General features: G+C 40.1%; 3 protein-coding genes and 1 long non-coding RNA gene across 9 annotated transcripts; 2 read left to right on the top strand and 2 right to left on the bottom strand.

The window, feature by feature from the left end:
• The first annotated feature begins 1,586 nt into the window (after window positions 1-1,586).
• On the top strand, window positions 1,587-287,510 carry MED13L (mediator complex subunit 13L). Of its 2 annotated transcripts, none has more exons than XM_043901741.1 (31): window positions 1,587-1,859; window positions 33,858-34,095; window positions 145,698-145,782; window positions 158,761-158,844; window positions 222,150-222,295; window positions 224,815-225,009; window positions 225,397-225,585; window positions 231,394-231,559; window positions 233,709-233,813; window positions 237,323-238,054; window positions 238,862-239,087; window positions 240,061-240,163; window positions 240,469-240,593; window positions 246,467-246,566; window positions 251,341-251,561; window positions 252,057-252,262; window positions 257,588-258,525; window positions 262,242-262,421; window positions 263,025-263,248; window positions 265,073-265,265; window positions 265,976-266,402; window positions 267,161-267,380; window positions 268,447-268,635; window positions 273,621-273,844; window positions 274,033-274,175; window positions 276,983-277,141; window positions 277,770-277,946; window positions 279,117-279,274; window positions 281,982-282,143; window positions 283,601-283,713; window positions 284,667-287,510. In XM_043901741.1, the coding sequence occupies exons 1-31, from the start codon at window positions 1,788-1,790 to the stop codon at window positions 284,797-284,799; spliced, it is 6,633 nt and encodes a 2,210-aa protein (XP_043757676.1). In that variant the 5' UTR covers window positions 1,587-1,787; the 3' UTR covers window positions 284,800-287,510. The 2 variants fall into 2 exon arrangements, with proteins under 2 accessions (XP_043757676.1, XP_043757677.1); XM_043901742.1 differs by having other exon boundaries at window positions 1,664-1,859; window positions 251,344-251,561.
• LOC122693847 (enhancer of rudimentary homolog) lies at window positions 112,147-112,778 on the top strand. The gene has a single exon (XM_043901743.1). The coding sequence runs from the start codon at window positions 112,199-112,201 to the stop codon at window positions 112,487-112,489; it is 291 nt and encodes a 96-aa protein (XP_043757678.1). The 5' UTR covers window positions 112,147-112,198; the 3' UTR covers window positions 112,490-112,778.
• LOC122693848 lies at window positions 281,146-283,595 on the bottom strand. Of its 3 annotated transcripts, none has more exons than XR_006341039.1 (3): window positions 283,454-283,595; window positions 283,197-283,361; window positions 281,146-281,274 (listed from the first exon to the last, which is right to left on the bottom strand). It is a non-coding gene; the product is annotated as an uncharacterized LOC122693848 (long non-coding RNA). The 3 variants fall into 3 exon arrangements; XR_006341037.1 differs by lacking the exon at window positions 281,146-281,274 and adding an exon at window positions 282,917-283,030; XR_006341038.1 differs by lacking the exon at window positions 281,146-281,274 and adding an exon at window positions 282,917-283,030 and having other exon boundaries at window positions 283,197-283,374; window positions 283,454-283,562.
• A 115,819-nt stretch (window positions 287,511-403,329) lies between the features above and the next one.
• LOC122693845 (BTB/POZ domain-containing protein 10) lies at window positions 403,330-405,837 on the bottom strand. Of its 3 annotated transcripts, none has more exons than XM_043901740.1 (2): window positions 405,627-405,837; window positions 403,330-405,468 (listed from the first exon to the last, which is right to left on the bottom strand). In XM_043901740.1, the coding sequence occupies exon 2, from the start codon at window positions 405,423-405,425 to the stop codon at window positions 404,142-404,144; it is 1,284 nt and encodes a 427-aa protein (XP_043757675.1). In that variant the 5' UTR covers window positions 405,426-405,468; window positions 405,627-405,837; the 3' UTR covers window positions 403,330-404,141. The 3 variants fall into 3 exon arrangements, with proteins under 3 accessions (XP_043757675.1, XP_043757672.1, XP_043757674.1); XM_043901737.1 differs by having other exon boundaries at window positions 403,330-405,626; window positions 405,703-405,837; XM_043901739.1 differs by having other exon boundaries at window positions 405,703-405,837.
• Window positions 405,838-487,587: the final 81,750 nt, after the last annotated feature.

Below are 487,587 nucleotides of genomic sequence, written 5' to 3'. Positions count from 1 at the left end.
TAGCAGTAATTTGTGGTAATTCCAAAGTTCAATTCATATATCTAATACTCTTCTCCTTTTATTACATTGCTTCTTTCTTGTTTTCCATTCGTCCCTCTTTTAATCCAATCCACCTGGCTTTTCCACGTTTGCGGGCTTGTTAATAAGTTATCTCTTTCCCACCTTTCGCGCGGAGCATGAACTCTGAGGTCTGATAGAGAGCCTCCTTATACTGGCATTTCTCTGGACTCCCACGCTGTTATGCTTGGGAAATGTTGGTTATTGACTGAATGGAGCCAGGCGGGAAGGTCTGCTCCAAATCCAGCCCAGTAGTGTCTGGTAGTTTAAAATATACATATATTTATATCCTGGCACAAAGCAAGAGGTCAGAAAGCATTTCTGCACGCATGTATGCATGCAAAGTGCACACAGCGCCTAGGAGTAAGGGCTTAAAAGGCATTTCTGGATTCAGTGCATAGTGCATGGTACACAGTAAGCACTTCCTGGGCTAGGCTTAAGAATCTTAACCCAAGAGCTTTGCTTCGCTGTGTGCCTGAGCGCAGGGGTTCGAATCTCATCCCCTCCTCTTCCCAGCTGAGCGACCTCAGGTAAGTGACTTAATCTCTTTGTGCTTCGGTTTTCTCATCTGCAGAACGCGGACCACGGAGTGAGACCTCGAGGAGACACCCCGAAGCACTTGGATCTGCTGTCTGGCCCATGGCGGGCCTCTGCCACCCAGTCGGCCGGGGCGATCGAGGGCACAGGCAAGGGGCCCGGAGCCCTCCACAGCCACGGCCACGGGCGTTCCCGGGGCTCGCGGTCGCGCCCAGCAAAGATTCGTGCACCCGAGGGGGCGGGGCGCAGGGCGGCCAGCTCGGCGGCTGACTGCCCGCCCGCCCGCCTCGGAGCCGCGCCGCCCGCACTTCTTTCTCTCCCTCTGTCTCCGTCTCCCTCCCTCTCTCCGTCGGAGAATCCAGCCGCACTCGGCTCAGCAGCGCCGCCAGCGAACAGCCGCGGCCGCCGCTCCGGCCCCTCCCCCTCCCCCTCCCGTGCTCCCCCCCGTGCGGCCGGCGCCCGTCACGTGACAAGGCGCCAGCCAATGGCGGGCCGAGCCGCGGTCGGCGGCCGCCATTGCTGTCAGAGCGAGCGAGCCCGGGGAGGGAGGAGAAGCGAGGCTGACTGGGGAGGAGGGGGGGGTGGGGGAGGAAGAGGAAGGAGGGGACGTCGCTCGGCTGCCGGGGTCGCCCGCTGGCTTCGTCCGCACCCCCCCCTTCGCGAGTTCGCGCTCCGCGGCGGCGGCGGCTCCGAGGCGGCGGCGGCGACTCCAGGGCTCGCCTCCCCTCACGCGCCGGCGGGGGCTGAGGGGGAGTCGGTGGCTGGAGATAAACAAGGCGGCGGCGGCGGCGGCGGCAGCAGCGGCGGCGGCGGCTGAGGAACAGGGAAGGCGGAGGCGGCGGCCGGCCCGCAGCGCCGGCCCGGGAGGCAGCGGCGGCCCTGAGAGGCGGGGAGGGCGCCGGGCCGCGCGGACAGCGCCCCCCGCCGCCGCGGGAGCAGCCGCCGCCGCCGCCCGAGCAGGAAGGAGCCGCGCGGCCGCCGCGGACCCCCCCCGCCGGCCCGGGCCCGCCGCCCCCGGCGCGGCGTCGCCGCGGCGCCTCCCGCCCGCCCGCCGGCCCTCGCGCCCTCCCCCGGCGGCGGCGGCGGCCGGGCCGCCCCACGCTTCCCGGCGAGGCGCCGCCGCCCGGCCCGGCCTCGCCTCGGACGCCTCGCTCCGACATGCCCCGCTCTGGCGGCCGGGCTCGCGGAGGATCATGACTGCGGCAGCGAACTGGGTGGCGAACGGGGCGAGCCTGGAGGATTGTCACTCCAACCTCTTCTCGCTGGTGAGTAGCCGGGCTGCGGGGAGGGGGCTGTGCTGTGGGGTGGGTGGGGGGGTCGACCTCCGCCGCCGACCAACTTTCTCCTCCCGCCGCCGGGACTTCGCCCCTCCCTCGCCTCTCCCCGCCGTTCGCCTCTTGCCGATTCTCCCCCTTTTGGATCGTCTCTCCCTCGCCTTGGATCCCATCCAGTGTTTATTTGGCTCTTTAAAAATCATTTGTGAGCGCGGCGCTCGGCGTGGAATTTGCATGTGGAAGTCTCAAAGCTGCGGATCCTGGGTCGCACTTCGAACGCCCACCCTCTGTTGCAGTCGCACTCCCCTTCCCCTCCCTTTCCCCCCGTTTTCCCCCCCTAAATGTGGCAGGCTTTTGCCTTGTGTTGCCCGCGCCTGCGATAAGCAGCTTTTTTTCCCCCTTGTGTCGGATCGGCTGCCCGCCCGCCCGCCTTTTGAATTTTTTAAAAAATTCCATAATGACACCTGCAATTTCGCCCGAAAACAGTTGATTGAATGCGATTGTGTCAGTAAAGGACTCTTGCACCCGAAGCTCCGGCGATTGTAAACATCGACAGCCGCCTGCCTCTCGGGGCTTACTACGCTGGAGAGCCTTAAAGCCATTGCACCGAGCCGACGGAAGGTGGAGAAAGCTTTTTCTTCTTTCTCTCCTCCTGTGTCTTTTAAAAACTGTTTTCTCTCTGCTCACAACGAATCCACACACACACACAGCAACAAGCTGGGCGGTTTGATAACATCGCTTTTATCTGCCTTCGCCTCTCTCGCGCTCTCTCTCTGATAATTGACAACTTTTCCTTCGGATTTGAATCGCCTGCCTTAATCTTGAAGCAGTTAGGGTGTCAATTGTTCTCCTGGAAGCCTGGCATCCGACGACGGCGTCTAGATTCATCGAAATTAAAAATGTATAGGGTTCCAGCAACTCTTTCCTGGCGGTGGCAGTGACATTTGGTGGTAAATGCCATCTTTGCTTTTTTTTTTATTGGGTCGTATTACCTAGCTCTGAAAACATTCACGTTGTTAAACCTGGCGTTTAGGCTAATAATTGCAGTGCGTGGTCTTTAAATATGTGCTTTGTGCATGAGTTACTGTATGTATAGCTATGTGCCCGGGAGACTACGAATTTGTTTAAATATTGAGCAAAGATTTGTCAACAGATGTAAGGCAATTATGTTTCAAGCGTGGAATATAATTGGAAAATTGGCTGAACGGTTTGTTTAATTTAGACTTTAAAAAAAACCCAACTTTGTTTAAGTGGTGTACCCTTTTTGGGGGACTGCCTTTAGAGAACATGCATTTTGGAAATTGTTTTCCGTAACCTCTGCTGTACATAGAGCTTTATTTTCTCTTAATCTTTGTTTACACTGGATACATAATTTAGTGTTCAAATTGTAATTAGTTACATTTAATTATGGGTAGCAGAGATGCTTTTTTTTTTTCCCTTTGAGACTTGTGGAGAAATACAAATTCTTGCCAACTTTTCAAATGGAAGCTTTATTAAATATATTTCATTGTGCAGATTAAAAAAAATGAAGACAAGCGATTTTTACCTACTAAGACCGAGTGACATAGTATCTGTGCTTTTACTGTAGTAATAGCAGATCAGTTTTTTTCCTCCCAACATTTTTATTCGGATATTTAATCTTAACATACAAGTTGTGATTCTCCCTTTCAGTCCTGTGGTAACTTCCCCTTGCCGCCTCTTTTCTTCTCTCAGTCTCTCGTTTAGTATCACTCAGGTTCTCAGGGACTTGCATAGGCTAGCGAGCCTTGGCTAAGGGGCATTTAAGTGGTTTTGGTTTGGTGACTGGTGGCCGCGTTGACACTTTATCAGGAAATTAAAATAACCAAGTAGATCAGTATTAGTGAGGAGAGATTCCCCCAAATTACCATATATCATGCTGACTGATAATGGCTTGTATATATGTGGCTATTTTGTATACAGTACCTTTCATGTAGTAATGAAAATACATGTGTAGCCAGTCTTTAGTATATATCATTTTTTTATCCTTTTTTTTTTTTTAAACTTAAGAATGATAATGTTGCTAAAGATGTTTAATATTGTTTTGGAGAAACAATTTGTAGGAGAGGATTCTGTGCTTTCTGACTTTCTAAAGGTTTGTGTTTAAACCAGGAATTGATTTTTGAGTACACTTTTTTAAGACAGAATTATTTTTTAGGTAGCAACTTTGAAATGCAGAAATGCCCTTTTTTTTTTTTTTAAGGACTATGGAATGTCTGTGTTCTTTTATAGATGGAGGTTGGATAGCTGGTTATTAAAAAATTACAAATCTGTTAAAGAGCTGCTGATACTGTAAATTTTTCTTGCTCCAAATTGAGCATTTTCTTGAAAATCAGATACAGCAGCAACCTGGAATATCAAAAATATATTGCCTAAAATACATTGTATAGAATAATTAATTCCAAAGAGGATAAAATCATCACCTGTTCAAAATAAAGCATGCATTATAAAAACTCTTAGTACATAATATTAGCATATAGTTATCTTTTTGACCTGTAGTTTTTTTGAGCAGAGAAAAGTATTGCTTATAGAGAATTTACCTAAATACTCTTATTAATGTGGATTGAAGTGTAAGCTAGAGCTGATAAAGTTCTGTACCACATTAATGACCCACCCACTTTCTGTTACCTCAAGGTATTCACCTGACTTAGCAGAAGTTGATTTGTGCAGTCAGGTGCCTTAAGATTTTTGTTAGTCCTTTACTTACTTAGTTTTCTGATATTCTACTGCATGGCATCATCATATTTCCTAAATTCTTTGTCAACCCCTCCCCCTTTTCCTAACATGTGAAAAATGCCATGTGCATACAAGATATGGGTTGTTATTGCAGTTGTGAGATTTGTAGCTACTGCATTAAGTGCATTCCTGACTGCCTTTGTGACTCAGAACTGTTTTCTCATGCTGTCCATCACATTTCCGGGAGACTCTTGCTATGTATTCACTCAGTTATAATTCAGTTAAGTGTGTTAAATCTGCCCTTTTGGAGAGTGTACCAATGCCCTATGGGATGTCAACTCATCCTTGTGGAAAGACATAATTTCCAGATGTAAGTATATCTTTACTTTTGTTCCTGTTTCTTATTCAAGATGATACAGAGAAAAGCAGTTTTATGTCCTTCATAAAGTATATATATACTTCATAAAAGTATATACTCTTTGACATAGGGCAGTTTAATTCTTAGTTATGTATGTCCCACATTCATGTTTTATTTGCCTAGAATCTTCCTAACTATGGGGTAGTTGGGGGATGGTATCAAATTCTTCCTTCCTAAATTGAAATACACATTAGTACATGATTCCTATTAAGGACCACTTATCCAGTATTTGAAGATTTTTACAGTAATCTCTTATTGACCTGCTTTCTTTTTTCTTGAGATTTATTTTTATTTTTTTGCAGAGAGGGAAGATAGTTGTAGAAACTTTGAGATTTATTCTTTTGAGTTAGAACCAGATGGGGAGGACCATCAATTGAAAATGAGGAAGAAGGAAAGATTAATTTTCTCAAATGCCAATACTTTATATAGAGTATTTTTTTCATCTGAGTTTCCAGTGTTAGTATTTACATGTGAAGCGTCTTTTTTTCATGATGGTTCATTTTCTTTAATGAAAATATTTATAATTTGCTAATGTTTGTTTTCTGTTTAGCATTTTGTTGTTAGTATCACATGGTATTACAGTATTTATATATTTTTAATAGCAGTAATTGCTTACCCGGTAGTAGTTGCTGTATTAACCTCCAATTGCTAGTAAATATTTTTAAGTACATAATAGACAGCAATTTAAGGCATAGCGTAGCAGTTTACTGGACCGTTTTAAAGAGCCATTTGTACATGTGATGAGTTCATAATTTTAAAGAGAAAATAATGTACGTAGGACTTGTATGCTGCAAAATGTGTTGCTGTGTTATTGCTTGAAGAGTTCATTGAGAGGAAGTTAGGTTTTGGCTGCTGCTTTGTGAGAATAAAGGCAGGGGGTGCCTTAGGACAATGAGTGTTGAGTTTATGCCAGGTGCTTATGTAGTTTAGCACTTTCTTTGGAATATTTTGGTCATTTGTTTCATGACTGTATTAGGTATTTGGGGGAAAAAACAACCTTTTAAGGCATTCTTTAAATAACATTAAGTTATAGAAGTGGCTTATATTAATTCGGCATGGAAAGATTCATCTTTTTTGTTCACAGGCTAATTTAGCCTACTTAGTTCTGAGTTAATTGTATTCATCAAACATTTTCAAAGGTCTTCTCTGCTCTTGAGATTAATAAGAAAGAAAGATACCCTGTTACCACTTTATACTATAGTCTATATATTATATATTGGCAAAAGATAGGCATATTCTATAGTAATGTTTAAGTTATTTAAAATTGAGGTGAAATTCAGTGTAAATAGCATTAAGATTACTTATCTGGATTTTTTGAAATAAACAATTCAACTTTTTCTCAAAGTTTGATTCAGAGATAGACTAGATTGTTTTCTTTTTGGCCACTTGGATCTTAGTTCCCAGACCAGGGATCAAACCCATGTACTGGAAGAGAGTCCTAACCCTTGGACCGCTTGGGAATTCCCAGACTAGATATTTTTCTGAGTGTTTTAATTTGTTTTCAGTAGAGGAAAAGCATAATCTTCTCCTTTGAAATAGTAGTAGAAGGTACTGATTTATTGTTGTTTTGAAACTGGATGATATATTCATCTCACAGACGTCAGCTACTGTGAGAGATTAGACAAAGTTTATGAGAATTAGTAATACGGTGGAATATTGGATCACTGAGTTGTGCATTGCAGCCATTTATTAGAAATGGAGAAAAAGTTTCCGTGGCGTTTCTTTTAGTGTCCTTTATTTAAAATGTGTTATGTGCTAACTTGCTTTACAAACTGTGTTGTGGCTACCAGAATTTCTATTTTGTCATTGTATAAACATTGCTATTTCAAGAAATTGCATTTAGTGCATTGCAAAGTGAGGTAATTAGGTAGGTAGTCTAAAAATGTGCTGTGGGGGATAGTTAAAAAATTTGCAGGCACACATTTTTCTTCATAGGACTGGTTTAGAGATTTGGAATTAATGAATCAATGGTTGTAATGTGTATTGGAATTTCGGACTTTCCTTCTCTCTTGAGTCATTTAACTTCTATCCAGTTCAGATAATTTCCTTTTATAGTATGTGCTTTCATTGTTTATTCGAAAGATTTGAAGGTGTTAGCTTTGTTCTGTTGCGGGAATTCACTTCATTACATAGGGGAGATGATTTTCCATTAATCTTGGTAAATATTAACATAAACGAGGAATTGTAAATTCATGTTCATTTGCATGAATGAAATATGTATGTGTGCTCAATTTTTGTTGAGTATAAAGTCACTTATGTACATCAGCATGGTTTTCTATCTTTGCTTTAGTTTACACAAAAATAGTTTTAAATGCTTTTAATATGTGATTGGTGTTTATTTCAGAGGCAGCTCCCCCACTGTACTCCTTTGTTTTGTTACTTAATTTTTGGAATCATCTGTAGTATAGATTGGATTCTGTTGTCATAACTTGGCTATCATAGTTTTCTTTTAGGAACTCCTGTTTTACTTGCATTTATATTCACATGTTTTAGTTATGTTGGTTGGAATAAAGTTGTTTTCCTTTTTTAAGCTAATAAAATGTCTTAGAGTACATTTGGATTCTAGTCAAGAAAGATGAGGGTTTTTTTTTTGTTGTTGTTGTTCTTTCTAGATGAGAATTAGAAGAATCAATGGTGTCCAAGGGAGAATGTTTACTCCATTGGCATTTCCATATTCTGTAGTTTATTATGTATATTTTGAATGTTTATTTTCTCATTCTAGATGAATTGTGGTAGTCTTATTAAAGCTGCATTTCTACTACTGTGAAATAGCACAGAGCCCTGGTTGACAGCTTTCTGCATTTTGTACTTCTTCCAAGTACAGTGAAATTCCATTCCTGTTAAAGGAACATCCTGAGTTGATTCTTTTAAAATTTCACTTGTGCCTTTATTTTACATTGTTTAAATTTGTAACTTAAGAAAAAATGAAAAGGGGGAAGATAAAGCGAATTAGGTAAATTTTCAGGTAAGCATTTTTTCTCAATCTTCACTAGATCTCTTTACTGTAATAATTGTCTTGATTTGTATTAAATCACTACATTAATTGGATATATTTAAGACATTTGGTATTAAAATTAAATTTGAAGAAATAATTTGTTTCAAATAAAATATATCATTAATTGTGCATAGAATTCTTTATAATACTGAGTGGAAATTACAAAGATTGTTCACATAAAATGTATTAAGTTGCATGAAAACCATGATCCTTCTTCTCGCTCCCATCATTGATATATTTCTGAGGAAGTATTTTTGCATGACACATTAAGTTCCCACAGTCCATCTGTGCTTAATTTGAGAGCTAGTAAGTAAGGTATTCAAAAGAGTAAAATAGGTGTGAAAAAGCATTTTGTGTTGGTAGTTCACAAGATTGAGTATTAATGTCCTAAAGAGAAATAAGGAAAAACATACGTATGTCCAACTCAGGAACCAGCTCCTAGTTTTATTGCACATGTATATGTTTGGCACAGGCCTCCTCATCTTTAAGTAGGTCAAATGTCACTGCCCTTTGAAGATTTCCTTGACTCCCACAGATCGAACTTGTCACTCTTGCTCCTTCCATATACCTCCTCTGTCTACCTCTGATAATCATATGAACTTCTGTAGGGCAGTGACCCTGTCTAAGCCATCTTTGCATTCCCTTCATAGTTAAATGCTGGTTAACTTGAATGAATGAATAAATGACTGGACAACTATTCTCTTCTCCACCTTGTTTTGTAAGGGAGTTCTCATTACCCATTTAGGCCCTGATCACAATATGTTGTTATTATTTTTGAAGTTTATTTAGCTGTTCAGCTCTGTGTTCTCAACATACATTGTTTAGGCTGTATGTACTATTGCTTGGTAATATTTTAGATGAGTTCTAGAAAATCTTTCTTAAAAAAAATTTCCAGCTGATCAAGAGATGCATGCTTATACCCCAAAGGAGTAGGAATTTGGTTCCTATTTAGATTTTGTGTAAGGTGGTAGCAATCTAATAGATTTTGGAACCTGTTGGAGAATTGATTCAAAATTCCTTCATTTTCATTCTCTAAGAAGTATCCTGTAAGAAGGCTTTTGCTTAATCTTCAGTTATAAGATTACTTTCTATGAGCTCAGTAAAATGGATAGTAAATTGGTAATAGGGAAAGTTGAGTGGTATTCAAAACCCCCCCCCCCTTTTTTTTTTTTAAACTAATGACTATATCTGGTTGGTCACATAATGGTTCTGTGCCTCATTTTCTCCTATAAAACTTGATGGAAATACGGAAGTCAGGAGGTGTGAGAAATCATTTTGAGTATCTTTTAAGGAAAGCACTTTGGATGACTAGATAATGTTTTTTAATAGGAAGAGTCTTCTGGCAAATTACAATTAAAGTTATAGAGTAACCCTAGACAGTTAGCCAGGAAGTGGAACAGCAAAATTACTTGTTTTAAGTATGGCAGTTATATTGAATTTGTGCTTTTTGAGGGGAGCAGAAGATTAAATTGTTCTTGTGTCTTTCTTTATAAGTGAGCCATCTTTAGATGTCACAACTTTTCATTTGTGTATATGATTCTCAGGTTGCACAGTGTGTCTTTAATAAGCTGAGTGATTTTGCTCTGCCAACCCTGAGCTCTGACTGGCTGGGACTGGAGATTGAACTGTGGCTCTTATTTGGTAGTTTAAGCTATTAATTCCTTGGCAGCTCCAGAGTGCTCTTTGAACTTTAAATAGCAGTTCTATTAACATTTTGAGGTTTGTCTCAGGGAATGTCAGAAATAGTACTTAATAAATATCTTTTTCTTTTTAAAGACTAAATCACATTTTAGTGTGACACACATGTCATAATCCTTACTTTGTTTTGAACAAAGTATATATCCTCAACTGCCAGCCGGTTTCTATTTTCCATTTAATAATGTGGCGACATCTGAAAATATTGTTTAGACCTTGTTGAAGGAAGGAAAGCCCCTCTGCCCCAGTCTGTAGTTTTAGTCTTAGTCATGTTGATTATGAACAGTGTCCTAAGTTTTATCCAAAGTGTAGAATTTTACATGTAGTGGTCTGCAGCATTCTAAATATTAGAAAAAGTTAATTTGTACATAAGTTTGCTTTTAAATAAAACCTACCCTTAATTCTGTTGCTACAAATGATGGTTAGCCTATTGTATTGTACTTAATTACTTGTATTATAGAACTCAGATGCTATTTATGGGAGTATTTTTATGGGAAAGTTTAGGTTATTAGGAGTACCTTTCCTCTGACTATAGTCCCAGCCATCAGAGCAGGCCCTCCCTAAAACCCATCTTAGCTCCAGGCAGTGGGAATGAGGCCCACCCAGACTCTGGGCATGTTTGAAGGGTACGAGAGGATTGCTGTCTGAAAGAGAGGCTTGAAGACGGCATGGAGAGGTGAGGGTGGCCTCTCCCCAATGGGAAGAACAGCAGTTTTGGAACAAGGATTTAAGCAGATTTTCCCTCTCCTTTCTGAGGGTATCTGCTGCTGCTTCCTCTTTGCTGATGTATTCCTAAAAAAGTAGTAACAGATTCTGTGATGTCATCTTTGCGCTTTAGCTTTTCCCTTCTCTTTTTTCCTTCCGTTCACCCTTAAAGACAGTCTTTTCTACTTGATACTTTGTGCGATTAATGAGCACTTATGAGCCTCAGTGAAGGGCAAAGGGAATTGGGGGTGAGATTGGATGGGGTAACTAATAAATTAGTATTTAGACAGTTTTTTTGAATGTTAATGGTTAAGGATAGGGTAGCCTGGTGTGCTGCAGTCCATGTCATAAAGAGTCGGACACAACTGAGTGACCAAACAACAGATGCTTGAGAAATTTAGGACGTATATAATTTATTTTCAAATTACATAATGTAATAATGTAATATAATGTAATAATTCAATAATGTACATACATCAGAAATGCTTGAAATCTGGCTTGGGTTTACAGAAGGGCTAATGAGCTTCCCTAGGGAATAGTAATAAAGAATCTGCCTGTAATATAGGAGATGTGAGTTTGATTCCTGGGTCGGGAATGGCAACCCACTCCAGTTTTCTTTCCTAGGAAATCCCATGGACAGAGGAGCCTGACGGTCTGTAGTCCATGGGGTCGCAAAGAGTCAGAGACAGCTAGCTGGCTTAGCAACTAAACAACAAAGGGTTTGATATATAGGATAAAGACCTGCATATACTATTGATATTTAGTTTCTATAAGATTGTATATGGTAAGTGCAGAGGTAGAGCAACATGAACAGATAGCATAGTAACTCAACCAGAAAAACTTTTTCCTGTTTTAAACTGGGTCTTGAAGGAATTAATGGATATGGCTTCTTGGAGGGGGATGCAAAGCTTGCATATTCTTTGGAAGCTCAGTTGTCAACTCTGTCTGTCCTTTAGAATATTTTCTGAAGTGGTATATAGGAGAGCACTTCTAATTTATGGTCTTGGTTCCCTTTTAAAAAACAGTACAAAAGCTTACTGAAATCTGCTTTTTGTTAGGTGGAAGATTTGAAGTGTGGGCAGACTGATTTAGGTTAAGTAGTGGTGATGTTAAAATAATCAGTTTTCTAAAATAATTCAGTTTTGAACTTTAAAAAAAGAGTGCTATATTACGCAAAATGCTAATGACTAAAGTGACAAATATTTCAGAAACTGGACAGACGTGAATCTTAAATGAGCAGATGGGATATGAAACTAAAAGTGGGAGAAAATCCAAGATGATATAGAAACTATTATGGGAAATGAATTGAGGAAAAACAAGTGTGTTAAATGGTATTACATTTAATAATATGTTTAAAAGCCTTTCTAGGATTGCTCTCTTACATAGACAAATTGGAATTGTTGAACTGTGTAACCTATCATTCTTTAAATTTTGTGCATTTAAAACAAATTAGATTTTGGTCTAGAATTACTTCTCATGAAGACTAGACATTCAAGTCTTGAATATAGTAAAGAAGGAATAATCGTAATTTTCAAAGACAATTGTGGTGGACCTTGAAGGAAAGAGTTAAGGAGAGGAAGATGAGGAAGTTTTCTGTTTGGGCAGAACCTGGATTACAGCAGCTTGCAAAATGAATAAATGGTACACTTCACAGTTGAAGAAACTTGATTGTGAAACACACGGTGATATGGGAGTGGGAAGGGTAAGAGACTGAAAGGTAGATAAAGGCAATTTTTCAGAAGACCAGAGCCTTATTTGTGTTTGTAAGTTAGGAGCAATTGTAGTAGAGAGATGGAAAGAAAAATGAAAGATACAAGAGTAGTTGATAATTAATGAAACAATCAGGCTGGAAATGGTATTAAGAACCCAGGTGATGGGATTAGCACTGGGAAAAGAGTAAGACACCTGAGAAATAAAAGCTGTGAGGGTATAAGAAATGAATAAGTATGAAGGAAGCGGGACAATCTCAGTTGTAGCTTGAGTGCTTTTTAAGTTCAAAGACTATAAGATACAGAGCTTGAGCCTGAATAAACATGTAAAATTTTTTTTAGTTAAAAATTTTGCATTTTACTTGATGTTCTTGTTGCTATCAACCATTTTTGTTTTTGTTTTCCTTTAATGGTTGTTTTAAGTAGGTCACATGTCACCTCCTTTGGTCGTACACTTCACAATTACAAAACTAATTTTGAGCTAGTCACACTAGAACACATCTGCCCAAATGAGAAGCTTTCTTCAAAATAGACTCCTTTGAAATGGATCAGATATTGATGCCATTGTCTAGTATCTTTTGGTCTTTTTCCTTTGGAATTTCTTTTAGAGACAGTTTAGTCAGCCGTCCTGAAAAGTCTTATTTTAAAGTATACTTCTTTGGTCAGTGTCTTTTCTCTTCTCTTGGTTCTGCTTTTTGCTCTAAATTATTGCTTATGTCAGCAATTTAGTACCTTCTGATGGGGATTTTACTGGTGATGAGCAAGTCCTGGGAAGAACTCTGCTTTTGGCCATACAGTTGACCCTTGAACAACATGGGTTTGAACTGCATGGGTCCATTTATATTTAGGTGTATTTCAATAAATAAATACTATAGTATTATGCGACCTGTTCCATGGTTTGAGTTCCGTGGATAAGGAGAGCTGACTGTGATGTCACACATGAATTTTCCACTCTGCAGGGCAGGCAGTTCCAGGGCCAGCTGCATTTGAATGCACACTCTGTGCATATATGCCAAGATTCCCCCCTTGCTTGTAACAGTTGCCTTCCAGGTTCTCTGTCTGGGGCTTCAGTGTGTTTGTTTCAGTACAGTTTCAGTGGAGGTGGATTTAGCGGTCCGTTGATTGGACTAGATATTGAGAGTGCCATTTTTGCTTTCTGGGGATCAAGGCGGATTATCACAGGAGGAGGAATAGAATTCTAAGTTGTGCTCTGTCTGTGTCTGTCTAGCAAACGTCAGCTATCTATCCTCCTGAGCTTCATTTTTGGCTTGTTGTTGTTTAGTCGCTGAGTTGTGTCTGACTCTGTTGCGACCCCATGGACTGTAGCCCACCAGGCTCCTCTGTCCGTTGGATTTCCCAGGCAAGAATGTTGGAGTGGGTTGCCATTTACTTCCCCAGGGCATCTTCCTTACCCAGGGATTGAACCCGTGTCTCTCTCATTGGCAGGCAGATTCTTTACCACTGAGCCACGTGGGCAGCCTCCTCAATTTGGGCTAAACTGAAATAATTGTAAAGAAAAGCCTTAGGATAAAGTATCCCATTGAGACAATTTCTTTAGGTTGTAACAGAAAGTTTGGCCTCTGAGACCAAAATAACTTGCTTTTGTCCCCTTGGTATTGCTTTACTCATTTGAGGCTGCCCACGTAGTCAACTGTGGGCTTCCCTGGTGGTTCAGATGGTAAAGAATCTGCCTGCAGTGCGAGAGACCTGGGTTTGATCCCTGGGTTGGGAAGATCCCCTGGAGAAGGAAATGGCAACCCACTCCAGTATTCTTGCCTGGAGAATTCCATGGACAGAGGAGCTTTGTGGGGTACAGTCCATGGGGTCACAAAGAGTTGGACATGACTGAGCGACTAAGTGCACACACACACACGAAGCCGTCTGTCGTCCCAGGCGTGTTCTTTCAGCAGCTTCTTCCACAGGCAGCAAAGATTAGCACTTACATGCCTATTTAGGATTTTACTTTCTCACGGTCTCCCTTAACATTCAGTGTTAGAGGAGGTGGTGCAGAGGATGTTTGATCTGTAGCAGGCATGCCTGTATTATTTAGATTGAGTTGCAGTGGCAAGGATTGTTTTCTGCTTTTGAATTCAGGAATATCATGAGAGTTTTCTCAATCAGCTTTGTTCCTATGGTTTTCATGTTACATAGATGATTTTATTTATAATAATTTCTCTTTAAAAAATACTTTTCATATTAAAAAATGAGAACTGAAATCCTGTCAAAAAGTGTGGCAGTGTAATTCTAGATCTGTAGATATTTGGGGAAAATTTACTTAAATGATATTATTCTAAACAAATAACAGGCACTTTAAAATTTTACAGATGTATTTAACACCTGAACAGTTTAACATTTAGAATTTATACCACAGCGTAAATCTACATTGTAGCTACTGAAGACCATGAATGTTTACCTTCTGAAATATAAGTCTAAGTTACTAAAAACATTTTTCAAAGAGTATTGGTTTACATCCAAAGTATTATCATGGGTATGGATTGAATCAAGTGTTGTGATCCCAAATAGATAAATTCTTTAGTTGTCTGTAAATTACTTGAGATACGTATGAAAATAATATTTTGTTGCCGTTTGGTGATATATGGTAAAACCGAGCTTTGTAATCCAGACAGATGGTACTATTCTTGAGTCTGTCTGCAAGATCCTATAACATTTAATTACACAGCAGATTGATTCTCATGAGAACCCATCCTTTGCTATGTGTAAGCTAATAGAACTGTCTTTTTTAGTAAATTTTATAAATTTGATTTGAAGAAGAAGTACTTGTTTTTAGGAAACTTTTCTAATAATTGTGTTAAGATATGAGTAGCCTGGTTTGATAGTTTATATGGTGAACTCAAGAAATAGTCTACATGGAAAACAAATGTAGTTTGTCTATCCATGGAAAACGATATGGGTTAACATTCATTTAAAAGATAACTGTTGATTTAGAATCCTTGTGGTCCACCTTACATTTTAACATTGGAATTGAAAATAAAAATAAATAGTGAAATTCAGTTTTAACACATTAGGTGGATAGAACTTTAGTTATTTTGTAAAAGTTGAGTTTGGAGGTAATAGTATGTGCTTGAGATAAATAAATTTATCAGTTACATAAATAATTACATACATAATACATTAAGAATTCATTTCTAGATACCCTTGGAAATTATTCTTTTGTTGAGTTTACTTATTTTTATTTAATGCTTATAATAGATAGGTGACAAGCCTGAAAGATGATGTTTGATGCTATATTGGATGACATGAAGGAGCTCGACGTTTATTCTGTATGCACAAGGGAGTGCCTGAAGGCTTCTGAGGAGAGTAATGACCTGACCAGATTTATGTTTCAGAGAGAAAACTCCCGTGGGCTCTGTGTCGTGTCAGCTGTAGTAGCGGACAAACCCCAAAGGCAGAGAGACGGCTCTTGGAATAGTCTGGATCTGAGAAATGACGCAGGGTCAGTAGGAATGAAGAGAGAGAAGTGGTGTCAAGTAATATTTTGAAGGTAGAATTGACAGAAGTTGGTTACCAAATTTTGTCATAGGAGAGGAATCAAATGGCAAACACTCTTGGTTTATAGCACTTGTGTTCTTGTTTATGCAAAACAAAGAACTGTTAGCGGCATCCATGAGGTATAGTTGTTAAAAAGAGCTATGCTTTGATCATAGTTATATATATATATGCAAGTATTCACTGAGCCTGGGTTCTTGCTATTAAATTATGCCCTGTGGAAGTTACAGTTTTAAAATTAATTATGGACAAGAGCTGGGGGCAGAAAGGCAAGAGATAGTGGGAAAAAAGTAAAAACAAACACTAGCCTTTATAACCTGCCTATTTTCAGAAAACACTTTAGGCAGTGGGAACAAGATTTCTCTCCTAAATAGAGAATAAGATTTAGGAGCAAGGGGGGTGAATTAAAAAGGTTGGGAAGAAAGGAGAAGGCAAGACTGGTAGACTGGGTGGAGAGTTGTGGGTGATGAATAGTGGTTGTTTGTAGGTGGGAATGAAGAATATTTTGGTAGGGGAAGAGCTCTTGAAATGTTGATGATCAGAAATGGGTGTGGAGAAGCTCTGACAGAGAAGAAAATAGATGGGGTGTACCCCGACAGCAGTGCCTCTGTCAGCATCTGTTACTTAATGCTTCTGCTTTTAATAGTGGTGAGCTCAGAAAGCAGGTTACATTTTCCCTCTGTAAATCTGCTCTGGGTGGTTTTCACTTAGTTTTTTATTTAAAGGTTTTATTTATATTAAGATTTAAAGGTTTTCTTTATATTAATTTCATATTAGTGATTTTATTGGTAGGAGGATGAAAACGGCTTTACCACTATTTTTCTTCTTACCTTTGTGGAAACTGCCGGTTTTTAGGAACTGGCATAGTGGATAGACTAAAGAGGATAGTTGTAAAGACCACAACACTGTGTATCTTTGGCACCTCTTTGTTCTGATTTTGGGTTCCTTTAAATTTTCATTCCTATCACCTGTTCTTCCCTCAGCACTTAGGTTTCTGGTTGGACAATATTTTTATAGATACTGAGAGTATCATTGTTATGTCAGGTTCCTGCCTCACATGCTGGGAAAAGTTTTCGCTTCGCCCCTCACTTTCTGCCCATCCCTCCCTACCCCTTTCCTTCTTCAGCACATTCCTGCACTCCCAGTGCTCCGGAGCTTTCCCTGCCCGCTGCACTTTGACTTGGCAGCCCCAGTTCTCAGCTAAGCGCTAAAATGTACATATGCACTTCAGAACCTTTTGATGTAATCTCCTTGCTGTGGTGGGGATCCTCTCCAGTTGTTTTGAGTGCACTTACTGGCACAGCATGTGCTATCCATTGTCAATTGGCTGTAATTCATTCAGCCTTCCCATGCGGGTAGATTTTTTAACTTGGCTACCCTGAAGGTGGAGAGTTGGCTTTCTTGCAGTTGCATTTTTCTGTGATTTCTCTCCAAGTGAGGTCGTACTAATGAAATACAAAATATTTCCAAGAAATAAAACTTCCAAGAAATTAAAACTGCATAAAGTGCCTACATAGTCCAGACACACCATTAGATCTGTGTGTGTTAGATACACACAACTTTTCTATTCTTGTTAACATGCAGTTTTTGGGTAAACATATAATCACAGGGTAAATACAGTTCTTTATTCAGCTGTGTGCACTAACATTTTCCATTTGGTTACCATTTTCATAATTACAATTTGAAAGAGAAAAGTATTTTATAAATTTAATTAATTTTATACTTTAATAATTCAATATTGTTAACAGGAGGTTCCCCTTCCCCATGTAGGGATAACTACCAGTTGTTTAATTTTTTATCATTCCAGGTTACTTTTTATCATTCTGGGTTTTTAAAAAATATGTTTGTGTGCTTATAAACTGGCAATTGCAAAATTGTTTTCATTAGATAATAGCATGTATAAATTGTACATAAGATACAAACAATCATGATATATTGGACAGCCATGTACCTAATACCCAGAGTAAGAAAAAGAACATTTTATCATTTGTGAAGTCCTATGATTTCTTTCCATTCTGTTTTCTATCCCTTCAAAGGTAACTATTCTGGATTTTATTTTTATCATGTTTTTAAACAAAGTTTTAATCATGTGAATTTAGTGTGTTTTACATATATATATATATAAACACATGTACATAGTTTTGGGTTTTGGAACTTTTTATAAATGAACTGTATTCCTTTGCAACTTACCTTTTTATTTAATACTGTATTCCAACAATGTGCAGTTATCATTTACTCTTGTACTGCAGTTTGTTTATGCATTCTGTTGAAGATGGTCGTATTTGTAGTTAAAAAAATTACAGGTGGGGGCTAATTCTCCCATTTTTCCTGCAACATACTTTTCAACTTAACATTTAAAAAATATTAAAGTCATAGAATCAAAGTCTCAAAATATTTTCGACTCAGTAAATTTAGATATACCTTACTATTGTTATTTTTTTCAGTGGTTGTATCATGTTTCACAGGATCAGATGCACTGTTTATTTAACCATCAATTGTGAGAAATATTACAATTCAGTATTTTCTGTAACAAGTAGTTATGCATTTTTGATAGTTATAACCATAAATTCTTCAGAAAGATGTATCAGTTTATATTTCCTTGGGCAATAATATAAATGCCCAATTCCTCCATCCTCACCTGTTGTGAAACTTTAAATTTTTATACTCTGAGCAGAAAATATCTCAGTATTTAAAATTTCAGTTTCTTTATTTCTAATGAGGTTATGAGAATGCTTTTATGCAAACAGGTATACATATTTTGTGAATTTTCTTATTTTTCAAAAGCATTTAATGTCTAGAAAGCCTTCTGTTTTATTTTTTTATTTAAAGTTTCCAACCATTCACTAACAGGCATCTTTATTTCAGGTTAGATCTTCACATATTGCACACATTCTCATGTCAAAGCTTTTGCTGTAAAAGTGCTTACTGAATGCCTGGAATTGCTTAACTTCTTGCCAGCTACGTAAATTTTCTCATCCAGATCCTGATGAGATAGATACTACTGTTCCCATTTTTCAGATAAGAAAACTGAATCAGATTATAGTCACTTGCCTTAGGTCACACAGCCAGCCAGCCATGGAGCCAAGTCACTGACTTAAAAGCCTGAGCACTTAACCTAGTGCGTTGTATTGTGTGCTCTTCTTTCTTTTCTTGTCTAAATCCTTTTAGAGTTTTTGTGAAGCTCTTCCTAGGTATTCCAGACATTATTGGTCTCTTTCTTTTCTGAGCCTTTTAAAAATTAACAGTGTACACCATATAACTTAGCATAAGCATGAAGGTAGAAGTCACTGGAGCATATAGATTTGCCTGAGATTAATGGAGTGATAACACAGTTTACATTTTTAAAAAGTTTCATCAGAGATTAATGGAGTAATAAAGCAGCTTAAAATTTCTTCCCAGAGATAGGCAGGTTTTTTTTTTTTTTTTCCCCTCCTAGACTGCTGCTGCTAAGTCGCTTCAGTCGTGTCCAACTCTGTGCGACCCCATAGATGGCAGCCCACCAGGCTCCTCTGTCCCTGGGATTCTCCAGGCAAGAATACTGGAGTGGGTTGCCATTTCCTTCTCCAATCCTCCTAGACTACTTTATTCCAAATAGAGAATTAGTTGAAAAATCAGAAAAAACAACAAAAAAAGAAAAATTAGGGTGGTTTATTGCTTTGGTCAATGACTGGGCAAGATAAAAAACCTAGGTTACTGTATAGTCTCAAAACAACTCATCACCTCACTAAAAATTTTTTTGAAAATGAAAAACCAGTTGCTGAAATGCTCATCAGAAATGATTTATTATAGTAACATAATCATGTGCTTATTTCAAAACAAAAATAGCTTAAACAAGGTAGAAATTTCCTGTTTTGCATGCATGCAACCTGGAGGCAGCATGTCAGAACTGGCTTGGTTACCTCTCAGTCGTCCAGGGACCCAGACTCGTCGTTTCTTGTTACTCCATCATCTCTAGCTTATCGCAAGTAGCATGTTGTCCAAGACGGCTTCTCAAGCTCTAATCATCTGGTGACGTTCTAGATAGGAAGGAGAAGGGACTGGAGGAGGGCCACACCCCTCCTTTCAAAGGAAGCTTCTAGGAAGTTCTTTAGAACGCATCTGGCCATACTTAACCTCAGGGAGGCTGGGAAATGTAGTTCTTCAAGTGAGCACATTGTTTTCCCCAGCATTGGACTGTGTGTTACTGGGGAGGAAGGAGCCATTCATGCTTGGGTAGGCAGCTAACAATCTCTGATATACAGAGAAAGTAACATACATTTTTTATTTATAGTCTGTTATTGCAGTTGGATAAGAAATCATCCCAATGTCACTAATGAACTTCATTAAATAGTTCCCAGATATTTCATAAGGGTTCTCTTTTAATTAAGTTTAATAAATATAAATCATTAATCAGTGACCTGATATAGATAGTTAGGCATGAAAATAATTTTTTTGAAAATATTGTATACTTTGTAAAAGAGATTCATTTATATTGGAGATACACAATATGGTTACTTTAGCTATATTAAAAATAGATTTTTTTTCCTTTGAGAGATTTTTAAATGTAGTTTCTTTCATTTAATACTTACATTTTTTATTATCTTTATTGAGGTATAGTTTATGTACAGTAAAATATTACCCATCTTAAGCAGTACAGATTTATGAGTTTTGATGAATGTGTAGTCTGTGAAACCGTCCCCCACCTCCAGGCAACCACTGATCTTCTGTTACTGTAGACTCATATTGCCTTTTCTAGGATATTTTATGAATGGAATCATATAGTATATAGTCTCCTTTGTGTGGCTTCATATTGTTTCTTAAGTAGATAATTCCTTTTTAGTGCTAAGCTGTATGTAGTTCTGTGTATTGATACACCACAATTTGCTTAGCCATTCATTTATTGATGATTATGAACTTTCATGTACTGGTTTTTATGTGGGGGATATGTTTTTATTTCTGTAAACAACCAAGAGTGCATTTGCTGAATCATGTGGGAAATACAGATTTCACTTTATTAAGTACTGCTCAACTTTAAAAAGGTGGTTGTGCCATTTTACATTGCAGCCAGCTATGTATGAGTTCTAATTGCTATTCCAGAGTAGCAAAGATTTTCTCTTATGATTTCTTCTAGAGGTATCATAGTGTTTTTTTATTAGGTTTAGGTCTGTGGTTAAGTGACCCATTTTGAGTTAATTTTTTGTGTGGTGTGAGGTAAGGGTTGAAGTTCTTTTTGCTCGTGGGATATCTAGTTATTCCAGCATTATTTGTTGAAAAGACTTATGTTTTTCCCTATCCCTATCAAAAATCTAGTGAATGTATTGAATGTATGTGTGTAGCGTGGCTTGTAGGGTTTTAGTTCCCCAACCAGGGGTTGAACCTGGGCCCTTGGCAGGGAAAGAGAGGAGTCCTGACCACTGGACTGCCAGGGAATTCCCTATGTTCTGTTCCTTTGCTCTCCCTACTTCTGCCACTAGCACAAAGTCATGATTACTGAAATCTTATTGTATATCTTGAAATCAGGATAAACTCTCAACTTTGTTCTTTTTCAAAATTGTTTTGGCTCTCTTGAGTACTTTGCATTTCAATATAAGGTTTAGAATCAATCTGTTAATTTATTTAAAAAAACTGCAGGGATTTGGTTGATGTCTGGTTGACTCTGTAGATCAACTTGGGGAGAATTGATAGGTTAACAGTTTTAGATGTTCTAATCCATAAACATGTTCTACCTCTCCATCTCTTTAGATCTTTAATTTCTCTCAGCATTTTTTTGTAGTTTTTGGTGTACAGATCTGTAACATATGTTATCAGATTTATCTCTGAGTAGTTCATATTTTTCAATGCTGTTATAAGTGGCATTGCTTTTAAATATTATTTTTAAATTGTTCACTGCTAGTTTGTATTGATAGAATATAGTGAACTTTTGTGTATTTATCCTGTGCATGCATGCTAAGTCGCTTCAGTTGTGTCTGACTGTTTGTGACCCTATGGACTGTAACCCGCCAGGCTTCTCTGTCCATGGAATTCTTCAAGCAAGAATACTGGAGTGGGTTGCCATGCCCTTCTCCAGGGGATCTTCCAGACCCAGGAATCGAACCGGCGTCTTTTATGTCTCCTGCATTGGCAGGCGGTTTCTTTGTCATTGAGCCACCGGGGAAGCCCAATATTTATCCCGCACACTGTAAATTCCCTAAATTCAATCTCAGTTGAGCCTTTAACAATATGAAGGTTATAGGAAGCAACCCTCCCCACAGTTGAAAATCTGACTATAACTTATAGTCATCCTACATACCCATGGTTCGTCCATATCCACAGTTCTGCATCCACAGATTCAGCTAACCATGAATCATGTAGTGCTGTAGTATTAAAAAAATCTGCATTTTAGTGTACTTGCACAGTTCAAACCCATGTTGTTGAAGGTCAACTGTATTAATTTTAGTAGCTCTTCTGAAGTCCTTTAATCTTTGTAAATGTAAATGATGCTATTGTCTGTAAATAAAAATGATGTGTTACACCTTTCTAATCTGTATGCCTTTTCTTTTCCTTTAGTTATTGCATTGATTGGGAGGGATCTATAGTTCAGAGTTGAATAGAAATGTATTAAGAATGTACATCAGGTTGAGAGAGTTTCCTTTAATTCTTGGTTTGCTTAATCTTTTTGCTATGAATTGGTGTTGAATTTTGTAAAATGTTTTCTCTGTTGGGTTGATCACAAGTTTTGTTAATATAGGGTATTTTATTGATGAGTTTTGAACTAAATTTGACTGAAATTACATTGATGGATTTTCAAACTAATGCTACTAAGTTTAATACCCAAAATAAACTCCTGTATTATCATTTTTATATAATGTTGGATTTGATTTGCCAATATTTTGTTACTGATTTTTAAATCTATGATCGTGAAGGATATTGACAGTAGGTTTCTTTTCTTGTAATGTCTTTGGTCTTAGTAATGTTGGTCTCCTAAAAATGAATTGATAAGTAGTCCCTCTGTTTTTTTAAAGTTTGTGTAGAACTGGTGGTATTGCTTCCTTAGATGTTTGAATAGAATTTACTAGTGAAGCCATCTTGCCTTAGAGAACTCTTTTAGGGAAGATTTTAATTTATGAATTCCATTTCTTAATAGATAAAGGGCTATTTAGGTCTTGGTGTGTGTGTTACTTTTGTAATTGTTGCAAAGGAATAGTCCATTTAAGTAGTTTTAACTATTGACATACTGTTGTTTATAGTAATTCCATTATCTTTACAGTGTCCTTACGATGTGGAGTAATTTCTCATCTTTCATTCCTGATAATGGTAATTTGTCTTTTTTTTAACCTCTCTTGATTAACGTAGTGAGAAGTTTGTCAATCTTATTGATCTTTTACAACAACCAGCTTTTCATTTTATTGGATTTGTCTGTTTTTAGTCTGTTTTATATTTCTTTTATTTCTTTGCTTTATTATTTCTGTCAATTTGCATTTTATTTAGTTTACACCTTTTCTAGCTCCCAGAGGAAGAAGCTTAGAGCAGTTCTATACATTTCTTCGTTTCTGATGTGAATATATAACACTACAGGTTTCTCTTTGTGCACTGTTTTACTTGTAGCCCTCATATTTCAGTATATTTTGTTGTCATAATCAGTTCAAAAGATTTTCTAGTTTCCTTTGTGTTTTTTTGGCAGGAGGTGGTCCTGTGCATTATTTAAAAGTTATTTGTGGGGGAGGGGAGCATTGGAGATACTTTGTTAATTTCTAATTTAATTCTGTTCAGAGATTTTAGCTTTTAAAAATACATTGGTATTTATTTTATGGCCCAGCATATGGTTTCTCTTGGTGAATGTTCCATGTGGATTTGAAAAAAAAAAAAATGTGTAGTCTTTTGTTGAGTTGTAATGTTTTATAAATGTCAGTTTGGTTATATTGGTTGATAGTATTCACGTTTTTCTATATCCTTATTGATTTTCTGTCTACTTGTTTTATCAGTTGCTGAGAGGAGGCCTGTTGAAGTCTCCAATTATAATTCTGGATTTGTCAATTTCTCCTTTTAGATATATATATATATTGTGGTTCATATATTTTGAAGTTTTGTTATTAGATACCTACACATTTGGGATTTATGTCTTCTTGAAGAATTGCCATTTTTATCATTATAAAATTTCTCTCTCTAGTCCTAGTAATAGTCCTCTTGGAGTCCACTTTGGTATTAATGTATATTTTATCCATTTTGAGAATCAGTGTCTTTTAATTGTATAATTGTATTGATATGATTGGGTTTAAATCAGCTATTTTGGCTTTTTTCCTGTCGTATCCATTTTCTGTCTTTTCCTCCTTGTTTTTGGGTTATTTTGAGTATTTTTTTTTTTGAATGAGTCCATTTTGTCTTCATTATTAGATATGCTTCTTTGTTTTAGTTTTTAAGAACTGGTTAAGGGTTTATAATATGCATCTTTAGCTTACTAAGTTTGCCTCCAAGTAGTGCATTTTTTCATTTATGTTAATGGAACAGTATATATCCACTTTCTCCTTCTGGCCTTTGTTCTATTGTTTTAAATTTTTCTTCTATAGCCAGTATCCAGTCCATGATCCATTATTTTTACAGTAACAGTTAATTAGTTTTTCAGGAAATTTCAAAATGAGAATACATGATTTATATTTATATATTGATTGTTTCTGGAGCTTGTTATTCTTTTGTGTAGATCTAGGTCTCCATCTGATAAGTTTTCCTTGTAGCAGAAGAACTTTTTAAAAAGCGTTTATTCTAGTTACATTTATTAAAGTACAATTCCATTGGCTTTTGTTGATCTAAAAAATAAAATTGATATTTTACCTTCATTTTTTGAAAGATTTGTGCTTGATCTAGAGTTATAGGTGTGGAGACTTTTTGTCTTTCAGCTTGTTCCATTGTTTTTTTTTGTTTGGTTTTTAACTGTGTCGCATGTAGGATCCCTGTTAACCAACCAGGAATTGAACCCATGGGAAGAGCAGATTCTTTAAGTACTGGACTACTGGGGAAGTCCCAAGTTCCATTATTTTCTGCTTACATATTTTCTTTTGAGCAATCTGTTGTGAATATTGTTTGCTTTTGCTTATGTAATGTGTTTCTTTTTTCCCCTCTTGACAGCTTTTAAGAGTTTTCTTTTTGGGGCTTCCCAGGTGGCGCTGGTGGTAAAGAACCTGCCTGCCACTGCAGAAGATTTCCCTTTTATCTCTGGTTTTCAGATGTTCGATTGTATATATTTTGATTTTCTTCTTTCTTCTGGTTTATATTGCTCTGAGTTCACTGAACTTCCTGGTTGCCTGGTGCCTGTTGAATTTTGTTTAAATGTGTAACTTGGTATTTAGAAACAGCCTCAAAAGAAACCCTATCAGATCTCTGGAACTCTTTCTGCGTAAACTCTCTTTTCTGCTGATCTACTTTAACATATTCTAGTTACCTTAGAGTTTATAGGACCTGCTTCTTTGGTTTTCTTTACCTCAGAGATTCTACCTTTGTGTTATCTGCCGTCCAGTATCTGAAAACAGTTTCTTTTTTTTTTTGGTCTGGTTTTCTGATTGTTTATGGTGGGAGGATAATTTTGGTGCTTCTTACTTATAATTTAATTGTCATATTTGCCTGTGTATATTATCCTAGTTTAGGGATGAGCAGACTTTTTCTTAGAGAACCAGAGGGTTCATTACTTCAGGCTGAACTGCGTGGTTGTGCTGTGGAAGCAGCCATAGACAATGCGTGGTGTGGTTGTGTACTGATAAAGCTTCATTTACAAAACGAGTGGCCTGCCTGCAGGCCCTAGTTTGCTACCTCCTGAGCTACTCGACTGAGACATAAATGATAGTAGAGTTACGAAGTCTCATGCTTGAAGGGGAGGAATCTGAGATACATATTTCATGTTTGAAAGGAACCTTTAAATCATATTGTTTAACCAGCGCTTTTCTGTTTGAAGCGCGTCTGGTCTTGACCAGCTTCCCGCTCACCCCGTGCCTGTGGTTCTCAGGGATGCCGGTCAGGGCTGTTTTCTTCAGAGAGCTCTCACTGTTGTTTTCGTTTTTCCCATTCGATTGTCGGCCATCACTTGGGTCAGTTCTGAGCAAATTGAATTCATCTTTCCTGTGTCAGTCTTCTGTGTGACTAACTTTGAAGACTTTTGAAATTTCTTCAGTCTCTTAACTTTATTCAACTTAATTCAGCTGTGGATTTATTTTCTTTTTGCTATTTTATTCTATTGAAAGAATTGGAACATGAGGCCATATAACCTCTAGCCATATGACATGTTTAGATTTCCTCATCCTACATCTGTTAATTTGCTGCACCTTATCTAGATTTTTCTCAAACTAAGGAGCTAGGAGTTGAAAGCAGTATGGACTAGTGACTCGTATAATCTGTTATGTAGGATCTAAATACTATACTTTTATCAATGTAGCTTAGGATGGCAGTAACTTTTAAAATAGTTCACATTGTTTGTGTTTAGGTCATTGTCAAATAAAGCACCCCTTTCCACTCATGCTAAACTCCATTTTAAAAATCTTTATATTTTTGAATTAGTGTTGGTAAACTGAGGGCTGGGAAGAAAGTTACAGTTGAGGGAAAACGTTATTATGAGTCAGTAGACGTATGTATGTGTTAGAAACCATGTTTGACATACAACTGTATTGTATGGAGGGAGTTACCATACTGTGTTTCTCACAACATGAAAATACCATGTTAGATGAGAGTCGGCTGAGAGGCCCAGTGCCCTGTTGTCCTCCTCGCCTCTGTGAAGGTGATCCCTGGTAAACCTCTTGTCTTGGAGCAGGAAGAGTTTGAGCAGAGCTAGATGGCAGGGAGCATGTAGCTGGAAGCATGTCTCTGCCCACCTAGAGTTTTAATGGTCTAAAAATGGAGAGAAGAAACAGATAACAACAGTTATCTTAATACCCAGTAAAATAAGTTTTTGGCTTTGCAACACAATTTATGGGATATTAAGTTGTTCTTAAGCTTAAGAATTTGCCTAGAATCAGTCTGTAAAAATGTATAAGTGAATTCTCAAAATTAGTTTTAACTTTTTGTGTGTATTAAATATTTTTGCTACATTTTGATTAGTGTTTTTTTAAATTTTAGAACAGAACTGTACTCTGACATAGTTAAAGAATCAAATAATTCTACAAGGTTTTTGTTGTTCTTTTAACTGCACCACACTCCTTATGAGGTCTTAGTTCCCCAACCAGGATTTGAACCTGGGTCTGACAGTGACAGCAGTTAAGTCCTCACCACTGGCTCTCCAGGGAATTCCTAGGTTTAGTGAATAGCATTCCCTTACTCCTGGCCCCTATTTTACCCTCTCCAGAGACATATGTGTTCATCTACTTTTGTTCATTATCTTAATTTTTAAATGTTTCTAAATACCGTTTGTAATTACTTTCAGGTTTTGAAATTCTGAACCTTCCACTCTTGAAAATCAAGATTTAGCTTATTCTCTCTCCCTCCTACTAAGCAAATATGCCTTTTCTATCCTTCCATTTCACCAAAATAGTTGTATTGTAATTTTGGTTAGCTCAGTATTCAGTGTTAATGTTCACTTGATTATGTTAATATATGGCAGAGCCATGGAGTAAACTCTGATTACTTTTTCTTTTCTGTGTAACTCGAAGATGGTAATTATCTGGATTTTGTTTGCTTGCTTTTGGACTGTTTACTTTTCTATGTATTTTTGACTAATTCATCACCAAACTTTTTGCCTATGATTTGAATCTCTGTTTAAAAGATTTTCAAATATCCGGTGTTCTGTCAGTTCCAGATTCATGACAGGGTCTTCCCTGGAGCCATCTGACCTCTTATAATCTGGATTGGTTGCCCTCTAACTGGTGCACAGTTCACAACCTGGGATCATCTGATTATTGCCTGTAATCTTAGGGCTTCGTTTGCTCCCTCCCATGTTGAATCTATTTCCTAAATCTCATGGCTACTTAGGGTTTATTCATTCCCTCCTTTTCATGGAGTATGCCTCCAGTAGCTTCCCAAGAAAGGATGCCTTTTTTTTTTTTTTTTAAACACGTTGCATATTCTAAAATGTATTCTGCTTTTACACTTCATAGATAATTTAGAATGGCATAGATGTTTAGTTTGGTATACTTTTTCTTTAGAATTTTGGAGATACTACACCATTGCCTTTTTACTTCTAATATTACTATTGAGAAGTCAGAAATCCTTTTGATTCCTGACCCCTGTATACTATATGGGAGCTTTGAGGTGCTTCTCTTTGTCTGCAGTGTTGGAAGTTTACAGTAATATGCTTTCTGTGAGTCTCTTCTACTCTGTTCTACTCTGCCCTTGCAATCTGGAAATTCGCATTCTTCCTTTGTCCCCACCCTTACCTCTCCACCCCTCACAATTTTCATGAATCATTTTATTGGTCATTTCCTCTTTTTCATTTTCTGTGTTTTCCCTTTCTGAAAGCTCTTTTATTTGGTTTTGAACTTCCTGGGCTGATCCTCTAGTTTTATCTCCCCCCACCCTCCCATTTTTATTTATTTTTATTTGCTTTACTTTCTGGGAGAAACTTTATCTTCTTCCAGCCCTTCTGTGGATGTTTTATTATTTCTGGCATCATTGTTTTAAAATTTCTAAGAGCCCTTTTAGTTCTTTGATAATGATATGCATAGGTTAAATGATATGCATAGGTTAAATGCAAATTCTGCACCATTTATTTAAACTACTTTAGCATCCACAGATTTTGATAATTTGTGGAGTGTCCTGGAACCAATCCCCCATGGATATTGAGGGACGACTGTACCTGTGTTTATGGTTCTGTGTAAATTGGGTTGTAGCTCTGCTTTCTCCACAGCCCAGATTCAGTTTTCTTAGGCATTACAAGGCTCCTGACCTTGAGCATTGGCTTCTTACCTTTAAAAATCTGGATGCTCTTGTCTCTGCTACCTACCTACTATTGTGATTTTATGATTTAAGGGAACAAAACAAAACAAAGAAACAAACTTCTTTACTGGGTTTTTTGAGGGATTTAAGAGAGAGCAAAAGCAGATGTGTGTATTTGTTCTGCCATCTTTACCTGGAGCTGATTAGTTATGTTTTAACAGACGTTTTCTATTATCCTAACTTTTTTCTTTCCTTTGACTCAGTTGAGAGGTGACTTAATATGTTTGTTAGCTGTATTTCTCTGATCTGCTAGCACAGTAACCCTATCACAGGAGGAAGTGGTGTGAGGCAGACTTGAAATTTCCTCGTGTACTCACGTTAGTCCCAAATGATCACATCTGCCTTTTCTACAGATCACCCTAGAATCCTGCCAAGGATTGATATTAAGCTGCTTGTTCTGTAGTTTGAGAAATCTTTATTTCAACTATATCTTGAAAATTCAAATGTCTCTAATGAGAGTCAGTTTCATTTACAAGTCGCCTTTGTGAGTGGGATGTAATTAGCTTGGGTCAGGAGACGTGAGCTCTTTATAGTATCTAGGTCAACCATATCACCTTACAAAGGGCGGGAAGCCAAGGTGCCCTGAGATGGAGATTTCTGATACCGTTTAGGTAAATAGTTGAAAAACTAGGACTAGAGCCTCCGTCTCCTGACCTGCAGCCAGTGTTCTTTCATAATCCACCCGGGGTTCATTCTTATCAAGTTATGTTAGTTTGACTCTATTCCATGGCCTCTGAATACAGTTTTAACTTTGGAGAGCCGCTTTGCAAGTATTGATGTATGTTGGTCACAAGGGTTCTGATTGCAATGGGTCAGTGCAAATAAGTGACCTCCAGTGGGAAAATTTATCAGCTCACTTCCTACATTAGTACCTAAAGAGTAGGATGTTAAGAATTAATATAAATTTTCTTTAAATACATTCATGTCATAAAAAAATGCATTTATCCTGATTCTGTTGCAATTTAGTTAGAACCATTCTGAATTGAACTACTGTTTTGGCCAGGAGAGTCTCTTCTGGTGAAGTTCAATTCCCCAAGGACCTTGACTACCGATGCAGCTGATACTAGCCATTGCTGAGAAAACTTCCCTCCAGTCTCTGTTGCTATTAGAGTAGTTATTTTCTTGGTTTGTTATGCATACCCTAAGAATTAGCTTGTGTGGATATGGTCTTACAGTGGTAACATGTACAGGAGTATGTAATTATCTGAGTGAAATTAATCTCTTCTATTTATGGGATGGTGTAGTGAGCAGTCTTAACACTAGTTTTCTTAATAACTTAGGAAGAGTGAAGAAAGATTCATGAACTTTCTTAAATTAGAAAGTATGGGCATGAGCTCTTGTCACTGCTAAATTGAGTTGATGACAGTTTCTTTGTACTATTTTATAATCCTGTAGGGCCATTTGTTACCATTAGCCCTATGAAACATCATGGCAGAGTAGAAAGAATTTATGCTTTAAATTCAGTTATGTTTAGGATTTGCCAGTTGCTACCTATGTGGTTTTGGAAGAGTTACTTAATTTTTCTGACTTCTAATTTCTTTAGCTGTTGGCCAAGATTAGAAATTACATATGAAGTCCTCATATGTAGAAATTACATATGAAGCCTAGTATGGTGCCTCATATTAGAAATTTTATGTGAAGACCCTGCTTTGGTGCCTGGTATTAAGTAGGTGATGAATAAAAATATATTTATACTTTTGATTCTATATTTTAAAAACTATGTAATCTTAAGCTTAGGGCTTCCCTGGTGGCTCAGTGGTAAAGAATCCACCTGCCAACGCAGGAGATGCAGGTTTGATCCCTGGGTCGGGAAGATCCCCTGGAGAAGGAAATGGCAACCCACACCAGTACTCTTGTCTGGAGAATTCCATTGACAGAGGAGCCTGGTAGGCTATAGTCCATGGGGTTATAAGAGTTGGACACGACTTAGCAACTGAACAACAACAATCTTAAATATAAATGTGGATTGTTCATCTTTGACAGTGAGAAATAATTGCATTTTGGGGATAACTTGCATCTAGAAATATTTTAGATGATTGCTTCAAGAATATTGAGTCTTGGAAATATACGTCAGAAATTGAGTCAACAGACCTTTGTGTGGAATTGATTTTTAACTATAAACATGATCATGGCATGTAAGGACATATTTTAATAGTGTAATTGAATATACATCCATGATAGAATTTTTTTTCATGGACAGTGTTTCAATCATTTTTCCTCTTATCAAATACTAATTCAAAATGTAAAGCTAAATCTTTGAACATTCATTTTATACTTAGGTATATGTTAGGCTTGAATGGTGTTTCATTGTTACATTTTCCAGTGAAGATTGGTATAGTGATGTTTAATTTTAGCTTTAAGGTAAAGGGATAAATTGTTTTTAAATAACTGGACATTTTTAGTACTTCTGGCTGAATTGGTTATGAAGAGATTAAGTTTGTAGCTTTGAAGTAATGTCACTTGCATTTGTATTATATCACTTGCTAGAACAACTCCATAAAGATAGAGAGCAGGTGGCAGCGGCTTTCTTTTACCACTGAGACCATAGACGCACTGATAGGAAGTTAGTGGAAGTGCTAGGATTAGGAAACCATTCTCCTGAATCAAAGCCAAATATTTTTGTCTGCTGAGCCGTATTGGATGTTACAGGTGAAAGTATTCTTGTGAGTGAATTGCGGTTCATAGATTTTCTTGGGAACTGACTCACCTGATGTTTAAATATCTGATATATTTAAATTTTCTAACCTTTTAAATATGGTTAGTGTAAACGTTAGTGTTAGTCTGTCAGTTGTGTCTGACTCTTTGTGACCCTATGGGCTGTTGAGTGGTTCAAATTCATTGGTATATTTTCATTCCCCCTCCTTACCTCCCTCCCCTCACTTCCTCAGGATCTTTGGGGCATAGAATGCTTGTTTACGTGATTGAAGAAAAGTTAGTCTTCTAGTGGGAAAGAATCTGCCTGCAGTGCAGGAGATGCTGATTCAATCACTGGGTGGGGAAGATCCCCTGGAAGAGGAAATGGCAACCCCCAAATCCCATGGACAGGGGAGCCTTGCTGGCTACCGCCCATGGGGTCACAGAGTTGGACACAACTGAGTGATTGAACAAGTCATCTTCTTTTCTGGTTTCAGTTGCTCCCACTTAGTCTTTTTATTTAGATACCTTCTTTGATACATATTTAAAACTTGATCTTAGGCTTTCTGATTAAAACAAACAGACACATACATACTGCTTTTATTTGAAGAAACAAATCCATATGATAGAAAACAGACAACTAAAGGGAAGCGGTACAACTACACTAGTCCCGCTAGTAAGGATAGCAGTGTCATTTTTGGCCGTGTGCCAGGCACTGTCCCAAGTGCTGTCTGTGCACGAACTCACCTAATCAATTCTGAACACCATTATTCTCATTTCACTTGTAAGGGAACTGAAAGACCAAGATTAAATGATTTGCTGGGTACTTCTACCTCCAGCTAGTAAATACAGAGCTGGAAGTCAAACCCAGGAATACTGGCCCCAATCAGATCAAATATATGATAATGATTTTCTCTTAAGTGGAATGAGGACTACCAGTTAGTACAAGGACATACCATTTTATTAAACTGATAGGAGTTTTTAAAGATAGGCAGTTTGGGAGGAGATTATTTGTGTTGATGAGACTACTGAAAAGCAGTATGGTAGCATTCTTTTGTGAGTCTACCGAAGACTAAAATATTTGTAGTCTTTGGTAATTCTGTACCCAACAATCTCTCCTAAGGAAATAGTTGAGGAAAATGTTAAAGGATATTCGCCAGTTAATAACAAATATAATAGTGAGAAAAATGAAGACTGTCCAGTTGTTATTGAATAAATTGTTTTCTCCAAGCAGTGAATAGTATGAAAATATTAATTATTTTTGAATGGTAATTAGTAATATATAAAAATAGTTATAGTAAATGAAAAAGGATATGAAAACATGTAAACTTTAAAATGTTTATGTATAGAAAAACAGGAAAGTATGATGCTGATAATTATTTCTCATATGATAATGGAAAATAATTATTTCTTGTGTGATTAGTTCACTTTTTTGTTTGAACCTTTTCCTTGGCCAGGTATATTTATTTGGAGGAAAAACCAAGTCGTCCAAGGAGAAAGCCCAAATGATGCCAATACCAGGTTTTACTGAGAATTTTCATTAAAGATAAGATTTCCACATCTGATACTGTGAAAGGAAAAATTAGTGAATTTCAGACAGTTCTAGTTTGGATGTTAGTATTTTTGGAATCATTTTTTCTTTAGTGAAGCTTTTTTGGGGATTGAAGAAAACTTGATAATTTTTTCCTAGAGATGTTCATTATAGTGATTGTTTTAGGACTTCAGCTTGTTTTAGTTATGTTAGTAGAAGGTAACAGTTATTTTCCTCACCTGTGGTACTTGTTTTTCAAAAAGCAACTTCCTGACAAAAATTATTAACTTGGTTGTTGGGAGTGGTGTGAGGAGGGGGAATATGAGTGAGTAAGGGTTAAATGCAAGGGATACATGGATTCTTTGGTACAGAATTATGTTATGAATCAGTTTTACTATCAGTTTTGAATACATAGTTGTAGTTCTTAGTTAAGTAAGGAATTCAACTTTTGTTTGTGTTGAAACATCCTTGAAACTTAGTTCTTTTTAAACCTAATACTTAAGAAATTTTAGAATACAAATTCACAAGGCAGATCAAAGGTAGAGGATCTGCTCTCAGCTGGTTTAAAGTTACTATGTTTTTTTTTTTTTTTTTAAAGTTACTATGTTTTAAAATGTGTTTAAAAAACCAAAGATCAAACTACACCAGGTAATTGTTATAGAAGGAAAGCTTTTCTGTGTGCCGCAAACTAAATAGCAGGAATAAATTGTTGATAACATTCCATTAGTTTATTAGCAGGTTATTTATAGGCTTTCATAATGAACTACTGTGTTACTGCATTGTATTTCCCTGATTAAAAAAGATTTAAAGTATAGTTTCTGGATGGGATGAAATTGGTGAAATTCTTTGAAAGAAATTATTCCAGTTCTACAGACTCTTACTTGATTTCTAAATGTAATTTATGAGTTAAATAAGGAATAATAATATAGAAAGTTTTATGTATAGGGACTTAATAGTAAATAATAGGTAAAAAGTGGTTCAACAGGAAATAATGATTACTTTTTTGCTGTATTTTGATATGTAATATATGTAGAAATCTTGATAGGAAGAAATGAACTTTTTACCCCCTTAAAAAAAAATCAAGGATTGACAGAAATTCTTCAGTGTAAGAAATCTTATGGTAATGAGGTGTACTGTAAATATTTATTTTTAGCAGATTTATTTTTCTGTATTGAAGCCTGTTTTTAGTGTTCTTTATGTGAAGAAAACAGTCAAAATTGTAATTTTCTTTTTCCAGGCTGAACTCACGGGAATCAAATGGCGTAGGTACAATTTTGGAGGGCACGGGGACTGTGGACCCATAATTTCAGCCCCAGCCCAAGATGATCCAATCCTGTTAAGTTTCATCCGCTGTCTCCAAGCCAACTTGCTGTGTGTATGGCGCCGTGATGTCAAACCAGATTGCAAAGAGTTATGGATATTCTGGTGGGGAGACGAACCCAATCTAGTGGGTGTAATACATCATGAACTACAGGGTAAGTTTTTTGTTTTTTTTCTTAAAAGTTATCTGCATTATATATTTTTTGAATAGTGGTAAATTCTGAAAAGGTTATTAAGACTTGCTGAGAAGAAAAATCCAAGTGTTTAATGGGTTTGTGTCAAAGGAACCTCCTTACTCTCACCCCTCTTCTTTTCACCCCTGTATTTTTCAGATTCTTGCCCATTCATACTGGGTGGGAATCAGTACCTTGTGATCCACTCTATTAAAGTATAGTATCCCCTGGGTGTTTGGGTTGGAATTGAGGCTAAGATCTACTGTATTAAAATGATAGTGAAATGTGAGTTATTAGCAAGTCAGTGAAATGAAAAGAATTTTTTTTTTTCTTTTTTGGACTCTTGCTGTTACGGTTTTTGCCAGCTCAACTCTGGTGGAAAATTGTAAAGTGATAACAGAAACTTAGTGCAAGCCTTATTGGACAGAATTAGGAGGTGTCATTGCATAATGTATTTGAAGAAAGATTCATGTAACGAATCTACTCTGGTTTTGATGTAGCAAGTTTTCCTGTGTTTTGTTCCTGCTTTTTATGTAAGTAGGTGATTTCAGGAATTATTTGCTCTAATGCTGCCTAACGTTTAACTTCAGATTACCTCTAATATATGGAAATTTTGAATTAATATAAGACTTTGATTTTTCTGAGCTATTGATACTTTTTGTATTTACCACCAGTTTATAACCAGAGGAAATTTTATTGATATTCTTTGAATTTCTAGTAAAACTTTTTTACTTCTTTCCTTAAATGTTTTCATCTAGCATGCTAAAGAATTTTTCTAAATCAGGGCTAATTCTGATTTTTAGTTCGGATAGGCCATTAACTCTTTTTGACTTATTAGTCTCCTAGAGCCAGCATTTATAATGTCTAAATCAGTCTTATTAATTTGTGGTTGAAAAATTTTGGTTAGTGTTTGAAATGTTTTGTTACTGCGTATATTTAATGTTTTTTATAGGAAGGAGTAAAACTAACTTTAATGTATCTGAGGATCTGTTTTAAAGCTTCTAAATTTCCTTAAAGGATTTCCTGCCAACTTCTGCTTGACACCTTCCTCCCTTTTCTTTACAGCCACTTTTTTTTATCTGTGATATCTCCTGCCACAACAGCCAGAGGGCAGTAAACCACAGTGGACTAATTGAGCTGTTTACTTTATGGTCCATTTGTTCAGCTCAAACCTTTCTCCCATAGTTTTTTAGAATATTTGGTTTATATATGTAAGAATTTATTCTGGGTAAGATTGCTTACTTAGCTGGTTAGTCAGCAAAATCTCGGAATTATATGCATTTCAAAGCTTAGTACATGTAGTTTGCAGTGAACTCAGGTAAAATTAGTTTTAAACATCTGGTTTCTGTTTAATCAGAGTTTTTAAAATAAGATACCTCCTAAAAGATAGCGTTTATATTTGTCCATTTAGGTATCAAAGCATATCTTTTTCTTCTTTCACAACATTTTGTACATGTGGTAGAGGAATATAGCTTTTTTTTTTTTCCGTTTCTTTCCCTTCATTGTCCATGATTGCTTCTGACTCAGTCTCATTCTCTTTCTTTACTCCCTGTTGGTCCTTTATGTTTTAACTTTTTGGTCTGGTCTTTACTGTTAGCAACACAAATAATCATTTTATAATGAAGATGAAACCAAACCCAACTGTTATTTAGGCTTTTTTAGTTGATGTATAAAGTTATTTATCCGTACCAAAAAGGCACATGGTCAGTGTTTTTAGAAATAACTTACTAAATTACTGTGTTATTTCTCATGGGTTTTGTTACTGTGTTAACAGAAAGATGTAGCCTGTTTGAGTATTTTATAGTTCTATAGATTGCATATGTACATTTGTCCATGTTTTAAGTGTTTTTTTTAATGGTAAATATTTAAGATTAAATTCTTTTAGATCGTTTTATAAATTACAGAAATACTACATTTTAATTAGAAAATTAGCAAGACAGAACTGCCAAAGGAAGAGAACAAAGAAACAAGAATCCTGAAGTCTAAAGCAGGTTTTAATGTTTGGTGTTTCTGTGTATAAATGGAAATGGTATCATACTGTTTTGTAACTCAGCCCTTTTCACTTAACGGTGTCTTATGAATGTTTTCACCTGAGAATGATTGCTTTTTAATTTTCTTCCCTATTGAGTCTGAAAACAGTGTAAACTGTTTATTTTTTGGTACGTCACCGGGGAAGTATTAGAGTGATGAAACAATCATAACTTTGTTAAGTACATCTGCTCTTTTTAATATGTTGAATGTGTGACAGTTATTAGATCAAGGCAAATGATCTTTTCTGTAGGTAAAAGTGGTTGCAACGAGTAGTTTTCATGTTTCAACTAATCTTAGGAAATATATGAAACTTAATTAGAAAAATGAGTGACATAAAGACTGCTTTGTTTCAAGTGAGGGAGAATATGACATGTAGAGCAATCATGAAAAAAGGATACCAGGGGAGTATTGTCATGGTAGTCACACAGATTTAGGATACTTGCAGTCTGTTTCATGCTCTAGTATGTGTAAGAATGATTCCATTTTGGCTAAAATAAATTTTGTCAGGATCCTTTAATATTAAGATAATGGTACCATTATTTGTAGCATTCTCTTTTTATTTATTTTATTTATTTTTATTTTTTTCCCAATTATTAGTTGGAGGCTAATTACTTTACAGTATTGTAGTGGTTTTTGCCATACATTGACATGAATCAGCCATGGATTTACATGTGTTCCCCATCCTGAACCCCCCTCCCACCTCCCTCCCCATCCCATCCCTCTGGGTCATCCCAGTGCACCAGCCCCAAGCACTTGTCTCATGCATCTAACCTGGACTGGCGATCTCTTTCACACTTGATAATATACATGTTTCGACGCTGTTCTCTCAGGTCAGCCCACCCTCGCCTTCTCCCATAGAGTCCAAAAGTCTGTTCTATACATCTGTGTCTCTTTTTCTGTCTTGCATCTAGGGTTATCGTTACCATCTTTCTAAATTCCATAGTAGCATTCTCTTTTTAAAGGACATTTTACTGTCCTTTAAAATGCTTTTTAGTTATGTTATTAGGCATTTACCTTTGTTTTTACAGCTTAGCCCAAATAGCATTCTACTAAGAAATGTCACAAAGTGTTGGATTTAAATATATGCAGAAGGAGAATAATCCTATAGGATACACATAGTTTTATTTTACATTTTTTGTTCAAATGCTTAAAATACCTATGAAATAGTCTGTGAGAAGACTAAGACACATTTATAACTGGTCCCTGTCACTTGGATAAACACTTTTGGGCTCTTGTTTAGGGAGTTGTTGTTTATATTGTATAGCATAGGGGTTCAGAGGCTTGGGTTTGAATCCCTGCTTATTGACTTGCTTGCTCTGTATCTTTGGTTTAGTTATTTCCCTTATTTGTGCTTTAGTTTCCTCACTCTAAATTGGGTTACAAGAACTAAGTACTCAGAACAGCACAGAGAACAAGCTAATCTAGAATTGTAACTACTGCTTCTACTGCAGTGCCAGCAGTTAACTCAGACATTAAAATGAAAACCTTCTGGCAGTTGGTCTGTGCAGTACAACATCAGTATTTGCTGATGTTTGTCAAATACTAGTTTTTTAAAGTATACTTTTAAGTTGAAGTAATCATTTTTGAGTTTGTTAATGTTGAATAACTCAGAATAGTAAACTATTAGAGAGCAGCGAAGATGTTCCTCCTCATAGGTAATTTGTCTAGATAGATAGAGTCTGTAAACAGAATTTCATAACAAACCTTAAATTATGTTATAAAGAGGTCAGAACTTTAAGATTTGACTCTGTTGGATCCCTGTAATGTAGATTTGTAACTTTACTGCCTTCTCCACATAGAGGTATCGAAGGACATTGGCTGAATACTGAATATACAAGTATTTCCTTCTTTGTGTCCATCTCTAAGTACCTGTATCAGCAGGTCCAATTATAGGGCTTTGAAATCTCTACCCTTGATAAATTATAGTCTGAAAAGGGTATAAGACAGGCACACAGATATGTATAACGCAGGGAACACTGTAAGTATATAAGAGAAATATAGTAGATGGACTGTGTTCCACACGAGCAAACATTCAATTCCAGGTGTGTGATGTGCTGAGTCGCTCAGTCGTATCCGACCCCATGGACTGTAGCCCGCCAGGCTCCTCTGTCCATGGGGTTTATCCAGGCAAGAATACTGGAGTGGGTTGCCATGTCCTCCTCCAGGGGATCTTCCCAGCCGAGGGATCGAACCCAAGTATTCTGCATTGCAGGTGGATTCTTTACCATCTGAGCCACCAGGGAAGCCCTCAATTCCAGGATTAATGCACAAATAAGTGTTCTATAAAGTTTTCACAAAAACACTGTGAGTCCTAGTGAGAAACCTTCTTGGTTTCTGGTCTGCTTATTCAGTCTATTAGGCAAGAGCTGTGATCAGCCCTGGATGTGTAAAAATGAATCCTCCTCTTTAAAGGAGCTCACAGTCTTACTGTGGAAGCAGCTAAATGAGTCCATAATGATGATACAGTGGAGTAAGCTGCAAATGTTTAAGTTAGGGATCTCGCAGAAGTACCAGATGCAACCTCAGGGAAAGAGAATAGGGAGATAGGGGTGAGGCCCAGAGGCTGTGAGGCTTGGGGTGTCTTAGAGGATGCATCTGTTACATAGGTTGCAATGCAATTTGCCCTAGTCAGAGAAAGTAGCCTCTATAAATGGGCCTTCGGGCAGTGAACGAACTGTGGAAGAGGCAGGCTTGCCCAGAACGTGGGGTATGAGTGAGATAGTTGGGGGAAACAAAAAGTGGGGAGGTGGGCCATAGTGTGGAGTTCACTGAAGCAAGGACTTAATCTGATAGATTTTGAGGAATTGTTACAGGTTTTTGATCAGGAAAGAGATAATTAGAAAGATTATATATAAGATTGAATACAGACAGGAAGACCATAATATTGTAATATTTTACTCTAAATTGAGTTATGACCTTAAATGTTTTTAGTTTAGGATACAGATTTAAGTTAAAAAATACCAATGACTATGTACTGAACTTTGTATTGATAGTTTTTGTCAATTTTATTTTATTATAACTTTGCTCTTTTTGCTTGACTAAATTCTTTCCCACATTTTTCAATTTGATTTTTAGAGAATAATATATTATGCTAAATTGACTTCTTATCTGCCAAACAGAATCATTTTATAAACACAATTGTTTGGTCATTTCATTGCCTGTTAGTCAGTAATGGGAACGACATGCAATCTTGGAGTCCAAAATCATACAAAGAACAAGCACAGACTTCTAGGGATTGGAGATGGCTTGACCCAAAGAACTCCTGGTCCAGAAGAAGTATCTTATACAGATTAGTTGTATATATGCTTAATAACGTTCGCTGAATGAATGAATGAGAAACCTCTTAAATGGTTCTAACATAGCATGGTTTATGCTTTCAGAAGGTTGATTTATAATAAATACACTTGAAATTTTGAATTATTTGGTAATGTGAGGAGATTGAAACCTAGTTAAGGCATTATTGTTTCTGTTTTTGATTCTCAGTAAGGTGTAAATATCCAGTGTAAAGATGCCCTCCTACTTTTGTTAACTGTTAAGTAAGTTTGGGGCAAAACTTTGAGACTGTGATTGCTATTTTCCCCAAAAACTTTTCACTCTGGCTTGAGGAAGAACCTAACTTTGAGCCTATTTAAAAACAGAAGACTTCTTGAATCATCTGCTTTTACAAAAGCAGTGAAAAGTTCAAATGAAGATTGTTCTTAAGTCATAAGAAAGATGGGGGTCAGGCAGAGGAGAGAAGAAAGGATGAAAAACATTCAAGAGCTTGCAAAGGCAAATTATGATGATCAAGCCAAACTCTGAAAATTAATAGCCACTTATTGCTTAGAATACTAAAAAGAGAAGTGTTGGCATTGAATTTTCATAAAATCATAGACAGTGAAGTATGCAGGAATGTATTACCGTGTATGTGTATCTTAACAGTCTGAATTTTCAGTTGGGTTTTGGTGATTTCTGATTATCTTTGACTAAATATTTTAGTCAATATTGTAAATGGATTTATTCTCAGTTGAAATGAAAAAGAATTGCGTTCTCTGAACATAATGACACCTTTATGTATAAAATTAAAGGGTGAAATTAGATAAAATGTCATTCAGTTTGAAAATTTCTTCTAAAGAAATTTCTTCTGATCCCGGACTTTCCACTCTGTTTTTCTATCTGTTTTGTCATTATTGATAGTTCATTTATGATTCATTAAAATTAATCTCTGGCTAGATTGAAAAAGATTTTTTCACATTGTTTGCATTTATTTATTCTTCAAGTGTATAAATCTGGTGATTTTGAAAACAAGTGAATTACACCATTCTACAACATTCTAGATTTCTAATATTAATATTTTATGTGTCAGCATTTATATGGAGATTTCATTACATGTCATTAATAATTCTTGAGATTGTTAACACAGTGTATCTGAAAAGTAAATGTTACTTTAATTTTCATATTTTCTTTTACTTTGTGGAGGATAATAGAAAAATACATTTGTGTTTCAAAAGAAGCAAACACTTTGATGGAAAACATGAACCAAGTGGTAAATGGTAGCTAGTTTTGAGTAGTTACAAAGTAAGTATTCCTTGTTTTCACTGTGTTTTGTTTCAAAAGAATTAGCTTGCTAAAAACTACAAAACAGTAATAATTTTCATTGTATGATTATACAAGTGATTCTAGTGTCTAATTACTGAAATATTAGATTTAATAGAAAATTATACATTTTATTCTTAAAAGAGAAAGTAAAATACTTATTAAGACTTTGGTAAGCAGTAAATTTATATTGTAAAATTGTGGTTAAGGTTTCAGAATTCTTTCATATGAAGAATAGGAAAAGATCTAATGGATTAAATAGAATTATTAAGCTAAATGTGCTTGAAATTGAGAGAATAAGCTGAAGGCTAACTTTTGAATGTAAATAAAATCGATGTGTTACCACAGGCAACTTACTGAACCATGTAATTAGTTTTTTCTATGAAAAATGAGACATTTATATAGAGATTGTAGTGAAATAGCATGTAAAGGAGTTATGTTCTAATGATATGAAAATTAAACAGTTGGTGAGAAAAATTATACTTTAAAGATGGTTGCTTTAGGGAAAAGTTAAATCTAATCATTTGATTTGCAGGGTATGTGTCTGTGTGTGTAGATTTATATTTTGATGAGTATATATAAGCATTATATATAAAATTACCTACTCTATAAAGTAAACCTGAATAAAACTCCCCAGTAATGAGTTGTTAAAGTCACCACCACAAGTAGGGTTGCAAGTTAACCTAAACGTAGATAAACTTTCTTGGTGTATTCCAGCTTTTGTTTTTCTCTTTTTGATTGATACGTAAGTAGTTTTAGTGAACACAGTTCAAAATCTTGTTCTATTTTAATAGAATACTTTTAAGATTTAAAATAGGTTCCTATGCATTAAAGTACTATAAAGATTTCTTTGTCCAGTAAAGCAATTTCTTTATCTCTTGTTTAGAGGGGTTGATCTAAGAAACTAAAATGTGCTAAATTAGAGAAAAAGTTAACATATTTAGTTGAATTTAAAGGCCTAATTAATTCAAGAAAAAATACATATTTGGAGATTAAAATGAGTGATGTAGATATAAAATTACACATTAGACAGCAAAACACTTTTTGCTACACAATTTACAAGCAAATCCTTTGCTGACATATTCAGTCAGTCTTACTGTTTGAGGTATTTTATATAGAAGATAAAGTTAAAAGTCTCTAAAATAAAACTAGGTTTTTTAAAGGAAGGAAGGAAGTGGGGCTGAATCTTGGTGGTTCATCATTGAGAGGACTCCTTAAGTGTCCTGTCCCATTCATACATTTAAGTTAGCATATCCAAAGGGAAATGGATGCTTGTAAAAGTCCATGACTTAGTCGTATCACTAGTTGTAATGGGACTCAAATCCATACTTTATACCTTTTAAAATTAAAACCATTGTTGTCTGTAAAGCTATATGTAACATAAACTGTGTGATTTACTCATTTTATAGAGTAATTCAGTTCTACCGTATCATTTAAAATAAACTATTAGAGTTCTATTATCTATGTATCTAATAAAATCTATTTTCTGAACTTACAGAAAGAACACTGATTTGCTTAATTCTGGACAGGGCTTATGTTTTTTGACTTTATTTATTTATTAGTATTTTTAAAAATTAAATTGAATTTGTATTTTATATTGGAGTATAGTTAATTTGCAGTGTTTCAGGTGAACAGCAAAATGATTCAGTTAGGAGCTAAAATTTTTTGTTCTGAATAAAAAATGTTTTAATGGCAGAAATAACACATAGTATGTTTCTTTCCTCCCTCCTCCCATCTCAAAGGTTTAGAAATGTTTTAAGCACTAGAGAATTATGAAATTGGATTCTGTTCCTTTAAATATTTCATGCCTAAAATTGTCCTCATGCTACCTGAAGAGTTTTTCATTGAATATCATTGTGGCTAGTAAGTGTTTAGTAATTCTCTTTACTGCTTCATCTATGTAAATATTTTTGTACAATTTCCCACAAATACTGGGCCACATACCTATTTCTTATAAACCCAACATTGATTAAATGTACTCTTTGTATAGTTGGGTCTCATTTTGATCCTGGCTCTGTCGTACTGTGATTTGTTTGTGACTTCAACAGAATAAGCATTATCCTCTTGAGGCCCACCTAGGATTGAGTTTAAAGGCCTTCTGCAATAGCCACATGATCATACAGTTAGTTTTTTTTTTTTTTGGGTGCTGTGATAGTGTAACTGAACATGAGCCAGTTGCCAGGCTGTTGTGGTAGAATAATACCTGCGGTTTGCAGTTGATCATGCAGCTAAACTGGCTTGACTTAAAACAAATTAAATATTAAGATTAAAAATTGGATAGAGTGCTTTTGTGTTGAAAAGGATTGTGTGTATACAGGGGTAAGTTGAAAGGTAGCATATTCACAGATTTGTCATGAAAAACCCCTTCCTCCTATTTAATATAATGTCATATGCAAAATATATTTCATTAAAACATTAGCTTTATTTATGGCTTTACTAGCCTTAGGGGGAGGTAAGACTTTTTGCTAATCTCCTTGAAGGCTTATTCTCTCCCTTCAGTAAGAAATAAGTAAATATTTGTAGAGTGACTGCCTGAAGAAGGAAAGTGTGAACATCATCAAGATGAGGTCTCTTCATTAAGATTATTTTTTCACTAGTAATCTTGGGCTTGTTTATATGTAAGCAGCTTTGATGTTTGCTATTTATAAGAGGGCAGATTATTCACATTGAAATATATTTAGTCTAAAGGAGAAAAATTTAGATACTGTCTGTTCAGTTTTAGGCAGTGTATTTTTAACTTGTTTTAAAAGTAGCCTAGTAGATATTAATAATGCAAAGGGCGCCTGCCTTGGCATCCTTGGACAAATTACATGCAACTCTGTTCAGGAAGGAAGGAACATTTGTTGGCAATGACTTTTATGGAGACATTTATCAGGCTGTTTCTTGGTTTCATGAAGAGTGTAACAAGGAGGAGCCCTTGATTCCAGTAGCACATCTGGGGTTGGAAAACGTACCTGGTTGCTATAGAAAACGTTTCATTAACCAGAACTCAGACAGCCAGAGCCCTTAAACCCATTCTTAATAAGCATAAACCATTGGTAGCTCAGATGGTAAAGAATCCGCCTGCAGTATGGGAGACCTTGGTTCGATCCTTGGGTAGGGAAGATCCCCTGGAGAAGAGACTGGCTACCCACTCCAGTTTTCTGGCCTGGAGAATCCCCACGGACAGATGAGCCTGGTGGGCTGTGGTCCATGGGCTCACAAAGAGTTGGACACGACTGAATGACTTAGGCTTTTTCAAAGGAAATTTTACCAATAAAAGGGTTAAATGACTTAAATAAAGCACTGTCTGTGATTAGTCCTGATGTGCACAGATATCAGTTTGAAGTGCAGCATGGTTGGGACAATGAGGTAGAATATACTTGGGCAAGAACATCTTCCTGGGATGTCCTGGAATATTGATTCAGCTCAGTTGGCCCCATGTTTCAATTTATAGTATTTTGTAACAGCAGTAAAATAATGTATGAAAGGATGTTTTAAAAGCATCCTTTCAGCTTTGTAAAGTATTATTGCTCTTTAGTTATCTTTAATATTTAGAGTCACCATGTATTTATTCAGCAGATATTTATTGAGCCTGCATTGTTCTAGGTGCTGTACAGAATGTGAAATGAATCAGAAACATACTCTGCTCTTCAGAAACAGACACTCTTAATAGGGGACATAACACATGTACCTAGAGCATTATTGCAAATGTCCTGAGAGGAACATACACAGTTATTTGGAAAGAGGCAGCACTTTGAGGAACAATTGATTTCCCCCCCCCCCCATTTATTTTTATTAGTTGGAGGCTAATTACTTTACAATATTGTAGTGGTTTTTGCCATACATTGACATGAATCAGCCATGGATTTACATGTGTTCCCCATCCTGAACCCCCCTCCCACCTCCCTCCCCATCCTATCCCTCTGGGTCATACCAGTGCACCAGCCCCAAGCACTTGTCTCATGCATCCAACTGGACTGGCGATCTGTTTCACACTTGATAATATACATGTTTCGATGCTGTTCTCTCAGATCATCCCACCCTCGCCTTCTCCCATAGAGTCCAAAAGTCTATTCTATACATCTGTGTCTCTTTTTCTGTCTTGCATATAGGGTTATCATTACCATCTTTCTAAATTCCATATGTATGCGTTAGTATACTGTATTGGTGTTTATCTTTCTGGCTTAGTTCACTCTGTATAATGGGCTCCAGTTTTATCCATCTCATTAGAACTGATTCAAATGTATTCTTTTTAATGGCTGAGTAATATTCCATTGTGTATATGTACCACAGCTTTCTTATCCATTCATCTGCTGATGGGCATCTAGGCTGCTTCCATGTCCTGGCTATTATAAACAGTGCTGCGATGAACATTGGGGTACACGTGTCTCTTTCAGATCTGGTTTCCTCGGTGTGTATGCCCAGGAGTGGGATTGCTAACAATTGATTCTTAAGCTGAACTTTAAAGAGTGGGTAAAATTTGGGTATTTGGGTATATGACTGTGTCACAGCAAGAACATATCAGGTATATGAAATTACAAAGATACAGAGTGGGAAAGTTTGCAATATCTATGGGGGAAGAGTTAAAGATAAGTTGACTGAAACTGCATGCTTGTGCCTCATGGTGATAGAGCTTAAATACTAGGCTGAGGAGTTTGGACTTAATAGGTAGTTGGGGATTTGGGGAATTTTTGGATAGGATGAGATGGGAAGCCCCCTTTAGGCTGTGAACTGTGCTGGGGGTAAGACCTGCATCTGACTTTGCCCATTGTTGTAACTGCAGGACCAACATAATTCCTGGCACATATTTTGAGGATAAGTTAATTAGTAAATGGATGAGTTCAAGAGAAGTTTGTATGAAGATTATCAGTCTAGCCCCATTCATTGCACACTATGAAGTTCTTGTAGTATTCTGGATCACATAGGAAAACATGCCCTTGTAGAAGACATATAAAGAAAGTATATGACCACATTTGAAAGATTTTCTTGGTGCATTGATTTCTCTTTTAACTCCATATTAAAAAGACAGTAGTATAATTTTCTTCATTTTTGAGGGGTTATTGCTTTTTATAGTTTAATTTTAAAGGTTTTATTAAACTTAATTGAATTGAATTATTTTCCATAAATTATTTTTATTCATTCGTAGATAGCAAGTATTGGGCAGTGGGAAAAAATCCTCTGTCATGTAGACCAGGGACTTTGGAAGAGCACTATTTATTGGATTAAAGTGCTTAATGATATTTATGTGTCAGAAGCCTTGTTAACTTATAAATATGTCACAGATTGAATGACCTTGGCTGTCCTCTGTATGTTATAAATTGCCAGCCCAATCTTAGAGTTCATTTGCTACGTAGAAATCATTAGCTAAGATTGCTTGGCTGAGATGCTCACTGGTAAACTGCATGTTTTCCTATAGAATCGGATTGAAAGCTTTCACTGAGCTTTCTCACTCTGAAATCCTTAATTACTGACCTGTTTAATATCATGTCTATAGACTACATGATAAAATGAGTTAGTATACTATTAGGCAACATTTTCAGTGAAATCCTTGACAGACTTTGTGTGTGTGTGTGAATATACATCTTTTGTTTTTCTGTTATAAAGATAGCCTTTTGGTTCCATCTGTTTTCTAAACATTTAAGATAGCAAGTTGTTACTTTATTAGTTCTATAATTCTAAAATGGCATTTTTTCGAAAACTATCCACAAAGTTGATCTGTCCCACCAAAGATGCTTATAAACATACTTGCATGTATACCTGCAGTTACTTGAATTTCATGTGTTAGTTAAAATGTCATTTGACCACACATGAAATGCAGCCCTGTCTCACAGAGAATGCTTGAAGAACCCTTCCATCTTCAGCAAATCACACCTTCTTGGCTAGGAATCATTATCACTCTGTTTCCATTTGTCACCTTGGCTCAGCTGGCATTCAGCAGAAGTATAGGTCATGGGTTGTGAATTGCTCCCTCCTGTTCACTCTCTCATATCCAAAATGTAGCAGAGGCCAGGAAGAAATTTAGCATTCTTTTATTATTTTTTATCTTTGTAGAGGTAGAGACCATAAGTATGATACGTAAACTTAAAAAAAAATTGAATGTTCACTCCTTGTCTCTCTTGTGATACTTGTCTCACTAGAGACAAGTCATTTAAATTTGCTTTGACTTATTCTTGTCTATACTATGGGAATTACAGCTTTACTTTATGATACAACATGAAGCAATTGTGGAAAGTTCATAGATTTTAAGTGCTGTGTAAATAAATGCTTTTCATAATCATACTTTTCCTTTAATGAACTCTGCTTTGAAAATATTTAAATCTTTATGAACTTACTTTATAATTCATAGTTTTGGTCATAATTTCTGTCTATAGATAAAATTTGAATTCCTTTTCACCTGACATTGTCAGTGTCATCTTAGTTACATTAACATGTAGCCATTTGATTTTTCAATAAGTTGTCTCATAATTGTTTTTTTGGGTTTGGCAGTACAAGGACGATTGATAATACTTATGCCTGTGCTGAAGGGATTTTAGAATAAAAAATTAAAATTGTATTTCATATTGTTCTAAATAGGGATGGTGATCTGATCCTTGAAAATTATGGTAAGTGTATGGTGTGTGTGAATTATTAATTGACCAGAGTGTTTTCGACTTTTTATTGACTGTTGCATATAGACAATTGGCAGGAATATTTGATTAACAAGGATTACTACAGATTCATGTTACATGCCATAATAAGCCTATTTTTCTTTCCACATTTGTTTTTTTTATTTGCAGGGTAGTTTTTATGCTTATTGTTTCTAATTTTATAGTAGTAATAAACCAAAAATAAATGATGGCTTGAAATAATTATATGTTGAAAGTAGGAACCAGACAATAATCAAATATTTATAGTTCACTTGTTATGTGCCAGGCATCATGCTGGGTGCTTGATGATCAATCTTGCAGTGGAAAATGGTTCTGAATTCATTCATTGTTTTTATATCTTAACTTGAATGATTTAAGGGAAAGATTTCAGAGTTTGTTGATATGTTTTTATACCTTTTTTTTTTTAAATTCAATTTTATTTAATATGTGGAACAGATTTAGTAGTTATGAAATAAACAGCAGTCATTACCATTTTGAGACTGTTAATTTAACTAGTTGAACACTAGAGGGACTGTGAACTAACCACTGAATTTTTTAGTTCAGTTGTTTAGTAGTTGAGATGCTTTATTTAAATAGCAGGGTCACATAGTTTTTTCCAGCTTTTTAGTTTTCCTAAGATTAAGTATTGTGCCCCAAAGTTTACCTGGCATCTTATTTGGTTGATTAACTCTTGTGTGTATGGACTATAAAATTTAACCTCTGCCATTCTAGGTATATCAAACCAAACCTTTGGTCATAGTCTGCTTTAATCAGTCAATGTATTTAGGTGTCCTGCTGAAAGAAGTGAGAAATATGGAAGTCACCTATATAAGTAATGAGTTTATAGTTTTCTCTTGAAAGTCTCTAGTAGAAGAAAATAGAGTTTGGAAAAATATTCATTGGAACAATAATTCAGATTTTTATGGTTATCGAATATGTGTTTTGTGAAAAGATTCATCAGTTTATAATAGCACTAACACAGCAAAGTTAATCCATATGTTATAGTTTTAGTTTACATAGGTGGCTTTACAGATACTTGTGATATTTCACATGAAAAGCTGTTTAGCAGCTGAACTTAATTTAACAAGAGTTTTCTGGAATCCAGTCTTTAGGCCTTAGAAGGTTGAATATTTCTTGAATAACTGTGGTTTAAATTTGCTGTTAACATTTTGTTCTTAAAATTATTTTGCCTTGGAAATGGTGTAAATGTGAAATTACAGAATTTAAATTACAATTGATGTACAGTAGATGAATGCTTTTGAAAGTTTGGTTTGTTGGCTATCTTGGGATTTTAATTGGGGTCACATTATGAACATAAAAAAATGAATCAATCTGCATATTTATCTATTTCTCTTTAAGAAGTGCTAAAGACCACTTAAAGGTTCATGAAATGAATGAGTTGGGTGTAGAATCTATTTTCTTCTGAAATAAATTTATTTCATCATTTTTATATTTGTAATGCTGATCTATCTTAAGTTTATAATGTGGCAGAAATATGTACTACATTAATAACATAAATATAATTTAAGTTTTAATTTTTCATTTTTAAATATTTTACTTCATTTTCCTTGATTATATATTTTTAAAATTCAATATAAATTAAAACCCACTACAGTTATATATAGGAAAAGAATAATTTAAATTCCATTTATTATTATTAATATTCTATCTTCCAGAATATTTTGAGTTAACTAAAATGATGTATAGAATTGACTATTATGCTTTAAGTGTCCAATGATACTTTCATTCTGACTTATAAGAACTATGATGTAAATTCTTGAGGTCGACATTTGTTTCAATCACTTAAAAATTATCTATCCAACTCATTTGTGTTCCTTTTATAATTGAGAAAGTCTTTAAAGTTATCCTTTGTGGGCTTTTTGATTTCTGAAAATAGTGAAGAAAATCAAAATTACCATGGAATTCTAAATGTAGTCAGTTCTTTGGTAAAATCCGCATTAGAATATTTAACTGCTAGTCTTAACTGCTTTGTAAAATGTTGGTAAGTACTCTACTGAATTTTGTCTTGGGTTATTTAGAGAAGAAATTATATATTAGAGAGTGTTTAACAACTTCATTAATTTCTCAGAAGTGTGGTGTTAATGTCATAAAAAAAATCCTGGTGTGTTAAGTATGAAATTGTTTTCTGGAGACTGAATTTCTGAAAAATGCCAAAAAGTACACAGAGTACCAAACTGTGAATTCCAGAGTTAGGATAAAGGCATATTGGATATAAAAAGCATGTTTTTGTTATAAATGTTGGCTAGTTGACATGATTATAATTGTTGGCGTTGCAGGAGTTGTCTTCAAATGCCTGATATTTGGAACAGAGTAAAAACTGATCCTGACTTTGCTATATTTAGTGGATAGTAATTGCCCAATGTACTGAATAATAGATTTAAAGAGACTTTTTAAGCTTATAGAATAGATTCAGATTCAGATTAAGGGCACTATTAAGGAAAGTTAGAAAAAAAAAGTAAAATCCCATCTTTTATTCTGTGATTTAGCTTAAAAAAAAAAAGTGTTATTTGAGGTAAATTTGATCAGCATATGCTACTGGATTAAAATAAAATTATGTACCTCCTAAAATGACCCGGCAAAGGTTTAATTAGAAAAAGGCTAACTAGATAGTTAGTGAATTTCTTTATATCTCTTATACTTGGAGGAGGAGGAAAATATGGAATTCAATTCAACAAACATTTGTTGAGTGCTCGGTGCTATCCTGTGTGCTGGGGATGACATGGTTATTGCCTTCCAGGAGCTTGACATACATAATTTGTTGTTCATTTTCCCAAATTTAATTAATGAACATTGGCGTTTAGATCATCTTATTTTGATACGAGATTTTAGTGAATTTTCTTTACCCTTGCTTTTTGTTTGTTCAGTCTTCATGTATTATGAACATGGGCCAGATAACGTGCTAGATATTTGACATTCACTGGTAAGTTGGACAACTCACTTCTTGATCTCTCAGATTTATTCTTTGTGGGACAGTTAGATAAGTACTCAGTACAGTGTGATAAATGCTCTGATATGGGTAGTACTTCTGCTCTGTTCATGTTTTTTTCATCCTTGAAGTGTCCTGTTCCTCTTGTGACTTTAGGGATTTATTTCTTCATTTAAAAATGTTTAGGCAGTTCTTTTGTAAGATGCCACTATCTTGAGATGATAGAAAGATAAGCTAGACATGAAGTTTTTTTTCCCTGTGGGAGCAAGAAACTTGACTGATCTTATGTTTGAAACTCAAGAGATGTGTAGTTAGGATTCAAGACAGCTAGATTGGCACTTAAAAGTTTTTAGTTAAGTATCTTCTCCTACATCCCAAAATTGTCTTTCTGTGTTGCTTACTTAATAGCAAAAGACAGATGGTTATAAAAACTCAGCTTCTCTCACTGGATTCTGACTTCTTTCCTACATAGGTTGTTATATATTTTTATCTAGGTAGACGGGTGCCCAAGCAGCTTCTTCGACTTGTTCATATGTTGCAGTGTCTTTTTGGATTGTGACAACCTTAAGAGGGTGAGAGAGCCAATTGAATGAGTATCTTCAATGAATATTCTGTAAAGCTAAAGGTTATGACTTCCCAAGTTACTAGGTTTGTTAAAAATGTCAGAATGTTAGAACTTTCTTCATGTGGAAGATAAATGGGATTTTGCAAAAAGTTTCCTGTCCTTATAGTATCCTTTCCTGTCCTTATAAGTATCAACTTTGCTGTCATACATTATTATGACATGTTTTTATGTATTCCACATACCATATCTCCTTGCTAGTTAGATACATCTTTGTTGGGAATTTTCAGTGTGAACTCAGACATAGAAATAGCATGTTGGTCTTTCCTACTGTTACCGTCTCTCAAGCCACCAGCTGTAATTCTCTTACATTGAATGGGATGTTTGTTGAGTATGGAATGCAAGAGGATGGATTCATGGCTGTGTGCTTCTTACATTGACCAGTTTAAGAGAAAAAAAAATGATGTTGTAGAAAGTTGATTTGGAACATGTGACTTTCAGGGGCTGGAAGAAGAGAAGATAATCTAGTGAAAGTGATTAACCAAGGATAAAGGCACAGTAGAGAAGTTTTGGTCATAGCTGGAATTTCAGCTGGCTGTTGAGAAGAACTGACTCATTGGAAAAGACCCTAATGCTGGGAAAGATTGAGGGCAGGAGGAGAAGGCAACGACAGTGAATGAGATGGTTGGATCGCATCACCGACTCGATGGACAGGAGTTTGAGCAAGCTCCAGGGGTTGGTGATGGACAGGGAAGCCTGGTGTGCTGCAGCCCATGGGGTCGCAAAGAGTTGGATGCAACTGAGCTGATTGAGAAGAGAGTGATAAGAGGAGGAAGAAGTAAGATTGGAAAGAGGGCTTTGAACAGTGGGTTACGGCAGTTAGCACCATTCAGTAGACCATTAGCAGGATCTCTTCAGAATCCAGAGCAGTTAGAAGAATTAATCTGGACTGCAATGTGTTTCAGAAATTAGAGCAAGGAAGTTGGTGGCAAGCAGAATATTAGGAGTCTCTTCCATCATTCTTGGTGAAATCCGAGAGCCATTAAATAGTATTTTTGTATATTTTAATCTGGCTTTTTGATTTCTTAATATTGAATTTATGTGTGTTTTAATTTGTTGATTTGTTCCTCTCTCCTAAATACTGCATTAAGCATTGTGGATCTAAAAGTGAGATATACTCTCAGCACTTTTTAGGTTTTTGTATTTTAACAGGGCAGGAGAAGTTATTGAGGTTGAGTAGGGCCTGCAGAATGTGTGGTAGAAGAGGTGACTGGATAGTGGAGGGTGGTTGAGGCTGGAAAGATAGGCAGGAATCAGATTGTGCAAGGCCTCCTCGGCTTTCTCTCTTAGACAGTGGGCAAAGCCGCTGAAAATTATACGGAATGCAAGGTGACAGACTTCTCTAAGACTGCTGAGAAAAAGAGCCTGTAAATACGATTTTGTCATTTCTGAAAGAACGGTTTTAGGGAATGTTCACTTAAAGGAAGTATTGATTTTCATAGACAACATCATTTGTGGGTGAAAGAGAACAAAGGTTGTATTATAACATACTGTTGAGCATAGCTAAAGCAAAAATAAAATATCTTAAACCACCCCCTGCCCCTGAAATGTTTTTTTTTTTAAACACTTAAAAATTAATCTATTATTCAGTTTGTACATATATAATGATACCCTTTGAAATTTGTATGTAGATTTTGGTAATTTGTAAAATTAAGAGTGTCCCAGAAATATTAGGATGCACTATTTGATGGTTTTATGAGGCCAGATTGGTGGATATACATTTTCAAATAAGGCAGCCTAAATATAGTTGGTCAGTCCAATAAAGGCATTATCTGTTGGGCAGCAAAAATTATTATGTATGAGGATATTTTTTGGTGATAAAGTAGTACAGAGCTAAGCTAACCAGATACACTTTAGGGTCACTTTATAGAAATCACAAAGAGTTTGATTAAAAGTTGTGTGTTTTTTTTCTCCTACAAAGGTTTTAGTTATAATATGGACTGGGCTGTTGTATTTACTTTTTGTACAAATTGAATAAAGTGATTTTGAGCTAACCATTTTTACTTATTCGTATTTAAGTTGTTTGATAGGAAACCAAGAGAAAGAAACTGTTTCTGGAAGCCATGTTTTCCTTAGATATTGTGGGTGCCTGAATAGGGGGAAATTTTAGTGTTACTTATATTTCATCCAGATTTGGGATGAATATAAATATTGAAATTTTGATTTGGGGTTAATTCAGTTTTTAGTTAATATTTTGAAAATATTTGATCTAGCTTCACACCTTTGAAGTAGATATTGCAAAGCTATTTTTCCTTTTCCTTTCTGGTTTTTTTAAAAAATCATTTGACAGTCTAAGAGAAGATAGGTGGTTTCTTCGTAAGTAATTCCAGTTTCATTAAATGGCTCGACTCTCAGAACTGAGTTATTACATAACAGGATGAGTCAGATGGGAAAGAAACGCTTAGTATTTTGCTGTTGTGTTGTTACCGTGACTGCAACATACTGGCAAGAGGATATTATATTATGTAGTTGTTATTTAACCTGATCTGTTGATTAGGGGGTAAAAAAAATCAGAACTTTGTATCTAGTAGAGTTGTTCATATCACTAAGGAATCCTACCTACACTTTTACTCTGTGACTTAAAGATACCTCAGGTTTTGTTTTTGTTTTCCCTTAAAGGGTGTTGAGGCGGGGCAGGGGGTAACAGATAGAATCTATACAAGATGGATGTAATGCTTTGTTTCCTAGATATAAACTTTAAATTCTGGGCTAATGAGCTTTTCTTGGCTTCTTCTACCTTGTAACTAAATTTAGTCTTCACCAGTACCCTTTGAAATAAAGGATCTTTTGTTAGGTAGTGATCATTATGTGCAAGTAATCAGAAGCATCAAATTTAGGAATTTGGAAGAATAGTTGCAATATGTTAGGGAAAATAACCTGTACTCCAGGAGAAACTTGCAAATAATTTTAGTGTTTATTTTTTAGTTCTAAAATATTTGCCCTCCCGTACTTGCTTTTACCTTTGATTTGGAAACAGAGGTTGTTTTTATATAGCTGGGAGGTCTCCCCTTCCTCCTCTTCTTTTGCTGTCCATCTCTCAGTCCATTGGTCCCTGTATCCTTGTGAAGGGGAATTAGTTGGTGGAAAGAAAATCTACTTGGTTTATTGAAAAGTAAAATTTAAACTGTAAAAGTTCATCAGGCCACACAAATGATGGGAGCAGTAGGCTTTGTGCTTCATTTGCAACATGCTTTTTCTTCCAGTATTGGATTTGTTTTTGGATGCTAGTATTGAGACTATAATTGACGGTGGTAGTTGCGTTTTTCTTTTTAGGATAGCCATATCTGATTGCCATAGCAACATCTCAGAAGACAGTCTACTTGATCTAATGGCAGCATGTCAAGGAGTTGTCTTGAGCATTACTCTTGACTTTCTGAAATTGTACTGGGATTTTTAGTTTCAAAAGGAAGGTGATAATGTATGTTGTAATTCTCTCAGTGTCCTTTCTGCAATAGTTTTATTGTCTGTAAGAACTATGTACTTTTAGGAATCACTTGAGTTTCCTGATATTATAGAAAACCTTTTTTTAAAGTATAATTTGATCATTAGGGCAGAACATATTTGATTTTGTTTTCAGTACATGTGTTTTGCTTAGGCTGGTTAAAGTTGTGTGAGTGTGTATGTGTGTTTGTTTTGGCTATATGAGCTGCAGGAGATGAAGTTTGAATACCATGTTAAGTTGGAAAACTAGATTTTATTTAACATGCTCCATATGTACTATATTTATGGGATAATTTTAACTATCTGTAATTGTTTGGCTTAAAAAAATCTCTTTCTAGTAGAAAAACCAAGTTATAAGAAATAGCATCATAGTACACTCTGCTGAAAAGACCAGAAAATTGTGGGGTCAGATTCTCTGGTTCTCAAAAGTTTTGATGGTTTCCCATGAGAAAATGTATTCTTCTTGAGTTATATTTGTACAAATAGGGAAGTAATAATAGTATCAATTTTAATAATTTATAAAAATTAACTTAATATCATTATTAAACAATTAGCAGCTTAATCTCATGGGTTTCTAAGAGGAGGTTATTTGCAAACTTTAAAATTTAATTACAGAGGTATAATATGATTAGTAGATTTGGCTTCCTCAGGGAAAGTGGTATATATATGCTTAATAAGTATTTTAAAAGGCTGTTTTTCATTATTTTAACTTATTTCAGTAATTATTTATTGAGCTACTGTAGTCCTGTTTTCATTTTGCTTTATAAGAATATGTCACAGTATTCTTAGGAAATGCTACCTAACACAGTCATGTATAATGAAGTTTTAAAATTGAGTGTAATCAAAGGTTAAAATATGATACATATAAGATTAAAATATGGTACATATAAGATTAAAATAGTAATTGAGATGGAAACTTTTTAATAGGGATATAGTGATTAGCAGTTTGGGACCTGTGATGAGTAGCTACTTTTTTTTGGCCACTGGACTGTCAGGGAATTCCTGCTACTTTTATTTTCAAAAAGGTTAAACTAAGAAAAATTTTGGAACTTTCTAGATTTATTTTTGTACTGTATTTCCTTTGTCACTTACCTTTTGGGCATGTCATAAAAATTATTCCTAACTCCAAAATTCGGCTGTCTTAAAGTATAAATAGAGCAGCTTTGGAGTATGCCTTTCAGTAGAGAGGACCCTGTGTGACTGATATGTACAGGAATGTATTCAAGAAAAAAATGTTTCTTCTTTTTCCTGAGTTCATACACCTTTCTGAATTGGTCAGCCACCTTAAAAGGTACATTTTTATCAGTAAAACTTTTTTCAACAGTAAAGTATCAGATTACTTACTTTGACTCTAGAGTTGCATTATTTGGCATGGCAGCCACTTCACCTGTGACTGTTTAAATTTAAATTAATTAGTATTAAATAAAATTAAAAACTCAGATCCTCTGTCACATGACACATTACAGGTGCTTAGTTGTCCTGCACGGCCACCCTGTTGGATAGTGGAGACCTTTTCATCGCTAGGGAAGGTTTGATTAGCAGTTCTGGTATGGGGGAAAACCAGCAATGGTTGGGAAGGGCAGAAATATCACCTTGAGGAGGCACTAAAGTGTTCTAATGGAAGACCATTGAGCAGGAATCTGGTAGAGTTTTTCCTCATCTGACTGGGAGCCTAATAAGGGTGTCCTGAAGTTTTCCTTAAGTCCTCCCTTGGCCTGTCCTCTTTCCTTCTATCCTTCTCTTTCCTCCCTTACTTCCTTTTTGAAATGGTGGTGAACTTATTTACTATGTAGGGAATTAGTTTTCTTGATGATTTTCCTACGCTCTTCAAGTTGACAGCTTCAGGTGGTAAACCTCACAGTGCTTTTCAGCATCTACTTTTCACATGATTTATCTTGATCTCCTGATGGGCTTTCATTTATAAATGCCTCTCCATTTGCATTAGCTTTAGAGGTTTTGTTCTTTATGATAGTTCCAGTTTACATTTTTCCTAAACCCAGGCATGATTTATGGAGGCCTATTTTTATGCATTTCTGCTTGTGGGCAAATATAAATGTGGTAGATACAATTGTGTCAGTTTTGGATTTTAGAATCCTTGGTGGCTTTTTCGTTGTCCCTTTGTGAACAGAATATTAGGTGCTGTACAGAACGTACACATTTTCCCTGAAAGACCTGTGGTTACACTTTAGGGCTATACTGTACCGTTATAGAAATGTTACGTGAGTATATGTTGGTAACCTTCTGAGATTGATTTGGGGATATTTATTCTGTTTTGGAGAAATGGTAGAAATTTCAGGAGCTATGATATGTGCTTAGTTGCCCTATGTGGCCACCCTGTTGGCCACCTTATTTCAGCTTATTGTGTAAAATAAGGCCAGTTCATCCAATAAGCATTTATTAAATGCCCTCAGAGGTTTGGGAGAAGTAAGAATGTTATTCATACCGTGCGCTTTGTGATTTTCCTGATTTTTTTGAGAATGTAAATGTGGCAGTATTTCAAAGCAGTCTCCTTTCCTTCTATGCAGCTGAAGATCCACATGTGCAGTCTCACTTTCACTCTGTGCTTAAATGGTTTTGCTGAAGATGCTGATCCTTTGACTGTCTTTTAGAGAATGTCTGTATGCTATGGGGGTGATTGGAATTCATTTCGAGGTGCCTCTGTAACTCATCATACTTATAAGCCTTATTCTTTAGTCTGAACCTGCCTGCCCTCCCTCCCAAGCTGCTGTATCTCATGTAGCATGTAAGTTGAAATAGGAAGGAAAAGCAGTTGAATTTTTCTTCACTCAAATTGGCTTAAATGTAGTTTGTGGCAGTTGACTGCCCAAAACATTAGAGAAATTTAGGGGAAAAATAGTTAAATTTCTTAGAGTTTTTAGAATTGTTTTAACTTTCCTAGTGTTTTTTTAGAAGAGTATTTCAGGAGGAACCATCATTTTGGCCATTCCATGGTAATGTGTTATTAGCATTAAGAGCCCAGATTATAATAGAACCACTTGAAAATCTTCAGGGCTTACCACAGTTAGAGGACTCTGTATCATTTGAGGAAGTATCATCTTGGTTTTATTTTGGCTTTGGGACCATGTAAGTAGGTCTGGAACAAACCTCACTGTGGTAGGAGATTGGCCCTAATAGTTATCTGACTACTTGCTCAGCAGTTGATAGGAAGCAATGAGGAATATTACTAAGAGAAATACTTAGGAAGGAACGCATGGTAGAGGATAGTTGGATTTACATACTCCAGTTATATAAACTGAGTAAAGAGCGGTGGTTTTTTTTTGTTGTTGTTGTTGCTTTGAGTCAGAGTTTGAAAAAAAGTGTGAGATGGTCTTGGTTGTAGCTAGTCAAGGCATCAGAAAGGTCCTGAGGTCAATAATGTGGCACAGTTTTAGTAGTAGTTTTTTTTTTTTTTTTTTAAGCAAAGCCAGAAAGTTCATGAGGAATAAACTCTAGCTTGTGTGATTTTTCTGGGGACAGCTTAAAAATATTTCCTCAGTGTGGCTTTAGGGTTCTTGTTTAGTCCAAAATAGTCCATCATTATTAAATGATGTTGAACATTGTGGTTTATCTCCTTGGTTTGTAATTTATCCTCAGGAATCAGAAACTTCAAAGTCTTGTCCACTCTGTATACTTGCAGTGTTTAAAGTCCACTGGTAATAGGTACCTAAAGTGTTGGCAGTTTAAAAAACCATTAGATTCTCAGCACTCTAGTCAATCATTGATGATTCTTGCATAGATTTAAAAGTCAGGACATGTATATACAAAAATGCTGATTGGGCTGCATAAAATACACTTCGTGACTCTTGCGGAGGGAGAGGGCTTTAACATTTCCATCTTTTATATCACGGCTTTGACCAGATAATGCCATTTCTTCTTCTTCTTCTTTTCTTTCTGATGCTTTACTCTTCATGCAGAGTAGGCAAATTAGTTTTGCTTCCATTTCGCTGTGAACAGAAGATTTGAATCTTATTAGAGTTATTACTGAAACGGCAGGTGTAATATGACTAGTATTTGAAGAAAATTCTTTCAGGAGTGATATTCAACTGTTCTTCAGAAACTGACCTGTGTTTTTATTTTTGAATGTTTTTAAACTCAAGGATTTAAACAGATTGTTTCAGTCAGTGCAGTTGTCATCCTTCTTGATGTTGTTTAAGTTGTCTTATTTTCAGTCAGTAAAAACCTGTGCGAGGTGGCTTCTGGGTCCGTTTTGTAACTGGGTTATTGTAGGAGGCCACGTGCTGTTGAAAGTGAGGCTGTCCCTTCCCATTCCCTGATAGTGTCCTAGTGTCACCGCGAGAGGAGACGGTAAAGAACTGGTGTTTGTGATGAGTGCCAGCTGTGGTCCACCATTAACGCACACTGCTCCTTTTTCTTGGCAATGATATTATTCCTATTCTTTCATCTTAGCCCTTTCATATATTCCGAAAGGCATTATGTCTTGTCTGCTGCCTGTCCAATTATGTCCAATTTGTCTTGGACACTGACTGGATTAGTTTATGAAAGTGAGATAGCAAGCTGGGATCCACACACAAAAGACGAGGGAAGTTTGGGATTAAGAGCAGCAGTCAGGTATAGGAAATACAGTGGGTTAAAACAAAGAAGGGGTGGACCAAAGGAAGAGATACATAGTGGAAGGTAAGATGGAAAGAAATGGGCTGTAACTAGGAGCGCATTTAGTGGGGAATGAAGCAGGGTTCTTTGTTAAAAGTCATGGCAGCAGCCTGACTCCAGGAGGTCTACTGGGAGAGTTGGTTTGAGCCATCTGCAGCGTGGCTCCTGAGACAGCAGTCTTTCCTCTCAGGAAAGCCCCTTCAGGTTCTCCTTATCGCAGATGACAGCAGAGTGCAGCAATTCACTTTACATCTGGCTGCTCATGACTCTTGAGCAGGTGGTCCAAATCACTAGGGTTTTATGCTAAGTTAGTTTCTGTTAAGTTCTCTTCTCTGTCAAAGTAGACAGATTTCAAGATTGTGGCCCGTAAAATCTTAATCTGTTTGTATGCAGACACTTCAGGTTGTGTTGACTTTGGGAAACAGCTCACTAGATGATTGTGATACAGTTCACACTGACATTTGAGAGAGGTACATCTTGAAGCCTTCTTCAAAAAAAATCCCACTTAAAAAAAAATATACCATTATGACATAGAATTTTCCTCCATAAAATACAATTTTTGCCCTGCCTGGTCCACTCACCAAAAATACTGCTGCAGATGGCTTTTTCTTATTTCTAATTGAGCATATGGGTCACTGGTTCTCTTCCTAAGTCTGAGTGGTCACCAATGACTTTCCTCTCTTGTATTTTTCGCTAACACTAGTCATTCCTTGGACCTCTTCACATCTACCACCAGCTGTAGCAATTGGCTGGTTTTTATTTTTGTGTCTGTTTTTGATTAAAACAAAAAAGCAACTTTTAAAACAATAGCTTCAGGAAAGTTACTGTATTTCTGGCAACAGGTAGAAAGAAATAAACAGTAGCAAAAAAATTATAAACAGTGCACTAGTGAAGCTTGTTTGCAAGTGAAATGACTGCTCCCTTTCACCAGTCTCACTGTGCCAGGAGTTCACATTCTAGCCTTTGCAAAATGCAGTTTACTATATTAGAGTGGCCCTTCCTTTGCCTCTTGACTAGTTGAAACGAAAAACTTTAAATCTGTCAGTGCCAAGGAATTTCTGTATAGTCTTCCTTTCATATGTGGGTTTTCTTTGAAGAAATTCAAAGCAATTCGTTTGTAAATTAACACTAACTTTAGCAATAATTGAATTGCAGGGATTTATGATTGTAATCACATTAAAGTTCTTACAAGAGACATAGAGGAATTAAACCACATGCATTTCTGTATCTGACTTTCTCGTCAGTTTTCTGGTATTTCCCTCTAAAACTTCATGAAGATAACATTTTAGATGTTACCTTTGTCCTGAGGTGGGGATAAATGTAGTATTAAATAGATGTAATCTGTCATTGAATCTGTAGCACAAGCAAGTTTCTGTAAAGCAGATCTCATTTTACTGTTAAATTCCATTTCAAAATGATAGCCATCAACTCACAGAGTGTCAGATCTTTAAGAACTATTTATTTTGTGTCACTTGCCAACATTTATAACCAGAACTTAGTTGTAAGACAGAATCTTACATGGAATCCTTATGTGATTTTACCTTAATGTAAAACCAGATCATACATAAAGCGATACAGTTGGGTTGCCTGCTTGAAGATAGTGTGAAGACATTTGTCCTGAGACCTGTGGGGCACTTTCACAGGACCTGAGAGTTCAGAGGAATGTGTTTTGAAAGCTGCTGATTTTAGTGCATACTCACTCCCATCCCCTAAACATACATACAACTTGGCAGGTGAGGAAACTCAGACTACAGGTTCTACATAGATTTCTGTGGAAAGCAATCATGAATCAGATCTGAAAAGTTTTAGCAAGGTTCATTGCTCTGGTTTCCAGGTATGTTTAGCATTGGGTCCTGAACAACAGTGCTTTTGTAAACCTTTGTAATTTCTTTCTTTTGTCCTTCTTTTGCCAGATGTTTTTACATTTTTGAGACTCTTGTTTTACTGCCATGCCTTTTGTGAGAAGGAATCTAAATTTTCCTAAAGCATTAAAATTGTCTTTTAAGGAAGACTTGAGCCTATGGGGTGGTTAAGGGTTGGTGGTGGTTAGGGGAGATTAAGAAGTTCCTTGGCCATCACAGCCTCAGGCAGTTCATTTGCTTTAAGTTTATTTTTACTGAAGTGTAGTTGCATTAGTGTTGTGTTTCTGCTGTGCAGCAGAGCAACTCAGTTACATGTGCCGCCTTTTTCATGTTCTTTTCCAGGATGGCTTATCACAGGACATTGAATGTAGTTCCCTGTGCTGTACTGTAGGACCTTGTTTCTCAATCCTATACATACTAGTTTGCATCTGCTAATTCCAAAGTTTCAGTCCATCCCTCTCCCACACCTCACTCCACTGGCAACTAACATTATTTTCTGTGTCTTGATTCTGTTTCTGTTTCATAGTTAGGTTCCATTTGTGTCACACATAAGTGATGTCATACAGTATTTGTCTGTCTCTTTCTAGCTTCACTTAGTATAATAATCTCTAGCTGCATCCAGGTTGCTGCAAATGGCATTATTTCATTCTTTTTTATGGCTGAGCAGTAGTCCATGGTGGCTCAGTGGTAACACATCTGCCAGTGCAGGAGAAGCAGGTTTGATCCCTGGGTCAGGAAGATCCTCTGGAGAAGGAAAGGGCAACCCATTCTAATACTCTTGCTTGGAAAATCCCATGGACAGAGGAGCCTGGTGGTCTATAGGCCATGGGGTCACAAAGAGTCAGATGCAACTGAGTGCACACACGTGATGCTCAGGAGTGGGATTGCTGGATCATATGGTAATTCTCTTTTTAGTTTTCTGGGGAACCTCCATACTGTTTTCAATAGGGGCTGCACCAATTTACATCCGCACCAACAGTATAGGAGGGTCTCCTTTTCTCCTCACCCTCTCCAGCATTTGTTATTTCTGGATTTTTAAATTATGGCCATTTTGGCCTGCGTGAGGTGGTATTTCGTTGTAGTTTTGATTAGCATTTCTCTAATGAGTAGCAGTGTTGAGCTTCTTTTCATGGGCCTATTGCCCATCTGTATTTCTTCTTTGTAGAAATGTCTACTTAGGTCTTCTGTCTTCTTTTTTAATGAGGTTATTTTTGTTGTTGTTGTCCAGTTTGTATGAGCTGTTTGTATATTTTGGAAATTAAGTTCTTGGTAGTTGCCATTGTTTGCAAGTATTTTCTCCCATTCTGTCAGTTGTCTTTCATTTTGTTTATGGTTTCCTTTGTTGTGAAAAAGGTTGTAAATTTGATTACCCATTTGTTTGTTTTGTTTTTTACTTCTGTTGCCTAGGAAGACTGATGTTGGTGTGAAGATTGAAGACTGAAGATTGGTGTGATTTATGTCAGAGAATGTTTTGCCTCTGTTCTCTTCTAGGAGTTTTATAGTGTCAGGTCTCAGGTTGAGGTCTTTAAGCCATTCTGAGTTTATTTTTGTGTATGGTGAGTGTGTTTTCACCTCATTGATTTACATGTGGGTGTAGAACTCCATTTGCTGGAGAAACTCTTTCCCATTACATACTCTTGCCTCTGTTGTTAAAAATTAATTGACTGTAGGTGTGTGGGTTTATTTCCGGGCTCTCTCTTCTGTCCCATTGATCCATATGTCTTTTTGTGCAAATATCATGCTGTTTTGATTCTCACAGCTTTATAGTATTGTCTGAAGCCTGGGATGGTTATGCCCCCTGCTTTGTTTTTTTTTTTTTTTTTCAGAATTACTTTGGCAATTCTGGGTCTTTTATGGTTCCATGTGAATTTTAGGATTATTTCTTCTAGTTCTTTGTAAAAGGTCATGGGTAATTTGATACTGATTGCAGTAAATCTGTAGAGTGCTTTGGGTGGCATGGCCATTTTGACACTATTAATTCTTACAGTCCTGGAGGATGGGATATCTTTCCATTTCTTTGAGTCACTTCAGTTTCCTTGGGCTTCCCAGGTGGCACTAGTTTTAAAGAATCTACCTGCCAGTGCAGAATATGTAAGAGATGCAGGTTCAGCCCCTGGGTCAGGAAGATCTCATGGAGGAGGAAATGGCACCCATCCCAGTTTTCCTGCTGGGAGAATCTAATGGACAGAGGAGCCTGGCGGGCTACAGTCCACAGGGTCGGAAGGAGTTGCACACAACTGAGTGAGCACACCCCCTCAGTTTCCTTAGCTAATATTTTATAGTTCTCAGTGTATGAGTCTTCTACCTCCTTGATGAGGTTTATTCCTAAGTATTTTATTTTGGAGGCTGTTGTTTTAAAAGTTACTTTTTTTTTTTAAACAGTCCCTTTCTGATATTTTACTGCTGGTGTGAAGAAATGCAGCCAATTTCTGTATATTAATCTTGTGTCCTGCTACTCTGTTGAATTAATCATTTATCAGTTCTAGTAGTTTTTGTATGAAGTCTTTCAGTTCAGTCCAGTTCAGTTGCTCAGTCGTGTGCAACTCTTTGCAACCCCATGAATCGCAGCACGCCAGGCCTCCCTGTCCATCACCAACTCCTGGAGTTTACTCAAACTCATGTCCATCAAGTCGGTGATGCCATCCAGCCATCTCATCCTCTGTCGTCCCCTTGTCCTCCTGCCCCCAATTTTTCCCAGCATCAGGGTCTTTTCAGATGAGTCAACTCTTCTCATGAGGTGGCCAAAGTATTGGAGTTTCAGCTTCAGCATCAGTCTTTCCAATGAACACCCAGGACTGATCTCCTTTAGGATGGACTGGTTGGATCTCCTTGCAGTCCAAGGGACTCTCAAGAGTCTTCTCTAACACCACAGTTCAAAAGCACCAATTCTTCGGCACTCAGCTTTCTTTACAATCCAATGCTCACATCCGTATATAACTAATGGAAAAACCATAGCCTTGACTAGACGGACCTTTGTTGGCAAAGTAATGTCTTTGCTTTTTAATATGCTATCTAGGTTGGTCATAACTTTCCTTCCAAGGAGTAAGCATCTTTTAATTTCATGGCTGAAGTCACCATCTGCAGTGATTTTGCAGCCCCAAACAATAAAGTCTTGACACTGTTTCCATTGTTTCCCCATCTATTTCCCATGAAGTGATAGGACCAGATGCCATGATCTTAGTTTTCTGAATGTTGAGCTTTAAGCCAACTTTTTCACTCTCCTCTTTCACTTTCATCAAGAAGCTTTTTAGTTCCTCTTCACTCTCTGCCATTAGGGTGGGGTCATCTGCAATTCTGAGGTTATTGATATTTCTCTCGGCAATCTTGATTCCAACTTGTGCTTCTTCCAGCCCAGTGTTTCTCATGATGTACTCTGCATATAAATAAGCAGGGTGACAATATACAGCCTTGACATACTCCTTTTCCTTTTTGGAACCAGTCTGTCATTCCTTGTCCAGTTCTGACTGTTGCTTCTTGACCTGCATACAGGTTTCTCCAGAGGCAGGTGAGGTGGTCTGGTATTCCCATCTCTTTCAGAATTTTCCACAGTTCATTGTGATCCACACAGTCAAAGGCTTTGACATAGTCAATAAAGCAGAAATAGATGTTTTTCTGGAACTCTCTTGCTTTTTCGATGAAGTCTTTAGGGTGTTCTATATATCATATTGTATCATCTTCATGTAATGACAGTTTTACCTCTTTCCTTTCAATCTGGATACCCTTTGTTCTTTTTCTTATCTGATTACTGTGGCTGGGATTTACAATACTATGTTGAAGAGATGTGATGAGAGTGGGCATCCTTGTCTTGTTCCAGATTTTAGCAGGGAGACTTTCAGCTTTTTACCACTGTTATTACATTCTCTGTGGGTTCATCATAAATAACTTCTATTCTTTTGAGATACATTTCCTCTGTACCCACTTTGACAAGAATTTTTATCATGATTGGATGTTGAATTTTGTCACATGCTTTTCCTGCACCTCTTGAGATGACCATGTAGTTTTTGTCTTTTGTTTATGTGGTGTATCACACTGATTGGTTTGCATGTGTTGAACCATCCTTGTGAACTTGGGATGAATGCCACGTGATTGTGTGTGTGATCTTTTTTTATGTGATATTGGATTAAGTTTGCTAATACTTTGTTGAGTAAACCACGGCATAAAGAGGTAAAGTAACTTGCTCTAAGCCTTACAGTTTGTTGGTGGCAGAGCCAGGATGACAGCCTGATCTCCAATAAGACTGTGCTTTCTCCTTCCTTTTTCATTGTGCTCTTTTGCCTCTGTTGTCTAGATGGCTGTAATATTTGAGAGGATGCAGTGTTATATTCTTCAAGTAGGTGACATTTCATCCCTAAATTCAGACTCAGGTTCTATAAATTGGTGCGCTTTTTTTATCTTTTAAAAAATCTTGAGCTGTGTAACATTTTTCTGCTTTAAACGAGAGATACTGTTATCTGCCAAAATCATTATTGAGCTTCTCTAGTCATTTACTTTCTTGAAATTGAAATGAAACTTTTCTGAACACAGCCTTACTGAATATGGGTTTCAGAGCCGTAATAATGCTTCTTGCCTCTGCAGATTTTGAATTGATCTGAGTTTGGCAGTGAATTATGTATGTGTTATTTCAGGAATTTTGCACATGCCCTGCTTTAAACCACTGATTATTTTTGTAAAATGCTGTTGTGTGGATTTGGCTCATTCCATTGATGCTGAACTCATCAGATGGCTATATTGTCTTCTAGGAATGTGACTTGAATTGATTAAATGGCATAGGCAACATCTGTTTTGTGACGCTCGTTTAGTGTCATAAAACTTTAAATTTTCAAATTTACAACTTACAAATAGAATACAGTGTATTTCTCTTGTGCTGTAAAAAAATTTCCACTGAGTTTTATGATAGTTTGTTTTAACCTTATTCTTAAGCGTTTAGCTTGTTTTCTTATTGTTGTTGATTGTCAAGGAAAATTAATATTAGGAATGTTGGAAACTTACAGTCTTAGATGAGTAACTCTTAGCTTTTTTAGGTTATTTATCCATTTGAGATCTGCGGAAAGCTTTGGGTGGTCTAGGAAAAACACCTATGCACATACTTCTAAAACTGTACAGTTGTAGGGAGGTGGAGCTCCCTAGGGCAGTTCCCTTGAAGTACATTTCTTCCTGGTTGATGTCCTTTGTTTGACCTCTGTTATTAAGTACATTAATAATGTTGTTGACTATGGACCAAAGTTACCTTTTTTATATACAGATTTTAGACTCATTGAATACTTGAGTCACTATTTTAAATATGTTGGTCTACACATGTATTATTTTTCTTTCCCTGCCTTATTATCTGTTTTTATTATTTTTCCTTGTTCTTCCAGGTTTTTTTCAGAGAAGGAAAGCTGTCCATCTCAGGGTTTCTTGGTTTTTACAGTTGTTATTTGAATACATTTGATCACGAAAGTTCATACGATAGATTATATGGTATTAAAGTAACAATGGGCTTATCTGATTTCATTTTGTGAATTCCTTTCCTTGATACTTTCTATGTGTAATATTCCCAAATGATATTTTCTATGTAGGTATAGAATACCTTAGAGAAAATTGAGACTTAGGGTAGAGATAGATTCTCTTCATATGACAAGCCACAGGGGCCTGTCTATCAAACCAGTGGGTGTGTACTATTGTATTTGGTTGATTCTGTAGTCTTTGTGTAGTTTTCTTTTACAGTTTGGAATTTTGCCAGTGCTTCAAGGCTAGCATGTATGTTTATTAATTTATCTTGAGGATGACTGCTCTTCTTTTGTAACCTTCTCTCCGAATTGGATTTCTTTTAAACTCACAGGCTGGGCCTATTTGTGTTCCCCACTCCCCTTTTAAGTTACAGGAACAATAGCCATCATATCTACTGTGTGACAGGAACTTTAGTGATGTTTTCCAGCTCCAGCCCTTTATTGTAAAATTTCAACTTGCCGACTAATGTTGTCTAATTTTATCAATAACATTTACTCATTAAGACAATTAAAATTGATTAATAGGAAAGTGAGGTTCAGTGACGGTACTGTCTTTGAGGTGTGCTTCATATGTATCATTGTGTTACCATGGGTTTCATGCTCCCTCCCAGCGGACTGTAGACTCATTGAGGGCAGTCTCCATACACATTATGAGCACTGGTAGCATAGTGGTTACTAAGTATTTCAACAGTAGTTGAACACTTGCTAGTTGAATGAGTTCCCAAGAGTTTTAAAATTTAGACTTGGTGGGAAAGATTATTTTCTTTATTTGTTTCTCTTGATGGTTCACGTTATTTTGAACTACAAATGCTGTTGTTCTAATAAATGTGATAATTTATTGTGAATATAATTGATGTCTTGGAATAGCATCATTTTTACAGCCTATGATAAGAATGGTGGCTAAATTATATTGAATTGTTAACATTGTAGAAAGTATAAAAGTGCTTTGGAAATGTTGAATGACTACCACATGGCCATTATTCCTTTTTTTCATGGTCTAAGAAGGAAATAAACCCATTTAAAAAGGCAGAGGATTGGTGTCATTTTATCAGACAAACTTCATGTTGGTAAGTGATTTTAATTATATATGTATTTTTTAATAGGCTGCTTAAAATGTTTGTTTTTCCTCCTTTATTTCAACCATAACAAAGAATTTTGGCTCTTTGCGGATTTAAATTATATTACATAGAAGACAAAGTCTAGGATAGAAAATGCTCATGTAGGGAATTCCCTGCCCCACCAGTGGTTAGGACTCAGTGCTTTCACTGCTGGGGGCCCAGGTTCAGTCCCTGGTTGGGGAACTAAGACCCCACAAGTTGTGCAGTGTGGCCAAAAGAGAGAGAAGGAGAGAGAATGTTCATATTAACAGCTTGAACTTGGAATTATTTTCTTGAGATAATAATTTGCCTTTTTTATTGATTACTGTATGAAGTTAATAGTTTTAGTTGGTTAGCTTCTTAAATGTGAGAAGTATGGTGTTAGGGTAGATACATTTCTTTATTTGTGGGGATGTGGAGAAGAGTAGAATTTGATACTAGATCAAAGTATTATTTCTCCTGGTACAGGTTTGACATCCCTCCACCTCCACCACCCCCAAAGTGTGTAAGTAGGTAGTCTCCATGATGTGATCACTTACCTAGAGCCAGACATCCTGGAATGCAAAGTCAAGTGGGCCTTAGGAAGCATCACTACGAACAAAGCTAGTGGAGGTGATGGAATTCCAGTTGAGCTATTTTTCAAATCCTAAAAGATGGTGCTGTGAAAGTGCTGCACTTAATATGCCAGCAAATTTGGAAAACTCAGCAGTGGCCACAGGACTGGAAAAGGTCAGTTTTCATTCCAATTCCAAAGAAAGGCAATGCCAAAGAATGTTCAAACTACCACACAACTGCACTCATCTCACATGCTAGCAAAGTAATGCTCAAAATTCTCCAAGCCAGGCTTCAACAATACGTGAATCGTGAACTTCAAGGTGTTCAAGCTGGATTTAGAAAAGGCAGAAGAACCAGAAGTCAAATTGCCAACATCACTGGATCATCGAAAAAGCAGGAGAGTTCCAGAAAAACATCTGTTTCTGCTTTATTGACTATGCCAAAGCCTTTGACTGTGTGGATCACAACAAACTGTGGAAAATTCTTAAAGAGATGGGAATACCAGACCACCTCACCTGCCTCTTGAGAAGTCTGTATACAGGTCAAGAAGCAACAGTTAGAACTGGACATGGAACGACAGACTGGTTCCAAATAGGTAAAGGAGTATGTCAAGGCTGTATATTGTCACCCTGCTTATTTAACTTGTATGCAGAGTACATCATGTGAAACGCTGGGCTGGGTGAAGCACAAGCTGGAATCAAGATTGCCGAGAGAAATATCAATAACCTCAGAATTGCAGATGACACCATCCTTATGACAGAAAGTGAAGAAGACTTAAAGAGCCTCTTGATGAAAGTGAAAGAGGAGAGTGAAAAAGTTGGCTTAAAGCTCAACATTCAGAAAACTAAGATCATGGCATCCAGTCCCATCACTTCATGGCACATAGATGTGGAAACAGTGGCGGACTTTATATTCTTGGGCTGCAAAATCACTGCAGATGGTGACTTCAGCCATGAAATTAAAAGATGCTTACTCTTTGGAAGGAAAGCTATGACCAACCTAGACAGCCTATTAAGAAGCAGAGACATTACGTTGCCAACAAAGGTCCGTCTAGTCAAGGCTATGGTTTTTCCATTAGTTATATACGGATGTGAGCATTGGATTGTAAAGAAAGCTGAGCGCCGAAGAATTGGTGCTTTTGAACTGTGGTGTTAGAGAAGACTCTTGAGAGTCCCTTGGACTGCAAGGAGATCCAACAGGTTCATCCTAAAGGAAATCAGTCCTGAATATTCATTGGAAGGACTGATGCTGAAGCTGAAACTCCAATACTTTGGCCACCTTATGCAAAGAGCTGACTCATTGGAAAAGACCCTGATGCTGGGAAATATTGAGGGCAGGAGGACAAGGGGACGACAGAGGATGAGATGGTTGGATGGCATCACCGACTGGATGCATGTGAGTTTGAGTAAACTCCAGGAGTTGGTGATGGACAGGGAGGCCTGTGCTGCAGTCCATGGGGTTCTAAAGAGTCAGACATGACTGAGTGACTGGACTGAACTGAACTGTTGTAGTCTCAGTCTTAAAGTTTGATGATTGTTTAACGAAATGGAAACTGTTTTCCTGAAAGTGCTTTAGTGCTATTGTTTTTACACTTAGTGAAAATAGAAATTTAGGCATTTGATGAAACTCTTTTCTAATAGACAAAGTTTAAGTCAGATGATAAGCCTCTGTAAGGCTCAAGGGTGACACTATTTAGCACTCCTAAATAAGACCTTAGTGTTTACTGCAGATGAGGATATTGCTATAGGAAGCTACTTGACATAAAAATGTGCATGAGCCTGTACCACTTTTATGTGAACTCTCTTCTCCATTTTCTTAGGGAGAAATGCCTGAGATTATGTTTATAAAGTCTATTAAAATCAAAGCTTGCTTTACTGCATAGAACAAAATGTGTTTCCCTGGCTGACTAGCATTGTGTAAAATGGGCCAGTCCTCTGATTTAAAAGTTGATCTGTAAGAGAAGGTAGAAGAGGTGGAGAGACATACGGGACTGTAGAAGGAAGGGAATCCTGGAGGAGGCTGATATCAGATGCTTAGAGCAGACAGAAGGAGCAGCAGAGAAGAAGATCATAACTTCTCCAAATGGATCAGACACCAACCTGTATATACCTTACAGTCCTGAATCAGTATGTCAGGCTGTAAATCTACGTTGTAGTGGTTCCTAGGGATAGAGAGGGTGGGTAATAGGGCCAGAGACGTAATAGGAGACAGTGAGTTTGTGTAATGGTATTCGTAAAGTCTTACATTCCTTAGCATCTATGTCTTTATCTAACACAATAGCTGTAACTCATTGTACTAGTTTTCTCAAAGTGTGTTTATACATTCAGTTTTCATTATTCACCAAGCAGTTTTTGCATGGTTATTATGTGGAGAGCTACGATCTCTATATGGTAAGAGACATTTCTTGAGGCCCTGACTTGAAGAAGCTTTTAGCTAGAAGAGGTGTTAGAGGCAGAATGATTGCCGCTGAAAAAGAGGTAGCTATTGTGTTCTAAGTTGTGGCAACAGTAACTGCTGCTCAGGGTGTTTTCCAGTTGAAACACTCTGCTTGCCCTCAGCCTGGTGAGCAGAGTCGTCAGACAGGTCTCGATGTAAAGATGCAGGCCTAAAATTCTGTATGGGATCACAGAAAGAAAGCAGTTTATTCTGTTTGCCTATTGATGAAAACTTAGCAAAACTGGATGGAGCTACTGCCTTTAAAAAAAAAATAATATCCTTTAGAAGAGGAAGGAAAAGCTACTCAAAGCAGACGGTACAATATAAGAAAGGCATGTTTTTATCTTTTCTATTTACCTTTTTTTTTAGTATATGAACACACACAGGATACATTGAATACTCTTAGGTCACTTGACAGAGAATTTTATGTCAGTGGGGAGGAAAGGGCAGAATGAAACCAGGATGTAATGTCAGATTGATGACAGTTCAGACCTAAGCAGAAGAAAGGTTGAGATACTTTTTTTTTTTCTTTTTTACATTCAGTAAAAAATTATTGGGTTTTTGGTGTGTGGAAGGAAAGTAATAAATAACAGCTCATATTTTGGTTATCTGTCATACTTAAATAAACACTTTTGATGTTACTTCTTACTGTTAATGAGTTTGTGATTTCATAGACATTTTCTAAGTAAGTGTTACGTCTATAAAATTTTTATCAGAGTGATTGCTTTTATGTGAACGTTTTAATATATATGTATGTGTGTGTATTTATATATTTGGCTTACTATAAAAGAGGGTGGATTGCTGGGTGGTAAATGTCAATTTGAAATGTTATGCTCCTTTGATTAAAAAAGCCACAAAGTGTTGCTTTCTAATTTTCATGATTTTAGCTAGCAGCTGGTGAGTAACTGCTTTTGAAGCAGTTGGAGCTCCCATTTTTGTTGCAGAAGAACATCTTACTGATGAAAATAGAGTAGTGGTTGTGCTAAATGACTGAAGAATGGACAAAGAGATAAAGCAGAGAACAGAGATAAGAGCTCCTTATGGCCGTGAGCCAGAGGGCTACTGACATTTATAGATAACTGAGAAAGCTCATGGAGTGTTTCTCTACTGTCAGACCGTAGAAATGCCTGAACTTCCGTGTTTGCAGTCAGGCTGCATGTCTGCTGCTGTATTTTTATCAGCTGGAACTCAGAGTAATTTTATGGATCTCCTGGGTGGAGTTTTAGACTAAAGTGAAGTGAATAAACTGTTTATCACCAGCAAAGAGTATGCTTTGTCTTGATGGGACACTGATGTTCTATCTATAGTTTGTGTTTTTTTCTTGTGTAGTCTTCAACTACTCTGTGTATTTCTGAATGATTCCTAAATACATATTTCCATCAAAATAAGTGATTAGCGTAGATGATTGAATCCATGTCTGTATAATGATAAAATCAATTCACTTTTTATTAATCTAGTCATCCTGCTAAAACACACAAAGCTTTAACCAGTTGTGTATCTTAGCTTTAACCGGTTGTATATCTTAACCTGTTCGGGTAAAACTGTCAAATTCTTCAGCCTTGTAGATAACTGAACCACCAAAAACTTTAGTGTAAATGCATGCCCCATTGTCAGCATTATAGTTTTTCTGACTACTTGTTTTAAACTTAGAGGGGAAATTTAATAGATACTTTTGCTTGAATAATTTATTGTTGATAGCACTAGTTTTTGCTTTTTGTTGATTTACGTGATTTTAGTAAATGAGAAATTTTCTTTTTTGTTGGAAATCAGTTATTATTCAGTTGTATAATCTATGATTCTATTACTCTTCTATCCCAATCACAATTTTATTACTACACTTTTGACAAGCAAAGCACTCTCATCTGGTGCCTCATTTCTCTGAGTGTAGAAACTGTGAACTTGGAGGACTGTTGGGTTGCAAATGAAGACTGGGTGAGTGGAACTTTTTTTGTTAATTACATCTTGTCAACTTTCAAAATATAGTTTTAAAATTAGGTTAGATGAGTTGTTAGTCTAATTCTTCCCGCTGCTGTTTGAAAGACTGTACATAGGTTTAAAATGTACCCTTTGTGAATATTTTTTATATGAAAACTATTCATCTGTCTGGAATACTTTATGATTCATTGTGATTTTTCTCTTTTCTACTAATATAAGGTTAATCTCTTACCTTTACCGTGCTCCTTTGCTTGTTCTGAATCTGCTGTTAAATACATTTTGAAACCTCGGTATCTATCCTTCATAGTATATATTTTAAGAAACTCTGTTACATCCCTCATTATTATTGTCTAGTTCATGAATTCATTTTCAGCTTTCCCAGTTTAAACTTTTCTCTCATCTGTTAAATTTTTAATTTCATTACTTATTTAAAACTTATAAACTTAATTTTCCACCTTTCTGATTTTCTCATTTCCACCTAATCTTGTTAAGGTTTTTCTTATCTTTGACTTTTTTCCTCTTATAAAAGAAATTTTATGTTTTCTAATATTTATCTTTTAGGAACTATCAAACATCTATTTTTCAGGTATATTTCCTGATTCTGTTTTGTTTGGAGGAATTAAGCACTTCAGTTGCTGTGTTTGTAGACTGTCTTTCTTACTAGTTTTCTTCATATGTCATGGTACAACTTGACTGTCAAGAAGTCACTACCCCCCCGCCCCCCGTCTTTTCTTACTCTTCTTACCTAGTGGTTTTGCAGGTGTTCTTAACTGGTTCTTCCTACTGTCCCTTCCCCCAACCCCCAGTCCAAAACCAGATGACTGCCCACCCCTGATGCTCGGTATATCTTTGTTCCATTGGCCAGTCAACTAGATGGTGTGGCTTAGGTCCTGTGTGTTAAGTTGGATAGTCTCACTTTCCTAGGGACTCAGTTTAGAAGCCACACTTGCATGCACACAACTTACTTATCCCTGGGCAGCTATTACCAGCAGTTTTTTTCAGCCCAATTTCAGGTCTAGTCTCTAGTCTTGGGTGGGCCATTTTAATTTCTTTTCTCACAGAATCTGAAATCTAGGCTCTGTTGATACCTTCTAAAACCAGAGCCCAGTAGGCTGTCAGCTTAAATCCCTCTTACTCTTATGTGTTTTATTGTCATGTGTTTGTCTTTTTTTTTTTTCTTAAAGTGTATTCATGCCTTTTAAATTTGTCTATTTTATCTATCATTTCTATGTATTTGGAGCAGAATGGGTTTTCAGAGGAATTTATGATGTCTGCTTGACTGGAAGTCCTGAGATTTATTACTTTAAGAATAACTAAATTAATTGAAAAATTAGAATGGATTCTAGTTTATTGTATTCCTAGTCATACTTTACATTTAATACTCCTTTGTTTTTTTTTTTTTAAACAATCTTCTGAATCTTTTTGTATTCTGTAAGGTACAAATTTTTGTCCTTCCGTAGTTCAGCCAAAATTTATTTTACTTTGTGGGCTTTATATTTTTGAAGTACTTATCAATGGGGTGAAAGTGAATTTGATCAGATGGGGTAAAAATTTACAGATGAAGTAATCTTAAAATGTATGATTTTTATTATCCCTTTAATGATTAGAAATCATCCTGTACTTTAAAAAAATAGAGGGGTGGCTACAGACAGTTTTCATTTATGTCTCTATCTCTGTTAAAAAATGGAGTATAGAACAAATTCTCCTTTAATATTCCTATTTTTGATACATTTGTCAAGTAATCAGTTCCCTGGATTGTATTTCTCCTTTGGACTAGAGGCAGTTTCTGATTGTCACTGGCTCGTTCCATGGTGCTTTCCTTCTGAGGCATACACATGATTTTCATTTCTTTGTGCCTTTTCCTTTAATTTGGGGACTCTGATTACGAGGAATTAGGAATTTTTGCCTGTCTTTTGGGGGTATATTGGTGATTGGGAGGGGCTGGATTTTCCTGAGATTTCTCTTTAACGCTAAGTCTTCAGCTTGACTAGATTTCATAATGTATTTAATTATATATTACTTGAGATTTTTCTTTTAAGAGATAGACGGCTCACATTTCAAGTTATTCCTAAAATGATAAATTAATATGTAGACATTTTCAGATGATATTTATGCTTATTTAAATTTTAAGTTTAGAGTTTTAGGTTCTAAGACAAAATACTGGCAATATCATACTTCAATATTTATGTTGAAAAATATTTCTGATTGTTTTAAAAAGAAATTAGTTTTTACATGGTTTGCTTAATTTAGTGGTGAAGTATAAAAAAATAGACTAGTTTTTCTTGTTTGCTTTACTTGTTCTTGTCACACTGTCCTGGAAATTGAAGAATATTGAACTATCCACTCACTTCCTGAGTAGGTTTGTAATACAGATTTAACACTGGTGTATTCAGGTCCCCAATATATCTTATGTAACTTCAGCTATATTGTAACTTAAGATAATCTTATGTAACTTAAGAACAGTTCTGCATTTGCAGAATAAGTCCTGTGAAATCATACACAGTAAAACTTTTTACTAGTGGTATATTCTATTAATTTTCATTTGTTTTTCTCAGTTTTGTTTTTGCATTTGTGTTTCTGTTTTCTTATGCTTCCTTTGTTCACTAATGGCAACCCACTCCAATACTCTTGCCTGGAAAATCCCATGGATAGAGGAGCCTGGTAGGCTACATACAGTTCATGGGATCGCAAAGAGTCGGAGATGACTGAGTGACTTTCCTTTCTTTTAGATTAATCAGGTAGAAATCCCACTTACTTCATTTATCTTTAAAGCAAACATAACTAACATAGATAATTGGAGAGTTAAGTTTTCTCCAACTATACTAGCAGTTTTCAAATTTTGGTATACTTGGTTTAAAAAGTGTTTTGTTATGCTCTGTCATTTGGAGTGCAGAAGTGCCTGGCTATGGTAGATTAGGAGTGGGGTGTCTTCACTAAGAGGAGTATGTGGAGGGGGCTGTTTCTACAGAGGCAATACCTTCAATGCTTCCATAGCCCTGTAAGCTTAGTATTGTTTTTGGCTTTGGATGTAAACCTTAACTTAATATTTGCATCTTCTTTTCTAGCATTTGTATGTAAACTATTTTATCATAGTTGTTTTAACTGTTTTTTTCTATTTATTGCCCTTATTAAGACTAAGGAAATGAATAGTTTTAGGTAGGATGCAGATTATTAATACTTTGGGTGTATTTGCCTCTCCTTTGTCTTCCCTTTGATAGTCCTTTGGTGATTTGAAATAATTGGACTTCTAAATTCTGATGCTATAGTTTAATAAATTTAAATTAAACATACATGTCTATGCTCTTAAAATTCTCAGTTTTAAAATTGAGTTAAAAGCAAATGGATGTTTAAATTCAGAGTTTGATTAGTGTTTCACGACTAATCCTTGAGTGGTAAGTGGTACTCCTTGAGAGTACCACTGCAGTTTAACACTAGATAAATAGTGATTAGAGGATAGAATTTTGTTTTAGGTATTTGACAGGGAATGACTGTTACTTGACTGAGCTAAGCTGTGATTTTCAAGGTAGCAGCAGAAACATCCCAGGATAAGAAAACCACTCATATTTCCATTGACAAGGTCAAATTGTGTTGTTTTCATATGTTTAAAATAGTACATCACTTTTTATGCTGGAAAAAAAAAAGTGAACTTTTAAGAACATGGAAGGCAAAGCAGTACTTCGTTTTGATGAATTAATTCAACAAAAAATATTAGAATGTTGCATGTTGCCCAAATGATCATGTTTTTGGATTGCTTCCTAGGGTTGGGGGGAAGGATTTGAAGCTGTTGATATAAGGTATATGTTTATATAGTAAAAAGAAATGCAGTTTAATTCAGACTTGATGTAGTGAGCAATTTTCTCTGTTCACAAACTTCGTATTTAAAGACAAACAATTGGGGATTAATTCAGAGCAACTTCTTCATCACTTCCCTTTGAAAATTGTGACAAACTCAAGTCCAGAAATTAATATCCATTTATGATAAAACTCTTAGAAAAATAGTAATGGGGGAATTTCCTCAACTTTGTAAATAACATCTGCATAAACGAACAGTTCACATTATATTTAATAATGAAAGACTGAATACTTCTCCCCTCTCCCCCAAGATCAGGAACAAGGCCAGGTTGTCTGCTTTAACCATTCTTACTTACTTTAATGTTGATGTTCTAGCCAGTACAGTAAGGCAAGAAAAAGAAAGAAGGGGCAGATCAGAAAGAAAGAAAACTGTCCCTGTTTGTGGATAAAATGGTTTTTGTAGAAAATTCCAAGGAATCTACCAAAAAAAGAAAAAAAGACCAGTAAGTCTAGAAATAAGTGAGTTCAAGATAACAGGATACAAGGTAAACATATAGAAATCATTTTTATTTCTATATATTAGCAGTGAATGTGTGGATAAAACAAAACTGAAAATCCAGTATCATTTGTAACAAAAAGTGTATAGGTCTCATATGCTAAAAATTCATACACCTTTTCAGCCATTGGTAGTGAAGTAATTAAACATCCAAAAACAATCCAAAAAAGTACCTTGACCCAAGTCTCATACCTGATACACACACAGAAACACTCCATGAATCATAGGCATTGAATGTAAAATTATAGAACGTTTGGAAAAAACAATGAGTATGAGAATTTCTATGATCTAGGAGTTTTTAGAGCCAATAGCAAAAGCACAATTTATAAAAGGAAAAATTAACAAGTTGATTATTTATTTTGAAAACTTACGCTTTGCAGAAAACTCCTTTGAGAGAATGAAAAGCTGGAATGGGAGAAAAGTCTTGGCAAACCCTATATCCGACAAAGACCTAGTATCTAAAATATGTAAAGATTTCTCAAAGCTCAACTGTAAAAAACCAAATAGTTAGTATAGAAGAAAATGGCCAAAAGACTTGTTAAGACAAATATACAAGGCAATATATGTGTTAAAAGCTTTTCGGCATCATTAGCCATTAAGGAAATCCAGATTAAAATTATGATCAGTCATTACTTACATACCTACCACAGTGGCTAAAGTGAAAAATAGTGACAACACCAAATGCTGGGGAGGATGTGAAGAAACGATTACTTACATGTTTCTGGTGGGATTTTGAAATAGCCATTTATAGAAAATAGCCACTATAGAAAATAGCTGGATGGTTACCTTTTTAAAAAATATATATATATATACAATTTATTTACTAAACTAATGTCTTTCAGAATTCAGTGCTAGAACATTATGCAGTTGAACATGCTGGTAACGTTTGCCCCGAGGCGCCTGTGCTCGCGTTAGGTTGGTGGTGCCCCGCTGTTGCTCGAGGTTCCTGGGATCAGTGTCAGTGCAGCACCGGTTGTCTGCTCTTCTGTACCACTTGTGCAGAGAGTTCCGGAATGGTTCACTTTCTAATCCTGTGGTTTCTCAAACTAAATGTACACTTACCGTACAACTCAAGAACTGTACTCCTGGGCATTTATCCCCGATACATGAAAATGTATGTTTACATAAAAACAGGTTTTTACATGTATAGCTATAAACAAATAGCTGCTTTATTCATAGAAGTTCCAAATTGGAAACAACTCAGATATCCCTCAATATGTGGAAAAAAGGTTAAACTGTGATATAGCCATTGGCTTCATTGGTCATAATACATTCATTGGTCATAATACAATTTTTTTCCTTCATATTTAAGAGTTCCTTTCAGGACTAATAATAGCAGCTGTGATAGGACAAATTTTTTTTTAATTTGTTAATTATGTTATGTGAAATGTAACACTGGTGAGGAGTTCATAACGTTGCACAGACTATTGTCCTGAAAAAACAGGAATAAATCCAGTGAATGAGAAAAGTGACACCATTGTTGGCACTCTGAAATTCTGTATTGACTTACATTGTAGGTAAAATCAACCTTATCTTCTTGCTGTGTTCAAGAGGCTTTTCATTGATTTCTGTGAGAGGAAAAGCCTTTCTTAACTTTAGAAAGAAAAAGAAAAAAGGCAGTACTCTTCAGGCCCTGTGGATTATTAAGATCTTTTAGCAGGCACTTGCTTTTTCTCTGAGAAAGTGGCTGTTAAAGTCAGAAGGAACTCTTAATAGTTTGCATGGTGTTTGATTAAATGAATGGAACTGTTGGATCAGTACAGAGTTTCAGATGTAATGGAGTGGATACTTACCTCTCTTAATCCCTTATGATTACCATAGTTATATTTTCTATATTGTAAAAATAAGTTTTTAGCATGTACTGGTTTGCCCTATAAAATGAAAGAGATCTCAGAAAACATAAATTGATTTTTTTGGGGAAAGACTTAAAAGCATGTTATTAAAATATAACTTACAAATGAAACAATATGTGTCTAGCATTGTGGAATAGTTAAATAGTTCTGAGGAGATAAAACTAACTGTGGTACTGGAAGAAATGGCATTGATAGCTACTAATTTTGAAGCATTTTCTCCATTATTGTTCGAAGCACTTTTTTTTTGTATTAACTAATTTTATCATACCATTACTTTGTGGTAGGGACTATACTAAGATTTCCTGTTTATATATGGGGAAACTGAGGCATAGAGATGTTAAGAACTCCCAGAAGACACGTAAGTGGAAGGGAAGGGCATCTGGCTCTGGGTCTTTGGTTTTAACCACTTTATACTGACTTCTCTAGAGAACTGCAAGCACTTACAATAAAATGTGAAATGTGATCTCATAGGTAATAGGCTAAAATCTGTGAGCAGGAGTCATTAGGGCAGCTTGCCAGGAGAACACAAAAGATTAGCACAAGTGTACACAGGAATGTGATAGCAGCCTGAGCACAAAGCAGTGAGTATTTAAACGTGCTGTATGTGGCATAGCAGGAAGCAGCTGTGGGGAGCTGAAAGTTTGTTTGGGAGAGCAGTAGAAAACATGGGCCAGATTAGTTAGGGTTAGAATTTTGAATGGCAGAGTGTGGATTTGGGAAACACATTTTCTGGGAAGCCATTTAGAGAAGCCAAATCTATCATAGATACCTTGTATGTAAACTTCTTGTATGTGGAGCTAGAGAAGACTATGGAAGTGGCTCTTTAGTCTGTCTGCCTCTATGCTAAGTTCTGTATTTTAGCTTTGCTGTGATTATCCAGAGCGGGGGTAGTGTGGTGAAACAAAAGCAGTAAACCAAGTATCACAAAGCTTGGACTGTAGTACCAGCTTTTCCACCTCCTTGCTGTAATGGCCTTGAAATGGGTTACGTAATCACAGGGTTTCATTTCCTCAGCTGTATAGTGGGTTAGTTTCACATACCTAATTTAAAGTTTCTGTGACAGCCCGGTGAGATAGTCCAAGACTTTTAACTTATTGGACCCAAGTAAGTTTTTCCTCAAAAAACAATTTGCTAAGCAATAAAGCTGCTAAACAGGAATTAAAATACAGGTGAGTGGGAAGACTTTGCTTCTTTCTGTTCACCCGATACTGAAGCTCTTTTGGCTTTGGGATCTATGGCACGCTGATGGTTTTTATTCAGCAGGTGTGGTTTGGTCACAGGACAGACTATCAAGTAGGGTAGAGAAGCATATTATGTATAATGGCATAAGCAAAGTGATGCTTATGAAATAATTATGGCTATGGTAATTCAAAAGAGGTTATTGCTGCTTGGGAGAAGTGGGAATGCTTTGTGGAGGATGAAGTGCTGAAAGAGGGATGTGATGCTGAAATGAGAATTTATTTATTTCAGGGGAAGAGAATACAATGAATAAAGGCATAGAGAAAGAAAAACATGTGGCCACAAAAAATGGTATTTTTGTAATAAGTATCTGGGCCAGAAATAATAGGAAATAGATAAGAAAGATGGGATAGGACCAGATTACCAAGAGGCTTGCTTGGTATGCTTTAGAACTTTAGACCCTGGATGTTGTTAGATGTCAAGATCAGCTGATTATCATAAAGTACTCAGTTCAGTTCAGTTTCTCAGTCGTGTCTGACTCTGTGCAACCCCATCGACTACAGCACGCCAGGCTTCCCTGTCCATCACCAACTCCTGGAGTTTACTCAAACTCATTTGCATCGAGTCAGTGATGCCATCCAATCATCTCATCCTCTGTTGTCCCCTTCTCCTCCTGCCCCCAATCCCTCCCAGCATCAGGGTCTTTTCCAATGAGTCAACTCTTCACATCAGGTGGCCAAAGTATTGGAGCTTCAGCATCAGTCCTTCCAATGAATATTCAGAACTGATTTCCTTTAAGGATTGACTGGTTGGTTCTCCTTGCAGTCCAAGAGACTCTCAAAAGAGTCTTCTCCAACAGCACAGTTCAAAGACATCAGTTCTTTAGCACTCAACTGTTTTCTTTGTAGTCCAATTCTCACGTCCATACATGACCACTGGAAAAACCATAGCCTTGACTAGACGGACCTTGGTTGGCAAAGTAATGTCTCTGCTTTTTAATATGCTGTCTAGGTTGGTCATAGCTTTTCTTCCAAGGAGGAAGCGTCTTTTAATTTCATGGCTGAAGTCACCATCTGCAGTGATTTTGGAGTCCAAGAAAATAAAGTCTGTCACTGTTTCCATTGTTTCCCCATCTGTTTGCCATGAACTGATGGGACCAGATGCCATGATCTTAGTTTTCTGAATGTTGAGCTTTAAGCCAACTTTTTCACTCTCCTCTTTCACTTTCATCAAGAGGCTCTTTAATTCTTCTTCACTTTCTGCCATTAGGGTGGTGTTATCTGTATATCTCGGAAAAGGCAATGGTAACCCACTCCAGTACTCTTACCTGGAAAATCCCATGGACAGAGGAGCCTGGTAAGGCTGCAGCCCATGGGGTCACGAAGAGTCGGGCACAACTGAGTGACTTCACTTTCACGCATTGGAGAAGGAAATGGCAACCCACTTCAGTATTCTTGCCTGGAAAATCCCAGGGATAGAGGAGCCTGGTGGGCTGCTGTCTATGGGGTCGCACAGAGTCAGACACAACTGAAGTGACTTAGCAGCAGCAGCAGCAGCATCTGTATATCTGAAGTTATTGATATTTCTCCCAGCAGTCTTGATTCCAGCTTGTGTTTCATCCACCCTGATATTTCACATGATGTACTCTGTATACAAGTTAAATAAGCAGGGTGACAATATACAGCCTTGACATACTCCTTTACCTATTTGGAACCAGTCTGTCATTCCATGTCCAGTTCTAACTGTTGCTTCTTGACCTGCATACAGATTTCTCAGGAGGCAGGTAAGGTGGTGGTATTCCTATCTCCTGAAAAATTTTCCACAGGTTGTTGTGATCCACACAATCAAAGGCTTTGGCATAGTCAGTAAAGCAGGAATAGATGTTTTTCTGGAACTCTCCTGCTTTTTTGATGATCCAGTGATGTTGGCAATTTGACTTCTGGTTCTTCTGCCTTTTCTAAATCCAGCTTGAACACCTTGAAGTTCACGGTTCACGTATTGTTGAAGCCTGGCTTGGAGAATTTTGAGCATTACTTTGCTAGCATGTGAGATGAGTGCAGTTGTGTGGTAGTTTGAACATTCTTTGGCATTGCCTTTCTTTGGAATTGGAATGAAAACTGACCTTTTCCAGTCCTGTGGCCACTGCTGAGTTTTCCAAATTTGCTGGCATATTGAGTGCAGCATTTTCACAGCACCATCTTTTAGGATTTGAAATAGCTCAACTGGAATTCGATCACCTCCACTAGCTTTGTTCGTAGTGATGCTTCCTAAGGCCCACTTGACTTCACATTCCAGGATGTCTGGCTCTAGGTGAGTGATCACACCATCAAGGTTATCTGGGTCATGAAGATCTTTTTTGTATAGTTCTTTTGTGTATTCTTGGCACCTCTTCTTAATATCTTCTGCTTCTGTTAGGTCCATACCATTTCTGTCCTTTATTGTGCCCAGAGCAATTTGTGCAATTAACTACTTTCTGCTGACTACCTTGTAAGAGAGTACAGATTGTGTAGTTATTCAGAGTTTGATTGAAATTATCCCATTCTTTAACAGTTTTTTTTTTTTACCAGTTGAGACATTTCAAGAATAAAAATGTTTGTATGTTAAAATTTCTTGGTGATAAAATTTCCTGCTGATAATACAAAACACATCTTTTGGGTGTGCTTGCTTCTCTTAGGCCTTTTGTGATTCCTCACCACCGCAGACACTAACTGGGATGATGTCCCTAACAGTGTGAGATCCCATTGCCATGCACAGTGCCGTTTCTAACAGGCATGGGTCTTAAACGTTTGGTGGTGGTTGTCAAGTAAACTTTACACACTACTAAAACTTTAATAGTGGTGACTTTTAGTTGTTTTGAAAAACCAATAGTGCCAACTGAGAAACGGAGTGATAAATAGTTATGTTTTTTAGATATGTGATTTAAATCAAAATAATGATTTTTATTGATTATGTGTGTGTGTGTGTGAATGTTTGACATCAGAAAAGTAGTTCAGACTTGCTGCTTAAATAGAGGTCTGGTTTAATTGACATTTCTGGAAATTGTTCAGATTTCAGGTTGAATAAATGATTTATTGTTACTTTACTGATGTTTTGAGTATTTGCCACATAATTTTTTCTTAAGCTGAGTTTCTTTGAAGCCTAAAGTTTTATTATTCTTATAGCTTCCTGGAAAACCTCATTTCAGTGACAGATTTGATTCAAAATGAGAGGTTGGCTAGTTGCCACTTCGCTGAAAACATCCCTCTCTTCTTTGTTATACAAACTCCACATTTCCTGAAAGTATTCAGTTTCCATTTGTGCACTTTTAAAAACTGTTTTGCATACCATCCATGTTCTGTAATTGTTAATTTACTTTTGTTAGTTTTTGTTATTTAATAGGCAGAATATTGTTCACCACATTTGACCTCAGATTGATTGTAATTATTACAAAAATTTAAGGTTTAATTAAAGATCTTGGCAACCTTACCAGAGGGGCTCTGACTTTCTGAATGTTTAGCAGACTTCTCCAGTGTGTTCTCTATAGCTCATGAAGAGTACATTTGCTGAAACCCCATATTTGTTTAGTCATTTCTTTGGACTCATCACTGCAGCAGTGGCAACAGTGAGGTTAGGTTGTAGGCCGTAATCCTGAAATGAGGCTTAAGGGTAGTTGGAATGGTGGTTTGTAAACTATTTAGAACTTCTCTGGCTTCTGCCTGGTGTAATGTTCAAACTTTGGAGTTTGTCCTAACCAGTTATCTCAAGGAAAGTTCTATTTTCCAAGGACTCGTGGTGGTGTTCTTCTTCATCACACACATCTTTTTTTTTATTTTTTAAACACATGGAGAATTTATAACCCATTTAAGAAAGAGTCTGATCTTAATTTCCCCCTCCCCACACACTAAAAAGTAGTGCTGTTTAATTTCATTGACTCCTATGAATTTTAAAATGGAAATAAAGTGAACTTTCAGAGATTGTGAACATATTGGAATATTTATCTTATAGTTGAAAATTGACATTTCACCTTAGTGGTTGTTCTGCTTGTATTATAGAATTAACTTAAAGGTCTTAGTACTAAAGTACATATTTGTTTATAAATCCTAGGAATTGGCAGTTCAGGAATTTATTAGGTGGTGTTCAGAAATTTAAAATTTGATATTTTAAAAATCAAATGTCCTCCTTGGTGGTAGTCATTTTATTTGGTATGCTTTATGATACTACTTTACACATTAATTCAGTTTTACAGATTGAGATTTTAAAATGTGCATTTAAAAATTTAGCTCACCAGTCCTATATTTAAGTATCTCTGAACTGAACATTTGCTCATAGGTGATGTTTCATTTAAGAAGTGTCTTAAAATATTTAATTGTTCACAGCAGGGTTTGTGAAAATCTCAGGTTTTAGCATAGTCAAAATCTGCATAGCTGCTTTAACCACTGTGAGCTTATTTCCCAATATTTACACCCAAACAGGTATGTTATAAACTGTTGTCACTTGTGGATTCCCATTGAGTTCAAATCCTTCTCTGGACCTTTTTAAAGTCTTGTAATACATTTATTTAAATCAGCTTTTCTCTCAACAAATTTTTGGTAGTGTTTTTTCAGATTTGTAAACTGTAAGAAATATATGCAAAAATTCATTCATTCCTTCCTTTGATGAACATTCACACACTTCAGGGAACTTGAAATCTCAAGAAGGGCAACAAATGTGTATCTTTGTACTTGAAGAGCAGCATGTTAGCAGGGTGATCAAAGTGCTCTGATAGTGCTCTGCTGGAACTTTAAGGGAGAAGGAACTTTCTAAAGGGGATAGTCCTTGAACACTGACCAGGATTTCAAGGTGGGGGATAGCAATCATGTGATGTGTGTTGTTTGGAGTCCATTGCTTCCCACATTGTGTTTTGTGGATCTCTGTGTTCATGAGAAGGTATCTATGTCTCTCTGCTCTCCCTTCTGTTCTTTATTTGCTTTGTATGTTGGGAATAATACAGTAGAGAATGGGAAATGGACAGGAAGAAGAGAGGATAAGCAGAGAGGATAGGTAGAATTTGCTGGATCAGTGTTCTTCAGTAAGCCATACGAAAGGGGGGATAAGTGCAGAAGTGAGAGGTGGCTTTAGATAAGAGCAAAGACATATCTTTGTAATAAGAGAGGAGATAAGAATTGATGAGTACAGATGCAGTAGGTGATAGATGTGGAATGTGGAATTTCTCCTTCAGGGGTTTTTAACTATCATTGAAAAAAGAAACAAGGTCATCACTTGAGAGTAAAGGCTCTCAAGTCAGAGGCTTGTAGAGGGCAAAGAAGAAAAGGATTAGTGTTCCAGGATAGCAGTAAAGTGAAGGCCCTCTGGAAAAGTGATTTAATTCTCTGCATGATGTCAGGAGCCCACTTAAGTTGCAGTTTTGAATTTAAAGTATCACCAGTTTGTGTGGGTTTGGGTTTCATGTAGTCACATTCAACTGTATAGGTTGAGGCACTGACTAGGTGGAGAGTTGGGTTTAACTGGAATTTTGTCAGAGTGTACAAGGACATGAGAGAGGGCCAAGGCAGCTGACGTTTCATGCACAGAGTGATTGTAATGAGCGACCATGGAATTTCAACTAGGAGAAAGCATGAGAATGTGGGACAAGAAAGGTGGTGGGACCTGTGGGTTACAAACTCCGCGGTTTTCCAGTTGCCTGAAGTTCACTGTGGTAATACCAATTTGAATTACGATTTTAGGCCTTAGTATTGGTAGTAAGCGTGTGTTAACCACGGCCTCGGTACCCCGCCCCTCCCTGCCCGCCCAATAGTTTATTTTGAGATTCTCCTAGTATTCCTTTTTTTTTTTTTTTTGTATTCCATTTTTTTTAAAGGCATAATCTGTAGAAATACATTTTTTCCCCCTTTTGTTCCATCTCACAAACATTATTTTAGTTAAAACTTTGGTTTACTTTAAAGAAGTGATTGTTTTACAGTAATTTGTGATAACATGAGTGTTTTTATATTCTTGTTGTCTAAATTGCTGGTACCAGATTCCAGTTGGATGATATGCAAAGGAAATTTAGGTTTAGGTGATGTCCTGTGTAATCTCAAACAGAGGACCAAATGCTTGAATGAGAATTTTTTAAAAAGTTAGATTACACCTTTTTTTTCTTAAAAAAGAAAATGTTCATAAATGGTTTATTTAGAGAAAATTTCAAGATACGTTTCTATTTAACAAGGAACTCCTTTCCAATTTTTTTTAGAAATTGTTTTCTACATATAAACATTGTTATTATATGGTAAGGAGGAACTGCTAGAGTTTCGATTAGTGCTTTAGGTTTGATTAGTGCTGAAGACAGCTTAAAATATATATTACTTTAAATAGGATTCTTTTGGATCCCCTTAATTAAGATTCTACCTTTTCTTGCACACAAATTGATGTAATAGTGATACTTAGAATTACTGGACCTGTGTCTTATAGTAGGTGAGGGGGATGGGGTCTAGGGCATCTTCTTAGGGACTTGTTAGCAGTGTGGATAGTCCATCTTTGTCGGTTTCTCAACCTTGGCACTGACGACATTTTGGGCTATATAATTCTTCCTTTAGAGGGCTATCCTGGGCACTGTAGGATGTTTAGCCATATCTTGGGCCTTAATTCACTAGTTGCTCAGTCTTGACAATCAAAAACTTTGACCTTAGAGGTCAAAATTGCCTCAGGTTGAGTACCAATGATTTATGGTAATAGAAGAGGGACCAAGGTTCTGGCATTCGGGTAGAGGTGGAGTTCTGCATCTGTGAAAATTATTTTCCAGTTACTTTCTTTATTGAAGTGGAAAGTGAAGTTATGAGAGAAAGAACAAATGGCAGGGAGGTGACTATTTTTGTAGTTTTGTCTTTGTTCTGTGGTGGTTGACACTGAAACACTGGTATTTTAGAAATTTATCTTGTTCGATCAAAATACAGTCCCAGTAACACTTCAGCCTGACATGGTCAGCTATAATCTTTATAGACTTATTCAACAAGTGATATTTTTCTATGTATATCCAGTTGACTTATTTAAAAAATGAAGTTCTCATTCTTTTTGATTTGACTTTCTGCACATCTAACCATTTGTTCTATTCAGAAAATATTTCTGTCCTTGCCTTCTGTTGAGCCTCACCTTCTTGGCTTGCTTGCTTCTCCACTTTCTTGAGTTCCATTGCACCAATAGGCAATAATAGTAATAAAGAGTCTTTTGTTGTAAACAGCACCAGTTTGGGGTTTTATGACCAATGCAGTGTGGTCAAGCCACAGAGACTGAGGTGAAATCCTTAAAAGTTGTTCCAGTTAGCAGTTTGGAATGAAGAAGGCCATGAAGTAAATCACTTAGATTATAGAGATACTCCAGTAAAGAATGTTGACAGTTATGAGATATGACCAGCATCTTTTAACTGGTGCTTACTGTTGTGTCATTGGCATCTTCTACAACAACCCTTTCAGGTAATTACTTAAAGTCCTTTCAATAGCTATGCATATAGATTCAAAATACAGCTGGTGGTAGCCAGGGTAAGCAACTACTAATTCTTTAATGAGTGAGTGTTCCATGGAGAATGACCATATCATCTGTACTGTACTTCAAGATTTTGCCCCGGATTGCTTTGGTTTCTCCTTCCTTCTCCCTTTTCTTTCTTCTAGTCTACTCTTCTGTAACATTTTAGAAGCAGTTCGTGTCCTGCTCAGATACGTGAATGTCCCCATTACTTGACACCACTGTTGGACCTTGAGAAACCTTCCCACTTATCCTTTTTTTTTTTTTTTTTTAAATTTATTTATTTATTTTTTATTTATTTATTTTTTGAATCAGCCATGGATCCACTTATCCTTTACCCATATATACAATATTATTTTTTATCTGCGTCAGCAGTTTCTCTGAGCTTAAATATAGGCAGAATGAGTTTTATATTAAAATTCTATTTTACAATATGAATTAAGAAAAAGTCTCCACTACTTCTTGACATGAAACTGTTCTCTTTTTAAAAAATCATGTACATATACACACACAAGTAACTGGAGATTTTAAATCTTTATGGGAAGAACTTCTTAAACAATTTTGGACCTAAGGAGCAAAACCATAATTACTCACTACCTTTCCATTTTGAATAACTGTTCTGCTTTCAGTATTCCCCTTTTATACAAACAATTTATGTATGTATTTTCAAAGTGCATGTTCCGTGGAGAAAATAAGTATACTTTAAAATGGGCAGTGCAGAACATTACTTCACTTTACAAAAATTCATTCTGATATAGATTGCTTTGCTTACAGAGCAAAACTATGTAGTCTCCAATAAGTTCTTTATATTAATTCAGAACCCACTTAACAAAAAGATGTTAGATTTTTCTCATTTCAAACTCCCTTTCAAATGCTAAATAATCAGAATATCTTAGGAGTGAATATTGAGTTCGATTGAGCCCCCAAAGTTTGGAATTCCTAATATGTGCTGCGTACTACAAGGCTGATTAAGATACACCTTTGTTGAGAGACTCAGTAGGTGATCAATCAGGAAGGACATTATTCTTTGCAAAGAGGTGAAGACAAGGTAAGGGGTGGTTAAGAATGGTATTAATGTATCACAGGATTACAGCATTATTTCATTATTAATAAAAATATATTCATGTTCTTCAGTTTGTATATTGGATACTTCTAACAGTAGGGTAATTGATATTTTTTCTTTCAAATGACTGCATAGCTTTCCATAGTTACATAGTTGAATTTAGCTCCAACTTTGACTTTAATTTTCAGAATTATTTATTACATATACCTTTGCAGGTCGGTCTCAAAGAACAGTTAGCTCTGAAAGTTGTTAAGACTCTAGGTCTTCCTAACTGTGAAATTAGGATCATTTGTCAAATTGTATAAATATTTCAGTACAAAATACTCTGTTATCAAAGTGTTTGGTTGAGTACCATAGAGTACTGTAACATCTGGCCATCAGAAGTGTAACACAGATCTGTAGAGCTAACTCTGAAAATTCTGTAATCTGTGTTAAGAATTTTGCTTTGGAAATTCCAGTGAAAGAACTGTTGTTGTAAAATTCAAGTAGCTGTTAGTAAACATTATTTCGGACACTGAGTTCTAAATGTGATAATGTACTCTTTTAATGTGCTACTTTTTTTATATGATAGGTTTATATTTTGGTGTGTTTTTAATAATACAAAATTAACTATGCAGGGAGATAATCAGTAGTGAAAGAGGCTTGTTAAATATAGTAAGAATAGTGTGGTTGGGTACCAAATTAATAGTGTCAGTATAAGATGAAATTTTAGAATTATACTTGAGAAATTTTCATGTGAAATGTCTGAGATTTAAGTCAAAGTGATGTTTCTAAGTACTTAGACACGGGGAAAATAAGAATCACATTGGGAAGACAGATGAATAACTATAAAAATGGATGTAAATTATGTAAAAAGTTTTATATTATGTGGTGCTTGTTTCTAATTTGTATACTTGTAGCTGAAATTTTTTTGCTTAGCCAGTAAAAAAAACCTTCATCTCTTCAAGTTATTATCTTGTCCATTTATGTAGTGTAGAACTTTGGTTAACCTTTACCTGCAAATATGGAATATTGTTCTCACATTTAATCTAAGTGTTTGCACTGGGTTATCCTAGCTTTGCCTTTCTTCCTCTTTCTCATATATAATGTGAAAGTGAAAGTGAAGTTTGCTCAGTTGTGTCCGACTCTTTGTGACCCCGTGGACGATACAGTCCATGGAATTCTCCAGGCCAGAACACTGAAGTGGGTAGCCTTTATAGCATTATTCTCTCAGTTGACCCCTTATATAGATAGTCCTTTTTCCTTTTGATTCCTGTAATACAAATTGTGTGATACTGAAATATTTGGTTTTGTTAATTTGGTGAGGTGATATTTTGTCAGTCATTGGGCCAATATTTAGAAACATTTACCAATTTCATTGCGTCTCATATTTCTCTTATCTTGATATCTAACAAATAGACACTCTGTAAGGGAGTCAAGGAAAGGAAATGTAGTATATTAAATGTCTCTGATTAAATTGTCTTGCCATGCTTTCAAGGGAAGACAGAGACAAACTATGAAACAGGGATGTATACTTTTTATTATAGCATGTATGTGTTTTATCAAACTATATATGAAATACCTCTTTTACTGCCCTGTATCTTGCAATGTTAAAAAAAGACAGTCTTATGTCTGTTTCTGAATCATGGTGACATAGTTTCTTGACTTTGTTCTCTCTGCTTGTAGTGGTTTTATTGCTATATCTAATAATTACATTCAAAGAACACCTACAGTGCCATGCTTAGCCAAGTTATGTTTAACCATTGCAGTTCTTATTTTGAGATCTAAGAGTCATGTTTTTAAAAGCATACGATAGGTGCTTTTGATTGAAAAAAATTCAGTTTGAATCTGTACTTTTTTCTGTGGGTGAGAGTTTCTTAGGTTGAGGATCACTAGTTTGGCAAACTTCTTTTTTCTTTTTCTTTGCTTCTACTGTGCCATGCCCCTGTATCCAAAGAGCAAGGCATATTTTCTGATCAATTATATCACAATCTGTAATGCTGTCTATAAAAGCTGTTAGCTCTGGGACTGGGAGAGACAACTGTTGTCTTCTGTGGGAGCTCAGAATAACACTTGTTTTTTGCCTTAAATGATTTGGAAGGAAGCGTAATGAGGGGATGCTTACTCCGTGGAAGACACTGTGTCAAGAGGGATGGAAACTCATGTATATTGAAATTTTCCTTTGTGCTAGACAGTTTATGAGGCATCTTCCTGTATGTTACCTTAATTATTATTCTTAACAGTTACGCTATGATGTATGAAGTGTTCTGAGTCTACTGAGGTTCCAGTACATATTCAGGGTTACATGATGTGAAGTGAACGCTGATGACCACTCACTTTTAAGGTGGTGAAGCTAGGGCCCTAGAAGTTTTTTACTTCAGATCTTTTTCTTAGTATGCTTTGTTGCCTTGGGGTAGATGCTTAGTATTCCATATAAAGTATCTAGTAGGGAGCAGAAGATGACCTAAATTCTATAAAATGTACTTTCATTTTCTATGGCCATTTACTGCAAGCTGGAGGTTTCTCATTTCTAGAAGAGATGTTCTTTCAGATATATTTATTTGTCTGGGATATATGGCAAAAAGGATCTTTTTGGTAATGATATCACTAGTTACTCAAAATAATGCAGTTGCACTTTGTTATGACCTTTCTCATTGAAGGTGAAGGGAGAAAATCACATGCTGGTATCTGACTGAATTTTTTTACATCTGAAAACGTGATTCTTTCATTTTAGAAAGAAACTCTTTGGTCCTTTTCTTGAGTCATTGACTTAGAAGTAAACAATTGTACAGAATTTTAACTTCTGTGCAATTTAGGGATATGTGTTGGGGAACTTATACCCAAGTGGGTCTTGACTGAGTCTTTCATGGCCCAGAAGGAGATTCTGCAGTTTTATGTCCCTGGACTTTGCCTGTGGTTTTGTCTTATTAAGCACTTGTTAATTTAGAAACAAAAATAACGGACATTTTGGATAATGAGAAAGAAGTCATATTTATAAAATCTGCTTAAAGCTGATTTAAAAAATAGTAATAAAGTTGAGAGTTTTCAAAAGTTTATCTTTGGTCAGTGTATCTGACTGACAGGATAAAATGTAATAAGGATAAAGGTGAAACCCTGTATTAAAGTTTTAAAAAAGCAGATTGACAGGTATAGATGGAGGAGCTGGGGCTTGACAGTATTGTGAGTAAAAGAAAAAAAGCTGGATGTTTTGGTTTATGACTAATGAAGTTTACATGATACCTAGTCTGTCTTGATGATAAGCATTGTATTCACATCAGGGTACTTGAATAATTTTACTGCTCGCTGTCTTCATCAGAGATGCCTGGAATTAGATGCTCATGTTGGAAAGCTTCATTCTAAGGACTTTGAAAACTGGAGCCATGATAGGACAGAAGGGTTGGTTGGGATGGGGCTAAGTCTGGGGACCATGTCATACTGGGAATGGTTATAGCAATTAGATATAATTAGCCCAAAGAGGAAACAGAAAACACATGTTGGACTTTTAGAGACTTATAAAATAGTCTCCATTGTAAACAAAAAATTATTTTGTATTATTTTCCAATAAGTGGATGTAAGTTACAGGACTACAGATTTAACTTGGTATAAGAATTATTAGAGGTCTTTCAAACCCATTGTCTCATTAGGTAGGGAGCCTCCATCTTCCCAGCAAAAACAAATCTCTGGGAGAGAAGCCGTTTGGCTATTTCTAACAAGGCTTTCCATGACTTGGTGACTGAACAACAAGCCTTTGCAGTGCAAGTTTTTTACATACTTACTCAACAACCCAGAGAAGTCGATTTATACTCCTTCAGTTTCAGATGTGGTCTGCAGTCATAGGGGTGAGAGGGAGTTCTTTAGTTTCTTTCAGGAACTGAAAACAATTTTTGTAATATTTGCCTTTTTCACTGTGTTGAAATTTGCGCCGATGGTGCAAAAGCAATGGTGTGTCAAAGTGCAGGTGCCTTATGAAATTAAGGAAGAGGTATCAAACTGTATTAGTCATCACTGTTTTATTCTTCATTGCCACACATTCAAAGGAGATAGTACCTTATATTTAAGTGTCACTAATCAAGACATAAAAATTATTAACTGTATTAAATCTTGATCCTTGAGTATGTGTCTTTTTAATATCTTATAAGAGAAACTAACAAGTATATACATACATCAGACACTTATGCTCAGGGTGGTTATCTCAGGGGGAAGCATCTGTGCAGTTATCTGAATTTTGTGTTAAATCAGTCGCTTTCTTGGTTTTCAAAGAAAAACTGACAAACTATAGTTTCAGACCTAGGTATTAGGCAGATTTTTTCTCCAAAATGAACTTGAAGTGAGCTTGTCAAGGAAGACTGATGTATTTGTTGCTTATTATAGAATTTGTGATTTCATGTGAAAATTACAGTTTTAAAAACTTCTGTCAGCTACTGTGTTTTCTTAGGTTCCCAGTACCCAAAGATTTTTCTGATGAGATCATTGGAGATAACAGTAAGTGTGATTTTATTTTTGGATATTGTATGGTAATGGTAACCCACTCCAGTATTCTTGCCAGGAAAATCCCATGGATGGAGGAGCCTGGTGGGCTACTCCATGGGGTCACGGTCAGACACGACTGAGTAACTTTACTTAATGGTAAAATGTGTCAGCAGATAGAAGATCTGCATAACTCAGAATGAGTATTTTCCAGACAATCAGTGCATGATTTTACAAAATCATGCATTGGGTTAACAGGTCCATTTAGTGGGCAAGGCAAACAGTGGGGTTTTAATGTGACAGATGATGGAAAGTTCATTGATACAGGTTTTTAGAATGTACTAATGTTTAGAAGCTACCATTTATCAGCTTTTGGTATAACACAGCTAATTCTAAGGATTATTAAAATGTTCCTTTCTTCTCCAAGTATGTCTTTGCATGGAGTTGGATTGTTTTTGTAAACTTTAACCAAGACAGGATATTACAATGTATTGCATTTAGAAGCAGATCAACAATCAGTTGTCTTCTGTTAAGGCAGACTTAAAAGTGGTTAGCAATAATGAAAATCAGCACCCCTTTACTCAACTAATTTTAATGAATATAGTTATTTTTCCTATGAATAATATATTGTGGGCTGATATATAATGGACTTACTGTGTTTAAAAGAATTAATAAATATTAAGTTTATTCTCAGTTTTAAAAGTGTAAAGGGGTCCATTACTCTCGGTGCATGACTTCAGCTTTGTATTTTCATCAGTTTGCCTGGATGTGATCCAGCTCTGGGGACCTGAGACACTTTCAGAGAGAAGTCGGTTTATAATCCGCAGTGCTTGTCAGTTAATTGACAGTAGAGTGAATTGGGAAAGCTCGTTGCTCCCCAACATGCTTTTTCATTGTGTCTTGGTATCTGGGAAACTAAATTAGCAGTGTTAAAGGATTGCTTGGTGAACATGAGATCAAAGGAATTAAATGTTTTCTGGGACATATTATACTGTGTCCCTGCTGCACATTAGTGAGCACCTCTCTGCTGTCTAGTGTCTGTTATGTTTACCATGTTTCTGTTTTGGACAGGCTTGTTTTAAATTCTTAGAAAAAAATTTATAAATATATTTTATATAATTATAAATATAATTGTTCTTTTAAAAAGTATTTCAGAGTCTATATTATAGGCCTGGAACTTTTTTTTTTTAACTCCTTCATACAATCATTGTTGGAATTGTTTAAACAGATGACTGTCTTTTTAGACTTGTTGAAGAAGAAAATTTTAATTTTAGTTTGCATCTTGGATCTTGGGAGTTTATAAAACAGGGAGACTTCCAGGAAGTATCTTATGGGGTTAAAACAGTTGTTTTTGTAGAATTGGTTGGATTCCCTAGGCTTTGGGGTTACTCACATTTAAGACAGGTTTAATTTTCTCACCTTTCTTCTGATTGGAGGCCAGGAAATATGTGGGGGGAGGAGCCTAATAGTTTCTCATCACAAACATTTGTGCTGTTTATTTGTTCATTCACCTAGAAAATGTCTCTTAAGCACCAGGTACTATTCTAGGAGTTAACGAGGTGTGTTACTTCTGTTTAGTACTCTTATTTGTCCTCATGACTAATTTAGTCAAATCTTAAGATAAAACTAATTTAGTCACATTTAGGATTTTATATGTAGGAATAAAAATGTCTTCATTTTGAACTTAAAGAACTACATTCACATAAAGATCTTTATTTTATACTTCCAACAGGTGGGTAGTACAAAATCAGGTTGTCTTAATAGATATTGGTGATAGACTTGGCACATGTAGCTTAGATGGTCTATGAAAATTTACATGTGGATTTGTTATACAGTGTTAGATTTTCTAAGTTATATATATTTAAAAAGCTAACATGTATTTTATCTTGAATATTTTAAATGTGGTGAAAATGTCAAGAAAATGTCATTCCTTTGAATAAACATCATTAAATAAACTTGTTGGTCAATTCATATGGATTTTTATAAAATATAGTCCATCAGTTCCAGGCACAAAAAGCAGTATTATAGCTATTAGTGTGATCAATACACATCAAAAGGAAATGTTAGCAATGAAGCAATAATGAATAAGGAAGTCAAGGAAATAAAAATATAGGTGAGGAAGGAACACGCTGGAATGTCTATATGGCAGTAACACAGTGTTTTTTAAGGTAACTGAGTTTAAAATCGGTTACTGTTTGACATCGTGTAGTTGAGTCTCTCCAGTAGATTGTGTCCTAAGGGAATACACATAATATGATGAGCTGATCTCTTGACACTTCAGAATAATCTACATAAAGCAAGTACTTGTAAGTGATGGCCCTTACTTAGAGAACAAGATTTTTAGAAGTGTAAATATTATGGGGAAAAATTAAACCTCCACATCCTAAATCAGTATAACTACAATGAGGAAAAATAAATTATATAGTATCTGCTGGGCTGTTGATTATGACATTTTTATATTAAAGTATTACATCCTTAACAGACTGGCATCTAATTGCTTCCCAAATTAAAAAAAAAAATCAGTTGTTTAATCTGTCTTCTTTTAAGGGATCTTTTTATGTATAAAAAACCACATTATTCCTTTCTTGCCAAAAATTTCAACCCTAGTACCTTTTTATCTTAACAGTGAATTAAAATATATTCTTAAACCATTTTATTCCCTTCAGGAAGTTGCTTTACTTTCTGAGTTTTCTTTTCTATCCGTTTTCCTATCCATTTCTTTATTTTTATAAATTCATCTTTAATCCTTTGTCTCTCTGAAGCATAGTCTAGTTTTTAAAGATTTAATTCTAGAATAGCTTATTATTTTTATGATGTAAATTCATGGGTTTATATATGAAGAATTTTATTTTCATGCTCGAAGTCAAAGGATGAAAAATTTGATCCCTAAAGAGGAGTTTTGCCAAATTTCCAATTCAGTGAAAGTAAATTGTTGTGGGATTGCAACTGAAAAATGTGGTAATAAATTTTCTTACTGAGAGATGTATACTGATATTTTAATCCCCCTTTTCACTCACTCACTCAGCAGTTATTAATTGCTTAGTTTGTACCAGTCACAGTCCTGTAAGCACTGGGGAATATAGTGGTGGATGCAAACAAACTTGAACTTTTGCAGTCTTTGAATTTAAACTGTGGGGGAGATGTAGGCATTAGTAAAGTTACATGCTGCCAAGTCACTTCAGTCGTGTGCAACTCTGTGCGACCCCATAGACGGCAGCCCACCAGGCTCCCTGTCCCTGGGATTCTCCAGGCAAGAACATGAGTGGGTTGCCATTTCCTTCTCCAATGCATGAAAGTGAAAAGTGAAAGTGAAGTCGCTCAGTCGTGTCTGACTCTTAGCGACCTCATGGACCACAGCCTACCAGGCTCCTCCGTCCATGGGATTTTCCAGGCAAGAGTACTGGAGTGGGTGCCATTGCCTTCTCCGAGTAAAGTCACATAAATAAACATAAAAAAATCACAACTGCGGTAAGTACAGAAACTGGATTGTATGGTGCTACATAGATAGTACAGGACTTAATAAAATCAGTTGTCTGAGGAAGTGGTGTTTGAACTGAAATGTGAAAGTAGAGTGGACTTGAAGTGGATGAAGAGAGGAGTGACAGTATTCCTGTGGCAGGTGTGACAGCAGCCCGCGGTGGCCGGAAGCCCCGTGTATCGCAGGAATGGAAGACCAGTGCGGCTGTGGCAGAGAAAGTGCCTGAGAGAGTGTTATCAGCTGAGGCAGATCTGAGTGTCAGTGGGCGCAGGCCAGGCACAGTCAGGTTACAGATGGCTCTCCAGACATGATAAGGACTTATCCTAAGAACTAGGAGAATCTGTGTTAGATACTTTAAGCAAGAATTGGGAGTAGGTGCGCTGAGGGGATGTGTGCAGATGAGGATTGAGACAGGAAAGGTGTGACTTGAGCAGAATTTAGTGTGCAAGGTGGATAGAAGAGGATGTGACCAAAAAGAGGGCACGGACATTCTGTTCAGGAAGCTTGTATAGTCTTCCAAGGAAGTGATGATGCATTTTTTTTGTTGTTGTTTTTTAAAATTGCTGTAAGTTCCCTTTCCGAGGTAATTTCTAGCATGTTATTGCATTAGAAGCTTGGATGTTATTTATCCCAGTGTTTTACTGAAGCACCAGAGCAGAAGGCTGCTTGTTTCTTTGGAATTAACACAGATATAATCTGAAAGCAGCTATATGAAGGCTAGTATTCGTAAGCATGCATTGTAATGTGCTTTTGGGAGACTGATTAAAAATATAATGTATGAATATAAGGTGATCCTTAATTGGTTTATATTCCAGCTACACATTTTGCTAGTCATTACTGTGGCAGTATAAACTTCTGACATAAACAAATGACTAAAAGTGGCCATAAGTTGAAATACTTATTAGTACAGAATAGTCTTTGAATTGTATGTTAGCTGTAGCCTACATTTAAGGCACTTAAAATGAATTCGTTACCTAGGCTTTAGTGTTTTGCTTCTTGCTGTGTCTTTGAAACTAGCTTACACCCTTACTGATGTAAATTATGGTAGCAGTTATTTATCACTAAGTTGTGGTCCTGTGTGTAATTGTCAGTGTACACATACTGAAGCTGTAGCAGAAACCTACTGCCCTCTTCTTTGGCAAATGTGACTGAAAGTGGGAGATAATGCCTGAAGACTTTAGCCAAATAGCCATCTGTTCAAAGTGCCTTGCTTTAAGATGTAGGGACTCATGTCACATCAGTCAGAAGAGGCTCTTTGCAGTTGCAGCAGCTTCTGTTGCAGTTAAATAAATAAACAAAAAAGTGCTTCTTCATATTTTACTGCTCTGTTCCTAAGTCTCTTTTTGTTGTTGAATTTTTTTCTTTTGTGTACATAGGATTTTGGTTGAGGAAGTTGAATTGTTTATAGACAGGTGGGTTCAGCTCATGAGTGAATGGTCTGAGAATATTAAATACTTTTTTGGAGGGCCAATCTCTGAAGTAATAAAGGTAAAACTGAGTGGGAGAAATGATTTAATTCTTTTTCTTGATGCACATGGTTATGTGCCTCGGCACAGAGTACTGCTAGGAGAGTGACATGGACAAGGAGCAGCAAGTAGGTGCCTGTGAAGTAAGCTCACTCACAGTATTTGAACCCAGTGTAATTTAGGAATCTGTGAGTGGACATGTATCTTTTTAAATATGTAAAATTTTATGATAAGTATTACATCGGCCATCTTGCTGTTGTAGTTTAAAGTGTTTTTCCCCCTTCCCCAGCATTTTCAGTTTTACTTCTTTTATCATGTGATGCCTTCTGTGGTTGAAAAAAATCATTGTTTTATTCTTTTGATATTTTAGGCTTTGAAAATGCATTGTTATTGTGTGTTTCATTACTACTAAAGGCCTACCAACTTGAGGATATTACTGGGAAGTCAGTTTATATTAGTCTGTTTTATAAAAGTTTTAAAAATACAATTCCAGGTTAATTCACCTCTAAGCAAGTATTGTGTGTTATATGTATGTACTTTTTTAAATTTAGAAAACCTTTATTCACCTTATAAACAATGCAGTTATCACAAATATTTATTATTTAAAGAGAGGTGTAGTTAATGAGTATTTTGGATTTAATATATATTTTTCATTAATAAGGGTGATATAATTAGTAGCTGAGAAAAGAAGAGAAGCTAAAGGCAAAGGAGAAAATAAAAGAAATGCCCATTTGAATGCAGAATTCAAAGAACAGCAAGGAGAGATAAGAAAGCCTTCTTCAGTGATCCATGCAAAGAAATAGAGGAAAACAATAGAATGGGAGAGACTAGAGATCTCGTCAGAAAAGTTAGAGATACCAAGGGAACATTTCATGCAAAGTTGGGCACAATAAAGGACAGAAATGATATGGACCTAACAGGAGCAGGAGATATTAAGAAGAGGTGGCAAGAATACAAAGAAGAACTATACAAAAAAGATCTTCATGACACAGATAATCACGGTGGTGTGATCACTCACCTAAAGCCAGACATTCTGGAATGCGATGTCAAGTAGGCCTTAGGAAGCATTACTACAAACAAAGCTGGTAGAGGTGATGGAATTCCACTTGAGCTATTTCAAATCCTAAAAGATGATGCTGTGAAAGTGCTGCACTCAGTATTCCAGCAAATTTGGAAAATTCAGCAGTGGCCACAGGACCGGAAACATCAGTTTTCATTTCAGTTCCAAAGACTGCTTAAACTACTGCACAATTGCACTCATCTCACACGCTAGCAGGTTAGTGCTCAAAATTCTCCAAGCCAGGCTTCAACAGGATGTGAACCGTGGACTTCGAGACGTTCAAGCTGGATTTAGAAAGGGCAGAGGAACCAGAGATCAAGTTGCCAAAATCCATTGGATCATCAAAAAGCAAGAGTTCCAGAAAAACATCTACTTCTGCTTTGACTGTGTGGATAACAACAAACTGTGGGAAATTCTTCAAGAGATGGGAATACCAGACCACCTGACCTACCTCCTGAGAAATCTGCATGCAGATCAAGAGCAGTTAGAATTGGACATGGAACAATAGACTGGTTCCAAATCAGGAAAGGAGTGCATCAAGGCTGTATATTGTCACCCTGCTTATTTAACTTATATGCAGAGTACATCATGAGAAATGCCAGGCTGGATGAAGCAGAAGCTGAAATGAAGATTGCTGGGAGAAATATCAGTAACCTCAGATACGAAGATGATACCACCCTAATGGCAGAAAGCAAAGAACTAAAGAGCCTCTATATGAAAGTGAAAGAAGAGAGTGAAAAAGTTGGCTTAAAACTCAACATTCAGAAAACTAAGATCATGGAATCTGGTCCCATCAGTTCATGGCAAATAGACGGGGAAACAATGGAAACAGTGAGAGACTTTTTTGAGGGGGGGCTCCAGAATCATTGCAGATGGTGACTGCAGCCATGAAATTAAAAGATGCTTGCTTCTTGGAAGAAAAGCTGTGACCAACCTAGACAGCCTATTAAGAAGCAGAGACATTACTTTGCCAACCAAGGTCTCTCTAGTCAAAGCTATGGTTTTCCCAGTAGTCATGTATGGATGTGAGAGTTGGACTATAAAGAAAGCTGAGTGCCGAAGAATTGATGCTTTTGAACTGTGGTGTTGGAGGAGACTCTTGAGAGTTCTTTGGACAGCAAGGAGATCCAACCAGTTCATCCTAAAGGAAATCAGTCCTGAATATTCATTGGAAGGACTGATGTTGAAGCTGAAACTCCAATACTTTGGCCACCTGATGTGAAGAACTGACTCATTTGAAAAGACTTTGATGCTGGAAAAGACTGAAGGCGGGAGGAGAAGGGGACGACAGAGGATGAGATGGTTGGATGGCATCAATGGACATGAGTTTGAGTAAGCTTGGGAAGTTGGTGATGGACAGGGAGGCCTGGTGTGCTGCAGTCCATGGGGTCACAAAGAGTCAGACACGACTGAGCGACTGAACTGAGCTGATTATAATTAGCTTATTGATAGTAAATACCTTCTTTGGGTGTCTTCTATTATACTTAAACCTTTGTGAATTTTACAGCTTTTTTTGCAAGTATATATTAAACAGCTTTTGTTCATATTTGTTACTATCTGAGAGTTGTAAAATGTATTTTGCATTGAAAAGGAATTGATTTCCTAAGACTTTAGTGGCCAGTTGAACTTGAATTTTTTCATTAATTAAAATTTTAAGGTATAGTAAAAGAGAAAAATGGAAGAAAACACATACCCCAAAGCTACAGTTTATAAGCAATTAAATATAAAAATTGAAGGTCAAGATAGCAAATTAATCAAATTATATTACTTCCCTAATAGGGCTATTTGGAGACATGAGATTTTATTGATTCTGAAAAAGATCTCATAGTTAATGTATATATAGTACTGACTCAGATCTTTTCAAAATATCGATTAATTAATTTCTATGTTAGGTTGATATCTGTGATGACATTGAAACATTCAAAATATCTTTGAACCGTAATATATTGAGCATAAAGTTATGACCCTTACCCTCAGTAGAAATTCATGGACAGATTTTATAAAAATAACCATGCACCTTACGCCTCCACACATCTCTTGTGTTAACTCACACCCTTGTGGATGTTTCCATAAAGCACTCAGTCTTGAAAGCATATTATTGTCCTTAAAAGAAGTGCTCACATGGACATACCCGTTGTCAGTTTTACTGAGAGCAGTAGAGTAAGGGTGAGATGGTTGGAATGTGTGGGGAGTAAGGGGGAGACTTGCGAGGAGTGGTTAGAAGAGTGAGTGAATCCGCTGGAGTTAGGACACTGTCGTTTATGATGTATACATTTGGTTTGTTAGCTTATATGCAATTTTTTCTGACAAGCCTTGCCTGACACCTCCAGTTTGAGTAAACTGCCCCTCCTGTGTGTCTTAGTAGCATTCTGCTACTGCTGCAGTATTTTGCCTGTTTGTATTATAGTTGGTTGTACCTGTCTCTCCTACAGCTTGTAAGGCTCTTTTTCAGGGAGGGACTATGTCTTATTTGCCACTAATCCTCAGGATCTACCTCCTGGTGGATATTCAGTAAATATTTATTGAATGTAATTGCTTTATCCAGTTTCTGATTGATATTTCTGAGAGCAGCAATGTATGTGGTTGTGTTAGTTTAATCTCAGCACAAAGCATTTGGGAGTTAAGTGCTGGAAAGTGTTTGAGCGGTAATAAGTATTTTCAACCCCCCCAGATTTCTGATTGCACTCTGCTGAGGCCCTAGGTGCTTGCTTGGCACTGCCTCATGAGTTGCTGCTGAAGAGAGTTCGGTGCAGGTCTCCTTCGATCTCTTTATTCTGGGGGCATAATTGTAGCCAGGATTCTGCTTCAGCAGTTTGCAAACGAAGTATCTAGTTCAGTTTCTTCGTACCAATGAGAACCAAGGTCCAGGGAGGTAAATCGCTTGTCCAGTTCCCTGTAAAGTAGTGGGAGAGGAGGCCCTCGGGTCCCAGTGCTTTTGCTCTGCGCTGCTTCCTGCTGCACCGCAGTGCTTCTGGAGTGGCTGCTGGGATGCTCACCAGCCTTTAGAAGAGTGAGTGTGGTCCCTACCGGGACGCTTTCATGGTTTGTATTAACTGTTGGTATTGACCAGGTTTGTTTCATTCAGTAGCATTAAAATGTATGTTCACATACATCATAACAATTTTAAAAAAGCTATTGCTTAAAAATTAGTTGTTACTTTAAAAAAAAGTGTAAGCTAATGAGTACTTAATTTGGGATTTCGATATTCCTTTGTGAAAAATTTGAAATTTCCATTGATTTCATTGTAATGAAATTTGACCTCATGATATATTGATGATTTGATTGTAATGGAATCATTGGAAAACTCAGCTATAAAAATGGTGTAAATTATTTCTTAGTTTATGTTATTTTTGTTCCTGTGCAAGTAGTGAAGTAATGTTTATGGAGACGAAATCAGAGTCTGTGTAACTGACTCCATATGGCCAGAAGCATGTCATGAGTCCTTAAATGGGACAAAGAGATGAAATTTTAATGCAACGTACAGTAGTCGTTAGGACCACATTAGCTCTTTATTATTTCACGCTGACACTTTGAAATAAAGAACAGGATGTGGCACATTTATAATTCTTTCTTCTTGAGAACTGGTTAGCATAAAGTTCAAGATTTAATTTAAAAAGCAAGAAAAGCTGGTATTATATAATTAAATGTATACATGCTGCACATAAGATCTATAGATAACTTTACATATTTATATGTATTCACAAACACAACGCAACCTTTCTAATTCTTTCCAGACAGTTAAATAGACCTGTGTGCTCTTTTAATGTTCTATCCTTTTCACAGATGTTACCTTACAAAACAAGATACCATTGTTGGTTTAGTGCTTTTTTCCCTTAAATCTCCAAAATTCAATTAAAAATAACTTTATGTAAGAACATGGACTGTAAGTTAAAATGATCAGATATGAATTATTGAACTTAAAAAAATTACCTGGTTACTTCCCAAGTCTAACTATATGTTAAAAGTAATGAGAGGAAATTATATTGTGGTGGTACATAGATCTTAGTAGATTTAAAGTAGAGTTCAAATCTATCCCACTTTGTTTTCTGTCTACTTGGTTAAAATGTACTCTGGTATTCTCTGGGCAGACAGCCAATACTAAAATAAACGCTTACCATTGAAACATTTTTTGTAATGTCTATGTAAGCTTTGAGATTGGGACCTTCATTTGTTGGACATAAAAATCTCAGAGCCCCTATTTTGACCCTGTTGTACTCAGTGATTCAGGAAAGAGAATTTATTTATTTATTTTAAGAAGCTTTAACGCTGTAGACCTTCAACTCTTAACATTGCCCTTCTTTTAAAACTTAGAGAAAACTCAATAAAGGAAATTATTTCCTAGAAAGTTGTTAGAGGAATGTGAAACTGAATGTGTTTTTTGGTTTCCAAAGAGAAATGAGATGTTAAAGACTATTGTTTGATGATTGACATGAACCATTTCTTCTAAATTTCTGGGTTTGTTACAGAATAGGAAAACACTTAAATCCAAATGAACCACTCGTTAACCATGTGATCTTGGAAATGTTACTTTAGCTTTATGTGCCTCAGTATCCCCATCTGTAATATGGAGATATTAATAGTATTACCTTGAGGGTTATGGAAATTAATAAACAAGGTAATGTCCAGTATCTTTTAGTGATTATCAACATGATCAAAATGCTAATTACATGAGCAATAATTTGGTTTCTTATCTCTTCTTTTTCTCCTTACTCCATTTCATCTCTAATTTATGTCTGTCATTTTGTTCTTTTTAAGTATTTCTTTGTATTTGCAAATGCTAAATTTTTTATGAACGTCCTCTCTTTCAGTGAGTCATATATATTCTCTATCTCTTTCAGATTCTCAGAGTTAATAACATGCTTTGGTTTAAATAACTAAATCTGACTTACCTCTCCTTATTGTTTCTGTATACCTGCACATATATTTGCTCTTTATACTTTGGATGCCTTGGTATTGGTGTATAAGGGGATGGCTGGTGCTTGGAAACCTGGCCTGCAGCGTACTTACGAGTGTTTGGTTTGGAGTGAGCATCACTTTTCTCCCCTCAGATGTATTGAATTTAATTTTGTACTATTAAAGCTTTTTCTTAGGCATTGGATACACTTCACATTTATTCTCTGCTGCTGGAGGAGGGAATGGCCTCCCACTCCAGTATTCTTGCCTGGAGAATCCCCTGAACAGAGGAGCCTGGCAGGCTACAGTTTGTGGGGTTGCAAAGAGTTGGACATGGCTGAGCAACTAACACTGCCTTTAATTCAATATTCTTTCATTAGTTAATTTGTAGTAAAAAAAAAAGTGGCATCTTAACAGATGTACTCATGTTAGGTATAATACATGCTTTAGTGAAGTTATAACTTATTTTTGCTAGAGGACGTTCATCATACAGTTGGAGAGATATTTAGGACCATTGCAAAAACACAACTAAAGTCAGTGAACTTGAACTTTAATGTGGCTAATAGTAATACAAATACTTTTTTTTTTTTTTGAGAAATGAGATCATGACAGTTTTATAATAAAAGAATGAAGAAAAGTTCTTATACTGAATAAGAGACTTAAGAAAAAAGCATTCTAGAATGAATTGTCTGTAGAAACATGGAAATAATTGATGTGTAGACATTTTTCCTCTATTGAGTTGAGTAAAAAATTAATTGGAGCATAAATTTATATATGCAGTAGTGGAAATGGTTAAATTCTGCTTGTTCACTTGTTATTTTAATAAAATATATACTGTATATTCATACAATTGATACATACAGTTACATGTCTTAATTTTGTTAAAATGAAAGAATGAATACTTGGAACCAAGAAGCAATATATTTATGTTTTTGTGTTTTGAAGGACAAAAAAAATTCCATGAATATAACTAATAAAGAATACTTAATATGTCAGCAGTTTCAAGTTAGATTTTAAAATCATGGTCATAGATAAGTGTGAACCAGATACTTATTTAAGACATTGGCAAATGTTTTCCCAGTGGTGAAATGAACCCTAGCACTGTTCATAGTACTAATAGGCTGTGATCAAAAGATCACAGTATTTCAGGCTGTGAACATTTTTCATGAACAAATATGAGATATACATATTGTGACTTAACTGTGGTATATTTGCCTATCTACCCCATTGGACCTCCTTCATTAAATTTTATTAATTTAAAATACATTTGGAATTTGGAAATATTCAGAGCCTGAAAAAGTATTTTTTTAAAAAAATATGACTTTTAAAATTTGGGTACTTACTTTCTGTGGATGGGGTTAAATATCTACCTCTTTCAATAGGTTTTAAAAAGTAAAAGTGGAGTGGGTATATTTCATGCTATGTTGATGCTTTTCATGTTATTTTATTGAATTACTGGTACCCCTTTTAATCATTATCAGCACAGTTTTCATTCTTAGTACAGTAGTGCTTTACCTATATGAAACCAGAAGAAAATGAATCATTGTAAACAGAAGTTTCTGAATAAGGTGAGTTTAAGCTCACAACATGGGAATAGTAAGTGTTTTGCATGGGAACTAATGGTAGGAAAAAAAAAAAAAAGAACTTTTAAAAGTATACTTACTAGAATTAGTTTTTAAAATCTTTTTTTTTTTTTTTTTAATTGGAAGGTGGCAAGATGACTGTGGTTTATCAGTCAGTGCCTCTAATTGGCCTTGGCAATACCAGAGTCATGGCTCCAGGCTTACGACAGCTGTAGGAATCCATTCAAGAGAGCCTGTGTGGCTCACTAATTAACAGCTTGGGCTTTGGTGTTAGACCCAGGTTCAAATCCCACCTCTTGTTGATGCTGGCTGTATGACCTTTGGCAAAACCAATTTCATCTTCTTCATTTGCACAGTGGAGAATTAAAGTCATAATACTTCAGTGAATTTGAGGATTACGTGAGTTAATGCAAGGCAGTCACTTAGCGCAGCGCTTCGTTTGTAGAAGACTAAATACAAGCTGTTAATGTGAACATCATCGCTATTTCTGCTGTTGCTATAAGAACAGTGCTCCAGGCAGCAATGACTTTTCTTCCTGTTGCTGTTAGGTCTACTCTTAATTGAATTTCCTTTCACTGACATTGACATGTATTATGGTCTTTTCTGTTTTCTATTTTTAATGAAGGGATTGTTTCTTTTTATCTGAATGTTGTCAGTTTGGGGAAGAAAGGAACCTGTGAGGCCATGGTGTAAGTCTTGAGTGTCCTCATGGACAAGTATATTCTAAGCACAAAAGGAAGGATTAAGCTAAATATAATCTTTGCATATTTAAGTTAGAAGGTTTTTCTGTTTGCTTGCAAAATTTTTCTGCAGTAGGGGGGAATGGGTTGAAGTAGAAGCTGATGTGTCTTTTCTTTCTTTTGAGAGAAGAGAAATCATTTGCTTCCCAGGTACATATGCCACTGTAATCTTGACCATCATTTCTTCTAGGAGGGTGAATTTAACGTGCTGTTAGCCTTTTAAGCATATGTAACTCTTACCTTTAATTTTTTATTGTATGAGTAGCAACTGATTTTTATTGTTAATGACATGTCAGATTACTGCTGTTGCACGAAGCTTGATTGCTTCCAGTTCTGTGTTTGTGGAGGTGGAGGTTGTGGCAGCTGTCAGTCACCGTAGTAAGCTCTAGGTCTTCTCTTGCTGAGGGAGGTGGTGCTTTAGCGTCCTCCTTTCTTTGTTTAATTTTGTGGCTTTTAGCTGCCACCGTAGTTTCTTTACAAATATTGGACCAGAGAAAGACAGTGATCTTTTCCTCCAGGTACCCCCACTGCCATCAGCAGTAAGTTCTGTATACAGTGGGAAAATAAAACTGTTTAACTAGGTTATTGTACCTTCCAGCAGGAATACTAACAATAATAATAGCTAACCTATATAGTGTAATTACCGTGTGATGGCACCGGCCTCATTATGTTACACACCAATTTAATCCTGAAATAACTCTTAAGCTTAGTAGTATTGACACTTTACTTATCTTTACCCATCAGTACATGACCTAGCTGGGAACCGGAATCCACACCTCACAGCTCAATATTTTTTTCAAGTTTTAAAAATTCTTTTTAGTTTTTATTATGAAGAAATATATGGAAAGCTAGATAGAATATTATACTGAACACCTCACAAGAATGTTTTGCCATATTTGCTTCATCATTTTTTTGTTGAAAAATTTAAGACAAGTTCTGTATATTATTTCATTATTATTCTTTCTTGTTTTCAAATTATTTTCTTATAACCACACTGCTCTATTCACATGTTTCATTTAGTGTTTTTCTTAGATTTGTTTTCAGTTGTTGAACAGCTCTCACCTTTATCCCTTGCTCCTGTTTCTCTGTTTGGGTTTTGCAAAGACTGGGTCCCGTGAGTCTAAGTTCTTACTCAGGATCTCTTTTGCTTTCTCAGGTCCCAGTGCAAAGGAAGTGGGAAGCAGAGAGGGCAAGTGTGTAGGAGGCCTCCAAGCTGTTGTATAAAATGTTCTTAAATTGTGTCCTTCATTCTTTGAGTAGTAGACCTGAAAGAGCAACTTTATCTGAAGACAGAATTTGACGCTTTAACCATCTGTTTTCACCCCCCTGCCAAATCCACAAAATAATACCTTTTTATTAGCTCCTTGGGCTTTCCTGATAGCTCAGTTGTTAAAGAATCCGCCTGCAAAAGCAGGAGATCCCAGTTCGATTCCTGGGTCAGGAAGATCGGCTGGAGAAGAGATAGGCTACCCACTTCAGTATTCTTGGGCTTCCCTGGTGGCTCAGCTGGTAAAGAATCCACCTGCAATGCAAGAGACTTGGGTTCGATCCCTGGGTTGGGAGGATCTGCTGGAGAAGGGAAAGGCTACCCACTCCAGTATTTTTTCCTGGAGGACTCCATGGGCTGTATATATCCATGGGATCCCATAGAGTGGGACAGACTGAGTCACTTTCACTTTTTCACTTTATATTAGCATGATAGGAACCATTATTGTTATTAAAGTTTGCTTAGATATGGAAACAGTAATGCAAATCTGCTAGAACATGATTATGCTAAAAATAATTCCAGACTTTGAAAAAATTACCTTTTATTTCCCTTTCATTCAACAAACATTTTCTGAAAATATTCTTTCACAACTCTTTGGGGCTTTATAAGAACATTCTGACCTCAGTGAGTTTATAATCCAGTGAGGAAGAGAGAATCTGTGAAACAAAAGACATTTCCATGTCATATGCAGCATGAAAGTCCTACAAGTCCGGGTAAGTGAAAATGCTGAAGTTGTTGTTGGGGGCGGGGGACCACTTCTAATTGAGTGTGTAGGGGAGCCGGAAGAGATGATATTTGAGTGGTCCAAAGAAGCAGAATTTATCTTTTAGGCATCTTGGACAAACTGAAGAAAATAAATAGAAGTATAGAGGTGAGAAAGCATAGGGAATAGAAGTTGAGCATTAATGTATTTGAATTGAGTATCTTTCAAATTTAGGAAATACCTAATTTTTAGATTTAGGATATATCTTTCTTAGGTACATTATCTACTTTCCTGTGTTTTTGTACTTAGCATCACCTTTGGGAATCTGAACAATCAACATCCATTGGTTTGCTCCATTTCCATAGCCACTGTAGACAGAAGGCATTATTTTACTGACATTATGGTTAATTCTGGTTTTCCAAAACTTGCTTTAGGTTTGTTTCTTCAGTGAGGTCTGTTGTAACGTGGCTTCCTGTTGCTCAGGTTCAGGCCTCTCCATGGGATACATGTAACACTCCCATATTTTCCTACAGGCATTGCAACAGAGGAGTTCCATTGTATATGTTTATTGTTAAATCTCTCCTCACCCCCTGCTTAATGTGGTCTCTTCATGATGCCTTTTGAAATAATTTTCTTTTTCATCAAAGAAGCAATTTAAAGATAGAACATAAAGAAATATTTTCACTTAAAGCATTTAACATTTCTGACATTTCTATAGTAGCTTAAGACATGTCTGATCTCTTAACCAATTATATGAAAATTGGCATCTTCATGGAGACCTCTTATACACATTTCTTTTGAATAACAGTGTTAGAATTAAACAGTACTCTACCCAACCCCCTACCCCCATGACTTTGGTTGCATCAAGCCTGGTTAAGATGAAATTGTGGGTCCAGTTTATTCTCTGTCATCTTAATTTTCTCATTGTTTTAAAAAAACACTAAGGCGATGTGATGGACTTTTGGGAATGGAGTGAAGGGGTGTACAAAATTGAATGACAATAATAACTGCCATGTATTAGGTCTTACTATGTGCCTAGTATAGTGCCATATGCTTTACATACACTAGCTCTAATTCTTTGAATAACTGGTAGTGATATATTATAGATTATATTTACAGAAGAGGAAACTTACTGAGAGACATAAATGATCTGCCTGAGACTATACAACCAAGAAGCAACAGATCTGGGTTTCAAATCAAGCCCTCTCTAATTCCAAAGCTTATATTTTTTCCATTAGTCTAAAGTACCCATTAATAAGGTAAGTTTTCACTGTCTTCCCAGCTTTACAATCCTACACAGATAACAGTAAAAGTTAGGAAATGCAGTGTGTTTGAGTACAGTGGGAGACTCGAGTAAGAATAGATAACTCTGCGTGTCAGTGGAGTGCCTTTAGGGAGCAGGTAGGGGAATTTAAAAGCTGGAGAACAGAGGTGTATTCAGGAAGTAGAAGACAAGACCAAGATGGATGCTTGGGAAATTTGGAATGCCAGCACGGTGAATTAAGGCTTTCTCACCTCACTCATTATAGAACTTTGATTTATTGGATGATGACAATATCTAGATTTTAAGAAGAACAGAAGTGACTTTTTGTCCTCCTGGTTTCTTTCCAAGACTTTGTTGTAGTATTTTGAGTATGTTGATAATCTATTCTACTGTGAGGAAAGGTAGGATCTGACCTTAGGCAGACGCAAGAGGACTAGACACTTGGTGGTTGTTGCAAGTTGTGTGAAGTGAATGTCCAGTGACACAGTCTGCACGGTCAGCCAGGACAAGAGGTTTGGCTTAGGGCCGTGCTGGTATAGCAGCAATCTCAACATCAGCTCTGATACCAGTTAGGTCTTTGAAAGATTTTTGCAGTTAGAGCCATTCTTTTGACAGCTAAATATCTCCATATATGCATTTATTAAAAGTATATACTTAATGTATATACTTAATTGATATATGATCCAATTCAAGGGAGATGAGGGCATCTTTTTATGTCACTATGGAAATGTTAAAAAACCAAAATGAAGGAAATGTCATACCTCTCTGACCCTCTCCTGTCTTTCCCTTTCCTTTCTTCTCCTTCCCCTCACCGCCAGCCCCTTCTCCTTGAATATTATTTTATCATTCTTTTACCAAATATATTTTATTGCTAACTAGTTCCAGGCTCTCTGGGGGCGTCTGAAAGGAATCTAACATTTTTCAGTCATTCATTTCTAGCCAAACCATCCTTAATGTCAGTTCTCTCTTGCCTTTTTTCATGTTTCTTCTGCTTGGGTCATCTCTGTTCTCACATCTCTTCTTAATCTCCCTGTTTCCATATTCCGATTATTACCTGTTCTTCACAGTTTGATTAAATGTTGGTGAAAGATTTGTGTTTAGATAAGTTGTGAGAGGCTCCTGTACCAGATATCCATCTTTAAGTTGCTTCCTTGTTTAGTCACAAACCATTTGAGTTTCTGGACACAGCCTGGCCTCTTCTTTACGAAACTAGCTCTTTTTATCAGATGAGAATTAAAAAGTGAAATTTGGAAGCATGTTTGACAGAATCAGTATATTTACTGATGACCTAAGACATGTGGACTTCTTTTTTAGGGTTATTGGGCGTATATTTAAGAGTAGGATATGATTGCTGAGCTCTAGGAAGTCCCTTTTGATAAGCCTGTAATCTGTTGGAGTGTAAGACACTTTACATAGCTAATTATAATATATGACAAGATGTGAGAAGGTCTGTAATATAATTAAGAATGCCTTGAGAAGTCAAGAAAGAGAGAAATTAATTCCACCTGGAGTTACATGAAGAAAATTGTATGGGAAACATGGCATAGTAGTAGGCAGATACAGGAGCTGGGTAACCTATTCCAGGTACATGGTATAGTGTATAAACAAAGGTATGAATATAGGGTATGATCAGAGTATCTACAATGGAGCATTGCTAGTAGTTGGGAATGTATAGACAGAAGGAAGAAAACCAAACAGGTGGCAAGAAAAGTGCAGTTCTGAGATCATTGGACTTTATTTTTAGTCAGTGAAATTTATTGAAACAAGGAAGTGACATGATCAGAGCTGTGTTTATTAGTAAAATAGTCTGAGAAGTAGTGAGAAGAGTGGATCAAAGGCAGTAATGAGAATCAAATTTAAACGGGAAACTGAAGACAAGTTAGAGATTTGAAAGGTTCTGTATTGATTGAATAGATGGACCTTGAATCCGATTCCCTGCCACTTCATAGCAAAGACTAACATTCTCCAGAAGGAACCCTAAATTTTAGCACTCCCCTTTCCTTTTACTGTCTTCTCCCCAGATAACAAAGTCAAAATAAGCTATTTTATTTTTGAAAGCAGGGTGGTTATTTTAAAGCCTAGAAAGAAATCTTTAGCACTTAAGTTTAGAGTTGTAGTCTTCTAATAAGGTTTGAATTTTACATCTGTCACCAGAGTCTTTATCTGAGTTACCCCCCACCCCACCCCCACCATGGAAAAAAGACATTTTTATTATCCTTTTTCATCCTATAAAAGCTATCCTGTAACCTCTGTTCTCCCAATTTGTGGGAGAAGACTAAATCTTTGTATGTATCTGTGCTTATCTGAATTGCGCCCCCCACTGGCATTCTGTGATTTTGATACTTTGTTACCATCATTATGATACTAATAATAACTTGCTACTAAGACTTCTGCGACAGATTCATCAGTGCAAGCTCGCCTCCTTCAGTCAGAAGGACTCTGTTGTCTGGTGAAGATTTCCAGGTGTGGACTTACTTCCCCATACCTTTTACAGGGGTTGTATGCAGCCAGGATAGCAGTCACAGGAAAACAATTCTGTTTTATATTTTATTGATACTGGTAACAATTACTCATGATGTGAAGAGTCTGATAAGATGGAGCTATCTGGCAGTTCTCTGGGTTTCACGGTCAGCAGTTTACATGGGCCATGAGGAAAACTAGATGCTTTGATCCAATATAATGTCATATTGGACAATATAGTGGCGCTAGTGGTGAAGAATCCACCTGTCAGTGCAAGAGACACAAGAATGTGGGTTTGATCCCTAGATGGGGAAGATCCCCTGGAGGAGGACATGGCGACCCACTCCAGTATTCTTGCCTGGACAATCCCATGGACAGAGGAGCCTGGTGGGCTACAGTCCGTGGGGTCGCAGAGTCAGACACAACTGAAGCGACTTAGCACATATTGAAGTGAGGTGCTGTTTGAACATGGAATAGTAAGAGATATCAGGGCTTCAGAAATATGGCTGGTCCTTAAAATTGTAAGAGGAAGCGGCGTTGCGGGTAAGCTCGTGTGCGGCGGCGGAGTCGGCATCGGCTGCAGTGGGAGACTTTGGCGCGATGTCTCACACCATCTTGCTGGTACAGCCTATCAAGAGGCCAGAAGGCAGAACTTACGCTGACTATGAATCTGTGAATGAGTGTATGGAAGGTGTTTGTAAAATGTATGAAGAACATCTGAAGAGAATGAATCCCAACAGCCCCTCTATCACATATGATATCAGTCAGTTGTTTGATTTTATTGATGACCTGGCAGACCTCAGCTGCCTTGTTTACCGAGCTGATACCCAGACATACCAGCCTTATAACAAAGATTGGATTAAAGAGAAGATCTACGTGCTCCTTTGTTGACAGGCCCAACAGGCTGGGAAATAGTTGAGTTTGGAAGCATTAGGGGAATGGGGGTGGGCTTGGAACACAGATATGTGCAGTGTGCTGTAGTGGAAGTTTTGTATTATAGTTATCCTGTTTCCATTTTGGTATACCCTAGCCAGAATTGAATGTATTAGATAAAATGTGATGATCTTGTCCAATCTGAAAACCCCTTTGCCCCCCTCCCCCCCCCTTTTTTTTACTTAAACATTTTTATGATGATTTAGATGGAAGTTGGTTTTTGTCAGTTAACATTGGTTCCAGTCCCTCAAACTGTTCATACCTGCTTTATAACATCCACTGTACTAATCCTCCTTCAAATTGGGGTGGGGAGTGGAGGCGCAGTTTAGTTACATCCTCAAGATAAAGTCTTGGTGAAAAACAAATAAATGTTCTTTAGTTATAAAAAAAAAAAAATTGTAAGAGGAAAAGCGAAACAGTTTCTGATAAGTTTTTGATTTGGCTCCCTGCTTTTTTTTCTTTTCTTCCTCCCTCCCTCCTTCCCACCCTCTCCATTCCTTTCCTTTTTTTTTTCTTTGCAAAACCTGGCAAAAACTAATACAGTGGGTTAGCACCCCTGCCCCCCACCCCCAGTGTTTCTAACTAAACACAGATTTTTGCTTAGTGAATATTGGTTGTGGGAGTTCCCTGATAGCCCAGTGGTTAGCACTCTGCTTTCACCTCAGGGGGCACAAGTTCTCTATCTCTGGGGTCAGAGAAGTCCCCGCACAGCCAAAGGTACATAACAGTCAACAAAGATACATATATTTATTGAATGTTAGCTAAGTGAATATATGTCTCCTGTCATTTTTGCGGGCATGAGCCCAGGGGTATAATTATTGTTACAGCTCCAGTAGTTCCTTCTTGCACATGAAATGCACAGCACAGGTGTTTGAGAGGTGATCGTCTTTGTTGTCATAGATGTACATTTGAAATTTTGATCTGTGCCTTTGCCACTCTTCTTGAGTTGGGGCTACTTAGAAGGTTTCTTAAAAATTTAAAGTACAATTGACTTGAACTCCATAGGTGGAGTTGAACGTGGGTTTGAACTCCATAGGTCCCACAGAAGATGCGACAGTACTACACAATGCACTGTTGGTGGAATTCAGAAATGTGGAACCCTGGATGCAGATTTTCCACTGCATCAAGGGTTGATGCTGCTAACCTGCATTATTCAAGGGACTGGTTAATTGTCATTAGCACAATTTTTAAACATTTCTTGTCCCAGATAGGAAAGGATTAAATTTTTCTTGCTTGTTGATTTGTTTAGATATTGCAGATAACCTGGAGCATGATATTAAAATATTATTATTGTATGGGGAATTTAAAAAATTTTCTCTCACTAGGCTGAGGCTAGTTGGTAAAGTTGCAACAGTTACTCAGAAACTACTATATGCTATTTACTCTGAAAACCATATAGTAATAGGAAAGAACATAGAACCTCAGGACTGGAAGGGGCCTTTGAAGGTCCAGCTAACCCTGAGACTCTGCTCTAGGAAATCCATCTCAGGTGGTTTGTCAGCCTATGATAAGGAACTCTTAAAGGAAGCATACTGATGTCCAAAGAGGTTAAGTGTCAGGATTCCTTTTGACAGTTTTCATCTGCCATTTAGACCATTGATTTGGTTGACGTTAGCATTGCCATATCAAACAATATATCAGGAGACACAGAATAACTAAACTTGTTTCCATCTCCTCTAAAGAGCACTCTGTCTTTTAGAAGTTTGGCTCCCCTATTTGGTATGAGGTGGATTGTGTGGGGTTGGCCAGAATGGATAGTATTGGGTTGGTTTTTAAGTAAAAATGAAACTTTTTAAAATTTCCATTAAGAGAATTTTGTAAAGACCAAAATAAATGGATATCCAGTGGTGCAATGTCTGCTGAATATGGTGGATGAATCAGATTTCCCAGCCAGACTGTAACAGTTTTTGGCCTGATCATCAAAGAAACAAGCGGTCTTGCATTATACTGATGGAAGATTATGCATTTTCTGTTAACTAATTCTGGACATTTTTTGTCAAGTGCATCTTTCATTTGGTCTCATCGGGAGCAGTATTTGTTGAAATTAATTGTTTGGTTTTCCGGAAGGAGCTCATAATAGAGGACTCCCTTCCAATCCCGCCATCTGCACAGCTTCACCTTCTTTGGATGAAGACCAGCTTTTGGTGTGGTTGGCGGTGTTTCATTTTGCTTGCCCCACAGTCTCTTCCATTCCACATTATTGTTCAGTATTCCCTTTTCGTTGCCCGTCACAGTTTATTTTAAAAATGGAACATTTTTGTTATGTTTCAGTAAAGAATCACATGTGGAAATACAGTCAAGATTTTTTTTGCTCAACTTATTTGGAACCCAAATATGAAAATGATTAGCATAACCGAACTGGGGCAAATGATTTCCAGTGCTTCATTTGGATATTTTGAGTATGTTGGCTATGTCCCACATGGTGTAACGTTGATTGTTCTCAATTAATGTCTTGATTTGGTCACTATCAACGTCAACTGATCTACTTGTCCATGGCGCATTGTCCAGTGAGAAACCTCCAGCATGAAACTTTGCAAACTACTTTGACACATTCGATCAGTCACAACACCTTCTCCATACACTGCGCAAATCTTTTTTGCATTTCAGTTGCCTTTTTACCTTTCTTGGAATAATAAAGCATAATATGCCAAAATATTGCTTTTTTCGTCCTTAATGTGAAAATTCACAAAATTTTCAACACAAAAATTCCCCAGTTTTGAAAAGTTTTTTTTTTTTATGCACGCTTATATATGACAGCTGTCACAATGCAATCCAACAATTGTTTTGAATGATTTTAGATAACTAAGCGATACTAGAGCCGTCTTATGGAAAACACACACACACACACACACACACACACACACGAGTAATTTATTGATCTGAAGAGGATAATTTTGATAAGCCAGCTTTATTTAAATGGCCATGTGAAGGTAATGGAATCATAATATGAAGTTAGTATACTGACAACAATCTTGTGCCCTGCGCTGCTATTTTGTTAGGCACGTAGGCACATGTAATTACCTTTGTAAGTGGTATGGGGTGAACTAAGTGGAGCAACCATACGGCAGAAACGGTATAGCAATGCCATGAATTGCAGCTTGAAAGCAGTGTAGCATAGATGTTGATTGTTAGGTAGCAAATAATTAAATCTGTTAAATGTATTAGCTCTAGCAGTCAGACTGCTTATGTGCACAGACTACCATAATCTTTTATGGAACATTTACCCTCTGCTGGAGACAGTTTTAGGTACTTTTAGATATTATCTCAGTTAATCCTTAAAAAGTCTCTCCATGAAGTAGTTGGAGTTCTAGAGAACATACCTTCATAGTGGCTATGAATTCATAATGAAAAGTTCAGTAGGTGAGCTATTAGTTATATTAGCCAAATTGATTTTTAGTATAAAGAATTTCTATTGAGACTGCTTTGAGCAAAAGTTCCATGTTTTGGGGTAGGCGCTCTCATTAAAGGAAAAAAAAACCATTAAAAAATTTTTTTTTAAATTGAAGAATAGATTTTGGACAGAGATCCTCAGATCTGAGTCAGAATCACCCAGAATTTCAGAAAAGGTATCTGAAATCTGTCTTACTTAGAGTTGCAGAGTAGGGGAGCCAAGCTCTTCAGGACAATGGAGTGAGTGCAAGTCATTCAGTCGTGTCCAACTCTTTGTGACACCATGGATTGTAGCCCACCAGGCTCATCTGTCCTTGGAATTTTCCAGGCAAGAATGCTAGAGTGGTTTGCCATTCCCTTCTCCAGGGGATCTTCCTGACCCAGGGATCGAACCCAGGTCTCCTGCATTGCAGGCAGATTCTTTACCATCTGAGCCACCAGGGAAGCCCCTCAGGACAGCAGGAGATAGGGGAATTTGGGGGAATGCTTGGGCAGCAACTTTGCTTCCTTACCCTAGATGAGGATGTGGCCCTGTTGCTGCTAAGTTTGATTTAGGAATGAAGGATGCTGATTTTCAAGCATTACTTTACATGGAATCATGGTGTGAGTACTTCCAAATGGTAAGTTAAGCCTTTGGGACAGTGGAATAGCAAAAATTTCTCAGTTCAGTCAGGATTCTTGTTAGTGTGTGGCATGTGGAACCCAGGGGTAGAGGAAAAGCCAGAGCAAAGATAAGCTGCATATGTGCCTATTCTATGCTTCTGTCTGACCACCTGGCTTTTATTAAGTTCTATAGCATTGGCTAAATAATTGGGAATTTTAAGGAGGTATGTGTGTGTGTGTGGTCTCTTTTAGCCAATCAGTAATCTGATTTTATAAAGATAGAAATTACTGTGATTTTCTTTTTGCTTGAAAATAGGTTTTGTATACTCATTTTACATGGTTTAGGATTTGTAACATTAATCTATCCCGTTGAGGAAGGCGAACAAACCCATCAGGGTCTAGCCCTCTTCAGAGACATGAAGGACAGAAAGTATTCTCTGTCACTCTTTTTTTTTTTTTGCCTTGACCTGCAGTTTTCTTGTTTTCATAGGAATATATAGAAAGCATATAAAGTGGTGATGTGTAGCTTAGACTACAGAAGTCAATTAATGCACAGTTAAAACCTTTTTGAAGAAAGGGGTCCCGGAGAAGAAGGAGGTGAATTAACTCTTTAGAAGAAGTGTAAATTAAGGTAGTGTCAGCTGTTACGGACAAACTGGGAACCTAATTGCTATATTTAACACTGTTATTGTGAGAGAACAAAGTTTTTAATTCCAAGTTAGTTAATTTACAAATTAAATTTTGGAACACAACCTATTTGTAATTAATTGAGATCTTTCTAAGCCAACTTTCAAGCAATAGTGGGTATACCTAAATTTCCATGGCTCTGGTTATCTTTTAGTTAATTTATGACCAAGAAATAATTTTGTGTTGCATTTTATTTGTTAAGTGCGTAAACTGTGGCATGATAATTTTCTGCGTACATTGTTAGGGCAAAGGAACACGTAACCTCCCTAGTTTGACACAGAAAAAAGCAAGTGTTCCACATTTGTTAAATTTCTGATTTCTCTTCATACTGTGTTACCATTCCTCTCCTGCTTACTACTCTGCACAGCAACAAAGCAAAACAAAAACAAGAATCTTTTCTGGGCAATTTGGTAACCTTTTCTTTGGAACATGTACAAGTATGCTATATGAAAAAAGCCCTTGCCACATATTAAAGTTAATAAGTGACAGGGATGACTCTTTCACGTATGTGTTGAGATGCTTTCAAAGTCACTCTTTAGGAGGTTAGCTATAATACTGATCATCCTAACAAAGGGCATGTGAGAATTTTAAAGGTATATTACAGGTATAAAGAAAATTCCTTGAGGTTCTTTAGTATTTCCATCTCTTGCTCAAATGTTTATTCTACAGAATGTAAACAGTAAAGAAAATAAACTAGATCCAGGCATTTCATAATCAGTGGTTAGCTACTGATGTAGTTCAGAATTAAGCAATCAGCACCGATTATAGAGTCATTTAGTGGAGAGCAAACCTGTAATTCTTTCTCTCTCTGAAACCAGCAGAGCCTGAAGCCACAAAGCTTGCCAGTAGATAAGATTAAAAATGTAACAGGCAATTTTGAATTCACCTGTTTGATTTGAGTGGAAGAACATGGCTACATGCAGTTCTTAATATTTGAAGACACTAAAAATAGTTATTTTAAAAAATATATAGTTTGAACTTATCCATATATTGTATTTTAAAGAAAATGTTAACATAAAAATATAATTCCAACGTATTAGGTCAGTGCAACACATTTGACTCAGGTTCTTATTGCTTTAAAAATGTATGTATTTTAAAAGTATCACTTCATTTTTATACATATACATACTCAAATTATGCATACTTGAACTTAAAAATAGTAAATAAACCAATAGTACTCTTGAACTTTTCAGGCAGTCTTAAGTCAGAACCAGCTGTAAAGTTATTGCTGTAAGCTTGTTTGATAACAGGAGTCATTACTGAAAATAATTGACTGCCACTACTTACTTACCTGATACTATTTACAACTCTGGACCAAACAGTGAAGAAAACATACTGAAATGTTGATTGTTGTGGCTTTCAATTTCTAGAGGAGATAGTAAAGGAACACAAAATATAAAGTGTATCAGATGCTGATTAGTGTCCGAGAGAAGAGTGAAGCAGTCAGAAACATAGTCGCTATTTTAAATAGAATGATCTCACTGATTACGTTGGCATCTGAGATGTGAGGGAAAAACTGGGGGCGACTGTCAGAAGAGCATACCAGGAGGAGAGAAGAGTAAATGCAAAGGCTCTTGAGGTGGAGAGCGCGTGTTGACCTGATGAAGGATGAGTGTGGCTGGAGAGGAGTGAGCGTGAAGAGTAGTGGGGGTGAAGCTGGTAGGTGCATTCACAAAGGGTATTGAAGACAAAGTAGGGCTTTCCTCTGAGTTGGGAAGCCACTGAAGGGGTCTGAGCAGAGGCATGAGGTGACCTGGGTCCTTTAAAGGATCCCTTTAGCTACCCTGTGGAGAGCAGATTGGTTGGGGCTGGGATGGGGTGGGACAGTACAGAGGCAGGGAAGTGGTTGTAATGATCTAGGTGAATGCTGATGGTGGCTTGGATTTGATTGGTATGGTGATAAGTAGTCATATTGTACATATAATTTTGAAGGTAGGAGTTGGCTGCTTGAATATAGATTATGAGAGAACCAATATGAAACAAAAATTTAAGTATAGATGGGGAAACAGTGGAAACAATGTCAGACTTTATTTTGGGGGTCTCCAAAATCACTGCAGATGGTGATTACAGCCGTGAAATTAAAAGATGCTTACTCCTTGGAAGGAAAGTTATGACCAACCTAGATAGCATATTAAAAAGCAAAGACATTACTTTGCCAACAAAGGTCCGTCTAGTCAAAGCTATGGTTTTTCTAGTGGTCATATATGGATGTGAGAGTTGGACTGTGAAGAAAGCTGAGCGCCAAAGAATTGATGCTTTTGAACTGTGGTGTTGGAGAAGACTCTTGAGAGTCCCTTGGACTGCAAGGAGATCCAACCAGTCCATCCTAAAGGAGATCAGTCCTGGATGTTCATTGGAAGGACTGATGCTGAAGCTGAAACTCCAGTACTTTGGCCACCTGATGCGAAGAGTTGACTCATTGAAAAAGACCCTGATGCTGGGAGGGATTAGGGGCAGGAGGAGAAGGGAATGACAGAGGATGAGATGGCTGGATGGCATCACTGACTCGATGGACATGAGTTTGGGTAAGCTCCGGGAGTTGGTGATGGACAGGGAGGCCTGGCGTGCTGTGATTCATGGGGTCGCAGAGAGTCGGACATGACTGAGTGACTAAACTCAGATAGGAAATTGCCAATGCTTTTTGAAATTGCTCAATTATTTTTTTATTAAAGAACAATTTGAGGAGTCTAGATACTAAGAGTTACTATGTTTTGTTATTGTGTTTTCAGATCCTTTTGCACATTTTATGTGTGAGTCTATTTGTGTAGCCCCATTTATGGATCAAATTTCTATATATGAGGGTATAAAAAAATCAATTTCAGGATTAGAGTACAGTGTACTGCTGCTGCCACCTAATGTTTATAGCCCTTCATTTATGTAATTACAGTAACTGGTTATGCATAGCTTTAATATTGGTTTGAAACAGAATGTTAACAGATTAATTGAGGCTTACTTAATTGCTTTCCTATTAAGTTCCTGGTATGGATCTTTAATATGATAATTGAATTCTCTAGAAATAAGGTTGTAGATTGAAGATTAGTTTTATTGGCATCTTGATCTCTGTATTGAATTCAGTTAAACAAATATTTATTTGTTGTGCTCAGTCCTGTCATCTCTCTGCACTCATGATTATTATGTTCTATTGGACAGGGAACAGATTTTGTTTTTTGTTCTTTTGAGTAGCAAATAATGAAATAATTCGTGATTGAAGGAGACAGACCTTGTAGTACCTGCAACTTAACAGTCAAGCAAAGCAAGTAGACATTTAAAATGTAATTAGATACAATGTTATGATTATGTCATTTTAGCCATTTTTCTTGCTGCATAGGAATAATGTTAGTTAGACGCCCCCCCCCCCCGGAAATAATTTTAGAACTTATAGGAATAGTATTGGTACTGTGATACTCTTCAAGTCAGGGCTGAATCAGGCTTTTGCTGCTGCATGAGAGATGTTTAACATGAGGGATGACCAATTGTTATTGAAGGCTATGGTCTTAACACCAGTTTTAGTAATTGCTTTTCTGGATCCTTTTTTGTGATTAAATGAGTATGTGATGGCTTGCTATCTTAAATATGCCTTTCTTCAGGTACCTGCTATATATGTGAAACACCTCAAAGACCTCAAAGTATTTCATAAGGGATGAAATAATTTTTGTTTATGTGCATATAGCATATCCATAAGACTTAATCATTTGTTAGTATCAAATCAGAGCTCTAAAGATGCTGCTGGAAGAAACAAAAACACCGTTAATGAACTCTGAAGATGGATTTGACAGATACTTATTGAATGTTTACAGTACACCAGGGAATGTTCTGAGCCCTGGGGATATAGCTTTGAAACAAAGCATAGAAATCTTTGCTTTCATTAAGCTTACATTCTAGTAGGAGATGGGATAAGGAATCAGACAGTATACACACATAAATATATAGCATGTCAGATGGTGGTAAGTGCTCTGGAGGAAGATAAAGCAAGATGAGGAGGATAGAGTATGCTGGGGAAAAAAAGGAGGATATGCTTTTTGCTCACTTTATGCAAATTTTCCTTTTCAGATAATTTTGTTCCTAGGGAAGTTATAAAAATAAAGTACACTTAAAATTGTTATAAATGTCCTATCTGCCTTGGAAACTGGAACAATTCACATCCGTTTATTCATCTAGTAAATACTCAGCAAGCACATACTACCTTGTCCCACCTGCTTTATGAGACAAAGGAGATAAAAGACACATTCTCTACCCTTAAGGAGTTTAAAACCAGATTGGAAAGATGTTAAAAAAAAACAAAACAAAGATACACATTATGGTAACTTGTGGGAGTGTCATTTATCTTTTCTTTAAAAAAGAATGGGTAGGTATTACAAAGTATTTTAGGTTTGACTTTACATGACAAACTATTTCACTTATGAACTGGGACCCCTTGGTGGAATTATAACACTGCTGAAAATCAGTGTTTTCTTTGGATATTGTGATGTCTTTATGAAAAAAGAATCTGCATTATGATTCATTGTTTCCTGCTGAGTGTAGTTTGGAAGACCTACCAAGTTTTCACCAATCCATCATTGAATCACCTTGTGATTTATCTTTTAATTTATGTAATAGATAAAATAAGTAAAATATAGTACACTATGTAAAGTTCCTGGTTTTCAAACTTTGAAATGTTGACTGGGTTAAAATTTGAGAAATATGCTCTATGATCTTCTTGGTTCAAAGGCCCTTGGTTAAGCAGTGTGAGAGTTTGGCATATCGCAAGCTCGGTTTGTCATCTGTAGCCCACTCATTTCTTGACCTCTTTGTTACCACTAAGGTGGCAATGGTCGACTCAGAGAATCAGAAATATTTCTCAACTATGTTATGGTTTTGTGATGTCCTCCATTAATCAGATGTATTAATTGCTCTGATTTTCAGTAGTTACTAATAAAGTAGGCATTTAAGGGTGGTTTGATTTGAAAATATTGGTTATTTCCTCTTTTCTTATATAGTAAAACATCCTAAGCCAGAGATTTTAGTTGTCTTAAGACACCTTGAACTGTAGTGCCTTAGATTCATTGGTTAAACAAAACAGAATGAAGGAAATACTACAGAATAAAAATTTCACACCTTTCTCACACCTTTCTGATAGGTCACAATATTGCAGATGTATTTTGAGGGCGTACTACTTGACCAAGGTCAGGCGTGTGTAAGTTGAGCTTCCCCATATCCATCCTGATGGACAAAGACAGATCTCTGGTGTAGGAAGACAGTTGTTTAACTCAGCAACCACCTCACTGAATCATAAAATTATGAAAAGACACTTCAGTTATGGGAGCATTCTAGCTTGGCCTTTGCTTCTTCTGCAGAATAGAGGGTTGACAGACAACAGGAACCACTCAAGGAATCTTTGGTTCTTTCCCTTTCTTTATAGTCTTTTTCCCTGTCAGCCTTCTATGTCATTGCCATCCATTCTCTATCCTGAACTCAACTCTTCCAGGCTTTATACTGAACACCACCAGCAAACTCCTTTATGTTTAAGAAAAATACTTGAAAACCATGAAAATTATTACTGCTTTCTAAGTGTAGGCTATACATACCTATAGAATGGGGATTATGTTTTATAGAATTTAATAATTGTCATTGTGTCTTTTGTAATTAGATCTTTTTAGCAGCAGCAGCAGATTTTAACAACTATAAAATTTAAATAATGGCTTACTCTTGTCTGTATTCTTTACTCAGAGGATAGCTATTTCAGATTGTAGCCTCAAAAAATAGTCTAAATGGAGGCACCCAGTGCTGTTCGGGTGCACTGTGTTTCTTAATCTTCAACGTATATAAGAATGTACTTGGGAAGCTTGTTACTAGATTCTCAAGACCATTTCCCTGAGATGCTAGTGTAATTTGGGGTACCTGAGAATTTCTATCTAACACACACACTCCTGTGACTCTGATATTTCAAAGGCCCATGCTTTGATTAACCCTGGTTAATCAAGTCAGAATTTTTGAATTCTAGTTCCTTCATTAGTTCTTGTGGCCTTGAGAAAATTACATAATTATTGTTACCTCAGTTTCCTTATCTGTAAGATGGAGATTACCACAGAGTGAATTTTGTGCCTGGAATGTAAATTATCACTTAGTGAAGATAGTTGCTGCCATTGTCATCATCATCATAGCACCTACAGCAACATTGTCATCTCCTCATCAGCCATCTTAGTGACAGAAATGCATGGAATAACTAACAGTGTTAGGAAGCATGCCTCGATATGGTGTAGACATTATGTGGGAGTTCAGAGGTAATGAAAAGTATTTCTGCTGGAGTGGTCTGGGATGTTTATACAGAGAGGTGGTACTTGAATTAGACTTTGAAGAATGAAAAAGATTTAGTCAAGTAAAGACAAATTGGAAGGAGAAGACTATTTCTTAAGACAGAATTATTTCAAAATAACTGAATATTGGTTATTTACTGTTGATTTACCTCAGTTCCCTTCTATTTATGCTAACTTAAAATAATTGACATAGGTCAGCTGGGATCTTAAGTTTACCCAGGAAAATGTTGATGAAAATGAACATATAACATGTGTCTACTGAATGATGTGAAAGTCACAGATTTATAATATATTCATATATTATGTATGGCAGCATTTTATTATGATTTTAGAGACGTGACTAATAAAAAATAAATGCCTTATACTTATAGCATATATAATTATAAAACTTCAAGCTGTAAAAATTTTACAGGTTAAATGTAACCATCAAAACTATATGACCAGTAAAAATACAGAGTAATAATATAGCATTTTATGCTACCTGATGTTTACTTGAATATAACTTTCTGTAAGAGTTTGGTACTGTCTGTTTTGAAAGAGATCTGTTCTTTTTGGCTTGCCTATTTTGTGAATAGTGTGATGACTCAGTTCTTCCACCATTTCCTTCTGTTGGAACTCCTGTAAAACTTTCCTTTGCACAGTTTACTGGAGCGTCATCAGGCCCTCATGTGGTGTGACTACATCTGGTACATTTGTCTGTATGTGTAGGTACACACATAGACTAAGTCTTGTTCTTTTCTCATTTGACCTCAGTGGAGGAATTACGCATGTAAATGCATGCACACAGAAATTGTGTGGTGGCATTCAGTTGACCCAAATAAACATTAATTTTAAAAGATTATTTAATTTTGTAGAGAGCTTAAGGGTTTTCTGGAGACCCAGTTTTAAGACACACTGAGTGTGTGCGTGGTAGACCTAAAGGAATCAGAGCGTTTTGTTCAGTTTCCATATTTACCATCAGGAAACACAGCAGCCAAAGGGATCTTTGAAAGAATGTCTTACTTAAAGCATTACAGTGACTTCCTTGTACACTGAAGATAATTTCTGAATAACTCACCAAGGCGTACAAAACTCTGAATCATCTAGCCTTTGCCACGTGCTTGACATATCTCATGCCTCCAAGTTCTTCCTGCTTTAGGACTTAATACTCATTCTCCCATTTGGGACAGCTTTTTCTTTTTTTGTGGGGAGGACAGCTTTTTCTTAACATCTTCATTAGCCTGACTGCTTGATAGCATTTGTTTCTTACAATAAATGCTACCTCTGCTGCCTCCTTGTAGTGGTCTTCCCCTTATCATTTGCTCCAGTTATCAGCTGCTGCATAACAAACCACCCTCTACTTGGTGGTGTAAACAATAACCTTTTTTTTTTAAAAGCTCACAGATTCTTTAGATCAATAATTTGGGCAGGGCATATTGTAGATCTGTTTTACCTCTGCATCATGGTGTCTGGGGCTTCAGCTGGGAAAACTGGAACACCTGAATGGCTGGGTGCTAGAATTGTCTGGCTGTGTCTTTACTCATCTGTCTGAATACTGTCCCAGTGTTCCATTACATCATAATACTTTTCATAAAAATGTCCTATATTAATATATAATGCTGTAAGTTACAAATTTCCTATTTCGTCTCACTGAATCTCTACATCTTTGTTTATATTGTACTTGGTAATGAAATCATGTACCTTTAAAATTTAATATTTTCACTGTCAGTATGCCACCTCTACCTTAATGATTTGTCACCCAGCAATAAATCATCCAGATCATGTTATATAGCAAGACTAGTATGAGTACCGTAAGGGCTTTGTTTTTGTGAATGAAGTACTGAATCTACTCTGCCTAGGATGCTGATTGCACTGGATAAGTTATTTAGTGGCAAAAAAAAACCCCAGCTATTTTTTTATACCCATGGATTCTATGGGTCAGAACTCCAGACATAACAGGGGCTACTAGTTTGTGCTCCAGGATGTCTGAGGACTCCTGGTGTGATTCCAAGACTAAAAGTGACTCTGTGGCAAGGACCTGATAGTCTCTGGGGTTGTCTTTACTTACATAGCTGGTGGCTGGTGCTGGCTGTTGGCTAGAACTTCAGCCAAGATAGCTAGAACAACCACCTGTGACTTCTCCATGCGAACAGGGTTTCCTCACACAGTGAGGTGGTTGGATTCTAAAAATGAGCATTCCAAGAGGCAGGACGTGGAGACTGCCAGTTTTTGAAGCTTTGAACCCGGAGACTAGCCTCGTGTCACTCTGGCCAAATGTTGTGTATTGAGGCACTCACAGAGAGCCATCTAGATTCAGGGGAGGCGACGCACTCCCTGTTACTTGATGAGAAGAGTGGCAGTGTCACAATGGAGAAAGAACAGCTCAGCTGGTAAAGAATCGGCCTGCAATGCGGGAGACCCCTGGTTCAATTCCTGGGTCAGGAGGATCCCCTGGAGAAGGGATAGGCTACCTGCTCCAGTATTCTTGGATTTTCCTGGTGGCTCAGATGGTAAAGAAGCCACCTGCAATGTGGGAGACCTGGGTTTGATACCTGGGTTGGGAAGATCCCCTGGAGGAGGGCAGGGCAACCTACTCCAGTATTCTTGCCTGGAGAATCCCCATGGACAGAGGAGCCTGGTGGGCTACCAGTCCATGGGTTGCAGAGTTGGACATGGATGTGTGACTAAGCACAGCACAGGATGGAATATGTTGTGCCAGCCATCTTTGGAAAACAGACGGTATCTAGCTGGGTGAGCTGTGGTGTTGAGGGCCTGTCTGTCTGTATCTGAGGGTCACAAATTAATCACCATGGTCTTGGAGCCAGTTTTGAGTGGAGCATGAGTTTCACTACCAGCTTGGTCTGTAGTCATCCTGGATCAAGCGCTCCTCCATGCGTGTGGATTTCCCACATTGTTAGGAGCTCCTGTCTCTGCTCTTAGGTTGAGCCTTTGCGTTTGTAGAGGGAGCCGAGAGTCGGACTTGAAGGCAGCGCTGACTGGCGCAGTGAGTGCTCCAGGTTGAAGTGCTGTGTTTTATGGATGCCCTTCAAGAATTTGGAAATAAAGACTGCTTGTGTAGTGACCTGCCAGAAATCAATTCTGGTTTTGTTCAATATTGTTAATGGCCTCTACTAGCTGAGGGAAAAGTTGCCCCTTCACTCATGTCCTCCTTTCAAATTACCAACGAGTTTTCTCTTTGTGACAGTATTATCATTAGTGAATCCAGTTTACTCATCATTTTCAAAAATCTCTAGTTTCAAAAATTCGTTCCTAATCAAAGAATTACAACTGTGTAGTAAGTAATGTTGAGTTCATTTCCCCTGGTTAGTCTGTTCCTCTCATCATCCCTCTACCCCACCCCTGCTTTTAGTCCTCCTTTTTTGCTCAATAGTAAAATTGCAGAAAGAGCAGGCAGAAAATGAGGAGAAGAAAACTGCATTTCCTTGTGCAAATAGCATCCTTAATTTGATTATAGGACTTTACTCCAAGTGCTTATATTGTGTGGTATCCTGAAACAATATTTTAAAAGAGATTTTGTGCTTTAGACTTAGAGAAGAGCATCACATTAGAGGTGCTGCAAAAATGACAAACTAATCCTCTCCCAAATAACTTGAGTATATTTGGCAGGTTCCAGCGATGTGCAAGTAAAATAAGATGGTCATACTGAATTCAGTACCCATGTTTTTCAAATGAGTCTACACTTGGATTTTGACTATATACACGCACACACATTTATATGTGTATGCACAGATATGACTTTTTTAACCAGAACGTGAAACCTAGAGAGTTTCATCTCTGAGCATCTGTTAAAGTTGACCATTCTGTAAATTGGTGCCTGATTTAATGAAGAATTTATTTGAGGAGGATTTGTGACAAACGTACTGTCAGTATCAATTGTATTATAGTGTTGTAGCGGAGCTATGATTTTCTTCCTATTTTGCAGAGAGAATACACTGCTCATGCTTGTTAATGGAAATTGCCTTTTCATTTCCCTTCGTAACCTGGTGAACAATTTAGCCACCAAATCTCTAGATGGCCTTTCCTCTTCATAGTAATATGTGCTTAGCTGATCCACACTATATAGATTATGTTTGAGTATTTTGTGTATGCTTTCCATGAATAAACACTCTGCTTTCCTTATATTCTCTCCCTGCACTCCAACGTAAACATTAGAATTGAGAGAGTGCAGTTCTAGACTGTCTTCTCAGTGAGGTGGTGGTGTTGTCCCCCAGGGGACATTTAGCGGTGTTTAGATACATTTTTGGTTGTCACCACTGGGGGGTAGGGTGCTGTTGCCATCTACTGGGTAGAGGCCAGGGATGGTGCTAACCATCCATTAACCGGGAATAATGCACAAGACAGCCCCCTACAGCGAGGAGTTATTTCACACAGTATCACCCTGCTTGTGAAACCTGAAAATTAGGCCCACAGTGGATGCTCTTCATGGTGTATACATACATTTCTAGTTAACCTGGTCATGAGGCTCTAATAACTTTTTGAACAATATATGGTTTTCATATTTCTTAAGTAAAAAGTGTTACTTTAAGTATATTTGTTCTTTCCTGTTTGTTCTATTTAGTTCTTAGCTTGCCCAGTGTTTAATTTCTTCCTTTTTTCAAAATGGCATAGATACTTGCAGAGACTTTACATTGTACAATGATCCACATATATTCAACACCTACAGACTGTCAAAGGACTGCATGCAGCTACTTAGCGAATGCCAGGATTGCTTGCATTGTCTGTTGTAGGACTTCTGTAGTCACTAAATTATCAGTCCCCATACAGTACATCACAGGAAGTTGGCAGATACAGTGATCCATCTGTTATCACACCCATCAAGTGCATTGGCTCAGAGGGAAATGGCTGCAGATTGGAGCTCAGTGTGTGAGTAGTGAGATTCCAAGATGCTTATCATTCTTTCCAGAAAGTCCTTTCTGGCCTTTAGATGAGCTTCACTTGCTCATTTCTAAAACCAACTTTCAGTTTATTGTATCATTACCTTTTCATTAGTGTTTTCAGAAAAAACTGGATATGTAATCAGATATTTTTCTGAAAATAAGGTTTTAGAATATCATCTTCTTTCCTCACCAGGGAAATTCTTGGTCAGATTGTCATAGAAAATGAGCAGTGGAAAATTGAAACTGCGCAATCTGGAGTTTTATTTTTAAAATAGTTGTTTTTAACCTGAACTAAAGTAAAGCAAGTGTAAAACATTTTTATGTTATTCCATTGTGGCCAAAAAAATTTTTTTTCTTAAACTTATATAAGTATGATCACCTTCAAGGAAAGAGGTTGTGATTTTCATTGCTAATAAGAGATGTTTAGGTGGTTTCTTGTGAATTTAAGAAACCTATTTGTTTCCTGGAAAATCTTAGATATTTATGAAACCAAGATCACTTACATTTTCTGAGATCTTTTAGACAAAAGCATTGATGCTGCCTTTCATGGTGCTTTGAAGTTTCAGTGACTACCCTGAAGGTAAATGGGCATGTGCTTATGCTTCCTATCTTGTGAATAGTCTTATTTATACAGTTTTTCCCTTGGCAAGGCATAATGTCTGGTTTGGGGAGGCAGAAATCCACTTCCAAATTACTGTCTGTGTATTATATGTTTTTGACTTAATTTGAGTTCACCTTCAAAAGGGCAAAATGGTCAGAGAAAAAATTAAACAGGACAGCATATGACTAATTGAAAGTTAAAAGGACCCTTAGGTTTTCCAGACTGAAGGATACAAAATGAATGTGAACAGTGAATAGTTGTCTAGTCAACTTAAAAGAGCCATTGTGTTTCAGTTTCTTCTCTGTGTACCTTCATTTGTAAACATCTCTTTTGAAAATGGGATTTTTAATAACTAGCTCAAAGTATAATATTTGCGTTATCTTCAAATAGATAAAAGAAATCTTTTAAATATCATCTTTCAAATTGAGAATTTACTATTGGTAAAGTGATTAAGTTATACTTAAAATTTAGTTAAATTTTTGTTTGAGAATCACAAAATTTGGTGTCCGTGAATAAGCCAGAGGTAAGCTGAGAATAATGCTACTGAAGATAACTTCAGAAAACCATATAACATTGCCAAAACTTACATAGAAATGATTCTACAGTGTTTTTCTACCCAAAAAAAAAAAATATTTTTGTATTCCTTACCACCTCCCCCGCCCCCTCAAAAAAAAAAAATGTTCCTGTGGCCTTTACAGATGTGGCTTCAGATAACTATAGGGAGACTTCTGGCTCATACCTTAAAGACTGGAACAAGTAACACATTTATATATAGTTACATCAATAAGTAATGTGAATTTAAGGTTGCTAAGTAATTGTGTAACTTTATTTTCTAAATTTGATGAATATGACTGATAGTCAGAAATTAGAGGACATTATAAATTTATAGTAATGAAGAGTCCTTAATAATAATACTAGTAGCAACTATCTATAGTTGATTACTAGCATCAGTTATGCTGAGGAGAGATGATGAGTTAATTTTGTTTCTAAATGTTCCGTATTGGGATAGAAGTTTTGTAACTTAAGAGTTATCTGATTTTAACACAAAAAAACATATAGGCTCACGTCCTTACATGAACTGCTTTAAATTGTGATAGTTTATTGCATCACCGACTCGATGGACATGGGTTTGAGTAAACTCCGGGAGTTGGTGATGGACAGGGAGGCCTGGCGTGCTGTGATTCATGGGGTCGCAAAGAGTTGGACATGACTGAGTGACTGAACTGAACTGAACTGATTGCCATTATTTTAAAGCATTTTAACTTAACTTAATTCAATTGATTTTTCCCCTCAAGAATCCTTCTCGTTAGTCATTCTAATCTTGTTAATGATCATGGGTTCACATAAGATCTTATTTGCATCACATCTTTCATTTATACTTGTTTCTTTAGAAATGTTTTTGTGCTTTAATTATGACCCTATTTGGTTTCCATGGAAACTGTATAAAATCACAACTCTGAGACTGTGTACCACTTGCCTTAAATCATCAGTAGAAATAAAGATAAGTGTTCTATGGAAGTGTCTGTTGTGCATAGTGTTAAAAACCTTAGACTCATGCTATACCATGCTACCATACTGTACATAATTCCCTTGTCTGAAAAGCTGAGGGACATTAAATTGTCTTTGGGTGATGGGTTGCCTTTTGTTCCACTTTGAATGTTTTTATTTTTTAAATAATTTTATTTATTTGTTTATTTTAGGCTGCGCTGGGTCTTTGTTGCTTAGTGTGGGCTTTCTCTACTTGGAGCGAGCAGGGGCTACTCTTCGTTGAAGTGTGAGGGCTTCTCATTGTGGTGGCTTCTCGTTGCAGAGCATATGTTCTCGGTGCTTGAGCTTCAGTAGTTGGGGCGTGCAGGCTTAGCAGTTGGGGCTTGTGGGCTGTAGGGCACAGTCTCAATAGTTGTGGCCCATGGACTTCATTAGTCTGCAGCATGTGGGATCTTCCCGGACCAGGGATTGAACCTGTGTTCCTGCATCAGCAGGCGGATTCTTATCCACTGCGCCACCAGAGAAGTTCTGAATGTTTTGGTTTTTTTGAGGTCACAGTGTATGATATCGTAAGTACACAAGTATTGACATTCCCCTTGTGCATTTTGGAAGTGGCATTGTTCTGTGTGGATAAAAGACAGTAAACGAATGAATAATTTCATATGATCCTGTGTTACAATGCAAATGATAAGAAAGTGAGTGACTAGGCAAGGATAGGGATACTTTAGGTAAGGGGGTTATTTAGCAAAAAGCTTCTGGGAGGAAATGACATTTTGGGTTGAGATTTGAGACTGAATCCAGCCAGATGTGCAGTCCCAGGGGAAAGTAAGGGCAAAAACCTCCAAGCTCACTTGTAGAAACAGAAGGTCAGTGCTATTGAAACTGGTAAGCTCCTGGGAGATGAAAGAGATAGTTAGAGATGAGATCAGATGGAACTTTGTAGTCTCTGGTAATGAGCTTAAATAGATTATTAATGTCATGTGAAGGCATTGGAGTAGAGTTTGAAACAGAAGAATGCAATGGTGTGATTTAAGTTTTGGAAAGATCACCTTGACTTTGTCATGAAAAATGGGCTTAGAATGCCAAGAGTGAAAACATTGAGAGCGGTTTAGAAGTTTTTGCTTCTTGATGAAGCTGCATTGTAAAGGAAATGTAACAATATATATACTTTACAGAGTATATGCCATGCCCCGCCTCCAGGGGATCTTCGCCACCCAGGGATGGAACCCCAGTCTCTTAGGTCTCCTGCGTTGGCAGGCGGGGTCTTTACCACTAGCGCCACCTGGGGAGCCCAACAAAGTGTTAGTTTATGTTTTGTCCAGATAATATCTGTTTCACGTTTATTGCATTTTATCTTTAGGCTATTTTCTTTATTATCTGATAAATATTTGATTTGCTAAGCCCTTTAGGAATAATATTGCCTTTGAATATATGTATATTTTAGTTAAGATATTTACTGTTATTTTAAGGAGTGTATCCATGTACTTGGGCTTCCCAGGTGGCGCAGTGTAAAGAATCCACTCCCCAGCGTAGGAGACACAGGAGACTTGGGTTGGATCCCTGGCCTGGGAAGATCCCCTGGAGTAGGAAATGGCAACCCGCTCCAGTACTGTTTCTTGCCTGGGACAAACCATGAACAGAGGAGCCTGGTTGGGGTCACAAAGAGTTGGACACAACTGAGCATGCCTGCAAGCGTGTACTTAAATTTAAAATTTATAGCAATTACTATGTTTTTTAATTTTGTTTTAAGATATTTGAACATGCATTCTTAAAAGATGTGATTATAGTATATATGCAATTGAATTTTAATCTTGTGTTATTTCATATATATATTTTATGTTTTAGGAGCATAGTTGAATGCATGCTTTAAAATTGTGAGCTATGATAGAGAATTACATTCAAAGTAAAGGAATTATTGTACAAAGACATCTAATATATAGCTCCTGAGAAATTTTACCAGCACTCCAGAAGCTTTTTGAGTTTGTTTTTCATTATCAAAACTCTCTCCTTTTCTCCTCAGTGATAAATGCTCATTATGGTAACTTTTAATTGTACTTTAAAACTGGAAAGGAGATTCATCATGGACAAACACCAATTGACGAAGTAAATATTAATACTGTGTTTTCAGAAAGCCATCTATAAGTTAATAACTTGGAAGAAACGTATGTTTTTCCCCCTGTGAAAAGCCTAATTGGTGGATAAATTCTAAGGCTAGCCTGTATAGCCTATTAACCAGGAATGCTTAACTGTAGTGTTGAGTTGTGTACTGGGTTTTGTGATATTGGGTAGAACTTGACTCTGTTTGAAGCCCTCACACTTTGTCTTGGCAGGCTTTCTCATATGCTAGCACTCATCCTTAGAATCATGGAGTTGGAGGGCTGGAAAGACTCAAAGAGAGTGCAGATAAGTGTGAAAAAAGCGTTGGCACCAGGGAGTGTAGTGCTAGTAGCCTTTGTGGGTTTCTGGTCCTGTTTACTACTTTTCCTTTTCCAGTGGTTTGCAAGTTCTGTCCTTTTGCAAACTCTTTGTACTTATTTATGCTTTCAAATGAATCCTCGGTAGCAGAACTCCATTGTTTATATCTGTATAAAACTGTAACCATACTACTTTTAATGTGGAGATGGAAAAGACTAGAGACTAGCAGGGACTCTTCCATGGGACAGCATGCTCCCAGGATCACAGGGACTAAACCACTGCCTCGTGTGTTATTGAACCTACTCAGCCCTTCCCAGCTCCAGATTGTGCCAGATCCAAAATTACTGGGTTGCCCCACCCTCCAATCAAAATGCCATTCTGGCCAAGTTTAGAAAGAAAATAGGATTGAACTCACTCACACCACTGGGTAAATAACTGATCTTCATTTCCCAAAGCGCTTGAAAGTTTTTGTAATTGAATCTTGTTACTGCAAAGGAATCTTGTAGTGTTGAAACACCTACATGAAGTAGAATGTTGGCTCTGTTGGAATGCTTAGGTCATCTATAAATTTTTTGCTTATGAGTTGGAAACTGTTTAAAAGTTTGTTAAAAGTTTTGGGAAAAGGCAACATCTTTCTGTGTATGTTTCAATTTAAAGTTTTGGGACGCTTTTAATACTTTCTGGTAGGTTGTTTAAAAATTTTTTTTAAAGCATAAACTAACTTTGAAGACTTCAGGGCAGACTTACACGATCCTGCTTTTAAAAGTGAAAAATAATGATTTGAGATCCTTCTAAGAGCCAGTAATGTAATGGAAATTTATATGTAAACCATCAGGTTATTTATTAAAGTAAGAATTCATTTATACTGCATTTTTAAAAATAATTTTTTTGTGGTGATGTATTGGATATTGCTGGTTAATTTTGTATTTTCCTAACAGAAAGCTTATGGAAGTAATTTGATTAGTTTAGGGGGAGTCATTGTTTTTTACAGTTAAGAGAGATAAGACTTGGGCACCTGTAGAGTAAAAATTGTATGATTGTTACCTTCTGTAGTAGATGTTCTTTTATTCCAGATGATAAAATTTTTAAACTTATGTAATTCTGATATACTGTGATGCACACCAGACTTCTCTTCAGAGCACACTGTGTTTAAATGCATGTTGGAGTTGAGTGGTCCTCTTACAGACACATCAAAGATGAACAGTGTATTTCCTACTTTCTAGCTTGGTGTGGTAGAGGCACAGGTCAGCAAACCTATAATCCAGCAACTAAACATTTTACTGCTTTACAAAAACTCATTTGCCCTACACAACCGTTTTGGGTTTTTTTCTTTTTTTTAAGCTGTTTTTAGAACTCAAAAGTTTCGTGAACCAGACCTTTTCAGTTATTTGCTCACTTTTGGTTCTTTAATGTTTTAGCAAATGTTCACATTTACAAATTGTTTTGGTAGTTTGGTAGCACATTCTTGGTGTAAAATATAGGTGTATTATACAAAGCTTAAAAGAGAGACTAAAGAGCTTTTAAAAAATGCTTAATTATGCAGTCTGCTAACCTTGAAAAAATACTTTCCAATATTTTTGTTTAATGTATAATCTTTTAATTTCTGGCTAATAAATACATATGTAAACTACCAAGCTCCCCATAAGTAATAAGTGAGCAACATATGCATGAACCCACAAAAGACTGCAAGTGTATGGGTATGTGAAGAAGTAAGAAATTCTGTAAGAAAATTGACTTTACATATTGTCAATATAATGTGGTTTATGACTTTTTTCAGTTTAAATTAGGTCTTTTATATTCTTTTATATGTGTAATTCAAACCTTTATTGGGTGCAGTGACTGAGGAAGCTGGATGATAGAAAATTATTCTATATCCCTGTTTTTAATCAAAATTACACTTTTTTTGCTGTTACAGTTTGGGTGGAAAGCAGATTTTCTGTTTTGGGCTAGCATTTTATGTAAAGGGATAAATTATTTTGTATAATGGAAAATGAGAAGAAGATTAATAGTACTGTTGAATTTTGTAGTACTATGGTGAAAGAAGTAGAAAGGAGGTCAGTAATAATTACAGATAAAGTGACCAATGAAATTCTGTAATTTTTACCTGTAAAGAATTGGGTGTATAGAATGAGATTGCTTAAAGAGCCTGTTCTATTTCTCATAGACTGTGTAGCTTAAATATAAGCCCAGGTACCCATCAGTTCTCAAGGATATGGCACTGAGCCTGGTCTAAGAAACCTTTGTGTACGAAGTCTTTATAGTAGTCATCTCTCTGTCTCTTTGGGGCAGATGTTATTTTTGCTACATTTGCTATTTTAACCTGTCAGTTAAAAAATAATTACTCTGTCAGTGTGGCTGGCAGCTCATATAGGAAAAATATGCTGTCTCTTAATCAAAGGTGATTACAGTTTTTTCCTGTCTGTAAATGTGCTTGTTGTGTAACGAGAATGCATTAGTCTCAGCCTGATGGACGAAATGAAAGGCAGCAAGAAGCAGCACCGTTGTTATCACTCCAGGCGTGTCTAATGAACCGTGTTTCCATGTTCTCTCGGTCACGCCATAGAGTGCCCTCAGCCAGGGCTAAGCCTCCTGTAAAATGCTCTTTAAGATGATTGTAGTAAGAACAGAAATGCTGGATGAGTGGGGGTGGGGAGAGAATGCCAACGAGACAGCTGCCTTTCAAACACTTACAGCTGCAAGGATTACTCACTGTAATAGCAGTGACAGACAACTGTTTGAGCTTTAGTGTAAAAGGCAATTTGGAGACTTGCTCTGTTAAAATTTTAGTAGCAGTCTGGTGGGTGGGTGGGTGTGGGGGTGTGTGTGCGCGCGCGCGTGCAGTCTGGTGGGTGTGTGTGTATTTGTGTTTCAAATCAGGTTGTTTCTGAAGAGTGGAGGGATTATTTTTAATTTTTACTGCTCGGTTTTGCCAGTGTTGAAATCAATATTTGAGTCATCTTGATTAAAGTCATTGTCTTAGAGAAAGTTTATAAAGTGTTCGTTTTGCAGTACTGATGGATTTAAATGTAAATATTCTAACTGAATCATATGTCTGGTTTTCCTTTTTCATAATTTAATTTATCTTGTGATTTCTGTCCTGAGGATGTTACCTTTCTTGTAATTTATGAGCACATAGCTTAAATACACACACACACACACGCACACACACACACAGAGCTCTTTAATAAACAACAGTAGACATTTAAAAAAACTATTTCAGATATGATGTATCTTTTTAAAAGTAACATTCATTAAAGAAAATCGCTAACATACACAAAGAGGTAAAGAAGAAAATAATAATTATTCTAGCACCAAAGATAATTGTTAATTTCAGTGGCTGTGCCTTTAGGCCTTTGTTTGTTTATGTGTATTTTAAAACAAAATTAAGAGCATATTAATAGCTTGAAGGGATAAAAATGTAATAATTACTTAAAAATCTTTGAAAGGAGTAAAAAATGGGGGCAAGTTTAGTTCTTCGAAGTCAGTAACAGCTATTGTGCAAGATTTTTTTTCACTGTGTAGCTATTAAAGTAGCATGGCAGCCTGACTGTTTTCTGTAGCAGTTGCCTTTTGAAGGTCTTGTTCAATTTATCTAGAAATTTAGTTTTATGGTCTCCTTCAATTTAAAGTTTAGTGGCTTTACATGGAGTCCTGTGATCCATTGAAATGCTAACTTAGGTCATGTCTCAACTGCTTCAGTGGTGTGTAGAAACCGTCATTAAAATTCTGGTTACCCTGCAACTGGCAGAGAAATCATGCTGTTAGAGATTCCTTAGTTAGACATTATACTGTTAAAATTTTGAATTACAGCTGTGCTTCTGTCTGATGAATATTGTCAGTGTTTGTCATCATGTAAAGTGGCAAATAGGAAACAAATGGAGCATTTTGATATATACCTTATATCTCAAATTCTTATTTGATTGATTAATTGACATTGGGAAAGTTAAAATCGTTTCAACATAGATTTGTCAAGTGATAGCAAGTATTCTACATCCATGAGCAATTCAGGGAAATCAGAGCTCTAGGTGGGTTGAACTTGATATCAAGTAATAAGTCAGTCCATTTAGGTATTAATGACTTCAAATATAGATTTTACAAGGCAATCGATGGCAGCATAACTGTGATCAATCAATAGTGGTGTATGTAATTGGATTTTTTTATGGGTATTGTGCTATATTTCAGAATTAATGTAGCATTATGCTACTTTGTTACTCAGTTCTTTTATAAGTCAGTATTAAGAAGACATTGTAAATCAGTATACCCCAGTTTAGAAAAAGAAACAGCGGATACTTCTAAAATCTCCATATATTTATCTTGAAAATATTTACTGCAACCCTTAAAATTAAATGGATAAATGATAAGTTGATAAATGTTATTATGTTTGCTAAGTATAATTCCGAGGTAGTAGATTTAATTTAAAAACAAAAAAAACCCAAAAAAAACATAGTGGGCTAAATATATATTGTGGATAAAGGTTTGACCACAAAGGTGGTGGGAAAATTATAAATCCTGGATTCAGAGCTGCATTTTCTTTATCGTTTTGCCTCTGAAATCTAACTGGGAAATAATCTTCTCATTTCATGTACCTTGCTTTAATCTGTTTGTATTTCTGGAGTTTGGTGCACAATTTGATTTTCAGTAATTTTAATGGCTGAATCAGAAGTGCCATCCCTGGAAAGTGCCCCTCCCCCCTCCAGTATTTGCAGTGGCCAATGTGGTTACTGAACTCAATGTTCTGGATAATAGGTTTCATTAGTTTTGATGCCTGAGGTAAAAAAGCAGTAGGTGGGAGTAAGAAGTGTTTTTGATGTCTAGACGTTCATTTCAGCTGTTGCTGCAATATGATACATTAAAAGGAAATATGTATCATAGCTCAGAGGAAATATGTATTCTTTGAAAGTAATTCTACTTTTAAACTGTGTAAGGCAGGGTGACCTGAATTCTAAAAGCATGAGCTTGATTTCTTGAAGGTTTCACAATTTTTATGCTCCTCCCTTACCCTATTCCATTCTCCCTCCTCCCTTTTTTTCCCCTTCAAGTAAAGTATGTCAGTTTCATTTGTCGAATTGGAAGAGATATCTTTCCATGATCTCTGCTGGGAAACACAAAATCATTGAAGTATATGCTGCTTTGATATTTTGCCATATTGACTTTTTTATCCCCCTGAACCTTTCATATGATTTTTCTTTCAAAGAAGCTTATTAATTCTGCAAGGAACTATGTTTAGCAAAGTTGAAAGAATTTGTAATACAATTTGTGATGATTTTAAAAAATTATTTGTGAGCTAAGCAGTAATTACTGCTATTTAAATTTTCGCTTCTAAAACACTGTCTCTTCACTAAAAGAAAAGATTTATATAATAGTTTTACAGTTTAAATATTTGATTATGAGGATTACTATATTAAAAAAAAGTTGAATAACAGCCATTTAAACAAATTCTGATTATAGCTTTTGCAATTTAAGTTAGATAACTTTAGTGCCAAAATTGTTTTTCATTGTAAGTAGGCAGTTATGGTTGTACTTAATTTTATTTTTCAGTTTCAGTCTGGCTTTAATTGACCACAAAACATCAAGAACATGTTTTAATTTAGGAATTTATTTTGGTTGAGTTTTGCCAGTCATTTTTGGTGCATTCATTTTACTTCTTTTGTTGCTTTTATTTCCTGAGACTATTAACAAAGTTTTAGAAAAAATTGTCCATTATATACAGTAAGCGTACTCTATAGAGACAGTCTTCTTGCTAATTTATATTCTTGAGGAGTTAATAAGCATTTTAAGTTGAAACTTGAAAGATCAAAAGAATTAGAAAGGCCTTTTTTTTTTTTTTTTTTTTTTTAAAGATGAAGACAGTGTGCCCTGGGGAGATTGTAGGTTTCTTAAGGATAAGGGTCTAGCATCTGCCTACCTTCTTGTAAAACTTGTTGGCAGTTGGCTTTTCTTCTCAGTCCAATTGGAAGGGAGATAGAGAATTAAGTAGTAAATGCACCTCATGTCATTTATAGCATCTTAACATAGACTAGCTACTTTTTAACTCCTCTGTCTGCCAGCACCCCCCCCCCCCCCCAAGAATACTTTTTGGAAAATCACAATATAAAGTAAATGAAGTATTGGTTTAAATTTTACCTTGGGCGGAGGATGTGTCAGATATATTAGTTTTAAAAATCTGTTCTGTGATTTTCTTAGACTTTATCATGGACCTGTACACATAGATTGCAGAAGCACTTTCAGTTTTGCTTAACCTTTGAAAAGGTTACTTTACAGCTATTTAGAAAACATTAATTTAAGGTGCAAATTGTGAATCCAAGGGGAAATTTAAGTGTTGAAGGTTGCATTTCTACTAGGCATGAGAATAAAAGCTGGGGTGGGGCAGTTTAACCAAAGAAAACTTATGGAGAAGCATGGTGTGATAGTAGAAAGAGCATTGGGCATTAGTCACAAAACTTGGGTTTGAATCCCATCTTTGCTGCTAATCCTCTTTGTTAGATATAAGGAGATTTTAGATTGAAACTAATTCCAATGAAATTTGAAAGATGTGTACACACATAATAACAAGTCAATTTAAAACAGGTTTATGAATGTCTGAAATGTCCTGGTCAGTGCAGTTATGAAAATAAATTGCTTCTCCTCAGGAGTTTAATTAATGGAATAAGTTGTATAGTTTATTGTTTATAAAAGTAGCTACAAAATGATTTGATCCCATTAGCTGTTGAGTATACATACATTTAACTCCAGATTTTTTAATTTATTGTGTGACCATCAGGAAGTTTATTTTTTAAGCCTTAGTTTTCTCAAATGGAGATTAGAATAAAGTATATTGGTCACTGTTTTTAGCTGCAAACTAAGAAGAGGAGTTGGGTAAGAGAATACTGAGTATTTTCTTTTAGGATCAGTGCTGCAGATGTGGTCTGAGAAAACTGTGTTATTACCACCAAGCCCTTGATGCTACAGTACCTCAGGAAACTTAATCTTGCAGCCTCTGTTTTTAGTGCTAACAGAAAGTTCTCTCTGTCCACTCCCTTTTGTGTCCCAAGATCTAGGGTCAAAATTATGGTTCAGGAGCATCTAGCATTTAGCTTATGGATCCTTGTCCTACATGTAGGACAATCAGCAGTTTCATCTCCTGTTAGGGGTGGCTGACCATCTTTGTTCTCAACCAGAGTTCATGAAATATGCAGTTTGCAGTGATGGGAAGAAGTCAGGTATTGAGTGAGAAAAGTGAATGCTATGTGTCCTTTTACTCTGTGTCAAAGTGTTGTGAAAAGAGGAACCCCTTCCCCTACATTTGTATGTAGTGATGTGTAGTGCTTGGTTCAGATTTGGTACATGAAGCCTCATTAAGTGAGAAAGACTGTTTTCTGAATAGAAAATTAACCTTGACTGTTTAAGTTATTTTGCTTTCCTATTAGTGTTTTAAAAGAAAAGACTTTCAGCATTCACTGGCAGATTTGAAAAATATTCAAAGTAATTTTGCCTTACAGTGGTTTTCAAAGTCTGTTTGATTTTTGAGAGCTTTCCTGATTTATAGCCAACAATTGTGGGCCAGTGATTATTGGCCAAATATCTATTACTAGACTCCAAAAATGTCATTCTAGATTTTGCTTCTTTTGGAATTTTAGAGATTGAAATATACATCAAATGTACATCACTCTTGTATTTCTGGAAATTCTGTATGTGAAATAGATAGAAATAAAGTATGTTCTGACTTAATGTTCCTTTCTACAAGTTTATTGGGTATATATAAATAGTAAATTAAAAGGGTTAGCATATTAATGCATTATCCTTAAATCCATAGCTTATATTGATGGTTTTTATTACAGTGGTTAATCTTTGATCACAGTTGTTGACTTCCAGTAAATTATTGACTGCTTTGAAATCTGTAATAAATCATATGACTTATGAAACTCAAATGTTTACATGAAGTTCAAACACTGTATCCTTTTTAATTACCTCTACTGACTTATATTTAAAAATTTACTGGTTAACTTATAGGATAATTCATAATTTTCTATTATTGTTTCAGCTTTAGTGTACTTTTCTTAAACAAGAGCTTAATGTAGAGGAATCGGTTTTAGTTCATGTTACTACTTTATTCCCTGTTGTTTTATTACACTGGTTCCTAAACTTTGTTATACTGTATGAGGGAGACATGATAATTTAATTAATAATATTAATAAAGATACTTTTTCAAATTTTTAATATTTAAAAAGCAAAAGCATCTTCCTGAATTATTTTCTTCTCTTGGTATGATGGTGGTTTAGTTGCTAAGTTTGGACTGTAGCCGGCTAGGCTCCTCTGTCCATGGAATTCTCCAGGCAAGAATACTGGAGTGGGTTGACATTTCCTTCTCTAGAGGATCTTCACGACCCAGGAATCGAACCCGAGTCTCCCACATTGCAAGCAGATTCTTTACGAACTGAACCAGGAAAGAGACTCTCTCTTTGTATTATTTATAGTAATTAACAAGTACATACTATAAATTATAGTATATTATGTTGTTTGGGAGGACCCCTGTGGTTGGGTCTGTGGTATCTTTTTGCTTACAGCTGTTTTTTGCTTTTAATAATTTAGGTGAATCAAATAGACACAATCCTTTGAGTAAAAACAATTATGTTTAGAATACATATTTAGAGTAGTTCTTTTAATTCACACTGTGTTCTCATTTTCAACACTAAAAATGTATTTTAGAAATCAATATAAGCATATTCCAGGAGCACCCCCAACCCAACCTCCTTGCCCCACTTTCTTTGTCCTTAGGTTATGAGCCCTCCTCTCACCACTCCCAGTTCACCTTACCTCAAGTTTGCCTTTGCAAGAATGTCATACTATGAAATCACATGGCATGTGGCCTTTTAAGTGTGACTTTCTCCATTTAACCTAATGACATTGATTCATGTTTTAGGTGTATCAGTTGGAATAGGAAATGGCAACCCACTCCAGTATTCTTGCCTGAAGAATTCCACGGACAGAAGAGCCTGGTGGGCTATAGTCCATGGTGTCACAAAGAGTCGGACATGACTGAGCGACTAACACTTAATGACATTCATTCATGTTTTAGATGTATCAGTAGTTCATTTTATTTCTGAATGGTATCTTGGTGTATGGATTTTCCACTGTTTGACCATTCCCCAGTTGAGAGACATTTGGGTAGTTTCTAGTTTTTGTCAAATATGGGGGCAAAAAAAAAATTACTGCAGTTTTTCATGTGAACCTAACTTCTTATTCCACTTGAATATATACTTAGGAGGGATATTGCTAAGATGTACGTAAAGCACATGTTTAACTTTGGAAAAATTGCCAGTCAGCTTTTCCAAAGTGACTTTACTAATATTGCATTTCCATTAGCAGTATAGGACAGTTCTAGTTACCTATATGCTCATCACTAGCACTTAGGATTTTCAGTTATTCTTTCAAGCCATTCTAATGGGTGATATCTTACTGTGATTTTAATTTGCATTTCCTTAATGGCAATGATGTTTTGAGCATATTTTCATGTTTTTACTTGCCATTCATATATCTTTTTGGTGAAGTGTCCAAATTTTTTGTCCATTCTCTAAAAATTTTTTTTAAAACTTGTGTTGTTTTGAGATTTTTTTTTAAAGAAGAGCATTTTCTGAATACATGTCCTTGACAGATATATGATTTGTAATTGTTTTCCCTCCATCTGTGGCTTATCTTTTCTATAGCTTACTATAACTTTCTGTGCTTTTTAAAGAGCTAAGTTATTATTATGAAGCACTGTTTAACAGTTTTTATTTATGAATCATGCTTTGGTGTCAGCTTTGAAGTCTTTGATTAACCTAAACTTATAAAAGGTTTCTCCTATATTTTCACAGTTTTATAGTTGTAGGTTTTGCATTTTGTTTTATGATCCATTTTGAGGTTTTCTATATGGCATGAGGACAGGCTCAGTTTTTTTCCATAGGAATATTCATTAATCCTAGCATCATCTGTTGAAAAGACTGTTTTCTCCACGGAACTGCCTTTGCAAGCTGTGTTGAAAATCAGCTGACTGTATATTTGTGGGTCTATATCTGGACTTTCTTTTCTGTTCTGTTGATCTGTATATCTGTCCTCTCTATAGTGCCATATTGTCTTGTTTACTCTAGCTTTATAGTTAACCTGGAAGTTAGGTAGTGTTAGTCTCCCAATTGTAAGATTTATACCTAAGAATTTCATGGGTTTTGGTGCTACTGTAAATAGTACTCACATTGTTAAAAATTTCTAATTATTCGTTACATTGTATAAAAATATGATTATTTCATGTCTGTTGACCTTAACTAACTTAAACTCGGTTTTGGTTCTAGTAGCTTTTCTGTGTTGATCCTTTAGGATTTTCTAATAGTCATGTCATCTGTATAAAGATCATTTCTTCTATTCCAATTAGTATGCCTGGTACTTACTTTCTTGTACTGGCTGAGACCTCCTCTGTAAAGTGGAATAAGACTGATCAGAGCAGACATCCTTGCTTTGTTTTTGATATTAGGAGAAATAGTCAGTGTTTTAACAGTATGATGTTAGGTGTAGGTGTGTTGTAATTGCTCTTTTAAGATTTTTTTCAAAGAAAAATTTCTAAGGCCTATTTTAAAAATTCTTGAAATCAGGATAAGATCATAATGGTGTCATAAGACAGTGATGTAGTTGGCATTACCTGTGCATGCTAAAACTTGTTTAGTATTCCACAGTGCATGACCAGACAGCTATAACCCTTGCACATTTCAGTTAACAAAGTATTTGAGGATCTTTTGAGGAAGAAATAGAGCTCTGTTTGTTGTCTGAGAGCTTTCCTTTGACATCTTCTGTTAAGATCAAAGTAGTGCCAACATTAAAGAATATCATGAGGAAACAATCAGATGTGAATGCAAGGTAGTCTATAAAACAACTAACCTGGTTTCTTCAATAAATAAATGCCATGTTTGAAAAAAGGAGATGAGTTGTTGAGATTAAGGAGTCTTAAGAGATACAACTTGACAGGTAATTTGATAGACCTTGTTTAGATTCAAATTTTATATATACTGAAGTACTTTGGAGTGGTGTATGCTTCAAAAATATATCAAGAAAATCAAAAAGAGAAAAAGGAAAGCAGTGTGGTTGAAGCAAATGACACTGTTGATAATTTGGTGTTGGAGTTTATTTGAGGCCTGTTATTCTACACTAAAGTATGTGTGAAGGTTTTAATTATAAAAGTTCCTGTTTTTTAATGTGCAGAATAGGTGCCACCAACTTGGAAGAAAATCTTGGAAAGACGAATGGGATACTTTTTTCATAAGTAATGCATCACCAGCACTCTTTATGGCACAAAAGACTAATATATAGAAAAAGCTGAAACCAGTGACTGATTTGAAGAGTAATTCAGAAGAGCTGGGCTTTGTTATTAAAGTAGGAATTTTTAGCTTATGTTAGGAAATAAGAGCAAATTAATACGGAATGTTCCTTTCACTGAAATATATTAGCTTGCTTTCTCACTCAGAAAAGCTCAACCCCAAAAATAAATGTGTGAAAGTAGAGATTCATGATGCCTTTACAGGATTGTAGAAAACATTTGGATGTTTTGTCCTGAGCAGAGATAGTTGCTAGCAGGAATGTTTATTTGCTGTACTTTATTTCCATTTATCTAGTTAAAAATAATATAAAATGTCTCTTGACAGAGGTTAATTTGGAAAAATTTGGTAGGTCATGATTAGCCACATAGTCAGGAAGATAAAAAAATTATCTGACACCCCAAGAAAAGAAATATTTATCCAGTTTTATCATTGAAAAAAAAAGTCCTGTAGAGAAAACCCCTAAATGTAAGTATACTTTTTCAAATTCTCTTTAATTGGAGACTAAGGAGATGCAATTTGAAAGTTAGTTGGTGCAGTAAATGCATTAAAAGTGCATTATGGATTTAACATGTGTTTTAATTCTCTGTTACAATTTTCTCCGGTGAGTACTTTTGTCAAGACGACATGTTAAAAAGGGAGAGGAAAATTTTCATCTGCAAATGTTGTCTGCATCCTTTCAGTATTTTACTGAAATGAACTAATATAATTTAGAAGAAAATTAGCTATCTTCTCTCAGGCATTTTATAGTTTTTACATATAAAAAGAATGTTAGGAATGCATGAGGCATACTGTTGGTTTGTTGGATTCTCTGGTGTCAAAGTTACTAGTGGCTCTTAAGTGATGCTGCAGCATATTTCAAAGGCAAATATTAAACAAATATTAAAACTTTGCCAAATGTTAAACATTAATGAAATTATGAGTTCAGGAAATGAATTTGGTGTTATATTAAGACTTAATTTTCTGGCATTCTCCCTAAAACCATGTTTTAAAAATCCTATTCAGATAACTGCTTTCAGAACATTTAGAGAAATTTGTGTAATGTCCCTTTTTTTGGATTTTTTGGTTGTTGTTGTTTTCTCTCTGAAAATACACATGATTACCTTTGTATTAATCTGTGCCATTTTGTTACTTTAAGTAGAACCTTAATAAAATTAATCTTTGTGACACTATTAGGTAGAAAGAGTAATTTGAGATTTTTGGATGGTTTCAGACTTTGCAGAGGTGGGTTGGTAAGACCTTTGTGTGAGGGGGATGTGCCATGCCTGTGTTTCAGTAACTGTAAAATTGAGACATTATTCACTCTGTACATAAGTATTTTATGACTTTGGACAAGGATTGAACTTATTTTCTGTTTCATTGTAAGTTCATCTACTTAAATTAACTCATTAACTTTGCTTTAGAAAAATATTTTTAAAGTTTCTTTTATTTTTATTTGGATGCCCTGCTTACTGGTTCATTTTTTTGTTTTGCTTTGTTTTGTTTTGTTTTCAGTTGTGGAAGAAGGACTCTGGGAAAATGGCCTTTCCTATGAATGTCGGACGCTGCTCTTCAAAGCGATCCACAATCTGTTAGAAAGGTAAGAGAAGGAACGGCAGCATGGTGATTTTGACACCCTAGTATAATGCTAGATACTCAGAAGGTTTCCTGTGGCTCTCAAAACACTTTCACATACAACTTTATGAAAATTTATATAAACTTCTTGGTTTTTTTTTATATTGATATAATTTCAAACTTACAGAATTTTTAGAAATAGCCCAAAGAACTCCACATATCCTTTTACATAGATTCACTTACAGTTTCTCTTTTGCCCAATTTGCTTTATATTTCGTGTGACTCCTCACCCTCTCGCTCACCCCAACTTTGAACTCAGTATGTGTTGTGTGTGCATATGAGTGCATTCAGATTTATTCCCTGAATAAACATCATTTACACAGTTGAGACTCATTTTTTATAACTCTGAAGTAGTTACAGAAGACAAGGACATCCTCTCATGTAAGCCCATAGGAAATATAACATTGATAAAATACCATTATCTAATTTGTAGTTCAGCTTAGCTGTTATCATCTGTCCCAGTTATGTTCTTTTTAGCTTAGCCTCTCTCCTGCCCGCCCCCCCCCCCCAAGATTAGCCCTTAATCATGCATTATATTTAGTTCTGATGTCATTTTAAAATCTGGAAGAGTTCTTTAACCTTTCCTTTTTTTTCCCTTGGGGTCATCATTGACATTTGGATGGATTCAGGCCATATGTTTTATATAAATTTGAGATATTTTCCTCATGGTTTGATTTACTGTATGCTTTTTCAGTAGTGACACCATAGAAAAGGACTTGTTAACTATGATCTTTATTTCTCTTTGAAATTAATAAGTAATCTGTGGCCAGATCCAATGTTGTTGTTGTTCATTTGCTAAGTTGTGTCCCACTATTTGCGACACCCTGAAAGCATGCCAGGATTCCCTGTCCTTCACTGTCTCCTTGAGTTTGCTCAGACTCTCATGTCCATTAAGTCAGTGATGCTATCCAACAATCTCATCCTCTGTCGCCCCCTTCTCCCATTGCCCTCAATCTTTCCCACTCTCACGTTCTTTTCCAGTGTGTTGGTTCTTCATATCAGGTGGCCAAAATATTGGAGTTTCAGCTTCAGCACCATTCCTTCCAGTGAACATTCAGGGTTGATTTCCTTTAGGTTTGACTGGTTGGATCTCCTTGCAGTCCAAGGGACTCTCAAGAGCCTTCGTTAGCACCACAGTTTGAAAACATCAATTCTTTGGTACTCAGCCTTCTTTATGGTCCAACTTTCACATCCATATATGACTACTGGAAAAACCACAGCTTGGACTGTACAGATCTTTGTCGGCAAAGTGAAGTCTCTGCTTTTTAATACACTGTCTAGATTTGTCTTAGCTGTTCTTCCAGGGAGCAAGCGTCTTTTAATTTCGTGGCTGCAGTCGTTGTCTGCAGTGATCTCTGAGCCCAAGAAAATGAAATCTGACCCTGTTTCCTCTTTTTCCCCGTCTGTTTGCTATGAAGTGATGAGACCAGATTCCATGATCTTTGTTTTTTAATCTTGAGTTTTAAGCCACCTTTTTCACTCTCCTGTTTCACCTGCCATCAAGAGGCTCTTTAGTTTCTCTTAACTTTCTGCCGTTAAAATGGTATCATGTGCACATCTGAAGTTGTTGATATATATCCCGGTGGTCTTGATTCCAGCTTGTGAGTCATCCATCCCAGCATTTTGTATGATCAAATATAATTATGTAATTATCCTGTTTGTTATCAAAATCTAAATCACTTGTTTAAGCTTCTATTGGTGGTTCTTGTATATCATTTATTACTATGTGACTGTGATGTTAATTTTCAAATGTACCATTCCTTCTATTTTTATTTAGCTGGCATTCTTTTGTAAGGAAAAGATTTCAGTTTCTTCCATAGATTTATGCATTTGTCTGTCTCTCTTAATCATTTTATCTTTATAATTTTGGAAAAATGGGGTTCCTGGTTATTCAATGAATGATAGTATATTACTATCATTTAATTTGATGTGTAAGTTCTTCTGGATTTGACTGGGGGAAGTCCCTTCATGATGGCTTCTGTGGTTTCTTGACCTGTCCTCATCATTGTTTGACGGAGAAGGCAATGGCACCCCACTCCAGTACTCTTGGCTGGAAAATCCCATGGACGGAGGAGCCTGGTAGGCTTCAGTCCATGAGTTCGCTAAGAGTCGGACATGACTGATCAACTTCAGTTTCACTTTTCACTTTCATGCGCTGGAGAAGGAAATGGCAACCCACTCCAGTGTTCTTGTCTGGAGAATCCCAGGGACTGGGGAGCCTGGTGGGCTGCTGTCTGTGGGGTCGCACAGAGTTGGACGCGACTGAAGTGACTTAGCTGCAGTAGCAGCATCATTGTTTGAGCACACTCTTACTTCTAGGTGTAACAGTATGTCCCAGGCTCTGGATGGTGTTTTAAGGGGAGAGAGAGAAGAGAAAGAATGGGCTATTTAAGAATTTCTATGGGAAAAACTTTGTATTTCTTTCCCTGAGTTTATATATAGTTCTTTTAGGTGATCAAAACTGAAAGGGCATTTTAGTACCTTTGTTTTTTATCCTAGCTATTATCTAGGGTAATAGTGCTACAATATAACTGCTTAGAAAATATAGTCTAGGTCAGTTTGAAGTAACTTCCTTTTAAGAAAGGTAATTTGTCATATGCAGTGTGTCCTGTAATAAAGCTGGAGTTCTGAAGAACTTTGGGTTAGATCTTGGTTTGGTTTCAGGGTCTGTTACTTGGACAGTTGCCCTGACCTCTCTTCAGTCTTAGTTAATGCCCTTTAAATTAAATAGAGGACACTGTGCATGTTGACTTTTTGTTAGTTGATGTATGTGATGCCTTCCACTTAATACTTGACCTGTTTTTAATAATTATTAATTCCTTTTCCCCATAAAGTATAGTTTTGCATATTTTGATTTGGGTCCTAATATAAGTTTATTTTGAAACAGAGATAACAGTGTTTCTTTGAGAAAATAATGAATAATTATGCTGTTTGGCTCCCTTCCTACTGTTAGAATGGATGAGTTGAGATTCTTTTGAAAATTTGTAATAGTTTTTTGTCCTTTAAAATAATGTTCTCTTTTTGTCAAACTTTAACTGTGCTCTGTGAATGAAAATTATCCTACTCATGAGACAGGGAAGCATTTTGCATGGTTGTTTTTAGCTGTATTTATTCGTTGTCAACAGAAGCTGGGTTCGCTAATACATGCTTGCCCTTTTGTTCTTCTCATAGCTTAGACCACTTGCTGTAACTCACTTACCTTTTTACAACCTAAATTTGTTGAAATACAGTTTGCTATCTTATTCTCAACAATTTTCTGTTACGTCTTTTTTTTTTTTTTTAGTTGTTTATTCGACTGTGGTAAGTCATAGTTGCCACAGGCATGCAGAACTCTTTAGTTGCTGCATCTGGGTTGCACCCTGGCCCCCTGCACTGGGAACATGGAGTCCTAGCCACTAGAGCACTAGGGCTCCATTTCTATTTAGATAAGATTGACTTCGTTTCTGTTTTGTTGAGATTGTCTCTCCATTTCTGTTTAGATAAGATTGACTTGTTTCCCAGGTTGAGTATGTTTAGAGTTTCTAGCATGAAAGCCAAAACTGAGGTTATTGAAATGCATCATCAAAGAATGTATCACTTGAAGGGTACTTGTGCTTCCCGAACCATTTTTTCCCTTCAGTTTGTATTTTAACAAAGCTCTTACAATTTGTTTCCTCTCTTAATTTTTTTACCATACAAAACTGTTTAATTAAAAAGGAATTCCATTAACTATTTTGAGACGCTCTCACAGCTTAGCAGTAGTCATATAAATGGGTCTTCTTTATGGTTGCTAGTGTGTACAGAATGATGGGTCACTGCAGTGATGCATAAAACATAATTTCATTATAGAAATTAAGGTCCCATTGTAAACTTCACATAGGGTAAGATCAGTTCATTCCTTGTTGCTGTTGATTAGTGCTTAGATAATACTATAATGATGCTGTGTAGAGATTTTCTTAAATTTTTCTTTGATTTATTGGGCTGTGCTGCACAGTCTGTGAGATCTCATTTACCCTACCAGGGATTGAATCCAGGCCACAATAGTGAAAGTGCTAAATCCTAAGCACTAGACCACCAGGGAACTCCTTAGATTTTAAATTCTGAGGTAATTTGACTTCAAATATTTTTGTCTTTCATTTGCTCATTTCTCCCGTAACTTTTCAGTATTTGCATATAGTATGCTCTATATGTCTGGCCTGTGTCATCTGTATTAAAAAAGACAGAAACAGGGAAAAAACCCCACCTCACTGCTGCTTACTGTAGAGCATTTCCCATCAAGGTGTCAGACAGAAGCTAACATTACTGAAATTTTATGTCTTTCCAGTGGCACCCATTTCTCAAAGTTCATCTCTTGCCTATCTTCAGAGGCAAGAGATATTTTGGGTCTTGGCATTGCCAATTATATATGACATGGGCAGACGATTTAAGTCACCTGAATTCCTATTCCTTATCTATAAAAGGGTGAAGGTCTGTTTTCCTCAGCACAGTAACTTTCTTGTTAAAAGAGCTCAATAAATGGTTAACTGCTATTAATATTAGCTAACAGAAGTATTGATGTTACTGTTGCCACAGTTGGACACAACATTAATAGTCTGTTTACCCAGCTAATTCTGGAATTCCATTCTATAATACCCTTGTTAATGTGGTCATCTGTCCTTTCCTTGAGTACTTCTGATTATGTGAGCCTCGCTTCCCAAGGGAGTTCTTTTTATCTTCTGAATACTCATTGTTACAAAGTTTCTTATGCTGAGTAGAAATTGGTATCCCTGTAATTTTCTTTTCTTTATCTTGATTCTGTTCATTGGGGGTTGTATATAATTCATCAGTCTAACTTCTGTGTAGAGGCCTGTTCACTAATTTGGTCCCCTGAGTTAATTTGGGGCTTCCCCGGTGGCTCAGTGGTAAAGAATCTGCCTGTGATGCAGGAGACACAGGTTCAACCCCTGAGTCGGGAAGATCCCGTGGAGGAGGGCATGGGAACCCACTCTCGTATTCTTGCCTGGAGAATTCCATGGGCAGAGGAGCCTGGCAGGCTACATTCCATAGGGTCACAAAGAGTCAGACATGACTGAAGCAATTTATCATGCACACACTGAGTTAAATTATTTTTCCTTGTTTGTGGTTCTTTACTATATATACTTACATATCCTTACTATATATATCCTCACCCCTTTCCTTCAGCTTTTTAGGTGTTCCTCTAGTCAGTTCAATTCTCTTCATTTTTTATTGCCACTGGCCTAATTTAAGACTTCATGGGCGTTTCATGAAGTATTGCAGTGGCCTCTCTGGTCAATCTGAGCAAAACTCTAGGAGATGGTGAAAGATGCAGAAGCCTGGTGAGCTGCAGTCCATGGGTTGCAAGGAGTCAGACACAACTCAGCGACTGAACAACAGCAGCAGCTTGAGTCAGTCAGGTTAGACTCAGTTACACTGCAGTAACAAAAGATCTGAAAGACCAGTTGAAGTTCCTTTTTTGCTCACGCTTTCTGTCCATCGTGAGTTGTTTACTGCAGCGCTTCTCTGTGTCCTCGTCCCTCCAGGCAGGAATTACACGGTTGGGGTGCCCCTTGTCAAAGACACCTGGTAAAGAGCAGAGTAATGGCAAAACACATAATAGCCCATTGAAGCCTCTGTGCAAAAGTGGTACATGGCATTTCTGCTTTTATTTCATTGCTCAGGACCTTTACCACCAAGCTTAAAGTCAGTGAGTGAGAAAGTATTATCCATCACTGAGAGGTACCAAAGTCATGTGGCCAAGCTTGATGTCAGTGGATAGGAAGGGGTAGCACACATACTGGGAAAAGGACACAGTCTGCCATGCCTCTTAATTAAGCTCTTCTCCAAGAATTGTCCTTCAAACAGGTGCTAGCTACATTACTAAAACCAGATACGTTTCTGAAACATAACTATTGGTGTATGTGTACATGTGTTTAAAACCTTTGACCATGTTGGCTTCTTTTGGTATTTTCTTCACCTGTGATTTCTGAGTCAGTGTCAGTATCTGAAAGTATGTACACCTTCTCAGTTTTATATCATACAATCATTGTTATTTTTCCTCCTTTATGAGAAAGTGTGCTTCTTGTTTTCTTAATGTTCAGTTACCCCTTTTGGTGAAATGACTAGAATAATAAAATACCATTAATTTTTTTTATTCCCATAGAATCTCTGCTAATTTGACTTGACTCCACTGTACCTCACCTTTTTGTGCCTGCTCGCTGTCTTTTAAAATAATGCTCTATTTCAAACAGTTCTTCATCAGTCTTTGCAGTTTCATATGGGTTTCTGTATGTATTTCTAATGAACTTGTCAAAGGTTACACTTTGTATTTTAGGTTTAGGTTGTCTCACACTCCTCATTAATAGAAAAGTACTAAAGTACTTTAGCTGTGAATAGATTTTGGAAAACAAAAACCTGTGGTCTTTTTTTCAGAAATTTCTTCATTTGGCATTTTTAATATTATGGATGTAATGGCTGTTGCTCTTATAATTTGTCCAGTTTCCATAATGTACCATACCTTCCCATATAACTGTTTAAATGAAGTGAGACATTTGATTGAAAAGCTTTTAAAACGAATTCAGGAAATGTGTGTAGTTCAAATCACCCAGAGTTTTTATTATTGCCTTAGTGATTTTCACCATATATGGGACTTAGGAAAATCTTGCTTTTGTAGCTTTGAAGAAATACTTAAAATGCCTGCCATAATGTTGTCAAATTGCAATTATGTGTGGGTATATGTGGTAGTATACTTTAATTTTCTTAAGCTTTTAGAATTAAACACAGCTGATTTTGCTGGAAAGGGTTTTTCTCCCTTTCTTTTTGTTTGGTTTTCTCCTCTCTTTCTCCCCCCTTCCCCGCCTATAAAATGCAGATCATTGGTTTGCACACAATGGAAGATTACATGGGTCTTTTGATGCCATTGTGCTCTGTCCAGTCCACACTTAACTTCTTGGTGGTGTTTAGTCACTAAGCCATGTCTGACTCTTTCGATCCCATGGACTGCGGCCCACCATGCTTCTCTGTCCGTGGAACTGTCCAGGCAATAATACTGGAGTGGGTTGCCATTTACTTCTCCAGCGGACCTTCCCGACTCAGGGATCAAAGCTGAGTCTCCTGCATTGACAGGATTCTTTGCCACTGAGCCACCTGGGAAGCCCCCATGCTTACTTAGGGAGACTTTAATCTGTGGGTATTTGATATTTGTAAAACATAATGGCTCTCTGAGTCATCCATTGATGCTACTTTTTTAATGGATTGTTGTCATATTCTCCCCATGGGAGTTTATAACACAACTGTAAAATTGACTTTGGCCTGGAGCTTCTAAGTTTGCCAAGAGTTGATATTTTAAGTGAAGATACTCAATTTGGAAAAGTACATTAAAAATAACAGAGAGAGGATTGGAATTATATGATAACAATAACATTGCATTTGTAAATTAGTAGCTTTCAATACTGGGGAAGGAAATGGCAACCCACTCCAGTGTTCTTGCCTGGAGAATCCCGGGGACAGAGCAGCCTCGTGGGCTGCCGTCTATGGGGTCGCACAGAGTCGGACACGACTGAAGCGACTTAGCAGCGGCAGCAGCAGCAGCTTTCAACACCCTATGGTATTGTGATCCAATAAGATTATCAGAGGGCAGATGAGCAAGGCCCTTGGATGTGGTAGTTCAAAATGATAAATACATAATTCAGTAGAGGATAGTGATTAGTACAGCCTTGGTTGAAGAAATGGTGATGTAACACTGCAACCTTGAGGGTCCTGGGGTAATAAATGTAATAAGAGTAGGAAATGACTAATTAATAAATTCTCATTTTATTGAATTGCTGCAGTGTACAGTTCTTTAAAAGAAGTAGAAGGATGAGGCTTTAGACTTAAGGGGCATTTGTTAATATTTTTAGGGCTGGGAAAGGATTAAGACTTTAAATTTTAAATTTAAATGTATTACTACTAATATTATTTGTGTGGTTAGAGAGTGGGATCAGACACTAAATGTTTGAAACTATTGTAGAATGGGCATTTCAGGTTAGGCCAGTCCTACAGAAGGCCTTAGCCTTACAGAGATTTTGGAGAGGATGGAAATAATAGCGGTTACTTGGTTGGAGGAGACAGCATCCATTCAGGCACAGTAGGAACCCGAAGTACTGAAGATAGAAGGGATCTGTTGAAAAAGGTTTCTTTAACCTTAAATTGGGTGGCGCAGATGGTTAAGAATCTACCTGCAATGCAGGAGATCTGGGTTCCACCCCTGGGTCGGGAAGCTCCCCTGGAGAAGGGAATAGGTGCCCATCCAGTATTCTTGCCTGGGAAATCTCATGGACGGAGGAGCCTGGCAGGTTACAGTCCATGGAGTCACAAAAATTGGGTTTCTTTTATTTAGTTGGGAATTAGGAGCACTGCAGTTTCTTGGGAAAATACTTCGTTGCATACATGTTTGATATAGATTCGGCTGCTGTTGGTGAGGATGTTCTGGTATGAAGTTATATAAAATTTAGTCTGTCTGAGCAGCCCTGTAAGTAGATGATTGCACGAAGGGGCAGTTCAGTTGAGGATGTGGTGGAGGAACGCTATCCTTGAACTTTTATATCTAGGAAAGCTATAGTACCTATGGAGTATGAGGGCTCAGAAGGAGCTGCAGCCAGTGTTGGCTCCCTTCTAAACCTCCCAACTATCCCACCTGGGAAATGGATTGCTGATTTATGCTATGGTTACTGCTGTGGCTTCTGTGATCTTATTTCAGGTTTGCCCGTGGTTTTGGGATTAGAGATTGGGGCTTGCCAACTTCAGAGTCAGGTTGTTCTTGTAGTTAATTAATTATTTACAACCATTTGACATGATGCAGAATCATGTGTACACAAACACACAACTGGATTTCTTTTTTATTTTTTGGCTTCTGTTTCTTTTCTTCTTGAAATAGTGATTTTTAGGGAGGTAGTAGGGGACTTGGAATTATCTCCAAAAAGAAATACTTACCTAGAATATTACTTAAAAACATTTTATAAATCTGACATGACATTGTGATCTTTTAAGATATTGTTGTACTGCTTTACAGAATTTCGTCTTATTTTAGTAGTAAGGTAATTTTAAAAATCTCAATAATAATGAGTGGGATTACTGAGTGGATAGCCGGGGTTAACTGATACAAATTCTTAGCACTATTTGTCATGTTGATATAAAGCAGTTTTTGGCAGATGAGGTATATCTCTAGGTTTATATATTTGTCAAGTATAAATTTTGTCTCTCAAAAAGAATAAAAGTTAATAGAGTATAAAAGAGGGAAATAGTATTTCTGATATACTGTATTTTTTTTTATATCTTAGCATTATTTCTTGTGGGACATCCCAGATGGTACAGTGGTAAAGAATCTGCCTGCTAATGCAGGAGACGCAGTAGACAAGGGTTCCATCCCTGGTTTGGAAAGATCCCCTGGAGAAGGAAATGGCAACCCTGTCCAGTATTCTTGCCTGGGAAATCCTGTGGACAGAGAAGCCTGGTGGGCTACAGTCCATGGGGTCCCAAAGAGACACAGCTGAGCATAGCACAGCATTATCTCTCTTAAAAAAAGATTTGCTTAATTTTGTTCTTTATGTATAATTAAAGCATATGAGCAGTAGTGCCAGTATTCCTAAACATTTTTTAACACCTATCTAATTTTCCACATATTGAGTATCCACTATGATTTTAGTCTGGAGTGAGTTGTGAAGGGCTATAAGGAGATGAAATATATATATATATATATTTGCTCCAAACACATACACACAAGAAAATTCAAATAACAATGTGAGGTTGCTCCTGATTAGTGGTTACAAACAAGAGGAGTCTCAATATTACACTGTGAATAGGAAAATACTCGGCGTATAGCATTCATTTCTCAGATACTTACTGAGCACCTATTACTTTCGAGCATAACATAAAGCATATGCATATCGTGACCCCAAATATACAAAACATATTATATGAATCATGACCCCAAAATGATTGAGAAGAAAGGACTTACTAGTATCTCAGTATATTATCTGCTACTGAGGCAGCATAGTTCCAGGTATCAATCAGGTGGCAGAACTGTCTTTCTTAGCAGAGCCACATGTTTTCTCACAGTTCCTCCCATAGCATAAAGCACAAGACTCCAAATAGAAATACTTTCTGTACTGCTTAATCTTGAAGGATTCATGTGTATCACTGTGTGTGTGTATGTGAGAGAGAGAGAGAGTGTGTGTGTGTGTGTGTGTGAGAGAGAGAGAGAGTTTTTTTTTTTTTGGATCAGCCATCAGTTCAGTTCAGTCACTCAGTTGTGTCCGAGTCTTTGCGATCAGCCATAGTTGAGATGAAGAGATTGCAGAGTACAAAAATTAATAGTGATAGTTGCTGAGTTCTTTTAACCTATTTATTGACTAAAAAGAAACTGCCTTCATCTTTACCCATCTCTACATCTAACAGCATGTCTGTAGTTCTCTACTGAGTTGGGGGTCAGAGGATAGAGAGGGAGCACATTCAGTGTCTTCACTCATTTGGTCCCAGCCTTCTCTGAGGTACTTGGTGACTTTGCTAACTGTCTGTCACATCACTGGTGACAGGGTTACTTGTGATAGCTCCCTTATGCAGAGGTCAGTCAGGCAGGCAATCGGTCAGTCCCAGACCCAGGACAGTATTAAAAACACGGCTTCATCCAGTGCAACTGTGCATTCTCATGGTTTCCTTTCAGTGCGAGGGAAATCACTGATCACGTAGACACTGGTTACTGGTTGAAAATCACATAAGTCATTTATGACTCTGATTTGGAACCAGATGTTTTTGGATTGAAGGAGCAGTCATTTCCATGGCTGTTTTGTGTATTAGTGGTAATAACCTTTTGTTGACATTGCCTGACAAAGAAATATGATCTGCAGTGGAAACTCCAGGAGATGTATTAGCACAGAGTACACCCTCAGCATTTTCATTAGCTTTTTGCCTTTTGCCTTTGTCCTTGGCTGTGCATTGCTGCTCCTCCACTCCAGTCTCTCATTTGTGCTGGAATGAAAATTGTGAATAGAATTTGTTGCTTTTACTTCATAGAAGGGCAAGGGTTTTGAAATAGACTACATGTTGTCCTCTTTAATGAGAGATGTTATACTGTCAAAAGCCTTGGAGTTTTTTCTTCCCATAAACTGTAAATTCATGTTTTCTCTGTTATTGAACAAATGGGTTTTTTGAATTCTGACCTTTAAGACTTATGAACTAATGAATGCGTTATTTAAAAGTGGTATTTGGTAAGTGAGGATGAGTGTCAGTAGAAGACAGTGTTTAATGTTTGGTGTGATTCTATACATGTCCTATTGCTTTCATTCTAAGCATTATTGATTTTAAGATACACCTTTAATTTAGTAATAGCTTTTGGAGAAGAAAAAACAGTAATCAATTACAAGATAAACTTGGACTTTAAAAATGAGTAAAGAATTGCAGGAATGTGACAGCATATATGTCATCTACCTAAAAAATGCAATTAAGTCCCTTAACTAGACAATAAAATGTTAATTTTATTTTTCAGTTTTGCTTCTTGAGCACTTTCATCTTATGGGTTTTCTGTATTTTCTATTCTAACTTTAATGGAGTCATATGGTCTTTAATCCTAAAAGGCAAGTTTATTTATAATCTTAGGAGAACAGTCTGGTTACTTTGAAAATGATTTTTTTTTCATTGTAAATAAGGAAGTTTATTTCAGAAATAGTTTTCAAAATAAAGCTAGTTGAAGCCAGTGGCTGTTTGATGCAACACTGTTTTAAACTGGCTCTGCCCACAGGGAGTTACATTGTGGCCAACAGAAACTATTGCCGTTTACTAAGGCATCTAATCTGTAAGGAGTTGGGTGAAGGCTTGAATTGTTTCCATCCTCCTTGGATGGAGTGGAAATTACAGAGGCAAAAGCCACCAGCAGAATTGCCTGAATATTCAATAAAGAATTGCTGTGCAGCTCTTTTACTGGTGGATAAAACCTTGTATAGAAGAATTACATCTACCTTTCTGACAGTTTTCTTACAAAATATGTATCATTTCATTGAATAGTGTTAGAGATTACTGTATTTCATCAATTTCAAAATGCACATTCTCTCCCACATTTTTATATTTTCAAAATCAGGGATATTCTTTACAAATGATGGCAGCTCACAACTGACTGGGTGGCAGTTATGATATAGTTGTCATCTGCCTGTATTCCGGTGAACTTGGTTATAGCTATCTGTATTGTTTTCACTTCAGTTGAATTGTGTGCATTTTTGGTATTACATCAGTTGAGTTCAGTTGCCATTAACATGTCTTCAGAAGGAATACCCTGTGACTTGACATTGAAAAATAATGTACATAAAGTGGTGTGAAAACCGAAGCAGGGAACAATTTAGATATGAAGAAAACAAATATTCATTAGTGAAGGACTGACTGCAGTTCCTCAGTTTTTTTTTTTTTTGCAAAGCCATAATGAAGTGCTTTGCCATATCTACAAAAGGAAAGAACCTAGTTGAAGAGGCTCTGGTATGCTTTTATTACCAAAATCCCTGCTAAAGAATTGACTGCCACACACCAAGCAAGTCCAGCATTAAAATTTGCAAAAAAGGGCATGAGACACTTGGAAGAATTTCTCTGAGGTATTCATAAGAAATGCTGTCTATATTCCCAACATTCTTGATCACAGAAGAATTAAAGTCATGTAGAGGTGTGAGGATTTGAAGTAATTCAGACGTGTAAAATGCTTCAGGAATTTTTCAGCTAATTCTTTTTTTAAAAAAAAAAAGTGTGTAAGAATAATATATAATGAAAGTCTGTGCCCAAAGTCAGAAAGTTCTTTCAGTTTAGTATAGTGTAAAAATTTTCAGTGATGAGAAAACATTTTGCCAATTCATTTGGTAATGGTTTTATTTTCAGTGGTGGATCTTATCTGATTATTGATTCAGTGACTTGCTAATTCGTTATTGAAACTGTATTCTTGACATAATTATTGTAGGTGCCTAATGGATAAGAACTTCGTTAGGATTGGGAAATGGTTTGTCCGACCTTATGAAAAAGATGAAAAGCCAGTCAACAAAAGGTGAGTCTTTGCATTGCTTTTGGTCTTTGGGTTTCTTTTGCTTGACCGCAACTGTCTTTGGAGAAGAGATGAATGGAGGGAGCAGCTTTTATTTACTTTCCAATAATGTTAATAGTTTAGATGTTTGAAACAGATTCCTGGATCACATTTTATTAAATACTCTATTACTAAGTTTTTGTGGAATATTAAACATCTAGTTTTTGTGGCTAGAAAAATTATCGGTAACCCATGTCTGAGATCCTTATAGCCACACTCTTTGGAATTGAATTACTCTATTTTGTTATTCTAATTTATCTTTCTTCCTTAAAGTGTTATGTGGCATAACTTTACATCAATTGTCAAGTGAATTCAAATGGTGACAGTTTTTATAGAATTATTTGATGCCCTTAAAAGTTGGTCAACACGTCCTTGATAGTTGTCAGACCAGGACTGGGAATTACTTATCTAAACGGTCCTAAACTTTTAACCATCACTTATTATATGCAAGGCTTTAAAGGCAGTCTTTGATACTAAACAAACATGGAATTTTAGATCAATCAAGCCAGAATCAAAATTCAAAACCACAAAATCTAATATTTATCTCACTTTCCTTTGAACACAATGTGAATTTAATTGGAAGTTGGTGATTATTTCATTTTTGTAGAACTGAGGACACAGTCTTGATTCTGTTTTACTATCTATGAAATTGTCCAAAGCTAAGGGTACCAGCTAGTGGCTGTAGACAGGAGCTCTTGAAGCCTTATGTGGTAGGTTCAGTTGTTTGGTTAGTTGGCCAAAATTTCAGTTGGCTACTCTGCCTCATCTTTCAGTAATACCAGCCTTCTCTCCAATCTGTGTGTCATAAAGCTTTGATTTAAATGGTTGTGGAATCTCCTTATTAACTAAACCTAATTTATGAAAATTGGAATTTTTCAAATAAGATAAATTAGGGACTGACTTTTCTTTTTGCCAAATCATCATTAACTTCCTTCAAATATTCCCCTCCTTTTAGTACACATAGCGTTTTATTAAAAATTGTGTTTAAGTAGGTAGTAGGTATTGTGGGTATCAAAGTTTGCCTGAAAAGGATAATAATTTTTAGAAAAAAGGTACTAATGTGTCTGGGTGTGGTTCTGTTTACAGATGCTTTGATTGATGGAGAGGAACTTTTTTTCCCTTTTATTTTTATCGATTTCATATAAGTGATGAATGTTTCATGGGCATAATTCATCTTAGCATTTTCTTTAAATTTATAGAGGACTTAACTTTCCTGCTGGTTAAAGTTCGGACTGTCATTGTTGGAGTCTGAGTGGTGACGCATGGTGTTGCTTTAGTGCAGGGTTCTTCTTTGCCGTCCTCAGCCTGCCTCTCCATGATCAGTGAGCATGTTCACAGCTGGTCTCTGATGCGTTAACTGAACCAGTCCTGAAAGTTTTGACCAAAAGGTACAGAAATTTGTGTGATGATTTGTGAGGAATTTGTGGATGAAGAGGAAATGTAGAAATAAGAGTAGCTGTTGTAGCTAAATGTAGAAATAGGAGTGAAGGAGTAGCAATTACTATTTTAGTGTAAAAAATAATGTTTAACAGTCAGATGTACTTCTTTTTTAGCTTGTATATCTTTACACTTTATTTAGATACTCAGAGACTTCCTAACTTTAGCAAGCCAGATGTAAATAATGCATTTAATATGTTTGGATATTTGATTTTGTGTACCTGGGAGGCTATTGAGTTCTGAACAGTGTAATTTAGTTATTTTATTATTTTTAAGACTTTAAGTTGTGGTTGAATCTTGTGCAGCTTTTCGTGTAGAAACATTGATACTTTTAAAAAGCTATTTTGGAAGGTGTTAACGATTAGAAAACATTTTAAAGCAAAGATTCTATTAAAAAATTTGGCATATGCTATAATAAAACTTTTATTAGGGGTAATGACTTTTTCACTCTTGTTCTCTCAATGGAAAATAGAGTATCTTGTTGGATGTTGAATAGGATTTCAGTGCTTAAGTCATTTTGGGTGGATAGGGTAGCGATGTAGGGGAGGTCATTTAGGATTAGAAGAGTTGGTATCACATCCTACACCTCTTTTTACAAGTTATTTGCTTTTATAAAAGTTGTTTAGTTTTTCTGAGTTGTACTTCTATTTTTTGCTGTTGTTGAATTGATAATGGTATCTTAGAGGATTATTGTGAAAGTTAAATGAGTTAATTTATATGACTAGTTTAGTTGAGAAACAAGAAGAACAAATTAATCTTCTTTAAGCTTTTTCTTTTATTTTAGTACATACCAGTTTAGTATCAATGGAGAGGAGTTTGCTGCAGATGCTAAATGCTTTGTATGTACAAATTAATATTTTTAGGAATTCCCTAATTTGATATCATTAGACCCAAATAAAAAGAACATACTATAAATAATAATATTCTAAATATAAAGTAAACTGATACTAGCATATAGATACTTTTGATCAGTAGATCAAATGCACCACTTAACACAATGCATATTTTAAGTAAGCTAAAATAACTCTAATAGTGGCAACAAAAGATTATATTGATGACTAGGTTTCACCAATTCAATTAATAATATATTATTTTTTGAGCTATCATTTCTCTCTGTATTGATAGTAAAAATAAGTCATTTGCTAAAGGACTCTGAAATTAAAGTTCTCAAAGTTTGATATGAGATGATGTTCAGGATAGTTAAAGAAAAATTATATATGTGTATAAATTTACACACACAGATTTGACCAGGCAGGTCCAGGAAGATAAAAGAAATTTATATCATTTTTTGTTTTTGCTATAGTAGTGTATCTCTTGTTACTCATTCTTGGAAATATAATCAGTAAAAAAAGAGAATTTGGCTTTGTCCTAAAAAGTTGTGACAGCTAACATCAAACAAATAAAATTTCTGATTTCTAAGGTATATTGAACTTGAAAAGCCTTAGCTTCCAGAGTATTCTTAAAAACAAACCAGTAAAAAAATGTTCTTTTAAGATAACAAAAATTATTCCAGTGGTGGAGGTTCTTTCTATTGGAAAGATGTCTATTTTCTACTTTAGTTTCAGCCCATACTTGACTGCCCAGAATTTGGAGTTTATATTCCTTAGTCTTTGAATGCCATTTTTAACAGAATAATTGATTGTCCCCAGTAGCAATTTGGCTCTTTGATATATACATATCAGATGTATGGTAGCTGAGTTAACACAAATACAAACTTGCCAGTGCATTTTTTGAATTAATTTGGCATCTCTTCCTTGTGGGCAAACCTGCCCTTCTCTTGGGTGATGCTCCAAATAGCCTCACGTGTCTTCAGATATTTTAATTACTTTTGTGTGTGCTGTTAACAGATGCACATGCACATACACAGTTGGAAGTGTGTTACTTTGAGTGCTTTTGTGTCATCTCATCTGGATATTTTGTTGACTCTTAAGCCTGGGATTATTTCTTTAACTTCCTTTTTATGTTCTTATATTACCTAGCTAGAGATGCACTTGTCCTTTGATTTTAGTAGCCAAAAGCAGTTTCTGTGTAATGGGATGGAATATTTTGAGGTACCAATATTCTTTAGCACTTTAAAACTTAACTTCCCTCTCTTTCCTTATCCTCCCCTGTCTCTTCACCTCTTCTTGTTTTCCTTTCCATCTTCCTCTTTCCTGTACTTTCCTTATATTATAGCCCCAGTCATCTGTGTTTCCCTCTTGAGATGCAGAGATAAAAATTCAGGGAAAGCGATCTCACTAGAGGGTAAGCAGACATTTAATCAGTCACTTCATTGTAAAAAGTAACGAGAATCTGTTATTGGTGTCCAGAAAAGTAAGATCATTAGTGATAGCCTTGTAATTTTCCTTGTAAATTAACTTTGCATGTGTGTGGTACCTTTAAGAATTTATGATGGGAAATTAATTTTAAAAAGTAATGGGACAATCTGGATGTATTAATCATACATAATAATTTTACCATAGTTTTTGTTTGTTTTTGGTGGATCTATAAAATATGTAGTCATTTTCTGCTAGTTTATCTGATGGAAGATATATCAGAAGGTACTATGTATTATGTCTCTTGAATTTGAGAATTGTATGAAAAGTGAGAAGATGAGGTTAGAGTCCTGGGGAGCATTTACAGGATTGGTAGAGAAAAGGGATATATAAAGGAGACTAGGGAAGGTCAGTGAGAAGGGAGACAGATCCAGGAGGATTAGTATCATCAAAGCCATGAATTTTTAAAGTGTGAAGATTAATCAGCTATCTCTACCAGTGAGGACATATAAAATACATTCTAAAAGGTAGTTATGCAGTCATGATGGACATGACATGAGCAGTTTCATTGAAGTGAATTTCAGGTTGTGGTAGCCTAAGATATAAATGGGAGTTGAAATGAAGATAGGAATGTAGACTTTTTGTTATATTTTGTCATAGGTATCTGCAAAGTGTTAAACTGTTGGATCTACTACTAGGAAGGGAGGAGACAAGAGCCTCTGATGAGTCTTAGTGATACTGTCTGTCCTTCTTAAAAGTATCTTTCATATCCCAGACACTCTGCTTTGTACTTTCACAGACATTCTGCTTACAGTGTTAAATTGAAAGACTGGCTCAACCAGAAATAGCTTGTTTACTTTTTAAAAATTACTTTCCTTTTTTTCTTAATAACCAAAAGGCAATCATCAATGTTAATTTTTGGGTTTTGTCCTATTAGTAGTCTAAAAAGTAGACAATAAAAACTTATATCCTGAATATCAGTAGTGGATTTTCACAGTTTAAATATATACTGTCCAGTTTCAAAATGGATTTTAAACACTCTACAGTGTTGGGCTAACTCTCTTCAGTCGTGTCCAACTCTTTGCAACTCTTTGGACCATAGCTGCCAGGCTCCTCTGTCTATGGGATTCTCCAGGCAAGAATACTGGAGTGGGTTGCTATGCCCTTCTCCAAGGGATCTTCCTGACTCAGGAATTGAACCCATGTCTCCTGCATTGCAGGTGGATTCTTCTTTAAAAATGTACCTATATATCTGTATACATATAGATATATAGTTGAACATATATATATACACTGAAGAGGTTTTGTGAATAGCATTGTTTTAATTCCTGCTAGAGGGCTGAAACTAAGCTGGAAATAGAGCTATCCTTGATGACTGCTCCATCCAGAAATATGGATGGTCTCCCATTAACTATCTGATCTTGTGGGATTTACTGAATCTTGTGGACTTCAGTTTTAGCATGTATTATTTCTAAAATGTTTCCAGGGAAATTGTAGAATCTGGGCAAGTCCTTAGTGTATGTATGTACACACACACACACACACACACACACACACACGCATATATATCTTTTCTGCGTTCTTTGTCTACCACCAGGAACATATTGTTTTCATTGTGTTTCTGTTCTGGCTGTAAGCAGAAAATAGCTCCTTTATTTACCAATTCAGGGGATTTAATTACTGTTCCAGAGGGTCTGAAAGTTTTCAAGAATGTGTCTAGAGAAAGGGATTGTGTTAGTTTCAGTAATAATGTTCATAATGAGATTAGGAAGAAGGGAGAAGAAATTTTAGGTACCAGTGGGATTTATATTTATAAGTAGTTGGTTTACTTCTTTGATGTATTTGGACTGTTAGAGGACATAGGGCATTATAAAAATAAAGCTTTTATTAAGTATGGTTCTTCAAAGGTATTAAATTTCTATCTGAGAACCTGACAGAATGTGAAAGTGTACTTCTCATGTAGGGTTTGAGGTATTATAACTTAATATTTATGGCTGAAGAATATGGAAGCTGTGAGTGTTAAGATGAAATCTTAAATTATGTTAACTGTGAAGCTTCCTCTTTGTTGTAACGTTCAGCTCTGGTCTGTTGTTACAGTCTTCTGCCTGTCTGGATCTTCTGACTTCAAACTGCTCATGTTTCTAATACCCTGTATATCCTTCTGTTCGACTACTTTTGGTGAGGCGCTCTCCCATCTAAGACCATAATGTGGTGTCAGTGTTTAGGGTGTTACCCAAATTTTATCTGGCATTCCTGTTCCCCAGAAGAAGCCTTTTGTCCAGACAGAGTTGCCCTTCACAGTTCCTAGTAGCATGGTTTCAACTCCTTTTCTCTTTTGTTCGTGTTCTTCCCCTACCCTGCCACCCCTCATCTGTCTTCTCTGGCAACTCAAGTTAACTTTGATCTCTCTTCTTTGAGCTGCTCCCCTGAGGCAACTTTTCTAGCTGGTGTTTTCCTGACATTTTACCTCAATGTTTATCAGTAGTATGTTTTTTACTATTCTTGGGGTATGTGTGTGTGTGTGTGTGTTTTATTTAAAAATTTTTATTTTTCTCTTGAATTTGTACTAAGATAAGAATTCATTAAAAATGATGTCTTAAAATTTATTTAATGTAAAACAAAATATCAAGTTTTTAAGATTACATTCCCATTTTAAACTATTATCTTTTATAAATGGGTTAAAACATTTGTTTCTTATAATTGTCAGTTTTGCATGAGGCTTTTCTCAATATTACTTAGTGGTTTGTTCATGTTTCAGGTTTGAGCAGTTGGGCTGTCTTTATGATGGTTACTTTAGTTTAAGTATTCCCTGAGTAGAAAGCAGACTTTACCCTGTTGGACTCTGCCACCCATTGCTGGCCTTTGAATTGCAGTTCTGCTAGTGGAAACAGACTTAACATGTTTTGAGTTCTTAACAGACCTCATAGAAAAAAGGAGGCTTTTCTAGTTGGTTGCACACAGAAAAGCCTAGAAAGAACATTGTTGGGGAACATTTGAAGGATTATTATGAACCACTGAAATTGACCCAGTGTTGTTTGCTGAGTTTATCTGGTACTGAAAATGTAAGAAAACAAAGGAACATCTTAGTATGTATAATTGAAGAGAGTTGACCAAAGTATTTCTCTGTTAGGTGAATTGTTTAAAAAAAAAAAAAAAAGGACTGTAGAAGGTGCGTTTCACTGAAGGAGAAAATTGGACTGTTAGCTGGAGAATTTTGAGCTTTGTCTCAGTGGACTTTAAAGTGTTACATCAATTTCAGTGTAAGCAGGCCACCTCCCCTCCTTTGTTTCTTATTTATAATTTCAAGATCTGAAACTTAAGCTTTCTATCAGTGTATGGTTCACACCCCTGAGTGACCACTTTCTTCTCCTAGTGATTTGTTGGATCCTTGACTATTTCTAGGCCTTGATTTCAACTAGAGTTTTTTAGGAAAGAAGACATTATGATAGCCCTTAAATACCCAGTTTGTGAAAATAGAAAAAATGGGATTATATGCTTTTACTTTTTGACTTTATCCCTGTAGCCTTTCATTTACCTGGTCTCTAAAAACTTACATTGCTGGTTTGAGACACATGGTTATGTTCAAGTGCTAAATTAGATATGTACTTTCTTGCATTAACCTTGATCATTTTGTGCATGTTTTATAGGTTCAGAAAGATAAATTACTAATAATGGCACTAATAAAGGACCCTAATAATGACAAGGCCCCCCTTTACCCCAACCCTTAGAAATATATGCAGTTACAAATACCCAGGAAAGACTCAATAAAATACTTGCTAAGTACATTTCAAACCAGAGGATGCTTCAGTTGAAGTATATTACGGTTACATTTGACTCTGTTTGAAGTACAATACAGGGTTATGTTGTGTAGCTGCTGTGGAACAGAGCATTCTGTATTTGTGCTTTGATTTTGTGTAAACTACGCTTCCCAAGTTTCAGAGCTGTTTTAATTCCTCCGAGTATACATATCATGGAGAAGCAGCCTTCAGTTGGGCCATTGGCACATTGTACCATCTGATCTCTTTTGAGGATTCATGTAGTGCTCCTGTAACTCCTTTGAACATATCAGATATTTTCAGAAGCAGCTGAAGTCCCTGAGCTGCCAGGTTGGAGTTGATGTGAGGATGACATCAGACAGGATGAGGCAGGTGAGTAGGGACCAGTCATCCTGACCTGCCATGTAAGGATTCAGAATCATCAGTATTGAGTTCAGGAATTAGAACTTCATGTACATGTGATTTTTTTCAGGAATTGGATGCGCACATATATACATTATTACAAGTGTTACTGATGGGCCTGCATCTACCATCCAATAGACTGCTCCTTTGGACATAAATGACAGAAGTTTAGGACTGTGTTATGACTCCTGGTTATGCTGTTAGTGTACAGAGTCAAAATGATCCACTTACTATATCCTGTGTTTCTGTTCCTATTTTTTTTCCCCTAAACTCTGAGTAGGAATAATAATAAGGGTATATTGATGTCTATATACAGGTTGTTTGGGGGATTAAGTGGGAGATAATTAATATGAATGAATGGGTGACTTGACAGGTTATTTAAAGCCTATTTCATAAGTTTCCTAGATTCTCATAGCACTTTATTTACTCTTCACTGTATTATGAATGAAACCTTTCAGCTTTTCAAAATTAAATGACCATAATTCAGGAACAGCATTGTGTATCATTTTATTTTTCCATTTTCAGATTATTTAATATTGTTTGTATACATCAAAAGGCTTCCCTGGTAGCTCAGATGATAAAGAATCCACATGCGGTGTGGGAGACCTGGGTTCAATCCCTGGGTTGGGAAGATCCCTTGGAGAAGGGCATGTCAATCTACTCCAGTATTCTTGCCTGGAGAGTACCCATGGACAGAGGAGCCTGGTGGGCTACAGTCCATAGGGTTGCAAAGAGTTGGATAGTACTGAGCGACTAAGCACATATACATCAAAGTTGTATTATTTATATAAACCATGAATTAAAAGTAGATACTTCCTGAATTTTCCTCTTGCTTGAATAGGCATCGGTCAGACCTTCTAGAAACATATTTTTGCACTTGCTTTTTACTTCGCTTTTTTCCCTATTGTTCCTCATAAGGTTGCCAGGAAGGGGACAGTTGTTTTCTATTCTTTTTCCTTCTTAAACACATTTATCACTTATGTAGCTTGAAGTGAGAAGAATGATCTAGATAAGAGTATTTGACATGGAGTGAAGAATGATAGGTAAAATTGGGACTCTACTGCAAATATGAAATGAATAAATGCCATATATTTTAATCAACTCGTTAATTAGTGAAAGAACAAGTAACATGTGAAAACCAATTCAGAGATCATTTGAGTAGCTAGCTTCTTCTAGAAAATGAATTGGTATATATGCACTTACAACTTAGTAGCTGTTTGAACAAATAATGCACGTAAATTGAAAGAATAAAACATTTTTTTTTCTTACCTCGAATTGCTTATAAATAGGACATGTGTGTCTGTTGAGCACCATGCAGCTTCCCAGACCTTGCAATCAGGTTGGCTGTCACTGCTCTTATTTCCTGTCCCTACTGATCTGACTTTATTGCAGAGAATGCAGTATAGTGTAATATTGAGACTGTAGACTGCCTTGAGCTAGTGGTTTGTGTAGAGTCCAACAGATGTCACTTTTTTCCTCTGGCCCTGCCAATCTAAAATATCCCACCACATCCATGTGAATTTGCTGCAGTGTTCTGAGGTGTTGGGTACACAGTTGAGGAACTGAGACACTAGATAATCCTTGGATGGGCATTTTCCCAATACAGTATTGTAAGGACACCCTGTCTTCCATTGACCTTATTTCAGAGTTTTGAATAAATTTCTTTAAAAAGTACCCCAAGGAGCTTCTAATGTGAATTGTCAAATTTTCTTTCAAAAACAACTTGCAGAATGGTGGTGGTGCCATTGATTTTCCTGGTACTGTCCGTGATTAATAAACTACATGGTGTCTATCCTCAGTCCCTGCCCAGTGTATAGACTGTTCTAGTAGGCCAGTTAATCATGGTGCTGTGATAAACTTGAGCTATAGTATAGCAGTTTCTTGAACATTTTGGCTTCAAAACACCTGTGAACGTTATTGAGCACCCAATAGAGCTTTTGTTTATTGGGTTATACTTTTCAGTATTTAAAGAAATAAAACTGAGAAAAGTTAAAATGTTTATAAATTTTTAAAATAACAGTAACAAGCCCACTATATGTTAACACAAATAACTCTTTCTTTTTTAAAATAAAATAACACTTTTTAAAAGATGAAAATATTTAGTTGGAAGAGTGGCATTGTTTTTGTGAATCTCTTTAAAGTTTGGCTTAAGGGAAAACAGCTGTATTCTTGTGTCTGCTTCTGCTTATAGTCTGTTGTGACATAAAACACCATGTAGTCTCTGGAAAACTCCATTGTGCACTTGGAGAAAATCAGAGTGAAAAGGATAATGTCTTCATGTTATTTTGAAAGTAGTTTTGACCTGCTGCCTGCTTAGTATTCCTGCACTTTAAAAAAATTTCAACCAAGATGTGGTTTGTCTGCATTTTATTCTTAGGCCAGGGCAGGTAAACTTTTCCTGCACATAGTAAATATTTTCAGCTTTGCAGGGCATATGGTTTCTGTCAAAACTAGTCACATCCCACACTGCACTGGAAAAGCAGCCATAGATAATATGTAAGCAAAAAGGCAATAGACTGTTCCAATAAAACTTTATTTACAAAAAATAGGTGACCATGAAGTGGAGCAGGACCTAATGGTCCTCCCCTACCTCCACCCCACTCATGTCCCCAGCTTCCCTTTTGTCTGTGGAAAAATTTATCCAAAGAATAAGTTTAATCCAAGAAGTGAGAAAATAGAGAAACAAAGAAAAATCATCAAAGGAGACCTAATGAGCGCTTACTCCTTGGAAGGAAAGTTATGACCAACCTAGATAGCATATTAAAAAGCAGAGACATTACTTTGTCAACAAAGGTCCGTCTAGTCAAGGCTGTGATTTTTCCAGTGGTGGATGTGAGAGTTGGACTGTGAAGAAAGCTGAGCGCTGAAAAATTGACACTTTTGAACTGTGGTGTTGGAGAAGACTCTTGAGAGTCCCTTGGACTGCAAGGAGATCCAACCAGTCCATCATAAAGCAGATCAATCCTGGGTGTTCATTGGTAGGACTGATGCTCAAGCTGAAACTCCAATACTGTGGCCACCTCATGCGAAGAATTGACTCATTGGAAAAGACCCTGATGCTGGGAGGGATTGGGGGCAGGAGGAGAAGGGGACAACAAAGGATGAGATGGCTGGATGGCATCACTGACTCGATGGACATGAGTTTGAGTAAACTCCAGGAGTTGGTGATGGACAGGGAGGCCTGGCGTGCTGTGATTCATGAGGTTGCAAGGAGTCGGACACGACTGAGTGACTGAACTGAACTGAACTGAATGAGCAAAGTCAAGGACCTCAGGGGTTATAGATAATATTCTGAGCCATTTCTTTTGAGCTGTCTTTTAAATACTAAAATCCCCACCGGGTGGAAGTTTACAGTCTTATGACCAGACTGTAGTCAAGACATAAGCTACCCTAATTCCAAGAAATGACCTCAAAGAAACCAATTTCAAGATGACTGTCAGAGCTGATGGTGCTGTTTCTACATGTTGCCCCCCTCGCTCTGTCTGTAAAAGCTCTTGCCCACCGATTGTCAGTGGTGGGGAGTTAGCCGTTGGACAGGAGTCTGCTCTCCTGCTGATTGCCATCCTCTGAAATAAAGCAAACTCTTCTCCTCACCAACTGGCCTCTTTATTGACTTTCAAGAGGCAAGCAGCTGAACCCCCACTCTCAGTTGCAATGGGATGTAGTTGGCCCTGGTACCTAACTTTGCAGACCTCTGCCCTTAAAAGGAAATTTACCATCCGGATAGGCTGAAGTGATCGGCTGAGACGCCATATAGCTAGAAAGTCGAGGATTCAGGTCTAAGCATTTCTAGTTTCACAACCATTATTTTTCCTCAGTTTTTCATGCTGACTTCACTAGTAAGGTTAATGGTTACACCTTTAATGTAGGAGTGATCATTGATTATAAATAAATTTTTCGAGGTAAATGTTTATCTAATTACAAAGTTAATATAGGGGCTAAATAGCACAAATTTTACATAGGTGAAAATGTCTCCTCCACTTACTGCCCAGTTTTTCTCCTAGTGTTAAATCATGTTGAACCTGGAAAAACATGAAAATGTTGGTTGTTCAATTGTGTCTGACTCTTTGTAACCCCATGGACCCACTAGGTTTCTCTGTCCATGGAATTCTCCAGGCAAGAATACTGGAGTGGGTTGCTATTCCCTTTTCCAGGGGATCTTCCCAACCCAGGGATCAAACCCTGGTATCCTGCATTGCAGACAGATTCTTTATCGTCTGAGCCACCAGGGAAGCCCCCAGTTTCTTTTTGTCTGTCCAGAGATTAGTTTATGCAGATACACAGTGTGTATGTTTATTTCCCTTTTCTATACACACAGTATACCATCGTCCCATTGCTTTATTTTACTTTATAGTAATGATGTACTGAAGGTCAATCCAAGTATGTGAATATGGGACTGTATAGGAAGTTGACTAGTTCCAGAATTTGTTTACTTTGTTATCTGTGTTCTGTGAATAGCTTTTCTAACAGTTTTTTGTTGTTGTTTTGGTTTTTTTTTAAAAATGGTTTTGTTTTGGTATTTGGTCAACATGAATAAAATAACTTGACAGAGTCCTTCCAAAGATCTTACTATTGTCAGGAAGGTAAGATATAAGCACTTAAAACAACTAAAGATAAGACACTGTATATAATTAGTGTCTTGGTTTGTGAAATATTAAGCACTGAAGGGGAAAATTGTAAGATATTGATGTGGGTTCTAGTGGAGAGAAAAGATTCGTGAAATTAACTGTATTTTGTCATATCTGAGGTTTGGGTGACTTGGGGTAGAATCGTGGAGAGGAAAATAGCAAGGAGACATATCCCAGCAGTGTCTCAAGGAAATTCTTGGCGTCTCGAGAGGAAGGTGCAGTGGAAGATAGGAAGAGATTATTTCAAATAAGAGACCTCAAGTGATCTTGACAGTTAAATAGAAGTTCTTTTACGACATTTCTCTGTTGTGGGCCCAAGATGTAGAATAGATGATAAATTGCTTTGCAGGATCTGTGTATCACTGAATTTATGTGCTTGTACTAAGAAACTGTCTAGGTATTCATTTTTGGTGGAGAGCTGAGCCACAGATGAATTTTGCCTGTAGACACTGTTCTGTCCTTAAGCCACAGTGATAGATTTGGAATTTTTATTTATTTTGGTGAGTGTGGGCAAAGAATATGTTCTTTGAAAGAGCGTAACATCTAGATAGCAAGTTTAAAACCACGACAGCTTTCTACATTAATGAGGCTTTGATTACTTGTAATAGTTCATGAGTACAGATAGAGACTCAAACACTATTATAGTAATGTCTAAATAATCAGAGTAGTTGTCTGTTAGAGTTTAAGAATTGCAAAAGAGCCACCAGTAAACATTGTCCTGAGAATTAAAGATCTTAAAACAAACAGGAATACCAAGCTTCTTTTGATGGCTCAGTCCAAACTGGCCACTGAGTTATGGAGATTCATTTATAACTTTTCCCTCTTGCTCTTGATTCCTTGCTTCTGCAGACTTTATTAACATAGCCTGGGACTGTCTTTAGTTAGTGACTTTTGCATTGTCTTATTTTCTCTCTTGCCAAAGATTTTAGCCTTTACAACCTGCAGGCTCTTACTGCTCATGATAAATTTTTTTTGAAGCTATCAGTGTCTCACGTTATTGAAATCGAGAGGCATCTAAGCCTTGTTGTAGCATTAACAGGGATTTTTTTTATAGTGCTCCCTGGTGCCACTTTGGCCTCTCTGTGTGGGTTTAATCAGTTGGCATCTACTTCAGACTCGAGGAGAAGGCATCAGCAGAAAGGCAGTCATGCTTCCCAGAGTCCACAGTATAGGCTTGGATGTGTTCTCACAGTCAAATTGAAATGGTAGAATAAAAAGCCAACCAAGATAGAGATAGTCAGTAGCACAACTTTAAGTTGGAAGGAAAGGGAGCTAATATTAAGTTAGGAGTATTATTCATTGAGATACTGTGCTAAATGTTGTACATAAATTATTTCCAGTCTTCACTACATACTTGGAACTTTGTGTCATTTACCTTGGTTTTACAGATGAGAACGTGGAGACCTAGAGAATTTCATTAACAGAGTTAAAAAGTGCCAGAGCTAAGAGCGCATTTTCCAGGAGAAGGCAGGACCTTTCTGCATGCTATTCGCTAGGTTGTTGTGTTTTGTTATTGTGGCTCAGTGGTGAAGAAATCCACCTGCCAAGCAGGAGACACAGGTTCGATTCCTGGGTCAGGAAGATCCCCTGTGAAGGAAATGGCAACCCCCTTCAGTATTCTTGCCTGGAGAATTCCATGGACAGAGGATCCTAGTGGACTGTGGTCCATAGGGTCACACAGGGTCGGAGACACCTTAGTGACTGAACGCCACCAACATTGCTCGGCCTGTGAGGAGCGGCGGTGAGCGAGGCTAGACTGCGACCAGGGCGCAGCGGGGTCCCTGTTCTCCTGGGCGCGTGCCCGTGATTCCAGCAACCAAAGAATAAGTGCTATCTTCCTCCAGAAAATGAAAAAAGTTAGGGCAAGATAAAAAGTAGAGGCTTAATGTTAGGTGTGATGTCATAAAGAACAAACAAAAAACAAATGATTTCACTTTTTAGCTCCCAGGCTAACTGCAGACAATGGAAAACTATTTTGTCGAGAAGGGACACAAAGCAAAGACAGAGATCAAGCAAAGGCAGTGTTCAAGGTTTTGAAGGAGATTCCTAATCTTGCTTTTCTTTTATAGACCTTGCTTGCACTATAAAGCCCAAGTAGGACATTTAAATGCATGTTTAGAAGGAAGAGTTTCCAGGCCTTGGGTTTTGTTGGGCACTTGGCCTAAGGGTCTAAGCTGCAAGCTGCTCAGTTGAGGGCTCCCTTGTGGTCATCGCCTGGTTTGAGTCTTCCCCTAGCGCTGTTAAACTGGAAGTCTTTCTAGGTATCAGTTTGAATCCTTGGGTCAAAGGAATAGAGATCAGGGGTACAGAGAGGTGAGTTTCTATCCATCTTTTGATATTTTGCCTAAATATTCGTGACTGGTGCTTAATAGTAAATTTAAGAATACACTTTATTTGTGGCATTTAGCCAGATTTAGAATTTTGGAGGAGAAAATTGTTATTGTCCCCTCGTTTATTCATTTATGTATTAGATGAGGTGTAAGGAAAAGCAGCATTCTTTCAAAGCTTAAAAATTGAGCATAGGTTAAATGCTTAAGAAAACTTTTAAGTTTTAATATTTAACAATATGTTTTATTCAGGAGATGTGAAACAGGGAAAAAATAAAATAAAGAGATGCATGTTAGTCGGAAGTTTTGAGAAAGCTGCCTGATAACCACCTAACCCTTGTATTGGTCACATGAAGCTGAGAAGGACAATAAAATAACAAACCTTAGTTTTCTCTGGTAAGAGGGTGAATGTTAAACTACAAAGAATAATTTCATGCATTCAGATCCATCTTTAGGGAAAGCAGTAATTGGGTTAATATTTAGAGACAGAAAGTATGACCATCAGTCAATTAAGAACCAAGACAGTATCCTAACCCCAGCAGAGTTGTAATTTATGTGATTGATAATAATTTTTAAATTTAATTACTTTTCTGGCATATGTTTGGAAAGCATTCTAATAAAACATTCAGGTCTAGGTCTGAGTGTACATTTATTCACCTTTGTCAATAATAGATTTTGGCTTTTCACCAAGTATATCTTTTATCCCTTCTTTTCTTTTCAGCAAATTAAACATTTTCAGAACTCTGTTAGATTTGGGTGGGGGACTGTTAATTATTTTTATTATAGGGAAGTTAATTTGCACTCTGTCTTACTTTTGTTTAGGTCCTGCTGTTATTTCACTGTTTGATGGACACACTTAATGGCTAAATGAGAGAAAGGTGACCTAAGACCAGTTAATATAAAATTGAGTCCAGTGGGGTAGTAACGCACTGAGCATTCTTGTTTTCATAAGAAAGCTATAATGTTGTAACTCCAATATATTTCCCAAGGTCAGAGCTAGACAGAGGCAGACTAGTGATCTTTTCTCCCCATCTGTAGTTCATTGTACTTTCTGCTATGTTACAAAGCCTTCAATGATTTAAGTGCTCCTGAGTTTTTTAAAAATTGGAGGTTCAAAAAAATTATAAAAGTAATAAAAGCTGTAGGAAAAATTAGGTAGTTTAGAAGGCAACAAAAACCTCCCTCTTCAGCTGTTTTGCTCTCAGACTTTTAAGAGGTAGTCCCTGTGAATGGTCTCTTAGGTATCCTTTCCGAATTTTATTCAGAGGACTCTAATATTGTATCTTTGTACTAGTAATTTTTCTTTAATCTACCATAAAATTAAGGAAAATTAAACACTTTACATTTTAATTCAGTTTCCTAGCTTCCAAGTGTGGACTTTCAAACTACTTAATGCTACTTTTTAATAAAAGAATCTGGTTTGTTATGTGCCTGGAGTTGGAAGGACCTGTGAGATAAGAAGGTCCCCTTAGCTTTTTAAATAAGAGGTTAAGTGATTTGCGCAGAGCTCCACAGTGTTTAATTCCAGTAAGCGGTTCCAACCTTTAGATTTCTGTTCTTCCCACTGCCTCTCAGTTCGTTTTATAGGCTTAAAAGTGAACTGTGAAAAAAAAAAAAAGTGAACTGTGTATCATAAACAGGTGTGTCTCATATGTGTTCTAAAGGAGTTGCTTTAAAAAATCCAATCCATCAACTACCTGGCACGCAACAGATACTTGAATATTTGGATTTAAATTAAGTAATTTTTCATTACAGTTCATTAAAAAAGTGAGGGTGTTATTTTTAAGAACTTTTCCATAGTAAATGCGTAAATTTTAGTTTCATTCTGCTCTCAGAGAATCAAGTTGTTTTTCTTCCCACTCAAAAGCTATTGTGTTGGTCCTGACCACCTTTCCAAGCAGACAAGAATCTACTTGGGCCTCCTGCAATGTTTGGTCTACTCAAGTGCCAAATTTCCTATTAATCCTTTTCTTCCAGTTAAAGGGCAATTTTAAAATTATGTCATGTTGCAAGATGGAACCAGATTCCCACACATTTCAGATCAGATTACAGCTCTGTTCTGCATACTTGAGTGAGCTAATTTTATGAACCAATAGTCCCCCTCATACTGGGGGGCGGGGGAAGGGGTATGGCTGGAAATTGGAGTGTGAAGTTTGGGGCAGGAAGCTGATTGGAATTTAAGTGGTGGTGCTGCTGGTGGTGTAGTGTTAGGGGACAGAGCATGGCCCGTGTAAAATCATGCTTACTGGCCAAGATTTGGCAGGTATCACATCTACCAGTTACCTTGACATAGTATAATATGAAATAGTGTGCAATCAGCCATGGGTATGTAAACACATGTGAAGTTTAAGGGAGCTCTACAGTTTTATAAAATTCATTCATATGAAGAATCCTTGCCTTGTTTTGTCACTGTATATGAAATATAACGAAAATATTCCTTGTGTTTAGACAAGTGCAGTTAAAAACAGGGCATTAAGGGTCGTTAACAAAAGTATCTGCAGGATGGCAAGCCTGCTTATTCTTCAAATAGCAGATCAACAGCTTGCTTAGAAACCTATTTGAACATATAATAAAAACCAGTGCTAGCTTAATGTTAAATCAAATAAGATATAAAAGCTGAAAACTAAAACGTTTAAGTTTCCTGAAATGTAAGAAATTGCTTCCCAAAACTGATGTGCATGCTGATTTACCACAGTGTTTGAGTGCCTTTAGCTAATTGGATTTATTTGAGCTCACTTTTTTGATTAACTTTATTTGATTAACAGATTTGAAATGGTAAAAAAAAAGATACTTTAAAAGATTATTTTAAATATTAAAACTTAGTTATTACTAGTTTGGAGAATTGGAAGATACCTAAAGAGTCTTACTTGTCCTGTAAATTAGAGTAAGAAAAAAACCCATGTCAAATGAAGCCTTGACTACGGTAGAAAACCCGGAAAGATTCTGTAGGACTGTGGTTCAGAGTGTGGCATGGGAAGTGCAGTTTACTTGCATACGTTTCAGCACTGCTCTCCTCGCCCTTTGCTGGTGCAGGGCTTGGAACTTTGAAGGCTCGCTTCTGAGGACTGTTGATGTTAGTATACTGAAAGTGTGAATAAGTGCCTTTTGAATAGGTATCCATCTGAATAGTATTGGCTCTGCCTGAAAGTTGTTCTTCATAGGGTGCCCCATTTAGAAGAACAGAAGTTACTTTGCTCTTCTAATTCATTAGCACATATGGAACCAAGCTGAAACACACTATGCTAGAGCAATACCAGGTGAGTGATTCGGTGTCATCTGTGCCGTGAAAGAGAGTGAGTTTTATCTCCAGTGTTTGTCATTAGTTAGTAATCGCTTTCTCAACATGTGACTTGGATTTTATAGAAACTTGTTTAAATTGTTTTAAAAACCATTTTAGTTAGTTGGATTCAGTCAATCATGACTGTTGACTGAACTTAATTAACATTAAGCATAAAGAGTGGAGAAAGCTTTCATTGTCTAAAACAAGTGGAGTTAATGTTTCTTACTCAGTTGAAGAACATTTCTGTCTTGAAGCACCTTGACATTACTTTAGTTCATGAAATTTCATCTGTTTTCAGAATTGAAAGAAAGTATTATAGCTGTCATCATTGGAAAATTAAATATTTATCTCTAACTGTATATGATGATATTGAAGTACTAGTGATTGTTGTTTTCTTCTTCCTACCCTTGTATTTCTTGGGGGTTCGCCAGTGGCTCAGCAGGTGAAGAATTTGCCTGCAGTGCAAGAGACACAGGTTTGATCCCTGGGTTGGGAAGATAACCCTGGAGAAAGAAATGACTACTCACTATATAACCCATTATATATATATACACACACACACCAAATATCAACTGCTAGTTATTTGTAAGATTCATTTAACAATGTTAAGAGAAAAAAACCAGGCTCTCAGTGGCAGAGAGTGATTTCTAATACAGTTCACTGTTTTTTACATTCTTAGAGCTGTGTTACTAATTTGTATTTTAGAGATTTCTGTACTGTGTATAAGTTGAATCTAGGAGTACTTGTGTATTTCGTATGTCATCCTAACACGGTGGCCCTCAGCCGTCTTTGGGCCTCCAGGGGACTGTGCAGTCTGTGCTAGACCTTGCGCTGTGTGCGTTGTCGTCATTCTTACGTTACGCTGGGCGCTGGGCAAGTGCTCTCAGTGTTTTGAGAGGCACTGTAGTGTGAAACTCGAGAGTCGACTTTGAGGTCAGACTGCCTGGATTCAACCCCTAGGTTTCCCACTCACCAGTGATGTGACCTTAGGTGAGTAAAGTTACTTAATGTCTTTTTTTCCAGTTTATCTGTAAAAGAAAGGCAATTGTTGTTCCTACACCACAGGATTGTTTTGAAAATTAAATGAGTTAATACTTACAAAGTGCTTAGAAGTGTGCCTAGCGTTTATTTACTAGTGAAATGAACTAGTCATTTAATCCTCATAATAACCTTTACAGAGAGATGGTTGTCTTACAGATGTGAAGAGTAAAGCTCAGAGAGATTATGTGCTTTGCATAAGGTCACACAACTAGTGATTGTGGCTCTGAGATTTAAATTCTGGGCTGTCCAAAAATGTGCGTTGGGATTATAAGTGCCTGTTTTATAATAGCCCTTGCATTTGGACAGTGATTTTATCTAGTTTAGCCTTTAATGCATCCTGTCAAAAGTGACTGATGCTTATGCTATATAAAACCTGAAAAACCTATAAAAAATTATAGTTAAGTATGCGTGAAAAAATAATCAGGCCTGATTCTAATGGGTAAAAAGGGCATATGGGGGATTGTATTACCTGTTTCTAAGTCATGAAAAAAATAACAGTTTAAATTTTATGATACTTAGTACGCATCAACTACTCTCCTACCCACCCACCCTCCCTAAAAAAAGTGAAATACATAATTTAGAATAAAGTCAGCTGTATATGAATTTAACAGGTACTTGTTTGAGTGAAATAAAATTATTGGGAAGAGAAACATTATAATAAACTGAGAAAGGTGTGTATGTTAATATGGAAAAAACTTGAAACTGCTAATACAAAATATAGGCCCTGAAGTCAAATGTGAAATGAAACATGCTCATTAAAAATAAATACACCAGAAAAGCTTATTTATCTTGCCTGTACTTTAAAATGAAGCTTAAAAAAAATCCTATTGAACCAATAATAATTTATCTGTATTTTGGTGGTTACATTAAAAATTTTTCAAAAAGTACTTGAAAACCAGCAATACTAATAAAAAGAATAACAATAGTTTGATCATGATAAATAGATCAAGTATAATATCTAGGAAATACTGAAAATGAACGTATTAATTAGACCTTTCTGTGTGCAAATGGTTAATAGATTAAAGAACACCATTTTTTATGAAACAAAGACTCAGTTTCAGTCAGTCTTTACAATAATCTTGATAGCAAACTTTGCAAGAGAAGGGTTTTGTTCACCCATCCTTTTTCTTAAAACACTTTTGCAACCCCATGGACTGCAGCCCGCCAGGGATCTTTCTGACCCAGGGATTGAACCTGCATCTCTTGCACTGCAAGCAGATCTTTACTGCTGAGCCACCAGGGAAGCCCCCAAATAAATGCAGATGGAAATAAATGGGAAGTATACATTCATATATATTAATGAAGCAAAAGTAAAATGGACAAAACCAAGGCTGGTGACACTTAAGGGTTGCCTCCACGCTTATTTACTGGAGGCAAAAGCTTATTTAATGCTTTAAAAAAAAAGTTAATGAATCCAGTCTTTCTAGATAGTGATATTGTACTGCAAAACAAGAACTGTAAAATTCATGTTATTCTTTCACATAGTAATACTGTTTCTGGCAAACAATATTATGGGAAAAATTTTTTTTCATCATTGTTTCTAATTGTATTATTTATATTTGACCAATAACTGGGACCTCCCTTAATTTTCAATAGCTCAGCAAAAATATTTGTTTGAATATGGATTTATATTTTCACTCACATTGAGATTTTTTATAGTATTTAACATGTGCTTGTAAGTAATCAAGAATACCAAATGTGTATGATGCTTTGCATTTGTATAAAATAACTTATTAATAATGATAAAAGTCCTACACAAATCTTGCTGGATACCAGTTTCTTTTTCTGTAAATGAGGGTGTGAGACAGAATGATACCTGACACAGATTCTGTGAAGCCTGTGAACCAAGGACAGCAAGAGGTGATGGATTCTTAAAAGTTATTTTTTGTGGCCAGGAAGTTCCCCCTCTCTCCCTCCATCCCTGCTTGATGGTATTTGACTTCTACTTCGCTGACTGATGACTAGGGAGTTGAGCACAGGGCCCAGTCTTTTGTTCAGGATTTCTGTAAGTCAGTGCATGATAGGTGGATAGAAGAATCAATGAATGATCCTGTTATGGTTTTTACTTCTTTTTTCTCCCAGTTTTATTGAGATATAATTGATACTAACTAGTTTTTATTTTTTGTAAAGCTGGTTAAATAAGAAACACATGCTATTCTTGCAGTATTTTTACCCTCAGTGAGCCTCTTGTTATGTAAAATATATAAATGGAATAATATCTTAGCACCTACTGGTTAAAGTAGTACTGTGTACTACTTTTATAAGCATTTTTTCAAAGATTACTTAGTTCTGATAATAATCCTATTAGGTAATAGGATTTACCTATTTACCTTGGTTTATGGATGTAAAACCTAAGGTGCAGTAAGGTTAAGTAGCCCACTCAAAGTTGGACAGCCAGCAAGTTAAAGGGGGCTGGGCTTTGAGCCTGCCTTCATACTTCCTGCTCTCCCATATCTCTGCTCTTACCTCAGTGCCTTTGACTTTGGTGGATTCTGTGTTGAGACTGGGTAGCCAGAGCAAGAATTTGGGACAGACAGGGTTTTACCATTGGACCAGGCAGTTCACCTGCTGGTTGGAAATGAGGAGCCCAGGCCAAAAGAGGGAAAAACTTGTCAGGACTTGAGGAGTGAAGGAAGCCAGGCTGGATATCATCTTTCAGGAAAAAAGACAAAGGCTAGGCTTGTTTTAAATGAGGGATGTGTTTGGCCAACAAGTCTTGGTTCCAAGTATCAGCTTTAATAGAGCTGTTCTGGATTCCTTTGGTGTTATTCATTTCTGCCAGTAAGTTTCTGACTGTTAAGAGGTGTCTACTTGATGAGCTGTTGCAATGGGAAGATGTCGGATCTTCAAATAAGGTAGACCCTCCATATCCCTTGGGCCTTGAGTTTTTCTCAGTCACTTTTGGAAGCAGCATATTTATCATTCGCATGGACCAGGTCATGAGTGCTGCATTCTCTTGAGTACCTTGGCTCTTGTGCCCAGGTTCCCTTGTTACACCCAGAGCTCTTTGGTTGTGAACTTAAAATTAAGGGCCTGTTGCACCCCCCCGCATTAGATTAGATTTTTATATCTTGGAAACGTATGGTTTTTTTTTTTAACGTGGGCTACCATGAGTACATAAAAGGTGATGCCCGTTCTAGCATATATATGGTTGTGCATAGCAGTGACAGATATTATTTCAGGTTAGAATCCTCACAATCCTAGAGAGGGCATAGACTGATCGTCCTTAAAATGTAACGTTTAAGCATTTGAATCCAAAGCACTGACATTCTGAAAAGCATATGTGGAAAGTCAATTCAAGTTTGTATGTAGAACTCAGATTTCTTACTCTGAGAAAAGCTATTGCCAGTCCTAAGGTAATAAACAGAGGCAGCAGGAGTCAGGAAGCAAATTTATAGGCCAGTGATTCCTGCTTACCACAAACATTGTCAGTATTTTGCCATCCACCTTTGGGTTTATGCCAAGGTGGAACTCTTTAGTTGACCATTTTGGAAATTCTAAACCATGTGTCAGGAGTGTTTATATTTGAGAATGTTGATGTTTGAAAATTGGTCATCAGTAGAATATATTCTTACAGGGCAGGTTATCAATACATTCTTTCTTAGACTAGTATTTGTGTCAAAGACATTTGTTAAGAAAACCAGGTCTTGTTAAAATGAGCCTTGCTGTTTTGGGGAGATACTTCTGACTTTGTGTTGTCGAGAGTGTACTTTGCTGTTCCCATTACTGTTGTCAGTTGTCAGACACATTGGAGGCCCAGAGCACTCCTCAGTGCTGTCCCATTGTTAAATAAGAAGGCAGTATGTGATTTTTGGTGCCGTTCCCTAATTTAATTTTCCCTCAGACTTATAGGTAAAAGTGGATTTTGATTTCAGGATTCATCCCATGAATATTTGTGTTAGAGTGACATCTTAACATGGTCTTGGTGAATAAGACTGGTTGTTTTTTGTTTTTTTTTTGTAAGACTGGTTTTTAAGTCAAATACTTTCAGATACCATCTTTGCATCTCTCACCTCAGATAACCTAAAGTAATTTAAAAGATGAAATTAATTTGAATAAATGATCCCTGTATTGCCATATATTGAGTCTTGCTCAGTTCTGAGAATTTGCTAGAAGCTTTATGTGCATTTTCTCATTTAATCCCCCATTTTAATCCTGTGATGTAAGAACTGTTATCTTCATTTTATAGGTGAGAGCACTGAAGTGTCTGTAGTGATTTTCGTAATGAGTGGCACAGATAGTCATGCTGCAAACCCAGAGTTGTTTGGCTCTGAAATCTGTGCTCTTTACCCCTACGGTTATATTACTCTAATGAAGAGATCAGACACCACTGAGCAGCTGAACTGAATGAAGAAGTTAAGAGGGGTGGTAATTCACGAGAGATATTTGTCGTCTGCTTTTTCTCCTTTTTTCTTGTTGAACTCATCACAGATCATGTTCATGTGATGTGTAATAAATCCAGTAGAGGAGATAAAACATCTGCTTCTTCATTCAGTAACCATTTGTTGAGATCTCACCTCATCTTCTACTAGTGTCCTTTCATCCTGTATTCTGATAAGGATCTCCAAACTTTTGTGTAGAAGACAAATCTATTAAAGTGCATGAATAAAAATGTTACTTTGTGTCTTTTCTCCCTTTCTATTAAAAATTCCAGCTTTGTGGATATTTTGTTGTCGTTCAGTCATGTCTGACTCTTTGTCACCCCATGGACTACAACATGCCAGTCTTAACCTTTGCTTCAGTATTTCCTGGAGTTTTTAGATCTTACAAAACATATCAGTGCTAGTCACTCCCTACACTTCTTTGGCTCTAAAATGCATCTCCTCCCCCTCACCAGCATCTTAACATCTCAAATTGTGGTATTTCTTACTTAAGAATTGTAATTAGTGCTTTTTATTTCTTAGCGTTAGTAAAATAACAGTATCTACAATTTATCATATCTTACATTCAATGAAATACAGTTAGATGTGGAAAGTTAGAAAGTAAATGAATAACTCCATATTGGTGATGTCTGCTCATTTATTTATTTAGCTGATAGGAGTATGTAATCAAAATGGTTTTTTCAAATTTTCCCTCTCCTGCATAGAATTTTTAAATTTCCTGTCACTGTTACCAGGTGCCTATTGACAGAATAAGTGCTATCCAAATGTCTTTTCCCAAGGCGTACTAATGTGGACCATCTTAGAATTGTTGAAGCAGGTAAACTGTTGTTGGATGATCAACATAGGTATCATAGAGAACTATGTTGAAGCACACGTTTCAGCATTGTGTAGATTTGTTCTGTAGCACACATTTCCGTGTTGTGCTGGCCACATGATGCGGCCTCGCGGAATCTCAGTTCCCTGACGAGGGATCACACCCAGGCCCCCAGCAATCTAAGTGCGGAGTCCTACCACCGGACCACCAGGAAAGTCCTGACCTTATCATTTCCTCATCACTTTTAGATTTAGAAATGATCTTGGGTTTCATTTCTGTTGCCCACGCATTTTCTCTTTGTGCTGCTGTTTTGCTTGTTAAACATCGTAGGGTTAGGCATCTGATCAAAACTTTGTGAAACTGAGCATGAACCTGCTGACTATAGAGGTTGAAAGAGCAGATACCGAAGTGTCTGCTTGTGACCGCCTGTGCCATCTGTTAGCTGCTGGTATAGCTGATTCCTTTGCACTAGAGATTTTTCTTCTTTTCAATGAAAATTTGAAAGTTGAAAATTCATAAATAAGGGTTTTCTTTATTTTGTTACAGATAAAACTCTTACGTGATTTTATAATGAGATTCTATCTGTAATTAAAAGCAAAGCTCTTGCATTTTTATTACTATAATACTGAAGAGTTCTTGTAATTTTTTTCTAAAAATTTGACAGTATAGTAGTGTGTAAAATAAAGGTCTCACACAGTACTTTAAAATAGCACAATAGTGCTCGCTTCGGCAGCACATACACTAAAATAGCACAATAAAGAGGTTAAAGTAAAGCAGTGGTTTTTAGAAATAAATCTGATATTTTATAACATCTTTTAAGCAAGGTTGAAGATGAGAGTCCAGTTTTAGTCTCTGAACCCTATGAAAATAAATCACTCATTCTTGCTATTTCCCCATACGAGATTTGACACAAATTGGTTTTCTTTGCCTGGAAATTATTTCCTCAGATCATAGACCATGTTAAAGAAATATCCTTCTTTATTTTTATGTCTTAGTATTTCCATGGGAAAATATTAATGTTCCCCTCAGTAAAAAGTACTGACCTTTTTACTTATGTGTTTCCCAGGGGCATGTGCTTTTTTTTCATGGTGGCTGCCCATGGTCATCTAACTGAGAAGAGAATGGAAATGTATGTGTGGGACTGATTCTGACTTGTGGTTGCTTTTACAAAATACATTTCCCTCTTCTCTCACCTTTCTCTTGCCTGTGCCTTGCACCCAGATTCTGCAGAATTCGGTGCTTATGTAGCCCCTTCTCACATGTGGCCGCGTGCTCTACTTGAGCAGAAAAACTACAACCGATGCACTGTTTTCTTTTCTGCAGTCGTCCGGTGCTGCAGGGAGCAGCTGGCATTGTTTTCCACGGTTCTGTTTTTCCTCCAAAACTGCCTGTGGCAATTTGTACTCATTCTTTATTACCCAGGGGTTTTGCAAGCAATAAAATAATGTATCTGACTACTTAATGGCCTAATGTGATTCCCTTTTCAGAGAAGCAGCAAAGTAGAAGACTCCTTTCACTTTTCCTCTTCGCTGACCATGCAGTATTAGTCCTGTTGGGACAGGGTTTTGATGTGCTGCCAGAATGCAGGAGATTCTACTGTATTGCAATCATGTTTTCTTCAGACTCTTAAAGAACTGTTATAAGTAAAGCTTAGACCTGGTCAGAAATAGTATTAAATATTCTACATGTCATCCTGCCTTGCAGGGAAATTTATTAATGTGATATCTTATATTTAACATAATTTTAAAACTCCATCTTCAGGTCACATTGTTAAAAAAAAAATCAGTATGATGTGATGGTGAACATGAAAGTGCTTTTCTTTATTCTTTCCATCCATTTATTATACCAGCATATATGTGTACATATACATAGATTCCTATCCCAACACCCCCCCTTTTTTTTCACCCCCCCTTTTTGAAGAGTCTGCTGTATGCCACACATTATGATGGATGCGAGGGCTTTTAACAATGGAAGAACTGATGTGGCCCCTGTCCTCACGCTGTTTATAATTGAACAGCGCCCTGTAAAGCAGAGCTTGACCGTGCACTGGTGTGGTGAGTCTCCATGCTGAAGCAGTGTCAGATGGAGGAGCTGTGAGGAGAGGAATCTGCTCTTTTGGCAGCTTAGTGCTGTGGAAGGCTCAGTTGCTTTGTTGTGTGTTTAAGCAGCCTTCCTTGTCTGCCTTCGCCAAAGCAGCCCTCTGTTAGACAAGCTGAGTACCAATGAGACCCTGGGAACGCCCTTCTCAGTCTAAGGCTTAACTAAGCTGTCGATCCCCTTGCTTTCTCAATCATGCTTTCTTCCCCAGGCACTCATGCTCCAGACATCCGGGGCACCAAATTTCAAAGATTTTAAGAGCAGAGAAGTTTAATCAAATTAACCTCTCTACATAAGAAATAAATACTAACTGCTGTTTGTATTTTTGTGTTAATAATAACACAGCAGTACCAGTTAACAGCAGTAAGTTTGTGTTATGTGTGTAGTACAGTTTTAAATTTGTATATTCCAGTCAGTTTTTTTTAACGGTAGCAGTTAAAAAGGCTTTTGCCTGATTAATCTTGGGCTCTACTGATGTTAATTCATCTAAGTCAGAGTCTGTAGCTTAAATAATCCCAAACATTGCATAATTGAAATGACTCTTCCCACCCGCCATTTCTCAGAGCATACTCGGTGCCTTCTAGTAATACAAAAAAGTGATCTGCAGGGCTCTCTTCAGGACTGTCGGGGGCGCACACAGACCTCGTGAGCGGGACTGGGTCTGCAGAGAAGACCATTGCCCCGAGCTGAGCAATACCAAGCAGAGTGCTGCCCTGAGGATCCCGATGCGTGGACCCTCATCTGGAAGAATGGACAGGAAGACTAGTTCATGTTCAGAGAGAGGGTTTTGTTCTGGACTGTCTTATAGAGCCTATGGAACAATCTGAGCTTCTTTTGAGGAATAAAGTAGATAATAAAGTGGAGGAGCCAGTATTTTGCAAGAAGGCAGCAAAGGCACAAAGCTGTCCACTTCCCGTGTGGGACATCGTGTGCGCAGGCTCGGCTGGCCTAGAGGGAGCGCTTCTCACGTAGGCAGTCTGAAGAGCCCTGGGGCTTTGTGTGGTGTGCTGGACTGGGGGGCCATCTGAGTGAAAACAGCCTTCAGTCCAGCCTGGGCCACTCTGGTCTTTCCTTTTTAAAGTAGATTGGGATGCTCTGTAACGTTTGATAAGAAAGGAAGGCAGTATTGCTCAGAAGAGTTTAAAAAACCAGTGGCCCAGAATTGATTTAAGGTATCAGTGTTTGGATGTGGCTTGTGTAATACCTTGTTATTTGGATTCTGGAGTGGATTTTCCTTTCTAGTCTGTTTTTTAAAATGTTTGAGTTTATTCTCAAACTCACATTAGATACTTTGAGGTGAGTGCTGATGAGTAGGTGATTTCATTCTGATTTTTGGTGAGAACTTTAATTTCAATAACTATTATATCCAGAGCATGACCACATCTTGTTTAATGTTTGTATATCTGTGAGCTGTGCTTTATCATCTCTATTTTAGAGCATTGAAAACTGAAATAGAGAGGTTAATTAACTTGAGGCAGTTAATAATGGATCACATTTGAACTCTGCCCTGCTCAGTTGTGAGACACTCTGACATTGCCTTTCTTAGTGCTGAACAATTGAGAATTGATTGTATATAGCCTTGCATTCAAATAGGCATGTTATGTTTAACTACAATTTATTTTAAAATTTAAAAAAAAAAAGCATCTGGGCCAAAAATGTTGATATGGACAACTTTAGAAGGTGGAATTTTAATTTAGGACAAAACTGAAAGTTTTAGAAATAGGTGTCTCATGACTTAAAAAGGAAAGAAAGAAACCCTTTCCCCAGATTTCTTTAAAATTATAATTTTTAAAATTGAAGATGAAAAAAGTAACTTCGATTCTTTTTGTGACAAAAAGGCTTTGAGTTAGTGGTTAGCATGCTTGTAAATGTTAGCTGAGCCTCAGAGATGGAACAGGAAGGAAAGCCCACAGTGGAGAATAACAGGAGACACAGATGCTCTTACGCCCCTGTCCTCAGCTTGCACTTCCTCATCTTAAAGATGACACCGTGCTTTCATGTCTTTACTTTCTTCTCATCTCTGTGCTTTCCCTTCTATTTATCTTCCGTGAATTAATAATTCTGCAAAAGTCAAAGCTCCATAAAACCAGTGTCATTTGTGCTGATGTGTGTATAGTTAAGATATGGTTTAATCTAGAATGCAATCTAATAAATGTATTATATAGTTAAATTATCAAAATATTGGTGTATATATGGTTGCTTTTTAATATCTCAGACCTTAAAATATTTCTCAGATTTTTAAATACTAAGTATATTTAATACAAAGCGACACTTACTGGCCACTTAATCCGATCTTAAAAAAACTATACTTGATTGCTGTCTTTCTACCTGTTCTTTTTGAAATTTTTCAAAATAAAACAATTTTTAAAAATTTGAGGCTTATTAGAAATTTGCCTATGGGCACAATTCCAGATACTGTTAATGATACACAGATACGTGCTCCAAATTGAAAGAGGGTGATCCTGGACTGTTTCCTGGGGAATCTACAGGAAATATCTTGAACTTACTTTACTTTTCTCTCAAAATATGTGAATTTCATGTGAGGAATTGCATAGTATTTGCAGGGGTTATTTTGCCTCACAGTTGAGAAAGGACAAAGACTTTTCAGATGTTTTGTTTAAGGTGATAATTGTGACATTGATGACTTCTGTAACAGTGTTTTTATGGTAAAAATAATAGCACATTTCTGTTTAACATAAACTTGTAAATGATTATTTCATGTGTCTTTATAAGCATAACAGCTTCTTATTAGAAACATCTGTATATACTTTTACCATATTAAGATCCTTAATTAATGTATTTGTATTTTACATTTGTGGTTATAAGTCATTCTACTAAAAGGGATGAAAAACTACTGATGTTTTAGAATGTTACTGAGGGGGAATGGAGGAGTATAATAATGTTTGAGAATACATAAATGTTAAATTTGGAAGTCCATAAACCGCTATGTACTTTATTGTGCTGTCGTTGTCTTACAGTAGGCTAAATTGTTTTTAGTTCAGCTTTCCCTATGGGAAACACTTTCTGGCAATACTATATTATCTAGGGTGAAACAGATCACCAGCCCAGGTTGGATACATGAGACAAGTGCTCAGCTCAGGCCTGGTGCACTGGGAAGACCCAGAGGGAGCAGGTAGAGAGGGAGGGGGGAGCGGGGATCGGGATGGGGAATACGTGTAAAACCATGGCTGATTCATGTCAATGTATGACAAAACCCACTACAATATTGTAAAGTAATTAGCCTCCAACTAATAAAAATAAATGAAAAAAAAAGTTATTAGCAACTAATTTTGAAAGAAAGACTTCTATTTCATCTTTTGATGACCTTAAAAATATTTGGGGAGTTAAAAATAGCTATATAGATGGCCAACAAGATACCACGTTAACCTGTGGTCTGTTTCTTTTCCATTATAGACATGAAAAAGTGAAAGGTCTTATTGCCAATTCATGCTATAGTATAAACTTCTTTTGTACTTTCAATATAATCTCAACATTTGTTTTAATTTTGCTACGTATGCAGACATGTGAGCACAATAATTACATAGACCTATCTCCAGAATATATATGAGGGAAATAGTATTTTTGGATTTTAAAAGTTTAACATTGCTTAGGTTGAAAATAAACAAATGAAGGTGTATTTTCTTTATGTCCTTGTTCAGTTCTTAAAATGAGAAATCAGATCAGCTGAGAAGAATGTGGGCCTCAGATCAGAAGCTGATGCTTTTTCTTTAGAACTTGTCCAGTAGGAAATAATCGCCACTTTTTAGGGTAAGGGTGCTGGCTGAATTCTTAGTCAGGAAGAAAATATAATGTATGTCTTTTGAGTGGCTATAATTGACTTAGTAATTTAAGAGGCTTAAAAACTTTTGTTATGTATCTTGCCAGAGATAAGTAAGAAAAATTAGTGAAGTTTTGGTTGAATCCTTGACTAAATGATAGTTATTTCAGTATGCGTTAAGACATTGGATCAAAAAACATATGCAAGAATATATTTTTTAAAATACATTTTAATGAACTGAATTCTATTTATAAATATGCTAGATATAGATAGCTGAGTGATTTAAAATAAGCCTGTAAAGTTTCCTTTTGTAACCATCAGAGCTTTTTAAAAACAAAACTAAAGTCTCTTTCCTAAACTTAGATACTTTGAATATCAAATTTTTGAAAAGCAGGGCATATTTTGAACTCTGAGAGTCATCTTTAGTAGTTGAAGGAAGTGATCATATTTTGCTAGGTGAATGTAAAAGTATTGAATTTGACTTTTGGACTATCTCCATGTGTAAACTGTTTCAGAGATTGTGATAAGGACCATTAATCTGAGTATAGGATAGACTAGGCTTATCCAGCGGCAGAAGAGAAGTCACCAATATCTCATAAACAGAATGCTACATCGTCTTTTGTTAGGTCACTACCTTGAATTTAAGTGCTGATGACAAGGCTGATGGCAGAGATGGTATGCAACTCTGGATAGCATGTGAATACTGAATACTCATTTAAGGCAGCTAGTTACCTCTGCTGCACAAAATAAGGGCAGAGAGAACTTTGGAGTTTGGATGCTGGAGATTTGGCTTCTCAGGATTACTGCTACTATCTTTGTCATCCTTGACATTACAGACACCACACTTTCGTGTAGAATGTTCCTCTGTCTGCCATTTCAGGAGGATTATTAAATGTAATCTCTTTGGGACTCTTGACTGCCTCATAGGGCTTTATTTTATAGGCTGTGTATCTGAGCAACTTAAAATAATCTACTGCCATTAATCCTTCAGGTGTTAGCCAGCTTCATTTTCTGTTAAATCACTCTTATTACTTTTCTCCAGAGAGTCTCCTGCTGGTCACTTCTGCTTCTAGGTTAACTTTGTTTTACAGTTATATATTTAATTGTAGGAAACAGTAAAAAAAAAAAGAGAGAGAGAGAGAGAGAGAGACTTTTTATTGCTTTACCAGAACTGTTTGCTCTTTTACTATTTGTGTTAGTTGTGGAGGAAATACAGTAACCAAATACATGTAAGTAACTGCAGCATACTCCTGATTTTAGTAAATCTGCCAAGTTAGAAAAACAAATTAAAGAGGTCTGTTAATTTTTAAGGATAGAAATAAAGATCAGAAACCCAAGCAAGATTTATCTTTTATCTCTAGTAATTCATTTCTCTAGGATCATTAGGTGCAATTTGAATTAGTACCCAAGATATTAATTTTATCTTTTAATTATGCAATCATTTATGATGAGATAGAGTGTAATTTCTTAAAGAATCTTAGAGAATCTCATCCGATAATGATTCTCTTCTTTATGTCATTACTACGTGGGGAATTCATAGAAAACAAATGTTATTAGACTTTGAGTTTATCATCACCAGCAGTAGTTGGAACTGATCTTTACACTTAACGGTGTGTTAACTGAGGACCTACAGATGTTCACCTTTAATATTAATAGATACTGTCAAGCAGTTTCCCAAAAGTGACTTTGCCAATATAGACTCCCATCAGTAGGGTATGAAATTTTCTGTTTTTCTGCATCTGTCAGCACTTGAAATTGTCTGTTTTAACCATTTTGGTGTCCATGAACTTTTTACTAATAGTTGTGTTATTTTAAAAGCATTTCAACTTGACAGAATCTTTATATATTGACATGTCTAGTTATTAAGATACATATGAAAGCTACTTTTTGTCATGTCATTTCAGTTAAGGTTGTAAAGCTTAGTGCTTTGAGAGTATAGTGCTTTGGTCAAGTCAGATTTGAATTTGAAAGATGGCCCTACTCTTGACAAATGATGTGACTATGGGCAAGTTACCCTAACTCTGTATCACTGTTTTCTTATCACTTCAAAATAGGGATAATAACATAACTCTGTCTCAGAGTTAACTGTGAGATTTTAAGGAGATTAAATAAAGCCCTTAGAATAGTGCTTGCCAAAGTGAGCACTCAGTAAACATTAGCTATTTATTAGTTATTTCCTTTCCTGCAGTGACTTCCTTCCTAAGCTTTCAGTCTCACATTATCTCACTGAAAATTCTTCAGGGGTCAACCTTAGCCCCAACTCTTCCACATCACCTCTGTATTCCCACAGGTAGAAGAATTGTTTTTTATGTTTTAGAGAAACCTATACTTGTCCTCTGGTATTTATCTGTACCATCTATTATACTTAATTTTCTCCTAGAGTGTAAGTTCCTTAAGGATAGAGATTGTTTTACTCATATTTTTAACTCCCTAGTTGTGTTTCTTTCCATGAATTTAGAAGTCACCCAGTAAAAAATGATTTTTACTCTTTAAGAAACTCTAAAATTAGTACTGTAGTTTTGTTTTGTTTTACCTATTGCATGACACATGGAGAACTTTTCTGTAAACCTTTCTTGAAGATAGATACTTGCCTAATAAGTGGAATAATGGATTATAGAAAATTCCTTAGGTTTTTCCAGGGCTTTTGTAAGATACTAAAGATGAAGTTTACCTAACATTATTATTCACTACATTGCCCATTGCTTTGTTGAAATATGTTTGACTTCCTCATTTAGTTAAAAGAGATTAAACTCTCAATTTTTCATATATCAGTTATTCTTGAAAATTCTTTCTTGTTAATTTTTCCTACTTGTTTTGCTTCTCCTCTGCACTCCAAGCCATTTCCCTCTGCTCCCTCTTCCCAGTCTCTGAGTGTGTCTTAGATAGAGATGGAACATACAGCCAGGTTGTAATATTAGATAAAGCAAAATAAGATTGGAATACTTTTTCAAAATCACATAATTCAAACCAGAGTCCAGCACACGGCTAGCAATTTTTGTTATTAACTGGGTAACTTTAAGAGTGAATGATGCTTTCCAGCTTTTTTCCCTACAAAGATCACAATTGATTTAATACTATTTTAGAATAACACCAAAGCATTTTTCTCAATGGATAATGAAGAATTAATTTCTTCACCAAAATTCAGTAAAATCTTGGAGTAGTTTTCCCATTTATTAAATACTTTAAGGCTCTGTCTCTTGCAGAACCAAGTAGATGCCTTTACGCATCCAAAATCGAGGTTTTGTCCCAGTAAGACCCACTACCAGTAATATTGGACCTAAAAACACTCCTTCTCTCTCAACCTCTGTATTTCTAAAGACTTTCATTATCCTTTCAGTCTGACCTTTTTGTTTCTCTGTCCTGTGTATCAGGGCTTCTCTTTGAGCTCACAAAAGACAAGTCACTCAAGGCTTTGCATTCTAATCCTTGCCCCCTAATGACTCCTTCACACTGTGAAAGACATTTACCCCAAGAAACAGTCATTCTGCTTCTCAGCCATATGAAGTGTGCTTTTGAAAGTTAGCTAAGCACATAATATACTTTAGACTTCAATAACAGAAAACTGGTTGACTGCTGCTGTTAAATTGAGCGGCAGGCTGTCATTTGATTGTGGTTTTTTGGCAGGTGATTTCTGAGCATCCACATCTCTTTAGGTGCCAGAAGTATGGCTGTGGCTTACCTTGTTGCTTGCCTTCATGTCAGCTATCATGGCTCCTTAGGGATTATCTCTTTTGATAAAATGGGTTGCCATTTATCATTACTCTTTGCATGTGACCATATAGCCAGCTTTTACTCCTTAATAACAGTTAATATCTAGATTAATTAGAATTAATTTTTCAATTTTGATTTTAGAATCATAGAGATCATACAGATGATTTATTTCCCTTATTGGGAGAGTAAAACTTTATTTCTGGATTTAAAATATTATTTAAATGAAATACTAATTGGATTCTACTATTTTATCTTAGCAAAATATGTCTTCTGTTTCTTGGTATTATATAATATTCTTTCATAATTTTTATTCTGTGGGAATTGCTTATGATGTTGAAGAATCACAAATAACCTATCTTTTAGGATTAGACTTTAAAATATTGGTTTCCTGATTTAGGTACTTTTATGTGTGTTTTTCACGCATACAGTTTTGTGCAGAATGTTTTTAAAGTATACTGTTAACTATTTTAAAAATTAGTATTTTTATTAAGTTTTAAGAATGAATATTTCTTGAACTTTAAGTTTAGAACAGTGAATTTGGATATATATAAATGGAACTTTTGCTGACTGTATAGAGCTTCTCCATCTTTGGCTGCACAGAATATAATCAGTCTGATTTTGGTGTTGACCATCTGGTGATGTCCATGTGTAGAGTCTTCTCTTGTGTTGTTGGAAGAGGGTGTTTGCTATGACCAGTGCATTCTCTTGGCAAAACTCTATTAGCCTTTGCCCTGCTTCATTCCGTACTCCAAGGCCAAATTTGCCTGTTACTCCAGGTGTTTCTTGACTTCCTACTTTTGCATTCCAGTCCCCTATAATGAAAAGGACATCTTTTTTGGGTGTTAGTTCTAAAAGGTCTTGTAGGTCTTCATGGAACCGTTCAACTTCAGCTTCTTCAGCATTACTGGTTGGGGCATAGGCTTGGATTACAGTGATATTGAATGGTTTGCCTTTGAAACGAACAGAGATCATTCTGTCGTTTCTGAGATTGCATCCAAGTACTGCGTTTCGGACTCTCTTGTTGACCATGATGGCTACTCCATTTCTTCTAAGGGATTCCTGTCCACAGTAGTAGATATAATGGTCGTCTGAGTTAAATTCACCCATTCCAGTCCATTTTAGTTCACTGATTCCTAGAATGTCGACATTCACTCTTAGCATCTCCTGTTTGACCACTCCCAATCTGCCTTGATTCATGGACCTAACATTCCAGATTCCTATGCAATATTGCTCTTTACAGCATCGGACCTTGCTTCTATCACCAGTCCCATCCACAACTGGGTGTTGTTTTTGCTTTGGCTCCATCCCTTCATTCTTTCTGGAGTTATTTCTCCTCTGATCTCCAGTAGCATATTGGGCACCTACCGACCTGGGGAGTTCCTCTTTCAGTATCCTATCATTTTGCCTTCTCATAATGGGGTTCTCAAAGCAAGAATACTGAAGTGGTTTGCCATTCCCTTCTCCAGTGGACCACATTCTGTCAGACCTCTCCACCATGAGCAAGAGCTGGACTGTGGCTCAGATCATGAACTCCTTATTGCCAAATTTAGACATAAACTGAAGAAAGTAGGGAAAACCACTAGACCATTCAGGTATGACCTAAATCATATCCTTTATGACTATATAGTAGAAGTAGGAAATAGATTTAAGGGACTAGATCTGATAGACAGAGAGCCTGATGAACTATGGACGGAGGTTCGTGACATTGTACAGGAGACAGGAATCAAGACCATCCCCAAGGAAAAGAAATGCAAAAAGGCAAAATAGTTGTCTGAGGAGGCCTTACAAATAGCTGTGAAAAGAAGAGAAGCGAAAAGCAAAAGAGAAAAGGAAAGATATTCCCATTTGAATGCAGAGTTCCAAAGAATAGCCAGGAGAGATAAGAAAGCCTTCCTCAGTGATCAGTGCAAAGAAATAGAGGAAAACAACAGAATGGGAAACACTAGAGATCTCTTCAAGAAAATTAGAGATATCAAGGGAACATCTCAGGCAAAGATGGGTTCGATAAAGGACCGAAATGGTATGGACCTAACAGGAGCAGAAGATATTAAGAAGAGGTGGCAAGAATACACAAAAGAACTGTACAAAAAAGATCTTCACGACCCAGATAATCACAATGGTGTGATCACTCACCTAGAGCCAGACATCCTGGAATGTGAAGTCAAGTGGGCCTTAGAAAGCATCACTACGAACAAAGCTAGTGGAGGTGATGGAATTCCAGTTGAGCTATTTCAAATCCTGAAAGATGATGCTGTGAAAGTGCTGCACTCAATATGCCAGCAAATTTGGAAAATTCAGCAGTGGCCACAGGACTGGAAAAAGTCAGTTTTCATTCCAATCCCAAAGAAAGGCAATGCCAAAGAATGCTCAAACTACTGCACAATTGCACTCACCTCCCACGCTAGTAAAGTAATGCTCAAAATTCTCCAAGCCAGGCTTTAGCAATACGTGAACCGAGAACTTCCAGACGTTCAAGATGGTTTTAGAAAAGGCAGAGGAACCAGAGATCAAATTGCCAATATCCACTGGATCATCAAAGAAGCAAGAGAGTTCCAGAAACATCATCTATTTCTGCTTTATTGACTATGTGAAAGCTTTTGACTGTGTGGATCACAATAAACTGTGGAAAATTCTGAAAGAGATGGGAATACCAGACCACCTGACCTGCCTCTTGAGAAACCTGTATGCAGGTCAGGAAGCAACAGTTAGAACTGGTCATGGGACAACAGACTGGTTCCAAATAGGAAAAGGAGTACATCAAGGCTGTATATTGTCACCCTGCTTATTTAACTTATATGCAGAGTACATCATGAGAAACGCTGGGCTGGAAGAAGCACAAGCTGGAATCAAGATTGCCGGGAGAAAATATCAATAATCAATAGATATGCAGATGACACCACCCTTATGGCAGAGAGTGAAGAGGAACTAAAAAGCCTCTTAATGAAAGCGAAAGAGGAGAGTGAAAAAGTTGGCTTAAAGCTTAACATTCAGAAAACTAAGATCATGGCATCTGGTCCCATCATCTCATGGGAAATAGATGGGGAGACAGTGGAAACAGTGTCAGACTTCATTTTGGGGGCTCCAGAATCACTGTGGATGGTGACTGCAGCCATGAAATTAAAAGATGCTTGCTCCTTGGAAGGAAAGTTACGACCAACCTAGATAGCATATTAAAAAGCAGAGATATTACTTTGCCAACAAAGGTCCGTCTGGTCAAGGCTATGGTTTTTCCAGTGGTCATGTATGGATGCGAGAGTTGGACTGTGAAGAAAGCTGAGCAACGAAAAATTGATGCTTTTGAACTATGGTGTTGGAGAAGACTCTTGAGAGTCCCTTGGACTGCAAGGAGTTCCAACCAGTCCATCCTAAAAGAGATCAGTCCTGGGTGTTCATTGGAAGGACTGATGCTGAAGCTGAAACTCCAATACTTTGGCCACCTCATGAGAAGAGTTGACTCATTGGAAAAGACCCTGATGCTGGGAGGGATTGTGGGCAGGAGGAGAAGGGGGTGACAGAGGATGAGATGGCTGGATGGCATCACTGACTCGATGGGCATGAGTTTGAGTAAACTCCAGGAGTTGGTGATGGACAGGGAGGCCTGGCGTGCTGCGAGATTCATGGGGTCGCAAAGAGTCGGACACGACTGAACGACTGAACTGAACTGAACTGAAATGGAACTTGCATAACTACTGAATGAAAAAAAAAAAAAGAATTGCCATTTTCTAAGTACAATGTGCTTTTAATTCAGAGAGAGAAGTCTTTAAATTTACTGCTTTTGCATTAACCAGACTTGGCTTCTTGCCACCAGTGTATTAGAATGTCTCAGTGATGTTGGTTCTTGATTCCCCATTCAGTAGATGCATTTAGTTTATAAAGAGTTTTTGTCTTGATGTGCCTATTCTGTGTTTACACAGAAGTTTTATAGCATGCGCAGACTTGTCTGATAAAGTTTTAATGAAATTGTTATACTATTTTCAGATTGTGTGCATTTTCACAATTATTTTCTAAGTGCATATATTGTCCTAGTGTGCTGGGATACCAGCATTAGGAAAGCAGTGCTGTCTCTTGTATCATAAAGGAGTTATTGAACTCCCAGAGTCAAAATTTTAACTTTCAAGGAATTAGACCTAGAAGAATCTAGTTGTGAATTGTCATTTGGGGCTTTAACAACATTTTCTTTCAAAGGACAATATAATGAAAAATCTTCATGTTATTTGGATGTTTTGTTGAGGTTTACCATAATATTTGATCTTTCAAAGAACTTTTTAATTATTCTTAACTACGTTCAAAGAAATGAATCTTATATTGCAGTCAGCATGTGTGTGTTTGTGTCTCTCCCTTTCTTAAAACAAGTCTGGAATTCTATTACATTTTCTATTCTATTATATTTACTTAAAAAGATTTTGATTGAAATCCACTAAATTGGTTTCAATTTAGACAAGAGGATGAGATGGTTGAATGTTATCATTTGACTCAATGGACATGAGTTTGCGCACACTCAGGGAGATAGTGAAAGACAGGGAAGCCTGGCGTGCTGCAGTTCATGGGGTCACAAGGAGTCAAATATGACTTAGCCATTGAACAACAACAAGAAATTGGTTTCATGACCCTTAAACTGTTTGAAAAATCCTGTCCTAGAATTTTATTCTCCAGGGATTTCCTTTTTTATTTTTATTTTTTCTGCTCTCCCCTTTCTTCCTTCTCTTTCCCTTTCTTTCTCCCTTGAAATTCCTTGTTCATTTTCCTCTTTTTAGTGTAAATCTCAAATATGTTCCCTAATTCTCTTTGTAATTAGAATATTCAGAATATATTTAATAGTTCCCGGAGGATGTGGGGCCATCATCATGAATCTCAGTTGTCACATCTGAAATGCTATCATCAGTCCTTTCGTTATGCTCTCAGAACCATTTCTCCCCATATGGAAGGGCCCTGGATGTGTGCACTTTGAGTAAGATTCTGTCTCCCAGGTCTTATCTTAATGTGTATTTTAGTTTGTTCCATATAGTGGTAAATGAGGCTGAGTTTTTAATTAACCAGCTTTACTTTACCATTTGCATATTTTGGGCAAAATATCCATGCATGTTATATTTTTAGGCTCAATAACAGTTAGTTAGACCTGCTAGTTTAAATGTTTCTAAATCTTTAACCAAAAAAAGCCCCACATAAATCTGCAAATAATTCATGTATCTCTCTTTCTTTGGCTATGTCAACATTTTAAATGCTTTCTCTAGAAAAGGGCTGGTTATAAAAGGTAGGAGATTTGCAGTTATATTATTAGAAATTATGTAGTCTATTCAAGAAGATTTATGCTTTGTTGATGTTAGGTTCTTTTAATAATATAAAATGTATAAACTTTTTAAAATTTAAGTCATTTTAATTTTTAGCTTTTGGTCATGAGAAATATGTTCATCTGTGATGGTTTATGAGCAGTTATCTCTACTTACACTTTAATAGACTGACTTCAAAGCTGAGTTTCTTCCAAAAGAGTCAGTCACTAGTATCTAAAAATAAAAGTGGTTTCAGTTACATCTTTGTTTTAATCTAGAATAGAATGCCACTGAAAATAGTAACATTCCACACTTGAGAACATGTTAAGTAATGTAACCTGGTCCTGATAGCATACGCCTGGTAGAAAGTCTTGCTTTCTGTATGAAAATCAGAGACTTTCATTTGATATGAAGGCAAAACCAAGCTGGTCATTTTCATTCTGCTAAAATGCAATGTCTCATTGTAACATACTTCCTTTGTAGTCAGTAATTATGCAGGGTCTGATTTTGAGAGTTAGCTGTTTCCTTGGGAACAAGGTTAAGTAGAGATGATGTAAGTATCATTGTCTCCTCCTTAAAAAAAAAAGTTATTAGAAAACAGCAATTTTAAAAATAGAAATCTCTAATAGTAATGGCTGTCTGTAACTTGATGCCCTGTCCCACCTCCCAGTTAGAAGGCATAAGAAAAGACTGCAAGTAAGATGTGGATAACTCAGCTCATTTTTCTGCAGAAAATAATTTTTCTGGATATTTAAAAAGATGAAGATTCTTTCTGATTTATAAATTAGTTTATGTTTTAAACATTACCAATAGAAGAATGTAACCATTATGGTCTCACAAACTTATACTTCTTGGTTTGTCTCCCTATAAAATCTATTTCCTTTTATTCTGATCTTAAGTTTTCATCACTTCACTCTGCGATCCTGCACTAACCTTTTGATACTTTGACTCCCTGTCCTTTTCCTGTACCTTACCTCACACCCCTACCCTGAAATGATCACATGTAAATCTCAGAGTTACCAGTTCTAACAGGTGCGATCTACTGGAGAGATGAGAACTCGCTCTATCCCAGTTTCAAAAGTGTGTTAGGAAGGAAACTGGATTGGCAGGGTGGGTTAGGTACCCAGCCCTCATTCAGCCCAGGATGATATACAGTGGTTTCTGGGGAGCTGCCCTCATGACTGTTTCTACCCTTGATTCCCTGAGTGGGTATTAGTGCCTGTTCACCGTTATAACTAGTGCTAGTCAGGGATTTTTTTATTCTCTTCCAAGTTTTTGTCCCCAGATTTTTTAGATGGTAGTAAATGAGGTTTTAAGTGGAACAAGTAGAAGTAACATATCTTTGCAAGTACAGCTGTTCTGCAGGTTTCTCATAAAACCAAGTAAAAACTAACCTGAATAAAAACACATTCCATAAATGTTATAATTAAGCTTCCCTTTTCTTTAACACCATCTAGCCTTTCCATACTGTTGAAAGAGAAAGCAAGGAGGGAGACCAGAACCCTGCCTCTAACCGTTGAGTCTCTCAGATAAAATGTGAAGGTTATTCAGATAGAAGGACAGGGTAAGAGTTCTAGTATTGAGCCCTGGGGTTTGATCAGGAAGACTTTGCTAGAGGAAAGAGTGGGACAGGAACTACTAGTGAGACCCCTAGAGCTGGCTGAGAGACCCTGCAGAACCCTTGAGCTGTCTCTGGATGGTGTTACTGCTGTCAGCGTCTCAAACCCCATTATCTTAATCTAGTTCCTTTAATTTTGTGTTTTTAATCACTGACATTATTTTAACTTAATTTATATTGATTATCAAGAACATATCACTTGTACCATGTAGCTGAGCTAGGCAGATTGTTGGCTAAAGGAAATCCACTTACCGAATAAAACGAAAGCAGCAGATTTCAGCCCCCCATCAGTATTTTTCTACAAACTTGTAAAACAGCTAGCTCAATAGTTTTATCTTTAATTTTTTTATCTCCTTGTCAGTAGGGTGTTTGTCCTCCTTGTGTCTGAGGTAAGGAAGGCATTTTCGGTTTTCTTTTTAAAAAGAAAATTTTAATTCACTGTACACAGATGGAAACAAAAAAGAAATATTATGCTAATTTTCTCTGCTATCAAAAATTTCCTTATGAAAGAGACACCATATGATATCACTTATATGTGGAGTCTAAAATACAGCACAAATGAACATATCTATGAAACAGAAACAGATTCACAGACGTAGAGAACGGATTTGTGATTGCCAAAGAGGATTGGGGGTTGGGGAGGAAAGGATTGAGAACTTGAGATTAGCAGATGCAAACTAGTGTATATAGGATGGATGAGTAACGAGGTCCTACTGTATAGCATAGGGATCTATATTCAATATCTGTGATAAACCATAATGGAAAAGAATATGAGAGTGTGTATATGTATACACACACACATATATATGTATGTATAACTGAGTCACCTTGTTGTAACATAGCATTGTACGCCACACATTGAAGTATACGTCAATAAAGCTTTAAAAATAAAAAATAAATTAATAAATAGTGCAGATTCCTAAAAAACAAAAAATTTCCTTATGGATTGAACAGGTATATTTTGTTAGATTTTCATGCGTTATTCCATACATGTTAAAATACTCATACATGAAGTACTATTGGAGTTGTATTTGTTGAATTATTCAGATTCATTTACCAAAGAAGATAATGGAATATAAGGTAAATGCATTACAGATATTAAGTGTCTTTTAAATGGCCATTCCAGCTGTTTTGGGAGGTAGAATTATTTGCCATTCGCTTGGATTTTGCATCACAGTGTTAACAATTTCTTGTGTGATTTTTTTTTTTTCCTTCAAAAGAGTCAGTGGAGGAGAATTCAAGTGCCTTGCATATAGATACTCCGTGTGTGTGTGTGTGTGTGTGTGTGTGTTTAACAATGACTATTTAAAATTAACTGATTCAGCTTTTGAAAATAAGAGAAGAATCAGGACTTCTTTTCCTTGTGTAAGAACTATAAACCAGCCTATCATATTTGATTTAGACATGGTATGTTAGAGAACAAATAGAGTAAAATGGTTGAGTTTTAATATTAGTTTTACAACTAAAATGTTTTATAAACCTGCATAAGTCTCTTCCAGAGTAGATTTTATAATACGTTGACTTAGAAATATCACCATTCAGTCACCTAGTTTTTATTGATTACCTACTACGTCTTGTTATTGGTGATTTTGAAAGACTGGTTAAAAGCTTGTTTGTGCATTAATAGTTTTGTTGCATTAATATGCTTCTTTTCCATTTTTACTGGTAACTTGTCTAAAGATGGCTACTGATATAGTAGTAACTCTCAACTTGAATCCTCTTTGGTAGTCATAATACTTACTGGGTTACTTATTTGACAGTCTCGTATCTTGATTTTAATTAAATGATGTTCAGTGTAAGATTTATAGAAGAACACCAAATATGCTATGCCTCATACTTTGCATCACACTATAGATTTCAGTACTGACTGTCCATAGACATAAGTCATAAGTCTGCACAGCCTGGTAAAGGAGAGAAGCTGTCAGACTCGGGGCTCTTAAGAAGTACCTGTGATTCCCCATGTAGAAGCTGTGCAATCTCTGCTGCCAGAATGGTGGGAGGGAATTGTCCAGAGCAGCTCAGATGGGGCCTGACCTGACAACGGAGCCCTCTGGGGATGTGGTAAGGTTTTCACTTGCTGTCTCAGCCAGAGGGTATCAGTGCTATCTAGGCCCAGAATTAGGACAGCTAGATTAAAAATAGAGAAGAGAAAGGAAAGGTACACCAGTGTTCAAAAAGACTGTCTAGCATTTTATGATCTTCTTTTGAACAGTCTCCTGAGCTGAATCTAGAAAGCATGTAGCATTTTACCTGTTGAGATTCACCATCTGAGAGTCACTGAAATAGAATAAGAGTGCATTTTGCCCAAACACATGCAGAAGGTTTTTCTCCCTTGCATTTAACTGCTGGGATTTCCTTTTTAAAGTAATCTGGAGGGTCTCTCATAACCTCCCTGTCTGTCTGTGGCACTTTCAATTCTTGCTTAGCAAGAGGAAACTAGACAGAGGAGTGTGAGTGAATCCCAGCCACCATGAACTCAAATTAAGACAGACGCATCCTGCTGATGGTAGCTTGTTAGCTGGTGTGACTTCACATTCTAGGGCCAAGATGATGGTTGTTGATGATGAGCTTTGGTTCACGTGTTTAATCTTGATTAGCAGTGCACTGTTCTATTCCTAGATGAAAAACAGACAAATGACTTGTGTTCTTTCTATTAATAAATGTTTCTTTGATGTGACTATTCTAGGGATTAGAGAGTAATGACAATCATTCTTTTTCCACCTGATGATTATTTGTAGGTCAGAGTTGTCAAACAAAGTCTCAGAGGTTGTCACAGTTCACATAGCCAGCAAAGTAAGTCTTCAATGTGACAGTTAATGTAGTCAGGCTTTTGAATTTCTTTCTGTAGACTGTATGTGCTCTTCAAGTTCAGATTACCACGTATATCACGGCCCCTTTTAAAACTATTCCTCCTACTAGTATTATAACCTGATCTTGAACTTTTACCATTTGATTTCTCTGTGTTGGTGTGAAGTGAACACAGAGCTAACATTGACTGTGCGCTTTCCTCTCTTTGGAATTGTTTGAACTGGCAGAGCTCCTGAGTCAGCACTACATTTGGATTATGCCAAGATACAGACTCCACTTTTTTTCACTTCTGGATCTATATCCAAAGTTAATCGGTTAAAATATTTAGAAAATACTCACTTATGGACCATTTGAAAAGTACTTACATTTGCTTTGGAACTTCTGAAATTAAACCCTGCATTTGCAATGCATGGTGTGGCCACTAGAATACAAAATTACTCTTGTGGCAAGTAAGATCCAGGAAAGAAAAGGCACTTCCTTCTCTTGCTGTTGGTCAAAGAAAGAAGTAGAATTCTAAGTCACATGAACTCTTAATGCTTTCTTGAAGCATTTATTTAGAGAAAATAGTCTTAAATATGGACAGCTGCTTTACATACAGTGGTAAGGAACTTAGGCAACACATGACTATGGCATTGGATTAACCCTGTTAATTAGGCTTCAGAGTTACTCAAGGAAGAGGACAGAGCTTTGTGGCATGGTGCCAAACACAGACCAGTTTGAATAAGATACATGCTTTTCTTTTACTTCTCCCCTTTCTCATTGTTTGAGCATCATCAAGTCATTCTGATTTTGGTTGGAATGTAAGAGAGCAATCTGATAGCAGTTGGGGGAGGGGCTGTATAGAGTGGTTTTGTGCCTGAATATATATTTTATACATAACCAAAATAAACAGATACATGCATTACACATACCTCAAAAAGGCAGATGAAGGGTGCATTCTTGGCTTCAGGTTTAACTTGCCTGCTTTAATTAGGAAAATGATGACACTTACACTGATTATGCTAACATGTTTTAGAGCATGTTCTACTTTCCGTAAGAGATTTCTCTGGTAATGCATTTCTTTTTCTATTACCAAACATGATTAATGTGCCACATAGTGTTAACTGTGCTCTTTCCCCAAAGACATCAAATGGGAGGCAGCATGTAGAAGCTAAATTATTCGGAGACGAGTCAGTGATTGATTTAAATATAAAAGGATTAATTGGTCCCTGAACCAGACTATTAAACTGTACTGTGATCTTGACTGAAAGTGGGAGAATTACAAGTGCATTGCATAGAATAAATTAATACATTTTTCATGGCTTTAATCCTTTTTTCTGTATTGCTTATTGTGTTTTTATGTACTGCACTCTATTGTGTGCTTAATTGATGCAGAGGGGATTCAGCGTATAATGATTAAAAGGGGAGAGGGATGGAACCATCCATTGAGTTTTAAGGTGGTAGTTCTTCCAGGGTCGCTGAAAATATCTCCAGGGAAAGACTGTTTCTAAGAACTCTTACCAGTGATAACCCCAGGCATAGGAGTTGTTACTGAATAAGAAATTTAAAAGTTTGCGTTCTGTGAGTACATTGTTCAAGATGGACTTTGGCTAACAGGGTAAATGGGCTTCCCTAGTAGCTCAGATGGTAAAGAATCTGCCTGCAATTTAGGAAACCAGGGTTTAATCCCTTGGTCGAAAAGATCCCCTGGAGAAGGAAATGGCAACCCACTCCAGTATTCTTGCCTAGAGAATTCCATGGGCAGAGGAGCCTGGAGAACTACAGTCTATGGGGTCACAAAGAGTTGGACACGACCGAAAGAGCTGGACACGACTGAGCGACTAACACACCTGCAACAGGGTAAATACAACCCTTTATCCTTGGGACAATCGAATTGAGATGTCAGCTTTTGAGGGTAAGCAGTGTAATGGCACTATCCCCAGTGAAACTTTTCTTTATTTTGTATAACTTTCTATTCAAATAATATTGATTTTTCTCATTCTGACTCACAAGCTGATACTTCAGTCTGACAGGATGCTGTTCTTGAAGGTTATCACATCAGCCTCATGTCTCCTTTCCAGGGAGAATAAATTTGTGTTTATTCACCTCTGTTATATTGCTCCTTTTATAAATAGGTATTCATGTAAGCTCTGCTTTCACAAAGTAATCCTGGTAACAAAAAGAGAGCAGAACAGTTTGGTTTGGCAGACTGGATTTAGAATTCATAGGGATGAATTAGGGGTTTGGGGTTAACATGTACATACCACTATGTATAAAATACATAAACAACAAGGACCTACTGTCTAGCACAGGGAACTGTACTATATTCAGGATCTTGTAATAGCCTATAATGGAAAAGAAATGGAAAAAGAAACATGTAGCTGGACCACTTTGCTGCATACCTAAAACTAACACAACATTGTAAATCAAAGTGTAACTTGAGTTACATTTTTTTTTTTTTTAAGTTTGTATTTGTGACTTCACTAGCAGTATACATTTCAAGTTTCAGGAATGGTGTCTTCAAGATACTTCTCTTTACCCTGTCTCAATACATCTTTCTCTTATAATTTGATGTGCTTTGCCTTTCTGTAAGTATTCTGCTTCTGAGTAATCATCCCATATGGGATATTTTAAAATAGGCACAACTTACCTGAGAATCAAATTGTAGAATTATCAGAATCTGAGGATTGAAGGCACCATTGAAGATCATTCTATTCCTTTCCTTTTTCAATATGCTTGAATTTCCTCCACCACACCATTAGGTATAGCAGACATAATGGTGAAAGTCGCTCAGTTGTGTCCGACTCTTTGCGACCCCGTGGAATAGTCCATGGAATTCTCCAGGCCAGAATACTGGTAGCCTTTCCCTTCTCCAGGAGATCTTCCCAACCCAGGGATCGAACCCAGGTCTCCTGCATTGAAGACAGATTCTTTACCATCTGAGCCACCAGGGAAGCAAACATATTACCCTTCTTGTAAGCCATTTTTTATTTAAAAAACCCAGTGAGAAAGTCTTTATATTGAATTGAAATCTATTTTTCTGTAGTGTCTTTATCAACAGTGCTTGACCACTGTACCTGAGTTCTTTGGTATACCATGAAATTTTGACCAGTGTGTGAAATTGATATTTGCCACAATTAAGGACAGCACATACTGTTGCAGCAATAATTGTAAAATATTGTGTTAAACAAAATAGGTTTCATAACATTTTATGCTTGACTGTGGCTAGTGTTTCATTGTTTATATCTCTTCCCTAGGTTGTCTTATCTTTGTTAAATATCTCCATTTCCTTCCATTATTGTCATGTTGGGTGGTTTTAAGTTCTTTTGGTTATTCTCTTTTGAGTGTGCTCCAGTTTACTTAATATCGTTTTAAAATGTGGCATCCAGAATTAAACTGAACATTCTATTTACAGATTTATTATCTTTTCAGTTCTGGAAATCAGAAGTCTGAAACGGGTCTTACTAGACTAAAACCAAGATGTTGGCATGGTTGAATTCCTTCTTGGACACCTTTGGGGCAAATCTGTTTCTTTGCATTTTCCAGCCTCAGAGGCTGCCCACGTTCCTTGGTTTGTGAGTCCCTTGTGTTGTCAAAGCCAGCGGTAGCTTGTTGGGTCTTTCTGACCTTGACTCTTCTACCTCCTTGAACAATAAATTAAAGACTCTTGTAATTACATTGGGCCCATTGGATAATCCCAGATAATCTCCCTATTTTAAGGTTATTTGATCAGTAACCTTAATCATCTGTAGCCTTAATTCCCCCTGGCTGTATAGCATAATGTAGTCACAGGTATTGGGGATTAGAACACAAGCATATCTGGGAAATCATTATTTTATTTATCATAGTCAATAAGATAAATACTCATGCTTTTACAACTCATTTAACCTAATGAGGTCCAGAATGTTAACATTTTGCTATATATCTTTCATATTTCATGTGTATAACTTTTTATTGATGTATATAATATACAGTACAAAAAGTACATGTGTCGTAAGTGTATAAAGCTCAATGAGTTTTTCCAAATTGAGTCCATATGTTCCATGGGGTTGCAAAGAGTCAGACATGACTGAGCGCCTAACACACATGCGCGCGTGCGCGCACACACATACACACCCCTGCTCCTGCACAAGAAATAGATGTTACTACTACTGCTACTGCTAAGTCACTTCAGTCGTGTCTGACTCTGTGCGACCCCATCCCTGGAATTCTCCAGGCAAGAACACTGGAGTGGGTTGCCATTTCCTTCTCCAATGCATAAAAGTGGAAAGTGAAAGTGAAGTCGCTCAGTCATGTCCACCTCTTCACCACCCCATGGACTGCAGCCTCCCAGGCTCCTCCGTCCATGGGATTTTCCAGGCAAGAGTACTGGAGTGGGGTGCCATTGCCTTCTCCGATAGATGTTACTAGCAGCCCGAAAACCTCCCTCATTCTCTTTTCCAGTCACTGCCTCTCCCCTCCCAAGCATAAGCACTTGTTCCAGCAGTTTAATGTGTCTTCACATTTCATATAAATAGAATCCTACATAGGTATCTTTTTGTTTCTGTCTTCTCTTGGTCTGCATTGTTTTAGTTATTCAGGTTGTATGTGCAGTTGTAGATCACTTATTCTGATTGCTGTAGAGTATTCCGTTTTGTGACTATACCCCAGTTGATTTATCTCTTCTATTCTTGATGGGAGTTTAGGTAGTTTCCAGTCCTGATAAATGTTTAAAGTCAGTAAATAATACTGTGTCAAAGTCATTCAGTGAGAGAGTGCTAGATGTGATGGAGTCTTGTGTTTTGAGTGGGTGACCCACCCACATTTCTCCCTCACTTTTATTAGCATTACGAAAGGGGAAAATTACTTTAAGTGGAAATCTCCAAATTTAATGTAAAATAGGTTGTCTGATTACTTCATTTATTGTTACTTAATATTGTCAGATTAGTCAGATATTAGTCAGATTTCTAGGTGTGATCACTAAATAGAAAAACTGGTATTCAGATGATAATTTGAATCAAATAGTATTTTATAACTTCATTATTTGTTTTCAGTTAATTTTATTACTAAACTTAGTAATAAATCTCTTTTTAAACGTGGTTTTGAAAGGAGAAAATTTGAATGGGTTAGTTTGAGTCACTTAAATTCATTAAACCCTAAACTGGAGTGAGTATGTGCAGGCGGAGTGTGGGGGAGCTTCTCTCATCAAAACAAACAAAAATTAAGAGAAGTACACTATAGCTTATCTTTACCTATTGTTTGGAGAAAGATCATTAAAACATATGCTTCACATACTGTCTTACTAAAAACACAGTAGCCTTTCCCCCACTCCCCCCCACCCCCCCATGAAGAACCTGAGGATGTCAGAACAGAAGCTGAGTTGAGTTACTTTTTCTGTATCTGGAGTCTGTCAAGCTCAGACCGATGTGCTCTCACTCATCCCCTTGGCTGTAACAACTGTCGTTAAGCGAACATCTCTCACATGTGATCTCTCGATCTTACCTCTTTCCTTAGTGATGCATCCACCTTCCTTCATAGTGTGCCTGTCTGCATGTGCTGTTAGCCGCTTTTTTGAAATAGACTTTGAATCCACGTTCCCCCTAAGTCTTTACTGCTACCAACCTACTCTCGGCTGTGCCTTTCTCTAAGCCAGCCTTCAAGCTGGTCTTCCTGTTCTACTCTTATCTCCTTCATAATTATCAAGAAAGTAACTAAAAGTGATCCTTTCAAAATATAAATGAGACCATGGTAATTCCTTTGCTTAAAACCCTGCAAGATTTATCAGTGTATTTAGAATAAAACCCATGCCCCTTCTCAGTATTGAAAGGTTTACATGATCCAGCCCCTGCTCACCTATTTGATCTCATTTTGTACTTATCTCCAAGGTGGTGGTAAAGAACCCGCCTGCCAGTGCAGGAGATTTAAGAGATGCAGGTTTGATCCCTGAGTTGGGAAGATCCTCTGGAGGAGAGCATAGCAACCCACTCCAGTATTCTTGCCTGGAGGATTCCATGAACAGAGGAGCCTGGCGGGCTACAGTCCATAGGGTCACAAAGAGTGTCGGACGCGACTGAAGTGACTTAGCACACAGCAGGCCATTCTGGTGCCCAAATACAGTAAGCTTGTTCCTGTACTTCTGGCTTTTGTATGATCGTCTACCTAGACTTCTCTCTCTGAGGTCTCACCAGGGCTGACTTCTCATTTGCCTTTCCTCAAAGAAGACCCCTCCCTTACCCACTGCTGCCTCCCATCTAATGCGTCGTCGCTTCTCCCCTTCCTCTGTCCACTGCCACTGTTCAACACAGCTACCTTGTTTTGTTTTCTTGTGGCTTTTTGTCTCAAAATTATCTTTTTTTTTTTTTTTTTTTAGTTCTACCACTTTATTGCTACCAACCCATCTCCCTCCACCCTCGTGCACACATGGTCAGTCATGTAATCCCATAGACTTCAGCCCGCCAGGCTCCTCTGTCCATGGACTTTTCCAGGCGAGAATACTGGAGTGGGTTGCCATTTCCTTCTCCATCAAAATTATCTTTTAAAAAAACTTTTCAACTGTCTGATTGCCCCAGCTTTCAGAATTTCAGCTAGAATTTCAGCTCTGTGGAAGTCAGGACTGTATGCCTTCTTCACGGTGGTACAGCTGGCATTTTAGGGCAATGCTTGCATATTTGTAGAATTAACAAATAAACCAAAAGTTGCCTGAGCAAATGATTCTTGATAATGAAAGGAGGTTCTCTATCAGAATTTTTTTTTCCCTCTAAACCTTTTGCAAATCGGTGCTCTAAAAAAGAAAGGAAGAAACATCCATAATTTTAAGCATTCAGATTTTTGATAATGACCAGATGCTGATTGTATATCACTGTCATTAAATAACTGCTTATGTAGCTACTGTATATAGTACACCAGTTTGAAGAATGAATACTACTGGGTGTCTGGGGTATACACTAACTTTTTAGGTGCTCCATCCATCACCTGAAGGATCTTGTGTTTTCTGTTACTCTTAAGTGAGATGCTAATGTCATCCTTATTTACAGCAACTAATGACTCTGTTAGTTCCAATATCTACTTTTCTTTGTATATCATCACTGCTGAATTTTAGGAAAAATTGTTTACAACTGTTAAGAATCAAAGTTAATTCTATTTGGAATTTGTTAAACATATTACAAAACTTGTAGCTGTCTTTGACTTCATAGTCTTAAGTAGATTGTAAGAAAAATGTAGAAGCTTCTTATGTTTATTTTTGTTGGTTCTAGCCAGCAGATTTATTTTTCTTGTGTTAGGCATAGGGGAGTTGGGATGACAAGCAGTGCTGGTGATTAAAGGCTGCACTGTGTTTTGACTAAAGAAAAGGAAAACGTAGCTTCTGGTGTAGGCCTGTGGCATGGGAAGAGTATGGAGGATAAATTCTTGCTGATAACAGCATTCTACCGAGTAAGTGTCAGCTGCAATTTTATTTTCCTTTAGTTGGGAAATCTGTGACCTCCTTTGAGTACTGGTGAGTGGAGACATTTTGCAGCAGTGCTGGGTATAAAGGACTCTGCGCTCTGGTTGGCTAATGCCAAATGTTGGAAAGCCTGTAAAGAACGTGCCCAGCCACTCTTAGTGTCAGCTGCTAGATGTGAAATAGAGCGATATAAGAAGTTAGATGTTTCTCTTGCTTTGTTTATTGTAGACAATATCTTTAAAATGTGACTAAAACGGTCACTGTAAGTAGAGACATAAAATAACTTCATCATACTGTTTCTTTATGTATTAGCTCTTGTTACATACACACTGTAACTTAACTAGCACTGTCAGTCTCTTAAATAGAATTGGGGTATGAGAGAGAAGCAAAATCTCGACATGGATCCTTGTCTCTTTTACCTGCCTCATCTTGTTCTGGAAGTATTTAAGGTAGTTTACATATGATCAATATAATGAGGCAGGAAAAAATAGTGAGGGTTGATATTCATAAGTGATGGAAAGTGTAGTAATGGAGTATGGAAAGATAACACTCTGACAGCAGAAGGGCCGTGTGCCTGGCTGCTGCTGCTGCTGCTACTGAGTCTCTAAGTCATGTCAGACTTTCTGTGACCCCAGGACTGTAGCCTGCCAGGCTCCTCTGTCCATTGGATTTCCCAGGCAAGAATACTGGAGAGGCTTGGGCATTTCCTTCTCCAGGGGATCTTCCTGACCCAGGGACCAAACCCCAGTCTCCTGCTTGGCAGGCAGATTCTTTACCACTGAGCCACCTGGGAAGCCCTGTTTACCTAGTACTAATTCATTAGTAGATTTTCTTTCTATTTTATCCTCTCTCTTTCTCTCTCTTTTTTTTTTGGTTTGATCACATAGGTAAAGTCCTACTTGCTGTTGTTCACCTGATGAATGGCACCATAGTGGAATTCCCATCTGCTTTATGCTTTCTGGCAGGTCGTTTCTCCCACTGTGAGCTGCTTGTGGGAATCTAGACAGATGTCAGAGGTCTGTCCCTATGTTTCCTTCAAGCTGGCAAGAATTCCACCATGTCTGCCACTTAGGCTCCTCCTCCAGCAGCAGAATCTGTCATAGTGATTGGATGTTTGTGTAAAATATAAGCGAACAGTCACTGATTTTAATATGTACCATTCACATGTCTTTTGTACTTTGGGAAGAAATAGTATTTCAGTTTAGCAGTAAAGAGCAACAGAGAAAGGCTGGTTTATGATCTCAGCTATATATATATATATATCTGTAGCCCACCAGGCTCCTCCGTCCATGGGATTTTCCAGGCAAGAATACTGGAGTGGGTTGCCATTTCCTTCTCCAGGAGATCTTCCCGACCTAGGAATTGAACCCGGGTCTCCCACATTGTAGGCAGACGCTTTACCGTCTGAGCCACCAGGGAAGTTCATATATATAAAGTCTTAGCTATTTTAGTGTCAGTTCAGCCTTTTTCTTAGCAATATATAATGCCTAATTGGTATAAATATTTAATGAGAAAAATGGTAGAAAATGTATGTGGTTCCCTATACCCTTCCATTACTCTAGCCTTCCCCCTTCCCGCAACTTTGTTACTGTCTTTCAAAGTAACGAAAAATGGATTAAAGGTTTTGTTTTATACTTAATAAAAGAGAAAAGAATCCAACCATGTCTTAAAGTGAGCAGTAAAAGTGCTGTAGTAGTTATGAGTTCCCTAATATAAATGTCACTTTCATTTGTATTCTCTGCCAGGCACACTCCCATTGAATTTTCCAAGGGTTGTCCAGCGATTGAGACTAGATAATCTGGCTTAGTTTAGTAACCTCAAGAGAGATTTTAAATAAGACAACTTTCGTAAATCTCCTCAAATATTGTGTATACCAGCTTCTTCAAGCACACTTCACTGACTAGAGTAACTCTTACGTCAATTTTGGCATCTTGGAAATTACCTAATATAGTTTGTACCATCAGGATGAGAACCTGTCACACTCTTCCTGCCTTTGGAGTCAAAGACATACTGAGTCAGAGCCTCCACACTGTCATTTGCTTCTTGTGAGATGCCCAGGGAGGAACATTCAGTCTTTAGGCCACCGGGGCCCTGTTTTTGCATCAGTGCAAGAGGTGCTGCTGCTCTTTTACCACTGCAAGACCAGTGTACCTGGTGATGGGGAAGAATCACGGCACCACTCCTGTGCCCAATTTACTGCTGAGGACCAACCTGGGTTTGAGGTTTGGCAGGGTGGAAGGGAAAGGTCATAGAGCTCACTGATGTAATTTCTCATGTACATGTGCATGTGTGTGTATTTATAAATTTATGCACATGTATATGTATTAAATACATATATACCTGTGCATTACATATGTATATACCTTTGTGAAGAAAAACTGTTCTTTGAGGCAATTTTGTATTCAAACAATTTAATTGGTTAACTATTTTTTAGAAGGGCGATTATTCATAAAGTTGTACTTGATAATTTAACAGTTATAATGCAAGTACTCCTGTTTTTTGTTTTTTAAATTATGTGCCATTAACTTTTCGGGACATTTTTATTGCTTTTATAATCAGGTCTAACTTCTGATTTAAAGGGAAGATATATGAAATGGTGAAAGAATCTCAGGATTTTATAAAATAATTTGATCAACTCTTATTTGAATATTATAATGTCACCATCTTGTAAAAAGGAGATGAAAGTTAAGAACTGTTCAATAAAAGAAAGGTCAGTATGCCAATGAGCAAAGGATTCACCATAGTCTTTGTGAAGGCTGACAAAGTAAATGGTATATTTTTAAGAAAAGGAAATGATAAAATAACATTAGCAAAATATTCCCAAATGAGGATCTATAGAGTGAGGCAAATTACCTCTTGCAAGAGATTTGGTTAATGACAACTTGGAAAATTTTAAGATAATAAGTTCATAACACAAAAAGCATTTAGGTGAAATTATCTAAATGCATTCTGCATTGTGAATCTGTTATCAAAACACTTTTACACCCTGAAAAGAACAGGAGTTTATTAATATTCATAATGCATTTTGAAAGCACATGTAATACTTGTATTCTGAAAACTCAGTGTAAGAAGTGAAAAAAAAATTGTAAGATTTAGAATATTGTAAGAGTAAAATGATCTGGAAGATAGTTCTTCCTTTTTTGCATTTTTGCAAGTCTTTTCTCAACAACACAGATACAACCTACACCAACCCCTTGTATTTGCCAAGTAAACAGTTTTTAAAGTTGCTTTATTTTCTATCACTGGAAATTACATTACCCTCCTACTAATAATAATTAATCTTCCCACTTAAAAAATATTCATTGTGCACATCAGTTTTTCTTGTTCTCCTCATGATGGAACTTGCTAAAAGAAAAGTAATTTACTCTTTGGTTATGAATAAAACTGCATTTCGCCGTGCAGTGACTACTAACTGTTATATGTCTAGGTGCTGAGGATTCATAGGGCAGTGGGACAGATATGGTTCCTCCTTTTGGGGAGCTTGTTTTATGGTGAGGGAGACCATCAAAATAACCAATTGCAAATTATGACAGTCTTGTGAAAGAAATAAATTGGATGATGGAATGATTGGATGGGCTTCCCCAGTGGCCCAGCAGTAGAGAATCTGCCTGTAATGCAGGAGACATGGGTTTGATCCCTGGGTCTAGAAGATCCCCTGGAGGCATTCAAGTACACAGTTTTAACTGAGGGCATCCTACCAGAATTCCTTAGTCTTCTAATTTCTACCTCCTTTAAACGTTTTTTGGTGCTTTGCTTAAAAAAATGTAAAATACCCAAGGGCTGATTCTGGTCTTATTTCTACATGCCTAAGTCCAGCATAGTGTTTGATACAAGATAGATAGATGTGCTTAGTAAATACTTGTTAATTAAATGAGTTCTTTTGATAATACGGGTGCCAAACAAGAGGTAAATACTCTCAGTGGCAGAGAATAAAGAGGTCTCTGTGAAAAGAGCTTATATGAGAAGGCCTTTTGTATGAGACCATATAAAAGAGCTTATATGGAAAAAGTAGAAGTGATATTGGACTTTGAAAGATGGGATTTAAGGAGAGTGACAGAGTGGGGAAATCGTGTGGAGTCATGGAAATGTAGGTGAGATGTGCACAGTATGAACTGCCTTGGGCCCCAGGGAGAGTCTTACCATATCATACGCCCCAGCTGTCAGTGACACTCCCAGGCAGGTTCCCTTTAGAAGACCAGATGGGGAGAGTGTCAGGAGGTTCTCAAGACCAGGGGTAGGTTTCCCCTAATGTATTCTTGACTGGAAAATCACAGCTTTTTTTTTGTTCCTTTCCCCCTTTCCCTCTTGTTCTTCTCTGTCTCATGACTCAGAATTCCATGCTTATTTCAGACTCTCCAAATAAAATGCCAGAAAATTTTAGAGGAAAGGTACAAAGTATCACAAACTCAAGTGATTAATGCAGCATCTTCCCACTCCAAACACCATGTTAAGCGTGGGAATACAAAATGGTAGATAAAACTTGACTTTTGTCCTCACAAAAGTTTAGATGAACTAGACGTAAAACTTAGGAGCATTGAGAGGCTTTGGCTGAGATATATACAGAGTAGTTTGGGTGCGTTTTGCCAGTTCTGGGACTTTAAAGGTGATTTCTTGGAAAAGATGAGAAGGAATTAGGTGATCAAGGATGGTAGAAGTTTATTCTAGACAAAAGAAAAGCGTGAACAACAGCAGAGGTGTAGGAAGCAACAGAGCCTTTGCAGTAAGTGTCTAGTCTTGCGCCAAGTGGTCACTGCCTCAGGGGTCCTTCCTCCCTTTGGTTTTCAGGATTGTGTGATGGTACCCCTCCCTCCTTGCTGCATAGGCATCTGTCTACTTCCTTTCCTCAAATCAGTTGGCTTAGTAGTTTGTCTTCTTTTAATGTGCTCACAGAACAAGTTTGATTTTGTTAATCACTTCTGTCACCTCTCTTCCCCCCCCCACCCCCCGCTCAAGTTTTTGTGTTTTTCTCATTATTTTCAGCCTTCTAGTTTCATTGAGTTGACTTGTTTTTTGTTGTCGCCCCCTTCAACTTCTTGATTTGAAGGCTTATCTCATTTATTTTAAGACCCTCTTTTAGGCATATAAGGATATAAATTACTCTCTAAGCACTGTATCTCTCTGATTTTGACAAGTATTACTTTTGTTGTCATTCAGTTTTAAACATTTTGTGATTTCCATTGTGATTTCCTCTGTAACCCATGATTTATTTAGGGAGTGCATATACAAGTTTCCAAACAGAGGGATTTTATTTTAACCTTAAAAAAAAAAAAAAGCAAAAACTGTTGATTTCTAACTAAATTGCACTATGATTAAAGAATGTATAGTCTGTGTGATATCAGTTCTTTGAAATTTTGGATTTGTCTTGTGTTTTAGTTCTCAGTCCTTTTTTGTACATCTTCTATGTGTCCCTGGTAAAGAACAGATTATTTATTTCTTAAAAGCCAACATATACACTTGTTTATATATTTTTGTATTGTTTTTGGTATTCTAAGTAATTTGCTTATTAAATACTGAAAAAAGTATGTTGAAATACTTATCAATTAAAGATTTGTCAGTTTCTACTTGTAATGCTGCCATTTTTTCTTTATATATTTCTAAGTTATATTGTATACCATATGGCTGTGTACATGCACACTCAAGATTGTTTAAATTTCATAGTGAATTTCTGTTCATTATTCTATAATGATGAACCTGTTTTAAAAATGTTCTGTTTATTGCTATTTCTATACCAGCTTTATTTTTATTTGTATTCACCTGCAATATCATTTTCTGCTTTTTTTTGTTCAGTTCAGTCGTTCAGTCATGTCCGACTCTTTATGACCCCATGAACCACAGCACGCCAGGCCTTCCTGTCCATGACCAACTCTTGGCGTTTACCCAAACTCATGTCCATTGAGTCAGTAATGCCATCCAGCCATCTCATCCTCTGTCACCCCCTTCTCCTCTTGCCCTCTTTCCCAGCATCAGGGTCTTTTCAAATGAGTCAGCCCTTCACATCAGGTGGCCAAAGTATTGGAGTTTCGGCTTCAGCATCAGTCCTTCCAATGAACACCCAGGACTGATCTTCTTTAGGATGAACTGGTTGATCTCCTTGCAGTCCAGGGGACTCTCAAGAGTCTTCTCCAACATCACAGTTCAAAAGCACCAGTTCTTCAGCTCTCAGCTTTCTTTATAGTCCAACTCTCGCATCCATACATGACCACTGGAAAAACCATAGCCTTGACTAGATGGACCTTTGTTGACAAAGTAATGTCTCTGCTTTTTAATACGCTGTCTAGGCTGGTCATAACTTTCCTTCCAAGGAGTAAGCGTCTTTTAATTGTATGGCTGCAGTCACCATCTGCAGTGATTTTGGAGCCCCAAAAAATAAAGTCAGCCACTGTCTCCCCATCTATTTGCCATGAAGTGATGGGAGCGGATGCCATGATCTTAGTTTTCTGAATGTTGAGCTTTAAGCCAACTTTTTAACTCTCCTCTTTCACTTTCATCAAGAGGCTCTTTAGATCTTCACTTTCTGCCATAAGGGTGGTGTCATCTGCATATCTGAGGTTATTTATATTTCTCCCAGCAATCTTGATTCCAGCTTGTGCTTCCTCCAGTCCAGTGTTTCTCATGATGTACTCTGCATATAAGTTAAATAAGCAGGGTGACAATGTACAGCCTCGACGTACTCCTTTTCCTATTTGGAACCAGTCTGTTGTTCCATGTCCAGTTCTAACTGTTGCTTCCTGACCTGCATACAAGTTTCTCAAGAGGCAGGTCATGTGGTCAGGTATTCCCATCTCTTGAAGAATTTTCCACAGTTTATTGTGATCCACACAGTCAAAGGCTTTGGCATAGTCAATAAAGCAGAAATAGATGTTTTTCTGGAACTCTTTTGCTTTTTCGATGATCCAGTGGATATTGGCAGTTTGATCTCTGGTTCCTCTGCCTTTTCTAAAACCATCTTGAACGTCTGGAAGTTCACGGTTCATGTATTGCTGAAGCCTAGCTTGGAGAATTTTAAGCATTACTTTGCTAGCATGTGAGATGAGTGCAATTGTGCAGTAGTTTGAGCATTCTTTGGCATTGCCTTTCTTTGGGATTGGAATGAAAACTGACTTTTTCCAGTCCTGTGGCCACTGCTGAATTTTCCAAATTTGCTGCCATATTGCATGCAGCACTTTCACAGCATCATCTTTTAGAATTTGAAATAGCTCAACTGGAATTCCATCACCTCCACTAGCTTTGTTCGTAGTGATGCTTCCTAAGGCCCACTTGACTTTACATTCCAGGATGTCTGGCTCTAGTTGAGTGATCACACCATTGTGACTATCTGGGTCATGAAGATCTTTTTTGTACAGTTTTTCTGTGTATTCTTGCCACCTCTCCTTAATATCTTCTGCTCCTGTTAGGTCCATACCATTTCTGTGCTTTATTGAGCCCATCTTTGCATGAAATGTTCCCCTGGTATCTCTAATTTTCTGGAAGAGACCTCTAGTCTTTCCCATTCTATTATTTTCCTCTGTTTCTTTGCACTGATCACTGAGGAAAGCTTTCTTATCTCTCCTTGCTATTCTTTGCAACTCTGCATTCACATGGGTGTATCTTTCCTTTTCTCCTTTGCTTTTCACTTCTCTTCTTTTCACAGCTATTTGTAAGGCTTCCTCAAACAGCCATTTTGCTTTTTTGCATTTGTCTTTCTTGGGGATGGTCTTGATCCCTGTCTCCTGTACAGTGTCACAAATCTCTGTCCATAGTTCATCAGGCACTCTGTCTATCAGATCTAGTCCCTTAAATCTGTTTCTCACTTCCACTGTATAATCAGAAGGGATTTGATTTAGGTCATACCTGAATGGTCTAGTGGTTTTCCCCACTTTCTTCAATTTAAGCCTGAATTTGGCAATGAGTTCATGATCTGAGCCACAGTCAGCTCCCGGTCTTGTTTTTGCTGACTGTGTAGAGCTTCTCAATCTTTGGCTGCAGAGAAGATAATCAGTCTGATTTCGGTGTTGACCATATGGTGAGGTCCATGTATGTGGTTTAATTTTGCATGTCTGGTGTAAGTATTACGTAGATGGATTTAGTATTTTTCAGCCATTCAGATGATCTTTATCTTTTTGATAGTGAACAAATTATACCTGTATTTCCAAATTCACCTTACAGTTGTCTTCTTAACAGCAGAGTTATTTATAGATAGGTTATTTAGTGATATCAGTAGTAGTACTACTATTATACTAATCATTTTATTTACATGTTGATTATTTGACCTTAGTCAGTAGAGGGAGAAAGATAAGGGAGTCCTAAAGGAGTAACATGCTCTAGTGAAGAGCAGGTAAAGCTGTGGAAATCAAGGCAGAGAGTGTGGGAGTCCCTTCACAGAGAAAAGGAAAGTTATCGTCCTCCAGCGTTCTGGGGAAGAGTGAGGTGAGTGCAGCAGCAGACAGGTACGGTGAAAAGGAGAGGAAGGATTCCTAAATTTCACGTCTGATTCCAGCTGTGCTGCTAAGAACGGCATTTGCAGGCCATACTTTTTATCCTTATCTTCTCATCTGTAGGATGAGGAGAGTTAACTTTTATGTCAGACAACCTGAATTTGGCTTTTAGGCAGGTTTCTAGATCAGGGTAATATGGTAGTTGTTATGTGTCTGCATTTTATAAAGACATTTGACATAGTAATCTTTCAGGTTGTCCTTTGTAGACAAGAAACTGTACATGAGTGGCAGCACTTGGGAGAATTTGTAACTGGAAAATTACCTGATAAAATGACTCAGGATTCTTTCCTCAGTATAGTCTCATTCACCATTTTTAGCACTGACATGGATAAAGATATTGATGCTTGCTGATTAAATATCCAGCATGTTAGATAACAGAGTCAGAATCAAAGATGATCTCAGCAGGCTTCAACTAAGAGCCAAATGTGGTGAGATGAAAGATTGTGGGTTCCTCTAGTTGGGCCAGCAGGCACTGCACAGGATGGGAGGCGGGGGCTTCCTTCAGATCCTGCCTCCATTACCTTCTGTGTGACCCCTGGCCCCACATTCAAAAAGTAGAAAAGAGTATTGAGAATCCTTTCTTTATCCCCTAGTCATACCACTGCATTCCCCAAAGGCAGCCAAAATTATTAGGTTTTTAAAGTGAATCCTTCCAGAGAAATTTTATGCCAGGGTAAGCAGATTGTGTGTGCATATATTTTTGTCCCCACTCTCGCATTTTTATACAGATGGGTGTATATGATTCACAACAATTTTGTACCTTGTTTTTTCTTTGATCTTTTGAGATTATGTGGTAGGTTTTTATGTATCAGTGTTTTCTTTTAAGTGGTTACACAGTATTATTTTGTAGGGATGTATCATAGTTTAGTTAACCAGTCCTTTACAAACGGGCATTTTGTCTGTTTTTAGTTGTTAACTATTACAAGCAATGCTGTAAGTTTTATCTGTGTAGTCTTAGAAGTGGCAGAAGTCTCCTTAGGTCATCAGTATTGTCCTCCTTGCCCTCTTGTTTCTTGTAATCTTAGGGGAAAAAAGAATTTTGTAGCTGAAAAGGATTTATGTGCCATAAAGTTCAGTGATTCTCAAAGCATGAACCTTGAGCTAGGAGTAGCAGCAGCAGCACTGAGAATTGGATAGAAATGCAGATTCTTGGGGCTCATTCTAGACATTCTGAATGAGAATTTCTCGGGGTGAAGGAGCAGCGGTTTGTGCCAGCATCTGACTTGACATATGAAGAAGCTGTGATCAGAACAGTGAAGTAACTTACCAAACATTATGTAGTTACTGGTGGCTTCTGTTCTGTTTCCCCCATAACTTGTTGTTTTTCTTGTGTAGTTTTGTCTCTTTAAAAAAAAGCATGTTTTGTTTTTAAAAGTTATCAATATAGAAAATAGGTCATTGATTCACTTCCTACTGTTTTCATTTGTGCTTTTCTGTGTCTTTTGGAACATAGCAAATTCAGATTGAATTCTATTTTGAGGTTTTTTATCTCGATTCTTTAGCTTGAGTTGACTTTTAAAAAACCAAACCTTAAATTGGCTCCCCTTTATTTTTTGCATGGCAAGACTTCTGGTTGTCTCAAGGGTGACCTCGGACTTCTTTTTTCAGACTCCTTTCCCATCATGTCCTGTCTCTCCTCCATTTAGAATTTCTAAGCTATATCCTGTTCTTAACTACATCTATTCCTTGCCTCATATTCCCTCTCTTACTTTTTCTTTTCTCTCTACACTGAAATCAAACGTTCATCTGATTTCATCTGCTTTGAAGCATTTGGACTTCCAAACTGAAAAAACCAGTACACTTTGGCCTTCCCATGGCATTTTGGTTTTCTGTTTCTTACTTGACTTCATTTTGCTGATAAGCGTTTATGTCGGTCTCAGTTTATACACTCCTTGAGGACAGGGCCGTAGTGTATTCATTGTCACTCTGCAGACTTCTTGCGCCTTTCTCACTTCCTGGTTGATAGACAGACGCAGGTTGTGTTTGTGTTCATGCACAGCTGGGATCCGGTGGAAGAGCAAGCATGCTCTGGGCTGTACTCAGAATCTGTAACTCTCACCAGTGGCCTTATAAATATTCGGATGATTGTGTGGGTTAATAGGCATGAGAGGGATATGTCAGCTCCTCCTTCTCTGCTGGATTTTATAAACGAAAACGACCAGTCCACAGTCAGTTGATGTGTATGTTGGTGTCTTACATGCCTGGAATAATGTGCTTGGCGATGCTATGTGTTCAGTGTCATTTCCATAAATGAAGGACAGCACATTGTTGACACTACTGTATACTTGTATACATTTAAGTTACATGCATTGTTTCCTCTTTGTGAACTTGAAACTTAGACATAAGGTGCTAAGGAGATGTTTAAATTTATTATCTTACGATTACTCTGGCGTGCTAAGTACCCAAATATCAAGTCTGCTGCTGCTGCTGCTAAGTCACTTCAGTCGTGTCCGACTCTGTGCGACCCCATAGATGGCAGCCCACCAGGCTCCCCCGTCCTGGGATTCTCCAGGCAAGAACACTGGAGTGGTTGCCATTTCCTTCTCCAGTGCATCAAAGTGAAAAGTGAAAGTGAAGTCGCTCAGTCGTGTCCGACTCTTTGCGACCTCATGGACTGCAGCCTACCAGGCTCCTCCATCCATGATATTTTCCAGGCAAGAGTACTGGAGTGGGGTGCCATTGCCTTCTCTGAATAGGAAGTCTAGGTAGGTCCTATTGAGGAAGCTGCACATTCCAGTAAAACACAAAATTTTCTCAGATCATTGCAACGTACTTGTCAAGGAAGACTGTATTAATATATGCTTCCCTGTAGGAATAGAGTGAAAATGTTGTCATTTTTATTTGTTTTCCAAAATCATTATAATTTTATACTTAAATTTTAATTTTTTGAGTGGTACTCAAAGTATACTTTATAATATTTTAGAGAACTTTTGGAAAGAAGGAAATCTTGGAAGATGAGTTTTCAAATGCTGGTTGCCTAGAATAGAGTGATTTTGGTTCATCAGGCAGATGTTCCTATAAGCTGTCCTGAGAAATGGAGATGCTATGGGTGGCTTAGGGCCAAAGTTAACAACTTTGAAAGAATGTGCCACTATAGTAATTTTGAAATTATTTTTCTCCAAGACACATCATTTTTTCAGTTTTTAGCAAATTGTGTGGAAAATGGCAAAGTGGAATGCTTTAATAAAATTTTGTGATCAGAGGTAAATTGTGAAAATTAAATATAATCAATTACCAGTCCATTTAGAAACACATTATCTTAGCAGTTGTATATGGGAAATTTACATATAGCAGTGTTCTTGATTGCTATTTTTAGATCAATAAGTTTAATAACCTTATTGTAATAAGATTGTAAATTTGATCTTATTGTTACGTCATACCAAACACAAGCAAAACTATTTTGTCATTGTTTCTAGTCATTTAAAAGCCAGTTCAGATAGTAATACACAAGAAGGTAGAAAAATGTTATTCTTTTTCTGTCCTTAGGAGCTTATAGTTGGAGACTCTATGCAAAGGAAGCAGAAAGCATTCTGCACAGTAGTTTTCAGTTTTGCAGTGAAACCTAACTTTCTGTTTATATGGCATCTTTAATTACCATTATCATTATTTGTCCACAGCTGACTGAAAGTTTGTGCTTGTTAATATCATCCAGGGCAGTCTGTGGTGGATGCTCGATAAAGTAAAGCTGTGTCCCGTCTGTGTTCCTGTCTCTAGCACCTATTTATTTCCCACAGAAATGTAGAGCTGAGTTCCTAATTTTGTCTTTTTCTAGTGAGCATTTGTCCTGTGCATTCACATTCTTTCTTCACGGGGAAAGTAATGTATGCACAAGTGTGGAGATTGCCCAACACCAGCCAATTTATTTGATCAATGAGGAGCATATCCACATGGCTCAGTCTTCACCTGCACCATTTCAAGGTAAGTAAACAATGATGTCCCTCCTCTCCACCTTTCCCTACCCAGTGGATAGCCACCTTGCCCAGTGAAGTTTCATGGAATGAGGTAGTACCTGAAATGGACATGTTGAGCTAAGCAGGAAGGGTTAGTTTCTGAAGAAGAAAGGGAAGACCACAGGTAAGTGATAATAGCTTGCTCATTTTTTTACTGAAAGCTTCCCTCAGCTACAACTTGGTCTTAAGTGTGTTGAAGAATAAAGTGTGGAGGATTTCCTGAAGATCAAAATCTTATAAGTTAAAGATTTTCCTTGTTTTCTTTGGCCTATGGTTTTAGGACTGTAATGACTAATAGAGTTACTATTAAGCTTTGTACTCTGAAATTTTAACCAAAATCAAATTCCTGGAGTTGTATAGTCTGTAGTTTCTTTATTAATACCTTATTTTCTTTTAATTTTAGACTGCATTGGTTGTAGATATTTGGTTAACTTACATTCATATTTTCACGAATGCTCAACTAATTACCTAGATATCACCAAAATAACACCATGTTTCTTTTTTTCTAACTATATATTCTAAAGCTTTGGTTTTGTCTTTGGAATTCATAATTTTCTATGAATAACTCTTTTTAAATGTTATAATATTAAATTGAACCATATAGAAACATCTTTTTTTTTTCTTTTCTTTTCTTTTCTTTTTTTTTTTTTAGTTTAATCTTATCAGTTCTAGAGATGCCTGGTTGAAATAGCCTTAGTATATCACAAAATGTAATTTTAAAAAACATTTGTAATAAAATTGACTAAAGTATTGTATTGGTATAATAGCCTATTGATGTAATAGTCAAATGAGTGTTTAGCCTCCATATTATTTATGTTGGTTTTTGGTCTTATACAAATGATTGTAAGTTAATTTGATGAAGCAGCTTTTTCTTGCCCTAAAGATTGTTAAAGCTTTTTTTTTTTTAAGGTAAAAAAGAACATTGAACCTCATGTAATTGTGTCCTGATTATTGCCTGCGTTTTCCTCCATCTAGCAACACATTTAAAACTGTGTACTTTATTATTCTGTAGTTTTTTGGATGTTTTATGTATGAACTGCTATATTATTCAAAACAGCCCAATTCTCAAACTGTGCACTTGAGTTGTACAGTATGCTTATTTTTTGGATTGTCAGGATTATTTAAACACTGTGTTTCCTTGACTCTGAAAGTGCTGAGGATCATCTGACTTTAGATTTCGTGGAGCAAAATAAAAGCATTTACTTAAAATAACAAAAGGAATTACCAGTCATGAGAAAAGATGACTAACCTTCTAAGTCGGGAAAGATAATATTGGCCATACTTGGTCCCTGTAGACTACTTACTTTAAATATTACTGGTTTGTTACTAATATCGTGAATCGTGGAAGACTTTGTGGGGCATTATCCTGCTTATTTCCCATGATTGGTGTAGAGAAGGTACATTCTTAGGGCAGGTGTTAGCATATAGACAATTATAGTGAACATAATTAATCATATTGATGTGGGGATTTCTTAGAAATGTTAAAACAGGAAAATTACCCTTGGTTAGCTGTGTTGCTTAGATCAGTATTTCTCCATTTGTATGCATACAGAATAGCAGAAGGCAACATGAAATATGTGATGTTTTTAACCATCTCTGTCTTGATTGATGTGATATATCATCCAGCAGTTAAGAAAAAACTGTCTCCCAAAAAGGACCCCCCCAGTTAATGCTTATGCTGAGATTTGTTTTTATAATCAGGATTAAGGAAAAGTGACTTTTATCCTTAGAAAAGTGTTATTTGAAATGTCAAAATACTCACTGTGAGAATAAGAACTGACTTACACAGTGTTATGTTAATTGCATTTTTGTGTCTAGCTCAGTGAAAATGACATCAAGGTCAAACAGTGAAAGAGTAAGAGAGAAGGACTTTTTCAGTCCTTTACTTTACGTAAAATAAATTTTATTTTAGAGTTGTTTAATCAGCAGACTTTCTAAAATGGTTTTAACTGCAATTATACTTAACTATGTTTCAGATTTGGTACATTAAGACTTTTCTGCCAATAGACATTTTATTTATATCTTATTTTTAAATTACCTCAAATATTTAGGAAGTCTCAGGAACTCACAGGGTGAGCGTCAGGTCCCAGGCTGGTTTCGGGATATATGTATTGAATGGTCTTCTTTCATGGAAGATTCAGGATTCACAGTGTATGAGCTATTGCCAAATTGATGTTTATATGCTTTAATGTATAGATAGATAATGTGTAGATAGCTTATATATTGTGTGTTGATGTACTTGTCTGATGGTGTTAATTATATCTCCTCCCATTTGATTTCCTTCAAAAATTGATTTGAGTTGAGAGGCATGTAAAAAGTATTAAAATGAGAAATTTTAATTACACTTAAAAAGGGGTTAGGAAATAAAGAGCAGTATACATCAAATGATAATATGGCTCACCCTAAAACGACCGTGTATGTAAGCATTACACTTAAGTAGGAATTATCATTCTGATGTGTAACATATGTTTCTCCTGTCTGCTTTAGTACTGGTAAGTCCTTACGGCTTAAACGGCACGCTAACAGGCCAAGCATACAAAATGTCAGACCCAGCCACCCGTAAGTTGATAGAGGAATGGCAGTATTTCTACCCAATGGTGCTGAAAAAGAAAGAAGAAATGAAAGAAGAGGAAGAGTTGGGATATGATGATGATTTCCCCGTGGCAGTAGAAGTAATTGTTGGTAAGATAAAATGTTTTGCCTGAAGAACTTAATTCTGTATTCTTCATCTTGCTTAATTTAAAAAGATAATCATTCAGATTCATCAAAAATAATCTCCGTAATTTTCCCATCTTTTTGAATTCTCTTGGTACAGTGATATTTGCTGAGTAGTTATCTTGCCTGAAGCACCAGTGGTCCCTGTATTCCAAATGCTATTATGATAGTGTTGGAACACATGTTTAAATAGCTATTAACTTATGAAAGGATGGAACTTATCACTTTTGGCAGTACCTAATGAGCGTCTCATTTTCACCACTGAGCTTTGACTCTGACCACTGGAATAATAAGTTCGGCAGTTCTGGCGTGACCTTTTTCTCAGGCCTATTCTCTCGCTTGCTTTCCTTACAGGTGGTGTTCGGATGGTTTATCCTTCAGCTTTTGTGCTGATCTCTCAGAATGACATCCCAGTTCCTCAGAGTGTGGCCAGTACCGGGGGCCACATTACAGTTGGGCAGCAGGGGCTTGGGAGTGTGAAGGACCCAAGTAACTGCGGGATGCCTCTCACCCCGCCCACTTCTCCAGAACAGGCTGTCGTAGGTGAGTACGATCCAGGAACATCCTGGGGGGAAGCGATCCCAGAAAGTCATGTAGCACCCCTGCCACAGAACAGATGAGAGAACACACGGAGAAATTCCTGGTTGAAGAGATGGAAATAGACTAATGTGGGATTTTACAAAATAGAGAAGAAAAATTGTAAACAGTTTATGTGCTTCAGAATTTTAATTGTGTCTGTATTAGTCTTTACTCCAGTTAAACACCTTCGTTATTTCTCTTCAGTTCTACACATGCACCTACCCTTTTACACTGATGTGCATGTGTGCACACACATGCATCAGGAGGCGAGATGTGGTGACAAATACTAACTCAGAGAATAGTTGACGTGCTTGCCCAATTGGCTGTTGCCAACAGGGACAAGTCTTGGGTGAATACTCTTTCCTTGTTATAAAGTTAGTCTGACATCCAAGAGCTCTGAATAAATGCTTTGTCCTTTGAATAATCTGTCTACACAAATGACAGATATTAATTAACTTCAAAAATTTGCCCATTTCAACATTCTTCCTTCTTGAGAAAATTCAGATATTATTTAAATTGGGAAGATGTTTCCTTTGTCAAGTAGTATATATTCTGTATTAACTTTTTTGTTGCTAATAGTTGACTTCATTTTAGTTAAAAATATGGTCACTAAGAAAAGGATAGTCATCACACTTGAGCTGAAGTAAGATTATTTATAGGTATTTAATGTGGGCCATATTGGCAAGAACATCAGTAAATGAAGTCTTGTCCTCTAAACTTTGAAAACAGACTATCAAGCATGATACATGCTCATCACGTGGTAATTTTCATAAGAATGAAATAAGACAGTATTTAAAAATTGCTGCCATAGTGCTTGGCATGTAGTGACATTCAATAAATGTGCATGGTTAAATAACATATTGGGGGAAAGTATAGACTTTGTGATTGAATACACCTTTTAAACCCTAGCTTTAGTTTTTACTAGGTGAGGGACCTTATTTAATTCTCATACTTGTTTTGACACCAGTTTCCTTCTCTGTTAAATTCTATAGTTTCCAGGACTGTTATGCATGTTAGATCGTGTACCTGACATGCTTGATAAACAGTAAAGCCACATACAGATAGTAGTGCAGGAATTCACAGAAGTGCTCAGAACTCCAGTTTCAACACAGTATTTTTATCAGCTTCCCCAGTGGCGCTAGTGGTAAAGAATCCTCCTGCCAGTGCAGGGGAATGTAAGAGATGTGGGTTCGATCCCTGCGTTGGGAAGATCCCCTGAAGGAGGACATGGCAACCCACTCCAGTGTTCTAGCCTGGAGAATGCCATGGACAGGGGAGCCTGGCAGGCTAAGTCCACAGGGTCACAAAGAGTCAGACGCAGCTGAAGCAACATAGCACACACATTAAGTTATCTGGAAGGAATAGCTCAGCTATTGTGTGGGGGACATAAAAATGATGTAACCTGTAACATGTAACATGTAACAATGATGTAACATGTAGCCTTTGGGGTTTTGGTTTTGGGGGCATTGTTTTGGCTGGCCTACACGGCTTGCAGAATCTTAGTTCTGCCACCAGGGACTGAACCTGAGCCCCTTGCAATGGAAGCACAGAGTCCTAACCATTGGACTGCCAGGAAATTCCTGGCCTTTGTTTTTAAGAGCCTTGTAGTTGCTAAGATGGTGAAAAAAATGTACTATATCCAGCCCTGAATACAGTAGAGCAGAGAATTTGGATGATCCCTTGTGAAAGGATTTGCCATCGCTTGATTTTTATTAAAACTACTTTCAAACTGAAAAAGCAGAAAAACCCTTGTATAGTCTTTTTGTAATTATAATAATATCATAAAGAAGATGATAAGTCTAGAATTGTCAGTATTTTGAAAAATGTTAATCATATTTCATATGCAAGTTTGGATTTTTAACAAACTACAGAAGTCAGCAGTTTTTGTTTACATTTGTTACTGTTTTGCCTAGTATTTAGTAAAATTTGTGTTCAGCTTAAAATTGAAGGCCTGCTGTGTGCATGATGCCTTGACCTTTGATCAGTTCAGAACTTTTTTTTTTTTTTTTCATTTTTTTTAATTAGTTGGAGGCTAATTACTTCACAACATTGCAGTGGGTTTTGTCATACATTGACATGAATCAGCCATGGAGTTACATGTGTTCCCCATCCCAATCCCTCCTCCCACCTCCCTCTCCACACGATTCCTCTGGGTCTTCCCAGTGCACCAGGCCCGAGCACTTGTCTCATGCATCCCACCTGGGCTGGTGATCTGTTTCACTATAGATAATATACATGCTGTTCTCTCGAAACATCCCACCCTCGCCTTCTCCCACAGAGTCCAAAAGTCTGTTCTGTACATCTGTGTCTCTTTTACTGTTTTGCATATAGGGTTATCATTACCATCTTTCTAAATTCCATATATATGTGTTAGTATGCTGTAATGTTCTTTATCTTTCTGGCTTACTTCACTCTGTATAATGGGCTCCAGTTTCATCCATCTCATTAGAACTGATTCAAATGAATTCTTTTTAATGGCTGAGTAATATTCCATGGTGTATATGTACCACAGCTTCCTTATCCATTCGTCTGCTGACGGGTATCTAGGTTGCTTCCATGTCCTAGCTATTATAAACAGTGCTGCGATGAACATTGGGGTGCACGTGTCTCTTTCAGTTCTGGTTTCCTCAGTGTGTATGCCCAGGAGTGGGATTGCTGGGTCATATGGCAGTTCTATTTCCAGTTTTTTAAGGAATCTCCACACTGTTCTCCATAGTGGCTGTACTAGTTTGCATTCCCACCAAGAGTGTAAGAGGGTTCCCTTTTCTCCACACCCTCTCCAGCATTTATTGCTTGTAGACTTTTGGATAGCAGCCATCCTGACTGGCGTGTAATGGTACCTCATTGTGGTTTTGATTTGCATTTCTCTGATAATGAGTGATGTTGAGCACCTTTTCATGTGTTTGTTAGCCATCTGTATGTCTTCTTTGGAGAAATGTCTGTTTAGTTCTTTGGCCCATTTTTTGATTGGGTCATTTATTTTTCTGGAATTGAGCTTCAAGGAGTTGCTTGTATATTTTTGAGATTAATCCTTTGTCTGTTGCTTCATTTGCTATTATTTTCTCCCAATCTGAGGGCTGTCTTTTCACCTTGCTTATAGTTTCCTTTGTAGTGCAAAAGCTTTTAAGTTTAATTAGGTCCCATTTGTTTATTTTTGCTTTTATTTCCAATATTCTGGGAGGTGGGTCATTCATGTCGGAGAGTGTGATTCATGTCGGAGAGTGTTTTGCCTATGTTCTCCTCTAGGAGTTTTATAGTTTCTGGTCTTACATTTAGATCTTTAATCCATTTTGAGTTTATTTTTATGTATGGTGTTAGAAAGTGTTCTAGTTTCATTCTTTTACAAGTGGTTGACCAGTTTTCCCAGCACCACTTGTTAAAGAGGTTGTCTTTTTTCCATTGTATATCCTTGCCTCCTTTGTCGAAGATAAGGTGTCCATAGGTTCGTGGATTTATCTCTGGGCTTTCTATTCTGTTCCATTGATCTATATTTCTGTCTTTGTGCCAGTACCATACTGTCTTGATGACTGTGAGTTCAGAACTCTTAAATTCATAATTCAGAAAAAAATGTTTTATTCTGGTGGATTTCAGGTGTGTACTTTTACAACTATAGATCTTTAGATTTCTTCCCCTCTAATTCCGTGTATATCATTGTGCTACACCCTGGGTAAATAAATCTCTTGATGTCTCCTTATTTCCTAAAACAGAAACACTAAATGAGAGTGACTGATGTATTTGTCATAAAATTAATTTGTCCAGCTTTATACATCATAACATCAAATTACAGCTTAGGACTCCTAATGCTCCATTTGTGAGAATCCTGCTTAGCCTCCTTGAGGCTGCACTTGAATGATGTTGAGCATGGCCATGCTTTCCTGGCATAGGACAAAGGGGGTTACTTTGCCCCTTAAAATGGCCAAACATCTCCTAGATTAGCATGGGACCTGGGAGGGCCAGAGTTCTGGCTTGTGTGAATAGATAGATCAGCTTGCCTCTTCTGTTTATGGAGATAATTTGAGAAGCAGCATTCAATGTGCATTTAACAACATGTAATACAAGTCTCATTTAATTCCATATAAGATACCACCCACATTTTAGTTAAATCATTAAAAGCTACTGAAAAACATTAAACCACCTTTAATCAGAAAAGATTCTGTGGCTGGCTTTCCCCACAACCTCTCCTGTTTTGGTCATAAATAATTCCCTTATGATACCATGGACTAATAGTCTGTTTGGCTATACTGTTGAGTGTTTGGGGTCAAAGAGCTTATGCTATCTTCTTCTGTTTGTTGCTTTACTTTGGCTAGTTTTATAGTAGGCATTTGAAAATCCATTGTAAAGTCAAAATGAAATATTTCGTCCTGTGAGCCAAGTCAGAGAACTTTTAAGATTAAAAGATAGCAGTGAAAGATCAAATTTCTTGTCTCTGTTAATTTATCTCATTTATATTATAACAATACTTTTCTGGGGAACAAGAAAGCTTCAGTTCCTAAGAATGTAAGCATTGAGGTTTGCTTTATTAAAAAAAAAAAAAAAAAGTGGAGCTGAGACTAACCAGTCAATTCCATACAATGGTTGTTTTGCATTGATACCAAGAAATATTAGTTTGTGATATTAGGTTGCTTCTTTCTTTTTCACAGGAAAGTGAAGGATTTCAGAGCACTTTAAAATTATTTCAGTTGAGATATTTTGCATCATAATTCTATCAGGAATAAAACCCTCAATATGTTTATGAAATCAAATACATAAAAGTAATCGAATCAGAACTTAATACTGAAAATTGACTTCATTATTTGTCTTGCATGAGATGAAAGTAGTAAAATACTTAGAACCAATAACTAATCTTATCAACAGTTAGAGTAGGCATAATAGAAACTGGCCCTGAAGGAGGAAGTGGCAACCCACTCCAGTGTTCTTGCCTGGAGAATCCCGTGGACAGAAGAGTCTGGTGGGCTACACAGTCCATCGGGTCACAAAGAATGGGACATGACGGAGTGACTTAGCATGCATGCCACCGAAAATGTATTGCATACCAAGTACAGTTGGAAAATCTAAATGGAAATATTAGAAACCAGTGAATTTCTAATCCTCTGATATAAAATGTTGAGTCAGTCTCTTTCCTTTCTTTGGTATTAGCTTTCATAGGTGGTGTCAGGCATAAGGAGAACAGTTCCACACACAGATTTGAAATTTGACCTTGTTAAGGATTTCTTTCTCCTACCCAGGGCACTGTGTGCAGTTGCTACACAGCCATTTAGCTACATGAGCATAAAGCTCCCTCTACTGTTTTCTTCTGTCTTGAAACTCATTTACTGCATTGAGATTTAAAAACTCAGACAAAAATAAAAAAATAAAAAAAATAAAAACTCAGACAATCCATGCATATTTATATCTTTAACGTTGTGTTGAATCTTCCTGTGTAAGTTATCTCCAAAACCTCTGAGTAGGAATGCCTCCTGATGGATATGCCATTGTGGGTATGTGAGTGTGGGTATTGATGTGACTGAAAACTATACTGACACAGATTTACTCATAGCTACGGATAGCGTTATTGTCAGGGGTAGTAGCAAAGCTGCCATGATCAGTTCAACAGTCCAGTGTCTATGTTAAATAAATAAGGGGCTGCCCTGGTGGCTCAGATGTTAAAGAATTTGGCTGCAATGCCAGAGACCCAAGTTTGATCCCTGGGTCGGGAAGATCCCTTGAGCAGTCTGTGCACTAGGAGGCCTTTTCAGAAAATTCTGACCTTCCAAATTGTCTTTTCTTTCCTAGGTGAGAGTGGAGGTATGCAGAGTGCTGTCAGTCACCTAGGTTCCCAAGACGGGGGCATGCTAACTATGCACAGTCCAAAGAGATCGGGGAAGATTCCTCCAAAACTCCACAATCATATGGTCCATCGAGTCTGGAAGGAATGCATCCTCAACAGAACCCAGTCCAAGTATGTGTTTTCCATTCTGTCTGGGTGGTGGTTTGCCTGATATGCCTTTTATTACTACATGAAGAGGATCAATCATGTGGCACCGTTGTGTGACCAAACCCTGGGGGGGGGTCGTTGAATTGTTAGCTCATCTTTCTGAACATGATAGAGTAAAATTCAAAGCAAAGATGTTAGAATAATTTGATGGCCAGGAAAATTGTGAAGTTCTTTATCATCTCAAGATTGTCATGGTGTTCATCTGACATTTTTTAGCACAGCTGACTCAGAAATTCACCCTGAATATCAGGAGAATAGTTGTGGGTATGGTTTTTCCCTGTGTACCTACTAATGAATGTTTGCTATTTACAAAGGAAAAGGACCTTCATTGCCATGTTTTCTATGATACATTGGCCTCCTGTTTTAATTGACAGTGTATTTCTCAACTAAACAGATGAGAGTTAGAGAAGTATTTAGTAGCTGCTATGCTTCTGTTTCTTGATTCGGGGAAATTCTTTTCTTCCTCTACCCAACTTCCCTTTCTTGTCCACCTCCCTCTGGTCTATCCCCTCTGACCTCTTTCCCTCCTTAACGTATTTTTGGAAAAGAGTAGGAATTGATTCTAAGATGAGCTATTATTTTAATTGCAGGGATGATAATGTCAAACTGTAGTCAGTAAACACTTTTTCACTTATCAAGAATTATATAAACATATTCAGCATATTTTCACATGTTTTTGATATGACTGAGATGTCCACCTTTTTGACTGATACAAATGAACAATGAATCTTGATTCTCTGGAGCAGAACAAATACGGACATTTTTGTCAGTAATTCCAAAGGACTCATTTAGAAGTTAAGTCAGTGTTTCCTAAGTGACTACTCTTCAAAGCTTTACTTATACACTTTTAAGAGCTATCCTTCAGACCTTGGACCTAGCTTTTAACAAATTCATACTATATATTTATCTCCCAGTTAGTGGCTCTAGAATGGTAGCTCAGACGGTAAAGAATCTGCCTGCCATGTAGGAGACCGAGGCTCATTCCTTGAGTTGGGAAGATTCCCCGGAGAAGGGAATGGCAACCCACTCCAATATTCTTGCCTGGAGAATTCCATGGACAGAGGAGTCTGGCGGGCTGCAGTCCATGGAGTTGCAGAGTCAGACATGACTGAGCGACTAACACATATAGAATAGGCTACTAAAGATTTACTAGGAAAAAATCTAAAATAATTGCAGTGGGAAATCATGTCATGTTCTAGAATTTAAAAGGTATCTCTGTTTGCTTAAAAACAGTCCTTTCCTTTAGAATTATTGGTACAGATATTTTCATTTCTGCCTGCAGTGCCTCAACAATTTCCATGTTAACATTTTCTTTTTCTTTTGAGTTACCATCTTTGATTTTTATCACCACTAACCTTTCCACCAATTCTTAACAGATCAGAGCCCTTCTTTCAGCAGCACTGCACAGGGAAGTGAGACACCCAGAAAGGCAGGGGAGGGTGGAAAGCAAGCAAAGTCCCGGCAGAGCCATCAGTGAGATGCAGCATCAGCTGTAGTAGGATCCACAGTGCAGAGGGGCTGCCCAGTGTTCCTATTTATGCAGCAATAAATGTCTTTTAGCTGCCAGTTATTACGTAGGAGACATCTTTGATTCTTGTCTTTTGGTTCACATTATATACATGGAGTGCTGTCCTTAAATGCTAGTAAATGTAGATGTTTTAAGAGTGATTTAAACAGTCTGTCTAACAAAGAAATAAAGAAAAACAGAACCAAAAACATAATCTGTCTGAAGGTATATGATTCATAGATGCTATGAAAAGATCATTTTTAAAAATTTAGGTTATCTTTCCAGAATTTAGGTGACTTTTTAAAAAATAGCTGCTAATAGTGCCAGATAGTGGTATTTTCATTGCTATCTGTACCACCCATGTTAAAATGTATATTGATCTTAAATAAAAATATTTTGAATCTGATTTTCCTTCTGGTGCACGGACATAGTAGTTGACTTCCCCTCTGCCCCCCAACCCTACACCTTGGGTTGCTCTAAACTGTCTATCGGCAGGATACTGTTACTGTGTAAGATGTATTCATGTCTTTCTAACATCCTTTTCCTTCCCAGAGGTATGAATATTATCTCATGTTTATACAAACCACATATTTTAACCTTTTTTAGGAGGAGCCAAATGTCCACTCCAACTCTTGAAGAAGAGCCTGCTAACAATCCTGCTACTTGGGATTTTGTGGATCCAACCCAAAGAGTCAGCTGTTCTTGCTCTAGGTAGGTAGGGGCCGAGGCAGAGCAGTAATCGGATAGAACTGGGCAGAATCAGAGTGCATTTTGTTGGTTGTCTCCTGGTCTCTCAGACCACTTCTTCCACGTCATTTTGCTTTGTTTTCTTCATAAATCTTCTACGTCCAGTGCTAGAAAAAAGCTTGCTGTTGTTTTGTTTTGTTTTGTGTCTATGTAGAGGATACAGTTTTATTATTGGGACTCAGAATGAGCCTTTTTAGGCAGCTGACCTGTTAACAAATTGCTCCCACAGATTTCTTCAGGATAACTTCTTTAGAACTAAAGGCATCAGTTTAACAAGACAATCTCTTGTCATTTAAATGAGTTTATTTAGTTACTCTTAATTATAAAGTTGAGATAAATATCAAGCAAGTTGGCTTGAATTAATAGAATTTGGATTAGAATTTGGATAGAATTTGGATTAGAATTTGGAATAGAATTTGGATTAGAATTCTATGGAAATAGAGTTTCCATAGAAAATTTTTCTTGTTGGTGCTGGTGTTTTTTGATGACTGAAGTAGATATGTGGTAATAATATCTGAAGAAAGCCAAAATTGTTGCTCATTCATTTAGATACTTGAGTGGAAACCCAAATTATTTTCTGAATATTCACTTAGCAACTTAGAGTGGCTTTGCTTCCATTTGATACTGCTCAATGCTTATACAAAGGTCAGTTGAGATAAGTATACTTGGAAGTTGGCTATCCATTTCTCTAGTTGAGACCACGGGGTTCTTAATGCGGCATATATGAATTGGTTTCAGGGTAGGGAGGAGGTCACGATGCCCAGAAATCTCTGCAAGCACACACATGCGTGTGCACATGTTTGTTTATACACATAGGCAACAGTTTTAACAGCTTCTTCTTGTCCCCCCTCCTCTTTCCTATAAGTTGATTCTCTTTATCAAGCTCTGCCTTGGTAGTCAGCTTTTTGTTGAGAGATGCTGTCTTAAGTACCTAATGAAACCCTTGATTGATTTTTCAAGGAGGATGTTTTCAGTGATATTCTTTGCTCATTAAGGGTCCTTTCTCTGAGCTGGTGAGAATCTCTCTAGTCCCAGGATAGGAGTGGTACACCAGCTGAATGACTGGTCTGCTTTCATCTCTAGGCCATTGTTAATCATGTGATTATGAGGAAAAAAGGTATTTTCCTAATAATATTGACTTCTGAACAACTTACAGCGAGGTTATGGTCCACCTTTAGAAAGTACATAGGATAAAAATTTTAGTGTGTTTAACTTCACTTGTATGTTCCTCTTATTTTTTCCTGCTTTTTTCCTTAATCTAGATTTTTTCACTTTTTAAAATAACCCTTTTACTGATTTCTATCACATTTTTATTCAGTACCTTGAATTATTTTTACCTAAAGTATAAGTAAATAACTTTTTCTTTTGTCCTCTGGAGTTACTGTTCTGTCTCCTCACCAAATTCTTATACCCTTCAGATCTTATTTGTAAATATGCATTCCATTCCATTGACTTCTAAATATTTATCTCTACACCTGACTTCTCACATGTACTCAAGTCTTGTATTTTGCAAAGTGCTTTTAAGATACACCCTTAATATTGACATCAAACCAGGTACCCTGTTGCAGTCATTTCTGTCAGTTTTCTCCTCCTCGGCCTAGAAACTATCATTTATCTTCCTTAGTTTTCTAGATCAGTTTCACCATTGCATTTCACACTGACTTCCTTTGAAATGTCTGTACAGCCACTCTGCTTTCCTTATTCATTAGTCACCATGTGTTCCTACACTCTGGCCCAGCTTCTGATTCCTTCCCACTGGTGCCACATGGTTAGCCTGGTGAGCCTGATGGGCCTGCTGCTGGCTTCAGGGAAGTCCCGTACCCATTCACAGATGTGCAGTGGTGGTCTGTTCCGTACTGGTGTATCCCTTATTCTGAAGGTTCCATAACGTAGCTAAGTTGCTAAATGCAACAGAAGAAAATGACTTTATAAGATTATCCACCTTGCACAAAGTCCTTACTTTGAAAAGGCTACTATAAAATATCTGTCTCAAAAGATCAGTGTGATTAAATGCTCTTGGAGAAAATCCACATCAAAAAGTTTTATGTAAAAGACTTCCAGAGCTTAAGTCTTAAAATAAGCACCCTTAGAAGATATAATTGAGATATTTTCAGGTGAGACATTCATCTCTCAGTGTGGTTCTGTGCCCTGGAGATTTAAAGTCCAGTTTTTGCCTTTTTGACAGTAGCTTTAAGCTGCTGACTTCTTCAAAGTCAGGATTTTTTTTTTTAAGAGTAGCTTAAGACTTTGGCAAGAGTGTTTTCAGATTATCTACTGCAGGATTACCAAACCCATTATGGAATGGTCCACTCCTCACACTATTTAATGGTCTTATGGGGCAGAGTGGCCATCCTGCTGTCCCACTAAACCATCCCATTATGCCACACAAATCCATTTTACTGCCCACTAGGGCATCGTTTAGTGCAATGCAACAGTAATTTAATGCCACCCTAGTGGCCTCAGAGAGTTACTGATACACTGGCAGGAGAGCTTATGTTTTTCCTGGGAATGATTTATATATTGGGAGGAACTGGCTGACCTGCTGTATAACTTTTTTGTGCAGATTAAACCTTAGCATTATCTAGTAGGCCCTTACTGAGCAATTTCTCACACCCATGCCTGCCAAGAAGTGTGTTAGGTTGTGAGCAGACTTGCTATTCCTACTTAGATAGGACAGATGCATTTGTATATATGTGTGTTGTTTTCATATTCACTCACAACCTTTTTACTTCTGTCTCATTTTAGCACATTTCTGTAAGATCCAAAGTTGTGTTTTATCCCTTCTTTGTTGGATAATAGTAGTGTATAAGGCTCTTAGTATATTTATCCTATTAAATATTCTTAAAACTGACCCTTAGTTTCACACTTTGTGGGAGAATTGCATAGTTATCTTGTTCCTGATTTACAGCACTCTAAGCTTTTATAAACCATTCTCTGTTGGAGTTAGTCGGGTGTTGTAAAATAGAGATTGGAAGCTTTTTTTTGCTGCCTTTCTTGACAAATGGTCTTGGTTTTAAAATGCCATGCGAATAGATTGTCTGAGGCCCTCACCAAATTTGAAAGATTTGAGGATTTTCAAATTAGTATTTTTGTAGAGGTTAGCAGCATGTTAACGAATATTTCTTAAGGTTACTCGATGGGCATGAGTTTGAGTAAACTCCGGGAGTTTGTGATGGACAGGGAGGCCCGGTGTGCTGCGATTCATGGGGTTGCAAAGAGTCAGACACGACTGAGCGACTGAACTGGACTGAATTGAACTCTTATCTACTTAACTTGCATGTAATTGGTTCATCATTTCTTATCAGCGTGTGTTGCAGTTTTTAGTCATTATCAATATATTTAACACCTAGAGTCCATTTGGATGTGTTCTTGAAAAGGTGTAACCTTGTCAGAGGCATCTCTTCTGTGGTATTAGAATGGTATAGTTATATTCACCTGTGTATTTACTTACCTCATTTTCATTCTCATTTCAGGCATAAACTTTTAAAACGTTGTACAGTAGGCCCCAGTCGACCTCCCACAATATCACAACCAGGGTTCAGTGCAGGACCATCATCATCTTCATCTTTACCACCTCCTGCTTCTTCTAAGCACAAAACAACAGAAAGACAGGACAAGGGAGACAAGCTGCAAAAGAGACCTTTGATACCATTTCATCACAGGCCGTCTGTGGCTGAAGAGTTATGCATGGAGCAAGATCCACCGGGACAGAAGCTAGGCTTGGCAGGGATAGACTCCTCCTTAGAGGTGGCTAGCAGTAGGAAGTATGATAAGCAAATGGCCGTGCCTTCCAGAAATACAAGCAAGCAAATGAATCTGAATCCTATGGATTCACCTCATTCCCCTATTTCCCCTCTGCCGCCAACACTCAGCCCTCAGCCGCGAGGTCAGGAAGCAGAGAGTTTGGACCCACCCTCTGTCCCTGTGAATCCAGCCCTCTATGGAAATGGGCTCGAACTCCAACAGTTGTCTGCTCTGGATGACCGGACTGTCCTCGTCGGCCAAAGACTGCCCCTCACGGCAGAGGTCAGTGAGACCGCCTTATATTGTGGGATCAGGCCCTCGAACCCAGAGTCATCAGATAAGTGGTGGCACAGTTACCATCTCCCATCCATTGATGATGCTGAGTTCCGGCCTCCAGAGCTCCAGGGTGAGAGATGTGATGCCAAAACGGAGGTAACCTCAGAGAGCACTGCATTGCAAAGGTAAGGCGACCCTCCACCCCACCCCCTGACCATCAACCAGAAGGCCAAGGCCATAGGTTCCCAGGAATCAGGGCCTTCAGATCCAAAATTGAAGAGGTCCTTCTTCACCATTCTAGACTCTGCATTTGGAAAAGGTTTAAAAGTCAAATGCTTTATCCAACATGATATTTATCGTATGTGTCATTATTTAAATGCTGGCCTATAAAGGTTTTGTTGTAAGATTAGCTTACTAGAATTAATTCATTTTTGGTCTGCTGTTTGTTAATCAAAGAATGTAGCTTTATGGGACTTCCCATATTGCAGTCAGTGCCTTCTTTGTATGTTGACACTTTTAAGGAAGGCTTTACATGCGTTCAGGTGTGTATCATGCATCTAGTAGTAATACTTCAGAGTGTTATTTAGCAACCTGTTACTCTAAACAGTTTATACAGTTTTTCTCATGTCATCTTCACCACAGCCATATTGCTACCTTTAATGTCATAGCCGAGAAAGAACCTAGGGTCATGCAGTTAGTAAATGACACGGATGGAATTTGTGCCCAGACATTCTGTCCCCAGAGCCCATCTCTGCTGTTAAGTGAAATCAGTGGAATCAGAAACAAAAGTATATGGCCTTAACAAAGGCTACTAAGATTTATTTAATTGTGAATATAGTCTCTGAAAGTCACTTGAAGGTGAATTTTTTAGTTTTCTTTGTTGTTAAAGTTTAAGCTTCCAGATGCTTTTAAATCACAAATGTTGCTTGAAAAAAAAAAGTCTGGTCTTTTTACTATTTCTTGCTTAAATCGTCATTCATTTCCCCTTCCAGACTCTTAGCACAACCTAACAAACGGTTTAAAGTCTGGCAAGACAAGCAGCCGCAGATGCAGCCCCTCCACTTTCTTGACCCATTGCCTCTGTCACAACAACCTGGAGACAGTTTGGGAGAAGTCAACGACCCATATACTTTCGAGGACGGCGACATAAAATACATCTTTACTGCAAACAAGAAATGCAAACAAGGGACAGAGAAAGATTCCCTGAAAAAGAATAAGGTACCACTTAACAGAGAGAGAGGCCAGCCAGGAGTGGGTTTGAGTCTACGTCAGTAAACACGTGCGGGAAGACCCTGAGGCAGGATGTCTGAGAGAGTCTTGCCTGGTTGCTCTGTCCCCATGTTCATGCTCTTGGTACTACTGTATCGAACAGCGCGTTGTTCCTCTCTCTGTCATGGCTCACCTTTGTTCAGAAGTCGGCCGAGCATAAATGAAGCCTCATAGCTCCCAGGCTATAGCTTGTACCGTGCATGTTTCCTCTCATATGCTAATTCTTGTTGGCCTATGCTCCCTGCTTATTTCTTTTTAATTATTATTCCAAAATACCCAAAATGTAAGGGAAAATACTGGTAACAGTATCTACCATTTATCAGGCGCTCACTGTTTACTGTGTTATGCGCTTTACCTCTGTATTTCTCCGAATTAATATCATCACTACTCCAAGACTGTGTCAATACAATTTTACTGGTTTCATTATCTTAAAAATGAGTACTGGGGGTGTCTGCTGTCTTTAGCCTTAAATTTTAAACCATTCTAAAATACTGGGCCATTTAAAGAAATATTCTTAAGAACAGAGGAAATAAGAGAATGAAAGGAGACCAATATAGTTCAAGAGAATACTTCTTACACCTGTCTAGATCCAGAAAGCTTGAAGCATAATTCAGCCTCCAAAATATGTTAAAGGCAGCTTTTAAAACCGTGGCAGGTTTCTGTGATCAAACCCCACCAGTACTGTTGAGGCATAAAATCCCGATTGACTCAGATTGAGGGGCAAGTGTGGGAGTTTTTGGTTTCAGTTTAAAATCAGGGACGAGGACATATCTTTTATTTCCTTTGGTTGCATAGACCATGGTTTATCATACTTGTGCTCATAACAAGTTCCATTCTGCCCTCTAATTCTTTGTGTTCTCCCTCATATTCCACACTTTGGGTTGCTGTTCATGTGTTTTGTTTGGCTGAATTTATTACACAGTCAGAGGATGGATTTGGTACCAAGGATGTCACTACACCAGGTCATTCCACGCCGGTGCCTGAAGGGAAAAATGCCATGTCCCTTTTCAGTTCTACTAAAACAGGTGTGTACACTGATTATTTGCCTCACTTGGGCTGTTGCTAAAGTAAATGCAAGGGAAATGCTTCTCTATTTAACATTATGTGCTGATTGTGTTAGCAATAATTTGACCTCATCTGTAATATATTTTTCATAGTTTGTTTTTCAGTTCCTTTCAAAACTAATAAGCGTATTTGGCACTAATTGTATCTCGATTTAACTGACAGTGTAAGGAAGCAGTTGGCAGGCAGGGCTTGCTCACTGTCCTCTCCTCACCCCTTCTCCTTTGAGGAAGCTGCTTATTCAGTGCCTTTTGCCTCCTTCCCACAGATGTCCGGCAGGACAACGCTGCTGGCAGGGCAGGCTCCAGTAGCCTCACACAGGTGACAGACTTGGCACCTTCCCTTCATGACTTAGACAACATCTTTGATAATTCTGATGACGACGAACTTGGGGTGAGTCTGCAGTAGCTACACAAAACAAAAATGCACTTCAGTGGATGGACTTAGTGTTTCAGTATTTCTTTATAGTTTGGTCTACTGAATTGGGAGCTCATATTTCAGGTTCTAAATGTTCTTCAAAAATGTTTGTGTACCTTGAAAGGATTCTGAAACTTATTAGTTTCAGAATCTAATAACCTCTAATAATCCTTGGGTTTTGTTTGTTGACGGCTTTTTTCCATTAGTGTTATTCCTGTTGTAAATATTAAAATCTTTCATTTTTTTAACTCCTCGATATGAGACTAATAGGAATATATTATGTAGTCCCTTTAGCTTAGATTTTAAAAATAATGCCCTACATGTAGTGGGGCATGCTGAATTTTTTGAACTTTACCATACTGAACTTTAAGTCACAGGATAGTCAGCATTTTGAGAGATAATTACAAATATGATTTATACTTTCTAGGATTATGGCATCATAGTCAGGAAAGAGAATTTATACACGTAGACGTTAAACAATACAAGGTATCATGTGATTGGGATTCCCTGGCAGCTCAGCTGGTAAAGAATCTCCCTGCGATGCGGGAGACCCTGGTTTGATTCCTGGCTCAGGAAGATCCCGTGGAGAAGGGATAGGATACCCGCTCCAGTATTCTTGGGCTTCCCTGGGAACTCAGATGGTAAAGAATCCGCCTGCAGTGCAAGAGACCTGGGTTCGATCCCTGGGTTGGGAAGATCCTCTGGAGGAGGGCATGGCAACCCACTCCAGTATTCTTGCCTGCAGAATGCCCATTGGACAGAGGAGCCTGGTGGGCTACAATCCATGGGGTTGCAAAGAGTCAGACATGACTGAGCGACTGAGCATAGCACAGCACATCATATGATTAAAGTGACAGATTAGCATTCATAATTCTCTGGAGAGTAGCTGAGCTGAGTCAGGAAATGTGTGTTGTCATCATCCTAACTAAGCCTGTACCTTTGTGTAAACAGAAGTGCCCCTGTTATCTCTGGGGGCACCTAGAGATGAGTAAGATAGGCTTGCTCTTCAGTGAAGTCAAAGTATTAGTTCACTTTTCTTTCATTTATATATTTACTTTCCCATCCATCCAGTTGACATGATATTTGTTAATTATTTAATGATCAGTTCCTTTGTGGCTGGTTCTCTAGGTTTATAGATAAAATTAAATTACCAGTCTTATGCTTGAGGTGCTCACAGACTTTAGGAGAAATAGCATATAAATAAAGTTTAAAATATACTTAGCCCTGTGAGTGCAGTAATTTATCTGAATCTAAAGATGCTACCCGTTCAAGTACAAAGCAGTAGGCAAGCAGTATTTTAAATAAAGGCTTGAAGGTTAAATAGGAATCAGGTTTCTAAAGCCCATTCTCACTTTAAAATAAAATATATCTGGTTAACAGACACTGTACACCAGTAGTATTCTAAGTACTTCTTTCTGCCTCCATGGACTGTAACCCATGAGGCTCCTCTGTCCATGGGATTCTCCATGCAAGAATACTGGAGTGGGTTGCCACCCCCTCCTCCAGAGGATCTTTGTGACCAGGGATTGAACCCTCATCTTGATCCTGCATTGGCAGGCTGGTTCTTTACCATTAGTGCCACCTGGGAAACCCAAATACTTAGAAGATGGGATAATCATGACCTCAAAGAATGAAATTGACTTGAAATGTGGAAAGATTTGGTTAGTGAGAGGCAGGGGAGGGATGTGTGTTTGAGCCTGGAAGGAGTCTTGGTTCAGCAAAGAGAATGAACTAGCTGGGGCCTTGTGAGATAGTGAGCACATTGATCTGTTTCCTGAGTGGGGGAGGCGGGGGTAAAGATTGCTGGGGCTGGGGAGGTGCTTGGCCACACTTCAGGCTTTGGAACTCAAACTTTACTGGAAATGTGCTCTTCTGAAGGCTGCCGAGTGGGCAGCTGACCTGGTAGAAGTGGGTACTGTTTTACATCAGTCTGATACATGGAAAGCAAAGTACTATTTGGTAACTTGTTGGATTGAAAAATGAGGACCTAAATTCAGGCAGTGGCTGCATTAAGAGAAGGATGTGACAATGTGAAAAACACTGTCAGAAGAAATGACATGTCCTTATTCTTTGACCCAGGCATTGGAGATCCATTTTGTACCTGATTGTGTCTGTAAAGCCATGTATTATCTAGGATTGGTTTTAGTGAGGGTTAGTTCAGATGCTTTGGTTTGGTGGTAGTGAGAAGAAAGTGTGAGAAGTAAAGGAATTAAAAAGAAGTAGAAAGAGAGATGTAAGAAAAGAAAAAAAACAAGCATTGTAGAGTCACCCAGTTTCTGTTAATAGCCAACATCCCTAGTGATTTTTGTGCCTGCTGTGAACCATCATCCTTACTCTCTGTATAAATTATGAATTACTGACTAAATGAAGAGATGTTTACTCTGTTTTTTTGAATATATTTTAGTAATGTTAATATGCAAAGGAGAATTGGACAGTTTTTAATCTAATTTTCATTTCTCTGGAACAGTTGTTTCTACTCTGACTTCTGGCCTGGCATTTAAACAAAGGAACAGGTTACCTTAGAATCATTTTGCTAATTCATCTTATTAGTTACTGGAATCTGGAGACTGTTGTCCAGGTTTTCACCTCACGGAGTTTAGTTTCACGTTTCAGCTCTATGACAGCGAATGTGTGCCTCGTGGCTCAGTCATGCCAGCTCTTTGAGACCCCGTGGACTGTAGCCTTCCAGGCTCCTCTGTCCATGGGGATTCTCCACTCAGTAAGTGAACATAAATAAAAGGCCTCTATTTGTGAGATTTTTTTTTGCTTTATCTTGCATTCAGTTCATTTGCATTCTTAAAGATAATCTTGCCTATTAAGGGACTTAATTTGGGAGGTGACTGTGGCTCAGATCATGAACTCCTTATTGCTAAATTCAGACTTAAATTGAAGAAAGTAGGGAAAACCACTAGACCATTCAGGTATGACCTAAGTCAAATCCCTTACAGTTATACAGTGAAAGTGAGAAATAGATTTAAGGGACTAGATCTGAGACAGAGTGCCTGATGAACTATGGACAGAGGTTCGTGACATTGTACAGGAGACAGGGATCAAGATCATCCCCAAGAAAAAGAAATGCAAAAAAGCAAAATGGCTGTCTGAGGAGGTCTTACAAATAGCTGTGAAAAGAAGAGAAGCAAAAAGCAAAGGAGAAAAGGAAAGATATACCCATTTGAATGCGGAGTTGCAAAGAATAGCAAGGAGAGATAAGAAAGCCTTCCTAAGTGGTCAGTGCAAAGAAATAGAGGAAAACAACAGAATGGGAAAGACTAGAAATCTCTTCAAGAAAATTAGAGATACCAGGGGAACATTTCATGCAAAAATGGGCTCAATAAAGCACAGAAATGGTATGGACCTAATAGGAGCAGAAGATATTAAGGAGAGGTGGCAAGAATATGTGGAAGAACTGTACAAAAAAGATCTTCACGACCCAGATAGTCACAATGGTGTGATCACTCAACTAGAGCCAGACATCCTGGAATGTAAAGTCAAGTGGCCTTAGGAAACATCACCATGAACAAAGCTAGTGGAGGTGATGGAATTCCAGTTGAGCTATTTCAAATCTTAAAGGATGATGCTGTGAAAGTGCTGCACTCAATATAGCAGCAAATTTGGAAAACTCAGCAGTGGCCACAGGACTAGAAAAGGTCAGTTTTCATTCCAGACCCAAAGAAAGGCAATCCCAAAGAATGCTCAAACTACTGCACAATTGCACTCATCTCACATGCTAGTAAAGTAATGCTCAAAATTCTCCAAGCCAGGCTTCAGCAGTACATGAACCGTGGACTTCCAGATGTTCACGCTGGTTTTAGAAAAGGCAGAGGAACCAGAGATCAAACTGCCAACATCTGCTGGATCATCGAAAGAGCAAAAGAGTTCCAGAAAAACATCTATTTCTGCTTTATTGACTATGCCAAAGCCTTTCACTATGTGGATCACAACAAACTGGAAAATTCTTCAAGAGATGGGAATACCAGACCACCTGACCTGCCTCTTGAGAAATCTGTATGCAGGTCAGGAAGCAACAGTTAGAACTGGTCATGGAACAACAGACTGATTGCAAATAGGAAAAGGAGTATGTCAAAGCTGTATATTGTCACTCTGCTTATTTAACTTCAATGCAGAGTACATCATGAGAAACGCTGGGCTGGAAGAAGCACAAACTGGAATCAAGATTTCCAGGAGAAATATCAATAACCTCAGATATGCAGATGACACCACCCTTATGGCAGAAAGTGAAGAAGAACTAAAGAGCCTCTTGATGAAAGTGAAAGAGGAGAGTTGAAAAGTTGGCTTAAAGCTCAACATTCAGAAAACTAAGACCCATGGCATCCGGTCCCATCACTTCATGGCACATAGATGGGGAAACAGTGGAAACAGTGGCAGACTTTATTTTTTGGGGCTCCAAAATCACTGCAGATGGTGACTGCAGCCATGAAATTAAAAGATGCTTACTCCTTGGAAGGAAAGTTATGAGCAAAAGTTATAACCAAAAGTTATGACCGAAAACTAGATAGCATATTAAAAAGCAGAGACATTATTTTGCCAACAAAGGTCCGTCTAGCCAAGGCTATGGTTTTTCCAGTAGTCATGTATGGATGTCAGAGTTGGACTGTAAAGAAAGCTGAGTGCCGAAGAACTGATGAATTTGAACTGTGGTGTTGGAGAAGACTTTTGAAAGTCCCTTGGACTTTCAGAAAGATCCAACCAGTCCATCCTAAAGGAAATCAATCCTGAGTGTTCATTGGAAGGACTGATATTGAAGCTGAAATTCCAATAGTTGGGCCACGTGATGTGAAGAACTGCCTCATTTGAAAAGACCCTGATGCTGGGAAAGATTGAGGGCAGGAGGAGAAGGGAACAACAGAGGATGAGATGGTTGGATGGCATCAGCGACTCAATGGACATGAGTTTGAGTAAACTCCAGGTATTGGTGATGGACAGGGAGACCTGTCGTCCTGCGGTTCATGGGGTCAGGAAGAGTTGGACACGACTGAGCAACTGAACTGAGCTGAACTTAGCAAATCAAAGAAAAACCTTCTTCAAATGTATTGAATATACATTTAAATAATTTTATGAGGTAAGGTTTTTTTTTTCCATGACGGTGAACAGTAGTTGTAGAAGTAGGAATGTGTGTGCTCAGTCACTAAGTTGTGTCAGACTCTTTGTGACCCCACAGACTGTAGCCCACCAGGCTCCTCTGTTAATGGAATTTCCCAGGCAAGAATGCTGAAATGGGTTGCCATTTCCTTCTCCAGGGGATCTTCCCAGCCCAGGGGTTGAACCTGCATCTCTTGCATCTCCCACATTGGCAGGTGGATTCTTTACCACTTGAGCCACCTTGGAAGCCCAAGAAATAAGAATAGGAAATATCTTTTGTGTGGGGTGTGGGGGTGAAAAATAAGAGTAATAGTTTGGGAGGGCTTGAGGTCATCTCTTTTAGCTGCCTGCTTCCGAACAGAGGGAAAACCAGACTGATAACCAGTTACTACTTGGAGGCACCCCCTTGATGTGATTATTGTGTCCCTGAAACTGCTTCTCTCATGACCTTGGTGAGGGGATTGGCCCAAGGTCTGGGAGCTCTCCTCGGCTGGCAGTCTGCCCTCACCTGACCCGTGACGAGAAGACCCAATCAGTGCTTTTCTCATATTTGATAAGCTTGTAATCATCTCTTCTGTGTCACTGTCTGCTAGTATTTCTAGACGTTCACCTGGTGAAAACTTTGTAAGGAAGTGTGTTTCTATTCTTTTAAAATATCAATAGCCATACACTCTAAGCAATAGCTGACTATCGCCCTACTCATATATAAATGTGCTGCTTGGTTTTAATAATTAATAATCTCTTCTTAGGCTGTATCACCTGCACTGCGCTCATCAAAAATGCCTACAGTTGGGACAGAAGACCGACCTCTTGGGAAGGATGGAAGAGCTGCTGTTCCTTATCCACCAAGTAAGAAAAGGAAATGTAGCTTCAGCTCACTGCTTGTAATATATACATAATGTTCTCATCCTCAGTGGTGTGCCTCATCTGAGTCCCCTCCTTTTTTTTTTCTTTTTTTTCATTTTAACAGAATACTGAAAATAAATTAAAACTTGTATAAATTGGTATTCCTACGGTGGCGGGTAGCTAAGAGACCCATTTAAATTTGAAGTCTTTTTCCTTTTGTTTTCAAATTAACTTTCATGGTTTAAAATATGAAAAAATGTTTTAGGTTTGTTTTTCTAATAGTCCTTTCCTAGTAGGACAAATGCTGCACAGTGGTTTTCAGAGCGATATTCTGCTATAAGAGCTTGTGTAGAATGTTTCACTTTTCATAAATTTAATTCATACAAGGGTAATGAATATTTGTTTTCTATGGTCCTTTTTATGATTGATAATGAAGTGTGTTTTGTTAAAGAGATCAGCTAGTTTTATTATGTATGTGGACGAGAAACTTCCTTTTTTCCCTAAGAAACATTATTCTGCAAGAGAGAAGAAAGTCAAGGTTGCTTATATGGGTACTCTGGAACTGAAACACAGTTCCATTGCAAATCATTCTTTAATACCTTCTCATTAACTTCAGCTGGTAATGAGAACAAATTGAGGGGAAAAACCACCATGTCATAGGGATGAGTCAAAAAGTTTTATGAACCTATAAATGTACTGCTGATTTACTCAAATGTAGAAGTGTGAAGTATACAGTGATTGGATTTTGACAGCTTTAGTGGATCCATAGCTTTTTAAAATATGCAAAGCTTTCTCAAGCATGACATGTATGAAAATGAATAATGATAGCCAGCCAGTTGCTGTAGTTTTTTTAATTAAACATTTTTCTTTTTTTATTACTCTGCACTGCAGAATTTTACAAACATGAAACTCACAGATTAAAAGAAACATTATTAAAGTAGATTCATCTGGAATAAGGCAGATGAATGAATTCTTCCCTTGCATTTAACCAGTTGCTGTGCTTTTTTTTGACACTTTGATATGTAATCATGTTAGATGTTAAAATGTCTGATAACTTGTCCAAGATTATTCACTCACAAACCATCCTACTAGTTAGTGTCATTGCCAGTAAAGAATATGGTGTACTTTCTCTTTTTTCCCTCACTTCTGTTCCAAAAGGAATTGCTTCAGTAAGAAGCTACTCAGAATTTTATGATAAAGTACAGGTTATAAGAATTAATAAATTTGAAATATTGCAAAAATATTGGCATCAGGAAAATACAGATAAACAAGAGTCAGAGGATCTTATTAACATGTCAAAGTATGTGTGTGGGGTGGGGGGAACATATACATAGTATTTCCTCCAAAGATGCGACAATGAAAATAGCATGACAAGAAGCTCTTAATTTCTGCAGTAGCTTATTGTACCTCGAAGTGGAAAGACATAGCATTTAATGTCTGCAATAGCAGCGCCATCCAACACAAGCACAAGGGAAGCCACAAGTGAGAGCCACATAAGGCAAGTTTAAATTTTCTATTAGTTGCATTTAAAAGTAAAAGGAACCCTGTGAAATTAATTTTAATAGTTTATTTTATTTCACTCAGTGTATCCAATACATCATTTTTATATGTCATCAGCATAAAAATACTGAGTTTTTTTACATTCCATTTTTGTATTAACTCTTTGGAATCCAGATACCTTTTACACACCAGCATCTCTCAGGATGGATGGGGCCCCCTTTTGAATGCTCCATAGCCGTGTGGCTAGTGGATCCTGTATTGCACAGCATAGGTCCATAATTACTCATTTGCGTATGTAATAATGGAGAAAGCACCATATAGTAACAGTGAGATTTAATTTAGCATCAAGTCTGTGTTAAGTAAGTATTGTTACATTAATTAAAATGAAAGGTTTCTCTTAGGTTTTATTATAAACCGGTCACATGAATTATCTTGGAAAGCATGTCAGTTTGAAGTATGAGACTTTCAGGAGGCAAAATGAAAGAGTTGGACTTTTGAATTGACTTTTTATTCTACAAGAGCGCTTACTATTTGTAAAGGATGAATACTGAGAACTTAATCTTAGTGATGATGCTTCTGTTGGAAGGCTTCAGTCTTCTGCATAAATACTTGATATACAGGATAGGAAATGGAGGGTGTCCTGAATGGTGAGTTCCTGCTGAAGTGCAGCAGGTCTTGAGGACAGGCAGGGATGAGTAACTGGAGCTTTGTGGGTAAGACTCTTAAACTCCAGTCCGTCCTGGTAGCTGTTCTCACACTCACTTTAGTCATTTTATGGGAAGAAAATTGAGCAGGCAGTTCTACTACAGGCAGTATTTTTCTACTTTAGAGGACCAGAATGTTTCTCTAGGTTTCTGTTTTCTTTCTACCTTACCTACTTTGAGTCCAGTTCCCTATTTTTCATCTCAAAACTTTTTAGGGTCATTTCAGGAATTTCCTGTGACTGAATAGCATTTTCCATCTTTTTCTAATCAAACCAAAATTAGGAGGGAGGACTAATTATTGCTGACGCTTACTACTTTCTGAGTATTTAGATGGACCTGGCAAACTGTTCACTTCTGTGCATACCTTATCTCATTTAACGTGCACAAAAAATATGAGGGAGATATTATTCCCATTTTGTAGGTGAGGAAATTAAAACTATAGAGAGGTTACAAGTCTTCCTGAATAGCTCATAATGAGAATGGTGAAGACTGCTTTTTAACATAAATCTCTGGCAAGTGGAATATCATTTTATCCATACTTTTTGTCTGTGTTCTCTCTTACCTTTGACAAAAATGATCAAGGTGGCTGAGGCTTTGCAAACTGAAATATGTAACTGTGTTCAGTAGCATCGAAGAAATTGAGGAGTCCTAAATGGCAAATGCCTTTTTTACATTTCTCAGAGAAAATTTGAAAACAAATTTAATAAAATAATTGTGGGATAACATTTTGTACCATAGCTTGAATACTTAATTAAGAAAGGGCTGTGTTTAAGTTCATTGTCATTTTAACTCAAAGTGAATTTATATAGTTTTGTTATTTTCCAGATATCTGCTTTGTTAATTAAGTTCTGTAATGTAATAGGAGTTTGAAGATTTTATGAAGCAGACACATGTTTTAAAACACTCTACTTACAAATTAATTTTATAATTTACATTGAACAGTAGTTGCTCTTTGGCTTGGGAAAAGGAATAGGGACCAAAGGTTAAAGGTGATGAATATATTTCAAGAATAACCTATTTTTCTGTATTTAAGTTTTTAGTCTTATATTAAAGATGTATTGGTTTGGTTGCTGCTGCATCTGAAGACGTGTTTTTCAGCAGCAGGACTTATCAACTATATAATCTCTCCAGTGGTTCTATGATAGTTTCTGGCTTGGCTTGTATCCCTAATACTGTGAATTGTTATATGGTGTTAGGGTCAAATACTATTACAGCAAGAAAGTAACTTGAAGATCATCTTGGGAGTTTTACAATAGGTTTTCTTCTTCTTTTCTCTCTTTTTAACTTTTTTTCTGTAGCAGCAGCAGGTACTGTTTTGTCAAATGAAATCTTATACAGAATTCTCTTATAGAAGTTAAATAGAAGTGGAGCTTCTCTAATGGAAGTAAAAGTTGAGATCTGAAACCCTGCCTATTGGCCTTTTTTGCCCCTTGTTGGTCCCCGAGGCCAGGAGAGGGTAAATTATTCAGGATTATATAAATAACTAGGAGACATGGTAAAAATCATCTAATCCAGAGGTTCTCACCCTTTTCTGCTCGAGGGTGGAGGCATTCCCCTCCCTCCATAAACAAAGGGAAGAAAGCAAGCCTAATGAGAATCACACTCCTAGCCAAGCCTTTCCTTCTAGATGAAGAAACTAGGCCCGCGGGGAGGAAGTGAGCAGCACACAGCAGCGCTCTGGTGGGAGCCCCTGAGTGGGGCCGGCCCACCGCTGCTGCTCTGTGCAGCTCGGCCTCAGGCGCGAGCTGGGGCAGAGCACAGGGCAGCTATTCTTCATTAAGTTCTGATTCAGTGCTGTAAGTCGTGTTAACATCTGTTCAGTAGTTACAGTAAATTATACCACTGTAGACAGTACTTACTGTTTAAATGTTGAAGTTGCTAGAAAGAGCAGTGTGGTTGAGAACTGGGGAGTTAGATGTTTCCAGATTACTGGTTTAAACTTGCGTCTCCAAATATGCAAATACATTTGCTGTACAGGGCACCCCCTAGTGGCCAGATTTCACAACCACAACTTGCATTTCATCCCATACACTCGTGCTTCAAGAATCAGTGCCTTAAAGAGACACTGGAAGTGACGATGGTTAACCTCAGGTATATAACAATGAGTTTTTTAAAAAAGGTTGAGAAGCACTGTTCTAAATATTACTTAAAAGATAATTTTTCCCCAGTTGATTTTCAATAAATTGTCTTTTGTTCTAGATATGATTATTAATCCTGACTATGAAGTTTCATTTCCTTAGATTTTTCAGGATATCAGTTGTTAGAAGGGGGGGAAAAGTATGTTTATGTAGACTTTGTTCACATAATTAATGTGAAGCCAAATTATAAAGCGTCAAGAGGACAGTTGTAAAGATTCAGCAAAGGCTAATTTTCCGCTGAAAGTTTTCCTAATTTTCTTCTTAGGAACTTCCATTATTAGTACTCTATTATGTAACAGATATGCCCATTCAGTCAACATTATTTCTGATGCCAACTAGGGGGCCTGATTATGAACTGGGATATTTTTTTTTTTTTTAAGAAGTCAGGCCCGTTAAAAATTTTACTTTCTTATTTATTTATTTATTTATTTTTAGCAGTTGCAGACCTGCAGAGGATGTTCCCCACCCCTCCTTCTTTGGAACAGCACCCCGCATTTTCTCCTGTGATGAATTATAAAGATGGGATCAGCTCAGAGACAGTGACAGCATTAGGCATGATGGAAAGCCCAATGGTCAGTATGGTTTCAGCACAGCTCACTGAATTCAAGATGGAAGTGGAAGATGGATTAGGAAGTCCCAAGCCAGAGGAAATAAAGGTAATTGCTGGGATATTAACTGTACAAAGACGTGCATGCATGCTCAGACTCTCAGTTGTGTCTGACTCTGTGCAACCCCATAAACCACAGCCCATCAGGCTCCTCTGTCCGTGAGATTCTCCAGGCAAGAATACCCAGGAATTGAACCCACATCTCTTACATCTCCTGCATTAGCAGACGGACTCTTTACCACTAGCACCACCTGGGAAACCCATACAAAGGGTGATTTTAAAGCACACTTTTCTACAACTTCTTTAAAATAGTATTGTCTGTATGCAATAATATATACATACGTTCCTAAGGGTTCTCTGAATTAGACCATGTGGTATGTCACTTGGCATATTAATGTCTTTTGATTAATTTAAAATGTTGGCATTCACATTTTTCCATTGATCGGGTAAGAGAAATAGTGAATTGCAGTCATTTTTGTTGCTGCTTTGGTATGTCCTCAAGTTGTTTACCAGCTTGATCACCAGCCCCACTTTGTTGTCACAGGACTTTTCGTACGTGCACAAAGTTCCAACTTTTCAGCCTTTTGTGGGATCCTCCATGTTTGCTCCATTGAAGATGTTGCCGAGTCAATGCCTGCTACCTCTGAAGATTCCTGATGCCTGTCTGTTTCGGCCTTCGTGGGCAATCCCTCCTAAAATTGAACAACTGCCCATGCCACCTGCAGCCACTTTCATTAGAGATGGCTACAAGTATGTACTGGGATTGTGTCAAGTCGCCTGCCATATTTAATAGGATTTTTATCATTTAACCTAAGTATTTACTTTACATGATGACAGCATTTCATTTGAAACTTTATCGGCCATTCATGTTTTTGTGCATATTCGTGTTGAAAATATTATTTTCTAAACTAAATTTCATATATATGGGAAAATTGAGGTTATTTGTGTAGAGAACCATGGTGTTTATGGTCATTCAGTGTCAAATCAGAGTCTGTCACAGAACTATGCAGTAGATTGGAGTGGGTAATATTTTTAGGGTGATGGTGGTAAGTACTTTGCTATATGTACTTTGATGATTTTAGATGTGTTTACTTAAGGCACTTCAAGGTTAAGTATTCATATGCTAATTTCTGTTGCTGACCCCTGTCAAGAAAGCAGCAATAGAACAGTGCTATGATATGGGGGAGGGAAAAGGAAGTATTTATCATAGCTTGTACGTATTTCATACTGTCCCCAAATAATTTTGACTTCAACAATGCAGAATTCGTTTTCCCTTTGATAATTTCTTAGTGACATAATGTAAATACTATAAAGTAAAAGGCCACAAACTCAAATGCCTGTCAGGACCAAGTAAGCAGTATGTGGATGGAGTGGTCTGGGTCCAGCAAAACACTAGGCACTGCTGATACTCAAGTGTCACTGTAGGGGCAGTGGGGGCGAATGGGGTCAACAGTAGACTGTTTGAGAGTATGTATTGCCCCCTTTAAAGGGACTTTTATTTTTTTATTTTTTTTTTTGCTGTTCAGCCAGAGGGAGTTGTTCAGGCAGGAATGGGAGAGATTTTAATGTGCATTTCCTTGTTTAAAATATTGATAGTTGGGAATTCCCTGGCAGTGCAGTGGTTAGGAATCGGCACTTTCCTTGTGAATGGCCTGGGTTCAATCCCTGGTCAGGGAACTAAAATCCTGCAAGACGTGTGCCCTCTCCCCACACCAAAGAAAAAATTGTTGACAGTTAATTCAGAGTTACATTCCTAAAGCTAAGACAAATTTATGCTGAAGGTCCAGTCTGTGGGCTACTTTTGTGACCTCGTATTGAAATCAACTTTAATTTTACAAGCAGGCTTTATGCTTATGTTTGTGTAAAGTCTGTATTGGAATGAAAAACTGTGACTGCGAAGTACTTTAAAATAACCTTAGACTTGGAGAAGTACATGAAGTCATAGGATTCAAATTCCTGCCTCTTTTGTTTAGTCTCTGTATGACCTTAAGGGACCATTTTACCTAGGTCTTCTCCTCTTGAAAATGGAGTTTCAGGCACAAGATTTTTGAATCACTCTGAGAACTAATGGTTGTGGAAGCAACACGCCACCAACAGTATAAATGTGTGTGCCCAGAAGCACTCTGTAGGGCAGGGCCTGGCTTATTCTCGGTTGCCTTTCTCCAGCTGTGTCCCAGCTTGCTTCATCTCAGACTGGTCCCACACGGCTGGAGCGACTGGCACACCGTGGGTGAGCGTGCCGCTCACAAGCATGTCACCGCTTCAGATGCCGTTCCACAGCTTAGCCTCCTACACACACGGGCTCCTCGAAACCAACACACAGCCCTTTGCTGCTTGATAGTTTCTGTCACAGACGATTTAGACCATTGTTCAGATGTTAAATCTGCTGTCTGCCGCCCCAGGGACTCTTGGTATTCTAAACTGGCACTGTTAACAGAACTCTCTGGGATAAAGTAAGTGTACCTGCACCTTCCAGTGTGGCACCCTCTACCCTCGTGTTACAGCTGGGCACGTGGCTCGTTGAGACCAGGACTGAATCTAAGTGCAGCAACTGGGGCTGGTGGTTCCCTCACTTCGTGGACTGCACAGTTGTGGACTGTGGGATGTCCTCCCGCTGTGGTCTCCATCACCGTGTGTGTGTGTGTGTGTGTGTGTGTGTGTGTGTGTGTGTGTGTGTGTGTGTGTGTGTGTGTGTGTGTGTGTGTGTGTGAAGTCCTCCTGCTGTGGTCTCCATCACCGTGTGTGTGTGTGTGTGTGTGTGTGTGAAGTCCTCCTGCTGTGGTCTCCATCACTGTGTGTGTGTGTGTGTGTGTGTGTGTGTGTGTGAGAAGTCCTCCTGCTGTGGTCTCCATCACTCTGTGTGTGTGTGTGTGTGTGTGTGAGAAGTCCTCCTGCTGTGGTCTCCATCACTGTGTGTGTGTGTGTGTGTGTGTGTGTGTGTGTGTGAAGTCCTCCTGCTGTGGTCTCCATCACTCTGTGTGTGTCTGTGTGTGTGTGAGAAGTCCTCCTGCTGTGGTCTCCATCACTCTGTGTGTGTGTGTGTGAGAAGTCCTCCTGCTGTGGTCTCCATCACTCTGTGTGTGTGTGTGTGTGTGTGTGTGAAGTCTGCCTGCTGTGGTCTCCATCACCGTGTGTGTGTGTGTGTGTGTGTGTGTGTGTGTGTGTGTGTGTAGTCCTCCTGCTGTGGTCTCCATCACCGTGTGTGTGTGTGTGTGTGTGAAGTCCTCCTGCTGTGGTCTCCATCACCGTGTGTGTGTGTGTGTGTGTGTAGTCCTCCTGCTGTGGTCTCCATCACCGTGTGTGTGTGTGTGAAGTCCTCCTGCTGTGGTCTCCATCACCGTGTGTGTGTGTGTGTGTGTAGTCCTCCTGCTGTGGTCTCCATCACCGTGTGTGTGTGTGTGTGTGTGTGTGTGGTCCTCCTGCTGTGGTCTCCATCACCGTGTGTGTGTGTGTGTGTGTGTGTGTGTGGTCCTCCTGCTGTGGTCTCCATCACCGTGTGTGTGTGTGTGTGTGTGTGTAGTCCTCCTGCTGTGGTCTCCATCACCGTGTGTGTGTGTGTGTGTGTGTGTGTGTAGTCCTCCTGCTGTGGTCTCCATCACCGTGTGTGTGTGTGTGTGTGTGTGTGTGTGTGAAGTCCACCTGCTGTGGTCTCCATCACCGTGTGTGTGTGAAGTCCACCTGCTGTGGTATCCATCACCGTGTGTGTGTGTGTGTGAAGTCCTCCTGCTATGGTCTCCATCACCGTGTGTGTGTGTGTGTGTGTGTGTGTGTGTGTGAAGTCCTCCTGCTGTGGTCTCCATCACCGTGTGTGTGTGTGTGTGTAGTCCTCCTGCTGTGGTCTCCATCACCGTGTGTGTGTGTGTGTGTGTGTGTGTGGTCCTCCTGCTGTGGTCTCCATCACCGTGTGTGTGTGTGTGTGTGTGTGTGGTCCTCCTGCTGTGGTCTCCATCACCGTGTGTGTGTGTGTGTGTGTGTGTGTGTAGTCCTCCTGCTGTGGTCTCCATCACCGTGTGTGTGTGTGTGTGTGTGTGTGTGTAGTCCTCCTGCTGTGGTCTCCATCACCGTGTGTGTGTGTGTGTGTGTGTGTGTGTGTGAAGTCCACCTGCTGTGGTCTCCATCACCGTGTGTGTGTGAAGTCCACCTGCTGTGGTATCCATCACCGTGTGTGTGTGTGTGTGAAGTCCTCCTGCTATGGTCTCCATCACCGTGTGTGTGTGTGTGTGTGTGTGTGTGTGTGTGTGTGTGTGTGTTGCTCAGTCGTGTCCGACTCTTTGTGATCCCACGAACTGTAGCCCTCCAGGCTCCTTTGTCCATGGACTTCTCCAAGCAAGAATACTGGTGTGGGTTGCCATGCCCTTCTCAGAGAATCTTCCCGACCGAGGGACTGAAGCCTGGTCTCCTGCCCCGCAGGCACTCCTCACTGTCCGAGCTGCAGGAGGCCCTCCCGCTTTGCCGCAGACTCACCAGCACGCTCTTGATGCCTCTCATACTTGCCATGCACTGGCTTTTCTTCCTCTTTTTATTTTCACTGTTGCATATCCAGCAGCTAGCATGGGGTTGGTTGGTCCTCAATTCATTTTTCTTGAATGGGAAAAGTCAGGTTCCTATATACGATAAACCATTTTACTGCCTCGGGAGCAATTTAATTATTTAGGTTTTGAGTTAATCGTTGTAGTTCCCTTTCTGATCTGAACTGCATAATCATTTCAGAGTTTTGTTGAACAGGAAAATTTGAAAGGAGTCCAATTAGAGTAAAGATCATTATTACACACTTAGCGTTTTGCTCTCTGAGATAGCAGTGATTGCTGATCAGGGTTTCTGGGTCACTCGTTATCTGTACTCAAAGACACCACTGTGCCTCAGATTGAACATTTCTTTGCAGAACCTGATTTGGATTTTCAGGTTGGTAGGTTAGGCATAGCTAATTAAAAATCAGAAGAAATGATTCAAAGAGCCATTACTTTAAGACATTCTTCTTTCAAATTATAAGTGAATGAATATGTACTTTATTGGAGGAACATTAGTTTAAGCACAGTATTAATAGAAGAATTTTAAGCATTTAAAAATCTTATTTCTTTTGATACCTTCTGATTGAAAAGAATGATCCCAGTCTGTTTTATGGGTGCCTCTGAGAATGTAGAACAAGAACATTTTATTACAGTGAGAACATTGTGGACACTGTTTTGTCTTCTTTGTGGCTGTTCCAGACAGAAGTCACTGCTTATGAGAAAACAGCACAGTGTGATTGTCTCTGGGAATTCAAAATCATGGTGCCGTTTTGCATAGCATACGGAAAATAGAAAGTGAACTGCAGTTGCCTACCACAGAAACCTGTTAGCAGTTTGGACACTTTGATGTAGCATGTATACTTACGTGCAACGACCTAATTAATACTAAGTCCTCTTGGCAGCATGTGTAACATTTGTATTAATTGTAATATATGACTGGCCAATGGGTTCCTCAAATAGAATTCCCTCATGGTCACTCATTACGATAAAAATGCTAGCTAGATAGGATTGCATTTTTTGGAAACTAGAAAAATGTTAAATTTTCATGTGCCTTTGATTATAACTACTGTAGAATCATATGTAGATTATAGCCTCAGAGAACAAGTACGCTGGCAGACTTTCAGTCTCAAAAAAGGACAAAATTGTAATTGCAAATTAGATGGGAATTTCATCTATGGTCTTCTAGCTAATTTGGCATCTGAACTCATGTGTTAAAGTTCTATTTAGTAGTTAAAGAGTTTTTCAGAACTACTTTGTCCAAACCCAGCGTGATGTTTTCTTGTTAAAAATAGTAAAAGTTTCCTCAAAAGATGAAGAGGAGGCTTGCTGAAGTGTGGACTGAGTGGAAGGGCAATGCTATATTGAATTATTCTTCATACCTTGCTGCTTGCTTTTCCACACACTGCACTGACTCCTTTGAATCCCTTAAAAAAATATATAGAAACTGAAATAAACCGAGTGATAGCATGCATAAGTAAGAAACGGCCAGGCCAGGCTGGGTGCTGAGGTGCGTGTCCGGCACCAGGGACCTGCCCCCTCTTCTCACGCAGTGCCATCTCTCTTGCAGCAATGTGCCTAGTGTCGGGAGCCTGGCAGATCCAGATTATCTGAACACGCCACAGATGAACACGCCGGTGACGCTCAACAGCGCTGCCCCAGCAAGCAACAGTGGAGCAGGAGTTTTACCGTCCCCAGCAACCCCTCGCTTCTCTGTCCCCACACCACGAACCCCCAGGACCCCAAGGACTCCTAGAGGAGGGGGCACTGCCAGTGGCCAGGGCTCTGTGAAGTATGACAGCACTGACCAGGGCTCACCAGCCTCCACCCCCTCTACCACTCGGCCTCTCAATTCTGTGGAGCCCGCCACCATGCAGCCAATCCCTGAAGCCCACAGCCTCTATGTCACCCTGATTCTTTCGGATTCTGTGATGAACATCTTTAAAGACAGAAACTTTGACAGCTGTTGCATCTGTGCCTGCAACATGAACATCAAAGGGGCGGATGTCGGGCTCTACATCCCCGATTCTTCCAACGAGGACCAGTACCGCTGCACCTGTGGGTTTAGTGCGATCATGAATCGCAAACTCGGTTACAATTCGGGACTCTTCCTGGAAGATGAGTTGGATATTTTTGGGAAGAATTCTGACATTGGTCAGGCTGCCGAAAGGCGTCTAATGATGTGTCAGACCACCTTCCTTCCTCAGATGGAAGGAGCCAGAAAACCCCAGGAGCCACCGATAAGCCTTCTCCTCCTCTTGCAGAACCAACACACACAGCCTTTTGCTTCACTGAGTTTCCTAGACTACATTTCCTCCAACAGTCGCCAGACCCTTCCCTGTGTGAGCTGGAGTTACGACCGGGTGCAAGCAGATAATAATGATTACTGGACGGAATGCTTTAATGCCTTGGAGCAGGGTCGGCAGTATGTGGATAATCCCACGGGCGGCAAAGTGGATGAAGCCCTGGTGAGAAGCGCCACTGTGCACTCTTGGCCTCACAGCAACGGTAGGTTTCCCGGAATACAGATTTACTTTGAGAACTGTCTCGGTGTGACGATAACTTGCACACTTGCCTTTATGTGACAAAATTTTAAATTTTATTTCTTAAAAAATAGACACAACTGAAGTGAGAGCTATCTTGAAATTCGAAATTTAAGGATGGGGAAATGTTTCATGTTGAAACACATTTGGAGAAGAGTAATTATGTTGTGGGATAAAAGTCATCAGGATCAGCGGTCCCTGTCCTTTTTGGCACAAGGGACCGGTTTCATGGGAGACAATTTTTCCACGGACCAGGAGGATATGAGTGATGGGGAGTGGCTGTAAACACACATGAAGCTTCAGTTGCTTGCTTGGCTCTCACCTGCTGCTGTGCGGCCCAGTTCCTAACAGGCTGCGGACTGGTACTGGTCTGTGGCCCAGGGATTGGGAGCCCTGATCTAGATTATACAGACTGATAATCTTCACACCCTTTTGGGTCAAGTTTCCATGATACTTCTTCCAGGAAGCTTTCTGTCCATTTACAGAATACTTTCTCTTGCCTCTGGTTTTCCAGTATTTTGTGTCTCTGGTAACAGTAATCACATTTTACTTTATGTTGTGGCTCCTGGGGCATGTCACTGTCTTAAAAAACTCCAGGTGATATTTGGAGTTTGGCGCTAAGAGTGCCGAGCACCTGACTGTTACCTCTTCTTTATTCATTCTCAATCTATGCTGTGATGTGTCCTGGGTGAAAAGTGGTGAATGAAAGAGACAAGGTACCTGCCCTCAGGGACTTTCTAATCTATTTTGGAAAATGACATGAATCACATAATTACACAAATAAGCATATAACTGCAAACCATTGTAAGTGATGAAAGCATGGGGTGTCAGAGGACACTTCCTTGAAGAAGCAGTGATATTCGAGATTGCAACGCTGGGTACAGGTTAACTGAGGGTAGGGTGGCAAGCGTGGAGGGCCAGAGTTAAGTAGGGTGTGGGGCCTTCAGAGAAGCCCAGAGGCCAGCAGGGCTAGACTGTCAAGAGCCTTTGGGGACACGCTGGGCCCTGGGTCTTCAGATTGAACAAGTCCTTGATGGGTTATGAAGAGACACTGCCATCAGATTTGTGTACTCAGAAACAGTGGACTCTGACTGGAATGTGGACTGAGGATTAGAAAATGGCAAGAGGGGATTGGAGGACACTGAGAAGTTCCTGCAGCAGATGAAAGAAGAACCAGTAGCTTGGCTTAGTGTCCTAGCACAGGAGAGGGAAAAGAAGTGGAAACAGTCACGGGACGTTTGGGAGGTATTATGGCGGGACTTGGCAATGCGTTGGGTTTGGGGGATCAGAGAGAGTGAGATATTAAGGAAGACACCCAGGTTTGTGACTTGTACACCTGGACAGACAGTGGCATGTTGGTCAAAGATGAGTGTTCTGGGGAAAGACTAGGTCTGAAGGTCATAATTGAGTTTGGGAAGTTTTAAAGATCTCCTTTGAGATGTCCAGGTGGACACTTCGGACTTTATGGTGTGGAGCTCAGGGGAAGGGGAGTGGACGGCACATGGATGATAGCCCAGGTCAGGGTGTGGTGAAGGAGGAGGGCTCACTGAGGAGGAAGCAGGTATGGAGCCACAGGAGGGCCTGCATTTGCTGCATTCTGCTGTGTATCCAAGCTCCACCAAGAGAGTGGTCAACAGGCATTCAGTAAGCCAGGCTTTTAAGATAAGTATTAAACAGGTCTTTTGACCACAGTGAGAGCTGATTGTGGGATCAGAGGCCAAGCTGGAGGGGTTCTATGAATGAAAGAAACATAGACCCTACTTTTGGAATCATCCTCAGTCTTGCAGAGGAGAAGGTTATATAAGCAAGGAGACTTCTGGGAGGTAGAGACACCTGAGAAAATATTTCAAGGGTTATACTCATTTTTATAACTCCTTAGGTTTAAGTACAGTGCCTTATACTTAGCAGTCTTTGGATTAATGACTGCTGCATGAATTTATGAATTAAAGTCTTTCCCCTAAAGAATTATGGGTGATTATCTTATGTGGTTTCTTTTATTAGATAGTGGCCTTCAGATAGAAAAGCAGTCTGGGTGGGTGGATGAGTAGTGTCATCTTTGGATATGAAGAATAGCATGTTTTATTGCAGATGAGATGTGGGTTCTAAATTCAGATGCTGAAAGTACCAGACAGATTGTGTAAACAAATGATGTGGAGAGCCAGCTTTGCAAAAAAGCAGTGTCCTTCCACAATATCCTTTCTGTTTTGTATGTACAGGAATAGAGTTCACAAAGAATTGCCTCTGCTTTTATTTTTCTTTAACCTGTAACTCTCTTGGTCTGTCATTTTTCCTACACTGGGTAGAGCCATGGGTACAGGAAGTACTTTACTGTGAGAAGAAAAGAAGCACAGGCTTGAAGATAGAGGCAGTTAACCCTGCTGCAGCCTCAGGCAGGCAGCAGAGCGTCTGAAGGAGAGACAGCGCCTCGACTCCCACAGGCGGTGGGCATCTAGCAATGTAGTGGTCTCAGCCCCAGACTTGTCAGATAGTCTTCCAGTTTTTCAAGAGAAGCTGGAAATCCAGATTTGTGTATGAAATTTCCTGAGAAATCTGTTTCAGATTGAAAAATGAGAACAAAACCTCTGTGCCATCAATTTGCAACCCGTATTTGATTTGAGGACACACCTGAGAATGTCTTCAGACCCTTAAGCACCCTGTGTTCCAGGTTCAGTTGGTAAATAGGTCACAGGTTTCCATCTGTGCCGCCGTCCTCGTCAGCTGGAGAAGAGGAAAGGAAAGGTCTGCAGGTTCATAGCTGACCACCTCCAGCTTCAGTACTTCTTTCTTCAGATCTTTTAGGGAATTTGATGAGCATTATAGACCCTCTCTCTGCCCACTGGGAAGAAATACACCTGTGTTCATGCAGGCCCGTGCAGTCTGGGGAGAGTTTCAGAGGTTTTCACGTTTGAGGTTAAGGAGTCCTCCTGCTAGCAGGAAGAATGTGCGTTCTGAAACCGTGACTCCCCAGCTGTCCTAAGCTTCTTTTTAAATTCCTTTTTCCCACTCATCATAGAGATAAACATTAATATTTGTAAACAAAAGTAATTAAGAAACTGGACTTCCCTGGCCATCTAGTGGTTAAGAATCCACTTGCTAGGGCAGGGACTCGGGTTTGCTCCTCGTCCAGGAGGATCCTGCCTGCCATGGGGCCACGAGGCTGATGCGCCGCAGCCGCTGAGCCAGCACTCCGGAGCCTGCAAGCCGCAGCAAGAGAAGCCACTGCAGTGAGAAGCCCACACGCTGCAACTAGAGAACAGCCTCCTCCTGTTCACTGCAGCGAGAAACCTGCACACAGCAACAAAGACCCAGCATAGCCATACACGCATAAATGACTTTCTCAAAAGTAGTTAAGAAACTAAAAGTAATTACGAAGCAATCATTAAGAAATTTTTGCAGCTCTCTTATGAATACCCTTGGAAACAGGTCTGTATGGTTTTAAAAAGTCAGACCTATTCACCTTTCCACTTTTAGGCAGTTCTATAGTTAGCCTTGATTATATAGAATAACCTTATTTCCCCTTTTATTATTTCCAATAATAATAAAATTTATTATTTACTACGTATTTTAGAGTCTACCGTAAGTAGACTCTGCTGCTAGTGACGTCTCTGTCACGGCCTGTCGCTGAGGTCGTGCCAACCCGCCTTGACGGTTCCTGTCCTGTTCCTGTCACTTCTCTTGCAGTGCTGGACATCAGCATGCTGTCCTCCCAAGACGTGGTCCGTATGCTGCTGTCCCTGCAGCCCTTTCTCCAGGACGCCATCCAGAAGAAGCGCACGGGCAGGACCTGGGAGAACATCCAGCATGTGCAGGGGCCACTCACCTGGCAGCAGTTCCACAAGATGGCAGGACGGGGAACCTACGGTAGACCTTTCTCCCTATTGACAGTCTTTCGGATTTTTTCTTCCATGAAAAGAGCAGCTTTAGTTACTGTCAAGTCCTTCCTTCGCTGACAAAATAGAATCTTTTCCCTCCTGACTACTAAATTTTATAATCTCCTGTTTTCCAATAGTCAGTTTTGGAGATAATGTTTCTTAATGTCTTTGGCATAATCAAGGTCAATGGGGCAAATAATGCCCAACTAGACTATTTGTTAGAATCTCCTCTTCCCAGTCCTCACTGTTTCATCTGGATGAACCTCTGAACTCGTTCTGTCAGCTTCTTTGTAGTCAGGACCATAGTGCTTGTCTTAGAGGAAGATAGATAGTTTTGTTTGGAGAACTAACACTACCTGCTCTAGTCTGCCCTCACTGAACCTTTATAAGCATGTTTTGACTCATTTAATTAAAGTTCTTCATCAGGGGCCATTTAATTAGAGGATTTGAAGACTACTTTTAAGAGTATCATGTCAGCCTGCAATAAAATGTCTGATGCCAGAATTAAGACGAATCGCGAGAGAATTCGCAGTTGTGGAGGTAGGGGGAAAAGGACTCGCAAGAGCTTTCCTAAATTGCAGTCTTGTTTTAGGTTCTGAAGAGTCTCCTGAGCCACTGCCCATCCCCACCCTGCTGGTAGGCTACGACAAGGACTTCCTCACCATCTCGCCATTCTCCTTGCCGTTTTGGGAGAGGCTGTTGTTGGACCCATACGGGGGCCACCGTGATGTTGCCTATATTGTGGTGTGTCCAGAAAACGAGGCCTTGCTCGAAGGAGCCAAAACTTTCTTCAGGGACTTGAGCGCTGTATATGAGGTGAGAAAGACACGAGAGGTGAAAGTCATCTGATGCAGGTCCTCAGATTATTTCTAGTTGTGACTAAATTTTAAAGTATAAATACCTTCAAAATAGATCTCCAGGAAAATTTGCACATAGTTGGAGGATGAAGAAAAGGATAAGTTGGCAAGTTTTTCAGGAAGTACATTGTTTTCCCATAATAGCTTTATATGTTATTAGATTGAAAAGATTTTCCTCTACCAGCCTTACTACACATCTTAAAATCCCATCAGCTGTTTTTTTCCCCATTTATGTGCTTGAGTTTAAAAGGACTACTCACCGGGGGATAGTGGTTGTTCGGAAGATGAACTTTACAAAAACAAAGCACATCTACTCTTGGGGGTGGGAGGGAGTTCCTGAAAACAGTATAAAAATGTTTAGCTGGAAAATTCCTGAATCATATAGAAGTTTAATGACTCATATCCCTGTTATGTTTTATTTAAACATCTTAATACTCAGTTTTGGTACAGATTAATAATGTAATAACCCTAGTAATGTTAGATAATTTTGTATATTTAGTATATAAAGTCCTGTTACTTTTGAAAAATTAGAATCATATCTGTCTTTAAAGAGTTAGTGTACATTTCTTCTGCTAAAGTACATATACACTAAAGTTTTTGTACCTTATACTCCCAATTAATCTTCATATTTGATGAGAGTAAATGAAATTAGTGTTTATAAAGTGTTTGGAGCTGTGATATATTATAAGCATTACAAAAGTGTTTATTAAATAAGATGCCAAGTTGAATTTCAAAAATATTCCATAACAGAAATTGACCATCTATAAATGTATGAGTACACATGAAATGGTAAATTTACATGTTGCTTCAAAGAGAAGAGAAGACGCTTATGTCTGAAATAATGGTATCAATTAAGCCACTGAAGGAAATCCTTAGAAACAGTCATTTCTAAACAGTGCCTGGTCCATGATGCGTAATAATACTAAATCACAATTACCCTAATGCAGAAAACTTGTCTAAGCAATTTTAAAGCTCAGTCATTCTTTTGAATGAAGCTCTCAGCATAAGTTACAGAACATAAAAGGATTACCTGATCACTTCAGAATTGCTCTTTTGGCAGTAATGCATACCTGCTTTAGAGGAGTGTACACTAGAGGATTTTTTAGGAGCTTGGTAAGCCTTCTGTTTATCAGCTCTAGTATGGGCTAGTTATATGGGCTCTCCTGCCAGTTAACATGTAGTTAAGTAGCTTACTTTTTGCAGATATATTGTATTCATTCTTTACCGTAAGCACCCCTTTAATGTTCTGGAGGTTAATAACGGGATCTCATTGTGCTAAAACAACGATTTACTTTTAAAAAATGGTCAGCATGTCCACTGCTTTAGTGGCCTCTGCTCTTGGGGATCTCCAAATGTAACAGTGTAACAGGTGGCCCATAAAATGTTAGTGTTATCTTATGGGAGAACATCCAGAGTAGAGATTACTTAAGAGATTTCAGTGGACATATGTCTCCTCAGCCTTTGTAGGCAGGAATCCGGCTCTTTATTTGACCATTAGCAGTCAGGTAGCGCTCAGCAGTGTTCCCTTGTGTGGGAGGAGGTGCTTGGGGTGAAGAAGCCTTATTTTTTTCTTCAGAAAGAACATTTTTCCTTAGAGAGGCTAGTCCAGGGTTTGGAGAGACAAGAGAGCAGATTCAAAGACATGACTGGTCTGGTTGCATGTGGCATCGCTGAGAGAAGAAGGAAGAGGCCTCCGTGTGTATGTCAGGCGTCTCAGCGGCTGGCGGTGCGCTCTGAGGGGGGAGGGTCCCTGTTCTGAGTGGGGTCTGCTGTGTTCCGTCAGATGTGCCGGCTCGGGCAGCACAAGCCCATCTGCAAAGTGCTGCGCGACGGGATCATGCGTGTGGGGAGGACCGTGGCGCAGAAGCTGACGGAAGAGCTCGTGAGCGAGTGGTTCAGCCAGCCGTGGGGCAGCGAGGAGAGTGACAATCATTCCAGACTCAAACTTTATGCGCAAGTTTGCCGCCATCACCTAGGTAAATGGGGATTTACATGACAAAGTCAAATTTGAGATATGGAATAGCAGATTGTTTCCCCCCTCCCCCATTCTTACCTGAAAAAATCCCATGGACAGAGGAGCCTGACGGGCTACTGTCCATGGGGTCACAAAGAATCGTACGTGACCAAGCGCACAATCTTTTTGTTCTAAGTAGTTAAATGCTAGTTTTAATGTGCTCATATATTCTTGAAAAGCTATTTAAAGTAGCCTAAAGAAGTCATATCTAGTTTACTCCACATTTCGAAAATGTAGCAGCATGATTTGGTATTAACTGGTTAATTTTAACCCAGATTCTCAAGAGAATCTTACACCTAGCTTATAAGGTGTTAAACACATAGGAGCATAATATACCATGATGTCTGTAGAATACATGGCCTCTCAGTTTTTAGTGAAGGTGTGTGGAATTGGTCTGAAAGGAAAATGATTGGTTTTCCTGTAAATGAAATGGTTTTCTCCTTTTTCTTCTGTTCTTCAAATGAGGCTCTTCCAGAGTTTATAATAAGTAGCCCCATGTTTACTTCCTGTATACAAGCTTGCGTTCCGGTGTGGAGATAGCATTTTGGGTGTCAGAACCAGAGTATTGCAGCCTGGAAGCACAGCTCTTCAGAAGGTGACTGTTCTGAGTGTCTGTGTCAGCCGGGCCTGCAGAACGTCCCTGAGGGCACCTCTCTGTGTGTCCTCTTTCAGCACCTTATCTGGCCACTCTGCAGCTCGACAGCAGCCTGTTGATCCCACCTAAGTACCAGGCCCCACCAGCAGCAGCACAGGCGCAAGTGCCACCTGGGAGCGCTGGGCCTCTAGCTTCAAATCCAGGCTCGGCCGCACCCTCGGCGGGCAGTGCGTTTAATCCCACCTCCAACGGCAGTTCTCTGAACCCGGCTGCAAGCAGTTCCGCCTCTGGCTCCGCCGGGCCCCCGGTCTCCACATCCGCCTCTGCTCCCATCATCAACCAGATCAGCACTACCTCTTCCTCAGGATTCAGCGGTAGTGTCGGGGGGCAGAACCCCAGCACCGGGGCCAGCGCTGCAGAGAGAACGCAAGGGAACCTGGGCTGTGCTGGAGACAGCGAGCCCGGGCAGAGCTCCTCGCAGCCCTCCCAGGACGGACAGGAAAGGTATGGTACTCTGACTGAGCCGAGTGGCTTCGACTTGGACCCCTGGGCTACTCTTCCTCTGTGCCCGCAGCCCCCTCAACTTCACGCGTCTCTAAACCTAGTGAAGTGCTGTATTTCTATTCTTCCCCCAAGAAGGTAACAACTGTCAGTCTATAGTTCAGTGTTAAGAAATTTGAGAACTTCTTATAAACTTACTAGTAATTATTGTATTACTAGTATAATAGTATCTACTTACTAACTAATATACTTAGTGTAATTAGTATTACTATTAATACTATATGAATATATGAATAATATTTCTCTGGTGGCTCAGATGGTAAAGAATCTGCCTGCAGTGCAGGAGACCCAGGTTCAATCCCTGGGTTGGGAAGATGCCCTGGAGAAGGGAATGGCAACCCTCCAGGATTCTTGCCTGGAGAATGCCATGACAGAGGAGCCTGGTGGGCTACAGTTGGACAGAGTCCAACACGACTGAGTGACTAACATTTACACTTTCAACCTCCTTGTATTAACATAATAGCATTATAAAACATCTTCGTAGAAGGAAATCATGGGAGTGAAGAGAGATCTCCCATTTTAGAGAAGCACATTGTCATTTTCCATCTATCTTGGTGCCAACTGACTTGGTTTGCCTTCATTTTGTTCCCTTTTGATGCTGCATTTACTCTCTAATCACTGTCCAGGGAGTCAGTCTGCTCTGGAGTTGATGTATTTTTTATAATTTATGTTGCACGTCTCATAAGTGGCTCTGTTTGCAGTGTTACAGAAAGGGAGAGAATAGGAATTCCCACGGAGCCCGACTCTGCAGACAGCCAAGCCTACCCTCCGGCTGTCGTCATTTACATGGTGGACCCCTTCACATACACTGCGGAGGAAGACTCCACTTGCGGAAATTTTTGGCTGTTGAGTTTGATGCGCTGCTACACAGAAATGCTGGATAATTTACCTGAGCATATGAGAAATTCTTTCATTCTCCAGGTAGGTAACTGCAAGTTTATTTACTTTGTTGTTATTTTTATGAAAGTAAATACATTTTTTAAAAAATTGTATGTATATGAAAACAGAAAAATTATTCTTAATTCTACCTTTTAGATTCAGACATTATTAGTTAGTATTTTGATGTTTCTCTAACCTCTTTTCTGTGTTTGTTTACGCAATTGAGATCATATTTTCATGTAATTTTTTTTCTACCGTTTCACTGTTTTAGCAATCTAGTGGTTGGGATTCTGTGCTTCCAATGCTGGAGCCAGGTTCAGCCCCCTGGTTGGGGAACTAGGGTCCTGAAAACTGCATAGCGTGACCAATAAATAAATGAATACTGCCATAATAAATATCTTTATGTGTAATCTCTCTTTGATAAAGATACTGATAAATAATGCCAGATTCCTTTCCCAAAAGGTTATAGTTATTTACGGTTCTTTCAGGAGTGAATGAGCATGCTCATTTTCACTGCACCTTTGCCAACTTCATAGTGTAATAATTTTTTAAGCTTATAATAGATGAAAAATGATGGGTGTTTAGATTTTTGTATTGCTGTCCGTTTTAACTCAAGTCATTTCTATAGAATTAATTTAAAGCTCCTGGAGTAGTTTGTTGATAGTTTTTCGTTGAAGTTTTGTGTCTCACATGATTAGACAATAATCCCAGTGATGCCATGCATATTAAGTGTATATGTGATAGAACTGAGAAATATATTTAAAAGCAAGTTTTAAAATTTGAGGGCATGGCAACAATAAATTGAGAATTTATCCCTAAAATGGGAACAGGGTAATTTCTAAGTGACAATGTAACTTGCCTAGCAGAGTGACACCCTTTCTTAAACTGCTGTTATTTGTAATATAAGACTTTGCGTCAAAAAAAAAAAAAAAAGACTTTGTGTCACTGAAAGGAATTAAGATTGGATTATATTATGTTTGGCATTTCTGTATTTTAAGACTAAAGTTGCCTCCCCCATTCAAAGAAAGAATTCAGACCATTTCCTTTTCCAGCTGCCTTGTTAGCGTATTAGATCTGTTCCCAGTCTTGTTTGTATTTGTGTCTGTAGATTGTGCCTTGCCAGTACATGCTGCAGACAATGAAGGATGAGCAAGTTTTCTACATTCAATACTTGAAGTCCATGGCATTTTCAGTGTACTGCCAATGCAGGCGACCTCTGCCTACACAGATCCACATTAAATCCCTCACAGGATTCGGGCCTGCTGCCAGCATTGAGATGACTCTCAAGAACCCGGAGGTAGGCAGCAGCAGGGCAGAAATTTGCAAAGACTCCTTTTATACTAAAGATGTAAGCCAGGAGAGTTACTTGCTTGTTCTATCTTCTCCCTTTACATAAGAGTGGTAGATTTCTCTAATCCTTAAGTTGAAATGGAGGAGGTAACTTCTCTGAACTTGTATTTTTTGAGAAAGGAGGCAAGCAAACTCCTGCTTTTTTCTTGATGTAAGACCTAAGGCAACAACACACTTATCCTTCTTACTTACTATTTTACTTATTAATGTTCAGCTTTCCTATATTTATTTTGCTCATTATTTTTGGAAGCTGATCTGTATCTTGAATCAGTCTCTACCTCTACCTCCCCCAGCTCTTGCCTCCTGGAGCAGCTGTTGTGTGTGTGTTCACTCTACACGGGCCGCTCACCTCCTGATGCTTCTCTTCCCCTGGTCTCTGTGCTTCTGGATGAATGTGTTTTCTCTCCATCTTCCTAACCCTGTCTTCCACAGATGTGTACCTCCAAAACACCAAGGCAAACATTCTTTAAACAGGAGTTGTACACTGCTGTTGTTTTACTAGATCATCTTTTCCTGAAGACAGATGTACAGGGCAGTGTTGAGGACTTTCAAAGCCTTCAAAAATCAATTCCACAACTTTTGCATGAAAAATTACCCATTAATAAGAGCCAGCAAACACAGCTTTACTGTTAGAGAACTTAATACCCAAAACTGCTAATTTTGGTTGGTAATGTTTTCCTGCAAAACTTAAAAAAAAAAGACAACGTACTACTTAATACCACATTTGTTGTAACTTGGTTCAAGTCAGCTTGGTCACAAGGAAGGGAACTGCTTAGCTGACAGCTTACATCCACTCTGGGGTTATAGAAAAGTTCTGTCTTTGGCAATTTTAGGTTAGTTGGTTGAGTTTGTGTTTTTTTTACTTTGGTGAGCAAGTCCTCTATTTTCTCTACTACTAGCTTTTTCTAGAATTGTAATAAATCTGTTTCTACTTCTTATCTGTGCCTGGAAATCATGAGTTTGTCCTTTGTGTATACACTTTAAATCTCTTAGTTCTTTACCTCTTGTGGTTGTTGTGCAGTTCAGATGCAGTCATTCCTTATGCTTTCGTTAAGAAGCTATCACAATTTCAAGTGACAGCTAACAGCAGTCTGCATTTTCATAGAAGTGAGTAAAGGCTGACTACCTATATTAAGATATCCCAAGGCATTATGTAATGTTTTAAAAGATTATATAACATACTGGCAGAACACCGTGAGAGTTCATGAGACAAAGTGAGGCTCAGATGAAAATATATCGCAAAAATATGCTTTCTTCCTTTTGCTTTGGAACGGGAAGAGAGAGATCAACTGTTTGGCCTAATTAAAAACCTAAGAACCAAACATTATGAATACTCACTGAGGCCCGTAAATCTTTGCTTGCATTAAGGCACTGGCCCACTGCTCGGTGCGGCCTCTCCTCAGTCTGCAGGGAGAATTCTGTACTCTCATCCAGCCGAGTGTCTGCTGCATGCCGGACTCTGCGTTAGGTGTCGGCTGTGCAGTGGTGACCGTGATACTGGTCCTCTGCTTCCAGGGATTCTCAGTTTCTGCAGTGGTGCAGCCTCATGCAAGCTCCTGGCAGCCACTGTTCCACTTGGCTGTCTCTGTAGGGTTGCCTGTTCTGGATGTTTTATGTAAATGGATTCATCCCACACATAAGCTTTTATGTCTGGCTTCTTTCATTTAACATCATGTTTTCAAGGTTCCTCCATGTCATAGCGCATATGACACTTCTGTGGCTAAATAATACTCCATTATGTGGATGGACCACAGCTTGCTGATCCCATTAGTGGATGGACGTGTGGACTTTCCACTTTCTGGCTGTTGTGACTAATGCTGCTCTAAATAGCTGTGTATGAGTTTTTATGTGACTGTGTTTTTGGTTTTTCTGGTGTGAGATTTCCAGGTCTGTGGAGAGTGATAAGGTTAGGTTTGAAACTTGAGCAAGTTGTTGAATATCTTTGTATCCTTGAAATGAAGGAATTGAGTTAAATTATCTCCAAAGTCTCCTTTAACTTCAAAATTCTGTAATTCCATTATTACTGTTTCTTATGCTATAGAATTCACGGGTTGGCAACTCTTGACTATGGGCCAAAGCCAGCCTGCAGCCTGCATGTATATGAGCAGCCAGATAGGAGTGATGGTTACATTTTTACAGAGAGGATTATGTGAAAGAGACTCACAAGGCCTAAAGTATTTGCTGTCTGGTCCTTTACAGAAGTTTGCTGACCCCTGCTGTAGTCTACTAAATACTGATACATATGTAATAGCTGTAAACAAAAAGGTTAAATTTCATCACAGTTCATCTAAAATATTTGTCCTAGGTAACAGCTAATGCTTTGATTTCTTAAATTGCACACACACACACACATAGTAAAGTATAATATATACACAGAAAAGTGCCCAGTCTTAAGTGTTCAGTTCAGTCGCTCAGTCGTGTCCAACTCTGAGACCCCATGAATCACAGCACGCCAGGCCTCCCTGTCCATCACCAACTTCCAGAGTCCACCCAAACCCATGTCCATCAAGTTGGTGATGCCATCCAACCATCTCATCCTCTGTTGTCCCCTTCTCCTGCCCTCAATCTTTCCCAGCATCAGGGTCTTTTCAAATGAGTCAGCTCTTTGCATGAGGTGGCCAAAGTATTGGGAGTTTCAGCTTCAACATTAGTCCTTCCAATGAACACCCAGGACTGATCTCCATTAGGATGGACTGGTTGGATCTCCTTGCAGTCCAAGGGGCTGTCAAGAGTCTTCTCCAACACCACAGTTCAAAAGCATCAATTCTTCAGAGCTCAGCTTTCTTTATTAAAGTCCAGCTCTCACATCCATACATGACCACTGGAAAAACCATAGCCTTGACTAGACGGACCTTTGTGGACAAAGTAATGTCTCTACTTTTTAATATGCTGTCTAGGTTGGTCATAACTTTCCTGCCAAGGAGCAAGCATCTTTTAATTTCATGGCTGCAATCACCATCCACAGTGATTTTGGAACCCAGAAAAATAAAGTCAGCCACTGTTTCCCCATCCATTTCCCATGAAGTGATGGGACCAGATGCCATGATCTTAGTTTTCTGAATGTTGAGCTTTAAGCCAACTTTTTCACTCTCCTCTTTCACTTTCATCAAGAGGCTCTTCAGTTCTTCTTCACTTTCTGCCATTAGGGTGGTGTCATCCGCATATCTGAGGTTATTGATATTTCTCCCAGCAATCTTGATTCCAGCTTGTGCTTCCTCCAGCCCAGCATTTCTCATGATGTCCTATGCATATAAGTTAAATAAGCAGGGTGACAATATAAAGCTTTGACATACTTCTTTTCCTATTTGGAACCAGTCTGTTCCATATCCAGTTCTGATTGTTGCTTCCTGACCTGCATACACATTTCTCAGGAGGCAGGTTAGGTGGTCTGGTATTCCCATCTCTTTCAGAATTTTCCACAGTTTATTGTGATCCACACAGTCAAAGGCTTTGGCATAGTCAGTAAGTGTACTGCTTGCTGAATTTCTAGAAGTAAAAATATTATGTAACCTAAGAGCCAGAAATAAAGCATAACAAGCATCCGTCTCTAACATCCCTTCTAGTCACTCCAGTGGTGATCACTATTTTGACTTGTAACAATGTAATTTTGCCCGTCTTTTGGCTTTTCTATAAGTGGAATTATAATTTGCAATCTTTTGTGTGACTTCTTTTATTCACTGTTGCGAATTACCCATTTTGTCGCTTGTGGTAGTTTTTTCATTCTCTTGGCCATTTAATATTCTGCTTGTGTAACTTTATCACAGCTTATCATCCATTTTACTATTCATGGTTATTTAGGTTGTTTTCTCTCTGAGCTTTTTCAATTTAAAAACTAAAAGTAGAAGTTTTTATTGAGTTCTTTAAATTACTACTCTATATTTTTCTTCTTACTAGAAAAGTTTTTAACCAACCATTCTTAACTTGACCAAAATTTTAAAAAGCAAAGATATTTTGTAAATGTGTCACAGACACGGGTGACAGAACCCTGCTTTTTCTAAGAGGACCTTCATCTGAATAAAGTCATGAGTTTTTAAGTAAGCCTCCACCAAGTCTTCTGGTAATTGAACAGAAGCAAGCCCACCATGGTCCATGGGAGATGGGTTAGACAGACAGATGTTCTTTCAGTTTTTCCATAATTTCATTCATTTTGTTGCCTGGAATTAACATCACAGTTCGCAGGGGCTTCATTGGTACATCATCAAAGGACTATCGGCCTCCCAAACACGTGTCACTCTCCTCCTGCACTGAGCAGTTGAATTTCTGGATTGCCTTCTCGTAGAAAAATTCTTCTTCTGCATTTGCAAACACTAACTCATGTTTTTTTTGGTTGCTCCATTTCTTTTTGGAATTGCTTTTTCCTGCTTCCACAAACATCTTGCTAATCAGAAGGTAGAAGTAACACTTCCCACATGGCTTGTTAGTTCTGTGTGCCTTTTTCTGAGCTATTAAAATGGATACTGTTATGAACATGCTTATACTTGTCCTTGGTCAGCATATATGTGCATTTGTGGGGTGGCGGGGGTCAGAGGGTACATGTTTGTTCAGCTTTTACAGCTGTTGTCAATGCTTTTCCAAGGCACAGCTTATACCATCAGTGAGAGAGAGTTCTGGTCACCCTGTTCTCATGAGTATTTGATGTTGTCTGTCTCTTGTATTTCAGACATTCTGGTGGGTATATAGTGGTTTTAATACACTTTCCTAATGACTAAGTTGGGCCAGTTATTTATTTTCATAAGGAAATTCTGGCTTGATTGAGTTCCCTAGCTCATGTAACTTACACAGTCTTTTTGTATCATTATTTATTTATAGGACTAGTCGGTGTGCAGTCTGTCATTTCTCCCTGTTGGTTTCCCTCGGTGCTGTATGAGTTTTGTTGTGAACCCCGAGTTGAGTTGCTCTGTGTTGTTACTGATTCTGATTTTCTTATTTCAGCGGCCCAGCCCGATCCAGCTTTACTCCCCTCCTTTTATATTGGCCCCAATCAAAGACAAGCAGACAGAGCTGGGAGAGACACTTGGTGAAGCGAGCCAGAAATACAACGTGCTCTTTGTGGGCTATTGTCTGTCTCATGACCAGCGCTGGCTTTTGGCTTCCTGCACTGACCTCCATGGAGAATTATTAGAAACTTGTATTGTAAATATTGCTTTACCAAACAGGTGAGGAGCCTTGGTGTTTGTGGTGCACGTGACCTGACACTGTGCCTTTTCTCAGCTAATGGATCTTTCTAACTCTCCTACCTAAATGCAGTGGGTACCATGGGGGTGGGTTCTTTGGAATTTCCTTGGTTTTGTTGTACTCAGTAATAGCTTTGACTCATTTGGGAACCCTTTTCCATTTATTTGAGGTCACGGAGGAGTAAAGTATCTGCACGTAAAATCGGACTACAGAAGTTGTGGGAATGGTGTGTCGGTATTGTCCAGATGACATCTCTGCCCTGGAGAGTTGTGATCGGGCGACTTGGGCGTCTAGGCCACGGGGAACTCAAAGGTGAGAAATTCCTGAAGCAAAGGAAAGGAAGAAGGCTGAGCTAACGTCATTAACTAAGCTGAGGGAGAAAAGAGTAAAGTGGGTAGTAAGAGTAGATAACAGCAGGTTATATTTTCTGATTGTTTTAAATGTACAGGGTAAACTTGTGGTTTTTAGACTCATTTACAAAGAAAATTTTAAATATTGAACCTAGCAGAAAAATAATTCTTTATATTAATCTATAAAAGTGACACTTAGTAAATTAGATTTTCTAACCTTTGTATATTGAGTCAGTGAGAACAAGTTGGTTTTTTTTTTTGAACAAGTTCAACCCGGAAAATTTTATATCAGATTATGGATGATAGTAAACGTCATATACAGCCTTTACTTGTATTTGCTTGTTTGTTTTTGGTGGTTGATGGTGAGGCGATTATATTGTTTTAGTGGCGTGATAACAAGATAATCCTTGTTGACGAGGACAAGTAGTTGCAAATTATAAACACTGTTCCAAAACATTACCACTGTCTGATAGTCTGCAGTCTGGAAATTTAAGAGAACAGATTTTTTTTTTTAAGTTGAATCCCCCAACTTATATTCCTTATAAGAAATACAACAAAAGACTAAAAGTAAGTAACAGTGTAACACCGCTGACCACTGGCAGCTGCCTTGCCTGAGGTTGAGCCCAGCTCATTCTTTATCCTTGTGGAGCTACTTGTACAGTTTTATATAAGCAATTTGAACAGGCCTAGATCTTTTTTTTAAGCCTGTCAATGACATATTTATAGAAAATCCAGTATATGCATATAGATGTAAATTTTTTCTAAGGTGTGTGCAAAAGCATGCATGTGTCACAAATTAGCCTGGTAGTTTGGCATGTTTCACGTGTATATTAGGGCAGAGTTGGCAAACTTTCTTTGTAAAGGGCCAGATAGTAAATATTTTGGACTGTGCAGGCTAGCTGGTCACTGCTGAGCAACCCAGCTGTTCTACTGTACTCTCACATTAGCCACAGACGGTGCCCCCTGAGTGGGCGTGGCCGTGTTCCCAGAAGACCTTGCTGACATCAGGTGGCGGGCACCACGTGGCCTGCGGACCGAAGCTTGCAGACCCTTGTGTTGGAGTGTGCATGGTATTTCTTTACGTGAAATTTATATCAGGTGTTTGGGGAAACCCTGAAATAAAACCCCTGATATGGATATAACTTGTCTTGTAGGGGTTAATTATTAGGGTTTAACAGCAGTTTATACAAATATATAATATGTATTAAGTGTTTGCTTAGGAATCTTCTTATACACAGAATTTTTTTTTATTAAATCATACTCTAGACCAGTAGAAAAATATCATCCTTTTCATTTTTAAAAGAATATTATACTTATAATGAATCTCTATCAGTAGCCTGGAGGTCTGTTCATTAGGGGATTCATCATTTCATTTCTGTCAGAATTCCTATCTTCTCTCCTAGTATACCTTTTAGTCAATCTTATTTCTTAAAGGCTTTAAGCTACTCTTAACCCTTGGGAAAAGTTAGAATATAATAGCAAAGAAGTAGAGGTGATAAAAGTATAGCCTAGCAGTCTAGTCATTTGGTGTTTTGGAAAATTGTTAGAGCTGTTGCCCTCCCTTGTATGATTTTTTAGAAGGGACACAAGTGTGACCAAGGGCTCCATCAAAAGACTGAGAGAAAACACACCTTCAAGGAATAAACACAGAAAACAGCCTAGTGTACAGGACATGAGTTTCTTCCTTCGGGGATCCGAGCTCTGCACCACCTTGCATTTCTGTGGGGCAGAAGCAGATACAGGTCCACAGATTGCAGTTTTGTGAATCTCCATTCTTAATCACCAGAGTGTTTGTGATAAAAAATAATCATACTGGCTTTCTTTCTTATTTGGTTTTTAAATACTGAATTCACATCTCTCGGGTTTTTCTGTGGTTTTTTAAACATAGGCCCTCCTTCATGTTCCTTGACCCTTTTTATTTTAGCCACTTCGGTTCACTGTTCATTGGGAATGTGAAATGTGAAAGTTTTGGGGGGGTTTTAAACTGCTTTTTAAGGGAGAGCAGGCATGCGGCGGTGGAGAGGGGAGTGGTGTTGCCTCTGGGATGTGACAGTGTGTGGCTGCAGTCATGTGATGGTGGTGGGCTCCCTGTGTGTCCAGGGTCTGAATAAAGGGAGGACCGAGTGCTCTTCAATTCCCAGAGTAACATTACCCTCCGCAGTTCTGTGAGGCGATATCCTGCCTTTGTTTGGAGGCAAGAAACAAATAATAGAAAATTTGTTCCACCTTTTTAATCTGAACAACTAATGTGGCATTATCTGGAGCACGTTACTTGCACCCATTGCTTCCCAGCTGTTTGGGGCATGCCAGGAAAGGGTCCCCTTGGTTTCTTCTGCTGCTTGCCTTTGATGAAACCACCAACCTAAGCAGTAAACAAAACTGAGGTTCACCCCCAACTCTGCACTCTTCTGAAGAAAAGTATCTATGAGGGTGTGAAAGAACCAGGCCTGGAGGAGGAGGAGAAAGGGCAGAATAGACTGGCATCCCCAGTAGAAAGTATATCCACTGCCCTCCGTCTGCCTGGGTCTGTGCTGGGCCCCCATGTTACCTCAGTCTCCATAATGGTAGGCCTTTGTTCCCTTGTTAAGGAAGTGTAATCGAGGTCAAGTAACATTTTCTTTGTAGCAAGGAGGGGAACCTGTATAAAGACATATTCCCTTTAGGGCCCAATCCTGGAAATTCAATTATCAGGCAGAACTGATAAAACACTCAAAGCTCACATCAGTATGCATTTCGAAGACTGTGTGAGACTGTGGTATTTGATTCCAGATTGGAGTATCCTCCTCGGAGAATGTTCACTACAGACAATCAGCAAACGGCTCAAGGACGTGTGCCGGATGTGTGGAATCTCTGCCGCGGACTCGCCTTCTATCCTTAGTGCCTGCCTGGTTGCCATGGAGCCCCAGGGCTCCTTTGTAGTGATGCCAGGTAACTCTCTTGTCAGTTTTCTTAATTAGGTATCAGAGTACTTTAGTCCATTTATTCTGAAGTTCACACACAAATATAGACTGTATCTTTATAATCTTTATGAAAAACGATTGTACTCAAGGCTCAAAAGTGGAAACTGTTTGGTCTCTTCCAAGGGAGTGGTTTGTGACTTTATTATCTGTTAACCACCACTCGGGAGAGAGCCTGAGTCCTGAGTGTGATCGAGAGCTTTTAGAGTCATGGCGAATTATTTGCCTGAGCCCAATCTGTTGGGCGGGTTACATCATTTCTTTGTGTTCTGTCCTCCTTATGACATGGGGTAGTAGTTCTTACCTCAAGATGTTGGCTTTGATGATTGAATGAGATGATATGAGTAAAGAATTTTTGGTTGACTCAGTCCAATTTTATCTTAACTTGCCTAATGTGAAATCTGACTTGGGTTATCATAGGTAAATGCTCTGAGTCAGTTTCTTGAAATTATTTGAACAAATGCACTCAACTTTAAATGTGTATCCATCATGGCACTTGTGTCAGACTCATCAGTCCAGTTCAGGTCCTCTTACAGTGTATTTCTGGGGTTGTTCACTGCTACACAAAAGGAATTAATACCTTTTCCCCACCTTTTAAGATGCTGTCACAATGGGCTCTGTTTTTGGTCGAAGTACTGCACTGAACATGCAGTCATCTCAGCTTAACACCCCTCAAGATGCTTCCTGTACACACATCTTGGTGTTCCCAACGTCGTCAACCATCCAGGTGGCTCCAGCCAACTATCCCAATGAAGATGGGTTTAGCCCCAACAATGGTGAGTGGACCCAGAGCAGCTCGGCTCCTTCACCAAAATGCAGGGCTACAGCAAGGGGTCACCGGGCTGCGGCAGGTTCTTCTGTGTCGTAATGAACAGCTTATAGAACATTAGGGAACTGAAGGGCTTAGAATCTTTTTGGTTTTGTGGATTTCATTTATACTATTGCCGAGGCCATATAAACACTTTCCTCTCTTGGGTAATTAACTTTCTCCTGTTTTTCATTAAATGAAAGGCAAAAAGTATCTGGTTGTGTCCTGTACATGGGTGTCACTCTTTCAGTAAATATTTCTTAGCTGGTTTGAAATGAGTGACGACTACTGGGCAGTAAGATAGCACCTGCCATTTGCTGATCATCTGAAATCAAATTTGCTCTGAAACAACTCCTTAGTTGATGACTCTTAATAGATATTCTTGGTTTGAATAGCATGTGTTAAGAAATGAGTATAAACTGTAAAATGCTCAATATTATGCAGCCATTTGCAGTGTTTTTTGAGGAATTTTTAGCAGCATTTGCTCCCATGAAATGGGGAGGGTAAAAGGATATCATCCTGCATGTGTGTACACAGATGATAAGTGTAGTATGATCATGGTGTAAAAATATAGAAACAGAAGCAGGAAAAATGGTCGTGGTGACTGGGTTTCCCCTTTTATACTTTCCAAGTTTTCGGCTATGTGTGTACCTTACTTATATGATACAGGAGAGGATTTCATAGGGAAAACAGTGTCTTTGATCTGCTGGTGTAAGAGGCCTCCAGTTTCAGGCCAAGTTCACACCTATTAGCATGCATTAATTCAGCCTTAAGTATTTTTAGTTGCTAAATGGATGCATAGATGGAGTCTGCTGTTTCCTTGTATGGCGTCAGTTTTAACTTTGTTTAATAATTAAATTGCTTCTTTAGCTGTTTTGCCATCTTTTTACATGCCTTTGGAGGCTAGAGTTTTAAGTTTATTTCTCCATTCTGTTAATACTTCACACTAGGAGATCACTGGAGAGAGGACACAATGAAAGGCTTATTTGTAGCACCTTGAACCCAATGGGCACACATTAAGTCTAAGTGGTTAACAATACATACCTAGAACAGTCCTAGGCCAACAAACCATGTTTTGCTTTAAGTTGGGGCTGTGGATGAGCTTTTTAATTTTTGTGTTTTTCTCTCTCCCCTCTAGATGACATGTTTGTTGACCTTCCATTCCCAGATGATATGGACAATGATATTGGCATATTAATGACTGGGAATCTCCATTCCTCTCCCAACTCCTCCCCAGTCCCCTCCCCAGGCTCTCCTTCTGGAATCGGCGTGGGCTCTCACTTTCAGCACAGCCGGGTAAGCATGACTTGGGAAACTTGGCATGTTTAAATCCACCACAGCCTTGAGGGAAGGCCTCTAGAGTGCTGCCCTCTGTTACTGCATCCGCCTTTCCTTCCAGTGGTCCTGATACAAGTGAAGTCAGTGTGGCTCTGTTGTTCCATTTTGAACAAAGGCAGGAATTCTAAAGAAAGGTATTACCATTCCTGATGACTATGTTTAATCAGAAGAATAGTCCATTACAGTTGTAAGAGTTTTATGCAATTGTCTTCTGAGCAAAAATTAATTTTGGTTGCTTGCTGTTTCCCAGTTAATTGTAATATTTTTGCCAAAACAGCAGCTTTTCAGAGACTAGTTCAATAATCCTGCTTATTCAACATGCAGAGTAACTGAAGACACACTGTTAATGGTTGTTCGGAAAGAGGCCTCCCTTGTCTTGGTCTGTCTTTTGCCACCTTTTTTAGGCAGTCCGACCGCCTCTGTAGCCAGCTTGCAGGAATGGGAAGAGCCCACAGGAGGCTGATTTTGGAGACATGTCCGCGTTAATGCCAGAATATTAAGGGACAAAACAGAGCTTACAACTAGTTTCATCTTTAAATATTCTACGGATTTTAGAGGTGAACTAGCAGAAGACTGAAGCATTACAGGTTCTGCCACAAAGCTAGGTGATGCATACCTTATCCTGGTATTACACTTAAAATACTAAGAGATTGAGCGGTTAGACACAGAAAAATAGCTGTCTAGTATCTTAAACTGGACAAGTAAAAGCAACCTGTTTACCCTCATTTAGACATAAGGATGTTCTTGGAGGACTTAGGTTTCTGGCAGGTGGGACTTTTATTGCCAGCCCTGAGTTTGCTGAAGGACCATCAAGAGAAAAGAAGATGGAAGACTTTAGTTACAGAGCAGATGAGACCAAGGAATGGCAACTCAGTAGTCTGCCTTCATGTTACTGCCTGCCCCCTAATTTTCCCTTCTGGAGGAAGAGATTGTAAGTGTCTTGACTTCCTCCTCAAGCATTTGCCAGTTAATGCAATTTATTGGTTCACTGGAGATTGTTGTGACGGGGACCAAGAACACAACTTCTACATTGAATGGTTTTACTTTAGGATTACTGTGAATTCTAGAGGCAAATAGCACTGCAGCTAGCAATGTGCGCCCTGGAGCTTGATAAACATAGCTCTGAGTTACAGCTCACTAGCTTTGTGTTACCTGGACAAATTTACTCTACTCTTCTCAGCCTTAGTTACCTTATCTGTGAAATGGAAATACGAGCAACTGCCTTGCAGTACTGGTTGTTATAATTCCGCCTGTCCATTAACAAAGAATCAGTAATTGAAGTATATGATGTCGGTTTGTGAGAAGCAGAGGTGTGCTGGCTGTCTCCTTTGGTTGGTGCCTCAAGCCATTGAATGTCACACTTCAAACAGTTCTGTGCTGAGGCTGGTCAGGTGGCCTTTTCCACTCCTGAACGCCTGCAGCCAGGTGACTCTGACAGGCTTTCAGCATTTTCTCCTTCTGCACCATTAAACATTCTTTGATATTCAGTTAAGACATTACAACAGGAGAAAGCAGTCAAAGTTGTGGTTAGTTTTTCTTAAGCAACTCAGAATTGCTACAACTTGGTGCAGTAGTTCAGGGTTGTTTGTTTCTTCGAAACAGAAGTCTTTTGAGAACAAATGGATTACTTATTATTGCTTGCATAAAAGGTTCACTTTCAACTCTTGAAGCTAGCTAAAAGAGGCAAAGATGAGGAAAATGTCAATGGAAAAAAAAAAAATGCCCAATAAGGCTGTCACAAAAATCTCGTTCCTGGGATTGCTGTAAATTGAAACAAGACTTCTCAGGAGCAGACCGCCCACTGCTGGCAGGTCAGAGACCCATGACGTGTTTGGACCTTGTTGACAGTGGACAGGCGGTGGTTGCAGGGGAGAGCACCTGGGTGTGGTGGTGCAGCACCGTCAGCTGTCAGAGTCCACTCCTTCCGTTTTTAGTTTGTTATCTAATAATGCCACATTCTGCAGAAAAGGAAGCAGAGAAAATAAGTCTGTATTTCCTTGGCCGATGTTAGTTATATATATATATCATCAGATATCTGTGTATGTAGCAGAGACAGTGCCTCCCCTGCTGCCCTTGCTTGGTCAGTTGACGTGTGTGTGAGGTGCTGCCAGGAAGGGGATTAGTCACTGCAGTGTGCACGGTGCACTGATAAAAAGTTGGGTGATGGCGTCAGAGAGGACGAACTTCCGGTTATAAAAGAAGTGCCCGCAGATGTAATAACGCATAGTTAACACCATATCGTAGGGACTTCCCTGGTGGTCCATTGGTTAAGAACCCACTTGCCAATACAGGGGCACAGAGTCCATCCCTGGTCCAGGAGGACATGCCGCGGGACAACTTGACCTGTGCTCCTTAGTCCACACGCCGCAACAAAGACCCAGCACAGCCAAAAATAAATAATTTTAACACACCATATTGTATGTTTAAAAAAAATCTACTCGTAGCAACTATCAAAGTTCTCATCAAAAGAAAAAACATTCCACTTCGTACATGGTGGATGTTCACTAGCTTTATTGTGAATATTTCCCACAATTAGAACCATTATGTTGTACACCTGAAACTAGTATTACATGTCAATTATATAGATTTCTTTTGAAAAGATGATTTTACAGAAAGCTTTCTTTGGTGATAAATGCTGATCATGCTTTGGGACTTTGTCTTTCAGAGCCAGGGTGAGCGTCTTCTTTCTAGGGAAGCGCCCGAGGAGCTGAAACAGCAGCCTCTGGCCCTTGGGTATTTCGTGTCAACCGCCAGAGCCGAGAATCTCCCCCAGTGGTTTTGGTCATCATGTCCCCAGGCTCAGAACCAGTGTCCCCTCTTCCTAAAGGTTGGTTTGCTGTCATGTTTGAAGTTTTGGGGGGGATGAATGACTTAACGCTCAAAATTTGGTGAGAATTTGTCGTATTTGTTCCCTGATTCTCTCATGTCTACTGAAGTCTGAGGATGTTTTTCTTAAAGCTAGATGCAGAGAGTAGAGTTTAGGAGAGGAACTTAGAGTAGGGCAGGAGAGTAAGCTAAAAACCCTATGTTTATGCATGCCCCTTCCTGTATATTTCTTGGAAATTTTTACTCCAAATTAAAGTTAAAAGCAAAAGATCTCTCACTTCAGTTTGGGTGAAAGAACCTAGAAGAAATCTATATAGATGGGCAAAAATGCAGGTGTTGAACATCATACTCTATTGGCAGGACTGTGGCATTCCGCTTCTGATGCAGAAGTCCCCCCACAGAGGGATCCATGTGATATACACACATGCACCTGGATGGTTAAAAACAATTTTCTTCTCCTGATGACTTTAACACAGTACTATGAAATCAAAGAATTTATGTTAAAAATCCATAATCTTTACCTTCAGTTAGAGTTATCTCTAAAAAATACTCATTTTTAAGCTCTGTTTATTGAAAAGACTTAGAGATGATAGCTTAGTAGCAACAAACACCTTTCTTGACACATGTATGATTTCTCAATACCACTTATCATTCAAGAGAATGAGAGTTCTTTGAGGAATGACTGATTCCAGGACTAAAATAAGAAATTCATGATGTTCTGAGACATCTTGTCATGCCTAAAAGCATGGAAGTTACCAAAGATTATTAGAGTCTTTTCAAAGAACCCTATAGCCAACTTGAAGGGGTTCCCATTGCCCAGGGATTTTGGTCATCAGAATGAACAGTGATGGCAACAGACTGCTAAAAGTCTATGGGTTCATAGTTGTGCTGGAAAACAAAACATTTAAAATAAGTCACCTTTTGAAGGAGAATTAAGCATTTATGTTGCCTCTGCCTTAAATATTATTATTTCAAAATTAATAAAGTAAAACTATGCTAAAACCCTAGCTAAAGATTGATGAGGAACTTCATAGTAGATAGAACATGCTGGTACCTGCTGAACCCAGGGCTCTGTCAGACTGCTTCAAGTGGGCTAGCACGTGCCTTTGGACGTGACAGTGGAAGGGCAGCACACCAGTGATGGAGCATGGAGGTCAGGAGTGCGGACCACAGTGACACCGTCAGCCCCCCAGACAGTGGGCCTTCTGCCGATTAAAACCTGTAGGGGGACACTATTTAATTATTTGTAGGGCATTTGCAAAGCTAGCTTTTTCCCACTCTATTCTAGGATATAGAGTTATTTGGAATCACCTTGGGGTTACTGAGCAGCTTGAATTCAGGGACTTATAGAAACCCTGACTCCTAAGGACTTTAGACAGTATCTGCTGCTGGCAGACGTGGGCTTCCTTCTCAAGTTGACTAGGCCCGAACGGTAACATTCTCTTGTTCTTTTACCAGGCTTCGCTGCATCACCACATTTCTGTAGCACAGACGGACGAACTTCTCCCCGCCAGGAATTCTCAGCGGGTTCCGCATCCTCTTGACTCCAAAACCACGTCTGATGTTTTAAGGTAGATTCAGAGCTAGGCGACATAGCAGTACGGTTTGAAATTATATGTTTTAATGAAAAACAAGAGTAAAATGTGGTGTTTGTGGAAGAGATGTTACCTTTGGTGCAGTGGAGCGCTCTTGGATTAGCCAGTGAGAAGCCACATCCGTCCAACACGTGCCTCGGACAGGCGGTGCCGCAGACGCCGTCACTTCCTGTTCCCAGGACGCAGTCACGGCGATGACAGTAGGTCAGGACTAGGCGTGGACAGGTAGAAAACCACGTCTGGAGCTTAAAGCACTTGACATTGAACACATTTTCTACCCTCCCTGACATAGATTATATAAATAAAGTAAAGTAAAACAAATTCCATGGTTGGGATTCTCTTGCACTTTAGCAAGCTATAAACATGCTTCATATACCTTGAGAAGATATGCAAGCTTTTTCTAATGTTTTCTAACTCAAATGATTTGAAAATTATAATTAAAACAAGAACCTAATCTACATGATTTTGGCTTCCAGAGCCTCTAGAGCAACACTGTCCAATAGAAGTATAATGTGAGTCACATAATTACCATCTTAATGTGGCTACTAGAAAAATTTTGAAATTAATTTTAGTAATATATAAAAATATATGATAGTGATATCATATAAATAGTATCATTTGAATGGTAATCAATGTAAAAATAGTCATGAGCTATTTTCTGTGCTTTTTAAAATATTGAGTCCCTGAAATCCCTGTGCCTGTTCTCTGCATATAGCATCTCTGAGCTGATGGGGGGCAGTGGCTGCCGTGTTGGACAGTGCAGGTCTAGAAGGAAGGGAAGACGGGACAGGAGCTCCAGGCAAGGGCTTGGGACCACTTACAGAATGAGGTCAGGCTTTCTTCCTGCCGACGTCTGGCTCATCAGACCTTTCGGACCAGCCTCTCTTCTGTCGTGCTGGGCGCCCTAACCTGTGTGTTCTCTCCGGCAGGTTTGTTTTGGAGCAGTACAACGCTCTGTCGTGGCTCACGTGCAATCCGGCCACCCAGGACCGTACCTCCTGCCTTCCCGTCCACTTTGTGGTGCTCACTCAGTTGTACAATGCCATCATGAATATACTCTAATTGGAAAAGCACTTGTTCTCTCTGGCTCAGTTCCTTCTCCCTGCAACCTCAGTCCAAGGAACCTACAACACTCTGCAAATACCCCACTTCCTCCTCTGGAGACCACTCTGCACAGTCCCGCACTGTGATTCCTTCTCAGCAGGCACATGTCATTTCTGCGGTGTTCAGTACCAGAGTGACTCACTGACACTTCTCTCACGGACCTGGAAACTTCCACGAGCAGTGACTTTCAGCCAGTGTTACAGTGTGTGCGGCCCCAAACCACTGGGCCACAGGAAGTTTTTCTGTTGGTTTTTAAGAGGGAAATAGAAGAGACGGTGTCCTTTTGCACAAGAGTCTGTGTTTTCAGTCTCTGTTTAACATGGGCAGTGTAGCCCTCTGATGAAACCCTCCAGTTCCTGGTGTATGGCCTGTGGGTTACCTGAACTCCATAATCTGGGACTTTTGAAAAACAAGAACCAGCTCAAGTACATGATTTCATCATAGGGTTTCTATCTCCCTAGTGCTCCCATCTAGACTGGCGTGAGTGCTTTGGTTGACTTTATACCTGTGTGTAGATACAAGAGGTCTGGAGACATCTTCATTTTGTTTATTTATTTTAGGTTGTTCTGTCATGTGACTTTTTTTTTTATTATTTTTTTTAATTCGTGAGGACCAGGTACAGTAGCTAAAACCCAACTCAGATCCACCATAGGATTCTTTGACTACATACCTCTGTCCTAGAAGCCGGAAAAGGAGTGAATAGAAATTGGGAAGGATCATGCCTACAAAGTAATAATATATTTCAGAACCACCCAGCAGTAGGTTTTGTTGAGAACAACTGGGTAAACATTCTGCCATGTTCCTTATTAAAAGTGGCCAGCATTTCATGAAGGACAACATTTTTATATAGAAGGCAGCCAAGCTCCACCCAGAGCCATGGAGGCAAGTACCTTCATTAGTTTTATATAGTCACAGTGGAAATATATTTTCTAGTGAATTCTTACTGAAAGCCAGGTCTCTCCTCTCATTAGATCAAAAGGGACTCATGTACATATCACAATCAAAAGTGTTTGTTCATAACATCAGTTATAAATATGGTGAATTTTTTCTGGACCATAGGAATATTATTTCAAAGAAATATTACAACTTAACCATTAAATTAGTACTTGAAGTTGAGCCTTTGTGGTGGAACTTTTTAAAAAAAAAAAAAAAAACCATGCCTTTTTAAAACATTAAGGCTAACTGAAGTATTTTACAACTCCTCATTCCAGGCCCGAACGGGTTGTCTTGAAGACTCCGCCCCTACCCCTACCTTGCTGTGCGTCTCTGTCTGAGGGCAGTGGGTGTGGGCTTCCTCCCGTGAGCAACTCTGGTCAGGCTGCAGAGTTCTAGTCATCTGTAGAGAGAATCATGCAGATTTTAAAAGTTCTTCCAAGAAACTTCCATATTCTGGCTATTAACAAAAAAAGAAAAAAATGTAATAACTGATGATTTTGTAAAAGTATTTTTCTTGAAATAATCTAACGTTTAAAACATTAAAAAAATTGTGTGGTGGGAATGTGAAAGCAGAGAAATCACTTGTAAATGGATAATTTTGTTCTCTGTACCACCAAATGAGGGGGAGGGGTTGACTTTCGCAATGTATAGGTTAAAAAAAATCTGATATATCAAACCATTTGTATCTAATGTGTACAGTGTAAAATTGACTTTAAAAATATTGCAGTGCTATTTTTTCTTAATCAGAAAGGAAAAATTCTCAAGGCCTTTTGAAGAGCATAAGATGATGAAGATTGTAAACTTGTATAAAATTATCTTGGTGAGAAGACAAATTGTAAAGTAGATATTTGTAATCTTTTACCACTTTGGGGTTGCTTTTTTTCCCAGAATTCATCAGAACTTTGAATTTTTTTTTTTAATGGGCTGTTTTTAATGCAGGGGCTTTTCTTCCCTAGAAACCCAATTCTCAGCAAAAAAAGAAAAAAAAAACACAAAAAACTAAAAAACCCCTACAAAAACTTAAAAAAAAAAAAAGGCAGCAAAGGGTAGTTTTCATCTGGTGTCTTTTATTTAAGTTTTTTAAGTTAAGAAAAAGCTGGTGACATATTTATACGTTTTTGTGCAAAAATAAATGAATGGCAATAGATTTTAAAAAAATCTTATTATGTACTTCTGTGTGAAAAAGTCTGTATAATATTTCCCTTAAATATGCATTATTTTACTTGTGAGTTTTTTACTGAATTAATCTGAAATGTACAAGCCCTGGATTTGCTACAGAGTGAGAACTTATTTTATTTTTTTTTTATTTTTAATTTTGGAAATTCTGCAGAAATCAGAACTCTTACCTTGGTTTGAACTAAAGAGGGGACATGGGGAGGGGAGAGGGGTGGGTTTGTCCAGCATGCTTGTATGTATATTTCAGAACCTTTTTTAAATGTAAAAGCTGTACATTTCTGGGAAGTTCTGAATTTCTTTTGTTTCCTTTTTTCCTTCAAGCATTTTGCAGTGAGCTTCTTTTATATATAGCAAACAATTTGAAAGAATACAAAAATATGTGAAGTTCATTTAAAAAAACTACAGTATAGCGCTGGTACAGTACACTAAAAGACTTTGATAAAAAGAAACAATACTAAAAAGCCTCCATTTTAAATGTCATTCATATATACCTTGTGAATGAGAGCTATATACTTTTACACACTTTTTTAGAGGAATAAATTATTGAATTACTGAAACATTGAGTGGCTTTTTTTCCCCCTTCCATCCTGCTTTTGTAATAAAAATGATTACGCCTATTCAAAAGGTGTTATGTATTATGGATTGAACAGTCCTTGACCAGGAGCCAGGCTGTACATTTCAGAGTAAAATTTTACTCCCCTGATCACTCCATCTAATAGCTGTTACAGTTTTCACATGCTCCAAGATACAAGTGCATTCATGGATCAAGTTTCAGAATGAACACACATACACAGCACTGGACTTGGAGCTCTGGTGTTTAGTTCCTTAACTGTTTTGAGTAGATCGCATCTAACAGTGCAGTCAGTCTTAGAGTACAAGTCTGTTTTCTGCTCCTCTCCCTTCATGAGCTCAGCCAGTTTCCTTTTGTTGTTCATTAGAAACAACAGTCCCAACTCCACTGTTTTCCCAGCTCACACACAGGCTGACGACAGTTGTGTGCCATCACACACATATGAACAAGACACTCACTGACTGCATGGCCCCACTGCCTTGGCTCTTCTCCTCGGATCCTTTCCATAGGAGAAGCCACCATGGGGCAGCAGCTCCCGCTAAAGTAGTTAACACCAGGACTTCGCAGAGCATACTGTCAAAGTCTGAGTAAGTTGAAAGACCTTGCCTTTTTAATCTTCCTCCAGCTCATTGGCAGTATACATTGTTCTAACTCTGAACCTAGAGATAAAACTGTTGACACTATTAAGCCTGAGTTATTTCCTCTGCAGTTGAGTGACGGCAATTCCATGCCAGCTGAAAGGCTGTGTCCATGTTACTATAGTTGTACTATTGAAGAAGGCTGAGAAAAGTGAGACCACTTCAGTTAACAGATAATGTTGATCTCTGTCTTGTCCAGTTACCACCGCTTTATACCTAGTTCCCCTGGCCAAAAAGCATTAAAGAACTGCACACTTCCTAGATCCTGTGAATTCGGGTCAGTCCAACTGTTCCTGTATCCCTGTAAAAATCAGAACTAGGTGGTATTTTTCCAACCGATTCATTTTCTTGGGTTCTGTGCTCATCTGATGGCACTTAATCCAACAAGCAATGAATGTTGGCTTTATTTATACTAGGAACTTTGTTTTCATAACATTATTAGCCATACCAACATCAACAGTACCGAAATCTCTGAGACAAAAAACTTATCAAATTCATTTAAACATTTTGCAGATTCCATGTAGTTAAGTCTGACTTGCCACTCAAGCCATTGGCCTCCAGGCATTTGCTCTGCTCAGATTCTGCTTAAACCAGTTCATTTGCCCCAAACCATGCCATCCAATAGTTTTATGTCCTGGCCCCTGTCCTGGGGCCAGGAATTTGTTCCCAACTGGTATCAAAGAGCTCATGAAAAATCTTTATAAAAAGTGCAGTTTGTCAATAATTCTTAAAGACAGATTTGTCATAAGACTTAATGTCTGAGTGTGAGACACATACTGGAAACAGACTTTGTTCCTTGTCATCTACACACCAGCCATTCTATAAAAATTTCTTTCCCTTTTGAATTTACCACTTGCTACAGTCCTAACAAGATGCAATTTTCATGTATTACATTATCTTGGTGTTAAATGATTGGTTTGACAAAAACGTCACTCTACCAGGAATTAGTTCATGTCATTAATACCTAATGAGACACCATTAGAAAATTCTGTTATGCCGGGTTGCAACAGTTGTCCTGGGCATCTTACTCTGCTTGGAACCAGATTTACCAAGTCCCACCACTTCACTTGAAATTCTCAGGTCAATTTTAAAAGATTTTTTTTTGGCACTTAACTGCTTCTAGTTAGAACAAAGTAATGAAGCAGGTAAGAAAGAAAAGTTGAGGAAGAAAGCTTGGACAAGACTGAAGTATTGACTTTTCTCTGTAAAGGTTATTTTCCTCAGTGAACATTAGTTACCAGGGAAGACGCAGACACTGGGTCAGTCTCACTTTTTTCTCTTCAAGGCAAGCAGGGAGGTGTGGAAAGGATGTTTTAGTAATCTAGAAACGGCGTTTGTGCAGGCTGCAACTTGGTGCGCTGCTCAGACTGGAGTCTAAGCAGGTGTGTCGCGGTGTGTTTAAAATCACCCACACCTCAGAACAGGCAGACATGTTGAAATTAACAGCCCTTTCAGCATCTCTCTGGCCAGTGCTCCCTATTTTATGTCTTTGTCTCCTTGCTTGCAAATTAAGCAGGTTTCAATTTACCTGTTTCATAAAACCACATGATATTCAGGAAACCTGGCCCTGTCAGAGCTAAGGTAAGAGGGCTGACTTGGAAATGTTTGCTGTGGGATGGTCATTGTCTTACTTAATTTGAGCTCGGACACTTCAGAAAGCATTTACAAGTTAGCTTCTCTTATTTAAATCTTACTCTGTTCACTTAGAGGCTTGATGGAGCTCTTACTAATTTATATGTTATTTAATATATAAAATTATTTCCTATCTGCCTCCTTTAAAGTGTGTGATTTGTTTATGTAGTTCTATCTATGTGCACACGCCAGTTTTTTTTTTTCCTGTTGACCTCTCATCACTACAAAGCTTAGGAATTTATCTCCCTATCAGGTCTAGGGATCAAGGTCATTTTTTGTCTCATGGGATGAACTAATGACTTTCCAGTCATTTCTGTGAACAGGAGAGTTTGCTTAAAATGACAAAAATGACCTTAGATTTGGCTAGCTATATACTAATGCTGTGAGTAGGCACACAGGAAATGTTTGTTGAAAGAGTTTCACATCAAAATTCAAATTTACCAGCAAATTCACCACCTGTTGCTGCTTTTTGGAGGAGCAGAAAATATATTTTATATACTAGAAAATAGAAGAATTCCTTTTATTTTTTCTGTTTTCTATTTCTTATGCCAATTTTGGACATTTGAATTTTTACAGGGAAAAAATTGAGTTTTCCAACATATTACTACTATGCAATTGTGCACAGTATTCCCTTAATTCTGAACCTGTTGTTTTTGGTAACGTATGGTCCTTCTCATTTCTGTTTATGCATTTTTTTTCTTTTTCCTTTCTTGATGGATTATTCTAGCAGTTGCTGTTTTTTAGTTTTGATTTTTTCCAAAGAAACAGCTCAAGGATTTAACAATTCTGCTGTTATTTATCCTGGTTTTTAATCTTGTTCCTTTTCCTAGTTTCCTTGAGGGTTTTGTTTTATCTTCCTTGAATCTTAATTGCCTGCTTAATTTATTTTCCGTTTTGATGATACAGGCATTTATAGCCTAGGGGCTTCTGGATGTGTGTGGGCCTCCTCGAGTTATAAGCAAAATTCTTTGTGTTTGCATTTTTTCTAGGGCGGGGATCTATTGTATCAGATTCTCAGAGGTATCTGATCCTTAAAGGGATAAAAATGACTGCTCTGGGACTATGTTAAAGCTGACTGCATCCTACAGGTTTTGATGTTGAATGTTTTCATTTTTATTTTTAGACTCCGTGTTTTATTTCTTTTTTGATCTGCTTTTTTTTAAATAAAGGAAAGTTCTCTTTGGATTTCAAGTCTCTTGGACTAATTTTCTCTTACTGCACATAAACTAATAATGATTGGGTTTTGCAAACAGTCTCCAAAACCTTCAAAGCAAGGTGTGTCCTATTTAGTTCTGTCCCTCAGAGCCCCTGGAGAAGGGAATGGCTACCCACGCCAGTATTCTTGCCTAAAGAACTACATGGACAAAGGACAGATTTTTAGACTCGGTGGAAGGAAAAGGTGAGATGATTTGAGAGAATAGCAATGAAACATGCACATTACTGGGCTTCCCTGTTGGCTCAGATGGTAAAGACTCTGCCTGCGATCTGGGAGACCCAGGTTTGATCCCTGGGTTGGGAAGATCCCCTGGAGAAGAGAAGGGCAACCCACTCCAGTACTCTTGCCTGGAGAATCCCATGGACAGAGGAGCCTGGCAGGCTACAGTCCATGGGGTCGCAAAGAGTCGGACACAACTGAGTGACTAACACACACACACATACACATTATTATATGTAAAACAGATAACCAGTGGGAATTTAATGTATGACACAGGGCACCCAAAGCCGGTGCTCTGTGACAACCTGGAGGGATAGCGTGGGAGGGGGTTCAGGATGGAGGGGACACGTGTATACCTTTGGCCGACACGTACAGCAGAAATCATCACAACACTGTAAAGTATTTATCCTCCAATTAAAAAAAAAAAAAAAAATTCCATGGACAGAGAAGCCTGGTGGGCTACAATCCACGGGATTACAAAGAGTCTGACATGACTGAGCAACTAACACAACAGAAATATAACATGAGCCACATAAATGTAGTTTTATAATTTCTAGTAGCCACATTTAAAAAGTGAAGATAACAGGGGATATTACTTTGAATAATATTTTTCTTTAACCCCATATAGCTAAATTTTTATATTTCAATGTGAAATAAAAGTTATCATATATTTAGCATTCTTATTTTCACAGTTAAGTCTTCAAAACTCAGTATTTATTTTGTTTACATTATATCTAATTTGGATGCTAAATTTTCAGTGGTTAAAGCAAAATACATTGTATCAAAACAGGCTGAATTTAACAAAAAAATTGTATGCTGCTTCAGGTTTTAAATTTTAATGAAAATTAAATAAAATTTAAAAATTAGTCCCCTCAGCCATGCTTACATTTCCAAGCCACACACTCTATCCCACTGGACAGTACAGTGCTAGAATGTAAGATTTGAGATGAATTAATTCTGTCTCAAGTATCAATATATTTTCTATGTCTTCTATGTAGGAGTTAAATTTCCCAGGGCAATTTGGCTGTCCTTTTTTCCTTTGCCCTACATTATTGCTGCATAAAGGTTTATGATGTATCTGTTATGTAATTTATATAATGAATTCTGCATAGATTTTTTTTGCTTTAAATTATCCTTTGATATGAATATTACCAACCCTATTTCCTTTAGTTAGAATTCTGGTTATATCTTTGACCAACCATTTATTTCCAACCTTTGTCATTCTGTGTTAGTTGTTCTTCATACAAGTCGTTGCGTTTCATTGCTTCACAGAATTAATTATAAACTCCTTTCAATAGCGTAATTTCTACCATTTGCATTTCTTGTTCTGTGTCACCCTTTGACCTGTCAACCAGTTCTTATAAATGCACATATGATTTGTTTGTTTCCTTTCTCTTTTCAGTTTTACCTTTTTGTGTATGAACTCTATTTGCTTTTACCTTTCAAAACATTTTGAAGAGAAACCTTAGTTTCCAATTAGTGACTGCCTTGTAACAATCCACAAACATTCACAATGCACTTCTTATCTACCTGTACCCATCTAAAAAAAAAAATCCTTCCTTAACCACGAGTCCTAACTCCACCTCCATCCTGTTCTCTCAAGACTCACTCAGCTGTATTCATCTCCCAGGCCCTATGGAGATCTGTGAATCTGGGCAGAATTTCTGTTCGTCTTTGTCCTCCTTTCCCTTGGATACTGCCCTGCAGGTTTGAGCAGCTCCCTTAGTTACACGCGTCTCTCCCTAACAAAGGCAGAAGCCACTTCACACCATAACACTGTACCATCAGGTCCCCTCAGGCCCTACCGCACAGAACCATACACAGAACTGTAACACATCTGCAGAATGAATTTGTGGACTCTGTCAACAGATATCCTGTGCCTCTCAGGTGCCAGGCCCTGTGCTGGGGGGTTAAGAGATAACCCCCGCCCTCCTGTATCCTAAGGAGAGAGGAGGCCAGCATCTGTGACACACAGTGGACCAGCCTCTAAAAAAGCCCTACAGAGAAATGCACTCCCCAAACCAGTCTGGGCAATGAGCAAACCCATTCCTGTCTCCAATTTGGAATCTTCTTTAAACAAAGGATATGTAATTTACAGTGCTCAGTTTCTAGTGTATAGCAGAGCGATTCAGTTACATATATATGTCCATGGAATTTTCCAGGCAAGAATACTAGAGCAGGTTGCCATTTCCTCCTCTATGGGATCTTCCTGACCCAGCCACTGAACCCGCATCTCTTGTGTCTCCTGCATTGGCAGGCGGATTCTTAACCACTAGCGCCATCTGGGAAGCTTCATACATGTATATACATGTGTGTGTGTATGTTCTTTCCATTATGGTTTATTACTGGACATTGAATATAGTTCCCTGTTCCATACAGTAAGTCCTTATTGTTTATTTTATATCTTGTAGTGTGTATATGTTAATCCCAAACCCCTAATTTATCTCTCTTCCATCCACTTCCCCTTTGACAACCAGAGTTTGTTTTCTAAGTCTGTGAGTCTGTTTTGTAAATGGTTCACTTGTATCATATTTTAGATTTCACATATAAGTGATTAAGTGATATCACATGATATTTGTCTTTCTCTGACTTTGCTCAGTATGATAATCTCTAGGTCCATCCATGTTGCTGCAAATGGCATTATTTTATTCTTTTTAATAGCTGAGTAGTACTTAATTGTGTTGATGGATATTTAGGTTTCTTCCAAAATGGTTGTCTGAGGAGGGCTTACAACCAGAAGAAGAGAAGAGAAGCGAAAGGCAAAGGAGAAAAGGAAAAACACACCCATATGAATGTACAGTTCCAAAGAATAGCAAGGAGAGATAAAAAAAAGACTCCTTAAGTGAACAATGCAAAAATAATAGAGGAAAACAACTGAATGGGAAAGATTACAGATCTCTCCTAGAAAATTAGAGACACCAAGGGAACATTTCATGCAAGGATGGGCACAATAAAGGACAGAAATGGTAAGGACCTAACAGAAGGAGAAGATACTAAGAAGAGGTGGCAAGAATACACAGAAAAACTGTATAGACAAAGGTCTTAATGACTTAGGTAACCACAGTGGTGCGGCCACTCACCTAGAGCTGGACATCCTGGAATGCAAAGTGAAGTGAGCCTTAGGAAGCATTACTATGAACAAAGCTAGTGGAGGTATGGAATTCCAACTGGGCTTTTTAAAATCCTGAAAGATGATGCTGTTAAAATGCTGCACTCAATATGCCAGCAAATTTGGAAAACTCAGCAGTGGCCACAGGATTGGAAAAGTCAGTTTTCATTCCAATCCCAAAGACAGACAATGCCAAAGAATGTTCATACTACTAAACAATTGCATTCATTTCTAAACATGCCAGTAAGGTAATGCTCAAAATCCTTCAAGCTAGGCTTCAACAGTATGCGAACTAAGAAATTACAGATGTACAAGCTGAATTTAAAAAAGGCAGAGGAACCAGAGATCAAATTGCCAACATTTCTTGGATCATAGAAAAAGCAAGGGAACTCCAGAAAAACATCTACTTTTGCTTCATTGACTAGGCTAAAGCCTTTGACTGTGTGGATCACAACAAACTGTGGAAAATTCTTAAAGAGAAGGGAATACCAAACCACCGACCTGCCTCCTGAGAAATCTGTATGCAGGTCAAGAAACAACAATTAGAACTGGACATGGAACAACGTACTGGTTCTAAATTGGGAAAGGAGTATGTAAAGGCTGTGTATTGTCACCCTACTTATTAATTTATACGCAGGGTACATCATGCAGAATGCTGGGATAGATGAAGCTCAAGCTGGAATCAAGACTGCTGGGAAAAATATCAGTAACCTCAGATAGGCAGATGACACCAACCTTATGGGCAGAGAGTGAAGAAGAACTAAAGGGCCTGTTGATGAAGGTGAAAGAAGAGAATGGAAAAGCTGGCTTAAAACTCAACATTGAAAAAACTAAGATTGTGGCATCTGGTCCCATCACTTCATGGAAAACAGATGGGGAAACAATGGAAACAATGAGAGACTTTATTTTCTTGGGCTCCAAAATCACTGCAGACGATGACTGCAGCCATGAAATTAAAAGACACTTGCCCTTTAGAATAAAAGTTATGACAAAACTACACAGCGTATTCAAAAGCAGAGACTTCACTTTGCCAACAAAGGTCCATCTAGTCAAACCTATGGTTTTTCCAGTAGCCATGTATGGGTGTGAGAGTTGGACTGTGAAGAAAGCTGAGAGCTGAAGAACTGATGCTTTCAAACTGTGGTGTTGGAGAAGACTCTTGAGAGTCCCTTGGACTGCAAGGAGATCAAACCAGTCCATCCTAAAGGAAATCAACCCTGACTATTCACTGGAAGGACTGATGCTGAAGCTCCAATACTCTGGCCACCTGATGTGAAGAGCTGACTCATTGGAAAAGACCCTGATGCTGGGAAAGATTGAGAGCAGGAGTAGAAGGGGGTGACAGAGGATGAGATGGTTGGGTGGCATCATCGACACAATAGACACGAGTTTGAGCAAACTCCAGGAGATAGTGAAGGTCAGGAAAGCCTGGTGTGCTCTAGTCTATGGGGTCCCAAAGAGTAGGCCATGACTGACTCACTGAATATGTCTTGGCTAATGTAAACAGTGCTGCCAGGAACATGGTGTGCTGAGTCACTCAGTCGTATCTGACTCTGTGACCCCATAGACTGTAGCCCACCAGACTCCTCTGCCCGTGGGGATTCTCCAGGCAAGAATATGGGAGTTGCCATGCCCTCCTCCAGAGGATGTTCCCAACCCAGGGATCGAACCCAGGTCTGTGCATTGCAGGCAGATTCTTTACCATCTGAGCTACCAGGGAAGCCCATGAACATGGGGGTAACATGTATATTTTCAAACTACAGTTTTCTCTAGATATATATCCAGGACTGGGATTGCAAGATCATATGATAATTCTATTTTTAGTTTTTAAAGGAACTTCCATACTGTTTTCCATAGTGGCTGCACCCATTTACATTCCTACCAACAGTGTAGGAGGGGTTCTCATTCCTCCACATCCTCCCCAGCATTTGTCATTTGTACTTTTTAATAATGGTCATTCTGACTGTTATGAGGTGATCAGTTCAGTTCAGTCACTCAGTCGTGTCCGATTCTGCAACCCCATAGACTGTTGCATGCCAGGCTTCCCTGTCCATCACCAGCTCCTGGAGCTTGCTCAAACTCATGTCCATTGAGTCAGTGATGTGATATCTGATGGCAGTTTTGATTTGCATCTCTATTCACAGTTAGTGATGTTGCGCATCTTTTCATGTGCTGTTGGCCATCTGTATATCTTCTTTGCAGAAATATCTATTTAGGTCTTCTGCCTTCTTTTTTGACTGAATCCTTTGGGGTTTTGTTACTGAGTTACATCAGCTGTATGTATCTTTTGGAAGTTAAGCTCTTGTCAGTTGCATCATTTGCAAATATTTTCTCCTTTTCTGTCATCTGTCTTTTCATTTTGTGTATGGTTTCCTTTGCTGTGCAAAAGCCTAGAAGTTTAATTAGATCCCATTTATTTTTGCTTTTATTTCTATTGCCTTAAGAGACTGACCTAAGAAAACAGTGGTATGTTTTATGGTACCAGTCAGAGAATTTTTGCCTATGTTCTCTGTTTTATGGTGTCATGGTGTCAGGAGTTTTATGGTGTCATGTCTTATTTTTATGTCTTTAAGCCCTTTTGAGTTTATTTTTGTGTATGGTGCTAGGGTGGGTTCTAACTTCATTCATGTACATGCAGCTATCCAGCTTTTTGAAAGATACTTTTGCCATATCAGAGAAATCCAGGGAGGGACCTCCATTATGGGCTGGCAAGTCTCCAAAGAGCTCACAGAAGCACCCCATGACAGAGTGAGATTCAAATGCCTGCCAAGAGTGTGTTTTGTAACTGGGTTTTTGTTTGTTTGTTTGTTTGTTTGTTTTTTGGTCATGCCATGAGGCAAGCGGGATCTCAATTCCCTGACCAGGGATCAAACCTGCACCCCCTATATTGACAGCGTGGAGTTGTAACCACTGGACTGCCAGGGAAGTCCCTATGTTTTGTAACCTGAAAGGACCAGAACACTTCATCATTACCTAATAGTGACCAGAGAAGTTATGAGGCCTCCCCTAAATTCTATCTAGGAGCAAGGGAATAACTGTAACTGTAGAATAAATTTAAGGGGTCAGTGGAAAACAAAAATAAAACTGTTTTAAAGTGACCTCCCAGGGACTTTGCTGGTAGGCCAGTGGTTAAGACCTCACCTTCCAGTGAAGGGGGTGAGGGTTTGATCCCTGGTCAGTGAGCTAAGATTCCACATGACTTGTGGCCACAGAACCAAAACCTAGAACAAAAGCCATGCTGTAAAAAATTCAATAAAGACAAAAAAATTGGTCCACACTAAAGAAAAAAAATCTAAGTGACCTCCCAAATGCTGTGCTATTTCAAAGTATTGGCTACATTTGGAACAATTAAACCACAGGTAAAATGGCTAAGCTAGAGAAATGAGTATCAATGTAGATTTAGCTTTCCCAATATCACTCACTGAAGGGACTATCTTTCCTCCATTGTATATGAATGTGCAAGTGTTCGTCACTCAGTTGTGTCTGACTCTTTGTGACCCCATGGACTGTAACCCACCAAGCTCCTCTGTCCATGGCATTCTCCAGGCAAGACTACTGGAGTGGGTTGCTATTCCCTTCTCCAGGGGATCTTCCCAACCCAGGGATCGAACCCAGGTCTCCTGCATTGCAGGCAGATTCTCTACCATCTGAGACACTAGGGAAGCCCACTGTACATATTGCCACCTTTGTCAAAGATTAGTTGATCATATGTGTATGGGTTTATTTCTTCATTTTACTTATATTTCTTTGAGTCTAGAAGAGACAGTTATCTACTGTGGTCTTGAAGGGCTTTTTTGGTGGGTCATCCCTGTGTCGCTTGTGTGAGTCTAATATTTTTGGTGCAAAGGCTGTTTTTAGTGTCAGTGTCTGTTCTCAGTGTGTGCTGGGCATCAGCCCCTTGAAAGGGGATGTGACTGGTGGTGTGGTGACCAGAGCCTGTACTGGGCATTGGGCAAGGCCTCCGCTTTGTTTGTGGCTGTCACGGCCCTGGTCAGGGGCAGGCTCTGCTCCTCAGTTGTTGGAGTTGAAGCCTTCAGATCTGTCTCTGAGCTGCGGGGTGAAGGAGCACTTCTGGGTGAGGGAATTCCCATAAGGCTTTTAAAGTAATGAAAGAGAAAAAACTACATACAACCAAGAATACTCTACTCAGCAAGGCTCTATTCATATTTGATGGAGAAATCAAAAGGTTTACAGATGAGCAAAGCCAAAAAAATTCAGCATCACCAAACCAGCTTTGCAGCAAATGCCAAAGGAATTTTCTAGGCAGAAAGCATTCTCTAGGCAGAAAAGAAAAGGCCACAACTAGAAACAAGAAAATTACAAAATAGAAAAGCTCACCGGTAAAGGCAAACATACAATAAAGATAGGAAGTCATCCATGTACAAAGCTAGTAGGGAGGTTAAAAGACAAAATGGGTAAAATCATTTGTGTCTACAAACAAGCAGTTAAGGGATACAGAAAATGATTATATGTAAAATATAAAAACAAAAACAGTAATCATGAGAGGAGATTACAAATGCAGTGTATCTAAAATGTGTCTGAAATTAAGAGATTATCAACTTAAAACAAGCACATATAAATATAGTCTGCTATACAAAAACCACATGGTAACTACAAAACAAAAAACACAGACAAAAGCAAAAGAAATCCAAAGGTAACACTAAAAATTGTCATCAAAAGAGAAGAGAACAAAGGAAGTGGGGGGAAAGACGTATAAACGCAAATCCAGGGACCTCCCTGGTGGTCCAGTGGTTAAGACTTTACCTTCCGATGCAGGGGGTATGGGTTCAATCCCTGTTCAGAGAGCTAAGATCCCATATATCTTGCAGCCAAAAAACCAAAACAGAAAACAAACAATATTGTAACAAATTCTATAAAGACTTTAAAAATGGTCCACATCAAAAATCCAAAACAATTAACAAAATGGCAATAGAAACATACGTATCAACAATTACCTTAAATGTAAATAATCTAAATGCTCCAACCAAAAGACAGACTAGCTGAATGGATACAAAAGTAAGACTCATATATTTGCTGCCTACAAGAGACTCCCTTTAGAACTAGAGACACATATAGACTGAAAGTGAGGGGATGGAAAAAGATAGTCTATGCAAATGGAAATCAAAAGAAAGCCAGAGATGTACTATTTAATCAGACAAAATAGACTTTAAAATAGACTACTACAAGAGGCAGTGAAGGACACTACACAATGATTAAAGAATCAACCCAAGAAGAAAATATAACAATTATAAATATATATGTACCTAACATAGGATCACCTCAATATATAAGGCAAATGTTAACAGACAAAAAGGAGAAAATGACAGTGACAATAATAGTGGGGACTTTAACTCACTTATATCAATGTGCAGTTCAGCCAGATAGAGAAGCAAAAAGGAAACACAGGCATTAAATGATAGTAGAACAGTTGAACTTAACTGATATTTATAGAGCATTCCATCTAAAAGCAACAGAATATAAATTCTTTTAAAATGCACATGGAATATTCTCTATGCAGATCAAATTCTGGGTGACAAAGCAAGCCTTGGTACATTTAAGAAAACTGAAATCACATCAAGCATCTCTTACAACCACAACTGTATGAGGCTAGAAGTCAGCTACAAAGAAAAAACACACACACACACACACACAGAGGCTGCTAAACAATATGCTACTAAACAACCAGTGGATCACTGAAGTAATCAAAGAACAAATCAAAAAGTATCTAGAGACAAATGCAAATGAAAACCTGATGATCTAAAACCTTTAGGGCACAGCAAAAGCAGTTTTAAGAGGAAAGTTTAGAGTGACACGTTTTCCTTAGGAAACAAGATAACTCTCAAATTAGCAACCTAACCTTTCACCGAAAGCAACTACAGAAAGAACAAACAAAATCCAAAGTTAGTAGAAGGAAGAAATCATAAATATCAGAGCAGAAATAAATGAAATAGAAATAAAAAAAAAAAGAAATCAATGGAACTAAGGGATGGTTCTTTGAAAAGATAAAGAAAATTGATAAACCTTTAGCCAGACTCATCAAGGGAAAAAGGGAGAGGGCCCAAACCTATAAAACCAGAAATGACAAAGTAGAAGTAACAACTGACACCACACAAATATAAAGGATAAGAGACTAACACAAGCAAATGTATGCCAATAAAATGGACAACTTGGAAGAAATGGACAAGCTCAGAGGTAGGTATAATCTCCCAAGGCTGAACCAGGAAGAAGTAGAAAATATGAGCAGACCAATTACCAGTACTGAAATTGAATTAGTAATTTAAAAACTCCCAACAAGCCAAAGTCCAGGACCAGAGGCCTTGACAGTTGAATTCTACCCAACATTTAGAGAAAAAGTTAATACTTCTGCTTCTGAAACTATTACAAAAAAATTACAGAGAAAGAAATATTTCTGAATTCATTTTATGAGGCCACCCTGATACCAAAACCAGACAAAGATATATCACACAAAAAAAGAAAATTACAGGCAATATCACTGATGAACATAGATGCAAAAATTCTCACCAAGATACTAACAAACTTATTCTAGCAATACATTAAAAAGATCATACACCATGATCAAGTGGGATTTATCCCAGAGATGCAAAGATTTTTCAATATCCTTAAAATCTATATGTTATACCACATCAACAACCTGAAGAATAAAAGCTGTAAGATCATCTCAATAGATGCAGAAAAAGCAAAATTCAACATCCATTTATGATAAAATTTCTTCAGGAATTGGGCATAAAGGGAATCTACCTCAACAGAATAAAAGCCATATATGACAAACCCACAGCTAACATCATTCTCAGTGGTGAAAAGCTGAAAGGTTTTCCTCTAAGATCATAAACAAATCAAAGATACCTGCCCTCACCACCTTTATTTAACACAGATTTGGAAGTCCTAGTCACAGCAATCAGAAGAAAAAGAATGGGAATCTAAACTGGAAAAGAAGTAAAACTGTCACTGTTCGTAGATGACATGATGCTATACATAGGAAATCCTAAAGATACAACCAGAAAACTAATAGAACTCATCAATAAATTAAGTAAAGTTGCTGTATACAAACTTCATGTAAAGAAATCTGTTACATTTCTATACACTATCAACAAAATATCAGAAAATTAAGGGATTGGAGAATCCCTTAATTTCCTGGATTGGAAGAATCAATATTGTTAAAATGTCCATACTACCCAAAACTATCTACAGATTCAAGGCAATCCTACCAGATAACCAATCGCATTTTTCACAGGAGTAAAACAAAAATTTTAATCTGTATGGAAACAGAAAAGACCCTGAAAACCAAAAACAAATTTGAGAAAGAAGAACAGAGCTGGAGGCATCACTCTCCCTGACTTCGAGTGTACTACAGATCCACAGTAATCAAAGGAGTGTGGTTCTGGCACAAAAACAGACATAGATCAATGGAATGACAGAAAGCCCGGAAATAAACTCACACTCTATGATCAATTAATCCACAATAAAGGAGGCACGTATACACATGGAGAAAAGACAGTCTCTTCAATAAGCGGTGCTGGGAAAACAGGGCAGCTACATGTAAAATAATAAAATTAGGACATCCTCTAGCACCATATACAAAAATAAGCTCAAATGGATTAAAGACCTAAATGTAAGACTGGATACTATCAAACTCCTAGAGGAAAACATATGGAAAACATAAACAGAACACTGACATAAAACACAGCAATATTTCAGGGGACCCATCTCCTAGAGTAATGGAAATAAAGACAAAAAATAAACAAATAGGACCTAATTAAATACTTTTGCACAGCGCAGGAAACCATTAACAAAATGAAATGACAACCTACAGACCAGAAGAAAACATTTGAAAATGATGCTACTGACAAGATATTAATTTCCAAAATATACAAACAGCTCATACAGCCTAAAAAAAAAAAAAAAAAAAAAAGCAGAAACAAAGAACCTAATAAAATTGAGCAGAAGACCTAGATAGATATTTCTCCAAAGAAGACACACAGATGGAAAACAGGCACATGAAAAAACACTCATCATTGCTAATCATTAGAGAAATGCAAATCAAAACTACAATGAGGTATCAGCTCAAACCAGTCAGAATGGCCATCCTCAAAATGTTTACAAATAATAAATGCTGAAGAGGGTGTGGAGAAAAGGGAACCCTCCTGTGCACTTGGTGGTAATACAAACGGGTGCAGGCACTATGGAAAATATGTGGAGGCTCCTTAAAAAACTAAAAATAGAGTTGACACATGACCAGCAATCACACTATTGGGCATATATCTGAATAAAACTGTAATTTGAAAAGATACATGCACCTTGATGTTCATTACAGCACTATTCATACTAGCCAAGACATGGAAGCAACCTAAATGTCCATCAATAAGATGTGGTATGTATACAATAAAATAATACCCAGCCATAAAAAAGAATGAAATAATGCCATTTGCAGCAACATGGATGGACCTGGAGATTGTCATACTAAGCAAAGTAAGTCACAGAGAGGAAGACAAATATCACACAATATCATTCATATGTGGAATCTGAAAAAAATGATACAAATGAACTTATTTATCAAACAGAAACAGACTCACAGGCACAGAAAACAAACTGATGATTACCAAAGGGGATAGTGTGGGTGGGGAGATAAATTAGGAAAACATAAGTTGTCAACAGGAGAATGGATCATCACATGGTACCAAAAACTAAATGAACCAAAGCTATACGTCTTTTAACCCAGAAGGACCCTATGGAGCCTTCCTGGGGACAGACCCCTCTCCCATATCCTCTGCTTTAGCTCCGCTGTGAAGTGCCTGGATAACAGTATCTGAGGCATATCTCCTGAGTTATTTTTCAGCTCCTAAAACCAACAAATGGAAGAATTTAATGACTATATGATCATGAGCATGTAGTACTTGACCTTCTGGTGTCTAAGGACTGTTCACCTCAACCAGTAAGAGAATTGTGCACGACTTGATCACAGACCCGGGAAGCCCCTCCCTCACCTCACCTCCTAAAGGGCTTTGCTGAAAGCCTTCAAGGAGCTCAGGGTTTGGGGGCAGGACCACCAGCCTGCCTTCTATTGGCACCTTTACACTAAAGCTGCACTTCCCATCACGACCACCAGGTGTCAGTAGATGGGATTTACTGCTCACCGGTGAGCAGATCCAAGTGTGGTTAGATACAGAAGTAAAACTCACGTAATTTACTCTGGCCAATTATTTTCATATCATTGACTGAAAACCTGCTTTCCCCTATTAATGTGGGAAACACCCACAGTGTCTTCACTGATCTTTCAGAAATTTAACTATTCAGGACAAAGCTAGAAAAATTCAGAAACTCGGCCTGTTCTGTCAGTCTCTGGCTATTTCTTATGCCTTCTCACTTTGGGGACTTAAAAAGAAAAGAAAAAGAAAAAGAGTGGCTACAGGTGTGAGTTTCCATCAGCAAGACGGTGAATAGATATTTCTTCAACTAATTTATTTAAAAAAACAAAACTAACCTATTCCAGGCACTTAAGCAGCCTAAGGTTTCAAAACTGCCATGTGAAGTACATAATACAGAACCCACTTCACAAAGGAGACAATTAAAACTCTGAGCAATTAAGTAACTTGACCAGGAGCACACAGCAGAACAGGAGTAAAAACAAACTCAAACCCATGTCAGCCAGATGGCCAGACACTCAGAATGCACGCATACGGTCAGCTCAGTCAGGGCTGACTCCCTTCAAATTTCTACTCCCAGTGGGTCCTGCCAGGAGTCTGCCAGCTGAAGGAGAGAGGAGACAGTCAAGACACACAGGCCTGGGCTCGTTCAGGCTGGGAGCAGGATCGGACACTGGCCTGTACTCAGACTTGGCGCTGCTTCCAGCACATGGCCCGCATCCAGCTGAGCTTCTCATAAATATAGCCCCCGTCAGGCCCCCCAGTCCAGCTACAAGTGAACGTCAATCTAAAGAAACAACTGGGAGAAACCAGGCCTCACGGGCTTGAAGAGCAGAATAGGCCTCTGAGGATACATGCATTCAAAACCCACTAGGCCAGGCCCCGTGTACCACTCCCTCCTCCCAGCCCCAAGCCTGGAAACCATTTCTTAAATATTAAAACATGGCCTCTAAGCTGGGAGATTAACAGAGACGCAGGCTTCTTATCGCAGGTAGAAGTTTCAGAGGCCCTGCTGGTGGAACCGTAACAGGATCCCTCCAGGAGGGGAACTAATCGCCCTGAAAGCTTCTGAGCGTGGAGGGGAGGCAGGAGCAGAGAGTCAGCCCCACCCAGGCCAGCCTCATCCCCGCAGTGACCCACATACAGGGAAGAAACCTACCTACTGCGAGACTGGGCCCCAGCCTCCCCGAACATGCAGAGCCTGGAGCTGTAGACAAGAGAGGCAAGCGACAGCCAGACCCATTTCACAGATGGGGCTCATCAAGTGATGCTCAGAAAGCCCTCGAAAGCCCGGGATGCCCAGGGTCCTCTTGCAGTTGTCTGAACCAGCGTGGCTGGCCTACTGTCCCATCTGAAGGATGCTCCAGATGCATGCTGGACAGGAATGGTTAAAGAGTCAGGAGTTTTGTGAGTCAGTAGTTGAACTGTTGGTAGCTTGAACTCAACCAGGGCAATCCTCCTGGCAATTTTTTTTTGCTCAGAGCATGGGCATCCTTTGAAAGCCCACATGCCTGGGTTATCACCCTAAAGGCAGAATGAGATAACGGAGAATTTTAACTTTAGAACCCCAAGTTGTCTCTATCAAGCACATACTATGTGCAAGAATCACATGATGAGAAACATGGGGATGAAGGGATGAGCTGGGGCATCTGGACGTGAGGGAGACTGAGGATTTGCAAGGGAAATAGAACCAAGCTCTCAACCATCAAGCTGCAGGTCTTCCCTGAGTCCCAGGCTTCCTCATCTGTAAACAGGTGCTAGGATCCACGTGGTGGGATTCTGTGAGCACTAGATGAAACAATCGCTCTGTATACCTGTAGCTGATTCACGTCGATGTATGGCAGAAACCAACACAATACTGTACAGCAATAACCCTCCAATAAAAAAACCCACCCCACACAAGGGATTAACACAGAGAAAGTGTTAAAAAAAATGTCAGCCTTTATCAATAGGCTTGTTATTAGTGGCACTAAACCCCAGAAGGTATTATCACTGGATACTGTGAAGGGTGAAAAAAGTGATGAAAGGAACCCCTGGCCCTTGTGCTCTCCTTCTGGGAAGAGTTCTAACAGTTAGGATGTGCCCAGCAGCAGGTCATAGACTAGCTCGCCTTAAACAACCAAGTCAGTAGTAATTTCCCACCTAACAAGTCCAGTCCAGGGTTGTTCGTGAGCTCAGGGAGGCCAAGGTTCTGGATCAATATCACTGCAACCCTCTAGACCTCAATATCTGGACTCAGCTCCAAGGTGGCCCTGGCCTGCCAGCTCCAAAAGCAGTGAGGGGGTGGAAGAGGTGAGGGCATTGAGAATAAATAAAAAGCAATTCAACTAAAATAGGGTGTTATGTGGAATCTTAAAAAAATGGTACAAATGAAATTATTTACAAAACAGAAATAGCATCACAGATGTAGGAAAAAAATCTTATGGTTCTGGGGGGAAAGGGGAATGGAAGGGGAGGTAAAAACTTGGAGATTAGGATTGACATATACACACTGCAGGTGAAAAAGTTGAAAGTATTCATTGCTCAGTTAAGTCCGACTCTTTGCGACCCCATGGACTGTAGCCTGCCAGGCTCCTCTGACCATGGAATTCTCAAGGCAAGAGTGCTGGAGTGGGTAGGCATTCCCTCTTCCAGGGCATCTTCCCAGCCCAGGGATTTAACCCGGATCTCCTGCATTGCAGGCTGATTCTTCACTGTGTGAGCCACCAGAGAAAGTGTATAGCACAGGGAGCTCTTCTCAATACTCTGTGATGACCAAATGGAAAAGAACTGTTTTTAGTGTTTACTTATTTTTGGCTGTGCTGGGTATTTGTTGCAGTGTGCAGTCTTTCTCTAGTGGCAGCAAGCAGAAGATACCTTCTAGTTGTGGCCGTCAGGCTTCTCACTGTGGTAGCTTCTCTTGTTGCAAAGCATGGGCTCAAGAGCACTTAGGCTTAGTTGCCCTGAAGTATGTGAGATCTTAATTCCCTGACCAGGGACCGAACCTGTGTTCCCTGCATTGGCATGTGGATTCTTAACAGCTGGATCACCAGGGAAGTCCCAGAAAAGAATTTCTAAAAGAGTGGATATGTAAAAAAAATTTTTCTTGAAATACACTGATACAGAATTGTGAAAATAAAATAGGGTGTCTCTCACAGGGTGAGCAAGCAAGGGGAGCAATAGCATCAGAACTCAGACTCTGGGCTCAAATTCCTAGTCTGCAACTTGCTAAGTGGATGCTGTGTGACCCTGAACAAGTGACCTCACCTCTCTGATCCTCTCTCTGGCCTCTGTAAAATGGATATAAGAGAACTACCAAGCTCAGAGAGTTATGAAAAGTGAAAGTTGCTCAGTCCTGTCCTACTCCTTGCAACCCCATATATAGTCCATGAAATTCTCCAGGCCAGAATACTGGAGTGGGTAGTCATTCCCTTCTCCAGGGGATCTTCCCAACTCAGGGATCGAACCCAGGTGGATAGCTATGCTGAAGCTCAAATGGGAAATGCACACAACACACTGCTTAATGAGTCAAAGTCATTATTGCGCAGAACCACAGGAATGCACCTTAGGGATCTGACTGAGACCGGGAACGCTGGGGCCCAGAGAGGAAAGGGACTTGAGCAGAGTCACCCAGTGGGGAAGACAGCCAAGGAGCATCCGGGTGCCAGCCTGGCCACCTCCCTCCACCCGCGGGGCCAGGGAGCCTGACTCACCTGGTCCCCAGGCGCGGGGCGGGACCCCCGGCTCTCACCTGGCGCTGCAGGCGGCCCCCACCCGCCACCCGCCTTTCATCTCCCCTCCTCGTAGCTCCGGGCGCCGCTTTCCCAATTGCCCAGGTGACGCCAGAGCCCGGGCTCCTGGCTTCCGCGGGGGGCGGGGCGGGCAGGTGAGGCCGCCACCAGGTGAGGCCGCCACCAGGTGAGGCCGCCCCGCGGGAGGCCCGCCCACCGCACCGCCTCGCCTCCTCCCGGTCTGTGGCGACATCTGCTGGCCGTCCCCGGAGGGACACAACCTCTGCTCTGATGTCTGCTTCAGTTCCGATTAATCCCCATTCATCCCTGAGCACCTCCTAGGGGCCCCGGGTGGTGTTAGGTGTCCGGGATTCGCACCATCCCATGTCTCCAGGAATCTCAGACTACCTGAAAGCTCAGATGCAGAGAAGACAAAGAAAAAGAGCAAGTTGCAGTCATTCTTTGCTCAGATACAGGATAACGTTATTTGGGGAGGAACCAGCCCATCCTTCTCTGAGGGGATGTCCGTGGGAAGACTTGAAAGAAACCAAGAAAATCTCAGGGAAAGGAAGTGAAAGTAGTCCAGGCATAGGAAGGCACCTGGCCTTTATAGGTGAAAAGCCCAGAGGCTGGAACACCATGGCTGAGGTATGAGATAGGCAAGGATCAGATGAGACCTTCTATCTAGACTCTCAGTGTTCCCACGGGAAAACTAGGGCCTGAGAAAAGGACTTGCCCTCTTAACCGAGTGAGGCAGTGACAGCCAAGCCTGGAGGACTCTTAGCCCAGAGCTCTCTCCAGGCTCCACCACCCTCTCCAGTCTCAATTGCTATTGGTATCCAAGGATCCAATTCATTCATTCAACAAACAATTCTTGAGCAGTTATTTGTGTGCCAAAGACTGTGCTAAGCATTAAGAACATAATGATAAGTGAGACATATTCCTTGAGATCCTCCTATTCTAGTGAGGGCATCAAACCTGTCTAGGATGGTTAGAAGAGGTTCTCCGCACCCACCCCCCCACCTCGCCCCATCCCATAGAGACAAACCCAAAGGAATGAATCTCTAATGGTAGAAATCTGAAACAAGTAGAGGAGGTATCTCGGCACTCTCTAAAGCATACCATAGGAACAAATCATTTTAATCAATCCCTAGCCCCAGGTTTTTTTGTTTGTTTTTTGCAGAAGGGAAACAGTAGGTCAGAGAGGGATGGAGTCAGGATACACAGCTGGACCTCTTCTGAGATATCAAAATCTTTGTGGTAGATTCAGCTCAAGGAATGTGCTAGTAACAGGAATTCACCCCCAGGTTCCCAGAGAAGAGAACTTGTGCTCAGAATTCTGCAAGAGGGTCCTTATGACATACTGGGCGGTCAGGCTGATGGTCTAGTGTGACCCATGCCCTCCTCCTCATCATCATCATTGTCTGGAATGATCATCATTGGCACTATTGAGAATTTACTTCCAACCAGCTTCCAGTTCTTGATTTATTAAACCAAAGAAGGTTTATTAATCACCACTGCTGTCCCAGCATTCATTTGGGGTTGGGACAGACTTAGAAAGGTGAAAGTCATCCTTGAATAGCTCACAGAAGACCCATGTTAATGCTGAAGCAAATCATTTTAACCCGGTGTCACAAAAGTGCTGCAACGGTGGTAATTTACACTTGGGAGGAACACAGAAGGCCGTGGATTCATCCTGCCTGGAGAGGTCTTAAGAGGGAAGTCCTATTGAACCTTGAAAACCTCCATCTGAATCTGCAGTCCTGTGGTTCTCAGAGTGCCGCCACTTGGGGGCTTTGTCAGAACTGCAGACTCTGAACCTGCAATCTGGGGTGGCCCAACGAGCTGTGTCCTAGCGGCCCTACAGGTGATTCTGATGTGCCCTGAAGACAGAGCCTCTGCATGAGGCAGAGAGGCCAAAGGAGTCTCTAAGTAGGCGTTTTCATCAAGCATCAGGACAATTTTCCACGACCCCAGGGTCTGGGAACAGTACTGAAGTTGAAACCACTGATTTTTCTTTTCACTCAACTTTTACATTTCCTTTTACTTCTACGAGTACATTTGTTCTCACAGACTGTCAGGACCACACCAAAAAGAACAAGGGTGGTCAAACAGGGGATAAAGTGACTAACCATTGAGTTGCCTGGGACACTCCTGTTTTCACAGTAAAAGGCCTATGTCCTAGAACACCTTTAAGTTTTGGGCAAAACAGGACAGTCATCATTAGTGGGCATTTATATACATGCTTTACTGTGACTTGGTCTTTGGAAGAAAAGCTATGACAAGCCTAGACAGCACATGAAAAAGCAGACACATTACTTTGCCAACAAAGGTCCATCTAGTCAAACCTATGGTTTTTCCAGTGGTCATGTATGGATATGAGAGTTGGACTATATAGAAAGCTGAGCACTGAAGAAGTGATGCTTTTGAACTGTGGCATTGGAGAAGACTCTTGAGAGTCCCTTGGACTGCAAGGAGATCCAACCAGTCCATCCTAAAGGAGATCAATCCTGATTACTCACTGGAAGGACTGATGCTGAAACTGAAACTCCAATACTTTGGTCACCTGATGCAAAGAGCTGACTCATTGGAAAAGACCCTGATGCTGGGAAAGATTGAAGGCAGGAGGAGAAGGGGATGACAGAAGATGAGATGGTTGGATGGCATCACCGACCCTATGGACATGAGTTTGAGTAAGCTCTGGGAGCTGGTGATGGACAGGGAAGCCTGGCGTGCTGCAGTCCATGGGGTCGCAGAGAGTCAAACATGACTGAGCGACTAAACTGAACTGAAACTAAAGAATTTTCCAGTTGCTATGCCTTCAACCTTTTATGCCCCAATTCTCCAGTTCTCTGCCCTAATACAGCCCACAGAGACCTTGATACTCCTGGTTCACGACATTGAGAACATCATGCTGATCGGCTCTACTGAGCACGAAGTTGCAAGGTCTGAGATGCTTTCAAAAGTCATACAAACAGGAGAGAGAGAAGAGAACCACCACAAACATTCAGGGACCCCTCCTCCGTAAGGAGTCTGGGGCACAGTGATCTGGAATGTGTGGAGATCTCTCCCCCAAGGTGAAAGTCAAGTTACTGCACCTCCCACCCTCTACCACCCAGAGCCAGATGCCACATGTGGTGGGCCCTCTTACATTCTGGAGGCAATGTCTGAGTGAGCTCCTTACCCACGTCCAGAGCCACCCAGAAGGCTGCCAGCTTCAGTGGGGACTAGAGCAGGTGAAGGCTCTGCAGAATGTCCAGGCTACAGCACGAGCTGCTGACAACCCAGGTCCATGATCTGGTGGACACGCCAGTGTAGCAGTGGTTGTACAGAGGTGGGAAAGGAGATCACTCCATGGGTACTGTGGACCCCAGCACTTCCATGCCAGATAGTGAAGGTGGGTGTAGAAACACTACAGCCAACAATGTCAGGATGGTTGAAGACTCAAAAAACTCAGAAATGAAGGTTTGGGTCACAACCACCAAGTAAAGAACCCCCAACAGCTGGAGTTCTGGCTGAGAGTGGGGGAAATAGAAAATGAGAGGTGGAAGGATGAAGCTGTATGTAACACTGAGCCTCACGACCACGACTGCAGAAACAAGGCCGTAAGGACTTTGTATATTTCCTATTGCTGCGTTATAGGGATGTGTGTGTTTTTATATGCTAACCGTTGTCTTTTTCTTTCTTCCTATTATTTTACACATGATTGTTGGCCGTTAAGTTTAAACTTTAGCCTTTAGGGACTAGAATATTCAGGGACACTGACTGAATTTCAGGGGTGATATGTATATGATTAGTCAGTATATAGATTCACTGACCTTTGAAACTGTGCATCCCCTCATTTTGAAGAGTGAGAATTTATTTGTAAGAAGCATGGCTGTATCTATGTCAGGGAACATAAAGTTGTTTGTGGTATATCAAATTACAATGTGTAGGCAGGGTACATGTGGAAGCTGAATCATGGAAGGAAGAGACTGTGCTGTTTTCAATTTATTTCTTCTAATTCTAAATGCACCCAATTTTGCCTGCACTATGGAGAGGAATCTGAGCTTCTTAATCATTTTCCTTTCCCACATGAAGTGAAAGTGTTAGTTACTCAGTTGGGTTTGACTCTTTGTGACCCTGTGGACTGTAGCCCACCAGGCTCCTCTGTCCATGGAATTCTCCAGGCAAGAATACTGGAGTGGGTTGCCATTTCCTTCTCCAGGGGATCTTCCGGACACAGGGACTGAACTCGTGTCTCCTACACTGCAGGCAAACCGTTTACCCAGTGAGCCACACACATGGCACGATGTTCAATGTTGCCAGCAGAAGGCGCTGGAGACACTGCAGGACAGGGCTCTTCCTGGGGCAGAAGGGTTGCTCACCAGGCTCCTCGCGCGCGCCCTCCAGTGGCCGGCTGCTCTAGTGCAGGGCAGTCAACAGCACCCAGAGGCTCCCCCTTCACCACCAACCCTTTCTGCAGGGCAGCTTCCCCTTACAGAGCGCATCCAGGGGGACCCCTGGCACCCTGGGAGGGGAAGGTTTCTGGTGTGTTTCACCAGCATGGCACCCCAGCACTTCTCTGCCATCTGGTGAACCATGACCATGCCTTCCAGAAAACAAAGTCTGAATCTCAGCCCTGTTGGGGGGCCTCGGTGTGGGGGTCTCTTGGGTGGTCTACCTCAGCCCGAGGGGAAGAAGCTGAGGGGGTGGCTGTAGAAGAAGCCTGCTGGCTGTCACCTGTGGGACTGAGGCCAAGAACTTCCCCCCACCATGTCTTTTGGGGGGACCTCCTCCCAATTTCCTCCAGAAAACAGATTCCTGACCTCAAGGAAAAGGTTTCTGGAGGAAAATACATGCAGGGTCCCACCCAAAGTCCTCCTTCCGCCCAAAACACTCCAACACCCACCCTATAAGTATCTGCACCCCAGAAAGAGTCTCTCCCTGCCTGAAGCCCCCAGAGGCAGAATTAAAAACCCAGCCTTCCAAGATGAAACAGTAGACGGACATGCACTCATCTCCTCATATGAGAGCACCAAAACTGCAACTAGCTGTTGAACAACCATCAACATGAGGATGCTGGAAACCACCAAAAAAAAAAAAAAAAAAATAGACATCTCACGTCCAAACACAAAGAAGAAGCCACCGTGAGAGGGTAGGAGGGGTACAATCACGATAAACTCAAATTCCATACCCGCTGGGTGGGTGACCCACAAACTGGAGAACAATAATATCGAAGAAGTTCTCCCACTGTTGTGAAGGTTCTGAACCCCACGTCAGGTTTCCAATCCTGGGGATCCAACCAAGGGACTAGAATCCCCAGGGAATCTGGCCTTGCAGGTGTCAACTACAAATTGGCACTTACCAAGAGTATTGCCAACAATTGAATAACAAAGGCATTTGCCATCTGCCTCTATGGAGATTGAACCCCATGCTGCTATAGCTGTTGACCTTCAACAACCCCTGAGGGAGTGCAGGGTGGAGTGAGGCGCTCTGTGCTCCAGGGAATCTGGTGGGACTGGTCTTTAGATAGTTGAATGTTTTTAGGAACAGATTTTATTATCTCAATCCTTGCATCTCCTCATATCTAGTGAGTGAAGTGAAAGTCGCTCAGTCTTGTCTGACTCTTTGCGACCCCTATATAGTCCATGGAGCTCTCTAGGCCAGAATACTGGAGTGGGTAGCCTTTCCCTTCTCCAGGGGATCTTCCCAACCCAGGGATCGAACCCAGGTCTCCTGAATTGCAGGCAGATTCTTAACCAGCTGAGCCACAAGGGAAGCACTAAATATCTAGAGAAGCACTAAATCCCTTCAGGGTGACATCAGATCCTCATGACTAACAAAAACCTTTTGTAAAATGAGTGCTTCATGGTATTGAACTCCCCCTTCACCAAAACCTTATATATTGACTTTTCCCCACTGCTATTTTGGAGCAGTCTCTCAGAGCTATCTGAGATGCTGCCTCCCGGGCTGCAGTCCTCATTTTGCCCCGAATAAAATTTCACTCACAACTCTCAAGTTGTACATCTTTTTTTCAGTCGACACAGGCCAGTGGGCCAATGGGATTTGATTACAGGACTTCCACAGGACTAGGAGAAACAGAGATCCTACTCTTGGGGGACACAAACAAAATCTTGCATGCACCAAGATCCAGAAGAAAGGAGCAGTGACCCCACAGGAGACTGAACCAAAACTACCTGCTAATGTTGAAGCGCCTCCTGGGTCTACAGGGGCTCACCACAGGGACAGGGGCACTAGCAGCAGCAGGCTGGGAAGGTCCCCTTTGGAGTTCACCATTAACCCTGCCATAAAGCAGATTCTAGGGCTGGACTGCCTCAGGCCAAACAGCTACCAGGGAGGTGCAACCCCACCCATCAGCAGATAATTGGATTAAAGCTTTACTGAGCAAGGCCCTACACACCAGGGCAAGATCCAGTTTTTCCCATAGCCAGTCATCCCCATCAGGAAGCTTACACAAGCCTTTTAGCCTCACTGTTCAGGGGGCAGACAGAAGAAGAAAGAAGAACCACAATCCCACAGCAGCTAAAACAAAAACCATATTACAGAAAGTGAATCACAATGAAAAAGCAGAGAGTTATGTTCCAGATGAAGGGACAAGATAAAACCCCAGAAAAACTAAATGGAGTGGAGATAAGCAACCTTCCAGAAAAAGAATTCAATAATGATAGTGAAGATGATCCGGGATCTAGGGAAAATAGTGGAGAAGATGAAAGAAATGTTTACCAAAGAGGTATAAGAACTAAAGAACAAGCAAACATAGATGAATAATACACTAGAAGGAATCAATAGCAGAATAAGTGAGGCAGAAGAACAGGCAGAGGAACCAAAGATCAAATTGACAACATCTGTTGGATTATAGAAAAAGCAAGAGAATTCCAGAAAAACATCTACTTCTGCTTCATTGACTATGCTAAAGTCTTTGTGTGTATTACAACAAAGTGTAGAAAATTCCTAAAGACATGGGAATACTAGACCACCTTACCTTCTTACCTGTCTCCTGAGAAACCTATAAGTAGACCAAGAAGCAACAGTTAGAACTGGACACAGAACAACAAACTGGTTCAAAACTGGGGAAGGAGTATGTCAAGGCTGTATATTATCACCCTGCTTATATAACTAACATACAAAGTACATATGGGCTGGATAAATCACAAGCTGGAATCAAGACTGCCAGGAGAAATATCAATAACCTCAGATATGCAGATGATACCACCCTTATGGCAGAGAGTTTAGAGGAACTAAAGAGCATCTTGTGAAAGTGAAAGAGGAGAGTGAAAAAGCTGGCTTAAAGCTCAACACTCAAAAAACAAAGATCATGGCATCTGGTCCCATCACCTCATAACAAATAGATAAGGAAACAGTGGAAACAGTGGCATACTTTATTCTTTTGGGCTCCAAAATCACTGCAGATGGTGACTGCAGCCATGAAATTAAAGGATGCTTGCTCCTTGGAAGAAAAGCAATGACAAACCTAGACAGTGTATTAAAAAGCAGAGACATTATTTTGCCGACAAAGGTCCATATAGTCAAAGCTATGGTTTTTCCAATATCATGTATGGATGTGAGAGTTGGACCATAAAAAAACCTGAGCACTGAAGAATTGGTGTTTTCGACCTATGGTGTTGGAGAAGACTCTTGAGAGTCCCCTGGACAGCAAGGAGATCGAACCACTCAATCCTAAAGGAAATCAACCCTGAATATTCAATGGAAGGATTGCTGCTGAAGCTGAAGCTCCAATACTTTGGCCACCTGATGTGAAGAGCTGACTGACTGGAAAAGACCCTCACGCTGGGAAAGACGGAGCAGGAGGAGAAGGGGATGACAGAGGATGAGACGGTTAGATGGCATCACCTACCCAGTGGACAGGAGTTTGAGCAAACTTTGGGGATGGTGAAGGACAGAGAAGCCTGGTATGCTACAGTCCATGGAGTCGCAAAGAGTCAGATACAACTGAGCAAGTGAACAACAACAAGAATAGATAAATGACCTGCAGGGCAGAATGTTCGAAATCACTGCTGCAGAATAGAATATAGAAAAAAGAATGAAAAGAAATGACGACAGCCTTAAGAGACCTCTGGGACAACATTAAGCGCACCAACATTTGCATTACATGAGTTCCAGGAGGAGGAGAGAGAGAGAAAGGACCTGAGAAAATATTTGAAGAGATAAAAGATGAAAACTTCCCTAATATGGGAAAGGAAATAGTCAACCAAGTCCAGAAAGCACAGAGTCCCAGGTGGGGTAAACCCAAGGAGGAACACATCAAACTGACAAAAATTGAAGACAAAGAAAAATATTAAAAGCAACAAGGAGAAAATGATAAATAACATATAAGGAAACTTCCATCAGGCTATCAGCTGATTTCTCAACAGAAACTCTACAAGCCAGAAGGGAATGGCAGAATATATTTAAAATGATGAAAAGGAAGAATCTACAACCAAGAATGAAGTGAAGTGAAAGTCGCTGAGTCATGTCCAACTCTTTGCAACCCTATGAGCTATCAGAGAAGCCCTATAGCCAAGAATACTACACAGCAAAACTCTGATTCAGATTTGACAGAGAAATCAAAAGCTTTCCAGACAAGCAAGAGAATTCAGCACCATCAAACCAGCTTTACAATAAATGCTAAAGGAACTTTTCTAGGCAGAAAACATAAGAGAAGGAGAAGACCCACAAAAAATAAATCCAAAACAATTAAAACGGTAATAGGATCATACATATCCATAATTACCTTAAATGTAAGTGGATTAAATGCACCAACCAAAAGACAGAGACTGGCTGAGCAGTCTGATCAAAACATGTTCATGTATACACTTCCACTTACCATATCACTCTGCTTGATCCCCCAAACTGTATGTAATTATATTATACTGTTAAGTTAATCATGTTTCCATTATGGCTTACAGTAGTAATTATCTTTTATTTTTTGTCTGGCTATTGACTGTGAAAACTGATAACATCTTTTACTATTGTGATTATGTAACTATTACTCATTTAATACCATTGTATCATGGTAAGTCAACAGAAATATAGAACTCTGTATTGCCAAAACTAGGATTTAATAGAAAAACCTGTAATCACTTTTTAAAATCCAGATGCATATCAGAATTATCTTGAAATTTTTTGAAATATACAAATGCCCAGGTATTGCCTTTTTTCCTCCAGAGCTCCAGATATGTTTCTAATGAGCAGTCATGTTTAAAAAACAACCACACTATATGATGATCTTTTACTTTTATCTAGTTTGTTTCACTTTTTCTATTTCATATTCGGTGCTCCCATTTCAATTAGTTTATGTTCTCCAATTTCTACATCTCTTCTTTTTATGTTCTCTCCCAAGCCTTTATTAAACATAGTAGAAAATTTTTGCATACATATGTAAGTAATATGTTTAATATATATTTTAGAAAAACTATGAAATTTTGCCTAACGAAAAAATGTATGACATTTTGATGCCACTTGTTGACTTAATATAAATAGAATGCTTGATTTCTAATTTAAAAAAATAGATATGCATCAAGCAACAAAGGTTTACTCTATAGCACAAGGAAATACAGTTAATATCTTGTAATAACCTATAATGGAAAATAATTTCAAAAATAATATGTATATATAAAAAGCTGAATCACCTTGCTGTGCACCTGAAACACTGTAAATCAACTGTACTTCAATAAAATATTATATATTAAGAAAAAATAATCCAGCCTTCCTTCTCCCTGTTTGCCCAGGCTCTGCCCACCTCCCCTCCTCTCCTGGAACTGGATCCCTTTCAGCCTCCTTCCACCTTCTGCCCTCCTGGAGAGCAGAGTCTCATCATTCATTTTTACAAATGTCCCTGTGCTGCCAAGAACATGAGTCTGTAATTGTGTGGCTCGAGACACGTCCATTAGAGCTGGGCTGTTAACTGTGTTGTTCCAATGTCTTCTTTGTTCTTATTTCCTTATTACACAACTGTCAACTGCTGAGAGCCCTGTGAAAATCTTCCACTGTCATTGTGGACTGGGGATGTTAAGTGCACTCAAGTTTGAAATATAGCTTACAGTGAATTAAGTCTTAACATTACACTGTAAGCCTCATTTCTGACAGTGCTCTTTGAGATAAAGTCTTTTTGGTTGGACATGAATATGGTCATGCAAGTTTGCTCTGTTTGCCGGATTAATCCTTGCATTTCTAATCTTTTTGTCCCCTTATAGTTGTAGCTGCATCTTGTATAAACAATGAATAGCTATTATTTGTTTTTGTTCTTTACCCAATAAGACATGGTTTCTTATTGCTGTTACTGATAAACTTAGATGTATTGTGACTGCTGATATAACTGAATCTATATCTACCATCTTTTTGTGCTATTTTCATGTTTTTTCTTTATATTTCTTTTTTCTTCCCTCTACTGGGTGGACTGAGTTTTCTCTATGTCCTCTTTTATTTCTTCCTTTGGAAGCTGTGTATTTTGCTCAATTATTTTAATGTTGACACTGAAATTAAAAAAATTTCCCCCTGGCTTCAAGATAACTGTGGGTAACTAAGTTCATCAATATCAATACATATCTCCAGAAATACAAAGATTTAGAACACTTTAATTCAGATCATCCCATGAAGGGTTTACTTCTACATGGTTTTATAACCTCAACACACTGTCACTATTTTCTCTAATTTGTGCATTTTGATTTGCCCATACATTTACTGCTTTCTCTTCACCTCTTCTTCCTATGGTCCATGTTTCCTCCTGCATTTATTTTCCTTATTCCTAAAGGATGTACCCCAGCAGTTATTTCAGCATTTTGGGTGATGACTAAAGCATCTCTTTTGTCTATTTGAAAATAAAAACACCTATTTCAGTTCTCATTCTTCACATGATAGTTTCACTGGGTATAGAATTTTGGGCTGTCAGTTACTGTGTTCTCAGCACTCTGCAGATGGTGACTTTTATTCTCTGTTGTTTGCTGCTGAGATGTGTGATGTCAGTCCCTCCTTGGTGATCTTTTCATTGATTAAGGTTGTTTCTTTGGCTCTGTGTTCTACAGCTATATTACGATGTGGATTTATTTTTATTTATCCTGCTTGGTTTTTATATATGATGCAAAATTTTTAGGTATTTTGTAAATACAGGGGTTTTTGGTTTGATAGTTCATAGTACAGTGTGGTGTGTGTGTTAGTCACTCAGTCATGTCCAACTCTTTGCAACCCCATGGACTATAACTCACAAGGCTCCTCTGTCCATGGAATCCTCCAGGCAAAAATACTGCAGTGGGTTGACATTTCCTTCTCTGGGATAGCAGAGGGAGGGGAAGCCAAAATTACTCTTGAAGGAGCTTGTGTGTCCCCAGTACTGCCTGGCCCAGAGCCCATAGGCAGCTTGGGCAGGACAGGGTTGGAGTCAGAAAGATCCCAGCCTCAGATCTCAAGGGAGCCTGATGTTCAGTTAGTGCCGTGGGAGCAGGACATCAGGGTGGGAATAACTGACACAAATAAGTAATATAACTTAATAGACACTCAGTGATGCTTCTCTTGGAAGGGGATTCTCCATGACTGAAACCAGAGAGAGGGAAGAATTCCTGCAACATGCCCATGCTGGTCCAGGTGCTGAGGGAACAGGGATAGATAAAGTGAGGACCCCCTTTTGGGAGTTCACAGTCCAACAAGGCAGGCTGTTCTAACGTAACAGGGAAGCCAAGAAGGCTCCCAAGTGCTCCCCCAATTGTTAGCAAACATGCACCCACATGATAGATGCTTGGTGCATAGGCTGGTTCTCAGCAGCAGTGATACACCCATGAAGCACTCTTCATAGTTACAAATTGATCCTCACAGCAGTCTACTGCGCCTCCTATTAAAGATGAGGAAGCTGAGGTTCAGAGGGCAAATAGTATAATTTCTCTGTGTCTCAGTTTCTTCATATGTCATATGGGATAATCATGGTCACATCTTTGGGCTGGTATGAGAATGAAATGAGTTCATCTATGAAGAGCATTCAGAGGAGCAGGAAAAGTGAAGAGTGAAAGTGAAGTCGCTCAGTGATGTCTGACTCTTTGTGACCCCATGGACTGTAACCTACCAGGCTCCTCCATCCATGGGATTTTCCAGGCGAGAATACAGGAGGAAATAGTAAAAGGAATGTTAAAATGTTAGTGATGAATATTATCCACCTCAACCCAGAATCCAGCCCTCCCCTCAGACCCTCAACACCCTCCACCACAGTGTCCTGTACCATTTTCTTCATAGCACTTATCCTTGTGTGAAATCCCACATTCATTTCCCTATGTGCCTGTTTTCTGTGTCTTCCCCATTGATCCCTTGTGCCATGGGGACACAACCTCACCTGTTCATTCACTCAGTGTCCCTGACAAGATGGCACTCCATAGTTATTTCTGAGTCTCAGAGTAACTAAGCAATTGATGGAGACTGGATTTCAAGGAGCTGCTGATTAACCTACATCCTACAGGCCAGTCACCCACTCTGACCCACAGAAAGTAGCCTCTGAAATGCACATCCCTGGTCAACTACGGCTACACCTAGAGTCAGTGTCACCCCATGCAGCTCTGTCTCCTCCAAGGGCATCCTCATCCCCGGGCTACTTTCATTTTTTGCTTCTAATACTCTCTGCTTAGAACTCTATTTTAAACACCTGTTGGCAATAATTGATTCCCTGCACAGCCAGGGAAGGTTCTCATAGGCAGGAACTAAGTCAGTAATCTCTGAGTCTCTGGCACATGTCAGGTATCTGGATGGTGTTGGAAGGACAGAATACTGGATGACACCAGGAAAAGGACACCAGATATAATACCCCTAGTTAAAACTGACTTCCTGGGGGCTCAGTGGTTAAGACTCTATGCTTCCACTGCAGGGGACATGCAGGGGAACTATGATCCCATATGTCATGTGGTATGGAAAAAAATTGAATTTTAGATAAATGATGGATATTTTTTAGTATAAGCATGTCTGAAATCAGATTGATTATATTCTTTGCAGATGAAGATGGAAAAGCTCTAAACAGTCAGCAAAAACAAGACCTGGAGCTAACTGTGTCTCATATTATGAGCTCCTTATTGCAAAATTCAGACTCAAACTAAAAAAAGTAGGGAGAAGCAGTAGGCCATAAATCAAAACCCTGATGATTATACAGTGGAAGTGACAAATAGATCCAAGGGATTAGATATGATAGAGTGGCTGAAGAACTATGGACAGAGGTTCGTAACATTGTACAGGAGGCGGTGAACAATATCATCCCAAAGAAAAAGAAATGCAAGAAGGCAAAATGGTTGTCTGAAGAAGCCTTACAAATAGTTGAGAAAAGAAGAGAAGTGAAAGGCAAAGAAGAAAGGATAAGATATACACAACTGAATGTTGAATTCCAAAGAATAGCAAGGGGAGATAAAAAAGCCTTCTTAAGTGAACAATGCAAAGAAATAGAGCAAAACAATGGAATGGGAAAGACTAGAGATCTCTTCAGGAAAACTGGAGATATCAAGAAAATATTTCATGCAAGGATGGGAACAAAAAAGGACAGAAATGGTAAGGAACTAACATAAGGAGAAGAGATTAAGAAGAGGTGGCAAGAATACTCAGAAAAAGGTCTTAATGACTCAAGTAACCGCAGCAGTGTGGCCACTCACCTAGAGCTGGACATCCCGGAGTGTGAAGTCAAATGGGCCTTAGGAAGCATTACTATGAACAAAGCTAGTGGAGGTAATGGAATTCCAATTGGACTTTTTAAAATCCTGAAAGATCATGCTGTTAAAGTCCTGCACTCAATACACCAGCAAGTTTAGAAAACTCAGCATGGCCACAGGACTGGAAAAGTCGTTTTCATTCTAATCTCAAAGAAGGACAATGCCAAAGAATATTCAAACCACTGCACAACTGCACTCATTTCACATGCTAGCAAAGTAATGTTCAAACTCCTTTAAGCTAGGCTCCAAGTGTGTGAACAGGGAACTTTCAGATATACAAGCTGGATTCAGAAAAGGGAGAGGAAACAGATCAAATTGCCAACATCTGTTGGATTATAGAAAAAGGAAGAGTTCCAGAAGAACATCTACTTCTGCTTCACTGACTATGCTAAAGCCTCCGACTATGTGGATCACAACAACTGTGGAAAATTCTTAAAGAGATGGGAATACCAGAACACCTTACCTGTCTCCCGAGAAACCTGTATGCAGGTCAAGAGGAAACAGAATTGGACATGAAACAACAAACTGGTTCAAAAATGGGAAAGGAGTACGTCGAGGCTGTATATTGTCACCCTGTTTATTTAACTTATATGCAAAGTACATCATGTGAAATGCCAGGCTGGATGAATCACAAGCTGGAATCAAGATTGCTGGGAGAAAGATCAATAACCTCAGATATATATGTGATACAATTCTAATGGCCAAAAGTGAAGAGGAACTAAAGAGCCTCTTGATGAGAACAGTGAAAAAGCTGGCTCAACATTCAAAACTCAACATTCAAAAAATGAAGATCATGGCATCTGGTTTCATCACTTCATGGCAAACAGATGCGGAAAATGGAAACAGTGACAGACTTTATTTTCTTGGCTCCAAAATCACTGTGGATGGTGACTATAGCCATGAAATTAAAAGACGCTTGCTCCTTGGAAGAAAAGTTATGACAAATCTAGGTAGCATATTAAAAAACAGAGACATCACTTTGTTGACAAAGGTCTGTATATTCAAAGCTATGGTTTTTCCAGTAGTCATGTATGAATGTGAGAGCTGGACCATGAAGAAGGCTGAACACCGAAGAACTAATGCTTTCAAACTGTGCTGCTGGAGAATACTCTTGAGAGTCCCTTGGACAGCAAGGAGATCAAACCAGTCAATCCTAAAGGAAATCAACCCTGAATATTCAATGGAAGGATTGATGCTGAAGCTCTAATACTTTGGCCACCTGACGTGAAGAGTCAACTCATTGGAAAAGACCCTGATGCTAGGAAAGATTGAGAGCAGGAGGAGAAGGGGGCAACAGAGGATGAGATGGTTGGATGGCATCACCGACTCAATGGACATGAGTTTGAGCAAACTCTGGGAGATGGTGAAGGGCAGGATGGTGAAGTCCCTGGGGTGCTGCAGTCCATGGGGTCACAGAGAATCGGACACGACTGAGAGACTGAACAACAACAAAATGTGGTATGGGATATACTTATGTGAATAATCATCTACTGGTTCTCTGAGATTCAAATTTAACTGGACATCCTGTGTTTCTATTTGTTAAATCTAGCAATTTCATAGCAGCGTCACTTGCAAGGGACAGGAAGGGGTGACAGAGGTCAAACATGCCTGCAGGGCTGGGCTTGCTGGGGAGGTGGGCACAGCCGGCAATGTGGCAGCAAGATTGTTCTAAAGTGTGGCCTCATGTTATCTGACCATGGAAGGTGGCCAAGGGCCTGGGCTGAACCCCCCCGGCCTCTGATCTCATGAAGGGACAGTCAGGGCATATTTAGAAATGGCGGCTCAAGGTGATCACTCTGGAGAAGGTGGATGCTCTCATTTCATCACCTGGCACTCTCAGCCTCTAGTATACAACAGGTCCGTAACAAATGTGCATCAGGGGAAAACACACACACCTCCAAGGCTGGCTCCACTCTGCCTTCCCCACGCTAACCATGGGCTTCAGATATCAGCAGGGGTGTAAGACATTTTATCATCAGGGAACCCTGCTACTTCCCTCAACTCAAAAACAAACAAAAAACTATCTCATACATTTCTACAGATTTATACAGATTTTTAAAAATTTATTTATGGCTGTGCTGGGTCTTCATTGCTGTGCATGGACTTTTCTGTAGTTGTGGTGAGGTTGGGGCTACTCCCTAGTTGTGGTGTGTGGGCTTCTCATCATGGTGGCTTCTCTTGTTGCAGAGCACAGATTCTAGGGTCCATGCAGCCTTCAGTAGTTGTGGCTCCTGGGCTCTAGAGCACAGGCTCAATAGTTGTGGTGCTCAGAGGCTTAGTTGCTCTGCAGCACGCAGGATCTTCCTGACCCAGGGATCAAACCCTTGTCTCCTGCACTGGCAGGCAGATTCTTTATCACTGAGTCACCAGGGAAGCCTTATACAGATTTTTTTAAATTGAACTCTTTATTAGGAAATTTTCAAACATCCACAAAACAGAAAAGTGTAATGATCACCCACATATTCTTCACTCAGATTTAGCGATTATCGTTTTGCCATGGTTATTTATGCCCTCTCCGCTTCCCCACAGCACACATTTAATTCCCCTTTGAGTATTCTTAAATCTGAGATATCGTTTTATCCAGCTTTACATTCTAAGGGGTTTACAGACCCACCAGTTTCATGGGTGTTGTAATTCCAATTTACACATGTGCAAACTGAGGCCTAAAGAGCTGAAGTTCTTGTCCAAAGTGACAGGGAAATGGTGGGGTTGGCACCAAGCCATCAGGACCCCCAAACCTGAGACTCCTCTCCCTCTACAAAGCCCCCGCTAGCCCTCCTACTTTCCCCCATGGCAGGGCTCCCAAGTCAGACTTTGATCTCTGCCAGGGCCAAATTCCAGGCAGGGATCTGGCCAGCCAGCTCAGGCAAGGCGATTGATGGGGTGCTGATGATGTCAGGGTTTACAGACAAGCGCCGGGCTGGGCCAGGCCAGGCTGCTGAGGGCCGATTGTCAACCGTGATGGGAACCAGACACCTCAGCCCCCTGGGGCCTGGAGGAGAAGGTGCGGGGCCAGGAGGGGGTCTGGGGGTTTCTCACCCTGCAGCAGCCACAGACTCAAGAGTACGTGTCAGGTGAGATCAGATGGTTTCGGTTCCTCAAGGAGCTCAGGGAGGCCCTGGGGGTGTCAGGGATGTCCTCAACCTCCTCTATGTGGGATCTAGCAGGAAGAGCTCTCGACTCAGAGTCCAGTGTCAGCCTCTGAAAATGACCTCAGACCATCTTTCTCTCTCTGGGCCTCAGTCTGTTCACCAGTAACAAAAGAAGCTGAGACTAGATCAGGGGTCAGCACACTTTTCCCATAAAGGGCCAAATACTTCAGCTTTGGGAACCACACAGCCTTCACTGTAGCTACCAGGTTCTGCCACTGTAGCCTGAAAACTGCCAGAGATGAGATCTGATGGAGAGGGCATGGCTGGGTTCCAATAAAGCTTTATTTACAAAAAAGAGGTAGAGGGCCACATTTGCCCTCCAGCTGTTGGTTAACAGTAGTTGGTTAACCTGTGGACTAGCCAGTCACTACAGGTGATTTGAACTCTGCAAAATGTGCAAGTCAGATTAGGGTTCACAGGGCAGATCATGTGGATGAAGCAAAGCCAGTGGAAGGCATTAGGGAGTGGTGAGGACTGCAGGGAAACTACAGGCTGTGCCCTGACTAGAAGAGATGGCCTGGGGTACTCCCTGCTTTGGCCAATTTATACCAGGTGGATACCAAATATAAATGATTATTCAAAACATGCTGGAAATCTGCTTGTTAAAAAATGTGAGTTGTCCCATGTTGAAATGTTGTAAGAAACATAGCGTGGCCACAATCCCATCACACTGGCCGTGTGCTGTAATTGGACAAAGGGCCACCCTTTGCAAACTCTGCCCTTCTTTCAGATCTACCCCACACCTCCCCACCTACTGCTGACACCGGGTTAATGTTTGCAGAAGCACAGAGATTGTTTTAGGGGCTCGCCTCGGTGGACTGGTTTTTTCGCCCACCCTTGGACATATACAGGCTAATGGGAAAGTTAGGAACACTGATGAGGAAGAACCTGGACTCAGTCATGAGCCTACATCCCTTGGGGCCTGGACCAGAGAATCTCCTGGGGAAGCAGCTCTGCTGCTGGCCTAGAACCAGCCATCTGCCAGGCTCTCTGTCTGAGGTGGGGGAGCACTGAGGCTTCTCCTCTTGGTGGGAAGCAGGCAAGGCTGTCACCACAGCCACCTGCCCTGATGTCCCTGATGGCCACCAGTTCAACCCTGGAGGTGTATCTCTCTGCACCGGCTCTCCAAGAAGGCCCACACTGCTCTGGTCCATCGCCATTTTCCTGGCTGGCATGGAAGGGGCCAGGTTGCCAGCCCATTGGTATTTCGTTGCCAACTGTTTCAAAGGCAACATCCAGCCAAGACGTGGAACTCCAGAAGAGCTGTGAGAGGCAGGGGATCATGGGGAGAGACTTGGAGCTTGGCTGGGATGGAGGTGTTTATTTTTTGGAGTGGGGAGGGGAGCCTATAGGCCTAGGAGACACAAAAAATGCTGATTAATCTTCTCACTGGTCTCAGGGAATAAAGTTAGAGCCAGAAATGAGTCTGGAGCTATGCGGACCTGGGAAAGATACACAAAAGCTCTGCCTATGTGAACTGGGGAGAAGACAAGACACCTGCCATCTCCCCTCCAGAGCCATCCAGTGAGGTTTGTCTTCTCAGCCGCCTTTGAAAATCAGGTTTACTGAGATATCATTTATTTTAAAAAATACACCCATTTTGGTGTGGCTGCTGTGGAAAACAGGAGGGAGCTTCCCTAAAAAACTATAAAGAGAATGTCAAGTAATCCCACATCGGGGTATCGACCCTCAAGAACTGAAAGCAGAGTCAAGAGACACTCATGGCCAAGTTCAAAGCCACATTATTTACAGTAGCCAAAGGTAGAAGCACCCCATGTGCTCATGAATGGACTAACAGAATATTGTCTGTTCTAACAATGGAATATTACTCAGCCTTAAAAAGGAAGGAGATCCTGACACACACACCACCTGGAGAGACCCTGAGGATATAATGCTCAGTGACTTAAGCCTGACACAGAAAGACAAATTACTGTATGATTCCACGTGTATGAGGTTCTTAGAGGAGTCGGATTCATAGAGACAGAAAGTAAGATGGTGGAGACCAGGGGCAGGAGGGGGAGAGAGAGTGGGGAGGTGTTGTTTCATGGGGGCAGAGTTTCCACTTGCAAAATGGAAAAGTTCTGGAGATCAGTTGTTAGCAAACTGTGAATATACCGAGCACTACTTAAAAGTGGTAAGGTGGTAAGTTCTATGTTGTGCTTTTCCTAGTTAAACTTCAACATTTTAAATGATGCACACATTTCATGAGTACAGTTCCTTGGGCATTCCCTCATTCATAAAGCCCCTTGTGCCTCACTCACTGCAGTCTAAGGTGGTTTTAAACTTTTTGCTGAATGAAAGTCTAATTTAAAGGAAATTATCTCCCCCCACCCCCTCCCAGGATCTCTGCCAAGTCTGACCCTCTGTGGCTGCAAGGAGCTGCTCCTACCTGGACTTTTGTCTGTGGGAGGGAATAGAAGGGAGCCTGGGAGAGACATTTACTTTGGCTTCTTAACTTCTAATCAGTTGCAAAGGGATTGAAAAGTCCCAGCATGAACCACTGGCTCGACAGATACATGCATACCCACCCAGACACACCCACACACACACACCCAACACCCAGACACATCAACTCCCATGGCAGCTGTCCAGACTGGGCTCCTTCCCCCGTGTGCTATAAATTTGCCAATTAGGAGTCAGGCTGTTCTTGAAAACCACCCCAACTATTCCAACTGGCCCTAGCGTGTAGCCGGTAGTGTGTCCCCTGGGGCTGTTCACCCAAGTGAGGGCTCTCCTGGGAAAGCGAACTCAGGCTAGCCTCCTTGAGCTAACCGTTCACTCACCAACCACCCCTGCCCCCATCCCCCAGCCTTGACCTTTAGTTCTCAAACTCCCTGCCTTTTGCTTGTGAAGATTGGTAGGTGAAGGTCGCCCCCTGGTGGAATATTTGGGACATAACAAAAATATGTTGGTGCCTTCATATTTCATTGAATTCATTTAATCCCAAATATCTGAGGGGGGAAATCATGACAGTGCAGAAAGCTGGAAGACACCTTAACCAAGTGATCAGGTCCACATCACCTTCCAGAGGACAGGGGGACGTCATGCATCTCCGAGGTGATACTCTGAGAAGAGTACCTCCTTTCTCAGGTATCCTTAATGCTCGAATCCCTACTATTTCTGCAACTTTTCTGTGTGACCCTAAATTATTTAAAAAAATTTTCCAAGATAAAAAATTATTTCAAAATAAATATTACAGTGTTTGTGAGACCTCCTACATATGTGGAAGGCACTGATCTTTAAACTGTAGATACTTGCCTTCATGGAACTTAGGTTCTTAAAGGAGAGAAAACACACATACCAACCCAGTGGTCGCATCTATGTCAATAGTAAGAACTGGAAAGCAAAAAAAGGACAAAGGGTTAGGGGTGAAGGGTCAGAGCAGCTGGTGGTTGGCGGTTGGGGCGAGCTCTCCCATAAACACATTCATTAATTCAGCAGATTATCATCCCTGAGCTCACTATGTGCCAGGAGGCTGAGGACACAGCAGTAAGCAGACTTTAGTGTCCGTTGTAGGAGGGCAGAGAAATAAATTAAGTCAATAGGTAACACTGAGTGTCCCACTGTGCTCAGTGTTGTGAGTGAGAAGCCCACTGCTGGACCTATGTGCATCCTGTTCCCGGAATCAGAAACTCACGGACCTTTCCCTCTAGGCCTCTGCTCACCCACCACTTGCCTAGTAAGACCTGTGTCACACACCAGCTGTTTAAAGAGAACTGTGCTTAGATGCTCAGTCATGTCTGACTCTCTGTGACCCCATGGACTGTAACCTGCCAGGCTCCTCTGTCCATGGGGATTCTCCAGGCAAGAATACTGGAGTGAGTTGACATGCCCTCCTCCAGGGGATCTTCCCAACCCAGGGCTCAAACCCAGGTCTCCCACATTACAGGCAGATTCTTTACCATCTGACGACCAGGGAAGCCCAAGAATACCTGAGTGGGTAGCGTATTCCTTCTCCAGGGGATCTTCCCAACCCAGGAATCAAACCAGGGTCTCCTGCATTGCAGGAGAATTCTTTACCAGCTGAGCCTCCAGTTCAGTTCAGTTCAGTTGCACAGTCGTGTCCGACTCTTTGCGACCCCATGAACCTCAGCACGCCAGGCATCCCTGTCCATCACCAACTCCTGGAGTCCACCCAAAGCCATGTCCATTGAGTCGGTGATGCCTTCCAACCATCTCATCCTCTGTCGTCTTCCTTCTCCTCCTGCCCTCAATCTTTCCCAGCGTCAGGGTCTTTTCAAATGAGTCAGCTCTTCGCATCAGGTGGCCAAAGTATTGGAGTTTCAGCTTCAGCATCAGTCCTCCCAATGAACACCCAGGACCGATCTCCTTTAGGATGGACTGGTTGGATCTCCTTGCAGTCCAAGGGACTCTCAAAAGTCTTCTCCAACACCACAGTTCAAAGGCATCAATTCTTCGGCACTCAGCTTTTTTTATAGTCCAACTCTCACAACCATACATGACCACTGCCTCCAGGGAAGCCCTTAAAAAAAACACTTCCCTTGTAGCTCAGTCGGTAAAGAATCTCCCTGCAGTGCCGGAGACCTGGGTTTGATCCGTGGGTTGGGAAGATCCCCTGGAGAAGGAAATGGCAACCCACTCCAGTATCCTTGCCTGGAAAATCTCATGGACAGAGGAGCCTGGTGGGCTTCAGTCCATGGGGTTGCAGAGAGTCGGGCACGACTGAGTGACTAACACTTACTCCTCATCCACAGCGCTGCAGTGACTTAACACATGGCAGTGCTTATTAATGAGGGCGTTTATGGAGCCTCCCCTTAGCCACTTGGGGCCCTGCCCCTGAGCATCTCCACAGAAAGCTCACCCCTGAGCCCCGCCACCAGCTACCCCTGACCCTTTGTCTCTCCTTCCTTTGCTTTCCAGCCCTTATCATTTGACATAGATGCAGCTGCTGGGTTTGTGTGTTTTCTCTCCTATGAGAACTTAAGTTCCATGAAGGAAGATATCGCCAGTTTAAAGATCATTGCCTTCCACATAAGCAAGAAGGCCCACAAATACGCTCTTTTAAAAAATATTTCTCTCTCATTTAGTTTTGGCTGTGCTGGGCCTCTGGTGCCAGAAGCGGGCTTTGTCTCTGGCTGCAGCAGGCAGGGACCACCCTTCCCTGCATGGTGGGGGCTTCTCTCATTCCAGAGCAGGGGCTCTAGGGTGCCTGAGCTCAGCAGTTGCAGTTCCCAGGCTCTAGAGCACACACTCAATAGTTCTATACCCATGGCTGATTGATGTTGATGTATGGCAGAAACCAACACAATATTATAAAGCAATTATCCTTCAATTAAAAATAAAAAAAATAATTGTGGTGCATAGGCTTAGTTGCTCTGCATCATGTGGGATCTTCTGGGGCCAGTGATCAAACCCGTGTCTCCTGCAACAGCAGGTGGATTCTTAACTGCTGAGCCACCAGGGAAGCCCACACTAACTTTTTATGTTGAAATAACTTTGGAATTTTGGAAAAAAATTTGAAATAATTTAGGATCACGAAGAAGTTGCAAAAGTAATGGGATTTGAGGGGTAAGAATACCTGAGACAGGCATCCTTCTCAGAGTATCACGTCGGGGGTACATGCTATCCCCCTGTCCTCTGGAAGGTGACGTGAATCTGATCACTTGGTTAAGGTGTCTTCTGGCTTTCTCCACTGTCATGATTTCCCCCCTCAAATATTTGGAATTAAATGAATTCAATGAAACACAAAAGCACCAACATATTTTTGTTATGTCCCAGATGTGCCACCAGCGGGTGACCTTTACAGACCACTCTTTACTGGCAAAAGTCAAAGGTCAAGGCTAGGTGGGAGGAGGGTATGAAGGGAGAAGTCAAGGAGGCTGATCTGAGTTCACTCTCCAGGGAAGCCCTCATTGGGGTGAACAACCCCAGGGGACAAACTGCCGGCAACACCCAAGGACCAGTGTGGGGTGGTTTTCAAGAGCAGCCTGGCTCCTATCTGGCAAATTTATAGCATATGGAGGAGTGTGCTCAGGCTGGGCAGCTGCCAAGGGGGTTGCTGTGTCTGGGGGGCATGTGTGTGTTTCTGGGGTGTGTGTGGGTGTGTGTCTGGGTGTGTGTGTTGGGGGGGTGTGGGTGTGTCTGAGGGGTGTGTTTGGGTGTGTCCGTCGAGCCAATGGTTCATACTGTTACTTTCAATCTCTGGGCAGTTGATTAGAAATCAAGAAGCCAAAGTAAATGTCTCTCCCTGGCTCCGTCCTGTCCCCTCCCACAGACAGATTAGAAGTCTAGGTAGAACAGCTCCTTGCAGCCACAGAGGGTTAGACTTGGCCCAAATCTGGGGGGAGGGGGAAATAATTTCCTTTAAATTAGACTTTCATTCAGCAGAAAGTTTAAAACCACCTTAGACTACAGAGAGGCCCAAGGAACTGTGCACATGAAATGGGTGCATCATTTAAAATGCCGAAGTTTAAATGTAGGAAAAAACATACAACATAAAACTCACCACCTTACCACTTTTAAGTAGTGCCCAGTATATTCACAGTTTGCTATAGCTGATCTCCAGAACTTTTCCATTTTGCAAGTGGAAACGCTGCCCCCATGAAACAATTCCCCACTCTCCCTCCCTCTCCTGCCTCTGGTCTCCACCATCAACTTTCTGTCTCTATGAATCCAACTCCTCTAGGAACCTCATACACATGGAATTATACAGTATTTGTCTTTCTGTGTCTGGCTTAAGTCACTGAGCATAATGTCCTCAAGGTCTGTGCAGGTGGTACATGTGTCAGGATCTCCTTCCTTTTTAAGGTTGAGTAACACTCCATTCTAGACAGCATATTTAAAAACAGAGACATTACTTTGCCAACAAAGGTCCATCTAGTCAAGGCTATGGTTTTTCCAGTAGTCATGTATGGATGTGAGAGTTGGACCATAAAGAAAGCTGAGCGCCAAAGAATTGATGTTTTTGAACTGTGGTGTTGGAAAAGACTCTTGAGAGTCCCTTGGACTGTAAGGAGATCCAACCAGTCCATCCTAAAGGAAATCATTCCTGAATATTCATTGGAAGGACTGATGCTGAAGCTGAAACTCCAATATTTTGGCTACCTGATGGGAAGAACTGACTCATTTGAAAAGACCCTGATGCTGGAAAGATTGAAGGTGGGAGGAGAAGGGGAAGACAGAGGATGAGATGGTTGGATGACATCACTGACTCAATGGACATGAGTTTGAGTAAATTCTGGGAGTTAGTGATAGACAGGGAGGTCTGACGTGCTGCGGTCCATGGGGTCGCAAAGAGTCAGACACAACTGAGCAACTGAACTGAACATTCCAATATTGGAATAGACCGTGGGCAGGTGGGGTGCTTCCACCTTGGCTGCTGTGAATAATATGGCTTTGAACTTGGCCACGAGTGTCCCTTTGACACCCTGCTTTCAGTTTTGGGGGGTTGATACCCAGAAGTGAGATTTCTAACTGGCATGGTCATTCTCTTTATAGTTTTTTAGGGAAGCTCCCTCCTGTTTTCCACAGCAGCTACACCAAGGTGGGTGTATTTTTTTAAAATAAATGATACCTCAGTAAACCTGATTTTCAAAGGCGGCTGAGAAGACAGACCCCACTGGATGGCTCTGGAGGGGAGATGGCAGGTGTCTTGTTTTCTCCCCAGTTCACACAGGCAGAGCTTTTGTGTATCTTCCCAGGTTCGCATAGCTCCAGACTCATTTCTGGTTCTAACTTCATCCCCTGAGACCAGGGGGAAGATTAATCAGCATTTCTTATGGCTCCCAGGCCAACAGGCCCCAAACTAAACACCCTCAACCCAGCCTAGCTCCAAGTCTCTGACCATGGTCCGCTGCCTCTCACAGCTCTTCTGGAGTTCCATGTCTTGGCTGGATGTTGCCTTTGAGACAGTTGGCAATGAAATACCCACAGGCTGGCCACCTGGCCCCTTCCATACCAGCCAGGAAAATGGCAATGGACCAGAGCAATGTTGGCCTTCCTGGAGAGCCGGTACAGAGGGACACACCTCCAAGGCTGAGCTGGTGGCCATCGGGGACATCAGGGCAGGTGGCTGTGGTGACAGCCTTGCCTGCTTCCTGCCAAGAAGAGAAGCCTCGGTGCTCCCCCATCTCAGACAGAGAGCCTGGCAGATGACTGGTTCTAGGCCAGAAGCAGAGCTGCTTCCCCAGGAGATTCTCTGGTCCAGGCCCTGAAGGCATGAAAGCCCATGACTGAGCTGGGGTTCTTTCCTTATCAGTATTCCTTACTTTTCCATTAGCCTATATATGTCCAAGGGTGGGCGAAAAAACCAGTCCACCGAGGTGAGCCCCCAAAACAATCTCTGTGCTTCTGTAAACACTAACCTGGTGTCTGCAGTAGGTGGGGAGGATCTGAAAGAAGGGCAAAAGGTGGCCCTTGGGCCAAACACAGCACACGGCCAGTGTGATGGGATTGTGGCCACGCTATGTTTCTTACAAGTTTGAGTTTATAACCAGCATTTCAAAATGGGGCAACTCACAGTTTTTAACAAGCAGCTTTCCAGCATCTTTTGAATAATCATTTATATTTGGGAGTAAGTTGGTCTCCACCTGGCAACAACTGGCTAAGGCAGGGAGCACCCCAAGCCATCTCCTCTCGTCAGGGCACAGCCTGCAGTTTTAGCTTCAGTCCTCAGCATTCCTGAATGCCTTTCGCTGGCTTTTGCTTCATCCACATTATCTCCCTGGCTCCTGTGAGCATAGGTGTTTGTTAACCCTAATCTCTGATATACATATTTTTCAGAGTTCAAAGTGCCTTTGAAAGTGAAAGTCACTCAGTCATGTCCAACTCTTTGCTATCCCATGGACTGTATGGTCCATGGAACCGTCCAGGCCAGAATACTAGACTGGGTAGCCTATCCCTTCTCCAAGGGATCTTCCCAACCCAGGGATCAGACCCAGGTCTCCTGCATTGCAGGCAGATTCTTTACCAGTTGAGCCACAAGGGAAGTCCAAGAATACTAGAGTGGGTAACCTATACCTTCTCCAGCGGATCTTCCCAACCCAGGAATTGAACCGGGGTCTCCTGCATTGCAGGCAAATTCTTTACCAATTGAACTATTGAAGAAGCCCATCAAAGTGCCTTTAGTGACTGGCTAGTTCATGGGTCAGCCAACTACAGCTGGAGGGCAAATGTGGCCCTCTACCTCTTTTTTGTAAATAAAGCTTTATTGGAACCCAGCCATGCCCTCTCCATCAGATCTCATCTCTGGCAGTTTTCAGGCTACAGTGGCAGAACCTGGTAGCTACAGTGAAGGCTGTGTGGTTCCCAAAGCTGAAGTATTTGGCCCTTTATGGGAAAAGTGTGCTGACCCCTGATCTAGTCTCAGCTTCTTTTGTTACTGGTGAACAGACTGAGGCCCAGAGAGAGAAAGATGGTCTGAGGTCATTTTCAGAGGCTGACACTGGACTCTGAGTCGAGAGCTCTTCCTGCTAGATCCCACATAGAGGAGGTTGAGGACATCCCTGACACCCCCAGGGCCTCCCTGAGCTCCTTGAGGAACTGAGACCATCTGATCTCACCTGACACGTACTCTTGAGTCTGTGGCTGCTGCAGGGTGAGAAACCCCCAGACTCCCTCCTGGCCCCGCACCTTCTCCTCCAGGCCCCAGGGGGCTGAGGTGTCTGGTTCCCATCACGGTTGACAATCGGCCCTCAGCAGCCTGGCCTGGCCCAGCCCGGCGCTTGTCTGTAAACCCTGACATCATCAGCACCCCATCAATCGCCTTGCCTGAGCTGGCTGGCCAGATCCCTGCCTGGAATTTGGCCCTGGCAGAGATCAAAGTCTGACTTGGGAGCCCTGCCATGGGGGAAAGTAGGAGGGCTAGCGGGGGCTTTGTAGAGGGAGAGGAGTCTCAGGTTTGGGGGTCCTGATGGCTTGGTGCCAACCCCACCATTTCCCTGTCACTTTGGACAAGAACTTCAGCTCTTTAGGCCTCAGTTTGCACATGTGTAAAATGGGATTACAACACTCATGAGAAACTGGTGTTTTTGTAAACCCCTTAGAATTGTAAACCGGATAAAATGATATGATGTCTGAGACCTGCTTTAAGAAAACTCACAAAGGAAATAAGTGTGTGCTTGTGGGGGAATGGAGAGGGTATAAATATCAGTATAAGGAGGGTGGCAAAATTTTGATAATTGTGAAATCATGTGATGAATACATGGGTGACTGTTACATTCTTCTGTCTACTTTCATGCATGTTTGAAAATTACCTAATGAAGTTAAATTTGAAAATCTGTCCAAATATGTAGAAATGTAGGAGATTATTTGTTTTTGAATTTCGTACAGTGTGGAGGTTTCCTCATTATGAATGCAATGTGTCACACCCCTGTGAGGCATGTGGTTACTTTGGGGAAGGCAGGGTGGAGCTGGCCTTAGAGGGTGTGTATTTTCAGCTGACACACCTTTCCTGAGGACCTGGTACATGGCATGCTTAGAAGTCCAGAAATGAGAGCATCCCCCTTCTCCAGAGTGATCCTCCTGACAACCCACTTCCCCAGCCACACTCCCTGAGTAGCCCTGACTGTCACTTCACAAGGCCAGAGGCAGAGGAGTTGAAAGGAGGCCCTTGCCACCTTTCTTGATCAGATGCTTGGAGGTCACACTTTAGAATCCACTGACCTTGCAGCTGCATTGCCGGCTGTGCCCATCTCCCCAGCAAGCCCAGCCCCCCACACACGTTTGACATCTGTTTCCCCTTCCTGTCCCTTGCATGTGTCTCTCCTATAAGACTGCTACAATTTGCAAATGGAAATACAGGCTATCAAGTTAAATTTGAATTTCAGAGAACAAAAGAAATGGTTTCCCATTTAGGTATATCCCATGCCATACTTGGACCATACTAATATTAAAATATCCATCATTTATCTGAAATTCAATTTGCTCTTTTAAACTGTGACATACGACACCCAGGATCTTAGTTCCCCTCTATGCCCCCTGGAGCAGAAGCATGGAGTCCTAACCACTAAGCCCCCAGGAAAGTCAGTTTTAACTGGGTGTCTTATATCTGGTGACCCTTTCCTGGTGTCATCCAATATTCTGTCCTTCATTCCAATACCTTCCAGATACCTGGCACGTGCTAGACACTCAGAGATAACTGATTTAGTTTCTGCCTATGAGAACCTTCCCCAGCTGTGCAGGGAATCAATAATTGCCAATAGGTGTTATAAACAGAGATCCAAACAGAGAGTACCAGGAGCAGAAAATAAACATAGCCCAGGGATGAGGATGCCCTTGGAGGAGACAGAACTGCATGGGTTAACACTGACTCTCAGTGTGGCCGTGGCTGACCAGGGATGTGCATTTCAGAGGCTACTTTCTATGGGTCAGAGTGAGTGACTGGCCCACGGATCTAGGTTAATTGGGGATTCCTTGAAATCCTGGCTCCATCAGTTGCTTAGTTACTCTCAGACGCAGAAACATCTGTGGAGTGCCACCTTGTCAGGGACACTGAGTGAATGAACATGAGGCTCTGTCCCCATGGCACAAGGAATCTATGGGGAAAACACAGTAAACAGGCACACAAGTAAACAAATGTGTAATTTCATACAGGGATAAATGTTATGAAGACAGTGATACAGGACATTGTATGGAGGGTGGTGAGGGACCAAGAGAAGGCTGGATTCTGGGGTGAGGTGGATAATATCCATCACTAACACCTGTTATCTTCTCCTGCTCTACAGAACACACTTCATAGACATCAACTCATTTCATTCTCACACCAGCCCATAGAGGTTGTTACCATTATTATCCCACATAACAGAAGAAGAAACCAAGGCACAGAGAAGTTACACTATTTGCCCTCCGAGCCTCAGTTTCTCCATGTTTAAATGGGGGTCTCAGTATCCTGCTGTGAGGATGAAATCAATTTGTAACTATGAAGAGTGTTTCATCAGTGCATCACTGCTGCTGAGAACCAGCCTATGCACCAAACACCTACCACTAGGGTACATGTTTGCTAACAACTGCTGGGGAAGGGGGTGGTACTTGGGAGTCTCCTCATCTTCCCTATTACATTAGAGCAGCCCTATGGACTGTGTGCTCCCCAAAGGGGATCCTCATCTAGTTCATCCCTGTTCTCTCAGCACCTCACCAGCAGTGGCACATGGCAGGAGTTCTTCCCTTTCTCTGCTCTCACTCATGAAGAATCCCCTTCCAGAGGAAGCATCACTGAGTGTCTATCAAGGTATCTTACTTATTTGTGTCAGTTATTCCCACCCTGATGTCCTGCTCCCAGGGCATTAACTGAAGGCCTGGCTCCTTTGAGAGCTGAGGCCAGGATCTTTCTGACTTCATCCCTGTCCTTCCAGACCTGCCTGTGGGCTCTGGGCCAGGCAGTGCTGGGGACACACAAGCTCTTCCAAGAGTGATTCTGGCTCCCCACCCCCGCTAGACTCTGAACTACCAAACCCAAAACCCCCATGTTTACAAAATACCTAGAAATTTTGGATCATATATAAAAACCAAGAAGGATAAATAAAAATAAATCCACATCATAATACAACTGCAGAACATAGAGCAAAAGAAACAACCTTAATTGAAGCAAAAGATTGGCAAGGAAGTCCTGACATCACATGTCTCAATAGCAACAACAGAGGATAAAAGTCGTCTGCAAAGTGCTGAGAATGTAGTAACTGACAACCCAGAACTCTATACCCAGTGAAACTATCAAGTGAAGACTGAGAGCTGAAGTAGACATTTTCAAGCAGACAAAAGGACAGCTTTAATCATTGCCTGAAACACAGAAATAATTGCTCAGGCACATCCTTTAGGAAGAAGGAAAACAAATGCAGGAGGAAGCATGGACCATAGGAAGAAGAGGTGAAGAGAAATCCATAAATATGGGTAAATCATAATGTACAAATGATAAAAAAGCAATGATAGAGTATTTTGAGGTTATAAAACCATTTGGAAATAAAACCTACCCCAGGATAATCTGAATAAAAGTGATCTAAATCTTTGTATTGCTAGAGAGGAAGGTATAGATATTAACTCAGTTACCCACAATTAGCTAGAAGCCATGGAGAAAAATTTAAAAATCAACATAAAGGGCCAGAATGTACAGCTTCCAACATGAAAAATAAAAGAAACAGAGAAAACTCTGTCAATCGAGTTGAAGACAGAAAAAGAAAAAAAGAAGCACATAGGAAAAATAGAAAAAAGTGCAAACAGAAGATGGTAGATACAGATTAAAATATATCAGCAGCCACAATAAATCTAAGTATATTAGGAACAGCAATAAGAAGCCATATCTTATTGGATGAGAACAAAAATAAAAGTCAGCTATATACTGTTTATAGAAGATGCAGCTAAACCTACAAGGCACATCAAAGTTCAAGGATAATGTACATAATACACACACACGCCTGGCAAATACTAGCAAGCTTATATGACTATATTCATATCCAGTCAAATAGACTTTATGGCAAAGGGCAGTATCAGAAAAGAAGAGGCTTACAATGTAATGTTAAGACTAATTTCACTGGAAGCTATAATCATTTCAAACTTGGGTACATGTAACATGGTCCCAGTGCACAATGACAGTGGAAGATTTTCACAGGCCTCTCAGGAGTTGACAGCTGTGTAATAAGGAAGTAAGAACACAGAAGACATTGGAACAGTACAATTAACAGCCAGCTCTAACGGACATGCCTAGAACGGCACAATTAGAGACTCATGTTCTTGGCAGCATGGGGACGTTTGTGAGAATGAGTAGTGGGAGTCTGCTCTCCAGGAGGGCAGGAGGTGGAGGGAGGCTGAAAGAGACCTGGTTCCCTGAGGGGAAGGGAAGTGAACAGGTCCTGGTGAACAGGGAGAAGGCAGGCTTGATTTTAATTCTGTCTCTGGGGGCTTCAGGAAGGGAGAGACTCTTCCTAGGGTGCAGTTACTTAAGAGAGTGGATGTTGGAGCTGTGGGTGTGGAAGGAGGATTCTGGAGGTGCTGCATGTATTTTCTTTCAGGAGCCTAGGAGGGGGCCCCCTGAAGACAACGTGAGGGAAGTTCTTCTTGGCTGCAGACCCACAGGTGACAGCCAGCAGGATTCCTCCCAGCCCCGCCTGGGCTTGGGCTCTGGCCACCCCCTTGGCTCCTTCCTCTCCATGTTCCTCCCCTCACAGAGCAGATCCTGCCTCCTCTATCCCAGGGCATGCATGGCCAGGCACCATGCAGAGCTGCCCATGGAAGCTGCAGGCTGGCACCTTGGGGTCATCCTGCCTGAGCTCTCAGGACAGAGGCTCACCCAGCTCTGATTCCCTCTGTTCCCGCAAGCCCCATCTCAGCTGTTTGTTCTTCAGCCATTCCTGAGCACCTACTGTGTGCCAGGCCCTGGGCTAGGTGCTAGGGTCCCTGTCTGCTTGGAGCTCCCAGTCTCGCGGAAGAGTCAGGGTGTGGCTTTAAGGAAACAGAATAACCATCCTGCTGTAATCCAGTCATTTCCTGATGCTGTACTTGTGTCCCAAATGTGCTCTCCACCCATTTATCCCTTAGCCTTTCTATGTGCTAGCTCCTGGGCTAGATGTTGCCACGTAAAATATGCTTAGAGAAGTAAGGCGATGGTCCAGGCATCTGTGGATTTGTTTATTCACACATTCATTAATCCACTAATTGAGTTCTGAGTGCTTTTATGGGTCAGAGATTACTCTAGGGGGTTGTGGGGAGCACACGCTGTAGGCAGAGTCTGAGAAGCACCTCTCACCTTCCACAAGTATCAGGTGACACATTACATGAAAAGCATTTCACATACATTCTCACTGACTCTTTGCTACACTGTATGATAGCTATGAAGCAAGGCTCTGGAGTCTGACTGCTTCAGTTCAAATCCTAGCTCTGGCATTTATTAGCTAGGTAAGCTTGGCCAAGTTACTCAATCTCTCTGTGCCTCAGTTCATCCATCTATAAAATGAGAAGAATAATAGCCCCTCTTTCATTAGCTTGTTGTAAGGATTATACCTATTAACTGAATCAAAGTGCTTAGAATGGCACCTGGCACAAAGAAACTGTTTCTACAAATCTCTGTTAAATACATAAAACAACATGAAGAAGAGGTAATTTCCATTTTACAGATAGGAATACTGAGGCTTGGAGAGAGGACTTGGCTAGACTTAAGTCTGTTTGTGCATTTCATACATTCATTATTCAGATTGGCAATATCTGTTTTATTACAAAATGCTTGTATGCATATTATAGTCAAATATCACCAGAGCCTAGGTTGAAAGTGAAAGTATTTGCATTCCTCAACACCTTCATCCTTGAGATTATGATTTTTAACAAGGTGGGGCTTAACCCTTTCAGGTTTAATAGTAAATGTCATGGTCTCATACACTTTTAAACACTGGTTTTGTTTCCTCATTAATGTGTCATAGACATGCTTATAAAATCAGAAGAATAGTCCCTCCCTTGTTGGCTTGTTATATTGATTCAAATAATACGTATCAATATACAGTGCTTAGAATGGTATCTGGCACAGAGAAACTGTTTCTACAAACCTTTTTAAATAGATAAAACTATCTGAAGGTGACTTCCCTGGTGGTCCAATGGCTAAGACACTGCACTCCCAATCAGAGGACCTGAGTTTGGTCCCTGGTGAGGGAACTATATCCCATATGCTGCAACTGAGACCTGGCACAGCCAAATAAATATTTAAAATAAAAATAAAATTATGTGAAGAAAAGAAAGTTCTTCCCATTTTACAGATGGGAAAACTGAGGCCTGGAGAGAGGCTTTAGCCAGTCTTAAGTCTGGTTGTGCATTTCATACGTTCATTTTTCAAGGCTGGAGATCTCAGATTTTTCTGTGTAGATTTTTCAATTTATATTCACTGAAGGAGTTTTGCAGAGGCAGGTGGCAGGAAGCACCTGAAGGGAGGCCAGTGCTGTGTGGGCCTCTTGGCTGGGGTGGTGATCATGCAGACCTTTGTGACTGCCCTGTGCCTCTGCCCACCCCTTCTTGGTGCAACATCACAGGGAAAGAAAGGAGCCCTCTGCCAGGTTCTGATGCAATCGTCATCTCAAGTGCACAAAAATCTGAGCTGCTTACTTTTCAAAGGAGGAGGGAGGGTGGTGATAAGACAAGGAAGAGAAGGAGGGAGAAGAAGGGGACAGAGAGGAACAGATAAGAAATGGTGGTGGTGGGGGGGATAGTCAGAGGTGAAGAAAATAGGAGAGGGTAAGGTGAGGGAGGACAATCCTGGGAGACTTCCAGGTTGTCCCCTTCCTCAAAGGCAGTTTGACTTTGCCATAAGTTGTTAGCGTGAATTGATTAAGAAGTACAGAGACATCTAAAGGATCCAGGAAGAGCAGCCCTAAGGAGCAGCTCCTCCCCCTAGGGCGGAGGTAGACCACCCAAGAGACTCCCACACCCAGGTCCCCCAACAGGGCTGAGACCCAGACTTTGTTGGGAGGACATGGCTGTGGTTCACCAGCTGGCAGAGAAGTGCTGGGGTGCCATGCTGGTGGAACACAGTGGAAACCCGCCCCTCCCAGGGTGTCAGGGAAAGCGGTTATTGGACGGGGTCTCCCTGGAGGCACTCCGTTCAGAAAGTGCCTTCCGGATGGGGTTGGTGGTGAAGGGAGCCTAGATGCTGCTGACTGCTGCGCACTGCAGCAGTCGGCCACTGGAGGGCGCGCAGGAGAAACCTGGTAAGCAACCCATCAGCATTAGAGGAGCCCTTTCCTCCTGCCGTGTCTCTCTAGCGCCCTCTGCTGGCAACACATAACATTGTGCCATGCGGGAAAGGAAAACCGTTAAGAAGCTCGGATTCCTCTCCACAGAGCAGGCAAAAAAGGGTGCATTTAGAACTACAGCCAATAAATTGAAAACAGCAGTCTCTTCCTTCCACGATTCAGCTTCCATATGTACCCTGTTTACACAATTTTATATACAATTAACTTTATGTTCTTATCTGAACAAGATACAGCCACACTTCTTACAAATAAATTCTCACTCTTTTCTCCAAATTGACAGGATGCACAGTTTCAAGGGTCACTGAATCTATGCTGATTAATAATATACTCATTACCCTTGAAATTCAATCACAGTGCTGAATATTCTAGTCCCTAATGGCTAAATCATAAACTTAATTTCCAACAGTCGTGTGTAAAATAATGGGAAGGAGGAAAAGATAATTGTTAGTATATAAAAATAAACACATCCCTATAACATAGCTAAAGAAAATATATGAAGTCCTTATATCCTTGCTTCTGAATTGTGGTCATGAGGCTGTCATCCTCCCTCCCACCCCTCATTCTGTGTTTCCTCCACTCTCAGCCAGCTGGCGGGGGTTCTTTATTTAGTGGTTGTGACCCAAACCCTTGTTACATCATCTTCCTTACCCTCACTGAGCTGATGCCACCCACTTCAAACTGATCCTTATTAATTTGCACTTGCTAATAGGGATCAACCTCTCCTGTTAGTAAATTAACTCGTTTCCTTTGCCAGTTCAGTGGTATAAGGAGTCCAAAATATCCAGGAAGTGGTCTCCTTTCCCACTTCTGTGCAACCACTGTGGCACTGTGTACCCACCAGACCATGGACCGGGTTGCCAGCAGTGTGTGCTGGAGTCTGGACATTCTGCAGAGCCTTTCTCTGCTCTGGGTCCCACTGAAGTTGGAAGCCTTCTGAGTGGCTCTGTAGGTGGACAAGGAGCTCACTCAGACATGTTCTTGTTGCCTCCAGAATCTAACAGGGACCTGCAACACATGGCATCTGGCTTTCGGTGGTAGTGGGTGGGAGGTGCAGTAAGTTGTCTTTCACCTTAGGGAAGGATTTTAGCAGAATCAATCAGCATGATGTTTCCAATGTAGTATTAGCACCCTTTCACTCTGAGACACAGCTTTCTCATCAATAAAATGAAGAGTTTTATGGGTCAATGAGGGAGTAAAAGATGAAAATTTAACAATACCTCGAGATAAATTTGACAGTGAAAACACTACCATACAAAATTTATTGGAAGCAGCAGTCCTTAGAGGTTATTCATATCCACATGGGCCTTTCTCAGCAAACAAGAAAAATCTCAAACAACCTAAACTACCACTTAAAAGAACTGGAAAAAGAATAAACAAAACCTAAAGTCAGCAGAAGTGAAGTGAAGTGAAGGGACTCAGTCGTGTCCGACTCTTTGCGACCCCACGGACTGTAGCCTACCAGGCTCCTCCGTCCATGGGATTTTCCAGGCAAGAGTACTAGAGTGGGTTGCCATTTCCTTCTCCAGGGGATCTTCCCAGGCCAGGAATTGAACCCTGGTCTCCTGCATTGCAGGCAGATGCTTTACCCTCTAAATATCAGAGAGGAAATCAAGACTGAAAAAAACAATAGGAAATAAACCCAAGAGCTAGTTCTTTGAAAGGGTAAACAAAATCAACAATCCTTGCCCAGACTCACCAAGAAGAGAGGCAAGAGGACCCTAAGAAGCAAAATAAGAAATGAAAGATAAGAAATAACAAGTACCACACTGTGAGCAAGTATATGAGGACAAATTGGATAGCCTAGAAGAAATGGAAATATTTCTTAGAAACATACAACCAAAAATCGAAAGAAGAAAAACAGATAATTTGAACAGACCAATTACTAGAAGTGAAAGAGGATCTGTTAAAGAAAAGTCCAGGACCAGATGGCTTTACTGGGGAATTCTACCAAACATATAAAACATTGATACTGATCCTTTCAAACTCTTCCAAAAGATCAAAGAGGAGGGAACACTCCAAAAGTCATTCTATGAAGCCACCATCACCCTGATACTAACACCAAAGATATAACCCAAATAGAAAATCACAGGCCAGAAAGTGAAACTAGAATGAAACTAGAACACTTTCTAACACCATACATAAAAATAAACTCAAAATGGATTAAAGATCTAAATGTAAGACCAGAAACTATAAAACTCCTAGAGGAGAAATAGGCAAAACACTCTCCGACATAAATCACAGCAGGATCCTCTATGACCCACCTCCCAGAATATTGGAAATAAAAGCAAAAATAAACAAATGGGACCTAATTAACCTTAAAAGCTTTTGAACTACAAAGGAAACTATAAGCAAGGTGAAAAGACAGCCCTCAGATTGGGAGAAAATAATAGCAAATGAAGCAACAGACAAAGGATTAATCTCAAAAATACACAAGCAACTCCTGCAGCTCAATTCCAGAAAAATAAATGACCCAATCAAAAAATGGGCCAAAGATCTAAAAAGACATTTCTCCAAAGAAGACATACAGATGGCTAACAAACACATGAAAAGATACTCAACATCACTCATTATCAGAGAAATGCAAATTAAAACCACAATGAGGTACCATTACACGCCAGTCAGGATGGCTGCTATCCAAAAGTCTACAAGCAATAAATGCTGGAGAGGGTGTGGAGAAAAGGGAACCCTCTTACACTGTTGGTGGGAATGCAAACTAGTACAGCCACTATGGAAAACAGTGTGGAGATTCCTTAAAAAACTGGAAATAGAACTGCCATATGACCCAGCAATCCCACTTCTGGGCATACACACTGAGGAAACCAGATCTGAAAGAGACACGTGCACCCCAATGTTCATCGCAGCACTATTTATAATAGCCAGGACATGGAAGCAACCTAGATGCCCATCAGCAGACGAATGGATAAGGAAGCTGTGGTACATATACACCATGGAATATTACTCAGCCATTAAAAAGAATTCATTTGAATCAGTTCTAATGAGACAGATGAAACTGGAGCCCATTATACAGAGTGAAGTAAGCCAGAAAGATAAAGACCAATACAGCATACTAACGCATATATATGGAATTTAGAAAGATGGTAACAATAATCCTATATGCAAAACAGTAAAAGAGACACAGATGTACAGAACAGACTTTTGGACTCTGTGGGAGAAGGCGAGGGTGGGATGTTTTGAGAGAACAGCATCGAAACATGTATATTATCTAGGGTGAAACAGATCACCAGCCCAGGCTGGATGCATGAGACAAGTGCTCAGGCCTGGTGCACTGGGAAGACCCAGAGGAATCGGGTGGAGAGGGAGGTGGGAGGGGGGATCGGGATGGGGAATACATGTAAATCCATGGCTGATTCCTGTCAATGTATGAAAAAAACCACTACAATACTGCGAAGTAATTAGCCTCCAACTAATAAAAATAAATGAGAAAAAAAAAAAAAAGAAAATCACAGGCCAATATCTCTGATGAATATAGATGCAAAAAATCTCAAGAAAGTATTAGCAAAAAACATCCAACAATACATGAAATTAAAAGTCATACAATCAAGTTAGATTCATCCCAGGGTCATAAGGATTGTTCGACATGCGCAAATCAATGTGATAAACCACATCAACAAAGGAAAAGACAAAAACCACTTGATCATCTCAATAGATGCAGAAAAAGCATTTGATAAAATTCAGCATCCATTCATGATAAAAAAAACTCTTACCAAAAATGAGTATTGAGGGAACATATCTCAACATGATAAGTTTTTATGACAAACCCACCTGTTCAGTGGTGAAAAGCTGAAAGCCTTCCTGGTAAAATCTGGAAAAACATTAGGATGCACACTCTCACCACTTCTATTCAACATAGTATTGGAAGTCCTAGGCACAGTAATCCGACAAGAAGAAATAAAAAGGACTGCAAATTGGAATGGAAGAGGTAAAATTGTCATCATGTACAGATACTACTATATACAGAAAACCCTAAAGACTCCACACAAAAACGACTAGAATAAATGAATTCAGCAAAGCAGGATACAAGATTAACATAAAGAAATCTTTTGCATTCCTTTACACTAACAATGAAATATCAGAAAATAAAAAGTTTTTTAAAAATCCCTTTTACACAGGATAAGAGACTACCACAAGCAACTGTATGCCAATAAAATGGACAACCTGGAAGAAATGGACAAACTCTTAGAAAGGTACAAACTTCTAAGATTGAATCAGAAAGAAATAGAAAATATGAACAGATCAATCACAAGGAATGAAATGAAAACTGTGATTAAAAATCTTCCAACAAACAAAAGTCCAGGACCAGATGGTTTCACAGGAAAATTCTATCAAACATTTAGAGAAGAGCTAACACCTGTCCTTCTCAAACTCTTCCAAAGAATTGCAGAGGGAGGAACACTCTCAAACTCATACGAGGCCACCATTACCCTGACACCAAAACCAGACAAAGATATTACAAAGAAAATTTTAGGCCAGTGTCACTGATGAAAAGAGATGCAAAAATCCTCAAGAAAATACTAGCAAACAGAATCCACCAACACATTAAAAGAATCATACATGAAGCAGGATTTATCCCAGGGATGCAAGGATTCTTCAATATCCACAACAGCAATGTCATACACCCTATTAACAAACTGAAGAATAAAAACCATATGATCACCTCAACAGATGCATAAAAAGCTTTCAACAAAATTCACTGATTTATGATAAAAACAGTCCAGAACGTGGGCATACAGAAACTACCTCAACATAATAAAGGCCATATATGACAAACCCACAACATACATTATTCTCAATGGTGAAAAACTGAAAGCATTTCCTCTAAAATCAGAAAAAAGACAAAGGTGCCTAATCTAGCCACTATTATTCACCGTAGTTTTGGAAGTCCTAGCCATGGAGATCTGAGAAGAAACAGAAATTAAAGGAATCCAAACTAGCAATGAAGAAGTAAAAGTGTCACTGTTGCAGATAACATGATACTACACATATTAGGTTGGTGCAAACGTAACTGTGGTTCTTGCATTGTTGAAGTTTGCTGTTGATATTGGAACACATTCTCAATAAATATGGTCATGTTATACATCATTTTAATGCACATTTCTTCCTTTATGTTTTTTGCTAAAGACTTACTACTTGCTGTTTATTTCATATTTATTTTAGACTATGGAAATGATGTTAGATAAAAATCAATTTTCTTATTTAGTTCAAAATGGGTTGTAAAGCAGCAGAGACAACTCGCAACATCAACAATGCATTTGGCCCAGAACTGCTAATGAACATACAGTGCAGTGGTGATTCAAGAAGTTTTGCAAGGGAGACAAGAGCCTTGAAGATGAGCAGCATAGTGGCTGGCCATGGGAAGGTGAGAACGACCAACTGAAAGCAATCATGGAAGCTGATCCTCTTATAACTACACAAGAAGTTGCCAAAGAAATCAACATCGACCATTCTATGGTTGTTCAGCATCTGAAGCAAACTGGAAAGCTGAAAAAGCTTGATAAGTTAGTGTCTCATGAGCCGAAGGCTATTCAAAAAAAAAAAAATCATCATTTTGAAGTGTCATCTTCTCTTATTCTATACAACAACAAACCATTTCTTGATCCGATTGTGATGAAAGGTGGGTTTTATATGACAACCAGCAAGGACCAGCTCAGTAGCTGGACTGAGAATAAGCTCCAAAGCACTTCCCAAAGCCAAACTTGCACCAAAAAAAGGTCATGGTCACTGGTAGTCTGATCCTACAGTTTTCTAAATCCCAGTGAAACCATTACATCTGAGAGAAGTATACTCAGCAAATCAATGAGAGGCACTGAAAACTGCAAGGCCTGCAAGCAACACTGGTCAACAGAAAGGGCTCAATTCTTCTCCACCACAACACCTGACCACACGCTGCACAACAACTTTTCAAAAGTTGAACAAGTTGGGCTATGAAGTTTTGCCTCATCCACCATATTCACCTGACCTCTCACCAACCGATTACCATTTCTACAAGAATCTCGACAACTTTTTTCAGGGAAAATGCTTCCACAACCAACCAAGAGTTCATTGAATCCCGAAGCATGAACTTTTATACTACAGGAATGAGAAGTCTTGCTTCTTGTTGGCAAAAACGTGTTGATTGTAATGGTTCCTATCTTGATTAATAAAGATGTGTTTGGGCCTAGTTATGACTTAAAATTTATGGTCTGAAACGGCAATTACTTTGGTACCAACCTAATAGAAAATCCTAAAGATGTCATCAGAAAACTACTAGAGCTAATCAATGAATTTAGTAAAGTCTCAGGATACAAAATTAATACACAGAAATCTCTTGCATTCCTATACACTAATAATGAAAGATCAGAAAGAGAAATTAAGGAAACTATCCCATTTGCCACTGCAATAAAAAGAATAAAATACCTAGGAATAAACCTAAAGAGGCAAAAGACCTGTACACAGAAAACTAAGATACGATGAGAGAAATCAAAGACAATACAAATAGATATCAATATTGTGAGAATGACTATACTACCCAAAGCAATTTACAGATTCAATGCAGTCCATATCAAATTGTTATTGTTGTCTAGTCGCTAAAAAGTTGTGTCCGACTCTTTGCGACCCTATGGATTGTAGCCCATCAGGCTCCTCTGTCCATGGGATTTCCCAGGCAAGAATGCTGGAGTGAGTTACCATTTCCTTTTCCAGGGGATCTTTCTGACCCAGGGATTGAACCCAAGTCTACTGCATTGGAAGGTGGATTCTTTACCACTGAGCCACCTGGGAAGCCCCCTTATCAAATTACTAATGGCATTTTTTTCATAGAACTAGAACAAAAAATTTTACTATTTGTCTGAAACACAAAAAAACCTCAAATAGCAAAAGCAATCTTGAGAAAAAACCAAAAAAAATGGAGCTGCAGGAATCAGGCTCCCTGATTTCAGACTATATTCCCTGACTTCAGACTGTACTATATTTCTGTGCAAAAACAGAAATATGGATCAATGGAACAGGATACAAAGTCCAGAAATAAACCCAAACACAAATAAATACAAACCTATGGTCACCTAATCTATGACAAAGGAGGCCAGAATACACAATGGAGAAAAGACAGTCTCTTCAATAAGTGGTGCTGGGAAAATTAGATAGCTACATGTAAAAGAATGAAATTAGAACACTAACACCATACACAAAAATAAACTCAAAATGGATTAAAGACCTAAATGTAAGGCCAGACACTATAAAAGTCTTACAGGAAAACAGGCAGAACACACGTTGACATAAATTTCAGCAAGCTCTTCTTTGACTCATCTCCTACAGGAGGGGTCCCCAACACTGGGTGTTAGGGGAACTGGGCTGCAGGAGTTGAATGGCAGGTGAAACCAGAACCATCCTCCCCAGTCCACGGAAAAACTGTCTTCCATGACAACAGTCCCTGGTGCCAAAAAGGTTGGGGATCACTGTCCTAGAGAAATGAGAATAAAAATAAACACAAACAAAGGGGACCTAACTAAAATTAAAAGCTTTTGCACAGCAAGGGAAATCAAACAAAAAGAGAACACGCAGAATGGGAGAAAATACTTGCAAATGAAGCAACTGAAACAGGGTTAACATCTCCAAAACATACAAACAGTTCAATATAAAAAAAACACCACTCAATCAAAAACTGGGTGGAAGACCCAAATAGACATTTTTCCAAAGAAGACATACAGATGGCCAAAAAACACATGAAAAGAAGCTCAACATTACTAATTATTAGAGAAATGCAAAACAAAACTACAGTGAGATATCACCTCACACTGGTCAGATTGGCCATCATCACAAAATCTGCAAACAATAAATGCTGGAGAGGGTGTGGAGAAAAGGGAGCTCTCTTGCACTGTTGGTGGGAATGTAATTTGATACAGCCATCATGGAGAAGAATATGGAGGTTCCTTAAAAAACTAAAAATGGAAAAAAAAAAAAATGGAACTATCATCTGACCCAGCAATCCCATTACTAGGCATATACTGAGAGAAAACCTTTAATTCAAAAAGATATGCACCCCAATGTCCACTGCAACATTGTTTACAATAACTAGAACATGGAAACCACCTACATGTCCATCAACAGAAGAATGGACAGAGAAGATGTGGTGCATATGTATATAATGGAATATTATTACTCAGCCATAAAAAGGAATGAAATTGGGTCATTTGTAGAGATATGGATAGACTATCATACAGGGTGAAGTCAGAAAGAGAAAAACAAGTATCATATTACTGCATATATGTGGAATCTGGAAAAAAAATTAGTATAGACGATCTTATTTACAAAGCAGAGTAGAAACAGCTGTATAAAGCAAATGTATGGCTCTCAAGGGGGAAAGGCGGGTGGGATGAATTGGGAGATTGGGATTGACATATATACACAACCATGTATAAAATAGATAACAAGTAAGAACCTACTGTATAGCACAGGGACCTCTCCCAACGCACTGTCACAACCTAAATGGGAAAGAAATGGAGAAAGAGGGATATATATAGCTGACTCACTTCGCTGTACAGCAGAAACTAACACAACATTGTAAAGCAACCATACTCCAATTAAAAAAAATTCTTTTAAAAATTTCATAAAAATACTTAGGAATAAACCTGACCAAGGAGGTGAAAGACTTACATGCCGAGAATTAGAAGAAAAATACTGATAAAGGAAACTGATGATGCAAAGAAATGGAAAGGTATCCCATACTCTTGGACTGGAAGAATTAACATTATTAAAATGGCCACACAACCCAAATCAAACTACAGACTTAATGCAATCCCTATTAAATTACTCATGACATTTTTCACAGAAATAGAATCCTAAAATTTATTTGGAACTGTAAAAGACCCAGAAGTGCCAAACCAATCCTCAGGAAAAAGAGCAAAGTTGTAGGCATAACTCTCCCAGACTTCAAACAATACTACAGAGCAACAGTAATCAAAACAACATGGTATTTTGGGCACAAAAACAGACATGTAGCACAATAGAACAGAATAGAGAGCCCAGAAATAAGTCAGCACATCTATGGTCAATTAATCTTCAACAAAGGGCAACAATATACAACAAAGAAAAGACAGTTTCTTCAGCAAGTGGTGTTGGGAAAGCTGGACAGTCACATGTAAATCAATGAAGTTAGAACACAACCTCACACTGAACCCAAAATAAACTCAAAATGGCTTGAAAACTAAGACATGACACCATAGAACTCCTAGGGGAGAACATAGGCCAAACATTCTGACATAAATTGCAGCAATGTTTTCTTAGGTCAGTCTCTAAGGCAACAGAAATAAAAACAAACAAAAACAAATGGGACCTAATCAAACTTTTAAGGTTTTGAACAGCAAAGGAAACCATAAACAAAATGAAAAAGTCTATGGAACGGGAGAAAATATTTGCAAATAATGCAACTGACAAGGGCTTAACTTCTAAAATACAGAAATAGCTCATATAACTCAATAACAAGAAGCAAACAACCCAATAAAAAATGGGCAGAAGACTGAATAGATATTTCTCCAAAGAAGACATGGCCAATAGGAACATGCAAAGATGCTCAACATCCCTGAGAGAAGTACAAATCAAAACTATAATGAGGTTATCACATCACACTGGTCAGAATGGCCATCATTAAAAAGTTTACAAATAACAAATGCTGGAGAGGGTGTATATAGCAAAGGGAACCCTCGTACATTGTTGGGAGTGAAAATTGATTCATTATGGAAAACACTATAGAGGTTCCTTTAAAAACTAAAAATAGAACAATAGAAATACCATATGATCCTGCAATCCCATGCCTGTGTAGATACCCGGAGAAAACTAATTCAAAAAGATACATGCACTGCAACGTTCATAGCAGCACTATTTACAATAGCCGAGGCAAGGAAGAAGTCTAAAGGTCCATTAACAATTTAATGGATAAAGAGGCTGTGATGTGTGTGTGTATATATATATAATACACATTATATATATATATAAAGGTACTACTCAGCCATAAAAATGAAATAATGCCATTTGTAGCAACATGAATGGACCTAAGTGGAGTCAGAAAAAGAAAGACAAATACCATATCATTTATATGTGGAATCTAAAATCCAAAATCTAAATAAAATCTAAAATATGATACAAATGAGCTTATTTACCACCAAAACAGACTCAGACATAGAAAACTAATTTATGGATATCAAAGGGGAAAGGGGGTGAGGTGAGGGATAAATTAGGAGTTTGAGATTACCAAATACAAACTACATATAAACAGATACTAGTATATAAACAACAAGGTCCTACTGTATAGCCCAAGGAATTAAATTCAATATCCTGTAACCATTGGAAAAGAATATGAAAAAGATATATGTGTATATGTATGTGTGTGTATATATACACAAAACTGAGTTACTTTGCTGTACACCGGAAACTAACACAACATTGTAAATCAACTATTCAATTTAAAAAAAGCAAATACAGATCACTTAAAGGCAAGGAAATTCACACAACCTGTTATCAAAATCAGCATTCTAAGTAAACTTGTTCTCTCAAGAGAGAACAAAATCTAGTCCTGTACCAGCCAACTTTTAATAAAATCCATTTACTAAGTTTAATATAATCTCAGCCTGACCCTTCACAAAACTCCTTTTTCCAGACTCCCTTTCCACAAACCTTCCACAGCTTTCTGTATCCATCTTAGCTTTGTCCTTTATTTTTTTCCCCATCTAGAAACAATCAGCTCCAGAACCAAATGCCTTTCTTTTTCTTAACAAGATGCAATTCCTTTCCTCATACGTTCTTTTACTTAAAACATATATCCCACTTTTCTACTGTATACCTAAGTGTTTCCTTTATTATTCTAACCACTTTATTACATATTTAAATTAGAATCTTCAACTCTTAAAAACCTTAATCTCTAGTGAAAACCAAGAACTATTTATAAACATTTACATTAGCATTCTATAGACTGTCAAACATAAATACCAATAATAATTTCTAAAAACATGTACTTTTAATAGAAAACATCTCAGTGGCACCATTTAGTAATAGTCCTAAATACATTTAGTTTCTCTGTAAAGGGAAGCCAACATTCAGTTATTAATATTTCATTAATTTTGCTTGCTAATGACTTAACTATAAAATAAACTTCCATTATTTAACTTAATTTAGCACAACTCTGAAATTTCAAGTTACCACATTATCTAGAGAAATCATTTTTAAGTAGACATTCCTAAAACAATTATTTGTAAAGAGTTCACCCAAAAGCTGTTATTTCATTTGCATGTAATTTACATATAAGCATTTCATCATACAAGGTAATTAAATGTTTCTGCTGATAAATTGCAACAAAAATAACAAATTTATCAACCTTCAGTAACCTGAGGTACAACAAAATACATGTCTGTATTGATTCTACCAAATTTACAGTGGCTTCAATACCAAATATTACACTAGATCTTAGCCAAAAGGCCAAGAAGTGACAATATAGATATTAATTAGATATTACATATTTCCTAGACCAAGTGAATCTGCAATTTTTCTGGCTAGCATCTTTTATACTTAGAAGTATTTATTTTGTAAGCACTTACTTTTAACTCAAAGAGAGCATTTTTACAAGTTAATTTTTACAAATACATAAAGACAGAACCAGGGATTTCAATTTTTCTGCTTGAGTTTAAAATATACATTTTTCCTTAGCCTCAGGAACACAGATTACTAGGTAAGTTCCTGAGGTTCCTGGCCGATATATTCATCTCAAAGACACAAGAAAAGAAATGTAGCTTCCTCCTTGCAAACTGTCCGGCCACCTTGACCATTTTCAGAAACGTTCTCCCCCAGCTTCCAAACACCCAATTCAGTTGAAACAAACAGTTATAGAAAAGAATATATCTATTATTTGCTCACAATCACATGCCTCACTTTCAGCAAAACCAGGAAGAGAGAACAGGATTTGGACTTAGGCACGGAAACACCCCCCCCCCCCGAGATATTAATAAAAGCCAAAGCAATGGAAAATGCTCACTTTGATATGATAGCAGAACCGTTGAAGCCACTGTTCTCCAGACTTCAAGGAGAACTGAGACCCACAATGCTGACAACAAAAACATCACTTTTCTTTCATTTCTGATAGCATAGCTGAAGTTCTCCCAGTTTCGCAAAATTCACCCCTAGGGGGATTTTAAGATGGAAAACAGAGATCTGAATACCCATAATTAACTCTTCACCGCAGGTGTTGTGAAATCTACCTCAATGCCAAACGGTCTCTCAGGGTGACAGTTTCCTAGCCCCAGAGAGGTAGAACCCCAGTCCCATCAGAGATGAGGCTGAAGGAAAGCCCAAGGCGGGTCCAAGGGGGAAAAAACCCAAGTAAAGTTCTACCTCAGGCAAGACCAACGTTATGGCGCTGGGTACCTGGGCGTCATCACACTCGACCGCCATTACTCACCGATGACATCTCGGTCGGCCACTGCTAGTGCCTCATCTCCATCACCTCTAAACTTCGAAGCGCCAAGGGCCAGTGGACGCCGGCCAGCCAGTTCTGGGGGTGACTCTGAGGCAAACGTACTCAGGCAACTGCTGGCTAGGCCCCGGGAGCCGACGCTGCCACTACCGCTGCGGGTTCTAACGCGCCACAGGCGAGGTGTCCACGCGCGAGGAATCCACGCGAGACTGGACTCCACGGACTCCTCGCTCATGCGCAGTAAAAGCCAAGCTGTTGACACCTGGTTGTAGTGAAGCAAAGTATAGCTTTAGGGTAAATGCAAGGAGGACAGGTGGCTCGTGCTCAAAACCCCCGAGCTCCTCGAGCTCCAGAAGGCTTCCAGCAAATCATTTAAAAAAGACCAGGTGAGGGAGGGGCGTCCCAGGGTACCTGATCAGCTCCTGACAATTCTCTGATTGGTTGATGGTGACCAATCCTGAAGGGCCAGGAGGTTGAGGGCTACCTGCTCGAGATCTTCAAGTCCTTAATTTCTTCCATTTGGTGGCGGGTTTTAGGAGATGAAAAACTACTCAGGAAATATGCATCAGGTACTGTTATGTAGGTACTTCAGAGAGGAGCTAAAGCAGAGGATGTGTGGGAGGGGTCTGTCTTGGGATTGCCCCCTAGGGTCCTGCTGAATTAAAATACATATAGCTTTGGTTCATTTGTTTTTTGGTATCATGTGATGGTCCATTCTCCTGATGATAACTTACATTGTTTCCATATCTCAGTGCAAAAGGATCTCTCAAGACACTGACTACCAATATAACAATTAACTTTTCTTCCACCTAATTTCTCTAGAAGCTTCTCTTAAAAGCAGAATCCCTCTACCATAGAATGCACATTTTCAACCTTACGGTCAAGTTTTAAGGATACTCCTGAGTCATAAAAATGAAGTGTGTAACATTTTGCCTATGAGTTTTGTTTAAGTGGATCAGAAGCCATGAAGATGATTATGATGAAGATTACAAAATTGAACCTGGGATTAGGACTGTAAAAAGATTGCCGACATTATAATTCAATACTCTCAGCATTTGGGTTGTTTGATATTTAGTCGCAGTAAAGCACAGATATAAATGCCTACTTAAGATGACCAACTGTCCTGGTTTGCCCATGACTTAAAAGTCTTTATGGGATGTGATAATCGCAGTACTGTAACAGGAGTGTCCCAAGTTAGTGATTGGTCATTCAGTCCCCTATTTGACCACACTTGCTCTTTTTGGTGTGGTCCTGACAGTCTATGAGAACAGATACACATGTAGAATTAAGATGAGACAATATTCTGAGACAAAAGAAATAAAAAGGAATGTAAAAGCTGGGTGAAAATAAAAATCAGCAATTTCAACTTTAGTTGAGTACACCAATTTATGAGCTCCTCTGCCTCTTTTTGGGCTTCCCAGGTGGCTCAGTGGGTAAAGAATCTGCCTGCAATGCAGAAGACACAGGCAGACCTGAGTTTGATCCCCAGGTCGGGAAGAGTCCCTGAAGGAGGGCATGGCAACCAACTCCAGTATTCTTTCTTGTCTGGAGAATCCCATGGACAGAGGAGCCTGGTGGGCTACAGTCCATAGGGCCGCAAAGAGTTGGACACAACTGAAGCGACTGAGCAGGCACTCACGCTGCGTCTTTCTGCCTCACACAGAGCTTCTGCCTTCAGGGAGCATCAAAATCACCTTCAGGGCTGCTAAAACACAGATCGCTGGGACCCTCCCCAGAGTTCCAGATTCAGAATCTGCAGTTTTAACAAAGCCTGTGAGTGGTGAAAATGCTGCTGCTTCAGGACCACACTCTGAGGACCGCGGGACTAGAGATTCAGATGAAGGTTTTCAAGATTCGAATAGGACTTCCCTCTCAAGGCCTTTCCAGGCAGGGTGAATCCATGGCCTTCTGTCCTTCCTCTCAAGTGGAAATTACCACTGTTGCAATCACTTTATCACACCAGGTTCAAATAATTTGCTTAAACACCAAACTGCCTCTTCTATGAGCTGTTCAAAGGTGGCTTTCACCTTTCTAAGTCTGTCCCAACCCCAAATGAATGCTGGGACAGCAGTGGTGATTAATAAACCTTCTTTGGTTTAATAAATCAAGGACTGGAAGCTGGTTGGAAGTAAATTCTCAGTAGTGCCAATGATGATCATTCCAGACAATGATGATGAAGAGGAGGAGGGTGTGGGTCACACTAGCCCATCAGCCTGACCGCCCAGTATGTCATAAGGACCCTCTTGCAGAATTCTGAGCACAAGTTCTCTTCTCTGGGAACCTGGGGGTGAATTCCTATTACTAGCACATTCCTTGAACTGAATCTACCACAAAGATTTTGATATCTCAGAAGAGGTCCAGCTGTGTATCCTGACTCCATCCCTCTCTGACCTACTGTTTCCCTTCTGCAAAAAACAAACAAACAAAAAAACCTGGGGCTAGGGATTGATTAAAATGATTTGTTCCTATGGTATACTTTAGAGAGTGCCGAGATACCGCCTCTACTTGTTTTAGATATCTACCATTAGAGATTCATTCCTTGGGGTTTGTCTCTATGGGATGGGGCGAGGTGGGGGGGGGGGTGCGGAGAACCTCGTCTAACCATCCTAGACAGGTTTGATGCCCTCACTAGGAGGATCTCAAGGAATATGTCTCACTTACCACTATGTTCTTAATGCTTAGCACAGTCTTTGGCACACAAATAACTGCTCAAGAATTGTTTGTTGAATGAATGAATTGGACCCTTGGATACCAATAGCAATTGAGACTGGAGAGGGTGGTGGAGCCTGGAGAGAGCTCTGGGCTAAGAGTCCTCCAGGCTTGGCTGTCACTGCCTCACTCGGTTAAGAGGGCAAGTCCTTTTCTCAGGCCCTAGTTTTCCCGTGGGAACACTGAGAGTCTAGATAGAAGGTCTCATCTGATCCTTGCCTATCTCATACCTCAGCCATGGTGTTCCAGCCTCTGGGCTTTTCACCTATAAAGGCCAGGTGCCTTCCTATGCCTGGACTACTTTCACTTCCTTTCCCTGAGATTTTCTTGGTTTCTTTCAAGTCTTCCCACGGACATCCCCTCAGAGAAGGATGGGCTGGTTCCTCCCCAAATAACGTTATCCTGTATCTGAGCAAAGAATGACTGCAACTTGCTCTTTTTCTTTGTCTTCTCTGCATCTGAGCTTTCAGGTAGTCTGAGATTCCTGGAGACATGGGATGGTGCGAATCCCTGACACCTAACACCACCCGGGGCCCCTAGGAGGTGCTCAGGGATGAATGGGGATTAATCGGAACTGAAGCAGACATCAGAGCAGAGGTTGTGTCCCTCCGGGGACGGCCAGCAGATGTCGCCACAGACCGGGAGGAGGCGAGGCGGTGCGGTGGGCGGGCCTCCCGCGGGGCGGCCTCACCTGGTGGCGGCCTCACCTGCCCGCCCCGCCCCCCGCGGAAGCCAGGAGCCCGGGCTCTGGCGTCACCTGGGCAGTTGGGAAAGCGGCGCCCGGAGCCACGAGGAGGGGAGATGAAAGGCGGGTGGCGGGTGGGGGCCGCCTGCAGCGCCAGGTGAGAGCCGGGGGTCCCGCCCCGCGCCTGGGGACCAGGTGAGTCAGGCTCCCTGGCCCCGCGGGTGGAGGGAGGTGGCCAGGCTGGCACCCGGATGCTCCTTGGCTGTCTTCCCCACTGGGTGACTCTGCTCAAGTCCCTTTCCTCTCTGGGCCCCAGCGTTCTTGGTCTCAGTCAGATCCCTGAAGTGCTTTCCTGTGATTCTGAGTAATAATAATTTTCATTCATCAAGCAATGTGTTGTGTACATGTCCCATTAGAGCCTCAGCATAGCTCTCTGAGGTCAGTAGTTTTCTTACCTCCGTTTTAGAGAGGCCAGAGAGAGGATCAGAGAGGTGAGGTCACTTACTCAGGGCCACACAGCATCCACTTAGCAAGTCATAGGCTTGGGATCTGAACTCAGGTCTGCCTCCAGAGACAGCTCTGATCTTGTTCCTTCCCTTGCTTGCCCACAAAGTTCTGACCTTCTGAGAGACACACCATATTTTTAATTGAATTTGTAGTCATTTTCAACCTTTTGTGTGTGTGGTAAAATATACATTACAGAATTTAGCATTTTGAAGTGTGCAATTCAGTGGCATTTAGTACCTTCACAATGCTGTGCAAACACCACCTGGATCTAGAGCCAGAACATTTCCATTTCCTTTTAGAAACTTGGACCCAGTGAACAGTCTATTCCCCCTCGTCCCAGCCCCCAGTAGCCACTAATCTGCTTTCTGTCTCTACGGATTCGACTGTTCTGGATATTTAATTGTGGCTCAGTCTTCATTCTGTACAAGGCCATCCTTGTGCACTGTCACGGTGTGCCAGGAAATCATCATCCTTGTCCCCAGACTTGGCTGCAAGTAGGAATCACCTGAAGACTTTAAAATGAAGTGAAACAAAAAAGCGCAGATTCCTGGCTCTCATGCCCAGACTTCCTGACTGAATTGACCTGTGATCTGATGAGGGTATCAGAGTTTTGGAAGATCCCAGGTGTTTCTACTAGGCAGCAAAGTTCAAGAACCCCTGCTCAGAGCCTCCTGGCTCATGGAGCATCATTCTTTTTACAGGCAGGAAAGCTGAGGTCCAGAGAGAGCCTTCCTGGCTCACCCAGAATGTCTGTGGCTGAGCCAAGACTGGAACTAGAATTCCTTCTTCTCACTCACACCCCTCTCATCCCACTGCTTTTCTAGGTATTTAGTGTCTTCTGCCTCAGTTTCCTCATTTGTTACATGTGGGCCTTAACTGTACCTCCTCATAGGGTGGTTGTGCTGACCAATTGAGATTATACCTGTGAAGTGCTCAGAGTGGGGCTTGGTTTACAGCAAATGACTTGCATTTACTGTTGCTGTTGTTTAATAACATTTTCTGTACTTGGGGTACAGAAACGAGTGAGGTGCAGGAAGATGTGACCTCATGAAGGACAGGGCCGAGGGCTCCTCCCTCTGTGCCCAGCATCCAGGGCAAACCCTAACATTTCATATAAGTAAGTGTTCTCAGTGTGGGGAACAGGTTCTTGGCTGGGCTCACTGACCCTCTTTGCATTGGCACAGGCTGAACCCCTTGCCTCTTCCGCCACCCTGGCCTTACTCTGCAGGCTGGGGATACTGAGACCTACAGAATCAGCCAGCCTGAAGCCATCGAAGGGTCTGCTCTTTAGACAGCTGTGTGTGTCTTGTAGCTGTGACTTGACCTTACTGTCCTTTAAGGGCAGGAGCCAGGTCTCCTGTACCCCTCTACTGTGTCAGGCATGGGGACCGGGAACACAGTATGTATCTTATAAGTCTCACCTGAGGCTTTGACTGAGCTTCAGGATCCTCTCTGCCCCCGCATTTTGCTCTTTCCACTTGTACATCCAGGTGTTGGGCACTGCCAACCTCTTCCTTGATGCTCCTGCTAACAGAACCTCATCACTTGTGGGAAACAAGGCGGGTGTCTAGTTTGCAGGGAAGCTGGGCCCAGCCCCAGGGATGAAACATTGCAAGACTCTGTGTAGTCATGGTAAACCCACTCCCGTTGCCTAGGCATCCTTGGCTTCTGGGTACCGAAGTGATCGAACTCTAGTCAGCGGGACCTGATGGCAGCTCTGGGACTGTGGGGGGTTCCGGGAAATATCCCTCCACCCCCTGCCCCCCAAACACTGCTTTTGGAGGCTGGCAGGCGAGGGCTACCATGGAGCTGAGTCTAGGAACTGAGGTCTGGAGAGTTGCAGTGATATTGATCCAGAACCTTGGTCTCCCTGAGCTCGCGAACAACCCCAGCAGCCCGCTTTGGGCTTGTTAGGTTGGAAATTATACTCGGTTGTTTAAGGCGATCTAGTCTGTGACCTGCAGTTGAGCACATCTTAACTGAGCACACACAGCTCTTCCCGGCCCAGGTCCTTTCTCTGTTTGAAGACAGAAGGAGAGCCCAAAGCCCTGGCTTCCTTTCATCACTTTTTTTCTCCCTTGACTTCAAGGTACACAGTGATAATATCTCCCGGGGTTTATTACCACTAATAACAAGCACATTGATAAATACTAACATTTCTTACATTTTCTCTGTGTTAGCTCTTTATGCAGGATGTTTAATGCTTACACGGTGTGGATCCTAGAACATGTTTACAGATGAGGAAGCCTGGGACTCAGCGAAGTTCTATAGATTGGTGATTCAGAGCTTGGTCCTGTTTTCTGAAGCTGGCAAATTCTTTTCTCCCTATATATCAGCCTCCCTCATGTCCAGAGCCCAACTCATTCCTTTATTCCCATTTTTTCTCCTTGTGCGATTCTTGCACATAGTAGGTGCTTGAGAGAGAGAGTGTGTGATATTCGTTGTCTGTTGTCTTACATCACCAGCCATTTACCAACCAGGGAAAGCAGAGCACCCCCTGTGTTTAGAGGGGTGCACGTGTGTGTGTCTGTTGGGGAGTGGGTGTTTAGTTGGAGAAAATGGGCCTTGTCCACAGTAAATATAACAACTCCCGTTAATCGAAGGAGTACCTAAGGTACCAGGTCTTGTGCTTTACATATTTTTATTTAAGGTCTACAGTAGCTCTAGGGAATTTTTTCAGGAATCTCACGTCTCTGGGACATCAAGTGATTTGCCCAACGTCACCCAGAGCAGATGGAACCAGGTCTGTGTGTCTGGAGCTTGTGTCTCAGCCCAGAGCAAAGAAGGTCAGCATGTCCGGAGCCAGAGGGAGGTTCCCTCCTCTGTAGGGAAGCTTCACTGGGTAGGAGGCACCTGAGCTGAGCCTGGAAGGATGGGCTAGATTCCCAGAGCAGGGGAGGGAAGGGCTTGGGCAAACTTGTGGAGACGACACAGTGTCTGTTTCATTGGGAAATTGGGGGTTATTATGAAAAAAACCAGGCCAGTTGGCCCCCGTGTACCTTTTGTGATAGAAGGTATCGATTATGGGAGGGGAGTTTGGGGCAGAATGCATACATGTATGTGTATGGCTGAGTCCCTTTGCTGTTTACCTGAGACAATCACATTTTTAATTGGCTGTACCCCAATATAAAATAAAAAGTTAAAAAAAGACGCAGTGGAGATGCAGACATAGAGAACAGACTTACGGAAACGGCGGGGATGGGGGGGTTGCTTAGGAAGGAAAAAGTGAAAGTCACTCAGTCATGTCTGACTCTTTGCGACCCCATGGACTATATAGTCCATGGAATTCTCCAGGCCAGAATACTGGAGTGGGTAGCCTTTCCCTTCTCCAGGGGATCTTCCCAAACCAGGGATCGAACCCACGTCTCCCTCATTGCAGGTGGATTCTTTACCAGCTGAGCCGCCAGGGAAGCCCAGGAAAGGAGAGGGTGGTACAAATGGAGAGAGCAGCATGGAAACATATACACTAGCATATGTGAAATAGATGGCCAGCGGGAATTTGCTGGATGACTCAGGGAATTCAAACCAGGGCTCTGTGACAGCTTAGAGGGGTGGGATGAGGTGGTGGTGGTGGTGGGGGGGTCTCAGGAGGGAGGGGACATATGTATACCTATGGCTGATCCTTGTTGATGTGTGGCAGAAACCAACACAATATTGTAATTATCCTGCAATTAAAAAGAACTTTAAAAAAAGACAGACGTAGAAAAAATAAAGGCTTTAGATCTTTTGAGTTCCAAAAAATAAAAAGAGGTATTGATTAGAATAGCAGTTTAGGTCCCATGATGCCATTGGCTTCTGAAGGGCAATGCCCGGGTGAGTATCTATTCTCCTGGAGAGAATGTTTATTCTGCTGTTGGCAACAGAAGATGAGAAAGGCAGTTGTTAATACCTCTGTGTTGATTTCCTTCAATCAGAATTCACTGAACACCAGACCCTGCCTTAGCAGGACTCACAATCCAGTAGAGGGGACCTGCCTGAAAATGACCCCTATGTCAATTTCATCAGCCACCCTGCCCTTCAGCAAGGCTGTGCGTTTGATTTACAATTGTTTGTTTTAATCCTTGGAGCAGCCTCGCTGGTAGGTGTCCTTTCTCACTTTAACTCAGATGAGGATGGGGGCCAAGCAGTCACGTGACTTAATCAAGCACCTGAAGCTAGTCAGTTGCTAAGGCGCTGAGACCCTGCCCCAGGTCTTTGGGGTTCTAAAGTTCAAATTCTTTCAGTTACCTCTTTCTGCCTGCATTGCATGACAACCCAAGCATGTAGGCTTTCAAAGAATGCCCACAATCTGGGCTGTAAAAAAAAAAAAAAAAAGCCAGGAGAACAATTGCTGAGGCTGAATTCAAGCTACTGACTCACAGAACTCCTGACTCTAACCTTCTGCTTCCAGCACGCACCTGGAGCATCCTTCAGATGGGCCAGCCATGCTGGTTAGGACAACTGCAAGAAGACCCTGGGTGTCCTGGGCCCTGGAGGGCTTTCTGAGCATCACTTGATGAGCCCCATCTGTGAAATGGGTCTGGCTGTCGCTTGCCTCTCTTGTCTACAGCTCCAGGCTCTGCATGTTCGGGGAGGCTGGGGCCCAGTCTCGCCGCAGGTAGGTTTCTTCCCTGTATGTGGGTCACTGCGGGGATGAGGCTGGCCCGGGTGGGGCTGACTCTCTGCTCCTGCCTCCCCTCCACGCTCAGAAGCTTTCAGGGCGATTAGTTCCCCTCCTGGAGGGATCCTGTTACGGTTCCACCAGCAGGGCCTCTGAAACTTCTACCTGCGATAAGAAGCCTGCGTCTCTGTTAATCTCCCAGCTTAGAGGCCATGTTTTAATATTTAAGAAATGGTTTCCAGGCTTGGGGCTGGGAGGAGGGAGTGGTACACGGGGCCTGGCCTAGTGGGTTTTGAATGCATGTATCCTCAGAGGCCTATTCTGCTCTTCAAGCCCATGGGGCCTAGTGTCTCCCAAGTCATTCCTTTAGGTTGAAGTTCACTTGTACCTGGACCTGGGGGCCTGACTGGGGATTGTATTTATGGAGAAGCCCAGCTGGACTCAGGCCGTGTGCTGGAAGCAGCGCCAAGTCCCAGGGCCAGTGTCCAACCCTACTCCCAGCCCCAGCAATGCCAGGCCTGTGTGTCTTGACTGTCTTCTCTCTCCCTCGGTTGGCAGACTCCTGGCAGGACCCACTGGGAGTAGAAATTCAAGAAGGGAGCCAGTCATGAGTGAATACCAGGTGCATGTATTCTGAGTGAGTAAGCCTGGCTGTCTGGCTGAGCTGGGTTTGAATTTTTCTTTACTCCTTTCATGCTGTGTGTTCCTGGACAAGTCACTTAACTGCTCTGAGCTTTCATTGTCTCCTTTGGGAAGTGGGTTCTGTAGGATGTTCTTCACGTGGCTCTTTTTAGACTTTCATAGGCTTTAAAGTGCCTGCTAATAGGTTAGTTTTTTTTTTTTTTAATAGACTATTTAGTTGAAAAATTGTGTATTCATTTGTAACACTTGCTGGTTGGAACTCACACTTGTAGCCACTGTTTTTTTCTAAATAACTCTGCAGTGAGAAGTCAGGAGAAATAGCCAGAAACCCATAGGCTTGGTTCCTGAATTTTTCTGGCTTTGCCCAAAATAGTTAAGATCTGAAAGATCAGTGAAGGTGCTGTGGGTGTTTTCTACATTCATAGGGGAAAGCGGCTTTTCAGTCAACAATATGAAAATAATTGGCTGGAAGAAATTAGATGAGTTTTACTTCAAAATACATCACTGCAGCGTTCCCCCCATAAAATAACCTTCTATTAAGGCAATTATATGTAATGTATATTGCAAAATGAAAGTTTCTATTTTTGCATTTGAATAAAACATGAAACTATATTGCATGTTTTACTTCTTAGTCCGTGTTAAGTTGCCACCCCTTCTTTGTGGAAAAAGATGATCTTATATTCTGTGATGGTGTCCTTTTATTTTTCGTGATTAGAAAACACGCTTTCTCTTATGAAATGAGAGTGGTGATGGTTTTAAGTTTTGGAAACTTATTAGTGAATAGGCAATATACGTAGAGAGTTCAAAGGGCTCCAAAGATAAATAAAGTGAATCTCCCTCCCTTCCCTGACTTTCAGTCATCAGTGTCTCTCCCTGAAGTAGGCAGATTCTTATAAATTGCTCGTGACCTAGTCTAGTCCGTGCATGCTCATGGAAAGAGGGCAACATTGTTCCTAATGGGGCAAAACTTGGTTCTTTGGCAGAGCAGTGAGGGTGGGAGTTAAAAAAATCTTAGATGTTATTTCCATTATAATTGTGTATGTTCGGTTCCACTTTGTGTCCTGTTCTGGTTTGCTTGGGACCCAGTCATTGGCTGGGTGCACCAAGTACAACATTGTTCCTCTGGGGAAGTGGGATCTACTTTATGATAACTCGATATCTTCTATTTCTTGAGGCCATCTCTGAGGTCGTTAAATGAGCTGTGGGGGTTATTAGTGCCTGCACCCAATTTCCCTCTTATTGTCTTAGGGCGTGTTTATGAGCAAGCTGTATAGCTTTGTGCTCATGGAACCTCCTGGATCTCTAGATCAGATCTAGAAATGTGTGTCTGCTGATAATGAAGTTCATTAAAAGTGGCAGGTGAAGGCAGCCCAGGCTCCAGGCTGACCTCCTGCACCTGTGCAGACAGCACTAATCAATCAATCGTCGAACACTTTCCTGTGAGATCAGACAGACCCTTAGAATGCCACTCAGTGTAGTGTTCTAGGGTGTGGGCAAGGAGGTGACATGCCCTGCAGCTCTGCTGTGGTATCTTAGTACACTGTTTCCCACGCTTTGCTATTTTACAGATCAGTGGAATTCCTGAAAAATCAGATGAACTAATGTGAAAGTGTCCATCACTCAGTAGTGTCTGACTCTTTGTGACCCCATGGACTGTAGCCCAGCAGGCTCCTCTGTCCTTGGGTTCTCCAGGCAAGAATACTGGAGTGGGTAGCCATTCCTTTCTCCAGGGGCTCTTCCTAACTTAGGAATTGAGCCTGGGTCTCCCGCCTTGCAGGCAGATTCTTTGCCATCTGAGCCCTGGACTAATGTTAGGTGTCAACTCTTTCTTTTGGCAGGTACTAGAAAAATATAAAAATAGCTGCTGTTTAAAAACCACCATTCGATCTTTTTTTTTTTTTTTTTTAAGAAAGTACATTTTTAACACCAAAAAATTTGGAAAAAGCTTTCAGAAGAAAGGACAATGAGCATGGTTAGCTTCACTTTAAAAAGAAAAATTTTCTTTCTCTTCTCATTTTGCTCCAGACACCTGAAGGCTTCATTATGAATTGATAGCAGTTGGTGGTCCAGAGTGGGTAAAGAGGGAAGCCCCCCACCTCGGGGTGTTCAACTCTCTCTGTAGAGGCATTTCTTTGCATCTTAGAGTTTTGTAAAGACTCATGTCTTTGCTTTCCACTGACACTTAAAAACATTAAAAAAATATTTTTTTAATTGGAGGATAATTGCTTTACAATGTTGTGTTGTCTGTTGTACAACGACATGAATCAGCTATAGGTATACATAAATCCCCTCCCTCCCGTACCACTGACACTTTGAAATGATCTCTACTCGTTCCCTCATCAAAACTCCCAGCTAATATGAAGCGCTCTTCAACAAACTCTTGCCTGGCTTGGCAGCTTCTTCTCTGCCCCACTTTCCACCACTTCTCTGACCATCATGCTTCTGGCTTCAGCCATGACATTGAAGACCAACATTCAGCACTCTTCACTCTCAGTTCCTAGACCTTCTTGGCTCCAGTGATTATTTTCCTTGCCTTTCAACCATCCACTTATGTTGTCATGACTCAGGACTTGACTTAAATGTCACTTTCTCAGAGACACCTTTTCTAAACTAGCTTTCCACAGGCAAGCCAGTCCTTTACTGAAGTATTACCATATTTAACTTATTCCCAGTACTGATTAGCACCTGGAAGTATCTCATTTAACAATTAACTTGCATGTCTGTTGCAATCTTAAATCTAGTTCCCTGAAAACAGAGCCTGTGATGGGAATGTTAGCCAAGCAATTTATTAAGAGAGTTCTCTTAAGAGACGAGGCATGAGGGAAAGATGGTAAGTCAGGGGAAAAAAGAAATCTAAGCAAGAATATGACCTCAGGGATAGACAAATAGATCAATGCAACAGAAGCCAAGATTCACACACACAATTTTTAGCAAATGCCCCAATTCCATTAGGAAAGGAAAGTCTTTTCAACTGGATAAATGTTTGAAAAAAGAAACCTCAATTGTTGTTCAGCCACTCAGTCATATCCGACTCTTTGCAACCCCATGGACTGCAGCACACCAGGCTCCCTGTCCTGCATCATCTCCTGGAGCTTGCTCAACTCATGTCCATTGAGTTGGTGATGCCACACAACCGTCTTGTCCTCTGTCATCCCCTTCTCCTCCTGTGTTCAATCTTTCCCATCATCAGGGTCTTTTTCAATGAGTCGGTTCTTCATATCAAGTGGCCAAAATATTGGAGCTTCAGCATCAATCCTTCCAATGAATATTCAGGATTGATTTCCGTTAGGATTGACTGGTTTGATCTCCTTGCAGTCCAAGGAACTCTCAAGAGTCTTCTCTAGCAGCACAGTTCAAAAGCATCAATTCTTTGGCGCTCAGCCTTCTTGATGGTCCAACTCTCAGATCCGTAGATGACTACTGGAAAAACCATAGCTTTGACTAGGTGGATCTTTGTCGGCAAAGTAATGTCTCTGCTTTAAAATATGCTGTCTATGTTTGTCACTGCTTTTCTTCCAAGGAGCAAACGTCTTTTAATTTCATGGCTGCAGTCACCATCTGCAGTGATTTTGGAGCCCAAGAAAATAAACTCTGTCACTGTTTCCATTTTTCCCCATCTATTTGTCATGAAGTGATGGGACTGGATGCCATGATCTTAGCTTTTTGAACGTTGAGTTTTAAGCCAGCTTTTTCACTCTCTTCTTTCACTTTTATCACAAGGCTTTTTAGTTCCTCTTTGCTTTCTGCTGTAAGGGTGATGTCATCTGCATATCTGAGGTTATTGATATTTCTCCCGGCAATCTTGATTTCAGCTTATGCTTCATCCAGCCTGGCATTTTGCATGATGTACTCTCCATATAAGTTAAATAAGCAGGGTGACAATATACAGCCTTGATGTAATCCTTTCCCAATTTTGGACCATTTCATTGTTCCATGTCCAGTTTTAACTGTTGCTTCTTGACCTGCATACAGGTTTCTCAGGAGGCAGGTAAGGTGGTCTGGTATTCCCATCTCTTGAAGAATTTTCCACAATTTGTTGTGATTCACACAGTCAAAGGCTTTAACATAGTCAATGTAGCAGAAGTAGATGTTTTTCTGAAATTCTCTTGCTTTTTCTATGATCCAACAGATATTGGGTATTTGATCTCTGGTTCCTCTCCCTTTTCTAAATCCAGTTTGAACATCTGGAGGTTCTCAGTTCATGTGCTGTTGAAGCCTAGCTTGGAGAACTTTGAGCATTACTTTGCTAGCATGTAACATGAGTGTAATTGTGCGGTGGTTTGAACATTCTTTGGCATTGCCCTTGTTTGAGATTAGAATGAAAACTGACCTTTTCCAGTCCTGTGGCCACTGCTGAGTTTTCCAGATTTGCTGGCATTTTGAGTGCAGCACTTTCACAACATCATCTTTTAGGATTTGAAATAGCTCAGCTGGAATTCCATCACTTCCACTAGCTTTGTAGTGATGCTTCCTAAGGCCCACTTGACTGCGCTCCAGGATGTCTGACTCCAGGTGAGTGACCACACTATTGTGGTTACCTGGGTCAGTAAGATCTGTTTTGTATAGTTTTTCTGTGTGTTCTTGCCACCTCTTCTTAATCACTTCTGCTTTTGTTAGGTCTGTACTGTTTCTCTTCTTTATTGTGTATTGTATTCTTTGTTGTGTCCATCTTTGCATGAAATGTTCCCTTGGTATCTCTAATTTTCTTGAAGAGATTTCTAGTCTTTCTCATTCTATTGTTTTCCTCCACTTCTTTACACTGATCACTGAGGAAGGCTTTCATATCTCTTCTCGCTATTCTTTGGAACTCTGCATTCAGATGGGTATATCTTTCCTTTGTTCCTTTGCCTTTAACTTCTCTTCTTTTCTCAGCTATTTGTAAGGCTTCCTCAGACAACCATTTTGCTTTTTTACATTTTTTCTTGGGGATGATCTTGATCACTGCCCTGTACAATGTTATGAACCTCTGTCCATAGTTCTTCAGGCACTCGATCAGATCTAATCCCTTGAATCTATTTGTCACTTTCACTGTATAATCATAAGGGATTTGATTTAGGTCATACCTGGATGGCCTAGTGGTTTTCCCTACTTTCTTCAATTTAACTCTAAATTTTGTAATAAGGACTTCACGATTCTGAACGTAAGTTGCTCCATGGAATTGGTACCCCTTTATGGCAAGGGCTGGGCTTTTGTACCACCATGCCAGCCTCCCCTACAGAGGGATAGCTTAACTTCCTGGAAGAGGTGGTTCCATTTTGGCCAATTATATAAAGAATGAGTCAGCTCTGAGTTATATTCAGCCAACAACAGTGCAGCTGGGGGAATGGGTGCACAGTCCAGCTAGGAGGATTCGGATAGGACACCAACATTGTCTGCTACAATCCACCCTTTGGAGTCATTCGCTTCTCACATACATTCATTTCATCTAGGTGGAATTTCTCCAGGACTCTGATGGGTCACAAATTTCTGAAGACATTTCTAAGAGGAGGGGAAGTGGGCTGCATGAGCCCCCACTGTTGCAGATGGTTTCCATGTCATCAACCATCCCATGGACAAGTGTTTCCTGTCACTCATCATCTTCTCACTCACTGTTCATTCCAGGTTTCTCTCTCCCTCTTCTGGTCTGAGCAGCTGGCCTGGTGGGGTGACCCAGATCCTCATCTTGGAGGGGTCTGAGCCCGTGGTGACCTCATCCTTATCAGGCTGGGATGGCTGTAGTATCCACGTTCAGTTACTCCTAGGCATGGGGACAGCAGGAGATGCCCTAGCAAACAGCCAAACACAAGCAATTACCTCCCTGTCTCCATTGTGTTGGGCTTCCCTGGTGGCTCAGGCAGATGGATAAAAGAATCCATCTGCCAATGCAGGAGGCATGGGTTCAATCCCTGGGTTGAGAAGATCCCTTGGAGTAGGGAATGGCAACCCCCTCCAGTATTCTTGGCCTGGAGAATCTCATGGACAGAAGAGCCTGATGGGTTATACAGTCCATGGGGTCACAAGAGTCGGATACAACTTAGTGACTAAAAACAAAAATAAAAAACACAAAAGTTCTATTGTGCTACAGCCCTGTCTCCTGATGATGATCAAGGTCAGAGACCCATGCCAACATGCTGATTGCTCTGCCTTCTGGAGGACTGGTGTGAATTCCTCAAAGTGACCTGGAAGCAGCCATAGATTTGAGTTGACTGGGATTACTGTTGAGTCCTGGGATTATTACTGAGCCTCCCTCTGAGTACTAGGGTCTCTAGACCCAGAGAGTTCCAAGTCACAGTGAATTCTTCAAGTGAGTTGCTGGGAAGTGATGCTGGGCAGAAGGCCTCCTGCACCTGTCTTCCTGCTGTTAAACTGTCAGACCTTTGGAGTCAGCTGCTCTCTCACTATTCACCACTGTATCTTCTATGCCAAGAACAGTACCTGGCATGTATTTAAGCACTTGGTTATTATACTTACAGACCGATTGCCAGAAACTGACTTGATGCTTTATGGGGTATGTTTAAGGAGTATCAAATGATACCAGTTTTCTTTAAGACGTTCCAATTTATTTTATGATGATGGAGTTATAAATGTTCATTGTAGAGCATATAAAATATAGAACAAAGCAGGGAAAGAAAATCAAAATCACCTGGCGATAACCTATGGTAACCAGAACTATGCTGTGAATCTGCTTTGCACAGTGGCTTTTGAGAATCTCTTGGGAGCACTGGTATCTCAGAGAATTGGCTTCATGAATTGTCTTGAGAGCGAAGGGGAGGGTGTGTCTCCCCAGAACAGGAACTCTTTTCACAATTTTATTGAAATTTTGTTTCAAAAAAAGGATCTGCAGCAAAAACTATATATATATATATATATAAAATATATATAAAAGGTTGAAATCTATCAGTCTACATCATAGAGCTGACAGTTTTTATTCGATCGGCTTTCAGTTTCATATCACCATCAATAAATAGTAGAGATGATCCCAGCTCTGCTATCGTCCATGGCAGTTCCTGGCACTTGACCAGCCCCTGGTGTAGACTCCTCTTCTCCTCAGAACACCGCAGAGTTATGTGACAGACAAAGGGAAACTTTTACTGCAAAAAACCAGATGTTGCCGACTGGAAGCGACCAGTGGTGGTGGAAAACAGAACCATGAATGAGTCATGTTCAATCATCTCAGACAAGCATAAAAGTATATAAAAGATTAGTGCAGAAGAGAATTTATACCAGGCTCTGTGCTGTCTGAGAACATGATTTAGATTAAAAAGAAGGAAAAAAAAAATATCTCGGAGCCACCTGGAACACCATAGTCAGAAGGCTTTTAGGGTTTGGATTTCAATATCCATCACTGTAACCTTTTAGATTATAATTTTTATTTTTTGAAAGCCTATCAAAACAACCAGACCTGCATTCAGGCAATATGTCAAAGAGAGATGGCTGTCCACGTGCCCGCTGGCTCTCCAGCCTCAAGGTTCAAGCTTACAGTTATGTCAGAGATGGCATATCCATCTTTGCCCCTTTGGTTTGGTGTTGAGAGTCTCTTGATGAGGGTGAAAGAGGAGAATGAAAAAGCTGGTTTTTAAATTCAACATGAAAAAAACTAAGATCATGGCATCTGGTTCTATCACTTCATGGCAAATAGAAGGGGAAATAGGAGAAGTGACAAATTTTATTTTCTTGAGCTCCCAAATCACTGCAGATGGTGACTGCAGCCACGAAATTAAAAGACACTTGCTCCTTGAAAGGAAAGCCATGACAAACCTAGACAGCATATTCAAAAGCAAAGACATCACCTTGCCGAAAAGTCTGTCTAGTCAAAGTTATAGTTTTTCCAGTAATCATGTATGGATGTGAGAGTTGGATCACGAAGAAGGCTGAGGGCTGAAGAATTGATGGTTTTGAATTGTGCTGGAGAAAACACTTCAGAGTCCCTCAGCCTGCAAAGAGATCAAACCAGTCAATCCTAAAGGAAACCAACCCTGAATATTCATTGAAAGGACTGATGGTGAAGCTGAAGATCCAAGACTTTGGTCACCTGATGCAAAGAGCTGATGACTCAGTGCAAAAGACCCCAATGTTGGGAAAGACTGAGAGCAGGAGGAGAAGGAGGCAACAGAGGGTGAGATGTTAGAGAGCACCACTGACTCAACGCATGTGAATTTAGTAAACTATGGCAGATAGGCGTGCTGCCGTCCATGGGGTCACAAGGAGTCAGACACGACTTAGTGACTGAACAGCAGCAACAACATTCAACTGTGGTTGGGTTTATAGTCTTAACAGGGAAAAGCAAGCTGGATGAGGGGCACAGGAGGGAGGGCTGGTGAATTTGCCTGCTGTCTGTGTTTATACTGAAGAGCTAACTGGTTGATTTGAAATCTGTAATCAGTTGCTGTGGTTCTTGGTTTCCTTTGGTTTCGGGGAACACAGTTAATTTCTCATCCCGGAACCCAGTTATCACACAACTTGGTTTGATGAAAGAGGAATACTGTGAGACACATCCTCAAAAACACTTGGTATTTTCCAACTTTTAATATTAGCCATTCTGGTTGGTATATAGTAGTATCCCATTTTGGTTTTAACTAGCGTTTCCCTGGAAACTAATGATGTTGAGCATATTTCATGTGTTTATTAGCCATTTGGAGAAATTATTTTTGCCACCAGACTATTGACTCAAAGTCCATTAAAGAAAAATGGGAACTTGGGTACATTTGTGCTGGGGAATACTATACAGCAATGAAAATGGGAGACCCAGACCTTTATATTCCTAGGTGGATCAGTCCTTGGATGTGGGTCACCCTGTATTAAGCATGTTTTTATTTCCTGATGCTATGATATCTCGGTTCTTGCTGACCCTGGAGGAATTGCCCATGACCAGCCACTCCCTTGGTGCCTCACCCTAATTCCTATGAGAGTAATCTTATGTCTAACTCCCTGCCCCCACCCAGGGCCCACTTCTCACTCAGGGGAAAAACAAAGACCTTCCTGTACCCAATGAGATCTCCTGGGATCTGTCCTGTCTCCTACTGGCCTCCCTGCTGTTCTGTCCCAACAACACTAACCCCTTCACTCTCCCTCCCCAGGCACATCCCACCCCAGGACATTTGCACATCCTTCCCCCCCACCTGGAATGATCTTTCCCTAGATTTATCCTTGGCTTACTCCTTCACTTCCTTCAGATCTTTGCCATCTATCACCCCCTCCTGGGACTTCCCTGGTGGTCCAGTGGTTAAGACCCTGTGCTTCCACTGCAGGGGTTATGAGTTTGATCCCTAATCAGGCAACTAGGATTCCACATGCCATGGGGCATGTGGAAAAAAATTATCACCCCCTCCTTGGCTACCTGCTCTAAAATTCCAGCACCTCCCCAATCCCTGGTACTTTCTGTCCCCTTCCCCTGCTTTCTTTTTTTTCTGCAAAGGTACAATGTATTTTACTTACTATTTTTTTTTTTAAATTTTGACCATATCATGTGGCTTTTAGGATCTTAGTTCCCTGATCAGGGATCAAACCTGGGTCCCCAGCAGTGGAAGTGCACAGTCCTAACCACTGGACTTCCAGGGAGGTCCACACCTACTTTGCATTGAATGGCTGTTTTCCCTGCTTGAATGTAAGCTCCAGGGAGAAGAAGCAGGATTTTTGTCTAATTTATTCATTGCTGGACCCCCCGCTACCAAAACCAGGGTCAAGCACGCAGCATTGGCAAGTGACCTATTGGTTGAATGCAGAGGTGCACATTTTGGAGAAGGTGTTCAGGTCTGTCCTTGCTGCTCCTTTGAATAAACGCTGGTCCAACACCCAGAACGTACAGTTTAATTACCAGTGCATCCTAGTTACACCCTCTCTGCTCTCTCGTATTCCTCTTTCATGTCTCCTCCCTCCCTCCCCTCTTTCATATCCATTTTCTTTCTTTCTCCCACTCCTTCCCGCTTTTTGGTACTTGATGGAATCACATTAAACCAATAAAGCTTTCATTACTGGGTTGTACCCGTAATTACGCACACTGAGAGCTGGGTTTGTTTTGATTTTCTGTGGACTTTTGGTCGCTCATGCTTTTGAACACTTGCTTTTATTCTTCAGTTGCCACTTGACCCCCCTGTTTTTAAAAAGGATGAAAAGCTTAGAAAAACATCAGAAATATCCTTTTATTTTTTTTTCCTGCAAATTGATTTCGAGGGTTTTGTTTTGATTTCCCTCTTGGAAATAGTGGGTGTTAAAAAAGAATCTCACATTTCTAAACTGGTCACCAGGCTGTGAGTTCTGGGATGGGAAGGAGAGAAGGTTGATCATTTATTGGAGGGGGGCTCTGAAAGAATCCACACTAAATGGAAAGTGTGGTATAGTCCCTATACCTCCATGGTGGCTGGGAGAGGTTAGATTAGAGCAGGGTCTCTCTACCACAGCACTGGGGACATTTGTGTCTCGAGTGTTCTTGTGGCAAGGGCTTCCCTGATGGCTCAGCAGTAAAGAATCCACCTGCAATGCAGTTGATGTGGGTTCAATCCCTGGATTGGGAAGATCCCCTCAAGGAGAAACTTGGCAACCCACTCTGGTATTGTTGCCTGGAAAATCCCATGGACAGAAAAGCCTGCTGGGCTACAGTCCTTAGGATCACGGAGAGTCAGACACGACTGAGAAATGAGTAGTAACAGTGGCAGCATCCTTATGGTGGGGCTGTCCTGGGAATTGTGGGACGTTGATCAACATCTCTGCTTTCTGTTCAGATGTTAGTAGCACCTTGCCTCATTTTTGATAATCAAGAGTGTCTCCAGATGTGACCAAATGTCCCCTTGAGGGTGGAATACAAGGACCCTTGGTTGACAACTACTGAATTAGTTCAAAATTTGTATGATAAGTGTTCATAACATCATTATTTAACAGAAGCTAAAAGGTGGAAACAACCCAAATGTCCATCAATGGATGAAAAGGTGAATAAAATTTGGCCTATCTGTGCAAAGGAATATTATACAGCCATAAAAAGGAATGATGTAATGATACATGCTACAACATGGCTGAATCTTGAAAATATCTAAGTGATAGAAGCCAGACACAAAAAAGATCATCATATTGTATGTTTCCATTTATATGAAATGTCCCAAATAGGCAAATCCATACAGACAGAAAGTAGGTAAGTAGTTATGTTGGGTTGAGGGGAAGAGAGAATGAGGAATGATTGCTTAATGACTGTGGGGTTTCTGTTTGGGCATTGAATAGTGGTGATGGTCACACAACATAGTGAATGTGCCTAACATTGCTGAAATGTACACCTTGAAATGGTTAAAATGGTAAATTTTATGTTATGTGTATTTTGATACAATAAAAAACTCAACAGCTCATGTGAACTGCTTTTACTGGCCTGTAGGACAACTACACACACATATCAGGATTTTGAAAGATGAAAGGTTTGGGCCTTCTGTTCCTTTCTACAAGAAGGGTCCTCCCACCCCCCCTCCCATCCCTTTTACTCCACCTCAGGGATAGGCATCACTGATTTGCATAATTCAGGTTCCAGTCCACTGGACTGGGGAACTCTTTCTTGGGGGATGGATATTTAAAAGGTACTATTTCAGTTATCTCCTGCTGTAAACAAGAGATAGTGGCTTAAATAGCAACTGTTTATTAGCTCACAATTTTGTGATTTTCCCAGGGCTGTGCTAGGATCACACACCTCTGCTCTGTGGGGTTGTGGGCTAGGGTCATTCATTCTCAGCAATCTGCTGAGAGTGTGGCTGTGGCTGGAATGTCCGAGGGGACTTCATTTACAGAACTTGCCATTGGTGTGGCTCTTAGACGGGGGCCTCAGTTCTCTGTGTGGTCTCTCTCTCCAGCATTCTGGACCAGTGTCTTTGCTGCATGGTGCTGGGTCCCCAGGGGATGAACGTGGAAGCGGAACCCCCAAATGTCACTCCTAACCATTTTCTATTAGTCAAAGCAGATCACAAGAACATTATGCTAAGGGTAATAAGCCATGAACTCACATGTGGAACCTAAAATAGTCAAACTCATAGAAACAGTAAAGGATGGTCATTACCAGGGGTAGGGGAGGAAAAAATGTGGTCAATGGTCTAGGGGTACAAAGTTTCAATTATGCAAGATGAGTAAGTTCTAGAGATCTAATGTACAGCAAGATGACTTTGGTTAATAATATCGATACCATATATTAATGCATGCATTTGGAATCAAGAAAAATGGTGCTGATTAACCTATTTGCCAGGCAGGAATAGAGATGCAGATGTAGAGAATGGACTTGTGGACCCAGTGGGGGATGGAGAGGGGGGATGAATTGAGAGAGTAGCATTGATGTATATACAGTACCATGTGTAAAATAGACAGCTAGTGGGAAGGTGCTATATAACACAGGGAGCTCAGCCCAGTGCTCTTTGATGACCTAGAGGGATGGGATGGGGTGGTAGAAAGCCCAAGAAGGAGGGGATATATGTATACTTATAGCTGATTCACGTTGTTTTACAAAAGAAACAATGCCACGATGTACAGCAATTATCCTCCAATTATAAAAATGTATAGTATGCTTAAAATTTGCTAAGTGGTAGATCTTTAAATGTTCTCAACACATACACCCAACCAGAAATATGTTAATTAGCTCAATTGTGGCAGTTATTTTCATAATTATTCATATATCAAACATCAAATCATATACCATATACCATCTTTATTTGTCAGTACCTCAATAAAGATGTCAAGAAAGCATTAGTAAACAACACTAGAGAAAGTTCAGGGAAAATGCATATGAAGCCCAATGAGAAGACTGTTGGGATCATCCAGGTGGGAAATAAAAGGTGAATCCCTGCATTAAAAGTGGAGATGCTTAGGGAGCTCAACTTGGTGCTCTGTGATGACTGACTGGGGCAGGGGGGAGGTGGGAGGGAGGCCTGAGAGGGAGGGGAGATATGTATACATGTAGCTGATTCATGTTGTTGTACAGCAAAAGCTAACACAACATTGTAAAGCAATTATCCTTCAGTTAAAAAAAGTGGTGATGCTGAAATGTAGGCTTAAATATAGGGAATGAAATAAATGAAAAAAAGCTCCGGTCTGCTCTTGTTCTAAGGCTATGGTTGTTGTTGTTTAGTCACTAAGTCATGTCCACCTTTTTTTGCAATGCCATGGACTGCAGCCCTCCAGGCTTCTCTGTCTATGGGATTTCCCAGACAAGAATATTGGAGTGGGTTGCCTCTTCCTTCTCCAGGGGATCTTCCCAACCCAGGGATTAAACCTATGTCTCCTGCATTGGCAGGTGGATTCTTTACCACCAAGCCACCAGGGAAGCTCCAGGGCTGTTGTTACCAAGGGGTCTTTCCATGACTCACCTGGGATAATTTGAGCTATGCATGAGAATTTAGTGTCAGTCTCCAAATTCACCTTCTGTGTGTCCATTCCTCGCATGGAATTGCCTCAGGACCTCATGTGGTCTGGGACAGGGTTCCAATATTCCTGAATCCTCTGGCCATAGTATCATCTAGTAGTATCCCAACTAAATTAGGTTCCTGGACCCAGTTTCAACTTTCCCACACCAACAGGCAATTCTCAGACACCACCAGGGTGTCAACTCAATCCTGACACTAACTATGTGGAGATAGAATCAGATTTCACAGGTAAAGAGCTCAGTCCTAGAATTTCCCTGGTGGCTAGTGGCTAAGACTCCATGTTCCCAATGCAGGGGGCCAGGGTTCGATCCCAGGTCAGGGAACTAGATCCCACATGCTGCAACTGAAACTAAGACCCGGCACAGCTAAATCAATACATAAATATTAAAAAAGGAACAATGACTCAGTCGTAGACTTTACACACCAATCCAATCACAAACCCAGGTTCAGAAGTCCTTCTGACTCTGGCTACAAATGGAAGGTTCCAGTGACCCATTTCTTGGGTTCAATTAATTTGCTAGAACAGCTTACAGAACTCAAGAAATCCATGAATTCACCAGATTACCAGTTTATTAATGTTGTTCAGTCACTAAGTCATGTCCATCTCTTTGTGACCCCATGGGCTGCAGCAAGCCAGGTTTCCCTGTCTTCTCTATCTTCCAGAGTTGGCTCAAACTCATGTCCATTGAGTTGGTGATGCCATCTAACCATCTCATCCTCTGTCACCCCCCACTTCTTCTCTTACCTTCAATCTTCTCTAGCATCAGGGTGGTTTGCAATGAGTTGGCTGTTCACATCAGGTGGCCAAAGTATTGGGGCTTCAGCTTCAGCATCAGTCCCTTCCAAGGAATATTCAGGGTTGATTTCTTTTAGGATTGACTGGTTTGATCTTGCAGTCCAAGGGACTCTCAAGAGTCTTCTCCAGCCCCACAGTTTAAAAGCATCAATTCTTTGCTGCTCAGCCTTCTTTATGGTCCAACTCTCACATCCCTACATGACTACTGGGAAAACCATAGCTTTGACTACACAGTTTACTATTCTGGTTTTATTATAAAATAACTCAGGAACAGCCTAATGGAAAAGATTCTTAGGGCAAGATACTGAAAAAAAATCTTCTGTCCTCCTGGTACTTGGAGCCTAGCACAAATGGCACATGGATGTGTTTTGGTTCCCCATCGTGGAAGCTCTCAACCCCTTCCTTTTGGGCTTTTATGAAGGCTTCATTAAATAGTCATGATTGATTAACTTACTGGCCGTTGGTGATTGATTCAGCCTCAGTTGATTGGCCAGTGGGAATCATTGGAGAAAGACTGGAGGTCAGGAGGGAGGGAATGACTGGGCTATTCTATTTCTTCAGCTCCTCTTGGGTGGCCCCTCTCCCATGTCCCTCACCTGGGAACCCGATGCCCCTTCATTTGGCTCCCCACCCAAGGTTGACCTCAGGAATTTAAATATCCTTTGCTGATTCCTTTAACCCTGTTCACACCTGTGAAAATAGACCCCTTTATTAGAGTACCAGAACTTATCAACACTGTATTAATGTACTTGTAATTTGCTAAGAGAGGAGATCTTACATGTTCTCACCACAGAAAGGAAATGGTTAGTAGATGACATGAAGGAGCTATTAGGTAAGCCAGTAGTGGTGGTCATCTTACTGCGATATATAAATGTCTCAAATCAACACTTTGTACACCTTAAATTTATTCAATGTTACATGTCATTTGGGCTCCCAGGTGGCTCAGTGGGTGAAGAATCTGCCTGCAATGGAGGTGACACAGGTTCAATCCCTGGGTAGGAAGATCTCCTGGAGGAGGGCATGGCTTCCCACTGCAGTATTCTCGCCTGGAGAATCCCATGGACAGAGGAGCCTGGAGGGCTACAGTCCATAGGATCACAAAGAGTCAAACTCAGCGACTGAGCACACACACGCACGCACATGCCAATTGCATCTCAATAAAGCTGGGGGGAGAAATGTGGCTGTACATCTACAAGAAAGAGAGACCCTTTACTAAACCCTCATCAATTAAACCCTTTGAATGTGCCACTTATTTCCTTCTGGGACCCTGACTGATGCCATAATATCCTAGAGGCTTAAGGGAGATCATGACATATGGGCAAAAGCTCAATTCACCTGTTGCTGTGGTCATATTATTATACTCCTGTCGTTCTCATTGCTGTTATCTCAGTGTAACTAGAATGGTAGACTCTGCTAGTTGGGGAGAAACAAGGAAATGATTTCCTACGTGGTGCTAAGAGAATAGTGCCTGGCCTGTGTTTATTGAGTGAATCAATGACTTTTTTCAATGGGGCACACCTCTCTTTCACACTTCACATCATGGGGGCTCACTAATGGAAAAGATAGCCTCTTATTTCACTGGATGGCTTTGCTAGTCCTACCAGGAAGATGAGCAAACCCGGGGCAGGTTATTTAGTGTTTCACTGCCCATGGCTGGCTGGGTTGGAGGCAGGGAAGAGTCATGGGGGCCCAGAGCTGAGAACACAGAGACTGTAGACCAAAGATATATTCTCACTCATGTCTTCAGTCATCCCAAGAGCCTCGCATGGCCCAGCAGGAAAAAGTCAGTCCCCAATTCAGTATCAGCTAAAATCTCCAGAGTCCCGAAGATGGAAAACATGTAGAGTTTTCCCAATTTCCCCTGATTTCCAACATAAACTCTTAGGAGACACTCTGCTGAGCAAAACAACTTTCATCACAAAATGATCTGCCAAAATCAGCAACTGAGGTGATGGAAGCAGGGTCAGGAAGGATGGGCTACTATTTTTATTCTCACGGAACCAGAAGGTACTGAAAGAAGCTCCATACCTTTTTTGGTGATTCTTACTGACACCTTGGCTGCACCTGTCTTGAGATCAACACTGCAGATGCCAGATCCAGAGGGGAAAAGAAGTAAATAAACGTATGCATAAAATCAGACAACATCGTGGGCTTGGCTGTCAGTCCCTGTGGCCCCAGGTGCACCAGGGCGAGTGCATCATTTTGCCTTTGGACTGCAATCAATGAGGCAGGCAGGAAATAAGAGGAAATTAATTTCTTCCCCCCTCTCCTCTTTTCCTCCCCTGCTGTTCCTCCTGTTTTTACACAAGGGCCTTTTAAAATGTTGGTTATTCTCTGATTACAGCGCCATAGAGGTTCGAAACAGCCTCTTCTGGAATAAACTCCTTCTGCCCTTAACCAGAATGATTGGCCGGTTGCCTTGGTAATTGTCCTCATTCGCTGCATAGAAGCCACAATTATGAAGGTTTTTCTGGGTACTGATCCTCTTAGTGGCTTTTTCTTATAAGTTCACAACAAGATGGGACAAAGGAGACCTAATAGATTTTATTGCTCTGGCTCCTTGGAGTACTCAGAGCCCATGAACATGCAGGCCTGAGCTGTGAGTGCCATTTAAATTGGTTGGCTTTGCCCGGAGATAAAGCTTTACCTTCAAGAGAGTGGCTGAGGTTCTATTAGCTGGAGAGCCCAGGGCCGGAGAATGAAACTCACAAACCCGGTTGGTCTACCTCCGCTCATAATGGAAAGCTTAGATGGATATCTGGGAGCTGAGGCCTGGGGCACTTAACCTTTCACTGATAATCGAAGAAAATGGACATGTAACTGCTCTCTCGAAACTCAGGCATGGTTCAGGTTCAAGGCAGGAGAGCTCCATAGGTTGTTGAAGAACCCAGGCTGGAGATGTTTGGGGAAGAGGCTACTTTCTACCTTCTAAAGAGAAACAGGACTCCATTAACTGGGAGGTAATTTGAGAGCAGAAAAAGATGGAAGGATGATGATGTGGTTAATCACCATCACTGTAATCATATAATTTAGCTATAAAGGGTATAAGATGTTCACGATCATTACCTTAGCCAGTCCTCATAACAGCCTGGAGGGTTACTGTATGTTCCTTTTTGTAGATGGGGAGACTGAGGTTCATGAAGGTTAAAGCGACTCACCAAGTTGGAAGATGTGTTTGAAGAGATGGTGTGCATGCGTGCTAAGTCACTTCAGTCATCTGACTCTTTGTGACCCTGTGGACTGTAGCCCGCCAGGCTCTTCTGTCCATGGGATTCTTCAGGCAAGAATGCTGGAGTGGGTTGCCATGCCCTCCTCCAGGGGATCTTCCCAACCTGAGATCAAACCCACGTCTCTTATGTCTCCTGCATTGGCAGGTGGGTTCTTTACCACTGATAGTGCCACCTGGGAAGCCCTTGAAGAGATGATATTCAAACATAAAGAAATCTGACTGCTAGAATCTTCTGACCACATAGAACCTCCTTTCACCAAAGTAAAATCAGTCCTAAGTTTTGATAGGAATAACGTATAGAAGACTTTGAGTGGTAGTTTGTTTAGATCATCCATCTAGATGTTCCAGGGGCTGTGGTGCCTCCACTAGAAAGGCTCTGAAGTCTGATGAGTCCCTGATTGGAACAGAAAGCTCTCAGAAGGAGGTCAAGTCCATGGTTATTTCATCCAGGGAGTTGTTTTATTTGCTTGGTAGCAGCTGTGTTGAGGATTCTGAGGTTGGGTCTGGATTTACTAAGGATGCTGTCTTGATTAGTAATGTCTGCCCTGAGAGAGGGTTGGGGAATCGTGTGTTTGCCTCCTCTGCAGGCTTATCTGCTGAGATTAGTTTGAGTCGTGTGCTAAGTCGCTTCAGTCTTTCCACTCTTTGCGACTCTATGGACTATAGCCCATGAGGCTCCTCTGTCCATGGGGATTCTCCAGGTGAGAATACTGGAGTGGATTGCCATCCTCTCCTCCAGGGGATCTTCCTGACCCAGGGATCGAATATCCAGATCTCTTATGTCTCCTGCAATGGCAGGCAGATTCTTTACCATTAACACTACCTGGAAAGCCTGGAGATTAGTTCACTAGACTGTTTTTCAGATGTAACTATAATATTATTTGAAAATCCAGAATTGTAATCTGGTGGTTCCAGATTCATTCCATAATTTGCAAAACTCCTTCCACCTGGAAATAATTTCAAACTTGTTGAAAAATTTCAAGAACAAAAATAGCATGAAGTGTATCCTTCCTTTAGCTGGAGTCACTTGTATTTTACTCTGTTTTTTCCTTTTCTCTCAAATGTGTATAATTTTTCTGAAACATGTAAGAGTAAGTTGCATATATCAAGGTCTTTTACCCCTAAATATTTCAGCATATAAGAATGTGGATAGCCTCATGTAATCACATAACAGTTGTCGACTTCAGAGAATTTAGCATTTATACAGTACCTTCATCTCGTCTTCATCTGTAGATCAGCTCTGTCAGTGGACCCAAGAATGTTCTTTACAGCATTCTTCTAGGACCCAGTCCAGTGTCAGGTATTACATTTAGCTGTCGTTTCCCTTTAGCTTCCTTCCATGTAGCTGACATATTTGACATTCTCAGAATTTTGAAGTGTCCTGGCAGAGAGGTTTAAAATATCCATGTAAATGTTCAGGCTTTTTGAGACCCAAACGTGTGTATCTGACGGGTACTGGGCCTTACAAAGATGAGTCTAACAACTCTTGCCGAGAGAGTTATCAGAACAATAAAGCTAACGTTTCCTGAGTACTTGTGATGCGCCAAGCACTTTACACGCATGATCTCATTTAAACACACAACAGTCCTATGAGGTGCGGGCAGTACGATGGTTCTCCTTTAGATATGGGGAAACTGAGGCTCAGAAGTGTGAAGGAGCTTCTTCCATACCATGCGAGTGGTAAATGGAGTTAAAATTTGGTCTCAGGCAGCCTCACGCTAGAAAACACAATTTTTAAAATTTTGTTGAAGTATAGTTGATTTACAGAGCTGTGCTAGTTTATATTGTACAGCAAAGTGATTCAGCTGTGCATATTTACATTCTTTTTCATATTCATTTCCATTATGGTTGATCACCGGATATTGAATGTGGTTCCCTGTGCTATACCATAGGACCTTGTTTATCCATTCTGTAATAATAGTTTGCATCTGCTAATCCAAACTCCCGCTCCATTCCTCTTCTACCCCTCATCCCCTTGGCAACCACAGGTCTGTTCTCTATGTCTATGAGCCTGTTGGAAACCATGCTTTTAACCACTGCATTCTTCTCTTTGAGAAGTAAATTCAACAGCATGGTAGAGATTGCATAATAACATGTAAGTGATTCATAAGTGGATTCATTCATTGATTAATTCATTAATTGATTCATTAAACCATTCATTGATCCATCCATCCATCCTTCAGTTTGTTCATGCCTCCTGTGGTCAAGGCACTGTGCTAGGTTCTAGGAATACAAATGGTGAAAGAGAGCAGAAATGATCTCTCTTCTCAAGACAGTTACTATCCAAAGGGGAAAGACAGATAATAAAGAAAGCACAATTAGTGTTGTGATAGTAAAATATAAGAAGTAGGAAAATCTAACCTTATCCAGAAAGTCAGAGAAGGTTCCCCTGACAAAGTAGCATTTAAACAAAGTCCCAAAAGCTGTGTGGAAGTTAGCTCAAAAGAGGGAAGGGTTGCTTCTGTGTAGGAAAAAGAAAAGAAAGCTTCCTGGAGGAGGTGGCATGTGAGCTGGGTTTAATTTTACTTTTTTACTTTTTGACCATGCCACACGGCATGGAGGCTCTTAGGTCCCAGACCAGGAATCGAACCCACACCCCCTGCATTGGAAGCACAGAGTCTTAACTGCTGGACCACCAAGGAAGTCCTACAAACTGGATTTTAAAGTGTGGGTGAGATGTGAAGATTCAGAAGCCAGCGAAGCATTTCCCAGGTGAAAGTAACAGGAGAAACCAAGGTGGGGCACTGGTGGGAGCTCATTAAGGGAAGTCTCAACTGTTTGATCTATTCTCGTAGCTGCAGATTTCATCAGTAGTCATTCCTGCCTCTGGGACTGTTGATGGAGAGGCAATGGAATAGTCTTAATGCAACTGCAATACTGTGGCATCTAGATCTTCTGTTTTCCTGACCCGGTGCCTCCAAATGGGTAGCACTTTGGATACAGAGCCAACCCAGCCCTACGTTCATCTGTTGAATCCAGGAAAGGTGGCTCCTGAAAGCTCATTCTAGAGAAATGCATTATTTACCTCATGGCAGCTGTTAATCTAGGTGCTAGGTACAGTAGTGAACAAAGCAGAAAATAATCCATGTGTTGTCGAGCTTGCTTTCTGCGATTTTAATTTGTAATCTGAATCTCAAACTTGTTTGTAATTTCCAAATAAAGGGCATTTTGGAATTTGAAGATCCCTCTGGTTTGAACACATTGGTCCAGGTAAAGTGGGAAACTCGTAGCATCCTACAGGCAGATGACCTACAGTCAAATCTGGAGTGAGTCAGCCTCTACCCTGAGCCTCAGTTTCCTCATTTGTCAAATGAGTGGGCTGGGTGAGACCTTTAAGACCTTCCCAACCCTGAACTTCTTGGATTCTCCAAACCAGAAGAGCAGACTCACCCTGGGAACCGCAGGCGTCTGTGTCTGGGCGAACCTGGACATTTACTGCTTTTGTTCCCTATTTTGACAAGGGGCTCTGGGGCCCCTTCCTGACAGTTCACCCCTCTTGGCTAATCAGAATTCTCTTTCTGTCTGCCTTGGTTTTCTGCACTTCGACTTGCATCATAAATTATTCTTTCTCTAAATGGCAGGCGTAGGTAAGTTACCAAAAGGTCACCCAGAACCCCAATCAATCCCAGCTGCTTTAATTACTTTAGTGCTGTTTGGACTTGCGTTTGTGTTTGTGTGTGTGTGTGTGTGTGTGTGTGTGTGTGTGTGTGTATGTTGGAGCAGCAGCCCAGAGGAGAGGATCAAGAACTGTTTTTCTCAAAGGCGATGGAATTTCCTTAAGGAAAGTTAATTGAGTTGGCTTCTGTGTGTGTTGGGAAAACCCCCAGCCAAAGAGACCTTCATACATTCGATATATAAATTACAAAAGAGAATATATTTGAAGAGGCATCACTGGTCTTTGACAAGCTGATGGCAAATTCTAGAGACTCAATAAAGGATAGAAGAAATGTGAAACTAAGATTAAAACCAGATAAAAACAATCTGGGGGGGGGTATTTATTAAAATACCCAGCCCGTCGCATCCCATAGCTTTGTCTCAAAGCTCCCTCGAAGGTTCTAGATATTGTGTTTCATCTTTAGTAGGAATTTAGAGGCAAAGCTAAGTGTGGTAAATACAATTCAGCTTCAAGTCTGCTGGTTTCAATGTGGCTGTCTCCTGGCTGACCTGTGGGTGCAAGAAAGACGTTTTTACACTCAGTGTCTTTGGCTAAAGGCTCAAGTCTTAAAAGCTTTTGGGAAAGGCAAGAATCTTGGTGCTCTTTTCTTTGTTATAAAGGAACTTTTCCCCTTACTCTGTTGATTCAATCTCTTCTCTGTAAGAAACATAACAAAATAATAATTTATCATATTATAACACAATAATGAGCTAACTTTCCAGTGTGGCTTTTTTACAGGCATTCTTCTAAGCATTTTGCATTAATTGTCTCATTTAATTCTCACAACTGTTTTTATTCCTATTTTGTATCCAGGTAACTCAGGCACAGAGAGGTTATATCACCTGCCCAAGGTAACCCAGCTGGGAAGGGATGGAGCCTTGCTCATTCTAGACCAGACAGTAGTTAACAGCTGACTTTTACCCTCGTGTACTGAGTTCCCAGAATGATGTGAAATACTTTGTATTCTCGCATCAACACAGTGGATCTTGTACTCTGCTGAGTTTCCTGCGGGGAGACTGAGGCTCAGAGAAGTTAGGTAAATTATACAAGGACACACAGCACAGTGCAGCTGGGATTTCACAGATATTCCATTTGAATCTGGATCCTGGGTTGGTAAACTTATGGCGCATGGGCCAAAACTGGCCTACTGCCTGTTTTTGTAAATAAAGTTTTATTGGAAACTGGCCACACCCATTTGTATCTGTGTTGCTTGTGGCTGCTTCCGCATCGCCTTTGTGACTGTCTGGCCTGTGGAGCTGAAATATTTACCATTTGGTCCTTTTTTTCCACTCTTTTGGCTGCACCATGCCACATGTGGGATCTTAGTTCCCCAACCAGGGATCAAACCCATGCCTCCTTCACTGGAAGCATGCAGCCCTAACCTCTGGACCACCAGGGAACTTGTATACTGTTTGGTTCTTTACAGAAGTTTGCTACCCCCTACTCCAGGCCCTGTGTTCTCAGCTTGCTTTCATTTCTTGCTCTTCTGTGTACCATGGTTGCTAAGGCTGGTGGTTCCACTGCACTGGTCTGACATGAAGCTTGATCTTAGCCAGAGGTGGAGAAGCTATCTCCTGTGACTTCCCGCCCTTCTTGGGTAGATGCAGGAGTTTGGGGGGTGCGGATATTCTGATTACAGAGTATGCATGTTTTTAAAGGGTGACATGAATAAGGCTCACTTAGAACCTGAGAAGGGTAGGGATTCTTGGAATTGCCCCCAAAACAATGCTTGTAAAAAAAAAAAATCAGTCTTGGGACCCCATCCCAGGACCTACTGAATCAGACTTTTGGGGGTGGGCCCTGGGAATCAGCATTTTGGTAAGCTCCCTAGGAGGGACTAGTGGCTACCAGTGTGTGTGATGCAGTTTTTCTGAGTCCCCAGGTGGGCCTGGGCCCCTTGGGAATCACACTTACATTGAATCATTCTCTGTACCATGGGTGGAGCTAAGCCCCAATTATCTCTTAGTTCTCACTAAAGACTTCTTACCTCTGCCTTGAATGTCGTGTCTGACCCTTTGCAACCCCATGGACCATGACCTGCCAGGCTCCTCTGTCCATGGAATTCTCCAAGCAAGATCACTGAAGTGGGTTGCCATTTCCTTCTCCAGGGGATCTTTCTGACCCAGGGATTGAACCCGTGTCTCTTGTGTCTCCTACAGTAGCAGGTGGGCTTTTTACCACGCACCATCTGGGAATATTATCCCATAATCATTCCTAGTTCTCTAAACTCTTTGCCTCCCAGATTTGCCCTACCACAAACCCCCAAAAAGAATTTTTTTTTTTTAAAAGAAAGGCCAGAGGCTTTCTCATTTTCACCAGATCCAGTGCTTAACTGGTTTACAAACCGTTATCTCATTTATCTCTCCTACCATCTCTACTAGATTGTTTTATTGTTAGCCCCATTGTACAGGTGAAGAACTGAGGCTCTGAGTGGCGGGGGCCTTGCTCAGGTCACACAGCTGTGCAGGGGCATGGCTGGATTTCCCTTAGTGATTCTTCTGGTTTCACTTTCAACCATCGCTCTTGTGTGACTTTCAGAGCTGGAAGTTGAGCCCCTTGGCAGTCTTGCTCTGGACATTTCTGAGACCCAGGGCAGGAGGACATGGGGAGATCCACATACCCAAAAGGCTAAAATTTACATGTTGTAATGTACTTTAAAAAACTGTTAAAATAAAATATGTTCTGGGGTCCCTTCTTTTAAAAACAATTTTTTTTTTTTTTGAGTATAGTTGATTTATTGGGTTGGCCAAAAAATTTGTTTGGTTTTAAGTAAAAATAAAAGACATATTTTTCACTTTCACCAAGAACTTTATTGAACAACATATTCACTAACCAAATGAACTTCTTGGCCAACCCAATACAATGTTGTGTTAGTTTCAGGTGTATAGCAAATTGAATCAGTTATATGTATACATATATCCACTCTTTTTAAGATTCTTTTCCCATATAGGCCATTACAGAATATTGAGTAGAGTGCTATACAGTAGGTCCTTATTAGTTATATATTTTATATATAGTAGTGTGTATAAGTGAATCCCAGTCTTTCAATTTATCCCCCCCCCCCCCAACCCTCCATGGGGTCCCATCTTGACATATACAACTCATAACAACAAAATAAAAAATTTTGTGTGTGATATGTTTTTTAATAACTGAAAAGTCAGCAAAATAGCAAAGATGACTGAATTTAATTACAATCATGCGAGACTTGGTCCTCTGTTAATGGGTAGATGATGCTTTAATGAGCTGTCAAATAAAGACATATATAATTACAAATTGCTCTACATTCATAATGTAAAAATGTATTTTCTTTCATTTCAGCAAAATGATGAATTATTGGTTATAATCAATATTTTCTGATAATTTGTGATATATTGATGATCCTGCCAATTTAGAAAAAACTTTCATCGGGCAAGGCACTTCTTAGGTAGTTTTTTCTGAAATGAATATTTATTTATTGGAATATAATTTACATGCAATAACATGAACACATTCTAGTTGTGACACTTCAATGAGTTGTAACAAAAGTATATACTCATGTAATTAGCACCTAAGTTAAGATTGCCATAGTTATTTAAAAATTAATTTCTTTTTGGAAAGACTTTGTTCTGCCAAGGCAATGGTTACTGAAATTGTCAATAAACGTTTTAAAACAATTCTCTGGAAATAAACCATGGATTTCAAATTTTATGTTTAAACTTTATATTTGAGTCACATATGATAAATTATTGATAGTGCAGAAAGTGTTCTGTAACCCTCCTCCCTGTTCTGCCAATATAATATGTTTCATGAAGACAGAGATTTTACCTGTTTTTTTTTTTTTAAACAGTATATCCAATGTCTAGACCAGTAGAGTTGGATAAGTAGATATTCAGTAAATATTTGCTAGATGAATAAATATAATTTGGGTTCAAGGGTGTCCCAAGTTCTATTTGACACCACCTAATTTCAAGCAGGACACCAGTAGTAGAAACCTCTGCTGAAGGTGAGATGTCAGCTGGCGTGGCAGACAGTTTCTAAAAGGTTCTCACTGCCGGCCCCCTCCCCCACCAGACTCCCACCTCTTGTGTAATTCCCTCCCCTGGAGGATGGGCAAGACCTATGACTTGCTTCTAACCAAGGGAAAATAGAAAACATGATGGGATGTGACTTCCATGATTGTATTATTTAAGATTGTAAACTCTGTCCTGCTCAGACTCCCTGGCTGGCTGTGATGAAGCAACTTGCCCTGTTGGGGAGATCCATGTAACAAGGAACTGAGGGTGTCTTCTGGTTAATAGCTGGTTGGGAACTGAGGCTTTCAGCCCAATAGCCCAGAAGGAACTAAATCCTGATAACAGCAACATAAGTGAGCTTGGAAGAAAAACCTTCCCCAGTTGAGCTTTCAGATGGGACTCCAACCTTGGCCAGTACTTGGATTTCAAGCTTGTGAGAGATTGGAAAAGAGTGAACCTAGGTAAATTATGCCTGAATTCCTGATGTGCAGATACCATGAGACGATAAGTGTGCATTGTTTTAAGATGCTAAATTCATGATGATTTGTTATGCAGAAATAGATACCTAATATAACCATGGATAAGAAAGGTCTCATAAAAGAGGTTCCATTTATATTGATTTAGACTATATGCTTTATTGACATTACTTTATGAAATCCATATAACAACTCTAAGAGCAAGTTGTTACTATTCACATTTTATAGATGAAAAAAAACAAGACTCATAATTTAAGGGTCTTGTCCAAAATCATATTGTTGGAAAGCAGCAGAAATGGGATTTGAACCAAGTCCTGTCTGACTCAAAAATGAACATGTTCAAACATTTTCTACATATATTTCCTCCATCTCCATAAAGACTAGGAACTAATGTCTTTTTCTTGGAACTAGTCGGAGACATAGAGTACTGAAAACATTATGTTGCCTTAAATTCCATTTTTGCTATTATGATTACTTGTATGGTTTTTTGGGGGGATATAAGACTTGAAATACTTAAAAATTTTTCTTCTTAATTTTTTGATACCCTTGCTTTGTTGATACTTTAAGTTCTATCTTTTAAAAACATGTGTTCACCAGTGCCTATCACAGTGCCTAGCACATTTCCAGTAATTAATAAAACATTTGTTTGAGTGAATGTATGGAAAATACATGGAAAAACTCTGTGTCTTCAGGACAAATGCAGGTTATTGCTACCTAAACAAGACTGGTTTATATTCAGAATTGGTGTATTGGAGAGGCGAATCTCTTTTGAGAGCCAAGTTTAAACTTGGTCTTGTGGAACCCCTTCATGATATGTGCTGTGCTGTGCTCAGTCACTTCAGCTATGTCCAACTTTTTGCAACTCTATGGGCTGTAGCCCACCAGGCTCCTCTGTCCATGGGATTCTCCAGGCAAGAGTATTGGAGTGGGTTGCCATCCCCTCCTCCAGGGGATCTTCCTGACCCATGGATTAAACCTGTGTCTCCTGCAGCTTCTGCATTGAAGGTAGACTCTTTACCATCTGAGCCACCAGAGCTTCCTCAAATTGCATGAGTCCAAAAATGGCCTTGAATTTAAAAACACCTGGAAGGGAAGGTGTCCTTTAAAGGACAGGGTCTGTCCTATAAAACTGAGTGCCTCCTGAAGCCTAGGGTTTTGTTGATTTGAACTGCATTCTGAGAGGAGGTGGTTGACCATAACTTTCGGGCAACAAAGCTATGGGTCAATGGAAAGTCTGCCTCACCTTGATGAATGCTTTCCTGGAGGGATCCTGTACACTCTTATGGCATGGTGGTCAGGAACTTTCTTTAGCACTGGGGTCAGTTATCCCAAGTTTGAATCTTGGCTCCTTGCATTACCAGTTGGGTGACTTTGAGCAAATCATGTGTCCTTCTATGGAGATAGCTTCCTCAGGGTGTGTTATGAGGATCAAGAGATTGTAACAGGGAAGAGTCAATTTTGACTCTTCCATGCTAGATCTGTTTCTTTGATTTTAACCCTTGGGGGTTTTGTTTGTTTGTTTTGTTTTACTGATTTTGTTGTTATAATCATACATAATGGCCTGCCTCAGAGAATCTTGCCCCTCTGCCTGACTGTTAAGCTAAAGAGGCTTTGTTGAGAAGACTTTCCACCTGTAGATGGCAGGAAGGAAGAAATTAACACATCCCCCTGCTTGAAGCTTGCCGTTCTAGGAGATATTTGCAAGATTAAATGGCCTTATTACTTTGTTTTTTCATATACCCCCCATCTCTGATCCATAAAAGAACCTGGTGTCAAGACCCCAACAAGACAGTTATTTTGAGACATTAGTCTGCCATCTTCTTAGTCAAGCTTCTTATGCTAAGCTTTCTGCATATTCCTCGCCTCTCGGATTCACTGGCCTCTTGTGTGATGAGCAGAGCGAGCTTGGACTCAGTAACAAGATGTCATGCATGTGGGAAGTGTGTTCTCAAGGGTAACTTCTATAACTGCCCACCATTTCTGTTTCTTTTTTCTTTTTCTTGAGAGTACCAAGCGGCATGCGGGACCTTAGATCCCCGACCAGTGCTCAAACATGTGTTTCCTGCATTGGTAGTATGGAGTGTTAACCACTGGACTTCCAGGGAAGTCCCCTCATTGAAGCATTTTTATACTGTATTCAATTCTTTACATATGAATCTGTTTCTTTGATGAAGTGGTGAGTTCATGGAGGAGTGACAGAACCTGTCACTCATCCAGAATCCTATGGGAGCTCCATCAATATTTGTTGATGAATGTTATTTTATAAAGAAGCAGAGTCAAAGAGTTAAAAAAAAACTCAGATTCTGGGGACTTTCTTGGTGGTCCAGTAGTTAAGACTCCATGCTTCCAGTGCAGGGGGTACAGGTTTGATCCCTAGTTGGGGAACTAAGATCCTACATTTTGCATGGTGTGACCAAACAACAACAACCAAAAAACCAAACAGAAAACACCTCAGATTCTGGAGTCAGGCTGCCTATGTTTTTTTTTGTTGTTGTTGTTCTACCACTTTATTGCTACCAACCCATCTCCCTCCACCCTCTTGCACACACGCTCAGTCATGTAATCCCATGGACTGCAGCCCACCAGGCTCCTCTGTCCATGGACTTTTCCAGGCAAGAATACTGGAGTGGGTTGCCATTTCCTTCTCCACTGCCTATGTTTTAAAATCTTGTTTCTGCCATTTACTAACTTTGTGATTTAGGCAGTTGACTCAACCTCTCTGAGCCTTAGAACTTACCTGCAAGTCTGTGATGAAGTTTGCACAATGCTGTATTTATAGGCATATAAAATGCTTAGCACAGAGCCTGACACATGCGAAGCACACAGAAAATTGTGGGCTGCCTTTATTGTTATTATGGCTATTACTGTTGTTATTTGAAAAGGGAGTGTTCTAGCAACCAGAAAATCAATAATCCCAGTCTACATTTAAGTCAGGACAATTTCCATCTGTGTCTCAGTTTCCACATCTATTAATATGAAATAAGGAAAGTTTCTTCTTCTAAGATACTAGCCAACAAGTTTCCCTCCCTGTGTTTTCTACCAGCTATAAAACATTCAAGTGGTTAATCAGCATTTATCTTCTATGTCCATCATACCATTACCCCCAGTCTGACCAGTTCAGCCTGTCAGGGCACTTTCTGACCTGAACTGTGCTGGGAAAAACAAACAATGAACAAAAATACTATTTCTTTCCAATTTGGGCCTCACCAAGCTCTCTGTGCTGGGCTCCCAGCGGTAAAGAATCTGCCTGCCAGTGCAGGAGACAGGGGTTTGATCCCTGGGTGGGGAAGATCCCTTGGAGGTGGGCATGGCAACCCACTCCAGTATTCTTGCCTGGAAAATCCCATGGACAGAGGAGCCTGGTGGACTATAGTCCCTGGGGTCACAAAGGAGCCGGAGATGACTTAGCGTCTAAAACAACAACAAACAAAGCCCTCTGCCCTAACACCTTTTTAATCCCTATCTGTTAGATTCCATCCATTTTCTCCCTTCTAGGTTGGATGAGGCCAACTTAGATTTAGAGACCTGGGTTCAAATTCCAGCTCTACCACCTAACTAGCTGGCCAACTTTGGATGAGTCACTTAACCTCTCTAGCATTACCTGTAACACAGCAATAAAAGTAAGTACCTCTTAGGGTTTTTATATTAAATGAGAGAATGCACCCAGAGAGCTCAGCAAGAATGTTTGGTGCATGCATGCATGTGTGCTAAGTCACTTCAGTCGTGTCTGACTCTTTGCAATGCTATGGATTGTAGCCTGCCAGGCTCCTCTGTCCGTGGGATTCTCCAGGCAAGAATACTGGAGTGGGTTGCCATGCCCCGCTCAAGGGAATCTTCCCAACCCAGGGATCAAATCCAAGTCTCTTAAGTCTACGGCATTGGCAGGTGGGTTCTTTACCACCAGGTCCGTGCTTGCAAGTGATTTATAAAAGCTGTGCTTGTTATGTCTAAGTCCTTATTATCTCAACTGTTTGGGATTAGAGATTATTCTTTTTTTAAAATTGGAATAGAATTGCTTTACAATGTTGTGTTAGTTTGTGCTATACAGCACCATGAATAGGCACGAGTATACATATACCCCTCCCTCATGAGCCTCGCTCCCACCCCCTGCCCTTTCCTCCCCTCTTGGCCATCACAGAGCACTGAGTGAGCTCCATGTGTAGTATAGCAGGTTCTTGCTAGTTCTATGAGGATTACGAGTCCCACTTAGTTTTACTGCCTCAGTTTCTCCAAGGCAGTGGTTTTACCAAGAAAATTCCCCCAAGGCCATTATCTCAGTTTCCCCAAGGTCAAAGTGATTCAAGCAAGGCTTCCGATTGAGGGCAGGCGCCCCTGGGTTATTAGCCAAGGAGGGCTGGCGAGAAAGATCATTTCCTAGAGAGGCTCACCTCTGACTGATGGGTCCCCTTCTCCTCTAGGACAAAGCACATCGTTGGTGCATTTAGGAAATGATGCTCATCTCTGGAAGCTCTGTTGATCAGAATCCCAGCTGATTGCCTTCCTGGGCTCTCAATTCGTGACCTTTTAAATGCCCTGGAGCCAGCCTGTCTGCTGCTGGTGTCCAATGCTCCACTAATGGGTAAACAAGGCATTCTGACATAAGAAGGATTGGGCTGGGTCCCATCGGAGAAGACTGTCAGGCTCCACGCGCACCTCTGCCCCCAATGACACTGATGGTTCTGAAGTTATGGGGGAGGGCACTTCATTCTCACCTTAAGGATGTGCATTCAGAGCAGGAAGAAGATGCAGAGAAAGCTTGTTTCATGAACAGGTGGGAAGGCTGTGGATGTTAAAAGCTGAGAGATGAGATTATCTGCTTTTTCCACTCACCTGCCTTGCTTCAGGCACTACAGAACAGTGATTTGTAGCTATTAGAAGTGCAGGGGCTTCCTTGGTGGTCCAGTGCTTGGGACTCCTTGCTTCCACTGCAGGGGACAAGGGTTCGATCCCTGGTAGGGGAACTAGGATACCGTGTGCCGTGCGGTGAGGCCAAAAAAATTTAAAAAGAAATGCAGGCAGTGATGAGCATCTTTGCATTATGTAGGGAAACTGTTTCCTATCTCACAATAATTCAACCATCCTACACAGTCACTCCTTGGACTCTGTCTGCATTTTATAGAGTGCCTACAGCACCTGCCGTGTCCAGTATGTGCGCATGCTCAGTCGAGTCTGACTCTTTGCTACCCAATGGATTGTAGCCTGCCAGGCTCCTCTGTCCATGGAATTTTCTGGGCAAGAATACTGGAGTGGGTTGCCATTTCCTACTCCAGGGGATCCTCCTGACCTAGGGATTGAACCTGCGTCTCTTGTGTCTGCTGCATTGACAGGTGAATTCTTTACCATTGCACCACCTGGGAAGTCCACTGTGTCCAACAGGGACTTAGTAAATACTCCGTGGGTCCCAGTACTTGCATATGAGGCTTGTTACAAAAATTGAACTCAGAGAAGGATGTTCAGAAATACATACATAAAAAGAGAAACCAGCTCAGTTTGTTTCAGGGTCTTTGTCACACACCTTATCTAATGCCTTCCAAGATCAGGGCCCAATTTTCCTTTTAAACTTTCTCCTACTACTTACCACCATATATACAAGGCTGCCTCCAAGCGCAGGATAAAAGGCTAGTAATTTTGAGTTAGAATCCAGCAAATTCAGTTCTCAGAATCCTAGGTTGGAATTTAGAACACACTCACAAGCTGGAAGAATAGCAGCATATTTTGAAAGCTGTCATCTGTCAATAGAACACAGCAGTTAAGAATCTGTGCTTGCTGTTTACAATAGCCAGGGCATGGAAGCCACCTAGATGTTCATCGGTAGATGAATGGATAAGAAAGTTGTGGTACGTTTACACAATGGAATATTACTCAGCTATTAAAAAGAATGCATCTGAATCAGTTCTAATGAGGTGGATGAAACTGGAGCCTATTATACAGAGTGAAGTAAGTCAGAAAGAAAAACACCAATACAGTATATTAATACATATATATAGGATTTAGGAAGATGGTAATGATGATCCTATTTGCGAGATAGCAAAAGAGACAAAGATGTAAAGAACAGACTGTTGGACTCTGTGGGAGAAGGCAAGGGTGGGATGATTTGAGAGAATAGCATTGAAACATGTATATTATCATATGTGAAATAGATCACCTGTCCAGGTTCGATGCATGAGGCAGGGTGCTCAGGGCTGGTGCACTGGGATGACCCTGAGGGTTGGGATGGGGAGGAAGGTGAGAGGGAGGGTCAGGATGGGGAACACATGTACACCCATGGCTAATTCATGTGAATGCATGGCAAAAACCACCACAATATTATAAAGTATTTAGCCTACAATTAAAAAAAAAAGAACCTACTGTATAGCACAGGGAACTCTATTCAATATTCTGTAATGGTCTATATGGGAAAAGAATTTTAAAAAGAGTGGATATATGTTATGTATAACTGAATCACTTTGCTGTATAGCAGAAACTAGGACAACATTGTAAATCAACAACTATACTCCAATAAAAATTTATTTAAATAAAAAAAGGATCTGTGCTTGAGAGTCCAGAAAACCTGAGTTCAACTCCTGCCTCTCTATCATCATCTGGAAAATGAGGATATTACCTTCCTTAGGGGGTTTTTGGGTGGGTTCAATGAGATGACATGTGTTAAATATTGGGTTGGCCAAAGTTCGTTTAGATTTTTCCATAAGGTTGTATGGGAAAACTCAAACGAACTTCTTGGCCAACCCGATACCTTACCAGAGCTTCCCAGGTGACTCAGTGGTAAAGAATCCACTTGCCAGTACAGGAGACACAAGAGACGCAGGTTCAATCCCTGTGTTGGGAAGATCCCCTGGAAGAGGAAATGGCATCCCACTCCAGTATTCTTGCCTGGAGAATCCCATGGACAGAGGAGACTGGCAGTCTACAGTCCATGGGGTTGCAAAGAGTCAGACACCACTGAGCTACTGAGTTACCTATACCTTGCCAAGTCCCTGTCACAAAATCTCTCCTCCAAAGGTGGTCATTATGATTGTAATATCAGTATTTCTATTCTCCTCATCAATCATTATTATGAACTATTTGTTTTTATTATTATTAGGTTTCCTAGAATAACGGTTATGGCCATGTCCATGCAGAAAGCAAACTGCCAACCCCTTCTCTGCTGGGAGGGTCCCCTGGGTCAGTGATCAGGTAACGCCAGAAACACATATGCAACAGAAACACATGCCAGGAACAGGGTCCTGACATGAATGGGGCACGGAGCCTGTTGCTGGGGCTTTAGTCTAATTATACCTGGTGGCTCATGGTCTCTGAGTGAGTGGTGCCTATCCCTGGGAGGACAGATTCCGTTTCTTCTGAGTAAGCCGTCTTGTGTCACCTTCTGAGTCCTGCAGTGTATGCCCCCGCCCCCACCTCCTGGTCCTTTTGACCACCTCTTGACATCTGATTGAGCTCTCCCAGGGGCAGGGAGAGGTGCTGGGGGCGGGTGCATGGGAGAGCATGACTGTTGGGGGTAGGGGGCAGTGTGGAGTGGGGCAGAAGTTACTGAGCTCCTGGAAACAACCCCTGGATTGGAAATGGAATGATCAGGAATGTTCAGCTGTTTGTGGGTCATTCTGACCTCCTCCCAGGACAGGTCACACATGTGCTTCTCCTGCACATGTCAACAGAAATTAGATACCAGACACACCCCCGCGCCTACCACGGGTTCTAGGCAAAGGTCCATTTCTGCTTGCTCATCCCCCCTCCCCCACATGGTGCTCAATCTCTCTTTCTCCTTCGGTTCCTCCTCCTTTCTCTTCTCCTACTCTTCCTCCTTCTTCTTCCACTCCTTCTCCTCCTTTTTCTTCTCCTCCTCCTCTGTTCCTCTGTCTCTCTCTCCTAGGTATGGAATACAAAATCACTTAAATAACTCCTCTTATCGACTTGGCCCAGTTCAGTTCAGTCGCTCAGTCGTGTCCAACACTTTGCCACTCCATGGACTGCAGCATGCCAGACTTGGCCCAAGGAGGTTGCAAAGCCCCAGATGATGAATCAAAACATATATTCCCAATTCCGTCACCTGAGAAATGTATGGTTCAAACCAGGCAGAAAGTCTCAGAGTCTAATTTCAAGGTCTCCCCGACAGCTATGGGTTTTAAGAGATCTGGGGGGTGCTTTGTCTTTCTCTATTTTGAATTAAACTTCTCATTTCTTCATGTACAGGTTGTTAGATGTTAGTCTAGGTACTTTCTGATTTGTAGAAAAGAAAAAGAAGGAACAGACCTCTGGCATACTTTGATCTTGGACATCTCAAAGAGCTTATTAGAGATTGATTAATTGGCATGGCTGGGTCCAAAGACAGCCCGGGCTAAGATGACTTAAAGACATGAAATGAACCTCAGAAATTCAGAATTTGAGTAATAGTTATCAGTTGTTGAACACACTGTGTGCCAATCACAGCACCAGTAGATCATTGTATATTATTATTATAGATCATTTCATTTCATTCTCTCTACCAGCCTGTGAAGGCAATACAATGACTCCTAGTGAGTTCAGACCCAAGCTCTGGATTGTAATCATTCTCAGTTCTGTTCCTTCATTTCCCAGTTTTCTTTAGAGCTGGAGGGAATGTGACCCAGTTTTGCCTAAAAGGTCTGTTGCAAGAGAGTCTGGAGAAAACCTTATTCTCCTAGAAAAAGGGGGTGCATGTGGCGCCTTCCCCCTCTTCTTCTTTTTTTTTTTTCCTGTCTTAAATTTAGATGTGGTGGCTGGAGCTGTGGCAACTCTTTTGTCAAAACACTGACTGAGGCTGAATCAGAGTATGTCACCGACTTCCTCCCGAATTCTTGTTGTGTAAGAAAAATGAATGCCTGTTAATTTAAGGCACTGTAGCGAAATATTCTATTAATTGAAGCTGAATGTACTGCTAACGGATAAAGGGATGTTCCCAACCCTTTCCCTTAAATGTGAAATGAAGTCCCAATATTTATGGACTTAAACTGACCCAGTTCTCCTTCCCTCAAAGACTTTAAGACCTTTCATTCTGTGCCAGAATAAAACACTGCTGTACCCATCTAAAAGATGATCATGCAGAGGAGTGAGGGGTACAGATTTGCCATTCAGAATTTCAAAGAGAGTCCAAGAGCCTTGAAGTACATGATGTGGCTTCCACTCATAGACCACATGCTGTCTGTCTCTCATTGGCTTAACACACTATCCATATCCCCTGGAAGGATGAAAGGGCCACATTGATGCTGCCAGAACCCCAGACAGTGGTTCCAGGGAGTCTGGAGGGTTGAAACCCAGCACTTAAGCCTTCCACACTGCTCTTCTGGCTTGGAAATTTATGCCACAGCTTTGAAACCCTGGAATTCATTGAATGGTAATTTGTGACTGTAAGGGGTCCTTAGGCAGTAGAATTGCTTGCATCTTCATGAAGATGGCAGACACTGATCTGAGCCTCCAAACTGCTAATATCCTGTATATCATCAACATACACACACCCATCAATGCTCAAGCTGGGACATTATGCTGACAGAGAAGGTCATTGAGAGCAAGGGAGGGTAGGAAGGAAGACTTACGAGGAAATGTCTAGATGTTTTCTCCCCCAAAGGAAACCACCAAGTCATCAATTCCAAATGTTGAATACAGTGGAGCTTTCTCTAACAAAGAGGCTGACTTATATTCAGCCTTTCAAGCCTGACTCCTTTATACATTTTCAGCATCTTTTCACTTAGTCCAAACCCATTTTAACTCAGTTTTCTTAGCTATAAATATCTTGGTCCAAAATGTAATCCCATCATCATAAGACACTTTATTTTCAGATTTGTGATTTCCCTTTGTTTTCTTTTCCCCAAGGCTTTATTTGCTTTACATTTCACTGAAGATAATTCTTACATTGCACTTTTCCCAGGCTCCTTTAGCCATTTCATTTCTCTTTTATACTATTTTCAGAAATTTCCTGTCCTTTACAGTTATTAAAAAAAAAGTCTAATTCTTACATAGTCTTTACCATATGCTGGATGCTGTTATAATTGCTTTACGTGTATTAATTCAATTCTCACCACACCATATGAGGTAAGTACAATGACTGAGCCTTGTTTTACAGAAGAGGAAACTGAAGCACAGAGACATTAATCAACTGACCCAATGACACACAGCAAGTAGGTAGCCAGGCCAAGAATCAAACTAGGCAGTCTTTTGCATTTCCAATATCAGTTTTCCTCTGGAACACCCTCTCTTCTCCACTACACTTCTTTGCCTGGCTCATTCCTGCTTATTGCCCTCTCTCTGGAGACTCTTCCATGGCATTCCCACAATCTGATTCATATGCCCCAACTCTGTGTGTATGTGACCATGTTTCATAATAACTGATTTCCTAATCTATTTCCCCGACTGTGAATTCTTCATACAATATATATTCATGTAAAACAAGTATTGAAAATACCATCAAGTATAAAGAAGAAAGCAAAAAAAAAAAAAAAAAAAGAAAGAAAGAAAAGAAAAACCACTCCAGTCCTCAGTAGCATCTAGGCATCTCTCCTATTTTTAAAAAGAAATATTATATATACATATATATAATAGATAAGATAAAATTTATCATTTTTAAGTACACAATTCAGTGACATTAAGTACATTTAAAATACTGTACAACCATTACCACTCTCAGTTTTCAGAACTTTTTCATCATCCCAAACAGAAACTCTGTACTTATTAAACACTACCTCCTACTCCCCCTAACTCCTGGCAACCTCTGTTCTACTTCCTATCTTTATGAATTTTTCTGTTCTGGGTAACTCGTATAAGCAGAATCATACAATATTTGTCCTTTTGTGCCTCAACTGTTTCACTAAACGTCATGTTTTCAAGTTCACCCATGTGTTAGCAGGTGTCAAAACTTTGTTTTTAAGACTGGATAATATTTCATTGTAGGTACACGTTACATTTTGTTTATCCATTCATCTGTTGATGGACACTTGGTTTGCTTCCTCCTTTTGACTATTGTGATCAATGCTGCTATAAACATTGATGTACAAGGATCTGTTTAGGTCCCTGTTTTCAGTTCTATCATGCATATACCTAGAAGTGGAGCTGCTTGATTATATAGTAATTCTATGTTAATTCTTAGAGGAACAACCAAACTATTTTTCCACAATGGCTGCACCATTTAACATTCTCACTATTAATGCATGGGGGCTCTGATTTCTCTGCATTTTTACCAACACTTGTTATTTTGTTTTTCCTTTTGGTGATAGCCATCCTAGTAGGTGTGAAGTGGTATCTCACTGTGAATTTGATTTGCATTTTTCTTGACTAATGAAAAGACCTGATGCTGGAAAAGACTGCAGTCAGGAGGAGAAAAGGGCGACAGAGGATAAGATGGTTGGATGACATCACTGACTCAATGGACATGAGTTTGAGCAAGCTCCAGGAGATAGAATAGTGAAGGACAGGAAAGCCTGGTGTGCTGCAGTCCATGAGGTTGCAAAGAGTTGGAAACAATTGAGCATGTGTGAGCGTGCACACAAGCATGAACTCTCTCTGAGGGCTCCAGAGAGGATCCTTCCTTCCCCTTCCAGCTCTGGGTGTTTCTTGGCTCGTGGCTGCATCCCTCCAGTCTCTGCCCCTGTCATCCCATGGCCTCTTCTGTGTGTGTCAAATCTCCCTTCCCATCCTCTTCTGAGGACACGCTTACTGGATTTAAGTGAAGTGAAGTGAAGTCACTCAGTCGTGTCCGGCTCTTTGCGACCCCATGGACTATAGCCCACCAGGCTCCTCCATCCATGGAATTTTCCAGGCAAGAGTACTGGAGTGGGTTGCCATTTCCTTCTCCAGGGGATCTTCCTGACCCAGGGATCGAACCTGGGTCTCCCATACTGCAGGCAGACGGCTTTACCGTCTGAGCCACCAGGGAAGCCAATTAAGACCATCCCTAATCCAGGATGATCTTTCTTGATCCTTGTCTTAATTACATCTGTAAGGACTCTATTTCCAAATAAGGTCATAGTCACAGGTACTGTGGGCTAGGACTTGGACATGTCTTTCAGGGGATGCAATTCAATCCGTCACATAGCTCCCCCAGTCAAGATAAAGAACATTTGTATCAACCCCTTCCTCAGATTCTATTATTTCCCCTGATGGCTCAGATGGTAAAGGATCTGCCTGCAATACAGGAGACCCGGGTTTGATCCCTGAGTAGAGAAGCTTCCCTGGAGAAGGGAATGGGTACCCACTCCAGTCTTCTTGCCTGGGACATCCCATGGACAGAGGAGCCTGGCAGGCTCTAGTCCATAGGGTTGCAAAGGGTTGGACACAACTGAGTGACTAACACACAAATAATCAAGATGGAGCCACAGTCCACACTGCACTGGGTATTTGTTTTGGCATGCAGGCTTTCTCTAGTTGCTCAGCATGGGCTCTTTTGTGACATGCAGTCTCTCTAGTTGCCCCACGGCATGTGGGGTCTTAGTTCCCTGACCAGGGATCAAACCCATGTCTCCTGTATTGCAAGGCAGATTCTTAACCACTGGACCACCAGGAAAGTCCCCTCCTTACTGTTTTATAACCTGCCTCATCCACGTAATGCTGGACTCTACCCACCTTTTACATGTCAGTCCACTCAGATCAAAGTGTTCCATAAATAAATACACATTCATAGATATGAGTTTCTCGAATGACATGGTGTACTGGACCCTCAGGGTCTCGCCTATTGCCCAGTGTGTAGTAGGTGCCTGAGCCATGTTTGTGGAGTGATTAAATGGAGGCAAGACCTTCCAGAAAGCTGTGAGGGTGCTGCTTGTGGCAGGCCTGGGTTCTTAGCATTTCCGAGCTCTCCCCCATCCTTTCTAGGTGAGTCTGGCATTGTCCAGTCCCAGATCGGGCCACAATGACTTCCTTCCCTTGCCTTCCCTAGAAGCCTCCAAGAGACTCTGCAGCCGACTGCCTGGGAGATCAGAGGTGTTGTTTCTCCCCACTTTGGATGCTCCCCCGCCTTGAGGGTTTTCATTCCAGAGAGGGCTAAGTCAACTCTCTCCAGGTTTTATAAGCTGATAGAACAGGGCTGTCAAATGCTTTTTATGGGAGAAGAAACAGGAAGATGGTTTGTTTTGCAGACAGCGGGTTATTGGGTAATTACATTTTTATAGAGCGGTTGTGGGACAAATCACGGGCCTGCTGTCTCCTTTGATGCTAAAAGGCAGACGGCCCCATAAAGATCAGAACAAGGGAAGGTGAAAGGGGTCAGGGACAGAGGTGCCCCTTGGGGATCAGCTTCTGCCTGGAAGCCCCCCCACCAGGTACCCCTTGGGGAAATGACCTCCTTCTCTTAGGGGTTTTGGTTAGAGTCATATTCATCCCAAACTCTACTACCTAAAGGAAAGGCAGAAAAAACGTGGGAACCCTAGGGCGATCCCTGAGGGAACTATCACTATTCCTTCTCAGTCTTTTACGTACTCATTCACTCATTTAGTCACTCATTCATTCACTCATTCATTCATCTGTCATGCATTCTTTGGCTCATTCATCCTCTCATTCATCCACTCATTCATTCTCTTAGTCATCTCTCATTCATTCGCTCATTCAAGGGTTTGGACACTTACCTAAGGTATACTCACATTTTTTTCCCTCCAGGGTCCATTTATTTATTCATCAAACAGATATTAACTGGGGGCCTACTATGTGTCAGGCACTATGGCCCTCATGGTGAGCACGGCAGAAGAAATGGAGAAGAGTGGCAATTAACAGTCACACCTGCATCAGATGTGAAATGCCACTGTGATAAGCATGGACAGTGTACGTTGTGGAGCGAGAGCGGGCACAGTAGAACCCATTACACAGCACCCGAGTTGTCACAGTGATCGGAGGAGGCTTCCCTGGTGGACTGAAGTCTAAAAGATGAGGTGGTGGTGGTGGAGGTGGTGGGGGCGGTCAAGAGAGAATGTTGAGAATGTTCCAGACAAATGAGAGAAGTCTGCCCGGCTCAGTGGAAGGAGAGAGCATGAAGCTTTCAAGATAGGTAAGCACCAGTGCGCGAGGCAACCTGGCTCTTGGAGAGGTCCCCTCCTGGGTGCACTGTGGCCAGGAATTCCCAGCTCAGGCCTCATCTTGGCTCTGTTTCACAGACAACCTCCCTTTGTAGAAACAAAGCGTGCTGTGGGGCTATCATTTTAGCCCCAGCCAGAAATTCAGAGGAAGCCGTGTGGGGACAGGTCTGGTGGAGGCTCAGGCTGTGGACCCAGCCTGGTGGCCTGGAGAAGGCCTGTCTTTCTGCCCTGGGAGGTTCTAGGAAACCATTATATTGCATTTCCTTTTTCTGCGAGGTTTGAATCCAGGTTGAGGGCCGTTGTTTTTACTGGTCCCATCTGGAGACAAGTGTTTCAAATCAAGCTTTCTTCCCTACTCTCTCTTAAAGATGCCTGCTCTCTTAGGGAGGGAAGGCTCCGACCCCCATGCTGCTTTCCTGCTGCGGAGACAAGTCCCTTAATAAATGTCTATTTATCTGGCTGGACCGCCCTTCTGTGTGCATTTGGTTTCCTGCTGAGACCTCCAGCCTGAGTCCAAAGGTGTCTTTCTTAAAGGGGTAGAAGAGATGCAGGCCTTTTCCAGTATAGATATAATAGGTTGGCCAAAAAGGTCATTTGGATTTAGTGCAACATTGTACTGACAAACCCGAATGAACTTGGCCATCCTATATATATATATATATATATTTTTTTTTTTTTCCTGTGTATTTGCTATCAGCTGACAATGTTCCACTAGGAGGCTTTGCTCCAGGGAGGCCTCCCCCCTCCCCCAATGTCTCCCCCTGATTCTGTTAGCTACAAGTCCTCCCAAGATCCCCTGCGCTGCTGGTTGAGACTACTGGCTATACCTCTAGCCTTGGGGGCTGAAGATAAAGGCAGCAGCAGCCCCAGGAAGGGACGAAAGAAGGATTTGGATTCTAAGGGATCAAACATCTGAGCTGTTGCTGGTGCTCAGAGGCCATTTTCCATTTCAAGGTGGTGGAGCCAGGTTAAAGGAACCATCTATGTCTCCCTGCTGAGATCATGCACTGTTCCCCATGGTCTTGCTTTTGTGCAAGCTTTGCCCCTTTGCCTGAAACACCCTTCCCTCCCACCTCTTGGGAGAGCTATTATTTACCAGGGGCCCCAAGGATGAGAGATCCTGTTCTAAGTGTCCAGGATGCAGTGATGAATGAAACAGAGGACATACCTGCCTCCATCAGGTTTATCTTTAAGGACAAGACACAGACGTGTGGTGGTGACAAGTGCCAAGGAGACAGAACCCAGCAGGATAGGGAGGTAGGGGGTCAGGAAGGATGGCCTCACAAAGGGACACTTGTGTAAGGTCCGAAGCAGGTATCATGGGAAGAGTCCTCCTGGCAGAGGGAAAAAAATCTCCAAGGGCCTGCAGGCAGGGCAGAGTTGGGTGTGTTGGAGGTACCACCAGGAAGCTGGTTAATTGAGCTAAAGTGATGAGTGAATTAAAAGATGAGACCAGAGAGGGAGATAACGGGATAACCAGGCCCTGGCCCTTCATTGTACAAATTTCGGCTTTTTTTTTTTTTTAAAACAATGGAATTTTATTTTGATGAAAAACAAGTTTACAATCATTTAGTAAATGAAGAGCAAACACTTCATTTGCCTATCCCATAACTTTCAAAAAAAAAAAATCATTAGTAAATAAATATCTGTGAACAGATTAAGGGTAAGGCAGACCGGATAATAACCCACCTCTGATGTTCACACACTCTGCATGTGACTCACTTGAAAAGGATGAAAACGGCACTGAGATAACTGATAAGATATGGTTGAATCTCATCCTCATCATTCAAATAAGCCCAGTGATACTCATTTTTTGCTCATCATGGGCAGCAAACTATACACATTTTACTGAAGGAATACTTTGATAGAAGCACTTATTTAAATTATATTGTGCATCACAACTATAAAAATGGCTTGAACAGTTCCACTTAACCACCATTTATAAAGTGCAACTATATAATATTCTACAATTTATCTGGGGTGTGATGAATATCTAGACAAAGTACCCCAGCTGCCAATTTCCACCACTTCTGGAAAGATCTAGATGTGTGAAAAAGGACTATCCCCCATACAAAGAACCAATTTCACAAACCTACTAGTAAACAAATACATTTATATAACTGGAACCTCAAGATGCTAGAGTTGTACTCATTTAAAAAACCATTCAGCTACCTTTGGTCTTTAAAAAAAAGCCTACACTGCAATATCCTAAACATCGTTCTGTGCATCTCACAATGAAGAGAGTGGCCTCGCAGTGCAGGATGAGGAGAGTGCAGCGTCACTGTGAAGAGTAGCATGCTATGGTTTCAAGGAACATCACTGTCACAGCATCGGATTCTGTGCGTCGGGATCGAGGTCATTGTTGCCAGAAGGGGCGTGGATGGGTAGAATATCCAGCTCATCCACTTGTGGAGTCGGATGCATGACTACCAGCTGGTCCTGGGGAATGTCTGCGGCAGCGGCGGCAAGATTGGTGATAGATTTACTCTTCACACACTGAAAGTCTACATGCCGGCTCTTTCCTTCTTCCTTCTCCCAAGACATTCGAATAAAGGGTCTTTGGACATAGTTGTAAATCACTTCAGGGCGGCCCCCAGGCCTTTTCTTTACTTTTTCTTTGTAGGTAGGATAACCTTCTATTCCCAGTCTAATCTTCTTAAGACCCCTCTCCTTCAAAACTGATTTGGCCACATCTCTGTTTTCAATGTACTTGAAAAATCTATATAATTTTGTGCTATAAATAATTTGTGAATATTCTTCTCCCATCTGTGGTGGATACTCTTCATCCCAATCAACTACATCATCATCTGTAAGCACCACTATGTGGCATTCACGTTCCCCACTCTGGGCACTGGCTACCATGAGAGGCAGGATCATTTCTTCCAAGTAAAACTCAAACTGTCTGCGAGCACCATCATTTGACAACTCATGCATTAGGGCACTGAGATCTCTACATTTAATAGTACTATATTCGAAAGAGATACAGAGATAGTCACAAGCTTCTCTCAATTCAGGAATAGATATGCCATCAGGACAACGGATTATTCCTGTTTTATAATAATCCAGAATTGCTCGAAATACAGTAGAACCGATTCCTTCTGCCACCTCATACTCTCCCTTCTCATTAGGACGTGTAAAGTTATGTTCTCGGCCAGATCCGAACATCCTGCCCAACATTGTATTTGGCTGTGCAGTAAAAATGGATGGGTCTACAACAAATCTAGTGTTATCCACTATAAGTGTCACTCGTTCTGATGTTCTTACGTTCCGAGCTCCTTCTTTTGCATTTTCATACACAAACACCATTTCCCCAGACGTCTTACAGCTACTATCTGAACTTGACTGACTACTGTTTCTGCTGCTGTTCCCAGCACTGCTACTGGATCCATTTGGAGAGGCTTTCTGAGGACGAGGACTGCTTGGACGAGAGGAACTGTGATCTTTTTCACGTTCAACATGGTGCTGTCGTGTTGGAGAAGTAACATTTCTAATACAAGGAGTGAGCTGAGATTCTGTTCTTTCATGAGATGAATCTCGTGATCTGTCACTTGACCTTCGTCTATCTCTTGATCTCTCATGTCCCCCACTAGCACCATGCAGACTCATTTTGGTGTGGTCGACAGCTCCTTTAGCAACACGTGAGGGAGTGCTTGAATGTTTATAAAGTTTACGAGGTCTACTATGCAATTTCCGATCCCAGTTCTCTGGATCGCTGGAGTTACTGTCATAGGGATGAAGCCGTCCTGCCATCCCACTTCAAGCTCCCTCACACCACTGCTCTGAAAGCACACATGCAGCGCCCATAACCTGAGTAGTCTTGTGCCATCACCCCAATTCTTCAACCTCGTTAAATCTTGGATGTTCTTTGGGATTCCATCTTCATCTGTAATCCCTTTTGAGTGTCCAGGCACAGGCCAGGGCCAGCGACACCTCGGCTTCCTCCCCAACTAGATTCCTCCAGAGAGGTGTCTGTGGCTGCGGCCGCCCGAGCGGCTGCGGCTACTAAAGCCGCCCCAGCAGGTTTTCCAAATTTCGGCTTTTATTCCAAGTGAGATAGGAGCCTATGAAAGGGTTTGAGTGGAAGAGTGATGTGATCTGATATATGTTTTTAAAAGGCTCACTGGCTGCAGCAATGAACATGTCTGAGCATATCTCATCGTCATAATTCTAGGAGGCAGTACTTTCGTTGCTCTTATTTTATAGATGCAGAAACTGAGCCACAGAGAGCTTAAGGAACTTGCTCCCACAGAGAATGAGGCAGAGCCAGGATTTGATAATTTCATTTGGTGACAGCCTGTGGTCAGGCACTGCTTCCTCCAGGAAGCCCTCATGTATGCTCTGCAAAGCTGGGTGAGGAGCCCTGATGGACTTAACCTTGTCTGAGCCTCAATTTTCTCTAAATTGGGTATAATAGATACCATCCTTGGGACTTACCAGGTGGTCCAGTGGCTAAGACTCTGTGCTCCCAGTACAGGAGGTCTGGGTTCAATCCCTGGAACTAGATCCCACATGCTGCAACTAAAGATCCCACATGTCACAACTAAGACCAGCGCAGCCAAAAAAAAAAGAATATTAAAAATTATACACACATTAAAATTTTAGATAGACGTTGCCAAGTTGCATTTCCTACATTGCATCAATGTACACCATCCATCAGTAATGAATGAGACAGCTTATCAGCCCCCAAGTTTGTCAACATGGTAAATTATCAAACTTAACAAAAATATACTGTGAGATCTTGCTATACATACTGCTTTTTGATTTAATGTTAAATTACAAACATCTTTCTGTTTCAAAAAATATTTTTCAACAAAATAATTTTTGCTAGCTATACAATATCCCATTGCATGGGCATACCGTAGTTTATTTGATCAGTTCCCTGTTGTCAGATATTTAGTTTTTTAAAAAACAAAGAAGATGAATAAATTTCACTGTTAAAATCAAGAATTTTGCTCTCAACAGACACTTTAAAAGGTGAAAGGGTGACAGATACACTATAAACTGGGAGAAAATGCAATACACACGACTCACAGAGGAGAGTATTATCAAGCATATGTAAGAAATTTTTTAGAAAGTAATAAGTATAGCTCAACAACCCAATAGAAAAATGGGCAAAATACACAGATATTTCAAATGAAGGGCATATGTGGCTAATAAATACATGAAGAGAGATTGTGCAATAATTAATTGTCAGGCACATCAAGACCAGAACGAGATAGTATTTTACACTCATCTGTTTGGTAAAATATTTTTAAAAATCTGACAGGTCAGGATTAGAAAGGATGTGAGGTGCAGAGGGAATGCAAATCAGTGCAAGTGCTTTGGAAAACAGCTTCGTGTCATCATCTCACATTGAAAATTCATAATCCTCTGATCTAGTAATTTTTCTCCTGCAGGCAGGGCCAAGAGAAATAAGAATGTTCTCAGCTACTGTTGACAATAATGGCTAGAAGCAAACTAAGTGCCCATGTGTGATAGAGTGGATGAAAGGTGTGAGGTGTTTTCAAACAATGAAATGTAATACCGTGGGCAAAAAAAAAAGAAAAAAAATCAAGGCTGTTGATAGCAACAATGTGTGAACTTTGGCACAGGCTGACTGTTGATGCCTGTTCCACCCGTGACCCTGTGTTTTCTATCTTCAGCACCTCCAGCTGGAGCCCTCATATTTTGCTATTCCCATTGCGGGCTGGAACTGCTGTATTGAAAATGGATAACCAACGAGGACCTACTGGACATCACAGTGAACTCTGTTCCATGTTACGTGGCAGCCTGGATGGGAGGGGAGATGAGGGAGAAAGGATACATGTATAGTGGAGTCCCTGTGCTGTCGACCTGAAACTATCACATTGTTAATCGGCTATATGCCGATATAAAATTAAAAAAATTTTTTTAATTAAGAAAAACTAAAAAGGAAATAACATCCCCAAGGGAGTGTTCTCAACCCTAGACTGAAAATTAATGCCCCAGGTAACCCTCACTGCATGGGGGAGATAACTGATGTATGTGGAGCTCAAGTTTCTCCAGCAAGATTAAGTTCTGCACTGAGTTTAACTAATTAAGAGATTAAATTATCCACAGTGTGGTTGATTTGATCATTTGCTTCAAAAATGAGACAAAATTCATATAACATAAATTGCCCATTTTAAACTGAATGATTCAGTAGCCCAACCTCTCTTTAGTTCCAAAACATTCTCATTATCTCCAAAGGAAATTCCTGTCTATTAAGATGTTGCACCTCATATAACGTGCTTTTCAAATTTTATTATTGCTGCACTAGGTCTTAGTTGCAGCATCTGGGATCTTTTGTTGCAGCCTGTTTTACTCTTAGTTGTGGCATGTGGGATCTAGTTCCTGACCAGGGATGGAACCCGGGTCCCCTGCATTGGGAGTGTGGAGTCTCAGTCACTGAACCACCAGGGAAGTTCCCCCATGTACTATGCTTTTATTGGCTGTCATTCCCTCTGCTATGGTCTGAATGTTTGTGTCCCTCTCCAAATTCCAAGAGTGGAACTTATTGCCTCCACCCATAGGTGATGGTATGATGAAGTGAGGCCCGTGGGAGGTGATGAGGTCAAGAGGGTGGAGCCCTCATTGATGAGATTCGTGCTCTTTCATATCACAGCCTGGATCACACTGGCTCCTTGATTTGGAAGCACAAAGAGGAAGAGTCAAAAAATTACATACTACTTAAGTGTGTGTGTGTATGCGCGCTCAGTCGCTTCAGGATCCCATGGACCAGGGTCCACCAGGCTCCTCTGTCTGTGGGATTCTCCAGGTAAGAACACTGGAGTGGGTTGTCATGCCCTCCTCCAGGGGACCTTCCCAACTCGGGGATTGAACCTGAGTCTCCTGTGCCTCCTGCATTGCAGGCAGATACTTTACTGCTCAGCTCCTGGGGAAGCCCTAAGTCTATGTAATGGTAGTCAGTTTTTTTACTTGTAAGACTGCGTTAAATTCTGCAAAATGTATCCCCAACCCTTCTCTCCTTTGTCTATGACAGTGGGTAAATCCGTACTGTCCTTTAAACTACATTGTTTTCTTTCCACAGAATTCATGTTTTCTCACCAATGTCTCTTCCTCCCCATCTTTAAAACTCTTTGAAAAACATTTCCCTTTCTGCTTGCTTCTTTTTCCACTCCCTTGGCCAAGTCTATGTCCTTTGGTCTAAAGTTGCATTTTTGAAAAAAGACTAGTTGCTATAAAACATGTTGTTCATCGGTGACATAGATGAATGTTAACGGCATTATTGTCCAGTGTATAATTTGATGACAGGGTTCTGGGAGATTCTGCATGGGGAGAAAACTTCTGCCTCTGACATTTGAAAATCCAGAGATGTAGCAATTTTAGAAAATTGAAAACATGAGTGGCAACAACAGAAGAAAATGAAAATTGCTCCATGTCTTGGGTAGAGTGGTTTTTCTTCCTTGCCTCACTTCTGCCTGGAATGATTTCTTCTTTATGTGTCCTCTGGCAAACTTATTCTTCTGCCTTGACATGGAGACTAGGGCCTTTCCAGTGGCTGAAATGGTAAGGAAATTAGATACAACTGTATTTCTTTTTAAAAAATTATTCTGCTAAAATATACACGCCATAAAATTGAACACTTTAATGAGTTTCAATATATAGCTAAGTAACATGGAGTGCATTCACAATGTTGTCCAACCATCATCACCATCTGTCATCTCAAACTGAAACTCCATACTCTGAAAACAGTAACTCCCCTTTCCCCTCTCCCCCAATCCCTGGCAGCCACCACTAGTCTCCATAAATTTGACTATTTGGGGTCATATGAGTGGGATTGTGCAATGTCCGTCCTTTGGTGTCTGGCTCGTTTCACTCAGCGTAATGTCTTCAAGGTACATCCATGTGGCAGCATGCGGTGGGATTTCCTTCCTTTGAAAGGTTGAATAATGCTGCATGGTATGTATTAATAGATACCACATTTTGTTCATGTTTTTTCATCATCTGATGAGCATTTGGGCTGTTTCCACCTTGTGGCTATTATGAATAATGCTGGTAGAAACAAGGATGTACAAATATCTGTTCGCGTTCCTGTGTTCAATTCTTTTGGGTCTGTATCTAGAGGTGGAATTGCTGGAGCATATGGTAATTTCATATTTAAATTCTTCCTTTGCTTTTTTAACTGGCAGATACTTGCTTTACAATATGTTGTATTAGTTTCTGTACAGCAATGTGAATCAGCTGTGTGTGTATACACATGCAGCTCCCTCCTACCAAGCCCACTCCACCTCTCTAGCTTGTCGCAGAGCACCGAGCTGAGCTCCCCGTGGTCTACAGCACCTTCCCACTAGCTAGCTATTTTACACATGGTAGTGTTTATATGCACATCGATGCTCCTCTCTCAGCTCATTCTACCCTCTCCTTCCCCTGGTGTGTTCACAAATCCATTCTCTACGTCTAGATTTAAATGGTAATCTCATTTTTTTTTTTTTTTTTAAAAAAAGCCTTTATGGTGACATACGAACTGACGTTTGACCAAATATCTGGGTATCATAGTCTAGCCATGTTGACACATAAAATTAACCATGAGGCCACTGCAATACTCCAGACAAAACGTGCTGAGAGTCTTAGCTAGGATACGGACAGGGAAAATGTAGGGGAGGGGATGAACAGAAGCACTGTTGAGGTGGGGACATTGACAGCACTGAGCAGGGGACACTCGTGAAGACCTGGTTTCTAGCGTAAGTGCTGGGGCAGAGAGTGGTAATATGTAGCAAGATGGGAAGAAAGAGGGGTCTAAGTGACTCACAGGTCATTACTGAGCAGCTCCTATGCCCGTAGCACTGCTCCGGGTTCTCAGGATATGCAGCTCTGGAGGTCAGACGTGGTCTCTCTGAGCTGAAATCAAGGTATCAGGGACTTTCCTGGTGGTCCAGTGGCTAAGACTCTGAGCTCCCAATGCAGGGGACCTGGGTTCAATCCCTGGCCAGGGAACTAGATCCCACATGATGCAACTAAGAGTTTGACTCCTGCAACTAAAGATCCCGCATGCTGTAATGAAGACCTGGTGCAGCCAAATAAATAAATAAAAATAAATAAGTTTTAAAATAAATAAAATCAAGGTGTCAGCAGGGCTGTGTTCCTTCTAGAAGCTCTAGGGAAGAATTCATTTGCTTGCCTTCTCTAGTTTCCTGAGGCTGCCCTCATTCCTTAGCTCGTGGCCCCTTCCATGTTCAAAGCAACACTGGCTGGTCGAGCCTTTTATATCATATCACTTCGAAACTGACTCTTCCTCTGTCTGCTCATGTCCCTTCACATCCCCTGATTACACTTGGTCCACCTGGGTAAGCCAGGGTATGTTACCGTCAATTGGGCAACAGCCATAATTCTACCCACTACCCGAATCCCCCCTTGCCACGGAAACCTGACAGAGTCACAGGTCCCAGGAATTAAGATGTGGCCATCTTTAGGGATGCCTACTACACCTCACTAATTTCCTTATGGCCTCTCTGGTGGCTCAGACAGTAAAGAAACTGCCTGCAATGCAGGAGACCCAGGTTCAATCCCTGGGTCAGGAAGATCTCCGGGAGAAGGGAATGGCAAACCACTCCAGTATTTTTGTCTGTAAAATTCCATGGACAGAGGAGGTTGGTGGGCTACAGTCCATGGGGTTGCAATGAGTTGGACACGACTGAGTGACTTCACTTTCACTTTTCACTTTCATGTGCTAGAGAAGGAAATGGCAACCTACTCCAGTGTTCTTGCCTGGAGAATCCCCAGGGACGGGGGAGCCTGGTGGGCTGCTGCCTATGGGGTTGTACAGAGTTGGACACGACTGAAGCGACTTAGCAGCAGCAGCAGCAGCTTCACACTCCAGCTCAAAATTTACCTCCTCAATCAGGACTTCCTTCCAGGTGTCTCTGCCCTGTTCTGGACATGACTGTACTCTGTGTTATTCCAGGGAGGTCTGTGCTCCGTGACTGCAGACTGGATGATGTGTCTGACTTGTCTTAGTGCACATTAAGGGCTTCCCAGATAGCTCAGTGGTAAAGAATCTGCCTGCCAATTCAGGAGACACGGGTTTGATCCCTGGGTCAGGGGAATCCCCTGGAGAAGGAAAAGACAACCCACTCTAGTATTCTTGCCTGGGAAATCCCATGGACAGAGGAGCCTGGTGGGCTCCAGGACACGGGGTTGCCAAGAGTTGGACACGACCTAGCGGCTGAGCACACACACACTGCACATTAGAGAGGGTGCCCGGGTTCCTCCACGTTCAGTGCCCCTCCTCTGCCCACCAGAAAGCTCTGAGCTTTCTCTTTCCCAGAACTCACCACATCGCGTTTTAACGGCCTCATCTTTATCTGTTTCCCAGGGACACTGGAGGCTCCTGTGGGTAGAGGCTCAGTCTGGGTTACTCATCGCTAAGACCATGATGCCTGTTCTCGTGTCCTGGGGCTGCTGTAACAAGTCACCACAAACTGGAACAACAGAGATGTATTCTCTCATGATGCAGCAAGTCAGGCATCTAAAAGCAGGATGTCATCAAGGCTGATTCCCTCTGGTGACCTCCAAGGAAGAATCAGTCCACTGCTTCTGTCCCAGCTTCCAGTGTCCCCAGTGATGCTTCACCTTTCTTGACTTGGGGCTGCATCACTCCAATCTCTGCCTCCATTGTCCCAGAGCCTCACCCATGGGTGTCTGTCTTTCTCGAAGGGCAGCAGTCATTGGATTTAGGGCTCACCCTGAGCCAGTATTCCTTCATCTTAACCTGATGACATCTGCGAAGACCCCATTTCTATTTTTTTTTTTCCACTGTGTGGCATGTGGGATCTTAGTTCCCTACCAGGGATTGAACCCATGCCTCCTGCATTGGGAGTACAGAGACTTACCCACTGGACCTCCAGGGAAGAGAGCTCCCCCTATTTCTAAATTAGCTCACATTCACAGGTAAATGGGGTTAGGATTTGGACATATACTTTGGGGGACGTAATTCAGCTCACAACAGTGCCAGCCACATCTATTCATCCTAAATATTTGATGAAGGAATGACTGTATGGAGAAATGAATGAATTGACTGTCTGAGGGTGCCTGTTTCTCTAGGAAATTTCAAACTGAAGTTGGTGCGAGGAAGTTGAGAATAGGAAAATAAAATGTACGGAAGTGTTTGGGTGAAATACACACATACATGCACACACACTCTCTCTCTCTCAGTGTCCTCATATGGGCAGCTCTGGGAGGAGGCTAGAATGGTGGCCTTTGGGTGGGACCCCGGGTGGTTATTCCACATCCCACCCCCCACAACCTGTCCCCCAGGGCCACGCTGTGGTGGGGCCCAGGCACCATTTTATTAGTTGTGATCAACTGTGGTTAATTCCCTTAATCTAGACTTGCTTGCCCATAAAGCCCAGACCTCAGCTATTGGATTTCCCTGATCAAAGGGCGGTGTGTGGGGGCCGCTGCCCAGGAGGGCTTGGCGAGCCTCGTAAACACGGCCGGCCCAGGACACAACATGCACCCTCCCGAAGATGGGCTGATCGATGTCTGGAGCAATCCCATGTGAAATATTACTGCTGCTTAAATGGTGCTCGTGGGATTTACGGCTGGGTATTAATCGGCCCTGCTTAATGCATTGACCTTTGCCCTCCAGCAATTCAGGGAATAGCGCTGATGGGGCCAGAAGCTAATTCTGTGGATTAAAGCAGAAAGAGCCCCCTGCATTTGGAAGTGTCGGGGACAGTTTAGGCACCGGCTTTCCTCATCACAGCAGCCAGCAGTGGGGGCTTCCTGGCAGGCTACATGTAGAGATGATGCTCTATGCCATCAGTTTCTTTTTTATTTTATTTATTTGTTTGTTTGTTTTTGGCTGTGCTGTTTTTCGTTGCTGCCTGCTGACCTTTCTCTAGTTGCGGCAAGAGAGGGCTCCTCTCTTGTTACAGTATGCAGGCTTCTCATTGCAGTGGCTTCTCTCGTTGCAGAGCGTGAGCTGTAGAGTGTGGGCTCAGTATGTGTGGCTCACGGGCTTAGTTGCCCCATGTGGCATGTGGAATCTTCCTGGACCAGGAATCAAACCCACGTCCCCTGCATTGGCAGGCGGATTCTTCAGCACTGGACCAGCAGGAAAGTCCCGTTAATTTCTCTGTCTCGTTCAGCCCTACGTTTATTTAACCCCTCTCCCCTTCTGCTCCAGGACTTTTCACATCTGTTTCCTCCCCCTGCAATCCCCTTCTTTCCACATATCCTCAGTTCTAACCTTGGATGTCACTTCCTCCAGGCAGCCTTCCTGACCCCCAAATCTTGTTCAGCCCGTCATCAGGATCCCAAGATTGTCTCACAATTGTCATTGTGGTTTTTCTAGCCTGGCTCTTCCAACAACCTGTAAGTTGCTGGAAGGCAGGAGCTGAGATGTTACCCAGATCGCCTGCATACAGACCAAGCTCAGAGTAGACACTCCATAAATATTTGGTACATGAATGACTCAAAAGAGGTCCAGCAACAGTCAAGGGCACAGTGGACAGATTTTAGAGATGACATAATTGAATTTGGTGTGTTAAGTCTTTTGACCAGGGATGAGTAGGTGGAGCACAGAGGATTTTTAGGGCAGCAAAACTACTTTGTATGATCCTATCATAGTGGATACCTGTCATTATATATTTGTCCAAACCCACAGAGTGTCAACTATGGACTTGGGTGATGATGGTGAGGCAGTGTATTTCATGGATTATAACAAATGTCCCCCTCTGGTGGAGATGTTGGGAATGGGTGAGGCTGTGTATGTGAGGGAGTTGGGGGGAGTTTATAGGAAGTCTGTGTACCTTCTGCTCACTTTTGCTGTGAATGTAACACAATATTGACCAGGGGATTTCTGCATAAACTAACGCCTGTGGCCATTGATTTGTTAAGTAAGTGAATATCGAAACGTCCCTGGTCAATAACATTCAGTAACAAAACATGTATTAACATGTCTCTGGTCAACAAGTTGTTAAAACTGTTCTGAAAGGGCTTCCCTGGTGGCTCAGTGGTAAAGAATCTACCTGCCAATGCAGGAGACGCGGGTTTGATCCCTGGTCCAGAAAGTTCCCAAATGCAGCAGGACAACTAAGCCTGTGTACCACAACTACTGCTGGAGCCTGCACGCCCTAGAGCCTGTGCTCAGCAACAAGAGAAGCCAGCGCAAGGAAATGCCAGCACAATGAGAAACCCATGCACCACAATTAGAGAAAAGCCCGTGCAACAACGAAGACCCAGCACAGTCAATACATAAATATTAAATTTTAAAAAATTATTTAAAAAACTGTTCTAAAAAATAAAGTCTGCTTAAAAAAAAATCTGTTAATCTAACACTAAATATCAGATCACATTTAATAATCTTAACCTCTCAGCCTAAAAAGATGGGCAATCTAGCCACTCTGGGCTCATGTCCTGATTGCCAGCAAGATTGGTAGAAGGTGAGCAGAGGCAGCCCTTTCAGACGGGGCCTGTGGCTCTAGTTAGCCGCGGTCCCCACCACTCCGCTATAAGCACTTATATATTTATACTCAATGCCTTCTTTGTTGGTTTGTGTTCCTCACTTGATGTTGACCCAGAGGGAGAAGACAGACATAAGGAAGGGCACAGAATGCAGAGCAGGGCAGGCTTCCTGGAAGCAGAGCTGGCAGAGGGGGCTGACCTCATGGTACCCATGCTCTCATTGTCTCCTTCTGCACGCTTGGGCTGGGCTCAGCTTGTCCTGTCCCAGGTGGAATGCCAGGAGAGGCTCCTCTGTGGTTCTACAAAGCTACAGGGAGCTGGACACATGGGAGCTTTCCATGGGGAGAGGGAAGGGATTGTTGGGCTGAGAATTATCTTGATCTCAGATGACAGTCGTGCAGGAGAATTTGCATCCAGGACAACCTGTATTGTCCAATACAGCATCCACCAGCCATACGTGGCCATCAAGCACATAAAGTGTGGGTCTGAGCTGAGGTGGGCTGTAAGTGCAATGCATATGACTCACGAATGATATAACATGTAAAATCTCTATTATTTTTCACTTGATTGCATGTTGAAATGATACTATTCCTCCTCTTTGTAGTCATAAATAGCTTTCATTCATTTGTTGTTCAGTCGCTCAGTCATGTCTGACTCTGTGACCCCATGAACTGCATCACGCCAGGCTTCCCTGTCCTTCACCATCTCCTGGGGTTTGCTCAAACTCATGTCCATTGAGTCAGTGATGCCATCCAACCATCTCATCCTCTATCAACCCCTTCTCCTCCTGCCTTCAATCTTTCCCAGTATCAGGGTCTTTTCCAATGAGTCGGCACTTTCCATTGGGTGGCCAAAGTATTGGAGCTTCAGCTTCATCATCATTCCTTCCAATGAATATTCAGGGTTATTTCCCGTAGGATTGACTGGTTTGACTTCCTTGCTGTCCAAGGGAGTCTCAAGAGTCTTCTCCAGCACCACAGTTTGAAAGCATCAATTCTTTGGTGCTTAGCCTTCTTTATGGTCCAACTCTTTCATCCATACACGACTACTGGAAAAACCATAGCTTTGACTAGACAGACCTTTGTTGGCAAAGTGATGTCTGCTTTTTAATATACTGTTTAGGTTTGTCATAGCTTTTCTGAGGAGCAAGTGTCTTTTAATTTCGTGGCTGCAGTCACCGTCCGCAGTGATTTTGGAGCCCAGAAAATAAAATCTGTCACTGTTAGCAATTTTTGCTTAACTATGTTATGGAGAAGTTTTTTTGTTTTAAAGATCATATTTATCATATCATTTCTTCAAAAAGTATTTGACTTCCAACTATCGTCCAGGCAGTATTTAGATGGAGAGGACACAGCAGTAAACAAAGCAAAGGCCCTCATCTCGGGGGATGTACCTTCTGCTTTGGGGAGTCAGATGAGGAACAAAGAATAGTATCTGATTTTCCAAAAAGTTCGTTTGGCTTTCTCTGTAACAACTCGTGGAAAAACTGAAGAAACTTTCTGACCAACCCAATACTATAAAGTCAATTAAGGTAGGATACTGGGGTTTCATAAGTAGGGTAGTCCTAGAAGACCTCTCTGACAAGATGCCCTTTGGGTGGAGATGTGGAGGAAGTGAGGAAAGTGAGACATGCAAATATTGGACTAGGGTGTTCCAGGAAGGATTTGCAAGTGCAAAAAGTGCAAAGGCCCTGGGGTGGGCTGTGCTTGGCATATTCAGAGAACAGCCAGGAGATCTGCAAGGCTGGAGCAGAGTGATGGGAAGCGGGGAGGAAGATGCAGTCAGAGGTCAAGGGACCTGATCACATAGGTAGACAGCAGTAAGGACTCTGCATTCTACTCTGAGTGAGACAGAACTATGGCAGGGATGTGCATAGAGGAGGGGCCTGATCCAACTTACCTCATCCTTATACAGGATGAGGCCGACTCTGCTGGCTTTGCTGAGTGGATGGACAGCTGCTGCTGCTGCTAAGTCACTTCAGTTGTGTCTGACTCTGTGCAACCCTATGGACTGTAGCCCATCAGTCTCCTCTGTCCATGGGATTCTCCAGGTAAGAATACTGGAGGGGGTTGCCATGCCCTCCTCCAGGAGCTCTTCCCAACCCAGGATCGAACCGGGTCCCCTGCATTGCAGGCAGATTCTCTACCACTGAGCCACCAAGAAAGCACTGAGTGGATGGACGGAAGGGTGCAAATATAGAGGCAAGGAGACTTCAGAGATGATTGCAATCACAATATAATCAAGTTTTTAGCCATGTTTTAGGGAAACAAAAACATTACTGTGTCAGCTGTACACATCAGTTTTAATGCATATTTGGATTTCAGAATTTTTTTTCAGAATCAAGGAATTAGAGCACTGTATGTTTTTATCTATTTATTTTTTTAAATTAAAAAAAAATTTTTTTGCCCATACTTCATGGCATGTGAGATCTTACTTCCCCAACCAGGAATTGAACCTATGACCCCTGCATTGGAAGCTTGGAGTCTCAACCACTGGACCACTAGAGAAGTCTCTTTCTTTTTCTTTTTTAATAAAAGAAAAAGTTTATTTTTTTTTAAATTGTAGGGCACTGGACGTTTTTTAGGGCTTCCCAGGTGGCACTAGTGGTAAACAACCTGCCTGCCAATGCAGGAGATATAAGAGACTCAGATTCAGTCCCTGGGTTGGGAAGAGCCCCAGAGGAGGGCATGTCAACCACTCCAGTATTCTTGCCTGGAGAATCCCATGGACAGAGGAGCCTGGGGGGCTACAGTCCATCACATTGTGCGCAACTGAAGCGACTTAGCATGCACGCAAGCACTGGATGTTTTTAATTGAAAGAATCTGTAGTGGGAACTCAGTGTTTGTTCTCTTTATTTCCAAGTTTTGTCTTTTTTCACTTCTAGGTGGTTGAGAGTAAAAATTATGTTTCTGTAACATCAGTGGAGTTCCACTGTGTAATACATTATGTGTATGTATTTACACGTATTAACTCTTTTAATTTATAAAGTGAAATCTCAAAAGCCAAATCATTAGGTTCTGGGGACTCCCTCAGTTGACTGGAAATAGGAGAAGTGTTCAATGAAGCATTCCTGAATATGAGATTCTGGTTAATCCCATGTGCTAGTGGATCCAGCTTTATGCTTTACAATATCTGGGTATGGCACCTTAACTCTAATGATGTTAAAGATGAGGTAGGAATTGGACCTTAAAAACATCTGCTTGGGCCTATGACACTCCCTGAATCCTTGCTGCTCCTTCTAAATATCTGAGGACCAGCAGCATGCCTATCACATGGGACTTTGAAAGAAATGCAGAGTTCCAGGCACCAGCTAGTATCTAAATTTTAGCAAGGTCCCTGGGAGATTTATATGCTTTTTTAAAGCATGAGAAATACAGGTTTGACTGAATTCCACTTGCCAGGAAGGAACTGAGATCATCAGTCCTACAACCTGCCAGAAATTGGATCCTGCCAATGGCACAGGAGCTTGAGAATGGATCCTTCCCCAGTTGAGCCTTCAGATGAGGCCAAAGTCCTGGTTGCCTCCTGAGAGATACTGAAGCAGAGGCTCCAACTGAGTCATGCTCAGTTTCCTGACCCAGAGAAACCAAGAGACAATGCATGTGTATTTTTTGAGTCCCTACATTTGTGATAATTTGTTAAACAGCAATAGAGAATTAACACAGCCACCTAAGGAACTTAGAGAAAAAACACAATTACAACCGCTAACATCCAATTTTAGTATATGTGCTGCCGAAGCGAGCACCAACTGCTGACATCCAAGTCCAACTTTTGGCCAGTTGAACCAGAATCACCAGGGTTGATCAAAGTACTGATATTTAAGAAGCTCTTCCCACGTGTTGATGGTGCACAACTGAGGCTGAGGATCCTGCCCAAGATACTGGTGTTGGAAAGCGGTCTCCAGTGATTATAGGTTCCCTGGGCACTCTTCCCCACACCTCACCCCAGTGTGTGGTCATTTGGGCTTTCTGGTTGCTCATCCCTTGGTTGTTGCTGTTGTTTAATCGCCAAGTCGTGTCCGACTCTTCTGTGACCTGATGGACTGTAGCCTGCCAGGATCCTCTGTCCGTGGGATTTTTCAAGCAACAATACTGGAGTGGGTTGCCATTTCCTTCTTCAGGGGATTTTCCTGACTCAGGGATTGAACCTGCATCTCCTGCATTGGCAGGTGGATTCTTTCCTACTGAGTCCCCAGGGAAGCCCCATTCCTGGGTTTAGCTGGAGGTTAATCTTTTCCCCAGCTTTCTTCCACTGGCCTCACTCTGAAGAGAGGAGTTTCTGGTGCCCTTTCTGTCAGAATGATGGAGATCTTTGGGAAGATGGCCCCACTGCTGTGATGTGTGATGGCTCCATCCATCCATCCATCCATCCATCTATCCATAGGAAAGGATCTTAATGAAGAGCCTGGGGCCCAAAAGGCTGGAGCCTCAGTCCATAGAGGCTTTGAAATCGGAGCTTTCATATCATATTCACACATCTGAAACACATCAGAGGGTGAAGGACAGACACGGGGTAAGGGCTCAGAGGGAATCTGGCAAGAATGGGGACAGATGAGAGAAGATCTCTGGTGACTTCCCTGTGGCATCTCTCTGGGTCAGGTCATTTGGCAGGGGGAGGGGAGAGTGGGCTGCTCTGTGGCTATCACCTGGCTAGAATGTCAGGAGCATCGCCCAGACACTCTGTTTCCCCTGGCCATCTGCTTTATGACTTGGGTTGCCATCCCCCAGCCTTATCCCAGGTCACGTTTTCCAAAGATAAGCAGTTAAGGGGTGTGTCAGAGACAGAGAATTTATAGCCAAGTAACTCAACTTTCCTGACCTGCCTGTCCCCTGATCCTGCCTGGGGCTGCCAAGATTGACCTATGAAAGAATAATGTGTATGAGGGGATTTCCAGGAAGCAAGGATAAGGGTGGGGTTACACCTGAGAACTCAGAAATTTTGAGATCTGGAAAGGGCTTGGATATCAATCCATGGGGCTATTGAGCAAAATGTTCTAAGAATGTAGGATCAAACAGCCCAAGGTTCCAAACCTGCCTCTGCCACTTGGGCAAATGGCTTAACCAACCTCAGTGTTCTTATCTGTAAAATGGGGATAATAGGAATATATGCTACAGAGGATTGATATGATGCTTATGTGAGATACAATGTATATTTATGTGTTGGGTTGACCAAAAAAGTTTGTTTGAGTTTTTCTGCAAGATGGTATGGATATCAAATGAACATTTTTGCCAGTGCAACATGTAACCACTTGCATGGTATCTGGGAAGAATAAGTGCTCAGTAAAAAGGAGTTGTTAACTCCATTTTTCTTTTCATAGCCAGGGAAGCTGAGGTGTCTAATGGGAACATAGCATCCTTGAAGTATGATCACAGGGCAGAGGTAGCCACATAGAATATCTCAGCAGACATCTCTCTGTCTGCTCACTTAGAAGCCGTTTGAGCAGACTACTCCCAGATGATTTAAGTTCATATACATCTTCCCTGTGATTAACCAATGGTTCCTCAGATAATTGATTTTCTGTGGTTGTTTTTCCAAAGTAGATAATTGATTTTCTGTGGTTGTTTTTCCAAAGCTTGTTTGCTAAGGGTCTTTCCAAAATGGCCCGATGCGTTGCCTTGTGACTTGTTTTTAATTGTTTGTTTATTTTTCTGTGGCGGGTCTTAGTTGCTTGCAGCACGTGAGATCTTTCGTTTTGGCTTGCACACTCTCTAGTTGTGGCATGTGGGTTCCAGAGCTCGCAGGCTCACTAGTTGAGGCAAGTGGGCTTAGCTGATCTCTCTACAGATCCCATCAGCATGTGGGATCTTAGTTCCTGGACTGGGGATCAAACCCATGGCTCTTGCATTGCAAGGCAGATTCTTAACCATTGGACTACCAGCGAAGTCTTTGCCCTTGACTCTTTATGAGGGACATTCCTCAGGAAAGCTCATTCATGGCTCTGATCATCCTTAGAGCAACAGTAAAGTCTAACTCTGCAGACCATAGTCTGCTCAACAGAGGTTGCGTCCAGGTCTCCCCTTGTGTCTTTCATGTGATTCTCAGGTGAGCGGTCTTTTTACAAAAGGAGGCTCAGTGACGTAAGGCTAACCTTGTCTAACATTACAGGTGTGAAAAGTATGGGAATAAGGATGAAAATATGCATCGTGATCCACAGAGAGGTACTTGAAAATGAAATTCCTGCCAATTATTTATTTATTTTTTAACTTTGCCACTTGAAAAATGAGAGTGGGAATCAGATTAGAGTTAATTAGGCTCCGAATGAATATGTTCTCTTCCAGGGTCACCCACGTGTTTGTGAGAATAGTCTTAGCACGGGATGGTGTCTGGCATGAGACAAGTGGGGAAAAGACAGATGGCTGCCCCAGAGGAGCAGTTGGAGGTCGCCTGATTAGGAGTCAGAAAAGTGGAGTTCAGTCCTGGCTTTGTCACCAGGAGCCCTCTGCTTCAGAGCAAGACATTTCACTTTTCATTGCCTCAGTTTCCCTTCCAGGAAAATGGTATAATAATTCTTACCTTGACAATTGAAGGAAATCATAGATAGAAAAGCATAAGTGTGGCACTTCCCTGGTGCTCCAGAGGGTTAAGGCTCTGTTTGATGCCTGCTAGGGGACCTAAGATCTTACAAGCTGGGCAGAGCAGTAAACCCTTCCCACCCACCACCAAAAAACCCCCCCAAACACCCTAAAACAAAATAAACAAAAAAGAAAAGAAAAAGTGCTGTGTAAAGGCAAAGTGGTAATAATATTCTGGCCCATCAGCTTGTCTGGGATGGAGGGAGGGAGCTGTGCTTAAGCCATGCATGTCCATCCCTTACCCCCACCTTATTCCAGTCTCCTTTCCGAGATTTCTCCTTATCTTTCTTTTGCTTATGGAAGCAAGCAAAGAAAAAACCAGAAGTCCTAAGTTAAGGCAGGTCAAGGACATCCTTTACTGCCTGGGCAAGTGACTAAACCTCCTGGATCTGGGTTCTTACCTGTGAAATGGAGCTGAGATATAGCATTAACTTCACAAGCCTGCTGCCTCCTTCCAGCCCTGTCTCATTCCTCTCCACAGCCCTCCTCCTTCTCTACCCTCCAGCAATCCTCTGTAACCACAGGGCCTTTGCACCAGCTATCCCCACTGCCTGGAACACTTTCCTACTTCCCCCCTGGCCTGCTTGACTCCTACATATTATTCTTCAGTTCTTGGCCTTCATCAGTCCCCTCTCCTGACCCTATGGTTAGGTCCCTCTATAAATGTTCTCATCACAATGGGTAACTTCTCCTTGGTGTACTTGTCTATGGTTTGAAATAACATACTTATCTGTATAGTACACAGAGCTGGTGATTCCATGATGGGAGGGACATTGTTTATTTTTTCCCCTTTATCATCTCAGAATCTGGAACAGTTCCCAACACAGAGAGATGCTCAATAACTATTTATTGAAAGAAGGAATGAATGAATGAAAAAATGAAGTGATCTTTCTTCATTGGTCTGAGGGCACAAGGGAACTTGCATTCTGTTTCTCAGCTGAGCGGCATGATTGATTAACTTGAAGTCATGCGTGAGATTTATGGCTGTTCCATCACTCCTGTTGCATTTCTGGGAGGTGAGGGCTGTGTCCTCAGGGCAGATGTCCATGTGTAGGGGTGGGACAATTTTACCCCCAGTCCTCTGTGGTCCTGAAAAATCTTTGCTGATGGATGGGTACCTCTCAGCAAGGTGCCAAGGAGAACATTTGGAGGCTGATTGGGATTGAGGGAGAGGAAAATGGATAGTCCCTTTGCATCCTTCTTCCACAGTCAGGGAAGCCCTTGACCAACACAGATGTTTCTAGCTCCCCCAATAAGAATAACAACAACAGATAGAATTTACTGGGTGCTTCTTACTTGTCTGGTGCCTGGCCCAAACCTGGATCCAACAGTTATGCGTGGAATGAATGAATGAATGAATACTAGACATTGACTTAAAGACTTGCTATACCAAGTGTCATTGTATCCTTAGAAAAATATTGCAAGAGAGATTCTATTATTATCCCCATTTTATGGAAAAACAGGCTCAGAGAGATGCAGTACAGTGTCTTAGGCCCTCTTAGAAGCATCAGAAGGAGCATGATCATTTTTTTGGGAGGGAGGAATTTATCTCTGCATTTCTCCTGCCTATCTCTGAGGTCCCTTTTCTCCCCCCATCATCTGAGGTCTTCTCTGCTTTTATCCTGACCTTTCTAGCTCACCCTTCTGATGTCTGGAGCTGATCCACAAAAATGATACTTTGCTCCCTCTTCTTCTCTTTATTTGTGCTAGACAATTGTCTCAAGGTGTGGGGATAGTCTGTTCATGGGTTTCCCCTCTGGAGTTGATAGGCTTCTAAGAATTATGACCACGGCCCTGAGGACAGCCTCATGTTACTATTGTACCCATTTTATTTTTTTAAACCCTATTGTTGGTTTCCTTTTTTTCTTTTTTGTTATAGATTTTTTTTTTTTTTGACATGGACCATTTTTAAAGTCTTTACTGAATTTGTTAACAAGACTTCTTCTGTTTTATGTTTTGGTTTTTTGGCCAGGAGGCATGTGGGATCTTAGTTTCCCAAGCAGAGATCAAACCTGCACCCCCTGCATTGGAAGGCCAAGTCTTAATTACTAGACTGTGAGAGAAGTTCCCTATTGTACCCATTTTAAAGATGAGAAAACAGAGGCTTAGAGAGGAGAAATAAAATGGCTTGCCTGGCATCACATCTGTTATTGTATTTTTGGGTCACTAGACTTGGTGGTTTAACACAACAGAAATTGATTCTCTAAATTCTGAAGGTGAAAAGTTCAAAGTCGAGATATCAGCAGAGTCACAGTTCCCTCTGTAGGCTGTGGGGAAGATCCTTCCTTGTCTCTTTGGTTTCTATCGATGCCTGGCATTCTCTGGGTTGAAGACTCATCATACCCGTTTCCACCTCTGTCTTCAACTGGCCTTCTCCTCTGGGTTTCTCTGTGTTTCCTCTCTTTTATTTCCTGTATAAGGACACCGTTCATTGGATATACGGTTCACCCGGATTCAGGATGGTTTTATCTCGAGATCCTTACCTTAATTACCTCTACAATGATCTTTATTGCAAACAAAATTACATTCTGGGGTTCCAAGTAGACATAGATTTGGAGGCACTGATATTTAACCCACTACAACATCTCTGCCAAGTGCTGGAGCAGAGAATCACCACCAGATGGGACTAATTCCAAAGCCCATGCATTGTTCCTTAGAAAACTCAGAGTGGTAGTAAGCTTTCTTTACCAGAGACCTGGGACCTCTGGCTTGCTTTTGGCTTCTCTTTTTGGTATGACGTTGTCTGCATCAAGCATAGATTCTTAATTTTTGAGCGAGAGAGAAGAAACTTGGCTTTGCATTTAGATTCATCGTTTCTCTGGTCTCCACCTTACACCCTGGTCCAGTCATTCACTAGATGCGTGTCTGAGCTGTTCCTGCCTCCACACCTTAACTTCCTTCATATCCCCAGCTGCCTCCTTCTTTCTTACTTCCTCTCCCAGATGGAAACCATTATGGTGGCATTTTAGGCTGGAACAGAAGAGTGGGGAAGGGGAGTGCTGAGATTATCTCTCACGAGAACATTCTATTTACAACAAGGCAATCGCTTGCCCGAAGGGCAAAAGAAATCAGAGGAACTGCTATGCTGTTCTCCATGGTGGTTATACCACTTCACAATCCCACTAACGGTGCACAAGGGTTCCCTTTCTCCACACCCTTACCAACACTTATCTCCTGTCTTTTGGATAGTAGCCATCCTAACAGATGTAAGATGATGTCTTGAGGTTTGATTTGCATTTTCCTGATGGTAAGTGACATTGAGCACCTTACCATATACTTGGCCATTTGCACATCTTGTTTGGGGAAATGTCTATTGCATTTCTTTGCCTGGTTCTTTAATCAGATAATGATGATGATTTTTGTGTGTGTGTTTGTTTTGGGGTTGTTTGCATTTCTTATATATTTTGGATGCTAACCCCTTATCAGATAGATGGCTTGCAAATACTTTCTCCCACTCCAAAATTTCAGTTATGCAGGATGAATATCTTCTGAAGACCTAATGTACAATCTGATGATTAGAATTGACAGGAAGGTACTGTATTCTTGAAATTTGTTAAGAGAATAAATCCATAGATCTTGAGTGTGCTCATTACACAACACAAAAGTGAAAGAAAATAGTAACTAGGTGAGTAAAGTGATGGATATCTTAATTGTGATTATTTCATAACATATACATGTATCTATGGTGATTATATGATATAACATATACATGTATCTAAACATCATATTTTACACCTTAAATATACACAATTTTTATGTGTCAATTATGCCTCAGTAAAGCTGGGAAACATGGAGATTAGATAGTCTAGGAATGAAAGGCAAATTTCTGCCAACCCTCTTTGCCTGGCTGGATTCATCAATGATAAAAATATTTGACTTTAAGAGTTGGTGAAGGGGGACTTCCCTGGTGGTTCAGTGGTTAAGAATCTGTCTGCCAATGCAGGGGACACTAGTTTGATCCCTGGTCCAGGAAGATCCCACATGCCAAGGGGTGACTAAGCCAGAGCACCACAACTACTGAGACTGCTCTCTAGAGCCTGGGAGCCTCAGCTGCAGAAGCTGTCGCACCCTAGAGCCTGTGCCCTGCAGCAAGAGAAGCCACTGCAGTAGGAAGTCCATGCACCGCAACTAGAAAGTAGCCCCTACTCGCCGCCCATGCACAGCAACGAGGACCCAGTGCCGTCAAGAATAAATTAAAAAAAATAAAGTTAACTCTTGAGAGTCCCTTGGACAGCAAGGAGATCAAACCAGTCAAGCCTAAAGGAAATCAACCCTGAATATTCATTGGAAGGACTGATGCTGAGGTTCCTATACTTTGGCCACCTGATGTGAAGAACTGATTCATTGGAAAACACTCTGATGCTGGGCGAGATTGAGTGTAGGAGGAGAAGGGGAAGACAGAGGATGAGATGGCTGGATGGCATCGCCAACTCAATGGACATGAGTTTGAGCAAGCTCCGGGAGATGGTGAAGGACAGGGAAGCCTGGCCTGCTGAAGTCCATGGGGTCGCAGAGAGTTGGACACGACTGAGCTGCTGAACAACAATAACAATATAAAAAAAGAGTTGGTGGGGGAGGGTGTTGGAGGTCGGGGGCAGGAGAAATAGACGTGCAGCTGCCTTCTCTCCTGACAGATGCGCTATACACTTGACTGGTCCCTGGTGGAGAAGTGGGACAAGGGCATGGATGAAAGAAAGGGAATGTTGGTAGGAGACACTGAGTTTTGATCCACAAGGAAAATATCCATGTACTCCATTCCCTCAGTCACCCTGTCCAAGCATTTACTGAGCCTCTGGAAGGAACCGACCCTGTAGACACCTTGACTTCTGCCTTCTGGCCTCTAGAACCATGAGAGAATATCTGATTTCTATTAAGTCACCCAGTTTGTGGTGATTTGTTTTGACAGCCCTGGGAAATTATGACAGACTCTAAGACACAGACCCTTTTCCCATCCTCACTGGGAGCAGATTGACACATGAAAGTTTAACAAGAATGTCAGTAGACATGTCAGTCTGGCCCTGAAGGAGCACAGAGAAAGGATCACAAAATCCTCCTAGAGGCTGGATGGGAAGGCTTCGTGGAGGAGGTGACTGTGCTGCCTTCTCAAAGACTGAATTTTTTAGATAAGGAGGAGGGAAAATGGTGATGTAGGCAGGCAGGGAGTGGCCCTTTTTGGAGGCACCGAGGTGATAAAGAGCTTGGGGACTTCGTGACTGGAGAGCAAGGCACTTGAGGGGAAGGTGGGATTGTGGAGAGGATTTTATTCAGGCTTGTAACACAAGCTGGATTTGATCTGAGTTCTGGAGAATCCTGTGAAGGGCAAGAGGGAGCCATAGAACATTCTGGAGAATTGAAGTGCATCAGTCAGAGCTCATGGTTGCCAGCAACAGCATCCACTTTAGTGAGTTTAGGCAGAAAAGGATTGTGTTGAGGATATCGGAAAGTTCACTGAATTTCCAGGACAGAAAATAAAGCTTAAAGCCTATACCACTTGGATTGTACTCCTGGGTTGCTACACCAGACCTGGGCAACGTGTCCCACTAACACTACTGAAAACACCACCACGAAGACAGCTGTCACTGGTCGCTCTGGAGGCCACAATGTCAGAATGCATTCCAGGCCATCCCCTTTCAGCCCCATGGAAGTCACACCTGAATCACATCTGATTGAAAGGCTGGGCCACATGATCAGGTTCTAGCTGCAAGGGAAGCTAGGGAAGTGAGTTTCAGGCTCCACCTCTAGAAGACTGACTTCATAAAGTGGGTGTGCCTTTTTTGTTGTTTGTTTTTTTCCATTAGTCCTTCCAGATCCACAGTCTCTTCCTGGGAAGCTGTCCCAGCTGGATTGTATCAGCAGGGTTATCTGCATTCTGGACTGAATTCAGCTGTTGGGAGTAACCAGCATGAGATGTGGGGTTGGTTTTGGAGAGGTGGAGCTCAGAGTGTTTATAATCCAGGCTCCTCCTGCCAGGTTGATCATGGCCCTCCACCAATGCTCTGTTCTTAATCAAGGCTGCCTCATCTACAGTTTTCTTTCAGGTTCTAGTAACCATTTTCACCCTTGCCTCTTGAGAACCAGGGTAGTAATGGCTCCCAGTGGTGGCCAGCCCCTGGGTACTACATTGTTCCTTGTAGATTCTCCCTGATCTGCTAAACCTTTGTAAATAACCCTCTCAGCAACTCAGATGGAGGGGCTCTGAGCAAAGAGGCAGACGAGGTAGTTTACCCCAGCCATCTGTTCAGGCTATGGATTTATATTGTAGATTTTTCTCCCTTTAGGATCTTAGAATATTTTCTTGTATCTACCCTCTTAATAGCCCAGAAATAAAGGAGAAAAAAAAATCAGCAAAGAAGAGGAACAGGAGCATGTGAAAGGCCAAGCAGAGAGTCTTCACAGTCAAGAATAAATTGAAGGTTGACTGATTCACAAACTTTTACACACACTTGGCCCAGACTTGATCACTCTTGGAAAATGAGGGTCAACTCTTGTCTTGTATTCTTGGCTAACGTCTCTGAATTAGTTCACATGAAGCTATGGTGAAAAATTGGGTTTAGTAATCAACAGAATCTGAGTTGGAAACCCAGCCCTCTAGTTTACTGGCTGGGTAATCTTAGGCATATGACTTAACACTTCTGAGGCTCAACTTTTTAATCTGTATCAAGTGAATATTCACATTAGGCTTACTGTGGATATTCAGTGACCTGGTAGAGAGAATGCTCAGAACAATGCCTGGTGCATACAACAGGGCTCCAAAAAAAAAAAAATTTTTGGCTATGGCTGATTATCATCTCCATGCCTTACACACCTCTTACTCAAGACACTCCTTAGAGTTTCGAGTGTGACTGGGGTGGTGACTCATGCCGTTTCTCCCACCCAAATAGGGCAGCTGGCCCGAGTTCCGGGTACTCTGTGTCCCTGTTCTCTGATCCCATCCTGAGTCGGTGCCACCCATTCTGTTCTCCCCGAGAAGCATGCAGCTCTTTCTCTGCCTGTTTGTTCTTTCCTATTTGCTGAGGGTTGATGTCATTCGTTTCATGCTGGCTCCCAGATGTCAAGGTCTGTGTCTCTGTAACCTGTTTTGTATTTATATTGCAAGGATGCTTAATAGTGTTGGGTGACGCTGGTGTATTACACATGACAGCTGAGTCAAGAATGCTCTCCCACTGGCTTCAATCAGCCAAAAAAAAGAGTTTGACTTGTCATTCTTACCACAAACAGATGTTCAGCACATAATAGAGGCTAGGTGGGAGGGATGTCATGATGATTAGGCTAGGTCTCTATCTTATTTGCTTATTTGCCTCATCTGAGCTTTTTGAGGTCAGGGACCATGTTTGATCACTGTCAAAAAGTCTAGAGTCTGACACATAATGGCTGATAAATACATATGTGTTTTATCTATTGTTAATTTGAGAATTATTTTTGAACAACCTACTGTATGTGAGGCTCTGTGCAAGACTTTGGAAGACAACAGTGAAACAAAATAGGCAGTCTTTTAGGAGGGGTGACAAATGTGTCAATGAGTAATTAAGTTTGCAATGACAAGTCTCGGAGTAGAGGTGAAGTGGGACTCCAGAGAACAATTGACCAGCTCTGCTTGGAGCTTGCAAAGTATAAGAGTATCTGAGTTGGGTCTTGATGGAGGAGTAGGAGTCCGCCAGGTGAAGAATGGTGACAAAGGTGTTCTGACAGAGGGAGCAATGTGCAAAATCATAGAGCTGAGAGAGCATCTGGCATTTTAAGGAACAGGGAATGACTTGTTATGGCCAGAGCTCAAAGGATAAATAAGGAAATGAATCTGGAAAGATTATTCGAAGGCAAATTAGCTAAGGATTGATATGGAATGCCTAATCAGATTTGTGTCTTCTGAAGCCTGTTGTGGAGGTAGAGTGGAGGATTGATTGGGGATGCTAAACAGATCCTTCTCTAACCCTCTTGGTGGGTATGAAAAAATAAAAAAGGTCATGATTTGTAGCTTTTACCCATTTCCAGGTAAATATCCCACCATGGCTAATACTGATGCCCAATGTTATGTTGACAAATGCAGAGTTGGGAAGAGATGGATGCTCTCTTGGGGAGCATTGTGGGGAATGCCAGTGCCAAAAAAGTTTATTATGTCCCTTACAGAGCCTTTGTAGGGTTCCTTAGGGAACATGTGTGGGAAAGAGCTTTTGAAATTATGAAAAGGTAACCTGGCTGTGAAGTGGTGACATCTAGGGGATATACCAGGATTGAGTCCACTCTTTCCCCACTAGCACTGCCTAGAGTTTCTCCCTGCAGGTATCTATCCCTCTCAGCCACAGGTTTTGGTGGGAGGGCTTCTCTGATGGCTCAATGGTAAAGAATCTGCCTGTAATACACGAGATGCAGGAGGCACAAGTTCAATCCCTGGGTCAGGTAGATCCCCTGGAAAGGGAAATGGCAAGCCACTCCAGTATTCTTGCCTGGGAAATCCCGTGGACAGAGGAGCTTGGTGGGCTACAGTCCATGGGGTTGCGAAGAGTCGGATATGACTATGCAACTGAGCACAGGTGGCATGGCCCTGATGCCCAGCTCCCAGGTCCAGCTTGTGCAAGCAATGAGCAGATCTCTGTCCACAGTGCAGTCATTGGCTCAGGGTTGAATATCTAACCAATCAGAGCATGTGAAGTGCGGGAAGTCATCTGATTGGGTTTCTGACAATTAGGGTTCCTTCCCCTGCTGCACGGATGCCCAGTGGAGACCCTCTTACTTCCTCAGAATGAGCCATTGGCAGTCATGCTCTTTGAGCTTCACAGGGTCTTGCTCAGAAGTCCAGCAGTGAACTAACACTATCTTAAGTTGTCACTTTCCAAGACAGAATGGAAAGATGGAGAGCAGCTGAGTGCTTGTTTTAATTCCTGGGTCCTTGTTTTAATTTGCCTGACCTGACATGGAATTTTTGGTTAGGTGGAACAACACATCCCTCATCTCATTTAAAAAAATCATTTATTTAAAAACATTTATTGGAGTACAGTTGCGCAATATTGTGTTAGTTCCTACTGTACAGCAAAGTGAATCAATTATATGAATACATACATATGTCACCTCGTTTTTGGATTTCCTTCCTATTTAGGTCACCACAGAGCACTGAGTAGAGTTTCTTGTGCAATACAGTAGGTTCTTATTAGTTATCTATTTTATATCTAGTATCAATAGTGTATATATGTCAATCCCAATCTTCCCCACCCCTTTTTGGAGGAGCTAGAGTTGGGTTTCTATTCTTTCTAGAGGAAGATATGATTCTGTTACTGGCACTCACCATCACGACTCAGTTTATGAAACGACTAATCCTGAATGCATAGTCTATTAAGGCAGCAGATCTAATGGCTATAACCTCAAAGAAGTTTCAGTTTGTACAATCCACCCCATTATTGGGTAGATGGGGCTATCAATCCACTCCAGTGGCATTCTAGAAGACATGGCTTGGGTTTCAAATTCATTATTATTATACAAATATGTATTAGCATCTACTATGTGTTAGGTTCTGTTCTAGGGATTGCAGATACAGCATAAATAAAGAATCAAAATCTGCCTTCATGAAGTATACATGCTTTCCCAACTGTTTGCTCATTTGGACTTCAGGTGACAACCATCTGAGGGGTACAGGGAAGATCAGATTACTCTCTCTTGCAGGAGAGGAAAACCATGGATTATAGACAAAAGAATGTCTGAAGAATACTATATTTGAGAAGGAACTACAGATCTGAGCTCTGGAATGTGACATGTGGAGAAGGCCACATGATATGAGTGACCACTGGTACAAGGAAGATGAAAGACACTTGAAACAGATTTGAGCTCAGTTTACAGGCTCGTGGCTCAGTGGTAAAGAATCCACCTGCTAATGCAGGAGATGCAAGAGATGTGGGTTTGATCCCTGGGTTGGGAAGATCCCCTGGAGAAGGAAATGGCAACCCACTTCAGTATTCTTGCCTGGAGAATCCCAAGGACAGGGGTGCCTGGCAGCCTATAGTCCATGGGGTCACAAAGAGATGGACATGACCAAGCATATATGGCCACACGGCCTGGAGCCCATAGTCAGAATCTGGAGGCTGAAGTCTATATTATCTCTGCTGATTGTGTTCAACTCACTAATCTGAAAACATAGGAATACCTGATTGTCCTTACCATCTACTGAATTTTGGGATATTTTGTTATGCAGCACTGCTGTGGCATGGCTGACTAACACAGATGGCTTAGGTTACTTGAGCAATGGCTCTCCTATGCAGCACTATTGGGTCAATGGCCCCTATATATTGTATTTGATAAATCAGCCAACGCTGCCAATTTTCCAATCACATGCCTGCTTCTGACACCCACACTGATTTGACTCTGTTATTTCTTTTCTTGATAACTTCTGTACTCCATGGTGGATGGGGCTTGTGAACATATCATTGGAAACAAGACCTATGGGATACTGAATTAGAAAATCAGAAAGGCCTTCCCCCCCACCACCTTTCACCCACCTTCCTGCTGCCCAGTAAGCCGTGCAATTCAGAGGACCTCTGAGCTGTGAGTAACTCAAAATTTATTTGGGGGAAGGACCCATGGAGGGTGCCATGTGGAAGAAGTTACTCACCCAACACTAATGACGTCATTGAAATGGAGGATGACAGAAGCCCGCCAAACCAGCGAAGGACATTTCCTCTAGGAAACGGCGGGCCCTGATGTATTGAGTGTTTGGCTGTGTTCGTCACGAACACAACTTCGCTTTTCTTTTTATGAAAGCAATAAGCATTTATAAAATTCCAGCCCTTCCACCCTTCACCTAACTTATGAGCCCTTTAGCTATAACCTTCTTATGACCCGCAGCTTATATGGACCCAAGTCATTTAAAACTCAATCCAAAGCGAAACACGTTTCAGCCATGGTAAAATTAATTCCCTCTCTCTTCATTGGCCTGAGACCTCATGGGGGAATCTGTGGCTTAAGGGGGGCTGGGGGAAAAAAAAGCAAAGAAGGAGAGTTTTGTGAACAGAAAGGAGGCTTCTAACAGGAAAGATATTTATAAAGCTGCATTTGGGTACCGTTCAGTTTGGAAGGGATTTTTTATAATGGCAATATATAAATCTTTGCATGGTCTCATAAATCATAGCTTCATGCCCGGCCAATCAGAGCCACAAAAACTCGGTGCTTTGGAACACTCAGATCGTTACTAGAAAGATCCGGTGTGGCTCCTTGGAAGTGGAATCGGAAAATCTGGCTACATTTGGGGGTGTGCAGAATGTCTTGAATTACTTCTCAAACATTTTAGATTTGATAAAACCCAAGACACGGCTTTTCCAGCCCCATTTCCCTTCTCCCCCACCTCCGATAATTATTAAACCCATGTGTACATCAAGAGAAGCTTAATCCATGTGTTTCTGATTCATTTACACTTAACTCATCAAAATATTGTTTTTTAAAGGGTTGTTTGTTGTCCAAAAAGCTTTTCCCCCTAAGCTTGAAAGCCTTAACGTCGCAGAAGCAGGAAACTGTTTTCTGCCAAGAGTAAATGGGTGAGAAGTCCAAGGGACCAGGGTTTTTGAAGTATGTGCAACGAATGTTCAAAACAGGTTTTGAACAGAGCCAAATCTGTCTTTGTATCTCTGAGCCCTCTCGGGACAGCCACGGGGCGGAAGTTTCAAGGAACATCATCTCTTCCCAGACTGTGTGAAATTACATTCCAGGGAGAAGCATGGCCAAACCAACCAGAAATACAAAACGCAGGGATGAAAGGAGACCAGGGCCCATGACCTTGTGAGATGTGAGAGAGCGTTGCCTTGAAAGTTAGTAAAAGCAACATGGTTTTTGTCACTGAAAAATCATTCCTATGCTTATTTTGGTGTTTCCAGGACTAATGTTATTGTGTTATTGCCCTGCACTGGGCAAGTTGTACATTTTCCATGTGTATTAACTTGCTGGACACCCTAAGGAAGGAAGTAATGTTATTATTCCTATTTTACAGAGGGGAAGACTGAGTCGTGGACTGAGAGCATTCCTCTGGGAAGGAGTAGAGGTGGGATTCATACCTAGTGAGTCTGCCTCTGAAACCTGAGCCTGTAAACCTCATACAACATGGTTTGTGACTAGTTTGTGACTGGTTCATTCATTGAACAAATGTGGATGGAGATCGTAATATGTGCTGATCACCAGAAATGATATATAAAGGAGGTGGTACAGTCCCTACACCATGGGACTTAACCTGGTGGTGGGAGATAAACATAAAACAGATCATCGATTTGAGCTTTGAAGTGCTACAGAGGGAAGGCACGTGTATAATGAGTATGGGGGTGGAGGGGCTACGTAGCTTGGGGAATCAGAGAAGACCGACTGCCTCCTAATGTTTTAAAATGTACATTTTACATTGAACAGGCAGTATAATGAGTATAGGGGTAGAGGTGGGGGAGCTAATTAGGCTGGGTAATCAAAGACTGACTGTATTCTGTCTTAAAATGTCTCTAAGTGACATTAAAAAATATATTTTATTTATTAATTTATGTGGCTGAGCCAGGTCTTAGTTGCAATATGTGGGATCTAGTTCCCTGACCAGGGATTGAAACTGTGTCCCCTACATTGGAAGATGGATTCTTAACCACTGGATCTCCAGGAAAGTCCCTTAATTGCTCTTCTTAAAAGGCCACTTTCAAGTCATTCCCTCCTCCCCTACCCCTAGGCAACATGTGCCTGAGGAAGAAGGGTAGACTAGGATTCAGTTCAGTTTGGTTCAGTTGATCAGTGGTGTCTGGCTCTTTGTGACCCCACGGACTGCAGCATGCCAGGCTTCCCTGTCCATCACCAACTCCGGGAGCCTACTCAAACTTATGTCCATCAAGTTGGTGATGCCATCCGACCATCTCATCCTCTGTCGTCTCTTTTTCCTCCCGCCTTCAATCTTTCCCAGCATCAGGGTCTTTTCCAATGAGTCAATTCTTCACATCAGGTGACCAAAGTATTGGAGTTTCAGCTTTAGCATCAGTCCTTCCAGTGAATATTCAGGACTGTTTTCCTTTAGGATTGACTGGTTGGATCTCTTTGCTGTCCAAGGGACTCTCAAGAGTCTTCTCCAACACCACAATTCAAAAGTATCAGTTCTTCAGCGCTCAGCTTCCTTTATAGTCCAATTCTTACATCCATACATGACTACTGGAAAAACCATAGCTTTGACTAGATGGACCTTTGTTGGCAAAGTAATGTCTCTGCTTTTTAATACGCTGTCTAGTTTGGAAGCTTTTTCTTCCAAGGAGCAAGCATATTTTAATTTCATGGCTGAAGTCACCATCTACAGTGACTTTGGAGCCCCCCAAATAAAGTCTCTCACTGTTTTCGTTGTTTCCCCATCTATTTGCCATGAAGTGATGGGACTGGATGCCATGAGCTTAGCTTTCTGAATGTTGAGTTTTAAGCCAGCTTTTTCACTCTCCTCTTTCATTTTAATAAAGAGGCTCTTTAGTTCTCTTTCACTTTCTGCCATAAGAGTGGTGTCACCTGCATATGAGGTTATTGATATTTCTCTCGGCAATCTTGATTCCAGCTTGTGCTTCATCCAGCCTGGCATTTCTCATGATGTACTCTGCATATAAGTTAAATAAGCAGGGTGACAATATACAGCCTTGATGTACTCCTTTCCCGATTTGGAATTCGTCTATTGTTCCATGTCCAGTTTTAACTGTTGCTTCTTGACCTGCATACAGATTTCTCAGGAGGCAGGTAAGGTGGTCTGGTATTTCCATCTCTTGAAGAGTTTTCCACAGTTTGTTGTGATCCACACAGTCAAAGGCTTTGGCTGAGTCAATAAAGCAGAAATAGATGTTTTTGTGGAACTCTTGCTTTTTTGATGATCCAACAGATGTTGGCAGTTTGATCTCTGGTTCCTCTGCCTTTTCTAAATCCAGCTTGAACATCTGGAAGTTCTTGGTTCACATACTGTTGAAGCCTGGCTTGGAGAATTTTGAGCATTACTTTGCTAGCGTGTGAAATGAGTGCAATTGTGCGGTAGTTTGGACATTCTTTGGCATTGCCTTTCTTTGGGATTGGGATGAAAACTGACCTTTTCCAGTCCTGTGGCCACTGCTGAGTTTTCCAAATTTGCTGGCATATTGACTGCAGCACTTTTACAACATCATCTTTTAGGATTTGAAATAGTTCAACTGGAATTCCATCATCTCCCCTAGCTTTGTTCATAGTGATGCTTCCTAAGGCGTACTTAACTTTGCACTCCAGGATGTCTGGCTCTAGATGGGTGATCACACTATCATAGACTAGGATGTGGAGGGACAATCAACCACGTGCACTGTGAGCTCCTCTGATGGTGTCCATTTCAGCTGTGAGCCCTGGCATATCCCCTACAGGGGCAGACATCTGTGAATTCCACTGACTTGTCATTCATTCACCTTTCTCTCCAGTAATATCTGTCTGGTTTTGCTTTGGGGAAGCTACACCTCTCCCAAGGGTGGGCATGTCAATCAAAGTTCCATCTTCCCTGAGTCACAGGGTTAGCATGAGAACCAGGAGGATCAGCTGTGATCTCCAGAAAACTGAAGTCTTGAGTGGAATGATGCAAGGAGTAGAAATGGTTAGAGCTGACTCATCCAAACTGTGATGCCTTGAAGAGTGTCATCATTATTTCCTGCTTTGGGACATAGTCTCTGCTTCTTGTCTTTCCTGAGTCCCATCTTTAGGCTTTGTGAGCTATCCAGTAATCTTCTAAGAAGGTCCTGCTTTGGTTACAGAATCCAGAGTTGGCATCTATTCCTTATAGCTGAGAGCTTCCCTGGTGGCTCAGTGGTAAAGAATCTGCCTGCCAATGCAGGAGACGCAGGTTCAGTCCCTGGGTCAGGAAGATCCCCTGGAGAAGGAAATGACAACCCACTCCAGTATTCTTCCCTGGGAAACCCCAAAGACAGAGGAGCCTGGTGGGCTACAGTCCATGGGATCACAAAGAGTCAGACATGACTTAATGACTGAGCATGCAGGCATACTTACAACTGAGAAAACCCTAAATGACTCCTCTTATGTAGAGTCAGGGCTCCAAAATAGATACATGGAATTAATCAACGTGGATCATGAAGCTCTCCCCTTGCCAGCTTCAGAAAATGATTGTGTTTGAATTGGGTCAGGACTTGGATGATTTATGTTGACCTGAGGCACCATTCAAAGAGGAGGGAACCTCTGAGCTCATGGGGTTTTATATGTCATAACCCTGTGTCCCCTAGCCTAAGAGGGTCTCACGTTTTACTTGCTTGTCAGATTCATAAATCTGAGATGGAGAAGGTTAAAAAAAAAAAAAGACCCTCAGTACATTCCCTGGAGGCCCAAGCCAAATATTTCCCTGCCAAGGATTGTTTATCTTAGATGCTCTTTGGTCTGGATCTTTGTAAAAGTTACCCTCTGCTAATGGCGGCACGCTTATTTCTGGACCATCAAAGTCCTCCTAAACAGTGAGGTCACTAGGCAACTTGTTAAAAAATTAAACACTCAAGGATTAGCCTACTACCTTCACCTTTCACCTTTCCTAAGACGGTGAGCATCTCTGGGTCTTCCTGCCTCTTTCTATTCACCATCATCACCACCATTCCATCTGAGGCCCCACAAGCTTTTGAGAGATTTAAATAAAGGCCAGTTCATGAATGGGCTGTGTTTCAAAAATTTATGGTAACTCAGTGGATGGAAATGAATAGGCATTTTACCATAGAAGCAATATTACATCTGTGCAGACTGGTACCGTTAGAAAGATCTCATTTCTGTTACCACCCTCCTAACCCCTCTTATATGCATATACACACATACCCACATATATGTGTGTGTGTGTGTGTGTGTGTGTGTGTGTGTGTGTGTGTGTGTGCACGCACCTGCATGCTAAGTCACTTCAGTCATGTCTGACTCTTTGTGACTCTATTGATTGTAGCCTGCTAGGCTCCTCTGTCCATGGAATTCTCCAGGCAAGAATACTAGAGTGGGTTGCCATGCCCTTCTCCAGGGGATCTTCCCAACCCAGGGATCGAACCTGTGTCAATTATGTCTCTTGCATTTTGCAGGCAGGTTCACTAGTGCCACCTGGGAAGCTCCTCATGTATATACACACACATATATATCCACGTCTATATAGAAAAGTAGAATATACATCAAATTGCTAATGTAGATATCTGTGAATAACAAGATAATGGGCAATTTCTCCTTCCATCTGTTATTTACATTAAAGAGTTTTTTTCCCCCTTCAATGAGCATGATTAGTTTTCTAAGCAGCAAACACACCTGTGAAAAGAGAAAATACATTTCTAAGAGTATTGCATGCTCCAGTTCAGTTCAGTCTCTCAGTTGTGTCCACCTCTTTGTGACCCCATGGACTGCAGCACGCCAGGCTTCCCTGTCCATCACCAACTCCCGGAGCTTGCTCAAACTCATGTCCATTGAGTCAGTGATGCCATCCAACCAGCTCATCCTCTGTCGTCCCCTTTCCCTCCTGCCTTCAATCTTTCCCAGCATCAGGGTCTTTTCCAATGAGTCAGCTCTTTGTATAAGGTGGCCAAAGTATTGGAGTTTCAGCTTCATCATCATTCCTTCCAATGAATATTCAGGACTGATTTCCTTTAGGATGGACTGGTTGGATCTCCTTGCAGTCCAAGGGACTCTCAAGCGTCTTCTCTAACACCACAGTTCAAAAGCATCGCAATTCTTCGGTGCTCAGCTTTCTTGATAGTCCGACTTTCACATCCATACATGACTACTGGAAAAACCATAGCTTTCACTAGATGGACTTTTGTTGGCAAAGTAATGTCTCTGCTTTTTATTATGCTGTCTAGGTTGGTCATAGTTTTTCTTCTGAGGAGCAATCACCTTTTAATGCTTTGCATGCTCTAGGTCAGCACTATTCTAATAATTTAATTGCAGTGGTTTTAGAATATTAATATTTACAAATCAGTATGCACTTAAGGCTACTTCTGAAAGTAAGCTTATTTTTAAACTGGTTTCTCAGTGTAACACTAGGCTGAAGGTATGAATGCATGGACTGTGTATTTGTGTACCATATCCTTGGTTATTTTGCACATAATAAAAGGAAGAAGGCAGGAGGGAAGGGAGGAAGGGACCATCTAGTACAGTGGAGAGAGTTTTAAAAGGTGCAGTTAACATTTTAAGCTTTCAGCTTATGCTCTGTCTTGATCTAGGTGTGTGGCTTTGGGCAAGTCATTTCCCCCTTGAGCCTTGGTTTTTCCATCTGTAAAAGAAGAAGACAGGACCAAATTGTACTAGATCATGGGTTGGTAAACTCTGGCCCATGGGTCCAATCTGGCCCACTACTTGTTTTTGTCAATAAAGTTTCATTGGAACAACCCACACTCATTTCTTTAAACATCATTTACGGCTGCTTTCATGCCACCCTTAGCAGAGTTGAGTGGTTGCTACAGAGACGTTATGATTTGCAGAGTCTTAAGTATTTACTGTCTGGGCCTTTACAGAAAACGTTTGCTGACCCCTGGTCTAGAGGACTCTCAGTTAAATCTGTATGGGAATCTGTACTGTTTAGGGTTTGGTTTTCTACTCCTGTGACCTTGGGGATAGGGTATGTATGTTCCTCCCTGGTTGCTTCCCATCTCAATGCAGTGATGGGGAGGGAGGGTGGGCAAGGGTGGCCTTTGAATTTCTGTGAGCAACTCTAAGGCAGGGTTCACCCCCTTTGTCTCCTGATCTGCTGCTGGAGGGTGAGCAGAATCAACTGACTTGGGAGGAGGGAATCGAGGAGTGGGCATGGAAGTATCTACCGTGTGCATGATGCTCGTCAAATTAGAAAACTGTCTGAGTAATTGATCATACCATCAGCACCTTTAAACGCTCTGTAAAATAGATACTCAGATCCTTCCTGTCCCATCTCTTACGCCAGCTTATGGACATTTCTGAATAAGAATCTTCACTGATTCTTGGAAACATTTTTCCTTCCCGTACAAAACAATCATAATCATTTCCCCAAAGATGTTTGGGCAACGGAGCCCATCACGCATGTGTGGGTACTTTTCCTTCTGTTGTAGTTCTCCTGCTCTGGTTGGCCTCGTGAATTATAGATTATATTCTTCTCTTTGCCTTTTAATTTGTCCCATGGATGCTGAAGCCATTTCAACTGACCCTGCACTTTCCCCACTTAGGGCTGTGTAAGCAAGACAGCCCTAATTTTCTGGGTAAATGACCCCTGGCTGCACCAGCTGTGTCTAATCAAATTCCAGGGCTTCTTCCCCACCAAAGATAACACTGATTCACAGGTATCCCAACCTGATTCCTCGGGGAAGACAGGCCTCTGTTCCTGAAGGCCTGGAGATGCTGAAGCTGTGTAACCCATGCTACTCATGACTCAGTGTGGATGTTTGGTTTTGGCTGTTCTCAGGGGAATTTGACTCTGATTTCCTTTGATTGTCCCCTTTTGACTCTGATTTCAGGAATAAACTGAACAGAAAACAAAGATCAAACATTTCTGAGTTTCCTTCCTTCCAAGCCCTTTTCAGATCCATGTCTTTCTCCTGAGTTGTGCCTCTGCAGTCCACATGGTCATTTAATATTTCTCCTGGGCTATTAAAAGAAATTACAGTGAGTCAAAGATGAGGGGGAGGATGATGTAGTCATATTTCGCCTGTGGGTCCATATCTTTTAATGTCTTTCTTCCAAGGATGGGATTAAATGATGGGTACACAGTGTTTCATAGAGCAATGAGTCTCAACCTATAATGGTCATGCAGATCTGTTTAAAAAAAGCAGGTTCTGACTCTGTACATCTGAGTGGGACCAGGGATGCTACACTTAATAAACTCCCACATAATGCTGGTGCTGCTGGTCTGAGGACTTTGAATATCAAGGTTGGGTGAGGGTGGAATAAAGGGCATCCATCTAGATAAACATTGTCCTCCCCACTTTTGCAAGTATACTAGACCCTAAGAAATGGAAAAGTGAAAGCAAAAGTGTTAGTTGCTCAGTTGTGTCCAATTCTTGGCAAACCCATGGACTGTAGCCTGCCGTGCTCCTCTGTCCATGGGATTTTCCAGGCACGAATACTGAAGTGGATAGTCATTCCCTTCTCCAGGGGATCTTCCCAACCCAGAGATCAAACCCGAGTCTCCTGCATTGCAGGCAAATTCTTTACCATTGAGCCACCAGGGAAACTCAAGAAATAGGGTAGGATCTCAAACCCAAGTCTGCTGGACCAGCCTGCTACAGTGCTCTAGGAACTTCTGGTATATCTTCATTGGCTTGGGTGGGGAAAGTGAGGATGGCATAGGTCTAAACAGGTGAATGGCTCTTCTGTTCAAGCAACAGATAGGTACTGAGCACTGACTTCTTCTTTCAAACCCAGTGATAATTTTAAGTTTTGGCTGGAGAGGTTTCACATGTCCTTATTTCTGTCTCAGGACATTATACTCAACACCCCCACCCTTTTTTTTTTTTTAAAGTAAGGAGACTCTTTTTTTTTTTAATATTTATTTATTTGACTGCACTGGGTCTTAGGTGTGGCACGTGCGATCTTTCTTTAGTTGCGGGCTCCGGAGTAGCAGGTCGGGATCTCGTTCTCTGACCAGGGGTTTGACGCAGGCCCCTGCATCAGGAGCGTGAAGGCTTAGCCACTGGGCCCTCCAGGAAGGCCCTGTATCCCCTTTCTTGAAATGTTCCGTCTTCAGGTCTTCCTGTTGAGTGGCCCCTGCGGTTCTTTCAGGCCCATCATGAGCCACGCTATTTTGCTTCCTTCAGAGCCCTTATCGCTCTTGGACAGGGTCTCATTCACTTGTTTACTTTCTATCTCTGTCCACTAGACCGTCAGCCCCTTCACAGCAGGCTCTGCTGTGCTTCATTTGCTGATGCGTCTCCAGGGCCTAGCACACTACTAGATACGCAGTGCTGTGGCATGTTGTGTTGTTTAGTCATTAAGTCATGTCTGACTCTTTGTGACCCCATGGACGGTAGCCCGCCAGACTCCTCTGTCCATGGGATCTCTAAGGCAAGAATACTGGAGTGGTTTGCCATTTCTTACTCCAGGGGATCTTCCCTATCCAGGGATGGAACCCATGTCTCTTGCATTGCGGGCGCACCTTCTTTACCATTGAGCCACCAGGGAAGCCCTGGGTATGCAGTTGGTGCTCAATAAATGTTTGTTGGATGAATGAATGACCCAGAGGAAAGTAAACAGGGACAAAGTTTATGCTGCTTTTAGTAACCCCCTCTGATCACACCTATCAGGATTATGGGACATCTGCTAATATACTGATGGTGAATTACTCTTTTTTTGAGAAATATTTATTTGCTGCATTTGATCTTAGTTGTGTCAAGTGGGGTGAGATCTTTGGCTGAGACTCATGGCCTCTCTAGTTGTGGCATGGGATTCAGCAGTTGCAGCACAAGGGCTCTGGAGCTCATGGGCTTAGTGGTTCTAGTGGGTGGGCTTTAGGTGCCCATGGCATGTGGGACCTTAGTTCTTGGACCAGGGATTGAACCCAGGTCCCCTGCACTGGCAGGCAGATTCTCAACCAATGGACCACCAGGGAGGTCCCTGAATTACTCTTAAAGGGCCAATAAAGTCTGCTCCCATGAAGACTTTTTGTGGTACATCGGTTTTAGTGGAGTCTCAACTAATATGCATAATTGAAAGCCACAAAACCAGAGTCACTTGGTGTGTTAGCCTGCTTGGACTGCTGTAACAAGATACTGTGGTCATGGTGGCTTAAAAACAGAAATTTATTTTCAAATAGTTTGGGAGGCTTGAGCCCAAGATCAAAGCCCAGAGCAGCAGCGTGTGTTCCTAGTGAGACTCCTCTCCTTGGTTTGCAGGTGGCATCTGCCTCCTATGTCCTCCTGTGGCCTTTTCCCTGTGTGTGCGCCCAGAGAGAGAGCACTGCAGTCTCTTCCTTTTCTTGTAAAGACACCAGCTCTACTGGGTGAAGGTCCCACTCTTATGATCTCATTTAGTCTTAATTCCTTCCTTAAAAGCTTCTGGCTCAGACAGTAAAGAATTTGCCTACAATGAAGGAAACTTGGGTTCGATCCCTGGGTTGGGTAGATCTACCAGAAAAGGGAATGGATACCCATTCCAGTATTCTTGCCTGGAGAAATCCATGGACAGAGGAGCCTGGTGGGCTATAGTCCATGGGGGTCACAAAGAGTTGGACACAACTGAATGACTAACACTTTCACTTTCCAATTCCCTTAACTGGGGGTTAAGGCTTTGAGTAGGAAATGGGGGGCAGGGAGAAAAAGTTCAGTCAATAACACTTGGCTTGAAGAGATTCTGACTTAGGCTAATGTATGGTAAAAGGAGTTATTCTGGGAATATAAGGAGAATTCAGGAGGGCATCTTGGTGGAAGAGGCCCTAGGGTCCTCAAAAGCTAGTCTGTGATTTTATATTCTAGCTTCTACCCTGAAGGTCACTTGGCCGTTTTTATTTTTAAAGCATTAACAATGATTTCATCTTATTTTAATATTTAATAGAGATTATTTAACTTGATTTCAATATACAGTCATTAGAAGAAAAGAGAAATAGAAACAGCAGAGAAGAGCGGCAGCACATACATCCCCAAATTGGGCCGGCGAACATCCAGACTTAAGCAGCACGTTGGGAAGTTCCAAGTAACAGCTAGCGTGTGCAGTGAGCATCCACTTTTTTCCATCTCACTTCTTTTATTAAAACTACTTTGGGACTTCCCTGGCAGTCCAATGGGTAAGACTCTGCACTTCCACTGAAGGTGGCATGGGTTGGGGAAATAGGATCCCACATGGCAAGGGGTGAAGTATAAAAAAACAGTAACAAAGAAACCCCACCACTTTATCCAGGTTTGATTGACATGCATGAAGCTGTACATTTTTGTTGTACAACTTGATGAGTCTGGAGATAACTAGGTACCTGTGAAGCCATCCCCATAATCAATGCTATAATCATATCCATCATCTTCAGAAGTTTCAAACACTCAACATAGGATGTATCCTCTTAGCAAAATTTGAATTATACAATACAGTGTCGTTAACTATAATCACTGAAGCTTTGTATCATTTGACGATCACCTCCCTGTTTCCCCTCCCCTCAGCCTTGGTAAGCGTCATTCCGTTTTTCTGAGTCTGACTACTTCAGATTCTACATATAAGTGAGATCAGGCAGTATTCGTTCTTCTGTGTCTGGCTTATTTCACTTACCATAATGTCCTCTGGGTTCATCCACATTGTTGAAAATGGCGGAATGGATTTCTTTCTTTTCAAAGGCTGGGTAATATTCTATTGTCTGTATATGCTGGGGCTTCCCTAGTAGCTCAGTGGTAAAGACTCCACCTGCCAATGCAGGAGACGTGGGTTCAGTCCCTGAGTTGGGAAGATCCTCTGGAGAAGGAAATGGCAACCCACTCCAGTATTCTTGCCTGGGAAATCCCACAGACAGAAGAGCCTGGCATGCTATGGTCCATGGGGTCACAAGAGTCAGACATAACTTAGTGACTAAACAGCCACATGTATATCCCATATTTTCTGTATCCAGTCATCTGCTGATGGACATAATTAAGTTCTTCTGTGTCTTGGCTGTTGTGACTAATGCTGCGATGAACACAGGAATGCAGGTATTTATTTGAGATCCTGATTTCAATTCCTTTGGATATATACCCAGAATTTGGTAGTTCTATTTTTAATTATATTAACAAAATTCTGTACTGTTTTCTGTAGTGGCTACATCAGTTTACATTCCCACTAACTGTGCAAAAGGATTCCTTTTTCTCCACATCCTTACTTGCATTTGTTACCTTTTGTCTTTTTGTTGATAATCACCCTATCCAGCCATGAAGTGAGATCTCATTGTGGTCTTTTAAAAAAAATTTTTAAAGAAATACATCCCCCCCCACAGCCCCCCCCCCCCCCCCCCCCCCCTCCCCCCCGCCACACAGGGTTTCCCAGTTGGTGCTAGTGGTAAAGAATGTGCCTGCAATGCAGGAGTCACAGGTGACTTGGGTTCAATCCCTGGTTCAGGAAGATCCCTTGGAGAAGGGAATGATAACCCACTCCAGTATTCTTGCCTGGAAAATCCCATGGACAGAGGAGCCTGGTGGGTTACAGTTCACGGGGTTGCAAAGAGTTGGACACAACTTAGCAAGAAAAAATTAAATTAAAAATTAAAACACATATATGCCTTTTTAGAAAACAATTAAGGTATTTTGGCTGCATCGGGCCGAGTAGTTGTGGCACCCAGGCTTAGATGCCCTGAGGCATGTAGGATCTTCCTGGCCTCTGGATCACCAGGGAGGTCTAAGCAGCGATTTTCACTGGCTTAAAATGACCATGTGATCTAGTGCTACCATAGAGATTTGAGTTGGATACTCCAGAGCTAAAGGCACTACTTTGATTCTCTCATTTGGGAAACTGACCAATATTCATTGAGGGTACTATGTGCCAGGCACTTGCTAGGCTCTGGGGTTACTGCATTGACAAGAAAGATAACGGTTCCTGCTCTCACAAGGTTGCATTCTATTGGAACGGAGACAGATGATACACTGGTAAATGAAACAAATAAATGATACGATAATTTTTGATAATGACAAGTTTCTTGAAGAAGGTAAAACAGAATCATGTTGAATGAACAGAGTAGGCATATAGCACCTATTGAATGAATGAGTGCATGAATGTGTGATCGAATGAAACAAACTATACAGAAGGCTTCTTCATTGCTGCTTTGACTTAAGTAACGGGTCAGAACCCTGCAGAAGCATAAGACATACTCGTCTGGTTCCAACAGTCTTGTGCTACTTTTTAAATGTTTAGCATTTTATTGAATATAAAAATATCAGAAAAGTGAACATCTTAAGTGTACATCTTGAGAAAAAGTCACAAACTCAACACACCTAGATCAAGAAATGAAACATTGTCAGCACCTCAAAAGACTCCCTTGTGTTCCCTTTTCACTGGTATGAACATCTTCCTGATTTCTAACTTTTGCTGAAGGGTAAACCACCAGGGCTCCAAATATTATAGAGTAAAATGTATGTCAAACTAGCGTGACTTCCTATGTGCAGAGCATACTTATCACAAGTACTGGTTCCCAAACCAGGAAATTTCACCAGAATAACAGGAGCTGATTCTGTCCCCAAAAGCTTGTTAGTGTGGTCCTGTGCCCTCCCCTCACATCAGTTTCATGAGGTCAACTCCTTTTGGTCTTGAGTAGATAGTCTTCCAGGGGTAAAGAATTCGCCTGCTGATGCAGGGGACACTGGTTCGATCCCTGGATTGGGAAGATCCCCTGGAGAAGGAAATGACAACCCTGGAGAATCCCACGGACAGAGGAGCCTGGCAGGCTACAGTCCATGGGGTCGCAGAGCATCAGCCATGACTTGAGCACATAACACAGACAGGCTTTGACAGATAAGGAATACCAAAGATAGTCTTGGACGCTAAATGCCTCAGCTCTCATTGTAAACCTTCCTTTACATGCAGGGTGTGCAAACACTGGGGCTGATGGGGATTATTTTGCATTTAGCTGATTCCCCTAAACACCTTTTACTCTTGTTGCTTTTATTTTTAAATCTTGGCTCAACCTTGTTCTGCCACGTTTGAGCAGATATGCAGAAAAACATTTAAATCAAATTCCCCACCTGTCCAGAATCTAGGAAAAATCCCAGAGAACATTGTGTCAAAGGCCACATAACTAGTTCATTTCTGGGGAGGGTTGGAAATACATGGAGAAATGCGTTTCCTAGAATCGACCTTTACTGTCCCAGGAGGGCTTGGGCCTGAAGGTTTTAGCCTGAAGCCCTAGGGTTAATCTTCCTAAATGACAACAGGTGGGAAATCCCTGTGGCAAGACCTCTGGGTCTATAAATCTGCAATGGGACCAATGCTCTGAATTCTTAATCAAGCCTGTTTCCTTTATTAATCTCTGAGAGCCTCAGTGATTTATAAGATGGGCTTCCATTTGGTCCAGAAAATGAAATTCATTTCACAAACCCATAAGCGTGGTCCAAATCAATTGGCCACGAGACTTTCCTATTTCATGCTCTGCGTCACACTGCTCTTTTAACCTGATTGTTCTGTTACCAAGTATTCACTTAAAAGCCTCTGCTGGGTCTCTGTGTCCAACACAAGTAAGATCAGCCCCAGCGCAATGATCGTAATTGCGACTAAGAGTGGACTGTCAGATGACTGCAATTGGAAAGGAACAGGGGATGAACTGAGAAAGAGGGGGAGGTGATGGAGACTTAAATCATGTAGCTCTGAGGTTCCTGAACTGATGGAGAATGGGGTGATCATGAGGAACCCATTCAAGTTTGGGTTTCCGGGTCTCATCCATGCCCTGCCAAACTAGAACCTCTGGGAATAGGAAAAAGACATATTGAGAATTCTACCCCTAATTGTACCTGTCAGTCATTTCAGTTGTGTCTGACTCTTTGTGACCCCATGGACTATAGCCTGACAGGCTCCTCTATCCCTGGGATTCTCCAGGCAAGAACATTGGAGTGGGTTGCCATGCCCTCCTCCAGGGGATTTTCCCAACCCAGGGATCGAATGCATCTCCTTCATTGCGGGCAGCTTCTTTACCCACTGAGCTACTTGGGAAGCCCTGAGAATCCTATATGTGAATCTAAAGATTCCAGGGATACAGGGAATTTCTCCTTCAGTCTAGCAAGACTAGCTTGTTTATTCATTCAACAAATGTTTGTTGAATACCTACTGTGTGTCAGGTACCATGGTAGGCGCCTCGGGTATATCAGTGAACAAATAGACAAGAATCTCTAGCTTTGAGGATATGGTGACCACGTCATCAATTATGGAGAATATAATAATAGTGTTTACTAGCACTCCTTGAATACTCAGTGAAAGTGAATGTGAAGTCGATCAGTTGTGTCCGACTCTTTGCGACCCCGTGGACTGTGGCCTACCAAGTTCCTCCATCCATGGGATTTTCCAGGCAAGAGTACTGGAGTGGGTTGCCATTTCCTTCTCCAGGAGATCTTCCCAAACCAGGGATTGAACCCGGGTCTCCCACATCATAGTCAGATGCTTTACCGTCTGAGCCTCCAGGGAAGAACACTTAGTAGAATATCTTATTTAATCCTCAGTGTAGGGCTTCCCTGGTGGCTCAGTGGTAAAGAATCTGCCTGTCAGTGCAGGAGACACAGGTTTGATCCCTGTCCTGGGAGGCTCCCACATGCCACGAACAACTAAGTCCATGTGCCACAACAGTTGAGCCTGTGCTCTGGAGCCTGGGAACTGCAACTACTGAAACCCACGCACCCTAGAGCTTGTGCTCTGCAACAAGAGAAGGTCCCACAATGAGAAGCTTGTGCACCACTAGGAAGGGTATTCCCTGCTTGCTGCAACTAGAGAAAAGCCCACTCAGCAACAAAGACCCAAGCACAATGAAAAATAAATAAATAAAAAAACTAATAAATTAAAAAAAATTCTCAGTGTAGCTGTAAGAAGTGCTACCCTCCCTTTTAGAGATGGGGAAACTGGGACTAGAAAGATCGATTTACCTTATCAGCCATCGAAGTCATGGCTGAGAAGTTGTGGAGTGGAGATCAGGACCCAGGTCTGCCAAACCAGCCTGCTACCCCGTACTGTGGACGGTATATCTGCATGTGCTTCAGAAGGCAAGGTGAGGATGGAATTGACTAAACACTGGTTCTGCTGTTCAAGTAACAGGCAGTTACAGAGCATCTGCTGTGAGTAGACCCCTTTTCCAGAGATGGAGACCCACGGGTGAATGAGACAGGACATCTGGCAGATGGGAAAGTGTCCTCAAAACACAAGAGGACAGGTGGTAAGAGCCGCAGTGGGATTCTGGACTGGTTACCCAGGCACACGGGGCGGGGGCTCCTGCCAGGCTGAGGAGCTCTGCGGAGGATTCGTGGAGGAGGAGGACATGTGAGACCAGAATGGCCTGGACAATGGGGAAGTGTGTGTACCGAAGATCTTGCATGCTCAGCCTGGTGGGAGATGAAGCTGGAGAGGAAGGCAGAGGCCGAGTCACGGGGAGCCTTGCCAGTGTTCTAAGGAGTCTAAAGGCGTTTGGAACATGTTGAATAATTTGATATGTAGGTATGTGCTCAGTCGCTCAGTCGTGTCTGACTCTTTGCAACCCTTTGGACTGTAGCCCGCCAGGCTCTTCTGTCCATGGGATTTCCTAGGCAAGAATACTGAAGTGGGTTGCCATTTCCTCCTCCAGGGTATCTTCCTGACCCAGGGATCCAACTCACGTCTCCTGCGTCTCCTGCATCGGCAGGCTGATTCTTTACCACTTGCGCCATCTGGGAAGCTGAATAGTTTGATAATTCCATGTTTAAATTTCAAAAAGGGACTTTCTGCCACAACGGATTTGGGAAATGAATTTCTTAAAAATTTTTTTTAAAGATATGTATTCCCCCTCCCCCAAAGTGGACCATTTTTAATGTCTTTCTAGAATTTGTGACAATATTGTTTCTGTTTTATCATTTGGTTTATTCGGCTGTGAGGCATGTGGGTTCTTAGCTCCCAGACCAGGAGTCGAACCCACACCCCCTGCCTTAGAAGGTGAACGCTTAACCACTGGACCACCAGGGAAGTCCCCAGGAAGTGGGTGTAGGTGCAGGGAGGAGCACCCTTAGCCAGGTTAGAGGTAAAGAGAGGAGACATTCTCAAAGGATAGCTCAACAACTTTACACGTGTGTGTGTCCATGCACTGGAAATGTTGGGAAAACTCCTTTCTGAAGAAGTGGTGTTATGGTATCACACCACTCTGCTGGGGCCCTGGGTGTCTGAGAAGGATTAGTTACACTTTGCAATGGCTTCCAGGAGTCAAGAGTCAGGCGCTCGGTTAGATGATGTCAATACTGATAGCCTGGAGCCTTGTCAGTGGTTGTTAATAATATCCAGATAATTTGGACCCACACACCACATATTACCCAGTGATATGATCCACTTGGTTTGGGCAAAAGGCCATGCGTGAGGAACACACGATATCCGTGGGGGCGGTTAGCTGGACTCAGGGAATTTCTGCCGATATCAGGAGGAAATGAAGAACAGAGAGGTGCGAGCAGAGCAAGGGTGAGCCCTGCTAATGGGTGCCACCTGGTGACCTCTCGGTGATAATGGTGTCAGGCACATGATAAAGACTTGTGGTGGCAGGAAACACCCCGTGTTGACAGAGCAATTTTCTCAGCATGGGTTCAAAGTGCAAATTGCCTGTGTTAATTTGGAAATCCTCAGAACAGCTCAGAAAGGTGAGAGTATGTCTGTGTTAAGCCAGGATGCTGTCACTGGACGGCTGGGTGCCACATCACATCACGTCACTGTCGTCACGGCCATCACCGCCACCTCGGCACCTTCACCATTAGCATCGGCATCTTTGCCATCAGCGCCAGCATCTTGATCGCTGTCTTTGTCCCCACCTTTCCACTTCTTGGAATCTTCTATGGGCTAAGCTGTGGTCGTCATTTCATGTGCTTATGTCCTCAGAATGGTCACAAGGTCCTATGGGATCTGACTCCTTGTTTCTTTTCTGTCCAGCTTCTTGCTTGCTCTTCTCCGCTGGGTTCCTTGGCGTGTCTGACTATACCAGACACATTCCCCTCTCAGGACCTTGGCACTGGCTGCTTTCTCTCGTCTGGAACACTCTTCTCCCCACCTCCTTACCCCCTCACCCACCTTCTTCAAGTCTTTGCTCAGGTATCACCTTCTCAGTAAGACTCACCCTGACCATCTTATTTAACATTGAAACTTTTCAATTTGATTTTTGTCACTTGCCACAAAATGATTTCTGCATAATACAAAAGGGCTCGGGTTTTAAGTTGGAGAAGTAAACAAGGGGGATTGCTTGTGTATCAACACAGTCCTAATAGGAAGGTCCATTGAAAGGAAGAGGGTCGTTTCAGACCCTTCTAATAGAAATGAATGATATTTAAGTCACGTTACAGTTACCTATGTGAGCCTGTGCTCTTATTCCTTTAAACAGAAGTTTGGGCAGGAAGGTTCATGTTTTTCTGAATTTGGGATCCCTCTCAGTCAAAGAGCCAGGGTCCTTTTTTCCTCCTTTTTTAGTACCTCCCTCCCCCCCTCCCCTATTGAAACCTGCTGTGATTCAACTGTGCAGAGAATTAAATGCCTTAATATAAATATTAAATATAGCATCCCTCAGCCCTCCTTTCTAGATTTCCATCTATCTAACATTCCTATCGTCTGGACATATCCTTGTATGTCCTGTTCTCTGAACCTTAAATAAGAGTGGGCAGATTAAATCATAGTGTAGTGAAAGTCAATCAGTCGTGTCTGACTCTTTGAGACCCCATGGACTATAGAGTCCGTGGAATTCTCCAGGTCAGAGTACTGGAGTGGGCAGCCTTTCTCTTCTCTAGGGGATCTTCCCAACCCAGGGATCGAACCCAGGTCTCCCACATTGCAGGCGGATTCTTTACCAGCTTAGCCACAAGGGAAGCCCAAGAATACTGGAGTGGGTAGCCTATTCCTTCTCCAGCTGATCTTCCCAACCCAGGAATCGAACTGGGGTCTCCTGCATTGCAGGTGGATTCTTTACCAACTGAGCCATTAGGGAAACTATTAGGGACTAAATCATACTAAAGTGTAAATGGCTAACAACTCCGTATTTTAAGTGGATTATTTGGATGGGGCAATACTTTAATTCAAAGATGGGGATGGTAGGAAATGTTAGAGGTGATTGAAGGTGATCCCTTTTGGAAGGAGTGGAGAGATTCCCAGTGTGGTTGTGCACCTATTTCTCCTGTATGTGAGTTTAGTTCCCCCTCTGTTGGAGGATGGTGGGGGCATTTTCTAAACCTTGTGTGCTGTAAAAAGTCAGAGGGGTAAAGGAGCAAGGACAGTCCAGCCTAGGCCTCTGCATCTCTCCCTGCACTCCCATCCTATGGAGCTGGGCGTTGACATGCTGCTGACCAGCAGCCGAGAATAGCCTGGCATTGGTCCCAGAGGCTGTCCTACCCCATCAAGGACTTAGAGGACAGAACAATCCATGCACTGTAGCAGGAGGGTTTCCACCTAGCACCTGATAAGCTGGAGCTGAGTTTAAAGAAAGCCCATCAGATGGGACATGTTTTCAGGAATAAGACGCCCCTATCGGTCCCAAGTGGGGGCTGATGGAGACATTGGTGGACTTAATGCACTGCTGGCCCAGACCCAGGCTCTGGCGGCCCGTTCCTCTCAAATTCCTCTGTAATCAGCTAAATTAGCCCATTGATAGAACAGCTCATCAAGAGGCAGCTTGGACGAGGGATTGATGGACGGTCACCTTTTCAAGGAGCTCCGGACTGGGGGATAAATGGCCCATTTACTCATGAGGTTGCAATTGAATGCTCTACCTAGGTCAATAATTTTTCCTCTCTTGCCCTCACTCTTCCTGGTCCTGGAAGACCAGGTCCTGCCTGGAAGACCAGGTCTTCCTGGTCCTGCCATATCTGGCCTGACTCCTTCTCAAGCTGGGGTGCATAGCTTGTGCTTAACCCACTCACGGCTGATAGAGCGCAGCCTTCCGTTTAGAGGGGAGGTCTTTCCTGTATTTCCCAGGTCTTCCCTGGGGCTTCCCAGGAGGCTCAGCAGTAAAGAATCCGCCTGCCAATGCAGCAGACGAAGGTTCAGTCCCTGGGTTGGGAAGATCCCCTGAGGGAGGGTATGGCAACCCATTCCAGTGTTCTTGCCTGGGGAATCCCAGAGTCAAGAGTGGACAGAAGAGCCTGGCGGGAGACAGTCCATGTAGTCACAAAGGGTCAGACACGACTTGGTGACTAAAACAACAACTTCCCTTTATATCCACTGCACCTGCCCGACTATAATATGAGAGGTTCTTCCCGTATCGATGCCACAGGAGAGAACATGCTGCAGACACTTGGGTCCTTGCAAAGTGTGTCACATGACGGGACACACCTGTAATGATTTTATTTAGACTAGCAAAGTCCTATTTAATGACTTGGACACCAAGGCTGGGTCTTTGGAAGATTCCAACATTCAACTCTCAGAACCAAAGAGATGTAACAGCAATTCCAGGAGCTGTGACTCAGGAATGCCAGTGTTTGATGTCCATGTAAACCAGACTTCCAAAGCTGACTTCACAAACAACTCTGGAAGCAGTGGTGGCATAGAGGTCACGTCGAGACACCTAGAGGATGAACAAGGGGAAAACACAACCGTCCTGACTGTCACCATGTTATCTGTGCCAGTACTTGAGGTCTGGAGTAACATTTCCAGGGATGTCACGTTGCACAGGTTTAAAGCGGCTGCGATTCTAAATGACTTGGGCTGAAGTGAATGTGACTTAGCTGGATGCCGTGTGAGATGGTACACCAAGAGGCTTCCTTTTATTTTTTTTTAAGAGAATGGTTACTTTAAAAAAAATAGATTTGTTTATTTTTCACTGTGCTGGGTCTTTGTTGCTGCACAGGCTTTTCTCTCGTTGCGGTAGGCGGGGATCACTCTCTAGTCGTGGTGCTCAAGCTTCTCAGGGCTTTGGCTTCTTTTGTGGCAGAGCACAGGCTCTAGCGCACGCGGGCATCAGTAGTTGTGGCTCCCGGACTCTAGGGCACAGGCTCAGTAGCTGTAGCGCCTGGGCTTCGCAGCTCTGCCGCATGTGGGATCTTTCCGGACCAGGGATCGAACCTGTGTCTCCTGCATTGGCAGGCAGATTCTTTACCACTGGGCCACCAGGGAAGCCCTAAAAGGGACTTTCTTAAGACAAAAATGCAGGCAAAGAGTTTGAATGAAATTGTTTCATGGTATGAGAGAGTGGGAGAAAGTAGGTTGTCTACATCAACATTATTTGACATTATGTGTTATTAAAAAATATGTTAAACTCAGTAATTTACATATGATAAGTATGAATGTTTGACTCCATCTAATCCTTAAAAGTTGTAAAGGCAAGTTGTATATATATGTTTATGTATGTGTGTGTGTATATATATATATATACATATAAGTATATGTGTATATATATGTGGAGGGGGGGCCTCCCTGGTGGCCCAGTGGTAAAGAATCTGCCTGCCAATGCAGGAGACCCGGGTTCAATCCCTGGGTCGGGAAGATCTCCTGGAGGAGGGCAAGGTAACCTACTCCAGTATTCTTGCCTAGAGAATTCCATGGACAGAGGAGCCTGGGGGGCTACAGTGTGTGTGTGTGTGTGTGTATGCGTATGCATGCTCAATCTCTCAGTTGTGTCCAACTCTGCGACCCCATGGATTGTGGCCTGCCAGGTTCCTCTGTTGATGGGATTTTACAGGCAAGAATACTACTTCTTGGGTTGCCATGTCCTACTTCAGGGGATCTTCCTGACCCAGGGATTGAACCCACATCTCTTACATCTCCTGCATTGGTAGGTGGATTCTTTACCACTGAGCCACCTGGTAAGCCCATATATATACACACACATATACATACATACATATATATATACATACATAGACACACACATATATATATATACACACACATACATACATGTATATATATAAGCCCGTATATATACACAATTAAGTTAAAGGTATAATTAAATTTTAATTGTTAAAAATTTAATAATTAAATTTTAATTGTTAAAAATTTAATAATTAAATTTTAATTGTTAAAAATTTAATAATTAAATTTTAATTGTTAAAAATTTAATAATTAAATTTTAATATAATTAAAAGCTAGTTTTAGATTTTCCCATTGGGAGGAGCATAGGCTCATCTTATAGGTGGGGTTGTGTTACATTTGGAGTTCCCTTATATTCAGATATATGTCTAAGGATCTTGGGTAATTTTGAAGGCACAGGGATGATATATGAGGAGAGACATGGATCATTTCAGTCGTGCCTTCTTGGGTAATCAAACGTACTTGGCACGGCAAAGATTTTGACAAGTCTTGCTATAAGGAAACGTGCTCAACAAAACCAATAGAACTTTCTAAAATCACTAGAACTTCAAACTCTTTTCTTACAAAACACTTATTACCATGACACAAACCAAAACAGAATGGTATCCCAGAATCAATGAATTTGAGCCAGAATAAAATTTCAAGACAGTTTGTGAATATGAAATATTTTATACTCATCTTTGGTATTATTTATATAGTAAAGGGTGTCTAGGTCTTAACTGACCATGTAAGAGTCCATCCATTTCCCCTCTGACACAGTACACAGGTTGTGGACCATGGAAGGCTTAGATTTTGTGGCCAGGTAGGCATCAGATCAAATTCTGGCTTTGATGCTCTCAGCTGTGTGTCCTTGAGCAAGTGTCTTCACCTCTCTGAGGCTTTCCTGTGTCATTTGTAAAACAGGGGATCAATCAGTACTTACCATAAAGGATTTCTATGAGAGATGACATGAGATGGTACAGAAGTATCTAGCATCATGCCTGACACTTTTAAGGATTTGAGAAATTATTGCTGCTATTTGATTTCTTCTCAAAGCCCCTGCACTTTTGTAGGTTTGCTCACTTGGCCCAGCTTTATCTGATTAGAGGGCTTGAACTGAACTGAAATAAGGGGACTGTAGCAATCAAGTTAGGGCAGATTTTACTGCCAAGGTATATGTCTTGGGAGTTTGCAAATGACCTTGCTGATTCCCATCTGAGCAATTCGGGAAGACTCACTCTTATTCTCTACCTCACAGAGAAGACTTGTCCCAGGACTGTGGCCATAACACGAGCAGCTCACCAGGAATGAGCCTATTAGAAACTTCAGGAGTCCTGTGATTTCTTTCAGGAGAGCAATCAGCTTTATTCATTAATAAACAAAACTCTGCTTTATTGTATTTTAGTGAGGAAAGTCAAATATATACATGATAGAAATTCAAATATGATAGAATTACAATGTTCTGTGATGTAAATTACTGTGATGTAAACAGTAAGAGCCTTGCTCTCACTGATACTGTTTTCCAGAGGTGAATACTATGAAAAATTTGCTAGGTTTCCTTATGGACCTTTTAAATATCTTCTTCATAATCTTAGAAGCACTTTTTGAGTTCTTAGTGTGCTAAGCCAATGTAAATCCCTTCCATCCATCTCTCATTTCACCCTCACACCTCATCATGGATTGGATGTGTAGTACGGTTTCTCTTTATTTTACAGGTAAAGGATCTGGTGCTTAAGAAAACCAAGGGTCACACAGCTAGGAAGTAATAGAACTGGGATGTAAACTCCAGTTGGTTTGACCAGGGTCCATATCCTTAGCGATTATTACACACGCACAACACACCCATCACAATTTCCTATCACCAGATAGCATCATATTATCCCCAGTGGTTTGCAACTTGTCTTTTTTCCTTAGCTGTATATCACAAACACCCTTTCTTGACAGGACCTATAGCCTGAGCTCATTCTTTTTAACAGCTGCATACATTCCATTATGGGGATGAGCATAATTTATTTAACCAGTTCCCTTCTGATGAGCATTTATCCATTTGCGACTATTCCCTGTCCTTCCTTGGGCCCAGAAGAGCTGAGCTTCCTCCAGCTCTCTGGCTTTCAGAGGAGAATCAGCATCGCAACTCCATCAGTCTAAGCTGTATGGTCTTTAAAAATACATAACCCCCCAAAATAAGGCTCCATTAAACAAACTTATAAAATATGAATAGGTTGCTTACCCTACCCTCCGTCCAAGAGCATAAGGGTCACCGCCCCACCCCGGAACTTATGGAGCTTCTTCGGTCTTCCTCCTGAGGTTTACAAGAGGGGTGTACCCTCTCAGGTATGGGGTCTTGAACCCAACTGAATTGTGCGCTTTAAATGGAAAGGACTTAGGTAATTTGCTGGGCCATGAAGCACAGCTAAATGTGCTTGACTGGTGTGTGTGTGTGTGTTCATGTACGCTTGTATCAAATCATGCTGTACTAAACAAAACTGTGTTCAGATAAACTCTCAGGAAAGCAGTGAGTTGGCCAGTGATGGGGAAGCTGGGGTGCTCTGTGATTAAGGTCACAGATATGAAACCAGACCACCTGGTTTGGAGGCTGACTCTGCCATGTGCCAACTTCATCATCTTGGGCAGTCACTTAATCTCTGTGCCTCAGTTTCCTCATCTGGAAAATGGAAATAAAAAAATGTTCCTACCTGGTGGGGGTGATTGTGAGGATTAAATGAATTCAAATAAATAAAACAGCAAGTGCCTGACACACAGTATCACCTCTGGGTTAGCTTTTATAACTATTGGATATGTGTACACTGGTATAAATATTTCATCATTGTTGTTTAATCACGAAGTTGTGTCCGACTCTTTTGTGACCCCGTGGACTGTAGCCCGCCAGTCTCCTCTCTGTCCATGGGATTTCCCAGGCAAGAATACTGGAGTGGGTTTTCAGTTCCTTCTCCTGGGGATCTTCCCGACCTAGGGATTGAATCCACATGTCCTGCATTGCAGGCGGATTCTTTACTGCTGAGCTGCCAGGGAAGCTACAGTTAATACATGGCCACTGAAAAGGCAGCACTGATTAGCAGGAGCAAGGAATCACATCTTTGCTCCCTCAAATCCCCTGTAGTACCACCATCTAGAATCACTGTGAACTCTTTGGTCTGTAACATTCCATTTTCCTCTTGGAGTGTACACTCTCTCTTTTGCATACACACAGATGTACATTTGATTACATAAAACTGATATTTTATGTCCTCTTTTGTAATGTAATTTTTCACCTAACAAATTGTCAGCACATCCACTCTATTAGTTTGTTGAGGCTGCCATGATGAAATACCACCCACTGGGTGGCTTAAACAACAGAAATTAATTTTCTTATGATTCAGGTCAGTTCAGTCACTCAGTCATGTTCGACTCTTTGCGACCCCACAGACTGCAGCACACCAGGCCTCCCTGTCCATCACCAACTCCTGGAGTTTACTCAAACTCATGTCCATTAAATTGGTGATGCCATCCAACCATCTCATTTCTTATGGTGCTGGAGGCCAAAAATCCAAGATCAAGATGACAACAGGGTTGGTTTCTCATGAGGCCTGTCTCCTTGGCTTGTAGATGGCGGTCTTCTCCCAGTGTGAGGACACAGTCTTCCTTCTGTGTATACCTGTGTCCTAATTTCTTCTTAAGATGATTCAGTCATATGAGATTAGGACTCATCCAGGTGACCTCATTTTACCTTAACCACCTGCGCAAAGATTTTGTCTTCAAATGCTGTTGTGTTCTGGGGTGACCCACTGGGGCTTTAAAAACCCCGTATGAATTTTTGGAGGACACAACCCAGCTCACAGTACCCATTATTGAAACATGAGATATTTGCTGAACCAGAAATCACAGATATATTTTTTCTTGTGTGATGACTCTTATCAGGTAGTTGTGGTGGCCTGGAAGGTTCAGTGTTGTGAAGAATTCTGAAGTCCCTTCTGGGCACAGTAGGGAAGGTTGATGATGTCTGTTGTTGGTGAAGGCATGGAGGGTAGTGCTACGCATGTGATGGGTTGTCCTGATGGCTGAATCCAACTTGAGCTGGCCTGCTTTGTGATTTGGCTTTAGTCTATATCCTAACAGAGAGTCAAGTTGTGCAGTGGCCACACCTGGAATGGGGCTTTGCCCACGCTGGTTCCTCCCCTCCTGACCGCGAGGGTGATGATGACAGTGGAGGAGTGGATGGACATGGTTGAGTCCACTGGCCATGTGACTTTCAACTTTGAAGAATCACCTGCAACTGGCATGGCTAGATTTTCTTCCCTCTGGAATGACTAGGTGCTCTGGATTATCTGGCCACGTTGACTGGTGTTTTTTCTGCTTTTGCCACTGCTAAGTAACAGAGCAAGTATATAGAGTCCATGTGTGTCCTTCCTTGACTCACAATTTCTTTCTGAGGGACCTCATCAATTTATTGGTATGTACGTAAAGAAGGCTGAGTGCCAAAGAATTGATGCTTTTGATCTGTGGTATTGGATAAGACTCTTGAGAGTCACTTGGACTGCAAGGAGATCAAACTAGTCAGTCCTAAAGGAAGTCAACTCTGAATATTCATTGGAAGTCCTCTGAAAGGACTGTTGCTGAAGCTGAAGCTCCAGTACTTTAGCCACCTGATGCAAAGAGCCAGCTCATTGGAAAAGACCCTGATGCTGGGAAAGATTGAAGGCAAAAGGAGAAGGGGTTGGCAGAGGATGAGATGGTTAGATAGCATTACCAATTCAATGGACGCAAGTTGTAGCAAATTCTAGGAAGTGGTAAAGAACAGGTAAGCCTGGCGTGCTGCAGTCCATGGGGTTGCAAAGAGTTGGACATGACTTAGCAACTGAAAAACAACAACAAAATATAAATGTTATTATATTCTTCCAGTGATTTGGAGATCAGTAAGAAAAAAACCTTACAGAAATAGGCCTTCTATATCATTTATTGATTCTATCTTTTGATTCAGCAAATATTTATTGAGAGCTTTAGCATACAAAAGCATTATAGCCCATTTAAGAAATGCAGGAAGTGAAGCAGAGGAAAGGTTAGAAACTGTCTCTTGTATTTGATGGTTAGTCCATTTTTCTTTTTTCTCTTTGACAACTTTATATTTCTGTTTGCCTGTAAGTTACATCGCCCATAAATTTAAAAGATTTAAACTTTGTAACCAAATCTTTTATAAACATTTGATAGAGGAAATATTTTAAAATTCAAATTTTTAAAAATTTTTTTCTATAAATGTATATAGAACTAAAGTTTTATTGATTAAATGTGTTTTATGATTCTGAACAATCATTTACTTTGATAATAAAATAGTTCCCTTATAGATATTATATTAATTTTTAAACAAAATTTACTTAAGTCCATTTTTGACTCTCATTCCATCATTCTTTCTCTTGCCTCTTATGCAGAAATGTGCATCTTAAACACACCAGGAACATCCTGGCGCTGAGAAGAGAATGAAACGATACGTCAGCATCGAGTGGGGGAGGGAAAGCTTTTAGAGGTCAAATTTAGCTCCTGCATTACTCAGGTGATAAAGTGGAGTTTGGGAGAAATTAAAGAATTGTCAAGGTCATCTAGGTCGCTGGTGGCAGAACAGGATCCTGGAGCCAGGCATTCTTCTTGGCTTGATCTCATTTTTGTGTGCATGTGTGCTAAGTCGCTTCAGTGGTGTCTGACTCTTTTCGACCCCAGGGACTATAGCCCGCCAGGCTCCTCTGTCCATGGGATTCTCCAGATGAGAATACAGGAGTGGGTTGCCATTTCCTTCTCCAGGGGATCTTCCTGACCCAGGCATGGAACTTGCATCTCTTAGGTCTCCTGCATTGGCAGGTGAGTTCTTTACTGTTGATCTCATCCTTGGGCACCACAAATTTGACTCTTTTGGTATCTTGGAAACTCCAAATGTGCAGGAATCAGGGCTTGCTTTGTAAGCATTTGTAAAGAAGAGTTATGTTTGAAACCTTTCCGTCTAAAGGAAATTGCCAAACACTTACCTGGAATGTTTCCAAGGAGTCTTTCAGTAATTTACATTACTCTTACCTGGATGGGAGGCCACCTGGCTCAGCTCATCTCTGTTTTCACTGATTGTAGCCGTTTACAGTAAGCACCACCTCAGAAACAAAGCTTTGCTAATTTGATAGCAGGAAAGATGGCATCACAGTCGTTTGCATGTTTTCTTCTTTGAGTTACAGTGTGGTTGGGCATTTTCTGGTATGTTCATTGCCTATATGTAGTCATTCTGTTCTGAGCTGCCTATTCATGCCCTTTGCTTATTTTTCTATCATAAAGTCTTAAAATTCATTTTTAAGTATGCTTTATATAGGAATATTAATAACTATTTTAATAAATAAAACATGAACCTTGCACATGCTGCAAATATTTCAGCAAACATTTTTGCACATGACTAAGAGGCTTTGCTCGGAGAAGGCAATGGCACCCCACTCCAGTACTCTTGTCTGGAAAATCCCATGGACGGAGGAGCCTGGTAGCCTGCAGTCCATGGGGTTGCTAAGAGTCAGACATGACTGAGAGACTTCACTTTCACTTTTAACTTTCATGCATTGGAGAAGGAAATGGCAACCCACTCCAGTATTCTTGCCTGGAGAACCCCAGGGACGGGGGAGCCTGGTAGGCTGCTGTCTATGGGGTCGCACAGAGTTGGACACGACTGACGAGACTTAGCAGCAGCAGCAGCAGCAAGAGGCTTTGCTGTTTTTAATCTTTGCCATTACTGTGGTTATTCCACCAACTCTCTTCCTCCTAATTATATGTATCTTGCTTATTGATTTTTCTTGATTAAACCCCTCAGAGTTTTGTATCTTTGCTCTGGATTAAAAAAATTCTAAACTCACATATTTCTCCTTTTCTCTTTGTTAATAATTACTTGTATTTTTTCCCTATTGTTCTTTGGTCTTTTCTAACTTCCTGAGTTGATGGCCAGCTCATTTATTTGTATCCTTTAAAATACAATAACAGTAGCATTTAATACTATGACTTGCACTTCTGATTACAGCCTTGGGCATTTCCCGTGTGATTTTTAAAATACACAGTATTCTCATTATTGTTATTTCCTTTGCTGTAATTGTCGGGTTTGATTTCCTCTTTGTCTCAAGCTGTTTGGGATGTGCCTTTAAATTTTTAAGTGTCCAGGATTTTAAAAAATAAAGTAATATCTAGTTTTATTACTTTGCGGTCAGACGATTCAACTTTGCGCCGCTGCTCACTGCTTGATGTCTGAGTTCAGAAGCTCATGTGTCTGAGACAGGCCTGAGAATGCCCCTGCTCTCTGGGAAGCTTAAGGTTAGACGATCCTCTGATTTGAGACGGAGTTGAAACTCTCCAGAGAGTTCCTGCCCGCAGCCCTGATGTGGATAACAGTTGGTGTTATTTAGTCACTAAGTTATATCTGACTCTTCTGCAACCCCATGGACTGTAGCCTGCCAGGCTCCTCTGTCCATGGCATTTTCCAGGCAAGAATACTGGAGTGGGCTTCCATTCCCTTCTCCAGGGGATCTTCCCCGGCCCAGGGATTGAACCCGTGTCTCCTGTATTGGCCGGTGGATTCTTTACCACTGCGTCACCAGGGAAGCTGTGTGGATAATAGTGATGGTGGTTAAAAAGTCAAGGCATCCCTGGTGGCTCAGTGGCAAAGAATCTGCCTGCCAATGCAGGAGACCCAGGTTTGGATCCCTGGTCTGGGAAGATTCCATGTGCCGCGCACATCAACTATATGTGCCATGCACATCAAGCCCATGCACCACAGCTATTGAGCCTGTGCTCTAGAGTCCAGGAGCTGCAACTGTCCAGCTCACACACTCTGGGGCCCATGCCCATGCTCTGCAATGAGAGAAGCCACCACAATGGGAAGCCCACACACCACAGCTAGAGAGTAGCCCCCTGCTTGCCACAACTATAGAAAAGCCCACACAGCCGTGAAGACACCTCATAGCCAACAGTGAACAAATACACAAAACAAATAAAATTATTTTAAAAAGTCAAGGGTTTGAGAGGCAGCTTCAGAACCCTGCTTCTTTATCCCTGACCTACCACTGTATGTTTTAAGGTTGAAAGGTGCCTGGCAATATCAGAGGCTAGAATTTCCTCCTTTTCAGTAGATGATGGTATGAATGATATGTGTGTGTGTTAGTCGTTCTGTCTTGTCGGACTCTTGCGACCCTGTGGACTCGAGCCCGCCAGGCTCCTCTGTCCATGGGATTCTGCGGGCAAGAGTACTGGGGTGGGTTGCCACTCCTTCCCTGGGGGATCTTCCTGACCCAGGGATTGAACCCAGGTCTCCCACATTGCAGGTGGATTCTTTACTGCCTGAGCCACCAGGGAACTTCAATGAATGATATAGAACATAATAATGTTCCTTTTCTGTAGGGACCTCGGGTTAGAAGCTGCTCATGCTGCTTCATTCAGAGAGAGTCCCAGGACTGAGTATGTTTCTTAGGAACTTTACCATACTTTGTGCAGGGATCCCCCTGGCCCCTCAGTTTTGTCCCACTCTTTGCGACCCCATGGACTGCAGAACTCCAGGCTTCCCTGTCCTCCACTGTCTCCCAGAGTTCGCTCAAACTCATGTCCATTGGGTCAACGATGCCATCCAACCATCTCATCCTCTGTCGCCCCCTTCTCCTCCCGCCTTCACTCTTTCCCAGCATCAGGGTCTTTTGCAATGAGTCGACTCTTTCACATCAAGTGTCCAAAGTATTGGAACTGTTGGTCTAGTTGATTGCTCACTATCCATAAAGCTGAGCTCTAAGAGGGGCCTAGCTACCTTCTTGAGTCACTGGAAAGGCGTGTTGTTGAACCATTGGGTTTTCATTTGAAGAAAAAAAAAGTGTTGCCCATTATAGCATCCACTTAAAAAATAGAGCCAGGGAGAGATTTTTTATTTCCATATGGGTTATGTTAAGGAATGTGTGTGTATATATGTGTGTGAATGTGTACACATACGCAAGAAAGAGGAATGGCCCTATTATGGGAAGCCTCATTAAAGAGGCCTGGAAAAGGTTAGTCCATTTGCAGACTATACATCTTAATCTCCCACTAACCTGGAAGGAGAGAGACTCTACGGCCAGAGGGACCCTGGCTTCATTCCAAGCCCCGGATCAAATAGACCTTGCCTTTCCCCGCCGGCTCCCCCTCATTAGCACCATATATTAACCTGGAGAAACTGTTCTCCCAAGAGGCTCCAGGAAATGGGAGGACATGGAAGCCGGAGCAGAGTGGGGCAGACCCAGGTCTCCCCTGTGGCTGCTGCCTGTTTGCTGGCAGGTGCATCTGGGGATCGGGCCCCTGGAAATTGGAGAGAGGAAGCCAGCAGTGTGCTATGGCTTAAAACAGTGCTGCTAGGTTGGGCGGCCTTTCACCTGTTGCTGGCTGGTTCCCATCTGTGTTAACAGCTTCCAACTGGCCTCATTATTTGAGAAACTGGAGGCCTTTGGATGAGGGCCCTTAAGCTGGTTCTGCGCACGCCCCCAAATCTTCTCAAGGTCCCTTTCTGGGTTCCATGTCACAACACAGAGGAGTGGGTATAGGCAGGCAGGGGCTGGTGTCTGGGTTTCTGGCTTGAATCTACCCAGATTATAACTTGTGACCAGTTACTTATCTTTCCAACACTCGATTGCCCCATTTGAAAGTGTCTGTGTGTGGGTTGGGTTGGGTGGGAGGTGAAAAGTGAAAGTGTCAGTCGCTCAGCCGTGTTTGATTCTTTGCGCCCCTATGGACTGTAGCCCGCCAGGCTCTTCTGTCCATGGGACTCTCCCGGCAGGAATACTGGAGTGGGTTGCCATTTTTGGAAACAACAATTCACCTTACTTCTAAAGTAGAAGGATTAAAGGGAGAAGGAAGATGGGAAATTTTAATTTAATTTTTGACCACGTATCAGGCTTTAGGCTGGTGCTTTCATGCAGATATTGAGAACATCACTCATTTCCTTTCCTACTCTTATTCTACACAGTGCAGTTTCCCCTCTCCCTAGCCCTCTTCTCTGTCTTCCCACAGCATCTAGTCTGTCCATTACCCAGCCCCTTGCTCCCCAAAGTGAGCCAAGACCATTGGCATCCTCTGGAAACCTCTGGAGCCAAGACCACTGGAAACCTATTAGAACTGCGGCATCTCTGGCCCCGCCCCCTATCTCTTGAATGAGGCTCAGCAGTTGAACAAGATCCCCAGGTGAATCCTGTGCATTGTGGGGTCATCAGTGCTGCCCAACAGGCTCTTCTCCACTGGTGTGCATGTGTAGGTACCATTCAGGAGGCTTTCTCCATGAGTAGCTCCTGTTCTGGACATTGGCATGAACAATGGAGGTGCTCAATGTGCCCATCCTAAAGGTTTATTCACAAAGGGGACTGTGTTCTGGATGCACAGTGTTCTCTCTTTGTCAGTGCTCTTCTGTCTTCTGATTACATCAAGAAGGGAGTCTCTATTTGGGGCTTTGTAAGGCTTAATGCCTGGCTGGCTACAGTCCATAGGTTCGCAAAAAGTCAGACACGACTGAAGTAATTTAGCACACACACAGCATGCCTTATAAAGTGGGGTCCCCAGCTTCCAGGATTTACTACCTGATGATCTGAGGGAAAGCTGGTAAAATAATAAGAGAAATAAAGTGCACAATAAATGTAATTCGCTTGAAACATCCCATACCCCTCCCCACCCAATATGTGGAAAAATTGTCTTCCATGAAACTGGTCCCTGGTAACAAAAAGGTTTGGGACCACTCTATAAAGGGATCCTGAGTCCATAGGCAAGAGCAGAGATAGCTTCTCAATCAGGGCTATAGATGTTCCTTGCAACTGAAGACCTGGGAGAAGTGGGCAGGCGTCACTGGGAATATCTAAGGCTGAGAGTCTATGATGTCCAAATACTTTCCTAAATGTCCAGTCTTCCCAGTTAGAAGTAATCTCCTCGATAGGACAAAGCTTGTATTCAAAACTTTATTTTGTATGTTCCTTCTGAGGGATGCAAAATGTGTGCTCCAAAGTTTATTGCCTTGACCTGGATTTTAGCATATGCAAGCAGGGAAGTGTCATTGAGATATTTTATGATAAGATACACATTGCAAACATGCTCCTTTCCTTCTTGCTCATGCCCAGGACAGACATCACTAACCAACTATCACACTCTTCCACTCTGAGCTCAGATCTGGACACACAGCACTATAGATCATTAATAACTGATCAGAATTAGTTTGGTCTGCATCAGCACAGTTGGCCTCAGTCCAGATCTCCTGAGTGCCAGAGGATCTGTCTGGCAGATGTGTTTCTGAGCAACCCAGCTGAATGCCTCTATAAGCTAAGTATTGGAAATGGTGATGGATGTAATGGGGATGATCATTAGGATCTTTTGAGAGAGAAAACCTCCTTGAGTGTGGAATTGGAGACAGGAATGAGCCCCCAAAATTGGTTCTTTTAGCACAAATGGATTGCTGTAATCTGTCACTTTTTGTTGTTCCAGCATCCATCATCCTTGCTTTATTTGGGAAAACCGCACTCTTAGTTCTAGTGGTTCAAGTAGGATGGACACCATCTCCCTAGTCTGGGGGGTTAGCAGAGCATTTCATCCCTCTGGCCTCAGTGATTGGCTCAAAAGCAGAAACGTAACCAACCAGAGCACTCCATCTCTCTGACCTCAGTAGCTGGTTCAGAAGACAGCAAATGACCCAGGTGTGTTAGACTGGACCACAAGGTTTAGTCCAGGTTTGAAGATGGGCAACAGTAAGTCCTTTGGACTTGGTGGCTTTTACTTTTTATGTTTTACTAATAAAGCAGTTGATAAGAAATATGAAGGATATAAAGGCTAGAGGCCTGTAGGCAGTGAATGTGAGTCATTATTTCATTGAGGTCTCTGTGACCTTTGTTTGTTTCAGTACAGTGGGATGTCTGCTATGTCAAAGGTGGGAAGAATAGAGAGTCATTGTCTTTTTGAAGTATCTTGTTTGAATTGTGTCTTTTATATTCCATCATGTCAGCACCTAGGCTCAATATTGATTATATATGAGGCAGTTTCTCTGACTCAGAAACCACATGGTCAAGCTCTGAAGTTCTATGGGGCAATATCCTCTTATCTGCATCTTTGCTGTAGACCTAGGAGATTTTCATTTGGGACTTGTCAGCAGGCAGGCCTGGTCATAGCTTATCATGCCAGGTTACCCAGATTCCATGCCAGGACTTATTGGACTGTTGGCAAAGAAGTTCTACCTGTCTGCTGAAGTTGGATCTGGGAGGAAGTAAGATTAGAGATCCTATATAAAAGAAAGATCTCAACCTCTAATTATTTCACTTTAGCCTCTGGATGCAACCATGCCTGAAGCTTGCTTGCCTATAGCTTGTTTCAATAAATTGAGTCTTCCCCCCTTTTGCTTAAGCTTGTTGAGTTGGGTCTCTGCCAATCCCACAAAAACAGTCCTAACTAAGGCAGATGGAAGGTGGGGGTCTGTGAAGTGTCCTGTTTGAATTGTGTTGCTATTTGGTATTCATCACTGGAAAAGGTAATGACATGTGAACCAGGAAACCTACACCTTTAATCATCTCCCCACGATCACTCACCTTCTTGGGGTAGCAGTTTCCGCTTCTGTGATACAAGAGGGTTTTGCTGGATGGTCGGTAATATGACAGAGACACTCTGAAGGCAGAGGAGAAATTCCTTAAGAGCAGCCAGGGACAACCAGATAAGCTACACAATACTAATGGTTGCTATTGTGCATTCAGTACTAATTCTGTGCCAGATGGTACAATCATTAGCTCACTGAATCCTACCAACAGCCCTATGAGGTAGGTACTGCTATCACCCCCATTTTACAGATAGTGAGACTGAGGTACGGAGTGGGAGAAAGTAAGTTGCCTAGGGCGACCCTGCTAACAAATGGAAGAAAGGGAAAGAAAGGGAAAGAGAGAGCAAAAGAGAGTGAGTGAAAGAGAGATGGTAGAATGCTTTGTCTTCCAAGCCATTTTCCACGTGCATGGCTTGTTTAGTTGCTCAGTCATGTCTGACTCTTTGTGACCCCATGGGCTGTAGCCTGCCAAGCTCCTCTGTCCATGGGATTTCCCAGGCAAGAATACTGGCGTGAGTTGCCATTTCCATCTCTAGGGGATCTTCCTGACCCAGGGATCGAATCCTTGTCTGCTGCATTGACAGGCAGATTCTTTACCACTGAGCCACCAGGGAAGCCCCACATGCATGAGACTGGCAGATTACTGGTCCACCTGTGGTAGGTCAGGCTGCAGTGTTCATCATAAAGAAAACATCCTCTAGGGTGTGTACACATGCTCACACCCATTCCTCTGGTATAGATTCTAAGTTAACTTACCAATCTCACTAGCTACTGCTTATTTAATCAGGAATGCTTTGTCTACTTTTAAGTTTTATTTTAAAAGATGCTGCATCTGACAAGACACACAGATGGGTACTAAGACAAGTGGGCCAAAGTTTGAGGAGGATATTTGCCTAATCTCAACGACATTATCTCCTCCAAGATATTATTAATCACAAAGGGATAAATAGTAACTTCACAGCAGAGAAAGCTGGCAGACACCCATATTAACCAAGTGAACCAGGTTCATATTACCAGTAAGTTAGACATCACAGCATTTTAAACCGCTTGACACAATGTCCTGAGAAGGACGCACTATTGTCTCTGTAGCCTTCTTACCTCTAATGCAGAACCTCCATGCGATCATGGGAGAAATCAACAAATCCAAATCAAGGGACTTTCTACCCAGTAAGTAGCCAGACTGCTTTAAAGGTGTGGATTGAAAAGATATGACAACTAAATGTAACGTGCAATTCCCAGATTGGATTCTGGAACAGAGGAAAGACATCGGTGAAAAACTGATAAAAATCTAAATAAAGTTTGTGCATTAGTTGATAGCATTGCAACAGTATTATTTCCTGGCTTGGCTCATCGTACTTTGGTTGTATAAGATGTTAACATTTAAAGTTGGGTGAAACTGAGGAGACCAGATCTGAAAGAGGCACGTGCACCCTAATGTTCATTGCAGCACTGTTTATAATAGCCAGGACATGGAAGCAACCTAGATGCCCATCAGCAGATGAATGGATAAGGAAGCTGTGGTACATATACACCATGGAATATTACTCAGCCGTTAAAAAGAATTCATTTGAATCAGTTCTAATGAGATGGATGAAACTGGAACCCATTATACAGAGTGAAGTAAGCCAGAAAGATAAAGAACATTACAGCATACTAACACATATATATGGAATTTAGAAAGATGGTAACGATAACCCTATATGCAAAACAGAAAAAGAGACACAGAAGTACAGAACAGACTTTTGAACTCTGTGGGAGAAGGTGAGGGTGGGATGTTTCGAAAGAACAGCATGTATATTATCTATGGTGAAACAGATCACCAGCCCAGGTGGGATGCATGAGACAAGTGCTCGGGCCTGGTGCACTGGGAAGACCCAGAGGAATCGGGTGGAGAGGGAGGTGGGAGGGGGGATCCGGATGGGGAACACATGTAACTCCATGGCTGATTCATGTCAATGTATGACAAAACCCACTGAAATGTTGTGAAGTAATTAGCCTCCAACTAAAAAAAAAAAAATAAATAAATAAATAAATTAAAAAAAATAAAAAAAATAAAAAACAAAACCAAACAAACAAAAAAATAAAGTTGGGTGAAGGGCATATGAAAACTCTCTGCCAGTTTTACAACTGTTCTGTAAAGGCTGCAGTTATTTAAAAATAAAAAGTTAAAAATAATCCTGATGCTGTATCTTTATTTGTAAGCCAAGGATGTAGAAAACCTGGCATTTTCACATCCTGCTGGTGGTTTGACAAATTGAGAAATAGACTTAGAGGACTGAGAAATGTGAATCAAGAGTGTTAAACACATGAGTCCCTTTGACCAAGAAATCACATTTCCAGGAAATGACTATAAAAGAACAAACAAACAGGAATAGCATGCAAGATGTATGAATGAAGATATCCATTGCTATGTTGTTTATAATATTGAAAAATTGGAAACTATCTTTTTAATATTCTTAATTTTATTTTTTTGAGACAATAAAATGGTTTTTATATTGAGAGAAAAAAATACAGGAAAAAAAGGAAACCTTGTCTGCAGTGTTAACATTATTCGAAATGAACATTCTTCAGGTAATTTTCAGTATTAATTACATTTTTGGACAGATTACCAATTAAAAATGGGAAACAATCTTAATGTCCTACATTTAAGTGAAAAAACATAAATTATAAGATGATATTATGTGGTATAATCTTTTTATCTAAGAAAAAGTCTTTAAAGTCTGGAAGGACACATTAAACTGGTAACTACAGATACCTGTGGGAAGTGAGATCAAAGAAATGTTTTTCTTTTCCCTATATTGGAATTTGAACATCCATCAGATATATTATGGGGGAAAATGAAGATATGCCCTTTTTTTTCTTTTGAACAACAGGATGAGACTGCTAGGAATAAGTGAAGTCAGCCCTCCCCTCTGCTCCCCCTGGCAGTGGGGGTTTCCGTCTGTGTCTCCTCACTTATCAAGTCCCTGATTTGCTTCCATCAGCTGGAGCTGCGAGCCCAGCCCATGCGAAGGACTACGCGTGCAAGAGAAGCTGAAGAATTGCAGGTGCTTTCTGCTGACTATGAGCTCAGAGCAAAGGTGAAGGCCTGGGTCTCTCTGGGTGATCTCCCGGCAGGAAGTGTTCTGGTCTGCTGGGGTTGGGCTCCTAAATGTAGGGGACCACTGCTCCCTGGGGAGCCCCTGACAGAGCCCTCTACAGGGACTCAAGACCCAGAATGGGGAAAGAGGTGGGAATTTTAGAGGGTCAGGGAGGAAATGGAATTCATCAGTCTAAATTCCAGAGATGGAGCCACCTTACCTTCACTCATCACTGGGAGATGGTGAATAGGAACTCTGGGGGAAAGATGATCGGACCGAAGGGTAATTAGGTAGCAAGGGTTAGCACCTACTTATGGCTAGAGCAATAGAGAAAGTACTGAGAAATAGCTGTGGGGTTACCCCTTCTTTGGGGTATCAGGCAAGTCATATAATTAAAAAAATTTTTTTTGTTACTGAAGTATAGTTGATTTACAATGTTTTATTAGTTTAAGATGTGTGTGTATATATATTCTTTTTCTGATTCTTTTCCGTTATAGGTTATTAAAAGATACTGAGTATGGGGGGAGGGGGGAGAATGGATACATGTATATGTATGACTGAGTCCCTTTGCTGCCCACCTGAAACTATTACAATATTGTTAACTGGCTATACTCAAATATAAAATGAAAAGTTTTAGAAAAAGATACTGAGTATAGTTCCCTGTGTTAAACAGTAGGTCATTTTTGGTTATCTATTTTATATATATAGTGGTATGTATCTTCTAATTTGTTCCTCCCCACCTTTCCCCTTTGGTAACCATAAGCTTGTTTCCTATGCCTGTGACTTTCTTTCTGTTTTGTAAATAAGTTCATTTGTAGCATTTTTAATATTCCACGCATATGTGTTATCATATGCTATTTGTCTTTCTCAGTCTGACCTACTTCACCTAATTATGACACTCTCCAGGTCCATCTGTGCTGCTGTAAATGATATTGCTTCATTCTTTTCTCTGAGTAATAAAATATGAATCTTCTTTATCCATTCATCTGTTGATGCACATTTAGGTTGCTTCCATATCTTGGCTGTTGTGAATGGTGCTACTGTGAACACTGGGGTGCAAACAAGTGTCCCCTAACCATCAGTCTCATGTAGTGTGTTTAAGTAGCAAGAAGAAAACCAGGTTTATCTTCTCAGAGAACCTCCTTATTCCCAAGGGTTCCTCCCCATGAAATGGGGAGGAGGGAGCTGGCTGGGAAGTTCTCACATTTATGTGCATCCTATGTGTTTCCAAAGCGTTTTCAAATTTACCACTTCAAAGTCTTCCTGTGAGTCAAGAAGGTCAAGCACAGGTATTGTCCTTATTTTACATGGGTTGGACACTTAACCTCTAAGTGTGAATTGGAACGATTGAAGACGGAGACAGTCAATAAACCTTAAGTATTGGCCATACAAGATTAGCAGTATATGTACCCCACTTTAGTGGCAGAGATCAATAATCTATCACCACACTCCTTCCCACTGGGCTCAGATGGTATCTCAGAAGCCTTGTCTCAACAGGGCTCAAGGCAGCCACTTCCATTTGATCAGAGTTGGCACATGAGAGGAAACTCACCTGTTATTTTGAGGTGACCACGTAGTACTTGTGGAGTTACAAGTTACTCAACACACCTACTTGCAGCCCTTACTTATTGAGTGCACTGAGTTGCTTATTATCCGCCAGGATCCATGCTCATCTATTTTAACTTTTGTCGAAGAGTTGTAGGTAGAGGTCCCAGGTGCTGTGGTTCCCCTGTTCCACATCTCCTCCAACCAATTCTGATTTCAGCCTCAGCGGTGGTGGACAGTTCCCTGGGAACTCAGACACACCTCAGTTGACAGTCTGAAGGACCTGTTCCCTGGATTTCTGCATTTCTGTCCCAGGACCTTCTTTGGTGCTTTAAGAGCCTGCTAGGTGGCACCCAAGTTCTGTCTAGAAGTGCAGGGACCTAACCATGGATTGTTGAATAAATACTCTGTGCAAAATCAAGACTCTGTTGCCTATATCACAGACCTTGATAATGCACTTTTAAAAATATCCTTGTTCCTTCTTCATTAGTTCACTCCTACTTTTTGATATCATGTTCTGAATAAGTTACCCGCACACAAGTACATGATGTAGGGTCTGCTTTTGGGAGGATGGCAGCTGGAACTAGGACATCAACCAGCACAACTATGGCTCTCCATTTCCCCTATTTGAAAACTAACTCTGTGAATTCAGCTAACCTCCCCAAGGTCACTCCACTTGTCTTTCTGCTTCTAGAGTTCATGCTTTTACCCACAAGGCAGTACTACCAACAGGGCTTCAGACCGCAGCTGGGCACCAAGCAACGGTGTTCTGGTACATTCAGTGCTACGTTTTGGTAGGTGAAAGAAGCTAATTGGATTTGACAGAGAGGAAATGAGCCAGTTTTCTCTCCTAAAAATAGCCTTATTTTTAGTCATCCCTTTCAGGAACAACCACGCTTACCCAAGGAAACATCACCAATGTTTCAGAGTTTCTAGGTAATTAAAACACTTCACTAAATCAAATCCCATGAGAAAAGTATGACAAAGATAAGCATTTCAAAGCCCACAAAATGGAAATAATTAGCAGGCATTTCTCTGTCTTTTATTGTAGCCGTTTCAATCCAGGTTGATGCCGAGGTGCAGACAAGGGTAGCGGATGTGGCAAATTGATGCTCCTTAAGGCATCATGGGAAACTCCTGACTAGTTGAGACTGTAAAATGTGCCTTTTGTTGACTATTTAGTTCCCAATGCAGATCTGCTTGGTCAAGGGACAGTGTGGATGGATCTTTCTGATGTCAACAGATGTCTAGTTGCAACTCTTCTGAATAGGAATCTCTAATGCTTGGAGCTTAGTTTAAATTCAGCTTAGAGTCCTTAGTTTAAATAGGCTCAGAGACTACTAATGTTTACTGATTCCCACCGAGTACCAATGCCTGCCCTAAGAATTTTGCAAATACAGTCTTTTTTATCCCTCATCATATCCCAATGAAGCATGCTCATTTTATTTAAAAATATTTTTATTTACTTATTTGGGTGTATAAGGTCTTAGTTGCGGCGTGAGAGATCTTTGATCTTCCTTGTGGCACATGGGATCTTTATTTGTGGTATGTGGGATCTAGTTCCCTGACCAGGGATTGAACCCAGGTCCCCTGCATTGGAACATGGAGTCTTAGCCACTGGACCACCAGGGAAGTCCCAGCAAATTCATTTTAAATCCCATTTTATAAGCGAGAAAAACTGAACCTTAAAGAGTTTAAACCCCCTGCCAAATGCCACTGAGTTCTTAAATGGCAAAGCTAGGATTTGCACCCATGTTCTTTAAACTGAAATTTGGTTCTCTGTGACCTAAAATATGAAGTTTTGGTGGTAGAAAACCTCAGTTGTTTTTAGCTTGATCAAATGTAAAAGCAAATTAAGTTTTCTTCCTTCGTCTATTCAAATATATTTATTGATAACCTACCTGTGGATTCTCCACCTGTGTTAGGTGCTGAGGTCAGGACAGCGAAGCCAACAAACCTGTCCTTTTCTCTCTCTCTAATTTGCTTTTTAATTGGAGGGAAACTACTTTACAATGTTGTGTTGTTTTCTCCTGTGCATGCTAAGTCGCTTCAGTCGGGTCTCACTCTTTGTGACCCCATGGACTGTAGCCCACCAGGCTCCTCTCTCCATGGGATTCTCCAGGCAAGAATACTGGAGTGGGTTGCCATGCCCTCCTCCAGGGGATCTTCCTGACCCAGGGACTGAACCTGTGTCTCTTACTCTCCTGAACTGGCAGGTGGATTCTTTACCACTAGCGCCATCTGGGAAGCAAAGCAGCCATAATTATACATATATAGGTCTGTCCTTCTTTTGTGGCATTTAGTGTTTAGTGGGGTCTCAGTGATAGCTCGGTGATATTCCTGGCTCAAGTCATCTGTGGCTAAGATAAGAGCGTGGGATAGCCCACTGAATGCCTTCGAACGCATTCTCCATAGGAGGAAGGATTTTCTGTTACTAGAGAAGGAAGAGAGAGATGCGAGGCTAACAAAACAACACTATCATTTAAAGATGCTTAACACTCCTGGATGGGAGGGAAGTTTGGGGGAGAATGGATACATATATAAGTATGGCTGTGTCCCTTTGCTGTCCACCTGGAGCTATCACTACATTGTTAATTGGCTATGTGTGCGTGAGTGCTAAGCAGTTTCAGTTGTGTCCAACTCTTTGGGACCCTATGGACTGTAGCCCACCAGGCTCCTGTGTCCATGGGATTCTCCAGGCAAGAATACTGGAGTGAGTTGCTATGACTTTCTCCAGGGGAACTTTCTGGCCCAGGAATTGAACTGGCATCTTCTGTGTCTCCTGCATTGTAGGCAGAGTCTTTACCACTGAGCCACCAGGGAAGCCCTAATCAGCTATACTCCAATATAAAATAAAAAGTTTAAAAAAGTTTACAGAAGAAAAGATTCATACCAGAGAACATAATCTCATTTTTGACATTAAGGTCCAGAAATCTGATGACTGATGTTAGTATCTATTCATTTTTTGAATTGTATATGATATAAAATTATTCTGCTGATATAGAAAGTGCAACAAACTTAAGGGAAGATTTTATATGATAAAATTTAATAGTGATAATAATTGATAAAATAATTGATAAAAATAACAGAAAGATAGCTAAGGGCTTTACATTTTGATATATATATGGAGTTGGAGTTTTTAATGAATACATTCTACCATGAGTAAAATATAAGTTATACTCTAGCAAAATGTAATAGTTGTAAAAAATTTTAAGTTGTGACAAAGCACTGTAGTTTTTCTTTTTTATTTATGTATAAAACCAATAATGTACGTAAAGTTAAATTAAAAAAAAAGGATGCTTAACACTGGTGTGGAAAAGGGGTCAAGAAAACTTCCTGAAGAGGTGACATGTATACTGAGGGATAAGTAAGAGTGAGATGACCAGGGAGGGGGCAGGAGGACACTGGTGGTGTTAGAATACTGCTCCAAGGGAGAGGGGTAGAAAAGTCTGAAAACCTGGGAGTCAGGGCACACTGGAAATATTTCAGTATAGCCACAGCATGAATCGGAAGGATTGGGGATGGTGAGCAGTGTGAAAGAGATGAAATTGAAGAGGCTGGACAATGAAATACTTTGTAGACCATACTGAGGGATTTGAACTTGATTCTGTGGGCAATGGGGAGCCACTGATGGTTTTAGGCAGGGAGTATGCCACGATTGGATCTATGGCTCAGAAGGAGGGTTTGGGGAAAGCTGTCTTGTTCACCCCCGTGTCCTCAGTAACTAGAACAGTAGCTGGCATATAGTAGGTGCTCAATAATTTCTGGCTGAGTAGAGAGTCTAGGTACAGATTGCTATGGGTCATCAGACCCTCTCTTTCTTCCCTAGGATGAAAAGCAACACTGAGTATAGATTTAAAAGTTCTTTTGGCTTGGGGGTTCAAAGCAGTGTAAGTGACAATATTATCTGTCACTTTCCTCATCTTGTCTGCTTTCAAAAGCCTCTGTCCGGCTTTATTCCATACCCACTAGACATCCTGATGTTCATATCTTCACCTTTGTATTAACAAGTGGGCTGTCCTAATTGCCTTCCACACACACAGGCACTGACTTCTGGAAGTGGAGGGAGCCTACTACTTGCTGCCAGCCACTGCCCTGGGGATATTTCCTCTTAGGATCAAACTACCTGTAAGCTCTTGTGCTGCTGAAAAGAAACATCCTCTTGTATCAGGATGTGCCTGGTTAATTTCAGACCTTCAGGCCCAGGCAACCCTTGACATATCAGAGCAGAAAGAGAAGAGGGATAACTCCATCGAAAGTGCTGGCATCCAAACCAATGTGTCATTGATGGGGGAGACTGTTGGAAGTAGTTTTCTTGTTGTTTTTTTAAATGGATGGATTTTAAAGTTACATGATCTTGGTTCAAAACTTTAGGCTCTGCCACTTAATTATGTGGTAATTTAATTGTTCTGTGGCTAAGTTTTCTCCTCTGCAGAATGGATATAACTTTTCTATTTTGCAGGTTTTAGTGAGGAATAAATGAGGTAACATAGAAAAAAAAAAGCTGTTTGGTAGCTGTTTGGTTAAGAGAAGACATGATTTTCTGGGGAAACTGAAGCCCAGATGATATGAATGCATGAGCATGGGTCAGAGATTGAGGCAAGACTGGATGGGAAGGAAATGGCAATTTGGGGTTTCTTTTCTGTCTATATTTCTTCCTTGCCTCTTTTTCTCCTTAATGCCCTTTACCAGGTCTTTTTGCCCAGTTCTAAGTAGCAGACATATTGTGTTCGTGTATGTGGTGGGATATGACCACAACTATGCAATTCTGATTGCAAGTGGCTAAATCACATCTCAGGCCCTCACTGGCTCAGTAACTGGGAAGGACAAGTGTGGAGTTGGTGTCAGCAGCCCATCTATGGGGTGAGGGCTCTTTTCTCCTTGACTCTCATTTCATCTTCTCTATTGGCCACATTCTTCCCTCTGACAGGGGGGCTTCCCTTTCATGGCATCTGTGGGTGAGTGGCCATGGGGGCAAGGTCACAGGAAACTTGAAGCTTCTATCACATCAGCATAGCTGCTGCTGCTGCTAAGTTGCGTCAGTCGTGTCCGACTCCGTGAGACCCTACAGACGGCAGCCCACCAGGCTCCACCGTCCCTGGGTTTCTCCAGGCAAGAACACTGGAGTGGGTTGCCATTTCCTTCTCCAATGCATGACAGTAAAAAGTGAAAGTGAAGTCTCTCAGTCATGTCTGACTCAGCGACCCCATAGACGGCAGCCCACCAGGCTCCGCCGTCCCTGGGATTTTCCAGGCAAGAGTACTGGAGTGGGTTCCCATCGCCTTCTCCGCATCAGCATAGCGGCTCTAGAGAAAAGACAAAGCCTTTCCTTCGGAACTTAGGAGCAGGGGAGGGCTGTTATTGGCTGTTTTGGGTCACATGTTCAGTACTTGAACCAATCACCAATCATTGTGACCGGGTGATGGTTAATATTGTACTATAATAACGCAGGATGGGTCATGTGACCTAGGTCCCACGTGACTGCTGCCATTGGCAGGGTTGTGTGCTTCATGGTTCCATTAGAACTAAAAGGATGACAGAGGTAATAGCCCCTAAAACTCCATAATCTGTGTATATATGAAAGACAATTTTATCCCTCACCCCAGAAAGAAAGGAAAAAGAGAGGCTGGCAAACAATAATAATGTTACTACCATACTTACATATTCCTTTGCCTGTTTTCCCCCTTGTCTCACAAGCTAACTAGGGAATCTGTGTCTGTGTTCAGTAAACATCTGTCCTGCTGGGGCCTGTTAGTTTTGTGGATAAAGGAAGGGGTGGATGGGCTTTGGGTTTGAACATGTCTGAGATCAGATTCCTGCTTTTCCCTTACTTGGCTGTGTTACTTTGGGCAAGGTACATAACTTCTCTGAATTTCAGTTTCCTCCTGTGTAAAATGAAGATCATAGATCAACCTTATGTGACAGTTGCAAAGATGAAAAACAAAGTGCTTCAGTAAGTGGTAGCTAGTATAAGAATAATTACTATTATTATAGTAATTATGATTGTTAATATTTTCAGAGCTGAGGTGGATGGATAGGAAGGGATTCCAGGAAGAAAACCTAAGAGAGACTCACAGTGTTAGGGCTGGATTAGAGATGATATAACCCAACGATTTCTTTTTATAGGCGGGGAAACTGAGGCCCAGCCGACAGCCTGGCCTGGGTTAGGTTACGTGATGGTGAACTAAGGGGATGGCAGAGATTGAGGTCTTTGCAGGAGACTGAGCCTGGAGTCAGTTAGCCTCGCCAAGAGCTTTCAGAAATTACGAGGCCACAAAAATGCTTTTTGGCTGGAAGCGTCCAAATGGGCCCCACCCATCTTGATACAGTCAGGCCTCCTTCTCCCTACTGGACCCTGTGTTGCCAGCTTGGTAAGTCTGAATCCTTTTTTTTTTTTAAACACTTGTTTGTTTAAAACATTGTTTAAATCATTTGTTCTGAAATATTTAGATTCACTGTCTTTTAGGATGAGAATTAGAGCTTTGAAAAGCTTGGTTGTGGCATGACCTTGTCCCAGTACTCACATAAGATGTTTCACTTCCGTCCTTCCTCCTTCCTTTCAGCCCCCATTCCTTTTTGCCTCCTTCCCTCTCCTTCCTTCCTCCTTCCCACCCTCCTTCCCCCTCCTCCCTGTGTTCCTCTTTCGTCCCTGCTCTTGTCTAACGTTTAAACCTTCAGTGTGTTGTGTGAGGCACTATGCCAAGGGTGGGGTCAAAGGATCACTCATTCGTACATTTACAGTACTTCTCAAGTTCATCTCTATGCCTGGCATGGTGCCAGGACCCTGGGCACTGGGGACACAGCAGGAAACAAAACACAGGTTGTTTCTGCTCCTATGGGGCTTGCAGTGCAGTGCTTCCCATTCTGGAAACTGTTTAATCTGGGTTCAGTGTCCAGTGAGAAAGGCTGGCATGGGGCAAGGTGGAGAGGTGATTGGAGCCAGAACATAGTGAGGGGTTTGGAGTTCATTGTGAGGGCAGGGGGCAGTCACTGAAGGGTTCTTAGCAGGTGAGGGTCACACTGGGACTCATGTTTGGGAGGGAACACTGCCCCCTGCTCACCTCTGTAGCATCATCTAGCTCATGCCTTCAGGCCTTCCCTGGGCTTTGGTCCCTCTGACCTTCTCTCATTTTCAGTGATGAAAATGCTTCCATCCTTCCAGCTTCTACAGAAGCTCTTCCTTCTGCCTGGAAACCCTTTCCCCTCTATGTCTAGTTAACTCCTCATCCTTCAGTGTTCACCTCAAATGTTTCTTCCTCTGGGACACTTTGATTCCCCTCCTCACCTTTCCCCACCAGGCTAAGCTGAGTCCCTGCTTTCTGCTCTCAGAGCAGGCAGTATTACTCTTTGTTGCAGTGACCACAATTAAAAATAAATAATGAATTATGTGATTGTTACATTTAATTTTTTTTTCTGTGACCAAAAAAACAACACTTTTTTTCCCACTCACCTCTCCACCTCGCCCCATGCCCTTTCTATAATCTCCCTGTAGACAGGGTTGAGTCTGTCTTGTTCACTTTTAGGTCTTCAGCATGTGGGACAGTTTGGCATATAGAATGCAGAATAAGTAAATATTGGTTAAAGAATGAATGACAGAGGGAATGAGTGAATGAATGACTGGGAAAATGAGTGATTGAAGGAATAAATAAGAAAATGAATGAATAATGAATAAATGAGTGAATGAATGAATGAATGGATGGATGAATGAATGTGTGGATGAGTGAATGGATGAATGGATGAGTGAATGAATGAATGAAATATCACCCACAGTGTTTGGAATGGGATTATACTGGGAGGGCTAAATCTGGCTGTAACCTCTCCCATGACCTAGTCACTTAATGGTTTTTTCAGCAGCTCAGGACCTTATGAATCATTTACGGGGTCTTGCTCCCATGTGCTAAGTGGAAAATCATTTTCATCTGCGTGTCCACTCTGATCGATTGCTCATGGCTGCCTAGAGTTCTGTGAGAAGCCTTGGGAGGCAGTTTTGGGCTTAGCGGAGGATGCCAGTATCTGTTAGTAATGTCTGCCATGGGTACCTTAAGGGAAATAGCATCACCTATTCCTGTGTATTAGCTTTGAATTCCTGGGGTGACTGTACCTTGATGTAGAGCTGTTTTAAATCTTACAACTAATTTTACTCTCCCTATTGGGAAGACTCAGTGCTCTTTGGGGATGTGTGCTGACCCAAAATATCAATTCTGTTACTACTTGGCATGAAATATATGTACTTCTCCCCTCTCTCATGCTCCTGTTTTCTTTCAAATCTGATTTCTTACTGGCTTGATCTCAAGCTCCTTGAGGGACTACTTAGCCCCATCTGGAAGATTAAATAGACAAATTCAGTAGGTTATTTTGTCTCTTGGGCAGTAACCAGAAAGTAAGTCAACTCTCTGTGGGAGAATTTCTCAGAATGCAGTGTGAGACCAGCTGCAGTAGGATCACTGGGAGCTACTGTTTAAAAAGCAGTTTGCTAGACCTCACCTTCTTCCCCTACCTCTCAGTTAAACATCAGGAGGTGTCATCATCCATAAAAGGCAGTGAACGAGGTCTGGTGAGGACAGAGTGATTTCTCTGGCATTGTAAAATGAGCTCAGGGTGGAGGGGAAGCCAAAACCATGCTGATTCTCAGCCACGACCTGACTTGCTGTTCCCAGCTTCCTTCAGCCAAATCCTGCTGCACTTATTTTTAGCATGAGGCAGTGGGCCAGCTCCAGGGAGATGGATTTCTAGTTTTGGCTAGGCTGCTTATTAGCATATAATTTTTTTTTGGGGGGGGTGTCTCAGGTTCCTAAGCTGTTAACTGAATGACTTAATATCACCATCATTCCCTTCATGATCAGAATCATCACCATCATCATCATCACCACCACCATCATCACCACCACCATCATCATCACCACCACCATCACCACCATCATCATCATCACCACCACCATCATCACCACCACCATCATCATCACCACCACCACCATCACCACCACCATCATCATCACCACCACCATCATCACCACCACCACCATCATCACCACCACCATCATCATCACCACCACCATCACCACCACCATCATCATCACCACCACCATCACCACCACCATCATCATCATCACCACCATCATCACCACCACCACCATCACCACCACCATCATCATCATCACCACCACCACCATCACCGTTGTCACCCACCATCATTATCACTGTCTTCATCATCTCCAACACCGCCATCATCTTTACTGTAGAAAGTGCATACTGAGCATCCCCAATGTTCCTAGCACTATGTCCTTCACTATATAAAGCATTTTCTTATCTAACCCTCACAACCCTATGGAATATGTATTTATGTCTGTGTTATTAATCCCATTGTTCCAGTTTTACAAGTGAGGCCACTGAGGCCCACTTTCCTAGTGAGTGGTAGAGTATGAATTAAACCCAGACTACTCTTGTTCTTAATAACTTGATGAAGCCTCTCTAAACAATCTCTTAAGGTCTAGTGCAGATTGAAAAACCCTAGTGTCAAAAGAATAGATCCATGTATATGTATAACTGAATCACTTTGCTGTAAACTTGAATCTAACATTGTAAATCAACTATGTTCCATATAAAAATTTTAAAAAAATAGATAATCAACAAGGACCTGTTGTATAGCATGGAGAACTCTATTTAATACCCTCTAATAACCTACCTGGAAAAGAATCTGAAAACAATAGATATATGTTTATGTATGTATAACTAAATTACTTCACTGTACACCATAAACTAATGCATCATTGTAAATCATCTATATTCCAATATAAAATAAAAATTTTAAAAATGCAACAAGCAAACAAAAATTTCGAGTCTCTTTTCAAGTTTTGCCATCTGTGGGTACAGACAGAAGATCTGATAAGTTTCTGGAAACATATTTCTTGATAGAGCCTGGAGTGTGGCATGATAAGGTGATTTTGTGGAGCTGCTGTTACAGGATCTCTCTGACTTTGTCCAGGGAAAACTGAGGTCCGGAGGGACATGCCTTGTCCATGGACAAACATCAAATTAGGGCCAGTTTTTGAAGTCATTTAGTTTTCCCTTAAGTGGGAAGAAAGTTGGCAACAAGATCACTGGTTAATTTTCTCCATGGTCTTAGAGGAGAGGAATAGGAAAGCAGTGTTTGGAATCTGTGACCCTAGGTTCAAAATCTTGCTGTTTCTTTTGACTGTTATATGATCCTGGTTTTTAAATGGCTGACCTCTCTGGGCTTCAGTTTCCTTACCTGTAAATTGGGGGTCATAGTATCATAGCACCTCCCTCATAGGATTAAATAAGATAACATTTGCAAAGCACTTACTCAGCACATACCTAGGACATAGTGAATACCTTCTGCATTATGATTATAATGACTATATTATTACACAAGATAGTTTATAAATACATATTATAGAGAATATATGTTTACTATATCTTGTATTAACTCTCACAGCTTTGTTTTTTTTCTCTGTATATCATCTCTCTCCACTATATTATTTCATTGAGATCTCTCTCCACTATATTATTTCATTGAGACGAAAAGGCTTAATACAAAGTAAACTAAACCCAGAATTCCTGTTTTAAATCAGCCTACAAGATTTTCAAAACAACAAGCTTTTGCTAGAATTATGTAGCAAGGGGCCTCAAGATTTCCCCTGACTTACATCTGTGTGCAGCTGAGAAATTGACTTCTCCTCCACCCCCACCCCCCACCCAGTCAAATTATTAATTAGTTGCCTTATTGACTAATTTCTAAGCACTCAGTCAAATTGGGTAACCAATCCAATTTGGAGAGGAGAACAGCGAAAAGCTTTAGTTCATCCATTTTTCAATTGGGTGCTTGTCATTGTCTGGGCAAAGAGACTTGGAATCAAGGCCTCAAAACCTCACTCGAGGTTGGAAAACCCAGGAACGGTGATTACTGAGCAGTTTTATCTTATCTTCATTTCTTTCTCGGCTTGATTTCCTGTAATAAAGGGTGGAGGGGCCCTTTCTAGTTTCAAAGGGGGACAAAAGAGTTTGAAAGGCTATTACTTCTATTAAAATTAAATAACAGCTATTGAGTGTTTACCCCGTGCTGGGTACTTTTCCTTGTTAGTAGTCGTGATTAGGCACTTTTAATGCTTTCTCTCGTATATTCTTTGCCATCCTGACCGACAGGATGTCAGGAATAGAATGAAAATCGCTGTCGTGATGTTAAAAAAAAACAACTCAGTATTTTTATACAGCTACTTGCTTTTAAGGAACCCCCCCCCCCCAATCTTTCGTAAACATCTTCTGTGACATCTTCCAGATGGTCGGCGGTAGCTCTATCTGTTGTTTTACAAAGGTAGAGATATGAAGTTGCAGAAAGTCTGCACTGTTTTCTGAAGAGCAGCAATCACTTCCACAACCCTTTGCCTTGGCAGAGATCCTAAAACAGCCCATGAGAGGGAAACAAAGACAAAACAGCTACCGGTTTGTCGACCTAAGATGCAGGTACTTTCTCTTTCTTTTCTGGAATACACTGAGGAAGCGTTCAGTTCTGGGAACAAGAGCCGACGCGTTCCCCATGTTTCCCTATCTAAGTGAGACCCAAGTAGGGTGGCCTGAACTCCCAGCTCTCTCTCTGAAAATCCTTTTGGGGAAACTAAAACAAATAGCATAGAAAACTGGCTTTTTCCATTTTGCTGGAGTGGGTAGGTCTTGTACCACCCTTCCATCCCAAACAGGCTTTGGATTCGGTTTTATTGGCTAGTGAAAAGAATCATTTAATAGTGGAGAGCCAGGCAGTGACAAAGGAATTCAGGTAAATTAGTTTCAGTTCTTCCATAGATTGTCCTTCTCCTTTGGGATTAAAGCTTTAGAAATTAAAGCCTTCTTACCACTTATTCCCCCACCCCCTCCCTGTTCTCTAAGCTTTTTAAAAAGGATTTCTCTTCTCTTGCTAAATCTCTTCGAGAAAGAGTTTCTTTTCTTTCTTACAGAAGGGTTGGGGGAATTAAACCAACCAAAATATCCTAACATCAGTGCGTGCAGAAAATTCAATGAAATCTAAATTAGGTGCATTTAAAAAAAGTTGTTTTTTTGCTGGGACCCTTAAAATATGCAGACATACACCAAGAGAGGGCTTCAAAGCCCATTTTAATAACTAACTACTTACCTGCTCAAAGCATTTACTCACAGGTTCCCCTTTCACCCCAGTCCCAAATACTTAAAATGTAGTTAAAGTTTAAGCTTTTAGCCTCTGAAAGTACCAACAGGCACTTGTACAGGAGCGGTGTCCATAAAATCGACAAGCCCGGTTTTCCATTACTCCGTTGTAATTAACAATCCAGTAGTAAATTAATGATCTGGAATTCACAAATGGTGTGGAACTTGAGGGTTTAAATATTTAGCAAGGGCTCCTGACAGCATGTTAGGTTCTATAATTTGATTTTGTAACTGAAACCTACACAAAGGCATGAGTCCCTGACGGTTAACGTTTTTCTAGGCACAGCCCCAAACAAGGCCATGGACAACATCTGGGGTCCCCCTACGCCCCCATTCGCCAACTTTTCATTTGATTTATCTTTCCCTTTCTATTTGCTCTATGTCCTTGGGTTCTCTCAGTTTGGAAATCCCGCTTCTCTCATTCTTCTCCTCTCTTCTTAAATACTCTTCTCATTGAAAAAAGATTCCAGTTTCCCCAGAAAGCCTATCAGTCACTGGGATTAAAATGCAATATAATGTATACATTTCAGGTGATGTGAAACAAGGACCAGCAAAGACATAAAATATACATGGAGAAATATAAGAAGCAAAAAAAAAAAAAAAGGAATGGGTGAGCAGTTCTTCTAAGACTGGCTGAAGTTTAAATAACAATTTACTGTTTAGACATGAGAGGCTGAAAGTCAGGAAATGTTCCCCCAGACATTCTGGACTCTTAAATCTGTTGTCAGTAAAGGGGCACAATGGTGTGAATTTTTAGCTGAACATCAGTTGGACTTCGAATTTCCTGGGTTTTTGTTGGCTTGTATCACAGTGAAACATTATATTCTGCCTGCCCCCCCCCCCCCCCCGCCCCGCCAAATATATATCTAATTTCCTTTACAAAGGGCAAAGAAAAAAAAGCTTTTCCCACCAAGTTATAAGAAAACACGTTATCTTTCCCAATAAGGCATTATCTATTATTGGAGTTTTTTTTTTGAGAGCTAAAAAGCATGCGCAAAAATAATGTTCCAAACCCGTTTATTGTGTTTTGTCAGATAAAAAAAAGCTGAGTTTGATTTATTATTTCATGTAGATATTATGTAGACGCTCATGTTTGACATTTCCTGAGAAATATTTCCGTCTCTGAGGTCTTTAAAAAAAATGCACATTTTAAAAGAATTTAGGTTTTTTTTTTTCCCCCTGTGTGTGTATGTGTGGTGGCAGATGGTGGTGGGGGGGAGTGCTTTTAAAAGGTTCTTTATGTTTAATATGTTTATTAACTTAAAAGAATTTACTGGGAAATTATGAACTTTATAAAAGACAGACATTTCTTGAGAGTCAATTGCTTCCAACAATTCCTTTCTTTAAAGCCATTTTTCTATTCTTTCCTCCTATAATTACAGAATGTTTTAAATGTGAGTAATTATACCTTGACGTAGCTCGTGATTTAGAATGGACCTTTGAGAATGACAGCAAAGTGGTTTCTGCATTTCGTAGTTCAATAAAATCAAAAGCAGTTAAAAAATAAGTATACAACTGGATTTGTTATTCTTTCTAAAAATCAGTTGTACATATAGACCTTTTTGCAGGGTGGGTGGGTGAAATTTCAGATTGGAATGAAGTTATAACCAACCTCAGGAAAATCAGCCCTTTAATGAAAGAAATGGAAAAGACTTAATCACCAAGACCCCTCCAATGTGACACTTCAGATTACATCAGAACTCTCCCCAGTAATGCAAAAGGAGGGCCTTTCATCTGAAAAATAAAATGCTTAATGATTTCAATGAGTTTGTACCTCCCCAAATTTGAGATCAGCATAGAGCCTGGATTTCCTTTATATCTGGGAACTATGTATGGAAATGATTCTTCTCTTGGGTTTTCCACCTCCAGCACCCCCCCCAACTCCCCCCACCCTTCTTGCAACAGGAAGGTAATTTGTTTTCTCTGGGAGAGTTGGAGGGTGGAGGACAGCCATGTAGTTATAGAAAATACTAAATGGCATTTCCTAGTTATCTGAGAATATTAACGTTCAAGTGGGTCAGGTCTGCCCAGAGGCAGAAGGCAGAACTGAAGATCATTTTTTTCTCTGCTGTGTTTTGGTGATTAAATGTATTTGTCTGAAAAAGGAGAGAGAGAGGGAGAGAGAAGGGAATAAAAAGAAAAACTAAAAAAGACTTAAATGTACCGAGAGTACCTAATGAACTAGTTAACATTCTTACTATCAGGAAAGTCTAACCCATTCATAAATAAACAATTTAAAACCGCCTTTCACCCACACGCACACACGCTCTCTTTGAGCTCCTTTTAGCAATTTGGAGTACAGGAGATTAAAGTCTTTTGGAAATTTCCAAGGTCAGACCTCAACTAAAATAGGATTAAGGGGGTAAGGGGGAAGGAAAAAAAAAATGAAGAGAAGGAAGGGTTTTATTCCCTCCTTCCCCTTTCCCCTAACTATCCGAAATAAATCGGAAGTCATTTCTTGAAATCCTCCTCTCCCCTGGCCAGTGGCAGCTCTTCAGAAGCTTCTGAGATTGTTTCAAAATTTTCCAGTCCTTCCTCCCCCTTCCTCCCCTCCCCATGGTAAGAAAAACAAGTCAAGAGTAGGGAGCTAGAGGGGGGACATTAGGGGTCCCTTCCCGGCCATACTCCAGGGGGCACTGTGACATAAACAACTTTTGCGGAAAGAGCCTGCTGAAAGAAGAAATTCTCCAACTTTGCGACTGTTTTCTCTTCAGATGTTCCAAGCCAGTATTCCAACAAAGGAAATGAACAAGGGAAACTCACTATATTGCCCCCTCTTTTTTTATTTGCTGCATTCCATATGTAAGGTTTAATGTCTCCACCAAGGACATAGGGCTTTGAAAAGGGAAGCGCAGGAAGATAAAACGCTTAGTATCTTTCTTTCTCTCTCACCCCTCCCTCCCTCTTTCCATCCTTCCCTCCTTTTTTTCCCCCCTCCCTCCCTCAATTCTTATATCTTTCTGGTCCTTTCTCCAGAAATGTTTTCTTTTCTTTTTTTCCCCCCAGTATCCCTTCCTCCCGTTGCCCTCTCTTTCCCTAATGCGTCTCTACAAGAGAACAACAGAAAACATCTTTCCGTCTACCTTGGTTGCATTTCTTCCGATGCTTCCATTTCATCCATCCTTAAGTCTTCCCAGACGCTGCTTGCCTGCTCAATCACCAGATTTGAGTAAGCAGCGCTGTCTCCCAGTACATGTTGGTAGATCTTAACAGTAATTATGTAGCAACTTCAAAGCAAAACTATTTGTGTGCTTTTCTCTTTTTTTCTCTATCTTTCTGGGCACACACATGCGCGCGCACACACACTCTCAATCCTAACCCCACTAAACCCAAACAAAAAATCCTTTTCAAACAGGGCAGAAAATTGGGTTGAAGTTAGCAGCTGGTATTTCAAATGTATGATGAGTGCAAAAACCTCCCCAAATTTCTGGGGGAATAATGAAAGGACCCTGTAAAGAAATAACACTTCTTTAAAAAGGAAAAGAAAGAAATAGAACTTCTTATTGGACTAGTTTCAGTTAAAACTATTTGATCATGCCTCAAAATTTCAGTATTTTTGACCAGGGACTGTGAATAACAGTGATAAAAAACAAACAAACAAAAACAAACTTAGGCTGAGACAAACATTTAATTAGAATTTGCCAGAACTGAATCTGGTGCTGACATACCCTAGTTCCTAAAGTGAATGATTTGGTCCTAGCAAACCTGTGCTTTTGGAAAGGCAATTTTACAGCAAAGAGTAAACATTTTTAATAAGAGTTTTACTTAAAATATTTAAAAACTCCACCCAGTTCTGCCTTTGTGTCTGCCTTTAAATAATCAGAGCTGGGTTGCCAGGTTTTAAGGTGGGGGGGAAACCCCTTCATTCAATAAAATAATGGACAGCAAAGCCGAATGTTTCATTGACGAAATGTTTTCCAGGGATTCTGACTTTATTATAAATGAGAGTTTTATCTCAGGAACTAAAAATACTAGAAGGGAAGGAAATCAACGAAAGGGCTGAAAATACTAGGAACTATTAACCAAATCCTCCCCTTGCAGTTAGGACTGTAGCTTGTTGATG

This window comes from Cervus elaphus, chromosome 5, assembly GCF_910594005.1.
Source record: "Cervus elaphus chromosome 5, mCerEla1.1, whole genome shotgun sequence".
Classification (NCBI taxonomy): domain Eukaryota; kingdom Metazoa; phylum Chordata; class Mammalia; order Artiodactyla; family Cervidae; genus Cervus; species Cervus elaphus.
Note: the sequence above shows the minus strand (reverse complement) of the source record. Positions and strands in the feature narration are given on the sequence as shown.

Excerpts from the sequence above, each read along its gene's own strand:
- LOC122693845 (XM_043901737.1), bottom strand. The coding sequence starts at position 405,569 with ATGGCAGGACGGCTTCATCCCTATGACAGTAACTCCAGCGATCCAGAG.
- LOC122693847 (XM_043901743.1), top strand. The coding sequence starts at position 112,199 with ATGTCTCACACCATCTTGCTGGTACAGCCTATCAAGAGGCCAGAAGGC.
- MED13L (XM_043901741.1), top strand. The coding sequence starts at position 1,788 with ATGACTGCGGCAGCGAACTGGGTGGCGAACGGGGCGAGCCTGGAGGAT. Across the intron at positions 34,096-145,697 it reads AATACATCATGAACTACAGG|TTGTGGAAGAAGGACTCTGG; the intron begins GTAAGTTTTTTG and ends TTTTGTTTTCAG. Across the intron at positions 268,636-273,620 it reads TGACTCTCAAGAACCCGGAG|CGGCCCAGCCCGATCCAGCT; the intron begins GTAGGCAGCAGC and ends TTCTTATTTCAG.